Source organism: Dermacentor albipictus, chromosome 8, assembly GCF_038994185.2.
Source record: "Dermacentor albipictus isolate Rhodes 1998 colony chromosome 8, USDA_Dalb.pri_finalv2, whole genome shotgun sequence".
In the NCBI taxonomy this organism is placed as follows: domain Eukaryota; kingdom Metazoa; phylum Arthropoda; class Arachnida; order Ixodida; family Ixodidae; genus Dermacentor; species Dermacentor albipictus.
In genome coordinates, this window is record NC_091828.1 from 77,226,882 (window position 1) to 77,803,597 (window position 576,716).

Here is a 576,716-nt window from a genome sequence, read left to right on the forward strand (position 1 = left end):
GTGTTACTTTTTTTCACATGACGTGCCCAATGCGCATCAATATAACTACGCGAAATAAAGAATAACGAGAGACCTGATGTTTTTTTCTACTTCTTGTTATTTTATCCATAACAGTGCATCGTCAAGGACTTGCTTACCACTCCACCAGACCAGACTGTCAGCAACCTATTGTGCGATGTTGCGAGAACCCTGTCCATCGTTCTTGAACAAGTTCCGGGTGGCAGCATCCTAAGCAAACCCGTAACTCAAATCTGTAAGTGTGAAGCACGGCAGGGCAAACATTGCAGGAGTAATTGAACATGTGACATAAAGAAATATGAAATTTCCTGCGAATGTTATATGACATATGAAAACATTGAAGGAGTAACTGAACATGTGCCATAAAGAAATATAAAATTTCCTGCGAATGTTATGTGATATGTGACACGGAACCAAAGTGGGAAAATAAAGTAATCAGTTTGACTAGCTTGATTCGAGGCCTAATTGATGCAATAATTTAACGATGCAAGGCACTATGTAATCATATTTTCATTATGATAACTGCGATTGCATATTTCCATTTTTATTTAAATGCATCGCAACATGTTTAGGTTTTGCATTTATGTCGAACTAAAGCTGTCTGTTTTTTGGACGTTTAGTGACACCACTAGAAGTGTTCGTAAAACTCTCAAGATTGTTTCACAGATACAGCAGAGTAAAGACACATGGTCCTTCAACCAGGTTTAATTTCTTGCCTTTTTATGGCAAGTTCAATAGACATGGCAAAGTAAAGACTGAGCGAATTGTAGAAACGCAATAAGTGGCACGCATCTTAAAAGTCGAAGATGATGCTTACGTTTTTTACATGTTTATTGCCTGACAGGCACATAATGCTGTAGCGAATAGTTTATCTTGGTTCCGAATGTGAGTAAAAAATATGCAGAATGTATAAACAAACATTATATTACCCGTGTCATTCCATCTTTTTCAGGCAAGTCGAAATAACCTCCGCAAGCTACAGTACAGCCGGCCCTCTTTATCACAAGACACCGATCCTGCCAATAAAACACGCAAAGAAAAAATATCGTCTATTCTTCTGCCACAACCGCCGTATTCGCGTAGTTGTTGCGGCGCTGTGCTGCTAAGCCCGAAGACACGGGATGAAATCCCGACCACTGCGGTCACATGTCAATGGCAGTGAAAAGCAAAATCGTCCGCCTACCATCCAGTCGCAAAAGGTAATGAACCCTATGTGGTCACCATGTTTTCCGGAATCCTCCACAACGGGTGCCTCAGAATCATATCACTGTTTGGATACGTAACATCCCGGAATAAATAAAATATTTCACCGTCCTTATGTGTTTGACAAATATTTTGCTTTAAGAGGCGCGGGGGAAGTGTGGACGGGGAAGTGCAAATGTTTTTATTTAAACCAACATTTATAAATTGTATCTCTGTATACAAGGACTGGGCGATGCGGGGGAGGTGACAATGTGGTTGGGCGTAGGATCAACAGTTGGCACTTCTGGGGCCCTATAACGCAGAACTATTCCAATAGTTTTTTATTCCAACCTCCTGACGTCAAATTTTGCGTAACTTCCGGCGCAAGCATCGAGCGGCGGCCCCAAGGGTTTTCTGAAGAGACCAATCAAATGCTCTCCTCATTTATAGGAGGTAACGTTTGTTTGCTTTAAAAACGAATAACATTGCCTACGTTGAGCGGCTTGTCTTATCTAATTGGCTGACAAGGGGCGAGGAGCGCGCTCAAGTTGAGAGGGATTCGATGGGGCCGAGCCACTACGCTGAACATCGATTACCGGATGAAGAGGGTGGTACCGGCATCTGCGATTGGTGCACTTTCCCTTACTTGGCTTGACGTGGCTGGTCGAAAATCGCGGCGGCATGCAACGGAAGGTTAAGAATGGCGCTAACATGGTCATAAAAGGCCATAAACATGCCAAAAGTGCTCGATAAGGTTACACGGCCACGCGAAAACATTTATTGTACGCAAATAAACCCATGCTCTCCGGCAGGTGCGAGTAGCCAGAGCCCAAGCGATCGGCGGCAGCCATCTTTTATTCCTTTTGGAATGAGACAGCCTGCGGCTCTTCAGAAAAAAACTGCAGTTTAGTTCGGCATATTAATGCATCTTTAACGAGTACATGTCACTTTGGCGCGGTGAGTTTTAGGGGTTTTGTTACGTCGCGTGACAGGCAGGTGAAGTGGGTGTAGCCAGGAAACCTTCGACCAATAGCCGAGTGCTAATGGCGAAAAGGCGTCGAATCAGAAATAACTATTTTCATTTTTTTAGGTTCAGTCATTCATAATCAGTGTGTACGCGTCATATCAGATAGGGAGCTACCGCGCTTTTTGTGACGTCGCTTGAAAGACAGGTGAGCTGAGGGTGGTTCAAAAAAGTTTTTAACCAATAGTGGAAGGCTGATTGCAGAATCGGAATAGAAAAATTTGGAATAGCTTTACGTCATAGCGCCCCTAGCTTCCAGAATATAGACTTATATAATTGCAGTAAAATTGCTATGTGTCAGTACTTTTGGTATACTTGAAAGGAAATATTCACACCATGTAGCTCCAATATCAGCATTCCTTATGAAGAAAACATGCGCCTTGCAATACCGGGCCAGAGCTACCTCGGTAGCTGTCCGTGAAATGAAACCAGTGATTTGGCAGGGATCTACACCGGGAACGGCCTTGCCTGCTGGTCAACGGCACATGGTTGCACCAAGGAAAGCTGTGTCGCACTCGCCCGAGTTTCCAGGTGACCGAAGGCCCCACACACTGCCGGCGTTCGGGAAGTGCAGCTGAGCTCTTCCTGTGAAGACGTTACCTCATTACGTTATAGCAGGTAACTGGCACGCACCACTGCTACTAATTCTGTTCCTTTTGGTTTTTGTTCTGTTCATGTAAATTTGATTTTTCTTTTATCTTTTGCTTGAAGCCGCGTGAGCAGTCGCTTACGGAGGGTGAGGAATGCCCACCCCCCGACTGGATAGGACAGAGCCCGCCAGGGTAAAGGTCTGGTGGCCCACTTTACTAATTTTCGCGGAGTGGATGTCTCCGTATAAGTTTCCTGTGTAATGCGGAGAACGGCATATTATTAGGGCAATAAGAAAAACTAGAATGACGCAGGCAAACTGATGCAATGAGATGCCTTTAGACTGGCGGTGCACATTGCATGGCCATTCAAATATCAATAATAACAGAAGACAGAAGCGTGTCGTCTGAAGCAATCTCTTTGAAAAATTATGTAAGAACGGGACACCAGAATTGTCGATTCACTCAAGCCAGCGCTGATAATGGGTTCTTACGTCTCCTCCTATCGTAAAGCATTTGTATAACCCTGCGCTAAAAATGATGACACGAAACGAGGCCCATCCTCATAAGCGATGAATAATTATATGCAAGCTCCGTTCAATGTAAGCAACGCGTCGTAGAAATGCCTTTACAGCGAAGGTGTTTATGGCTGGCGTCTACAAAAAAAGGTGTACGAGATGTTGACAAAATCAAATCACGTGGTTCAATCCTGGTGATAGTGCAGAAAGGGTCCAAGATCATTGCCACATACCCCTGTGGACTCGGGACCTGTAACGCGCCATTCAACTACCCTTGTCACACGTGGGACCAATAGAGGTCCCAGGCAGAGGTAAAGAACAGATGTTTTTGAAAAAAAAAATATTTTGTGCAACTTTTTGAAAAAGGATCGTTGAATTCTCGGCGCCAGCCGAGCAAGCACGCTAGTGCACTGCTCGCGCGTTCGTCGTCGTCGCCTTGTTCCACAGCTGGTTATAATCAGAAATTATAATCAGAAATCAGAAAGTTATAATCAGAAATGGCTCCACCATCGGTGTCTCCCACAGCTGGATTTGTTGCAGCTCATCATTCCAGCGTAGAATTCACTCCTGTTCTGTCGTCGTAATTGGGAGGCCACGTCTGCGTGGGCATGGGCCGTGGATTAAGGGGGTGTGATCCATTCATTGTCTTACGTGACGACACATTTCATAATAGAGGTGATATCGCGAATGCCTATGCATACGTATAGCGCTATGGTGGCCACCAATTAAGATAATAAATATGTTCGTACCTATGTTCAATGATCTGGGTCACTTCTTTATTGTGCAGTAAACAGATTTGTTGGTCATCCCTCTTCGCAGAGTGAAATGGCTCATGAATTTTTCAAAGAAAATGCTGTTCGTTATTAGTTTGATGCCCTTGTTCTTCAGAGGCAGCCATCCTTCATATGAACTTCATGCCTACCGGGACGTAGAGAAGCGACGGTAAAGTGAAATGTCCCAATAGCAGGTTTCCCGTCGAAGCTGTTCGTGGGTAGTATCCTGGGGTTCCTTCGTGGTGCAACGTCGACAGAAAAATGTCATCATCTGTGGCTCACACCACTCAGATGCCACGGGTGATACGTAAGGATGAAGTTACAAGCACTCAGCAACTGAAACGAACAGTGCATACGTTCTTTGGAATCACGCATACAAGATATGCAACAGTGTACGTTTTAATAAAGAACAAGCTCAAAACAAGCATCCGAACAACATATTGGTAAGGCGCTCCTACGCGTAAATGCAATGCAAATGACGTAGCGCGCCCCGCATACATTTCACGGTCCAGATTACTGGTGAGCAAGCTGCCTCGGCGACGGCAGCTTGATTGTATCACACGCAGGACGCAGTGACGTAACTACGCTTTCGTACTTGAAAGAATGTGCCACCTAGCAACTGATATTTGTTGCGAGAGGGCTATGCGAAGGCTACGTATAGTGAGGACTCCTCAAGAGCAGCATGCATACGAGGTGCAACTAATTTCTCTTCTCTCTTGTCCGCTATACTTAGGTGCCTAAAGTAGCGACGCAAGCCAAGTTGCAGGCCATCACGTCTTAGGCTACTAATTAGGTAAAGTGCCTGTGAATGTAGCCACGTTAATAATTTCAACTTGCGTCGCAATGGGTAAACATTCTAATTGTCGTTTACAGCCTCGTGGTCTAATCACCTTCCCAGCGTAGATTGGAGACCATATATTTTTTATTATTCGTACACAACAAATATGAATAATCAGATGTGGGAGGCTTCTACTTTGCCAGGAATTAATGTCCTTAATTTTGAATCTTGCTGCCATAATGAAAGATCTTAGCAACATGATTAAGAACAAAACCTGCGGGTTGTTTGCTAAGTAGCAGCCGGAAAATTAAGTTCTAAGAATGCGAAAACAGATAGCCAGGAAACTGTGGAAACGTTGGCTTTCTATATCTCAAGACTGTTCGACAGGAGGGCTGCAACTGGGGCCGATTCCCACCTTGTTTGAATTCTAATAAAATATAAATGCATAAATGCTGGCCTGGAGTGCCACTCTTCTGAATGGCTATATTTTTGCCAGTTAGTACAGCTTTTGCTCTATTTGTCAATTGTCGTGAACTCTCTCTCCCTCTCTCTTTTGTCACGACGAATTGTATGTATGAGGTTTGTACAAGACAATATTCCTTTATGATTCCGGTCAATGAGGCATGTCCATCGAGCGCATGAGACAATACTTTCGGCAGTAAGAGTAGAATTACCAGCTACCGAGCCGGGCGCTTGAATTATAAACGCTGTGTGGTGCAACAGTTGGGAACTATATTCGGTGAGTTCAGAGATAGTAGCCAGCGTCCGGGCTGTTTAATATGAGCTAGAGCGGCCTTGACGTTGCACATTCTAGCGCGTCCTTAGCATGCAGCAGTCGCTATTTATGAACGACTACACGCAGCTCGCTGGCAGTCTTGTACGCGTAACAGTTGAAACGGAATTAATGTTATTTTTATTTAAATTTGTCTGTAATTTCAGTGACCCATTAGAACTAGGAATGTGCAATAAATATAACATTGATGAATCTACGGTGTCTTTAGTTCCAGCTTTGTTGTGTGAACTGCGCAAACATATGTTACGTGGTTTGGCGTCGTTCAGTTTCATGATCCTCATTCACACGAAAGTTTTCATATTTGCTGTGCTTTTGAGTTCTCATCAGGATGATCCTTCAAGAACACAGTGATACCAATATAACACCCGTTCAAACAAATTTCTTAATATTGTTGGATCACGAATTAAGTTGCATGGAAGGACATTCCTCCTCTCGTTGAAGCACATTTTATTTCATTTACAAGTACCTCACAGGCCTTCGATAAGGCATTTTGTAAGGGGGCAATTACAGTAACATATTCGTATGTTATCTGAAAATAGGAGTAAATACACATCAGCGCAATGAAAGGAATATACACGCAACATGGAACATTGGTACGACATTAGCAAATACAATATGAAAAGTAATAACAAAGAACAGTAAACACAATGCCATAATGGCACAATAACATTATAAACGTCTTTAGATGTATAAACCAATGGGTACAGCAAAAAATTAGGATCACTGAAATTCTTTCTTAGCTTGTAGAGAAATGCAGGAAAGGAATTGAAAGAGGGCAAGACATGGTTAACGGTTGAAACGCCATATCTATTGATTAGAAGATTGCGAAATGCACTGTGTTTCGATTGGCAAGTGATGTTATCTGGCAGAGCGTTCCATATATTGACCGCACGGGGCAAAGCGGAAAAAATTAAAAGCATGTGTATTGCCTTAAATTCGGGTGAAGCTGAACTGATGGTTCCGTCTTTGTGTCGTCGATGAGGGTTTTTTTTTTCAGGTTTCATAAGGATAGGCCAACTGTGGGAATGAATCCATGAAATAATAATAGGAGGGAAGTGTCATGGCATATAGTTAGTGGTTGCGGCGAAAGATCGGCTTTTATTGGGGTTACACTTGACTGGTTACTATAACATTTTTGAATGAAGCGGCTCGCTCCATTCTGGATGCCCTCAAGAAGTTCGATGAGGTATTTATGGTGAGGAGACCATGTACAAGAGGCGTACTCAATTTGTGGCCGTACGATAGTTATGTAAGCTAGTTTTCTTAGTGGGGAAGGCGTAGTTGTGAAGTTGCGGCGCAAACATGCGCGGGTAAGATGGGGTTAACAATGCGGTGTATGAACCTCCACTATAGGTTCACTCGGCTTTCGTTTTTCAATGCGTTAGCATACTTCGGCTGCTTCACGAACTTTCCGGGGGCTACCTATCTATGTATGATGTGTGTGCCTACCTATGTTTCTATTTATGTGTGTATCTAACCGTCTTCCCGCCCATCCGGTTAACTGGGTAGCTTGTTTTCGGATGTGTAGCGCATCGGGCCACTGCAGTGAGGTAAAAGGGTTCGAAAGCAACCATCGGTCCAACTTGGGATATTAGGTTTTCACAATGTTTACATATGCGCCAATATGATGCACCTCTTTCACGCCGACATGGGTCATTGTAGGATGCAGAACTGGGTAGGTGCCACTGTTCGAAGAGATGCTTTCACGCCGAAGTGTGCCACTCTGTCTGTACTGGACTTTAATGAACCTCTTTGATGCCAACTTGGAACACGTAAAGGATACCTCAAACTTCTACGTTGCTGAACGGAATGAAACCCACGTGACAAAGGTTCCTCAAGGCGGCAACCCGACGCATAAGTAGGCTGCCCCACAAATGCACTGGGTGTTTTCAAAGAGCTCCTTCAGGCCAATGCCTTAGTGCGCTGCGCCTTGAATTCACTTGGTGTGTGCTCCTCTTCAATTCACCTCTCGCCAACTTGGGTGACTCTGTATGTGCCACTGGGTGTTCGGCAAGTCAGGCAACGATTCTCAGCGTTCGCAGGCAGCGGAGTTCCGCGCTTCTCGTCTCGGAGGCCATGCGAGCCAATTTCGGTACGTCTCAAGATGGCGCAGCGTGTCCAGAAACAACGTAGGAAAAGAACTAGGAAGCTTACCAGCAAGTATGCGGCCTGTATGGCGAGCAACATGGCCACAAAGAACGACAACCTGAAAATCAGAGAGGCTGAGATAATCTCATCGGTGGCGGCAGTGGAAAAGAAACCTACTATCAGTAACTACATAAGAGGAAAAAAAAATTCAGGAAAGAAACAATTTACGAGAACTTCAAGGGAGCTCATTACTTTTCGAGGCGAGATCAGGATGCCTCACAACACGCATATATACAGCGATATAAAAAGAAGAAGAAGCACGTGCTTGCTGCGGCAAAGCTACGGTAACGACGGAGCATGTTTTATGCTAATTTCAAGATATCTACGCAACCGACGATTTAGTCACCTTTGGCCTCCTTCATGGCCTTGGGTTCAGCTAAAGCAAGGAGAACTTAAGCATGTCTGCTATAAAGATTAGTAAGATGTGATTGGAAGATTGGCGGAAGAAAAGAAGGGAAAAGACAAAGAGCGCAAGCGTACAAAAACACAGTTCACAATAGGGGTTCAGAAAGTTTGCTTATAAGAATTCCTCGCGAGGTTTTTTTTCCTTTTCTGATCTTTTGTTAACACAGGTAACAATTGTTTAACACAGGTAACATCAAAATAACAAGAGCTTGGTGGCGCAATCCACCACCCCATTTTAAAGGGGACGCTCATAGCACCCATCCGTCCGTCCGTCCGTCCCACCAACCAACCAACCAACCGACCGACCGACCGACCGACCGACCGACCGACCGACCATCCATCCATCCATCCATCCATAGACCCATCCAACGAAGTGTGAGAGAGGAGCCTGATAGCGGTATGACGTGTTTCTCAGGGTTCCCGCAAACCAGTATGCCATGCGTTTCGAAGACGACGCGCAGGATTAGCCGTAGTAACACTAGATGGCACGATGTACTTCAGGGAAGCACGAAAGAGAAGCCCCCCCTGCTTTACACGCCTCTTACATAACACGTTTTAACGGCAAGATAGGTTGTGTAGCTGTGTTGATTCAATGTTAACGCTTTACCATCAGCAGTCATTACGAGATGGGATCTGCCTCAATTTTTTGTCGTCATCTATCCCCATCGTCACTACCATAATCATTAATATAATCCCATTCACCTATGTCACCATCACAATAATAATCATCATCCTAATCAACTTCACAATATTATTCATATAACCAGAATATTCCTCATCGTCATTGTAGTAGCCAACATCATTGCAGATCTCAAAATAAGTTATGCGGATCATCATCATCGTTATCATCATCATCATGTCACATTTTATAGACGGCACCTTCTTCGTTAATGGTGTGTGAAGATGCTTATAAAGAAACGTTCGAAAAAAACATGCCCGATAGGCGAAAGTGGTGGTTACTTGCCCAGGAAGACATTGTCTTAAAAAATTCGCTGTTCCGCCCAAAAGGCGAAGGACTGATTGCGATAGCAAGTTAGTAGATAGCTGTATGACGTAAGTAAGTAGTTTTATCGGCCGTATAAAGTGGTAAACGTACGCTTACTAAGTAAATTGACAATGATAGAATATGTAAGCGTGATTCAACAAGGACGGAAAAAAAACAGACACTTAGAGACAGCGCTGTGCTTGCGTTTCTGCTACTTCCTACGTCCTTGTTCAGTCTCGCTTGTCCCTTCAAACCAACTCTCCCGTCACCGTGTTTTTACTAAATTAACCGGCACAGTACCACGTGCGCACAAATAAACATCAACACATCCCACTCAACGGCAGCGGAAACTGTCTGTGAAAACCCTGGAGTTAGGAATCGCGGTAGAAACCGCGAGCCAATTGACCTCCGTGCATCTGTCGCTTAAACGCGATCGAAACGCGCATACGAAGCCAGCGGCACTACGCGCAATCTGCAAACATCGCAGATCGCTTTGAAGACGAGGCCCGCGCGAGCGCGCCTTTTGGACACGTCGCAAATTGCTTTCAAGACACAGGAGCGCCCGCAACGCGTCCTTACGGCGCCCGCCAAAGGCGTCTAGTACGGCGTCCGCGATTCGCGTGTCCAGCGCCGTAGTAGACGCCGCAATGTCTCCACTCTGTACGTACGTAGTGGCGGGCAAGGAGGACACGGAAAGACCCTGCAGCCATAGAGTTTCTCACTATATCACCTAGAGGGTAATCTGGCGCCACCGTCTATGGGAGTTTCTTAAGGGGGCACCGTGCCGTCATGGGAATGACGGTATATGTGTCTGCGAGGCTCATGTTGGCTGGTGTTGTAAGAGGCTTCGTCTAAAACGTGGATATGGCTACGCAAATAACGCGTTCTCAAAGTAAAATCTTCATAAAGTGTCTCCATTCACGCATATTACATCTTTACTCAACCACAATGCATGACCAAGTGAAGAAAAGCAAGAACAGACGACCAACTGTTTCAAAGCGAGCGCGAACCTTGTCGTCCTGTCCTCCAACTTTAGCGGCCCACTGATACTTTTTACGTAACATGTAGTTGTACACACAATAACAAGTTCTCATAGTTAAACAAAACATGGTTTCGCGTAATAATAATGCTAAAACAGCTTTTCACGTCCTGGTATAGTGGAAAATGAATCATTGTGACAGACGGAACGGTACTTGCCAAACGCGTCTTCAAGGTGTCCTGTCTCTACGAGAACGATGCCAATCCGAAGTCACAACATACCGGCATTCCCATGCATACCACAGCGCAGCAGCGCCAGATTTACCTCTAGGTAATGTAGTGAGAAACTCTATGCCTGCAGCGGCCGGAGAAGAACGCCCATCATCCCTCGCCTGACCCCCGTTGCATGGCGTGCCACGGGAGAGGGCACGCATTAGGGTCGCGTAGCTCGTTCCTGCGAGTGGGAGTCAACCACGTTAGCCAGCTCACCCTCACAATCTTTCATACGGAACCTCATGGTGATGGCAGAAATGCGCCTGGAGTGTCCATATAATTGCTATCGCAACAAAGTTAGGGCCGCTATTTTCATCATAGATGCTCGCACCATGCAGGAGGGTGGGAGTAGAAAAAGACGACGCTAATGTGTGATTTCCCGATCATGTGGAATGTTACACGTCTTTGAAAGGCTGCGCATCTTCAGCGCTACGATAATATTGAGGAAAGGTTGATCATTAATGTTGGACTGACTGCCACTTACGTCATAACCGCTACGAGAAGATCGCGACAGCTGTGGCGCTCACCGCGCGAGTACTCGCAGTGATCTATCTGCACTTGGATTTACTGCAGCATTTTTCCTTGAAAAATGAAAGCGGACCATTTTTGAACTGCTGTTTCTGGCATTGCGTAAGCGAGTGAAATCACCCAACATTTCTACTCATCACTGGGCGCACACCGCACTTGTGCGCACATATCTAAAAAAAAAACGGTGTGATGAGGCAAAACTCTGAAAACCAACTGGCAGTCGGCTTAACGTCTGTAGAGGCACGTGTGGCTTCAGGGTTATCTGAGGATGTGGGAGTGCTCTGTAACCATGAGCCTTCTCATTTCTATATAAATAGGTGCCTGAAGCAATCGGTACACAAGCGCATTAGCAGTAGCACAGAAATCGCTCTGTCTCTCGATTTAGCCATACAGGTTTACTGTAACCATGAGCTGCACAGAAATATTGCTCGCTGTCTGCCTACTAAGCATCCCTTGCAGTCTTGGGGCCAGTGATGGTATGCACAAAATTTTTCTTTCGACATTATTTCTTCTCATCTGAATAAAGGGAAAAACAGACATCCACCCGTTCGTAGCAATTGCTACAAAGGAAACCCATACGGATTCCTCGAAAGAAAGGCCTCATAGTTGAAGAAAAATTCGTCCTGGTCCGGGACTCGAACCCGGGACCACCGCCTTTCCGGGGCAGCCGCTCTACCATCTGAGCTAACCAGGCGGCTAGCAGATGGCAGGGCGAAGTCGAATTTGTCGACAACACAAAGCAAAGGCAAGAGTTTGACGTAGTAATTCTGCGGAAACCCGCAAGGTGGAGAGAAGCAATGAATAAAGGGAAAAACAGACATCCACCCGTTCGTAGCAATTGCTACAAAGGAAACCCATACGGATTCCTCGAAAGAAAGGCCTCATAGTTGAAGAAAAATTCGTCCTGGTCCGGGACTCGAACCCGGGACCACCGCCTTTCCGGGGCAGCCGCTCTACCATCTGAGCTAACCAGGCGGCTAGCAGATGGCAGGGCGAAGTCGAATTTGTCGACAAGCTGCACAGAAATATTGCTCGCTGTCTGCCTACTAAGCATCCCTTGCAGTCTTGGGGCCAGTGATGGTATGCACAAAATTTTTCTTTCGACATTATTTCTTCTCATCTATAGCAGATGTGTTCGCTTCGAACGTCAGATTCCTTGGCGATACATCGGTAAATATAAACAGGTTAAGACACTTGTCTGAACCAATAATATATTATTTATGTTAGGCTCTTCAGCTTTCCGATTGTTAAACTAAATTAATATCCAGTTTGTCTTGCGGTTTAACCCCGTACTGCATGAAACGTTACTTTCTTGCAGAAAATTTAGGCAAGTCTTTGTTTAGGCTAGATATGCGTAAACCAATCCCAATTTTCTAAACAAACGCCTGTTTGCAAATTCATGAGCAAACATAGATGCATATAGCGTATGATACGCAATTCTGTTCCGGGTAGATTTTTCGGCCATGCAAAGGAACATTTAAATAGCAGAAAAATTTCAAAAATATAAGCCGCTGAAAAAATCTTGATACTTTGCTTGAAGAGACTAAATGTATTTTTCTCAATGGCAGCAGTACAACTTCATTAAAATTTGATGACCACGTACTTTATTTACTTATTAATACCAAGGTCTACGCTAGATAATTTATAAACTTTGATTTTACGGGAATTCTTCATTTCCATAGTACTGGTGAGTTGGGCGCGTGAGGTATTGGTGGGTGCTATTACTTTTAGCTCTACGTAAAATTGCAGGCCTCGCAGTTTTGAATGCACTGGTATAATTTTCATTCTATTCTGCACCAATACCAACTAACCTATTCTGCACCAATAATTCTTGTAAGAAAAACATAGACCGTGCGGACAGTGAATTATTCCCCCAAAATTGTTTTTACGCAAGGATACTTATGTCTATTGTTCTATGCAAGACAACCTCTAACTGCATCCTCGATCACACATGTATATATAGAGCAATTAGTGCTTGCTTCAAAGAGTGAACGGAATGTATTCGTGCGATTAGCATTCTCAACGTGCGGCTTATAGCGCGTTAAAAAGACAAGGACGAAAGTGAGACATGACAGACACAGCGCCTGTGTGTGTCACGTCTCACTTTCATCCTTGTCTTTTTAACGTGCTATAAGCCTGACGATGTCTTACCAACAAGCCCAAATCACAGCTTTACAGCATTCTCAAGGTGCTTCAAGCACTTTCGGTGGCACGAAAAGCGATTAGTGCAAAAGCACAATACTTGAAGTGACCCGGTTAAAAGACCGTTTGTATTGTCCCTGTGGGTCCTCTCACGCGCACCCAGTGCTTACTCTCTCCTCTTTTCCCTCTATTACCCTTTCCTCAATCGCAGTGTAGGGTAGCAAACCAGGTGCTCGTCTGGTTGACCTCTCTGCCTTTCCTGTCCTTGTTCTCACTCTCTCTCTCTCTTGGGACACTGAGTTGTCTGTAGTCAAAGGGTTAGAGCATCGGGCAGTTACTGAGGGGACCGGGTTGGAATCCAAATATCGGGCTAACTTGGGTCACGGATATGTGAGATCGAATGTCAGCCGTCATTAGTTAAACCGTGTCACACCAGTTTATACTTATTTATCGCTCTTAAAAAAAACCTCTTTGAATTATTCTTGAATTACCATGTATGCGAAATTAGCTATGTGCCGCCTATTCAATGAACATATCCGACGCCAACTTGTGTCATTTGGTATAAGCCACTGGAAATGTGCCACCTTTAAACCACAAAGCAAAAATCATTAAAGTTTTTCCGGTGGTGCGCGGAGTCGAACACATGTCATTTATATTTGATCTCGTTTGAGTATACATTCATACTCGCGCCATGCGGGGACTTCGCTGGCAATTGTAAAATACTGGTGTTCAATCTGCGATACTTAGCTTTTTTCAATGAGCATTAGTTGGGTTCGAAACATTTTTAGAAAGGTCACACAGAGGTATTTTATGTTGTAGTAACATTTTCGCATCGGTAATCTATAACTTGGCCATCTGGCGTAAGGAATAACTTGCTAAATATTGGAAGTGATAGCACGTCGCAGAAAAATAAAGATGGTCTCTTCCATATCAAAGAGTTTTCTTTAACCCTTTAACTGACAAAATAAGAATGCGTCAGCCTATAATTGTTTTAGCGCGTGATTTTTTCTCCATATTGCACAAGTACAGTGCATACGAGATTGGAAAAGGTTTCTCCAGAAACTGAGCCAGACACAGTAGGTCAAAGGTATTGTTATCCTGCCGGTTGAAGGCAAATGTGTGGTTGAAGACTTTTATTTTGGTACTTGGTTTGACAGGGTAAACATGTGTTCATAAGATGCAGCTATAGGGAGAGCAAGAATAAGAGCTGACCTAAACAAACGGGACAATTTTCGCTGTGAGGAGGATATGACCAACGTGCGCTCTAAGAGAATGACGAAGCCAATGGATTTGGTCCCCAAAACATACCTTCATTTGGTGCTACCGAACTACCTTTTATCCACAAGAATATTTGTGATGCTTTCTGCAAACGTCTGTGTAAGACGGAAAGTGCTTCATGTTTACTGTTTTCATTCATCTTTCATTTGTAATTCAAGTTTTATATTATGTAATATTCAAATACGATGAAAGTTTTGTGCTCTGTGATATTGAAATGCAGTTAAGGTGACTGATATATCACGCAAATTTTAATTTTTGTTGATACTAGTTACCAATTATTTTTGAGTTGATATTCCTCAAAATTTATGATATTTTTACCCTGGCACCACCCACTTCACCGCCGAACTCCTAGAGTGGATCGCGCCAAGACACTGAGGAACAACAACAGCAATGACATCTGGGGCTGCTCAAAATGAACATTTTTGCGAATACTTGTGTGGCGGAGGCCGGTAAACAAAGATAAATTTAAAGGCACGTACTAATAATTGGCTTTCTCTAGTTTTTGCACATGGTTTCGGTAGGTCAAAGTTATTGCTTACCTGCCAGTTAAAGGTTTAACGTAAATACAGTATAGACGACTACTGCGAACACAGCCGCTTCGGATCCTGCATTGGCTGGTGCGGCTGCAGATGCAAGTACATCGGACCAGTCATCAAACTCTGATCCGTCTACAGTCCCTACTGATGAGGCGACAGTGCCAGTTACAGAAACCTCAGCGGATGCCGCCTCAACGGCCGATGCAGATACAAGTGAGGAAATCGGTTCTTCGGCGATGTCTAGTTGAATGGGTGAGGTCTGATCAGAATGGTTATTGCGTCTCGGCTATTGTTGAATATCTGCGCAGATGTGCACGGGAAAAAAATTAGGCCTCAGGGAGGTAAGGTTGTCATGACTCTAATTTGATGCCGTTAGATATCCTTGTTGTAGTGTGTAGGATAACAACGGTAAGCCATTTAGGTATTCACTTTTCTTAAGTGCGTGGACACATACATAGGCATACACAAGAATATGCCAATGTTTACTTCTGAACATAATTACCAGCATTAAGCTTTAGAAATGGTACATTGTAAACAAGCAATGAACATTAGAAAAAGTACGATATTACAAGAGTTTTAACAAAAAAGACCCCGTGAGGAATGAGAATCAAATTTTACAACATGGCTGTATCATTCATCTCTGATTATTCACAAGAAGGCGATACCATTTCGATGTTACTATGCAGTATGATCACACTGTTGAATTCTTAAAACTTTATTGTAAGTACATTTAAGACGTGTTCAGCGATTCTGATGCCCGGTAGGTGATGCATTGCGAGTAGGAAATGGGAGATGCTTAAGTATAGAACATAACTAGCTTTACAATGTTATATTTTTTATCCCTTGTGCAAATGAGTAATAAATCACGGTTCTTGCCATGGGTTTAGCCTGTGAGCTTCAATGTATATTTCGAGGTGAAATTTTATATCTTCTGATCAGACGTTTATTATGACGATTCAAAAGTGGATGGTGGACAAACAAAAGTAAAGCTGGAACGCAACTTTCTTTACAGGCAATGCGATGTGGATGTGTACTAGTAGCACACCGCCCGCTTTATAGCCGTAAACTTGATGGTATCATCTCTATGACGAACGAGAAATTATTTAGCTTTGTATGCTGTAGCGACCAAACAGCCGTATTAAGAAAAGTAGATGCAGCTGCGAAGTGACCTGCTTTCATTTTTCACACTGACAGGAACATTTATATGATTTGGCCGATTGAAAAAAGTGTTTCGTGCACTATGGTTATGAGAAAAACAACACATCAGTTGTTAGCCATTATGCAATCCAGGTTATGGTTTAAATAAACCAAATGAGGCTGTGCATTCGCATGATACAAAGTTCAACCGAAAGAAATGGTGCAGATACTTGAGACGGGCTTTGATAGATGCTAGTGTGCTTACTGGCGAGCGCTATTCAATGTAGTAATACCACTTGTAGCAGTGAAATGATCCTGAACGAGCAAATAAGAGCTGAGTCATGAACTGCGTAGACTAAGAAGGAGGACAAAAAGAGAACACACATAGAACTCTCTGGAGTGATTTATAAAACATAGTTCTATCCTTGTGAGAAAACCTGTCTCAGCATATTGAGCAGAAATAAATTCGACCGCATCTAAAACTTTCGAAAAATTAACTGCCAGTCCACTCAAAGAAGCGCTCTTAGCAACGACGAAACACCGTTTACGGCGCTTTCACGGAAAGCGGTCACAAGCTGCATTTCAAACAGTACCAAAACTGCAAAACAACCAACAAGAAACATAAAATTGTGCATTTCTATTATAGACAATTTTTTATCGAAATAAGTTATATTATGTAAATAGCTTTTTTTGCTGTATAGGTTGAAATAACATTTCTAACAAACTAAATGACCCATATGAATGAAGTGAAAATTTCCTCGCGAATCGTGTTAACTAATCAATATCGTGCTTCATTGTTTAGTACCGTTACCTAAAAATGGCGTGCACATTTACCAAGAGCATAAAAAGAAGCCGTACAATATCTTACGCACGATTCAAAGAGCTGCTCACAAGCCGAATACGCCATTCAGAACATGGCTATGTGCACTAGTAATGTTGATGCTTCGTTGCGTCCTGCAGCTGTCATATAATTTTCATCCGCAGCCGCAATATTTTTTTTTTGCTTGACAAGTGAAACAAGTGCGTTGCGTGCAATGCGGACTCGATGTCTCATTTTCTTCTCTTTTGATATTTCAGTAATGTACTTCTTCATTCCGTGAGCCGCTTAGAACATTTAACGCCCTGTTTTGCCGATATATCTCTTAATGCAATGCAATTACATATCATATAAGACGCTTTATACAGACGCTGTACAAAGGTTACCGTGTTTACACTGCCTGGTATCAGTTGAAGTTTTACCCATTCCAAACAAGACTGACAATTTTTGTGAAAGTACAGCTCTAATTACTAAGCCAGTTTATTTAGTTGTCATATGCATTCGGTCAAGATATTCTGATGAGTTACCGTGATAATAATAGGCTTATCTCGGCAGCTCTTTCATGAACTCGACCACTAATCTTTGGCGCCATCAGCTGAAGCTCACTTAGATGTTATTCCTGTTTCCAGGTTATCTCGTGCAGACTATGCATGCCTAAAGTTACAATTCAGAGAGCTGCAATGTTGTCATGGGGGTGCAGTATACCGTAGTAATTTGTAAATATTAGTGGTAGGTTTAGAACAAAAAATAAATAGATACGTGACCTGAGTGTCTCTACCACTTACAGTTGACTTTACGGAGCGCGACTGACTGTACAAATGAGAAACCATGTGTGTTCGTGTTGCGAACAAACCATTAAATATGGGGAACTTTCTTACTGCTCATTGTGCAGCGAATGCAGCCTCAGAGAGAATTGTTATCTTTAAGCCCATATTGATTTTCCTCCAGCGGACTCTATACTAGGTGCGCACTAAGTTCTGCAAATAGGAAAAACGCAATTTGGTAGAGCACTTACACAGATGCAGCAATTTCATGGAAGTGTGGTACGATGACTACATTTTTTGACCTTGTACAGACGACTTGACAGAGCAAGCAGACAGCCCAACAAACGAGGGGTCTACGAGTGAGCCTGCAGAAGGCAACGCAGAAGCAGCGCCCACTGAGGACAGCACCACGAACATGACAACGGGTGGTTCTGAAACGAGTCCTGATTCAAACGACAACTGCATAGAGGTCACCATTCCAAATATTTTGGGCATAGAAAAGGTAAAAAGAATAAATGTAATTGCGGGGATTCGTCACGCGATATTGCGGTCATTTAATTCTCGTTTTACTAGGCGTATCACGCCGAACGACTCGGAAAAAGGACCTGTTTGTACTCCCAGCACACCTGTAAATGTAATCAAGCAAGCTGGCGACATTTATTGCAGTGTGTGGCTCAAAAAACGTGCGAATTCTTTGCTATGGCTTGGCTTCGATATAATAGCTAGTGGCCCAACTTCGGCAACATTGGGCAAAACAGACATCTTCCCACAATAACTTAGCACTTAACTATTTTCTGTCTTCAAAGGTTGTCCCCAGTGCCCACGAGAAGTGGGTGTCCACCATTCAGGGCCACTTTTTCGAGCTAGGGAGCCTGTCTTCTAATAGCATTTTATTTTAGCATCTACGAACCCACCTTAACGTGTTTGTTCCAGTAGTTCGTGGTTGTTCGTACTCGTGTCGTCATGTTACAGCCCTCCACGTAAACGTTCACGCTTTTTCACAACACTTACAATGTGTTTGAAGACATTTAGGATTGGTCAAAGCGTGTAATAATTCACTTGGAGGATGAAGAGATTTTTGAGGGCACATGTTGAATGGGGTTGTTGCCTGTTGCGGCGAAGCGCATTAGTTTTACCTTTATAGTGCGGAAATCATAGGCTATAAAAATATACGGTTTGAATTCAAAAACATCCAAACTAGAGGAACACTCCTGCTTGAAATTAACGCCTTTTCATAGTGTTCATTCATACTTTAATTGTCACTCGCCACCCAAGATTCCTTAAACGTGCGTTCAATATATTTCCGCTGCAACGTTTCCTACAGGATGACAGCGTTCCCATTTGTTTTTGGATGACGCTTCAACATGCTGAAAAGCATTACTGTATTCTTTTTTAGATACGCACGAACTCTGCTGACTCAAATGAGTCGTCATCTACGGTCGAATGTATTGCGCTCACAAAATTTCTGTATTGCGATCTCACACGTTAAGGAGCTTCGATATTTTAGGTATGCGTTTTGCGTGAGCAAGACATCCAATGTACAGAAATACTAACAATGGAGCATGATATTTGTTTTTAAAAAAGCTTATTTCTACTAGTCTAAAGTTCAACGACTGTATGTATTAGAGGTGAATAATCATTAGATTAGGATAATTTTGCGATAACTCATTGATTCTTAAATGCCCCTAAGCTGTCTGAAGCCAAATGGGCAACCTTAAGGCAAAATCATGTAATATCCATCATTTTCCGGCAAGATATGTTCTGACCAGCACTGCCTGCAGGAGCTGCTGCCTTGTTTAATTCTGGCATTATTTGTATCATAATTCATATCACCACCGAATTTCACATTAAAACAATTGACTGGTTTGCTGTTTTGTAGGCATGACTGTTTATTCTCCATTTTGACGGTTCATATGAACAAGTATGGCAATGTAAACCTGCCATTAAAAGTGAGGGAGGCACGACCTTGCTGGAATAAATTACAGTTATTGAACATATATCGCATAAACAAATCAGAAGCGTTTTATCAATTCGTAACTTGTAGCAGTTTTTTTTTCGACAGCACTGATGGAGTAGCCAGCTATCTGCCTTGCGGAGGCGACAACAAATTCGGGCTTTCAACTCGCGCTCCCAGAATGGTGCATTAGAAACCTTTATAGTTGGTGTAGGACATAGCGTCAAATGGCAATGTTTAACTTCAGTAGCTTTCCAAGTGCCGCTGATACTGCAATTATTTTATGTGAAATATGTATTGATGTGCCCTACTGATGTTTCTGTGAGTGCATGGAAAATTATCACGGTCACATGTGAACGTCAGTCATCTTTGAGCTGTTGAGGTAAATACTCCTTTGAATCTCCCTTGTTCGTCGCCGTCTTGAAAAGTCTTACGTACACGTTGACGAAACCAGTGACCGTTGACAAGAGTAGGGAAGAGTCCAGTCCGTTCAGACTGGTTCCCGGACTCACAAAATGTTCGCAAAAGACACGGGTACTTATTCACAGTAAATTTAGCATTGTAGATGAGTCCTCAAAAAACGTTAATGATCAAATATGACAATAAACATACTCGCCAGAGACGGCCTGCAAATAGCCACGTTATACCAGCGAAAGCCTGTCTATAGACGGGGCATGTTGACGTTTCTAGAGCCCTTTATATGCGTGTTGTACCCTGAAGGTTCGGCGCGTGCAGGTATTTCATGAATTTGTGGTCCTACTTAACTGAACACAAAGCGATAGCCCGTTTACATCAAAACCTTCATCTTTGTCTCAGTTGCTTATACCGTGATCGTAGGCTCTTCAATCCCTTTTTTGTCCTCTTCCTTCTAGGATGTTTTAATACAAAATCCTCTTCCGTTTGCTGAGTAGCATGTATAGACGCGTCCATATACGCTGGCGCAATTCTGTACATTGTAGGAAATTGTGAATTGGGCTAGTTGGTACTGATTCATATCTACTACAGCTCAAACAACTAAGTCCAAGGGTACTTCGTCTTCGTTGTTGAGTAATTATGTACACTAGTAGGAAGAGCTTTGTCACCCTCCTCCTAGATGACAGTGTATAAAGAACTTTGTACGGAATTATATATGCTTTTTCCTATGATGCCTTCTTACAAATGAGAGCAGCATAGCATCGTGATATCATTTTGGAGACAATTAGAGGCTCTGGGGCGCAATATTCACCCAGTTTAACAGCGCCATGTTGAGCTGGTCAAACTTTCAGGGTTACCTGACATTGATCTGTCAGGGTTATCTGACTCTTATTTCTTTACAACACCAACCTCAAACATCAAGTCACCAACTGCGCATAGGTCCGCACCGACGACAGGGCGATTGCCGAGCAAGTGGCCATCGCGATGGCCATGCTGGACGGCGAAAAAGCTGTCATCTACAGCAACTCGAGGTCGGCAATCACAGCTTTCGCGTGTGGCATCGTCTCCGAGCAAGCTCTGCGCGTGATCCGGAGTGACGGCGGCGACGGTATTAAGCACCACGCACGTTGGACAGGTCGAAGGTGCTGGCCCCAACCTCAACGAGTCTGAGCACGAGGCCGCGCGTGCCCTAACCGTTCGCGCAGGTTCCGGCGATGACTCGGCAACGACGAGGTTGCAGAGAAGAGGGACGCGTCCTACACGTACAACGAAATTACCAAGCATGTTTACCTCGCGCGAAGAGCGTACCCATCTCCTCACCGCAAGCTTTATAGGCCTCAGGCTCTAACGCTCAGACTACTGCAGACGGAGACGTCCCGTAATCTCAGCCCCCTGCACACGATTTTTCCCGAGGGATTCCCTAACGGCGCTTACCCGCATGCTGGGACCTAGCCACGCTAGCGCACATACTCTGGGAGTGCAAGGCAACGTACAAAAGCCCCAATACCGCCTCGGCCAGTTGGGAGTCGGCCCCCTCACAACCCGCTCCTCGCCGACCATCTCTGCGTCGTCCAGCAAGTCCGCGGAGCGGCCGACAGGCTTGGCCCAGCGGTCCCGACGTGGGGGTCGCCCGCTGCGCGCTTACGCGCGCGTTGCAGCACATCGATAATGTTCGTCCACCAACAAACCAACCAGCCAGCCTTCACTGGAGGAAGACAAGGAATACTAATTGAAATGAAATTTCGGAGTTAATTTTCTCGCGTTGTATTATTCAGATATTGATACGTAGACGCGTGCCAAATACAATTACACTCAATGTGCACGATATGACGGTCGGTATCGAAAATAGATCACGGTATGTGGTCGCAGAAACGTCTTGCTGCGGGGAAAATAATGTCAGCCGCAATATTTTTGTGACACGCATTCCCCTAGACGGAAGAAACGTCAATAAAGCGCGTTCCCCAGCGTGCTATATCGAACCGCAGAATCACAGGCGTGGATTGTTTATTGGCCATAATCAAGACGCGACTACGTGAGTGCCTAATACGCTTTTCAATATTAACAAAGCATTTAGAGTACATTCAAAGAAACGAATAATTGTTGGCGTGACCGTAACATTTAGAAGTTCCCGAAACCTTCAATTGAGCTTGTTTCTATGAGGGTACACCATTTCTTCTTTTGTCTAGAGAAGATGTCGAGATGTCATCAGTTTATGCTCATGTCTCCCACTACATATAAGAAAGAAAAGTATTGTTGAACGATATGCTATCTATTTTACAAAAATACTATATCATTGAAACGACACGGTAATGAGGAGTTCCCACGTAGGTTATTGTTCCACCACTGAGTCTCAACATAAAACAAACAGGCAAACAAACAAAGAAACATGATTTTTTATTTGCCTTTCAGTGCCTCAAAGACAATCTCAACTTGTGTACTGGAGAAAAAGTAAGTATTATTCTCTAAATTCCGGAATAATTGCGTTAATTGTTTGTAAAGAAAGAAAATATACTTCCCAGAACTGTTGAAAAAAAGATACTTTACTTGCATCGTTTGCAGTAGGTAATGTCAAAACGAATGGTGTGTTATGCAATATTCTTGCCGGCACAACAGCACCACTTCTAACTACGTGAACAGAACGTTAGTTTCCGCCATGTGTGTAGTTTACAAATCACCTGCATACTCCTACAAACTTGGCAAAGCTGGTAGCCACGTTATGATATTTCCTGATGAGTATCATTCAGAAACTGAGACGTATATAAATTGGTCGCTTTGACATTTGGTCCCTGCAGCGTTTTTATTGCAGAAGTATTTGAATTACAAATCTTTGAAAATTGTTCGAAGAGGAGAAACTCATGGTATATTCATTTGATAGCGCTCACACATTTCAGCTAACCCCGCCTGTAGCAATGTCATCATCACCACCACTAATATCAAACGGTGTTCCAATACTACCAATAGCCCACTCAATGCTCTGAACAGCAGCGAATCAGGGCTAGTCAAATTTAGAGTGCTCATAAAGGGGCATGCATATATTAGGACAGGTAGTGCCTGCGGATCCGGATCATGAGACTGAAATAATAATAATAAGAATGGGCTGGGGTGCGTTTGGCAGGCATTCTCAGATAATGAACAGCAGGTTGCCATTATCCTTCAAGAGGGAAGTTTATAACAGCTGTGTCTTACCAGTACTCACATACGGGGCAGAAACCTGGAGGCTTACGAAAAGGGTTCTACTGAAATTGAGGACAACGCAACGAGCTATGGAAAGAAGGATGATAGGTGTAACGTTAACGGATAAGAGCAGATTGGGTGAGGGAACAAACGCGAGTTAATGATATCTTAGTTGAAATGAAGAAAAAGAAATGGGCATGGGCAGGACACGTAATGAGGAGGCAAGATAACCGATGGTCATTAAGAGTTATGAAAGGGATTCCAAGGTAAGCGAAGCGTCGCAGAGGGCGGCAGAAAGTTAGGTGGGTGGATGAGATTAAGAAGTTTGCAGGGACAACCTGGCCACAATTAGTACATCACCGGGATAGTTGGAGAAGTATGGCAGAGGCCTTTGCCCTGCAGTGGGCGTAAGCACGCTGATGATGATGATGATGATGATGATGATATCTACCGGCCAGTCTTTCCTTTGTTCTCTTCCTTTCCTCATGCTTCACTTCAGTTCTTCCAATAGAGATGTTACTGTGCGTTCGTTTATTAAATATGGCAGGAAAAATACCTTGTATTGAGTCTCAGCATGGATTTAAAAATAAGGGTAGGCGCACTCGAGAATGAGTCCCTATTGTAGCGAAAATATAGAAGTACATTATAGTAATATATTTCGTTTAGAAGGTAAAGCTGACTTTATATCACCCTCTCCAGTGCATACTACTAACGGGAGACTGCTCACACAATAAATGTCACAAAATAGTATAATAATGTACTTCGAATAAACGTCTTTGTGTGCCGGGTATGCCAGCTAACACAGGCATGAAGTCTAAAAAACAGTTACGAGGACGGGACGCATGGAGTTATGTCTTCGGAACGCTTCTGCAACTGAGAGTAGTCCTTTCGTTTTGTTTAATTAGATAGCTTGCTGAGATCATTAAACACTTTGAGTGTATCTGGTCTAATGGTGCTAACTGGAATGGCAAATTGTTCAATGCATTTAAAAACATCATATTCGGTAGCTTAAAGCCGCCGTCGTTTCGCTTACTTATTAAAACGGTTGGTTTTTTTGCTCTTGTCCCATTTTGCTGCTTGTATAGCCGTTCCTTTGTAGCCGTTTAGCTGACCTTTGAGGGTGGCTGTTAAATCATCGACACGTTAAAATATAGCGAAAAATTACTTGGTTATGGTCATCAGAAGCCGCACGCGCGAGAGGTCTCAGCAGTCAAGCATTTATTGAGATATTTCCGACTTCCGGTCACCATAGTGCTTTTTTTTTGCGTTTCAGGCGCGACGCATTATGCGATCGTTTTTCCTATGCTATTCGCGTTTTCGGAGTGTGGAGTGAGAGTGTGGAACCGCAGAGTCAACGCGACGTGCTTCAAGATGCTGAGAACGTCGTGTAGGCCGCGGCAGTAATCCAGTGATCGTGTCGGGCCAAGTTGGATCACTTTCTGTCAGTGCGTACACGCACGATATGTAGACAAGCGTACCTAAATATGTACGATCATGCCAACGGAGCTAAAATACGTGCGTATTATTTACCATTGTTTTATTCATAAGCCGCAAAAAGCAGTGGTTGCGTCTTAGATACAGGTGCGACTTTGAGACGAGAAGACGCGGTAGTATACACAACAATTTATGTGCATGTTGAACTGGCAGTCAAAATGAATGCCAATTTCCTCATTACAGTGTACCTGGTAATCACGCAGTGCATTTGAAACATAATTTGGAATCTAGACGCACCCGCCGTGGTTGCTCAGTGGCTATGGTGGTGGGCTGCTGTGCACGAGGTCACGGGATCGAATCCCGGCCACGGCGGCCGCATTTCGATGGGGGCGAAATGCGAAAACACCCGTGTACTTAGATTTAGGTGCACGTTAAAGAACCCCAGGTGGTCGAAATTTCCGGAGTCCTCCACTACGGCGTGCCTCATAATCAGAAAGTGGTTTTGGCACGTAAAACCCCATAATTTAATTTAATTTTTAATCTAGACGCGACCTATTTTTGCCATTACTGTGCAGTGGTTGCAAGGCATAGACAATGAACAATAAGCTTTGAGTAAACTGAACATTCTCCTTTTCTAAAGTACAACCATTTCACCATTTCACTTCTGTGTGTAATGTATCGCATCAGACGACCGCTTGGGTGAAGGCACTACCGTGTCTGATGGGCCATTTCAAGTGGGGTGTATAGGTAGTAATTGCGCATTTTTTTCCCTCGCTGTTATGCTCGCGCAAGAAAATTGACCTGTGCGTGCAATTCGAGCGGGGGATTTAATTTTTTTAACAAAGAAATGTAGCATGACTGACGGTACAATAAACGAATATTTAATTACTATGTAAATATGATGGGTCAAAATAAAATGCAAAGAGTGATTATCGCACCTAAACTTGCTTTCTATGAAGTCCCCAGCACCTTGGCGTAAAATACGTAAATTTAACACATTTATCAACAGTCCATCGTAATTCGTGACTAAAGGAACCAAGTCCCAAAGTTTGAGGACGCATGCTGAACATCTGTGGTGTGAAATACAGGAAATATAGAAAGAGGAAGTGAAAACCACATTCTGCAGAGGGTAGTGAGAGCTGCGAAGGCTCACAGTGGCCGTTCGAAACTGCTCGCTTGTACAATCGTCAATTTCTGGTGGCCGTGTAGGTGGCAAGACGTTGTTGTAACTGTTGGCTAATGCTAAAAGGAAACAGTCTTGTGAAGCATGTTGCCCGGCTTAGAGCTTAGGACATGCAATAGGAATTAAGATTGCTCATAGCAAACAGCTGCTACTGTGATGCCTTGTCGCTTTTGGGCGGTCGTCATTTCTATGCTTGCTACAGTTCGTTATGTGAAATCGACTTCGAGACCATAGATTTCCCACATTTTGAGCACGCAGGCGTGCGCTCACTTGACATGGTCTGGTATAGTACACTGCAACATTGATATGCGGGGAAAAATCTAGCGGAAAGAAAACTGTTCAAGATATCATTGAATGCTAAGCAAAAGAGACATGATATTGCGCCATTTTATAATAATAGTAAATGGGTGAAATAATGCTACTTCGGAATGATTGTTTCAATAAAACAAAGCAAAAATATTCCTCTTTGCCGACTACTTCCGCTGACAGAAGATCTTGGGTGCCGGGTTCGCGTCTTGTAGCCTATTTGATTGTTTGCGTTAGCTTGAATGCTTTGTTGAAAACACGGGAACACGCCAGCGTTAACGTTTTCGACGTTAATGTTTTCTTATGTTTGAAAGTTCCTTATGTGATTTTGCTTCTAAGATGTTATCTTTCTTTTTTTTTTTCATAGACGCTGATTGAGGGCGTGCTGTTATTAGTAAACGTAAGTATGCCTTACCTCCCATGTCGATCTATTCCCATGTCGCGCCCTCAATTATATTGCCTCGGTAAATATCACTCTGAGAAAACTACGAAATAAAAGTTTTGACAAGCAAGTTAATTTTGTAATGCAATCGAAGGAGGTGTTTCTGCATTCCGGTATGTTAACATTTCGTTCATCTGCAAGGCGGCAATTTTTTGTTAGTGAGCGGTGCAGTTTGGTCCACAAAGGTTGGGCAGTTCATTTGTTGGTACGTGATACCAAAAAGGCGCTTGTATAGCGCACCCATTGTGAGGCCCACAAGAGCCACACAGACACGTGTTTGGCGATGTATTCTACTGCGTCAGTTTGCCTACAGCAAAGTTCTTATGGCTACATCACCTTACGGGTCAATGTCTATTCTAGAATTAATCTGTTTGAGTTAGCTTATCTTACCGGAAGATTAGGACACAAATACATATTCAAAGCAACCTGAAAGAGATAACATAGGTGTCGGTGTGTTTGTCATATCTTTTTCAGTGTACCGTAATTGGTGTCTTCGAAAACTTAACTCCAATGAACGCGCTGAAAAGCGTGCGAGATGTCCTTGTCGCCATTCTGAAGAAAGTTCTGCCACCTGGTAAGTTTTTTTTCTAGCGTAGAACTACGCGACGGATTATATTTGTTGTCGTTTTTATGCAACATACAGTAAAACATGTGCGCATATTAGACTTTTACAAATAATTGTGGGGACGCTACACTAGCTGCTAGTCAGCTAGATGGTTTCCGTGCCATTAAGAACATCTAAGGCAGAAGTTTGCTCAAATGATTAAATACATTCCCTGTGAGAAGAGTATATTCTCATTTATCAAGTGTTCATTGACGTTGCGGCTACGTTCTCACTGAAAAGCTGCAACGATTCTGATTTGTTGTTGAACAGCTTTAACCATGCAACCCTGTAGCTCATAGGTACTGCTCCATAGTATTGCTGATGAAATAAGTAGAATAACTGTATTTTGGATCGTCCGTGCAAATTTTTAAAGTATAGAGCAGAGTATACTGCAAAACCATTCGTTTTGCTCTTTGTCTGTGAATGCACCCTAGCCTAGAAGATTTTACCCCTAGTTCGCAAGGAAAACGTCGCTGGCGAGAAATATAGTAACTTTCACTTCATTTATAGAACCATATCGGGAGAGCTGTGACGTCGTAAGATTTGTAATACGCAAAGTAGAACACCGTGAAATGCAAAAGGTTGATACCCATCACCCAAGTGTGCCCACAACAACACACGCACGCAGAGGCATGCACGCACACTAATGTTTACCTTACCTTTTTTTTTTACAGCAAAGTTGTTAATGGCTAGTTCGCCAGGGATCGTGTGCGTGTATAGAAAAAAAAACTCCCCATACGTAGGCCAATCCCAAAGTTAGTGCGATGCCGGGCGCACCCACAGTGGAGGTGAAGCAGGTGTTAAGAACTCCCCGTAGGTGGACCGATCCCGAAGATAGTGCAATGGCGGGCCGACCCGTGGTGGAGGGGAAGCAGGCGTTAAGAAATCCCACAGGTGGGTCGATCCCGAAGATAGTGTAATGCCGCGCCGACCCACGGTGGAAGTCCAGTTCTGCATTAAGCAGCCCATATACACAGCTTGGATGGTCATGCTTGTTCACCGAGTGGACGAGCAATGAGTCTCTTTTTTTGAGCTTTTGAAATAGTCAAGAAAGTACGCTCAAAATTAGTAGGCGTGTGCAATTAGGAAGTTTGCAGCATTCACTTACCGTCAGGCAGGGCTTTTTGAAGAGACAAAACAACCCTGTGAGGTGTGTTATGTCCACTATAAATCACTGTACGATAGTCGTTTTCCAGTGGCTTACACTGAAGATGCGAACATTGAAGTATTTAATTTTTATATCACTGTCTATGAATAAAGAATATTTCCACTCTTAATGCGTCTAGATAGGTATATACGTTAATGACCTACCGAGGTCAATATGTTTTTGAATTGGGCAATGTGCATGTTTCTGGAATTGACAGTAAATTATATGTACTTTATTACAGTGGCTACATTGTTGGAGAAGATGCACATGTCCTCTTTTAGCACCAAAATTGAAGATAACGCATGTCGCGGAGCTATCAAGATCGGTTTTCCCAGCAGCCTTGGCAAGGTATGCAAAGCGGAACCTTATCGGTAACAATGGTTTGAAGCAGAGTGTAATTCATTAGGAAAAATGGACATACTTTCAATATTATTTAGTAGCATGAATATTGAGAAGTGTACACCATCACGATGAGCCTACTTTAAGGCCATGATCAGCAATCACCGCTGTCCTGCGCCAACATATTCCAACGTGCACCTGCGAATTTCTTAATTTCATCACATAGCAAACTATCAGGTAAGGTAGGAAGGTTGTTGAACTTGTTGAGAGAAATTGTGGATGTTTCACGGCTGTATCAGAAAATAATATTCTTTGACGCAAATAAGCACTTCAGCCAAATTATTAACGGAACAATTGTCAATTGGGGCAAAAATTTTACTAATTATTTTAGTTTGCGCAGACAGCGTAATGTTTGTAATCGTATTGCAAGAGAAATGCCTCCTGCATATCTAGGAATATATTATTGAAAATTAGCAGTTCAGCGCAGCTTCTTTGTGAGCGGTAATGTACGGTACGGTAATAGATTTTTCGCAAATGATTCATGTTTTTGCACAAAGCCTAGATGGTTTTCAACTTCGGATGGACTTTTGAAGCTTCTTGTGTGCAATTATGGAGCATGCCAATTGACAGGAGCACATTGTTCCTTGTTGTCCTGAGTCAATCAAAGTATTTTTGAAATTTCTCAGTGTTTATGCTGTGGCATAAGTTTGTGGCATGAAGTTTTTTAATTTACATGATGTATCTTTGTACCTGTAAATATGCATATTTGAACTTGGCTCACTGGAAAAGAAAACGCGGTATAGACGCTGTCTTAATAAATCAAATTGACCAAGGAACTCGTCTTTTTTGCGGAAGTGTGCCACTTTTACAAAATCTTTGTTCAGGCCACCTGGAATACCGAGTAAATGGCCTATTCAGTTTTCCTTGTGGCATATTTGTCAGAAGTGCTGAATGCCACACAATGACCACCACACGTACATTAGAAATAATAGGCTTATTTTTCTACCCTTAAAATGATTCGGCAGTTCACTTCCTAGCACAGAATACCAGACAACATGAGCACGTCTTCAGACTGCGCATCATTACAACGTGAACTAAAGCACTACCTGTCTAGATATAAATGCCTATGGTAACAAACGCAAGCTGTTTATCATTATCTATGTTATTTTCTTGCTTTTTGTGACATGTTTCAAGTGTCTTGATCATGTTCTGTATTTTCCTTAGTACCTGCCTTTACCTATAATGTCTTTTTTTTTCGTCGACCGCGTCGAACGCTTCGTTCTTTATCCTATGTATGTATGAAGTGAACAGTTTGCTGCTCTTAGTGCTGTGTTCATTGAGCTAGCTTACTTCATCGTCTTGTTAATTAATTTTGTTTGTAAGTGTTTGCATATTACATGTACAGGGACTGAATATTTGGTTGAACCTCTTCGAAAAGGATTTTGCACTCACCGCAATACTGTTCTTGCTCAAATTTTGCAGAACGATCGCATTTTGTTGTCGACTTCGCTCAGTATAACACTTGGTAGGATGAGTCGCCTGTGTTTTAAGACAACAATGAGAAAATGTCTTCGCATATGGGAAAAAAGGCGTCTAAGAATCCGGCCCTGGCACAGACTTGTGTCGCCGCCTGCCGGCAGCAGCAGGACAGCAGACGAAATGGCATCTTGAAATCGGCCGGTTACCCGGCAGCGGCTCCTCCCTGGTGCTGCCGGCAGGCGGCGACACAAATGTGTGCCAGGGTCGGCTTTTCAGGCGCCATTTTTCCCATAGGCGAACAGTTTCTCATTTTTGTCTTAAAAAAACAGGTGACTAATCGTGCCAAGTATTAAACTAAACGATGTCGACAACAAAATGCGATTGTTCTGCAAAATGTGAGCAACAACTGTGCAGCGCTGAGCACAAGATCTTTCTTGAACGCGCGCAATCAAGTAGTCAGGGCCATGTATGTATGCCCGCGTAGTTTGTGCCATCTATAGGCTCAAGGAACAGTAAATGAAATAAATGTAATGAAGAGCCTGCAATACGATTGACACTCTCAATGAGAAGATAAATCTCGTATCTGAGGCAAACATGATTTTATTATGCCAATATTAAACTGCGTGGGCTGTCCACCACTGCTCTCGGCCGTGCACAAAGGTGGAATGACGACGAGCAGGTTGAAGGTGCACTTGTGGACTAATGACTACTCGGTGTGTAAAATTCAGACTTGCGATGAGGCATAGACGCATCCTTTGTCGTTTAGAATGTCCTGTCAGTTTTCTTCGCAGAATCAATGCCCGGTAATAGCGAAATTCGGTTGAAAAACAGTCGCAGCGGCACCTGGCTCTAGCAAAAGGAATAGAATTCTCTATTCATGAATATAGTCATGGAAACAGTTTTAACGTACTAGTTCTGCGGATACCCGCAAGGTGGAGAGAAGTAAATACTTAAGAGCAAATGAGACATACACCCATTCGTAGCAATTGTTACAAAGGAAACCTAGACAGGTTCTTTGATAGAATAGCCTCGCAGTTGAAGAAAATTACGTCCTGGTCCGGGACTGGAACCCGCGACCAGCGCATTTCCGGGGCAGCCCCTCTACCATCTGCGCTAACCAGGCGGCTAGCAGGGCGAAGTCGAATTTGTCGGCAACACGAAGCAAGGGCAAGAGTTTGAAGTAGTAGTTCTGCGGAAACCCGTAAGGTGGAGAGAAGTAATGAATGAAGGGAAAATCAGACATCCACCCGTTTGTAGCAATTGCTACAAAGGAAACCCATACGGGTTCCTTGAGAGAAAAGCCGCATAGTTGAAAAAAAATTCGTCCGGGTCTGCCTGGTTAGCTCACGTGGTAGAGCGGCTGCCCCGGAAAGGTGGTGGTCCCGGGTTCGAGTATCCGACAAGGACGAATTTTCCTTCAATTGTGAGGCTTTTCTTTCAAGGAAGGCGTTTGGGTTTCCTTCGTAGTACTTGCTACGAACGGGTGGATGTCTGATATTCCCTCTATTAATTCCTTCTTTCCACCGTGCGCATTTCCGCAGAACTACTACGTCGATCCTAGCTTAAACTCTTGCCTTTGCTTCAAGTTGTTGACAATTTTGACTTTTCCTTACAATCTGCTAGCCGCCTGGTTAGCTCTGATAGTAGAGCGGCTGTCCCGGAAAGGCTGTTGTGCCGGGTCTGAGTACCGGACCAGGGCGAATTTTTCTTCAGATGCCAGGCTTTTTATTCAAAGAACCCGCGTGGGTTTCCTTTGTAGCAATTGCTACGAATGGGTGGATGTCTCATTTGCCCTCAAATAATAGCCATGGAAAGCCCGACAAAATGTAAACGCAAAACATGTCTTAGCAATATGGTTGAAATAGGAATGTACAAACAGAATTCTTCTTTTTCTAAGAAGTATTCAGAATACACGTGCTCGATAAGTGGATATCTGTGAAATTCCTCGAACCTATTCCTCATGAGAAGTGCTACCGCATTTCTAGGACTACAGATACGTTATAATAGTTTTGTGTTGTTTTCCCTGTAGTGCACGGACAATACGCTGAAGCTTTGCGAGAATGGAGAGACAGTCGACGTAAGTAATCGTCATGTTGATTCAATTCAGTCGGTTTTGGCAAGGAATAAAAGGTCGTCTTGTGAAATCATCTTGTGCCACGTTGATGCACATGCCTGTAGGCCGAATGGGCAGCATGAAGACACAGAGTGTTTTTTTAGCGTATGCCGGACTTGGGTTTCTTCTGGTTTAGATCTCTTCAAACGCAGATTAGGGTGGTGTCATGCCGGGACCACTGCAGATTCCTCGAATATTTAGTGAATGCCTGGGCATTGCTAACAATTTGATAGGTGAAAAATAAAATGGCTAATAAATTATACACTATAATCGGTCATTCGCTCATTCACAAGAAAAGTGCATCGGGCTTCTGGTGGAACTGAAGTCTGAAATTATAAAAAGAAATTATGGTTGCGTGTACTAGACAGTCCAAAACAATTATTTTCTTAATGTAACAATTAAATTTTATTTACAGATGTCAATTATAACGTCACTTCTGTCGACCATTGGGGTAAGTAGAAGCAAACATCCTTTTAACTATGGCACTTTTCGAGAGGTTCTTCGAAGAAATTTGCTCGGTGTTAAATTATACTGTGGCCAACTTATCTATCTTTTCTTGCTAAGGATGGAAATAAAAAATGAAATCAAGTGATAAAATTCAACTTTCAGAAGCTACTCACGGCGAAAATCAACTGCATCTAATAATATCGTTTGACTTTTCTCGGCCAAAATATACATACTGAAGACGAAATACACATGGGTACATTTCATAACGCAGAAGAGAAATTAATCTCACACGCTTCTTGGCTAATCGGGAATTACGAAGACATGCGTAGTAACAGCTAATTTTAGGGGCGCCTTTGAATCTCGATTCATGTACTACGCTAACAGCAGGATCTCACATCGATGAGCTAGTTTCCGCTTCCCTAGCGGCAAACGTGTTTTCCGAAAATAAAAGGACAAAGCTGAAGACAGAAGGGCCAAAACATTACCGTTGACCGATGTCGCGTAATAAATGCATGCATGATTTCCACAAGTGAGAGAAAATATGATGATATGCTTTACAAGACAGCCGGGTTCATCGTCCTGAGTCATTGATGGCGCTTGTCAAGTTTTGTAGGCTTCATGGATGACCCCACAACCTTACTTATTTGCAACCCGTTTAAAAGTAAACTGTTTGGAGTGCAGCGGGAACTACTAAAGTATGTAACCCGAAGTGTTGTTCTCCAGTATGTTCTGCTAAAAAAAGGAAACTGATATTGGCGCCGAATAAAATCGGATTGGAGGCAGCCTTACAGCTACAGCCTTGAGATGTCTATAGCTGGAAGAGTCTACTGTCGCAGTTAATTCTAGTAACATTTGACCTATATAAACTCAATATAAGTTTCAATTTGCAGAGGTGTTATACTATTTTGAAGCTTACAACGATAAAAAGTTGAGCTAGTTGATAAATATTCATTATGTAAAAAAGGTCCGGCGTGCAGACAGGGCACAAGTGGATAGAAGCGTTCGTGTTGTCCACTTCTCTTCTCTTGTGTCCTGTCTGCACACCTCACCTTTTTTTGCATACTGAGTGTTACACTATAGGAAAAATAAATGTGAACAAGCTCTAATTTTCTTTGATTTAGAATAGCGTTTGTGCAATACGAGGCTAAAATTATGAAATAGAAAGTGGGTGCTACTCATAAGGTTCCTTGGCACGAAGAAATGTACAAAACAGTTTGAAACCGAGGCATCCCTAATTGAGCCGGGCATCATTAAACATAATTTGCTTGTTGCTCCAATCTTTGTTGTAATTGTCACGTTCCTGGGAAACTAGGACTTAGAAAACTGTACGTGGTAGGCAGCAGTTGTCAAGGCCATTTTATAATGGTTTCATATGCTATTCCATAATGCTTCCATGTCATTGACTAAGGATCGAGGCACAGCTTTGCAGAAACGTGTCTTTCATGCTGCAATAATGACTTTCGAGAAATAATTCGCGTAGGCGGTGCCTCAGTACTAGCTACACGTTGCGAGTATAATAATTACGTGGCACTCGGTGCATACGATCGTTCCTGTAGAGAGCGGACATGGCGTCGTCTGAATACATTATTAATAGGAGCATGTGAAAAGAGCTCTACGAGTTGCAGCTAGTCTCAAGTGTGCGCATTTAAAGCAGGCCTAATGGTAGCCTAAGCAATTTCTACTGTTCTGTAATGCAACAGAGACGTTTAGCCACCTCCAATGTCTACCAATTGGATTGGAAAAACTTTAATAGAAGTCCTGCAGGACGCACGTCAGCGCGCAGTGGGCGTCTCCCACGCAGGGACAGACAGGGAATACCTGACGGCCGCTGCGCGAGCCTGCTGGACGGCCCATTGCTGGTCTTGTAGGAGCGGCCTTCTTAGGGTCTTCTCCCACCTACCAATTTCAATAAAGTTCAGAGGAGTTGACAGCACTGCTTATATTAGGATTTCAAAATGTTCCAAAATACACACAACACGGATGTACGGAATAATTTCAGCGTGACATTTCGAGCTCAGGTGACAGTAATTGAATGCTTAGACACTTTACTCTGCCTAATAAATTTTAGATGTTAAGCATAACATTTTCTAACGTACGTTTCACGAACTTGTAAGCTCCGATGTGGTGGTGCTTACGACGGCAGATGTGAGGATAAGTATTATAAATGTTTCTCGGGATCTAACAGACACATTCTACAGCGGTGGAACGTCTCTTTCGGTTATGACTTTGCAGCAAATAATTTTTTTCTCACTGAGCATGAGTGGTACATAAAAAATTTGAGCAAACATTTTTGCCCGAGCTTGTTGCATTTACACGTTTTACAAGCGGACAAATGTTTGGCTCTTTGATTACACAGGTTAAAATAAGAGATAGTGCTACGTAAATATTTCAAGCTCAAGATCAGCAAAGTAAGTTCATCCAACTGAAACCACAGCACGAGATCCCCTTGGATGAAATGAGCGTTACATGCAGTTTGCGAGTAACACTAGAGAAAGTGCCACATTTTGTGCTACTTGTTCATATATTTCTTTTTAGACCTTAGGATGTGTATTTGTAGTATACAACTGAACACAGATCAAAATTGTGCGGAAGAAATTTTGTAGCATCAAAAAGAAGCCTTGGCTGGAGAGTGAGCTAGGCACTGACATTCCTCACCCATGCACTCATGTTTATAGCCTAGTTTTAGGGTTCGAATGTATACGTCAAAATGAAGCCGCACGTTTTACTGGTGGTGCATAAACGTATGTTTTTTTTTAATCTTTACAGTGTACACTCGAGACACTGCTCACCACTACGCCAGATGAGCTCATCCGCACATTAGTGTGTGACATTGCGAGAGCTCTGGGCGCCTTGTTTGGAAATTTCTTCGGCACACAGCAATTTATTCAAATGGTTGCAGGAGCAACCTGTAAGTATGAAACGCTTAGCAGATTAACATTTGCACTAAAAATAACACCATGAATGGATAGAACTTTCGTGTTTTTCCTTCTGAAAGAACTGAAGAAATAAAAGGGACAGCAGTGCCAAAGGAACACTGACCTTGAATATATTTTCCTTAGGAGACCTTACCTCGACAGCATTAGCTCAAGGACTCACTGGTAATGCATGTGCACATATATATATATATATATATATATATATATATATATATATATATATATATATATATATATATATATATATTTAGCCCTGATGAGACAGGCTGACAGGGAGAATAAGAATACCCTAATGCTACCAGAGAATAAGTAGAAGTCGGTTGCATAATTGTCATTGCAACCTAAACATGAATCAAATGTGGGAACTTAAAGAGATTAATTTTTCGCCGTATTTCATTTGCCACCGCACGCACTGCACCATTTGCGCTTATTTTCGACTTCAATTTTGTAAACTGCAGAAGCCATGTCAAACAAATATCAGCAGGTTAACATTATAGAATGCCTCGTGGATTATTCGCAGAGCCAACAAATGGATGGTGAATTCGGCACTTCATTGTAGGGCTACGTGCACTGATACAGTTTACGGGAATTTGTTGCCTTTATTATATTTCAGCTTGTCAACAATATAGACAATACGTGAACCTTTAGACGCAGTTGCACACAGAGTGAATGCAAGTAAACATAAAACTGCTTTATTGCACTGGTAATATCGTCAAAGCCAGTTATTGTTGTCATGACAGTACTCAAGTTTACATTCTCGCAAATTTTGTTCGTCTGTTAAACTTATCGAGTAAAAAAGTACAGTGAGAGAAAAACGCTTGTGGTTAGCTGACTGATCTTCATATATTTCTTTATAGTTGTCCACTGAAAAATTTCCCTGCACACGTTATCTTATGTCGAACTGCTTCCAGTAAACGTGAATATACAGGGCGTTTCAATTAAATTGAGCAAAAATTAAAAAATACAAGTGCATTGTTGCTGTACAGACCCAAACTAATGTTTCTGTACAGTAGTGCCTCGAGCAGCTAGTCACGCGGCAATCTTGCTTGTATTCGGGGGCTTCTTTTACGCTAGAGAAAACACTTTTATGTAGCACGTTTTTTAGCAACCTAAAGCTCTACAGGGTGTTTTTTTATATTGCTCTACAATTTTCTCAATGACACGTTTTCATTTAATTATAATAATTCAGAAGTCTGTTAAATAATGAAGAAAATTTACTTAATTAGGTTGAACGCAAAATATACTCTATTTCCAAACGACGGAAAAACATTAACTTGGTTTAGCCCAGCTACATGGCTTTTGTACACTTTCAATGTTTGGCTCAAATTACGTGAAACACCTAGTATATAATTGTGAATGCGAGGACGGTTCACTCGCTACTTAACATATTCTAAGCCCCAACGCCCAGCTTAGGTTTTAAGGGGTCTCTCACGTTGCTGGACAAACCTCTGTATTCTGTAATTTATAATGTCACCGAGAGAACCCTCCACAATCGATACGCCTGATTTGAATCTAGCAGCGGCGAAGCACACAGAATTATTAACAAAAAAAATATGTGCACTTGTTGACACTACTTCTTAACTACAATATTCTAGCGCTTATAGTAGGGTAAAGTAGCTGGAGCCGCGGGTAACATATGTATAAAAGTTTTCAGATAGGCTTACTAGACCTATCGCATGCACAATGCTTTCACAAATACTGATATTATTTGTAAATCAGACTACTTACTATATATATATATATATATATATATATATATATATATATATATATATATATATATATATATATATATATATATATATATATATATATATATATACATATATATATATATATGTATGTATATAACCATTGCAACCTTGCAAGGTTAGAATATTCATCCGGTACTACTGTTCTTCTCTTTGTAGGTCCAGCGTCGTAAATTTCGAAATATCATCAGGCAGGATGTCATCAGGCAGCTTCGAAGTGCACGAACAACACTTCGCAAGAGGAACTTGCTTCTCGTTAACATCACTGGGGCATAGAGACACCACTGTTCCCACGAAAATATTTCTGACTAATTCACACTCATGGATGCCTTCCCTGCAATAAAACATCTAGTGTGCTCAGGACGAGTGGATGGAAACTCAATCTGTATTTTGTGCTAATGTGCTCTCGTAGAAATAATGAACATCACCTCATCGCAAGACATTAGTGCACAATTCCTGCCACCACAGAGAAATTGTGATCATCACGCCAACATCACGCAAATGATACAACTACTAATCCTGCTAATTTCCATATTTCTTTTACCATAGGCCAGCGTCCTGTCAATTCTTTGATAAATGTGTTTCATTAAAGACAATATGCGCATACTTTTGTGTCCATTTACTTCCAGAAGCCTCACATTTTGTATCCGAGAGGGAGGGATTGTGAACTTGAAGTTTCGATATTTTTCGCTGTCCTGTAGGAACCACGGCTCGCTCCCTTGGGAAATGCGATGGGGACAAAAGGAGGAAAGAATAGAGAACGTCTTTACTTTCACAGCACTGTTGCTGACGGCGGCAGGTAGGCGCGCATTTACAATTAGACACTAGCCCCGTGTTCGGCAGAAACTTATGGAAATATATTTGAAGGCGGAACTATGGTGTCAGCCGGGCAACTTTGATATCGACGCCGAGACCTGAGAATGGTTAATGGGTCGAAATAATGTGGAGTAAAAAACCCACTTTTTGGAGTAGGTGGGGCTGAAGCAGAACCTGCGCTCAATAGTTTATACCAGAACACATGCTGAACAGGCCGCGGAAGGAGCAAAGCGCTTGCCTTATATAGATGATGCCGCGCAGGAGCAGATTATCTATAGGCGCAGCAGGAGAGATCACTCCCGCCTTAATGCCGACGCAGGTGAAAAGAAGAGAGCTACGTAATATTGCACGGACACTAGCTGTGCCGGAACCGCTTCTTAATCAACGCTATGGTCGGTTCCACACGACGAGTCACACATAAAAAACTTTTTGAAGAATAGCCTGCATGGAAGACAAGTATATACCGAACCGAACGTGTATTTCAGCTTGACTTTAGCTCAACTACCAAGTAATCAGCCTAGAGCCTAGGATCACAGTTCTATGTTTACTTGCACAACTGAAGTTTTTTAAACGCGATAATTTTTTGTCTTGTGTTATATTGAAAGAAAATTGTTACATTAAGCACATGAATGCCCCTATTATCCTGAAAGGACATAAATTTATGAAAGAAAGTTAATTCCTTAGGCGAGTTCATTCATGACAGAAATTGAACATATTAGTAAAAAACGAGGAAAAAGGCACCGTGCACAAAACAGGTGCTAAATAAATTTCTACTTCACAGAGTTGGACAGAACTGTTCTTGTTGAGATGAACCAAGCTCAACAGCACGATTATCTTCTCGAACATTTTTATAGCTTGAAAATACCAGTATCAGATTCCCTCCTTCTATCTCAAGTGGTTATTTGTTGTACACTATGTCTTTTTTCCGATTTTTAGCCTGTGATGTTTTACTAGTTCCTGAAGACGTTCCCCGTATCTGTGACATGCAAGAAACTCCTGAAGGAATAAATAATGCAAGTGTGCGTCATTCATATTCGCCAAATACTAACTGCCACTGATGACACAGCTTACAAATGTTCAGTCTCAGACAAATCTAAAACAGAAAGTGTTTCACAGGAAGGGGGACGCTTCATATTAATAAAAGGCGTAGATCAGGGCTCAAGGAATGTCTTTGAAACTAATGTTACGACGAAGGAAATTCTATTCATTATATCCTGACAAAGACAAGCCCCCTTGTCGAAACATTGGCTTCACAAACGTTCTTTTCTCGATCATTGCAGATCACTTTCAGAAAGTGTATTTTAAATTTTTCAGGAGGAAGAATTTGAGGAAAGAGTAGTATCAATTTTAGGAAAGGTATATTTACTTTACAACGCAGGAAAAAAGACAGTACCCCTGCTTTAAAGAGTCTGTGATGCTTACGCATTGAAAAGCTCACTATGTATATACAGTAAACTGCGTAAAACACTTTGTTTACTTCAATTGTTTGTCATTATATAACACTTTCTTCTCAAGCAAAGGAAGAACGTCTCGTTAACGTTGAGAAAGAGTGCCAGTGCGTGTGGTTGTTTGTTAAACGACTGCCTTTTGCGGTGCGTCCACGATACTCTCTTGCATTGCACCAAAATGCAACTACAATTGATGTGAGTATTCATCTCTCTAAATTGTGCATGATAAGATAAATCTACAATGTTGTCGGAGTAAATGCATGAGTGGAGATTTCTGAAGTAGATTAGGCGTTCTTAAATCCAACTGAAAACAGAAGGTTCTTGATTTATAAGCTTCGAGGTTCTTTTTCGTTTGCCGGGAATTACAAGATTGTTCACAGCTACTGACTGGTTTGTAAACTGTGGTAGTAACACAAAAAATGCATACTTGCATCCGCAGGTACACAGCACTGTTGCCGTATGAAACGAGAAATATAAACGTTTATTACATTTCACCTCGGCATGCTACACCTTATTTATGAGAAGGTTGACACAGATACCAAAGAAAATAGCACGCAGTGCATTGACAATTAGGTGTTGGTCAGTATATTCTGAGTTAATGATTTTGCAAGCACTCTTAACAATAGTTCTGTGTCGCGCCATGTCTAATTGTTGCTTATTGTGCTTCCATATTTCTACTATGGAAGTTCTTGCTAAGACAGCTGCGGTATGCCCTCAAGTATTGAACAGATTTCACTACGTAATAACTTGCGTCATTTGTGCATCTTAATGTGTACTGATCTAGCTTACCGCTTGCTGGCGCTAGAGCTTCGGAACTGTCTGACAGGTCACACCGCCAGAAGATACAACGAATACACTATGAAACAATCGTCGTCTAATGGCTCGCGCTCTGTTTAAATTTATTATCTTTTAATTTGGGTGCGAATGAGTTACCAGCCTTACCGGTCCTTGGTCAATTTGGTATAGCTATTACAGACGCATAATACCTCCGCAAATAGGCACAAACGACCGTGAGTGACCTAGTCTAATGTGCCGCTAGTTACACATATTGAGCGCAGTGATTATTTAGAAACCTCGTCACAGTAGTTGAAAGATTGCAATGAAGACTCATTTGGGTGGCTTAAGCTATGATCAAGTTCACGGTACTTTTTAAGCACTGTGACGGTCGATAAATACCATTCCGCTATATATTCATTCGCTAACGTCAACCAGGTTTAATACTAGATCTGTCAGTAATTGCCTTTGGGTTGCTTCATGGTGACGGTTGCTTCGGCTTTCAGAGCTACCTTACATGTATCTGCTGCTAAACGCGCACCAGATGCAAGTCAATTACAAAGCGATCAGTGTACATACACGTGATTTATAGTGAATAGAACCTCTAAAATATCAATCTCACTTGAAACAGTAACATGCTCTTGAACGATTTCAATAAAGCAAACCCTACTTACTCGCGCCTACCATACAAGGGTAGAATATTTGAGAGCATGATATGCAGGATGCACTGAGTTTCTTTCTTGCCTGAGTTTGCTTGAACTGCAGTAAATTGAGAAGGATAGCGCCGAACTCACGAAAGCAGTAGATAATAAAATGACGACATAAAACCCCCAATGCCGACACGAGTGGCACCCTGCGTATGCCACTTCCTCTTCTAAAACACTGAAGACTGGGCAATGTTACGCTCTTGCGCCACTTATTGCTGCCAGAGGAAGCACTGTTGGATCTCCTACTATCTATCTGAAAACTCGGTGCAAGTTGCTTGCTACATATTTCTCGTGCGTGTCGTGGGCGTATCTCCCATTTCAGGCATTATCTCTCTATGCACCGCCGAACGCCAACTATGCAGATGTGTTGTATTCTCATGCCACCCCTTTCCTTTCTTTCGAATACGCTGCAAGATAATTTTTTTTCCTACAGCATACTGACACAAGTGATGCACTGGGTGGAGCAATAAACAACTGAAGCAAGGCAGTGATGATTTTACGGCTTTACAGCAAAGTTTTTGGCCACCCACGAGGTAACGCCGAAATGATCATTACCTAATAGTGAAACGAGATAAGCCAATGAAACTAGGGCGTGCCGAATGTTGAGTTTTCGTGTTGCGCAAAATTATATCGTAGGTCGCAGGGCTTTGCCAGAGCTCGCGTAGATCCCAAATTCGCCCGAGGTTGCGGCAACGAATCCTGGCCATGCTGCCTGCATTTCGGTGGCGGCAAAATAGGAAAACAGGCGTGTACTTATATTTAAGTGCACGTTGCAAACGCCAAATGGTGCAAAATTACCGTAGTCACCCGCTTAGGCTTGTCTCACGCTCGTAAGGTGGCTTTGACAAGTAAAACTTCATTATTGGTTTTTCCGTTTAGATTCCAAATCTTGCAAATCTCAGACCTAACCCAACTACACGCATTCCATCTGAAATCGGTGGATCTATTATCCCGTAAAAGGAATGCTTCACTGGAATGCTGTTTCTTTGCTCATGGGTTGCTGCAAAAGGGCCTTGAGATCTCTATTTGCGGATTTCAACCCCTCGCGACGCGTACAAATAGTCAATTGTAGGGATTTCTGAAAGGTGGTTTTGTGTTTTAAAAGAGTCATTTCTTTCACATAAGCGTTCAGAAACACCGTTATAGAATTTCTGTGGGCACAGAAAGGCGGCCTTCTGATGTAAAAGATTTTCTGACATCCAGCAGATACTATTTACCCAGCGACAGGATGCCCTTTAACCTGCGTTAGCACGTCAGGAGTGGTATTAACATTATTTTGAAAGCATCGCCTATTCGGTGACATGATAACTCTAGCCGCATAACCTACGGAAGGCATTGGAGTGCTTTTTGTTAATATTATGAACGTAATTAGAGCAGAACAAATTCTTTGTATTTGGAATGTACAAAAATACAAGTCATTTAGAAACGATGGTGACTGATGACATTCGCGAGTGTATGCTGAATGACAAAAGTGCACTTATGTTCCTTTTAGCCGCGGCTGCCAAAAGAACCCGAACAAATGTTCTTAAAACGCATCTGAACCCGAATCGAAAGTTGACCTGAACTTTGCCTTAATCTGTATGTGTTATTTGTTACACTTCACTTATCACCAGTCAAGCATTAATTACTTGAAGCAAACAAAAAATGAACCAAGGCCTGGAAGCTAAGCCCACACCGCAAGGACACAGGCGTTCTGGCCCTGTCTTTCATCGTCACATAAAAATGTTTCCGTATCTGTGCAATACTTAACATAGTGTACGTTGCTGAAAAGAAAGCAAAACTAAAAAACTTCATTTCTCCTTCTGATCAGGGTGCCTCGATTTCTTAAGGGTAGCCCATTTTCTCTAACGCTATCATTAGAATTATAGTAATGGAGGCCACGTGAATAGTTTATTTGTGCGGCGCACGCTGTGCGTTAAAGGAGTGTACAAAAATAAAAAAATCAAGAACGGACCCACCAGAGAACCACGCGGCCGTTGTTGGCGTTGTCGACAGATCAACGTCCGGATCTACAGTGCATTCTCAAAGCCAATGAGCTGAACATCCATTGGTACTTTGTTTATAGTACCTTGCTGGTAAAGCAGGACACAGTGAAGACAAACAGGAATAGACGACACTCGCGCTGTTTGTCTTCACTGTGTCCGTGTCTGTGCGCTACTTCACCAGCAAGGTACTATGATCACTCACCAACTAGCCCAACTTTCCACGTTACTGGTACTTTGTTTTATTGTTGTTATGGAAAATTTTGTTAACAGTAAAGTTTTATGCCACAAAATGTAAACTTTGTTTACGTGGAGCACAGCATCAGCAGGGTACTTTCAAAATCGACGGAGAACAAGTATTTTGATGGTGCCTATTTAAATTCATTCGTTCAGACAGTGTTCATTTTGTGCGGGGTACTTTTATATGCGCACTGCGTGTCCAGGATACGTGTTGCTTTGTGACACTTATAGTTCACTTGTGATCAGCGTGATCTATGGAAAATAAGGTGCTTTGTTTTCTATGTGGGAGACTAGTCTACATCGCTGTAGTTCGATGCCATCGCATGGAATACCTGTGCATGTAATATATTTGCGCACTAAACATGCTATCTTATTTGATGCTTCAGTATATTCCCTGCAAAGCTTCTTTTTTGACGTCAGAATTGTTAAGCTGGTACATTGCTATCTGACAACTACAAAAAAAAATAAAAAGATTAAGATATTACAGTTATGACCGTGATAATCAGCGTTTAAAAATGTGTGTGGATGACCATAAAAGCAAACGCGAGTAAGAGGAAGGACGCGTTCAGGCACCGCATCACCTGAGCCACTGCCTACTACGACCCCCTGTTTGCGTGTGGCTGCTATAGCTGTACAACATTAACCTTCATTGATGTTCATATAAGAAAAAACATTGATTTTTGTGTCATATTTACTTAATATCCCGACAAAGCTTAAGCATGCGCCAAGCGAACAAGTCAATAGCATCCTACAGGATATTGCCATAGGGTAAGAAAAATTTCGCTGTGATAAAGCGGTTCGCGAGTGGTGCAGCATTCTGAACCATTTCGATAAGCGTTTTAAATTTTTAGTTCTTTGGCAACTGAGCCGTAACAAATTTGGAGCATGCTATACCCAAACCCGAACCAAACCGGCTTCTTTTTCGGTTTGACATCCAGCTTGGAACAATAATTCTTTTCCTTTCAAAGTTGGAGATGAGGTCGCACTTATTCTCCTGCTAAGGGATTTACGCTCTTCGTTGACGTGCGTTCCTTTGCATGCCACATTTGGGCCTTCCGTGACTGTTAGATGCTGATTTAGTTGTTAATCTTTTTGATAGCGTATACATTTTCCATGTGAATTTCTTCCCGCAAAGATGTCGTATAGGTGAAACTGAATAAATTATTCTTGGAGCTTGAGTACATACGCGGACGCGACTGATCAGCGATAAGACGTGTCTTCCTGTGCTACATTTTGAACTGAGAGGTTCTTCAGTAATGTGGAAAGTTGGGTTAGTCGGTGATTATTCATCATGCCTTGTTGGTGAAGCTGCGCACTGACAGGGACACGCCGTAGACGCACAATAATACATGACCCTCGTTGAACTCGCATCTATTTTATTTCAGAACACATACTTCATATTTATATACCTACGAACCTTTAGGCGTGAAAGATAATCAGGGCAAGAATAAACGTATTATTCAAATTCATTTGCCCGCGCATACGGAAGACAACGATGAGATGGAAGTTGTGAATAAATGTGGGGTATCAGTCAATAGCATTCTTGAAGTATTAGCGTTCTACCTTGAATCCGCCTTGTACTGTGGAATAATGTTATGTACAGACAAAAGTCCGGTATATGCATAGGCTCAAAGGTAGCTCCAGAACTTAGCGCATTTTTTAGGCAGCGTTGACAAAGCGACAGATGCCAACCCTAAAGTCCTCTCGGTAAAGATGTTCCGGTTTCTGGACGATTTTTCGGCTATAGCCCAACATGGTGTTTGGGACATAAGAGTGGAAGAGATCTTGAAAACGTTCAAGGACAATAGCCAAGAACTGGATTGCACCATTGAGTTACCAATGAATGGCAAGCTACAGTTTTTAGATGGTGCGTTACCTACAACACCGAACCACGTTTGCTGCTCATACACTGCAAGATCAGAAAAACCCTTGCTTAGCTACAATTTGGGAGATTCAAAAGTCGTAAAAAGCGGCATAGCTCCTTCGTGCCTGCGAGTAGCCTTAACTAAGTTCTGACCAGAAAAAATAAAAGAAACTTTCAGCCAACAAGTAATCAGCCTAAAGAATGCAGGATATGAAAAACTTGTACTGTGTACACTAGCCTATAAGTTGATTCATTATGTGCGCAATGGCTATCAGAAAGAGCGTAATAGAAAATTGAATGATAGCAAAAATTTTGTAAATACCATTACGCACACAAGGTCGCGCATAACTTAAAGGACTTGGGCAGCAGATACGCTCTACAAGTACTTATTTCAGCACCAAATAAACTTGGAAAAATACATGCCGGACTGGATCGTACAGTTCCAACAAAAATAAATGTAAATGGTCATATTATGTGAAGGTCAAGCATAGCGAAAAACTTCTGAAGTGGAGGTCATCCGTTGTCTGCTGTTTGCCCGTATCTTGTGTAAAAGTATACATCGGCCAAACGTGTCCGGGTGTAAACACAAGACGTTTGGGGCACAAAAAGTTCACTTGGGGGAAATACTCATTCCACATTAAAGGGCACTGCTCGCAACATGGGTGCTTGCTGCTTTACATGATACTATGGTTCCATCGCACCATCAGAGTCAGCGGACCAGGGGCCCTATAACGTAAAACTATTCCAATAAGTTTCTATTCCAATCTGCTGACGTCAAATTTGCGCAACCATCGACGCAAGCACCGGGCCGTCACCCGCAGTGTTGTCTGAGCAGACCAATCAAACACTCTCCTCGTTCATAAGAGGTCTCTTTTGTTTGCTTGAAAAACAAATAACTTTGCCTACACTGAGCGGCTTGTCGTATCTAATTGGCTTACAAGAGGCGAGGAGAACGCTCAAGTGGAGAGGGATTCGTTGGGGCAGAGCCAGTGCACTGAAACTCGATAACCGGATGAAGAGGGTGTTGCTGGCGTCTGCGATTGGTCGGCTTTCCCTTACTTAGTTTGTGGTGGCTGGTCGAAAATCGCAACGGCATGCAACGGAAGCTTAAGAATGACGCTAAAACTGACCCTCAGGAAAGAAGAGTTGGCCGCATGAGGTGGTAAACGTGCCGAAAGCGCTCGAAAACGCTACATGGCAACGCAATAAGTTTTATTATACGCAAATACACCCATGCTCTCCGGCAGGTGCGAGTAGCCAGCGTCTCAGCGATCGGCGGCAGACATCTTTTATTCAATTCGGAACGGGGCAGCCTGCGGCTATCCAAAGAAAATTCAGTTTTGTTCGGCATATTAGTACATCCTTATCGCGCACACGTCACTTTGACGCGGTGAGTTTGTGCGGTTTTTTGACGTCGCGTGACAGGCAGGTGAAGTGGGTGCAGCGCGAAAACTTTTTATCAGTAGCCGAAGGCTAATGGCGAAAAGGGGTCGAATCAGAAATAACTGCTTTTCTTTTTTCGGTCAAATTATGCATAATCAGTGTGTACGCATCATACCAGATGGGGAGCTATCGCGGTTATCGTAACGTCGCGTGACAGACAGGTGAAGTGGGGGTGGTCGAAAAATGTTTTTCACCAATCGTGGAGGGCTGATAGCAGAATTGGAATAGAAAGTTTGGAATAGTTTTACGTTATAGCGCCCCAGGGAAATAATCGAAGCTTTTCACATTCACAAGAGGGGACAGGGTTGTATATGTCAGCCATCTGTACTTCTAAGCCATGGTGAGGTTGCCTTTTTGGAAAAACACTTAAAAATTTATGTAATAAATATGATTGTTGGGTGCGCAACAAATAGGATAGGATTGCACACCATGATAAAAAGGGGCCTATGTTTAACGCCCGAGTATGCGTGCGCAAATGAAATTGAAAAATGTCTTTAAAGGGAAGCTGAAGAGTCAGTCGAATTCAATAAGACGCTCATATACGGACGCGGGAACCTTATAAACTATGAAGGTAAAATTTGGGGGGAGGGGGATTTTTCACTTAGGAGCGACGCAATCGTCAGGTAAAATTGCGCTGTAGCTCCGCCCCCGCCCCCCCCCGTCGAGCGCCGCGCGCTGCTGCTGACGCTGACGATGCGAGCGGAGACCGGAAACCGCGGCTTAAACTATAGTCACGTCAACACTAGTCCCATCGTCAACATCAACACGTCAACGTCAACACCTACCCATACGGTTGTGTGGAACACGACGACCACGTTGACTTGCGTGCTGCTCTCTTTGGAAAATATCATATAAGAAACGATTAGAAAATAATTTCATCGCACCTTCGATATAAATGACGCACGTTAAAGAATTTTGCTTGCATTTAACAATGAGCTGAGCAACAATAAAACCGTCAAGCTTGTTTACTTTATCGTGTAAGTGCTGATGGGCGTGCTGTGGAATCTAACATTAATCCTCATAGTTTCTGAAAACGCTGACGTCACCACTTATGGGTGGATGCATGCTTCTAAAATACCAAGAGTAAGAGTGAACCGTTTAAACTCAGAAGTTGTCGCACGGCTCGATGTATAAACGCATCTCTGAATTCCAAGGCAGCAAGAAAGGCTGCTGAATGATCGGTAAGTAAGTTTTAAGGCATGTGCGAATAGCTCACATCATCTACCTTCATTTGCGCGCTAAGGGACAAAAGGGACGAGAGGGCGACCACAGGAGCACGAGCGCACCAGTCGAAAACTGTGCCTCACGGTGGCGGGCGTTCTATACTGACGCTACTGAGTGCTTTGTGAGTCCGTCAGTCGAGCACGGGCAAGCTGGCGCGCATGGTCGTCGAAGGCGATGGCGCCGCGCCCATACTAGCTTGTTGAGGTCGCAGCAAGAGGAAGTGCCGTGTCAAGGGGCAATGTCGGTTCGCGACCGTAGAGTATATAAAATGGAAAAAATCCGGCGCCGGGAAGAATTATAAGCAAATGTGACGTAAGGAAAGGCTATGTCCCAATCGTGGTGGTCCTTGGAAACGTACTTGAACAGCATATCGGTGAGAGTGCGGTTTACCCGCTCTGTCAGGCCATTGGTTTGAGGATGGTATGAGGTAGTCATCTTGTGTTGAGCGGAGCAGGAACGCACAATGTCGGCGATAACTTTCGAGAGGAAGTTACGACCACGGTCAGTAAGCATCTGTCGCGAGGCGCCATGAAGTAAGATAATATCACGCAAGAGAAAGTCCGCGACTTCAGTGGCGCAACTGGTAGGGAGCGCGCACGTGATAGCATATCGGGTGGCGTAATCCGTTGCGATGGCTACCCATTTGTTCCCAGAGGATGACGTGGGAAAGGGACCGACGAGGTCTAATGCAACACGAAAGAACGGTTCCATATTGACACGTGTACTTATCTTTATCGGGCAACCACGTTTCGCCGCTTAACAACTGTAATCGCAGAGCGAGGGACGCGCCTGCATGTATCCGACGTTTCTGGAAAGTTATCGACGCTTCTATCCGCGTGTCTGTTGTCGCCGAACCTTGTGTTATCAGATTTCATCGCGTGACACGAATGGTGTAGAACTTTGTGGAAGACACGCGGGTCCCATCAGTTAATCTGGAACATTCGATGACTGATCTATAAAAGCCGACGCGCTTGACCCGCTGATCAGATTTTCGACGACCGCCGAGCGTGTTCGCCGCTATCGTTGCGCTATAAGTGTAGCCTGTTTTGTGGGCACAGGTTCGCCCAATAAAAGTTAGTTTTCTTGTTCACAGTATTGCTACTGTCTTATTCAACGTCACCACCACGTGACATCTGGTGGAGGTGCTGGGTAAGTCCGGTTATGAATGGTTATTCTTGCCGTGCAGATCCCAGTCGGCGTGATGAGGTGTCCTCCAGCGGTTCGAATCTGAGGGCCTTCCCATGCGGTCTTAACTTTCTTCAACTGGGCGGCGATGTGTCCACTCATTACGGAGTAGTCGGCCCCTGTGTCGACTAAGGCAGTGACTGCGTGGCCGTCGAGAAGCACGTCGAGGTCGGTTGTTCTTTGTCTGGCGTTGCAGTTGGGTCTTGGCGTCGGATCACGGCTGCGTCGTGTTGAACTGAAGCTGGAACGTTGCGTCGATTATCGTCGTCTGAACAAGATCACAAAGAAGGACGTATACCCCCTCCCACGGATAGACGACGCATTGGATCGGCTCTGCAACGCCAAATACTTCTCGTCCATGGACCTCAAGTCTGGCTATTGGCAAATAGAAGTCGACGAAAGAGATCGCGAAAAGACCGCCTTCATCACCCCAGACGGCCTCTACGAGTTCAAGGTTATGCCATTCGGACTGTGCTCGGCGCCTGCAACGTTCCAGCGCGTGATGGACACGGTTTTAGCAGGATTGAAGTGGCAGACCTGTCTCGCATACTTGGATGACGTCGTCGTCTTCGCCGGAAATTTCGACGTTCACCTTAGGCGGCTTGCAACAGTACTAGAGGCCATCAGGTCGTCAGGACTTACTCTGAAGCCGGAAAAGTACCGCTTCGCTTACGAGGAGCTTCTATTTTTAGGCCACGTCATCAGCAAATCTGGAGTCCGCCCCGACCCGCAGAAGACAGCGGCCATAGCAAAGTTCCCGCAGCCCATCGACAAGAAGGCAGTGCGTAGATTTCTTGGCATGTGTGCCTACTACAGGCGATTTGTCAAGAACTTTTCGCGCATCGCTGAGCCGCTGACGCAGCTAACTAAATGTGACGTCGGGTTCAAGTGGGAAAAACCGCAGGCCGACGCATTTCAAGAACTCAAACGACGCATGCAGTCGCCGCCCGTACTTGCGCACTTCGACGAGCACGCCGATACCGAAATCCACACTGACGCCAGTAGCCTAGGCCTCGGTGCCGTCCTAGTCCAGAGAAAAGATGGACATGAACACGTGATAGCTTACGCTAGCCGGTCGTTGTCAAAAGCGGAAGGCAATTATTCTACAACCGAAAAGGAATGCCTCGCCATCGTTTGGGCTACAGCGAAATTTCGCACTTACCTATATGGCAGGCCATTCAAAGTCGTCAGCGATCACCACGCCTTGTGTTGTCTAGCGAATTTAAAGGATCCCTCTGGACGGCTGGCACGGTGGAGCCTCAGACTACAAGAATACGACATCACTGTAACATACAAGTCCGGACGAAAACACTCAGACGCCGATTGCCTATCACGTGCCCCCATTGACCCGCCGCCGCAAGATGACGAGGATGACGACGCCTTCCTAGGAATAATAAGCGCTGAAGACTTCGCCGAACAACAACGAGCGGACCCGGAGCTTAAAGGCCTCGTCGATTATTTGGAAGGGCACACCGACGTTGTCCCCAGGGCATTTAGGCGCGGATTATCTTCCTTCACGCTTCAAGACAGTCTACTCGTGAAGAAGAACTTCTCACCAGTCCGCGCCAATTACCTTCTTGTTGTCCCGTCAGGACTTCGTCCAGAAGTATTGGACGCCCTACATGACGATCCGACCGCTGGACACCTCGGATTTTCCCGGACACTATCGAGGATACAAGAAAAGTATTATTGGCCGCGCCTGACCGCCGACGTCGCCCGTTATGTCAGAACATGCCGAGACTGTCAGCGACGCAAGACACCGCCGACAAGGCCAGCCGGATTACTACAGCCAATCGAGCCTCCTTGCCGACCATTTCAGCTGATCGGGATGGACTTGCTGGGACCCTTTCCGACGTCAATAACCGGAAATAAGTGGATCGTCGTGGCGACGGACTACCTCACCCGCTTCGCTGAAACAAAAGCACTGCCGAAAGGTAGCGCAGCCGAAGTGGCGAAATTCTTTGTCGAAAACATCCTGCTGCGACATGGCGCCCCAGAAGTCCTCATCACCGACCGAGGCACGGCCTTTACAGCGGAGCTCACCCAAGCCATTCTGAAATACAGTCAGACAAGGCACAGGAGGACAACGGCCTACCACCCGCAGACGAATGGTCTTACGGAGCGGCTGAATAAGACCCTCGCCGACATGCTAGCGATGTACGTCGACGTCGAACACAAGACCTGGGATGCCGTCCTACCGTACGTAACATTCGCTTATAACACGGCGGTACAAGAAACAACACAGATCACGCCGTTCAAGCTGGTCTACGGCAGGAACCCGACGACGACGCTTGACGCCATGCTGCCGCATGTAACTGACGAAGAGAATGTTGACGTCGCTAGCTATCTCCAGCGCGCCGAAGAAGCGCGACAGCTCGCCCGCCTACGGATCAAGACCCAGCAGCGTACCGATAGCCGACACTACAACCTCCGACGACGCTTCGTCGAGTACCAGCCCGGCGACCGTGTTTGGGTATGGACCCCGATACGCCGGCGAGGACTCAGTGAGAAGCTGCTGCGACGCTATTTCGGACCCTACAAGGTCATCCGACGTATTGGCGCACTAGACTATGAGGTCGTGCCAGACGGCATTTCGCACTCACAGCGGCGCCGCGCACGATCTGAAGTGGTCCACGTGGTGCGCCTTAAACCATTTTACGGACGCTGATGAACTTCCTTAGTTTGTTGTTTTCTTTGATACGAGTGCTTTTCTTTGTTACTTTCGTTTGTTTGCAGCATCGGGTCGATGCTTTTTAAGAGGGGGGTAATGACACGTGTACTTATCTTTATCGGGCAACCACGTTTCGCCGCTTAACAACTGTAATCGCAGAGCGAGGGACGCGCCTGCATGTATCCGACGTTTCTGGAAAGTTATCGACGCTTCTATCCGCGTGTCTGTTGTCGCCGAACCTTGTGTTATCAGATTTCATCGCGTGACACGAATGGTGTAGAACTTTCTGGAAGACACGCGGGTCCCATCAGTTAATCTGGAACATTCGATGACTGATCTATAAAAGCCGACGCGCTTGACCCGCTGATCAGATTTTCGACGACCGCCGAGCGTGTTCGCCGCTATCGTTGCGCTATAAGTGTAGCCTGTTTTGTGGGCACAGGTTCGCCCAATAAAAGTTAGTTTTCTTGTTCACAGTATTGCTACTGTCTTATTCAACGTCACCACCACGTGACAATATATAGCGACGGTGATGGGCTGGATATGACCGGCAGGTAGCATATGAGGCGTTTTCCGAGGCTGGTGGGTATCACAGGCAGGAACATAGCGTCGGACGGAGCGAGTGAGACCAGGCTAATAGAAGCGGCGGCGGACGCGGTCGTATATGCGGGTTACCTCAAGATGTCCTGCAGTGGGTCGTCATGCATCTCAAAGAGCACAGTCTGTCGTAGATGTTTTGGCCCGACAAGAAGAAGGTCAGATCCGTCAGGGAGGAAGTTGCTTCGGAACAAAATGCCACCCTGGAGGACATATCGGTGAATGGACGCGTCGGTAGGTGTAGAGCGCAGACGCTTGATGAGTGCTCGCAGCGATAGGTCTCGGTGCTGCTCATCGGCGATGTTAGCGAAGGCAGACACGGAGAAAATGCAGTTGGCGGTACTACTGTTGTTGTCGTCAGGCTCGTCTACGGGGTAACGAGACAGGCAGTCAGCGTCCTTGTGTAGTCGGCCAGATTTGTAGGTTACAGTATACAAATATTCTTGGAGGTACAAGGCCCAGCGACCAAGTCTTCCTGTAGGATCTTTCAGTGAGCATAACCAGCACAGCGCGTTATGGTCTGTGACAACGGAAAGGGTTGGCCATATAAGTATGGGTGGAACTTCGCAACCGTCCAATTCCTCAATCAAAGACCAGGTAAGATAAGCCAACAACAAGACTTTTCTTTCGACCCGAATGCAATGCTTAGCAATAAAATTATTAAGGCACTAAATCGTACCTACTGGGCACTCCTTTCTATAATAAGCACGAACTGCAAAATTTTGCATTGTAATGCTCATGCTTTCCAGAAAAAAAAACGCCTATCATGCCTACACGTGAAGGTTGTTCGCGCGGTTTTCCCATCGGCGGTTACTGAGATAGTACACAAGCACGAACAGTAATTTTTCAGCTGTTAGTACGTTTGTAGAACGTGACACACAGAAAAAGCACTCAGGGCGCTATGGAAAGCTGGACAAGTTACTGAAGTCCCAGAATGAGACTTGGCACAGAAAAACACAAGTCATAGGCCACGTGATAATGAGAAGGAACTTCTATTTGTCAGCTTTCTCTACCAGGAAGAGGCAAAAGTAGCACAATCAAGGCCCAACGACGTCCGGAGCCTCATATAGCACACACATGGACAGGGCTATGTTCGCGTTGTACATGCGACTTCTGATGTGCTTGGGTCTGAGCGCTCACCTGTTGTCTTTAGGCACCCGGAACAACCCTGCAGGGCTTGTTTTTGAGGTATTTGTGTACCACTGCACGATGCAGGAGCGGTACGAGTCGTGAAACGGGTGAAACATCGCGGAGCACAAACACACAGCTACCGAGGACCACGAAACTGACGAAACTACCCACGCCGGTCAACGCACAGCAGCGCACTCTTCGCGATAACAGCAGTCAACGAAACATGAAACGTCATGCAGCGGGCTGAGCTGGCGCAGGGCCGGCAGGCTTCGCGGCGTGCGCGCGGAGACAGTCGAAGGTGTGGGAGTTGTGAGGGATTAACAAGGGAGTGCGATCGGAGAGGATTTGGAGGGGGGGGGGAGTACTAGCATAGAGAAAGAAATTTCAACAAGAGCGGACACTCCCATAGAGCCCAGCGGCCGAATTGACTGTAGCACACCAAGCGGATGTAGTTCACTTCTTTCGGTTTCGGTTTTGAGCGCACGCGCTTTGAACACCAGTTGGTACACGCTGCGCCGGCTCCGCTGCTCGGCGTGGCATTCGTTTTTTTCGCTTCTGCTAAACCTCGCGTGACCTTGGCGTGGAATCGTTTCATTATTAAGTAGAAATGATTGCGATTGACCTTTACAAGACTGCGCCGAATCTGTCAGGTGCAATTTCATAAAGAAAAGGAAAGACGCCTTCTGAAATGATGAAATGTTTATTATGCTCTATATAAATGCTCGTTCCGGGCTTCTTCTGCATTCATCCAAAGTTTTGGCACCAGGTGCGCAGCAGTCGTTGCCGTACGATGCTCCACCGGATGCCATCAGCTGAAAGAAAGTAAATTAAAAGCATGTATCATTTCGGAATATTGACCTATCAGGAGCATTGCGTGTAGAGGGGAAACGTGCGTAAGCGGTGAATGAGCGAGATTACAGATAAATTCACTTTTACGTACATTTCGCAGCAAAGACTCCTCCCAAACAATGCCATAAAAAATGAACATCCGATTTTCAAGCACCCCTCCTTTCCCGGGCATTTTTCCTGCACTTTAAGTGCACAAATACACGGGTGACTGCACGTTTGCAAAACAACTTGGCCTCAGTCGACACGATGGTACGCCAAGTACACAAAGGTGGCTACAACACAGGCTCAGCCAGGCCATGTTACACGCTCGCAGAATGCATTCTAATCGCACTCAAGTCCGACTCGTGAGTGCAAAGCCTGTTTTCAGTCGCTCAGAATACATACCTGTCATGTTCTTGAGCTCCTGCGTGTTATCTTTTACGCGTCCTGCCAGCGCATGCAACACTCCCGTGTTATCACTCTCGGCAATCGCTCGCCGCGTTTTCGAGAAGCGTGAGTACCCAAATAAGGTATATGTTGTTGCAGGGCTATAAAATGCGTCACAAACTTGTCCCACTAAAATTCAGTGCACGCAAAACTAACTCACTATGGCCGGCTTGCTTTTTTGCTAACAGCTTCACAACCCCAGGCGTGGCGAGCAAGCCTCAAGATATCCCAAAAAGTTACCAAATAGATTACAATACTTTTTTTGGGTCAGAGAATGCGTCACGAACTTCTACCATTAAGATTCAGTACACGCGAAACTGCGGCCCACAGCCGAGCTGCTTTTCGTTAACTGCGTCAATAAATCGGGCGTGGCAACAGTGCTTCTAAACTACCCCAAATGTAACGACGTTAGTTACAATAATGTTGGGGGCCACAGAATGCGCGACAACTTGTCTGTCTTGGGCGCTAAGACGTAGTACACGCATCTACATGGGCAAATGCGCCGCACGGCCGAGCCGGTTTTCGCTTACTGCGTCAATAAGCCGGGCGCAGCAAGCGTGCCCCGAAAACTACCGAAATAAGTTACAGTAATGTTGGGGCTCAAAGACAGCGTCGCAAACATCTCCTAGGACAAGGCATTAACTAAAATTAACTGCGCCAGGACGGCGGAGCTGTTTTTCGCTAACTGCGCCACTCGAACGAAGCCTAAATTTGCTTAAAATGCGCCGCACACTGTCAAACACAATTTCTCTCCTTGTCGTAGTCCAGTAGTGCAGTGGTGCCGTGTCGAAACGCAGACGATACGCAAGAGAAGCATAGAGAAGGCCGGGAGTCCGAAAAAATGGGCTATATCCAAAACAGATGGGTCACCGAGCACGCGAGCTTCGCACGTATGACCGGCCTCGCTCACTCCTGCGGCTTGTCTAGCGCATGACTCATGCACGCGCGTCTCGTGTGCCGCTAGCTTGTTGCTAGGCAACGAAACGAAAAGTTGCAAAGTATAAGTTCATTTACACGCAAAACTTTTTCGCTTTTAGTGGGAAGGAATAAAAAAAAATAAAACGATGTCTGGAAGTTTATTTCACATTCTTTTTTCTGATGCTCGCGTCAACTAACGGATGGTGTTGAAACTAGGCGTGACGTGTTTCCTGTGGCCAGTTTTTGTAGAGTGTCCCCTCTTGTTGAATTTCTTTCTCTATGGTACTAGGCCACCTGGATTGGCGCGCTTGCGTGCGACGTTCTACTAGGCCATGCAAGGAAAACGGATTTTCGGATTCACCCAATACACACATGGCGCTAATTATCTCTGCCACCGAAAGCGGGGAGTTTCTTCCACTGACGCGGCGCGCGTTTTTAAGCGCTCTGCCTTGTGCACGCTAACTTGCGCAAGTAAGGCCGTACCTTAAATGCCTTCGCAAAGAAACAGATAAATTTTTGCCTCGGTGGGAATAACATCCGGGGCTCGGGGATGCGAGACGAGCACGTTTCCCCGACGCCACGGCGGCTCCATTGTTACGGTTGACTAACGTTGTACCTATTGCGTGCGTCATTGGCCATGCCACGTCACTGCCTCCATCACTGCCTCTCTGTTGTCACTTGATCTTAGGAATTCATGGGTGCTGTCTCTACTGCGATGCACTCTCGACACGAAATCATGAGTGTATAAAATACGGTGTGCCTATTGCGTGCGTCATTGCTTTCGGCACTTCCATGCCACCCTTGCGTCGCTTGCTCTTCAGATTTCATCGGTACTTTGTTTACATGCACTTTTAAGCCCATGCCTTCGCGGCATCTGTGAAACATTGTCGCCCAAGCAAGCACGCTTCAGAAGACCAAGCAAAGGAACATAAAAGAAGATTACACAGTTTCGACAGGGCTGCCATTACGCATCAAATAAGATGTGTCGTTCTGCAGCAAAACTCTCCGAATGTTTCCAGCCTGTGGCCAACGTGCGCGCAGCCAAACCTGCCGATTCAGCAGAAATAACATTGATGCATGTCGAAAATATCAAACAAAACATTTCACCCAAGCGATTATGCTTTCGTCTTCCCACCCGTAAGCAGACTGAAGTATCTCTGCTGCATTTTTTGTTAGCACCGAACATTGCAGTACCATGACTTTCCCCCAATCTTCATGCAACTGGACTGAAGCCGCTTGCAAAGCATATCTCGGTCGTGTCAAGGGTTTGATTCCTCTTTCAGACATTGTCTGTCGATCAACTGTTCCCAAATGGTGCAACGGTAAATCAAATAAACTGCAAATTATTTTAAAACAAGTTCAGTCCACAACTTGCACATATTGAGATGCTTATAAGGTGTCATAAAGTGTCTAATAAAAGTACGGTCTTAAACCTTTTCGTTTATTTGCGTGACAGGTAGTGCACTTCGTGTAACTTAAACAAATGATCATCAGCAGCAGCGGTTTGACCACATGGCTCCTTTTTCGGCAATTCATGAGGTAATTCGTAAATAATGAGTACCTAACAGGGAATCTAAACGAGCTTATTAAACTCGAAGCATGCCGAGAGTTGAATTATATGTCGTTATACCGAAAGCTTTCTAATCTGGGGCTGTCGCCAGAGCTCACGGTGAATGTTTGCCAAACTCGGGCCTTTTATCATAGTGCCCCAGCCCTCGAAGGCATGCGCGAGGCGACCAACTTACAAGGAGCCGAGTGCCATGTGCCACCCGTTTACTAACCGGGGCCACCTAAACGTTTCAATCTGCTCCCACCGGGGCCCGAGTGCCGCTCCCTAAGATGATGCCTGCGGTTGATTCCGTGAGTTCCGTGATAGCGAACCGCAGAAGGAGGTTCGTAGCCCCTTGTCACTGTCAAGTGTGATGGCCAATGTGCTGGTAGTGGTCTTTTGCTCTTCACGAGCTCTAGGACTGCCAGCTTCGGGCATATTCTTCTTGTGCGGAAAATTCCTTTACGCGTTCACCATGCACGGTTATTACTCCAGCGGGAACAGTAAATGACGAACTCGTCACGATAAACTCTGCCTGATGGGCCATGCCACGCTTTTCACTCAGTGTTTGCGAATGTTCGGGGCAGTGGGCTTACAGATGGACTCCTGGACGATGGCCCAGTGTAGGTGTTTATGTTTTCGTGTAAGTGACTAGGTAAAGTCTCAGGAGTTCAGAATGGATACTGGCTTAACCCACAGGCTGCAGTTCCTTGAAAATGGTGTGCTTGAGCCTGTCGATTGAATGTTTTGGCTTTTTAACGTCAAGGGCATTCACACGAATTTCGAAACGCATGATAGTGCGGGCCGCTGTACGGTGGTTATAGTTACCAGTCAACTGTGATCGCATAAAAGAAAACTTGAGAGGGCTGATTTTTTCACTGACTTGTGTCAAAGTGAAACCGCTCAGATAGCCTTGAAACGTGATGTAAGTGCTTACAATAATATGAAGCATCCATCTTGGTTTCCTCGTACGGCCGTTTGGAAATGAGCTCCTGCGGGCTATACAATAACACTCTCTGAACGCCGAAACGTTCAGACAATTTTACAAAACAAAGAGAGCAAAGCGCCATGAGGGAGATGCCGTGAGGGAGAAAGAAAGGCCAGAGGCAAAAGAAGAGAACGAATAGACTAAGAAAGAAGTCGTCACTTCTTTGCGTATCCTCGATGGCGGAGGAGGAGGAAAGACTACACCGGCAGGGAAGGAGCAGAAAAACGGCGTGAGCCGGCTGACAATACGGTGGTTGTCAGCGGCAATTACTGTCATATTTTTGTACGGGCGACGTTATGCAACTGTGTTCGTGTTGTGAAGTCATCTGGCCGCGTCGATGAATGCTTTCGGGGGTCTCAGTGATGTTAAATTCCACTGATGTTACCTAAAATTGCAAGAAGCCCATGCAACCTCGACAACTCGTGGCAATGTGAGGCCACGCTGTATTGACGGCCATATGGGCTGGATCATCGGGCCCCAGGAGTGCGTCCAGTGTCGAGTCACTAGGCTTATTTTTCCATCCCTTACGCTCAGCTTACTAAATGCTTAATTTTGTGCCATTGCATTATTATGAGCCAGAAGATAACGAATGTCTGTGATTTAAGCATCAGAACGTGTAGTACTAGTGAGGGAAATAGCATTGAAGTTTTGGCGTGTGAACAAGCTATAGTTGCAGGCGTAGTTCAGTTTCGCTGTCCTCCAATTGGATTTTTGCTGACGCTTTTTTTTTCTTTCATGGTCAGGTGTCCTTTCACTGACATTGGATGCGCCGATTTTCATAGTGGCATGTGTGCTTTATCGCGCCGCTAGTAATCGTGTGTAGCGTTTTAAACATTAAATTTTCCATTTGCTGTTTTATTCCCTATCCCGAACTTTGCGGAATGAATTCATTTCATCTCGTAGGTTAAGTTGGTCGTAGGACAGTTTTATCTTGAACAATTTTCTACTGTGTTGGGCATTTTCTCTGTGTAATGTGTGAATTTGCATGGGTGTCTGGCTTTCCTGTTTAATGTATCGAGTTCACTGGAATTCAAAGCCCAATTCAGCTGGAAGCTTGCTTCATGCGAAAATAATCATGTAACTCCGACGACGCAGCAGCACGAAAGTGTCGGTTCGCGCTAGAAGCAGGATTTGCCCTAATATCACTTGGAGAGGGGCAGTACACTCGTTACTTGTAGAAGGGAAGAAGTACTATGGCACTGGCGAAATTTCAACGGCGTACTATCTTACGTCAAACTAGCAGTTTAATGCATTATTGCTGACTGGAAAATTCTGGATTTTACTAATTGTGTCGTTTCATAATGTCAGAAAACAGCGCTGCATTGCTAGGAAGCTATGAAAGAACAAAAAGAAAAGAACATGTAAAAATTTTCGATATTTTCTTTTGTGTAGTGTTTGCTATGTAGTGTGTATATTCGGCTATGAGGCACTAGCCGGTATGAGGCACTATGAGGTACGCACTAGCTCCAAAATAGGCCTTGATAAGACCTTTCTTAAAAGCTTTTCTTTTCGAATTAGCAACTTTCAGCAATTTTTATTGTCATCTAATTGATTTTTTTGCAGGGTTAAAGCGGGATAGCTCGACACTAATAACAATACCACAAAAGAAAGCAGAACCCTCGGCTCTACATTGCAACCAGAGAAGGGACCACAGCACCAGTAAGTGAAAACCAGGCCCAGAATGGCTTTTTCATTGCTGTGCGTATTTATAATATGCTTATAAGGAAGCACACGAACAAATAGATTATATTTTACCAACACCAAAGTAGAGCGGGGCGCAGAAAGAGGCAAGTGTTCACAATATTGCTCGCATGATGATGACGTTGAAGCACTGGCACGCGCTGTAATATCTCTACAGGTAGACACACATTGAAGAGACCTCTCACTTATTTCTGCTTATTTCACAAGAGTCCGAGGTCACTGAGTTAGTTTAGGCTAGTGTAAATGAATGGAAGTGCAGCTCAATTGCCAGCAAGTGTAAGCTACATAAATTATTACCCCTGAGTGGCTATTTGACATTGTGCGGCAATGAGTTATTACCTGCAAGTGGGTAGTAATATGACTGTGAAATAAAACATAAGCCCAAGCACGTTGAATTGATTTCGAAGAGGGCAAGTATATGTGAATTATGTTTGTGCAGAACGTGGGGAACGCAAGTGAGCCCATTTCCCTCGCCTTAGTTTATTTATCAGAGCATTGCTTGTGTTCATCTATTTTCATGACTTGAATACAGTGCGTATGCACTCATTGTATTAGGATTAAGTTCGAATGCCACTTTGGTGCTAATAATTCCAGTATAATTCAAGTACAGTGCTGTAACTAAAAGGTCTGATACATTCTCATGTCGTTCACAATCTGTTATGTGTTATGCACATTTGAAGTGTATGATATAGAAGGTTCTGCATTCTATAGGAAATCATCGACACCTAGTTTTGTAATGTCGTGATGTATTGCTGGACGTGCTGGTTGAGCGTGATCTGATGTGAAAGGCGTGAAGACGACCATGGACAAAGAGAGAAACACACACATAGGATGACTCTTTTACTTCAATATTGGGTCAAGAAAAAACCCCATTATTTTATACATGGAGCGTTATCGCAGTTCATCTGTGCACATTAATTTTAAGGAGAAGCAGTTCTTTTTGCGATGGTGAGGTACATTTAACACTTACAGACCCATCACCTTTCACAATGATCCTTTTGTACTCAGTTACTAACCTAACCCTTTTGTCAAGGCTTCCAGCCACTACAGCGCAGGCGTGAAAATTTGGCTTAGTATTCCACTCACTACAATGAATCGCCAGGTGGCCCTCTAACATCTCTAGCATTGCCCTGATGTTGCCTCGGCCTATCATTCAGACATTACTTGGTTTGGCCCACGTAGTTTCTACCACACTACAAAAGAATTTCATAAACGACTCCAACAGCAATATTTTCTTTTGTGATTTGTCACACAGGCCGGTTCCTTGCGGGAAAAGTGTTGGTCATTCTGCAGAGCCTTGAAAGCTTGCATGAGGCAGAAAACTCCGCCTTTACGTTAGTTCGCTTGGCAATCTTCTTAAAATTATTCGACATCAATTTTATGTAAGGTATGACGGCTACCTTTTATTTTTCGTGAGGTGGCTCCTGGGCCAGTTGGTAGGCTCGCGACTTTTTCAAGATTTTTTTACTGCTACAAAAACTAGCAAAACTTGTGGGCAGCCTGGCTCTTCTATAGTCGTTCAACATATTTCAGAAAACCTTCCGTGGCTCGATATGAACAGGACTTCTTGAAAGCGTTCAGCACGCACGTCTTAGCAGTGGTGCGTTTGACTAGCTTGACTACATTGACTAGACTAGCATGACTGTCTTCGTCTTCGTGCCGTTCACATTCAATCAGTTTTATAATGCTGACACCTGCTCTTGAAGGATGGTAGAAGAGACAGGGTAAGAAAGGCAGGTTAGCCAGTGCAAATACAAGCGACCTGCTCGGTGCTGAGGAAAGAGCATAAAGGAATGAAAGAAAACACAAGAGCCGAGATTTAAAATAAAAACCCAGTGCTATTCCAAGAATAACCAGTGTAGCTCGTTATGTGGGCCCCTTTAGGGCGAACTGTACCTGCGACGCGGGTAGGCCCAGCACTATCTTCAGGAGCACGCCACGTATAATGTATGCTTAACGCTTGCTTCACCTGTGCCGTGGTTAGACCCAGCATTGCGCTGTCTTCGGGATCGTTCCACGATGCGGAGTTTTGCGTCTACACTGTTGTGCCAATACCACACCAGCCCGGATTCCTAATCTGCAAGATGCAGAATTTATCCGGTGAGCGCCCAAATTCTCCCTTGACAAGTCAAGATGCTGAGCCGTCAGGCAGCGGTGTCTTGCGGAGAAGCATCGGTGGGCAACATGTTCAAACGTGTCACCAAGTGCCAGACAGCCCGGCGCCGCACCTCCTTTTGCCTGGAGGTCACCGCGCGCGCGAACTTTGAACCTGGTGGCCAGCGCGGTCGCTGGTTGGACCTCTCGGACGACCGTCGAGTGCTGGCTTTGTATTGGGCCGTTTGAGTGACAATGGTTCTCGGGGATTATAAAGCCGCGAGGCGCCGCCTCGAAAACCGGATCCGCCGCCCCACCGGGAGCAGAGTGCCGCTCTCGACTGGAGTGAGATGTGTCACGCGTTGCAATCTCACCGGACGTCGCCGTGCGGGAACAGTCGCGTTTGCTGTGAGCTCTCGGCCCCAGTGCCGATCCGATCCTGTCCTGTATAATGATCTGTATATAGTGTATAAAATCCCTTTCGTTATACTCACCGACGCCTGACTCGGAGTCTTCGCTACCAACGCTCTGTCACGAAACGGGTGACGAGCGCTACGGGACCACCTCAAAGTCGTAATAGTGGTGGCACCGGTGCAAAGTCGTAACAGTGGATGGTAGCTACGGGATTGACAGGCATCAGCTACCTCGGCGCGGTGAGTGCCTGAAGTTTACCTCAAACACCATACTTTCTCTGACACAGGTTATAGTAGCTTAGGGAAGGATTTGGTGTTGCATTGTGTTAACCTTGTGTGTTTCAAGCCTAGTGAGTGTTTTGAAAACCAAGGGATGCTGAGGGAGTAAACAGGGCAGTGTGTGAAATAGTTGCGGATGTCTTACTAGTAGCATTATAATAGCGTACGGCAGGTATGTTCAAAAAGGGTAAACAGCAGGAGGACAGTGTGAACGATGGTGAAGTACAAGGTCAAGGAACTTCTCCACATTTGTGAGGAGTTGGGCATTGAGTTGTGCTCAACCAAAAGAAAGAATGCGATCCTTGAGGTCATGAGGACTGGGGACGTAACGGCTGAGGAAGCCGAAGAGGCCTGGGCGGATATCAATGAACGTCGGGAAAAGGAACGTCACGAGGAGGAAAAGAGGGAGAAGGAACGTTGCGAAGAGGAAAGGAAAGAAAAGGAACGTCGCGAGGAGGAAAAGGAGGAAAGGTGAGAGAGGGAACGTCGCGAGCACGAGCTTAAAATGAAAGAGTTGGAGACCCGAAATAACTCGCCGGTGCCTAGTCTCACTTCTAACATTCCAAGAATACGCGATCAACTTCCACCCTTTGTCGTCGGAGAGGATATGGCCAAATACCTCGTGAAATTTGAGCACGTGTGCGAACGGAATAGCATTGAGCGATCCCTCTGGGCACAGAATCTGTTAGCCTTGCTTCCTTGGGAGGCATCAGACGTAATAACTTGCTTATCGAAAGAGGCGTTTGAGAGCTACAGTGATGTGAAGGAAGCGCTGCTGCGGGAGTACAAATTGTCGCCCGAAGCTTTCCGGCAGAGGTTCCGGTATGCAAAAAAGGGCAAGGAGTCGAAAGTTGACTTCGCGTTTCGTCTAAAAGCCGACCTGGTGGAATGGCTGAAGGGCGAAGAGGTTTACGACGACCGCGACAAAACGTCGAATGCATGCATCGCGTTGGAGCAGTTCTACCGTTGCATTGATGAGGATGTCCGGCTCTGGCTGCAAGATAGGCTAAAGGAGGTTAAGCTAAGCAAGGCAGCAGAGTTAGCGGAAGAGTATTACACCCGCCGCAGCTTGCACAGCAAGGCAGTGCGCTTAGAAAAAGCTGATAGGAGAGATGGGTTTTCCAGGGAGCCCGACGAACGGAAGCAAATCACGCGTCGCGAGTTTCGGCAAGACGAATCCCTTACCAAAGAAACTGTAAGGGAAGGACATTATGCATCTCAGAATGATAGCGATGGTCCCAAACAGCAAAACGATACGACGCGTTCTTTTGAAAAACGGAAACCGTTAACCTGCTACAATTGCAAAAAGCAAGGGCTCATCGCTGCGAACTGCCAAGAGAAAATTGCTTTTGCAGCAATACAGGAAACGCACAAAAACCTGTGACCATTAGAGCCCTATGTGCAGGAAATTAAGATAAACGGTAAGAAGTGCCGTGCACTCCGGGACTCTGCAGCAACTATGGACGTTGTCCACCCGTCTTTCATCTCCTCGAGTGATTTTACGGGAGAGTGCGCTAGGATACGGCAAGTGGCCGAGGAGGAGAGTGTCTGTTTACCGATCGCAACGGTTATCATTGACGGAGAGTTTGGGAAATTTAACACCGAAGCCGCTGTGTCAGCCGCCCTCCCGGAGCACTTTGCCTACCTCTTCTCAAATAACTCGGAGCAGCTGCTGAAGGATCAGGGCAACTAATTCTTTGCCGATGTGGCGTACAGGGCCCTCACGCGATCCAAAGTGCACCCGCTGTCGAGGGAACTTGACTTTGCGTCGGTGAGCGAAAAGCGGTGCGGCACACGGACCGATCAACGTAGCTTAAGGGGCGAGCAGGCATGGGAGAGGCAGAGCTCGGAGGCCTGCCTGGGCGAGCGTGTCCTGGAAGTGAGTGGGAGTTACACGTGCAGTGCTAGCCGCGATATGGACGCGACACCACAGTTAGGCGACGCGGGCTCCACACTCGCTCCGGTTTCCGCCAGCTGGCAGAAGCAGGCTGCAGTTGAAAGGGAAAGTCTGATTCGCGAGCAACAGGAAGACTGTTCAATAGCCTATCTGAGGAAGGGCGTCAAACGGGGAGTGAAAAAAAAGAGGGTTTCATTTTACAAGGAATCTGGCTTATTGTACCGCCGCTACACGGATAAGCAGGGTCGCAAATATAAGCCGCTTCTGATTCCGCGAAAATATCACCGAGAAAAATGAATGACCTTATTTGCTTCCTCAGTAGTATGTTTTCGGTCCAAGCGATTTCAAGGGGACCATTCTATTTGTCATTACTATTGTTGATTATTAATTGTTCCTAATATTTTGGTGTGTTGTTAATTGGAAAACTGGTTGTTTGAGCCTTGTGTACTAGATCGTACACCTGCCTCTTCTTGCAGCGGGATCAAAAGGGCGATAGCAATTTAGTTAGGTTGATTTGGATTATGGCCTTGTCTGCTGTTTGACGGGAGACAGAGGGCACTCGTTCGTGTTGGGTGTTGCCTTTTGCGGGTCGGTTTTGCAAGCTGCAGAACGACCAACCGGGACCAGTGGCGAGAAGCAAGGGCTTAGGAACGACCCGAGCGGAGCTGGTCGAGGTGCCTTGGCGACAACGCGGTGAGCAGAGCTCCTGTCCTGGCGAGTCGGACCTGGGCACGTGAAGTTACCTGGCGTCCGGACACTGGACGTGAACTTGGACGAGCCTGACGAACGTGCGCGCGTGGCATCCGAGCCACGTGGAGGCAGCTCGTCTTCCCGGCGCCCTATCTGAGGGCGGGGATGCTGTTGTGCCATTACCACCAACCCGGATTCCGAATCTGCAAGATGCAGAATTTATCCTGCGAGCGCCCAAATTCTCCCTTGACAAGTCAAGATGCTGAGCCGTCAGGCAGCGGTGTCCTGCGGAGAAGCATCGGCGGGCAACATGTTCAAACGTGTCACCAAATGCCAGACAGCCCGGCGCCGCACCTCCTTTTGCCTGGAGGTCACCGCGCGCGCGAACTTTCAACCGGGTGGCCAGTGCGGTCGCTGGTTGGACCTGTCGGACGACCGTCGAGTGCTGGCTTTGTATTGGGCCGTTTGAGTGACAATGGCTCTCGGGGATTATTGGCCTCGAGCTCCACCACTGGAAAAGCTGGCGCCACCGTCGGCGTGACGTGCTAGGAGGGATCACGTGGACATAGCGGCCGCGTCGGCTGCTTCGGGAGCGCCGAAGCGAGCAGAAAACGAGTTTCAATTCCCTCGTACGCTGCGGTCCTCATTTAGTGGCGAAATTTTCCCGCTTCGAGTGTCTCCTTTACAACGCTTAAAAGCACTGCAATATGTAGTGGCTGCCTTTGAAGGCGCGCAACATGGTAGGCTGCTGTTCGGCGCCACAATGGCGGATGTACGCAACGGAGCCCGCAGTCAGCCTTATTCACACGTAGCCGCAGGACAAGCTGCGTGAACTTTGGCTCGCGTAATATGAAACCGACAAACATCGGCTACAACTCGGCTATGCAGCAAGCGACGCGAGGAAGATTTCTGCTACGGCGCCCGGTCTGCGATGCTCCGAAAACACGCAGTGAGACGCTCGCCCGCCTCCGCTGCCCGACTAATGTCATGACGGTTTGGTTCATGAACTTGTCGATGCTATAGATACTGGCAAGTTGAGTGGAGTGGAAAGGCAGCGGTAAGAAGCACATTTTAAAAAAGCATGGCATATGGTCATGTTTGTGTAATGAATTAATGCATGCACTGGATTACAAAAAAGGAGCATCGGGAAATTGCACGCTGAGAACACCGATAAACATACAGTGCGACGCAACTCGAGAAATAATATTGAAAGGTCAAAGAATTTAGAAGAAGAAAAAAGATCGAATCGTCGCGATGGTACAACACAGTCCCCGTAGGCGTCGAAGTCTCTACAATGAAGTTATTTTTGAACAGCTCTGATAACACCCACGCAACAATGGTTGCTTGTATACTGTCAAATGCTCATATTCTGCGGCCTAAAGCTCATGGCACGGTGCGAAAACGCGCGCGCGGAGAAAGCGAAACAGTGCGCGGACAAGCATCCAGACGCGCCGGTCACTGGGAATCTGCGCGATCACTGCATTGAGGCTTCGTTCTATTACGCTCCATTTAGTTATACAAACACTATAAGAACATATTTCACATAGCTTGCTCTCAGCGTTTACTTACCTTTCACGCAAGAAGCCGGTTCGGGAGACTCCATCGCGGCGACCGCGCGCAGTGGCGTTCACTGTACGTATTCGGTAAAGAGATAGCGTCTGTAGACGATTGTGTGCTTTCAGTTTGCCCAAGATTATTATTTAGACAGTAAAAAATTGGAGGACGCTTAAGCTTCGCCTTCAAGAGTGGAACGCGATAGCGTTCCCGTCGACCCGCCAATGGGTGTAAGACAATGGGCTACAGGGCAGCCATCACTTACGAGGCGCCCCGCATCAGACGCGGTGAGCGTCGAGCCATATGGTCGAGCAACGCGGCGTTCGGCGCAGCAATGAAACGTGCGCCTGAGCAAGCGGAGCGAACCAAAGAACTCGGTATCCCGGAGGGGGAAATGATGCACGCCAGCCAAACGCCGTGATCGGCACGGGCAGAGAGATAGAGAGATAGTGATCTAAAGAAAGGAAGGACGCTTGATTCTGCGGCGGGAGCGAGGCGAAGCGTTGTCAGGGGAGAGAATCCGAACCGCGACAGCTCCAATGCGCGCGTGGCGCGCCATCTGTCGGGGCAGCGCCGTACATGGAGAGGAGGGGCTCTTCTGTGTTTGCCGCAAGATGGCTCTCCGTGTGCGGAAAGCGCAGAAGAAATGCAGCGAAACGCACTTCGCTACTCGTGTAATTGCGACTTCTGTAAGTTACATGTTCATAATTACCTATATACACCACAGTATAACTTTCCACGGCTCGTTTCGAAGGCAACACCGCATTCACTAGAGGCGCGTTTGTACCTTTTGGAAGCATCGAAATCGTGGCTGAGTGGTAGCGTCTCCGTCTCACACTCCGGAGACCCTGGTTCGATTCCCACCTAGACCATCTTGGAAGTTGCTTTTTATTTATGGAGTGCTTGCCGTGATTTATCGCTCACGGTCAACGCCGCAAAAACGCTGACGCCTACGCCGACACCGACGCCGACGACACCGGCTTTTCTGCGACACGAGCTCCTTAACGCTATCGCGTTAAAAACTCTCGTTTCGAAAGTACTTACAGATATGTCCGGGAGAGCTAACGCGTGGTGTTTTCAGTGAGCGCTGACAGCAAAGCCTATGAGGAGCGCGCCGCCTGATCCCTCATACTACGCCAGCGAGGCGCTTCCGCTAGATGGCGACTCCGTAACTCCTTGCCGCCAATAAAGCCGCGAGGCGGCCGCCTCGAAAACCGGATCCGCCGACCCACCGGGAGCAGAGTGCCGCTCTCGACTGGCGTGAGATGCGTCACGCGTTGCAATCTCACCGGACGTCGCCGTGCGGGAACAGTCGCGTTTGCTGTGAGCTCTTGGCCCCAGTGCCGATCCGATCCTGTCCTGTATAATGACCTGTATATAGTGTATAAAATCCCTTTCGTTATTCTTACCGACGCCTGACTCGGAGTCTTCGCTACCAACGCTCTGTCACGAAACGGGTGGCGAGCGCTACGGGACCACCTCAAAGTCGTAATAGTGGTGGCACCGGTGCAAAGTCGCAACAACACACGTACAGGCTCAACGGGGAGCTACCCCTTAACAGCTTCGCTCCTAAATTGGTGGTGTCCTTGTATATTTAATGAATTTGTGTAATGAATAATTAATTACTTATTAATGACGACGACGAACGCGGGACCAGTGGCTTGAGCGGGTTAGCGCCAAGGGGCGCTAACTAGCGAGCTGTGGAAGAAGACTACGATTTTGGAGCCAATCCTGATGGTCATAGTTTTGTGTCTACACAAGGACTTGACCCGAGGAGGTACTAGCCCTTAACAGCTTCGCTGTAAAAAGGAGAAAAAGAATATGTACAGATCGATGCGATGCTGCGTACAGTAGCAACAGCCCGCATGTCAAACAGCAGGACAGCGCAGGGGTGTTTAGCACAGTGAAGAATGGTTCTCTCCCCAACAAGCCGAAATGAGGTGCACTCAAGTTTGGTTTTCTAGCCACACCACAATGAGGGCAGTTACATAAAAGACATCGGATCATGCTCTCGCTGCCTGAGAAATTTACGGGGAACACTGAAACCTGTTTCGTATAAGGTGACTACTATATTGCCCTGAACAACTATTGAACAAAACATAACTCTAATGGGGCCAAGGTGAAACCGTTTGTGGAAATGTCTAACATTTAGTGCAATTTCTTTTCCTTCCAGGCATGACGATCACCTAGATCTCTGAGAGTCGTCAAGACAAATAATTCTGAACATATACGAAAGATATATTATGCGTTTGGGACGACGAAACAGTTATCTATTCATGAAATGCACATTTGAAACGTTCTCTTTCTCTCAATGGGAGCTTTTACATCAATAAACTTCTCTTGCATCCCTTTGCGTTCACACAAACACTGCGACATGCACCCGCAGTGTGAGGCGCGTAACCAAGGAAAGGAGGGGGGGGGGGGGGACGGCGGGTCTCTCCCTGCCCACGCCACCACTTCTCACACACATTCCTAAAGCGCCGCCAAATCAATGCTTAAACTTGAAATCTATTCGGCGGTCAACACTTTTGCTGCCCTTTTCACTCCTTTTGGTTGGCGGTAGTTATCGGCATCTCCAGGGATGTGAAGGCCAGTTTCGTCATCCATTCGGTGCTGGCGCGATTACCTGAAATGCATTCAGTTGTCACCGTCTTTTCAATGATCGCGCGTATCGCTGTTTCTTCGTTAGTTCAACCTTATTTGTTTAGACTAACCCAGGGGCCAAGAAAGGGATTCGGTTCGTGGTCAACTGGTATGTATACACGTGGAACGAGTTGCGGCCAGAGAAAACGGCAGTTGCGTTGAACTTTTCCTTTTGTTTCGATATTTCCTCGAGTAACGGCTCTCCGTGACGCTGACAGACCCTCGGAACCATATACCCGTGATATGGGTTAGACAAGGTGGAAAATAAAATAATGAGAGGCAGCGTCCATCATCAAACTTTGCAATCACGCTTAAACTGATAGGCAACATTACTGTCACCCGTTAACTCGTCTGGTTTTTCTCTAATTGTAGAGCTCTTATCGTGCAGAATTTCCAACTGGAAAGAAGAGTTGCAAGGAGTTGATAAATTAAGCGATCTACTGAAGAGAGAGCCAAGGCAACAGCAATATAGGAAGGAAAACTGAAGGTTAACAAATTTATTTGTTATGAAAATACTTATGGATAAACATATTTCTATATTAAAAGGAAGTAGAAAGAAAAAGAAAGTGAAGAACAGTTCCGTGTGTTCTGAATAACGCTTCTACAGTTATCATTCAAGGCACCTAACGTAGTCACTTCCCTGCTGTGCTTATGCAGGTGTTTTTCTAACCCCCCTAGGTGGGGGTAGTACGTCTAGAATCGCAGCGCCCTGCACCCTATGCGGTTGTACGGGACTGACAGCCACGCATCGTTACGAAACTTACGTAGAGCAGTAAATGAGGTATCCAAAACAACTGTGAGTGTTTCGCAAATATCTAGCTCTCTATAATTCTTTCAGAGCTAAATAAAAAAATGCTACTACAGTCGGATACAAATTAGGTCTGCAGTGAAGCCTCCCCCATGCCCTCCTAACCGCCAGCCACTGTTCCTCCGCAAAGCTGCAAATAATTCGTCCTTCAGACTTTTCCTGTTACCAAAAAAAGGCCGTAACCACAAAAATAAAATTATTAGCACGTAATTTTATACCTTTTCCTTCGCCCATTATAGTGGAATGGCCAAAGTCTAATTCTTTATTGAACTGAAATAACATGCTTGCTTCGCTGCAACTATTTACTGTCAAGTTTCACTTCAGTTGGCAGTGAAGTTCATGAGTAAACCGGGTTCAGCAGTGAAATGAACGGCACCGCAGACATTTGAAGAGTGAAATGCTCAGACTCCACACGCTTTGTCCATGTCTGTTGCACAGCTCATTGATTCCGCCAAGGCTCTTCAAGGACAGAAGACGCTCCGGAGGTATGAAGCACGCCGCCATTTTAAAAATGCCGCATGCTGACGATTTTGTTTGCTTCTGTCATTGGCTGGCGAAGTAACACAACTCCATGCGGTTTGTGTGCCTTGATTGCCGACTGCTGTTTCTTTAACCCTTTGAGGGTCGATTTTTTTCGCCACATGCGACCACTCAGGGTCGATTTTTTTTATTGCACATTTAAATTCTTCAGAGGGAGCTATTTCGAAAAAAAATTACTGTAATTTTTCTAGGGTGACCGTAAAGTGAGAAAAAAATGTTTGGCGTTGGCATATATGGACTGTTTATTCATGAAAAACAATAAAAAATAGCAAATAAAGTTATAAGATTTTAAAAAAATTGGCGCATTCTTATACGCAATGTGCACACGAGAAAAATACACAAGAAGAATGCGCACACGAAAATTTTTTGCAAGTCTCAAATGTTCCTTTTGCACTAATACTTCTTCAGCGTGTGGTAGTTCTTGAAGCATGGCTCCACGCAGAGCGGTTTGTTGCACTCAGCGCACCTGTACCTTGTGTCCTCGCGATATTTTTGCTGCCGAGTGGTGTTGGCGCAGACATTGCACCTCTTCTGGGTACTGCTTCCCTGAGCAGACGTGGGAGGCAACTTCGAAATAAAGGGCCAAAAAAGGAAACGCATGCACGGCGGCATCCTTCGTATGCGGACCCCTGTGAGCAACAACCGAGCGGGTAACAGGCGGTCACTCTTTGAGTGACAAGAATGAGATAGCCATCAGTTTTGCGAGCAAAAGAAGCCGAAACCGCGTGCGGAACAAAACCGAAACTAACCGCCGCGCGCCCGCGAGCGCGCCAATGCGCGAGCGGTAGCAGACGCGCCGGAGCAAGAAAAAACTATACAACGAAAACTGAAAGAGAGAGAGGCGAGAAAAAAATTCCATGCATTCCCACATAGTAGCACCACATGCCAGGCAAGAAAAGGTTAGGAAATTAGCGCGCGTTTTGAACGTACAGACGGCGCCGTAAATATACGGCATCGACCATTTTCGGACCTGTTCGCGGCGCCGTATATTTACGGCGTCGACCCTCAATGGGTTAAGTTGTATTCTGCTAAACTAGTGTTTATGTTACACTTTGGCTTTTTTACTTGTTCTTGGCAGTGTTCTTCCCGTGCTTCTTTCCTGCGCAAGTCCATTTAACGTAGTTCCTTGTTTGCCGAGTAAAGGAGAGGTAAATCACACTGGCGTACCTGTAAGAGACACGTTATTTCATTTCTCTTTTGTGGGTTTACGCATTTTCATGACGAATGGTGGACGTTATTCACATTTGTACGAGTAAAGGTACCCCCCTCATTTGCATATAAGTTACCTTGGGCTGTCCCCCCCCCCCACCCCGAAAAGAAACCTTGGTAAGTGCCTGACATAGCTATTTCAACCATCTTCATAAAACTGATCTACTTCAACATCATCATGCCTAGATGTTGGAGTGCAGGCTTGTACTACGTTTAATCTGTACCTCTTATTAAATTTGAGTACGGCTACGGCTACGCTCTCACTAATATTGTAGAATTCGTCAATGTTGCCTGCTTTGTCCTTATGGATTAGGAATCCTACCCCGTATTGCTTCTTATCTGGGAGACCTCTATAGAAAAGGACACGGCTGTTAGCACTGCATAAGCCAGTTCTTCTGGTTCCTATTGAAATTTTCCAGTTCCCTAAGCCCTATGATATCCCAATCAATGTCCTATAGTTCGTCAACGAGTACCGCTAAGATAGCCTCACTCGACATAGTTCGAGTGTTAAAGGTAAATCACTGCTGTCTAACTGGAATTTGCATTTGCAATTTGCATTTCCATTAGATGAGAGCGCTTCGCTCTCTAGATTCCTCACTAGTTACCAATCTATAGAAACTGGTACCTTATACTAAGTTTGGGACCTACATGTGTTTTGTTCCTGCTATTGTACTTACCTGCTATTTTACGTAATTTTAGATATAAACAAAACATTTCTAATGAACGAGGAAGCAACCAATTTAGAGGCCCAACTTTTGTTGGTTACAATTGCATGATGTTCATGCATGTTCATGCGTTATGCTGTAACACAAAAACTGGAGGCTCGAACACTGCCTATTTGGTTTTCAATTTCCTGTTGCAGTTTGTCTTTTACTTTTTAGCGTAAGAGATTGGTATACAAGTCCAAGTCTTTGCGCATAACCTACAGTGAAACTATCCCGTGCACTTTGTTGTGTAGTAAATAAATAATTCTCCTTTGAAAACTATACTCTGTGTCGAAGTATGCGTGAACATGACTGCATAAATGTAAAACATGTTTTTTTGTCGATTGCGGACACAGATGAAGTGGAGATTCTGCTAAAGTATACTTCACGTGTTAAGAGAAAAACTTACGTTTCAATAACTGCGTATGCAGGGCGCAGGTAATATAACAAATGCATGGGCACTCAAATAATGTACATGAAACCTAAATTCAAATTTAATCCCCCTTCGATATAATTATGCATGAAAGCATGCATTACATCTAACCTGCTTCAAACCACTACCTGGCACATCTTACTTTGCCTGAGAAATATCACAATAGCGTCGTGCGCACTTAATACAGCGCGTCCCTTTTATTACAGTCAGCACAATTTGATATATTATTATTTTTAATTGTTGCCATAAATAAACGTAGTTTGCGAATGAATGCGGTTCGTCTTCCGCACAGAATATTGCTTGTATTGCAAAGAGCAGAAAGTGCTCGTTGTGGTGATGCTGCTCATACAAATGTAGCATAAAACACAATGGGCAAATCATGGTCATTCCAGGTTTATTTTGCATCGGAGCCATCAACTTGCAAGTCTAGGAATGTAGCCGTTGTCAGCTTTATTACGACGGCAAAATCGCGTCTGGTAATGTTTTCAAACTACTGAATCGTTCCATTGACGACAATCGCCGCGGGGAGCATTTAGCTTCAGCGTTTTCGCCTCGCCTGTCGCATCCCGACGGAAATACAACAACGCCTGTGTCATCCTTTAGATGCGCATTAGATAAACCCAGGTGGTCACACTTAATCCGGAGTTCTCTATTAATGCGTCCCTCATAATCCACAGCAGTGTCCCACAAGTCCCACAATATAAGCTCTATAAAAGGCACCTCACCAGGCCCCATAGCAAATTTTGGTTATACGCTGGAAGTTGTTACTTGTCCTCTAGGGAGCGTTGTGCCACAAAAATGTTTCAAATCGGTTCTATAATAGTCGAGATAGAAATATTTCATGCCGCGAACCCGTGATTTCAGCAGGCGCGCTCCACTGCCAAGCAAGACGCTCACTACCCTCGCCCCGTCTTGCCTTCGCAAGCGAAGTTCCTTCCCGGCGTTCTCCCATACCAGACCTCGAGCATCGCGTCACACATACGGCACAGGTCCCGCCTACATTTTTTTGCTGCTCGCTTTTTTTTTCCGGCGCTACGCATTTCCGCGGACGGCGTCGCGCGCGAGCTGTTCTCCTTCGCGCAGCGCACGATTTTGCGCGCCGTGCACAAGGAAACATGACTAGAGGTATAATGCAGTGCTACACGAATGCTGAAGAAGAACAAGCGGATCACAGAGCATGATCCCGCACTGGAGCACGGTAGAAAATAGCACAGTTTCGGTACCTACGTATGTGACCGCATGACTGTAAGAACAAGCAGACGAAGCGGAAGTACATCTCTCTTGCTTCGGTGAGAAGTTAAACAAAAAAACACGCAGACATTCGGTTTGTGTGTTTTATTATTTTTCTAAACTTCAATTCGTCAATTCAAGCAACAGATCGCACAGATAAGGGATGTTGGCTTGAATAATTCTCGATGTGACTTGGCACCACGCGAGACGTCAAACTGAGGACATGTCTACGTAGGCACAGGCACGCGAGTACCTCCTCCTCCTGTTTGGAGCGCGGCGAACGCGAACAGAAGGAAGAATGGCGTTCGGTTTGAAATTTCAAATCTTTCCTTGGCGCTAGCGTTCTAATTCTTTGCAAACATGATCGTTGGCGCGCTTTGTAAGCTTTGCGCTTGTCAGCTCAAGATGGCCAGACCTGGTGAGGGGCCCTTTAAGAACGCCTCAACTTCTTCCCTATCTATCTTCTTTTAACATCGACGACACTAGTCGCAAGGTCACATGCGCCTGGCAGGTAAAGAGGTGAAAACAAGCTAACGTATGCAAAGCAGTGAAGCTGCCGATATTCGCAATGCAGTTACGGTATGCTCACGAACAAAGATACTGATGCGCCATGCTGCTTTTCAAAATAAACATTGTATCAATAAATACAACTGAGAGGCATAAAAGGCGCGGTGTACAAAAAGATATCTTCTCATGAAAAATGCCTATTTGGACGCATGGGCCTCTTAGTAAGCCGGACGGATTTGATCCTAAATACCGCATAAAGGTGTGGATCTATGCGTGTCATTTTCCAAGCGGCCCATCTCTTTAACGGATGGGGCCGTTTAAATGCTGGCCGTGCATGTGAGAGCCACATAAAATAGGTCACGTACGCACTGGGCCACTCGGAGCGAGCTATTTACCAGAGTAAAAATTTTATCTGCTTTCCGCGTTATATGCGTTGTTTTAAACTGTTATTGCCTAAGAGTTCACGTAAAGGACGCGCTCTTGGGATAGAATGACGTTCAAAGAAACTCAAATTTTCAAAAAGCAGTCGCAATTGATGGCCTTTGTAATATCTTGTTCGGTCTTAAGTATCTTATGATAGACTGGTCCGAGGTCAGTTTTGAAAGAACAAATTATTTGGCTCCGGCTGTCCATCACAGACAACTTCCGCTTTGAGGATATGATTTGCTCCATGTGGATGCCGATGACGGGCCTTTCTGGTAGCATGTGAAGTGTTCGTCACCAAACAGTGCATGATGGGTGAGCGATAACAATCTGCCGCATTTGTTCGAGTTCATGTTTGGCTATGGTTAACTTCTCTCTTGACAGGTGATGAGTTGAATGACATGGCAATCCTCGAGTAACCATGAGATATTTGACGTTGCTCCATACTGATTTAGTCCGCACGATCAATCCGTCGGCTATGGAAACTCACTAAGTAATGCGGCGTAGGGCTTGAATTATTAAGGTGTTTTCAGGAACAACAAGTATTTATTCAAATCAGAAAACTTGTAGTTGCAGGTTCATTTTATTTATTCTGTGAGCGGGTCACGCAAAACAACACCTCGCAGTGCGAAGATGAAACGGCTCATCGTCTGCTCTGATGTTAGCTTTATTTCTCCGCATTACTTGAGGGAGTGACACCAGCACCAGGTACGTGACAACTGACTCGGCGACTAGTTTGCCTACACTCTCCGCGTAAGCAAAATCCCACGATGCACTGCTTGGAATCCAAACTTCTCTCCGCAAAATGGTCGGCGAGCTGCGTGTAGGAATGAACACAATCCATGAACACGTCGTGCGATTATATTAAAAAAAAAGCTCCTTTATTAGCTGCATTCATCATAATTGTTTAACCTACTTTGAGGTTTCTCGCGTAATTTATACAAGTCTTTTCAATTGTCAGCTTTCCTGCTAACACAAGCTGGATTTCATGTACTTCATCTAAATAACGTGTAGATAATCAAAGCAGCCTTTACTAATCGCACATGTTATTGTATTTCTGCACTCGCATTTTACGTATTTTATTATAGCTTTTTTTACAGTTGAAAGTTGTATAATATTCAAAAAGCGTTTCTGCGTTTGAGATTAATCTTTGCATAATTTTTTGCGCACTTAGCTGTTGTCCGAGTGCCGCCACACAATACTCCAAATAAAGTACCTTCAAGAATATGTAAATGAAATTATCTGGAACGTTGTATTATACCGTCTGTGATAAAGGATGTCAGGTATAGAGAGCGGAAAGAAAAATAACCGTAGACTCAGACGTATAAACGGCCAGTAGTTAGTTGTGTATCGTGTGAACCGCCTATTGCGCCGCCTAAAATGATCGGATTCTAATTGCGGTGTACCCGTGCGGTTCTGAGAGATCGGCATAACGGCATGCACGTGCAGTGCTGTCAATGACGAGAAGGACAGATATGGAGTCTATTTTTATGACGGAGATATCAATAATGGTTTATAGGAGGTTTCTGTCGCTGCATTGGCTAGACTGGGCGATTCGGAAAGTAAAGACAATGAGGGCGTTATGCATATGCGAGAAGTCGGATACTTCTCGCAGGCGACGCAAGAATTGCCCAAGATTTGCCCTCTGGATCGTCCCGTGACTCGTACGCGGCCTGCAGCAGTGCGATGCACGTATGTTTGTCGCGATCAAGCGGTCTTTCGTTTCATGAAGGCGAAAACTCAACACGCTCTCTTCAGTCCATTCGAACTGTAGTCCAGCGTCTTGCCGGCAGGCCAAGCCAACACGCGATGCACTCTGGTTTAGTTGGTTCTGCGTGAAATAGGACACTGCCGCGCCAGAAGCACCAAAGCGTGCCGAATGCCCCCGGTTTCACAGGCCGCGCCAGAGAGTAAACTGTATGTGCCTCGGCTTTTTGCCGATGTAGCGAAACCGCAGCATGCATGGCGCGGGTCCAAGCGTCCGCTGAAATGTATCTTGGACTTAACGTTTCTCCCAATTCGTCTAAATGAAAACTGAGCGAGTAGTCGCTTTTGGTTCCCCCTTTCAGAAAAAAAGGTGAAAACAGAAGTAAAGTGTGTGTGGCAGCTACTATTTGCATCAGCTGCTAAGCTGTAAAAAAATATGAAACGACCGTCTATGCAAATGGTTGTATTCTACTTATGTACAACAGTTGTCCCCACACATGTGCCATATTTTGAACATTTCAGTATATTGCCCCTTCAATTGCATCAGTTCATTTTTCCAGAAAGTATAAATAACGGAGCCAGGTTAAAAGCGGCATCCTTATTGTCCAGTATCATTTTTTGTGCACGATTATTACGTTCCTTTCCTTGTATGAGTTCCAAATGTTTTTGGAGAAAAGCATTAGCCTGCTTAGAGGTCACCTTAAGCAATTCTCCATGTAGCCTCCGTTCGTACAATGCTGGATTATTCTGCTAATATATTTATGCTAATGAGTGTGTCTTGTTAATTGTTTTACTCTTGTTGGCGTTTGTATATTTCTTTGTTAGTTCATCATCACAGCACTACAACGATCTGTACCAAAACTAGCTTATAATGCAATGTACCCAGTCCTGCTTTGGCGGCCAAATGTTGCTGGCACTATTGACTAAAGAAATGAAATAAGTAAAATAAGTAAGGCACACAATCTCTAGGGAAAGGGCCCTCCTCATTTCTTTCAATAAGGCATTCCTCACCCTCGACTGGGTGGGTAAGAAGGAGGTATTGTGTAAATGTCCTGGTAATGGGCATGTCCATATACTTTGCTGGTTATGTGCTGATTAGCTGGGGGCGCCCGTTTTCGCACCATTCGAAATTCGGCCGCCGTGGCCGGGATTTGATCCCTTGACTTCGTGCTCAGCAGCAAAACTTGAAAACTAATGGCTCTCAAACAATAAGAATTCTAAAACAAACGGCCTTTGCGCATAAAGTATTATAGTTGTATTTAAACTATACATGTTCATGAGACTTATAAATTTAAGACCAAATATATGCTTAGCTGAAGCTATGTTTTAGGTGATTCTCGATGCAGCGTCTCAGTTAGTTAACTTCATATAAGCTGGAAAGTCATCTTTATGTGTATTTTAGTACATATATTCTTCTAGTTTTCGGGATTAATATTAGGACAATACTAATTATTCATTACAAAAACAAACCATAGATTAATAAATACTCATTCCGTGGTGTTCTTCTGTTTCATTAAGCATGAAATGCTTTTAGCTCCAGTTGTCGGCGTCCTTGATGTGACCTCGAGACAAAAGCCAGAGCCGCTATATCGACAAGTTGCGAGAAAAAACTAAATCATCCGGGAAACCACTCTAAACTTTTAACAAATGCGGTCTTTGGCCCCGAGCCCTTAGACTGGACAGCATTACCCACGCTAGTTACTGCCCAAACAAATTACAAAAGTTATATCTCCGGAGTTATTTCTAAAGTCGGTTAACAATAACACTCAAGCTGTAACTTGTAGTACGCCGAAGTTTTATTTGTCATTCCCGATAGTGACGTTACAAACGCCGACACAGGGCACTACACACTTTCTTGTCGTCTTTTGGCGCTGAGTGCTGAATGGCTGCAGTCCCAGAGTTCCGCGGTGGCGGTTATGCGTCGCCTCGATAGGTGACGCTACGCTGTGTGTCGCCTACTTGAGGCGCTTGTGCCCACCGCGCTGGCTTAGCGGTTATTGTTTGCGCTGCTAAGCACGAGGTCGCGGAATCAAATCCCGGCAACGGAGGCCGCATTTAGATGGAGGCGAAATGCAAAAACGCCCGCATACTATGCATTGGGGGCAAGTTAAAAGTCTCCGGGTGGTCAAAATGAGTCCGGAGTCCCCGCTACGGCGTGCCGCATAATAAAATGGTGATTTTTGCATGTAAAACTCCAGATTTCAAATAATTATTTTAGCTGTCTCCCTGGCCTCTTTCGATGCCTGTCATGCGACATTCGACGGCTTTTCTTCTTCTAGCTGGGCTGCGTCATTATGAACCCGTGCACAGTACGGCCTGGTGTGCTTGCGTGGGTCTTTGCGAACATGCACTGCACCCATTTTAAGATTTTGGCTAGTATCACACCTAACCAATCTGCTTTGCTGGTTGCCGTGTCATGCTTACAGCTTATGTACATTACGGAAGATCCCGAATTTTTTTGTTTTATGGATTGAATACAGAACTTTGTTAATATTTGTAAATAATTGTTTGATGCACCATATTTTTACTATCCGAACAACTACACTCTTTCTAAAGGTTCCTTAGCATGATTGCATTCATCTGTAAGATGTGAATAGCAGGTATATGCACAAAAACTTTAAAAGCTGTATAACTACACTCGCGTCAATGTGTTTGATATATTTACTGAGTCTTAGTTATTATAAATGAAAAGCGTTTGATAATGAAAAATAAATATAGCAAAATACATATATTTTAAAATTATAATAAATAACAGAATAAAAAAATGAGTGATCGACAAATCTCACTATGTACATAAGTCTGTTCTAATATAGAAATTCAACCCCCCTCCCAACAGTTCATTCAATAATGAGTGTGCTACTCCTTCTCATTCCATCAAATGTTTCCTCAGTATTAGAATATATTACAGTATATATAGAAACTGCAGAAATCAATTGCAAGAATAAAAAGACAACTCCTTATATGCGTGAATACTTTTTTAGCGCAAAACATCAGACACAAGAAAGACGATAGGACAAGGCGGACCGTCACCGTCAAGGTAGGACCACTAGGAGTGCGCCACCTTCGACAGCTGTGATCAAAAGAACAGTATCTCTCTTTAGAGACAATGAACTTCGCCTGTTACTGAGTGACAAAGAGGGCGGTTTTGTGATAGCTCCGTCTGCGGTCTTCAGCAAAGAAGCCTTTCAGGCTGTCAACGAGAACTTCATTCTGGCAAATGAGAAAGCTCAGAAGGTAAAACGCAAAGTCATTTCTTTGTTGGAAAATATAGGCCGCACCAAGGTTCCGAAAGATGCAAAACAATGTAAGGTACTTGCTGTAGAGGTTTTTTCACTGCAAGATTGCACAAACCGGATGTGCCTTTCCATACAATTGTCAGTGAAAACAACTGTCGGCAGGTTTTGCTTAGCCGCTTGTTGCAAAAACAGTTGAAGCATTTACCTATTGACGCTCCTTATGGCATAAAGGATTCTTTCGATGCTGTTTCGCTTCTGGAAGACAACCATTCAGTAGCCGACATTTTTTCTGTTGACGTCGAAGATTTTTACTATTCAATATCGCATGATGAGCTATTTCGCAGTGCGATGACGTGCATTGAAGAAAGTGGCGAGGTAGATTTTCGCAATGCGACCGGGTTGTCCTCGGAAAGTTTCATGTCCCTTCTTGAATTTTATTTAAGTGCAACTTTCATCCGGTTCGAAAATAACCTTTTTCTCCAGAAAAATAGTGTGTGTATGGTTAATGTGGGGTGCCTGCTCTTCGTAATATTTTTTTATCGTTTGTCGACCGCGCTCTTAAGAGTGCCTTAAACAATGACTCGGTTCAAGTTTTTAGATATGTTGACGATTTTCTTGTTGTCATAAAACAGACTAACAACGAATGCTCCGTTACGCTAGCTGACATTTTAACTCTGTTCAATGACAATTGCAAAGGTTTAACTTTCACACATGAGCTATCTAGGGACGGTAAACTCCAGTCTTTAGATTCGCAGCTATCCTTACAAACAGGCCACGCCTGTTGGATGTACCCGCCACGTGCACGTAAGGAACTTTTACCTTACGCGTCTGCGCACTCAAAGACTGCGAAACGCGCCATTGCTTTGATGTGTCTAGAATCTTCGTTAATGAAATCTTGTCATCACTCTGCGAACCTGAGTTTCATTGCACAGTTAAATAGGCTGCAGGCTGTTGGCTACCCAAGTCTGGTGGTGACTGTCAGTCGCGGATGTATTGCTTCAGAAACTGAAACGGAAGCGGCACAAAAGTAACTTGCATTACACAAAAGAAGAGGCCTGAAGTTGCGCCGTATTGCCACAGAGTGGCTCACAATCTAAAAAATGTCGCCACTAGGTACCAAATTCCGGTAGTGTTTTCCGCTCCTCAGAAACTGTCAATGTTGTGCAGCCGTATTTCTGAAATAAGTAAAAAAAACTGATTGTGTAAAGAACCACGCGAAGTTTGTAGATTACAGCGTCGGTGTGGTTTATAAGATTCTCTTGTCATGTGGCAAAGTGTATGTAGAGCAGTCAAGGCGCTGCGTTAACGAGGGCCTTAGAGAATATGAGCGATCGATACCAACAGGCACAAGTTGCTATTTGGCTCGGCATTGTAAAATATGCAAGTGCAAACCCATCTTTCGTGATACGACGATTTTGAGAAAGAGCCCGGACATCACCGCCCGAGAGTTACCGGAAGCATTCTTCATTCAGTCATTGGAGTTACAGTGCATTAGTGTGCCTTCCTTAACCTTGTACAGCACTTAATTTGTTTTTTTTTATTCTGTCGCATGAGTGCACTCTTCTGTCGGATGCTGGTGGCTGCACCGCATGGTGCTCACTGCACATGTTTCTCTAGTTTCAGCTGTCTATAAATGAGTGACGCAATAAAATGATGTCAGTTGAGAGTTAGCGCCATGTCCTGTCGTCTTTCTGTGTCTGTTGTTTTGCGCTAAACGAAGTATTCATGAATTCGCACCAACTAGCCCACCAACGCATTTTGTTGAACTATCCTTATATGCGATAACATGATTTGACGCAATTAGAAGTACCGATGCTGATTTCTATTTACTACGCAACACGTGTATTGTAGTGAATTTTGCACCTCCTGATACCGCCGCACTGAGAAAGGAAGTCAGTAACTATATTTTACTGTATATGAATGCGCACTTGGCTATAATGTTAGACTGCTTCAGACTCGTGCACCACGCCTTTATCTTTATTTGTTTTAACCCTTAAAATATCTTGTTTTAAAAAGCAACTGCGCTATGCGGACAAGGTTTTAGGCAAAGAAGACCACAACACTGGCGCTGATATCTCCTCAAGTACCGTCATCAATAGGATATAGTAACAAAAAGAGTCCGATGCCTGGTTTGCTGCAAATAGGTTTAGATTTAATTTCTCTGCTTAGGTTAGTTTGTATTCGTCATTAACGTCGACATGCAAACTAGTGTTTTGGTGCTTAAGGCATTATTTACCTTCAAGCATTTCGTGAAATTCGGAAGTCTTTGTCTCACGAGCCGTGTTCGACGCCATCCTGCCCGGCAACGTACCTTGCAGCTCGTTGGGTACTGTAATGTTAGGAAACATACATTCGCTTACAAATACAAGGGGAATTGAAAATAAGCGGAGTTGTTAGCAAAATGGGACAACATTTGCTATTTTACTCGTAATTCCATTTCTTCATATTCTTACCATATGAGGTCCGGATTGCAACAACTTGTAAATGCAGCGATTATGTGAGTATGGAACTGAAAAGTAGAGAGAGAAGTGGAGATTAACGCATTTCAGAAACAGTTTTTGCCTAAGTCGTTTTCACAAATTTCACAACATGTATTTCAGGCGCTAGGAAAACTCTGAATGTGCTGTACAAGAAGCTGGCCCTACCATCGGCTTGTATATTATATTACTTAAAAGGCGTACATTAGAAAAAGTGTTGTGCAAGTATGTGCCTAAAATAGACGACGAATAGTAAATGGTGCCTGGCTTTAAGACTATGAGCTGTAGCTGTTTCGACGCGATCCAGCCCGAAACGATGATCCTCGATGCATGACTATTGGTAACAGAAGCTGGTTGTCCTCTGTCCGGCTAAGACCACTATAACCGCCCTGAAATGATGAGTTCTAGAACAAGAGATGTCGCTTAAGGCAACTTTGCGACAAGGGCACTTGTCTTCGCCAAGGTAGATACTCCCTTTCTTAGCACCGTTTTTATTTACGCCTAGCTCACTCTCCCTCACCCTCAATGGGGAAGAGGAAGAGAGCAGGCTAGGTGTTGGTCTGGTGTAGTTAACTTCAAAAAAATAACAGAAGTAGTAGGCAGAACGGAAACGACAGGGGAGGAACAAATGGAAGTATGGAGTTATGATAGTAAAGGTAAGGAAACAGAATACTAGAATTGGGTTCTCTTGAGGAGCGTAGATAGCAGCCGGAACAAGGAAATAGTTTGCGGACGTAGGCAGGTGCATCCAATCAAGTGAACCGATTTCCTAAGAAATGAGAAACTACTCAACTAACCTTTGAAATTCGAAAGAGGTGGGGTAAGGGGAATAATACGCGTGTTCTGTGGGAATCGTTCAATACCTTCAATTGAATAAAGGCATTAGGCGATTCTGGTTCGGTTAAGAGCACAAATTAAAACTGAAAGAGCATGCACACGCATACGCCTAGTGTATCGCAAGTAGTGACTAGAATAATCGAAATATCGTTCACTATCCGCGGATTTACTGCAAAGCCTCACTTTTATGTTCTCTTTTCAATTCAAACTGTCGTATAAAGGAAGATTTTTTTTAGTTTTATTGTGGTGCATGATGAATGTATTACTATGGTTCAAGTGCTCAAAATGACTAATAAATGTGTTCGGTGCACGTCCTTGTGGCGCATTGCTATGTGTTAAACACTCTCCATTGAGAGAAAAGGCATCGAACAATATGACGTAAAATAGTTAAATCGCTGGTACAGAGATTTGTGATCCAAATTCTCCAAGAAGTTTTGTAACTGTTCCTCTGAAGTACCGCAGAATATATGGTCCTCAGTGCTTAAGAATAAAATTATATAAGACTGTTGTACTATTGAAACAAGCACAAGAAGCGGGAGCATTCGCCTCGTCAAGGATATACTTTGTAGCCATTTGACACTACTGCTCAATAATCTGAATGCTTAACGTTGTGCAGTTATATGCGACTAGAAATCGTTTAACTTACGGTAATCCTTAGGTGGGTCTGCAGAGTAAAAGTAGACATGAAGAGTAATATTAGTTCTGTATGGCAATACCCCTACAAGTTTACAAGCAAGCAGTATATTTAGTGGTGTGACTTAGTGTTGTGATTCTATGTGATCTAGTAAATATCATAAAGCAGAAAACCGAATAACTAAAATTATTTTAGCTCTTTATTATAACACAAGAATGGTTGCGCGTGCACAACTAAGATTAACAGATTTAAAGAAGTTTTACATTGGACCATGCCTAAATAAAAGGAAAGGTACCATTACTGCTAAACTCCAGCAGTAGCCTCTGTATCACCTGTTTCTCTTTATACATGGTTATACAATATTTGAAAATGGACCCGAGAATCGCCGCTCTTAAAGTTCTTATCATTATAATCATTACAATATAAGGTGGCTCCAAAATCGGCGTAAACACGTTAATAACATAAGAGGCTCGATAATGTAGCAAATTCTTCTACCATACCTGTAAATAGAAGACAGCAATGTTGAAAGATCAACAACAGTGGGATGAAAACGGGAGGAACTTGTTTTGTCTTTTGCTTACTGTAACTATAACGTTACTTGAACAGACCCTTCTCCAACCACTTTATTTCTTGTCTTTCAACAGGTAATTTCGCAAGAGACAAATATTTGAAAAGACAGAGAACAAAGTCAGCTATGCGTACATGTGTACAATGCATGAAGTAGGAAGAATAAATCAGAATTCATAACGTGTAAACTAGGTACAATATTTCGCTCAAGTGCAGACAACTTTCTGAAACTTAAGAATTGAGTATCTTGCCTAATTGTGTCAAATTCCACATTCAGCTGACCTACCTAAAGGTTTCATTTAGCAGCAATTATTCCCAGAGAATGAAATCGTAGCTTGGTGAGTGTTTACAAGAAAACACTAGTGGAAAGGAACGTTCTGTACACACGAATCAAAAAAAGACATACACGAGTGACACCCTGAGGTTTGCATGCTAAGCGATTGTATAAAAGTTTGAAATAGTCATGAGGATGACCACACAAGCTGATACAAATTAAATATTTAGGCTTCCTGAAACATTTGAGGTGGTTAGATTTCATTGTGGACAAAATATTTCTAATAATTTCTCAGTGCTTTGATCCAAATTCAAAACAAAACCTGTTCCTTCGCCCCAAAAAACCGCCAATTTCAAAAGTGAGTGTTAGCCATTCTCAGTTATTTTTTTCAGATCGTAACATCTCCTCAGTGCCCAGTTTACTTTCGAGTGCAAAACCCTATTTTTATTGGTAAATAAATAAAGAAAATATATGCTGTTTTGCTTAGTATGCGACTTGGTCATAAGTGCCTTGCTGAAAGAATTACATTGTACTTTTCTCTTCCCTGCTTATTTTGATCAATTCAGAGCAAAGTTTGAAATGCTCCATGCAGCAAGTACTTGTGCGCGTGGAAAATACCCTTGCTCATTATGTTTAGCATTTGCTTCTGAAATGTTCTTTCTGTATATAAGTTTTGGAATAGTGTGCCATAAAGGATGAATGAAGAGGTGAATGAACAAAGGTGCATACAGGTGAATGAACAAAGGTGAAATTTTTAAACTACGTTGGGCCTGTATGTAAGCTAGAAGGGCTTGCGTGTTGCGCTTTTAAATACGTTGGTTGTTTAGTTGAATTTTGGAAAAATATCTTTTTACTCGCTTCAGAATATTGAGAGACGTCTGCACGTGTAAACGGGAAACATCGGGCATGTAGAATTGCACTTGTTTCTCCCAGTTTCTTCCCACTGTTAAGATTGGCCTGCAGGCGTACTGCTCTGCAAAGTTATTTCAGCCCGCTGCAGGTGCTTCGCACGACCCGTGGTGCTGGCGCCCTTCGGAGAACCAGCGATGATGACAGCGCTAATCTACCATGCACCTCGTTCGGAAAATCGGTGATGGCAGCAGGGCGGGTCACGTTTGGCAGCCCATGTATTGTTGGTTGATTTGCCGGGTCGTCATGGTCTCTCTCTGCAGCAAGAAGAGCTTTCCCTAACAAAAGGGTGCTTTGCGGTACGCGGGCCCCAGCATTCGTCACAGACTACTGACACTCGCGGTGACTATAGGAGAAAGGCAGCTCTGGAATGGGCAACCAGCGGCCGTGCTGCGGGGGTCAGCTCCGAGTTCTGCGAAGGCCGTCTGACGTAGGTTGGGGACGGTGAACCTCGCGCAAAAAATGTGTGTGGAATTCCTTGTGCAGAGAGGCGACTCGTTTACGATGACTGGTCGAACGGTTCTCTCACCTGTGGGAACTAGGGACCAATGGAGTGTTTATAAGCGGCTGTTGTCGGCTGCTAGTGTGTGCTCTGTGCTCGTCAATGTACTCGTGAGCTGTGTGCTCGTAAGCTGTGTGCTGTATGCTCATCTCGCGTGCTCCATTTGGGAGCCACGCTTGATTGTTGTCGAATCTATCTCTTGTTCAAACGTAAATAGCTGTAAATAAATCCTGCTCGCCTAGTCCTGTCGCCCCCAAGTTCCTCCCTACGACCTACAACTCCTTCAACTGGTGGCAGTGGCGAGATCGTCCGACAACCCCAACTCCACCAAGAAAATCGGAAATGTTCCTGTCTACAAATTCAAGAAATAGGGAATAATGTTTAGGAATGTTGTATATAAATAAAATCCTACAGAAATTATGGTAATTGTCTACTTATGCGTAGGTATTCGTTCGTTCGCCTGTTAATTGGCTTTTGCTTGTTTATTTAGTTAGCTTATGCATGTCTACCCATCGCTACTAAGCCTTTTATTAACAAACTAGTGCTCGGAACTATCGCTACTATTGCATGTATTAACTTGCCCAATTATGCCTTTATTTCGCAGATATATCGTATCAATTGAGTCGAAACACCATCAGAACCGTGTTTTTTTCCGCAATACAGCTTCTTTCTTTGCCCCCTTTTTTTGTCACGACCTTGGCGCGGCTATGGTGAAGTCAACCATTTTTGTTAAGGCTACCAAGCATCTACTATTACGCAATGACCAGCTCAACCAGTCACCTTTTCTAACCTTGTTTATATTTTTTGTAGCAGTCGATTTTTCGCGCACACCAGCAAATGTGGGAAAGTAGGATTTCAAGCAAAATAAGCTTTCAAGAGGGCATGATGAGAGCGGTTACCTCTGTTATTTTTTAAAACACTGCTCTTGGGCCCTCGTTCCTGGGGCTAGTGTGGCCGTCGGCGTTCTCGGTGGTAACCGTGTGAACGAACAGAGCGAAGGAAGAAAGTGAACGTGGTGCGTAGCGGCAGACGAAAGGCTACGATAGCTAAAAGAACGTGAAGAGAAAAGCGGAAGAGGATGGTATAGTGAAAATCTGAGAAGAACAGCCTACTGTCGCCTATTACGGACGATGGTTTCGATATGGCGCCAGAGTAGTGCGCGTCGTCTGTATGGAACCAAAGCGCTGCATTAGCCCACGTCTCTCTACGGTAGCTGCTGTATATCGTGCATACGCTTCACTCATGCGCTGCCTCTCGCGATCTCCAGGTTAGTGAGGCAGTCACGCCACGCATCGCTCTGTTTGTGACATGCCGCTCCAGAGAGATTGTCCCTGCCAGCCAATAAATCGCAAGATGGGAACAGGATATAGCTGCGCTCAAATTAGGATTCCGGGAGCATCTCAATCATTGGGGAATTCTTTTGGTTTCCATTTTCCTTATTGATTATAAAGGGACCACTCATCTATATTTACCCCATCATAACGAATAAACGTTTTAACTTCATCACCTATGCATTTATTTTGCAGATAAAGGGTGTGACACTTTTTCGCATTACGGAGAAACCATGATAGGGTACTTGCCGAAAAACACTTACGCATTAATATGTATTCAGACATTTCACGAATTCTTTTATAAGCAGAAATGATTTAGGCACGCTATTATTACAAGCTGCAAAGTATGCCAGGGAAACGAGAAAACCACAGAGACGATATTAAGTCTTCTTGTGAAGGAGACGAGCTATTGAATAAAGATAGAGCAATCTGAATTCGGGAACCAGAGTCAATCGCCATCTCCAAATAGTTCCGAAATTATTAGGACCATAAAATGATGTAACAGTGGTAAAATTGAAGAAGTTGACTGTCATCGCAAGATAGGACGTCAATATATTGCATGTTATAACCACCCCTGAATCAAGTGCTCAAACGGAATAGGCCAAGGTACTGTTGTACAACTGACATATCACGTTTGCATTCGTTTCAGTTATAATTGTCCCGCATGCGCCTGGGAAAGCTACATGAGAGCACTTCCCCTTATCTTCCGAAGTCATATGTTGCTCAGCCAAAAAGTGAAAACACCTCTAAAAAAATCACTTGCAAAACAGTGCTCATTTTGCAATCAAAAGACTTAGCGGCCTTTTGTAAAACTTTATTTGACAACTATATGCAAGCGTTCTTATTGCAGGGGCGGGAAGCTTCAAGATATAGCGTACCTTTTATGAGCTACACTGAGTGTGGCTCCGAAAAATACCCAACTTAGTTTATAAAGCACACCAACGTAGCGTCTGAATTATTTAACCACAATTAATTAAACCGTCCCGATTTAGTTACAGTGTAAATAAATCATTGGGCACGAACAATCTATAAATGTGGCTGCTTGTTTATTCTTGGGCTTTAAGGGGTAATACAAGTAATTTACTGACCATTAGGACCTAGTGTCGTCAAAAACACGTAGGGCAGAGATTTCTGATATATTTTGGCCACAGTACGTTTTAGGATCGACCAAATACTTCAAGCGAAAAAGCCTAATTGCCTATACAGATCCATTGAAAGGAAGGCCACAGCGAAATCAAAAAACAAAAGTCCAACTCTGAAGAAGTGTTTCAACACCAAAATTCCGTTCGCACCTTTTCAAGAGAGCGGTAGATTGAATATGAAAATCAGGGCACGCCATGAAAGCTGAAGAAACAAAAACGCTTACTAGTAGTTCTAGTGGATGCAGGTGTCATAGTCCCTATGACCACAGAACATGAATGTCAGTGTATCTTAGAAGGAAACGCTAAAGGAGCAGGGATCTTTTCGAACAAATGCATGCAAGCCACTTAGTCCGCTGACAAATAGCGTCTTGGCACTGTGCATGCGCTGAATCCTATAGCCGCATCCTTCGACTTGGATCCGTAGTGAGGTGTCGTGAAGGTTTGTGGCCAGAAACTTTGAGATACGGCGAAGCGAGTCTCCTTTTTTATTGTGAAAGCAATACTGCTCCCACTTTCGGCCCATCGGTGGTCGTGGCGCCTCTTTACACACCTGCGCGTCACGCAACCATGTGACGTCACGCCAGACCGAGAGACGGGGCCCCAGCTCGCGGCATCGACGGTGGAGGCGAAGCCTTGCGCGCCGCTGCTGCAGCGCTACCGAGAGAGGGCGCTCGCTGGTGTGTCATCACTCCAGAGCGAGAGACGGGGCCGAAGCTCGCGGCATGGATGGTGGAGGCGAAGCCTTGCGCGCCGCTACTGCGGCGCTACCGAGAGAGGGCGCTCGCTGATGTGACGTCACGCTAGGAGGATAAATGGGGCTACAGCTCGGCTCCTCGCAGTGGTCGGCGCGCTGCCTTGCGCTATGTCGCATGATGTACAGCCATGAAGTTCAGTGTTTCACAGAAGCCCGTCTGGTCCGTCTAGTGAAGTGTCCCGGGTTTTTGTTGACCTTTTAACCATGTACAGCCATAAGTTTAACAATGGGCAACCATGTCCACACCATCAGCCGAACCAAGGCGCAGGCAAGGGTATTGCTTTCGCAATACCCTTGGCAGCAAGGACGGCAGCAGGTTTCACGTGTGCTCACGGACTCTGCGCATCTTTTACGCAGGCTTTTTGCTGATAGCTTATCCTGCAATCTGGCTCTGGTTGCTTCGCTATCCTTTCGGACTTCATCGCCGTGGATGGGAAAGGTGCATTTCCTACGCTAGCATCACCTTTCAAGTTACAGAAGTTCGACTGCGGCACTGCCCCTCTGGCTCATCTGTACGGACCCTAGAAAAGCACCGAGCGCACCGCCTGCTCTTTCACTTGGCAGCAAGGGCGGCAGCAGGCTTCACGTGTGCTCACGGACTCTGCGCATCTTTTACGCAGGTTGGGAATTGGTTCACTTCTGGATTTTCACTGTTCTTGCCGCTGCTGTCATTGCTGCCACTTGTATCAACTTGTGTTTTTTGGCTTAGCTATTTGTTTTAAGGATGTCGAAGGAGAACAGATTACTTTTTGATGAGCTGAAGCGTGAACTTAGGCGGAGGTCAAGGATTTCAAAGACACAATCGAGCGAGACTTTCGCAAGGAACTAAGCGACATTAATACCTTTTTGGCTACAGCAAACAAAGAGTATGAACAAATTAGGAATGAAAACCAAGCCCTGAGAGCTTCAAATGATGCATTAAAGGCACAGTGCTCTGATCTCGCACGGCAGGTAAATGACCATGAGCACAGAATACTTCGGGCTGAGCAGCATTCCCGGAGGGCAAATGTCGAAAGCAAAGGTATTCCGTACGAGTCCTCCGAAGACCTAGTTGAAATGGTCATAAAAATTGGAAAGAAGGTGGGCGTTCCACTTGCTGCGACTGATATCGGACAAGCCCACAGAGTTCCAACGTCACACAACCCAAACAAAAAAAAATGTAGTTGTGCAGTTCGAGCGGAGACAAAGGCGGGATGCCTTTTTGAGGAGTGCGCGCGCAGTAGGCCTGAAGTGCTCTCATCTCGACATTGACTCTCGGTCAGCGGTGTTCGTAAACGAACATCTGTGCCCAGAATTGAAACGACTTCTTGGTCAAGCTACGGCGCGCAAGCGTGAGACCGGTTGGAAGTATGTCTGGGTGCGCGATGGAAAAATCTTTGCGCGGCAGACTGATAACGTACCAAAGATCAAAATTGAAAACAGTGATGATGTAAACAAAATGACCAGTTCTTCCAGAAATCGGTGCAGCGAAAGAGGCGGTTTGTGTTATGGGCACAAATATTACGGCGCTGCTGCAAAAGAAAACATCGCTGACTTATTTCATGCCCATTTTCTGTTGCCAAGTACGTCAAGTACCGCGCATGGTCATGACATTGCATCTCTGTTGGTTCATGAAATCTTTGCTTTACCATGTAAAAACAGCGTTTTCGCGTATAAATTGTTTTGGGCAAATTTATTTTACTTATTTCTATTTTCTTAGGATGTACCAAAGCTCGTGGTGTTGTACCTTGTTTCTGTTACAATTTTTCATTTATGCAGCCTATCTTGTTCGGGGTTGTGGAAATGGTTCTACAAGGATAGCTGTCGTGGCTTTTGTCATTGTACTGTTGTTCGAACGCAAAATTGCTTTTGCAATAAACTAGGATTTCACAATGCGCGATTTCCTGTTCACCTCTCAGAAACTAATATGAGCACTTGTAGCATTAGTCCGTCAGTGCTAAGGTATGAAAAGTTCGAGAAGTGCGACTCACCACTAACTTTTATTCATCTTAATATGCAGTGAGCGCGTGGCAAACAGGATTAATTCTGTATGTTTCTTAGTGATTTCGGTTTTTGTTTTTCTGTAATTATGTTGACAGAAACATGGTTTTCGGCAAATGATGACATGCATCTAGAAGGTTATAACGGAGTTTTCCTGAACAGATCGCTTAGACGAGGTGGAGGCGCATGTATGCTTATTAAACAAGGCATCAAGTATGAACTGCTTGATGACCTATCTTCATGTACGTCCGATATTGAGGTAATATGTTTGAAATGCGGAAAGTTTCTTTTCGCTGTGGTGTACCATCCACCCGACGGGAATTTAGATGGTTTTTTTCAGTACCTAGACGCGATATTCTCTTATGTTAATATACATCGGTACAATTTAGTTTTAGGTGGGGATCTAAACATTTACATGCTTTCTAATACATCAAAACAAGCGGAATTTTCCATACTTCTTAATTCCTATTTGTTGTCAAATGTGGTACTGGATCCAACTCGCATTTCAGCAACGAGCGCCACGTTATTGGACGTTTTTATTACAAATTTACCACGTGAAAGCCTCTTTTCTCGGAATATTAACATTACACTTAGTGATCATTTGCCGATATATCTTGTTATTGATAAGTGTCACATTGAATCAAAACCAACCTATACATTTCAGTGCCAGAACATAACTGAAAACTCTCTTTCGCAGTTTCGATATGAAATCTCCAGAACTAGTTGGGAATCAGTGCTCTAGTGCTCATCAGCAAACGCCGCATATGACAATTTTATGGAGATAATTTCCCGTATCTGCAAGCGATATTTTCCTTATAAAGAAATAAAGAAGTCGAAACGTTCACGGAAACCATGGGTCACAAAGAAGCTGTTAAAAATGATTAATAAGAAAAATGGCATGTATCAACTATTCTTGAAAAATCGCGATCCAGACACATTGGATTCGTTTAGGAAGTATAGAAATATTTTAATTAAACTTATGAAAATAGCGAAGCGGAATTATTATTCTAGCATGTTCGAGTGTGTTGCAGGGGTTAAGGAGATGTGGAGCAAATTAAATTAAATTACCAGATTACTTAAAGCTAATTTTACTATAGAAGGGGTAACTGAAGGGGATCGAACATACAGGGGCAAAGCATTGGCTGAGAAATTTAATAATCACCTTACTTCGTCGGTAGACAGAGTCAGTGACACCACTGCACTACATTACATGTCCGCCCCACAAGTAGCTTCGTCGGTTTATCTTTCCCCAACAGATGAATATGAGGTTATGTGCGTTTTCGAAAAAACTCAAGAAAAGTAAATCTGAAGATATTGACGGTTTGAAGAACGCTCCAATCTGTTTTGTTATAGATATATTAGTCGTACCTTTAACATACATTTATAACCTCATTTTAGGCACAGGTATTTTCCCACAACGTATGAAGCATGCAAAAGTTACAGTACTGTCTAAGCGGGGGGACAAAAAAGATTTAAAAAACTATAGGCCCACATCAGTTCTACCATTGTTTTCAAAGGCCATAAAAAAACTAATATTCTGGAGATTATCGAATTTGTTTACAAAACACTCGGTAATTACGCCGGCACAGTACGGTTTTAGGTCAGGGCTGTCGACTGAGGTAGCATTGCTACGACAAAAGGAAATTATATTAGGCGCTATAGAAGAGAGGAAACTTGCACTAGGTATAATTGTTGACTTCTCTAAAGCCTTTGACCGGATCAAACACAATACCCTTTCACAAAAATTACCCTATTACGGCATCCGAGGCAGTGCACTGAATTTAATTGCCAGGTATTTGAGCAATAGGCTACAGTGTGTAAGTATAAACACAGAACAATCGTCCTTGCAAAAAGTTGCTCAAGGTGTACCTCAACGTAGTATATTGGGGCCACTGCTTTTCATTAATTATATCAACGACATTACAAACATAAACCAGACTATCCAATATGTCATATATGCGGATGACACTTCCTTGTTTTTCGCAGGTGCAGACGTAAATGACATTATTTCAGCAGCAAACGCGACACTAGGCGACTTGTATGCATGGTCGACCGTAACTCCCTACAAATCAACTGCTTAAAAACCAAAGGTGTTCTGTTTCGATCAAAGGGAACAACGTACACAGCTACTTCGTAGCTATACCTGAACGATTCCGCGATTGATTTTTCTTCGACAGCTAAAGCATTGTGAATAATTTTTCACGAACATATGTTGTGGGATTCCCATAGTGAAATTGTAAGAAAAAAGCTAAATAAGGCACTAGGCATGCTAAGGAGATGTCAATCATTTCTGCCGACTACTCAGATGATAACTATCTATAACACGCTTTTTTGTTCACAGTTACGCTATGGTCTTTTGGTGTGGGGCACTGGCACCCTGCAATCTAAGCGAAAATTACTCGCGCTTCAAAAAAGTGCATTACGTTGTATAGCAAATGCCGAATATAATGCACATACCTCGTCTTTATTCAACAAATTCAAAGTATTAAGATTTGATAACATGTATGAATATTGTTGATTAGTGTCCTTGAAAAGTGAACTTAACAAAGGAAATAATCATCTTACCTCCATAGCATGCTTAGAGCGCAGCACCTCGTCTCGACCTACTAGACAGAGCGATTATTGGAAGGTTCCTCGATGCCGAACAAACTATGGTCTCCAAATGCTGAAATATTCACTCCTCCAAATACTAAACAAGTTCAATTTTTCATTAGAGCGATTACGCCTTCTTTCGCGACAGGGTATGTCCAGACTTTTTTACTAACTTTATGTACTTCTTGATGTGTTTTCTTGGAGCAAGAAATGCGGCATGAAATGCTGCATTTTTACGATTTTTTTTGTCTTCTCGAAGAGTACCAATATTTATGCGTTTTTCGTTTTTGTGCAGCTATATTTCCTTATTGTACCAATTTCACTATGTATTTATGTGCTTATTCACTTGTTTCCATTACTACGATTGCTGTCACTTTTATGCCTTGTATTGCTGGGATGTGGGGCCAGTCAAGCTGCGTTTATGTCTCAGCTTTTTTCCCGCATTCCACACCACACATTGTATCTTTGCTTCATGTATGAATATGTAAACATTGAATCACTGTGGTGAAATAAACTCCAACTCCAACCTTCGAGGCTTAACCAAGCTAAGCCTTTAGGCAATTTTTTTATTGAAATGAATATTAGGAGAGGTTGGCGCCATTATGGTGGTCCTGGCTACTCCTGCTCACTTGGCAAAGGAAACAAATTTGCGTAAAAAGTGGAGAATAGCGACACAAAATATGGCACTCAGCAGAACACTGGATAAATAAAAAATATACAGTCCAACACTACAGGAGTCGCAAAGTTCTGTGCATTATTTCAGTCCACGTACGCATTATAAAGTCAGATATCTTGAACAGCCAAAGCACACAACAAATGTAATAAACTGCAAGTACAGAATAGAATTACACAAATTGCGTAAAAGTTGCGATCACCATATAAACCAATTATGAATCACGAACAACATTTATGTTACTCATTTAGCGCATTCGGATCATCTGATACTTATTATTTTCCCAAAATGTCGGTGTCCTCTAAAAACGTTTTCAGAGCAAGAAATGCACTTTTTTGGAGGCCCGCCGTTGACCATGGGCCAAGTATCTTTTTTAGAGTGAACTGTCTTCTGTCTGATATCAACAAATTTGCTTGCAGTACCCTTCTTTGTGGATCGCATTTCGCGCACACCAGGAGAGGATCATGCACATCTTCGTCGGGATGGCCACAAGAACACTGCGGAATAGAGACACATTTTATCCTGTACAAGAAGTGTTTCGTAAATGCAGTACCAAGACACAGGCATGTACCAATGCTTCAAATTTTTTGTTGTCTCTTAGATTTTCCGGCATTGATAAGTTTATACATGGGTCGATAAAGTATAACTCCGAGTTTTTAGTTTGCTGATCAAACCAGGTAGTTTTTCTGAGGTGACAAGAAATCTGTCTCAGGAGCAGACGGACTCCACTACGCAATAGGGGAAGATTGGTTGTCTGTGCGTTATTGTGCACCCGATTCGCAGCTGCGTCCGCTGCAGTATTACCAGCAATATTGTAGTGCCCAGGTCTTCACTGAAATGCAATTACGTGGCTCATTGCGCATGCTTTTGTAAGTGCTTTGAGTGTCTCATACAATAGCAAAGTGTTCAAATAATTTTTCTTATTGTTCTGTATAAATGTGCTTGCGGCTTGTGAATCGCTAAAGGTAACCCATTTTTGCAAATGTTTTTCCGATGTTATGAAACGCAAAGCCCACAGGATTGCAAACAGTTCTGCCATGGTGGAAGATGTCTCTCGGGATAATTAGATGTTTGCTCTAGCGCTAAATGTGGAATGACGAATGCTGAAGTCGAGGAATTTTTATGACATGAACCATCTGTATAAACGTGGATGTACTGGGGATATATGAAGTAAATTTCAAGAGTGCCACTTGTTGTGCGGCTACTATGAACATGTCTCTCTTAAATATAATCCCATCAACCAAAAATTCTATTTTAGGGCATGTTAACATCCAGGGTGGGTAACAAACATCCACTTTGTATAATTAAAATCTTGGTAACAGTTTTATATGTTCTCTAACAATATCATGAATTTTGCATTTGTTCCTTTCGGTAAGCGCGAGGTTTAATGGATGCTTCCCGTGTTGGGTTAAGATACGATAAATAAATCGGCATGTTTAAACCGGTCATATGACTGGAAATGGTGGGTGACGAGCTTCAGCAATTACTAAAGAACTCGAGGTAGGCGTCGGAACCCCAAGACACACTCGCAGCCCTCTTGCCAGTAAACGTTGAAGACGTTCCTCAGATGTTTGCGATAAACCAGGGAGAATAGGTGCCGAGTAAGCAATCTTTGTTTTAAGAGTGCGCTATGAACTTGTAGTAGTGAAGAGACTGATCCCCCCTTCGTTGTGCCAGCGAGTCACCGAAGTACTCATTATTGGAGGAGATTTCAACGCCCCACATCAAACCTGGGGATATCGCTGGAATACTAAGAAAGGGGATGGACTCTGGCACCTAGCTACAGATCTTAATCTCTCCCTCATCACAAACCCAGCTTATCCCACTAGGTGTGGTACATCTACATGCAGGGACTCCACCCCAGACCTTACTTTTGTATCAAATTTAGCGAACGCTGGCTGGAAAAACTCCAATATTGACCTGGGTAGCGATCATTACATATTGCAAATACTATTGGAAACACCAAGTAATGAGATAAAGCATTTTAACTACATTGACTGGGATCTTTTTCTGAAAGCAAGGAAAAGCAGAGCTGAGACAAAGACAGGAGAAAAGAAAACACTCCAAACTTGGACCACTCAGCTCAGGGAAGATGTAAAGGCGGCAACGAAGGATATTACCACAGAGGAGGATATCGAAATCATGGACAGTAGGCTGGCGCACTTGATTGAAGCTAAACAATCTATGTTAAAAAGATGGAAAACGCAACGGCTGAACAGGAGACTCAGGAAGCGCATATCATTGTTGAATAGGGAGATTGAAGAACACTCAAGAAATTTACAGAAACAACAATGGGAAGAGCTTTGCAATTCTATAGATGGTCGAATCGGACGTGGTGGAAATTGGAATTTACTTAGACATTTGCTTCATGAGAACGACACGAAATCTAATAGGAGAACAGCAGTAGCACGACTCGTCCATCGTGAGAGTCAGAACACAACGGAGGAGGCCATTCTGGATCGGCTTGCAGCTAAGTATCTACCGCTTAAGGATAGCAATGAGAGCACAGACCCGCCTGAATATACAGGGGAAGACTGTGAGCCTATGGATCAAGACTTCACAGAAAGCGAAGTTCGCGCAGCCCTGTACGACCTCAACAGTAGATCTGCTGCCGGTCCAGATGGCATTTCCAATAGGCTGTTGAAAAATCTGGACGATGAATCTATAACATATTTAACAGCGTATTTCAACGAACTCTGGAAAAATGGTGATTATCCAAAGGAATGGAGAATTGCTAACACAATTCTTATTCCCAAACCAGGCAAGCAACTAAATCTAGATAACCTAAGACCCATATCGTTAACATCATGTCTGGGCAAAACCATGGAGCATGTCATACTCAATAGACTTACTAAGTATGTAGAAAACAGAAATCTTCTTCCGCATAACCTGATCGGTTTCCGTCCTGGACTTTCGACTCAAGATGCAATGCTTTTAATCAAACATCACCTTATTCTTGCTAGCCCGCTGCATACGAGAGCTCTTCTAGGCCTAGATGTAGAAAAGGCCTTTGATCGCATCAAGCACAGGGCCATATTGAATATCCTCTCGGAGATGGGATTGGGTAAACGATTGCACAATATAGTTAAAGCCTTTCTCGGTGGCCGTTCTGCTTGTCTCAGGTTAGGCGAACTCCAATCGACAACTCTGGAACTTGGGAATCGTGGGACACCACAAGGGTCCGTCCTATCTCCCATGTTATTTAATTTGGCAATGTCAAAAGTGGCTCGAGGTCTCGCGCAGATTGAGGGTATCCACTTTGCTATATATGCAGATGATGTAACAATATGGAGTGCCGAAGGTAATATGGGACAAACAGAGACCAAATTACAGGAAAGCATTTATGTGGTGGAAACAACACTTGAGGGTATGGGACTGAACTGCTCTGCTAAGAAATCTGAACTATTGGTACTACGGAGCAGTAAGCGTGGGCGCAAACCGAACGGATATATCCCAGAGGAAGAACCCCGCATTGACATATACGCGAAGAATGGAGAACCAATCAGGCAGGTGGAGACTATTAGAGTGCTAGGACTTCTCCTGCAAGCGAATGGATCTAATTGCAGGATGATACAACACATCTCTAACAAGTCAGAAGAAGTCATTAGGCTTCTGCGTAGAGTTACCAACAGGCATAAGGGGCTAGGAGAACACAGTGCCATAAGATTGGTACATGCATTCGCCTTTTGCCACTTCTCGTACGTGGCTGGCATGCTACAGTGGACACAGGCTGACAAGAACAAGCTAAACGCTTTAATCAGACGACTTATAAAGACTGCACTAGGACTTCCCATCAGCACGGCTAACGATAGCTTATTGCGCCTAGGGCTGCATAACACACTAGAAGAGATAGCTGAGGCTCAGCAGGTGGCCCACCAGGAGAGACTAATGGGGACATGACCTGGGAGGGCGCTACTTGAAGAAATTGGCGTAGGAATTAACAACCACACCAACGAAGGAGAATTACTAACACAATTGCAAGCGGGACTACGAGAAACAATAAAGACGACCCCGTTCCCTAGGAACATGCACCCGACACATAACCTCGAGAGACGAAAGGCAAGGGCGAAGGCACTCCTTCAAGACATAGATCAACATAAGCAGCAGGCGGTGTTCGTTGACGCTGCCTGGGTTAAAAATAAGGATGCATATACCTCCGTTGTTGTAGACACTCAAGGTAACATACGGGATGCCATCACCGTCTATACCAAGGACCCAACAGTAGCAGAACAAGTAGCAATTGCCTTAGCCATTCGGGCTAATCGGTGGACAGATATTTACAGTGACTCTAGAACAGCCATACGCAACTTTACCAACGGATATGTGACACGGACAGCAACAAAATTACTAGAGAAGGTCAACAGTGAGAGGATTGAAATCCGCTGGTTTCCTGCACATCTGGGGGTAGTGGACGGAGCTCGGAGAAACCTCAATGAGGTGGCAAACGAAGCAGCACGAGGACTTTCTAGCCGTGCTCTTCAAGACCGAGCAACTTACACTTCACCCGGGGAACACAGGGATCGATTATTAACATATAACGAAATCACGAAGCATTATTATTTAAGCAGAAGGGAGTACCCATTGCCACACGGTAAGCTTTGCAGAGCCCAAGCGGTCACATTACGTTTGCTACAGACTAGCACATACCCAAGTCCATATTTTATTAACAGGATCTATCCTGAGAGGGAAACTCAAATCAACTGTAATAAGTGCAATGGCATCATTACTCTTGACCACATGCTTTGGCAGTGCCCCGCGGTCTTCACAGACTGTGACAAGGAACAAGAATGGTGGCGGCAAATACTACACAGCGAATCACTCACTGACCAATTACGGGCAGTCCAGAAGGCCCGCGATGTGGCTGAAGGGCTCGGCCTGGCAGTCCCAACGTGGGAGCGGCCCGCGTCAACCTATGGTTGACCTTCAGGACCAAATAAAGTTCCTCATACCATACAGAAGTACGTTTATTACTGCATTGGTCTGCTTTTAAATTGCGCGGATATGTGAAGCCCATGCTAGCTGGCGGTCAAGAATGACTCCAAAAAATTTATTGCTCTTTCAAAAACATCAAAGTTAGCCCATTAAGCGCAAATTGGAAATTATTCAGCTGTCATGTAGTGAAAGGAAGTACGGTTGTCTTTGCGTATGAAAGACTCATGCCTCTTTCTTTTAAAAAGGTGTCGATAGTATCAAGACCCTCCTGCAGCGTTGATTGAATGTCTTTTATAGGAGATCCAGAGGCCCATATACAGATGTCATCTGCGTACAGAGAATACTGTAGACCAGATGGGAGTTCTTGTGGCAAGGCTACATAGCGCAAAATCTGATCTTATTTAGCGGTGACTGAAAATAAAGTTATTAGAGTTACAAATTGCGGGACAAAAGAAGGGTAGCACAGTCAAGGACCGCCGAAAACTAGGTGGGGTGATCAGATGAGGAAATTCGCAGGAGCAATTTGGAATTGGTTGGCGCAGGACAGCGGTAATTGGACATCGCAGGGAAAGACCGTCGTCCTGTACTGGATATAAAAAAGGATGATGATGATGATGACGTTCATGAAAAACAAACGGCAAACAAAGCTGCCACACTTGCTCATCTCAATTATTTAAGGAATGTTCAGTGATAAATCTCAGCTAACTTAAAGATTACCAATCGAGAGCACGAAGACCTAAGCTGAGATATTTTCCACTAGCGAACCCTAACTAGGACAGTCTTACCTGCTGACGGCAGCTAGTTTGACCATCTTACAAACAAAAACCCAAAATTATCGTTGGTTAAAGACAAATAATTTAGCTAATCTTTGCCTCCTTGAGAACAATTACTTAAACGGTAACCGTTGTGATAGCTCTTCGAATACAAAAAATGTGACAGGAGAACACTAAAATGTGCTAGGAAGAACTCTAGCACTATATGTACGAGTGTATCATCATATACCTTTTGGCCGTCACGCTTACACTAGGCCAAAAGATGATGATGATGATGATGCTGATGATGATGATGATGATGATGAGGAGGAGGAGGAGGAGGAGGAGGAGGACAGGTTTTCACTTGTGTCCTAGAATTTCAAGCGTGTGATAACTGCACATATTGTGATCACTTTTATTTTTACTGCTCTTGAATTACATTTACAATTTGCTTCAGCCTCTGTGACGGCATTAGAAGCACTCAACGCTAACGCATGCCCGGAACGTTGTTCAGAAAGCTGTGCACAATGGCACCCAAGAAATACAAAGCCGTCGTATGTTGTGGCACCTTAAGCTTGGTTGTCTGTATTCTAAAGCACCTCGACTGAACATTCCATAGATAAACGCATTGTGTATGTGGACCCGTGTTAATTATTCTACATACACGATTTAAGTGTTGGCCTCGCACCATACCTCCGGAATGTGGAGAACACCTAGTGCTCTCGCAGTGTACAAAATTACATGGAAAATCAGGGTACATAAATACAAGAAGAAATATAATATATATGCGAACCCAACGAACATGCTGTGTTCGTACGAAGTGTTCATAAAGCGGCTTAGCAATGTATATATAACTGTATTGACGAATTTACGCTTGGCTTTATTTTTTTGACTTTATGCGAATCCAACGAGCACATGACTTTGTAGCTTATGAACCACACAAGTCCGAACCTTAATGTAATGGAATCTTTGCGGTTGTGCGTTTATAGCCAATGCTTCAATAGAAAGAGCAGTTGACGTATATGCACAAAAAAATAGTGCAGAAATGTTAAAACAGTTGAGCGCGCATCTCCCCGCGAGCCCGATCGTTGCTGTGGATGGCTATTGTCGCGACTGCGTCCTGTGCGACCCGCGTGCCCTATTTCGGAAGTAATCGCGGTGGGTGGAGAGGTAGGGCGAGTTGAGGCCAATGTCACTTGAACTGCATTACGCTCCCGCATACCTAAGGCCTGGACGGCGCGAGAAATCTCAAATGTAGGAGACCCGTTAAAGTGAGAGCAAGTAGGAAGCGGTTCTCTTCTCTGTTTGCGCTTATCATCACTGCCCCGTTGTGAGAGTGAGTATTCGCGGTCAAGGAGTCATATGTGTTCATGTTTGCTTGGTGCGTGGTGCTTGCGCGTGGTGCTTTGCGAGTGAATTTAATTAGTGAATTAATGTTTACTCCAACTTATAGAGCCAATAATACGGCGACGAGCCATACATCGTGCATTTTTATAGCATTTTGCTATTGTTACGAATCCTTAGCCGTTCAGATGAAACTGCCGATACCTTGGAAGAGTCATGCGGTAATAGTTAGATAGCTGCACATGAAAGTGCGCTTGTTAGAATATAGCTAGTAGCCTTATTTACATACATCAAGGAAAATCAAGTCAAGCACTGAAGATCACAGAGGCTTTATTTGTGCGCTATTGATCTACCTTAGAGCTGGCTGTGAACATAAAGGCTTTGTTTGGTGATCTGATCGAAAACGCAGAAAATGGGGAGCCCAGTGACCTTAACTTGATGCTCAAAATTATGTGCCAAATTGTGCTCTACAATACAATCGCACATACAGTTTTCAAGAATGGGGCAGCCCCAATTAGAAAAATCGAATGAGCCGTTTTGTATCCCCCGGTATTCGATTAAGAGGAATGTGTGCGGCATAGATATCTACGAGTCTATATTACATCTAGAGGTTTTATGTGGTCATATATTGTTTGGGAAAGGAGCGTATAGATGCACTCAGTCTGTGCTCAGTGACTTTGTTAGTAGCGTGCAGTGCATCGAATGGTGGTGCTGATATATTTTCAACAAGCATATTAGGCGATATTCTGACAGACGGATGGATGTGAAACCTTAGTGGGCTAGGCAAAAAAAAAACTTCGCTCTATTGACTCTTACCTGTTCTCAGTGCAGCGGTCGTAGTTACTAGGTGTGAAGAAAATCAATATCATCGAAGGATGTTAAAGCCAGTGCTTTAACATGAGGGAATTCGAAACATGTCTTGCGCATAATTATTTCATTGCATGTCAATATTTTATAGTTAACCCTCATTACAGCCTGTCACGATATCCACAAAACTTTACCACGAACGATAGGTCCTATATGCCCCAACAGTATAGCATACCATTATGACAGGGGTGAGTGCCGTGAGGCCCGCATTTATTGCTGTTGCTGACGTTTTTTACCATGTAGTTTGTGCTGTTTTCACAAACGCCTTTAATTCATGCACCTATCAAAATAATTTCATATGGGCCAAGGTCTTTCTCCTTTGAACTTGTCATCTTTCACCAAAATATCATTTGCACATTATCGCAACGGTGGCCAGCATGAAAAAAAACCCAGGGTATATAAACACAACACCTAAATTGAAGACTCCTCAAGCTTTATCTGAGCGAGATATGCGAGACCTTACGTGGTGTTTCGAAAGCTGTTGGTTTTGTGACACATTTCAGTTTTCGCTCGTTAACGGGGTAATAGTTCATAGGTTATGTCCAATCATTACGGCTCACTTCAAGTCTCCATGTAGAGCGCCGCCAGTTGTAGTGTTTCTCACGACTCGTATTCTGTATTTGTCATGGCCGTGTTTATGGACATCTTGTGAATTATTTGCTTTGCCCTATTTTGTGTAGTGATTGCCCAGTAACGGCCGTTTCACATGCTGCGATTGGACAAGAGCTGTCAAGAGAGCAGATGGTCGACTTCATTGCAATTAACATTGAAACAATGAAGCCGTGCACTCGTCCAAGTGTAGCAAGCCATAGGAATGATGCTACAGACCGTAATGAAAAGCCTGGGGCCTTGCCGACAGGTACAAATTCTCTCTTAGACATCTACAATAATTTATGGATAGAATAAATTGTACCTGACTCTTGGAAAGTCGCTCGAATCATACCAATTTTAAAACCGGGTAAGATGTCCTTGTGCCTTGAATCCTTCCGCCCAGTTAGTTTGACAAGTTGTTTGTGCAAATTAATGGAGCTAATGATTGACGCGCGATTTCAATGGTGGTGTAATAAAACGGATGTGTTGTCCAACTGCTTAGTAGGTTTTAGAAAACGTAGATCCACAATGGATGCAATATTAGATATAGTAACCTGTGTGGAACATGAGCGTGCGCGTGGAAACATGACGATAGCAGTATTCCTCGACATCAAGAGGGCATTTGACGCTGTTAGTCACGTTCATGTTCCTCAAGTAGGTTCGACCTTCAACTGTCTGGCACGGCCTTGCCATGGTTTTCTGAATTTTTATCAGGCCGCAAAATATTTGTTCAGGCGGGTGAAGGAAAGAGTGCTTAACATGTTGTCAAACAGGCAGTACCACAGAGAAGCGTACTCAGTACCTTTCTTTTTAACGGCGTTATGGCTAATTTAACAAGAAGACTGCCTTCACAGTTAAAGTTTTCACCGTATGCAGGTGATGTGTGCACTTGGACATGTAGGTCTAATGCTCAGCTACTTGAGATGGCATTGCAAAACGGCATAAATAACATTAACCAATCTTTGAGATAGAGAGGAATGGTTTTATCACAGACAAGGACAGCTGTATTGCCCGTGACTCGGAGGCAGTTAAAAAATTTCACTCTTAATTTGGAAGGACACCATCTAATGATTGTCACACAACATCCATTTCTTGGCGTAATATTTGATAGACAGCTATCCTGGGCGCCCGACATAAAAACACTCGAAAACGAGGCTAATGCCATAGGGACTGTACTTCGCAGACTGGCAGGCAAATCAAGGGGAAGAGGAGTGTCGTTCATGCTGACTGATTCCAATGCATTACTACGACAAAAAATTGTGTATTCCGCGCCCCTCCTACATGGACTTTCCCACACGTCAGCAGAGTGACTTCAAAGACTTTTAGCTAGAGGACTACGCATATGTCTAGGAGTTCCACGAGCGACTTCTAGCTCTCTTGTAATAGCTGAGGCTCGCCAATCCCCATTTCTAGTTGTGTGAACTACAGGAACGTGCTGTCATTATTTCCGTCTTCAAACACAGCATAACATTCCCTCATTGGCTCTAGACATAATGAAACGAGTTAGAAGTTATGTTCATATAGAAATTCGAGAAAATGTTCACATACTGCCAAGAAATGAATTTTGGAACTCAGACGTCGAATATCCTCCATGGCTGCTTATACATTTAAAAATCGAATTGTCAGTATAGGGGATATTCAGAAAAAGAGACACGTTCATTCAGGCAGCTCAACAACTAGCACTCTACAAGATATATATGCGGTATTCCGGACACATACGTCTATACAGATGGCTCAAGTGCAGCGACCTCTTCAACTTCATCATTCATTAGACCGCGCCTCAACAAACAAGAATAATTCAAGTTGTCTCGGGCGACTTTGTCCACAAAGGCTGAACTGTTCGCAATCTTATGTGCGATAAAATTTATATTCTTGGTAAGAGATGTGCCAAAATGGGTAATTTTTAGCGATTTACAGGCGACTCGAACATCACTCTGCAGCACAAGAGGGAAAATATTCAGTAATAGTGTAATATACGAAACACTTAAACACCTCACACAGGCAAGCGAAGCGAAACATACATTAGCTTTCCAGTGGATACCAGGACATTGTAACATTCGGGGCAACACAGCAGCCAATGAAGCAGCACGACAAGCACACCTCGAAGATGATGCGGGTCCGCTCCCTATATCAAAGAATGAATTACGCTGCATTATAAGGACAACGGCTTTTAATATATGTAGAAACACTTGGGTTGAACAGAATTCTAAGAACTCGGACTTATACCATATTGGTCCGTTTATTGAATAAAAATTTTCATTGTCATGAGGCAGAACTATGGAAACCCTTATTCATCAGTTAAAGCTAGGCACTGCCTAAGCAAAGCATATATTACGCAGAATTGGCCGAGCGGACGCCCCCAAATGTGCCTCTGGATTTGTAGACGAAGATGTATATCACCTCTTTCTAGACTGCCCTCATCACGACACACCGATATGCCGACTTAAGTCAACCCTAATTAAATTTGACCCCAGACCTTTCAGTTTAAAGAAAGTTTTCGGTCCTCAGCCAACACCGTCCTTGCAGAAGAGCGCGTTAAAAGCACTAAATACTTTTCTAGAAGACAGCAGCATCGTTGGACGTTATTAACGCTTTCATTGGTCCTTTCATTTCAATGTCGTTGTATATATGCATGTGTTTCTGAATTATGTTATGTTGACTGTTCTGTTGTGACTATACGTGATAATGCATTTACATGATGTATGCAACACGCGCTGACTAGAGGTGGTGTTATTAGGCAACAATATCGTTTTTCTTTTTGAGAGATTTATTTACATAACTATGAAGACATTTACCTTGTATTTTGTATGTATGCATTTCTTACGTCATAGTCTTCCTGTGAAATCATTGCGTGATAAGTCCTGGTGCTTGTGTGAAAATGGTATTTGAAAGGTAATCTTGAACCCTATTAGTTGTATGATCGAATTATTCAAGAGATAAGGAGTAGCCGGCGCCTTAAATTGTGCGTCAACATCTCATTATTTCATTTCAATAAAAATAGTGATCTACCGCAATTCCATATCTGATAGCCTATATATATGACGCGTGTACTTCCCCTGGGCAGTGCTCAGATTTTTCATGACGATTATAATGATTTTCTATTTCTATCCTCTATGGAACAAGCCTGTCAAAAATAGTCACGACGCTTGGTTGAGCTAATCAGATAAGCCATACGTGCTTGTCATCATTCTGTTCACAGCACTGTACTGTTCACACAAAGAACAACACAAATGAAACGGATGCAAATTTGCACAATTTTATGGGCACCTTGCACACACGCGGGTCCAATTTTGCCCTATGGTCAGCAGTTCCATGCAGTAAAGAGAACTACGTCATATAATTTAGCCGCAGTCGAAGCTTTATTGCGTAAGTTTTTTTTTTGCATACGTCTTTCGAACCTTTTCTGCATCCCTTAAAACAAGCATGTCTGCCTTGTACAGTTGCAGATGTTTCAACACACCGTGTCTCCTCAATCACGTCCAAGCCTTTTGTCTAACAATACTCTAAGCATGCCATACTTACCTAGACTGCTGACCGTTCAATGCTTCCATTGATTTCAAATTCGGGGGGTTCTCGAATGTGAGCGTTACCTTCGCATCTGAACGCGTCAATATCAATGCATTCAGTTATGAGGTGTAGACTTGTCTCTGGATTTCTGCTCCAGTGGCCGAATCTCTCAACATGTTGCGAATATTTGCTCCGGTATGGTTTGGACTTCGGCAACCAGCTCGTGCTTCAGAAAGGAAGGCACTGCCCCTTGTGTAGTTCCACACAACGTTTTAAGTTCTGTCTTGCCATACTTATAAATCCCCGACGCATTTTTTGTTTCTTTTTCATCCTTCGAAAGTGGTTGGTGTGTGCGATCGCGTCGCGGGCATATTCAGCGGCCGAGCGTGTAGGCGAGGGCAGCAAAGTGTCCAAGAGATACGCGGGTTCTCGGTCACATAGGAGATAGAATGGTGAATAGCCAGCGGTGTCGTGACGCGGCAAAATATACGTGAGCGTCACATATGGTAAGCCAAGATCCCAGTCATAGTGGTTGGTTGCAACGTAGTTCGAAAACATGTCGGTGATGGTCCGGTTGAGGCGCTCCATGAATCCGTTGGTCTGTGGGTGTTAGGACGTGCTGAACTTGTGCTTTGTCGAGCAGGAGCGGAGGATGTCCTCGACGACTGCCGAGAGAAAGCTGCGGCCATGGTCAGTGAGTAATTGGCGTGGAGCACTGTGCACTAAATTGATGTTATAGAGAAGAAAGTCAGCAACGTCAGTAGCACAACTTGTCGGGAGAGCTCTGGTGATTGCGAACCGCGTAGCATATTTGGTAGCGACCGCGGCCTATTTATTTCCGAAGCCCGAGGGAAGAAATGGTCCGAGGTCTAGATCAACACGCAAAAAGGGTTCGGGTGGGATGTCGTTCGGCTGGAGACATCAAGCTTGAAGTGTGCAGTGCTTCTTCCGGCGCTGACAGGGCTCACAGCGGCAACGTAGCGCCGCACGGAGAGGGCGACACCCGGCCAAAAGAATCAATGGAGTACATGGTCGTATGTGTGCGAGACGCCCAAGTGTTCAGCCAAAGGAGCGTCGTGAAGTCGGTGGAGGACAGTCGAACGCAGGTGTGATGCAATGACAAGCAGAATGTCAAGGCCATGTGGATCGAAATTGCGGTGGTATAATGTCCCTTCCTCGAGGAGAAACATTCGGAGAGACGCATCGAAAGGCGTTCACTCCAGATGGTTGATGAAGGCCCGTAATGAAGGATCGCGGCGTTGCTCGTTGCCGATTTGAAGCAACTGGAACACAGAAAAAACGCAAACGATTGTGCCTTCCTCAGCCTGTTCGTCGATGGGGTAGCGGGATAAACAATCGGCATCCTGGTGCAAGCGTCCTGTCTTATATACCACGGAGAAGGTATATTCTTGCAGGCGTAACGCCCAGCGAGCGAGTCATCCCGTGGGGTCCTTGAGCGAGGATAGTCAGAGAGCGGAGTAATCAGTGATGACACAGAATGGGTGTCCGTACAAGTATGAACGAAAGTTCGCAACAGCCCCCACAAGAGCGAGGCACTCACGCTCTGTGATTGAATCATTGCGCACGGCGGGTGATAGAAGCCGGCTGGCATAAGCTATAACGGGATCATCTCTACGGTGGCGTTGTACTAACACTGCTTCTATGCTGCGACCACTGGCATCAGTTCGAACTTCCGTTGAGCCAGACGGGTCAAAGTCGGCCAGAAGTTGAGGCTTGGTAAGGAAAGTAGTTAGCTGCGAAAAAGACGCGGCATGGTCAGGACTCCAATAAAAATGGCATCTTTCTTCAAGTCGTAAGGGGACGTGCGATGGTCGCAAAGTTCTTCAGAAAGCGTCGGAAATAAGAGCACAGCCCTATGAAACTACGAACGTCCTTAGTAAACTTCGGAACAGGAAAGTTCTTAATGGCGCGAATTTCGTCCCGATGAGGTCGCACGCCTCTGGCATACACGAGGGGCCTAAGGGCGGTGATTTGGCGGCGTGCGAAGTGACATTTCAACGAGTTTAACTGGAGACGCGCGCTGCGGTACACGTCACGAATCGCTGAAAGACGGTTTAGATGCGTGTCGAATGTGGGCGTCAAGATTGCACAAACAGGTGGACCACTTGAACTCCAGAAGCAAAGAGCCCATCATTCCTTCGAAGTTGGCGGGCGCGTTACTGAAACCGAAAGGCATCACCTTGAACTGATAAGGGCCGTCAGGGGTAACAAATGCAATCTTCTCTCGGTCCATGTCGTCGACGGATATCTGCGAGCAGCCGGACCGTAGGTCGACCATACAGGCAGTCTAGGGCGTAATGAATACGTGGCAAAGGGTACACACCCTTTTTTTTGTGATTTTGTTCAGGTGGCGGTAATGTACACAAAACCACCAAGTTCAATCCTTCTTTTCGACAAGTAGGACGGGAGAAGCCCAGGGACTACATGAAGGCTCGATAATGTCCTTTTCAATCATCTTTTTTTTTACTTCCTGATAGATAACAGCTCGTTCTGACGCAGAAACATGATATAGACATCGGTGGATAGGGTTCGCATCGCGAGTATTTATGCGATGGGACATAACAGACGTTTGACCTGAAGGTCGATTGTTAAAGCAAAAAAAAATGTCGCGATAGCCTTTAAGAACGCGGCAAAGTGCTTCAGCTTGAGCAGGTGTGACGTCAGAGGAAACCATCTTCTCATTGTCGACGTCATTACCATGCGATGACGTCATGGTATGGGCTGAGCTATAACGATCTTCCACTGTGAATTGCTCGACCTCACCATCTTGCAAAACGCTAATTATAGCCAATGAGATCCCATGAGGCAGAACATGGGCAGTTAGCGCGAAATTGACAAGAAGGCAGGCGCTGTTGCCAGTAATTGGCAGCACAATGTGCGGCTGAAATTGGTGCAAGTATAACGACTGAAATTGGTGCGACCACGTAATTGCCGTCACGCATAGCTGTTGAGGACAACAAGTCGACGTGTGTCAGAGTGAGGCGGTAGGCAAATAAAATCCATGCAGGTCAAATGGCTTGGGGGTGGGTCCACAGGGTCGGCAAGAAGTGGCAAGTCAAGGTGAAGTGAACCGGCTGAACAGTCAATGAGGGCAGAATGATTGGCAAGGAAATCCAGACCAAGAATTAGTTCGTGAGGGCAATGCTTGATGACGGTGAAGAGGACGGCGGTGTGTCTCTCAGCATTGATGACTAGGGCAGAGCACATGCCAACAATAGCCACAGTCCCTCTGTCGGCGACTTGTGCTACTCGGTTCGCGACAGGCGTCGGAACTTTCTTGAGCCGAGGGCGAAGAGCAACACTCATAATGGACACATGTGCGCCGGTGTCATTCAACGCGCTCACAGGAACATTCTCGACGAGAACGTCGAAGAGATTCTTGTTCGTGGGTAAGGTAAAGCGAGGATTTCGTGTCAATGTCGTCATTGCAGCTTGACCTCCTGAAGCTGCACTGTCTACTTTTCCGATCGGGGGTGCGCTGAGTCGTTCGGAGAAGGAGCACGGCGTGAGGGAGGCGAATGAGAATGACGGTGGGAGCGAGAAGGCGAGCGGGAGTAGCGGGGTCGTGTCAACGGTGTCGCATGGACTGATGATGGGGCGGGTATAGAAGGAGCGAAAGAAAAGGTTGCGCTACAGGCACGAGGGTAGTAATTAGGAGAATAGGGCGTCCGACAAGGCCAGCGGCTGCGGCAGTGGCTAGCGACATGTGAAATGCGTCGGTTGTTAAAACAGATCGGCTTGTCGTCCACGGTTCGCCATTCGGAGGGGTGGCGCTGTCCATATGAGGAGTAAGAAGAGCGGGGTGGTGACGTGCGTGGAGGTAGAGGTTCCGAGCATACGGAACGAATAGATTGCAGACCGACATGGGACAACTCTTGACGGACGACGGCCTGGATCAAGGAGATTGTCGCTGGAGAATGATCAGGTCGTGGGAATGAATGGGCCGCCGGTTGCATTGCTTCGACCTCACGATGAATGGTACGGCTCAAATTGTGACATCGCGACGGCTGGTGGAAGAGGTCGTCACAAGATGACGTAACAGCTGTGTTGGGAAGTGGCTTGATATGCTGGGATACGTGGCGGCTTTTAGTATGCTCGAGACGGCGGCACTCCTTGAAGATTGTATCGATGCTGGTGACGTTCGTAAACACCAGTAAATTGAACGCGTCGTCAGCAATGTCTTTGAGCACGTCATTAACCTTATCGTCCTCAGATATGTTTGGGCCAGCGTTGGCACAAAGGGCCAAGACATGTAGGATATACGACACGTAGGACACGGTCGACGCCTGTTCACGTGTGGCAAGGGCTTTCTTGGCATTGACTTGGCGACAGAGCGGATTGCCAGAAAGTACGCGGAGCTTCTCTTTGAAGAGATCCTAGCTCGAGATCTCCTCTTCGTGAGTCTGGAACCATGCCAGTGGAGCTCCGTCGAGGTAGAAAAGAACGTTCGCAAGCGTATTAGTCGGATCCCACCTGTGACTGGTGCTGACACGTTCGTACAAGCGGAGCCAGTCGTCAACGTTAGGACTGCCGATTCCGGTGAAAACACCAGGATCCCGAGGGGGAGAAACGGCGACTTAGGTCAGGGCTGCAGGCGGAGACGCTTGCGCAGATGAAGTGCCGCCAGCAGTAGCCGAAGCTGCACTGTCGCCATTGTGACCGCTGCGGAGCTCCATGGCGGGTACGGGGAACGTCAACCTCCACCAATATGATGTTACGTGTAGCTGATGCCCAATGTTATTTACAAGTTATTTACAGAGGAGCTAATGCAGGCCATAATGGCGACGCTATCTCAAGCGGGTACATGTCGTCTTCTTGTGGTGGCTGTGGTGGCTGTTCCGTATCAATATTTTCGTACCATCGCTTGCGTCAACGCTGTACGTGTAGAAATATCACTATAACGGCAAGCATCCCAAGACATACCCTCCAGCTTTAGCGCCAGAATGCTGTATACACGTAGTTACCACGACGCATAACGCAAAATGAGACATAAGGACCAACAAACACATTTCAAATAAACAAACTCTTACTTGTAGTTGTGGTAGGTACAGGTGGGCTCGTCTCTTGGTGAACATGACGTGAAGTTCAGTGAAGAATAAATAAAGCAACCATAGATCATTGATAGGTAATAAAAAGGTTGACATCGTCATTATACAATGTGACAAAGCTTGCCAATCAATATGAGCTGGGGTGCACAAATAAGATCAATAATATATCGCTTTACCGTTTATTTGTGGAAGCAATTTTAGGCTTTACGACCGGCATTTAACAGATTCGTGCAATTATATTGTTTCACACAGGAAGCACCAACCGATTGTAGGAGCAAGTAACTACACTGAAAGCTCGTTAATTCGAACTTCAGTAATTCGAATTTATGGATAATTCGAACTGTACGATTTGGTCCGGCCAAGCTCCACAGAAGTGTATGTATAAAAAAGTCCGTTAATTCGAACGCGAGAAGGTTCCCTCACGGATAATTCGAACTACGCTCGCCTGGCACACGGCCAGAGAAACGCGCCTACTGCCTTCACACAAGGCTGTATTGCCTCCGAAAAGGAGAGAACGGCGAGAGAAGGCAAAATCGGAAAAAAATCTAACCGACGCGGGGTCAGCCAGAAGGCAGCGGCAGCTGCCGCCTCTGCTTTCTACGTAACCTCCGAGACTTCATGCCCGTTGCGAATCTCGGAGCCTTTGCAAATCTTGTACAGCTGCTAATGTTGTGCGGAGATGGCACGGCAAGCGCCATCGTAACACAGCGAATCAAGTACGTCGCAGCTGCGCTTGCAATCAAGAACCAACGAATCAGGGCCTTCGCCACCTTCACATGTTCAGCGTCTTTGTCTCGGCAGTCTTCATCGGTTGTGCACGTCTGTTTTCAGCTTAGGAGGTATCGGCCATCGCGATTCATTGTGATGGTGTTAAGCCTCGGCTAACGTTCGTTTCGGTGGACACCGGTAGTGTGGCACAGTCGGACCCAGAGCTTCGACTTCAAGATGGCGTGTGCCATCTTTTTCTGACACGCCAAATTTCTGACATGCCCTACTGCTTCCAAATCGCAGTGTACTGTTGCTCTCCTTCACTTTCGTTAGTTCGAACTTTCGTTAATTCGAACTGAAGCGGCTTCCCCTTGCGGTTCGAATTAACGAGCTTTTACTGTATTGGCTAATTCACCCACAGTTCAGTAACAGTTTCCATGAATGACTTATAATAATAACAAGGTCCCAATCTTTTTAGGAGCAGAATTTATACCGTGCAAGTAAAATAAATGTTACATCGCGTTATATTTTCTAGACGTCTACTTTATGCACTCAGAGAGAAACCAGAAAAAACTATGCCTGTTTATCAGATATTATATATATGGGCTCACTGCTTCTATAATTTAGGCTTCATTTTAATCAACACCAAAACACGGGGACAAAGAAGAGCACAGGAACAGTGCTGCGGTGTGGTGCTCCGGTCCTGTGCACAGCACTTGTCCCATGCATTTGCTTGCCCGTGTGTTTTTCGGCGCTGTTTAAAATGAATGATCTTTACCAACTAGCTCACACCAAAACCCTTATAAATTTAAGGTTATTCACACAAACGCATTCGGTTGCGCCAGATGTGTAGGCTTGCACAAATGAAGGTCGAAGGAACCACATTCTTCAGATCTTATTGCTCAAGCTCACATTACTGACGCAGATGCCTGCGTCTTCCATAGTATGCAGGCATTTATAAACAAATGAACCTGTGCAGATGTATGCATATGCATGTACCTCATGCATCACAGCGAAGGTGTATGAGGCAGTAGTTCCACGCTTTACAATTCTTATGAGTCTGCTTTGCTAAGGCCAGCGAGAAATTGCCAAAGGCTTTTCTTATTCTTCACTATATCAAGTTAAATTGCTTCACTGCACTAGTCTTTTTTCCAGAGCTTCATCACATGTGATATATGTTGCAGCATGTCCTGTTGGCTTTACTGGCACCATCACCAGGCTGCGCATTTCGGCGTCCTAGTTAAAGCCCGCACGAGGGCTGCAATGCAGACAGCCTTGCTGGCTGTTCACAGGCTGACATTTAAAGGTAATCATGCCGTCACACACTGCTAACAACCAGCACACGTTGCTAATAAAAATAATCGTTGTGAATTGCCCGTATAAACCTTTGATGTGACATATCTGTGCTGTCTCCAGTTATTAGAAGTTATTCATAAAATATCTTGGCAAATCATAAGATAGAGGGTAGAGGCATCTTCACACTATTGGAATAAAAGCATGCAAGTTTATGCTGTGCGTGTAGCAGAAAATTTGCGTAGACTATAATTTTTATGCCTCTTAAAAAATCCAGTAGACACACACATTTCCAACTACAGTAATATATGGAGAAATAGCTGCACACCTTTAGTGATGACATCTCCGCAGCCTTGGGGAACTGTGGAGTTATGAAAACAACCGATGCGGTAGTATGAATACAAATTATATATTCTATTTGTTTAAGAAGATGCAATGTGACTTGATAAAGTTCACGTGAAATGAAAAGAAAGCGAAAGGCTTTTTAATATTGCTGATGGTGTAAATATTGTGCCCTTTATCAAATATATTGTTTTGAGGAATGTCCGTTTTTCATTTTCATGAAACACGAGTTTCCAATAATTTAGGTCACAAGTGACCCAGAATGTTTCTGCTACGTCACCTATTAATCCATAATAAAGAGAGCAATTTCATCTGTAAAGCATACTTTCACAATAAGCTCCAAGAGGGCGTTGCATATGCTAATGTAACATCAACCTTTTTTTGATCCATTGAGCTGACAAAAATGTTGGGTTTGAGTAAGGTTCCAATAGAATCTGTTAAATCAGTGCTGTGAAAATTGGCAAAGTGGAGATACTAATTTGTAGAACCAAAAAGGCTGTGATCCGCAGAAACTATCACAGGTCTACAAAAGCAACCGCAAAGATTCGTCAGAACCAAAATTTTCCGCTTAAATGGTTTTCCTGGTTAGGAAATGGAGCCCTCACTAACGCCTCCAGGGACAATACGAGATCACTCTAAGGCAGCCGCAAAAATTTTCTCACGCCTTCGTGTTACTGATGGGTAAGCCACATCTTCTGTTTTTATTACCAAAACGTTTTGTATTCGTAATGTGTAAACGAAACCTAATGCTTTATGCTCCTAAATAAGAGAAATGTGCTGTCCATTCCACAAGACTGCAAAAACAAAATAGCATTTCTTTGTGACAGAAACATTTAACATGTGTCGGAGACCTGGTGTCTATGTCTGCGGACATTTGCTCTTTTTTTGTCAACACATATGGTGCGTCCAAGCACTCTTAATGCTCATGTATTGCCGTTTAATATTATGTCTTACCATGTGGCCGAGTTTCGGCCAAATTGTGCTTCAACGGGTGGCCTGAGGTCCTTGCAGAGTAGGGGCTATAAGCGTGAACATCCTCTATGACAGATACCCACGTGATCACTCATACTGCATCTGTCACAGGAGTCGCATAGCAACTACAGACATTGCAACATTTTGAAGAAACAGAGGCAAACACGGAGGGCTTCCTTTGTATGGATGGAGTTGACTAGTTTTCGTGTAAGCCTGGGTGCGTGACACCCAACGACATTCAACTTACGACACCCCGGGCCCCTAAAGCGCTACGCACTTAAGAACAAATTCTAAACCTACATCTATCATCATCAGCAACGATTCGTACTCTCGTAAGCAATGGCTCAAACCCCCGTAAGTAAAGAAAAAATGCAGTGGCTCATACCTCCGTAAGCACTAGCTAGAAGCGCTAAACAAAGCGAAGCTAACGGTGCATCCAGTCATTGAAATCTCTCTTACGGCACACATAATAGCGCACATTTTAGTAAAGCACAAGCTCAAAACACGCATCCGAACCATCCATAAAGCAGTGCATACCTCCCTCAGCAGTTGTAGTGCTGGTCTTGCAACAACTTCGCTGGCAAACAGCTTCGCAATGCGGGGATAACGAGTTTCTTTTTTAACCTTTAAATAACTTCACCGGGCCCTTTTCGTTATACGAAGTTCAAAGATAAGGTGTAGTGCCTGTAGTAGTTGAAAACAAATAAAACCTTTTAAATAATTTCTTAACTCTTGTACGCCCTTCTCAATTCTAGTATTGAGCATATTACGACCCCTAAATTTTCGATTTTAATGTTGAATTCAGTATCAAAAAAATTTCACAGTGGAGCTGTACAGCTCTACCATTGAAGGAAATTTTCTTGTAAGCAAAAACCTCCCTTTACGTGGACTGATCGCGGAGATAGTGCAATGTCGGGCCGACACACGGTGGAGGTGAAGCAGGCGTTAAGAACTCCCCATACGTGGGCCGATGGCGATGTTAGTGCAATGCCGGACTGACCCGTGGTAGAGGTAAAGGAGGGGTTAAACCCGCCCCATAGGTGGGCTGATCCAGAAGATAGCGCAATGCCGGGCCCAACCGCGGTAGAGGTAAAGTAGGCGTTAAGCCCTCCCCATACGTGGGCCGATCCAGAAGATAGCGCAGTGCCGGGCCCACCCGCGCCAGAGGTGAAGCAGGCGTTAAGCCCTTCCCAAATGTGGGGGATCCCGAAGTTAGTGCAATGCAGGGCCCACCTATGGCAGAGGTGAAGCAGGCAAGCAGGCACCCGCGCCAGGTGAAGCAAGCGATCCCCATACGTGGGCTGATCCCGAAATTAGTGCAATGCCGGGCCCACCCGCAGCACAGGTGGAGCAAGCGTTAAGCCCTCCCCATACGTGAGCGGATCCCGAAGATAAAGCGATGTCGGGCCCACCCGCTGCAGAGGTGCAGCAGGCGTTAAGACCTCCCTATACATTGGCCAATCCCGAAGTTATTGCAATGCCGGGCGCACCCGTGGCTGCGGTGAAGCAGGCATTAAGCATTCCCCGTACGTGGGCCGATCCCGATGTTAGTGTAATGCCGGACCCACTCTCGGCACAGGTAAAGCAGGCGTTAAGCCCTCTCTATACATGGGCCGATCCGGAAGATAGCGCAATGCCGGGCCCACTGGTGGCAGAGGTGAACAAGCATTAGGGAATCCCAATACGTGGGCCGATCCCGAAATTAGTGCAATGCCGGGCCCACCCGTGGCACAGGTGAAGCAGGCATTAAGCCCTCTCCATACGTGGACGGATCCCGAATGTAGCGCAATACCGGGCGCATCCGCGGCAGAGGGGAAGCAAACATTAAGCATTTCCCATACTTGGGCCATTTCCAAAGTTTGTGCAATGCCAGGCCGATCGGCGGCGGAGGTTAAGCAGGCGTGAAGCACTCCCCGAACGTGAGCCTATACCGAAGATAGTGCAATACTGTGCCCACCTGCGGCAAAGGTAAACCAGGCGTTAATCACTCCCCTACGTGAACCGATCCTGAAGATACTGCAATTGCGAGGCAACCCGCGGTGCAGCTGCAGTTCGCTATTAAGGGGCCCACATACCCAGTTTCGCTGGTCATCCTTTTTCACAGTGCTGAAGGGCACTGGGTCATTATGACTGGATGTAGGGGCATAGACCTGTAAAACCCTCATTTTGTACCTCTTGTTGAGTTTCACAACAAGACCTGCCACTATCTTGTTAACGCTATAATAATCCTGTATGTTACCAGCTATATTCTTATTAATCAGGAATCCGACGCCTAGTTCTCGCCAACGCCCGGTAGCACAGGACGTACCCTCATTTTAGCACTGTATATGCTTCTTTTGGTCTCCTAACTTCACTGAGCCCTATTATATCCCATTTACTGCCCTCTAATTCCTCGAATAGCACTGCTAGACTCGCCTCACTAGATTACGTTCTAACGTTAAACGTTGCCAGGTTCATATTCGCAGAATCGGCGATGGGTAAAGTCAAAACAAAATACACTATACTCATGGGCGACTTCAATGCCAAGGTAGGTAGACAAGGCAGCGGGGGAATATGGAATAGACACTAGGAATAGCAGGGGAGAGTTATTACTAGAGTTTGCGGAACAGAATAATATGTGGATAATGAATACCATCTTCTACAAGCGGGATAGTCGAAAGTGGACGTGGACGAGTCCGAACGGCGAGTCTAGAAATGAAATAAACTTTATACTCTGCGCTAACCCTGGCATCACACAAGATGTGGACGTGCTCAGCAAGGTGCGCTGCAGTGAACACAGGATTGCAAGAACTCGAATTAGCCCAGACCTGAGGAGGGAACGGAAGAAACTGGTATATAAGAAGCCGATAAATGAGTTAGCGGTAAGAGGGAAAAAAGAGGAATTCCAGATCAAGGTACAGAACAGGTATTCGGCTTTAACTCAGCAAGAAGACCTTAGTGTTGTAGCAATGAACGACAATCTTTGTGGCATCATCAAGGAGTGTGCAATAGAAGTAGGTGGTAACTCCGTTAGAAAGGATACCAGTAAGCTATCGCAGGAGACGAAAGATCTAATCAAGAAACGCCAGTGTATGAAAGCCTCTAACCCTACAGCTAGAATAGAACTGACACAACTTTCGAAGTTAATCAACAAACGTAATACAGCTGGCATAAGGAAGTATAATATGGATAGAATTGAACATGCTCTCAGGAACGGAGGAAGCCTAAAAGCAGTGAAGAAACTAGGAATCGGCAAGAATGAGATGTATGCCTTAAGAGACAAAGCCGGCAATATCAGTACTAATATGGATGAGATTGTTTAAGTGGCTGAGGAGTTCTATAGAGATTTATACAGTACCAGTGGCACGCACGACGATAATGGACGAGAAAATAGTTTAGAGGAATTTGAAATCCCCCAGGTAACGCCGGAAGAAGTAAAGAAAGCCTTGGGAGCTATGCAAAGGGGGAAGGCAGCTGGGGAGGATCAGGTAACAACAGATTTGTTGAAAGATGGTGGCCAGATTGTTCTAGAGAAACTGGCCACCCTATATACGCAGTGCCTCATGACTTCGAGCGTACCGGAATCTTGGAAAAACGCTAACATAATCCTAATCCATAAGAAAGGGGACGCCAAAGACTTGAAAAATTATAGACCGATCAGCTTACTGTCCATTGCCTACATAGTATTTACTAAGGTAATTGCAAATAGAATCAGGAACATCTTAGACTTCCGTCAACCAAAGGACCAGGCAGGATTCCGTAAAGGCTACTCAACAATAGACCACATTCACACTATCAATCAGATGATAGAAAAATGTGCGGAATATAACCAACCTTGATATATAGCTTTCATTGATTACTAGAAAGCGCTTGATTCAGTCGAGACCTGAGCAGTCATGGACGCATTGCGGAATCAGGGTGTAGACGAGCCGTATGTAAAAATACTAAAAGATATCTATAGCGGCTACACAGCCCCCGTAGTCCTCTATAAAGAAAGCAACAAAATCCCAATAAAAAAAGGCGTCAGGCAGGGAGATACGATCTCTTCAATGCTATTCACAGCGTGTTTACAGGAGGTATTCAGAGAGCTGGATTGGGAAGAATTGGGGATAAGAGTCAATAGAGAATACCTTAGTAACTTGCGATTCGCTGATGATATTGCCTTGCTTAGTAACTCAGGGGACCAACTGCAATGCATGCTCACTCACCTGGAGAGGCAAAGCCGAAGGGTAGGTCTAAAAATTACTCTGCAGGAAACTAAAGTAATGTTTAACAGTCTCGGAAGAGAACAGCAGTTTACAATAGGCAGTCAGACACTGGAAGTGGTAAGGGAATACGTCTACTTAGGACAAGTAGTGACTGCGGATCCGGATCATGAGACTGAAATAATCAGAAGAATAAGAATAGGCTGGGGTGCGTTTGGCAGGCATTCTCAGATCATGAACAGCAGATTGCCATTATCCCTCAAGAGAAAAGTTTATAACAGCTGTGTCTTACCAGTACTCACGTACGGGGCAGAAACCTGGGGGCTTACGAAAAGGGTTCTACTTAAATTGAGGACGACGCAAGGAGCTATGGAAAGAAGAATGATAGGTGTAACGTTAAGGGATAAGAAAAGGGCAGATTGGGTGGGGGAACAGACACGAGGTAATGATATCTTAGTTGAAATCAAGAAAAAGAAATGGGCATGGGCAGGACACGTAATGAGGAGGGAAGATAACCGATGGTCATTAAGAGTTACGGAATGGATTCCAAGGGAAGGGAAGCGTAGCAGAGGGCGGCAGAAAGTTAGGTGGGCGGATGAGATTAAGAAGTTTGCAGGGACAACATGGCCACAATTAGTAGATGGCCGGTGTAGTTGGAGAAGTATGGGAGAGGCTTTTGCCATGCAGTGGGCGTAACCAGGCTGATGATGATGATGATGATGATGATGTATTGTCACCTGCTTCTGATCGACCTGCCACACTAATGAACGGGCCTGCTAGCCTCGTTCTCAAGTTATTTTAGCCCTTTTCTTGAGGAACATATATTTCTTACATTAGCTACGATGAAGAAGCCTTTTTTGCTTGTCTCTCGGCATTTGTAGCATGGTGGAAACATTACTGGACTGTAAAACATTCACGCCTTCTATTTCGAGAACGTTTAGAGTGTCAATCAAACATAGGTGTTATTGCACTTATGGCACCATCGCCCGTGGCACGCTTGCGATATCAAGCTGTTTGTAGATGTTGAGGATACCGCTAAAAAGCAGAAAAACAACCATTCCTATGTGAGTTTGGGGACAATGTTATAATGATTAATGATCCAAGGTTATTATTAGCACTCTAAATCTACAATGGCAGTACGGTAATAATTGATCAACCTTTTAGACGGCATATTAGTTTGATGACTAACCACCGCTGTTGCAGCTATCACTGCCGCTTACGTGTACATTGATTTACAAACCACAGGTTCACCAAAATAGAGTTTTCTTTCAAGGTATTTGTTCGTTTGGCTAATTGCCTGTTTGCTTATAGGCAAATTATTTATTTGCTGCCACTGTTTAGCTGTCCCTTTTTATATTCCACAATTGCAATTGAGAATCAAATAAACTCACCTAGGTTTGTCCTGTTCGACGAGTCTAGTTATAAAAAAAAATAGCGACAATGTTTACTCTAACGCAACATAATATTATTGTAACTACAGTTGTAAATACAGTTTTGTACAACCTCTATATTGGTGGCAAGCAAAAAGTGGGGGTAGGGAGGCGGGAAGCAGCGTTCTGAGTCAAAGGCTTTGCGCGCTGAAGGGTGGATGACACTCTTTTACCACATACTCGGCTAAACTGAGAATGCGAACAATCATGTGTATGTTGCGAAATAAACGCGGCAACAAATCCGCAGATGGACAGAAAGATGAAAATACAAGGGCACCGAGCATATTTACCTGCATACCTAAGACATCTTCCGAGAGGTTTGTGTGTTTTGGCTATTTAAAACCACCGTGGTTGCCTGCCCGTTATGGCGTTCCGCTGCTAAGCACGAGGTCGCGAGACTAAAGCCTGGCCACGGCGGCCGCATTTCCATCGGGGCGATCTATAAAACGCCCATGTCCCGTGTATTAGGGGCTCGTGAAAGCTCATCTGGAGGTATAACTTCATCCGTAGTCAATCCCTGAGGCGTGCTTCCTGATAAACTCGTGGTTTGGGCAGGTCAAGCACCAGAATTCAATTATATTCAATTAGAAATATTAAGGAGTTTCTTGGATTGATCAACTCAGCCGTTCTCAGATCGCAGATATCGAGCTTACGTGCCTTCCCCTTTCGTAGTTACAGAAAGTAACTTCGACATATTTAGACTTGCTTCGAAAGGTGATCTCACGTATACTGAAATCCACTTGTATGAACCAAAAATGGATTTGTTCACAGAAACCTGTACTTAACCCTTTCATGGATGCAAACAAAAGACGGATTGGTTTGTGCGCAATGTATTTCTATTGTACATCTGATATTGTTAAAGAAAACTAAATTATGAAGGACGAAAGACATTTCGCATACGAGAGAAAAGCACAATGTATGCGCCATTCGTCATTTTTTTATCAAGAAGTGAATACATGTTGACGTCGTGAGCTACTACTTTCTCGTTGCAACATTTATTATAATCAGAAGCAGCATGTCAAGACGAACATTTTCCTTAGTTTATTGGGCGCATTTTCCTTAGTTTATTTGTAGCAGTGCTGCTTGACAAGGATTCGCAGTGAAGCCAAGGTTCTCTAAATGCAAGTGCCTCTTGTAATTCTCCAAAGACAATGCAGCTCTGATGTATGTAGCGTAGTTCCTAGTGCACTTCGCTAGGCTAAATATTGGGTATTCCATAATTGCTAAAAGTGCGCATGGCCAACTGCCATGGTAACATCCATAGAAACTTAAAGCAGATATTGCCATGGGTTCTATTGCAGCGCATAAATATTGCGCAAGATATATACCATTTATCTTTGTGGCGGTTAGAAAAAAAGGATAAAAGACAACATTGCGGCAACTGAACAGGCAGTCAGCGGCTGGTGCAACCGTTCCACCGGATTAGTGAAACTGAAAGTAGTGAAAATGAAGACTTAGCGTGGTCATCGAGCATAGCTATACATTGGCTTCCATTTATACTGCTCTAACATGTTGTAGTGACCCAGAAAAGTGTTAATGATGTGTCATACTTCATCACAAAGCTTACAAAGTAGGCGTAAACCTACGCAACACAGAATGGTTCCAGCCTTTTCTTTAGGGAGGTTTCTTAGTGCGTCGGCGGAGCCGCCTCCTATAGTAGTGAAGATGACATTAAATTAATCCACATCACTTTTAGAACCCATTAGCTCTGACACGTTCCTTTTTTATAGGATTCAGTGTGGCACTACCAAATTGGAACCTTTGTTAGATGCCTAACTTTTTTTATTTTGTCTTCAACCAACTACGAGGTATTTAAACATGCTTATTTTTGTTATTATACAATTTTTCGGAAGAAAGCCTGGTATTTTCATTTGCGGTTAGATATTAGTTTAATGTAGAGCGTCCGTATTTTCGAAGGGGTATCATTCTCACAAAGGTTGCATTATGACAGAAATAAACAGAAAAGTGTGGTCACATATTGCAGGTAAAAGCAGATTGTGGCTACCATACGGTATCACCGTTCGATTTCCATTGAGAGAGAGCGTAAACTTTATGTTCAAATGATTGCAATTTGAGTACGGCGTCTCTTCAGTGGGTCTCGGCACCCGCCGCAGATGCGGTTCCGAGACCTAGTCTCGAAGCGGCTTTGTCGGCTCGCTGGACGGCCCAGAGTTGTGTTGTCAGGTTCGAGCGGCGCAGTGCGGCCTTCCAGCCCGAGCGGAGGCTGGCGGTGGGAGAGGGGGAGGGGTCGGCACTACCTGACTTGTTTGTTAGTACCTGACACTCCAATAACATGTGATTAACCCCCGTATTCAGAAATTCAACTTAAGTCGAAGACCATGCTTGACTTGATTTAATTGACGCCTCGCATTATTGTGCTCAAAGACACTCGCGCGTTCACGAGAGGCGTGACTTAGATCTAGTCTAGCATGGGCTTCAACTTAAGTTGCATTTCCTAATGCATTTCTGAACCTCGCCACACGATGTGCATGTGTTTGTAGTGGACATGTCTGGATACCATGGTGTGCATCACTCTGGGGTTTCTGTAAGCATTGGTTTGTAATTGTCTGAAGTGAAGACCCGCCCGGGCAGGCACGTGCTCGAAAAGCTCGGCATCACTTTTCGAGTGAGGCTGTAGCTTTTGAGCAGTTGCAATATGAATTTCAGTATCCTGCGGTTAAGCCACTCCAGTTAAGACGTTGTCCGCCTATGACTAGCCTGTTTATCACCTTGCCCACATATAACGCATTCGAACATTTGGTATATAACATTTTACCATACGTTTCTCTCTACACACGCTTTACATAGCGGTGACACTGCACATAATTGGTTGCTTATTTTCACTACAGTCTATATCGGTGGTGTTTTTATTTACCCTATTGCGGTATACTGAATTCTGCGTTGGTCCAAGTGCTTTGCATACACAATTGATTGCTAATGCCACCATTACTCGGCACATTTTCAACTTCAACTGCACATTACCGATAACATTGCTCTCATTGAAAACAAACAAGAACGAAGAGTGCCTAGCTTATTTTACCGAGCACGCCAGGATAACCTGCTACCAACTCTGTAAAAGACAAAAAAATGGAGAAGCAACCAGGATAAAGTAATTATGTTCGAGTCTTCTTGCTTCGCCTGAAACATGAAAGTTGTTTTTGTTTGTTCTTATTTCATACATCGGCAAATAGTTTCAATATTTGTTGCTCTTGGAGGCTCGGTACTATAGAAAGCTTTGAAAAATTTTCTTTCTTTGCATACGCAATCCAAACTTGGCAAAAAGCTTCGTATTTGTTCCTCTACAGGTGGCGTGATGGGAGAAATATATCACCAGGTGAATGAGTAAAATGCTGCAATGAAGTGACGTACATAATTTCTTCACGTACCTTCGCAAACTGCGTCCTGCACTCCGCAGAGTACTGTAAAAATAAATATATTTTCCAATCAATTTGGAGACAACCTTCTTTTCAACATTGCAGACGAACACTTAGGTAGAAATAATTCAGCAGACTGAGTTAATTACTGTATTTCGGAAGGAAAAGGTGCTAAGAGCTGGAGTACACCAGAAAGCCACAAAGTGTCTCTCCCACATCAGAAATAAAAAAGGTGCAGGATAGGGTAGGTAAGAGTCCTTCGAAATAAAGCCTGTGCAAATGATATAACCAGAAAATCACAGAAGATTGTAAAGTCAACCGCAAACGCTTTCTTTGACAGCCAAAACACAATGGAGGCGTGAGCGTGTAGCCATATTATGCACCGAATACCTGTTGTCAGCTTGCAACTTGCAATCAATTCATGTTTGATGAAGCAAAGTGGACTTTGATATTGAAATACCATGCGGTTATGAACATTGACATCGACCTGTCAATTATGTCAACTACATTTTTTTTCTACGCGCACACTTTTGTGCTAGCAGCCACCGAGTCGCTGCTTCCCTCAACACATGCTTCAGGCTCATGGCATAGTGATTTACTTTACACGAGGAAGCCACATCAAATAATTGTATGTGTTACAAAATGCTAACGTGGTGCAAAAAAAAGAAGTGAGCACGAGCTTCACGATGACAAACGAGAGGTGTTCTTAATCATAGAATGGTTCTTTGGGTTTTACGCCATATATATGCGGCTGTCAGAGGGAAAATAGTAAATGTTCGTTATGTTTACCACTGTTTTATGATGTACAGTCAGTAATTGCATATATCATCTGCATGACAAAAACAATATTTACTAATACATATTTTACCTGGGTTACTGTATATAAGTAGAAATACCTTGCCATAGCCAGTAATAATTGTTGGTAAGTATGATTAATTTTACGGGTTTTCATCAATCACATTCTTCAACCAAGTAACAGATTAGCTGGTGCTAAATATTTCTTCTTGTACCCGTGGAGACCTTTTGTTGCTATGTAGCCAAAGCTACAGTCGGAACAGGCGTGTGGTAACGTCCTAGGATTTCGCGTCCATCTTAAATCAATAATTTGGGACACCAGAATTTGAAATCACGAAGAGTTCCATTTTAAGCCACTTAATTAAACTGTGGACTCCTATACATGAGACTCACTCACAGAGGAGAGTCCTTGTTCTAACATGGCTGCAAACCTGTTCGCAATCTCTTATTTCGGCATACAGCCTCTTGCGAACTCAGTTCTACCGCGGCACCGCTGTTCCGAAGAAGAAAAAGAACGCGACCGACAACGATGTCAAGCTAGTACGGATTACAGTTTTGCACTAACACGAATTTGCAAGTATGACATGATTAACTTTTTTGTTATCGCCAAAAAGTACTGCTTGCAAGTGTAATGCAAATTTATACAGTGCGAGGAATCTGGCAGAACTCAAATATATAACAAGTGACTTGCCTGTTACGAAGAGCAACGTGAGAAACCGGGCAGCAGACATGGCTCAGCTTACGTGCTTCCTAAGTGAGGCTCCTTGGAGCTTAAATCTGAGAGAAAACGAGAAAAACTAACAATAAAATGGTATCTGAATTCAACGTCATTTTTCCCTCGCAAAATATGATATTTAGCGAGTAGGACTGCATTTTTTATTGCTAACTGACTATGAGATGTCAGCACTCAACTTTAAATGTATGTCAAAGTATGTGTACTGCTCCGCAAAGAGCAACAAACACATTTGCTTCACACTTCTGATGGTAATGAACGTTAAGCACCCCATGGTATATCACACTGACTTATCAACAAGGAAGCTGAACCTTGACAGAAACATATTTCGAACTAATGTCGTTCAGTTTTGAAATATCATAATAGGGCCTTTGCGTTGGCTACGCTGCAGGCTCAAGAATAAAACCTTTGGTTATAAGTCTATTTGGTCGCATTGCATTGATTTTTTAATGTAAATTTGTTTACGGATCCGTCAAATCGTAAACTTCAAACAATACCAACAACATCAACCTGTGCGCATGAATTTTAATGCCTGATAAAGTGCAACAACATAAGAGAAATGAAATCGGTGTCAAATATCTTTATTACATTTATGTCATATTAACTGGGCTATGTGATAGTAAAGCTTGAGCACACGATATGGAGACGCTACTACTTGTTTAATAATAAAAAGCGCCCGTACTGTTCTCGGTACTTACTTTCTTTTCACTAGCTCACCCAAAAATTCTTTTATTCATTATCGACGCCTTGGTCCTGTCCTTGTCCTAATTCAAACAATAGGTTCTTTAACGCTGCATGGAGACTTCAAGCAGGGGATCAACTAGGACTGGCGACCGGGACATTCCCCACCCTTTTTCTTGCCCGCTACACTGCAACTTATTTTTACATTTTTGCAGGATAAATGGCTTTCTATAATATCATCAGGGGGTGAAAGCATACGCTCGGTGCAGTCGAACGAAAGAGGCATACTTTCATAAAGTAGTATTTTAGAGCTATACGTTATAGTTCTTGATTATATTTCCTACTCTTTTTTTAGGATACCATTCAAGATATGTCCACCACAGTTGGCTGTTTTCAGAGGCAGAAATGCATTGCCTCGGCACATTACTTGTCAGGGTTGCTGATATCTTAGGAATCATTGCACTGTCATTATCATTCCTTGATATTAAGGCAAATGCCTACTCATACCCCCTTAAGGCGGCGTCTTGTCGAGTGGTACAAAAGTTAGCTTCATCAGCGATTGCTCATGCCCTCGTAAGGAAGAGAGAGAGAAAACTTTATGAAATGTCCCTTCTGGGGTCAACGGCGGCGGCTGCCGGGAGACTAGCCCCACCAGCGCACTCCTTCTTCTGGCGGAGGGCAGACCTTGAGTCGTGGCGGTGGCGTCGACCAGTCGGACTTCCCAGATTTGTATCTCCGGGTGTGCACTGAGAAGCACAGCCTCCCACTGCTCGGGCGTGGTGGTTTTAAATGTAGGCTCGGTGCTGTGTTTAATAATGTGTGTCGCTGCTGGACATACCCAGATCGCTCGTACAGGACATTTTCCCCATAAGCTAGCAGAAATGCAATGGCTCATGCATTTGTTCAAATCACCAATAAAACAGAACAGCCTACGTTTCAGTACAGCTCAAGTTAAAGACTGGTGCCCGAACCATAAGTAAAGCCCTGCCAACCCCCTTCTGAAGTACGATGCTCTGACCGAGGATGTTCGCCAAGCGAAAAGCGAGGTGCGATGTCCGAAGTAGTGGGAGGAAGGCGTTCGACCACGACTTCTGCTTTCTGAGAGGATACAATGTAAATTCGTAGCGAAACGTAGTTGACGCGAGTCAGACCATGCTCTATACAAGGGTGCGAAACCACAAGTAAGCGCTGAAAAACGAGCCGGACAAGCCGAACTGCCGAAACAGCAATGCGGCCATGAGAGACCGCGACGTAGAGGGGAGGCAGGAGCACGCAGTCGACGGCTTGCCACGCAGTTTACTTCATAGTGCGGCTTGTTACGTCTTGAAAGAAGTCTGACTCCTCCGATAACATAACTCAATGCATTTACACGTGCTCAGCAGCCTTTCGCCTTCATCTGATCCAGGAGTGCAATATGCTGCTGAAATTTAAATCGTGAAAATGCCACGAATTGGCACCCGAGAATCAGGCCCTCCACGATGTATTATTGTTTGGATGTTCGTGAACGCAATGATAGGACCGTGCTTCGGGCGAGGTGGTGAAATTGCCCTGCAGCTCACATTATTAAAAATAAGTAAAACTGGGAAGCAAAATAGGACGCCAAACGAAGACATTTACTGCTACAATTCGCGAGAGGTTCATCCAGGAAGCTTCTCTGCATTATGTCAATAATTAAAGTACACCAGCTTTTCAGTGTAGGTGATAAGGTCTTTAAAATGAGAACGCAGTACGTACAAGAAAACATTTTAAAAGCAGCTCTACTCGAGATTAACCAAGTGAATGTTTTAATTTGACCCTTCGCTAAGATTCACAAGATGTAGTGCTTGAATGTTAAACTAGAATGTAAAAAATGGCAACCTTTCCACTCTCTGAAGATGGAATGGCAGCGAAAGCTAACGACACTCAAAGCTTGCAAAGCGAAAGCAAAGTGCTTCCGCTGCCATTCCATGTTCACAGAGTGGAAAGTTTGTCTTTTTTTTTGCGCTGTCAGTCTGGCGTCATTGCTTGATCGGAGGTGCCCAGTCTCGCAATTATCGTTTACGTTCAGCACAGCGGAAACGTTCTACCTTGGTGGTCGTTTCGCGCTGGCCCCGTTTACATTCTTGTTGCTGTTCGTTCCGGCGCTCCTTGTACGCACGTTCTTCTTCGTGCATACGAACTATACTTGTACGCCCCATCGATAATGCAGCTTTTTTTTACCGCCGATACCTCTCCTGCTTATATACTGCGATAACCATGACGTCACACTATCGTTCAGGGCGAGCGTTCCAATCTGTTCCGCATTTTGACATCTGCGCTGCCGCATTGCACCCATATGGATTTGTCAGAAATCGCTAAGTCCGTTTCTGTTGCCGGACGCCGCAAAAACTTTCGAACGTTAGTCATATACAGAATCGCCGTAAAACGTCCTAAAGTAACGAAATTCTTTCCTGAGAGATTCCTAATGTATTCAGTTATGGTATTAATTTGAGCACCTTGTTTTTGTACTGAGCGAATATTCGCTTAGTAATTGGTAAGATTTCTTAGGTAAGTTCTTAGAGCATATTGTACAGGCTTGCCCGATATGGTTTGAAAAAAATTTTTAATTATGGGGTTTTACTTGCCAAAACCACCTTCTGATTATGAGGCACGCCGTAGTGGAGGGCTCCGGAAATTTCGACCACCTGGGGTTCTTTAACGTGCACCTAAACCTAAGTACACGGGTGTTTTCGCATTTCGCCCCCATCGAAATGCGGCCGCCGTGGCCGGGATTCGATCCCGCGACCTATACGGCTTGAGGCGGACACCCTATACAAGGCCAGCGCGGGGATTAGCTTATGGAGACGAAAACAACAATGGAGTGATTCCATAAGTGACATCGGTCACAGAGAATGCGGGTCGATGTACGAGAAAGGCAGCTTTCCAGAATAACGAACGCGTCGTACGGGCCACTACAGTAAAACAAGCGAACCAATAGACAAAATATGGGGCCCTTTGGTGGCTTTTGTAAAGGACTGCTGGTAGATCTGGAACACTTAAAACCATATACATCGTCCCCATTCCTGTAGCTGGTCGAAACGTTCATTGCGAGCCTATATGTAAGTTTTTGATTAGGTGTTCCGTCAAGTTTTCTCAGTGCATGTTAGGTCGTAGTAAATTTGTGTTGAGTCGAGCAAGATTTTATGATGTCGTCGACCACTTTCAAAACGAACCCACTACCCTGGTCTGTTTGTAGTTGGTGAGGAGACACGTGTTGAAGCATGAAGTTTTTCATTAGTAAGCCTGCAAGTTCGGCTGCACGGCTAGTGGGAAGTATGCGAGTATCGGCGAACGCCATCGCACAGTTAGTAGCAGGGGAGACCAACGTTTGACAGGAACTTAGGAAATGAAAATTAACAGGTTATACTTGTGCAGAGGGCGAGCTTAAACGAGAGAAACACGGTTGGTGACTTCACAAGCAATTACGTGTTTAACAATCGTACGTGATTATCCCTATTTCATGGGGTGCATGCTGAAACGACGATGGTATTTGTACTCCATCGAACAAATGAGGAAGCATAAATAGCTAGCGCGAATATGAAAGTTTCTATGCCTCACAGTTTCACCGTAGCCTAAAGAACTACGAAGAATGTACGGGAAAACGTTGGCCGGTCTCGGAGATAATTGAGTCTGACGCGGCGTCTCAAAGCAGGAGCTGTCACAGCGAAAGAAGACGAAAAACCGGTACACGGGGCACATGCCAATGCTCGCGGACAATTTTTCTTAACAATGAAGGGAATGCTATTGGGGTGGAGAATGTGGCCATGTACTCCTCCGCGATGTAGTCCGGCTTGGCGCGTGTTTCGATTTTGGGGATGTTGTAGCCAACGCGAGATTTGACACGGAGCACAAAAAAAGAAGCGACAACCACAATCACTGACTTGCAACAGGCGCTTATTACGAATGACGCTAAATATATAACCTCGCACCCGTGACCACAATCATACATAAATGTGTCATTTAAGAAGACCACTACAAACCAGTCATGATGATTTGCATGCCGGGCGTTATATATTATTGCTTTCTTCTAATAAGCTCCATTTGGCAGCCGGTGATTGCCCTTGCTTCTTTTTTTTTTTTGTGCTCCGTGTGAACTCTCGCACCTGGTAAACTTTCACGCAGTAGTGGTGGTGAAGAATACAGTAAAAGTGGGAATGACGAAACTAGCGTTTTATGGGGTGCACCTGTGTCCTGAAAAACAGGCTACGCCCACAGAACGACAACGGCTAATGCTGATTGCAATCGTCGAGATCTGATCTTACGGTCAAGCGCGTCGGCTTTTAGACATGGGTAATTGAAGGTTCCATAGTAATCGCTGGTGCCCGCGTGTCTTTCAGAAAAGTTTACACAATTCGCGTCACACGTGCAGTAAGATTATACAAGCATCGGTGACAACGGAGAACGGGTAGAAACATCGTTAACATTCGCGAAGCTTGCGATATATGCAGGCGCGTCCAGCGCTGAGCAACAACCTTCGTTAGACGGTGAAAAGCAGTCACTCGAAAGAGACAAAGAAGTACACGTGCCCATATCTTAATGGAATACCAAATGGCCCGGTTTCACAACTTGTTTTGAGTTAAGTTTCGGTTTGTCAAACTTCCATAGCTCATGTGCATGTTTGAAGACAGACAGTTGTTATTCAGTAAGGATTTCTAACAGCGAATCCTCGGTGTTTGATTTTTGAGTAGTTCCGACCTCAGGTAATTAATTACCTTATGAGGAATATTTGAGCACAAGAAATAGCCATATCTTAGTGATCTTCACGATTATGTGACGCGTGCCATAGCTTTATATTTTGCTTTGTTTCAATAAGAATATGCCAGTTTTGTAAGAGATGCAGCTGACAACTAAGGCTATTGAAATAGGCGGAAATACTCGGGAAATTTCACTGCCAATACACAATTTATGCTTATCATGAACGTTATCGTAAAACTTCGATGCCGCGATCGATCAATTGGTTTGTTGAAATTCATCCCCACCATCGGCGTCGGAGACGCACCATCAAAGACGACCTGCACAGGTGCCTCAATGGGTGACTTAGCTCGAAGGACAAAAACGCTGAAGCGCGAATGACCAAAACTTGTAATTACAGATAAAATTACAAAGTTGAGTTACAAGATTGCATAATTTCAAGAGCACATCAGTCGCAAATATTTAAACTGGTTTGGACCACATAGGGCGGCCCTATTTCGGCAGAGCCGATGGCGCTTAGCGCCGAAGCCAGGTCCAGAACTCCCGATCCGAGCGCGCCGGCCGCGTTTTCTAGAGGCAACGCTCCGCTCAAAATCTTTGCTGGCGAATTACCGCCGAGTTGCGTCCGTTCACAATCCGTTCACCAATCAGTTCAGCAGGAAGTTCAGCAGAACTTGCGTGTGTGATTGGCCAGTCGAATAACCATCAATCAAAGAAGATCATTTTTTAGTAGAGTTCACAGTGTAGAATCCTCACCCAAAATACACAATATATAACAAAGGGGTGAGGGTCACGCCAGCTGTATACGTCGCAAGTTCCGAGAAACGGCACGAGAGCACAGCTGGCGTAACAAGCGCTGACCAACAAAACACATGCGAAAAACCTAAAAGCCAGGAAACGTCGGGACCACGTTGTCAATCCTCGAACACGTGCGCGACGCGACCAGATTCCAAGAAACCGAAGGCTATGCGGCGACATAAAGAAGCACTTCTTTGCAAGCCAAACTGTCACAGAGGAGCACGGCATAATTGTCCACCCGCCAAGATCGGCCCCGTGTCCGGGCCGTAAGCCGAAGAAAACGCTCCTTCGCCACCTCGGGATGGAGACAAAACCGTAGGCACTTGTGCGGTTCTCAGAATCCACATGCCGGTCAGCGCACGATGCAAACCCATCAAAAGGAGTGAAGCTCGCGCGCCCTGTTCACGCCAAGCGATCCCCGCTGCACACGCCCAGACCCGAACCACGCATACTCCAAGGTCACGCACCAGAGCACCGCGGAAGTCAGACGCGCACGCCTATTAGGGCGTCTGACGCCCATTCGGGGAACCTCAAGCTGTGAATGAGTTCACACCCGCCAGCCGGCCGCGCGCAAGGAACACGCCTGCTGGGATTCCGAAGAAGCACAACGTGACGGGGGTCCGAAGCTCCATTTTCACTGTTATGCGCGACCGCTACTGTGGTGCTGGTGGTCCTCTCCGCTCCTCGAGCTCTGCGGCAGCCAGTGGCACAGGCAGCGTGTTAACTTTGCCTGCCTGCAAGGCCCCACTCTGTGTCAACCAGCCATTACTCAAGCGTACCAAACAATCTCGTCGAGACGCATGCCCACTGCTCAGATGGCCCGCGCTGTGTTTTGGGGTTTGTTTTGCCGCCGCCCTTAGCGGTGCTTAAAGTGATGTTTATATCCTTCTGTGGAGATCGTGTGCCCATGACCGTTGTTAGGTGTATTCTTTCTCTTCTGCAAAATAGAAACTTGTTAATTGTCAGTTATTACCGTTTGTGAGCTGCTTTGAAGAAATGCATAAAAAATTTCGCTTTCTTTTTGAAGACCCGGAAACGTACCAGAAATATCATTTGTCGAAACAAGAAAAATAACTTTTAAACCCCGCATTACTACGCAACAATGCAAAAATCCCTTACAATCGCCACTTCGTAATTATTGAATAAAATGACCTGCATTTTCTACAAACTACAGTTGCTTTTTAATTATCCGTTCTGCAAACTAATAAGCATTCGGTTTCACGGACAGATATCATGGGTGTGTTCTGCAGTAGGAGGAGGAAAGAGAAAAGTAGAAGGCAGGGAGGTTAACCGGAATAACGTCCGGTTGGCTACACTACACCGGAGGAATGGGAAAGGGGAAAACAAAGATCACAGGGAGAGAGGGGAGGGAAGGAAAGAAAGAAATTGCGGCGAGTTCGCTGACGTGTGTGGTCTTATAGAAATTGCATTAATAGTGACAGATGTTTGCAATGTACTATTGGAAGAGCAAGCAAAAAGTATTTCACGTGTAACATAAGCGCGACAGCGCCATTATGGAACAGTCTCAAAAACAAAGCGAAACTTTTGCCGAACACTTGCCTGGCACTGCCGTGTGAGTCACGTGATTTTACTTATTTGTGTTTACAAACTCGCGAGCTCAAACCTGTAAGAAAATTCCGCGAAGTGCAGGTATTCACGCTTCTCCGTACATCAGATTAAAATTATGAAGAGTGTGCAGAAGAATGACTACCGGGCATTCCTAGGGCCACTAGAATGTCTCACACGTACACGTAGGGTATTATTCGGCAATCTAGTTTAGGATTGCCAAAGTTGATTTCCCAGTTAGTTGTCCTTCTCCGCAGTAATCACTAGATATTCCTGCAGCTTACTTTTGAACACGCTCTTGCACCGAACCCTGCCGTTATATTTTAGGCAATATTGCAGTTATCTGCGCTTCTTCTGCTCTCGGGATTGGAGGCATCGAAAGCGGGACCAAACCGTTTGCTCATCCCTTCACCAGACCAAACGACCGCACTGTAAGCGCATCACTGATGTTTCCTTTTAACTGCACACTATAGCTAGCGCACACGTAGATATTCTTCCCTTCCTAAGACAAACAAGCTAATAAGTTCAATCGCAGCAACCACGCGGCTGAAATTTCACCTGATTTCCGTAGCACTGCCCGGGCGAGGGTCACAGTGCCTGTGAGCCTTCTCATCTGAAGCGGCTCTCTAAGTGATATTTGTTTACAAGTGGTAGCATACGCCAACAATACATCGAAGTGCATTTATTTCATTGTATTGCATATAAGCTGCAGTTGCTCGAGTCCAGCTAGCAAAAGGAATGTTCCCTTGGGAGAAGGTTCGCTAATACTCGATAAGGAGCCCATGAGTGTGTCAATATTGTTACGTAGGAAGACGCAGACGAAAAGCTATGTACAAATATATTTACAAGGAAAATACGCTGCGCTTGGCCAAGAGGCGACAGCCCGCGCAAGCTTCTAACCGTCGTCGTCGTCTTCACACTGCTGGCCTTTCGCGATCGCACATTTTGTGCCGTAGCACTACCCCCGGCTGCAAAAGCGCCGTCCCGGAGCGACTAAAGATCGGACTCGGAAGCAGTGTAGTAGGCCTTGAGCCTACTGACGTGTACGACATCACTAGATGCCACAGGAGAGGACGAGCTTGAGCCCACAGGAGCAATTTCGTAAGTCACAGGCGTCACCTGGCGCAGCACGCGGTAGGGCCCTGTGTATCGCGAAAGAAGCTTCTCTGAAAGTCCGACGTGACGAGAGGGCGACCACAGGAGCACGAGCGCACCAGGTTAAAACTGTACGTCACGATGGCGGGCGTTGTACTGACACTGCTGAGTGGTCTGTGAGGCCGTAAGTCGAGCACGGGCAAGCTGGCGTGCATGGTCGGCGAGGGCGATGGCGACGCGCGCATACTCGCTTGTTGAGACCGCAGCAGGAGGAAGTGCCGTGTCTAGGGGCAAGGTAGGTTCGCGACCGTACAGTAGATAAAAGGGAGAAAATCCGGCGGTGTCGTGCCGGGAAGAATTGTACGCAAATGTTACGTAAGGAAAGGAAATGTCCCAGTCGTGGTGGTCCTTGGAAACGTACTTGGTCAGCATATCGGTAAGAGTACGGTTTAACCGCTCTGTCAGGCCATTGGTTTGAGGATGGTATGAAGTAGTCAGTTTGTGTTGAATGGAACAGGAACGCACAATGTCAGCGATAACTTTCGAGAGGAAGTTTCGACCACGGTCAGTAAGCAGCTGTCGCGGGGCGCCATGAAGCAAGATAATGTCACGCAAGAGAAAGTCCGCGACGTCAGTGGCGCAGCTGGTAGGGAGAGCCCGAGTGATAGCGTATCGGGTGGCGTAATCAGTCGCGACGGCTACCCATTTGTTCCCAGAGGATGACGTGGGAAAGGGACCGAGCAGGTCTAATCCAACACGAAAGAACGGTTCCACAGGGACGGGGATCGGCTGGAGATGACCGGCAGGTAGCACCTGAGGTGTCTTCCGACGCTGGCAGGGATCACAGGCAGAAACATAGCGTCGAACGGAGCGAGCGAGACCAGGCCAATAGAAGCGGCGGCGGACGCGGTCGTACGTGCGGGTTACCCCAAGATGTCCTGCAGTGGGTGCGTCATGCATCTCAAAGAGCACAGTCTGTCGTAGATGTTGTGGCACGACAAGAAGAAGATCAGGGCCATCAGGGAGGAAGCTCCTTCGGTACAGAATGCCGCCCTGGAGGACATATCGGCGAACGGATGCGTCGGTAGGTGTAGAGCGCAGACGCTCGATGAGTACTCGCAGCGATAGGTCTTGGTACTGCTCATCGGCGATGTTAGCAAAGGCAGACACAGAGAAAATGCCGTCGGCGGTACTACTGTCGGCGTCGTCAGGCTCGTCTACCGGGTAGCGAGACAGGCAGTCAGCGTCCTTGTGAAGTCGGCCAGATTTGTAGGTGACAGAGAACGAATATTCTTGGAGGCGTAAGGCCCAGCGACCAAGTCTTCCTGAAGGGTCTTTCAATGAGCATAACCAACAAAGCGCGTGATGGATTGTGACAACGGAAAAGGAGCGGCCATATAAGTATGGGCGGAATTTCGCAACCGCCCAAACTAGGGCCAGACACTCACGCTCAGTGATGGAATAGTTGCGCTCCGCGGGTGAGAGGAGCCTGCTGGCGTAAGCGATAACACGGTCGTGGCCACGCTGGCGTTGTGCCAGTACTGCTCCAATTCCGTGACCGCTGGCGTGAGTACGGACTTCGGTAGGCGCAGAAGGATCGAAATGGGCCAGAACTGGAGGCGTTGTGAGAATGTCGATTAGATGAGAGAATGCAGAAGCCTCGTTATCGCCCCACTGGAAAGGAGCGTCTTTCTCAAAAGGTTGGTTAGTGGTCGTGCTATGGCGGCGAAATTCCTCACGAAACGGCGGAAGTACGAACAAAGGCCGATGAAGCTGCGCACATCCTTGACACACTTCGGAACAGGGAAGTGTGCAACAGCATGGATCTTGCCTGGGTCCGGTTGCACTCCGTTCGCGTCAACGAGATGTCCAAGGACGGTAATCTGGCGACGGCCGAATTGGCACTTCGATGCGTTGAGTTGCAGACGGGCTCGCCGAAAAACGTCCAGGACTGCTGAGAGGCGCTCGAGATGCGTAGCGAACGTTGGGGAGAATATGATAACGTCGTCCAAGTAGCACAAGCACGTGGACCATTTGAAACCGTGAAGAAGGGAGTCCATCGTGCGTTCAAAAGTGGCAGGAGCGTTACATAGGCCGAACGGCATCACCTTGAATTGATAAAGACCGTCGGGTGTTACAAAGGCAGTCTTCTCGCGGTCGAGATCGTCCACGGCAATCTGCCAATAGCCGGAGCGAAGGTCAATAGAGGAGAAATAGCGAGCACCGTGGAGGCAGTCAAGGGCGTCATCAATCCGAGGTAGGGGATACACGTCCTTTTTGGTAACCCTGTTAAGGTGCCGATAATCCACGCAAAAGCGCCATGAGCCATCCTTCTTTTTCACCAGCACAACCGGTGACACCCAAGGACTGCATGACGGTTCAATAATGTTCTTGGCAAGCATTTTGCGAACTTCTGCGTGAATAACTTGACGCTCAGCTGGGGACACTCGATACGGGCGGCGATGAATAGGAGGGGCATCGCCGGTATTAATGCGATGTTTGACAGCTGTAGTTTGGGCCAAAGGACGATCGTTAAAGTCAAAAATATCGTGGTAGGAAAACAGAACGCGGTAGAGTTCACGAGCGTGTTCGGAGGGCAAGTCGGGGGCAATCATTTTCCGTAAGTCACCGATGGTACAATTTGTCGACTGCGATGGTAGAGGAGTATCGGATGAAGTGTCGTCTACTGCAATGGATGCTACTGAGTGATCCTCGAATGAACAAAGCTGGGCCAAAGACATCCCACGTGGCAGCACTTGTGTCGTCAAGCCAAAGTTGACCACTGGCAGGCAGACGCAATTTGCCGTAATAGATAGAACTGTATGGGGTACTGTGATCCCGTGTGTAAGGAGGACGTCTTGCATAGGAGCCGCGATGTAGTGACCGTCGGGGACTGGTGGGGATGACACTAGGTCAACGTAGGTCAGTGCCGAAGGTGGCAAGCGAACGAAGTCGGCGGAACTTAGGCGACTGGGGTGGGGTGCAGCAGGATCCAGAACAGGCAGGTCAAGGCGGAGAGTACTGGCGGAACAGTCGATGAGAGCAGAATGTGCGGAGAGGAAGTCTAAGCCGAGGATGATGTCGTGGGGACAGTGGGCGATGACTGTGAATAGCACGATTGTTGAGCGATCGGCGAAGGAGACGCGGGCGGTACACATACCAATTACGGGGGCTGATCCGCCATCGGCGACACGGACAACAGGCGTCGTGGCGGGCGTGATAATTTTCTTGAGCCGGTTACGAAGGTCAGCGCTCATTACGGACAAATGCGCTCCAGTGTCTATGAGAGCAGACACAGAAACACCGTCGACTTGCACGTCAAGAAGGTTCAGATGAGTGGGCAAAGTCAGTAGAGGATTTGGCGGCGTAGGGAGCAATGCATCGTCACCTCGAGGCGCTGCATCGTCTAGTTTTCCGGCTGGGAGCGGCGTCCGAAGGGAGTCGGCGAGTAGGAGCGACGGGGCTGGGGAGAGCGAGATTGTCGTCGTTGGGGCGAAGGCGAACGAGAATAGGGGCGGTTTGTTGCAGGAGAATCAGTGGCGGCATTATCGGAGCGTGCGGCATAGGGACGAGAAGGGCCACCTGAGGGGCGAGAGTAGGCAGTATAAGTAGACCGGATCGGGGAACTCCAGCGACTACGACAGTACCGAGAAATGTGCCCGATTCGATGGCAGTGGAAACAAATAGGCTTGTCGTCAGCAGTGCGCCATTCAGATGGGTTGCGGAAACGTGGTGGGTAAGAAGATGCGGGACCGGGCGAAATCGAAGAAGCCGGGCGGGTATCAGGGCGATGGGCCGAGCAGATGGTGGGAAGACCCATGTTTTCAAACTCCTGGCGGACAACTGCCTGGATCAGTGAGACCGTGACTGCAGAAGTGTTGGTGGGACTGGAGTCGAAGGCAGCCGGATAGGCGGCCTCGATCTCACGCCGGACGGTCCTGGTAACATCAGCAGTGTTGTTGGGACGAGGAGCGTCGGCACAGGAAGATGTCGCTGGGTTGTTGGGCAGACGGGCAAACTTCGGGTCAATACGTCGGCTTTTGGCGAGCTCCAGGCGGCGGCACTCTTTTATAACAGCATCCACCGTGGCTACGTTGTTGCGAACGAGCAAGTTGAAGGCGTCATCGGCAATGCCTTTGAGGATGTGGGAAACCTTGTCTGACTCAGTCATGTGGGTGTCAACTTTGCGGCACAGAGCCAAGACGTCCTGAATGTACGTGACATAGGGCTCTGTGGACGTCTGCACACGGCCGGAAAGCGCCTTCTGCGCGGCAAGTTGTTGACCGTAGGGGTTGCCGAACAAGTCTCGAAGCTGTGTCTTAAGTGAATCCCAACTGGTGAGCTCATCTTCGTGCGTACGATACCAAACTCGAGGTGTGCCACCGAGGTAAAAGACTACGTTGGCGAGCATAATAGTAGGGTCCCACCGGTTATTGCGGCTGACGTGTTCATACAGGCTGATCCAGTCATCGACGTCTTCCCCATCGTGGCCCGAGAATACGCCAGGATCACGGGGAGCGGGGAGAGTGATGTAGGTCGGCGAAGTGGCAGCAGGTGTCGGAGCCGGCGGAGTCGGGTTGTCGTCACCGGGAGCCATGAAGGAAGGCTCGACGTACCGTCCACTGCGAAGCTCCGTGACGAGGTACAGGGAACGTCCACCTCCACCAGATATGTTACGTAGGAAGACGCAGACAAAAAGCTATGTACAAATATATTTACAAGGAAAATACGCTGCGCTTGGCCAAGAGGCGACAGCCCGCGCAAGCTTCTAACCGTCGTCGTCGTCTTCACACTGCTGGCCTTTCGTGATCGCACATATTGTGCCGTAGCAATATGATGAAACAGCGGCTACAGGGGTGGGCTGTGGATGTAATCGTGCCACGTGACAGTTTGAACCTGAAAGGGTTGCATAATCCTTAATTCACCAATGGTACCAATGCCATTAAATATCAGTTAACTGATGCGTCCACAAATTAGTAAATAATCAGTCCACTTTGATTTCTTCGTGAAAAATACTCACAAGCCTACTATTTCACACAGTTACGTAACGCATATTCAAGCTGACGATTTCAATCACATAGTTTTTTATATTTATCTCAAATATATTTGACAGTAAATCTTGAAAATAGTCATCGAGCGAAGCATTCGTCGATTGCTTTCAAAGTGTGCCTAGCTTGTGCACATACCTCTGTGCTGCCCTTTCAAAACACTCACCAGAAACAACACCCAATGAAAGGCTCCTTCCTAGTTTAATTCAGCTGTAAATAGAGGTCTTTCGGTAAATAACATAAGTCGAGGTGCGACGTCTTGGAAAGTCTCAACCGCGAGTGTACTAAAACACCGTTCTAGCATTTGTTCTATAGTTGGCTTTTTGATCTTGTCGCATATTTTCTAAGCATTCGGTGAGTATTCGTTGCCGGGAGACGCTTTCCTACATCAGTTGATATCAAAATAGGTTGATCATGATGATCATGTTCATGTTGAAGTGTCGTCATAGATGTTATTTTCTATTGCTACTCTATGTTTTTGCTCTACTGTGGCACTACTCTTGTTTCTTGTATTCGCGCCACGCGAAGCATAGCTTCTAGGCAGAAAAACGATGAGATTATTTGTCATTTAATATGCCCTCTTTCTACGCGCGGTAATATATTTGGTTCACTGGCATTGGTACAAAGCGCTATATTCGCACTCAGTTTCTAACTTCTTCTCAAGATTGCTCTGTTTCCCGTCAAATACATTGCTTTTACAAAATAAGTGGGGAATTTGGTAAGGAATCATCTCCTTCCAAAAACTGATAACCGCGCATTACGTATAAACGGTATCTTACAATGTGCGCCATTATCATTGTCGCCTAAATATTGTTTTGTATCCTGCGCATGAGCTTCTCTAATGGAAGCTACGTTAGTTCCTTTTTTGAGTTTTTTGTGCTTCTTGATTACCTTATCATGGCGATAAATGCGACTCGTTTCTCACGAAATTACAAAATCAGGGCTCCACAAGGAAGATTTATTTTAAAACTTTGGCACTCCCTGTATTTTTTTTTCACAGTCGCGGTGTCATTCCGAGTCACCAAGAGGCAAAAATAATATAATACTTTCTATTTCCAAGCGCACAAAGCCACCCAAGCTGGTAAGCACTCATGTTTCGTAACGTTATGCAAAGAACATACAGGCAAAGCAGGTTTCGTTTGTACTGGTTTCAATGCTTAATCTTTCAAACAATCAACAATATTATTCATCAGCGCTGATTACAAAAGTACCCAAAAGTAGAAAACAGTAAATTAAAAAAGTACGTGCAAAATGATTCTTCGTCGTCTCCTACTTCAGTTAGTGGATATTTCTTATGACGGGAGAAAGTAATCGCAACATACGTTCTATAAGCGGTTCGCGTTTCACGCAGTAAAGGCAACCGACAGTTTTCTGACTCGAAATAGCGTTCAGCATTGCTGGAACATTCTTTAAGAAAACAGACAATCTAATAGACCTGCCCACTTCTGAGGCATTGTCAATGCAGTGGAGTTATCGCGTGCAATACCTATTAACATTGCCAAATTTCGTGCGTCTTCACAAATCTACTTATTGAAAGTTACTGCACCGGCTTCAGCCAAAGTGCGCATTTAGAATTGCTTGGGTTATCACGGGCAACACACGCCGAAAGACAATAGGGGCAACACAAGGTATCGATATATACATATACATACATACATATATATATATATATATATATATATATATATATATATATATATATATATATATATATATATATATATATAATTCTCCAATGTCAAATGTCACGATGACGGGACTTTCAAAAGGGATAAACCAGGAGAAGAAGAAACTACGTGTGCTTTCGACCACATTAATTTGCTGTCTTGCTACGTGTCATTTCTATCAGAATAATTGAAACAGTTGTCCCACTGCAACGTCTCTATTCTAGGTTGCAGTGACCTCGGGCTGTCGAGTGTGCATGACGGTGTCCGCGGACGACCTCGTGTGCCCGTATACCGATTATCGTGGTGCACAGTATTTTGTTGCGGCAGTTGAAGATATCGCACGCTAATTCATGCAGATGGCCGTTCACTTCGAATCGCCATGCTGATTGACAATTGGTAAGGATCAATGGCAGATTCGGCAAACTTGATTAAATGGCAAGGCAATGACAGTGGTGATAACAGTGTCAGCGAACACATTTGTGGTCATTGCCATCAAGAAATAAATCCGAGCACTCAAGATACAACTATATGGTAAACTCTTACGCATCTCAAGAGCTCAGACTTACTGACAAAGTGCCACATATTATTGAGTGGTTAGAATGGTGAAGTGTAAATACTAAGTTGTCGGACACCACAAATATTTTAGGGGTTAAATAAAAACTCACTAAACTTGTGAAGGACATTCATGAGTGTGCTTACGCGCTTAGAACATGTGTAATAAATAACGATGAATTGAATTTTCTAGGCGTGACTGCACGCATTAGTGATGCCTGCACGCGCCGGCTGAAAGACAGCACAGCCAAGACGCAAGAGCAAGTCTTATTTATTTCATGTATTGCCACCTTGAGTTGGCAATATACATAAAATATTATATAGCTGCCGCATACCAGGTATTCAGGCATCAGATTTTGGGCGTATTCTGGCATTGCGACACGTGTGCTTTCAGAATGCTCCGGTTACGCTAACTTATTATATGGTGCATCGTGATAGAGGTTGCTCTATGTGTGTGAATTCCTTGTTTTCCTGGGATACACGTGGTCTGCTACAGCCTGCCGTGCTCGGTGGTCGTTTTAAATCACTGTTGCCGCTTTTCCGGCCTCGTGCTCCGCATAAATATTAGGGAATGTTGAACTTCGTGATGAAGGCCTTCTCACGTGGCATCTAGGCTATTCTTGTGCCTTCCTTCTGTTATTTTTCCTTTTTTCGCATGGTGCCTTGGCTTTTGTACGTGGCTCATGTTCAAATAAAAACTGTTTTCTGTGCAGCTTCTCAACACCTCCAGGAGCAAATCATTTTCCGGAAGGCTCGCACAGCTGCGGTGTCACAGAAAGAGCAAAGAGCAACGCACGACATTTAATTGAGCCTTTTCCCCGCAGTATATGTGACACGGTCGCCAAAGACTTTTCGTTTTGTCCATCATCAGCCTTCAAGAATGTTTAGGTGTCATTCATTTTTCTTTAAAAATTTTGTTCACTGCGCACGGTATCAAACGAGGGAATTTTGGCGACTCAGACTTGACATTCTAGTAAAAGAGAAAACTGCTTCTTAGCTTCCGCGCAAAGGGAAATTATCCTGGGGTTCCGACTTGTAGTCGCACATCAAAGCGGTGCTAAAAGCTGTAATCTATCTTAGCAAAAGTGCAGTAAAACGTATTGTGTATTTCTTCGTAGAAATCTATGTTTTTATGTTCTCCTTAAAGAAGTCTCGGAAACATATGTGCCCGTCATTAAGTACTCCCATATCGTGTCATCATCTCGAGACCTTTATTATAATACAAATAAGCGACATTCATCCAAAACATAATAACGCTATATTACCAATATACTCAGATTGTCCCCCCCACATGGCGCATATGGTCAGAATTTGAAGGTGGAGGCTCATCTAAATATTATAAAAGCTTCAAAAATAATTTTTGCATGTATTGCTGCGTAATATTGTGCTGCTTATCATATTGGTGCGATAATTTGAAGCTAATGCCGAACATAACATTTTAACTAGCTTGACGCTTCCAGCTCAATGAGTCCTTTGTTCTTGTGCACATACGGCCGCTAAACTTATATATTGGGTGTCCCAGCTAACATTAACCAGAGCTTTAAAATATCGCAATGACACGTAGCTGGACATAACCAAGGTAATGTTGTTTGCTGTCACTTGCAGATAGTAAAAGTATTTTTTATTCCTCCGAAAAGGATAATTAGTCCTAATTATTAATTCCACTCAAATTATATGATTAGATGAAAAGTGTCAATCAGAAAATTGTAGTGCGACATGAAAAACCCCACATACAACTTTCTGTTGCTGAATACTAGCTACATAAACGTGTGCTTTTGAGCTCGAAAGCAGCCCGCAATGCACGCAAAGCTGCTGCACCATTGGCTGCTCGAGGCACTTTCCGTTCGGTTGCGGTCTTCTTTCACACCCAACAACAGATACTCATAATAAATTTCGAATACTCCATCAAGCCACTGTCAAAACCTAACCTCCTGGGTGTGCAGAAAAGGCCAACCCGCAATGATATCTGACCGAAATGCCCAATGACGAATTGCGATCACGTTGGACCCTGAATGTCATGGCCAGTCGTGGCAGACACTAACACTACATGTTCTTTCTTCCACGCGGCTTGCATGACGCGCCGTATAAATATTTCGCCTAAAATCCCATAATTGGAACTTCGTCACAGGTTTCGCAGCGCATCTATCTCACGTAGCAGCTGCATACACTCGGTTTGCTTATTGCTTAGATTGAGTATTGAAATATATTTACATTTAACGCCTTTTAAATGCGTACGGGGATCGAATCCCGGCCACGGCGGCCGCATTTCGATGCGGGCGAAATGCGAAAACACCCGTGTACTTCGATTTATCTGCACGTTTAAGAACCTCAGTTGGTCCAAATTTCCCGAGTCCCGTACTGCGGCTTCCCTCGTTATCAGATCGGGGGTACCCCCACTGAACCAAATGCATTCTTGTAATCTATGAAAGCCATATAGAAAAGCGGACTGTAGCCTGCGGATTTCTCGATTACCAAATAATGACATGGATGTGATCTATTGTAGAGTATCCCGTCTTGAAGCAAGCCTGTTACCTTGGTTGACTTATGTCCAGTGTTGTGTTTATTCTATAGGAAATTTTCTTGTTGAATTTTTTGTATAATACTGGTAGTAAGCTAATATGCTAAAGTCTGCCTTTTCGTGGATTAGTAGAATGTTAGCCTTCTTCCAGTTTTCGGGGACCCTATCCAGTTTTCGTGGAACCAGGTCCACTTTCTGTTGCTAGGCTTCATGAAGAAAGTGTTCATTATTCATAGCTTATTCCTTTCCACGAATTCTACCAGCATCTCTCTAGCGTTCATAGAATCGACGCCATAGTTGGCAATTGCTTTTTCACCAGCCTGCTTTTTCCTTACTTTTGCATGGAATCCATTACTACAGTATACTGAGTCTTCACTTTTCACATAGGTATTTCAGCATCTTCAAAAAATTGATCTGCTTCAACATCATCATGCCTGGATGTTATAGTGTAGGCTTGTGCTACGTTTAATTTATACCTCTTAAGTTTTATTACTACTGCTACCCTCTCATTATTGCTGTAGAATTCGTCAATGTCGCCAGCTTTGTCCTTATGGATGAGGAATCCTACCCCGTGTTGTTTCTAATCTAGCAGAATTATATAGCAGAGGACACGGCCATTAGTCTACACTCGATAAGTCGTGCCAGTTCTAACCTCACTAAGGCCAGTGATGTCCCAAACAAGGCCCCTTAGTTCCTTGAAGTGTCCTGCTAAGCTCATCTCACTCGACAGCTTTGGCGTGTTAAAGTTGTCTTACTGTAGTCTAATTGTAATGCAGTCAGCTCGTCATTGCATGCTATAAAACGCCAATGCGCAATCATGATTTGAGTAAACAGCCACATCGACCGCTTATCACGGAGTGCAGCACACTTCGCAACTTCTCGGTTCGCTGTTTTGTGTTTGATGCCTTGCGCTTGAAAATTACTGGTCACCTACGTGATCCTGAGGACTTGTCGGACAGTTAAGAGCCGCGCACCATGCGGTTGGGTATATACACATCGGACTTTGGGCATATTCTAGCGTGGTGACAGCTGCGCTTTCAAAAAGCTCATTTCAGGGTAGCACATTACATCATGCGTCATGGTGGAGTTCGCTTTATGTGTCCGCATTTATTGTTATTGTCGCAAGACATGTTATCTCCCCACTGCCTGCCATGCTTGGGGGTCGTGTTAAATAGCTGTTGCAGCACGTGTCAGCTAATGCTCCGGGTAACCGCATGGGGATGTTGAAGTTCGTGACAAAGACCTCCTTGTGTGGCATGTAAGCTACCCTGCTGCCATTTCTGTGTTATTTTTCCATGTGTCGCATTGGGCGTTGTGCCGCGTGTTCAAACAAAAACTGGCTTCTGAGCAGCTTCTTAACACCTCCAGGAGCAAATTATTTTCCAGAATGTTCGTGCAGCTGCTGTGTCGCAGAAATCAGAGAAAAGAGCAAGGCGTGATATTTGATTCAGCCTTGTACCCCCAGTAAAGGTCACACGGTCGCCAAAGGCTTTCCGCTTTGTCCGTCATCAGCCTTCCAGGAAGTTTTGGATGTCATTCATTTTTCTTTAAAATTTCTGCTCTTCCCGCACTCTATCAAGCTAAGGAATTTTGCGTCTTAGACATGACATTCAGGAAACAGAGAAAACTGCTTCTTAGCCTCCGTGCTAAGGGAAATTACCCTGGTGTTTTTGTGTTCGCACATCGGAGTGGTTGCAAAAACTACATTCTATATTATCAAAGGCGCAGTAAAACGTATAACATATTTCTTTGTGAAAACCTGCACGTTTTTATTTATTTTTTTGCTGTAAAGAAGCCTCGGCACCATATGTTTCATCAATTAAATAATGCAATATCGTGTCATCATCTTCACAAATTTATTATAATACGAATAAGAGACACTCATGTAAAACATCATAACACTATATTATCAATGTACTCAGATTGTCACCCCCACATAGCGCAGATGATCAGAACTGGAGGTGCAGGTTCACTGAAATAATAATAAAGGTTACAAAGTAATTCTTACGGGTGTTACTGCGTATTACTACGCTGTTAATTATGTTGGTGCAATTGTTGGATGCAAATGCCCAACATTTCATTTGAACTAGCTTGTCGCTACCAGCTCAATGAGCCTTCTGTTCTCGTGCGTAATGCCCCTACACCTACATGCAGGGTGTCCCTGCTTACTTTAGCCAGAGCTTGAAAATATGCGAATGCCACGTAGCTAGAGAGAACCAAGATAATTTTGTTTCTCGCCGCTTGGAAAATCAAAATATTTTTTCATTCCGCATAATTAGATAATAAGTAGCAAATAATTTATGCACTCAAATATTTTATTTAGATGAGAAGTTTCAATGAAAAAAAAATTTAGGGCTACATGAAAAGCTCTTGATAGAGCTTTCTGTTGCTCAATGCTTGCTACATAACAGCGCAGATGCACGCAGTATTGCCGCACGATTGGCAGCTCGAGGCATTTTCCGTACATTTGCGGTCTTCTTTAACGCTCTTAAAAATTATACAATGCTGTTTCGCGCCTCTGAATGTAGACAAATACCTCTCCATGGTGGCTCGTGATGGGCGACATGGTGGAATTTAAAGTTCTCTTGGCGCGTCCATTCACGAGTTGGAAATTGCGGCTCCAAAGACCTACACATCGGCAACGTTAGGCACGATACATGGCGCTTTTTGAGTAGTTTATTTTCATCAAAATATAAACTTAGTGGACGTAACGTTTCTGGAGAATTCCGCACGTGATGCGGACGTATTTGTCGCGTGATATCATTAGCTCCAGAAGATTGAATGGCAAGAATACGTCACGTAAGACCCGTTGCGGCAGTTTTTTATATGGAAGATTCGGTGGCAGTTACATTTTAAAGCACAAAAGTTAAATTTATTTCACAATAACACCTAATTCCAAACATCCATAATAAATTTCGCAGGCTGCATACAAGCAATATAGAAACAGAGACTACCGACAGTGGATGAAAGGTCCCCCACTATCATATAAGACGGAAACGTCCAATGAAGAATTGGGTGGCACTGTTTGGAAGCGAGCGTCACGGTCATTTGTGGCAGATACTGAGAAGCCACATTCTAACTGCCACGCCTGTGAGACGGCATGACGTATCAATATTTGCTGTGACAAATATTGATACTTTGATATGGTTGAAAACTCCGCCACTCGTTTTGTCACTCGGCTTTCACTCGGTTTAGATATTTCCGGTATTTAAGGTCTAAATTTGATGACGAATATGTCAAAATATGGTAATTTAGTTGTTTTTTTGTAATCTTTGGCGCATGATCGTGTGACAACATCCAAGTTTCCCATATAATGATCGGCCCCCAAGGTTCCAAGTTACAATAGCAGTTTCACCTTGCCACCGCAAGTTCTCCGGCATGATTATTATTTGTTTGGAAGACATATATACATTCAACAAGAAAGGAAAATCGAAGGTGCAGGCTGGCAACTGCCTACCGCGTACCTCTTCAGAAGGGAGGGGACAGCAACACAGGACAAATACAAAAGAATAAAGTAGAACACAACGTACAGATCACAACTACAGAATGGCAAACAGAAGAAAGAGTATCGACGCTTCAAACGTAAACCTAATTTAGTTAATTCTAGAAAAGTAAGTAGAGCGTGATGAGCCTGATGACGTCGAGACCGAAAACCACAGGAGTACAAACATTCCTCGAGTCTCGTACACCGCAGGCCAAGGAGATGGTAGTCTCCCACTAGTGACATGCGCTTACCCTCAGCCCACCCAGAGCTTGAGTAGTTGGGCTCTAGCGCGGTGAAGCAAGCCTCTACCAAGGGATACGGGACGCGAACGCTTCATTTGCGACGCGCGGATCTGGATGCTGCTGTAGTAGATGGCGATGAATCAACAGACGAGCGTCATCAAGCTTGCATAAAATTTCAGGGCAGATAGAGTTGTTATGAGCGCTAGTTTAAGCCAGCCGATCAGCCTCTTTATTTCCTGTGATTCCTACGTGTGAATGTGTCCACTGAGCAGCGAGAGATACCTCACGTTATTAAATTTTGTTCGCAGAATCAGTAAGGCTGCGCACAACCGGGCAATCAATCTGACTGTGTTATAACCTGCTAATGGCAGCGCGGGAGCCCGTAAAGAGGGCAATTTTTAATGTGGTTAACTCCGCTAGTCGCCTCGAAGAATGCCACCTTTACGGACTCCTGCAAGAATAGCACGTTTAATACATTCACAGAATTTTTTATCAACGTATGTGTATTCCAAAACAGAACAGTATAAATAAATAAATGAATAAATAAATAAATATATAAGTAAATATACATATACATATATATATATATATATATATATATATATATATATATATATATATATATATATATTGGGAGCGGCCGGGCTCGTCGGTCGGGAATTTCGGCTGTTCGCGAAGGCACACTGTGTGCCAACGTTATACCTACGCAAAACTTCGGGCATGCAAGAGTCTAGGCAGTCTAGAACGCTTAGTTATAAATTCTTCAGTCAATAAAGCTAACTGACATTTATCGGCACGCTTCGTTTGACGTCAAAAGCAAAACCATTACACATTACGCCTTCCCTTCTACCTCAAGTTCTTTTAATCACGCCTGTTTCCAAGTTATTTCCATTATCTTTCTTACTTTTTGTATTGTGCTATTTTTTGAAAGATCATGAATTGAACGTCCTCACTTCAAATGATTTTCGTTTCAAATGTTTTTCGGCCAGGTGTTTCTTTTTTTGCTCTTTTTATTTTGCACTGATATGTCTCACATCCTGCTCAAAGTGACGTCGGCTATGGTACGTGTACTTCAGCTAATTTATATCTATATTTCTTCCCCGACAATGAACTGTAATTCCATCATCAACCGCCCAAAACCGGTACTGTTAATGTCTAAACCTCGGAGACCTACAAAGAGTAGCAATTTTCGCAATCTTTTCTGTCTGTGGAATGGAGTAAAATTGAGTCGATATGACCTTGAGCGAAGCGGGTAAGGATAGAGGAGGCAGGGCGTCGCACAGGAGAAATGTAGGCGAAGGCGCGCTGGGTTTACCTTCTGCGACACATGCTACAGGTTCTGGGTGAGCTATTAGCGTAAAGGGTTCGCCTAATGGTCTAGACGCCGAGCGAGAAAGACGTAGCAACGACGCAAGCTACGGTAGGCCAAGGGCGAATCGATGGTTCCCGAAATCGTCGCCAAGAGCCGGCAGCGAGCTGAATACGTTCTGTAAAAAGCTCGGGCTTGGCGCGCCCAGAGGAGTCCGGATGAAAAATAAGGAGAAGCAGCGCGAAATGAATAAGGTGAATAGCGCAGGACTAAATTGATTGAAATAAAAAGGACTCTGCATTTCTACTTTCTATTATGGACGACCATCTACCCGTCGGCTTAGCCCATGACAAGTGGCACGAGCTATGGTGACTCGGTTTGATTCTTATAGCGTGGTGACTCGGACTTTATTCGAGTAAGCAACATCTGGCCATCGACGCTGCACTCATGGAATCGAGATGCAGTGGCACGATAGGCAATGTGGTCACCCCCTTCACAGATCGTGCCCCCAGCGATGAACGAGACAACAGCTTCACCCTCGGAAATTGTCTTGGTGGTCCAGCTACAACTATAGCAATTCTTGCCGCATAACGTTGCCGTGTGGTTTACCCAAGTTGAGGATGCTTCCGACCTTCGACACATCACTGCTAAAAAAACAAAGTACCTGCGCGTGCTCTCGTCCACTCGGCCGAAGCCGCTACCGTTCATCGACTTTATTGCCACGGGACATCCAGACAAATCTTACCAGCATTTCAGGGCGGTTGTGCTCACGCACAAGACTCATTGCCAGGGCAGGCGCCTTCAGCGGCTGCTCAATATGAAATAACTTGGTGACAGGCACCCCTTTCAGCTACTGCGCGACATGCAACAACTCATCAATAGCTGCGGGCAGGACAAGAACAGCCCAATCCTCGGTGATATGTATCTACAATGCTTTCCGCCACATGTCGGCGTGACATTCGCCAGGCGTCTGACTTGCCGCTAGAAAAGCTTGCGAAGCTCACTGACCGCGTCGTAAATTGCATTGTCACCGGGTCCCATTGTCGCGGCGTTAACAACTGCAATTCTAACTTCAAACATTGAGGCCATCAGATGCGGTTGGAGACGAAGATTCTCGAAGCTCGCTGCGCAGATCACTGCCGTATGATTCTCGCCTCGTCAATGTCGTCAGTCTTCAGTTCGACGGCAACTGCCGATGTTACCTTCAACGTCAAGATTGTATTGTGACGTTTACTGCTGCTACCTTAGAGAAAGAAATTCAACAAGAGGGGACACTCGACGAAAACTGGCAACAGGAAACAGGTCACGCTTAGTGGTCACTCCATCCGTTAGTTGACGGGAGCAAGGAAAAAAAATATGAAATGTATATACTGACGTTTTAGTTTTTTTATGATTTCCTGCTAAAACTAAAAAAAAAACGTTCTGCGCATAGATTAACTTATACTTCCTGACTTACTTTCTCGCGTCACCTAGCAACAAGATAACGGCACGCCAGACGCGCCAGATGCATACTTCATGCACCAGACACGGCACCGGACCGAGCGAGGCTGGATGTGCATGTGAAGTTCGTTTGTTCGGCGACCCGTTCCATTTAGATGTAGCCTGTTAGTTGGGCTCTCAGCATTTTCTTGTGTTCCTTGTGTATTTCGGCACGGCACTGCTGCGGTGAGAAATTTTCCTTTCACTCTCTGTGACGCTTTTCAAACAATTTAGAAGCTTACTTGATGGAACATCTTGACAATCTTGACATGAGGGTTCTGCGCTCCCCTCCTGTTGCGGCCTGGTTTCCAGTGTACGAAAATGAATGCATGTTTTTTGTCCCGCAGGAGGCGGCAGACTTCTGACGCAGTTAGCGCAAAACTGCTCGGCCGTCCTGGCACAGTTATTTGAGGTAATGACCCATACTGGGAGATGTTCTCGACGTTTTCTATGAGCCCCGACATTATGATAACCTATTTCTGTAGCTTTTGGGCATGCTCACCGCGCCTGACTTTGTGATACCGTTAGCGAAAAGCAGCTCGGTCGTCTGGCGCAGTTCACGGGGAGCTGTAGGTGTGGTCCAGCAATGACGGGCTCGCTGCACAGCTGCAATGGCGGTCCTCTCTAATTTTCTCGCCGGCAGCCTTATGGGCCGCCTGGTTCTCCGCTCTCCTCATGTTGCGGCCTGGCGTCCTGTGTACGAAAATGCATGCATGTCTATAGTCCCGCAGGTGGCGACAGGCTTGTTTTGTGTGGTTCGCTATGGTAGTCGGGCAGGATAGGGAGTTCAGTTGCTAGACAGCCTCCTGACTATCAGTGTAGGTGTGAACCGTGTCTTATGTGTGCCCATCACAGAGTTTAATGAGCTAGTAGTTCAAGATCAGTGGCTCTTCAGTAAGCATAGCCCCAGTGGCTCATGGCGTGTGCTTGCTCGGTTTCTTCGTAAAACGTTGTAGCGGCGTACATTTTGCCTGAATGGTCATCTTATTGTAAGGCAGCATCAGTATCTGTATTCAGCTGGGCTCCTTTCTCGCGGTTTCCTCTGGGCACGCCGCGCTATCCAGCGGCGGCACCATGAAGTCCGCGCATGCCATGTTTGGAGGAAAACATTTCACTATGTCTGACGCGGGTTCAGTTTCGCCGAAACCAGCTCAAATTTTTGCAGATTTTTTTTATTGAAGTGTGGCGAATACCCAGTGACACATGCCGCTAACAGCCATTGTCATCAAAGTGTTTATTGAAGAGCGTCACATACCTCGTGACTCATTTTGCCTTTCAAAGAGGCTCTGTGAAATTCGAGACATATCTATTACCATATAACAAGGGACCCAAGTTTGTGCCAAAGAAATTTGTTGAATTGCAGTATTCGCACGGGTACATACCTGGTTTGCCATGATGGCACGAAAGAAGTTTGTGTAAGCACGACACATCCTCAACGTCACCTACTCCCGAAAAAAGTTTTTCAAGTAGTTGATTTTGAACACAGTTTCCTCCGCCGATATTCCTCCCGATAACTCATTAGTAACTCTTCATACCATGTACCATCCAGGCACCAAAGTTCGCTCGAAAATCGTTCGAGAAACACCATGGACAGTACGTGAATGTATCCACAGAATGTTATTGCTCACATTTCTACAGCTACAGAATGTTACAGAATTCGTTCTTTGCAGTGTTGTCATAATCCTATGAGTAGAACAAAGCTGCCAAAGAAATCCATAATTGTTTCCCCGAAAACAACCTCCACTTGTCGTTTAGCAGAACTTCTCCCGGCTCATAAACCACACCGTCAAGTAACAACTTCGTGCGGTCGTCTTACTGCCACGTGATCTGACGACGACCTGCACATCACAGTAATACATAGATCATGGTAGAATTTGGCTCAACTTGCAGCATTTTTCCAGTTTTCGTGTCATCCGCTTAACCTAAAGCTACGCCAATGATTACGCTCATTATTGCTCATGTGCGCCTGCTCGGCCAGAGCCATTATTTTATAAAATTTTACATTGCGTGGCTAGGATAGAAAAAGAAAATTCATGTGCCTAGGTCTCTAGACTTTTGTACTCTACTGTGCATTTAGGCTCTACAACATAAACTAATGCAATTTGTTTTCATCCCAATCTCCTGAGTCAACTTTACGCAACCAACGACGCAAGCATCAGGCGGTGAGCCGCGGCGTTGTCTGAACAGCGCAATCGAACCTCCTCCTCGTTTATAGCAGGTAACTCTTGTTGGCATTCTAAACGAATAACATGGCATACATTAAGCGGTTCTTGTTATCTAACTGGCTGACAAGAGGCGAGGAGCACGTTTGAGTGGAGGTGGTTTGGATGGGGCTGGGCAAGCGCAGTGAAAATAGGTAACCACATGAACAGCGTGGGGCCGGTGTCTGTGATTGGTCGGCTTCTCCTTACTTAGCTTGCGGAGGCTAGTCGAAAATCGTGGCGTCGTGCAACGGAAACTTAGGAAGGCTGCTAAAACGAACCCCCAGCAAAAAAGAGTTGGCAAAACAATGTCGCATACGAACCGAAAGAGCTCGATAACATTATGCTCTGACGCAAAAAGGTTCATTATGTGCAAAAACATCAATCCTCTCCCACAGGAGCGAGCAGCGAGTGCCTGAGCGTTCGGCGAACAACCACATTCTGTTCCTATTGTAACGGGACAGCCTCTGGCTATTCAGCAAAAAATTCAGTTTTGCTCCGCATATTATTGCATATTTAATGTGCAAATGCCACTTAAACGATTTTTCGAGGTTTTCTGATGTCGCGTGATTTGCAGGCGGAGTGGGCGCAGAGCAAAAGCTCACAGAGGGTTAACGGCGAAACTGCGTTGAATTAGAAATAATTATTTTCTTTTGTTTGGTCTAATCAAGCATAATTATTGTGAGCACGTCATATCTGATGGGGAGCTATCGTGGCTTTCGTGATGTCGCGTGACAGATAGGCGAAGGCGCGGTGGCCCGTAAACTACGTGACCAAATGTGGAGGGCTGATTGCAGAATTCGAATACAAAAGTTTGGAATTGATCTACGTTACAGCACCCATACTTTGCATATAGATGATATTCAAAATCTGCAAGTACGTTTCTCCTCACACCTCGCCCGATCTAAGCAAGATAGAGCTCCTGATGCTTCCGTCCCCACAACACCGAAGTTTTATGCGTTGCATATTGCAATCACTCAGTTCAGCCCTTGGGCGCGGCCGGACAGCCACCATTGAGGGTATGAGCCATTGTTCATTGCTGCGCGTCTCATATGTGGGTCTATTCTCTTTTAAGTTTGCTATGTTTGTTATTAAGTTGCTTCTATTTTTATGCGTTGCATATTGCGATCACTCAGTTCAGACCTTGGGCGCGGCCGGTCAGCCACCATTGACTTTTAGCGCAACCACGTTACGTGACGTCACGACAGCCGGAGGAAAAGCTGGGCCCCAACTCGCGCAATATGCAACGCATTCTTGGCTTAACCAAGCTAAGCCTGTCCATTTTTTAAGGTGCATCTCTTTGCTGTACGTGTGCTTATTAGCAGAAGGTTGGCCATTTTGGTTAGCGCAAGTCTCCTGCGTGGTAAATCATGCTTACGAAGTTTCGCATATGATCTATTTTGACTCATAATACTCGAAAAGGCTGGCTAACACACCGAGGTTTAGTTCTAGTAGTAAAACGCAAATAGCCTAGAGAGTTGATTGGAAAACAGCGCTGCGGTAGCTCAGTTGGTAAGAACATCGCACGCGTAATGTGAAGACGTGGAATTGTTCCCCTCCAGCAGTCCGTTGTTTTCGCATTCAGTTTTATTGCTATTCAATTATCATTTTGTAATTCAATTAGTAAATACAAGTAATTTCTGTTATGTTGTTCTCGGTGACTGTGTTAGTTGGCTTCTTATCATATGCGTACTAAAATTCAAGCCCTTCGGTTGCTTTTATTCTCGTTCGACAAGGCTACGTGATTTAATTATATGCCTACTACGAAGTGATAAATTTCAATTTTCTTGAGGAGTTGTGCTTTGTAAAGTAATGCTAAAAATAAATAAGAAAAGGCAGTTGGGGTTTTATGAAGAAAATTTCTTGTACAAGAAAGTTCCCCATACAAGATGCACCGGTGTATGATAGGAACATAGTAATACATTTTTGAAAACGTAAAGTTCACGGTGAAATTTGTAGCGCGTGCAATAGAAAAGGGCGCCGAGATGGTGGACTGAAGTTCTCCTAAACCGCAGAAGTGTTCGAAAAACTTAACTTTCAAGCAAAAAGAGACTGCCTTTCCCACTCTTCCAGCTAGTATGTTTCCTTAGGATTGAGAGACGTCATTCTTTATGAACTAATTCAAGCTTTTATACCTCAGCAAACTTCCTTCGTCAGCTTCATTTTATATGGACTATTAATCTGCGTTTTATTTTCTAGCTTCACGTAAGCAGATAGAATTTCATTTTCCTCTTCCTCCGAAATGTAATCCTTGCAGTTTTTGACGTTGCTTTTGAGGGCACGGCAGTCGCCATGCTATATTTATTCAAAACACTTTTGGCCATTTTCATTTTCTGACGTACTCATTACAATTATAGTGTGAACAAATACTACAGCCTACAACAGCATTACATTTTACCATGAGGAGGAGGAGGAATAAACTTTATTTGTGCACAGCAGATTTGAGACCTAGGCCTCTACCTAAATGACGGCCTCGAGCCCTTGGGCCCTGGCGGCATCTTCGGCCTGCTGGATTGCCTTGCGTTGGTCTTCCGGTGCACAGCTGAGCAACGCGGTCTCCCACTGCTCTCTGGTTTTAATTATTTTATTCTGTATGGGTGTACGAGGACAAGCCCATACCATGTGTTGTAGGTCCGCCCTTTCTTCACAGAATCTACATCTATCCGTGTAAAGGTCCGGGTAGTAGCGGTGGTAGGCCACCGGGTTCGGATATGTATCTGTTTGTAAGAGGCGCCATGCCGTCGCTTGCCGTCTATTTAACGAGGAGTGTGCCGGGGGGAAATGGGCCCTTCCCAATTTATAGTGTTTGGTGATCTCGTTAAAGCTGGTCATCCGGTCTCTCTCCGTTCCCAGTATTTGTTGCGTGTCACCTGCTCGGCCTGTCAGTTCTCGAGCCAGGTTTTGCGCTATTTCGTTCCCGGGAAGGGAGGAGTGTGCGGGTGCCCATATAATGTGAATGTCGCGATCTTCACGAAAGTTGTTTAAAATTCTGAGTGCTTCCGGCGAGATTCTTCCTTTTGCATAGTTCTTGACTGCTGTCTTGCAGTCGCTTACTACGGTGTTGGCTTCCGTGGAGGCTATGCCAGTGCTAAGGCAGCTTCCTCCGCCACCTCTGCCTTCCATGTTTTCACCGTCCCACTAACTCTGCAGTCACCCTCTATACTCGTAGCAACTATCGACATACTCTGTCCATTTGCGTACTCCGCCGCGTCCACATAGACCACGTCCCTGGCATCACGGAATCTTTTGTGGAGAGCTCTCGCTCGTGCGTTTCTTCGATCTTAGTGAAACTCCGGGTGCATGTTTCTGGGGAGTGGGGGTATTGATAGATGTTCCCTTATTTTCCTTGGGATGTCTCTCCGCACTCCGTGCTGTGCTTCGTAGGTTATTCCAATGTCATCTAAGATGTGTCTCCCCGTCAAACTCTGCGTAAGCCTTTCATACTGCGCTACTCTCTGTGCCTCAATAAGTTCGTCTAATGTATTGTGCACGCCGAGCGCCAAGAATTTCTCGTTTGACGTATTTGCCGGAAGTCCCAAGGCTTGCTTATAGGCCCTTCTAATAATGCAGTCTATCTTGGCTTTCTCCGCAGCGTAGAGCTTGAGGTAAGGAACCACATATACAATACGACTGATTACGAATGTTTCTATTAATCGGATGAGATTGTGCTCTTTCATGCCATAGTGCCTGTTGGATATCCGCTTTATTAGTCTGATTGTTTGATGAACACTATTGTCAAGTAGTCTAATGGTTTCTCCGTTATGGCCGTTTTCGGATATGCGGAGTCCCAGTATTCTCAGGCTCTCCACTATCGGTATTGTGGTGCCTTCTACTGTGACCACAATGCCCGGCCTTTCCCTAATGCTTTTTCGACCCCGGCATGTGGGCCTATAGAGCAGAAGTTCTGATTTTTGCGAGGAGCATCTCAGTCCCTTGTCTTTGATGTAGTCTTCTACCGTGTTTACTGCGGTTTGAAGGATCTCTTCCACATGCCCATCGCTTCCACCCGCCACCCAAAGGGTGATGTCGTCCGCGTAGAGGCTGTGTCCGAGTCCTTCTATCTTTTCGAGTCTCGCAGGACGACCAATCATTGCCACGTTGAATAGAAAGGGAGATAGGACTGAACCCTGCGGGGTACCCCTATTACCTAGCTTGAGTTCGTCCGATTTGGATTCTCCAATTGAAATCTTTGCGGTACGATCTGTCAAGAAGTCTTTGATGTACGCGTATGTTTTACGTCCTACATCCAGTTTTTGGAGATTTTGTAGTATGGCCTTGTGCGTGACGGTGTCAAAGGCCTTAGTTAGATCGAGACCATGACCATTTTACCATGATGTTTGTTTTTTAGAGACGAATTTCTTTTTTCCTCAGCAAGCGTCATATAATTGCATGCTGTAACCTTTACGATAGAGCAATAATTGCTTGCTTTGCACGACCGTTCGCGTGAGGATCAAATCAAAACAAACAAACAACGCGGAATTTTTGTGCATTTCTTCGACGTAGAAGGGTTGTGAAAACAACAAGATTGTTTACGAGTATCTTGAGCTTCGTTTGACAAGCTTCCGTGAAAATAATACAGCTAAAAATTATTTGGAAGGTTACAAGTGTCTTTCCAGAGGTGCACCACACGTTATTTCTCGAAATGGCAGAGATTCTGCGCATTATTTAAGATTTTCTTTAAATTTTACTTCGATGAAGGAAGTTGTTTTTTGTGTACCATCTACGAACGACATGCGCTATAAAGTCAGTGTCAGATTGCTTTTGCAGAAATATACAACACTGACCGCAGGATACTTTCCTGAAATATTGACATCACGCCGCTAATTTATTTTTAAAGTGCGTGATTCTATGCCTACTGCACGAGAAAATTGTCCGTCACTTATGATAATGAATGGGTCATACCCCCTTCAACAATGGCTCATAACCCCGTCAGGAAGCCAATAATGCATGGCTCCTACAACGTAAAGCAGGGTCTAGGAGCGCTCAGCAAAGTGAAGCAACTAGTGCATACATTCGTTGAAGTTACCCACAGAACAGAGAGAACGACACGTCTTTCAATAAAGAGCAAGCTCAAAAGAAGTATCCGAAACATTAATAAAGCGTTTCCTACCCTCCTCAGCAAATGTTTGCAATAGCTTCACTGCATTAACTTTATTTCATTTTAATTAACAGCAAAGCTCGTGGGTTCAACTCCTACCAAAGATCGAGGGTTAGTATGCCTTATTTACTCTATCCTAATTACCTGTGGTTTAACTACTTAAAAAAACAATAATCGTGGGTTCGAGTGCCGTAAGGAACTCTACCTAAATTGGGCCGGGCTGATCACGTTCGCTATCGAACAGGATAAGCGAACGACCAATGAGTGTTGATAAGGGTTTATACAGGTCGGATCAAGTTTCATAACATTGATAACGGCACAAGGCTGTGCTAAGATATGCAAGTGGCACAGTGCTTACGCGTGCTTGTAACTGCCAGAGCACTTTCTGCGTGATTTTTTTTTACGTTTAGCTTGCGTTCCCTAAAGTGCATGAGCATTCTCATTATCCCCCGGAGACATAACAGAATATATCAGATGGTTAGGTTTCTTTCATACTGCCCCCTTCAGCAGCTTACAATATGCAATGTACGTGCTGTTTTAGAGCGTAAGTACTGTATACAACTTACATTCATATTCGCATTCATTATAAAATTTACGTATAAAATATCCTTCCTCTCGCCCCCTTAATGCGCTATTACGTAATAGTATTCAATACCATTACTATTTCATTTCTGTTCTCAGCCCTTCCCGTTTGGTCAAGCATGTTTCGGTATACCTCCATTTTGCCTGCCTGTCACGCGACATGATTAAAATCATGAAAAATTCGCCATCTGATATGGCGTGTGTTTACTGATTATGTACAGGGACCAAACAAAAGAAAACATGCTGATTCCATGCCTTATTTGCCAATATAACCCAGCGCTATTGGTCAAACGTTTTCGGGCTGTGCACACTTCACCTTTCTTTCACTCGACATCACAAAACCTCGAAAATTGTCCGCGTCAAAGTGACCTAACGCATTAAGGATGGCCTGTTACGCATAAAAAAACTGCACTTTTTGCAGAATAGCCACTGACTGCCCCGTTCCGAAACGAAGAGATATCTGCCTACCAACCACTCAGATACTGGCTTTTCAGCGTTGCCAGGAAGAGCGGGACTAATTTATATACAATAAAGATTGCGGGTGGCCGTATAACGTTGTCGAGCCCTTTCGCAACCTATATCACATCAGTCTGCCAAGTCGTATTCGCAGAAGATCAATTTAGTGGCTTTCTTTAACATTACTTTGTACGCCGCCGCGATTTTAGAGCGGTCAACTCAAGCTAAGCCAAGACAAGAGGGCCAATGCTAGACGCTGGCACCACCCTTCTCATTAAATTGCCTACTAATACTGCGTTAGCTGGGTCCCACCTCAGCCCACTTCGTTTCGGCGTGTTCTACCGATTTTGTCGCGCAATAAGATTAGAAGAACCTGTCAAAGTGTAACAATTATTGCTATTCACTCTGAAATAAAATGAAAGTACCCTCTTCTAAACAAAAAGACCGCTTGATTGGGTGCTTAAAACAATACTGTGAATTAATGCATGATGCTTACGCCGGCATTTACGTAAGTTTGAGGTAAGCAGATGAGAATAAAAAAAAGATTTGAACAGTTCTGCGTTATAGGGCCCCAGGACGCAAACATCATCAGAGCATTTTGGTTGCACAATAGCCGGGCAATAAAGCTAAGAGTGCCTTGGTTACATCACGTTGTGCGTAAACGGAAGAGAGCTACAGAGAGGGAGAAATTTAAATTAGAGTAATGTGTTTCTTTAGGAGGGGGAGGGATGGTCTAGCTCAGTGCTTCCATGTCGTAGTGCGGCTGACGCAGCTGCTTCAATGGACATCAGGAGCAGCAATTTACTGATATTTTATTTGGATATCCGAGTAAAAATTACAGCTTTTAGAGTCGCCATTTTAGGCCAAGTTGATCGATTTGATTGAGCAAACACTCTTAAAACGGTTGCACCCTTTTGGGTGTATATATGTCCCACAACCGTAATCATCATCTGCCATGCTTGCATTTCCTTTCTTGAAAACTCGGCGCTCGCTACTTTCTGTGTAGAATGTTCTGTCACACCGATAACACGTAAGCCTTCGTGACTGGGAAGCACCACGCTCGTCGCATTAATAAAGGAAATATGGGCAAGACAGACGCCTACTATTGTTGTTGGACAAGATGAGCCCCAAAGGGTGTAATTCTTCTTAAGAGTGCATGATTAAAAGTCAATGTTGTCTACCCGTTAAAACCCCCGTTGCTGAATATTCAAACATGCGTGGTTAAATTGGTAAGCAGCACTTTATTTCACGGCACCAGAAGAAGGTGGCTTCCGGCTAAAATATTTAGTGCTACAGAAATTTTTACTTGTCAGTAAGCACCATGTAAATGATACTTGTTCCGGAAGTCCAGCAGGTCGTCCTATATCGGATTACCTTATCGATTCATTAGCGTAGGGAGTGTCGAAGGAAAAAGAAGAAAGTGAATGTGTACAAAGTGTGGAAAGCGAGTAGTCATGTGTAAGAAGTTTATATATATATATATATATATATATATATATATATATATATATATATATATATATATATATATATATATATATATATATATATATATATATATATATGAAAAAGGCACGACGTATGATGACGCATATCTCTCGCATTTACTGCTAAATCGCCACTAATTTCTTCTATAGAAATTGCATTTCGCTGCAAAGCAAGCCGCTATGTAAACTACGGAGGTTTTTGTGTGTAGCTACATATTTCTGTATACATAAAAACTCATCATCTAACATGGTATGTTTCACTTTTTCTTTGATCAGTAGGTAATTCAATAATTATTTAATAAATGATTTGTGTCAGTGCTAAATTAATTGACAAAAAAATTGAAATAAAAACTAACTTTGAAATTCTTTTGGGTTTGCGAAATGACAATTTGTCCCAAAGGTTGAAGCATAGAAAAATAGCATCGCTTAGCGCGGGATTGGAGCTCCCTGAATGCTAGCCTAGGAAAAGGTGGCGGCAACATGTGGCCACAATGAAGCACGTGTCGCAGTGACATCGGAGAGTTTTGTACGCGAATGTTTGACAAATGGCAACCGGTTTTTTTGTCACTTTTTGTACGTGCCCTTTATCAGCCGTTCGTGCAGCCTTTTCGGCGTGAATCTGATTCCTTGCGAAGTAAAACGAATCCTCGTTGCACTTGGTCTGTGACACTTGCATGCTATTGGGAACGCTCGCTGCTCTAGTACCCGTATCGGCGACAAACATTATATCCTGATCTGGGTTTGCCTGGCACCAGTGGCATCGTGTTTTCATTGTTCCGTTGCACTTTGTTGCTAGATCAAAATGTTCTGCGTATTTCTACGAACTGTGTTCCTACGATCGTCTATCTCTTTCTCTTTTTCTCTCCATGAAGATGATCCACTTCACACTGTACCCCATTTTCACACGCCTAAAGCATGCTCCACTAGATATTCTGCTTTTCGACTAGTACCCGCCACGTATTCCTTGCACAGGTGCGGCAATATTGAAGCACCTTTTTGCCATCCTCAGTCCCCATTATATACTATCTCTAACAACAATTATGGCTGACACATGTCATTAGGGTACTACATAAAGGGACATTTGAGTCGTAAAAGCTGCGATTTATCTCGGCATTCACCGGGACCCATGAGCAAATGAAATATAGGCCGTATGTCTGGGCGTCCTGTGTATTAGATATAGTGTAGGCAAGGGGTCAACTGTGAAATGAGTGTCTATTATGACCCATGATATCTTTACGAAAACATCGCGACAAAGGTTCGAGCCAATATGGAACGATGAGAGATGCTTTTTTTAGGGCTGCAACAGATTTTTTATAAATAATTTCTCCATGGCAAGCTGATTTCCATGCAGAGGCGCGCAATATAATCTGGTCTTAGTGGCATAGTATGAGAAGCACACCTTCAAGTTTAGTAAGGCGCTTAGGGAAAAACGTACCCAGTTTTGTCGCATATGCCCCTTACATTGTTTCCGAAAAGAGATGAGGCTTGCTCCGAAAAAAATTGTTGATAAGCATACCTATTTAAAGCCGTTTCTATTCTTGCCTCAGATCCGCATTCTGTTTTTTTGATAGGCAAAAATCATACTACCAACACTACTGTCTGCACGGAGGCTTGAGAGTTATTCCGTATGGAGATTTCGTTCAAGGATTGATTCCACTAGAATCATTTAGGAGTGGTTAGTACATTGTTGAATCCCATGAGAAGGGTAACTTATATCTACGTAGGACACATTATGGCACATGAGAACAGCTTCTGTGTTCGATTTATTGAAGGAAAAATCCAAAGAATCGATCAACAGCTGTAAGGACCAAAGAGCCTAACGTCGCATGAGGTAATAGTTCCCGTATTCGTCCCAGCAGTGTTTTCTGGCCGTTGGAACCTTGCAGTTGACTCGACGAGCATATGGTCTGCACTCTCCATAAGCACATATGCCTCTGATGCACTGAGTTGCGTGAGATCTTAAACTTCTTTCAGCAAAGTCATTAGCAATCTGAAATAAAGAGACACCGTAACAGCCGGAATATATCAATTATTGCAGGAATTTTAACAACGTGTAGAACCTAATGAAATCCTTTTTCGCAAAGTTCATCGAGCCAGATTTGACCATTGAGCGTGTTATTTTTCTTGGCCAACTCTTAAAGGCATGCGTTTGAGCCAATCATTCATACATAAGTATGATTTCTTAATAATAAAAACTATCATGAATTCGCACAAGTATGATTCATTTTAAAGTGAAACTTTAATGAAGTATTTCTTTGGCCACAATATATCTTCGTTGTGCTTTACTAACATCTATTAAAACAAATGAAGGAAAAAGACGGAAATCGTTTTGACCGCAGACGTTCTAGTTCCATATCCAAGTTTAGGAGTTGGACGATACTGTCACCCTTCGGTAAATTCACAGGCCATAGCACGAGTTCTTGTGGGCTGAAATAAATATTGTTTTACATAATACTAGGAAACTGGCAGTTTGTGAGAGCCTTTCTTAAATGTATCATTAGGAAATGTGAAGTTCTGCTAGCCGCATGCGTTTTCCAGGCGCGGGCAACTCGGGAAAGACGTCTGTCTGAATCCACCATTAGCGTGAAAAATCACGATAGCACACATTTTCTCACCAGAGAGTTACAGAAAAGGTATGGATGGGCCCCTTAAACCCACAAGGCCTAATATATTCTTCACCAGCGCACCGTATGTTGGAGGTCATGTGATTTAATGGGGGGTGGGGGCTATGTCAAGGATTCGAGGGCGAGTCCAGAAGGCTATGCTGGAGTGCCGTTTTCTTGGATGTGAAGCCAAATTAATTGAGCTGAAGCGGCTATATCTCACTGCTGCTGCAACCAGTCCCACAATTATGTTCACGTTAGATTAGGTGAGAAATATAGAACACATTTCTCTTGTATTTTGCAGCACCTGATTTGAAATGATACGGACAATTCACGAGCAAACTACTGACGTTTTTGTTGCATTTCTTAGTTTGCCCATTCCAGTCTTCACAAACTCGAGAAGGTCGCATGTTTTACGGGATCCTCTGTCGCAGAAGTGGTTCCCATGTCTTCTGGTGAGTGTTCGTCTCATGGAGGGAGCAAACGACTAGAATGGAATGTGACGTCGCTATGCTAGCCTAGGCAAGCCAACCTCCTCCAACAACAGCATGCTTCCCTCTCTCCGGGACATATCTGCGCGGTGGCTCTCGGGAAGTATTCGGTCCCTGTAGCTGCTGCACCATTTGAAATTATTTGGGTTGTGCTAACATTCAGGTCGCGCCAACAGTCAAAGCCACGGAAGACGTACAAGTACATGGAGAATGGAACAGACAGTTATCTGCTGCCGAGGGCGTTGTACGTCGGTTGAAAAGTGCTGCTTTGAAGCAAGGTTGGTAATGCTGGTAATCGCTGGAGCGTCTGGGACAAGGCCATACAATTCCTGAAGCATTACTTGCGCTTACCGCCATTGCTAGTGCAGTCTCAAGCGCTCTCGCCTCGAAGCTCGTGCGAATGCCGGAAGGTCATTCGCACTCAGCTTTCTCGCGCATTCTATAAGGTTCTTCATATGAGCCGCAGCGTGCCTTTAACTACGGTGATTATTCAAGAGATGGTTTCTAGAAGGGCAAAAAACTGGAGCATGAATGTATAGATTACTCCAATTAAGCTACGCGTTTACAGGGAAGCGTTTTTGGTATAACTGTCATCGATGATGAAGTGAGACCACAATAGATGCCTAGGCAGACCTGCTAAGCGCAAAGTTGATAGAGAATGGCATCTCCGGCAGCTCTACGCTTAAAAGCATCTGGCATCGGCGTCAGAACAATCTACGCGCACACGCTTGGAAAGCCTCGCGTTTTGACACTTCTGACGGAGGCGTCGCACGTGCGCAATTGTTTTTTTCTGTTTACACACCGCTGCCTTGGCGTCTTCAGAGATGAGAGAAGAGGCCACCGAAACTGGCATATGGAAACTCAACTAAAACGAGGCGACAACAAGCTACCCCCTGCCTATCATATGAGGGAGGCCTGTATGTCTTTTATATTGCTATTGACTATAGGCTCCAAGATTGTCACACGATACTCCCTCCTAGATTCTTTTTCCTCTCTACATGGTTTGTCATCGGTTTTTTCGCCTGTCAACTCTTCTGGGATACACATGACAGAAATTGGCAACAAATTGCTGCCGAAGCCAACAAAACAACTGCGCGCAATGGCTGCGTGAAAGCCAGGCATCCTGGTAAGCAGAACCATCTTCACGCAGAAACGAGTGAGAGAGCTGAATAATGCTGCAGCAGTTCTATACAGACGCCGGCGTCGTTCACACGTTTGCCATGACGCTGTGATCACACATCCGCTTCAGGGCTGCGATGCAGGTGGTGGGGCTCGCTGTTCAGAATTATTAGCTCAATGCACATGAGATGAGTGTTGCCTCCTCTTTTGTTTTAATGGCTGCCGAATGCGGCCGGTACCACTGTTCAACACCCTCTCCTATTGTCTTGTCCTACTCTGTCCCATCGGCTAGCGTTCGAACTTTTTAAGTTCCTGGAGAACACGGGGCTGTCGTGTAAATTATGAATGCACCGCATAGCTACCCCTGAGAGCGGTACCTTACGGTACCGCGCACTCCAATCGCCTCGATCTTCTCTCTATGCTCTCTTTTCTTTCTTCTTCATGACCCCCTCCCCTTCACCAAGGCGCTGAGTTATGCTTTATACTGAATTAAGGTTTGGGTACGGGCTAGCTTGTATTCAATTGTTTCAAACATATCTCGCTCTCTAGCGTTCATGCCTGCTTTATGGTCGTGGTGTAAAGTACCATCCGAGTGGCACGCAAGGAGGAAGAAGTAATTTTTTCCTAAGTTGTGCAGTTATCCGTTAGGCAGCGCTCCGTATCTCTCATAATCACCATTTTGGCTGTCACGCTTGCTGTAGATGAGATCGGGTGTTTTCGGGTGACGCGTCCTACGCGTCCCCCACGGCTTCACACCATTTCATTAAGACTCGACCTTAGGTATGCAATTTTAAATACCTAATTTATATATCCTTGATGCTTAGCGAAGTGAAGATTGAGCCTACCTGTAGACAGGGCGTTAAGTTTGGAAGCTGGTAAAAAATGCCATCTGGACACCATGCGTGGCAGCTCACGGTATACTGTAAGAAACAAAAAAAAATCCTAGACATCGCAGTGGACTGACAGTTCGTAGAAGCAATGCTCAAGTAGATACTTCATTATATGCCTGTTGTAGCTCTTAAAGAAAAATTAATAATTTAGTATCCTACTTACCAATGCGTTTCCAGATTTCAGAACTTTGTATATACAGCCATGTCTGTCGATGTGTATACCTGAAGCATGACGGAATGTGCATTCTACATTGTAACCAACTGCGAATGCTGTTTTTCTTTCACTATAGTGCGTTTATAAGAATTCCCTAAAGTTTAGCTGTATTGCTCATTGACTTCGAACGAACGTAGCTTTAAAATATGCAAAACAAGCCCAAAACCAGATTTTATAAACGTTTGCGTAAGTCAACGAAACATCATTTTTAATACGGTAAAATGAAGTGAGCGATAATTTTAGTGAAATTTTATCTAGCACATCTAAACCAAGACTCCAGTAACAAATTCGTTGCTAAAGCACAGAATGAAGCTTAACATATGACCTGTTAATATCCAATTTAGCACTGCAATGCAACAGTATAGATAACCAATGGGCAGTATTACCTAAAAAGGGGCACAAAAATTTTTAATTATGAACGTCTTGGTCCAATTTCATTGGTCACTACCTCTACTTTTTAAGTGTGTCCGTAAAGAACTAGGACTAATGTATACGACCGGCCCTTTATCAGCGTCATTCCTTCTTCGTTTGTGCTCAATCGGCTCCACATTGGGGACTAGGTGTTTTGGTTATCACATCACTATTTTGTTCAATGCTGCCGTATTGGTTGAAGTCCTTGCATTCGACCATTTCACTAGGCCCGCACGCGTAGGGGGGTCTGTAAATTGCAGGTTTCGTTGTGCCCTTTCAACGGTCAAGATAAAGAAAGCGCGTTATGGTGAATGGCGTCTGCGTTCAGTCAAACGTTGCAACCTTAAATTCTACCACATATCAACGTTCATTTTCGAGTAGTGATTTACAGCACAAATGTTACTCCTGAACGAATACTGCAGATCGTACGCATATATTGTATAATTATGTGAAGCGACGCCTTCGTAAAGTCGTTATTCAAACAAGGTAAATTTTCTGAGTTTCTATTAAATTTTCCGAGTATTCGCCCAATACACGGTGAATTCATTTTGTTTCGTGCTTCGTGAGAGGTATGCAGGCTTAAACAATAACTTACCGAATTTGGTCACATCAGTGCTTTAGCAGTCAGTGTGTATTGCGCATTAAGGTTTCCTACATGTGAAGCTGCCATTCATTCAGAGCAGACAGCGAAGTTGCTGTTTGTACGGTATTCTTAAGGTTCGCCGCGTGCTGGCACAATAATTGTCGGGCTACCGTTCAATCACTTTCTGCTTTGAGCTATTTTCTACTGCCTTCGAAAGGGTGGGCAACCGGAAGATGACGAATAAATATTTCAAAATTACGGCTGCAGCAACAGAGCCTGTTACAAAGGAAACGTTTATCTGCCTACATAACCGAAGTTTAGCGCATCGTCATCGTCACTGCCGCACAGGAAAGTCCCAAAGATCCGCAATAAATAAAGAATGACACAAACAGATGGTTCTCGAATCCTGGACATTCATTGGTGCAGCCCAATTTACTCATTAGGGCACGCACGGCTTGAGGCGAAGCAGAAAATAATATACTCAGCAGGTTCCCTTCTGCGTCATGAAGAGATATTGAAGCATTGAGTATTTACTTACTATAATAAAAGTTTGTGCTCGTTTAGATCCAATTGAAGGTCGATGTTTAACTTTTGAAAAAAAATAAGTTTACGCAGCCCTGCCGCCGATGCTAGAGTTACAGTCAGACAGAAAGGTGACACCATGGGGAAGCTTTCTTTAGAACGCAACTTCCGTCGTGATGTTCACAGGTAAGTATGACGTGGTCTGTAGTGGCGCTATGTAGACGTACCACCATGTGTCAGCAGGTTCCTGGACGTGTTCGTCGCCAAGATCTACTGCGCGTCTTTTGCCGTGCTGCGCAGTTTCATCTTCAATGCTCCACGAAACTTTACTTACTTCTATTCGTACAGTGCCAGCACACACACATAACATTTATATCCTAACGTCGTTCTTTCGTATCCGCTCCATTTACCATTTTTGTCGCACTTGTGCGTGTTGCTTGCACAGGGCGACATGGCTCCTTTCAAGCTGGCAACAACTGAATTTAGAGTTTTCTTATGCATCATGCCTTTACTTTTTTCGATCGACGTTTTCCTTGCACACCTTCCCGAGCGTGGCATGGCTGCAGCTGCTGCTGTCTGCTACTGGTTAGGCCCACATACAGGTCAATATATTTGCGAATAAATATTGCAAGTTTATATATGCGTCGAATGCGCGCATCGTCAGATGGGTTTATGTAGCCCGTGTATGCTAACCTCATGTAGATAACCGACAAGTTAGTGCCACTAAGCACACCTCTGTTTTTCATTATAAATGATAGTTTTCGTTATTCTTACGTAAAAATTACCATGTTGACACGTTGGCTTGTTTAAGTTTTTGTTTATTCCCGACTTGTAGGCATCTCTAAAACAGAACGACCTGTTATAGGAACAGCGCATAATATTACACGGATGCATTATTGTGTTTTATTTTGTCAGAAAGATTCAATGTGTGGCCCGAGTTGGTGTCAACTTTTGGCCAGACATCCATCTGTGCCACTGGGATATAGAAGATTCAGAATCACTTATTCTTCCTTGATACGTGTCATACTTTGCCGCGCGTACACATGTCATCACCATTCTTCCCTCAACAGCATCATACATCGTCTTTGTCCCCGTAACGTCACTGCATACGAATCTCACAGTGTGAACCAGAGTGATCCGGAGTTGGCCCTTCATTATTGCATGTCAGTGGCATGGTGCATAAATGCGAAGTGTGAACAAGAATGCAGTTGTGTCACTTGTCTTGGATGAACGTAAACGTGACGCGAGGTTTCACGGTGGATGTGCTAATATGACGCACAATTGTACGCATCAGCGGCGGTCCGGTAAGATTTACTAGACACTCCTTGGTGGAACGTCGCCTCACGTACATTCCCGGTGTGCGTTGGCTATGTATAACCGTTTGTTTTGTTGTTATAACGCTGTCGTCATACGCCAACTTTTCATTTTCCTCAAGCCACCTTGTAAGTATCAGCCCGACCTAACTATAAGGCTATTAAAACGGCCGGAACTGTAGAAAGGAACAAAAGTAAACTGACATAGGAGGATCACACTCGCACCCTGCGCGGTACGACAAGTGACTTTATCTATTTACATATCGCACAGCCTAATTGGCAACTCACGCGATTCCTTGTGTGTGCACGAGAATTTCTATCATTTGATTCATGTGTTAGAATTGCTGAAATGAACGCTTGTAAGGGATGGAGACAATAAAGCTACATCCACATAGCGAGAGTGTAGTTCCGTTTCTTCAGGCGTACTAATGGAAGACATGGACAGATCTTGCATGAATGATCGCACTCTACATTTACAAAATGGAATATAACCTCTTTATTTATTTTCGACAGTGCAACTGATAAATAAATTCTGGGAACATGAAAGTGGCATTGGCTTTGCAGAATTCCTTAGGTTAAAATAAATTTTGAATATCTGGCACCGAATAATGAATATATTTGCAAGAAATACATGGACGTTCCAGTTACGCCACCACGCTTCGTGGCGGCGTATCTACGATAGGAAAATCTTAAGTTTTTTTTGTTTGAGATTTCTTTTCTAAGTCCTGCGCTTGTTGTTCGTAAAACTGGAGCGGCATTTTGCCCCATGTGTTTGTGTCTAGATTATTTCAAAAATGAACGAGAGATTTGTCGCGCATGGTTTCAAAGGTAAGCATTCACTGTAATGGGCTTCGGAGATGAATCCCTGCGTTCGCCCTAAAATGCAGTAAGAATATTGTGCCGTCATTGCTTATGTTCAAACCATGGTGCTGAGAAATAGGTTAGTAAGAAACTAATAATTTTAATTGACTTACCATAGTTCGTGGTGCGATCTAATAAATCAGAAACAGATAATTTTAATAAATCAATTCCTAATGTCACACAAGACAGTGTAATACATAAGCTTGTCTTCAAAATATTGCTGGGGGTCAAACAAGAGCGCTAAAGTCCTTTTGTAATTCCTGTGATATCAAATTTGCTCACGTATTATATAGTCTGTCGTTTATTAAAAAGACATATCAACTACAATCTATTTTGCACAGATATATATTGCAATAGGTATTTCACATATAGAGCAAGAGTTCGATTCATTGCACCTACTTGAACCACAGTCATGCGTAAAACAAACATTTCTGTATTTGCATTCGTACAACATTTACCCTGAATTAGTAACAATTATCACGGCAGTCCATTAATAACGCTATTCATATCGTGTCAAATTTTGCCATCAATTCAGATAACTTCAACAAATGCGAGAATTACAAGACATGAATATATAAGCAATTTATGGTCTTCACACATTGCTTTTTATTGTACGATGATTCGAAGCAAGAAGACCACTGGCCAACACGGACCGGGCCATATCATGACACAAATGGGCAAATGCTTTGTTAACGTTGAAGGATGTTTATCGGTGCCACATAGGTCTGTGTGCACATGCGAGCTCCAATGAAACGGGAAGTACGCAATCAAAGGTATGATGTTGGAAATTTAGTGAGTCATGTCAAAGTAAAGCAAGCACTTCCTGTGTTGAATTATTATCCAAAGGAACACACCTTCGTTCAACAAGAAAAAACAAGAAATGCTGCTGAAGTATACTATTTCTATCGCATATTCTTGCGCTGGTTACATTATCCCGTTGCCTCACAGATAGTCAAGCTTTGTGAGGGAAGTAACCACAATCGCAGATGTGACAAGAAACGTGCATCCTGAAAGCATATTTCTATTTCTTTGTGAATAAAAGTTCCTTGCAGTGCGCCCTTACTCCCACATGATGGAAAACACATTCTTTGTGCTTGTAAAAAAATGTGTGCAATCAATGCATTCTGTAAATTCTAGCATACGCTCCTGAAATAAAGAGCGAAGCAGGAATGCTTGATAATATGTGAAACAATGAGCAGTCAACGAAAGAGCAGAGACTAGTTCCCGCAACGTTAGAAGACAGGAGAGTGAAAGTATTGATGAAAGGCTACAGGAGAAATTAGAGGGTCTAAGTCCGATCCACCCAAGACACTGTAGTTGGAGATCGCTGAAGTATATACGCGTATAATCAGAGCGCAGATGACACAAACCAAAATAATGATGATGTCAATGACAACGGTGTTGACTGACCGAAATAAAATTTCTGTAGTCTGGCGCTCACTTTAGCGCAGACAACACTGCAATACTACGCCTAATGTGGTCCAAATCCGCCATTACATTCACATGCGGTGGTATCATGGACTGTCCTAGTCGACTAGCTTTGGCTGTACGGTGCCGGCGGCCTAAAAGATAAACTATCGCGATAGATGACATTCCGAAGTTATAAAGTTCATGCTTCTGTTCTCTAAATTTCGCTGACATCAACTGAGTTTCCTTAGTTCTAGAATTATTATTTTTGTATCCGCATGTGAATGCAATGTTAATAATAATAATAATATTTGGGGTTTTACGTGCCAAAACCACTTTATGATTATGAGGCACGCCGTAATGGAGGACTCCGGAAATTTAGACCACCTGGGGTTCTTTAACGTGCACCTAAATCTAAGCACACGGGTGTTTTCGCATTTCGCCCCCATCGAAATGCGGCCGCCGTGGCCGGCATTCGATCCCGCGACCTCGTGCTCAGCAGCCCAACACCATAGCCACTGAGCAACCACGGCGGGTGTAAATGCAATGTTGTGCTTCTTGAAAAAATATATGCACTTCTGCTTTACTAATCTGGTGCTTTTGATTGTCTGCCTTTTTTTTCTTTTGAGAACGCCACCCAGGCACATTAGAGGGACTTGTTATTCAAAATGAACATTGTTGGCAGTGAACACTATGTCTATTGTTTTTTCCGTGTGGTGTCTTTCATCGTTATCGAGCATAAGCATGTCCAAGAGTCCCAAACCTCCATAAGAAAAATTCAACTTACTTGACTTTTTGTCTTCGTAGAATATGAAAAAAGAACAAATAGGTGTTCTGCAGTGATCCTTTTTATTTAGAATGACACTGCGTAATTATTCTCTCACTAAAGCACATAGGTTTGCGTTCATAGACAACATGTTACAGCTACCTCCATCCATTCTTTTAGATGTATACCGCTGTAGCATATACAGGAAGTACACCCAATGTTGTATACTTGTGCTACGTTCAGAATTATTCAACGCAATGTTCAGGTGAGTTAAGAAATTATTTTCAAATAATAAATCAGACAGTTGTACAGCAATGCAGAAAACGTGTGATCGAGAGGGTTGTTACGGGCTACCTAATATGCTGTATTGATTTCTGGGTCCTCAATGTCGCTTAAAATAAAAATTACATAATAACCTGCATGGGCGAGACAGTAGCATAACTTTCAATTTGGCTGCGCTTGGAGCAGGGCGTTTATCTTAGTGCGCTAGCTCTCTGCATCGTGATATATACCAGATGCTTGAGCGATGACTATCTCCAATTGATAAAAATTGGGGTATTCGAGACACACCAGTGCAATTTGTGTAAACGTTCTGCAACAAGTGCGACAAAAGAAAACATTCGCGTAGAGTAGCTGCTTATGTAACAAATTGCTGATTATTCATTTATCGACGTGATGTAGTGAATAACAACTGGGTGTATGGATAGCTGAAAAGCTGGTAGCAAATTGTCTTTATAACGGATCAAAAGCGCTTGCTTAACGCATGCTGGCGAGAACCACGACCAAGTGTTAACAGGTTAATAAATCAGAATGCGTTATAAGCGCCTGCCCGAACTTGACACGGTCCAGAAATCAATGTACAGACCTAAAGTGAAAAGGTCCACACAATCTGTACACTGTTGGTACTCATCAAGTTATAAGATTTCTTTGAGGACAGGAGCTTCTGCTCTCACACACGAAGATGTATAAATGGATCTAATGATAAAGTTTGTAACTACATAACTGAAAGCAAGTCGACGCCAATCTTGTAGAATAATACAAAAAATATGAAGTTTCCAACTTCAAGCGTACTACTCGCCCTGTACAGAGAAGAAAAGTTGACCCATGTGCGCAAACCGCAACACCTTTTTATTGGAAACAATGAAGTGTCACAATTGTATGAGATGGGGGAACTAATCGGCAGTCGCACACATTAGTTATGAATTTGTGGTGGGCGTGCACCCACTGAGGGCATTGACATATTTGTAAATCCTGCTTAACATAAATTTGTTGCTGCTTGCTTGCCTATATGCAAGTTTTTCGTATCTATACAGAAGCACCAACGCAGTTTGTTCCCACGAGGGGTAAAAATGAATCCACGTAATGGAAAACTTGCGGTTGTATTTTACTTTATAAACACGATGTCACTAGTGTTTTTTGTATCTCCAAGTTGATTGTAATTTTGTTCAGCTAACGCAACAATAATGTAATAGCGTAGGGTTCCATGAACTTCCTTGTGCATGCCAATGAAACTTTTTTCTTGCCAACTCTTCTGTGATTGAGGTCTTTATTCTGTTCCCATAAGAAATACTACCAATGTTTATGCGCATGTTGTTTATAGCAATTTGCTTTGCACATACGTGAATAATCTATGAGCACTCCAAAATAACATTCATAGGCTGAAAAAAAGAGACCGCAGCGAAAATGCCTCACTTATTCCAGGAGTGGGCCCAGTGCTACTGGTTACTGGTTCTGTTAAAAGATAAGAAGGATGAAAAAGCACTTCGCAGTTAGATTTATTAACGTACGATATAATTGTGCAATCGGTATAAAGAAAATTGGTTATCCTAGCACAAACACTGCTATTCCACTCTATAAAAAATCAATGTGTCCAAATTACTACGCAAATCATAACTAATCATGCGTACTTGCCATACAGACACCGTAGCAGCAGCGTGGCTGCACGTATATCTCCTTCGTGTTGCAGATAATAAACAACGCATTATACCACTACCTCTTGCAATATTCAAAATATTAATTGCTGTTGAACATATTACCTAAAATGTTCATTGTGATATTTTCTGTATTTCTGCATTTGAACAAGAATAATACATCCTCGTGTGAACTCAGTTCTCAGCATGAGACAATACTGAACAATTTAGCAAGATTTGCAATATTGTAATAACATCAGTACATACGGAAATATCTACGGCATAATACCCCAAATAGTTGCAGGATTTGAGCACGTAGTATTAATTGGCGTACTTTATGCAAAGAGAGCTTTCTCTCTTGCAACAGGAGGGAGCTACAGAATCTCAAGCGCAGCAGGACAAACCTCTATCGTATAAGTAACGTTCTTAAAAAGTCGCTCTCTCGATATAATAACACAGAAAAATCAATTAACAAAGAGAAGCGAAATATATTTACGAGAAGACTGATACCAAACTTAAAACCCCGTACGTTTGTTAATTGCTCGACTCTCCTGCATACATATGTACCTTTGGGAAAGTCTTAATGCGAAAATTGACTTGTGCTCATCGTAACATAAATATCAAGTCAGCGTGAGTCACTGATTTCAAACTGCAGCTTCTCGCGACATAGTAATCAATATGCCTCGTTCACCGGTTCCTTGGGCAGTGCTACATTCCGCTGGCTCATTTGTCGACTTTTATATTGGGATAAAGCCCAGAAGCATGGCAGTGTAGTCACTTTTTATAGTTGGGTTGGTCTTCTTAGCGGGTCTGTAGAAATAGTTGCACTTATCAGCTGTCTCATCTTGTGTCTGACTTGTACCGGAGACCACAACGAACTGATTTTCCCCAACTTCCGCCAGGAGGCATCGTTAGATCGAACATTAGGCGAGCAACCAACACATGCTGACTGCGTGAGATATTGCCGACAACAGAGCCGGAACCGACAGTGGGCCAGCTCATCTCAGGTTCGATCAGAACGCTCGAGAAATTCACCTTTGTCGACGCTCACCATGTCAAAAACGTGGGTTATAACTTGTTTCTAATACAAAATAGTAGCTAATGAAAGAATTTATTTCGAAAGTGTGCCTGTGCATAGAAACCCCCAGCACGGAAGCAATGGTGTGATGGGGAACAGCAATGCCAGGGTTTTAATCTCGCAGATGGATAGCATGCACTAAGGCGGCTTGTTGACTCACCCGTTTGCTTTCGCAGTTAGATTTATTAACGGACGATATAATTGCGCCATCGGTATTCACGCTGACAATAGTAGCTACATAAGCTGTGGGCCTAGCGTTAGTGCGGTCGACTGCGGCTGCCAGTGTTGGCCTAGTGACTGTATCGGTGGCTCTAATTGGAGGTGTCAGTAAAGGTGCTATTACGAAGTGTTTGTCACTCGCAGTGACAAGCTTCTGTTGACACTGTCCATGCAGAACGAATGGAGCTCATGCAAAGATGTTTGCTTTGTACTGCAGGAAGTCTTCGGAGAGTGTATGCAGGGAGACCCAAACTAAGGGCGAAGCCCACACACTGCACACAGACGCGCACGCCCGTCCCACGTGTCGTGAATTGTCGTACATGGCAGGTCCGACGGGCACGTTTCGTGCGACAGATGGCGTGCAAAACCACGCCATTCCTTCGATGCTTGGTTAGTTGTGCCTCTATGCGCAACAGTAGTATGCTGAGTATACCGTCATGGCGGGATGCTTGAGGCTGCTGCGGCAGTGGCCATCAAAGCAAAGAGATGCAATCGCAGCAGCCGTATGATTTCATTTGTTTACCTAGTATGGCACCCGACAACAATGGGTCAACGGAGTTTGCAGGAGTGGTCAGAATGAATGGACCGCAGAAAAAAAAAACTGCTTCCTTTATATTTCGGCAGTCAAGGAGCGCGTTTCAAGTCTACCCGTATCGCTCTTTGCATCCCCACTACTTCGAATGCGCGGCTCCGCTAGAGCCAAATTGAAAATGGCTTGTTGCAACCACTGTGCCAGCGATTTCTAGTTGCAAAAAGTTGCCAGCCTGCATTGCCAATGACGATGACCACAATTGTGACGGCAATGACATGTAACACGTTTGGGACTATCAGACGAGTTTTTCAAATGACAATTTAATTCGTGGTACTCAATGGCACCGGTTAGTAAAGGAGATCGCACATCCGGTCATTTGCGTCTGCCCGACATGGTGGCGTTCAGCTTGCTACACTCACTGGTGTTTGGTTTGAAGTTAAGCCTCAGTTTAATTTATTGGCTATCACACACAGATTAAAAACAAAACGTAAATGTCAAAAACAGAGAAACATTATGATAGGTGTTGTTTTCAGCTGCAGCAACAATGACACGCTTATAAGCTCGTGTTAGCGTTTCCAAAACAACTATGACTGCTTTAGAACAACAATAATTGAAATGCGTCTGTAGCTCTTTTTGCAAGATTAATGTATGGACACATAGATGTGCCGATCATTAATGAACGGTGGTGAGTTAGTATGCAAAACTACCAGGCACTTTTCTCCCCTCAGCATTGTGTAACTTTTGTTTTGATCGTTTTGGTGCCATTTTTAATTTTTTCGGAAGTATGCAGGTTGTTTCCGTAGTAGGCCTGTCTGGTGCATTAAAGGACTGGATGTATGGCATATATTGATGACATGTAGCTTGTAACATTCTGCACGCATCTGGAAATTGCGCAAATGTCACACAACACACTTTAGGGCCCATCAGAAATATTAAAAAAACGCTTACTCTCCTGTAATTGAGCGTAGATGTAAGCATAAAATACCTACCGGCAAACTAGCTTGGTTAGAGTAAATACAACGATTTCTGACAACCGCCTCACAACCATCCGCGGCTCTGATAAAGAGCGTTTTCTTAATAGCGTTATCATAACCATATCGCAACTACTGGTAAGTACAATCAACCTGACAACAAGGTGATCTAGGCCCCAATGGCCACATAAAGGCCATTGTAACCGGAAGAACGATGCCACAAAGGATCTCAGTTCTTGGATAGCTGCAAAATCTTTACCGAAGTAACGAATGCTTCACACAATAATAAGCATTCATGTGCAGTCTATTTGTTTATTGAAGACAGATGACTTTACCTTGGGTTGAGCTACTGACATTTCGGGCCGATGTTGCTGAAACGAAATGCAATGTACATTATCACACGGAACCTTAGAGAATGCGCATTCTTATAGTAAATGTGCTATTTCTAAACAATATAAAAACTGACATAATATATTTAGCAATTACTAGCTGAGATAAACAGGGTGCCCAGCTAATTTTAGCCAGAGCTTAAAAATGTGCCGATGCACTCTAAGACGGCGCGATGAAATGGTTGTTGCATGTGTAAGTAACACTATTTTTTGCACACTGCCTAATTTTACAATTAGTCAAGATTAACGAACCAATTCACTTCTGAAACAACAAAGTTAGGGAAATATTTTCAGTACAAAGTTGTAGGGCACTTTTCAAAACTTCCAAATTATCTGTTCCTAAATTTATATTGAGTATTAGTTTTTTTTTTTTGCTTACTGCAGATGCCATCGAAATACAAAAATACCACGGGACAGGTCCGCCTTCGCGCCGTGATTGCAGTGTTCGTAAACGTTAGTTCTCTAAACGAAAATAGCATTTAGCAGGGCATGCTGCCGCGACAGGGCAGCGCGACCCAGGCGTTGACTGTGGAATTGACAAGGCCAACCGTTATCGCAAGCTCTGCGATAATGATTGCCGTTGTAAGTCGCAAAGCCAACACCTCCATCACTGCCCTCTCGTGGCGCACGCCCTGCTAAATTATACGTTTGTTTCTTCGTGGAACAAAGAATTCACAAATTCTTTAGAATTTATGAATTGTGGCGGAGCTTCTGCACATGTGTTACCGCGCCGAAAGTCCGCCAGCATTTGACACTGCTTTTGGTGCCTCGGAACAGATGCTGAATCGGCGCAGCTTCCGCGTGCAACGGTTTTTGCGTTTGCCCAGACGCGAAAAGAAAAGCTGCAAAATAAGGGAGCTTTTGCATTAAGGCGTGTGTTTTGTCTTACTTACCTGTTGCTAATAAGTTGATTATGTTTTCTCTTCCTCAGCTTAAACTAACATGGATGAAAACGCGGGACGCTCTTCAGAAGCACTCTCACTCGTGCGCGCTTTGCCTCTCTAGGTTTCCCTTCATAGCCACAGAAAGTTATCCGTGCGTACAGTAAAAGTACGTCAGTACCAAAACTTACGCTACATTTCTTAACTTCTCTTCGGCCACTTTGATATGGGAACAGACGGCACTGACCTATTGCAGAGAAATATTTGGATGCTTAAGCTCATTTTAGGTGTATATCAATTTGTTTTAAGAAAGTGAACTTAGACTCGATGCAATTACAGCCCCTAAGATCCATGTGATTCTCGAAACATCAACATCTCTTTCTCAAAAACTTTCATCTATGCCTACTCAACCTAAAAGCTGCTACATGGTGCAACGATTTGACGCTGCTTGTTTGAGTACCACTGGCGAAGCGCAATTATCAGAGTTTTACATAGAACTTTGACTTTCACTACGTATATAGAATAAAAAGAGAAAACGGAAAAAATAGGCTTTGTAGCAACGTTTGGGAAACTCAAGCAGCAAAGTATGCAAGAAATCAGGGAATTCCAACGCATCAGAGATACAGGCCAACGCAAAAAGGAACGTAGACATCATTGCTTGCTTCTCACTAGTAGGAAAGTTGCTTGACCGATGCTCTGGAGATTTCCGTCGGCTTTTATGAGTAGGGAGCCGTTATTTTGTGGCTTTCTTTTGTTGCTTATAGACGAATCGCGAGCCGATGGTGGAGTGCTATCGTGAACTTCAATCTTTTTTACGTTTGTTCTTCAGAGTTTACATTGGATGTGTCAGTATTGCCATACCCGATGAAGAGAACGCGAAAGGTCCACCGCTAAAATACAAAAGGTCCATCGCTAGCAAACAGGTTCCGTTCAATGTTCGACATCATGGCTACAACTTCTAGAATCTTTGACATCGTGTTAACCTTAGCGCTGCCGAAGTCGTAGAAGACTCAATTGGTCAGTCATGGCATTAGCATCTAAGGTCAGTACACCGACGATGACATTTCCAATAGACTTTTGTCAAACTTATGGGGGGGGGGGGGGAGGAAGAAGAAGCTTATGCGCCAACCTTAATTGCTGTTGCTCCGTCAACTGCTGGGCCACGTTGTATGGCATCCGTGTTTTAGTGGAGTAGACACGCAATCCAGTAATGTAGGACGTCAAGAGGGTCAGAGCACGCTAACAGCATTGAGTGCAAGGAGTTATTTTTTCGACACCTCTTCTTTAAGCGGCATGACAGCTTTATGTTGAAGCACTATCATAAAAATTAATAAGTATGAGCAAACATAGGTAACCTAAAGCCTCTAAGTTCTGGCAGCGCCCATCGTATGTCACGTGCACGCGCCGCAACATATCGGAGGCGATGTACAGCTTATACAGCCTCTTTCGAAGCGCCACATTGACTACTCTAGTGGCATTGCGGAAGCTCGCCAATAAAGAGGTAAAGAAATTTTCCTAATGAATGTTACAAATAAAATAATGGTAATGAACGTAGGCTAATATTTTGTTCATAAACTCATATAATAAGCCATATAATATGAGATCATATTGATTTTTTTCACCTTCTGGCCTAACCTACAGAGAAGACCGGGAATAATTGTTTTCGAATTTTGCTTTTGTCGTGCCGCAGCTGCCTGTATGTATCAATAAGAAAAATTGGAATATTTATTCACAGTTAGCGTAATGGTTTGGTTCATGGAAATGCCACCACCGTTTCACAATCTAACTTTACAGAAAGAGAATTTTTGCGTAGAGTAACAACGTAGTTTACGGGCGAGATGCTATTCAGTTACGCTGTAGGTTTTGCATGCACAATGCACATAAATGATTTTATGTGCATGTGATTTTATGTGAACATAAATGATTTTATGTGCAAAAAGAGAGACCAGAGCGAAAATTCCTCACTTATACCAGGAGGGGATCCGCTGCTACTGATGTCTGGTCCTGTTCAACAGACAAAATCATGAAAAAGCACTTCGCAGTTAGATTTATTGACGTACAATATAATTGTGCAATCGGTATAAAGAAAATTGGTTATCCTAGCACAAGCACTGCTATTCCACTCTATAAAAAACAATGTGTCCAAATTACTAAGCAAATCATAAATAATTATGCCTACTTGCCATTCAGACACCGTAGCAGCAGCGTAGCGGCACGTATATCTCCTTTGTGTTGAAGATAATAAACAGCGCATTATAGCAGTGCCTCTTGCAATATTCAAAATATTAATCGTTGTTGAATATATTACCTAAAATGTTCGTTGTGATATTTTCTGTATTTCTGCATTTGAACAAGTATGATACGTCGTCGTGTGAACCCAGTTCTCAGCATGAGACAATACTGAACAATTTAGCAAGATTTGCAATATTGTAACAGCATCAGTACATACAGAAATATCTACGGCATAATACCCCAAAATATTTGCAGGATTTGCGCGCGTAGTATAACCTGCCGTATTTTCCGCAAAGGGAGCTTTCTCTCTTGCAAAAGGGGGAAGTTACAGAATTTTACGGGGAGCAGGACAAACCTCGACCGTATAAGCAGCGTTCTTAAAAAGTTGCTCTGTCGATATAATAACACAGAAAAATCAATTAACAAAGAGAAGCGAGATATATTTCCAGGAAGACTGATACCAAACTTAAAACTCCATACGCATGTCTATTGTTCGACTCTCCTGCATACATATTTCTTTTTGAGAAAGTCTTAATGCGAAAATTGACTTGTGCTCATCGTAACATAAATTTCAAGTGAGCATGGAAGAGGAAGACGAAGTGATTCTTTGATAGAACGCTTGTGCTTTTGTCTCCGCTTTTTCGCTTTGTTTCCCTGCATTTCTGGGAGCTGCCGCTCCCTCCTTGCAGCAATGGATGAAGAAATCTCCGCGGACTTTCCTGGTGTGCAGCCGTCAGGTCGGCTAGCGTCCAGGAAACGTGGAAGTGCGTCAAGCGATACCGACAGCGAGGCCACTGAGATATGTTCGGACAGCTACGACTCGTCGGACGATGACTTCCAGGTCGTGATGAGTAGATCAGCGAAAAGAAGACTACTGCAGGCATCTTCGTCGCCAAGTGCTTCTACCGTGAAGAGTGCACCGCTGCGCTGGCCGCACACTGTGCTCTTTATGCCCGTGGACCCGGCGACCAATTTTCGGCTCCTCAACAGGCAGGTCCTCTCTTCCTTACTCGAGAGAATCGCACCAAATGAGATTAAAGACGTGCGAATAAACCCGCGGAAAAATGTCCTGGCAGTTGATGTGGTACATTGTAGTGCACTACAACACCTACGAAATATAACTGATATCGACAACGTAAAGGTGCGATCAATGATCCCTACAGGCGGCGATGGTACTGCGGGCGTCATTTATGACGTCGACGTTGCCATTCCTAATGACGACTTGCCAACGCTGATAAAGCCAACGACAGAAGGCAATTCCATTACAAGAATTTCCAGATTGGGAAACACACGCTGTGTGAAGATTATGTTTGAAGGAGACAGCCTTCCTTCCCACGTCAAAGTAGGACATGTCCGCCATCCAGTACGACCATTCGTACCGAAGCCCCTCCAGTGTTTCAAATGTTGCAAGATTGGCCACGTGAAGGGTGTCTGCGTGAACAGTGTAGTGTGCCCGCGGTGCTCTGAGTCCCATTCAGAAGACGCCTGCAGCACACATGTTCTAAAGTGCCCGAACTGCAGTGGTCCTCACAAGGCCTCATCAAAGGATTGCCCGCGGATGCGGAAGGAATTCGCGATTCTAAAACGCATGGTGCGCGACAATTCGACGCATCGAGAGGCTGCTACCGCTGTTCGGCGACGTCGGCATCGACACCGAAAACGTTCAAGAAATTCCGCAACTGAAGATAGGTACACGCCAGCTACAGTCAGAAGGGCTGCCGCATCTCCGCACTGCGCCACCAAGACAGATACAAGGAAAGCGAACAAAGAGGAGAGCCTCGCCCGTCCTGAAGAATGGCCTGAGCTACCGAGGGCACACCTCCCTGCTAAGATACCTCAAAACGCACCGGCTTGAACGGCTTCTGCCACTGTTGAAGCGACGCTGGCTGATGATCTCCAGGTCATCAACATTCTGCGGTCGCTCATGAGTGCCATTCGCGGTATACTTACCAACATGAAGTCTTCGTCTGCGCAAAGCGCACTACAGGTGCTGGACACTTTGAGTCCAGTACTTGCAGCTCTTGGTAAAAATCATGGCTCTCCAGAAGCCGTCGTTTCGTGACGAAGTCCGAAACGCGTCGATATTTCAGTGGAACGCCAGAGGACTGAAGTCGCGCATGTCGGACTTTCGACAGTTTGTGTTCACGAATAAGTTCCCAGTCATCGTCATCTGCGAGCCCCTATCAGATAACATCAAACTGTCCGGGTATGAATGTTTCATGTCCGCCACCCACGGAGAATGCAGCAAGATCATCTTATTCATGCGACGTGATCTTACGTATGTCCATCACCCAGTGTCGCCTGACCAAGAAAACCAATACGTCTGTCTGACAATGAGGAAAGGCAAGCTCACTTTCACATTAATTGGAGCCTACATATCGCCCTCAAGTCGGTTGGACTGCGAGAGATTACGGCGAATCACCAAAGCGACTCCGCAGCCTTTGGTGATTACTGGAGATTTTAATGCCCACCACCATCTCTGGGGAAGTTCTAAGATAAACTCGAGAGGCAGAAGATTAGTGTCATTTGCCTCCGAACAAGAACTATGCTTGTTAAATGATGGAAGCCCCACCTTTCTACGTGGAACTGCCTACTGTAGCTGCCTGGACCTGACCTTTGTTTCACGCTCCTTCACTAGAAAGGTCAGGTGGTTTCCGGATATTGAAACGCGGGGAAGTGACCACCTACCCACTTATCTTAGGGTTGAAGGGTTGACGGACTCCAGGTTAGCCGCCGTCATACAATGCATCGACTGGCTAATGTTCAAGTCAATTGTCGAAGACGGCTGTCGTGATGACTTGGCCACTAGCCTAGAGGACATCATAAAAGGTGCCCTAGAGGCTGCGAAACATTCACTTCCGAGAACGTCCACACGCACCGAATACGACATTGAGCTAGAGAAGCTTCGTGCAATTCGTCGTCGTGCAGAGCGAAGATACAGGCGCACGAAGTCTGTAAATGACTTGAGGTTGGCCAGAAGAACTCAAAAGAAAATTCAGCGTCGCATGGACAAACTTGCATCACAAAGATGGAAATCATTCTGCGAATCTTCGGATCCACGAAAACCATTGTCTCACATATGGAGAACTGTTCGTGGTCTCCGTGGAACCCCTCAGCAGCGCCACCCTTTTAAGTCTTTGGCCCTTCACCAACAATGCAGCGAGATTGACGTAGCGGAAGCTTTCTGCAGGAGGATTGCTGGCGAAACTAGTTGCGCTGGAACATCGACGCTCCGCCACTCACCGATTTCACGCGACTCCCGCATGGATAGTCCTTTCTCCATGGACGAGCTCGAAGCTGCACTGGCCTTGTGCAAGCGTTCATCTTCACCAGGCCCCGACGGTATAACCTACCGTGCCCTGTGTAATCTGGGTGATGAGGCTCGAAAAGTGCTACTGCTCCTATTCAACAGCTCCTGGCGGACAGGTACGGTTCCCCAAGAATGGAAGACCAGTCGCATAATTCCACTGCTCAAGCCTGGCAAGTCGCCTGTAGACATTGCATTATACCGACCAATTGCGCTTGCCAGTTGCATCGGAAAACTAATGGAGAGGATGGTTCTAGCACGGCTAGAATGGTACCTCGAACATTACCAGGTATACCCAGATGCAGTGGCCGGTTTCAGGCGGGGCCGTTCTTCCATAGACAACGTTATCGACTTGGTGACGTACGTCGAGCACCAGAAGTCCTGCAAAAGATTATCTGCTGCCCTGTTTCTGGATGTTAAAGGAGCGTACGATAACGTAACGCACGAAGCGATTTTGAACGCGTTAGAGGCAGTAGGACTTGGCGGCAAAGTATATATTTGGATACGTAGCTATCTACATACGAGATCCTTTTTCGTACTTACCGAGGATGGCCCGACCTCCCAGCATTACAGTAACCGTGGGGTGCCTCAGGGCGGAGTACTCAGCCCAACGCTCTTCAGTCTAACACTCATTGGACTCACCGACATCCTGCCAGGCATTGTTAGGCTCTCCATCTATGCCGACGACATTTGCATTTGGACGTCGGCTGTGACGCGACTGCCGCTTCGCGCGCGGCTTCAAAAGTCAGCTACTTTGACATCATCCTACCTTCGAGAACAAGGACTTCATATATCATACGAGAAGTGCGCAGCGGTGGCATTTACCAGGAAATCAATGTCGCCATACGTGATATCCGTCGACAGACACATGATCTCGTACAGCACGAGTCACAGATTTTTAGGGGTGGTCCTTGACAAAAATCTCTCCTGGACCCCTCATGTGAATTATGTGAAAAAACGCCTGACAGGAATTTGCCATATGTTTAAATTCCTTGCAGGAAAGACCTGGGGAGTGCCAATACACTCTATGCTGCAACTGTACAGGGTCCTCTTTATTGGATTCCTGCGATACAGCCTACCTGTCATGTCCAACACCTGCAGAACTAACCTGAACATAATCCAAAGCATCCAAGCCCAAGCACTCAAGATATGTCTCGGTCTACCGCGGAGTGCGTCAACGACTGAAGTTATTGCAGTGGCTCAAGATTTCACTATTAGAACGCACATTAGCATTGAAACAATGCGTGTGCACCTAAGACACTTCGCCCGGAACCCTACCCACCACCTAGCAAGTCTCCCAGTAGATAGGCCCCACACGACATTCCGTGCGACTGTCTTCGCGCACCGTGCCTCTTTCAGGTCAGGTTACACACCTGCGGCAAGGCCTTCTATTCCTCCATGGTGTATGCGCCGTACTCAAGTGAACCTTACAGTCCCAGGACTTCAGAAAAAGTCGGACTTGCCATCATCAGCGCTCAAGCAACTAACTTTATTTCTCTTGTACGAGAAATACAGCGACTGCACACACGTCTACACTGATGGATCAACTACATCAACCAGTTCCGGCGGCGCTGTAGTTATACCAGCAATGAGAATAACCAAGCGGTTCAAGACTTCCCATGTCACTACGTCTACAGCTGCAGAACTCGCGGCTCTCCGCGACGAGCTTCAAGTGATAAATACCGAAAGTCCTAGAAAATGGGCAGTCTTCTGCGATTCCAGGCCGGCGTTGCAATGTGTGCATTCATTTCTCCGACATGGAACTCACGATCAGCTCACGTGCGAAATCGCGGAACTTGTCCATCACTTAGGAGAAAAAGGCCATGATATCTCTTTTCAGTGGATACCAGGTCATTGCGGTATCATTGGTAATGAAGACGCCGATAAAGCAGCTCGGACGTCAAACCAAGAAGACCGCTGCGTCCCCATTCCGCTCTCAAGGACCGACGCCGCGAGACAACTTGGCATTCTGGCACGCACGATCTCCTTAGCAGAGTGGAATAATGTACATACAAGACGCACAAGACTGCACCGACTAAACCCATCACTTCAACTCAGACCTCCAGCCGGTGTGCACCGGCGTGAAGCGTCTCTTCTGTGTCGGTTATGGCTTGGAGTGGCCTTCACGAATGCCTACTCAGCACTAATTGGAATGGCTGATAGTCCTGCATGTGATGTTTGCGCATGCGAGGAGAACTTTGACCACATATTGTGCCATTGTCCTCAATTTCAAGCCCAAAGACAGTATTTGTCCAACACATTGAGGAAACTAGACGATCGTCCTCTAAGTCAACAGTCAATATTAGAGCACCGTCCCGAACGATCATCGGCTCAGAAGGCAGTGAAGGCACTTTTGTGTTTTCTCAGAACTTCTGGTTTGCTCGAGCGACTTTACCTGAAGTGCTGTCCGTACGCGTACCTACACCTTCTCTCTCCCTTCTTTCTCTTCCCCTTCTCCCTTCCCCCAGTGTAGGGTAGCCAACCAGACTATTGACTGGTTAACATCCCTGCCTTCCTGTATTCTTCTCTCTCTCTCTCTCTCTCTCTCTCTCTCTCAAGTGAGCATGAGTCACTGATAATAAACTGCAGCTCCTCGCTACATAGTAATCAATATGTCTCGTTCAACAGTTCCTTGGGCAGTGCTACATTCCGCTGGCTCACTTGTCGATGTTTATATTGGCATAAAGCCGAGAAGCATGACAGTGTAGTGACTGTTTATAGTAGGGTTGGTCTTCTATTCGGGTCTGTAGAAATAGTTGCAGTTATCAGCTGTCTCATCTTGTGTCTGACTTGTACCGGTGACCACAACGAACCGATTTTCCCCAACTTCCGCCAGGAGGCATCGTTGGATCGAACATTAGACGAGCAACCAACTCATGCTGACTGCGTGAGATATTGCCGACAACAGAGCCGGAACCGATAGTGGGCCAGCTCATCTCAGGTCCGATAAGAACGCTCGAGGAATTCACCTTTGTCGACGCTCGCCATGTCAAAAACGGGGGTTATAACTTGTTTCTTAATACAAAATAGTAGCTAATGAAAGAATTTATGTCGAAAGTGTGCCTGTGCATAGAAACACCCAGCACGGAAACAATGGTGTGATGGGGAACAGCAATGCCAGGGTTTTAATCTCGCAGATGGATAGCACGCACTAAGGTGGCTTGTTGGCTTTCGCAGTTCGATTTATTAACGCACGATATAATTGTGCAATCGGTATTCATGCTGACAATAGTAGCTACATAACAAGCTGCGGGCCTAGCACTACTGCGGTCGACTGCGGCTGCCAGTGTTGGCCTAGTGACTGTATCGGTGGCTCTCATTGGAGGTGTCAGTAAAGGTGCTATTAAGAAGTGTTTGTCACTCGCAGTGACAAGCTGCTGTTGACACTGTCCATGCACAACGAATGGAGCTCATGCAAAGATGTTTGCTTTGTACTGCAGGAAGCCTTCCGAGAGTGTATGCAGGGAGACCCAAACTGGGGGCGAAGCCCACACACTGCACACAGACGCGCACGCCCGTCCCACGTGTCACGAATTGTCATACATGGCAGGTCCGACGGGCACGTTTCGTGCGACAGATGGCGCACAAAACCACGCCATTCCTTCGATGCTTGGTTAGTTGTTCCTCTATGCGCAACAGTAGTATGCTGAGTGTACCGTCATGGCGGGATGCATAAGGCTGCTGTGGCAGTGGCCATCAAAAGCAAAGAGATGGCATCGCAGCAGCCGTATGATTTGATTTGTTTACCTTTTCTGGCACCCGACAACAATGGGTCAACGGCGTTTGCAGGAGTGGTCAGAATGAATGGACCGCAGAAAAAAACAGCTTGCTTCATATTTCGGCAGTAAATGAGCGCGTTTGAAATCTAACCGCGTCGCTCTTTGCATCCCCACAACTTCGAATACTTGGCTCCGCTAGAGTCAAATTGAAAATGGCTTGTTGCAACCACGGTGCCAGCGATTTCTAGCTGCAGAAAGTTGCCAGCCCTAATTACCAATGAAGATGACCACAATTGTGACGGCAATGACATGTTTGGGACTAGCAGACGAGTTTTTCAAGTGACAATTCGTTTCGTGGTACTCAATGTCACCGGTCAGTAAACGAGATTGCGCACCCGGTCAGTTGCCTTTGCCCTATGGTGTGGCGTTCAGCTTGCTACACTCACTGGTGTTTGGATTGAAGTTATGTCTCACTTTAATTTATTGGCTATTACACACGGATTAGACACAAAGCGTAAAAGTAAAAAACAAAGACAAATTTTGGTCAGTGTTCTTTTGAGCTGGAGCAGCAATGACACACTTATAAGTTTGTGTTAACGTTGCTAAAACAACTAAGACGGCTTTCGAACAACAATTATCTACATGCGTCTGTAGCTCTTTTCGCAAGACGAATATATGGACAGATAGATCCAATTATTAATGAACGGTTGTGAGTTAGTATGTAAATCTACCAGGCAGTTTTCCCCTCTCAGCATTGTGTAATTTATGTTTGCATCATTTTTGTTCCCTTTTTAATGCTTTCGGAAGTATGCAGGCTGTTTCCGTGGTATGCCTGCCTGCTGCAATAAAGGACTGGTTTTATTGGACATATTGATGAGATGACGCATGGAACATTATGCACGCATCTGGAAATTTTGCAAATCTCACACAACACACTTTAGGGCCTATAAGAAATTTAAGAAATGCTTACTCTTTTCTAATTGAGGGTAAATGTAAACACGAAATACCTACCGCCAAACTAGCTTGGTCAGAGTAGAGAACTGGAGGGGCGCAGAGGCTCTGTCAGGCATATTGCCTTTACCTCTGCCCCCTACACAGAGAGAATCCGTGAAACAAACAATAAAGAAAAATAAATACAACGATTTCTGGCAACGGCCTCACAACGAACCGCGGCTCTGGTAAAGAGCGTTTTCTTAATAGCCTTCTCATAACCCTATCGCAACTACTGGTATGTACAATCGACCTGACAACAAGGTGATCTAGCTACCAATGGCCACTCACAGGCCATTGTAACGGGAAGAAAGATGTCGAAAAAGTCGTCAGTTCTTTGAGAGCTGCAAAATCTTTAGCGGAGTGACGAAAGCTTCGCGCAATAATAAGCATCCATGTGCATTCTACTTGTTTATAGAAGATAGGTGACTTTACCTCCAGTTGAGCTACTGACATTTTCGGCCGATGTTGCTGAAACGAAATGCAACGTACATTATCACACGGAAACTTACAGAATGCGCATTCTTATCGTAAATGTCCAATTTCTCAACAATAGAAAAACTCGCATAATATATTTTTATAGAATCATACACCTAGCAACTACTAGCTGAGATAAACAGGGTGGGCAGCTAATTTTAGCCACAGCTTAAAAATGTGCCGATGCACTCTAAGACGGCGCGATGAAATGGTTGTTGCATGTGTGAGTAACACTATTTTTTGCACACTGCCTATTTTTACCATTAGTCAAGATTAATGAACCAACTTCTGAAACAACAAAGTTAGGGAAATATTTCAAGTACAAAGTTGTAGTGCTCTTTTCAAAACTTCTAAATAATCAGTTCCTAAATTTATATTGAGTATTAGTTTTTTGTTTCGCTTACTGCAGATGACATCGAAATACAAAAATACCACGTGACATGTCCGCTTTCGCGCAGTGATTGCAGTGCTCCTAAACGTTAGTTCTATAAACGAAAATAGCATTTAGCAGGGCATGCTGCCGCGACTGGGCAGCGCGACCCAGGCGTTGACTGTGATAGACAACGCCAACCGTTACCGCTAGCTCTGCGATAATGATTGCCATTGTAAGTCGCAAAGCCAACACCTCCGTCACTACCCTCTCGTGGCTCACACCCTGCTAAATTATACGTTTGTTTCTTCGTGGAACAAAGAATTCATAAATTCTTCAGAATTTATTAATTGTCGCGGAGCTTCTGCACATGTGATACCGCGCCGAAAGTCCGCCAGCGTTTGACAAAGTGCTTTTGGTGCCTCGGAAGAGACGCTGAATCGCCGCAGCTTCCGCGTGCAATGTTTAAGAGCTTAAAAATGTGCCGATGCACTCTAAGACGACGCGATGAAATGGTTGTTGTATGTGTAACACTATTTTTTGCACGCTGCCTAATTTTACAATTAGTCAAGAATAATGAACCAAATTCTGAAACAAAGAAGTTAGCGAAAAGTTGTAGGGCTGTTTTCAAAACTTCCAAATTATCGGTTCCTAACTTTCTATTAGGTTTTAGTGTTTTTTCGCTTACTGCAGACGACAGCGAAATACAAAAATACTACGTGACATCACCGCTTTCGTGCAGTGATTGCAGCGCTCCTAAACGTTATTTATATAAACGAAAATAGCATTTAGCAGGGCATGCTGTTGCGACAGGGAAGCGACGCAGGCGTTGCCTGCGCAATTGACAACGGCAACCGTTCTCGCTTGCTCTGCGATAACGCTTGCCGTTGTCAGTCGCACAGCCAACATCTCCGTCACTGCCCTGTGGTTGCACACAGCCTGCTAAATTATGCGTTTCTTTCTTCGCTGAATACAGAATTCATAAATCCTTTACGATTGCGCTATGCTCGCTGACAACCTTTTGCGGCTATGAAGGGAAAACTACGGGGGTGGAGCTTTTGCACGTGTGTAACCACGCCGAGTAGTACACCGGCGTCTGACACTGCTTTAGCTGCCTTGATACGGATGCTGAATCGGCGCAGCTTCCGCGTGCGACGGTTTCGCATTTGCCCAGACGCAGAAAGGAAAAGCTGCAAAATAAGTAAGGATTTGCATTCAGGGTTGTGTTTCGTCATATTTAAATGTTGCCAATAAGGTGGTTATGTGTTCTCTTCCCCAGCTTAAGCTAACATGGAAGAAAATGCAGGACTGTTTTTCACAACCGCTCTTACTTCTGCGCAATATGGTTCTGTAGCTTTCTCTTCATAGCCACAGGAAATTGTCCGTCAGTGCCGTAAAATTACGTGGGTACCAAAACTGATGTTATATTTAACTTCTCTTCGACCACATTGAAATGTGAACAGAATGCATTCATCCATCGCAAAGAAATATTTGGATGCTTAAGCTCATTTTAGGTGTATATCAATTTGTTTCAAGAATGTGAACTTAGATTTGATGCAATTACATCCCCTAAGGCTCATGTGATTCTCCAAACTTCAATATCTCTTTCTCAGAAACTTGCATCTATGCCCACTCAACCTAAAAGCTCCTACATGGTGCACCGATTTGACGCTGCTTGTTAGAGTACCACTCGCGAAGCGCAGTTGTCAGAGTTTTGCATATAACTTTGACTTTTACCACACATATAGAATAAAAAGAGAAAATGGAATATATAGGCTTTCCAGCAACGTTTGGAAACGCAAGCAGCAAAGTATGCAAGAAATCAAGAAACTCCAACGCACCAGAAATACAGGCCAACGCGAAAAGGAACGTAGTTATCATTGCTTGCTTCTCACAAGTAGAAAATTTGCTTGACCGATGCTCTGGAGATTTCCGTCGGCTTTTGTATGTAGGCAACTGGTATTTTGTGGCTTTCTTTTGTTGCATAGACGAATGGTGAGCCGATGGTTGAGTGCTATCGTGAACTTCAATCTTTTTTAATTTTGTTCTTCAGATGGTACATTGGATGTGTCACTACTGTCGTAACCGATGAAGAGATATGTTATTGATATGATATGCGATGAGATATGATATGCTATTGTGGCAGCAAAAAACACGGAAGATCCGCCGCTAACAAAAAGTTTGCGTTCAATAATTGACATTATGGCTACAACTGCTAGAATTTTTGACATCCTGTTAACCTTAGCGCTGCCCAAGTTGTGGTATACGTCATAGGTCCTTGAAATCTTAGAGACATGTGAAAACCAGGTATAAAAACGTTGACGTTATTCCTCGCGACTCACTCAAATGGTCAGTCATGGCATTAGCGTCTAAGGCCAGTGCACTGACGATGACATTTCCAATACACTTTTGTGAAACTTATAGGGGGGGGAAGGAGAAATGGGCTGCCAGAAGAAGCTTATGCGTATACCTTAATTGTCGTTGCTCCGTCAACTGCTGGGCCACGTTGAATGGCATCAGTGTTTAAGTGGAGTAGACACGCAATCCAGTAATGTAGGATGTCAAGAGGGTCAAAACATGCTAACAGCGTTGAGTGCAACGAGTTATTTTTCCCACACCTCTTCTTTAAGCAGCACGACAGCTTTATGTTGAAGCACCATAATAAAAATGATTAAGTACGAGCAAGCATAAGTAACCTAAAGCCTCTATGTTCTGGCAGCGCCCATCGTATGCCACGTGCACTCGCCGCAACACCTCGGAGGCGATGTACAGCTTGTACAGCATCTTTCGAAGTGCCGGTTTGACTACTATAGTGGTGTAGCGGAAGCTGGCCAACAAAGACGTAAATAAAGTTTTCTGATAAAACGTCACAAATAAAATAATAGTAATGAACGTAGGCTAATATTTTGTTTATAAACTCGTATGTTATAACATATATTATGAGATCATATTGATTTTTTTAACCTTCTGGCTTAACCTACAGAGAATACGGGGAATAATTGCTTTCAAATTTTACTTTTGTACTACCGCATCTCCCTGTACATATCAATTAGAAATATTGGAGCTTTTATTCACACGTAGCGCAATGGTTTGGTTCAGGGAAATTCCACCACCGTCTCACAAGCGAACCTTACAGAAAGCGAATTTTCGCGTAGAGTAACAACGTAGTTTGCGTGCGAGATGCTAATCAGTTACGCTGTAGGTTTTGCATGCATATTGCGCATAAATGATTTTATGTATTCGCCATGATTTCCGTGTGCTCCATAACAGTGGGAAAGGGAGCGCAATGACAGACAAGAGTATAATTGTATTTTTGCTGTCCGTGTCTGTCAGTCGACGGCGAAATCCGTAGAAGCATGCCCATCCATGGCCTCAAAGATTACCCTATTGGCGAGGCCAAATACCGTCACGCCCAGCTGTCGGAGTCACCAATTCTTGCCCTGTCGTACCCTAAAATTATTGTGCCCTCAGCTTACAAACTTACAAGGTAGGCAAATAGCATACAGTTGGCGACAAAGTAGAGTGGATTTAATTTATCAGGGTGAGGGCGAAAAGAATTTGCTCATTTAAACCAGTGGCCATTACAGTGGCAATGTACAGGTTATAATGCAGGCGATTAAATTGAAACTGCATGTGTGGACAGACAATGATAACATATTGGTAAAACTTCACAATGGCTTACGAACCGGAGCGCATCTGGCGGTGGTGGTGGTGGTAACAACTTTATTAACAATCCGGCAAATTCGTGGCCTGGGCCTAGGCCGCCCCCGAGGAGGTCCGGAGATCCTGTCTCCTCGCCGCCTCACGGGCTTGCTGGATAGCCCATAGTTGATTTTCGAGGTTTGAGCTGCGCAACGCGGCCGTCCATCGCGCCGCAGCTTCATCTGAGGAAGCTGCATTTTCTTCGCATATAACGTCAAATTCCCAGAGAATGTGTCTAAGAGTTGCGTCAGCCCTGCTGCATAGCATGCAGTTATCATCTGAGTAGACGTCCGGATATATCCTCCTGAGATGGACGGGGTTGGGGAAGGTCTTTGTTTGTAGCTGCCGCCAGTCTACCGCTTGGGCCCTGTCGAGTTTGGGGTTAGGGGGTGGATAAACCCGCCTGGAGTTTCGATAAAATTTTGTAATATCACAGTATCTGGTCATTCTGTCCCTCTCTGTCCATGCCTCCGTTGGATTTCCAACCCCAAGAGAGGATCCTTCCTCGCGGGCGCGGAACGTGAGACCTCGCGCTACGCGGTGGACCTCCTCGTTGAGGCTGGGTACGGGGGTGTCGGGGAACGTGTGAGCCGGGAACCATATAATGTGTCGTTCCTCCGTCTCCTCGGAGGTGACATAGTTCGCGTTGGCTTTGAGTATAGCCTCAGCCTTCGGCGAAATTCTGCCTTGTGCATAGTTTCTGACCGCCGTCTGCGAGTCACCAATTACGTATCTACAACTGGGGTTAACGATGGCTAGGGCTATAGCCACCTCTTCCGCTACCTCGGGGTTTTTTACACGTATGCTACAACAACTGACCAATTGTTTCTCGGTATTGAGGATGGCCACTGCAAAAGCACGTCGATCCTCGTATTCTGCCGCGTCTACGAACAGCGCTTCCTTGTCCCTGATAAAAATTTTTTTGACTCAATATGTGAAAATATCCAGAATAGAAAGGATACCGTTTTATCTGGCTTCTTTAGACATTGTAGGTGCGTATGACAACGTTTATCCTAATATTTTGTGGGATATTTTGGAAAGGGAAGGCTCAGACGACTATTGCACACAGTGTTTGAGAGATATTTAGCAAGAAAATATTGTTTGCGTTGGATGGGAAAGAATGAGAAGCGAGGAAAAGTTTATATCAACAAGGAACTGAGACAGGGGTGCTCTTTCTCCGAGCTGCTGTTTATGATGTACATGATAGGGATGGAAAGGGCGCCAGAAGGAAGCAATATCGGGTTTAATCTCTCATTCATACGACCATGTGTGTACAATAGTACACAGCAGCTTCCAGATTTGTGTTATGTCGACGGAATTGTGTTGCAAGCTAAGATATTCAACATCTGGCTAACATCTGTAAAGAGGAAGGTGATCATTTAGTGCTGAAATTTAGCTTTAAGAAACCAAGTTTCATGGTATTCAATGAAAACAGTGAAGAGACGGCATCAATATAGGGCCAGGAAATACGCCGGGTAAAAATATACAAATACCTGGGAATATGGATAAACACGGGCAATTCATATAAGGAGACACAGGAAGAAACAGCAAAGGGGTAGAGAAATGCGGCCATAATATAACACAGGGTGCTACAGAGATACCATAGGTAGGAAGTGATCCGCGGGGTATGTGGAAAGGTGTGATGGCTCCGGGGCTTACATTTGCAAATGCCGTTGTTTACTGGAGGTAAGGAGCACGATGAGGACTAGATTGCAACCAGAAGTAAGTGGGACGCCTGACGTTGGGCACTTATGGGAAGACCACAAATGCAGCTGTGCATGGTGTTATCGACTGGACAAGTTTTGAAGTGTGCGGAGCTCAAACTAAACTTCATTTTGAAGAACGACTGATTAATATGGAAGAAAGTAGATGGCTTCAGATGTCTTCAGACCTTTCTACCAGAAAAACATTGAATAACAGTGGAGGAAAAGAACTAGAAAGCTTACCCGCAAGTTTGCGACCGGTGTAGCAAGTAACGTGGAAACATAGAAACTCAAACCCAAAGTCAGAGAGGCTGATACAATCTTGTGCGGAGCGGGAATAGAAAACAAACCTCCTAATGGAAACTGCCTAAGATTAAAATATGAAAACAGGAAATAAACATTTTATGATAATTCAAACGAAATCTTTCTACTTTTCGAAGTAAGATCAAGATGCCTAAACGCGTAGGCAATATATGCTAGGTACAACGAGGAACAAAAAGCGTGTGCCTGCTGTAGTAGAGCTAGGGAAACGATGGAATGTGTTTTATTAGAATGTGAAGATATCTGCCAAGCAGTCGGTTTAAGCTCCTCTGGCCTCATTGAAGCCCTTTGGCTCAGCTATAGCTGGGGAATTGTAAACAAGCGAGCAGTAAAACTTAGTAATGAGTGACTGGAAATTTTGTGGGCATAAAAGTAGGGAAATCACTAACAAGAAAGGTGTACAAAAACAAAGTTCCGCAATAGCGGTAATGAAAATGTGATGCTGGAAATTCTGAGGTTTCTATTTTTTTTAAATTTAGGTAGGACGCTAGGAAAAATTATAAGAGTTTGGTGGGGCAACCCACCACCCAATTTCAAAGGTACGCTCATGGCATCCATCCATCCAGTCATTCTCTCGTTCGCCCTAGACGCTCCCAAAATGAAAATCAATCTAGAAAACGCCTCAAGGTTGTCCATTAGCCTCTTTTGTCGAAACCGCTTAGGACTAAGCGACAGTCCTTTACACAGTCATTTGCTAGAAAGAAGCCTGTTTCTAGAAAACAATGCATTCAGTTGCAGATGCATCGGTCAGTCTGGACCACTGCCGTGTAATACGTAAATGGCGTAAACCGCGCACCGATGGTAATGTTCAATCGAAGGAATAGAGTTCGTCAATAGCGTCATTCTGTTTGACTTTATCACGTCTTCTACGCTCGGTATGACGATTTCCTTGACATTTCTCAACTTGAATTTCTTTTTCTTTGCATTTTCGTTAGAAGCGTTTTTCTTTTGCTAGTTGCGGATTTTTCTCCATTTGTCCTGTCGGCTTCAGAAGACCGAGCAGGTGCTCTCGACTCTTCACATACTGGCTGTTTAGAAGCGAACAGCATTTACTGAAGCGCTCAGTTTTGTCTTTAGCAAGCTGGAGCACGTTCTTCGCCTTCTGGCTCGACTGTCCGTTTGCATACGATGCGGCAAAATTGGTAGCAACCGTGAAAAGTAGGATGTTCATTGTCGAGCTGGCAGGGAGCTGGCCCTTTCTTTACACCAATGTGTTACTTGATCTGGGCACCGCATGGGGCATGACCATGCTGATATTCAATGCGATAATGCACTCTGGATTTGAAGTCACGTAATTTTATACTAAGGGAAACTTTTATTGGCAATAGAACCCCAAGCTACACAACCGAAACGACTCCTTGGTCTCAAGCGTAACTTTACTGTTTGCTCTACTGAATATTATCATCATCATCATCATCAGCCTGGTTACGCCCACTGCAGGGCAAAGGCATCTGCCATACTTCTCCAACTACGCCGGTCATGTACTAATTGTGGTCATGTTGTCCCTGCAAACTTCTTAATCTCATCCGCCTACCTAACTTTCTGCCGCCCCCTGCTACGCTTCCCTTCCCTTGGAATCCAGTCCGTAACTCTTAATGACCATCGGTTTTCTTCCATCCTCTTTACATATCCTGTCCCTGCCCATTTCTTTTTCTTGGTTTCAAATAAGATGTCATTAACTCGCGTTTGTTCCCTCACCCAATCTGCTCTTTTCTTATCCGTTAACGTCACACCTATCATTCTTCTTTCCATAGCTCGTTGCGTCGTCCTCAATTTTAGTAGAACCCTTTTCGTAAGCCTCCAGGTTACTGGCCCGTACGTGAGTACTGGTAAGACAAAGCTGTTATACACTTTTTTCTTGAGGGATAATGGCAACCTGCTGTTCATCATCTGAGAATGCCTGCCAAACGCACCCCAGCCCATTCTTATTCTTCTGATTATTTCAGTCTCGTGATCCAGATCCGCGGTCACTACCTGTCCTAAGTAAATGTATTTCCTTATTACTTCCAGTGCCTCGCTACCTACCTATTACGAGACTGTTAATCATTACTTTGGTTTTCGGCTGATTAATTTTTAGACCAACCCTTCTGCGTAGCTTCTCCAGGTCAGTGAGCATACATTGCACTTGGTCCTCTGAGTTACTAAACAAGGCAATATCATCAGCGAATCGTAAGGTACTCAGGTATTCTCCATTAACCCTTATCCCAAATTCGTCCCAATCCAGGTCTCTGAATGCGTCCTATAAACACGCTGTGAATAGCATTCGAGAGATTGTATCTCCCTGCCTGACGCCTTTCTTTATTGGGATTTTGTTGCTTTCTCTATGGAGGACTACGGTGGCTGTGGAGCAGCTATAGATATCTTTCAGTATTTTTACATACCGCTCGTCTACACCCTGATTCCGTACTGCTTTCATGACTGCTGAGTATTCCACTGAATCAAACGGTTTCTCGTAATCAATGAAAGCTATATATAGGGGTTGGTTATATTCCGCACATTTCTCGATCACCTGATTGATAGTGTGAATGTGGTCTAATGTTGAGTAGCCTTTACGGAATCATGCCTAGTCCTTTGGTTGACAGAAGCCTAAGGTGTTCCTGATTCTATTTTCCATTACCATAATAAATGCTTTGTAGGCAACGGACAGTAAGCTGATCGGTCTATAAATTGTAGGCATCCCCTTTCTTATAGATTAGGATTATGTTAGCGTTCTTCCAATATTCCGGTATGCTTGAACTCATGAGGCCTTGCGTATACAGGGTGGCCATTTTTTCTAGAACAATCTGCCCACCATCCTTCAACAAATATGCTGTTACCTGATCCTCCCCAGCTGTCTTCCCCCTTTGCATAGCTCCCAAGGCTTTCTTTACTTCTTCCGGCGTTACTTGTGGAATTTCAAATTCCTCTAGACCATAATTTGTTCCATTATCGCCGTGGGTTCCACTGGTACTGTATAGATCTCTATAGAACTCCTCAGCCACTTGAACGATCTCATCCATATTAGTAATGATATTGCCGGCTTTGTGTCTTAACGCATACACCTGATTCTTGCCTAAGTTTGATTTCTTCTTCACTGCTTTTAGGCTTCCTCCATACGTGAGCGCATGTTCAATTCTATCCATATTATACTTCCTTATGTCAGCTGTTTTACGCTTGTTGATTAACTTCGAAAGTTCTGCCAGTTGTATTCTTGCTGTAGAGTTAGAGGCTTTCATACATTGGCATTCCTTGATCATATGTTTCGTTTCTTTCGATAGCTTACTGGTATCCTGTCTAACGGAGTGACCACCGACTTCTATTGCACACTCCCTAATGATGTCCATAAGATTGTCATTCATTGTTTCAACACTAAGGTCCTCTTCCTGAGGTAAATCCCAATACCTGTTGTATAGCTTGATCCGGAATTCTTCTACTTTCCTTCTTACCGCTAACTCATTGATTGGCTTCTTGTGTACCAGTTTCTTCCGTTCCCTCCTCAAGTCTAGGCTAATTCGAGTTCTTACCATCCTATGGTTACTGCTGCGCACCTTGCCCAGCATGTCCACATCTTTTATGATGCCAGGGTTGGTGCAGAGTATGAGGTCTATTTCATTCCTAGTCTCGCCATTCGGGCTCCTCCACGTCCACTTTCGGCTAACCCGCTTGCGGAAGAAGGTATTCATTATCCGCATATTATTCTGTTCTGCCAACTCTGCTAATAACTCTCCCCTGCTCTTCCTAGAGCCTATGCCATGTTTCCCCACTGACTTGTCTACAGCCTGCTTCTTGCCTACCCTGGCATTGAAGTCGCCTATCACTATAGGATATTTTGTTTTAGCTGTACCCATCGCCGATTCCACGTCTTCATAGGAGCTTTCGACTTCCTGGTCATCATGACTGGATGTAGGGGCGTAGACCTGTACGAGTTTCAATTTGTACCTCTTATTTCCAAGACCTGCCATCCTCTCGTTAAAGCTGTAGAATTCCTGTATGTTACCAGCTATATCCTTATTAATAAGGATACCGACTCCTAGTTCTCGTCTGTCCGCTAAGCCCCGGTAGCACAGGACGTGCCCGGTTTTTAGCACATTATATGCTTCTTTCTGCTACCTAACTTCACTGAGCCCTGGTATATACCATCTACTGCCCTCTAATTCCTCCAATAGTACTGCTAGACTTGTCTCACTAGATACCATTCTAGCGTGAAACGTTGCCAGGTTCAGCTTCCAATACCCGCCATGGTTTCTCAGTGGCTATGGTGTTGGGCTGCTGAGCACGAGGTCGCGGGGTCGAATCGCGGTCACGGCGGCCGCATTTCGATGGGGGCGAAATGCGAAAACACCCGGGTGCTTAGATTTAGGTGCACGTTAAAGAACCCCAGGTGGTCGAAATTTCCGGAGTCCAAAACTGCGGCGTGCCTCATAATCAGAAAGTTGTTTCGGCACGTAAAACCCCATAATTTTTTTAAGATTCCAATCGTGGCCTGTTGGCCTGTCCGGAAACAGGGATTCTTAGCACCCTCTGCTGCGTCGCAGGTCTAACCACCGCCTTGCTAAGTTGCTTCGCAGCTGCAGTGGACTGAGGGCCGTGGTAAGATATATAGATACCATATAGATAACAATAGATAGATACTCAATATAGATACCAGTAAAATTATTAATTTAGAAAACACCCTTGTAAACACTCATAAATCTTGTTTTTTAGTTTTTATCTTTACTTTCTGGTCCTACCAACATTTTTGGTGTGGTTCTCCGCAACAGATTAAAATAGCGTATATCTTGTGTTCCCGTACATCTAACTCTGAGGCTTGTCCAGTTCGTCCATAGAGGAGGAATTATGGAGATATCTGCAAGCAGTGGTTGCCTCATCGCTAGAATCGACTTCCTTGCTCTCCGTGTGCCGGAGAAGGCAAAGCCACCCAGTATTGTTCGCAGTCGCTGCTTACTGCTCCGTTAGCTCACCGTTCCCGGTAAGCTAAGCTAAGTAAGCTAAGTTATCGCTTACCGGTAGCTCACCGGTAAGCGATAAAACACACCCATTTCAAGCGCTGCAACACATTATCAGCTGCTTTGCAATGATAGGCGCATGACTACTATTTGCGCAACGAGGCACTCTTAGTTCGAAAGACCCCCAGCGATATCTTTGGCTACTCATACATAGAAATTAGGAATGTCTGTTTCCGCAATATTTAAATAGGCAGCATTTGGAAAAAAAAGACCAGAAATCAAAAAAGCCCTGTTCCACTTTGCCCGAAGAATAACGATCTCACCATATGCACCTCCAGCGAACGCGAGAACTGCACATCTAGATTAAAACTTCTTTCTTGGTGAGTTGGTGCATACTTCATTAGACAAATATAACAGCGCTAACACGTGCAACCACAAAGGAACAAGCATGAAACACAAGTGCTGACTGTCAACTAAATTTTATTGGCGGAAGACTGACACCTTATATAAGGCAAACGGCAGAGGGGAAGTGGAAAAGAGCGATAGACTCAGAAAACCACCCACCGATGAATGGAAGTGCAGGCAATGAACAGAAACAGAAACAGGAAAAGCAAAACGGAAAATGGCATGAGATATACTAAAAGACAACAAATTCAGTGTTCCGTCACTTTTAAAAATTCTAATTCTGCAGCAAATAGTGATATTGAGGGGATGCTTACACATTTGCTGCCATATTTATTTACGTGGAATGCTTCCAAACTGACGTGCGCCTTCTTGTCAGTATTCTTACCGAAAATCTTTGTCTCTGCCAACCGAGCCTCGCATCTTGTGCATTTAATCACGTGCGCGAAAGAATGTCCGCACTCGCCCTATAAATCACCTAAATTTCGGGCGTGGTCTCCAAAGCGCTGATTGATGCAGCAGCCAAAGGTTTGGCCGACGTAAATGATTCCACACTTCAAGGGAATAGCACAGACAACTCATGTGGAATACTTGACGAACGGCTTGTCGTGTTTTTTTTTGACACCCTCTCTTCTTTAGAGCTGCCAATGCGTGCGAACAACTGTGCCAGCTTGTTAGGTGCAGTAAAATCAACGGACACCCCGTGCCTAGTGCTCACTTCCTTGCGGTTCTGTGAAGACTTGAGCAGGTACAGCGCAACCAAAGGCTGGTCGGTCTTCCGACGGTCATCTTTGTTCTTTGTGTTCCTAGGTTTAGCTTTTGAAGGAGGGTCTCAGAAACAGCAATCAAGGCCAACAAGGGGAACCGCGCCGCCAGAAGTCGGCTGGCCTGAATCTCAAAACCTTTCTTCATTAGGTGCGGGCACGACTTTTGAAGAGAAGATTCCAAACAGTGCGACGCTATAGCTCTTTTCGCAGTTTTTGAATGCGCCGACTCATATGCAACAAATCTTTTTTTGTTCGAGCGAAGCAGACACAGCAAACCGACCCTTTAAACAAGGTCTAATTAGGCCTAAAAACTGTAGAACAGCTGCGTCTGGTAGTTCACGGGTAAAACTGAGCCCAAGTCCATATTTGTCAAATGTGTTTAAAACTTCACCTTCTTTATAGAAGCAGTGAAGGCCGTCTGCATTTATAAAAAGCACTAAAAATTTCTTAACGCACCTGAAAACCTTAAACGGAACCCCCTAAAAACGACCTTTCTAAAAGGTTATCCGCTTTTGAAATATGTCACAAAGTATTGTGGCCATACAGGACTCAATGCAGACACGGTTGAGCTGCGAAAAAGGCAGGTTGCGAAAAACAATAAAAGTAGCTATGAGGTAAAAACTACAATAAACAGATAAACTTATCTAATTGTAAGCCTATTGAGTTCTGGAAAGACACGTCGCCGTTTGCTTCACTCAATTCTTTAACAGGCATCTAAAGCTGATCTGGAGGCACAGAATAAGACAAGTCTTGTACATCTACAGAGAAACCAAAGCCAATGTTATCTGTGCTCTCAAATAGGAGGAGGATAAGAAGCAAAAACATTTACTGACAAGAAAAGAAAGGACAAACAGGTGTCTTTCGGCATTTTCGGGGATACGCCCTTGGTCCGGGGCTCCATCGGCCCTTACAGTCCCGCTGGCCCGCCCCACAAATTGCTGCTGGTTACGAGGGTCCGAACTAGTTAGCGCGGCCTCCCGCTGGTCGGGTGTGGGGTTGGGTATTTCCGTGGCTGTCTTCATTTTGGGGCACACTCATGGGGTGTGACATAGGGAGGCGTAGTCATTGCAAAGGGGACATTTCTATGAGTACAGTGTAGGGTGTATTGCGTGTAGTCTGCCTAAATGATGGCCTGTGTTGGTTTGTAATTGTCACTATGCTACAGCGTCTTCGGGTAAGAGGGCCTTGCGTCCAGCACAATGCGTTGGTGGGCAAGTTGGTGCGAATGCATAATTACTTTGTTTAGCACAAAACAACGGACACAAGAAGGACGTCAGGACAGGGCGCTGCTTTCAACATACACCATTTTATTGCGTCACTCTTTTATAGAGAGCAGAATCTAGAAGAACATGCGCAGTGAGCGCCGTGTGCAGGAACCACCAACATGCAATCGCCAGAGCGCACTCATGCGACAGAATAAAAAAAAAGATTTTCAGCGCTGTACAAGGTTTAAGAAGGCCCTCTAGGGCGCTGCGACCGCAATGGCTGTATGAAGAAAGCTTCGCATAAATCTCGAGCGGTATTATGACGGCTCTTTTTCAAAATCCTCGTCCTATCACGAAACATAGCTTTGCACTTGCATATTTTACAATGTTGAGCTAAATTGGAACATGTACCTCTGAGGCTCTCGTTAACACAGGGCAGTCAGGCCGCTGTTCTGGTTAGAAAAATGTTTACGCGGCTACCTCGCAAGAGTGGAAGACCTCTCCTCCATGCTTCATGAGAGATGGGCTAACTTTCTGTTCCGAAGCATTCTTTGCCTCATTCCCAGAACACTTGTTGGAAACATCAGCATTAAAAAGCAATTCCTGACTGACAGTGAAATAGAACTGCCTGCCTTCGAGTGCAGCAGTTCATAGTTCTAATCGCTAGGCCACGATGGCCCGCGAACTCCTGTCATAACAAAGCCAACTTGGTCTTTGAGGCGTTTCTCCCATGCGTCACGTGCCAGTCCCACGTGTTATTCCACGTGACAGGTAAGGCTTCGAAATCCTGTGTTAGACTATGCTGAGCAGCGCCGCCAACGAGAGCAAATGAAAAAGTCGCCATGCAGTGTGTTCGCGTATGAGTGTTGAGTACGAGAGTACGGACTGTGAGATTTTGTCTACCATGTTTTTTTTTATGCCGCAAGTCTGTCATTCAGTGCTACAACAGCTTCCAAAAACACGAAGCACTGATATACACCCGTGAAATTCTGCATGTTTCCGGGCAGGTACTAAAATAAGATAAAAGTGATGAAACAAGCGTGCACCACTTCTGTTGTTGGCAGAGTCAAGTGAATCGCACTTGTTTGCTTTTGCATACTGCTTAATGTGACAGCATTATACGCTCCATTGTGCGAAAACCCTACGGCTTCATCGGCGGCGTGACCGAGCGATGGTACCAAAAATGGCCGATGGCGAAAAGAGTACAACACGTCAGAAATTTTCACATTCACGTCACATTCACGTCAAATAAAGCAGATTAAGCGCTTGAAAAAGAAAATGTGATACATTTCGGTCTGGCTGGGAATCGAGCGCGGGTCTCTAAGGCGGGAGACGAGCACGGTTCCCCGACACCACGGCGACTCCGCGGTTCCGGATGACTAATTGCACGCGTCACGCCACAGCCAACAGGCTGACTGAAATTGTGGTCTATTGCGTGCGTCACTGCGTGCGTGATGGCGTAGCCAATGCGGAGCACGTGGCTCCACGTGCTGATATTATAAAATGAGCACGCTCGCTCACGGGCCGCACATGCTAGCTCTTCGGATTTCATCGGTGCTGTGCCTGTTGCAATCTTGACGCCACATTGGGATAGTATAAAGTGAGCTTGTCGGCGGCCAACGTATACGCGAACCGACACACTAAATCAACAAAAAAAAAAACTAACGCTTGTCGAAAACACCAATCGAAAAGATAGTACCAAAGTGACTCTTATGCTTTCGCATTCCAAGGCGTAGGCAGTCTTACATGTATGTGCCGAATGTTTTTAGCGTTTCAGTATGCCATATATTTATACCTGTGACACAGTCAGCCGAAGTGACTTTCGCGTGCGGCTTGGGTCCATCATTAAAAGAGACACTGGGGATCTTAGCCTCCGCTGGGTGCTCTAGCAACAAAACTAGCAGAATCAAGCTGCCATAAAGTAGGGTCCGCTTTCTTTCTTTAGAAAGGACCACCAAATCCTGCGCCTGTGCTAAAGCGCTCAACTGGTCACAACGTAATACTACAGAAAGTTACCAATAAATGCGCGCTTGCCAACTGCGCGCTTGCTTGCAATAAATGCGCGCTTGCCAAATGCGCGCTTGCCATTTAGGCCAACGCATTAAGCGTTGGCCTAAATGAGCCAACGCTTAATGTGTCTCTCCAAGCTTGTCTAAGCAGAGCTTCAGCAATATTCTTGTTCTCATAAGCAAATTCTCCTGACTGAGCTACAAGGCGAATCAACAACACTGCCAGAATAATAGCAAGCTTTAAGATTCCTACTTACTTAATTCTGCAGTCGGCGGTTATTCATGGCTGCCTGCACTTCTTTTATACCATCTACACTGGAAACTGTAGAACTTAACATGCGGCTGCAAGCTCCGAATGATTTGGCCTTGTTTTCTCATACGAACCTTCACCGCCAAACCATCGCGAAACAAAGGTGACGCAAGGAGCAGTATTGCCAATATCGGGGACATCGCGAGCGCTTCACGATGCCGGCGACCTGATATGTGGTGAGGCCGCTCTTTGACTGCAGAACGAGTGGCGCTGGCAACTGTCGGCAAACTTGAAGTTGAGAGCCCTATTAAGTTACTCAGTTATTAAGTTCACATTTATCTCTCTTTCTTCTCGACGTCTGTCCTGTCATTACCAGCTTTCCCCCTTTCATTATGAATATCCGCTTGCGACGTTGCGCCGTCACTGGCTGAGTTCTTCCGTCAGCCCCATTTTCTTTTGATTGTGTGAGAAGAATGTGCACTTACCATGCTGCCATTTTGAGGATTCTGTTCATGAACAAAGTGCCTAAGTGGACTTTTGGATTATGCCACTTTCTTGGCTTGGACAAGCGGGGACCTTGAAGTTTACACTAGGTGTGTGAAAATTAAAGCGCCACGTTAGGTACCACAGATTTACCTACCACAACCTTTGTTGTGTCATGTTTTTCCCGCGTGCTCTTGGCTAGCGTACGAGATGCAGTGCTTCGTATTCCACCAAATTTGATGTTTTGCCGACCATTATTCAGTGGTTATTGCAATCAGCCGCGGTTTGTTGAATGCGTTCGGCAGATTTTGTCGTTCGGTCCGTCGTTGGCTGGTCGTTATCCCAGTCTTTGCCATAAATGAGAGCTTGAGCCCTCCAACCCGAATGTGTAGTTTCCTTGGAGAGCCAGGACTGTGTCGCGTGCTTTCGCGTTGGCCTGTCGTTCGCACATTGCGTAGAATCATGAAAGGACGGTACAATCATGCAGGCTTGAAAAATGTATCTTCTTCGCAAGTGAAATCGACAGCGACAACACCGCCAGTTTTGTAACAATATATCTCGCCATGTGGTGAACATCCTGCGTCTTCTTGAATTCGTTTTTTATCTTTGACTCGTTTGTTATTCATCGGCACCTGCGATGCGTGGCAGCGCCGATCAAGAATGTCACGGCATGAATAATTATACCCTTCGTTTTTTTGCATGTAATCACATGCTCTCTGTTACCGTTTTTAATCTTTCTCTTTGCATCTGGTGGTCATTACTCAACAAACTGGGACTTCCGTTGAGCCTGCCATACGCGCTTGGGAACCCTAACGCTGGTTTTCAATGGGACTGTCGAGCACCCGTCGTCGGCGCTAGTGAGAAAGAGAGAGAAAAAGAGGGAGAGAGAAACAACTTTATTTAGTCGCCTCCAGAACTACACCACGACTAAATGGCGCCGCGATGGCGGCCCTGACGTATTCTCATCGGGTGGTCTCTACGCAACTCTACTCTACTCCCGCGGTCGGTCGCCCTGAGGGGCAACGTTCCGTCGGTTTCGCTCGGCCTTTGTCTTTTATGAGCCGCCGAGACATGCTGGACGGCCCGGGTTCTGGTTTCGTGGTCGTAGCATTCTGCCACAGCCGGGAGTCATGGCGGAATCATTGTACTTGTCGAAACTTCATCGGGGAACTTGGTGCAAACCCATAGGATATGCGTCAGGGTGGCACTCTCCCACTGGCACACGCGGCACACATGACTAACATTTACTTTCGGGTACAGATGAATCATTAACACTGGGGCGGGTAAGGAACCAGTTTGTTACTGTATGAGAATTCGCGAGATTAGTGGCTGCACTGATTCTACAGATCTCTACATAGGTGTTTCATACTGGGCCACATTATCGCTATTGCCCTACGTTAGCTGTTGCTCGCATTGTGGATTTTACACTAAATAAGTAAATTTAATCCCGCATACCGAGATGAACGATGCTTTAGTCGACATCGTTTAGTGTACTCACGCAGATCTGTTGATGCGCACCGCTATTTTAAGGCGTGTTGAAGCTTGCTAGCGCCAAACCACGCGCTGCGCTTCAAATGAATACCACTGATGTCATGCTCGCATAATTGCGCGACATGTAATATATGTAACATATATGTAATAGATGCTGCTTACAAGCTCACCATGCAGCTGAGACCAGCTTTTATGCTATTCCTGCGCTGGCCTGCGCAATGTGCTCCATCGTAACGGTTTAGTCAGGCAGTTTACAATAAATTATTCATAGCAATTCTTAATTAAGGAAGTGAGCTTTCCGTTTTACTGCCTCTACATGCAGTTTTGCTGCCTCGCCATACAGATTTTTGGTCATTCAACCAATAAAGAATAACGTGAAAACCGATATTACTCTACGCCTTTTGCTGTTGTTTGAGCATTTAGATATTTAACAGAGACGAGGAGGAAAATACAGCAGAGCAGTTGCACGAAGTTACAGCTTAGAGAGAGTTGAAATATTATGAAGCTTTGCACACTTTCATTCTTTTCGTTCATACTTTGAAGAACCTGGTATCAAAAATAAAGTACACCCAATTGTAAGCGCAAGACCACAACGCAAAAGAAAAAAAACGGAAACTAGAGTTCTGAACAAGAAGCACGAAATAAGGCGTTTATTGGTACTTTTTTTATCTCTCGTTTCTGCAAGTACATTTCGACATTTTTTTCTGAGCATACATTGCTTTCCATTTTTTTTTCTCATTTTTATAGGGCCAAGTACGAAAAAATGCGTGCGAGAAAATGAATTGCTTGCAGGACTTATGAGCCCATTAATATCTACGATAATTTCGATGAAACATCGCTTGCCGCACTTGGCAGATAGTGCGGCGGCCTCTGGGCGAACAAGATCCCCTCAAACATCTGCCAACATGGCACAACCTAGTCCCAAATCTTGGCGCTCCCTCGCCGGGATTGGTAACCTATAGAATGGAGGCAATAAGCAAATGATTAAAGTGGTTGAAATATATTTTTGCACGTTGGATGAATACAGAAATAGCTCAAGCCGGCTTCTTTTTCTTAATTCTATCAAATTCTACGTCTCTAAAACTACTCCTTACTTGAAGGAGCGTAAGTTTGGGCATGTTGGTATTCCATAACTTTGGCGTTTTTAGCGCACGAAAAGGGACGAGAGACAGACGTGCGACGCGGGCTGAGCGCTGTTCACAAATAAGCCTGTCATTTTATTTCTCTGTGTAAATTCGCAAAATGGGTCATTATGTTAACACACGATTCATATGCCAAGTTTATTATTGCACCAAGTTTATAAATATTATCACCTTTACAATTTTCGCCTTGTGCATTCGAAGGAAAGTGCCCTCGTATATTTCTTTGATTGGATTAGAGCACAACTTGATAGTATTATGACAGCTGCAGCTGTCTTTATAGACTACACCAATGCCTTCGATAATATAATTCACTGTATTCTTTTTTTTTCTAAACTCGATAGCTGTGACATCACCGGTCCGGCGTTATTCCTGATGAAATGTTATTCATTTGACACGTACCAGAGCGTGTGTATTCAAGGTGTATTGTCGTCTCATAAGCTAACTAACAAAAGAGTACAACAAGGTTCAATTCTTGGACCACTACTTTTTGTCACATAATAATGACCCCCACTCTCACTTGAATACAGACCAATGCCTCTTGTACGCCGACGGCACAACCATCATGGCTTCTGGTAAAACGTCTTCTGAATTAATTGCAGATCTCGACTCGTTGTTACAATCCTTAGAAAACTGGAGCGGCAAAAGTTGTAATAAAATTAATCTGCCTAAAACCAATTTTATGGTATTAGACGCCACTCAAAAAAAATTTCTTGGTGCCTATCAGTATGTCTCAATAATGTTGCCTTGCCGCAAACACATCGTGCTACATTTCTAGGTGTAGTCGTTGACTCGAAATTTAGATTTAATCGTCATGTCGCCTCTGTAGATAAAAAAAATTGGTTTTGAAAGAAGAGCAAATATCAGAACATGCCCTTTTTTAATCTAGATAAATTGCTTTTATTATATTAGACATTTATACACTACGATACTAATTGCTGAATCCCGTTATGGGGTAGTACGTACAGAACTCATCTTTCTACATGTATTTCAACGCCAAATTCGACACTTAGAATCATCAATGTCCCTTCTTTTACCCAACCGTCTGCGCTTTGGTTGTAGTCTCCGCAAATCCTGCCCGTTGAAAAACTACATAAATTTTCCATCCTAGTTTTCCTATTTAAAGTGGTTATTAGATATGTATTTTTAAGTTTCTTTTCTGAAGATATAATTACCAATAATAATATGACCCGTTTTGCTTTGACAAGCAATTTATGATTGCCAAAGCACGGACTAATAATGGCAAGCAATGGCTTCTTTCCTTGCCATCTCCACTTAGAATAACATGTATCCACCACTGAAATCACCCATGGCATTGTACAATTTAGTTCGAAAAGATGCTAAAACAGCACATGCTTGAATCCTTCAATACTTCAATACTTAGCCATTCTGTATCAGAAGCTATCACTATATATTTTCGTATCTTTTGTTGCTTGTTTTTTTTTTTGCACCCAAGATTGCTGTGCATGCCCTTGTTACTCAGATCATGTAGTTATAGGAGGCCTCATTTGCGGTTTCGACTTGTGGGCCTCCTGCTGTAAAGATACTATGCGCCATGTATTGTAAATACGAAATGAGGATTCTGGAAACATTGGAAGCAGTCCTTGTAGTATGAGGCGTGTCAACGGAAGTATGGCTGAGTCGGCAGTCAAGCGTTGCAATTTGTTTGAGACACATTGTTGTCATGAAAAAGCAACGTTCCTACCAATTCCAATCTGGCGACGGGCCACTCTTTAGTAAAGAATTTTTCATAATGCATTGTGTAACGGCCAAAATACACGTTTTTGTATATAAAGAACATCCTCACGTTTACATAACTCTAATATATGCAGGCTGCTAAGCTAACATGTAGTTCTCCGACTTTCATTTTGATGGAAGAACAGCCTAGCCTTTTCATACCCTAATATCGGTGGGCGTACGAAAAAAAAAGGTTCAACTATTCTAAATGGACCTCGATTGAAAAACTGAAAATGCTTGCAGAAAAAAAGGTGTAACTGAAGAAGTAGTCTTATTCACAACACGCGTAGATAAAATCGTACGCTAATTGCAACATCAAATTTCCACTTTCATTGAATAAATATTTAACGAAAAACATGACCGAAGGCCCTCTTCTCCATCATTACGTAAAGGAAAAAAGGCAGCAGACAGATATACTTAATATGGTATTTGGATTCCAACTAACGCTCTATACAATCTGCTTTCTATTAATAAACGAGAGTAATCATAATACGGGGTGCCTCACGCTATCGCGTGCCCAGTTGAAAGAAGCGAAGACATAATATGCTATGCAAAGAAGACAAAAGGCAGGTAGACACTTGTTCGCATACTGCCCTGCCCTTCAGCACTTGGTATAATATTGGCGTAAAACACTAGAGGCGCGTTTGCACCGCTTGGAAGCATCGAACTCGTGGCTGAGTGGTAGCGTCTCCGTCTCACACTCCGGAGACCTGGGTTCGATTCCCACCGGGCCAATCTTGGAAGTTGCTTTTTATTTATGAAGCGCCTGCCGTGATTTATCGCTCACGGTCAACGCCGCCGACGCCGACACCCGACGCCGACGACACCGGCTTTTCTGCGACACGAGCTCCTTAACGCTATCGCGTTAATATACAGTATTTCGTTTCATTTGATGACAGCATGTACAACGCTGGCACGTGCATAAAATACTAATTTTGCGCACTGGTGTATCTCTTACAATTGCATTTGTTTCGCGGGAGAGCTTGTGCATTCCGTATTTCAGTGCAGTAAATTACAACGGACTTCTTATAACAGTAAGAAGTATTCTTACGACTGCGCATGGCTCCCCTCTTGAAGCGGTAACATTGCTTTTCCTACACTCGGCCAAGCAGGATACAGTTAGCTGTAAGAAACATAAACGTCAAAAATGTTACTCAGAAAAAATATATGCACATCGTACGTTTCTAACACACTATTATTGTTCGCTGGTTTCGTTTCGCAAACTCAAGTCACAAACATATGCGGCTTTTTGCACTTACAGGTTGGTTTCCCTTCCACAAAACTTTGTGCTTGCAGCCCTTGCTGTCGAAATAGAGCCCTATGAAATGCAATGCACATTGTGAGACATACTAAACTGAAAAAAAAAACGTAAAAAAATTGTAGCCATTGGCTTCAGAATGCTGCCAATTCAAGAAGTTGCACAATCGAAAAAAAATCGCACTTATCACTTCCATTGAATGCTGATAAAGCGCCCTGATAATGTTACATGTAGCTCATGATACCGCAGTAACAAAGTTTTCTCACCTCCAGTTATTATCGCCATTATGATCTCATCTACCACAATTTTTCGTTATCAGCTTAAATAATTTCTTAGCCTCTTTTACCTAGGTGTCACACAGATTATGCCCTCGCAAAATATATAGATAAAATACAGGTAACTAGACAACAAAGCAATTTCATGGTAATCAAGAAAATTGTATTCGACGAGAACTGTTCTTTGATTTTCATAGCAAGCTGCTCAAGTACTAATAACATGACATCCGAGAGTGTTGATCCGCAATATTTTGTGGCATAGAAGGCTCTTTCCCGCATTCTGTGACATCACGTATTCGTCAGAATCAGAGCTTTCATGCATGCGAAAAGCATTCTGCCAATCCTTATGCAGTTTTTTTGTGGTACTTCAGGCCCAGGCCAAAGCTTTGTCGGATCTGGAAGTGCACATTCCTTTCACACAATGTGCCCTAAGTAGAATAGTTGACGTCTGGCGATGCTACACTTCGTGTTCAGCGACAGGGTAGCATCGAAAAGCAAGTGAGAATGCATTCAACTCGTAGCAAGTGGCATAGAAGTAGAGTCAAAGGATTGCGTTGTTGCCAAAATAATCAAGGCATGTTTGTTATGAGAAGCCACTGATGACGTTGTTCATAGTTTTTTTTTCTTTGAGCACTTAACTAATGGTTAATTTACCTCCCCTCAGTTACGCCGACGACAATACAAGATCAAGACTCTCATCAGTGACAAAGTACAAATACCTCGGCGCATGCTTCTCAACTTTTCAGGCACCGCCACCTCAGTCGAGCTCTATCGTACCGTCGATAATCCAAATACTATCCATCTCTGCTCCTTGGCTCCACCACAAAGATGGACAACACTTTTTGCCGAACCGTGCCATAAAGCTCCAGTTTTTAGTTTATTTCATGTTGTTGACAGCTGTCCGTTGCCGAAGCTTTGTGTCATGGATGGGTCCGCGCTCTTTAATTTCCGTCATCCATTGATCTATTGCTATTCAATAAACCAGTTATACCATGCTAAACGTTTCGCTCCGCTAACCTCCCACTCACCAATAACTTTTTCTCGCTAGCGGGCACGTACTTTAACTACTGTTTCAAATCACGGTTTCCTCGCGATAAATTGTAGCAATACGCAAGTTTGGTACACGGTGAATGGGCGAGGCAGTCTAAGTAAAGTACCGTCACAGTGCCTGTTTATATAAACTATTGGCTTAGGTGAGCGGTCTGACGTATCTCAGCACCAAAATTTTGAGCAAGTTAGCTCACATGAGCCAAATACAAAATGTGATATTTTTTTGTTCACATTTCTACCAAAACCTGTGTGACACTCTACATGACATAGTCTTAGGTGCCCAGGATTGTATACCACGTGTCCACTGACGATGTCACAATCCATGTTTCTCTCGCTTACGCGTGCGCAGCAAATATGACAGAACCAACAGTCGGTATGTTGTAGGCTTCCTTCGAACGGTAGGAGTAAATCATTCCTTCAGCGTCACACGACAGTCATCCCAGTAGTCCCAGTGCCTTCTTCACAAACACTCTCATGTGAGACACACAACTGGTAGCACTACAGAAACGTGCTCCACCACCACGTAAATTTTGCGTAATCCCAAAAGATGCTGCGTAGCAAGCTAATACCGAAATGCTTCGCATGAAATCGATTCCTATAGTGCACGAGACATGCATTTTTATAACAATCTCATACTGGGCGGGCTCCACTTCATACTAGTAAATGATCAGAGAAAATGTTTTTGCGCACTCATGAATAAGGGGCAGGGGCGTCATATTTCATAGTGAGGTTAGCTGAATAAAATGCACCAGCCATGCACTTGTGTATACTAGTTTCAGTAAAAAGCACGTTTGCAAATGCTCGCTAACCTTGGACAATTCTGGTATCAAGAGAACTGTAAAGACTTACCGAAGTCTCGTGGATGAAGCCGGCGTTTTTCTAGAAGCGAAAAACAACAAAATCATATGGAAGTCAATAAGCTAAAGCGAGAGCGCCGGCAAGGCAGTGCCTGGTGACATATGCTAATTGGTTGTAGATTAATTCACTTAGGTGCGATGGTACATTGGAGTGTAGATCTCATTTAATAAAACCCACGGAAAAAGCCTCATACCCTAGATCCTACGTATTAGATGAAACAACAATATTGAAATAGAAAACGTTTCGAAAAGCCAGTACCAAAATAGCACAACGCTAACCGTGCAAGGAGGTTAATCACGGAGAAAACTAATAAAAAAGACATAAAGCAACACGAACACTATGTACATCAAGACGCTGTGGTTTCACCACCAAATAGTAAGTGCTATCATCCGACGTCGTTGTGTCCACAGCAATACGAAAGCGTCTCAGAGCCATCTTCAGTTGCAAGTGTTTTGTTTCAGCCTACCCCAACCTATCGCTTGAAGGTATCCAACCTCCGAAACCTAGTAATTCTACGCTGCCCCCGACTGCCACCTTTTCCCTTCGCACCCATTCTGATAATACAACAGACCTCTGATAATCCGCTTGAAGTACTATCTTACCTGCACAAAATTATTTCCTCCCAGTATCAAACTACTTTTCAGCACCACCCGTGTTCTTATATTTATTACCATCTTCGCCATACTTTTCGCCTTTAAGCCTATTATTTCTCGCTCCATCGCTCACTGCCGTTTATCAGCTTCTTTTCAAATTTGGAAGCTGGTTAATATGTAGCTGCAGCAGCAATATCGCTGCATATACGAAATCATAAATGTAGCTTTATTAACAGGTAATGTCATCCCTTCAACGGTGACTGAATAATTATTGTTACATGCAAAAAGCACTACCAAACTTCGTAAGCTATATTTACTATAACTTTGATTCGTGCCATTGTGTCAGATATATTACCACGTTGGAGCGTCAGCATTCGTATACGTATCTTTCACGCATACAAAGGTGACAAGCCTACCTTTATGAACTTCATCGCATAACAATACCCTTAGGTAACTGGTTGCGGATTGTCCGTTTAGTTTACTTGTTGGGGTCCCATGCCTCTGTGGATAAAAGCAACGCTGTAGCAAAACATACATATTGAATAAAACTATCCGTAATTTCTTAAAAGCAACAATGCCAACATTTTAGGAACATTAGAGGCTACCCCCTCCACCCCTCCTAAGTAGGTTGATACTGCTAAAGTATTTGATTACTCCAGCTATATTGCCTCGGCCGGATAAGGCTATGTTTTACTGCAAAAGGTCGTACAAAATATGTACCTGAACGTCTGTACATGAGCTTGAATTCTTTGAAGTTTACTTTGTTATATATATCAGCGAGAAACAGCTAAAAATTTTAGCGATAGACCTGGAGTATTGGGAATGTCATAATAAAGGCTCACGAAAAAAATGTGACAATACGAAGGCCAGCTGCACCACCACCATTATTGGTGGTGGGCAGGTGGTATAGGCTGTTCTATTCCATGCAATGCAGTCATGTGCCGATGAAGATGAATGACGCTTTGGCGGGCTCGTCCGGAAGTTTTGGTACCAGTGTTTGCTTTCTTATGCTTTCTGGCTTTATACCCTCTTCCACCATTAAAAACTTTTTTTCACAAAACAAGGTAATTCTGTTTTGTATTACTGTCACGTTATACACAAAACCATTCTAACGTATTCTTTATCACAGCTGAGCTCCACTCTGTCATCAACCCTACATTTACCCAAATACAGCATGCACATATTGCGAAATATCTAATTCTTTGGACTTACGAGTGGACGTTCTTGGCGTTGTTTCTATGCAGAAATAGAAAGCAAAAATTTGTAATGTACAAAAAGTACTTTCAAATGTCAAAAGTGCAGCAGCACAGAAAAGAACTGCATAAGTGCAGCCGAGACGCCCGACTTTCATGCTGGCATTGTGGCGAGTATTCAGAAATACGAGAGCTGGCTTAAAGAGGTCAAATATAAAGTTTCTTTTCGAGGACGCGAGTTTTTTAGCTTATTATGTTGTTCAAAGCACAGAGTGGAGCAAGGCAAACACCTTATTGATTCAGATTAGGTGACAATTCTAAATTACTTTCATTGTTATGGCAGCATGGTGCTCTCATGCCGTCAACATTTAGTAGAATGATCTGTTAGTGGCGTTGTCCATGCTGCAAATAAATTCAGGAAATGCGCTTACCTGTAGTATTGTGGTGGGCGTTGCAGGTAAACATAATTATATAAGCAATAAACGTCTACAAACTTGCCAAATGGACCAGGAGGATTATTGTCATAGTAAAGTTTGACAAAGAAACAGCTGACAAGACGAAGGCTAGCTGCACGGTCACTATTATTCCCGAGGCTGAATTTGCTGGTTTCGTTACATGCGATGAAGTCATGTGCTGCTAAAGATGACTAACGCTATGGCGGGCTAGCTCGGAAGTTTCGGTACCTGTGTTTTGCTTTCGTGTGCTTTCTCGCTTTATACCCTCTCCCCCCTTTAAGAATATGTTTTCTCTAAATAAAGCAATACTGTTTTTTTTTATTGTCACGTTATACACGAAACCATTGGAACGTATTATTTTTTACACAGTTCAGATCGACTCTCTCATGAATTCTACATTTACTCACATGCCACATGCACATACTGCGAAAGGCATAGTTACTATAACCTATGACTGGACATTCTTGGCGTTCTTTCTATGCGGAAATAGAAAGCGAAAATCCGCTGCGTTCAAAAGGTACTATAAGACATGAAAAGGGCAGTCAGCACAGAATAAAACTGTATGAATGCAGCCGATAAGCCTAACTTTCATGTTTACATTCTGGCAGTTATTCAAAAATATGAACTGTGGGGTGCTATAACGTAAATCTATTACAAACTTTTCTGTTCCAATTCTGCAATCAGCCTACCACGATTGGTCAAAAATGTTTGGACCACGTCCACTTCACCTGTCTGTCACGCAACGTCACGAAAACCTCGATAGCTCCCTATCTGATATGACGTACACACAATGATTGTGCATAATTTGACCGAGCAAAACAAAAATTGCTATTTCTGATTCAACGCCTTTTTGCCATAAGCCCTCGGCTATAGGTCAAAAGTTTTCGGGCTGCACCCACTTCACCTGCCTCTCACGCGACGTCACAAAACCGCAAAAACTTACCACGTCAAGGTGGCGCGTACGCGTTAAAGATTCATTATATGCCGAACAGAACTGAATTTTCTAATGAATAGCCTCAGGCTGCGCCGTTCTGAAAGGAATAAAAGATGGCTGCCGTCGACCACTCCGGCACTGGCTACTCACTCCTGCCGGAGAGCATGGGTGTATTTGCGTGTAATAAACCTTTTTGCGTGGCCGTGTAACGTTTTCCAGAAATTGCGGCACATTTACGACCTGGTTCTGCCAACTCTTCTTTGCTGAGGATCAGTTTTATCGTCATTTTTAAGCTTCCGTTGCATGCCGCCGCGATAGTCGACGAGCCATCACAAGCTAAGTAACAGAAAGCGGACCAACCGCAAGCGCCGGCACCACCCGCTTCATCTGGTTATCGATATTCAGTGCAGTGGCTCGGCCCCATCGAATCCCTCTCCACTTGAGCAGCATGCTCCTCGCCTTTTGTGAGCCAAATAGATAAGACAAGCCGCTCACTGCAGGCAATGTTATTCGTTTTTCAAGCAAGCAAAAGTGACCTCCTGTGAACAAGGGGAGCATTTGATTGGTCCGTTCAGACAACCCTGCGGGTGACCGGGCGATACTTGCGTCAGCGGCTACGCAAATTTGACGTCAGGATATTGGAATAAAAACATATTGGGATAGGTTTCGGTTATATGGCGCCTGGTTCAAAGAGGTCAAACATGAAAGTGACTTTTTGAGGAAGTGAGTTTTATAGCGCAATATGTTGTTCAGTTGAACGTGCAGAGCACAGCAAAGCAAACATTATATTGTTCGAGATTAGGCGACAATTCTATATTACTTTCATTGTCGTGGTGGCATGATGCTCTCATGCAGTCAACATTTATTAGAATGATGGGTTCGTGGCATTGTTCATGCTGCCCATAAGTTTAGGAGAGGCGCTTACCTGTAGTAGTTGTGGTCGGGCTGGTAGTTGAAGCTATTAATATAAGCGAGATACACCAGAAATATTAAGAATGTCAGAATAAAGCTTGACGAAAAAATACCTGACAAGACGAAGGCTAGCTGAACCACTACCATTATTCCCGAGGCTTATTCACTCGTTCCATTACATACGATGAAGCCATGTGCCGATAAAAATGACTAACGCTTCGGCTGGCTCATCCGGAGTTTCGGTACCTGTGTTTTGGTTTCGTGTGCTTTCTCGCTTTATACCCTCTTCCACCTTTAAAAATATGTTTTCACAAAATAAAGTAATGCTGTTTTTTTATTGTCATGTTATACACGAAACCATTGTAACGTATTATATTTTACACAGCTGAACTCGACTCTCTCTTGAATTCTACATTTACTCACATGCCACATGCACATATAGCGAAAGGCATAGTTCCCATAACTTATGACTGGACATTGTTGGTGCTCTTTCTATGCGGGAATAGAAAGCAAAAATCTCTTGTGTACAAAAAGTACTTTAAGACATGATAAGTGCAGTCAGCACAGAATAAAATTGTATGAATGCAGCCGATGACCCTAACTTTCATGTTTACATTCTGGAAGTTATTCAAAAATACGAAATCTGGTTCGAAGAGGTAAAACATAAAGGTGACTTTCGAGGAAGCGAGTTTTTAGCGCATTATGTTGTTCAGTTGAACCTACAAAGTGGAGCAAAGCAAGCATATTATTCTTCCAGATTAAGCGACAATTCTAATTAACTTTCATTGTCATGGCGGCATGGTGCTCTCATGCCGTCAACATTTGATACACTGATCTGTTCTTGGCGTTGTTCATGCTGCCCTTAAGTTCAGGAAAGGCGCTTACCTTTAGTAATTGTGGTGGGGCTGGTAGTTGAACCTATATATATATATATATATATATATATATATATATATATATATATATATATATAAGCAAGAAGCGTCTACAAACTTGCAAGATACACCATGAGGATTAAGAATGTCATAATAAAGGTTGAGGACACACCGTAACGCTGTTCTGTGTGTTCCTTTCTTCTGTCTTCGTCATATAGCGCTGCCCCTTCAAGATATATTAGTTTCGTTGTCACGGCGGCATGGTGCTCTCATGCAGTCAACATTGATTAGAAGGATCTGTTCGTGGCGTTGTTCATGCTGCCCATAAATTTAGGAAAGGCGCTTTCCTCTAGTAGTTGTGTTGGGGCTGATAGTTGAATCTATTCAAGGATATAAAAGTACTGGTCTTCAATAAATGTATAGGTAACACCAGTTTATATGTTTTTTTTGTTCGCAGCATTGAATCGTCTTGGCTTGCATAATCCTCACAAGATGCAGGTTCCCGGCACAATCACCAGAGTTTTATTTAAAGCAAACCTGCCTGCGTGGTATTCGTCTTTGCGTGGAGCAGCGAAAAGCTAAGCGCGCGAGACACGCAATGGATACGCCGTGACTATCATACTCAGAACTTCGCGACCTTCTGTTATTGAGAAATCTTCAGAATCGAAATGTTTTCTGCTGTATAGCCTATTTAGTGTTGTCGCAAAACAGCCGTACAATGAACTACATCAGGAGATAGAGCGTGCGAGCATCCCGCTTTTCGAACATTCGCTCGCGCTCTCGTGCATTGAGCAGCGCCATGTTTTCGTCAGCGTTTATCAGCACGGCAAGGTGGAGCCCAAATTGAACACGGCCTACTCAGTGAGATAGCAGCCGGAGGGAAGGTTCGTCAATCGAGATGCTTGCGCGATGTCGCCGCACAAAGAGACGATACTCACGTGGTAGCCGTAATTATGTGGGATTCTTGCCTTTGTTAACTAAAAGTACTTGCATTTCCGAGGCACATTATGAAAGCGTAACTACAGCATGTTCTGCACTGTGTGATGGCACGAAGCAAATACACTTACATGGGGACATGTTTGTTCCTGGCCTTTTTATCCTACCTTTCTGGCACGTTCGCTTTTATACACGCTTAGGATGTCAAATACCTACCTATCGAATGTCAGAGCAATAACTTAAATAAATAGGTTTTAATGTGTCTTCCTAGTGATGTGCAACAGGATCTATAACATTGAAGCACCGTGGTGACAGAATTTTTCTTATTGGAACCAGTAGAGCTGTCTCTAATTAGATATACTGGTTGTTCTTTATTGGTGTTTCAATAACACAAGCTCCAGTAAACCTAGCATAATAATCTCAACTTGAGTGCTTCTAGCAGAAAGAATTCAGTAGAGGCAGACACTTGTCCTTCTTTTGTAATGGGCTATAAAGTGTATATTTGCTTTAATAGAAAGAAGACGGACGCTCACCTGTAGCAGTTCTTGGATCACCGCAGCCCGGTGGTACTTAAAAAAAGGGGGAGAAGTATTAGTACATTGCGCATTGTTGAAAAAGAGCTCTTGTTAGGTTACTGCATAAACAAAACCATTGTTTAAGTTGGAAAACTATTACATGCAATTGACACTGTTACAGAAAGGGTTGTGCTCTGCTGATTACAGGTGAGTAAAAGAATGTTTTGAGCATCTTTGGTTGCAATGCACTTAAAATGTTGCCTAAAAAGGAATGCTCTAATATGTATTCGAGTCCTCATACGATGAAAGTAGGAAATTCCCAAATTGTATGCTGTTTTGACTGGGTAGGCACAACCTTTCATCCTTCTTTAAGGTACTGAAAAATATGCCGTCTTTTAAACGTTACCTTCATGTTTGAACTATGTGGGCCACTGATTGGCACACCTTCTAATGAGGCCATAAAACGTAACCTGTGACCATGAATTTGGAATTAAAGCGTAAATCGCAAGCGCACCGTAAAAAGCTGGCAAAATTAGAGCGCACTTGTGCTGCAGAAACTTTGAAATATTTTGAGCCTTGCAGTTGAGCCGTACAGCAGTTTGGCACCCTGAGCTGCGGTGAGGAAAGGATTCCCCCCCTGAAACTGCTCGCTCAGAGGAATAGAAAGCTATCTCAAAAGGCATGCATTTGTGCACTGCTTGCTTCGTTAGCAACTGCAGGAAATGTCCTCAAGTCATGACCACCATGCATCATTTTCTTTTGCATGTGCATCTCGGCAGTCGGTTTCTGCTCTTTGTACAATGAGGGATGAAAGTGCGCGCAAAATTACATGGCGATTATTTTGCTTCCCTACTGGGTGCTCGAGCCAGCGGAGTTATACGTCTGATATTTTGTGGACTTGTTTTTCGAACTGAGGACACACCGCTGACCCCGCAGTTCCTGACGTCACACATTCCTGGCAGTCACTTTCAGTGCAGAGAGCTCAGAGGTAAACATATCAATTGAAAGTCAGTCACAATTTACGCTCAGAACCTCGTTCTCTTGTGTGCATGACCGTATTGAGCGCTTTGCTATGAGCTACAATAACAAACGGAGAATAGTGTCACGATCCTTGCAACGCGCCCAATCGTCTCATAATTACGCATAAACTTTCAATGGGAATTTTGCTGCACACGCAAGAAAACGCGTTAGTATTACGTCGTACCCCATAGAGGTCCCAAATAGATGCTATAAACCACGTTCACCCCCCTATAAAGTGTTGTTCAAGAGCTCGCTATACGCACATGCTGCCTCTTCGAAGAGCGAAGTGCCAATGACGGTGGTCCGGAGCAGACTCCAGCGAGTTGCATAATATGTACGTATGCGTATATATGTTTAGCTCTACTACTTGACAATCCGTTTTGACAATCCTAATGCTTACGAATAAAGTTGTAAACCAATTTCTGGTTGCAACTTGGCTTGTCCGAGCAGTCACCAATAATGCCGACTCTACAGTAGGTTTAAAATAGGGGCCCCAAATTAACTTTTGGGTAAAATGGAGTTTTAAAATAGGGATCCCAAGCAAACTTCTGTTTGATATAACTTTTTATAACAGTGGCCCCAAATATACTTCTATTTATTAGATAGTTTTATAACACGTGCCCCAAGGAAACATCTGTTTAATAGAGAGCTTTATAACAGGGGTGTCAAAGAAACATCAGTTAAATACATAGCTTTCTAACAAGGGCCCCACAGAAACTTCTGTTTAATACGTAGTTTTATAACAGGGGCCCCAAAGAAACTTCTCTTGAATCGATAGTCTTATAACAGGGGCCCCAAAGAAACTGCTGTTTACTAGAGGGTTTCGTAATGGGGGCCCCAAAAGTATTCAGGCCCAAAGAAAAAATCATCAGTGCCACTGCGCTTGCGTCGACACAAAGATGGTTTAGCATTAGCGCCATTAATGCTATCTCAAGTAAATAGCACTCTGACCCAAATTCGATGAAAACCTATTGCATCAGCAAACATGGGGACATTCATAGAATCATCGCTTCTCTATTTGTATCACATTCGGCCCCGTACTCGTTAACCTGTAGCCCTCAAACAGAACGAACGATGTCGCACGCTTTCCCTTTCACTCATTTCATTAAAAACATATTATGCAGAAACTCCACTGGATTTGTCTAAATATTCGCAAGCATTGCGCCACTTGCTCGTCTCCCCGCAGCCTGGTGTCATTTATCAGTTTTATTAAATTAAATCTCACCAGTATAAATCCTTGTCTTCCGTTATCGGCCGTTATCAGCCTCATCGAAATAGAGCGTGCCTTTTTCAACACTTGTCGGTTATGAACTTTATCATGCTCGATTTGACCCTTATTGATCATTCTCGGTCAGTATAAACCTTTATTTTGATGCATCAACCTTAGGGCACATGATTCGACTTTTATCAGCTTTTATTGAACTTGACCCGACTCTTATCAACTCTTACAGGTGTTTGTTAAGCTTATCAGAAGTGATCCGACTAAGATAAGCGCTTATCGCTCTTTAACATCTTATCCATCCTCGTCGAACCATTATCAACCGGGGTGAGACTCATATAACACCTCATCACTCCTTGTCGTCTTTATCAACTCATTGAGTGCAGAAAATGGAAAATAGAAAATAGAAATTTAAAAAAATAAAAAATATTTTTGATATTTGTTTTGTACCGCCGATATAACACAATATCGTTCAGATATATTTACCCTCTGCAAGCTGAGGTGGTTAGCCGAATCGTAAAGACACTGGGCATCTGGGTGCAGAGTCGTAGGTTCGAAAACTCACCAAACCCAATGGCTTTCCTTTCGCATTCTTGCTTTAGACTCTAATCGGCTTTGCTTTGTAGAGCACCTCGTGTTACGCGTTACGGACGGACGGACCGACCGTCCACTTTTGTGGGTGAGTCGCCTAAGAATACTTATGCATTAAAACAAGTGTTAGTCAAGAAATCTATATTACTTAAATTGGTAGTGAACCTTGAATGCCGCCAAGTATAACGCAAATCTATGTCGTTGCAAGAAAGAGGCCCGTGTCGTTGCTAGGTCGGCCTATTGAATTCAGGGGCTTAATAGGCCACAGTTTATTATAAACTCTGTACATCAGTACTCAGACATGTTACTATTGATGAAACACGTATCCAAAGATGATTTGTTTTGCTCTGCTTTAGGTTACATTTTTTAAAGCTTCCATTCTCGCTTCTCGAACCACTGCAAACACATGACGCTAATAGCGCGCACGAAACCTTATTTGAAAGCTCGTTATCTCACGTGACGCAAAGGCCGTGCACGCAGTGCTTTTTCGAGCTGCAAAGATCACGACCATTATTAGAAAACACGTTCATAGGTAATTTAATGGGCCCCTGAAGAACATTTAGAATCACATCGGAACTTGCATCACGCAGTTCGCACTGGACAAGCGCTTTTTTCAAGAAGCTGTTAACGGAGTTGTTTCATACATTACCTTGGCGTTGATTGACTTCATATGCCAGGCTACTGCGAGTTTTAAATTTGTATCTTTAGGCTTACCTTGTGTTGCCCATGCGTGATCGTATCAGTGGTTTAAGAAAATAATCTTCAATTCTGCTCTGCGCTGTGCATTTATCATTCGGTGTTATTGCCTCCTGCATCCCCCTGTCTCATTTCCTCCTACAATTATAGCGAAACACCCTTATTCAGCGCAGATCATTTATATTCGAAGCATAGTGGTATCAGTTATAGCCCATGCAATTTCTTAAGGTGATGTATGGCTTGATGTGACTAAAAACAATTACGAGGAACAATAAACAATCCTTGAAATATTGCTTTATGAGAAGTGTTTTATTCCTTAACGTGAACCTTATTCTTATTCATGTAATATAATTATCGTTACTCACATCGACATCGCCAACAAGCGTCCCCTTTTCCCTGTGTAACTCATGAGCATTGCACTTTCTTGTTATCTCTACTAGTATCCTGTCTCACCTAAATTTTGGTTTTCATTTATTGTGTTACAATGTTGACTTTTCAGCGGCATCTTCTGCCGGTAGCAAAGCCGGTGGTTATGTTAGTACATGTGCAATGACTGTTCGGTTGTAGACAATAAGATAAGTAATTATGATTACACATGATTGCATTGATGTTTCCTGGCGTAAAACTACCTACCTTGAGGCTCTACGGACACTTGAATAAGGTAATATAAATTTTAAATATCACTTACCCCCAGAAATATCACTCTGCGGGGCCCCTAATTCAAAAAAGCATAGTAGAGTTAGTGCCACAGCACGGGAGACAAAACGTCTCGCAAAAAAAATGAGCAGGAATGAATATTTTCTCACTTTCTCCACAGCATGTTCAGGGAAAACTTAAGTAAAAGTGTCGCTATTCCGCCATCTCGTGGGGAAACGTATACATAGGTGTTACATTTCCTTAGATAGACCGTGACCTTAGAGTAAATAAATTTGAATTCGTTCATATTCCGCCTGAACTCAAGCAGGGCAACCTGATTGATTTGCGAAAACTGTACAGCTAAAGAATAAATTGAGTAATCCATCAATAATTATGTGCACGGTGATCACGAATATGATGTTCACAGCCAGCCTGCACAGAATAAAACATCTATGGCAGCACCTTTTATCACTTCGTCAAATTTTCGACCAAGATCTGGTGCCCCCTTTGACAAGTAATTTACAATCGAGGATGTTCTACAAGAAACCATTTTTCCAGAAGTGCCTTCAATTTCGTGACACGTTACAAGGCACCATCCACTCCAAAAAAAGAAGTGTGCTGTCTTGAGAATCCCGACGGTGCTCACAAACACCAAAATGCCAGTGAACACAACCCTCCAAGAAATCAGCAAGAAATTCTCGCTAACAAAAACGCAACTCATAGAACACCTCAAGAATACTCTGATCTGAATACAGGACAGGCATTGCATAGGGAGGCGGAGCGGCCTCTCTCTCTCTCTCTCTCTCTCTCTCTCTATATATATATATATATATATATATATATATATATATGCAATTGTGTGTGTGTGTGTGTGTCACCTACAAAATGAAGGGCCCCATAACCGTGGCAGAGGTCTTTGCAGCGGCACACTCATTCGAAAAGAACACCGCTCCAGGTAGGGGCTGAACCACAAGCACGGTTGTGAACTTAAATTACGATTAAGAGCTTTCACACACTCAAACACACGCACAAACACACACACACACACAATTGCATATATATATATATATATATATATATATATATATATATATATATATATATATATATGCAATTGTGTGTGTTTGTGTGTGTGTCACCTACAAAATCAAGGGCCCCATAACCGTGGCAGAGGTCTTTGCAGCGGCACACTCATTCGAAAAGAACACCGCTCCAGGTAGGGGCTGAACCACAAGCACGGTTGTGAACTTAAATTACGATTAAGAGCTTTCACACACACAAACACACGCACAAACACACACACACACAATTGCATATATATATATATATATATATATATATATATATATATATATATATATATATATATATATATATATATATATATATATATATATATATATATATATGCAATTGTGTGTGTGTTTGTGTGTGTGTTTGTGTGTGTGTCACCTACAAAATCAAGGGCCCCATAACCGTGGCAGAGGTCTTTGCAGCGGCACACTCATTCGAAAAGAACACCGCTCCAGGTAGGGGCTGAACCACAAGCACGGTTGTGAACTTAAATTACGATGCATTAGCTCGTCTAACGTACTTTTCTAACAACATATTTGGAACCCTAGTACAATGCCACAGGAATGGCAGGAAGCTAACATATTCTTCATAGAAAACGAGTATTACCCCTAAAACATACAAAATCTAGGACCTATATCATTCAGATGTTGCATAGGAAAGTTTTCTAGAATATAGTCCAAATGTGGTTTAGTAGGCATATCAGCTATTGGGGACTCTTTTCAGACTCCATGTCGGGCTTTCAACCACATATATCAGCGCAAGATGTCTTCTTACTGTTAAAGGAGAAAGCACTGAACCCACTAAACGGAGGTGAGGATAGTGTAATCCTAGCACATGACCTCAAAAGAGCCTTCAGCACCACCTCTCATCATACTATCCTAAAGGAATTTGAGAAAAATGGAACTGAAGAACGAACATACAATAAATAACTTCTTTCTTACCGAAAAACACGGCATGGGTATGTATAGGGTCAACGAGATCCGTACACAACACACTAACTAACAAAGCAACCCTACGAGGTGACATCCTGTCCCCACTGATTTTCAATAAAAGAATGCAGAAAATGTTTCGAGCTCTCCAGGAGGACCAAGAGCTGTGGCTCGCCATATCCGCAGATGACCTCACGCTATTTGCACACAGAGGGTCACGCGAGGAAAATCAGGGCACACTACAGAAAGCGATTGACAAAGTGGAACATCTTTTTCGAGAGGCAGGCGTGAAATGCGCATTGCCAAAATCGGAACATCTATTCGTGAAAGCCCAATTCTGGAGGAGAACTGAGCGCCAGGACTTTGGCCTAATCTTGTACAGGGTGCCGATTACAGAGGTACCAGAACTCAAGATAGGAAGCACGTGGATACAAGAAAACGCCATATCACACATGCTAGACACGTTAAAACAAACAACAACGAATGGGGCACGAATGATTCACAATGTACCAACACTAAGATGTTTAAAAGAAGCGGAGACGGTCATACTTGTGCAAACATTCGTTACAAGTTGGGTGACATATTTGCCTCCCTCCTCGAAGACTAAATAAGGCCGAAATGACCAAAAGAAAATACATAATCTGGGCTGTGTATAAGGCTGCACTGAAGGCATCAAGAAGCAAGAACGCCGATAGGCTGGAACCTCTTGGCATTTGCAACACATATAAAGAGCACGACATGGCGGTAGTTGTAGCACAGAGAGAACGTCTGAATGCAATAGCACAAGGAAAGGCGCCTCTGTAAAGGCTGGAATGCCCCCTGAGAGCACAGCACGGCTGGAAAGAAAGAGTTTTGCTAAACAGACACACAGCAGGTCTCAGTAATCCGAAAGAAGATTCGCAGAGAACGCCAAGGAAGCAGAAGAAAAGCGCGATGTAGGGTTTTACAAAAGAAATACGAATGCAATCCAGATATAGGCCACGCGGACGTGTGCAAGGTGAAAACAGACCAATTCACAATAGTAGCTCTTAATCAATCCACAGTGAGAACAGCCTGTATTAGGACCCATTTGGCCTGTACGGCGGAGACCGCAACCATAGTGCTGGTCCTTCAAGAAGCAGTGGCAAAACAACAATCTGCACTTGTCAAGACGGCCTCCCACGCATCATTCTGTTCGCACGTGACTGGTACACTCTCGCACAAAATCCACCGACTGCTAGGCACCACCCTATAATGTCACCACGTGATAATGTCGTGCCCGGCGCGCTTGTCGAAAACGAGAGGGTAGACCAAACTACTGGAGCAATATGCATTCCAGCAACGACCGGAAATTTCGAGGAACCCGCCGTCCACCCACACGGTATCCCCGAAAACGAAAGTAGAGAGAAAAAATTCCTCCGGCCACACTACGACCTTGCTGGCAAACAGTCCAGGGTCTGGCGCCGCATACAAACACATATCCACACCTTCACAAACAGAGTAAGATACACCCTGGACTGTAAGGGCGTAGTTGTCCTTGCTGCAGGCAGTGGCCAGCTCTTTCCCACGTAACGTGGACGTGCAAACTACAGCCTCGAAATTCCAATTCTCCCCATTACGACACAAATGCCGAGCAACATGCAGTGGGAGGTTTGGCTTGCATGCGAAGATTAAGCTCAGCGAGCCGCAGAGACCAGTAGAACCCGGGGCGGCTTGCACGAACATTTAATAACGAAAATAATAACGAATTTAAGGACGCGTTTTAAATATTCCATAGACCACGCCTAGCCCGCACAAGTACACATTCTTAAATTCATTGTTATTTTCGTTATTAAATGTTCGCACAAGCTGCCCCTAGACTCAGTAAACCACCCACTGACAGAAATTCCTATGAGAAATAAAGTTTATACTACTACTGCCTACATATCAGGTGCCGTGTCATAATTTGATTATCTTGATTGCTATGACATCTTACTACTTTTTAGAGTTCAAAAAATTAAATGCATGACGTGTTCAGATCACCAGTTGAGCGACATGCCCGTGTCAGAGAATAAGTATAGGCACATAACTTAGAAAAACTTTGGCCCATTTAACCAGAGATCATCGATGATTTTGCGGATACTTTGCATCTCTCAAGTCATAGTTTATTGTTGAATGTATGAATATTTTTTATGCAGAAGCTTGTAAGTAAATTACGTACTACATACTCATTGAAATAGAAAAACGTAAAAGTTGTCCCCTGCAGCCCATGAATTCCTAGGTATTGTGGCGTACTCTGTGCGTTAATAACGTGGTTTTTATACATTCCCAAAATTATAGACTAATTCCATGGGTAGAGATTTGTTGGCACTTACCGTCAGACATTGCCACTTGAACAGCAAAGCCTGCAGAAAAGAAATAGCTCGTCAGATCAAGCTACCAAGGACAATAAATGAAATGCCAATGGACATGCCGATAAATCTATTTGGATTTACTGTTACTTTAGCGTCCCTATTTTCTTAAACCTCGGCTGGCGTTTGTTTTGGTAAACATGAATCAAGCAAGGCGCTGGTAGTAACTGTGGTGGCAAAACGATGCAGCAGACTGTGAAAATAAGACTTTTGAACGATACAAAGGTGACCCGCCATAATCTGAGTTTCACGTACATGGTAAGATTAGTCATGGATGCCAACAAACGAATGGCCCAGTTTTAGGTTCCCAATATTAATTTTGTATAGCTTAGAAACCATAACGTATTTAGCTTTCTGCATTAATGGGTATCCTGACGTAAAGGAGGCCGAGCCACCAATGTACCTTTCAAACAATAGTAATAAACAGTCCAGTACGTGTAAATAACTAAGTCTTCGGCCGCAATTACATTTTGTAGCGTCATTTATCCGAATGTACTGGTTGCGTCATCAAAGTTCTTTTCGCATTCAGGCGTGCAATCTGCAGGAAGATTTGAAGTAAGTATACTAACTTTTGGGGTACATCAATACGCTGCATAAAGTTATGCTGTTCGTAGGGTGAGCTGAATCCTAAAATTAAATATCTGCTAACATATCACAAGTCACCAAACATCCAGCCGTTGTGGGGGCCTCACCCGTAGTCTTGGGTCAAAGCATCGACAACAGAGTAGCGCAAACAATCACAAAGGCATTTATTCAGACACTAATGCCTGCTATCCGAAATGCTATACGCAGAACATACCGATGGTCGCGTGACTAATCTAGGTACTGACTCACCGCGACTGTATATCCAGCCCCATGCTAGACACAAACGCCTGGTCATTCGGGTATACGGTCATGCGAACGATAATACCTCGCGAGGCTGTCTTCCAGAAGCATGGATCAGACCACACGCAACACGTCCGCGCCGCTTGGCGATCCCCCGAGCCAAAGAGGAAGAGCCTTCTCCCTTTTGTGCCCAAGTAGCCCCGCCATTGGATTGCGTAAGCAGTTCAACGCTCGTGCCATCTGTCGTAGTACTCTGGAACCAGACCAACCACTACCTCAATGCCATGCGGCGAAGCCGGAATACAGGAGACGGGAGCCATGCGGGGAAAACAACAGCAGGGAATGCGTGAACTTCGCGCATCCCCACAGCCTCTCCTCTAAGCAGTAATGGATCCGCTGCGCCAATTCTACAAAAATATATTTATTGATATACCGGTATATAAATGCGTGTAAGAATTGGGAAAACTGATAGCTCCGAATTTGCCATTTTTCACGGTTTACAATAAGGAGCAATAATGTCCAAATGCCACCAGTGAGCAACAATAATTTGATAGCTCCTTTTGAAGTAGCATGGCAAAGACTGAAAGAAAGAGAAGAAAAAACAGGAGCTTACTAACCAGCTCTCTTTATGTCAGTCCTCGTCTTGTCGGTCTGTTTCCCAATCTGAATGCCAGTTACACATAGGCTTAAGAGTAGTGTTCTGGTTCGTTAAATGTTCTTTACTATCAGATTTCTTCTGCATGGATGTATTAGTCATGAAAATACCGTCTGTGGGCCTTCGCTTTCTCTCAATTTTTTAAATAGTGCACTTGTTAGCTGAACTCATTTAAGGCCCCATTTGTGCAGGCTAGCGTTATTTTTTGGGTGAAAAATAGTGTTGTGTTCCTAGAAAACAGCAGGTGTCTAAGAAGCGTAGCATGCTTAAATTTTCTAGATTGAGCTTCACAAGAAACCGATGTAGCAAAACTATTTGCTCTAACTTACACGGAAGTGTGCAGAACACATTCCATGTGCGTGAAGAGCTCACACTCAATGCGCTAGAAACCCCAGCCAACCATCAACTGCAGCCTCCACTCTAGGTCAAGGGCGCCTGGCCTTTGATGGAAAGCAACTTGCTAAGAGACGCACTGATCTGTTGATTTATTGTAGAGTTCTACAACCGCCAGCTTGCGAACGCATAAACCGAGCTATATGGCCTCCATGTCAGATACAAAATGATACCGACTGATTGTGTCTTTAATGGAGAGAGCGATACACTGAGAAACAAACATTTATGGCATGCTGGACATGTTAATCTGGTTGAGAGCCTGACATAGGGTTGGTGTAAAAGCGTCGTTTCACATTTAGAAACTCAGTTTGGACGAAAGCAACACGTTCAAAAAGCAGCAGTGCAGCAATCCGCGACAGCTATTATTCCATTGTCGAAAGATACCTTGTAGCAATAATTGCACACTTCATAAAGCGTGAACCAGGTGAACATTGGCTTTGTAATTGAAACAGTGCTTTCACAATTATAGCCCCAAAATAAGGGTTGGGAATTGCCACAGCAACGTAAGAAATAGCTTACAGTGGCTTCCATAGCAGTTATTAGACCGCAGATGGCACTGGCACTTCTGTAGAATTATGGAACATCGGTAAAGGAACTAAATCTAAATTGAAATAGAATGTGGGATTTTACGTACGAAAACCATGCTATGACTATGAAGCACACCATAACGGGGAACTCCGGATTTAGTTTGACCACCTGGGGATGCTACCATTGTGGGTGAATAGTAACACCGATTGCTTAAGTGACATCAAAGCTTTTCTTTTCCCAAAGTGTAGGCATATTACCATCAAAAGTAATTTATCGCTAAACAATGTAAATGCTTCGATGACGCTGGTACTGGTGACAAATATTGCCTGCATTGCGTCGTTTGTATGCGTCTTATTCTTGCTTCTATTAGATACCTTTGTATCCCATGAACTTGCGCATTTCGTTACAATGAGAAGTTTCCGATAAACAGCTTGCTCTTACTCATGTTACATATTCTTTTTATTTACGTATAAGCTAATGGAAGAGCTAATATCTTATTTTATTTTTATTCATTAATAATAACGAACAAAGAAGGGGAAGCTGTCGCAAGCAAACGGCAATACTAAATTCTCTGTAAAATATATTTAAATATTACAGGGGCTTAAGTTGTCAAATCCACGTCCAAACTACCCCTGTAGTCCACCCAGCTCATTTAATGGGCATGGCAGAGCTGCAATATGAGATGGTGGGTGCGCGCCTGTACAGTTAGGGAAAACATACTATGGAACCTCAGAGTGGCCCCTTTTCACTATTACTATGCTGCACCGAATACATTCCGAATGTTTCTACGCGTAAGGGTGCTGTACGTAAAGAAGCCCACCATTCAATACCAAATTATGTAATGTTTTTTTTTTTACGTCTGGCAAGCGTGCTCTTTGTGAAATTGCAGGATGGTCTGGTACTCTAAGTTTCAAGGCAAGTAAAAAGCCGTATGAGCTTTTCGAGTATTCATCGAGAACGAACGAGCAGCAACAGGCGGCAGCCACTGTCAGAAAGAGAGGCCCGAGGGATCTAGCAACGAAAGCTTAGCTTTAAATTTCTTACGGATACCAGCTCTAGCGTATCACTGCAGAGATGCTTCGAAAACTCAGGTCAGAAAAGCTACGAGCTATTTGGCTACACCTGAATGCGGCAGTGACGCTAGTCCGGGCATTGTCGGGAGGTAACGTTTGTACTTCCAAAAATATCTGTTTTGCAGTGAACCTGGTGACGTCAATATAATTGTCAAGCGTTTTATACCAGCGTAACAATTTTCTAAAAAAGTGTATCACTCACAAAGTATTTTAAAAATATGTGGTATAGGAAGCAATACACAGGCAAAATTTTCATAATGTAAGGAAGTGGGAGGGGGGATTAAGTGAAAACTGTGGTATAGTCATTATTGGGTAATTTAGAGGCGGTATATGAAATTATTAAAAATATGCCCTGCTTTCGTGTGACTGGTCAGGATGCCTGAGAATTCATATTCACAAGCTGTTGCATTCAAAGAGAAGAGAAACACACACACACGTATATATATATATATATATATATATATATATATATATATATATATATCTCCAGAAGAGGGTTATGGCGCCGAAAAAACACAACACACAGCAAGCGAGACGGGACAGGCGCAACTTCCAACTGTTTATTCACCGCGTATGCGAATGAATATAAGGACAAAGACCCTCTTCAATAACCCTCTTCTGGAAACATGCACCAACTAGCCCCCCAACAAGTATTACTCAGTTATATATATATATACGCACGTAGGAAAAATACCGATGCTTGTCTGTCCAACAATTCAAACTTGAAATGGTTGTGCTTTCTCGTGGTTTGAATTTCTGGTGGGCTACATGCAGTTGTAACGAATTTCAGCTAGAAGGCTTAGAGGACTTCGCGGGAAATATGAGGCTAAGGGAAATTATTTTCGCCCAACAAATTACTTCGCCCAACAATGACCCCGGCTACTCAACTGGACAAATTTCTCGATTTGTACATTTCTGCTGTGCAATGGCACATTCTGCAGACCTATGGTAGACACGTTTTTTTTTTTTATTCAAGCAAAACCTTTCCCTCCGTCAACTGAAATTAACTAAAGGACTGCAGAAAGAATTGTACATTTATATAAAGCGCGCCAATAAAGCAGAAGGTATAGTAATAATCAACATGGCTGACACATTCGAGAAGTGGCTTGATGAAAATCTAAATAACAATTTAAAAAGAATTCTCTCTAACACCATAATCGATTTGATAAGCGATGGTAATCTCAGCGACAAAGCAATGCATTCGTTAGTCGCTCTCCGTCCGGTACAAGGAAGGTTTTGTTTACTGTCCAAGATATACAAGACTAATTACCCCAGTCTCACTATTGTGCCACACGTTGGACGTGCCACCAAGCGACTTTCAAGATAATTCCATAGCCTGATTAAGGGGATTTCTTTTACTTTTACTTCCTGTCTAAAGGGCACGTCCCACTTAGCTGGTATCACTAATCTTGACATCCCCTATGGCTCGTTGCTGGTTACACTGCATGTTGCCTCACTGTATGCTACCATAACCCACGACGACGGGATCCGATAATCATTAAGGCTTTACAATGGCTCACTTTTCGAGAATTTCGTGGAGAGCTGTACTTTAGTCACCTTTCTAAAACTCATATTATACCTTATTAATTTTGAATTTGACGTCGTACACTTTTACAAGGGAGTCAGACTTCTGTGGGGACCAAAATAGGTCACAATCGCGCTAATATATTTATGGGACAAGTAGAAAATGAACTTATTTTAACATGTGAACTAAATGCGTGCTACTATAAACGCTACACTGCTGCCATCTCTCCCTCTGGGACCACGGGTAGGCGGAACTTCTCGCATTCATTGTGCATCTTACTAGGTTTCGTCCATCCATTTCGTTTTTGCAATTCTAGTCACACTTATGTGTATTCTGGACGTCACAGTATCCCTGTGCGGTAACATCTAACTACAAAACTTTATAAGAAACTCACTGACGTTCACAGGTACCATTATTTCCAAAAGTAACCTTGTCAGACACTGAAAACCAACATACACCTTAGTCAAGCACTTATAGTTTCGAGAGATTGTGCTCCAAACACTCAGATTTTACGAACTGCCACGCACTCCACGTTGCCCTGATAATGCAGAAGTATCCGCACCTAATTGTGAATGGCGCTATTAAGAGAGTCGATGTAGAAGACAGCAGTGCGCTTCCTATAATGCATGAGCGGGTTAAGCAACAAAGGCATACTAATTTAGATTTAACACGTTCTGCATCAATTTCATAGTTAACATCATGCTTAAAAAACATAATAATATACTCGTGTAGAGTTATTGCGCGAGAAACTTTTTTCCAGAGCCGCCACATGCAGTTTACTGGCGATCAAAAAACTTACGCTACATACTAACATCTTCTAAGACAACAAGACCTATTCACATAGGCTGCCATCCTTGCAGCAAGTCACGGTGCAAGGTTCGTTCTCTCATGACGACTTTGCTAAGTGTTACGAGCACCGCGTCAGATTTAGGCTTAACATAAAAGGTAATTTCGACTGTGACACGACCAATGTTATCTATATGCTAGAATGTTCGGCGTCCAAGCTACAGTACATTAGAAAAACGAAAACACCCTACATTGCATTTTAATAATCAAAGATCACACGTCGCTAGCCTTGCTAGTTCTCCGCTATCCAACAATGTCACTATCCCCAGTCCACATTTTTTGACAAGCTAATCGCCTACATACTTGAATCTGCTTTCAAATCTCACCACGAAAGGAAAGTTCGCGAATCATTTCTAACCCACAAATTTGGAGCCGTGGCTTCAGGCATTAGCGAGAACGCGGGTACATCGACCTCTTGTTTTCCGCAAAATAGAGAATCGCATACTCGTTTTCCTCAGACTAAACAGGCAGTTTTTCATCGCATTGTTTATGCCACGTCGCCAGAATAGCTCTTCCCATATACGATACATGCGCGCGCTTCACCCCAAGTGGTTTCCTAGCTGCTCATGTATGTTTTTACATTATTTACCCTGGGAAGAGTGATGTTCATGAATTGTTTTTCCATTTTTGACAAAACTTGCGTACACAAGCTGTTTTGTAAACCCTGCCTTGGCTACATTTGTTGCTCTACGAACCTGCTGTTACCACTCCTGTTCCATGGTGCATCATTTTACCACGTTTGACATGCGTACTAATGATTCGTGACGGGTGCACTCACCTAACAGCAAAATTGGCCTTCTGTAATAGTTGCTTCTCTCTTCGTATTTTTTATTAGGTGTCATCTCTACTGTAAACCCGGATTTTGTTGTACATAGTCTTGCTCTACGAACCAATTACAACCATCCCACCACACAATTATTTGTTCTCGTTTGACATGCACTGTTGATTCATCACAAGTACAACCTCCTTACAGCAACATTGTGTATTGGCAGTGGATAAGCGCATAGGCGGGCCACATATATATATATATATATATATATATATATATATATATATATATATATATATATATATATATATATATATATATATATATATATATATATATGTACCAATTTCAGCACAGTGCCTTTCCGTTTCAGTATTCCCTCACGAAGGCCGCACTCCAGCCGAAACGTCGGAAATAATGCATCGTTGTCTTCGTACGTGCGTCCTCAACCTACCGTGCCTGTTCAACTACTGGATCCTGGATGACTCTCACTTTACATACATACATACATACATACATACATACATACATACATACATACATACATACATACATACACACACACACACATACATACATACATACATACATACATACATACATACATACATACATACATACATACATACATACATACATACATACATACATACATACATACATACATACATACATACATACATACATACATACATACATACATACATACATACATACATACATACATACATACATACATACATACATACATACATACATACATACATACATACATACATACATACATACATACATACATACATACATACATATGAATTGCTGTAGCACTACCAATCGTGCAACAGCGACGCCCGATAATCCGTTCCCTAACTTGGGTATTTATATGTGCTAGGTCTAGCCGGGAAGTGCTAGCGCCACTTAGAGCCATCGCGGGCGGACGTTAAACACGATATTTTTCATGATGCCATCAAATAACACGTGAACTTACGAGACAAGACACGTGGCTAATAAACGTTTGCATGTTACCTAATCGATTCAAGCTTGCTACATTCGCTGTAAGTTAATGAGGAGAACGGAAACTGAAGGCTCAATATTTGGGGACCACGACCATATTATAACAGGCAAAATACAGAGCATTTTTCTGCTCATAAAGTAAGACAGGTTGGCCTGAACTGTAATTTGCTTTAACCCGCTACTCTACACTGTGCAAGAAAGATGTGGGGAAACGGGCTGATGAATTATGAGTACGATATGAGGAGGAGGCACGTATATTCAAGTTCACAATGTTCCGGTAACGCCAAGGAGAAGAACCGATGGAAAAAGCATAGGGGTACTTAGATGTAGTTCAAGTTGAATGGTAAAAGGTAATCCAATAAAGAGAAGCGAAAGTGGACGAAAAGCTAATTTGTCGCTGGTGCCGATGAAGCCCGCTGTTATACATATATATAGAACAGGTACGCAGCACTGATGAATTATTATAATGCAGAAAGGTCGTTTCTAAACATCTAAACTCTCTTACGCGTCTGTGGAAGGGAGAAAGGCTTCAAATACGGTAATTCTTCTTTCTTTAGTTCCACGAATCTTTGTATAATTTCGCGTTGCAAATTTCTCTCAAATGAAGACACTAATTTTTGCATTGATTCTTTTCAAGATCACCGCTTCGGTTACCATCGAAAAAATACGCACTGCTAGAGAGAAATCTGCATCATCCCGCGTGGAAAACAAAGCCGTGAAAAAACACACCTGTGAGGAATGCCATAGAAAGAAGCCGTGATCGATTCATGCTCGGCTCCTTCTCTCCTGTAAGCTTCCCACAATGCTCTACGAATGGCTTGGGGTTTTCTCAGGCTTTGCGATAAGCAGTATTGAATGTTTCTTGGGTCCTCAGCACAGACGCGCCAGCAGCAAGAGTGCACCTGCAGGACTATTCTATTCATACGTCACTGGAGCTGTGTGCTCTAAAATAAGCTCTCTTAAAATCGTTTGTAACCAATCAACATACATTTTGGATTGTCGTCATAGATGCCAGTAACATAAGAAGTCATAGAAAACTATGTTTACACGCAGATGACATTCAACAACTAACAGAGTTCGTCGCACCGGTATGTCTTCTGAAGTTTCAGAGACCTTAAGGTTGTCAGTCACAGAGGCTGCAGAAAATATGTCGCTCCGGCGGGTTAACTTTCGCAAAGCAAACATCATCTATCATATCACATGTGCTTGAACACAGCCTCAAAAGTGGCCTGAAAATAAAAGATCGTCGCCTTCGAATGACATTTTCTCTATACTTCAATGTGGCTATTTCTTAGTGCATGAATCTCTCAGCCAGAGCCTGAAATCGTACTCACTACGAATATGTTTCATGATTGAAGAAGTAACTCCAGGCACCGCGTTTCACTCCTGTAAGGACAGTTGCGGTGGCAATGAAAAGACGGAGGGAATCCATGGTGTCGTTCACGTTCAGTGGGCACTGTCAAGACAAGTACATTAGTCTGCGCTAATAGAAATTGTTATTCATAAAACCAGTGTCACGAAACTCACACTAAAAACCACCGCTACAGAGTTGCCGGTCTGAACAGTTTATTCTGAGCAGTTTTGTTCCGACTAAAGCGAGGTGTTCCGACAAATTCCGACAAAATTCCGACAAAAGGCAGGTGTTTGCTGTTGAACGAAAAAAATTACTAGCGACCTGTTCCTGCCTGTTTGCTTGCTAATTCACTATACAGTGGGTGTGGACTATCCAAAAAATAATTTATGCTAGGGAGTCTCTACCCATTTTGCAACATTCTACATGTAGAAGCGTGGTACGTACATAATTCGGCGGCATTCGTGTCTGTAAAGTACTAAACGGCTCCAGAACAACGGAAAAGCTTATATTTGAAGAAGGAGCCTTAAAGCCACAGATTTGAGGCTACATGCACAAGTGCCTCGATGTAAAAAGCACTGCCTGAAAGGTCTCCAGATAAGTCGCGGTACCCCGGGAACTTTTCCATTGCCTAACGCACAATGACATGCGCTGGGCTGTTACGAATGCGATTACAAAGAAAAACATGGGTTGGGCGATTACGTTGGGTGATTACGAAGGGGAAAAATTGGCCGACGATTACGCTTCTTGGTAATGCGATCTTAGCGCGCAGCTACTGCCTTATTGCAACAACTGAGAACCGCATGCAGAACACGAAGTGCCGAATGGAGGTGGTTCTGCGTTTCGGACTGGGCAGCACACACGGCGATCCGCCGCTATCGAGTCGGCACTCGGGCGACGCGGCATCGCGCCATATTGTAGTGAGTCACCGCCACAGAGAGGAGGAGGGGAGATTAGCAATTATTATTTAATGTCTTTTCTGAGGTGGGATGAGGAAACGGGTGCCGCACAGGGATATTGAGCAGAGGTCACACACTCATTCACTCAGATATTGGCCTCAATGTGGCCGCACAAGGTTGAGGTGGGAAGTAGAACTAAAGGGACGAAACGCTACAAACTGTCTTTCGAGTCACAGCAACAGCACCGCGCCGGGTAAGCGGAGGTATAGGGCAAGAGTGGAGGTGGCAGAACGACAGCCAAGCGCATGCACTCCCAGAAGCGACAAATGCCACTGAGGAACGCGCCGCGCAAGCGGGGAAACGAGAGACACGGCTGAGAGGCGTACATCCACGTGACATGGCGACGGAGGAACGGAGAGCCGTGTATCACGCGCCAGGGGGCAAGGTGCGCCCGCCGCCGGCACCGCGGCAGTGCCGCGACAGCGGGACGAGGGACTGCGAGGGCAGAGTGGACGGTAGCGGTGAGAGTCACCGACACGGCGCTGCGCGGATGAAGGTGGCGAGAGGATAGGCGAGAACACGTGATCCGGCTTTCGTGCACAATGACAGCGCAAGACTCGCATCGCGCAGCTAGAGTAGCACATGGATGATGACATTGGTTACTACGAGGTCCAACGGTGAGGCTGACGGCGAAGCAAAACGGGGGAACGGGCGCCAAAGAGCTGGGCTTTAAAAAAAAAACTGGGAGGCGCCCATAACTTAAGTGTAACGTGGTGCCACGGCTCATGTTGGGAGTAGGCAGGGAATAAATATTCTTTGCGGACGCTTGTCTAAGCCTAAGAGTAAATGTTTAGTTGTCAGTGAAGCTCGTCTGACCTCCTACACTAATGAACCATTTAAAGGTATTATTAGGATATTATTACCGTAAAGAACTCCCTTGACGGCACATAACTTTCACGGCGTAAGCAATATTGGCAGTGGTGTGCGCCCAGCCAGGGGCCCTTGGGCCTGAACTGGCCACATCGAACCGTTCTGCAAATGTGCACTGTAGCCTGGAAAACAGGGCAGATGTTTCCAGAATGACTCCGATCCCCCAACCTATAATAGAATACGAAGAACTTTCCATCTGAAACTTGTCGGAGCAGAAACCTTGACACTGTTGTACCCAACCGGCTTCAGAGTGAACAAAAAGAAGGCGTTCATAAAATTTCCGCAATAAAATATGCAATAAGTATTTATTCAGAGTTGACATGGTACAATGCCATGATTTAGAATACGGAATAAGCCTGCAGTTCGCTTCTGGGACCAACGCAATGCATTGTAAAGGTAAGCAGTTTGGCAGGATAATAATACGCGCATGCTAGCTCTTAAACCAGCAACAAGATTTTACTTTTCTTTACTCGTGAGAGCATGCATACTGAGGAATCGAAGTAGTGCACCAAACAGTGCTCCAAAAGTTTGATTCCTGGAGTATTTTGAACGGTGTTTTAGCAATGACGATCACCTTTATTTGCAATATATGGTTCTCTTATATATGGGACACCACACTTTCTCTTACTAGCAAAAGGAAGTTTAGCGTTAGGAACAATTTCCTCCGTAAAACTCAGAATCAGTAAATGGGCACGCATTCACCAAAGTGGCATTCTTTCAAATTTTTAACGTTACATTGGAATAAAATTTTTAATTGGATCCATAATTATTTTCCTCCTTGTTGCATGAGATGCAGATACATGTCCTTGTGGCTCCACTAATTGCGTATACCTGGAAAAAAGATACAGTCAAGATGCGATCATGACTAGAGCCATCTTTGTGAATGACGTCTAAGAATCATTCAGCAGCCAGTCCTCGGTTAGCTTAAAGAAACATTACACAAAATATAAGGAACCGGATAGGAGAAAGTTATTGTTGAAGTTTGACGCCATGCTGACGTCAATCGGAAAATGTCTCATTCATTTCAGTACTACCCGATAGCCGTGCTGTTCAAAAAAGTGAAAACTAGCAAGAGTATATTTTAAAAACTTCATGATGTGACATCTTGGTATCACGGAAAAGAAAGCAGCTATAACATTTTCAAAAGCCTCCATGAATATACAGGTCGGCGAGCAACGCCTTCAAAGGCCTGTCACATGAGCCCTGTCAGTATTTATATAATAAATTGTATGCAACAAATTTCTTCTATAATATTCAATTCTATTCAATCTTTATTGTACATTTCTCTCGGCGCTTCGTCAATGATACCAACGATCAAGGTTAGCAGAATTATTGGCCAATCATGAGTGGCATATATGACAAAGGTATGAAATCTACCGAAAAGAATTGTGGCTGTATAGACCTAGGCCACTGTGCGTAACCAACAGTTACTTTTCTATTTCTATGTAGCATTGGCCAGAGTCAAACTAGAAAAAAAATTTATGGTGTTTTACGTGCCAAAACCATTTTCTGATTATGAGGCACGCCATAGTCGGGGCTTCTAGGAATTTGGACCACCTAGGGTTCTTTAACGTGCACTTAAATCTAGGTACATGGGTGTTTTTCGCATTTCGCACCCATCGAAATGTGGCCGCCGTGGCCGGCATTTGATCCCGCGACCTCGTGCTTCGCAGCCAAACATCATAGCCACTGAGCAACCACGGCGGGTCCAAGTCAAACTTTCTGCCTAGTGTTAACTTCAGCAAAGCCGGGGGCATGGGTGAACGTATAGGCGTTTTAATGCGATTAGCTATATTTTCCCTATCCCTCTAAAAAAATTCCCGCCTAATCTCACGCTAAACTGTGAGTTTAAGCGTGACGTGCATGTAAATGAGGCCCCGATGATGTTTCAAGCACAACGTGACAAAAAATAAGCTTGATATTCCTTCATGTAAGCAGGAGGACAAGACTGCGCGCCATGGTTCAGTCTTGTGCGATCGTGAGCAAGCCGCGCACGCGTAAGAAACGCAAATCGTGCGCTTAACATCCCGCGCAGCGCTCGCGCGGGAGCCTTCCGTCACGCATATACAAATACGAATAGGGGATCCGTGATGTATCACGTGATGTGCGCCGAATGTGCGAAAACAACGCTGTGCGCCTTCTCACTACCTTGAGGGGAATACGAAACTTTTCTGGGGGATGCTGAAGGAGACCCTGGTGTTTTGAAGGCTGCGTTCGGCCATCTTTGGTGTCAATTTTTCGGTAGACGTCCACGACCGACGTTCGTTCCTTGCAGCACTGCGCCTCCAGTCTAATGGTCAAAGTTGGTGTGTGTCGCCATGTTAACTTCTACAGACTTTCATGACCTACAACGTGGGTGCTGCGTGCAATGTGTACTGTCCCCTCATTGTGCACTTTGCGAAGTTTATGAGAGTTTACGAGAGACAATACACCGCAATGGGACGGCTCCAGAGCAGCATGTTCATATGGATCATGGATATGTTGCGGTCCCTCCCCTGCGATTCATGGATGATTTAAATACAGAAGTAAGAACACTGCTTATGATTCGTTTTCATTAAATGGTGACTAACTGACAATTTGTTATGATTTATGGTATGTGCAAAAATTTCCTTAATGGTGCATTTACTGGAAAGCGAGAAACTTATACGCTTGTGTAACCGCTGTTTTATGCATTGAAACATAAAGGTCACTGCAACGGACGCTCAAAATTATCATCTAGGAAATGGTGCTGTCCAGAGAATTTGTTCCAACTGGACACTCCGTGCGAACTCAGCGGCTGCAATTCATAGACTGAAATATTTGGCGTAAAGTAATTACTGAAAAGCCAATTAGCGTAACTAGGTAAATATTCAATTGAACGTTTCGATTTCTCGTAGAAGTAATGGCCGCCTCATCGAGTAATTTACATGAAGGGTTAGAATTGCGCCATCTCCCATATGCAATATTTAGAAAATTTGGTGCAGCTAAAGAAAACACCCGGTATATCTGAGGCAGTAAGTATCGTTTCTTAAAACCAGCCTTGTATAATTCCTCTATACCCATTGTGATGTCAGTTGGGTTTCTCAAAATACAGAAATCTCTGCTCTATTTGTTCTAACTCATAGTCGCTCCTGTATAGCAATAAATGAAAAAGAATTCTGTTTGAGGGAACTTGAAAACTTGACACCATGGCCATGAATGAGAAATTGAAGCAGCAGCAAACTTGTTTGAACGACCAGAGTAAGGCAATGGAAGCGTTCCATATCTAGCCCCTTCTCCTCGCTTCCTCTCCACCAAAGCTTAAACGTTTAGAGAAGGGCTCAGGCTTTCCTTTAGGAATTTCTTTGCAATAATTTCAAATCATACACAATAAGTAATAAACAAGTTTGAAAGTCGCCTTCAGTCAAATATAAGACGAACATGGTGTTCAAATGTCAACTGAACTTCAAAGTCCTGAGTGAATGAATGCAGTAGCTCGACAGACGACTCCAGTCAAACATACGATGAACATGGTGTTTGAAAGTCAACGGGTTTTCAAAGTTTTGAGTAAAAAAATGAAGAAGATATAGCTGTTGTCACGTTTGAAGTCAGAGACAGCGACAAAAAAATGAAAGGTTTCATGTCATATGGTATTCAAAAACTAACAATATTGATCACGACAGAGCGTACGCTGACCTTTCTCTCGCTACGTGCTTTCATAAAGAGTGAAAGTGACGACCGCTGATGTTTCTCAGGCAATGCGGTCTGCTGAACCAAGAAAGCGGCACTAGATGTGTTCCTTCACTTACTTATGATGCACAAAGAAAACATAAACCATCATTTCTCTTTCAGCGGCTACGCGATATGCGGCCTTATATCTGACGTGAACGCCCATTCGGGTAACTTTTTTTCATGGCATTGGTTAGGGACATAAAAACGAAAAGGCACACGACGTAGGCCATACATTCAACGCAAACTTCTCCTATTTCATAACAATTTGCTTCATTTTTCGAACTTTGCAATCTTAACTCTCATAGTTTCAGGCTATAAAACAAGTAAATATGCTTATTTGCCACAGGCTATTAAACATTACATTCGCTATTGAATTTGACTATAATATGACGTCAGTGTTTGGAATTCAGCAATAATGCTCCTGTATTATCGTGAGAGGGTCAGGCCGAAGTAGCCTGCGATAGGATTTTTGTGTAGTGTGAGCCTAATACTGGAAACAGTGCAGATAGAAAAAAGGAGACGGTTGTACGAAAAAAAATGCAATAAAGAAACGTAAAAAATTACCCAATCCATCTTGAATTTCCTATGGACAACGTCGGTTTACCTTTCCCAATACTCACCAAAACTTCCTAATAAACCATCTACTCATGTGGGTTAAGCGAAACTGTCTGGGCCGATTGTTTTCAGGAAGGTTTAGGCGTGCTTTTGCTCCTGTGAAACCTGGTCAATAGGAGCGCGACACTAGCAGTCATCATCAGAGCTTCGGTCCGAAATTATAGGTCATGGTTATCTCCTAGTCCAACAGTGTCAGACTTCGTGCGAGAAGCCACGGGACGTTAGTCTCATTCGCAAGTTAGCGAAAGGTGTCATGATCGCTTAGAACTTCGAAGGGCCCGCCGCATAGGTGAAGCCAGTGATTTTCAGTAACCCGCAGGCAAGACAGCATGTTTTCGATATATATCGAATTCCGCTCTACGTAACAACCAACCACCGCAAGCTTTGAACCTCTTTAAATTTGTTCGTGCTCTGGACGAGAACAGCGCTAAGTCCTACAGCACTCGCGATAGTGTGAGTTTAATGCAGTAACTGCGTCTTATCGAAGTGTGCAGGAGCTGGTGCGGACAGAAAACGCTGCATAAGCTCTTGCGATGCCTTACCCACTTCATTTGAACGTTATCTCCAACCCCCTCAACATAGCGTTAGCATTTTTAGGCGCCTTCACGAAATTTCTAGGGCCCAACTATCTGTGTATTGAGTTATCTAACTAGATTGGTGTGTGTAAATCTTTGTATCTAAGTGTTTCCCGCCAACCTGAGTCACTATGTAGTCCATCGTCGAATGGTTACTGTATAGGGCTGCTATGCTGAGCGAACAGATTTTGCGACAAACTGCCGAAACAAATAGAAAAAAAGCTATAAGCTTTTACATGCCAGAACCACATTCTAATTATGAGGTATGCCATCATTTAGGGATTGCGAAATAATTTGGACCACCTGGGGCTCTTTACCGTGCACCTAAATTTAAGTCTACGGCTGTTTTCTAATGTTTCCCTATGGAAAATGTGGGCACCATGACGAGGATTTGATCCCGCGACTTCGTCCTCAGCAGCCGAACACCAAAGACCAACTTGAGACACTAAGTATGTGGCAATGTGTACATATGTGCCGCTCTTCAACGAACTTCTTTCCCATCTAGATGGGTCACCATGGGTGCGGGAATGCATTTGTACCGTTTTTCAATTAAACTCTTTACACACGTGCCAATCTGTTTGTGCCGGTCTTCAATAAACGTCTTTCATGTCAACTTGGGTCACTGGGTATGTGCAGCAGGTGTGTGCCACTATGCAATCACAAACAGATCCTTCTAATTTCACGGGTGCTGGGTGGTATTGAAACTACGTAATACGGTTTCTTCAAGGGCAGCAAACGGGTACATTAGCAGATTCTCCACAAATTCATTAAGTACGGACCACTTTTAATGAGCAACTTGCACATGAACGAGCTGCGTCATGATTGCACTGCGTATGTGCCACTCATCAACGAAGGTCTCGTCAACATCGGTGTATATGTCACTGAATGTGCAACAGTGAAGGAAAAATTGGAGGACGCTTAAGCATCGTCTTTAAGAGTGGAACGCGATAGATTTCAAAGATCCCTGATTGCTATCGCTTTGCCCGACAGCCACATCTTTCTTGCGGATGCATGGAACCGAGCACGATGGTGTTGTTGCAGGAAACCGAGCTGGCTGCGCCGCTGGGTTAACAGACGCCGAGATGGGATTCTTTGCGACACGTGACCCTTAACTCTGTCGCGTTAAAATTACTAACGCCGGCATGTACCGGCGCACCATGCTTCTCGTCACGGAGATCTTGCGCGTATTTCTAGACAGCGCCAATCAGCCTGCTAATGCGTCGACTTACTGTCCTTGAGGAACGTTTCTGACGTTGGTTTGATTGCGCTCTGCATAGAAAATGTTTAAGGGATCTTCTTCGTCATTGAAACACGCCGCGTTCCCAGTGGTACACACCAATTTACCCAAACAGGTGTCAAACACGTTCATTGAAAAACGACACACATCGGCTAGCACATACCAAGTGACCCAAGATGGCATTAAGGATGATCATAGGAGACAAGCCCGCGTTGAGTGGTGCATGCACCGTACAACGAGTCAGCGTCAAAGAGTCCTCGAACAGCGGTACGAACCCAGTGCCTCACCTGCAGTGACCAATGTCCGCGTGAAAGAGGTTTGTTGAAGAGCGGCACGAGTGCATACATTTCCACATACACAATAACACAACCAGATGGGATGGTGGGTTGCGAGACCTGTAGCCTCTGCAAAGCAGCCCAATGCACTATACATTCGACCACTGACTACCCACTCGTCCAAGTAGGTGAAAGAAACGGCCAATGCTAAATCTTAACCATCGACAGTCAGCGTGAGATGTATTCTACCGAATTTTCCTAGAACGTTCCTCCACTCAAGGGCTGGGCATGAAAGAACTGTGCCTTCTGCTATATTAATCCTAGACTATATTCCTATTCTTTGTCGCCTAAGGTCCTACTTGTTTCAGTGAACAATTGCAAACTATACATGCGCTGATAAATAGCAGGGTCAATATTTATTGGAATGGATAAATTCATGACGCTGTGACTCTTGGATGCTCGGAACACATTAGCGTGCCCTGACTACCTTCGCATGTGCTCCTTCCCAGCTCCCCCTCAAACTGCTGTGACTCATGCGATGACCAACGCTCCAGTGAAAGTTGTTTTTTGGAATGGTTTGCAGCTGGATTGCACCACTAAATCCCTTCAATCTGCTACACCCCTACATAGATCCTACACACTTCTATGAAGACGCAGCTACTGCATGAAACCCACAGTGAAGCGAGTGGTGTAAGACGCAGTGCTGTTCTCGTCTCGAGCGCGAGCAATACCTTCACGTCATTACCTTCTACGAAGCTACCCGCAGTCCCTCGATATGTTTAGGAAGAATTATTGACAACATTACATTTCGTGCAAGGTAATTAGGCCAGGATTTTTGGCAGTTTTCGTAAAGCCAGTTTTCACACATTTATAAAATAATTTTATATTCGACTTCGAACTGCATTTTTGTTTTATGAACAACTCCTTAAGTGAGTTTAATGGTTGTGCATTGCTTGCGTAACCAACACTTATTTTCGCACTCGAGTTAGTGACCACTTTTCATTAAAGTGTAGACAGTAGGAAGGACCGGTGCCAGCTGCGGCCTCTCCCCCTCACACTTTCTCAGCAATTACGTGATGACAGAGTGGCGCATAGCAGCAGTTGCACCGCCACAGCTGTGGCCTCTCCCACTTACACTCTCCAAGCCAGCATGCGACGGCACAGCGCTGCGCACCACAACGCTCTTTTGTCAGACGTCTCGTTGCAGCAGTCGAATTAGTGGGATGGTTCCCAAGTGGCCCGGTGATCATTCCACGGCAAGCGGTTCAAAGAAGCGCCCCAAGAGTGTGGTTTCCTCGATACCAAATGCCAGAAGATGATCACATCCTACCCACAAACGTCAGGCACCAGCTGATGGTCGTTGTCGGGGATTTCAGCCAAGACGCCAGGAACAGACCCGCATTTGTCAGTGGTCTACAAAGTTCACTAGCGTTATAGTTGGTCACACCGACGACAACAGCCACCACGCAGCGTGGCAGCTGTCTTGATCTCGTCTTTCAGACCTATGCAACCCCCATAAATCTCGAGCACATATCAGTACATTTCAGTGATCCCAAGGCAGCTATCGTAGACATCGACCCAGCGAAGCATGGGGCATTAAAGCAAATAAACAAAGAAATCATGAATAAACAGCTCATCGTTTACTTCAAACCACACATTGTCAGTCATTGTGAAAACAAAAATTGAAGGAAACTTTGTAAATTCCAAAGTGTGTTCGGCGAAAGCCTGGGCCCATTCCACTGGGATTGTCATGCACAAAAAACAAAACAAAAGAAGACATATAGTCAGTCAGTCGAATGGGAAGAGGCTTTCGCCGAACACAGTTTGGAATTTACAACGTGTCCTCCAATTTTTGAAGGACCACTTTGAATGGCTGCTCAATCCGGCTAGTGATAATCAACTCCAGCAGTCGTCATTACCGGCATCAATTTGGATGTGTCGTGGCCAGATGGCAATTGGCTGCCCTCGTTTGTGTTCGAATGGTTCGAGCTACAGTGCTTCACCGATCATAACATGCGAATGACTTCGAAACGCTCCTGTTTGGACCTACCCTTCGCCAAGAACCTGCCCAACCTCAACACCGAACCCTTGACTGTCTACCGTAGCCACCACGAAGCTGTACTACCATGCTTGAAATAATAAACAACACAAAAATATTTACGTTTCTCTGTGTTGTACTTTAAACCATCTATACAGTTTAGCTAGTCATCCACCTTGAAAGAGTGGAATGGCTCCTCATTTTCTTTCAGGCATTGCCGGGTTATGTCTTGCAATAGGAGTACACTTTTCTGTTTGAACATCTTCTGGTTTACTCAAGTGTCAAATTCGTCTACTTTTTAAGGCATGTAGCAGTGTGTGCATCGTGTATCCGGGCAATAATCGTAGTCAGATTTTCTCGCCTTTCAGATGCATGATATCAGACTAATTTACTAGTATGCTGCCTTAAAAATGCATTAGATCGGCTGTTTGTATGTAAATTGCCTATTTGGGAAAAACAAAAGAGTAGTGGTCCTAGAGTAGCGGTGAAGACCGTATGACTGTCATGTATAAGTCATGATTGGAAACCAATTATTGTTAATGTTTTGCTTTTGATTGCGTTAGCATTTGTAGCAACACTCTGGGAGCATTTTCTACGTCAAAGATGTTGCTGTAAGATGTTATAAGGTCCTGCCACGCGCCATTCGCAGTATTCTGATGATGTGAGATGAATCGTGTGAGGGTGAGGAGATAATGGCAGTTACGATGCAAGCCGTCTAACCGCACGTGCACTGTTAAAGGTTCCTTCCATTATCAATCGCACGTAGTATGTGTTGAAGGGGGGGGGGGGAGTATGAAGTTGAATATGAGCTCGCGCGCGGTGTAGTGATCAAGCATGGCAGCTGTGAAAATGGCTAGGCGTGGGTGGGAAGGTAAGTGCGCACGCGCACGTGAAGCCTTGCAAAGGCTGCCCATGGCGACCATGCAGCTGACTGCATATGTTGCTTGAGCCTACCCTACCTTGCATATTATCGCCGCTTGTTGATATAGCTGCAGTTGATATTGCTCGTGGCTTCATGTGTGCTGTCTTAAGAACGTCGCAGTTGACACAGCTTTATTAGGGACGTGGTATTCGGCTTGTTAGGTATTGGCAAGCGGCACCTCACGTATCCTATTCGCCAGAGTGAGATCACTCGATTTCTTTTCTTTATGTTTAAGGAACAAACTTCAATAAATAATTGTGAATTTACACTGCGCACAAGGTGCAGACAACTTCTCAAGGCACTCCCAGCAGCATTAAACTTTAGCGCCTGATGCATTGGTGTGAAGCACAGAAGCTAGCTGAAATGAACTGACTTCTTCAGATAATATTTTGAAAGTAACTAAATGTCTTTTGTCCTCAATGAAAATAATTAGTTTTAATTGAAGAGAGCCTGGTTCTTTCATGTCCGTATATAAATACATTCATTCATATATCTAAAATAAACCAGTAGGAAAACTATTCAGCGTGTGGCATTCAGCGACTTGTGTGCAGAGCTGGATGTCCTCAGCGGTAAATTTTCGCGCTGCACCGGATAAATGAAAGTTAAACAAAACTTACGAAAAAACGTGACATTTCGTTTTTACGATAATATGGTAAATCCCTAAAATATACGTTAAATTTCGCATCTATAGTTGCTCACACCTTGCAAATCAACAAATATACACAATACCAGGCACACAGGATATGTAGGACTCATTATTTGCATGGCTTATTCTTTTGGCGGGGTTTGTAATGACGTATCTAGGTTTTTTTCTCTACGAGAACAAATTTATCAGTTGCTTCCCATTATGTCTCTAAAGTTACTGTGTCGAGCTTGAGGCATTTGACACATTGACTGCTTTTGACTGGCTTATGTGACAGCGATACGTTTTTGTCAGGCTAAAAGTAAAAGACTAAAGTTTTGCACGCCAACAACACCATGAAGGTTGCTTGCTGATGACTAGCTCATTCTAGAGAACTCGATAGTTGTGGGGAACGTTGATGCCCTCACGCATGAGTTTCTTCCAACGCTGAGAAAACTACATTGTCTTCCTCAATAAAGGAACAATCGGCTTATTAGTTTCCACGTCGGATAATCTTGGCCCGAAGGAAGTCCGCCTTATTTCATCAGTAGCAAAAACATCTGCGCTTCATGCTTGTCTGTTCTTGCTGTGACTGCAATTTGTGATTATCAAGCGTCGAATTGCACCCAAATGAGTGACGGAGGATGTCGCAACATCAGCGTGAGCCAATACATCCCGAAATAAAAACACCTAGAGAGCTGCGCTCAAACTTCGCAATAAAGAGTATGGCAAACACGGGCGAATTTTTTTTATGCTCCCATGAACGCTAAGAAATGTATCTCAATAAGAACTGGACAAAATGTAAGAATCCAGTAAGCATTTATTCGTAACCGTTGTTTGTGTCATGCCGCGGGGTGCTGCGGCCATTTGTCGGTATCGCACATTTTTGTACGTAGGCGCCAGGTACGCAAGAACCGTAGAGGCACTGTCCTTTGCGGCATAATTTAGAATTTGTGTATTGACGCTCTTGAGGCCTGTTTTCCAGTACCTGTAAGTCAAATACCAATTCAGCGTCATTGTAGACCAGTAAGTACATCCATAAGCATTACAGTATACAGTGGCACTTCAAATCTTCTTGAAAGAGTGATCGCTTGAGCACATTTGTCTTAGAGCTAAGCATTATCTAATCTTTCAAACGCACGTAGAGAAGCAAGTACGGCCTGCAATGAGCGCCTGCTTTGGTGTTTTGCAAAGGCATTTACTTCGCGAAAGGCACGTAAGTTCTGTCGCCAACTAAATCATTACTTGCCTTGAGTTGGCTAAACAAACGATTCATCTGAGGCGCGTTTAAGTTAGCTCTTTAGTAAAATAACAATCGCTTCAGACAAAAATTTCCTTCGTATGAACGCGTTTTCTACCGACATGCTTCCTGCTTGTACGCACACCATAATGTTGATTTACAAGCAAGATCTCCCTTTCCTTCCTGTTCACAACTGAGAAACATGTGAATTTTCCTTGGCTGAGTCAGATACTCGCGATAGTTTTCGGTGTGGCTTGGCACTTAACCTCCCCCCCCCCCTCAACGTTGCATCGACGCCAGGGACGCAAGAAGAATGTATTAAGTCAAGTATAGTTCAATATACTCATTCCTATCATGGAAATTATACGCCCAATTTTCTGGAATGTTTTTCTTTGATGATTTCTTTTATTTCTCATATTAAATCTGCATGTGTTTATGCAGCCTGATGAAACTATTTCGAATATATAGTCGACAACGCACGCCGTTCTAAATGGGTCTATTAGCTGCGCTCCGCCTCCTAATCAATATTCATTTAAAAATGGTAGATATTGCTAGTGCACTTTGCTTTAAGCAGTACTAACTATGCAGGCCAAACTTTAATTTCTTCGTACCAATAAGTTTAAATAAGAACGATGTCACTAACAGTAATATATATTTCACACAATATAAAGAATTGAACGGATAATTTCTGATGTGCACTACATAGAGCTTTTGGGTTGCGTAACTATTTTTGCGGAAATTCTTGTTATTTTCGCTTTTCACCCTAAACATATGTATGAGAATTTTCGTTTTCTTTTTGCGCTCATTTTATAGGCTGAATCATTTCGAAGCTAACAATTATATCTCTATCTTTTATTTCGTATTCCATTGAGAGTAATCTTGTTAGTATAAAAACGAGTTACGGCATAATTTGTACGGTTGATTACGGTTCGGTGTTCTGAAATGCATTATTATGAGTCGTAAGTGTCTAAAATTCTAGTTTTGCGCCTTCTTGTCTAAGTTTTTATGCCGCATTGGTTTAAGTAAAAAGTATACTTTTCAAGAATACTATATAACTATTCATATTCTGCAAACATATATTGAAAAGTAAAATATAGGTGAGTGTCTCATTGCGATAGCAATCATATGAACTAAATCACATGAACACTTCAGGCGCATTTCCGTTGTGGCAATTGGCGTTGGCGTCACCGCGATAACATGGGCCATAACATCGCCAGGGCCATAACAGGGCCATAACATCACGCCCGCGCACCGTTGACTATGTGTACAAGCGAAATTGTGCCAGGTTGAAGCGAGAATGGTGGCTCGATCTCCCGCTCCCAAGCGTGAAAGTCTTGAAGCACGTGTGCCATTTGCCATCACCCACAAGGTAGCGGAGGTTGGGGTGGAGTTCTACTGAAGCAGCTGCTGAGTATGCGTATGGTTGAGCGCTCCTGATTTGCGATTAGCAGAGAGTCTTGTGCTAAGCGGAGATAGCTTCATGCGCGCTGTGTTCTGGCCTCTCAGTTCGCGGTGAAGCAAGGCAGCGCAAAGATCTATTCCCTCGCTACGGCTGCTGTTCTTCATAACACCATCATTTCCGCATTCAGTGTCTGCGGTCATTGAGTGAGGTGTGTTTATGTTTGCTTCTCGCCACGTAACACATTGCTGATAATTTAGTTAGTAAGCGAATGTTTACGCGTTTAGAGAGCCTTTAACGCTGCTATGCATCGTATAGCTGTCTAATAATTTGCTATCGCAATCGATGCTTCACCTTTCTGGCAGAGCTACGACGTTTTTTTGCATGGAGATAACAGCTGACTGCATTCGGCCTGGCAGGTATGCTTGAAGGTAGCTAGCTTTCTGCCATATTAACGAATTTCTTATAATATTTTATTTTTCTAGCTGTCTGCTATCTATGTCCACTGAAAACTAGGCAACCCCTTTCGCTTCTGAACAAACATATGATCCCTATCCTACATGAAGAACTGGGGACGAGATGATAGAAGGGTCTGCGTAGGACTTTCGCTTTGTTACCTCCGAAACGAAGGCACAATGAATGGTTCTCGGTAGTCACCAAACAGTAGTAGCACGAAACGGGCTGCGCTACCAACACATGACACTCGTTTCTGAAGATTAATTGTCATGTCAATGTGTGAAACATCAACCTAACGTTCTCAACATGTACCTAGACCCCAATTGGTGGTGAGTATTTTATAACCCTAGGAGCGTAAACAAATTTCGCTCAATAATAAAAGCTCAATCAACCTTACCATCAAGCAAGGCACCCCATTAAAAACTCTGAAGCGGAAGGGATAGCGTGGGCAGATGTATGTGCAGTCAGCATGGTACTGAAATATAAAATATAGACACATGTAGTACAAAAGTTGCTGTTGCTACGAAAAATATTGATCTTGACAAGGAATAAGAAATTCGTTTAAACTATTATTTCTTACCATCTGCTGATAAGATGTGAGAACTTTGTGGGTGCAGTGATTCTTATCTCTGTAGTATCCTGCAACGTCAGCAAAATATGTTAACTTAGAACTAGATCCTATTCGTGATGTTACACACTTATTTTCTTTGCAAATAATGGCGATTCTTTGAAAAACCGCAGCAGTAGGAAAAACGCAGAGCTTTTGGTTAAACGTCCTGGCCAACTCTGTGCCAGCCCTTTCATATTCCCTAGCAGGCCGATACATTTGTCCTTCGTGAAAATTTGTTTATTCCTCAATATCATCGTTGAAATATTACCCGATTCTCGGTAAAGGCAGCACATTGTAGAATACATATCATTAACAAATTATCTGAATGTTCTTATGTTTGCTGCTTCGTGTCTGCATTTCATGATGACATCAAGAAATATCTTGTCAGCATAGATGCGATTCGACTGACCTTTTGCGCCAACAGCAGAGGGTACATCGCATTAGAGAGCTAGTGATTTATTTAGTCACGGATGTCAGCACACTGAAGAGAACTTTAACTACACGTTTGGGTTCTACGAAGCGTCTGTAAAACCGTTCATTTCTTGATTCTCCGTGCCAATAAACGTTTACGTCATGCGACAAGAACGTGGTCGTCTTTTTATAAGTATTACAATTCAAGCAGACATTGCAAACAATCTATAAGTTCAAAAAAAATTATTGTAGTTGGCTTTAAAAAATAAGGCTATGGCTGCCGCATCCGCAAATATAGAGACCCAGTAAATGCTTAAAGTGCCTGTCAAATGTTTCATATAGAGCTGGCTATCGTTTATTGGAATGTGTGTCAGGGGAAGAGAAGTGCAGTAGAGGAAGGCAGAAAATTAGGTGCAATGATAAAGTAAGTACACATAAAGGACAAAGATTGAATCAGCTAGCGCCAAACATGGATAATGGGAGATTGCTGCCAGAGGTCTTCGTGCTGCAGTGGACATAAACATAGGCTGATGACGATTATCATGGTGGTTTATAGTACGAAAGAATTGGCTCGTATGTGATATTGTAGGCGTGGGCCCTATGACACATTTGACCGCCTCCACATTTAATCGCCAGAGAGACCACTTTTTATTATATTATAACTATATGTTAAGCAGACACAATTTGCTTACCGTATTTCGTCCCATCCGCTTCCCGAGCACCTTTAAACATGATTAGGAAAGTCAGTAGATGAATATGAACTGCATAAATCTCGTGATATCTTGCTTTCGCAACAATATTGCGCAACTTAGAAGTATGGCTTCAATTTTTTAAACATAAGAGGTATTTAAGGGTTTGGTTCTGTGTTTAGAGCTGCTCGCTTGGTGGGGTGTTCTTACATAAGTAGACCTTCATACCATAAAAGTGGTAAAACTCACCAGAAATCATGGAGTCCAATGCTCAGAATGGGCCTTACAAAGTTAAGCTAACGGGCCTTTGGACCACAGGTATGTCATCAGCTGAAATACTCTTTTTGCAAAATTCGCTATCGCTAGCTTTTTTACACTGTCATTAAAATAGGACCATTATGTTATGCCTGGATAACTGAACAGAACATTATTACTCATTATTTATCTTGCGTGGTGCCACCAGGAATGGTATTAACTGTGCCATTTAATTTAAAGATAGGACAACGACAATTAAGAACCACATTTAATGTAGACTGTGTAGTAAATAAATTGAAAAATCAGAATAATATTAATGAGCAACGGTTTAAAGAAGGTAAGTCATTTCTGACAAACTCCCAACTTCATTAATTCATGAACTTAAACTGCGCTAGGGAGGAGACACCCACGTAGAAGACAGGACGAACGCAGTTTAAGTTCACGAAAAAATCACTTATCATCTATGGCCTCCCAACACGCTCTCCTCAAAGTTAAGTTTACTGCTGGCAGTTTGCTGGACGCATGGCCTAATTCTTGATAAAGGAGGCTAAGGAAATGAACTAACCGTTTGGAGCACGAGCGATGCAATCAAACCAATGTCATGGCTTAGCTTGGTGCTTGAACTGCTCCGGCGATTTTCTAGCAACACGTTGAGTCTACAAGGCGCAAGGCAGCACACAAGGCCATTTCTGGTTCGCAGCTAGGCGGGCCACAATGCACACGATGAGACCGGCTGAACACGATTGGCATTTTTCAGAGCACAATCGAGTGATTACATAGATTTAGTTTAATATTCAGCATCCGTCGCGCGCAAACTCGTATATGTGCCATGACGCGCATTGTACGCAGCTCCTCATTAAATACGCTAATGTGTATGCACGCGACACTCAATGTCAGAGCTCATTGGGCGGTGCCTAGTGGTCCATTCACTTTGCTTCGTCGTTTCGACAGGGAAACGCATAGCCAGTGCATCTTCAAAGAGTGTAATTGGCCACACGCACGCTCTTCATGCGTCTTCAATACCAGGAGAATGTAATGGCGGCGATAGCGGCGCCTACGGCTTGAACGATCCTTGAGTATCCGTTTATTTGCTGTTGCAAAAATAACTTTTATATTAAGCCTCTAAGCATTGAACATAAAAAAGAGGAAATTCCAATGATGAAAAGAAGGAAGTATACGCCGGGAGAGCCTGTCTCCTGCATGCTACTCGTCACCTTGGTAAAGGGAAATGGAAGAGGCACGGAAGTACAAAAGTAGGTGGCAGGCGAGCGAGTTATTGTAAAATGAGCCATTACGTATACGTTGACAAATACACGTTTGCGCAGTACAGGGGCGCAACGTGTAGGACTAAGGCATCCACGCCGCACATTCTCGCACGGACACATTTCGCACAGTCTTCAAACCGCACTTGTTTCAGAGACGATCGTTCAAGCCTGCCTCACGTGTAAAGTTCAGCACCGATTTTACGCTGCTTAGCTTAGCATTACTAACCTCCGTTTCCATGCACCCAAAATCTTCCTCGGAAAGTGGTGGGACTACGAACCCTTTTTTTATAGACCGCTTTTGTGCCATCATACATTGAGGGCACGTGCAATCTAAGCAACGCCAGACGCTGTAGTCAGCGTCCTGTTCTTAATTAATCTTTTGGAGTATGATTAAGTGCAGATCACGCCAAACCACAATCACATAAGTTGCATTTCCTGGTTACTTGCTGCGGCAGTGGTGAGCCACCGAATTGTAAGCCAGCGTCAAGTCTTTGGAGGCACTGTTTTCGATGGTCGGGGTGATGGAATTGTCGCGCGATGCATCGTTTGATGGAGTTTAGAGGAAGGTGCTGATGTCATGCCGGGGAAAAAAATGTAAATTTTGTGCGAACCTCCAAGTCAGTGTGTGCCCGTTTTGACTCTGCGCCAGCCTCTTTATTTCCAGTTATTACGCAGTGAATAGGAAGCAAGGTATTCACACTACTCACTCAGCTGGGTTTTTACATTTGGCAGGCATTGTTTAGAGCATTTCATAGCTTTCGACGGCAGTTCTCATCTACAGAAAGCAATTTACATAGCGACAAATCAAGATGCCTTCTTTTTGTTTAGTTGCGCATATATAAATTTCTATATATTGTAATATCGCATTTCATTAGGACTTAAATATTTTGCGGCAACCAATCACAAAGAATGCGTACACGGACTTGTTTGCTATGTCAGATCATTTAGAAAGGGAATATTGAAGGGACATTTAATAGAGAGATACTACTAGAATCGAGTAGTACTTCATCACGAGGCTTTGAATTACTTCCAGTTTTGGTTTTCAGTGAGTGAACTCCCACACATCGTTTACTTCAATTCTCTTTATCCTTTGCGCGCTTTGAGCAAATGGAATCTTCCTCACTCGTTTCAAGTGAATGCATATAAACGAGCGCTGAAACTGCTGATGGCCGTTAGTGATGTCCGTTAGCCAACTCTAACATCAGTAATAATGTGGAATAGTGTACTATTGACGCAATAGTTTCCTTTTTAAATTTGTTCAAAAACGAAAGGAAAAGTTGCTAAGATCAATAGAAAAATTTGATGTAATAAATATGATATACATACCTTTTTTAGGGGTTGTTGTAGGTGGGGTCGTTGAAGTTGTGGTCGTTGAAGTTGAGGTGGCTTCTAGCATGAGTGGGAGCAAATAAACAACGGCACCTTGATTGACTGATTTGTAGGATTAAAGTAGAGTCGGAACCATAGGAAGGTCCTAATACGAAGTATCCTAGTAGGTTCTAATATTTTTCAGAAAATTTATCTGCAGAAACACAGAAGACTGGAAGTAATGAGGTCGAATATCCTTACCTTCAGTAGTCGGAGTAGGTGATGTTGTTTCTAGTAGGAAAGGAGGAAACAATACACTTCATATTTATTTATACATGCAAAGCAAAGCAAACACTCCGTATGTTCTAGCCCTCTTCGCGCATATGCACACACTATCTCCATGTATGTATGTATGTATGTATGTATGTATGTATGTATGTATGTATGTATGTATGTATGTATGTATGTATGTATGTATGTATGTATGTATGTATGTATGTATGTATGTATGTATGTATGTATGTATGTATGTATGTATGTATGTATGTATGTATGTATGTATGTATGTATGTATGTATGTATGTATGTATGTATGTATGTATGTATGTATTATTTGTTTCATTACCTGTGACAAAACAGCGATATTTTCTTTGAAAATCAGTTCGCCTGAAGTTTCTTCAACATTTTCTGTTTTTGTTGGCGGTTGGAAAGGTGTTATAAGCATTCTCAGTTAGATTTAGTGAATTCACGCACAAAACTTGATTTCTGTCGATGTCAGCCAGAAGTGGGTTTATTAAGTTTTGGGCATGTCGGTATGACATGATCAGGCTTATAGCGCATGAAAAGACGACACAGAAAGACATGACACACACAGGCACTGACTTACAAGATTGTTTATTTCGAGGTAGAGAACCATATATATATATATATATATATATATATATATATATATATATATATATGTGTGAACCATCATTATTAAATTATAGTGAGCCGAAGAATAAACTGAACTTTACACAATAATAATGACTATATGAATTACAGAAATAAACAAATCGTAATCACACGTTCAAATGTTTGTATCGTCAGGAAAAGTTTCCTGCAGAGAATTACAGATGACGTGAAGTAATGAGGTCGAATATCCTTACCTTCAGTAGTCGTAGTAGAGGTAGTTTCTAGAAGGAGCGGAGGGTACAATACATATAATTTCATTTTATACAAGTACCACAGGCATAGAGCATATGCAAGGCCACAAAAGAATGCTAGGATACTAATTTGCTTACGACACTGCTACTTACATTATCATGCAATGCAAAACAAACAGCCTGTGTACGCTAGGGCTCTTGGCGAACGTAAGTACGCAACCCACATATATGTACACTGTCACAAAATGTTTAGGCCGTCAGTCTTTAAATTCTGTCATACGGAAGGCTCTTGACACAGGCCCAGAAAAGTGATGATGAGTATGTACAGTTGCAAAGCTAAAGCGTGTGAAAAATTCTTATACTATATGTTCCTCCCGATTTTTAGGGTTCTTTCTTTATTTACAAACACATCACAAGGCTCGAGAAAGGCATTGAGCAAAATCCCCACTTCATGGCAACTGTGGTACCAAACATAGCGAGGAAATCATGAATCATTCAATCTTCAAAACTGACATGACAAACCATTAAGATATAGCCAAATCGCTAAGGACAAACAAAAAGAAAATAAACAGAGAAGATAATCGCCAGTGGTTTAACTACAAATTATATATAGTCACACAGTTGGCACTTTGGTAAAGTAATAGAAACAACAACAAAACAAAGCCGGCTATGAAAGGAGAGCATAACCGGCATTACAAACGTGTGTACGCATGTATATAAATAGCAATGATTGGTGCGCAGAAGATAAGACAGTGCAATTGAGAAACACGAACAGTACGAGCCCTCCTTTGTTCGTGTATGTCTGAATTTTACTGTCTCGTCCTCTGCGCACTATCTATTGCTTTGAAATCATGCATGAACAATCCCAAAAAGCAATGGTGGTGTAAGCATACAGTTCGAACAGTGTTCATACAAAATATTAAAAACAATAGCAACAAAATTAAAAAAACTGCTACAGATCAAAATGACGCTTCATAGAAATCACAAGCCAATATAAGTGCGCAAGCTTTGCCAAACAACGGAAAGAAGTCAAAAGCTAATTAATCGTAGTTGATAGCGCGATAATGGTTGTCTAGGTTAATATGGAAGGCGGCATGATTTATAAGTGAAGCAATACTATCTGCGAAGCTGTTCAAGAGGCGGATACCACGTTGAAGTGGTGAAAACCTAAATGCCGGCTTCACTCAATATTTGCGGGCGTAGCTGAAGTTGTGCAATTTTCGCGATGTTACAGCGTGGCGTTTCGATTACTGTATGAATAGCAGGCAGTATTACGGAGAGGACTGTAACGCCAGATCAATTTTCACTTGAGATATACGCGTGACTGAGAATCTTAAATAATATAAATATTATGACCATCATTTTGATTTTTTTCCGACGAATTAGTGATGTATATTTAATGAGAGGATCAGATTAGAAAGGGCCTTCTCAAATTGAGGTTGACTAAATCTTAATTGAGCCAGGTTCATCATCATTGTCATCATCAGCCTGGTTACGCCCACTGCAGGGCAAAGGTCTCTCCCATACTTCTCCAACAACCCTGGTCATGTACTAATTGTCGCCGTGTCGTCCCTGCAAACTTCTTAATCTCATCCGCCCACCTAACTTTCTGCCGCCGCCTGCTACGCTTCCCTTCCCTTGGAATCCAGTCCGTAACCATTAATGACCATCGGTTCTTTTCCCTCCTCATTACATGTCCTGCCCATGTCCATTTCTTTTTATTGATTTCAACAAAGATGTCATTACCTCGCCTTTGCTCCCTCACCCAATCTGCTCTTTTCTTATCCCTTAACGTTACACCTATCATTCTTCTTTCCATAGCTCGTTGCGTCGTCCTCAGTTTGAGTAGAACCCTTTTCGTAAGCCTCCAGGTTTCTGCCCCGTAGGTGAGTACTGGTAAGACACAGCTATTATACACTTTTCTCTTGAGAGATAATGGCAACCTGCTGTTCATGATCTGAGAATGCCTGCCAAACGCACCACAGCCCATTCTTATCTTTCTGATTATTTCCGTCTCATGATCCGGATCCGCTGTCACTACCTGCCCTAAGTAGATGTATTCCCTTACCACTTCCAGCGCCTCACTACCTATCGTAAACTGTTGTTTTCTTCCGAGACTGTTCAACATTACTTTAGTTTTCTGTAGATTAAGTTTAGGCCCACCCTTCGCCTTTGCCTCTCCAGGTCAGTGAGCATGCATTGCAGTTGGTGCCCTGAGTTACTCAGCAAGGCAATATCATCAGCGAATCGCAAGTTACTAAGGTATTCTCCATTTACTTTTATCCCCAATTCTTCCCAATCCAGGTCTCCGAATACCTCCTGTAAACAGGCTGTGAATAGCATTGGGGAGATCGTATCTCCCTGCCTGACGCCTTTCTTTATTGGGATTTTGTTGCTTTCTTCATGGCGAACTACGATGGCTGTGGAGCCGCTATAGATATCTTTCAGTATTTTTACATATGGCTCGTCTACACCCTGATTCCGCAATGCCTCCTTGACTGTTGAGGTTTCGACAGAATCAAACGCTTTCTCGTAATCAATGAAAGCTATATATAAGGGTTGATTATATTTCGCACATTTCTCTATTACCTGATTGATAGTATGAATATGGTCTATGGTTGAGTAGCATTTACGGAATCCTGCCTGGTCCTTTGCTTGACAGAAGTCTAAGGTCTTCCTGATTCTATTTGCGATTACCTTAGTAAATAGTTTGCGGCCAGGTTACACAATGCAGAAACCTCACTGCGCTAGTTCGGGAGCAAACATCGGGATGCTTCCGACGCATTGGCAGAGACAATATAAAGGCAGGCAAATATAAACGGTGTGTGACGTGCATGCATAGATAGTTTACTGTGTATTTGGGGATATATATCGCAACACCGTAGCGGAAATGTTGCTTTATTTTTTCTAGCGAAGTGAATAGAATGCATGCATCACAGTGCTTTTAGAATTGAAATGACCATCTAAAAATGGAAACTTCCTGTACTCCTGTGAAAGGATAAACAGAGTTTTCGAAATAAGAAAAAAGTATGAATGCACGTTCTGGTATATTTGTAAAAATTATCTTTGCGCAAGTACGACATAACTAAAGATATCTTAGAACGAAAGTTTGTTAAAACAGCGGTTATCTGCTGCTGGAATCATTTCACCGTCTACCGAAGCAAATTCATCGAATCCAGTATTGTAAACCCTGTGTAGTACAAACATAGCTATGTCAATTCCATATGTCAATATATATAATGACACGTGTACTTATCTTTATCGCGCAACCACGTTTCGCCGCTTAACAACTGTAATCGCAGAGCGAGGGACGCGCCTGCATGTATCCGACGTTTCTGGAAAGTTATCGACGCTTCTATCCGCGTGTCTGTTGTCGCCGAACCTTGTGTTATCAGATTTCATCGCGTGACACGAATGGTGTAGAACTTTGTGGAAGACACGCGGGTCCCATCAGTTAATCTGGAACATTCGACGACTGATCTATAAAAGCCGACGCGCTTGACCCGCTGATCTGTTTTTTCGACGATCGCCGACTGTGTTCGCCGCTATCGTTGTGCTTTTAGTGTAGCCTGTTTTGTGGGCACAGGTTCGCCCAATAAAAGCTAGCTTTGTCTTTCACAGTACTGCTACTGTGTTCTCTCTTTACCGTCACTACCACGTGACATCTGGTGGAGGTGCTTGTGCGTTCATGTACCGAACGCCCCCGCAAAGCCGCGATCCAAGCCCGAAGCCCGAGGACAAAACCAACGTCGCCCAAGACCAGCGAGCTAGCCGCCGGCTGCAAGGACTGCCCCCAGAGCACGGACTCCTACCTGACACGAGCAGGAAGATTGCCACCAAGTCCTCCCCAATGGCAGCCCCAGCATCCCCCGTCGTGCTGCAGCAGCCCAGGGAGCCCCCCACGTTCCGCGGTTCAACATTCGAGGACCCGGAAACCTGGCTCGAGACGTACGAGAGGGTCGCTGCATTTAACAGCTGGAACAGCGACGACAAACTGCGACATGTCTTCTTCGCATTGGAAGACGCTGCCAGGACGTGGTTCGAGAACAGAGAAGCCACGTTAACGACCTGGGACCTTTTCCGAAGCGGCTTCCTGCATACATTCACAAGCGTCGTACGACGAGAACGAGCCCAAGCACTACTGGAAACCCGAGTGCAGCTGCCCAACGAGACCACCACGATTTTTACAGAAGAAATGCGCCGCCTATTCCGCCACGCCGACCCGGAAATGTCCGAGGAAAAGAAAGTCCGGCTACTAATGCGTGGTGTTAAGGAGGAACTTTTCGCCGGTATGGTACGAAACCCACCGAAGACTGTCGACGAGTTTCTTCGCGAGGCCACTAGCATCGAGAAGACACTCGAGATGCGAAACCGGCAATTCGACCGCCGCACCAACGCCACAAACTATGCCGGAGTTCAATCACTGGCCTCCGAAGACCTGCGCGAGGCTATCAGGGCAGTCGTACGAGAGGAGCTTCAGAAGATCCTCCCGTCGTCGCAGCCTCAAGTGGCCTCGATCGCTGACATCATCAAAGATGAGGTTCAGCGGTCGCTTGGAGTTCCGGAGGTTCAACCTCAATTACCGCAACCCCAACCCGAAGCGATGACCTACGCCGCCGTCGTACGCCGTCAAGGCCCTCCTCAGCGACCACGCCAGGGCCCTGCAACGACGCAATTCCGTCGTCCGCCGCCGCCGCCGACAGCGCGCCCACCCGTCGCCCAGCGCAGCTACCCGAGGAAGACCGACGTTTGGCGCGCTCCTGACCACCGCCCGCTCTGCTACCACTGCGGGGAAGCGGGTCACGTCTACCGACGATGTCCATACCGGGAAATGGGACTGCGAGGTTTCGCCGTCAACGCGCCGCTTCCACAGCTTGGCGAGCGCCCACGTGACATCGCCGATTACCTCGCCACTACTCAGTGGAGCCCTCGACAGCCGTCCCGTTCGCCATCACCAGGCCGCTACCTGTCGCCGCAGCGCCGACCATACACTGGCCCAGCCCGGGGCCGGTCAGCGAGCCCATACCCGGAAAACTAAAAGCAGCAACCGATGGAGGTGCGGTTGCTGTTCGTCGAACTGACGAAGATCCTCCGCCGTCGACGAAGACGACGAAGAAACCATCTCGACGACCTAATGACGACACGCCGCCGTCCCGAAGAAGTCGCGAAGCCAACACTACACCGACGAAAGACGACTTGACGACGCAACGTTCCAGCTTCAGTTCAACACGACGCAGCCGTGATCCGACGCCAAGACCCAACTGCAACGCCAGACAAAGAACAACCGACCTCGACGTACTTCTAGACGGCCACGCAGTCACTGCCTTAGTCGACACAGGGGCCGATTACTCTGTAATGAGTGGACACATCGCCGCCCAGTTAAAGAAGGTTAAGACTGCATGGGAGGGTCCCCAAATTCGGACCGCTGGAGGACACCTCATTACGCCGACTGGAATCTGCACGGCAAGAATTACCGTTCATGACCGTACTTACCCTGCCACCTTCGTTATCCTGCAACAGTGTTCGCGAGACGTCATTCTCGGCATGGACTTCCTGAACCAACACGGCGCAATCATTGACCTGAAGTCGAAGTCCATAACGCTGTCGGAAGATCGAGCGATACCACCGGAGAGCTCTAGCAGTCACCGTGCCTTAAGTGTGCTTGAAGATCAAGTGAGCATCCCGCCTCGCTGCAGCATTGTTATTTCGGTCAGCACCGAAACACCCGCTGACGTAGAAGGCGTCATCGAAGGCGACCAACGTCTACTGCTAGACCGTGAAATTTGCGTCGCAAGAGGGATCGCTCGACTGCATGGAGGGAAAACTGAAGTGTTGCTGACAAACTTCAGCCAGGAGTTCAAGCACATCAACAAGGGCACGACGATCGCGTATATCGAGGAAATTCTGGAAACAAGTAATGCGTTTGTCCTATCGGATTCCGCCGCATCTACCCCGACGACCATGGTTCCCGAACCAGACTACGACATTAATCCAAATCTCCCTATGATTAAGCAACAGCAGCTGAGAAGTCTGCTCCGACGATACAAAGGCTGCTTTTCGACGTCATCGAGGATTCGACAAACACCAGTCGCCAAGCATCGCATAATCACCGAGGAATGCGCTCGACCACTCCGTCAGAGCCCTTACCGAGTTTCGGCGCGAGAACGTGAAGCTATAAGAGAACAAGTCGACGAAATGCTGCGCGACGACATCATCCAGCCATCGAAAAGCCCGTGGGCATCCCCTGTTGTTCTGGTAAAGAAAAAGGACGGAACCCTACGTTTCTGCGTCGATTATCGGCGTCTGAACAAGATCACGAAGAAGGACGTATACCCCCTCCCACGGATAGACGACGTATTGGATCGGCTCTGCAACGCTAAATACTTCTCGTCCATGGATCTCAAGTCTGGCTATTGGCAAATAGAAGTCGACGAAAGAGATCGCGAAAAGACCGCCTTCATCACCCCAGACGGCCTCTACGAGTTCAAGGTTATGCCATTCGGACTGTGCTCGGCGCCTGCAACGTTCCAGCGCGTGATGGACACGGTTTTAGCAGGATTGAGGTGGCAGACCTGTCTCGTATACTTGGATGACGTCGTCGTCTTCGCCGAAAATTTCGACGTTCACCTTAGGCGGCTGGCAACAGTACTAGAGGCCATCAGGACATCAGGACTTACTCTGAAGCCGGAAAAGTGCCGCTTCGCTTACGAGGAGCTTCTATTTTTAGGCCACGTCATCAGCAAATCTGGAGTCCGCCCCGACCCGCAGAAGACAGCTGCCATAGCAAAGTTCCCACAGCCCATCGACAAGAAGGCAGTGCGTAGATTTCTTGGCATGTGCGCCTACTACAGGCGATTTGTCAAGAACTTTTCACGCATCGCTGAGCCGCTGACGCAGCTAACTAAATGTGACGTCGAGTTCAAGTGGGAAACGCCGCAGGCCGAGGCATTTCAAGAACTCAAACGACGCATGCAGTCGCCGCCCGTACTTGCGCACTTCGGCGAGAACGCCGATACCGAAATCCACACTGACGCCAGTAGCCTAGGCCTCGGCGCCGTCCTGGTCCAGAGAAAAGATGGACATGAACACGTGATAGCTTACGCTAGCCGGTCGTTGTCAAAAGCTGAAGGCAATTATTCTACAACCGAAAAGGAATGCCTCGCCATCGTTTGGGCTACAGCGAAATTTCGCCCTTACCTATATGGCAGGCCATTCAAAGTCGTCAGCGACCATCACGCCTTGTGCTGGCTAGCGAATTTAAAGGATCCCTCAGGACGGCTAGCACGGTGGAGCCTCAGACTACAAGAATACGACATCACTGTAACATACAAGTCCGGACGAAAACACTCAGACGCCGATTGCCTATCACGCGCCCCCATTGACCCGCCGCCGCAAGATGACGAGGATGACGACGCCTTCCTTGGTATAATAAGCGCGGAAGACTTCGCCGAACAACAACGAGCGGACCCGGAACTTAAAGGCCTCGTCGATTATTTGGAAGGGCACACCGACGTTGTCCCCAGGGCATTTAAGCGCGGATTATCTTCCTTCACGCTTCAAGACAGTCTACTCGTGAAGAACTTCTCACCAGTCCGCGCCAATTACCTTCTTGTTGTCCCGTCAGGACTTCGTCCAGAAGTATTGCACGCCCTACATGACGATCCGACCGCTGGACACCTCGGTTTTTCCCGGACACTATCGAGGATTCAAGAAAAGTATTATTGGCCGCGCCTGACCGCCGACGTCACCCGTTATGTCAGAACATGCCGAGACTGTCAGCGACGCAAGACACCGCCGACAAGGCCAGCCGGATTACTACAGCCAATCGAGCCTCCTTGCCGACCATTCCAGCAGATCGGGATGGACTTGCTGGGACCCTTTCCGACGTCAACAACCGGAAATAAGTGGATCGTCGTGGCGACAGACTACCTCACCCGCTTCGCTGAAACTAAAGCACTGCCGAAAGGTAGCGCAGCCGAAGTGGCGAAATTCTTTGTCGAAAACATCCTGCTTCGACATGGCGCCCCAGAAGTCCTCATCACCGACAGAGGAACTGCCTTTACAGCGGAGCTTACCCAAGCCATTCTGAAATACAGTCATACAAGGCACAGGAGGACCACGGCCTACCACCCGCAGACGAATGGTCTTACGGAGCGGCTGAATAAGACCCTCGCCGACATGCTAGCGATGTACGTCGACGTCGAACACAAGACCTGGGATGCCGTCCTGCCGTACGTAACATTCGCTTACAACACGGCGGTGCAAGAAACAACACAGATCACGCCGTTTAAGCTGGTTTACGGCAGGAACCCGACGACGACGCTCGACGCCATGCTGCCCCACATCACTGACGAAGAGAATGTTGACGTCGCTAGCTATCTCCAGCGCGCCGAAGAAGCCCGACAGCTCGCCCGCCTACGGATCAAGACCCAGCAGCGTACCGACAGCCGACGCTACAACCTCCGAAGACGCTTCGTCGAGTACCAGCCCGGCGACCGTGTTTGGGTATGGACCCCGATACGCCGGCGAGGACTCAGTGAGAAGCTGCTGCGACGCTATTTCGGAACCTACAAGGTCATCCGACGTATTGGCGCACTAGACTATGAGGTCGTGCCAGACGGCATTTCGCACTCACAGCGGCGCCGCGCACGATCTGAAGTGGTCCACGTGGTGCGCCTTAAACCATTTTACGGACGCTGATGAACTTCCTTAGTTTGTTGTTTTCTTTGCTACGAGTGCTTTTCTTTGTTACTTTTGTTTGTTTGTAGCATCGGGTCGATGCTTTTTAACAGGGGGGTAATGACACGTGTACTTATCTTTATCGCGCAACCACGTTTCGCCGCTTAACAACTGTAATCGCAGAGCGAGGGACGCGCCTGCATGTATCCGACGTTTCTGGAAAGTTATCGACGCTTCTATCCGCGTGTCTGTTGTCGCCGAACCTTGTGTTATCAGATTTCATCGCGTGACACGAATGGTGTAGAACTTTGTGGAAGACACGCGGGTCCCATCAGTTAATCTGGAACATTCGACGACTGATCTATAAAAGCCGACGCGCTTGACCCGCTGATCTGTTTTTTCGACGATCGCCGACTGTGTTCGCCGCTATCGTTGTGCTTTAAGTGTAGCCTGTTTTGTGGGCACAGGTTCGCCCAATAAAAGCTAGCTTTGTCTTTCACAGTACTGCTACTGTGTTCTCTCTTTACCGTCACTACCACGTGACAATATATATATATATATATATATATATATATATATATACATGGAGAGAGAGGGAAAGAGAGAGAGAGCGAATTCTGGTGGAACTAGTGGAAATGGGCAGATTAACGTCAAACGGCTTTTATGCTGTAATCGGTTTTGCAGCTGACACACAGTCGTGAAGCGGGGAACGATTGAAACCTCCGTTACTATGCCGCTCGGAATAGCAGTCCTGGACAGACTCTTTTCAGTGCAAATAGCGAAATGGCACGGAGCCCAACAGCCGGATTTGATAACAGATCACGTCATATGTATTTGTGACCAAATACCTCGTTTACAATTTTATAGAACGGGGCTGTAGTCGGGGTTTCCGTCATTTGCATACGGAGTATGGTCAGTAGTGAATGATGGATTGGTTCGTTCAATATGTAAAATGAATGTAAGCATGGCGTAAATCTTTCAGTCGCCGATATAAAGGCGAAGTAATGACTAAGAGAATCAGCAAAGCAGAACGCCTTAGTTACAATATAAATCGTGACAATGGGATGATGGAGTTTAGGTGGTGCTTTGCGTGGTACGGCTCCAAAGCTTATAGTGCGATCTGTAGAAGACCATCAGCTCCTTAAGAGCAATAACTTCATTTGCTCAACTAAAGCATACTTATCATCTGAGTGTATAGCTTTGAGATAATGTCAAAAAACAGCAGACGTTGCGTTGGAATCTCCAGTAATGACTACTTCAAATTACCATAATGTACGTAAAGCGCGTGAAGAAATATTGAGCATGCAAAATAACAGTTCCCTATTTGGTTGATGGACAGCGTCCTTAAAGTTCTACTATTTGGGGCAGAAACGCAGTGAAGCATCCTACCCAACCATGTTTTGAAAATGTGTGTATAGATAAACGATTACGCCTTCTAACTTTCACTGTAGACCGCGTAATGGCTTGGAAAACGCGACGCGAACGTAAACTTCTAAATAAATAATACCAATGACCTGCAGGAGCTGTGAAAGTATTTGCACAAGCGCTATGTTCACTGCAAACTAAAAACATCGATTCTAACGTTTACTCAGGTGCTAAAGGCTGCCAATTGTTATTAGGAAATGAAGATACGCACATTCAACCCTTAGGAATTGAACGAAGAATAGCTAGGTGGCTAGAGTATCACTTCACTTCTCGTGCATGATGGGTCGTCCATCTCATGCTTACACTCGCATACGAAGATACTCTAATAGCTGGAGACTAAAGAGTCGCTGAGCAAGGGCAGTTTGCATTTTATCTCATTGATCAAATAAAAAAATTAAGGTACCATTACAGTGAAGAAATACATTCAAGAAGATGTTTCTTAGCAGCTATATCGGGTGTGTGGCTTTCCTCTCTTTTTGACTTCCTAAGCGTGTATTACGCTCTTAAACCTGCGTAAAGAATCACGAAACATAGAAATGCATGTTGGCCTCTGAAACATCCCCTTCTTTTTCTCTCTTGAACTGCTACAATTTTCAGAACATAATGTAAAGTCTTGGTATTAATTAAATTTGTACTGCAGCACAGGAAAGATATATGTGCCTATGCTACAACCCTCAATATTCATGAGAGGATCGAATATTACCCCCTGCATTGATAACGACTTGAACTAAAGTGTGATGCCTGCATTCGTAACAAATATGAGATCTGCATTTGTGGCTTTTTTGTAATAATAGCACGCAGTTAAAGGGATATATAGCGTCTAATTACACTCCAAGGACAAATGGTGGTGTTTTTATAACAATACTTGAACCCACCATATCTCCTGCTAGTCATCTGTGCTCTAACTGGTGTCTAAATCCAAATACCACCAGTATTTTTTGTTGAACAAATTGTTTAAATTTCTATAACAATCTCGGCCTCAGCTTGTTTTGCTCGTAGTAATGCCATGTGTAAATTATTTCGAGGAATTTATTTTACCCACTTCTAATTTTTAACGCCACTACATTGCGTGATATCACTGCCTCGATATTGGAATATGTTTGACTGAATTCATGCTTTATGTGCAGCTACGTGAGATCTTATTCTCACCAGCCATCAAAACCTAAATTGTTTTCCATATTGAACAAACTATAACATTGTTCAAGTGTAGCGCTTTGTTTTTCATACTCCGTAGCGTACTATTTTCAATTCCATAGAGCGAATTCTTGCACAAATGTGAAATTTCAGGCTTAGCTCCAAATTTCATAAGTAGAGTGAGCTGAGTGCAATATACTTTTGCTGAAGTATTACAATGTGCTCTAATTTTTAATCTTTCAGAACTCTGAACAGTTATCAGGAGCTAATAAAAAGATGTGAAATAATCCCATGCAATATTCTTACCTATTCTTGTTGTAGGCGTGGTTGGAGTCATTTCTGTCGTGTGTGGGGGAAAACGAAATACACTATAAGAAACTTCTTCGTACGGTGATAAAGGAGAGATATAACAAACAAGGTGAAAGCAGGAACCCTAGGATAGCTTCCTATTACCGGTAACTTTCCTTGCCTACATCTATAGAAGCTTAATATTCGGCGCCATATTATGGAGAGTTGGCAGGAAATGAATGAGCCGGCAAAAGAATTAGAAAGACCCACCAGATCAGAAGAATGATCTCAAGGAGCGCTCGGCGCATGCTCAATCTGAATTAACGTTAAATCAAAACAGTGACTGTGCTTTGTATAATGTCTCAATTCACATACTCATTTATGTGGTGCCGAATGCCTTACATTAAATGAAACAAAATCACACGTTGTATTCGAAGCGATGCTAAAATTGCGCTTCGGTGCGCCGAGATGAAGCCTGAAGAAAGTAGGCTTTCTAAATAAGCTGTATTATAAAATGCACCTTCATTGACAGAAGAGAATACTACGTATTCAGATTTCGCCCTAAAACAGATTCATCCTAAAGCAACGCAAGTACGCGACCGATCAGCTACCTTATATTTTGACAATGATCCCACGGTCGACCAATCTCCCACCCGCAGGCATCAAACAAAATCACAAGAACATTACCCAGCTGCACCCCCAGACGCGCGAGGAGCACACACAAGCACTCAAGGGAACTTATGCTTAGAAGTAAACGTTTTTTTTTTTTTTTACTGAACTCGAGGCACTTTTTCCTACGTATACCGCCTCTAACGCAGAAAATGTTTACCGGGGTGGTGGCGCGATTATGAACAATACAGCGAAGTTGTAGTTTACAATTTCGAGCATAGGGTTTAATCCAGTAATTGCTAGAGCGATCTGTGGCGCCAGTGACTCAGCCAGCATGCTAATGATGATTACTACAAGGATTAGCCATGATCTTGTCCTTTTGCCTTCAAACAGAATATGTGACTTTGCAAACTCATCAGTACGTCGTCACAAAATGGTAAATAAATATGGATAAAGCTTTACATCCTAGTGATTTGAACATGACCACTGACTCACAAGCCTGATTGGAAACCATTTCGCCACAGGCGCATGCGTCTTTAAAAACACCTTTTCTAGAGGGTAAGCCAGCGCACTGAGGTGCTGAGCGTGTTTCAATTTGGCCAACTTGACGTGCGTTACTGCTGTAATTATATGCGCTGGGAGAGCTTGATTGCCGTCTGTATTTAGAGAAGTATGGATGGCTTTTAAATTTAGGCCTATTAAGTCAGATGTAGCTTATAAGAAAACTAGGAGCCGACGCGAGCAGTCCAACACGGAGCCAATTTTCCTTGCGTTTTTCTCCTTGGAAACGTGCATTGGACTCATGTGAAGGAGGTTCACCAGGATCTTCGATGCCCGTTTCTTCTAGTTGCCAAAACGACAAGAAAATCTGCGAAGTTGTTTTACCATCCCTAACCATTACCACTCGGAGAACGCAGGCCATAAGGTTAGCGAAGCAGCAAAAAAAATAGGCTTTTTGGCCACAGGGTCCTTGCAGTGCCCATCCAAGCACCGTGTTGGTTGCGACGAATTCTGGAATTTGTATGCTCCTTACTTCTCACGTGCTAAGGCCGTTATCTGCCTTCGATTCCAGAAATGTGTTTTCATCAGCAAGAAATTTGCCCTCAAATCGCAACTTCTGGTTGAAGTTGTTATGAGGTGTCCGCGCAGCAATGTCGTGACAGATAAGTGGAACTGCAATCGCTTGAACGATTTGGATGTCGGAACAGTGCTGGCTGCGCAGTGGTGCTTTAACAACATTTCGTACTTCAGCAATACTTGGTGATGCTTTGCCAAGCTTGGTGAATGCAATTCGGGTTTCTCCCGGCACCTGCAGTTGCAGTTATACAGCGAGATCTTCTGTGATTAATGATCTCTGACTGCCTTCCTACAGAATCCCTCTGAATATCCTAACCTGGTACTTTTAATGTCCAAGGCGCGAAAAGTCTGCTGCTGCACTTCGCTGTCAGTCTTAGTGCCAATGTTTGTTCAACCTCTGTCGTATACCATGACTCATTGCAGCAAGAAAATCCCTGCTGTGCTACCCGAAGCCCCTGTTGGTCGCGAAGTTTCCACTGTAGTATCTCTCTTTCTGTAGTTAGGGTAACACATACTCGAGGCGTGTCTTCCACGCAAAGCTAAGCATGTGAGTCTGACGTTGCAAGACCGTGCCTGCTGACCTCGTGATGTACATCTATAACAGCAGTTGTCCTTAGCTAGCGTCTGTTTTTTTATAAACAAAAGTGAGGTTGGCGTCGCAAGTGCTTGTGCCGTGCTTCTTTGACCGAGAGAAGAAATACTCGATCTAGCTGTATTACACACAGTGCAGTACAAAAGCAGTGTTTTTACCTAGAGTTCTTGCTGCATGGTCATGTAAAGATCATGGTAACAATGGGTTACACTGTTCTTGACTTTCTAACTCAATACCTGTGAACATGACCCGCTCTTTGAACACTGCTTCCGATGTTGCGGCCACCAGTGCTGGCTCGTAGACTTTCGGCTTCGAGAGGTTTGTATCAGACCCATGTGGCCTGAATGTCTTGATCCGCTTTCCACGCGTACATATATGCTAGAACAATGTCAGGTGGCAGCGCTTTCTGTAGAATATCATAGCAGAGAAACTGAGAGTAAGTACGTGCAGCGCAATCCGACCGCTGATATTTGGTTGCATGACACCATAAGGTTGATGAGGCCTCGTAGGTGGCTTCCCGATTTTACACGAGGTAGATTGCCAAGCGCTGGCTCGTGGTGCTGCTATATCATTCCATGACCCCCAAAACGTTCTTTGAGAAGTTCTGCGGCATCTCCGTAACAATTTTCCGAAACCCGGAAACCGGCAGTGGCCGCTGGCGCCGCACAATAATGACGTAAATATAAAAACGTCGTCATTGTCGATATAACGCTGTTGAGATGAACAATCGGTTCAATTTGCTCCAAGGAGGCTACCCAGTTGTTAATTACACCTGCAAACACTGGCACATCAAGATTCGATGTGTGTGTGTGTGTGTGTGTGTGTGTGTGTGTGTGTGTGCGTGTGCGTGTGCGTGTGCGTGTGTGTGTGTGTGTGTGTGTGTGTGTGTGTGTGTGTGTGTGTGTGTGTGTGTGTGTGTGTGTGTGTGTGTGTGTGTGTGTGTGTGTGTGTGTGTGTGTCCGATCTGAGGTCCGGAGCCTCGACTTCTTAAGCCAAGGCGGGCCGCTCCCACGTTGGCACTGTCAGGCCAAGCCTTTCAGCGGCATCATTTGACTTGACGGCCCTTGACGGCCCACTTGACGGCCCTTAGTTGGTCCTGAAACAATGGGCTTTGAATCCTTATCTCCCACTGTGTCCATTCTTCAGTGAGGTTGGGGAGAGTCGCGGGACACCCCGCCAGCATATGTCTCATTCCAATGATGCCATTACAATCGTTGCAGTCCGCCTTAATCGCCCTCTCCGGATATATTTTATTAATGGAGTATAGTGTGGGATATGCACCAGCTTGCAATAAGCGAAATGAGACTGCCTGAGCCCTGTTAAGTTTTAAATGTGGCAATGGGAATTGCCTGCGTCCTAAATAGTAATGTTTGGCAATGTAATTGTATGTTATTAAATGATCTCTAGATTCCCTGGCTTGATTGTGAACGACTCGGTTGTGACTGTCACGGTTAGCAAGCCCTCGTGCCAAGTCATGAGCAACCTCATTGAGGTTTATCCGAGTCTCGTTCACTTTCCCCATATGCGTGGAAACCAACGGATTTCAGATCTCATAATCCCAATGTTTTCAAAAAGCTTAGCTGCAACTCCATCTACTTAACCTTTATCAAAACACTTTATAGCGGATTTCGAATCACTGCAAATGCGGGCCCACTTATTACTCCTCATGGCTAGAGCAATTGCCACTTGTTCCGCCACCATGGGGTTCTTGGTAAAAATTCTTATGGCGTCTCGCACCTTTAATTGATAATTTGAGGCAAAACTGCCGTATATGCTTCATACATTTCATCCAGGAAGCATCAACTATTGCTGCAAGTTGGTTCTGCTGCTCTATTTCCTACAAGAGGGCTTTCGCTATTGCCTTTCTCTTTTCGACATTATATACTGGATGCATGTTTCTGGGGACAGGGTTGGTTCTGGCCTTGTTGCTAACGTCAGTCCTTAATTCTACTTCAGCCTCTATTGGGCTCCTTGATGTATTCAGTTCTGCACCTATTTCCTATAATATCTTCTTGCCAGCTCATGAGTTTGTCAATCTTTCGTGTTGCGCTAGCTGTTGAGCCTCCGCGCTTTCTTCTATTGTGTTGTGCACCACTAGACCCATGAGTTTGTCTATTGCAGCGTTACTGGGTACCCCTAGGGCTACTTTAATGAGCTTCCTGAGCATCACATTAACTTTGTTAAGTTCTTCCTGCCTCCATTTGAATAATCCAGCCACATAAGCGAAGTGACAGAGAGCAAAGGCGTGTGCTCAAGTAAAACTCTTGCTTGGGCTAGTTGGTTCATGCTTGAAGTAGTAAAGGCAAGGAGCAGAAGACCAGGACTTAGGAAGAAGAACACAAACGAAAGGACCGGCACCGGTCCTGTCGTTTCTGTTCTTCTTAAGCCCTGGTCTTCTGCGCCTTGCCTTTACTACTTCAAAGGCATGTATTAGCCTCAAAGCACTGTCTTCTGCTAAGCGTCTGTGTCTATTGGTAGTTCTCCTCAGTAACTTAATGACTTCATTTGGTTTATTTGAGATATGTTGTATTGTTCTATAGTTAGCATTGTTAGCATAGTTAGCATAGTTAGCAGTTAGCATAGTTAGCATTGTACCCAAGAGCCTTGATTTTTCAACTTGCCTGATTGCGGATCCTTCATGAGTGTGTAACCATACCCTTAGCTAATCTTCCGCAATGTAACCTCTTGGTTTACGACTTTGCTGCGATGTTTAATGACCAAGCGTTTTGATTTGGCTGCCGAGCATTTCAACCCCATGTCTTTCAGTGTGTTCACTACAGCATATAAACTTTCCTGTAATCTGGTCTCTGTCTGTCCTACTTTACCCTTGGCACTCCATATCGTTATGTCGTCGGCATATACCACATAATGTATACCCTCAATTTTCTCCAGATTTCTTGCAACCTTGGACATTGCTAAATTGAATAGCATTTGTGAGAGCACAGCCCCTTGGGGAGTGCCCCTATTTCCAAAATTCCTAGCTTCTGATTTAAGCTCACCCAGCATGAGTTGTGTAGTTCGATTTCTAAAAAAGTCCTTAATCATGCTAAAATGTATCTTACCTAACTCCATATCCGAAAGGACGCCAAGTATTGCCTTATGCTTTATACAATCAAAAGCTTTTTCCACATCCAATCCCAAGAGAGCTTTCGTATGCGCTGGGCTGGCCTGTATAAGATGGTGTTTGATCAGCAGCATAGCATCCTGAGCTGACAGCCCGGGACTAAAGCCGATCAAATTGTATACGAGAATGTAGCCTTGGTCTAATTCTGCGCATCGCTTCAGGAACCACCGTGGTTACATTCTGAGGAGCAGACTCCGCTCTACTGTCGGCGCGTTCCAAAGCGCCGATCTTATAGCCACTCTCGGCAACTATACTTATGGCCTGATCTTTATAATCTGCAGGAATTACGTATTCTGCTTCGAGCTCAGCGTCAGCAATGTGCTCTTCGAATGCATCTTTAAGCATCGAGAGCTCATTGTTGCTAAGAGATACACGGTCAAAGATACTCAAAAGCATGGGCTTGTGCATGGTAGGATCTGCCATGGCAACCTCTCTTCCTGCAGAATCTTTGTATTCTGTGCTCATCAAGCCAACCACTTTGCATTTATGGGATTCATCTGATTGGCTCTTCAGGTAGATGTCTGGTCACCACGCCGACAATGAATAATCCAGTCAGACCACACCACCCGCAGCGCAAAGCTGTGGAGTAGAAGGTCCCTGGAGACGTACGAAGAAGGAAACGAGGTCGCACGGAAATTTCCGCCACCAAAATATAAAAAAAAATATGAGTCCACGCAAGAAGTCAGAGAAGAGGAAGGCTGAAATGAGAAGTCGTCCTTTTCTACAAAGCACAATAATCTAACATATTACCCTTTATTACTACTATATATATACACCTCGAAACCTACACTTCAATAGGCAAAAAAAAATGTTTCATGAGCCAATCGCACCAAAAATGCTTCGTTTCCTGCAGATGCAAACAGAACTTGTCTGTCAATATTCTTTTATTGTATATTGTATGACACGACTGTTTATTTTTCTAACACCTGCTTTATCAATGGCTATGTTAGTGTTGTGGTTATGACACGACATATCAATCACACCAGGGTGCGTTTTCAACTGTCAGACACAAAACTAGCTAAACTGCCTTACATACCACAAACAAACACACTGCGCTCCAATTGAGAAGGGCATCCTAATGGCATCGCCAAGCCACGTTGCATATAGAAAAATTCCAAACTCCATCCCCAACCACATCCTCCACAAGCAACAACATATACCATACAATGCATCAGACTGATGCATTTTACATATCAATAAACATGTTCAAATCTGTCTTTTATAAAAGAAGAATTTTAGCATATTCGAATATGTCAATTATGATACTGTATAATTTGCACTGATGATTTAGAATTTCACCTGCATTTGTCTGCATCCCGCTACGTTTTGTATTTAATTGGCTGAGTTTAAATTTTTTTCAACTTTTTCTGTCATACTTATCCACTCGAATTTCATGCCAACGTGAAACTGATGCGTAGACATTCAGCAGCACTAAAATATTTATTGTTATATTTTTTAAACATAGCTCAGCAGTATTTTTACCCACTGTCCTACTTCATTAAATGGTTATCTCCACCAGAAGCAATCGGTTAGTATAAAAGTAATACCTTGGGGCAATATATAGCATCATAGTCTTGGTTTTCACTCTACATCATACTGATACATCGTTCAAACATTCATACAAATTTGTAGCTTATTATAAGATGCAACACATGTAGAACTCACCTTTGTTGCCTGATTTTAGGTCACCACATCCGGGAACATCTTTCAGAGTAGAGATTATACTTTAGGCACAGTATCATTGAATATATACAATGTAGTTACAATATTACAGTAATAACTGTTTCTTAACGCAACACGTTTTCTTGAGATTTCCGTTCTTTGAATCTTCAAACAAATTGCGATATGGAAGTCCATGTCCTTGTACCCACCAACGTGGGTCAATGAGTAATCCATGCAGAATGTGTAGATCATGCATCGGGATGCTGCGCCGACGGCTTTAAAAGCCAGCAGCCAGACCGACTTGGGTCACTTGCATGACAGAGTATGTGCGAATCTTCAATGAAAATCTGTGAGGGCAACCTACTGTGGCATGACATGTGCCAATGGGTATGAACCACTCTTCAATAACCATATTTGAATCCAACCTGGTTACTTGCTATGTCTTACTGGGTATGTCGACTTTTAATAGCAATATCATACAAAATGTACCTTCATCATTCATTGCATTCTTACATTTAACAAAATAGCTTATCACCTTATAGTGTAAATACTTCCCTTTTATTGCGTGTAAAATTTTGCCTGGTGGTCCATAGATGATCAACTACAGAAATTATTGAAATCAAGGGCATCAGTCTATAGGCGAAATTTTCTTGTATACAGAGGGGAATTGCTGATAGACAAAAATTGCCTGGTAAGTCATTCCTCCAATGCACATGCTTCATTCATACATTGAAGAAATGCGTCTGTGCAGTTGCGTATCCAGATGCCTGCGAATGCGCATGCAGTATATGTTGCAGCAGATGCTGATTATTGTTGCCGGATGTGTCCTGTACTATCAAACGTGTGCGATTTAAAAATGCAAGCGGGTTGTTCTATAATTATATAAACAAGAAACATTGAACACATTTCTATCAAGATAACTCGTCATGGCTGACCAAGGTTGACCACAAGAATGCTTCACCAATTCATTACTTCGGACTGACATATTTTTAAGAACAATGCATCAATACAAAAAAATTTCAACTTTTGAAGTATCAATTGGTGCCTTCAAATGTGTGGGAACACTGACATTACACACTGAATGTTGGTTTATCCAGCTTACGACCAAATCAAGTCATTTATTTGGCTGCATCTGTATATAATTGCGATGACACTTATTGATATAGTATACAGTGCTTCAATAATATTTAGTAAAATCCGAAAGAAATGAAACAATCATGAAGACTAATAAACAACTTGGGCATAGAGACCATTGCCTATTAAAAAGGATGGGTACAAACAAAAACATATTACCTTAGGTACAAGCAGGTATCATAAGTACACTCTAAAACAAAATTACACCCTTTAGCTTGTATCTTTCCACAAAACAATAAGCGTCATCTGCCTTGTCCGTATTTCCTTTCTTGAGCGCTCCCAGTAACGAATGGCATGCGCGTTATCACCATGATATAGCATTCCTGACAGGTAAGTAGCGGGTGCGGCGTTTTCAAGAAAGGAAACGAAAGCAAGGCAGATGACGATTATTGTTGTGTGGCAGATATACACCCCAAAAGGTGTACCTTTGTGTAAGAGTGTACTGCGGCATGTTTTGTTTTGGGTGCTACTCTCATAAAAATGTTATAGAGAAAATATTGAGGAGATTATAATAATAATTAAAGCAACTATAATACTGCAGTCCTTCAAGTTCACTGACAAATGACAAAACAAATGTAGCAATGCCACACTACGTTCAACTACAAGGCATAATGGTCCAGTGAGAACTCACTTATTCTTCAGTCGGCCAATCAAGATGATCATGATGATAACTTAGTGCGTCACACTGCCTTTCTGCCGTTGTTCGTTCTAGCTTTATGCATCAACATACAAAACATTTGTGCCCAAGTTTCCATGTTAACGACTTCATTCAGAGCTTCGGGGTACGTATTAACAGATTATATACACTTGATAGAAATTACGTAACTGACAAATCGACTTTTAGTTCGCTGCCAAAGTACTGATAACAAGCAAAATGACGCGTCAATGGACAGAGCAGCACTAACCTTGTACTGGAATATTGCCGAAAGTGCAACATGTGTCAGAAGAGGCAGTAACTTTAAAAACTAAAATCCATCCACTATTTTAATACCTTCCACGAACTAATAACATTTTAATATTAATTCTAATTTTAATTATTAACAAGCTAATATTTACATTACAATTGGTGAAATGTAGAAACAACGCTAAGGGGCATTGTCTATATTCTACGAATAAATTTCTACTTGGGTACCACTGGAAAAATATTGAGCAGCAGTTTCTTTGTGGGCAAGTACATGGCCAGGTCGTGATGTTCTGTTTCTATCGGAAACAATCTTGCACATATGGCCGAAATCATGCTGAATTTCTAAGAAATTGCAGCTCACTTCGGCAGACAAAATCTGATTTCTTGAGAGCACTGACGGATTGTGTGCGACTGCACGCTTATCTTAGCAGCAGGCATCGCTAGAATTTTGATGTAAAAGAAATATGCTTACAAGGCCTATTAAAAATTGTAGACTCGAGGTGCAACAGGTATACATCACCTGCGGGTACAGACGTGAGTTCTACGCAATATGCTCTCAGAAGTTCCAATGTTTAATTACTTATGCAAACACAGTGATCAAGTAGCCACATGCCAGGATAATAAATGTTAATAAAGCAATAAAGTAATAAAGTTCCAACATAGGTTTAGGACGTTTTCGCACACTATATGTTGCGTGTATTCAGGAAACCATCGCAGTAGAACAGTGCTTCAAAAGTAGCACTTTCAGCCTACATTGTACACGGGCTTAGCCTTGTCTTTGTATGTGACTCATGGTATTATGCGCATGCTGGGCTTTTAACTCCCCCCCCCCCCTCCCCAAGTGCGGTCATTTCATATAGGGGAGCAAGCTTTCTCTATCCTGTACTGTTCCATTTTAGTGCAGGCTTAATTCTCTTGACGCAAAACGGGCTGTCGCTCGCTATGTCTTCATTTTACTAGTTAATAGCACAATTAAAAAATGCACTTACCATTACTGTTTGGGTCCTCCGTGGTAACTATAAAAAAAGTTCGCCATGGTATTCATTCAGATTATGTATTCACCAATGGTTAGCCTCTAAATTTAGCAAAAATTTGAGTGCATGCGAATTATTATTCATTTCCAAACTGCCACAAGACCGCTCTTACATTGTTACAATGGTTCCACGTGCATACCATACCTAATCTACCAAGCAACAAAGCTAATCCAGTGATTTTCTCTATCGTCTGCGCCAAAACACAATTTGGCCATTGTGTATGTGTCAAGAATCAAATCGCACTGAAATACCAACAGTCACTACTAATCCGACACATCTCCGGCAGTATTTCCATGATAGTTTTCATAAGATGTCTTATCCATAAACTGAGTTAATATACTACACTGCGAAAATATGTTATTACGAAATAATTTGCACATACATTTTTTATATAAATCTGGACATATCCAGAACCGTCCCAGTACACAGAAAGTTAGTGTTTGTTCCTAGCTATGACTTGATATTTCTATAGCACTAAAGAAGAGCCAGGTAAATATGTTTTATATTTTGCTCCAGCCTAATGCAAATCTTGCGAACCCAAAAATGCTATTAGTCTGGATTGCTTATTTCCTCCTTACCCACCTACAAGATCATAGAAAACGTCGGTGCTGATAACGCCAGCCAGGGAGCGGTGACATCGCCGCCTGCTGTTGGCCTCCCAGTGTGTCACCGCGTAGGTGATTATCTGTTGCAACCGGTCATGTCACACACGCCCTATATAATTGAGTCGCGCAGCGGAAAATAAAGGCTGATTCCTTGTCAGGATGAACAGTACCTAAGTTAGTTCATGTGGCAGAAGGAAGGCTGCGGTACTTCTAGTCAGTCGTGCCCGAATATTAAATACGAGCGATCTGGCAAGAACCATTCCTCAATAAGTGCTCGCACAAAGAGTCTAGGTGACGCAGATTTGACAAGATAGGACATTTGCAGAAAATGTGTCGAAGTGAGCTTTGGCGGAGCAAGCGTATTAACACAGTATAATATTCGGAGGAAGAAATTGAGAAGGAAGTATAACATTTCGTCCAAATGGCACAGCTCTGCTATGAGGTAAGGGTGGAGGTAGGAAGCAGACCGCTGCAGATGGAGATTGACGCAGGCCCAGCTGCGACGATAATTCCAGAAAGCGTGTGCAAGGCGACCTTTCCACGCGTAAGGTGCACCCCGTCCCAAGTATCGTCACGCACGTATACGCGTGAGCAGTTGCACATGAACAGAGAGTGCGGAGTAGTGGCCAAACACAATAACCAGCCAGTGACCCTGCCAGTTGTGTTAACGAAAGACGATGGCAGACGATTTCCCGTGCTGTTCGGTAGCAATTGACTTGAATGTCCTAAACAAGACTAGCGATCAATAGGTGAAGCGCCAATAGTGACGGCACACAAGAAGAAATACAGACAGTACAAGGCGCTACAAACAGGAAGGGCCTTGTCCTGTCTGTATTTCTTCCTCTGTGCCGTCAGTATTGGCGCCTCACCTACCGAAAGCTATGCACCAACTAGCCCCACAACGTGTTTTACTGAAGACTGGCGAGAAATGTGAAGCATAAGTTGGGAAGACAGGGTACAGGCACTCAAAAACCGATTACACTCCGTTTTCTCGAGTGAACTGGGCGAGATATGCGTGTTCGAAGCGAAAGTTCTTCTCCAGACAGGCAGCACACCATTGTTTTACCGAGCGAGACCTGTCGCTTTCGCAATACGAAGAGGCGTAAAGAAACAGCTAACAGCATACTACACAAGGGTATATTAAAGCAAGTTCGCCGTAATTGGGCAACTCCAATCGTGACTGTACAGAAATGAAGTGGTACTTAAAGATTTAGCGGGTACTACAACATAACCATCAAGCCGGTATTAAAAATCGATCATTATTCACTGCCGAGAGCGGGTGATTTCTACTCGAGCACAGAAAACGGCGCGGTGTTTTGCATTCTGGATTTATCCTCCGCGTATCAAGAAGCGCCTGTTACTCCGGAATAAAGACCACTGTTGACAATTAGCACGAGCTTGGGTCTTTTTGAGTTCTAAAGTCTACCGTAAGGGGTAGCCAGTGCACCTAGAATTGTTCAATCTCAAATGAATACAGCATTAAGGGGCATACACGAACGTCGAATGTTACATAGTCGACGTCGTCATGGCGGGTTCAGACTCAGCTTATTACCAAAAGGCACTCGAGCGTGCCTTAGCACGGTCCCGTGCCTACAAGATCACGTTAAAAGATGACAAGTGCCATTTTGTTTCAGACTACGTGACGTACTTGGCTTATAGAAGGTAAACGCAGAGGGAATCTACCTGACCGACACAAAGAAAGATGCAATCTTGCGAGTACCCCAGCTTACCAGAAAGAAGGAACTAAAGGCTTATTTGTGAATCTTAAATTTTTATGCAAAATTTCGGACCAACGTCTCAACAATCGCAGAGCCACTTTGCAGGCTTCTAAGAAACAAAGAAAAGTATTGTTGGACGAAGGAACACAGCATCGCTTTCGCCGTGAGGAAGAGGCTACTCACAAGCACCCACGTCTTAACCTTCTACGATGTAACAAAGCCGTTCATTAAGTTGTGTGACACGTCATCGTACGGCCTCGGGGCGGTTACCTTTCACGAGGCGGCGGAAGGCGAATGGCCGATTGAATATGCTTCGCGAACTGTGAGACCAGTACGAAAAAAAACTATGCGCAGTGTGGACACGACGCCTTCGCCTTGATTTTCGGGTTAAAGAAATTTCATTGCTACCTGTACGGGAGGACACTTACTCTGTACACAGGCCACCAGCCAGTCTTGGGAATTCTTGGGCAAGGTAATCAAACATGAAATAATTGAAGGCTGGCAGAAGATGAAGCCCGCATACGAGCAGTAAGTCAACCTAGGCGGGCGTGATAGCTCCTTCACTGGTACTGGCCACTGCATATAATTACTAAAGGCTGCAAAGTACTGAAAATGCTGCATGTATTGTTTTTGTTAGGTCACACCAACAATGTTAAAGAATTGCAAGGACCACCTATAAGGTTCTCATAAAAGAAGAAAACATTTTTGCTACTTGCAGCTAGTAAAATAATCCCGCAACCCGGACGCATATTTCTTTATGGTTAGAACCAAAGTAAGTGTATTGCAGAAACATGAACAAAAAAGAATGGATTCAAAACTCACCTAATCCAACGAAGAAAACTAAATACCAGAAAGGCCTCATGACCTGCTCTTACAAGTGACTTGAAGTAAAGGAGCGTCCCAATAGTCCAAAGGCTATAGGTATTAAATTTATAGTGTGCATTTTTTTGTTTGTTTTTTCATATCAGATGGCAGAACAAGAGTTCCTTTGAAATTTCAGTTTCTCTGCTCCGGTGCCTGTCAACACTCAACGTACTTCGTGGTATCACTCATCTCAGTTGTCATTTTTTGCCCTTTGGGCAGAAAAGGTTAGTCTTTGTTTCACGTTCCGGTCACACTGAGCGAGAAATGTTCTTTTCTACAGTGGCACTGACTATCATGTTTTCGGTTCACGAGGTAAGCGTTGTGAGTTAGACAGACAGACACACAGAAAAACTTTATTCTTAGTGAGTTTGGACCCCCCCGGATTCCTGGACCACCGCGAGGTCTCGTGCTATGTCGAGACGGTCATGTTCCTTTGGGTTAGAGAATGTGAACCGACAGAAGCTCGCAGTAAGCACGGTCCTTTTAATGCCACTACCATTCTTCGTCCCTTTTATCCACATTGAGCCGGTCTATCTATGAATAGCGTTTTAAGTATGTGCTCGTGAACGTGATCCCGTCGTTCATATTGAACAGTGGTCATTCGAGCTTTCAGTTCGACCGTTAGTCGTGCCGTCTTCATCCCAAAATCGTCGTCATACAGACATCATGCACTGTCATAGAGTCGTCGTCATGATCTTGCGGATGTTCTATCGTCATCAGTCCAGCTCCGCCACTCAATTGTCGTCACGGCGTTGTCGGAAAAGCATCGTCGTCACATATATCGTCGCCATGCAGCTGCAGTGATGCCATCCTCTTTTTGTGCGTGTCATAGCCCGTTGTCTTTATGCCCTTATCTTGCCGTTGTCGTACATTCGTCATCAAACCTTCGTTACGGCGGCATTATCGTGACGCCATCATGGTCGTTCCATTGTGGCCGATCAAAGTTTGTAGTCATACCCTCACCATTCCGTCGTCGCCACATCATCGTCGGCCCATAGTCGCCGTCGTACCACGCTGGTCATGTCCTAGCCGTCAAGCTGTCATCGTATCAACTTCATCACTTCAGAACGTCATCCCATTGTCAACATCGTTTTACCACCTTCGTCATTCCACCAATGCCGTCCGTTATTCGTCTTTCTATCATGATTATGCTGTCTTCCTTAAATCGTGATTATGCCACCGTTCTCTTGCAGTTGCTGTTTTCACGCTTCCTCATAGCGCCGTCATGCATTCGCAGTCATACCATCATCCTCGTAACGTTGTGGTTGTTCCGTCACCATTATTATGGCATCCTTATCCGGCTATCTTCGTCGTCGTCGTGGCATGTTCGTCGTAGAATATTTGTAATACAGTTGGCGCCAGGCCATCATAGTAATACGCTCCTCATCATCCAATTGTGCCTATGCTATCGTCATTGTGTTGTCGCTGTTACACAATCTTTTTAATTCCAGAATATCATCACGCCATGGTCGCTACGCCGTCTTTGTCGTCCCATCGTTGTCGTTGCATACTTGCATATGCACAAATATATATTACTGCTATCAATGCCATATATATAGAAATGGCAAGCTAAGATGCTCACTTAACTAGAATTGCTCGACGTCGCTTTTCTATGATTTCGTATTGCGTCTTATCAGTAGTAATAGAAGAAGTAGCTGGAAACACTATGATTATATCACTGCACTATGAGCAGTCATGAATAAGAATACATAAGCGTTGAGTATCTTGATCAACATATATCTACTTATTGATGCCTTTCACCTCCGCGCAGTGCCGTACGCACGCAACTCGTGTCATTTGAAAATTCTTTCACAGAATAAAATTGCTGAGTCCCCGTGCAACGGTTTAGCATATTTCTACTGCTGTTTCGTTTGGCTAAATGGCATTAGTTCACCGTAGGCATTGCAGTCATTTATAGCTTCAGCAAGACATTATTCGTTTGTAAGGTACATTTGCTGCCTTTAGCATGAGGTGAGAAGTGTCTTGAACATTTTCGAAGATTACTTGACAGAATTGCCGTGGTATAACTGCTTTTTGACGACCCAATCACGCCATTGGGAACTTATATCCGAACCACCAACGTAATCGCACGTATAGTAAGCCTTAACTGTCAAGATTTACGTTAACCAAATCGGCTCCTAAACCCGCTTCACCAAGTTTCACTAATCGATCTCACATATCCACCAAAGCGCACTTGCGTTCTGAAAACTTGATCCGTGATTATCACACCTCAATGCACTTTCTTTTCTCTATACAAAGACATTGAAGAACGATGTGAATACACATCTACGTACTGTTCGACCTTAAGCCTGCAACAGAAAAAGAAATTGCTAGTGGAAGACATACAAGCCAACACATTGGCTAGCCTTTCGTGCTAGACAAGGAGGAAATGTTATAAACCACTTGACTTGCTTTCTAGCAAATATATGACATTTAAACCAGGTGACATCTCGCAAGCCTCATAAACATTACGTTCCAAAAGTTCGAAAAATACTTCAAGATAACGTTTTTTTCTGAAGAAACTTTAGAATTTCGTATCGTTGTTTATCTGCATGAGTCAAGAAATCACAAAGTTCACAATTTTTCAATGCGGCATACATATATGCTTCACAACAATCTACGCCGAATCGCGCTTGCATCTTGAGAATGAGAAACGAATAGTTACGACTGAATTTCTGGTCCTCCAGAAAATTTCTAAGTTTCTTGCACTGCTGCCTTTCTGAAGCGTATAACTGTCTTCGCATAGTTTGTTGGACGTCTAGTGTAGAGCGCAATCAACGGATGTTTGTACCCTTAATGATGCCATAATATATTCTGCCCACTCGTACACTTGAAAAAGCAAGCGTGTAACTATCATCATTAGCCTATCTTTACCTCCACTTCATCGAAGGAGACGACTCCCAGAGATATCCAGTTACTCTAAGCTGATCCGAAGTTCCGCCTGCTAATTACCTAAATTCTTCGCCCTACCGAACTTTTTTGCCCTCCTCGACGTTGTAACCATTATGTAGGTACCCGCCCTGTAACTCTCATGGCCCACCGGTTATCTCCCCTACGCATGAGATGGCCTGCACAGCTGCATTTTTGAAAGAAATACTTCTTCGCGAGAAACGGCGGGTTTTGTGACTGGACGCGGCAGCCTGGCTGTTCTCTTGCCGAATAAGCCAACCAACCTCAGCGGAGCACGCGCGCTGCACACGGCGCTGGGTTTCTTTCACCACAACAAGATGGCACTCGCCTGTGCACACCACGGCAGTGGTGGGGCCTGCAATCTTCGGGAAAGAAAAAGAAAGAACCAGAAAGCTTGCCTGAGCGTTTCCACAGCTGCGTGATAAAGAGGGAGCAAATATCTGTTAAAGTGAAAATCGATTCGGAATGCGCCATTAACGTATGCTCGCGCTGCCTCTGACGCCACGATGTGTTGAAGCCGACCGTCCTACTCGCTAGTTGTCAGCAACTCAGCTTAACGAAAGGCTTGGCCTAATTTGTGTGGCCCCGCACTTGTGCGTGTGTATATATATGCGTGTTTTCATACACTCGTGTTTCGACTCTCTATGCACTCATAGAAAGCTCGCTATATGTATATTCCAACTCGATGGATATGCTTCATTGTTCTTCTTTTCCTGACGTCAACTACAATGTCGGCGATCATGGTTTTCTCTCTGAACCCCGCTCTCCTCCAATCTCTTAATGGTACACCTAACATTCTCGTTTTTTAATCGATATTGCAGCAGTCTCTACCTTCTTCTCAAGCTTATGTGATAATATTTGCTAAGAAACCATGACATCACTTTTAGAAATTGTGAGGGACAGATATTGGTCGATTTGAAAGGAAAATATCAACCCTCAATAATGAATACCTTCTCCCGGAAGTGTCGCAAGAGGAAGTAAATTGGAAAAACCCTAGTAGAGAAACAAAATATTAAATAGATTTATTTCTCCGTGTCCACCACCGCAAACTGAGTGCCCTCAGTTTGGAGCGAAAAAGTGCAAAATTGTTGAAGAGGAAACAGGCTAATCTACACACAGGAATGGTAACAGCAGACGAGCTCAGGGTCATGCTCCGAAACAAATGTGCACCTTTAGAACAGGAAACTGTAAATAACGTAAAGGCAGTGAATGAAATGGAAACTACGCTGATATCACAAGCAGCAAGTTATGTGTGACATAAGATGCCAAGGCGGAAAGTAGTTATGGACGCCAAAGTAGGAAAACGCCCAGTAAAGAAACTAGAAAGCATGAAAGTGTGTGAAAATGCCTAATAAAGAAACTACAAGGCATGAAAGTGTCTAAATCAAGAGATGAGACCGAACTTGCTGAACCGCCAAAGTTGATATACAAAAAGAATGAAATTAATGTTCAAAATTGGAAGGCTTCAAAGATTAAGGAACAAATAAAAAATGAATGATGAAATAAAACCGTGAAAAGAGAACATGACATAGGACTGGGCAGGATGTATGCAGCGAAATATAAGCAGTGTAATGCTATGAGCAATTTTGAGGATATATAAAAGCAGAGGCCATAGAAGTTTCTTACACTGACCTGTATATTTCCCAAAACAACCACGCAGCCTTCATATGGAACTAGTGAAAAGGATACAAAGGCTCCTTCAATAACTAAAAACGCCGTTAGAAGGTCCTGGCAAGAGATGTTCCGGGGAGAACCGGTAGGAGCAAAAGTAACTGTCGATATACTCAGACTAGGCGTTTAGTCACAAAAACTTTGCGGTTCTTTATACAAAATGTCACAAGAATTGAGAAGTACCAAAAGTTGGAAGAATGCGAACATTCTTCTAATCCTTAGGCAGAGAGACAGTAAAACATTGAAGGATTATAGGCTCATTCGTTTGCGTTCAGTACTGTGTCAAATATTTACCAAGGTAATTTCAAATAGAATCAGAACAAGGCTTCACTTCAAGGACCCAAGAAAACAGGCTGATATATCCCCAACCCGCGTGTCCCAGCTAACGTTAGCAAATGTATTCAAAGAAGAAAAAGATTTGGAAATTGCGGAGAAATATACGAATTTAACACGTACGAAGGGTCGGTTCATCAGCGGTCTCACAACACAACAATGAAGATGTTAAAATCGGTAATTGCATTGTAATTTTAGATGCGTAAGCACTTCTATGTCTACCCAACGAGAATCATGTCCTTCACGTAAAACAATGAATGGCTCATACTCCCGTAAGCGGTGACTGATACGCACGTAAGGAAAGGGCTACAAGCGCTCGGCAAAGTGAAATGAAAAGGTAGATATTCATTGAGATAGCCCATGTAACACATAGAACCGCATATGTTTCAATAAATAAAAAGCTCAAAACAAGTATCCGAACCACCGTTAAAGCATCACATATGCCCTTCAGCAAATGTAATAATATTTTTGCAAGAGCTTCGCTAAATTAACCTTAATTCACCTTAACACCCATGGTCATGGGTTTTACTCCCACCAGAAGTCAAGGGTTGGAGTGTCTTAACTCTATCATAAATTACTGTGGCTATTTAACATCACCTGAATTAACACCAATGGTGGCAGGTTCAAGTGCCGCAATAAACTCCATCCTAATTAAATGTGCCTTATCATGTTCGCTATCGAACGTTAATAAGCGAATGTTCAATAAGGTTGATAACGACCTAAGAGGGCTGGTAAAGTTTTATAGTAGTCGGATCAAGTTGCGTAACATGCATAATGACACCGGGCTGCGTGGGGATGAGCAAGTGGTCCATTTCTTATGCATACTTAGGTAACCCGTAGAGGAGTTTCTGTGTAACTTTTTTAGCGTTCTTTCCTTGATAAACTTGGCTAGCATTAGCTGGGACTCCGTATACATTGCTTTCATAGACACTGAAGAGGCGTTTCACTCAGTAGAGATACTTAGCAGTCATGGAGGCATTGTGTAATAAAGGCGTACATGAATCATACGGGAATACTTGAAAAATATCTAATAATACTCGAAAATCGTTTTGGTTGACGCATTTTTTTGTCATTTCATACTCCATCTATTGTAGTGCCTAAAAACTTAAATGTTAGTTTGTGCTCATTTATGCCTTGTTTTATGTGATTTATGTGATTTTACTAGCCGATTTTCACAGCTTCAAAGCAATACATTTCAGAAGGGAGGTTGTCAGTAACGGCTCTCTTGAAGCTTGTGGCATCAGAATTGGCGGCTATTGAGCCCCGAGGGCGATTTCACTTGTTAGTTCTTCTAAAAATGTATGACCCCAAGGTATCCGATATATCAATCTTCGAATCGTTCGTTCTAGTCCAGAAGTTTCCTTCATACAAAACTTCTTACATGCAACCTCTACAGATAATTACCAGACATTGCCGTTTCGAAGTCATATGTTGGTGGCAGCTTTCATTTAATATTTGTCGCACGTTTCTCCCCCAGCAGTGGTATTAAAATTTTTTTTCTATGAAAAGGAGACGCAGCTGCTTCCTATGCTGTTTCTTGTCGCACGTCTATGTGTGTTTATTTAATAAGTTGTAAGCGCGCATTGTACGAATAGAAGTTCTACTGCAGATATTATTCTTTTTATAGAGCTATAAATGAAGCTAATTATGGCCGTACATAGTATGTAGACAGCTGCAGGTATCTGCCATAATAGATTGATTGAATAAATGATTTCTTTGATGGGGTAGGCCCAAGTGCCGTCCCATCAAGACAAATATTAAATAAACAATTCAAACATACAACCATGACTGTCCGCCTAGTGTCTGCACCAAAGGCTTCTTCTACATGAAACTGTACCAAAATTATAATATTTTCAGTAGTTGTATCCTGATGACGTTCGCTTCCAATTCAGTGTTGTAAAAGATTCATGTCTGCATTACCGAGGTGCCATAAGAAGGAACACAAAAAGATTCTCTAACCGTATGTCACCATGAATTGTAATGGAATATTTAAGGATATTCTGTCTCCAAAGGAAAGATTGTAATTCTCCTCTGCTCATAACAAATTAATGGTGCAGCCAAAGATGGAACAGCATCTCACTGCGCTTTTACCAGCTTTGCAGTAGGGAGGACAGTGACCTAACAACGATTATTCTGAAAACAAAAAAAACGTCATTGCTTTAGTACTTTAAATCGGGATGTGCGCAGAGGGGGCAACGTTCCCGCAGCAGCCACTTTCGTTTCGTCATTTGGAAACCACCGGTGCCAACTGAGGGTGCCATCACCAATGCATTTGGTTCTATTCAATAGCTACTTATGTAGTAACCATGCGTAGGGTCCCAGCTCATTGCGCATTTTGTTTTGAAATCAATTTGTTCTGACTTGCGCGGCTTATTTTCATTCAACAATTTTATTACTTTTGAGTAGCGTCTCTGTTTTATCAGGGACGGGGGTCTTTATTTTCTCTTTCTTATGAGTGAGGCTGGTACATTATATTAAGGGCAGGATATGGTAGGCGGTGTGCCCTGGGGAGCTGCGTGCAGCCGGCGTTGAATAGGGGCGACTGTGTCTTGAGTTTCTGTCTCAGGCTAGCAAGCTGTATTACCTTTAATCTCAATGATTATCTGTAGTTGTACAATCATTTATGTTTATAAAGAGAAAATCAGTCATCCACCCATTTGTAGCAATTGCTACAAAAGAAACCCATGCGGGTTCCTCGAAAGAAAGCATCGCAGTTGGAAGAAAATTCGTCCTGGACAGGGACTCAAACTGGGGACCGCCGCCTTTCCGGTGTGGTCCTCGGTTCCAATCATTCTCTCCACCATGAAGGTTTCTGCAGAGCTATTACGCGAAACTTTTGCCTGTGCTTCGAGTTGCTGGTATAAACAAAGTCGACGAGAAGCGCCGGCTTCAATTCTGTGAGAGCTCATCGCGTATAATAGTAATATTGGAGATACAGGGAATTAATAGCAGCCCCTGTGCCTATGAACTTGAACAGAAACGACTCGAACCGCATTTTTCTATCAAACATTTTGTGAGTAATATTAAGTAACGACTCTGAACGCTTTCAGATATGGGATGAAAATAAATTATTGTAATGACGCAGACCTGTGATTGCCACCCCTTAATAAAGCAAGTACTATTATGCGTAATGTACCGCTTATGGGGGAAAACGAAATGTATAGGAGTAATAGGTTACGACCATGCGCTTGTCGGTGATGTATAAAATTTTATTCAGCAGATGGTTGCTGTCGTTCTATTATGAGAGGCCTTCCTTAGTCCAGGAAGTCTTGTCGCCAAGCCGTCTTTCTCGCCCCGCCTACCACTTGCTCTCGTCAACCGGGTAATTTCTCATTACGGGGGAATTACTCCGTCTACCACTTGCTCTCGTCAACCGGGTAATTTCTCATCATCTGTTAATCCCACTGTTCGATATTAGGTGGGGAGTTGTGGAGTAACGGTATGGCCTGTTGGTATTCCCACATCATATATGACAGTATAGAGGGTGCTTTGCTGCACTTGCCTTGTATAGTCTGATTGTGTAGGGAACCTCACATCAGGAGTGTTCAGTATGGATGTGTTTTAGTATTAAGTTGCCTGAGCATAACTATTTATTCTCCTCTAAGGCTGAGGTGTGTTAACTAGGATGGCCAGCAGTCTAGGCTGTATTGACTTGCGATATCTGCACTTATTAAAAAGCGGTTCCAACCGGTTTCGATGACAAAACCCTGACTTCTTTCTTTTATCGATGCCTGGCCAGTCGAGATATGTCATACACTGGTAGGTTTTCCAGATAATAAGGGATATACCTTTGCTGCGTACCATCTAACTTCAATCAGTACATTTTGATAATGTAGTAAGTGATAATGCAAGAATATTTTTAACTTTGTATATTGTCTTTTCAAGGACGAAGCAATTTGAACTGTAAAATCTCGCAAAATACTGCTTGTTTGACGCAATACAAGATGAAAAATAACTATTAACACGTTTCTGTTATAAATTGATACATATATTGCCCAAGCCACCACACTAGCAGTACACTGCTAGATAAGCATCACTGGGCGCTATAACGTAAAGCTATTCCAAACTTTTCTGTGCCAATTCTGCAAGCAGCTCTCTCTGATTGGCGAAAAAGAGTCGGCTCACTTGAACTTCGCCTGTCGCTCACGTGACGTCACAAAAACCATGAAAACTGCCCATTTGACATGATATGCGAACACTTATTATGGATAATTGGACTAAACGAAAGCAAAGTACATATTTATTTTTTGACGCGTTTTCGCCATTAGCCCTTTCCGATTGGTCGAGCGTTTTGTTGCTGGGCTCCGATTGTCTGTCACGCGAAATGATTGAGACGCGAAATCTCAATGCGTCAAACTGACGTGTACGCATAGAGGCTCCTTACGATGCCGAAGAAAACTCAATTTTTTTGTGAATAGCCGATCAATGCCCCGTTTCAAAAGAAACAGATGATGGCTGCTCAGAAATCGCTCTGGCACTGGCAAGTCGGAGCTACCGGGGAACATGGATTTATTTGGGTATAATAAATATTTTGCGCGGCAGTAGAACATCAACGAGCCTTTTCGGCACATGTGCGGCATTGCTATGCCAACTATTCTTTGTTGGGGATCCCTTTTAGCGGCACTTTTAACGTTATCTTGCTCGCCGCTGGGATTTTCAACCAGACACCACAAGCTAAGTAAAGGGTAGTGGGCCAAACGCCGACGCCGGCACCACCCTTCTCATCCAGTCATCTGCTTTCCCTCGGCTAGCTCGGTCTCACCGAGGCCCTCCCTACTTGAGCGTGCTCTTCTCCTTGTGTCAGCCATTTAAATCAGAAAAAAGTTCTCAATGTAGGCGATGTTATTCTCTTTGAAAGCAAATAGAGTTACCCCCTAAAGCGCGGACTGCGTTTCATTATGCTTTCCAAACAACGCTGTTGATTACAGCCCAATGTTTGCGTCGGTGGTACGTAAATTTGACGCGAGGAGATTGGAATAAAAGCAGACTGAAATAGTTTTATGTTATAGGGCCCACTGAAACTTAATCATGTCCTCAAGTATGCCTAACCAAAACACAGTACGTCAACGCCTGTGGTTTCTACGATTTACTTTAATATCACTTTAGGAGGTAGACTTCTGAAAATGGTTTTCCTGGAAAGCATACAATAATTTTCCATAATCGCACATGGTGATTCTTAGCAGTGTTTACTACAACTAACAAAACACGGCTCACAATGACTAGTCACCCTAAAGAATGCCTCCAACCATTAGACCCTTACTCCATTACTCTCGCCTACGTGAGCTCACTTTAGTGAAAATTGTGCCTGTATGTATTACGATCTACTGTAAATGTCGTAATGGAATGAATACAGCAATGCTTCAGTTTACCACGCACCCCGCTTTTGTGTCTGAAATGATCTGGCTTGCACAGTTCCTCGTGCTCTGACTGTCGAATCAAGAGTGCAGTTGCGTTTATTTTTCCGCAGACCATGACAATAACTGGAAACATTATTATGGTAAAGTAGAAACTGAGCCATTACCTAAGGAAGCAGGAGATTAACGTTTTCGAAAATACAAAATGCGATGGTTTCATTAGTAAATGACACTTTTTATTAGACACACAACTTGGCTAATAACACCCAAGGCCAGAGCATAAAATGCATAATGAAACGAATTTATTGGAAAACGTTTTTAATTTCCGAAATGATCCCTCATTCCGAAATTCTCAATGTAACCAAAACGTGGCACAATGCTCCGCCTTCTTCGCCTACGCCTTTTAGGCGATCTGCATTTTGTGGTTTTTGTACCAGCTATACAAGTTCCGTAAACGCATATACCCCATCGGCATATTCTGGAAGAGTTTCGTCCCGGTTCTTCAGCGCTGTTGACGAGCTGCAGTTTAAGAGGTGAAAAAAGTGGTGGATAAAGAAATGTGGTGGTACATTTAGCAGAGAAGTTCTGTATTATATATTATATTGCACCATAATGCCATGTTCTGCGTGTCCCACCCAGGGTTGTTTAGAGAATCCAATTGAATCAACACATTATTGCCGGTAAGTACACATGTACTCAAGGTCCAAAAAAGGCGCAAAACAATGTATATTTTCCTTCCTTTTGATCTACTACCTTTTTATAGAAATTTTACAACAACTGTAATGGTTTTCAACACTTCACTTCTGTTGAAAATGTTCTTCTTTATTTTAAGTTTGGCAATATTCCAACCGACCCCTGCTTTTATGCAGAGCTTGTTTGTCCGTTTATGAACATTAGACGTGTAAAACCTATGTGTTATATTGCGCGGTCGCAAGTGTTAATCTATTTCGTCTCCATTGATCCTAACTGCGAGAAGTACGTTGTGATGGAAGTAAAAAAATGAGGCTTGTTACGTTTGTCACGTTTTATATGCTTTGTGTTGGAAGGTAATTACTGATATTATAGAGCATAATAATGGCGGTAACGGACTACACAAGAATACCAGCGCTATCAACGTGGTATACTGAATATTTGCTTCTGCCATGTGGCATGAAGTACGATACAATGCAGTTTTTACATATTTGGTAACTTCACGGCCAATTCATCTTCTTGTTTCTGCGGCACTTGATGCAGTACTCCAATCGGATCAGCGGGAGAAGGCGAAGAAGTGGCTCAACAAGAGAAGCAGGAGAACTACGAAAATGAACAAGCCCTAGTATATGGCTGAAGAGGTATTGTTTCGTCGAAACTTTTCACCTAACAAATATTTTTGGTTCCTCGGTGTGTATAGCGTTGATAGCTGGAAAAGCAGGTGTAGAATAATTGATGTAAAGTGCCCAACAATGCTGGACACAAAGTCAGAAAGGAAAAGAACGAGGGCAGACCTAAAAGCGAGCTTATTGTAAAAAATATCTTAGAAACCCGTTAAAAATCTCACGAAGGGTGTGCTGTTATGTCATAGTTACAAATAAACCGATGTAGGCAGACATCAGTAAGATTGAGTTTTGTGTTGCACTTTAGGACGTATAGAAGCAGAAGGGTGATTGAAATAAACGCCTCAAGGTCTACTCTTCTGTGTAGAAAAAACAGTGAACGTAATGGTAAATCAGTCTGCCAAACCCCTGAAGCTTGAGTAAAGGCCATGAAAGTGGAACATTGATATCCTCCCGTCTTGTATACTATACAAGGAAAACGCATACGGTTTCTGAGAAGGAGTGCTTCGCGTTTCAAGAAAGATATGTATTGGCCCGGGAGAGTCAGAAACGCTTACTTCTCGGAAACCCGTATGGCTTCCTTTGTAGCCTTGTGTCATAGAATAGTCGGAAGTCATTTTTAGCTTGAATGTCGGCTTAATGGTAAAATTTCACCGACAAATATACGATACTCCCTAATGGGAATGCTGAGCATAGCTGTATAGGTGTTTTAATTTCCGGATATAACGTGGCAAACAATTTGATTCTGAAGGACAGGGTGCTCCCTCTGGCAGCGATGAGCCACAGCTCGGGCCGCTCGTTAAGCAGCAGCGGCAGACGAAGCTGTTCCACCAGTTGCGTCTCTCATTGTTGACAAAGAAAGCGTCAACACGGGAACGCGTCATTCGCGCGAAGCGCATTCTCTAGCGGCAGTGGCGCCGCATGCGAAGCAACGCAAGGGCACTGGTTCCAAAGCCCACGCCGGCCATTTGGTTCCACTCTCGCGGCAGGCTTGGTCACCGCCAGCACTCCACTTTTCCCCTCACCCTTTCGCCATACCCTCCTCCACTTTCCTCCTCACTAATAGGCTGCAGCCTCCTCTCCGCTTCGCTCTTGCCGTCACTTCGCTCTTGCCGCTTTTTCCCCCTTCCCCGACGGTGTCACTAGCACTATCACTAGCGGTGTCACTAGCATATATCACTAGCACCGACGGTGGCGAAGCGTTCCGTCGCTATATAGATTCAGTGCTAAGCGCATTAGCGTCGACAGTTATAGTGAGATAGATTCTCTCGCATTTTTTTTTATTCGTGCGCCAAACCTTAGCCTGTCATTTCTCCGTCTCGGAAATGGGCATTTGGCAATTTATGAAAAGTATTTGTTCTTGAGCAAGAAGAGATTGATGGAACCGATGATTATTAGTTATCACTATTCATTGATCAATATACAGTAGTGGCTAAGTGGGCATTTTTAAGCCGGAAGAAATTGCAGCAAAGCAAGGGCACATCTCACGATGAGTGTAGACGTTCATGCTATTCGCATTCAAGCAGTGCAGCGACCCACTGTGTTGCTGAAGACAGAAATATTTAGATCAGTACTCGTCGTTGTGACACTTCTGCTACATCAGCTATATGCGAGACACACTACCTCCGCTGGTGGCCTACTTAACTATGATAGTTGCTCGCCAGGACCAGACATGAAAATTACGGCGTGGCGACTACTGTATGGTGACGACGAAATGACGAAGGTGTTGTCACCAGGATGGCATGATGGCAGTGGTAGGACGGGTCTGAATTTATGACGATATTATAGTTATGCCAGCGTTAGGATGACGACATGGAGACAATAGAATAACAGCGTCTGTACGGCTGCGTGCAGCGACGACAATAGAACGACAAAGAAGTAATAACCCCAATGGAACTACGAAGGTGGTGTGATGATGACGGCATTACAGCTAAGTTATAACGATGATACAGCCACTACAGCATGACGTTGACGAAGTTAGCACAGTTGAATGACGGCTATTGTATGACCATGATGGCGGGAAAATGACTGCTGTGAAATAAATTATGTGGTTTCGCATGCTAAAATTACGATCTGATAATGAGGGGTGCCGCAGTGTGGGACTCCGGAATATTTTTGTTCATGTAGGGTTTTTTAATGTTTTAACGTGCACCCACTGCACATAACATGGGCGTTTTTCGATTTCACTCCATCAATATGCGACCGCCGTGGCCGGGAGTTAATGTAGTGACTTCGTCGTTAGCAGAGTAAGGCCAAAGCCACTAAGCAACCAGGCAGATAAATAATTTATGGCGACGATGGCGTGCCGGCGCAGAAAAGCGGGTGTAGCATGTGAAATCAGCATGATGCAATCACTACGATGGTATCATGAGAACGGCGTGACAACAAATGCATCACCACGACTGCATCACGACAACGTAAAGGCGTCTATGGCATGACAACTGCTGTATACTCACTCTTTTAGTGAAGAAAGCATGATTATGATGGAATGAGGACGAAGAAATGCGCCAATGGAAAACGAACCCGGCATGATAAAGACGCCATGGCGACATTGGGATGACGTTTCTGAAACCATCATGATCGTAAAACGACAGCATCAGGATGATGGAATCGTTGCAGTGGGATTGGTGATGAGGCCAGAAGGATCACGATGCAACGACCACGGCTGCATCATGACGACGAGAACATACTTAGTGGCACAATTTGGTAGACACTTTGGGTCATGTGGCTGGCCTGAGAGGGTAGACTGATAAACCGCAAATGCATGAATTATTCAAAGAATAAAAATTGTAGTACCATTCATGGTTGTAATGACCCCAATGAGCGCGTTCTCGCTGACAAGGAGAGAGATCACCGAGTACCAATGAAAATTTTATGCGGGCCTTGAACACTTAGAAATCAGAATATTTCAAACTTGTCAGTTTTCTCTGAATAAATGCTTAATGACAGCCTGCAATACTTCACGCAAGAACATCGTATGCTTGAGAAAGAATAAGCATTATTCGTGAAATTTTCATGAATGCGTGAATAGCTAAGCGGCAGGAAGACCGCCAGAGCTGCTGTTCTCTGATGCAAACACATATTACAAGAAAGACTATCGCGAGAGAAGAATTTGCAGCTTCAGGCTGTCTCACCCTAATGTTGACAGTTTTGTTCGATAAGCGTCTGTGCACGCATTTGCAATGCCAGTGGCTTTCCTAAAATTGATTAGGTTTACTATTTTAGTTTAAATGAAGTCATTCAACAAGACCCACATTCTCTGACGTAGATTATGATCGCCTTGTGAAAAAATAATTCCTAATAGTGCTAATGCGTTTATTCCTAATAACATCTGCTGCATGAACCATGCTGTGTTCATATCGATACCGCTTTTCTTCTCAACTTCTCAATCAGGCACTTTATCATTTTAATTCTTAGTTAGAGCGACGGCTTATCTTACCTGAAGGCAAGGAATGGTGTTGGGGACAATATAGGCTTGGCCAGGACACAAAGCAAAGCAATTAGATAAGTACTGAAATAAAACAGAAAATAAAGGTTTATTGCACGAACAGCTTTTTACCGCCACCTAGCAAGAAATGCTGGCAATATTTTCTTAGTTGTGGCATGAACAAATCTTGATGCCTTAAAGCATGCTCACTACATACCAACTTCTTTTTTGCCTGGAAAACTCTCTATACGCAGCCAGTCCGGTCAGTGAATGTTCCTGTAACATAACCATTCGCATCTTTCATTCATGTTGGAATTGTCTTCACTTCAACTTGCTCTAAGAGGACAAACATCCTAGCAAGCACCTATATAAAACACAAGTGATGTGACATGTCACGTATGCTAGATGTCTTTGTTGAAGACTCTAATTACTGAATCATTTATTTATTTGTTCGTTTATCCAAAACAATGTACCTGATAGGCTTAACCAGTCGTAGCTCCCCTTCTTACTAAAGCTGAGTTTGTCGCGACAATAAAAAAACATACTGTGATGGTGCTTAATGTTCAGCGATATGATATGTTATTGGTGTAACGTGAATGTTTCAATTCCATAATTCAGTTCAACTATAAACACAGTACCATAAAAACTGCGAAAATATAGCAGTACAATGAAAACGGTTTATTAGACTGGAGGCGACCATCTGGCGAAACGATTAGCAACCACATAATACTGATGATAAGCTGACGTGTACTAATCCCTCGAACACGGAAGGGCTTATTTACCAAATTGAGAAATCCTAAAGTACACACAAGGAAGAACTACATATTCTTTCTGAATTGCTTTAGTCTCACATACATACATTACGTAAATTTTTCAGACCGAATCAATCTGTCGGTTATCTGTAGCGCCGATATCATTGAATCAAAAGAGGTTAGGTAAGAAAACGCTGTTCCGTTTTTCGACTTGCAAGGTTTTGCGCACTTCACTTTGGCTGGAAATCTAACATTCCTGTAATGCTGTACTTTCACCTGTATGGGCTATAATCTCTCGACAGTCAGTGGAAATCGCTCACTACCAGTACAATAAAGAGAACATTTAAAATGGAAAGGAAAACACTGATCACAGAAACAAACATATTCAACAAAAGCAACTAGTACTGCCCAGTAAGCATACATATAATATTCGGCCCATTGAATAATCGCAACGATCTCATGAATCTAGGTTAAGACTACATATTAGGAAAATATTGCAACTATTTATTCTAGAAAACAAGAAATTGTGTATTTTTTCGGGACCTAAACTGCCAACTAGAGCGCTGAGCATTAAACTATGCACGTAAATCGTATTGGGCATTACCAACGCGACACCCTGGAACTATAAGCCACTTTGTCGATCTTCGTCAGTGTCTGAGGGTAAATGTACTTTGTGTAAATGAGGCTCTGAAATATTCCGCTTCTGGCATACATGGTTACTCGGCGAGTAACTGCTCAGGCATATTACCATTTCATTCAAAATTTCCTGCACAAAGACAACCAATCTATAGTGGCGCCACAATGATGAAACAAATATCTATGGCACAAAAACCCATTTCGACTGCCCACGCAAAACCTTTAAACAGTGTACAAAAGGAATTGTCAAATAGGGTCCCCACATCCATTTTATTCTGTGCAATCTCAATCCCTAGTGTGAAATACGACACCTGATACTTTGTATTCCGGCGCCACCTCATTCTCACATTTTCCCTCCTGAGTGGATTTTACTACGCTCGCAGAGAGGCCAGTGTTCGCTTACATTTGGTTCGGCACATTCTCTTCATAATGTCACGGTTATGTTTAGCTCACTGTGATATTTCCAAGAAAGTAGTTCTTTCGGTTCTGATTTGAAGCCGTACTTAGCATACAAATCGGCTGGATTTATTAGACTGACAACCGAAATACATGCGCCTATAACTTGCGTTATTTTGTGCTTCCGCATTTGCCTCCATATTGTCTGAAATTCTGAGTAGTGTAGGAAGCAACAAATTTCTTTTGTGATCTCCTCGTTTGCTCTCTCTGTTTGTGAAGGGGCTGTTGAAAACTTGCTCGAGAACAAATTCATGAAATGGGGCCCCTCGAAACAATTTTATTTATTAGGTGTACTAGAGCTTCCAAAATAGTTCAAGTCATAGAACTTCTCATGCAGATTTAAAATATGTTATTAGTTTCGTGTAGCTGCTTTATGTTCCGGGTTAAGCTCTGTACAACAGCAGAGTATAATTAGGTTTGCAGGTACTTGTGTATAAATTTTTAACAGAAAGCGTCGCGCATTAGCTCATTTAGCTCGCTGTAGACTGCTGAATGCCGATATAGGCCTAAACGACATGTACAATCACTGGAACTATTCAAAACAATTAGTGCACTTTATCAATTTTTTTCCCTATGCAATGAAATGTAACTTTTACTTTTGCAGCTACCGGTGAGAGCTATTGCAACAAAAATAGTTATCAGCATTCTACGTATCTTTAAGAATACGTATGCTTAATTTCGTTGTCTAGGACAATTATAAGTCCACAAGGTTATGACGCGATAGCCAGAAAATTTGTTATATGCACTTACCTTCGTTTCGCATAGTTACTCTAGCTGTACAGGTACTTTTGATAGATATCGAAGCTAAATAAGCTAGGCACAGTACATTCTGCAGAAACTAATTGCACAAAAAAGTGTCAGCAAAGATCACTATATTTTGCACTTTTATAGGACGTAACTCAAGAAATGTAGCAGCTAGACAAAAACTAAGGACATATTAGAAGTTTGCTTGAATAACTCTCTGTTTGGCGGAATTTTCAAACCTCTAGCACAAATAATTAAAAAAGCAAATTTTCGAGTAGAACCTTTCCTTAACTGTATAGGTTAGGCCGAATAATTTACTTTGTTCATATTTCTGTTAATACTCTCAAATATTGTGGGTAGTATAGCTGGTATGTGAGGTCATTTGGCAATATTCGCTATTCGTTTACTGTCACTTTCTGGAAAAGCTCTCTTCTTTCTCAACTGCTCCATAGCTTTATGAGTTGTTTCAAAGCTCATATCGCTACCTGTCTCGCTAAAATGACAACTGCCACTTCAGTAAACAAATATGCAGCAAGTGGAAAAACAAATATTTTAGGAAGGCAACTCTGGTGGAGGACGATTTTTCCCTTCGGTGGTGGGGCTTGGCGCTGGTGCCCTAATTTCCATTCATGATTACACTGTGCAGTGCGATTAGACGAAGACGGGTAAACAAGATGGTTGACAGCCAGGGCTCCGCGTGTGCTGTCTTCCTTTTTCTTACTTCATCTAGTCACACTATACGTTTTAATCTCTTCAGTCCCGGATCAAGTTGAACTGTTAAAACATCTGCCAACTTGACATATATTTTTGTCAAGGTCTCGCACACTGCGTTATAAGCGAATCAAGGTATAACATGATGCTTCATGCATTTGGTACGTGGAGAGCCATCATGAATAGAGAGTAAATAAATACATATTTACTGTGCAGGCTGTTGTGCTGTCTTTCTTCAGAATCGTTTAAGTCCTTTGCGCAATGTACATGCAGATGCTACGTTCGACTGCAAGGATTAAGAGACAGAAAAAAAACAAAGTATTGATTCACATTCCCTGACGACAAGGCTCATGCTGAATGACCCTTCAAAATTATAGTAGATTCAGCAAAGTAGACCTCTGTTGCCACACACTACAGTCCTAAGTGAAATTAAGCTACTTTGAAAGAACAAAGGGCCCAATTTACCCCAAGCCCAATGTCTGTGGTTAGTTCCTTTCCCCCACTGTACAGAAATGGGAAAAATGAAGTCGCGTACACAAATGTGTAGACATTCACTGAAGGAGCTGATCATGACTATGAGCCAACTTGCTCAGCAATCTGCATTGCGAAACCTTCAAGCCCTTCAAGCATTGTTCTGGTTGAACACCTGCCTGTGACAATTCTGGCTTTCTTGAAAAAGCCCCCACCACACCGCCCCCCCCCCAGAAAAAAACTGCTTAGAATAGCTGAACAATTGAACTTGCTTTCATTTATTCAAACCTACTTTAATAAACAATCATTGGAACCCTCCGCTTTCCTACATATTATGTTCCAAAAATAAGCCTTTGGGAGCGAAAAACATATTAGTTTTTCTAATAAACAATAATCAGAAAAAAAGCAGGCCTAAATTTCTAATCAAACCCGCCCACTATTCAGCATGTTGTGTTCCCAAAAATGACTGGTGATATTTGTTTGATGCATTCTTTATTAATCTATAGTAGGCTAAGAGCCGCAGACATGCATGAGGGGGGTGGTTAGAAAACAACAACAAATAACAAAATTACCGTGAATGATAGTCGCGAATAAACTAGAGTGGTGTGTATTACTTTACAATGGACAGGGAAGGACCCGTGTAAATATTTTTAACAATCCCTACTAATGTATCTATGACTGGCCTTTTATATTTGTTATCAAAGAAATCAAGCTCACTTTCCGGAACAGTGACTATGTCGATACATTATTTTTGGCAATAATCTAAGTGAACCAGTGGTCCTGCTTCTTGCTAACTTCGTTTTTATGTATCTAGTCAACATACCATATTCTCTGCGGCGTGGCGTACTTGTGCCTATTGGCAGAAAATGAAACTTGTTGTTTGTCAACATTTCTTTTGGTAAGCATATGTAAACATAAAAAATGTGGATTCCTCTCCAACGTACCCGCTATGAAGTTTTCTAAATCATTTGAACATCATAGGCATAGGCGACGCTTATGTCAATGAAAAGTTCATGTTCCGGCCTCGAGTGATAATATCTGTCGAAACAGTTTTCAAAAATTTTTCTAGGTATCGTTACTCCTGCATTGAGCAAGTTTAACAAACAAAAAAATTATCAGGTAGCACTTTCGAAGGGACAAAAAACACGTACATTATTGCGGTGATGGCATACTAACATATAGGGTCATTTGAATCCAAATGCAAAAAAATTGATTTGATGTAACTGCCACAAGAAATCTGCACTTAAGAAGAAAAGAACAAAGTCCCATTAGGTAAAAACTTCCAAACGATTTGGCAAGGTACCATTTCATCAAATGCAGAAAGACTGCCTCACTTAGAAAGATATCCTCTGGAATGTTGTTTGACATTATATATACATGTATATGACTACAAAGAACAATTCATAGATAGCGAATCGGCCAATCATGTTCTCTCTTTGCTCGGTTTTTGTCGCTTTCGTCCCGCCACAACCCGGCATAAATGTATATCCAGCATAATTCTTAAGTATAACTTAACAAAATGAGCGTAAAAATATAGATGGAGGTGTGAAATGGCTATGAATGGTAGAAACACGAATGCCTGACGAGGGAGCTCCTTGCCAAAACACTGACTCGAACATTTGCCACTGCTTTTTGAAACTTTGTTCAGCAGAAGCACTGCTTTTCACTCAGCGAGCACAACGCAACAGTTGGTATGAGCAATAGGGCACATTCTATTTGCACCTGGATTTGTACCGAAGAGTTCCCAATTTGTACAAGGTTGGCTCCAGTCGGATGACGGCGAAAATGCATTCTGCTGGCCGAGAGCTATCGAGGAGATAAAGAACACCCTGCCGCATACTCGGCGCGAGTCACGATATATTGTGCTGACTTCAAGCGAGTTCACCCAACACGCTTGAAATCAGCACAATGCCACTGCCCAAACACGCCATTACGTGCATTTTTTTTTCATATTTCGCGGGCTTTCTTTGCAACCAGGAATAAGGACTACGTGAGACGCATCCTAAAGGAAACAACTCTATTGGTTGTTTCTAAAGGTTCTCTACAAATTGGCGCATCATACTTGGGGTCCTGAATCAATCATTGAAAGATTAAACTTAATTAAACTGAATTAATTCGTGAGTTATTGGGAAAACTAAAATTGTCTGAGATACTATAGGCTATTGTGAACAGTATGCATTTGGTCCGAATCGTTGCCGACGTGCCTTTCTTTTCTAAACTTTAAACCTCAACGAGATGGTCCACCGCATAGAGCAAGGTCTCACATTTCGCGCCTGCGTAGAAGGATCCTCTCTTGGGGTTGGAAATCGAACGGAGGCATGGACAGTGAAGGACAGAATGACCAGTTACTCTGATACCCCAAAATTTTATCAGTACTCCAGGCGTGTTTATCTACCCGCTAACCCCAAGCTCGACACGGATCAAGCGGTGGACGAGGCAGTTTCAAACCAGGACCTTCCCCGACCCCGTCAATCTCAGCAGGATATATCCAGAAATCTATTCGGACGATAACTGCCAACTATGCGACAGGGCTCACGCATCTCTTAGCAACATTCTCTGGGAATATGAGGTTACATGCAGATAAAATGCAGTTTTCCCGCATGAAGCTCCAACGCGATGGATGGCCCCGTTGTGCATCTCAAACCTTCAAGATCAACTATGGGCCATCCAGCCAGCCCGTGAGGCGGCGAGCAGACAGGATTTCCGGACCTCCTCGGGAGCAGCCTATACCCAGGCCCCTAATTTGCCCGATTTTCATTAAAGTTGTTAGCACTACCACCACCACCAAATTATGTGGGACACCCTGTATACCACTTGGTCAACGCTCGGCGTGATAGTTTATCTCCTGGAAACCATGTCTTTGATGCCAAATTGGGTCAGTGGGTACATGCCAACAGGTGTGTGCCGCTCTTCAATAAACGTCTTTGACGCAAACTTCAGTAACTAGCTATGTGTCACTGGAAATCTGCCGCTCCACAATGAGAGAAAAGATCCCTTAATTTTCACCGATGCTGAGCCGAATCGAACCCACGTCACGAGGGTTCCTCACTGGCAGCAACCCGGTCCATTATCAGACTGTGTCACAAATACATTGGGTGTGCGCCACTTTCGGTGAACACCGTTCCCGCCAAGAATTTACCAAGCGGCTCCGTGAACGCATTGGTATTTATCGTTCTTAAATGAATCTGTGGCCAACTTGGGTGACCATGTGCCACTGACTCTGCAGCAAGCGAAGGAACAATTCGCAGCTCTCGCATGTGCCTGCGCGCACCGTTTCTCGTCGCGGAGGCCACACGCGCACTTCTCGGGAATGCAACTAGATGGCGCAGCTTATCCAGGCAGAACGGCGCAAGAAAGCAGCGCGGTTGCCACGTGACACATTTCCCAGTGTTCTCACGCACCGGCGCGCCACGCATTATGGAGGCCACGCGCATGCTTCGTGGCGGTGGCCCTAGATGGCGCCGAGCGTTCTTGGGGAAGCGCGAATGAGGACTCCTGCTGTAATACATGCCTCATAGATAGCTCGTTTCATTGGTGGCACTACATTGTGTCGCTATATTTATTCAATACTACACCTACTACCATACAATCTTACTTGGCATTCTTACGAAAATTTAGGAAGATATTAAGTAAAGTACAATGTTTTCTGAATTGTTGCCACCACGTCATAGTTTGTCCACTAATGCACACGCTTTATACATCCATTCTGACTATTTACATTTTTATTCCCTACGTGGAAATCACCCAAAATTAGACATGCTTTGAAACTTTTTTGCCTGTAGATATATGACGAAAACCAGTTCTTCCGAGCCCGTCAAATGATAGAAATAATATTTGTCCAACCTTTGAAACAGGTTCTGCAGTTCTTGCATTCAACCTTCTTCATTATATTTAGAATGACTAGTAGAACTCGCATTGGAAATGTATTTGAATATATATAATAGTTTATACTTACCACTTGAAATGGCTGTCGTGAAGTTGGTGCTCGTTTCTGTCGTGAAGTTGGTGTTCGTTTCTGTTAAATACAAAACAAGATATACTGAGCTTAAAAGCGCAATAGTGCATGGCCTATAGGAATTACAGATTTTTAAAGTTTTAAGACATTTTTGCTAAACAACAATTTTGCCTTTCGTAAAGGAGGAATGAAGGAGTAACTTTATTGAAAGGGGTTGGGATGAAACGTTGTGAGCTCAATGGGTCGGTCCCCAAGCCCACGATTCCATTGGCTACTGCCACCTGCCTGACGCGATCCAAAAGCGCAAACTGCACCTCTGGGTCAGAGCTGCGAGTTGTGCCTCCCATTCCTCCAAATTATTCGATAATTGAAATTTACCTAAAGGTATTTAAATTTGGTGGTCAATTTTGGCAGCCCCACGAAATGTGATATAGCGATGGCGAGCCGCCACACCACGGACAGGTGTGCCCACACAGCGTTGGAAAATTTTTGTGTAATCTTTGTAGGCTTGGAAGGACCTGCGTTTGAATCCTGCGGAGGTCTACGGCATCTTCCCATTCTAATGATTTGGGGGGGGGGGGGAGGCTGTATTTTTGTCGCGTGCCACGATGGTGAGCAAGAACTTCGCAATGGGCCATTCGGAATAGGTGGTTGTCTTCCTCGATTGACTCCTCTTGGAATGTTTGGGGAGATTGACAGCGCTGTCGAGGCTCTTCTCGGTTCGCGACTCCTCGAGCAAAAGCCTCCGCACTCTCATTTCCCTCCAGGCCTGTGTATCCCGGACACCAAATCAACTTGTATTCGTTTGTCAGTGCCCCTCCTAGCAAATTTTTAACTTTTATGGAGATGCGGCGGTTCACATTTTATATTCAGAGAAGTGGCTGAAAGAACTGCTCAACAACTTTGCATTGGGTACTGTGATGCTTTCAATTATTCTAGAAATATTATTTTGAAATAGCATTCCTCACTGTTGGGTGATACCCAAAAGCATTTTTAGCCTTCAGTACTGTGATATCTCAACAATAATGGGCTTCTGCATTTTATAATATTTAGATTGGTATCTATTATTCAGGTTATCTTGGTGTCGAAATGTAATCTGTATTGCCAAAACGCATATATTTTGTGACCTCCCTAAATTTTCACCCTGAATGATTCCTACAGCGTCGGCAAGCTGCAGAGTCTGTCATTACAGAAGGTGAGCCCACCCATGCCATCGCAAGCCAATTACGCGGACTGTAACCAGCAGACAACATAGTGTTATTGCCTTTTACTCAATGCAGAGTTGGGTGAGTAGAAGCTTCATTTGTCATTTTTAAATCTACAGGCATTATGCAGCGTCAGTATTTACAAACTGCAGCAGTTACAAACTGCAAGATGGCTGCTTGAAATGGTCGCCCTCAGTACAAACAAAGTCAAGGATGGTACGAGTACTTCAAGGACGATATTACGGTAGTAAAGTTGAAATTCAAAGTGTGTGTAATTGGGCTCGCTGGTTCATTCCGGAACATGAAGGTAACAGCGCTTAAAGCTGGACTAAAACAAAATCAGCGTGTTCGGTTGATTTATTATTGTCCTGTTTTTAGCCCTGATAACTTCATATTCCGAAATAAAAAAAATGACTTGCCATCGCAGCGCTGCTAAAATGGATATCCAGCTAAGTGGTTCCACCTGATGATGGGTGTATGGAATCTTTTATAACTTTAGAGTAAAAGTTATGATAATATTCGTTTAGTGGTCACTGGGGTTCCTCAGGAACCGTAACACTGCTTGGCATACCCACAGCACTGCTGCAACGCGCGTGCCTAAAAAAGCTGCAATTGGGGTGGTTGAGCCAACATGAGAACTATGGGAAGTACACGGATTTGCGTAAACTTCGTCTTCTGTCTTCAAACGGCTTCGCGATTTGCTAAACTCGTCATTTTCAAGACAGTACTGCGTAAAAAATAAATAAATAAATAAATACATTTTATTAAAAATGTTCGACACAAAACACAAAACAGCAAGTGCAGAAGCCCAATATTGAAGACATTACGCCATGGACGCATGCATCGAGAAGCAGCATAGAATATGTGGTTCCGATGCTCTTTTTGTTTGTTTTTATTGAAACCAATGCTGTTCTCTATGTTGCATGCGGGATTACAAATATTGTATGCACTTTTCGCAGTTCTTTGCTGAGTGCTTTAACCCTGCTTCACCTTCGGCGCGGCTCAGCCCGGTATTGCACTACTTCCGGGATCGGTCAACATTTGTGATAACGGACGCTCACCCAAAAAATGCCAATTATTTAGAGGCTTTCCTTCCCGTACATGTCTGCCATGGGCTTTGCATTAGCAAACAATGTCTCTTCTTTATAGAATGCTGCAGTGCACCAGCTGTAGCCGTTTTTACAAAGCTGTTAACGCACCTCACTTAATTTGCAACGCAGTGAGACCTCCGACGTTGCACTAGTACGCAAAACACCAAGCGATTCAGACCTTTCTTGGCCAATTTTGATAATACCTAGGCCAGCAATGGCCTAATAAAAGAGCGCAATAATTACGTCACGTCGTGGCCCATGAGAACAGTTTTATCCTTGCCCTGCATTGACAAGACCTTGTGAAGGAGCGGTGAGTGCACAGCCGCGTTACTACACTTCAGTGGCAGGATGCACACTGTAGAATATGAAGGCAACACAAAATACTGCGCCCTGCCAACTTTATATTGACCCTCGAACATTCTATCAACGGATCGCTAGCATTAAGTGCTGTCATCAAGGACAAGCTGTGAGCAGTCTCTGAAGTTGTCGCAGTTTTCAAGTTCACAATACCTCTATAAAATTCCCAGGCTATTTGTAGCCTTCGTCATGGCTTTACTGGGCTCATAGGGTTACACTTATAAAAACAATTGCAGTGCTTCAAGCAATTCTTCGATCACAGTATGCAAACAGTGATATCTGTAACAAACTTTTAAATTGTGATGTATTATTTGTGGCGTCAAGCATGTTTGAGTAACTCAGGTTTCATCTGTAGTTCAAAAATTGTAATATGAAAACTAAAGAGCAGTCCCCTTACCATTTGAGAAGTAGTCTTCATGGAGGTGGTCGTGTTTACTGTGGGATAAAATAATCCAAAAGGCAAAAGATAAGACATGCGTTCAAGTCCACCGGTCGAAGAAATGTTGATGCTTGTACGGAAAATTCTGCCATCATATAACTTTAGTACACAATACTTTAAAACAGCAACTCTGCATTCAGTATTGATTGTCTGCGGTTCGTAGAACACGCAATCAAGTAAGTTGTAAATACCCCTGCTTACCTTTTAATAAACTAAAATTATAAGGAATGAAATTTTGATTATTTGTACTCGAGCAACTTAACCACTGTGCTCTAAAGTTTCCATATTATATATTACACCTGCTCGTTCTCTTATGCAGGTGCTGCACATTGTTCGACGTAATATAAGCTAATGCAGCAATCAGGCTGCCAAATCTAGGGTTCACTGTAGGATGGCGTAAATCTCCAATAATTATGGCAAGGCATGCACGCAGTGAAGAGAACGTGTTTTGAAGCTTGAGCGACTAGTAGCCCTTTCACTAAAACCCTGTCCAGGTCTTCTGGTCCAATGTGTGTAGAGCACATTTGTGCAGCTTGCAACGCGCACTTGGCATATTCTTCTGTTCAGCGTTCATCCTCACACGTGCAACAGCAGCGTCAGGGGAGTTTTATACGATACTAGCACTTAACCTAACTTTTCTTTATAATGGTTTTCAAGAAGTGAGTATTACCTCTCACGGTGTTTGTGAGTGCTCACAACAGAATTGTAATAGTTACTGGACAATGGCTTCAGGTACAGTTGCAGCCTTGACTAAGTATAAAGGTAATCATTCAAATATTCAGAAGACTAGAGGTTCGTCAGGCATAAAGTGAAGTCTAAAGGTGTTGACTCGGCAAAAGACGTCAGCTGCCCTGGCGTGTGGAGAATTTTTACGCGGCTTCACGCGAACGCTGTCAGCTGACACTATTATTTAAATACTTCGAATGTATATAGCTAAAGTGCTCGAAAGTATAACAAGAGCTTGTCATATGGGCTGCTAAATGTAACAAACGTATGGATCCCAGCGCTTTGGCTCTCTTACAAAAAGGGCTATATACGTCTGCAGGGAACTACACATACGAACAATATAAATTCTTGCAAAGCTAATTTAGGAGCTAGTTAGTGCGAGCATGGAGCTTCAGCACATTTTCCTGCCATTAGTTATGCCTGTATCCTCCTCAGCATTTTCATGTCCGTGCTGAATTCTGTTACAGAAACCGCAACTCATTATTTCGCTGCTGGTAAAGCCAGTTTTCTGCAAATAATTTGTACAGCATGCCCTCTAACGCAGTTATTGTATGCTCAATAAGATTCCTTAAGAACTAATGCTGATCTTTCCTTATCAGTGTAATGCGTAGTATTTATACTAGTACTAGTACTAGTAATAATAGTCATACTAGTACTAGTACAAGAAGACACCTCGTGACAAAATAAGTTTAATACATTACGGCCTATGGCAACCTTTCATTCCTAATGGTATGCCCATCTTGCGATGTAGCGCTGCAAAATGTATATTGTTCTTCCGATTTCAAATACCGTGTCATTTCTTCACTGCTCTTGAAACCAGTGTTTCCCATAGCGATCACACACTATGCCTCCCGAGCAGTTTCCGTACGGTCAATCGAGTTTGTAAAAAAAAATTAATCTCCTTACCAGTATTTGGCATGGTCACAAGTATTCCCCTCGTTGCTGCGAACATGAAGAATTCAACATAATTTTAATTTGTATTTATTCTTTAGAGGTGGTTGTAGTTTTGAACAAGTATAATGAAGCAGCAGAAGCGGAAAAATAATATGTTCTACGTCATTACGAAAAGGGCAATTTCCAACACAACAAATGTCAGATGTTAATTACTGGTCACGGTAACATTTTATTGCTAATTGAATGTGTGCATTTCAACCTAGCTGCACAAAACGCCGTTAATTCTTGCCCTTTGTAATAGTGTTTCATTCTTTCACCTCTAAACTAACCTGCGTTTCTCGTAGCTACGGTAGAGCAGGCCCTCCCTGCAGCTCGTGTAAACGTTTCTCAAGAAATGAAGTTGACCGCTACTTACGAGCCTTGGTTGTAGCCAATGACGTTCCTGTAGCTACTGGGAACAGAAACAAAAGCAGCACAGGATTGCTATTTGTTATTTATTACAACTTTCGAACGACAGTTTTGTAGCATGACAGTACTTTTTTCTGTTATTTTTACAAGACATCAAAGCTAAATCAGCCTGACAGTATTATGCCTTTAATCTATGCACTACATACCAAAATAAAAATTTGCCGTGTCATTTATTCACTTCTCATAAAACTCGTGTTTCCAGTAGGAATGTGACACTATGCCCTCCGAGCAGTTTCGGTACGGTCACTCTAGTTCGTCCAAAAATAAAAGTAATCTCATTACCGTTATTTGCCGCGGACACAGATATTCCTGTCGTTTTTACGAACACGATGAAGGCAGCATGACTTTAATATTCATTTATTATTTATTGGCGGTTATCATTTTACACGAGTAAAATGAAGTAACAGTACCCGAAAGATATTTTTCGTAATCATGAAAGGGCGCCTCCCCACACAATAGGTGTCAGAGATTACGGGCCATGGTAGCATTTTATTGCTAATGAAATGAATGTACTTCAATATAGCGGCACAAAATGCCTTTCATGGCTGCAGTTTGTCATAGCGCTTCATTCTTTCACTGATAAAAGAACCTCCGTTTCTGGTAGCCAAGGTAGAGCAGGCCCCCCCAGCAGTTCCTGTATGGTCAAAAAAGTTTCTCAAAAAATGAAGTCGACTGCATACTTACGAGCCTTGGTTGTAGCCATTGATCTGCTAGTAGTTCCTGGGAACAGGAATAAAAGCCGCACAGGACTGCTATTTAATATTTATTACGCGGTAATATGATAGCTTTACAGGATGGCAGTTTCTGTTTCTTTTATTTGTACACGACATCACAGCTAAGACTGCCTGGCACTATTCAGCCTTTAATCTCCATTCAATGTATGAAAAATAAAACTATACATGAAGTGAAATTACTATAGTAAATGTTTATGTACTACTTTCTGCTGGGAGGGGTTTCCTGTGGGGGGTTTTCGTCAGGAGGCAATGGCAACACTGCGTTATTACATATAATGTTCTTAGTGTACATGAAAGCCGCGCTTTTTACATAAGCCATCTTAGCCATACTAGCTGCTGCGTAAACTTAGAGGGGATATAACACTCATATTTTAATAAAAGGACACAAGAGTCTTCACAATAAACATTGTTTTATACCATTGGCTATCGAGCTACTGACTCTCTGTAGTGAATTAATAGATTAAAATAAAAATCTTCTACGCTTTATTCTTCCTAGATGTTCTCATTCGCAGGCTTGCCGTTTCTATGAACACGAAGTTCTAGGAGAACCTCAGTAGATCTTGCATTCTTTCACTAAATGATCGACGAGCTTGTTTAGTTCTCTGTAAAAGATAAAACGAAATACAACTCCTTTTCTCCCAATACAGCATACCTGTCTGAATTCAAAGAGGTAGCACGTTCTTCTTCAATAACGCACCTCCACTTGCATTGTTTGAGAATCGAAGCAGGCCCTTAGGTCAGCAAAATTATTCAAGAAACAAAATATCTTCCAAACTACCAATTTCATGCATTGATCTGCTTTTCATTTTTCAAGCTCATTCGTATTTTGTGTTAACTTCTCAATTTGCCAGCACCATTAAATTGCGGCTTCGAAGGGCTAATAAACTCGTATTGCTTATATTAATGGTACACAATGTCTACCAAGCAGCATGTGCAGGTAATATATAGCACTGCTAAATTAAAGAACTCGACCTTGACAAGCCGGCTTTATGTGTGCCTGTGGCCGTGCTTATCTTTTATGAGAACGGGGAAATGCAAAGAATTTGAGTTCTTGAAAAACTTCGATCTCAACAGACGAACACAAACTTACTACGTTGGGTTTATTAGTAAGGAGAAGCAGTGTAACATTTGTACCGTAACCACAAACAATGTGTGCTCTCTATGATCATATGTTTGTATCACCTGCCGAAACAATCCTGCTTCCAGTGAAATTACTCATAAAAAAAATGGCTATCTCTTACGAATCCTGGTAGGGCTTGCTGTAGGGGTTGCAGTTTCTGCGAATAAAATACCGGAAAGCTCCATTAGAGATTCTTGTACATTCTGACGAGACAAGAAGTGGGATCCTCATGAAATAAGTGCTTGACATAAAGTGCAGGTGCGTCTTTGTTTGTTAATACTAGAAAAGAATATTTATCGGTAGTAACAGGGCGTGCCTTGCGATAATTCTCTTACCATATTTATTTGGAAGCGTTGGCGTACTGCCTTATAAAACTAACCGCGTCATCTGAGCATTTTTCTACGTTTTCTTCTTGAAATGGGCTTTGCAATTTTGTAGACACGAATTACGTTGACGAAATTAGGATATATTTCATCTTTATTCTCGCGTGAGGAACGATCCTTGCATGTTTTAAGGCAATACCGCCGCCTCCCTTTTGTTCGCGAAACCATACAAGTCATTTGCTGAATAAAGAAAGTCTTCATAAAAGCGACCCTTCTCCTTACCGATTGCACCTGTAACGGAGAAGCTTTTCATTTCTGCAACCATGAAAAAGAAGTGGCGCTTTAGTTTACAGATTTTCCTACTTCAGGTTATTATATGGTATGTTTTTCAGATAACACACAATGCCAGCTTGTATGCTTAAGATCATACACGCCAGTGTTCACGATACTGAAGTTGATTCTATATTTAAACATAAGAAGCCGAACAATTTATCCACTCTATCAAGTACTTAATTAAAGATTTGCTTCTCACTATGTGTCTTAGAAGTGGTGAATGTGCTGCCTATTTTTATTTTCTGTGAACTGGAAATGCGAACGGAAACTTTGTGTAAGAATTATTCGTTTCTTTTAAATAAAAACGAGCTTGGAATGTTTTACGTCACATGGAAGCATCAAATGCAGATTATACAGTCCTATTGTAGCCATTGTAACGTGTATCAAAAAGAGTGTACAGTGAGAAGTAACCTGATACCCCTCACTTCTTTCTGTTTGTAGCAGGAGCAAAGCAACGTACACATAGATTCAAAGAAAGGTTTTTTTTTCAGGATCCACAATTTTCTGATTAGTGAAGGTAAATAAAAATTCAACAATATTTCAATAAACACTTCGTTCAGAGCTCGAAATGTAAAAGCACACTTCACGCATGTATGCGAAAGCAAGCAACTCATATACTGGCCGAGCGATGCAATATATGAGAGTTCTTAGATTATTCAAAAATAATATAGAGGTGTTATGCTAATGCCATTTATCTACCAAAGGCTTTCTAAAGACGTATCTTGAGTACAATTGTTTGCGGTACCCAACCCTTTTATGTTTTATTGTACCCGAACATAACACTGTATACTGATATAATGCTGTATAAAGAGTTCGAAGAGAGCAGTTTAACCGAGAGGCCCGAATATTATTGATCATATCGTGAGAAGCAGGAAACCAAGACGCCAATGGCAATAAAGGGGAAATTACTTGTACTTACCAACTTAATTAAAGAAATGCTAAATAAATGAAAATGAAAGTGCATGAAAAAACTACTTGCCGAAGGTGGGGAACGATCCCACGACTTCGCATTGCGCGTGCGATGCCCTACCCAACTGAGCTACCGCGGCGCCGTTTCGCAGCACACTTTCTTGGATATGTATGTTTTACTACCATAAATAGCCTTGGGAGCGTTAGTCAGTGCCATTACTCACAAACCTTGATGGTGGATATGGAAAGTCTTCCTGCCGCAGGCGTCACAAGTTCGTGATCTTTTTTGGGCGAAGGCAACTGGTCAACAAATCTACACATGCTACCTAAAGGCATATATGCTGCCGCATTTGAGACGCTCAGTATGAAATGAGAGAGAAGAAAGGGGGTTAAGCGAGGGGCCCGATTTTTATTAATCATATCATCAAAAACCAACAAAAAGGCCAAGGACAACATAGGGGAAACTACTTGCGCTTACTAAATGAATTAATGTAATGGTAAATATAATGGAAATCAAAGTGGATGAATAAACAACTTGCCGCAGCTGGGGAACGATTCCACGTCTTCGCATACGCATGCGATTTTCACACCAATTCAGCTACCACGGCGCCATTTCCCCATCCACTTTCTTTGGTATTTAAGTTTTACTACTACAGCTAACTTGCGGAGAGTTAGCAAGCGCCATCATTCACAAACATTGGGCGCCTCTGCCGTAGGCTGCATTGCTTGCTTCTCACTTACTTTTACACTAACGATGCCACCAACCTTCATCACCACCCCACGAAAACCTTCGTGGGACAGTGCTTAAGTGCATCAACTTAAAGCGAGCTTGCTGCAGTATGCGCAATTATTATTGAGCAATGAGCCATTCGACTCCTAATGCAGCACATATCTCGCAATACAAACGTGAAAAAACACTTAGCTTGAATGTGCCCTACCCTTCTGTTTATTACGTTCAACTGATTTTTCAAGCACTGAAATATTTATGAAACGCAACCTTCTCCTTACCCCATGTAGACTTTTCCTTTGGTGTACTTCTCATTTCTGTCAGCACGATTTTATATCACAGCATAAGTAAGCACTTCATTGTTAGTTGAATAAAAAAATCATTGTGTATGTTATGCGCCTGAGAGGAAGCACTAGTACAACCATTCTGTTTCTAATAAGCATGCGCTCACCAAAACAACGCGCAGAATATACTGCACGCTCATTTCCTCTCCTTCTATTTGAGATACCGAACTGTTATTTCAGTCAACGGAATTCTCTCACTGTATATATGTCAACGATATTAAGCGTTGTCCGACTCAATTGGGATAACCACCGGCACTCTTGCAACACAGCTTTAGCGTATGGCTAGTTTTTATTGTAACAACGAAAAATGCTATTTGATATTTGGGACACACTAGATAATACATAAAGGCACCATTCTACTCCGAATGCAATACACCTCTCTCAAATCAAAGCCCAAAACTGTGCTGCATTTGTGACACTACGTGCTTCTTATTGAACGCAGCAGTATTTTCACTATGTAATAACATGCAAGAAATACAGTCCCTTTTAAGGCGCAGCTTTTTGGCGCCCGTCCTTGCGTTGAGCGTCGGCGGTTCGGCACCCCTCGCAACCGAGCGAACAAGCGCAGCGAAGGATGAAAGAGCGAACGCGACACGTACCGGGGGATGAAAGAAATGCGATCGCGAAGAGAGGGCGAGGAGGAAAGCGGAAGCGGCGAGTGCAGCAGCACCATGAAGAGGAAAGCGTAGGAGGGTAACATGGGGAAAGGGTGAGGAGAAAAGGAGAGTGCCACACGAGGCATTTTCCGCTCCGTGGGCCTGACGCGCATCGGCTACTTCACCTGCGCCGCCTCCACTAGAGAATGCGCTCTGCGCAAGCCATGCACCCCCGCGTTGTTCTTTTTTTTTAGCAATGAGCGGCGCAACCGGTGGAAGTGCTTTGTCTGCCATCGACAAGAGGCTCAGCGCCACCGCCGAGACCACCCTACCATTCAATTTGAAATCATTTGCCTGAATATAACGCGAATTGAAGAGACCTAAACATGTGCGCTAAAATTTCGCATATTTTCTTACAAATTTTACTTGCTGCAATTGCACAACACATCAACAACAGAGCTTCAGAAGACATTTGAAGTCGAATATACAAGATTACACACAATCGCAGCTGTTCTGCTCATAAGGTAACATTAGGCCCACAATGCGAAAGTGAAAAATATTTTGCATTAATTTAGCTCCTTGTGTTTATTATGCTCAACTGCTTTTTGATGCAATAACATCTTAGTAAATACAAGTCCATTTGCTTACCAGGTATAGGTGTTGTCCTCGTAGTGCTTGTGATTTCTGCTAGCACAAAGGATTAATATGGCTTCAATAAACATTTCATTATTAGTTTAATGGTATATGAAGTTCAAACTTGATACAAACTACGCAATGCACAATCACAACCAACCTCTTTCTTCTGAATGGAAAGACAAACACTACGCGAACACCTCCCTCTCCGGATGCTCTCCTGACTGCAGTTTAGTATGCGAAACAGTTTTCTGGTCAAAATAAATTCAACAACACATTTTATCTTTGGTAACTATAGCCGTGGGCTTCGGGATGCTTGTTGGTTTTGGCGCCACGAAATATGAAAAGATTCAGATTATATTTTATTCTTATCCCAACCAAACAATAAAGTGCTTTAGACAAATCACATTGATTTGTCTAATCACATAGATTTAGGACGCAGTTTAGGGAGCATCTTGTTTCGCGTCTTAGTTCTCATGTTTGAGAGAAATTAGATCTTATATTTCAGCGCTTTTGACTAAACTACTTCATTCAACGTAATTGACTCGCATAATGTTGAAATACAATGCTACCGCACATCGATGCCATTTGTTGGACATATTTTCGCTGTACCGACCCTGGGTTGGAATAATTGAAAAAAAGACACAACTAGCTAGGTGCCTCTGAATAACATGCGCAGGAGGAGTTCACGTCGAATCAAGTTCCTTTGTGACGCTCTGTGCGAGTAAGCATGATTAACGTACTTGAGTGTTTTACAGTAGGAAACTATGAGTGCGACCGTCCCTGCCGTGCTTTACATTGCGGCAGTTTACTTTCACACCTAACCTGAGACAATTGCAGATGAGTGGACGTTTGGACGCAAAGGGAGCCTTATTTCATTTCTTAAGTATATTCACTTCCACACTAACCAAAACCTTACTACAGGCTATCAAACAAAGTTTTACTTATTCATCATCGTCATCATCAGCAGCAGCAGCAGCAGCAGCCTGGTTACGCCCACTGCAGGGCAAAGGCCTCTCCCCTACTTCTCCTACAACCCCAGTCATACTAGTCCTCCATAAAGAAAGCAACAAAGTCCCAATAAAGAAAGCCGTCAGGCAGAGAGATACCTCTCCAATGCTACTCACAGCGTGTATACACGAGGTATTCAGAGACCGGGATTGGGAAGAATTGGGGATAAAAGTTTATGAATGTTAATGGAGAATACCTCAGCAACTTGACTCGCTGATGATATCGCCTTGCTTAGTAACTCGGGGGCCAATAGCAATGCATGCTCACTGACCTGGAGAGGCAAAGCAGAAAAGTGGGTCTAAAACTAAAGTAATATTTAAGAGTCTCGGAAGAGAACAACAATTTACAATAGGTAGCGCGGCACTGGAAATGGTAAGGGAATACATCTGCTTAGGGCAGGTAGTGACGGCGGATCCGGATCATGAGACGGAAATAATCAGAAGAATAAGAATGGGCTGGGGTGCGTTTGGCAGGCATTCTCAGATCATGAACAGCAGGTTACCATTATCCCTCAAGAGAAAAGTCTATAATAGCTGTGTCTTACCAGTACTCACCCACGCGGCAGAAACCTGGAGGCTTACGAAAAGGGTTCTAATCAAATTGAGGACGCCGCAACAAGCTATGGAAAGAAGAATGATAGGTGTAACGTTAAGGGATAAAAAAGAGCAGATTGGGTGAGGGAACAAACGCGAGTTAATGACATCTTAGTTGAAATCAAGAAAAAGAAATGGGCATGGAAAGGAGATGTAATGAGGAGGGAAGATAACCGATGGTCATTAAGGGTAACGGAGTGGATTCCAAGGGAAGGGAAACGTAGTAGGGGGCGGCAGAAAGTTAGGTGGGCGGATGAGATTAAGAAGTTTGCAGGGGCGGCATGGCCACAATTAGTACATGACCGGGGTCGTTGGAGAAGTATGGGAGAGGCCTTTGCCCTGCAGTGGACGTACCCAGGCTGATGATGATGATGACTGGATTCCAAGGGACGGGAAGCGTAGCAGGGGGCGGCAGAAGGTTAGGTGGGCGGATGAGATTAAGAAGTTTGCAGGGAAGACATGGCCACACTTAGTACATGACCGGGGTAGTTGGAGAAGTATGGGAGAGGGCTATGCCCTGCAGTGGGCGTAACCAGGATGATGATGTTGATGATGATGATGATGATGCTGCTGCTGATGATGATGAAAGAGGACCAATGTGAAAGCCTGCGTGCTCTGGAGACATTCATTACAACACTTGACATTTTCATTCGACGGCGTTGTTACTTATTATTTTCTCCCACCAAAGTTGGTGTGTTCGAGGGCCCTAATTAACAACAAAAGTAGTGAATTCGACGTTCGATCTTCACGATGGCAATTGGAATCCAACATGGACATATGGCTGGTTCGCCCATATCTTCTAGTGGCTTCAATTCCCCCGAACGCTCGTGGATATGAGTGCCCTAATTAACTGTATCTTAATGAAATTTCTCCTAACCCCACAGGCCTTGGTTTCGACTCCAATGGAAGGTCGGGGATTTGATTACCAGTAAACTCAGGGGCTCGAGTGCCCTAATTAACGCTGTCCTAAATTAATGTTTCTTACTTAACCTCGCATTAAATAACACGAAAGGCCGTAGGTCCAACCGACTCCCATCACAGCCCGAGGGTTCGAGTGTCACATTAACTCTATCCTAATGAGTTGTGCATGCATTATTTTTGTCATAATTAACATCTAAGATAATGGGTTTGGCCATCAACTGTTGCACCACCAATTTTGGCACCATTGAATTCTTGTCCAACTAAAGACTGAAGGTTCGACTCCCACATTCTTCGCCTCGGCTTCACGCTTTCTTATTAGGATAGTAGTGGCCTACTTTGCCCTGATTAACACCAAAGGTAGTTAGTTCTACTCCCACCAAAGATGGAGAGTTCGACTCCCTCCAATGCCATGGGTCTTAATCAAATTCGCCTTAACACCACAGGTGGTGGTTCGACTCCCACCGAAGGTCGAGGGTTCAAATCCGTGCGAATTTTGGCCCCAAGCCTTTTGGTGCAATACCGCCGGACGGCGTGAGACGGACACAGTATTGTTCGTTCCATGAGCCTTCTAAGGCTTTCGCCTTAACAAATTATGACAAAATGCATTGAACACTGGTGTTCTTTGCTTTCTTGCGTTGCGGTAGCTTCCCGCAAGGTTGATGGCTCCAAGCGGCAACGCCTTCTTTATAACTTAGGCAAAAAAATACTATAGGGATTCTGGACTAGCAACATCGTTTACATATAAGACAGACAGGGCTGCTTCAACCATCCCAAGAGTAATTTCGACTGTGTTGATACACCCGTAGAGGCTGTTTCTGCACTGTTAAGAGAGAGAGAGAGAATAAACATTTTTATTGGGTGAATGTAGCTTTGGAGAGGCGTCCTCATTCCAGAATGCCTTGAGCTCGGGCCGCTTCCTGGGCCCTCGCAATCAGCCGTTGGTGATCCTCGAGGTCGGAGCTGACCAAGGCTCTCTCCCATCTGCATTGTTAACGTGATAGCGAAAGCTCACTCGTGGCAAGTAAAACAGTTCTACCTTTTGATCTGACTTCCAGAAAAAAAAATGGTTATTTCCCAAACAAAGAAAATTCAATTTCAGCTTGTTGCGAGCATTCTTTTATTCAATCCACACTAATTAGCTGAATGTGCGTATTGCTTTTTACGAACTACAGCTGCTGATTTATCAGTAATCTTCAATTAGAACAAATTTGCAGGATGACACCACTTTCCAGATATGGATTCCTAGAATGCACAATACCCGCCGTGGTTGCTCAGTGGCTATGGTGTTGGGCTGCTGAGCACGAGGTCGCGGGATCGAATCCCGGCCACGGCGGCCGCATTTCGATGGGGGCGAAATGCGAAAACACCCGTGTGCTTAGATTTAGGTGCACGTTAAAGAACCCCAGGTGGTCAAAATTTCCGGAGTCCTCCACTACGGCGTGCCTCATAATCAGAAAGTGGTTTTGGCACGTAAAACCTCAAATATTATTATTATTAGAATGCACAATACAAACATTGGTGTTGCAGTTATTTTCGATCTGCAGTGCTTAAAAATGTTTTTCTAAAGAAGTACGAGGAACCACAGTGATTTTTTTCGTGCTTGAAAGCACTTCTCTCAAAACTGCTGTTGCATTTAAAGTTTGTCAACTCGAAATGTCAGCTGCTGCAATGTTCAAATTACAATTGCGCCGCGTTACGTGGCGATGAAGTCAACACTTCTTCACGCTGGGATGCGGTGCTACACAGCCCCAACCTCGAAGAACAGTTATGGGCTGTCAAACGGGCCCGCGACGCGGCGGAGAGGCTCGGCCTCTCTTTCCCGACGTGGGAGCAGCCCGCTGCGCGCCAGTGCGCGTCCGAAAGGACCCTAATAAAGTTTCTCATCCATCCATTCTATACCATTTATTTAAACCTTTTGTTATTGAAATTTTTGGAATTTTTCAATGTTTCTGTTTGTATTTGTTGGCCGAGTAATATGCGCTTGTCTGTGTATTCCTATGAAAGTGAGAAGACTGTCTGGCAAATTTCATAGCTCAAGATAAATATTTAAGAGCTCTGTTGTTTTACGCGCCAACACCACGCTACAATTATGGCGCACGTCATATAGTGCATAAGCCACAGGTTATTTTTCCGGAAAAAGTTAGCAGCTAGTTAAACTACTATGATCCCTAAACGCTCCTATAGCTCTTAGTGCTCCAAGCGCCTGCCCATGAACCGGTTTTATTGTTACCACGAATAAACTGTTCATGGAAAATTTCAATTCCGCACAAATACGTTTTTCAATGTTGAGGAGTCCTTCTCTGATATTGCCTGAAAATTGTACTCAAACTCAGCCTTTTAAGCCCTACCGACTACCAGCGCGACGTTCGTGATGACTTCACGTGTCTCATGACATCTACAGCGCACAACCAAGAACAAAGATGGCCTTTCCAACGATACGTAGACAAAACTTATAGGTCATATATCATGCCGACGTTACTCCACTCGCTGACAGAAAAAAAACTTTTTGCACTATCACCGAAATGCCGACCACTCTTATATTTAACGTATGCTATTGTGACATAGGTCCTTCCATTTAAAGTCCATGGCAACGCGAATACAAGAAAGCTCAGCACAAACCTGACGCCATGAGATTTGACATTGATCTGAGGTTATTTTCACTGTGAAGGAGACAGCACTGGCTGCAAACTCGCAGTGTGCTTAGACACCACATGGAGAAATGACCATTTTTAATAATTTACAAGCTTGTAATTGAAGGCTGCTTTTGGTCATGTACCTAATAATAATAACACAGTCACTTCCGCTGCATTTCTTGTGCGCGTTCAGTCCGTGCATGGTATCTGTGTGGTAAATGAAGACCAGGGGACTGCCCTAATCGTATTTGCAATAGGTGTAAAGCACTTATATTATTCTGTGCCACGTGATGGCTTGATGTGCGCTGTGCGTGATAGGATAGAAGATTTTAGAGAAGTAAATTTTCCGAATTCTGTCGGTGTCAACTGCGATAATTTTTCAGTGCTTTTAGATTTTTATCTTCATTCAACTGCTGTCCATTATGCTTGCCAGTTTATATCCAACGCACTGGTATCTGTATAGGATCAGCCATAGCCCCATTTTGTGTGACATTTTTTTTTTATCTTCGGTTGACAATGTCATTTCTGCTAAGTTGATGGACGCGCCCGCAACGCGAGTGTTTATGTACGTTTAAAACTACTTATTTTTTATGAGGAAAAATACCTGTATACATTTTCATGACGCGGTCGAAGAAACTTCGGACTTGTTCGGCAGCTAATCGGGAGCACTTAAGTTCACGCATGAATTGACAATTAATAACCGCATTTAGTTTCTCGATATTATTCCGTCCTTTCTTTTTGGACTAGCATGTATACTGGGGATATCCCAGATCTAAAAAAGCCTTGTTGGGCTACGACAGCGCTCACTCTCAATTGATTAAGAAAGGAATAGCAACCACGTGCATTAAGGCAGCACTGAGTATGTTGTGTGAGCATGAGTGCGAGCAAAGTTTTTAAAATAAGATAGCACGACTACAGAACGCAGGCTTTCCCCGTTCTGTCATCACTTCAGTATGCGAAGGCATCTTGCAAAAACAAAAAAATAAATAAGTTCCGAGCCATCACAAAAAGAAAAGAATAAAACAAGAGACGAGCGCACGTGGTGCCGTACTTGCACAAGTTGTCACACAATCTAAGGAAATTTTCCAATCAACATAATGTTAATTTGCTTGTCAGTGCCCCGTGCAACATTTGCTTCATGTGTAATCGTATGAAAACGCATGAAAGGCCCCTGCAGACGCAACGTCATCTATCAGATATCGCTGAGCTGTGGAAAAGCTTATATAGGTCAAACGGAACAATGTTACAATGAAATAGCTCGTCAGCACAGCAGTAACCTAAACCATGGCTATAGGACTCATTAAGCAGGACTTTGTAAGTTTCGCTGCACTCTCATATTTCAAAAAAAAAGTCATTGGGAAAGGAAAAAGTAAGAGCGAAAGGGAAGAATAGAGGCTTATTAAATTGGAAAAGGAGGTAAATGTTTAAGCGCTCCCTCTCTTGCCTTGTCCGAAAAGGAAATCGCTTTTTTTGCATGAAATACTATGTTGTTGCTTTGCACAGCTCAAACGTTGCCGCTGTCATCTTCTCGGACTCACGCACCGCGGTTAGATCCTTCTCGTCCGCCCTCATATCTGAACAGGCATACAGTATTGTGATCAAAGCACTTCAAAAGACTAGGGAGAGTACCGAAGGAGGATACCAAATCTCGTGGTTCCCAGCCCATCTAGATAGCTCAATTAACCCGCTTGGATGTAATCCTAACGAGCAGGCCCACCGCAGAGCGCGCGATTTCACGCACCGCGCTGTCGCAGGTAGCCAGGCTTGGAACGAGGTCAACATCCACAAAGATCCATTAAGTACATTCCACGAAATTGTTTCCCATTATCGACTAGGCAGGAGGACATTTCCACCCCCTCACCCCAAATTGAACAAACCTCAGGCTACCACACTAAGACTCCTGCAAACCCGTACATATCCTACTCCTCAGTCTCTTCACAGGATAGATCCTGAACACTCACAGTCATGCCCCAAATGTGGTCATGACTCATGCTCTTTTGACCACATGCTCTGGCTGTGCCCAGCCCTTAACGCCTCTCCACCAATCACGAAAGAACAATGGCGGGACTCTCTGAAGAGCAGCTCAATTGACATAGGCATAATTCAATTGAAATTGTCAATTATGTCAATTGAAATTGACATAATCTCAACATTCAACTCCAGGCTGTCCAGAGGGCCCACGATATTGCCGCGGGACTTGATCTCCCGGTTCCATCGTGGGTGGAGCCACGGACTTGATCGTCGGGAGCCTTCGGTTTGGCTCCCCGAGGTCTCAGTCCCTCAGGACTCAAATAAAGTTCCTGTCATGTCATGTCATGCTGATTTGCAGATCTGTTTGCGACTGGTGTGCGCATGCTTATGCTGAAAAAGTTATCAAATGGCTGGAGAATTTCAAATAAGCTTCGAGTTGACAGGCAGCGCTTGTCTGTGGTATTCACTTTCCTCGTGTCTTTGTTTTATTTCTGTTGTTCAACCTCAGTTCTAAATATGAACCAACTAGCCGTCATCAAGGTCTTACTAGTCCATGCACGCGCGAAAGAGCATAGAAGTCATCCCACAACCTGAAGATTTGCTATTCATCGTCAGAGTTGCCTGTGCTATATAAACAATACTGCTACGGACAATAAAATAGACATTAGGTAAAACAAATAAAGGTGGAATACCTGACACTACTTTTTGCTCAATTTCGTGGGGTTTTGTGTAGTAGATACGACAATGACTGAATACGAAGCATTCTTCCGCGAAATCCAGGGGCTTTGAGCGCACCTATCTTTTCAGCATCCCACATCTTGAAGCCGTCGTGGGCGCAGCCTTGACAGGGTATACATCACAAATAGGCATTGTACTCGCGCCAGAGGGCCAAACTTTCGAAGGCAGCAGGGGGCGGCTCTACGCTTGCACATGTGGCACCACGTGATAGCCTCAGCGCTGTACTATATGTAAGAGGGAAGTGGCGCGGCCTAGAAGATTGAGAGCTGTGCCCATGCGCCCCAGTAAGGTGGCTGGTAACAAATGCTAATACTCTGGCGTTACCAAAAAGCACGAGCTTCGAGGATTTACGATAATTCCCGGTTAGGGAGTTTCGGCCTCCCTTTTCTTATTTATTTGACACACAATAATAGCCAACTGTTGCATACCTCTGACTTTTTATCTGCCAGATTTATCAGTATCATTACGTGCTGTTTTGTATATGGTGAAGTGACGAATACAGGAGGGGGGGGGGGCGCAGTCGCTCCCTCCAGAACCAGTGGCAGCAACAGCTCCCACCCCCAACCCCAGTCCGTGTCGGCCGCGTTATTTGTCAGCTTATGTGCTCGAGCGACGCCCTATTCCCCAGCCGAACTTCTCTGTTGAACGTAGTCTAGCTATTCCTCCCGTGTTGCGATTCAGCTTTATTAAGCAATATCAGTGCCTTCCAAGGAGCAGCACAAAGTCCAGTGGAAGTGGCCGCATTTAGCATATTATGCCTAAGCTCTAATGACGCGCAAACATCGACACATGCCGACACATCCCGGGGGGGGGAGGGGAGTTTGCCTACTTCTTCCTTAAAACTTTTGTCGTAGTAGAGAAGCATTGGTACGACATAGTGTGCCGTCCTCCACCGCGCTTTCGCTCGCGAATGTCGCTCGCCTGCCGAGTCTGCGCTCTGCCTTGAGTGTTAACGCTGCACGGCTCCTAGTCCTAGTCAAATAGACACCTTAAGAGCGTGGTTTTGTTGCATGCACTTGTATTCGTTTGACAGGCATAATTTGATTGTTATTTTGTCACTGTATTATTCTGTATACTCGGTACGTTGCCATGCTCTCTTTCGTCTTCAGGTTCCAGACTGATTTAAATGAATGTGCATCGACCTCCTATTATTTAGACCTTTTATTTCCCATTCACTTTGAGTCCTTAACCAATAATCCTCCTAAATGCAACACTGTGTCTGTTATGTACAAATTTCGCACTGCAAAGAGCCAAATTATCAGTTCAAAATCGCGTCCTTTATGGCACCAGAATCAGTACTCATTCATTCTAACAATACCATTGTGTTTGTTTTCACCATAATGCGTCGATATCAAATTTTCGTAATTTACAGGCTTATCGCAGTAAATTATGCAGATGTCCGAAGCGTGGTGGCCCGTAAATTTTTAATTCCTAGAATTCTTTACAAGCTGTAAATAAGTTAGAACAAGTAATTAGGATCATTATTGAGAAAAATAAGCAGTATTTATAACCTGGCGTAAGTATTGTCTTAAGAGTAACTCCATAAAACTAAAAAGACATGCCCCTCCCTCCCCCAAGTCTGACTTCGCGCCACTTCCTCTCCACTCCCCAAATGTAAAGAGTGGATCACCCCAGGTATTGTGGCTTCAATATGTGAATAATATTGTCACGTGGTGGTGACGTCAAAGAACACAGTAGCAATACTGTGAAGGGCAAAAACTAGCTTTTATTGGGCGAACCTGTGCCCACAAAACACGCTACACTAAAAGCACAACGAGAGCGGCGAACACAGTCGGCGATCGTCGTAAATCTGATCAGTGGTTCAAGCAGTTCAAGTGCGTCGGCTTTTATAGAGCAGTCGTCGAATGTTCCAGACTAATCGTTCGGACCCGTGTGCCTTCCACAAAGTTCTACACCATTCGCGTTACGCGATGAAATCAGATAACACAAGGTTCGGCGACAAGAGACAGCCAGGTAGAAGCATCGATAACTTTCCAGAAACATCGGATACATTCAGGCGCGTCCCTCGCTGTGCGATTACAGTTGTTAAGCGGCGAAACGTGGTCGCCCGATAAAGATAAGTACACGTGTCAATACCCCCCTCTTAAAAAGCATCGACCCGATGCTACATACAAGCGAATTAAAAACAACCGTAGCAAAGAAAACAACAACAAAAAATAAGGAATTTCGTCAGCGTCCGTAAAAGGGTTTAAGGCGCACCACGTGGACCACTTCAGATCGAGCGCGGCGCCGCTGTGAATGCGAAATGCCGTCTGGCACGACCTCATAGTCCAGAGCGCCAATACGTCGGATGACCTTGTAGGGTCCGAAATAGCGTCGGAGTAGTTTCTCACTGAGTCCTCGTCGGCGTATCGGTGTCCAAACCCAAACACGGTCGCCGGGCTGGTACTCAACAAAGCGTCGTCGGAGGTTGTAGTGTCGGCTGTCGGTCCTCTGTTGGTTCTTGATCCGTAGGCGGGCGAGCTGTCGGGCTTCTTCGGCGCGCTGGAGATAGCTAGCGACGTCAACATTCTCTTCGTCAGTGACATGGGGCAGCATGGCGTCGAGCGTCGTCGTCGGGTTCCGGCCGTAAACCAGCTTAAACGGCGTGATCTGTGGGACGGCGGCGTGTCGTCATTAGGTCGTCGAGATGGTTTCTTCATTGACTTCGTCGGCGGCGGAGGATCTTCGTCAGTTGGACGAACAGCAACCGCACCTCCATCGGTTGCTGCTTTTAGTTTTCCGGATATGGGCTCGCAGAGCGGCCCCGAGCTGGACCAGTGTACGGTCGGCGCTGCGGTGAGAGGTAGCGGCCTGGTGACGGTGAACGGGATGGTCGTCGAGAGTTCCGCTGAGTGGGGGCTAGGTAATCGGCGATTTCACGTGGGCGCTCTCCAAGCTGTGGACGCGGCGCGTTTACGGCGAACCCTCTCAGTCCCAGGTCGCGGTATGGGCATCGGTGGTACACATGGCCGGCTTCTCCGCAGTGATAGCAGAGCGGGCGGTGGTCGGGGGCTCGCCAAATGTCCGTCTTCCTCGCGTAGGTGCGCTGGGCGACGTATTGGCGTGCTGGCTGCGGCGGCGGCGGCGGACGACGGAATTGCGGCGTTGCAGGACCCTGGCGCGGTCGCGCAGGGGGGCCTTGACGGCGGGCGACGGTGGCGGCGTAGGTCATTGCCTCCGGTTGCGGTGATTCTGGTTCCACCTCAGGAACTCCAAGGGATCGGTGCACCTCTTCTTTCATGATGTCGGCGATCGAGGCCACTTGAGGCTGCGACGAAGGCAAGACCTTGCGCAGTTCTTCGCGCACAATGGCCCTGATGGTCTCGCGCAGATCGTCTCTGGCCAGTGATTGAATTCCTGCGTAGTGGGTAGAGCTCGTACGGCGGTTGAATTGCCGGTTCCGCATTTCGAGTGTCTTCTCAATGCTGGTTGCCTCGCGAAGGAACTCTTCTACGGTCTTCGGTGGGCTTCGTACCATTGCGCCGAAAAGTTCTTCCTTCACACCACGCATGAGAAGGCGGACTTTCTTCTCTTCGGCCATATCCGGGTCGGCGTGGCGGAAGAGACGTTTCATTTCTTCCGTGAAGATAGCAACGTTCTCGTTCGGTAGCTGCACTCGGGCGTTCAGCATGGCTTCGGCCCTTTCCTTGCGCACGACGCTCGTAAAGGTGCGCAGGAAGCCGCTACGGAAGAGGTCCCATGTCGTTAAGGTCGACTCCCGGTTCTCAAACCACGTTCTGGCGGCGTCTTCTAAGGCGAAGTAGACATGCCGCAGCTTGTCGTCGGAGTCCCAGTTGTTGAATGTCGCGATTCGCTCGTAGGTCTCCAGCCAGGATTCCGGGTCTTCAGTCGCTGCTCCATGGAAGGTCGGTGGGTCCCGGGGTTGTTGTAAGATAACGGGGGACGCTGGGGCAGCCATTGAGGTTGTCTTGACCACGATCTTCTTTGTCGCCTCAGGTAGAAGTCCGTGCTCTGGGGGCAGTCCTTGCAGTCTGCGGCTAGCACGCTGGTCTTGGGCGGTGTCGGTTTTGTCCTCGGGCTTCGGGCTTGGATCGCGGCTTTGCGGGGGCGTTCGGTACATGAACGCAGTAGCACCTCCACCAGATGTCACGTGGTCGTGACGTCAAAGAACACAGTAGTACTACTGCGAAAGGCAAAAACTAGCTTTTATTGGGCGAACCTGTGCCCACAAAACACGCTACACTTAAAGCACAACGAGAGCGGCGAACACAGTCGGCGATCGTCGTAAATCTGATCAGCGGTTCAAGTGCGTCGGCTTTTATAGAGCAGTCGTCGAATGTTCCAGACTAATCGTTCGGACCCGTGTGCCTTCCACAAAGTTCTACACCATTCGCGTTATGCTATGTTCACACTACGGTCGTAACGCGCGTAACAGCTCTTTTGGCGTATCGAAGGTAACGGCTGTAAAAAACGTTACGGCAGTTAAGCCGGCACCTTTGTTCACATTTACTGCTGCTTAAATTACGGCTTTTACAACAAGCCAATCAAATTTGGAGAATGGACGTCACCAGCGGTCCAATATGGCTCCTGCCAACATGCGAGCGCTGGCCGAGATCGAAGAAATTCACGCTCAAAACAAACTTATAGTCATGTATTCAATCGCCCAAAGACGACGAAGGCGACGCAGAAGGGCTTGGGTGCGGCAAGTATTTCTCGACAGGGCCGCGGACGGCGATTTTCACAACCTTTTCGCCAAGCTCCGAGTTGGTGACGCTGCGGTGTTTCATAACATCATGCGCATGTCGCCCCAGCAGTTCCGCTTCCTTGAAAACCTAATGAGACCACTCATCGAAGTTCGGAGCACGCATCTGCGGCCATCGATTTCCTCGGCGGATAAACCAGATGAACTGAAAACAGTCTCGCAAGGCGCACTGCAAAAATTTTCACGAACACAGCCAATCGTGCGCACGGAATGGCGGAATGGCAGTTCCCGCGCCCGGAGCTGTCTGCAGACGGGAGGACGGAAGTGTCGTCACCGGTTGTTGAAAGCCGAAAGCTTATCGGTCATTGGCTGTGTCGCAACGGTCGTAACATAACAGTCGTAAATGTTGCCGACCCTTCAACACTCTCACCCACGATTTTTGCGAGAATTGCGCACGTTGGTACCTTTACGTTCGCAGTCTGAACTAGACGCATACGCTTGTTGCGCTTCCGCTTACGTATGTTACGAAAAATCGGCGCCTTACGAACGTAGTCTGAACATAGCATTACGCGATGAAATCAGATAACACAAGGTTCGGCGACAAGAGACAGCCAGGTAGAAGCATCGATAACTTTCCAGAAACATCGGATACATTCAGGCGCGTCCCTCGCTGTGCGATTACAGTTGTTAAGCGGCGAAACGTGGTCGCCCGATAAAGATAAGCACACGTGTCAATATCGCAAGAGTAATGCGTGCTGCTCGTTTTAGCGTATGCGCGAGATGTTGTGACACGTTAGCGAATTTTATGTGAAACGTTCTCAAAGTGTTTTGCAGTGGACGTAATATTCCTAACACCCGGCTCAGCTGGCTACACTGCATGGTAGCTAGCTTTTTATATGATGAAAATGTGCTAAATTGTTGTTTTTCCTGATTTTATCGTAATATTTTAGTAAAGGAATGCGCCAGTTGACGTTTTCAATGAAAATTCTTTTGTTACATCTTCACCGCCTTGTATTTACTCGCATTACAATTCAAATATATATGTAAAATTGTGAAAACTTGCAGGGTACGTATGGAAAGGACCTGATACATTAGCTCGTTCAGCTCAAATGAATCAGGTAATCAATTCAATGAAATATTCTTTTTTCTTTTCTTTCGAACAGTAGTTCGGGGTCCTCGAGCGAAAAGTTGTTGCAACCCATTTTAAATTGCCTGAGCTCTCACGTACATGAGAGTCGTTTTACGGGCCATATTTGATCAAATGTACACAAGCGCAGTACATTAATAAAGGAAGTAAATAAAAGCAAGAAGCTATCGGAAATGAACAAATATTACAAAGACAACGAAGTCAATTATTCATTGAATACATTCCCTCTGGAAATGTGCAGTTGCACTTAACCAAGTTTAAAGCGAGCACAAATATCACAAAATAACGCAAATAACAGATAAAATTGAATTATATTATGGGGTTTTACGTGCCAAAACCACTTCCTGATTATGAGGCACGCCGCTGCGGAGGACTCCGGAAATTTTGACCTCCTGGGGTTCCCTTGCGTGCACCTAAATCTAAGTACACGAGCGTTTTCGCATTTCGCCCCCATCGAAATGCGGCCGCCCTGGCCCGGATTCAATCCCGCGACCTCGCGCTCAGCAGCATAACACCATAGCTACTGAGCAACCACGGCGGGTGAAAAAATGCCAACGAATACCATGCCCAAAGCTAACAATTGTCTGTAGCATGTAGCAAGACCAACGTGTCCATGTACACATTTGTGGAGGAAAGATGACGTTGGAAACCTCAGAGATCGCGCAAAATAGCCCGTGCCCCAGCGCAGAACAAGCCATGTGTGGGCGCGGCGGGTACGTGAGTCACCGTGCTGTATGCTTACTTCGGATATTCTTTCAATAAAAACTTTTCAGTAGCAAACAAATAGGAATAAAGTAACGCGAAATAACACATTAGCCTCATTCTGATTGTTTGATAACTATAAAAGAAGGTGTGTGGGGGAATGACTATGTGGCACGTTCGCAGTGTACAGAAGGGCTCTTTTTTGACCGAAGAATGGTATTTGGTGCCTTAGACAAGGAAAATATATGTCGGTGTATCTCAGAACGCATGATAAATCTGGAGTTAAGCGTTTTTTGGAAGAAACTGTGTACATCATGAAAGAATATTGGCTCCATGTGATAATGATGTAGTCAATGATTTAGTTTGGCACGTCCATGCTATATCAGTACAAGCCCTGGAACCCAGAGTTTTATATCCGCCAACTATCTCAGCGGGCATGCTGGCATGTTCAAGTTATTATTGGATGGAGTACCTTAGTCTAGGTACATGTGGATATGAAAAAGCGCACCTTCTTTTTTTTTTTTGCTGGTGTGTAGCCAAAACAGTGGTCGACCACTTAAGCACATCGAAAAACTTTCTCTGGGCTTCGGCAACAGTTTCTCTGTCACCTTGTCCAGAAAGAAAGAGGCTAGTGTCATCTGCGTGAATCAAAATGAGGAGTCGATCGTCACAAACCTAAGAGTATAATTTATGTAGATATTGAATAGCATCAGCACCAGAATGCTTCCTTGAAGTACACCACAAGAATTGTTTTACAAAACCAACAACACTCAGCAATCGGGACGCATTGTTTTCTGTTGGACAGATATGAATAAAACTGTGACAAGTAGATGAGTGACGCTACGCATGCATAAGCACTTAACTTCGCGAGAATAATGACATGATTTAAGTTATCAGATATTTCGTGATAAACAATAAACTCGACGAGCGTAACCTTTCTTCATGCTTAGACATTTCTAATTGTCCGCTATTTTGCAGCTAATACTGATGTATGAATAGATTTTCGACATTGAAAGCCGTGCTGAAACTCTGGAAGTATTGTGCTTGCGAAAGAAAGCGTTAACGTGGACGAAAATAATGTGCTCTAATATCTTGGAGATGACAGGTATATATTCGTATCCGTACACAGGGTGTCGCAACTATCATGTGCCACAGTTTAAAAGTATGCTATTTCCACGTGGCAGGACAAAAACAAGATAATGTTGTTTATTGTCGCCTGGCGATATTCAGATAACTTTTTTTGCATTCTGAATAATGACATAACGAGTCCTAATTATTAATTCAACTTATCCAATACTACTATTCGATGAAAATTGGCAGAAACTTGTATTGGCTTGGGCACCACTTACGAAAGTTAATCTGGAGTTCTTTTAGCCCCCGTAATGAGTTCCTATGGAGTCCAAAGGGACTCGATGAGAACTCGAGGTCCATTTAGTCGTCTGCACAGAATATGTATGCGAATTATGAAGCAACAAATCCATAGAACCATGCCAATGCACACACAATATACGTGCGATGGAAAGGACATTTAGGTCAAATGTACTCAAGTCTATAAAATAATTTTATAGAATGCCTATAGAAGTTCTGAAGCAATAGGTTTATATAATGGCTCTACATTCACCCTCTATGAACGTTCTATAGATGCTGTATCGACACCATATGTAGGAAACTCTATACAAGAATGTGTACAGAAGGCGTTTATCACATCTAGTGCTACCTATCTATACAACGCCTCTCCATTCCTACTCTATAAATGTGCAATGGAAAGCGCATTGCATCATACATTCTGAGTTTTAAAGAGAAACATTTATAGAACGTCTACAAAACCTAATATGCGACCTGTCTAAAGAATGGGTTTCCATTTGTACTCTATAAACGTTAAATAGAGGGTGCATTGACATCATATGTACTAAGCTCTATAGAGTAATGTGTACAGGACGTGTAAAAAGCTAAAGTGCGGCCTGTCTATAGACTACCTCTCCTTTTGCACTCTATAAACGTTCAACAGAAGGTGCTACACACTCTTGAATAACACCATTATATTGTCACATTGCACTATTCGTAATACAACGTTTGTGACCGTACGGCCCCTAATTGCCGTAGATGTGTTTTCGCACACTAGAAACATTTATATCTTGTCTTTGAGCCTATATCTGCGTTCCATATACCTAAAGCCCGTTTTTGCAGTAATTAGAGCTTCCTTTCTTACTAGAAAATTAACGAGAGCAATTTGGAACATGCTACTTCGCTTTTGCATTCCTGATGACGTATTTATTATATAATAGGTATCTTTAACGACCCAAGGCACGCCCAATTGGCGCGTTTGAGGCTGACCAAAAAACCACATCCCGCCTTGAGCGTCGGTAACTGTTTAATATTTCGCATTAAATGGGAAATCCCGAGTATGCCGGAGCAGTCTCTCCATCAAGAAGATATCTGTTCTTACACCATACGCAGCTGACACCAAAACTTCGAGCTTTGCAGATCTATTTTCTGAAGGTCGTCAATGTTTTTGTAGAAACGTCTGTATATTAAATATGACGTCATTCCCAAACCTTGAATGCATCCAGCACTTTATCAAGAACATAGCTGACGCACGAAATGACATTTCACTTTTTTATTTAGCATTTCTGGCGACTTCTACGAGAAATGTCAGCAGACGGCTACCAAGAAGCCTGCGCAAAGCAGTTCTTGAGTGTTGTCAATCTGTTACGTTTGAGACAGTAGTTTGAAAAGAAAGGCAGTCGTTGCTGCTGCATGAAGGAGCCGAAAAATGTCAGCAATCGCTTCTTTATACACTTATTCTCGGCGGTTGAACAGCTTTTAATATCAAATGATGTGCAGTCACATTTATGTGCTGAGACTAGTGAAAAGCGCATCATCTGCATTTATATGCACTTCAAGGCATCTACCAAATGTGTTAAGAACTGGAAACCACCATACCATTCACACAGTTGCATGTTTTTATGAACAAAAATATCTCTATATATAAAGAATCATCAGCTTGTAAGCAGGGTTCTTAAACAAATTGCAAGGTACCATCGCTCGCGTGACCTCTGGATATCCGCGCTTCTCCCCACCTCAAAAAAAGTGGTATATAGTTCACTTTTATACAAACTAGCGCCTGTTTAACTTCTAATGGGAGGAGATAATCACTGTCGAATTTTTCACAGCGGTGACAACGTTTCGCGATGCGCAAGAACTTATCCGACGGTGCTCTAATTTATACGGATGGGACATGGCGCGATGCAGCATGCAAGACCATATGTCGGCAAACTGACCTGTGGCAGACTGACTCGTGAGTCGACTCACGCAGACGCACTTAGACTTCGAGCTGCTAGGAAGTCTCAGTCTTAATGAGCCAGCATGAGCAGAACTATCATGAGTCTGGGTCTGAGTGAGTCCTGATGTTTGCAAACTTCGCGAGTGGATATCAGTGCGCCACACCCCGAGTGAGCCGTATGGAGAAAGTATTTTTAATGAGACTGAGAGCATTATATTTACTTTAGTGACATAATGGGGGAGGGGGAGTCTATCTCGCGCACAATAATAACATTAACTGATAAATGCAACCTGCTAAAATATATACTAAATTGTGCAATTCAACTGATGTGAAACGACCTTCAGTTAGGGTTGTAGCTTCCAAGCTGGTTGGCATTGCTCGTGCTCCTTATACATCTGTGTCCCGGTTCTGCGGCGTAGTCATAGATCGGCATAGTCCCTCATCAGCGCACCCACTGATACATACATTTCATAGGCATCAGTGGGAGTGGGAGTGAAGAAGTATTTGAATGGAAGAGATCAGAAACAAGAGTGAGCCAGTGGATGAGGTGGACGTATCAACTTGAGTTAATATAGGTGGGTGTGAATGGGCCAGTTTTTACTTGGGCCACTATCAATGCGGGGACGCAAGTATGAGCGCTTGTAAGTGGCGCTGAATGTGAGTGGACGTGTGATACACTGTGAACGTTTGCGAATATGATTGAAACACCTTTGTCAGCCTGCTGTTGGCGTGTCTGCTGGACCATCGTGAACAATATGGAAGAGCGCTAAATTTATTTATTGTTGGACATCTTATCGAGTAACCTAATATAGAGTAATGCTAGCTATCTTTGAGTGGGCTGTCGCAGCCGGCCGCGAAATCCTGATTGAGTATTCTGATGACGGAACGGCTTTCCTCCATTAAACCAATTTAAGAAGTTCTACAAAATAAAGTTGTTTGCTACTACTACTGCATAAGCCACTTCTTGTGCAAAGTATATTTTATCTAGGGTGCGCCCCCTCACATATGGAAACACGTATTCATTTCGAATTTATTCGGAGTGTTCACCACCACTCGCACTTTATCATACCATAGGTGCACCTGATATGCTCAGCCGTTAACAAGCAGCAAAGCTTTTGCTCTCCTTGAAAGGGTGGAGAATGCCAAAACGCAAATATTTGGGAACTCTAATAATTGTTACAAACCACCTCCACCAATGAAATTTATCATTTTGTTTAACCAAGGAAGGGACGCACTTTTTTCAAAGAAAATTATATCTTCCTACGTCGTGTAGTTCTGAAGTTCCACAATTTTAAAAAGAGTCATAGCCACAGCGCCTAATATTCGGAATGCTTGTAAGTTCTCAAAACGCACATAATTTCCCCACACACGTATACTTTTCCACATACGTCGTACTTGGCGTACCAATGAAACGTTTCCAATATATTGCATTGCTCCAGCGCATGCGACTAACATTAGAAATTTTCGTCGACACCTGCACCTGACATTATCCATCTACTGCTTCGCTCGCAAAAGTACAAAGGGCTACGTGGAACGTAAGAGAGCTCTCGCTGACAAGCAAGTCAGCTGCGTGCGCTTCTAGAAACTTCACAACATATCAAGTTGAATATATGCCGCACCTACCACAATGCATGTTTTCATTGGCGCTTCGTCCAGTGTAGCAGTATCTACAGCCTTACAGCTTCCTGCGACCGCAGCTACTGCTGCATGGCGCAAGGCATACGGGACAGACGGGCACCAAATTTCTAGGGCTCATGGGTGATGCCACATGGGCGCCAAGCAATAAGTGCAGCCAATGGAAAACACAAACTACGAAGATGCTGCTCTTGGCACTGTTAACGCAACTGGAGATTGTGGCTACGTCTGCAGGGGCTGCATTGTTATTATCTGCTAGCATTAAAATGCTCATCCTAACGAAAAACTTGTATGCTGCCTTGTGTACTGCAAGAAAGGCGAAATTAATGGAGAGGCGAATTAGACGAAGGTGTGAGGGGTGGAGACACCTGACGTCACGATCGAGGAAGCACGCTGCGGTTGAGGGGCGCGAAGGTGGAGCGCAACTACAGAGGAAAGGATGAGGGTGCATCATACGTCATACGCTCCAAACTCAGGAAAGCGCTATAACACCTTTTCGCGATGGCAATAAAATGAGTGAGTAGGCGCATGGCGACCGAGATCGCGCGCGCTGGCAGCTTTTGCTCCGGCTTTTCGATATAGCGCGTTCCCCAGCAGAAATAAAATGACACAAAACTGAAATACAGCGCGCACGCCCGGCTACTCCCTGATGGGGCTATTAGGCGAGGTCCCTGAGACACGCAAAGACGACCGTAGAAGGCCAACAGCGCAAAATATCAGCGCGCGTATTGACTCTCTTCCTCGTCTTCAATACAGACCTATAGTATAGGTCTCCATTGAGTTTTTAACCCCTGATAAGAAAGGAAGGAATGACTGCCAGTTTGTTTCTGAAATGTGTTTCAAAGCACGTGTTTGTTAATAGTAGTCTACATGGATGTGTTGAAAACGACAATACCATGATTAGGTACATCTTTCCAAGAACTAGTCTTCTGTGTTCCAAAGACAACCGGTTTGTTCCTGTATACAAGCTTCGGGAGACTTTCGGAACGCGCCAGAACGCAGACGTAATACAAGATGATGCACCGGATCAAGAACCTCTAACGCACACTTTTGAGCTCAGCCGTACACAAAACATCCTTAGTCCAATTGTGACCAGACAACAGCATTGTATACGCCAAGCAGACATGTTCTATCTGAACACCGTGATCGGTGGGATAGGAGCTTTATTAACAGCGATGCTGTTTAAGCTGGTGGTTAGGCCAGCGAAGGTGCGTAGCGAAACCTGGCCGAGAGATGACGTTATTGTGCGTGCCGGCACCGCTTCACCGTAGCTTTGCCTCGCCGTGCCGTACGGAGGCCACGCATGCGCAGATGCGGATATAAGCCGTAACGTCATTACGGGGGTATAAAAGCAGCTCCGCTCCGCCACCACGCCGTAGAACGGCCGGGTCTACGACGAGAGAGATGAGGCGACAGAAGAAGAGCGTTACTCCAGAAGAAAAGGAATAGCAGCGCGAAAGCCACCGTATCGCTACTCGAGAACTGTTGCGAAAACTTCGGTCCAATCCCGAATTTCGCGCCGGTAAAGCGGCGGCGAAGCGTCAACTTGGCCGAATTTCCAAGCACAACCACGCATACATTTAGCCAAACCAAGAATAACCTATGTGGAGCAGCCAGCTTCGCTGTTTGCCCAGTCTTCGCGCCACATAGCGACGCTGTCCCAATTTTTTTTCATATTTGTGCATTTTAGAGAGTGCTGCTTTGCATACACGATGTGTGCTTTGAAGTTGAGCTTCTTCTCAAAGATTACACCAAGAAATTTGTGTTCAGTTCTTGCTGTGAATTGTTATCCTTTAATGTGTAATGTTGGGCTCTGTGTGAGATTTCAGTATTTACTGAAAGGCACGCATATTTTTTATGGTCAAAATTTAAGATCATTCTCAGTTGCCCCTGGCACTATAGATTTTACGCCCAGCTGGAGTTGGCGCTCGAAAGTGACCATATTACAAGACGAGCTACGAAGTTGTATGTCATCGACATTCAAACGCATTATGGAAGACGTAATAACTGTATTTATCAAGTTAAGCTTAATTAAAAATAATGTAACACTTAGTACTCCATCCTGTGGCACTCCATTCTTTTTTACAGAACAGTTAAACAAAGTTGCTCCAAACATTGCCTGATAAATTTGGTTCTCCAGATAGGTTTTGATTATGGGCACGTTGCGAGTGCTAGGCGGTGCCCCGTCTTTCGCACCCCTAGCACCATCTGACGCATAGTTGCTCAAACGGGGTACGATTACTCGCGGCGTCAGCAGCTTGCGCTGCGTGTTTGGCGCCCTGTAAAACGTTAGTGATGGCGCGAAAAAGCGTGCCGTAATTAATTTTAGCCAGGTTTCAGGAATTACAAGATCGTGACAGCTTTTTTCGTGGAAAGAATTTGGAGAAAGGAAGTGGTCTACTTGAAGCGGGGCACGTCTACGACGTGAGGGAATGGTGAACTCGCCGGATAGGAAGTGACTGCTAGGTGTATTCCACAAACAAAAATCACCGCACCAGCGCGATGCGTGAAGCTCAGCGCAAGTTAGTTCATTATATACGATGTGGACGCATGAAATTATAGCTGACAGATTCTTGTAGATCGAAGGCAGCAGAGAAATCTTAACGAGGAGCTGTGATTGCCATGCTGGCATTGCAGGGAAGTGCAAGCACGCGGCGGTAGTTGCCCTGTACATACAGGACGGCAAATGCGACTCCATACCACCTAATCCAAGAACGCGGTGTGTACCAACGTCTCGTAAGACCTTCCCGAGTTATTCTAATGTTGTTCCCTCTTAACACACAAAAAATGATGGATTTACAGTTTTGTTAGACTAGGCTGGGAAAATGTTTTCGCGCAAGTTACTGGATGCTCGAGACTTTATGTTGTTGCGATTTTTCAGTGCTTGCAAAAGAGGTTGCAATAAACCCCGTCGTCAAATATTTTGGTGATCTCAAGTGCCCCTTAGTTGATATGGTGGGCGCAGAAGGATGTATGCCGGCTAAGCCAGCTGCAACCCATCCTCGTAGCACTCAGCAAGCCCTGGCGCTGTTTGAATGGGAAAGGATTGGGAAAGATTTCTACAGATTTACTCCGGTACAGTGTGGAAACAAACTACTTTGTTTGCAGCATATGTTGGTACCCACTACAGCTGTCCAGTTGATGCCACTCTTCGCGTAAAACCAACGAATTGAGTGTTAACGCACTTGGCATAACGCCGGAACATAAAACAGTCGGCCATCGGAAAAGCGCGATCCAGCGTTGACGCCGTTCTACTTCATACGGTCGGCCCGGAAACCTGTAAAGCTTTGTTTTTCTTGATTTGGCGTACGTGCTGTTGCAGCCCCCTACGCAACAGCTCGGGTTGTATTTTAACATTGCTCAGAAAAGGAAACAGCTGCGCGAGAAACAGTGCACAGACGGGCTTTTCGAACGCAAGGGCGCCGGTCGTATCCTGCCGGGTGCGCGCTCGCCGCCGCGAGGGGCGCCCTCGTAGGTGCGGGAACTACGTTCGCAACCTGCCTATACCAAGCTTGTGCCTTTTTGTTTCTGTATCTACGCAAGTCCACTAACACGCTATGTCTCCACGTCGTACCATATGCTTTTGATAAGTCAAAGAAAACGGAGCCGCTATGTTGCCTTTGGACGAATAATTCATGAGTTATCTATTCTAACTTGACTAATTGGCCGATTGTACTGCGGTTCGCTCTGAAGCCACACTGATACTGATCAAGTAACCCATTATTTTACGAAAGGTGCACAAGCCGTTTGTTAGACAATCTCACAAATGTTTTTCCTAAACAGTTGGTGAGAGAAATGGACCAGTAATTGTTCGGGTTAAATGGTTTCTTTCCAGGTTTTAAAAGTTGTATAACTGTCGCCTTCTTCCATGCTTTTGGAAAAAAGCCTTCCGTCCACAACCTGTCGAAGAGGAGCAGCATTGTGTCGTATGTGTTCGAGTGTAAGTATCAGAGCATTTCATAGTGTACGTTATCCGGACCTGCTGAATGGCTCGTTCCTAAATTGTCGTATCAAAGAGATCAGTTTTGGTAAAAAGACAGTTATATGGCTCAGCACTATTCAGTGATATCCGAAGATTTTTTTTCTTTTCATCTGTGGACATTATCTTAAGAAACTCAGGAGCGTAGCGAGCGTAGATCTAAATTCGAACAAAGTACTCGCCATGTATATCTACTTGCCCTTCAAGATCCGTTTTCCCGTCAGATATAGGGAGTCTGTATTCTGTAGGAACTCCATCAATTTTTATCACTTTATCCCAGGCTAACTTATTTCATGTGCGACTGTTTATTATAGAGCTTACGTATCTCCCCCATGATTTTCTTCTTGCTATCCGTCCTTCCTTCCTAGTTTCACTGCGCATACGTTTAAATACCACAAAATTTTCGAATGTTGGGTATCTGTTCAGTCGCGACAACGCATAGTTTTCCTTTCAAGGAGCCCTAGCACATGCATCATTCCACCACGGTTTTGGTCTACGTGAAATGTTCCCTTGTGAAAGCGGAATAGTGTTTTTAGCTGCTTCTGAAATTTCCTTTGCCACCGAATCACATGTCTTCCATATCGAGTGCGCCGATGTCTTCAATCCCTTTTCATAAATTTCCAAAAAAAAAGAGACCGGTATGCCTTACCCAGTTTCCATATCTGTCTTCGTGCTGGCATTGTTCGAGCCACGTCAGTTGGTTTAAATACTATCTGGTATTGGTCGCTGCCAGATGGGTTTTCCCTAACATCCGAAGAGAAAATCATGGCGAGTGACGGCGTGCAGCAAGAGATGTCATTGCTTGAAGTAGATTGCGTTTTGTCAAGAAAATATGTTCGCATTCTATTCGTAGAATGGTACAGATTACAGTTGTCTAAAAATTGTTCCCCCATTTTTCCCCTCGAGTCGGTCTGGCTACTGCCCAATGTGCTGGTCTGAACATTGAAATCACCCAATAAAAGGAAAGGTTCTGAAAATTCCGTCACAATATTTTTTAGCCCGTTCCTTGTGATGTTCTTACCTGTTCGTAAGTACAGAGAGCATACTGTTATTATTTTTTCTATTGGAACCTTTACCAGAACAGCTTCTAAATTGGTTTTAAGCTTCACTTTGCGAACGGGGACTTCTTGAGCAACTACTATAGTAACTCCTCCGAAGTCGACTGAAGACAGTTTCCGGTGTTTGCGAAAGATGGTATACTGACGCAGAGATTGTTTATGGCAACCTTTCAAATGAGTTTCTTGCAAACACGTAACAGGATCTGCAGCATCTTCGAAAACATCCTAAATGCCATCAATATTAGTTCTTAAATAACGGCAGTTACACTGCTCAATAGTAGCCCTATTTGATGATGTCAATTACTAAGCAGTTCAAGAAGAAATGTCATGCAGAAAGTCACAAAGATAACATATGTAAATAAGCAAAAAGCTTGTGAAACTGCCTTTCAGGTCCCCTAACCTTTACAGGGAGAGTGACAGGAAGTCTACCCCTTTTCTCTTTTCCGGGCGGAATAGCAGAATTTTTCGTTTGCCTAGCAGACGTAGGCTCTTTGGTTTGATCAGACACACTTTCACTATATCATCTCCCTTTGGGCGTTAATCGTTACTGTTACTTGGTGAAGGTGACATTTTCTTGGGTAGAAAGTGGTCCTTCAGCACCGACGTTAAACCTTCGTGGCCTCTAGCGCGTGATGGCTGCCACCGGCCCCAGCAAAAGCATATCGGATTTTGGGAGAGGAGTGCGACGTGTATTTGTATTTTCTCTGCATAAGGGCCGGAGCACTCACAACCTGTCGAGCAGCTCCATCTAGGTTCCAACTAGTCTCCGTCCGTGTCACTTCGTGCTATAGTCCAAGATCCTCCAACTAACACCATTCGCGGCGCATGTCTCTATGCGCAGCGTGTGCTTAAGTACCTCTATTGGCAAACACGACTCTCTTTTTGGCTTCGATGTATACTTTCTCCTGTACCTTCACTGCAATCGCTTCTTTTCCTTTTTTTTTCACTCAGGACAAGATCTGGAAAAGGCCGCATGCTGACCCCCGTAATTTGCACAACACAACTCGTTTGTGCACGTTTTATCACCTTGGTCTGTTTGACCGGAAGTTGCACTTCCGCGGCATGACTGAGATCCCTGTCCGTATTTCTGACCCTGACAGCACCCGCGGGGATTGGGCAATTATGTTCGGACAGTAAGGTACAGGCAAGTGGCTGTAACGGAAATTGGAAGCGTTGTAGTGTTGCAAGTCAGCTCACTGTGTTTCGTTAGAATTTCATCCTCACTTGTTGTAATTTATATCCTTCTTGCAACTACCACATCCTCATCACTCAAGGCTTTTTCTACTTCCTCGTCTGTGTATTTTAGAAGTTCTGTATCTGAGATTACACACTTAGCATAGTACGGTGTATGATGTGGCGAGACAGACACAATGTTGTGGCTGATCTTCTCAAGTCTCTTAACCTTTCTACTATGCTCAGCCATCATGACTTCGAGCAAGAGGTCTCCAGAATTTGTTTTCGTTGCTCTGTAGGTCTGACCAACACGCTCGTTGATTGCTTTGGCAATCAGGAAAGGGGACATGTCCTGAATTTTTGTTCAGTTTCAATTGTGATGACAAACTTTGTAAACCAATCACAGCGTTTAGTGAAGTTTATTACCTCGGTCCGGTGCCTTTCTGGCTTCCGATCAGGTTCTGCTGAAGAGGGGGTTTTATACATAAAGATACATAGACGTTCGGCAGCTAATCTGGCTGCCCACCATGGAAGCCAGCGCTGGAGTGCTTCAAAAACCACTAGCCATATGTAACCGCTATAGCCATATGGGCATGACCAAGGATGGCCGCGCTAACATTGTGAGCCATAGCCACCCGGAAACTCGTAAATGAAGTGAATTGGGGACAGAAAAGATGGAATTGCGTAAAGGAAAGGAAAATACCACCCAGCATTATCAACTAACGATCGTCTGAGAAAAGTGTTCCGGATGTACCAAGGGTTACCTGCCGCCCCAACAGGACCATGAAAGGCATGCGAAGGTCAGCCAGCATCATTTCCCCATTATAAAAGCATGTTGTCGCCTCAGGTGCAACACTTGCAGGCACCTTCAAAGTGGCATTATAATTAAAAGCGCCGCAAATAGTTAGACACGCGAAGCCAAATCTAGCTTCACTTGTACAAGTTCAGATGTGATTTATATGCTTGAGTGTTCCTTCTGTAAGAAACAATATATCGGTGAAACGGGACAATCAATGAACGTCAGATTAAAGAAACATCGTGCGGACACAACTAGAAATATTCCCAAACCGATCGCTGAGCATTTCAATTAACCAGGTCATAACTTTGATGAAGTTAAACACTTTATCTTGCAGTGAAATTTCCGTTCTTAACGAGACACAGAGAGAATAATACCTTATACATAAGTTCAAGAGATTGCAACTAACAGGCATAAAAGTTGCAAAGGGAGCTTTAGAAATTATTGGCTATGCTAAATTTCAAGCTATAGGCAACAACACATAGTTTGGTTGCTCAGTGTTTTTTCGCTTTCTTTTCATTTTTCCCATTTATTCATTTACTTATACTATAATTAATTTATTTATTTATATATTTGTTTATTCCATTTCAATGTTTTTTAGAGTTTTAGTTTAGAGTTTTCGCTGTCATCGAGGGAGATGTGTTTATGTTTACCTGCGTGCGCGTGACACCAAACTGGATAATTTAGTTGAAACACGTTGACGCGCTAGTTGGTTTCAATTTATGATAGAATGGCTAAGCGCGACTGAACAAGATGTCCAAAGAAGCGGACACGCAAAGACAACGCTGTCTTAGTGTGTCTGTTTCTTTCTACGTCCTTGTTGAGTCAGCCTTACAAATGCTATCATTGTTAATTTAGTTAGTATGCGAATGTTACAGGTTTACACGTCCGATAAAAGTATTATCCTAACTTTGTACAGCTATCTATTAACTTGATATAGCAGTCGGTGCTTCTCATTTTGGGCAGAACTGGGATTTTTTTTTTCATTCCCGACGATAGCTGCGATGGATACTGGCGGTGGCGGCAGGCATCGCCAACCGAAAACATCGCCAACCGAAACAGATATTGGAATGAGCCCATAACAACTTACAATATAAAAAAGGGTATCATAGATACCACGATTGCCAGGGTGCACCTTCTCGATACGTTTTGCTTTCAATCTTTGGGCAAGGGCAGCGGGGCATTGCACCCTTGTGTCGCTTTTCAGTCTCCCCTTTGTAGCTTTCAGCAAGCTTGTGGAAATGAAAGGAGTGATAAAGCCAGTGACCACACCAATGACCACACCTAACAATGGTTGAGCTAGAAGGATTCAAGAAATATATTTATTTAAGTGCCTCACGCATTTCAACTGGAATATTATGTCAGGGGGCTTAAAGTTTTGGTGAGAACAGAAGCAGATTGAACATTGTTATTGGAAGATCATTATACAGTAATAAACAGATAAGCACACTTTAAAGTCTGACTCAAAGGAAACACTTCAAAAACAAATGCTGCCTATTTTTATCTTTAAATATAGAGGGGTCAGAGATGGGAACAATCCTGTGCAGAAGGCCATTCCGATAGGTGATTGGTCGTGGCAAGGCCGGTGAGTTGAATGCGGTGGTTTGTCCCGAAAGACGTTTGAAACGGAGGTGATTATAGAATTGGTTCATAGTGCGATCTGGCTGTGTAAGAGGTAGGGACAAAGGAAGATGGCTACGAACAAGTTTTTGGAAAAGGCAAATAATTGCCATTATTCTGCGACATTCCAAGAAAGGAGGGACAACGATGTCTTAATATTAGTTATGATGGAATTCCGGCTTAGTCTCATGCAATAAAGCCAGCGGCATGACTTTGTCATAAGCACTCGTGAGGACGACTTAATTTCATAGTGATAACATTCTGTCATTAGTTAGAAAACTGTTCGGACCCTTTTAAGTAACGCGGTATTATAAGGCACAAAGGCAGAACTTCAAACACGGCCTCGGCTTGGGTGCTGTCCCTATAACACCTTAGTTGAAAATCTGTCAAGATTAAAAAAAAGAAAAGTGCACTCTGTGTGCAGTTTACGAATCTGGAAGCCGGCGTTGAATGTAATACAGTAACGAATAATTTTACAAAGCGCTAGAGTACGTAGAGCCAAGCAAAACAGACATCAAAGCCCAAATTCTTCACCACATGCCAAAATTTGCTGTTTCACAGACGGTGCCCCAAAATTCTTGATCGAAGTCATCATGAAAGAAACGAGATTTCTATATCCGTAGCGCGCGTACACGCCTCGTTAGTAATGGTTTCATTCGCCTAAACATTTTGCATTGTCAAGTGGCTTAGTACTCTTCTCGCGTAGACGCTTTCAAAAGAGTGTGGCCAGCTCTGACTGCAGACATCAATATGCCACTGTGCTTGAATAAGACATTTTGAGGGCTCCTTCTTTGCTGCCTTCACGCGTGTTTGGCGTACCGATGATCTGGGTAGTTTGTAAGCATTTCTAGAGAAAAAACTGCCATTGCGAGCCTTATTTCATCAAAATGATTGCAACCATTGGCAAGTTTTACAGTTGGCCATAATGCAGACTACACTGAGTGCCGTACATAGTGGTCATAGCTTTCCTTTTGTTTGGCAAGCAGCAACACAGTTTTTTTTTTCCATTTCGTCATTGCCGTGCCTCGCGTTTCGATTTCCGAGTTCGCTGACTAACTCGCGCTTTCGGCATCCATTTCATGTTGTAGAAAGATTCGCACAAATACCTAATGCAATTCCATCAATGATATATTAGACAAGACAGCCTCACGTTTTCACCTACGCCACGAGCACTAATTCCTCGTCTAGCGACCCGATTTGAAAGTCAAGCGTCACCTTCTGTTCTGTGTTATCGACCCTGCGCCTGTTACATTTGGAGCGCGTGATAACGGAGGTAGCAGTTGATGATGACGAGTGTCGTCTCGTCTTTACGCATCCGTGGTACTGAATACTTACCTGGTTCAGTGCCACAGTAGCCTCAAAAACACAGAACACCGAGACCAGCCCGGGAGCCTGTTTAGACAGACTGAAGTCGCCCATTGTTCTTTCCGCGTGCTTTTTTTCATGCGTATTGGAAACTCACGTAAATAGCCACACAGTTTAGCAAACTTCATACACACAGGGGCACTGCAGGACCAGCCGATGAGAAACTATTGCGGTCAAGCGCACAATGCGGACTTTTCGGAGCGCTGTAATTGCGATAGCGTGTTTTGGCATCAATGAGGAAGAGCAAGTATTATGGGTGTTTTGCATTAATTCTGTCCACGGTCTGCGAGCCTGCCTCGCGGTAGCGTGTCTTACGAATGACAGCTATAGAAGACAACTATTTATCAGTAAGCTTAGTTTAAGCTTTTCATTGGCCTTTGCAAGTATTTCTCATAAAACTTCACTTAACCGTCACCAATACAAAGATAATTTGTCATTGTCTTCAATATGCCGGCTAAATACTAAGTGATGCTAACTGTTTTTTTTAACTACGTAATATTGTAGTTGTGAGCTGCTTAAGCCAACTGCAATGAAGTTCCCCTTGGGCTGAAATTGGCTATAAATGTGTGGCACATATTAATAAAGTAATCTTTGCAAAATCGCACAGCTAGTAATTCTATCACTTTAATACTAGTATAATTGAAATAGCGCTGAACCAGAACACGCGAGCAGCAGGTGGTAAGCGGTAGTGATTCGGATATGATGCTGCAAAGGCTACATTTCGCGAGCACAGTCTCCACTTGCGGCGCCAAACAATGTCTGAATGCAGTGCCTCCAGAGTGTAAAAGGTAAAACTTCGTGCGCACTTTGTGCTTAGCGTCTGCTACTTTCCATGATTTTCCACAGATGGCGCTACTTGCCGTCTTCATCTATTAGGTGCAGTATGGTCATCAGCTTGTCAAAGTCAGTGCGATGCTTGTCTCCCAGCGAAGACGGAACGCATCGACGTTCTGCTCATTGATCGCCAAAAGTCAGATAATGAAATCCAGCTTCACTCCGTAGAGAATTGCATTAAAAAAGAACATCGCCGGCATGAAACACCGGTGGCACAGCACACAAAGCTGCCACCAGTTTGCCAACTCAACGTCTTGCAGACGTGCGGGGTCTAGTCCCTGACACATGACCGCTGCAAGCAAGTGTAGGAGACAACACTGGTGCTGATTCTTTACAGTCTAAATCGTACGTCACTTCCGGCGAGTGGTGAATGCGGTGCTTTCTTTTTCGGTTTTGGAATGAAAGACATAAATTTCGGCAACAGTTTTGTGACGCATCTGCTCCCGTTTCAAGCGTCAAATATTGATGGCTACATTATTCTACAATATATATCTATATGCACTATAATACAACACAAAATATTGATGTCAATTGATGTCTAAAACATATGGATATATACGTTACATGTAAATGAGTTTTTTGTGTGATTTGAGCGAATGGGCTTTTTGAGTGCGGTTCGTATTCCGTGTTCCAATAAGACACATTGGTGCACAGACGCAGCCGAAAGTTAAGAACTCAGCACCTTCGCTTGCTGGAACAAATTATACCCAGTTATGCATACTCGGCCAGCTTCTCCCACCATTTGGTTTCTCGAACGAAACACCACGTTCATCACATCATGCCAACATGCCTTTGCGTGATATTTGTCAGAACACCACCCGAGAAGCTCCTGTGAAACGCTAATCGCAATGATGCAAGGAGGGCCCGCGAGCGCGCAAAGACCACTCCGTGGTCCAGACGCCCGGACAACTTGGTGGAGCGTGTGCGGCGTGCGCTGCAGCTCAACGCCGGTATCCCACAGACACAGCACTGCAGAAACAGTGGGCCGAGGCTGATCGACAACGCCGACAAAATCCAGCAGTGCAAAACTGCGAAGGATGTGTAGTACATCATGCCCGCCGTGAGCATGCCGCAGTACGGGAATGCGAGGACGCCTCAAGTCGACAACATCGTCAGAGCCTTGTAGTTCTAGCTGTTCCTGCATGCGGTCGTCGAGTTCCTTTCGTCAACGTGTGTCTGCGCTCATGACGCCGCAGGTATTTACTTAGCGAGCTTACGTTTACTGTAATTCATGCTTCTACTAAGGCTGCGAGCATACTTCGTGTAGTGTTGCAACATGTTGGCATCGCATTCATTGTCTCGCCTTTTCAGCAAAATTGCGATTTTCTAAAGTCAATCAATCAATGAAATTCTCCAAAGACCGAATTCGAACGCAGGCCATCTTGCACAGAAGGTGAACCTTTACGCCATATATTGGTTTACCCCATAATGGTGTGCCTCATAATCTGGTAGTAGTTTTCGCGTGGTCAATTTTGGAAATTATTTAAAGTTAAATAATGCATCATCGTACCTCAAAATGTGGGGAGATCCCGAAGGTAGTAAAGAAAAAGAAATGAGCCGACATTCCTGCTACGCACCCCCCGCGAGGAGTGATGCAGAAAAGTGTTGTACGGGGTGACCCCACCTTTATCTCGCACCTAGCTTGCTCAATAAGTTTTTCTTTCATCGACTGCACCTGGGGGTTGCACCACCTTACAACTAGCAAAGGCTCAGTGGCATTGACCAGCCGGCTTCGTTAATGGTATGTGCAGCATAAGTATTGGCTGCAGTTTTTTTTCAGAAGCAATTCAATCGTGAGACTTTTTTGTGAATACGTCACCGATCAATAATACAGCTATGCAAAAACTACAGAGATAGTGGCCGAATATAACAAGCTGGTGTACCCTTTCTGACTTCTTAATGCATGAGGCCCTTCCCCGGTTGCAAGCCGCGCAGTATAGCTTGTCCGTTTCCGAGCGCCAATATCGATATCTGAAGCTTTCAGCTCTGTGTTTGGATTTACCGGACCCAGTGTATGTGGTTCACTGCTGCGAAGAGCGCGTATGCTAATAGTTTAGGCAAACGTAAATATTTTAGAATTAGCATGAGTGAGGTCAAAAAGAATAGTCTCACTGCCTTGCTTAAGCTGCCATTCGCTTTGTGTTGTTTTGTGTGGGCGGTTTTTCTGTTTTTATTTGCGATAGCAATTACATGGACATCCCAGGTACATTTCCACCGTCATCGTGATGTTCTGTACAAATGCAAAGATCGATGACGTTGTCGTCATGTGCCGTATGCTCAATGTGCCAGGGAAACTTGCGAGGGTGAGCCGAGGAGGGCGGCTCCATCTGGCGCGCATAAGGAAGGAAAGTGGGGAGGAAGCGTGCCGTGTTCCTTCGTGCGGAATATACCAGACTGATGGCATTGTTAGATACGGGACCGTTTTCTGAGCCTACTTCGAGTTCACCAGACCACATCGAATCGCACCTCAGCTAATTAAGGAGCGCAGAAGCACGGATACCACATTCCCGAGGCGCGGCACGTGCAAACAAGTTGGCGGCCCCCACCTCGTATGCCGCAGGTGAAGCTATCCACAGCTTGACTCTTCCCGAAAGTGAAGCGAGAGCCTGGCACTGTTGCAGGTAAAGTGGGTGCCGAAGCAAGACGGCTGTAATGCACCGTGAAAACCTGGCAGCATCACCCCCATCCATCTATTGTGACGGCGCATTGCAAGGCAGCAAGGCAAGACCGCAGGGAGAAGTAAGCCCTCGCCAATTGGCAGAAAATGGCGTCACCTGAGCGGGCTCTCCCAATGGCCAAACGTGACGTATCTTCGAGACACCGAAGGGCTTAAAAGACGCAGACCGGGAGCAGCAGGAGAGCATTCCTAGAGGATTCCTTGATTCATTTCCTTCGAACTTCTTGCGATGGGCCGCAGCGTCCCAGTTGCTGCCGGCCCGGAATGACTCTAAGACTGTTAATATACACTCACTGTAAATAATGTAAATAAACCTCCAAGTTTTTCATCCCGACGTCCTCCTGAACTCTTACAGTATGGAGGGGGCGCGTTCTATCCGTCGGCTGCGCGGGTTCTTTTTTGAAAGCCAACTGTTATGAGCACCCAAGTCTAGGAGCGCGAACAGCTCAAACCTTGGTGTGCGCTTTCTTCTCAAGGCTTATTTAGCGTTGAAGCGAGAGGTCGCATCAAGGTGAATTCACTCGCTGCTGTTGCCGCACTTCCTCAATTCAACGTTGTGACAGCAAGTTGCCGCGGTCATCGAGGGAGATGTGTTCCTGTTTCCTCGGGACGCGTAACACCATGCATGCTAATTTAGTTAGTCAGCGAATGTTTACAGCTTTATATGGCTGATAAAGCTTCTGTCCTTACTCTGTATAGTTGTGTACTAATTTGTTATCACAATCGATGATTCGCCTTTCGGGGGAAACTGCAACTTTCTTTTAATTCTGTCCGCATATCAGAAGAGACGATTTGCATTGAGGGGAAGTATGGGAAGATATAAAATTTAATATCTTTCCACGTACGGGCAGCGCTCCGATGTGTGTTAGTAGCTTGTAAGACTTCTGTATACCTCTCGTAAACATTTGTAACATGTTAGGCGTAATCTCTAAATTTATGTAACACATTGTTAGGTATCAGATGCTCTAATAAATGCATTTTACAAAATAGTAATACATTCCTGCGGTTGGGGATGCGTAAACTTCATGCTCGAATTTGTTTTAAGTTGCGAATTATAGTAATAGTTGTCAAAGTATGTAAGCCCAAATTAAACTTTAGCTTCATGCACTTGGTAGAATTTCTCTCTCAAATGGAGCACACAATATTCAAGTTTGTAGGAGCTATTGCCAAACCAAAAGATTTCTGCGCTTCCGAAGTTTTTTTCTTTGTAATATAGACGAGAGAATTGGCCTTAAGGTAAACCAGCGTTCTGAGGCGGATAGTTTTCAGAGTTCTTTACCTAACCTAACCTAACCTAACCGCTTAAACCTGTTAACCGCTTAAACGCTGTTAGGAATTAGCTTAGTTCTGGCACGTAAAACAAAACTACATAAAGAAATGGTATCACTTCACATTAAGTGCTGTCCGATTCCTTATATTTGACGAATGTTGCCGCCAATAATATGATGAAAGAATCTTTGTCTAAGCACATTTCCTGCGTTAACCAAATGTTGGCGTACATGCGGGAAGTTACGCGAGCCTAAGCGAATAAGTTGAAATGTATGGTCAGTCATGTACAAATAGCCGACGCGCTTGACCCGTGAAAGAGTTTTCAACAGTCGACAACTGGGTTCGGCAGTATTGTTCAGCTGTTAGTATTACTTATTTTTCTGGTCAAAAGCACAACAAATGAACAACGACCCTCTAAAAGCGATGATTCAGGCAGTGCCCTATATATCACCGTCACGACCACGTGACAACTAGCCTATAAGAAAAACCACGGACACAAACAGGAACAACGCAATGCAAGCACTGGTATGTACTGAATTAATCTGGGTAGTCTTTCTTGCTACACTTAAGAAAATGTCGCTTTATCCTAATTAAAGTTCTAGGCTCAGTTTTGAGAGTATTCGTAGCATAATTGGCCCTTGTGCAATTAACTATATTCCGAAAGCAAAATGGTATTGCCTTCAGTTCAGATTAATGTGAAGGAATTAGCATGCACCATCATGCTGTTATAGCTGGTTTCCAGAAATGCAGCAAAGCCTGGCAACACTTCAGCTAAGGTGTAAGTGAATGAAGAAAATAGCAAACAGATATTTGAATGCACAATGCACAGGACTATGTGGTCCTCGAAGAATTTACATTGTACTATACATACGTTATCTAAGTCTCATATGAAGTTGCTTTTAATGACATGAGTGAACACAGTCTTTTTTTTTTCAGGTTAGCAACTGTGCCCAATCCGCTGCAGTAACATATCCAGAATTGCCAGAAATATGCATTCAATAAAAACTACTGTCACAAATTCAATTATTAAACTGCACCGTGTCCATATGAACAATACATGAAAATTCGTGCCGAAGTTGGTGCTATTCATTTTGTTTGTTTGGAGAATACTCCCATCGACATAGATGCTAAGTCGACCACCATGGCGCTTCGAGTACACATTTCTGAGTTCCCTGTTATAGTGGTCACCTGTCTATGTCCATGCATTCGGGTACTCCTGTAGTGAATAAATAATGCTCTAACGCACCAGCCACATAGACTTGCGCAGTGACCATTGTGAATTAGCTCCAACGATGCACTGTAAACGATATCTGTCTTACATCTTTGAAGATAAGCAATCTCACAGTGACATCCTGATTTTCTTATCCCTCCCCCGGCAGTGTGCTCAAAGATACCTTCACTTGTTGAGTCGAATGATTTATGAAACATCCGTACGAACAATTATTTGCAACCAATAACGCTGCGTGGTCACAGCATTCATGTGCAATGGGTCTAGAACATTGGCTGCTACACCGTGACGATTACTGCTTTCATTCGATCGTATTCCATACTTACCCGAGATTCATGACCATGCAGCCAAAGCGATAAAGTACAGGCGCGCGCAGGCGGAGCATCGCTTGGATGACTGACGATACGAAATAGGAGAAAGAAATGAAAAGAAAGATTGTTATGCGAAAGCGATGGGATTTCCTTTTCCATACTTTTTTGTGTGGCATTGCTAGCGTTATTAAAGGAAAGCTTGCTATAGCACCAGATACAGCCGAGCAAACGGCGGTGCATGTGGCTAAAATCCTTGTTATGCAGCGCATGAAGTCTAAAATTGTGGCGCTGGTTCAATGATTGTGCTGTCTATCGAACGGGGATGGACGCGCCAAACCAGTGCCAGTGGCAGAAACACCGAATGTACCAGTGCAAGAATTGCGCTTTTTACCTCACTCTCAAAGTTTAGCTTTCACAATTCTAGAAAAGGCATGTCGGCTTTGGGCTATAGTAGCTGTCATCGAACACATTTCATCTGCCAAGCAGTTACCGCATCTTAACGGGTGTCAGGTTGTGCAATTGGAGAGCATGAAATTCGCTCGCGTATGGTCGGAAAGTAATACGTTGACATGCCGCGCCAGTGTATGTACAGGTACAGTCGGGCATACGTCCAAAGGCATGTAAAACGGTGGGCACAATGCGTGTACAAAAGCGCTGAACTAGGCGAAAAATCAGCTGTGCGCTAAAGAGAGTGAGGGAGGGAACACTCGCAATAACTCTAAAACACCTGCGCTCAATGGGCTTAATGGCATGTAGCACAGAAACTAGCGAGCACACGAAGGCCGTGCGACGCTGACATTCATGACGAAGACCATCGTTGGAAGAATGCCTGTGGAGTGAGCTTATCTATGATATGCATTACAGTTTTCTTTGACCTTACGCGGATCGAAATTTTATTATAATATAAACTTTGTGATTGCGTTCTGTTTCTACGCGCATAACGTTGTCACTCTAGTTGCACGAAAGTTTTTTTTTTTCATTAGGGAGAAAAGCAGGACAAAAAAAGACATGGCGACGCTGCCAACTCTTTAAGGTTTCAGATATCGCACATTAGTGAATATAAAAATAAGCAGACATCAAAATCAAAACCATATTCCTTTTAACTTCTCAAATAGCAACTGACAGCCACTATCGATGCCGGACATATTATTATCGAAATCTTATGGTCAAGACTGCGAGTCGGCCTAGTTGGAACAAATTCATCTTGAAACTTATTGTGCGCAACAAACAGGGACGAAGAATAGAAGAAACACAAGGACGAGCGCTTTCTAACAACTGGTTTTATTTTTGAAGCACCACCTGCTTATATACCCACAGATCTGCGCGATCTAGTCAAACAGAGCACACCTATAGCGCATATAATACACACAGATCGGCGCGATCAAGTCAAGAGAGCACATTTACAGTGCATATACCACTTGTGATAAAAAACAAAGACGTGGACCAAAGCCACCTGGTCAACATAAGAACAGCAAGGTGCATGAAACATCCGCTTGTGATAATATGCGTTAAAGATGTGATGATAGAAGTGAATTTTCTTTATCCAACAATGAAACCGATGGATGGCTGATGCATTTTTCTTTTTGTTTTTCAATCCAGTGTGCTTCTACAATTTCTCTCGCGGTTTGATTCCTGTTCCTATACAAAATGTTGGTGCTAATCAGACAAGGGGAGCAATCATGTTCTTGGCAATGCATTGCCAAATGCGTGCTAGGGCGACATGCTCGTATTATTTAAACTACTTCCAAGACTGACCACTCAGCTTGAGTGCACTACTGCGGACGCATGCATCTGATCATGCTTGGCAACTTGCACATGCTGTCCTGCCAGCGTCTCAAGAGAGCCAAAAGCGTCGATACGGCCTCGGCCAGCGCGATATGCACTTTTCGCCGAGCTATTCATGCGGCTTTGCTCGCGTTGCCGTCAAGTTGTCCCTTGTGAGTCACTCCTCTCATATTCCAGCAGGCTCCACTACGCCCTCTGCGGCGACAACCAGTTACACCGCCCACACCGCCCTATACAACTCTCCACATGCCGCATGTTTACAACGGCCCCAGGAAAGCGCTTTAGCCTCCGGAGCAAGTGTTGCGTAAAACCGATTATTCGGAGACCGACTGAGCCAGAAGCCGGCTTCAAGCGAGTCTAGGTGGCGAATCTGGGCTTCTGGTGCAATTTGATTTTCATCTTCGTCTCAGACGATCGAGCTTGTACGTTTGGTTACATTGGTCAAAGTCACTTTTGCCTGTGTTTTTTGCACACGTAAGAAGTCTATCCAGCATTAGCATTGGTTGAAATTTGCTTTTACGAAAAAAAAAAAATTATGGCGTGTCAGTTTTAAAGAATGTTACTTTTTTCGTTGCATCCTCAAAGGACACTTAGGTGCGCGCCAGAAGGTGATTCCGCCAATTAAAGCGGTATTTGGTAAAGCTTCCTTCCACCACCGCCGTATAGTGCTGTCCTCCACTCACTACTAGAGTTACTGTGTTTGTGCCCTTAATGCTCCTATTTGAGCTTTATAGTAACTCAACGCATCACGGTCGGCGGAACTTGCACTTCTGTTTTTCCTCCGCCGCTCACACCGCTATTCGCCGAGTGCCATCGCGTGGCCAAAATGAGCCTTAAATGTTCGACCGCGACGCGGAGAAGCCTACTTCACGGATGTCACAACAACTTTTCATTTTCTTGAATCTCATCAACACTGCAACCCCACACTTTTGTAACACCAATAAGATGATATGAATGAGATGGCGTGCCGACATGTTAGATCAATTGCATGCACGCATGGCATATAACATGGTAGGTGAAAACATTCAAATGAAGAAATTGTCCAGATATGCGCGAATAGCGTAGCATAAGTAATCTGCCAGACAGGCACGACAATCAGCACGTACCTAGTGGCCCAAAACTGGGCACATGTGCCCCAGGTTGATCTCCCTAACTTGAGGGGGCAATGATCAGAGCTTGATCTTGTGAAACCATGGTCTGTGTGGGGTTTACTTCATGTTGCTTGGTGTTTACTGCATGGCAAGAGAGAAATGACATGACATGAATACTATTTAAAAAATAGAGCAGCGTCTACCTGCTTCTGCTAGCCTGCCAACTTTGCCTCCTGCACGCTCCAGGGGTCTCTTTGCGCATAGCTTTGGAGCACAATGGCGAACCTTTGCGCAAATCTTCTGCCTTCGGGTGCATATACAGGGACAATAAATTGAATATGTTGGCCGCACTCGCTTTATCGTGGATGTTATCACGCATTCCCTATAGACGACGTATGCGCGCCACATGCGCATCGATACGGATATCTCCAGCTACACGCAGTGCGTGCAGTGTACCTGCAGTCTGAGAGACGCGCAAATAGTTTGGTGCTCGACATCAGGATGAAAAGGACTGAACCTAGACTGCATCTAAGGCTCAATCTTTCGGTTTGCGCACCATCCGCTAGTTCCAGATTTTCAGTGCGGAGCATTTGTGTCCAGTTCAACCCCGTTTTCGCCGCTCATCTGGTATCTGGTTTTTTAAAAAAGATACCGCTAAATAAAAAGAGTCTGCGTGTGGATCGTAACCTTACATTGTAACCGAAGACACTTAACAGGTTCGGCCCCTAAAACAAGGTTCGTAGAAGTGCACAATTATCCATAATATTTATTGTATTCTGTTCTGTAGAACTTGCCATATTCTTTTCAACTCTTCACTAATCTGTCCCCCACTTCTTTCAACAATGCTCTCGCATATTGTGGGTACACGGGATAGATAAATGAACGCGTCTCTTTACAAGTTGCTTTGTACTAAAGACCAAGCAAACTTTCTTCATATATGAGGTTGCGCTTGCAATAATGTGAAAGTCAGATCGTGTGCGGTACCGCTGTCTACGGGTTGATGCTCCAATAACACTCCGGAGATGCACAGTGACTCCGCGTTAGGCGCCTGCAGATTTCTAGGCATGCACAATCAATGTGTTACAGAGTATGTACCACAGTGGTCAATGCGTAAGTGTCGTCAAATATGCACCCCCATACAAATATACGCAGGTACAATTATGTATATTATAATAAACACACAGTAACATGTGACACAGAAGGCGCCATAGCAGGAACGCATCGCTGCAGAACACTCACAGAGTTCATAACAACCATTCTGTACAAAATCTGCCATGCCTTGCATTCCGCTGATGTCAGCCGGAGTTCAGTATGCCTAAGTGTTTTGTGAATACGGGCCCTTAATATTTTGCGATTTGCCAGAAAACCAAAATTGTGATAGCACCTGTCGTTTCATAACAAAACGCTGAGTTTGCGATAAGAAGCATTAAATGCTTGAATGAAATCAAGGATCGGACGACATCTCGTCACGTCGGGAAGCGCATTAATATTAGAAATGCAGTTAATACAACGACGAGCAAGATGGTGTTGTCGAACGGTAGTCTAGCCGAAACGTCAAACCCCTTGGTCAACACCGTTTTGGTCAGCGTTCTATTAAGTGTCTTTATAATATGCATGATACATTTCTTGAAGCAACATCAGAAATTGTATGTGAATATTACGTTCACCTTTATTGCCGTACGTATTTCTACCATAGTATGCCAATTCTTTTAACATATGTGCAGTGCAAAGTGCGCATATGACACATCACCGGCTACATTGCAGTGAGCTTCAATATCATTTATAGCCTGCCTCTGGAAGGAATACAAGGCGGCATGACGACCATAGCCGACGTGCAGCGTTTGGGAGAAGCAAAACTGGATGATGCGATCAGAGGCTATATCGGCGGTGGTGCTGGCGAAGAACAAACCTTGGGAGAGAATATCACCGCATTCAGAAGGTGAGTTTTCTAGCGCTTTATGTCTTGCGTAAGACTCACTCTAAGAATTCGCTCGGGTGCAGGCATCAATGTGCAGTTTGTAATGCGATTGCAACACTGCGCAGAATGCTCGTCTCACTACTTAGAAAGGAAAAAAAAACATCTAGCGGGAAGCTGACCAGTGTGTACGCTTGCTAAATTTCACTATACAAGGCATAAAAATACGGGCACTGTGATATAAACTGACAACACGAAGCTCCAGGTTCCAGTGTCCACAATAGCGTGAACATAAAAAAAAACAGACAGACAAAGAACTTTATTTACAAGGTCCTGAGTAGATTTGCCCTAAAGCAGTGCTGCGGGCCACTCCCACGTGGGGACTGGTGTAGGTAGAGCCTAACCGCCTCATCGTGGTCTCCCTGGACAGCCCAAGTTTGGCGGCAAAGTTCTGAGCTCTGGGTCGCAGTGCTCCATTCTTCTTCCGTGATGCGATTGGGTCCCTGTAATGATAAAAAAGGCATCTTGTTAATAGTAGTCTATCACAGCTACCACCATTAGAAACTGATTGTCTAGCATGAATCACGGCAGCTGCGCCAAGCATCAGCCGCTTGAAGAGGGGTGCCTTCCGCCGCTGTCCGACAAAAGCACGAGGGGCATGGGGCAAGCTTCAAGTGGATTCGGCCTTCAGCGGGGACTGACAGTGTCACGAGAGGATTGTGCTCTATTTCTGCCGAATTAGGCGTCTTACGCATGGAGTAATCGTGTAGGAGAGCATTTTTCTTTAGCTAGTATAGTTGGAATCTTCTGTACGCAGTACCCCTAGTGGCCCTACAACAGCAATACTTTACCCCCTTTGCGGCTTAACTCCCACCCAAACAATAATTGTCATTTACATTCCGTGCCTTTCGTTTCTTTTACGGCGCATGCCCGGAGCTTCGAGATCACGTGGAAGATACGCGTTATCAGCGTGACATGGAATTCTTCACCAGAAAGTAGGGAGTGAAGAGTTTGAAAGTAGGCAAGCGCAAGCGAGGCAGACGACGAATAATGTCAGGAGACTAGGTATGCCCCAAAGGATGCAACGTTATAAGCGTATGAATCATCTATATTTTGGAACATATTATAAAAATTTCTTCGTTTTTGCGTTGGGTGGTGCTGCTTCCTGAAGTAGACTTAACATATAAAGACATTTGCGACTACGGTGTCCCCATCTATGTTTGTATTTATATTGCTTTCAAGAGAACTGCAATAGTCGCTGTTCGCATTTGCGGATTTCTTAAGTTGTCTTATAAGAGTGATCACAGCTACTTTCTCTTTACATGAACATTTCTCGTGGTTTCTATGTGCCTCTCTGGTTTAGAAAGTGCTTGAGCTGCTTGTTTTGAATTAAACACTTTCAAGGGTTCATCACAAGCCTTTAGAACCTTTATGTTTGCCATGCATTGCTCTACGCTAATGCGCAGGCATCACAATTTTCGTTCTGGAGATGGTCGAACATAGAAATTCTCGAATATGAATTGAATAAAAATACTATAATGTACAGAAGTGAAAAGCAGACACATTTACGTATCTGCAGGTAGAAGACCTATTTATTTATAGCCATATATATAGGTAGCACGCTTGTATTCACTAGCGTAAAAATTACGGCTAGCCATCCGGGAAGAATAATCAGTGTTAAACAGATCACTAATCATGATTAAAAAACTGGCTGACTGAGCCCGAATGGGCCTATCAATTTCTTTAGAGCGGATTTTAGAACAAAGTTTTCAAAAATGAATCGATGCTGTATGAAATGGAGCTTTACGAAACAGCTTAATAAATTGGTGCCAGGAAAACATCCTTAGTCTGGGGAAAAAAGGGCTTCTTTGTCCTAGACACATGCAAAAATGCCCGTTGCATAAAAAAAATTGTGGTAGCAGCTTAAAAGGTAATAGTGCTACATGAGTACACAAACAGAGACAGTAAATGACCGATTAAAAGCAAAACTCCGTCTTTGTTATGTAGACTTCCACCAAAAAAAAATTGCATTACGCATTTTGTACCTACACGAAGCAGTTTTCTTTCGAAAAGATCTGTCGTTCTAATACTGATAATTTTCGACACTTTGTCTGGTCGAAGTAGCAATATAATAAGACCTTACCAGTCGGTTATTGCGAAATATGTGGTTAGCTTCATTACTCAAAAATACTGAATAGTTCCGTTTCGAGTACCAATGCGAGTACTTAGTCTGTAATATTCGATTCGTATCCGAAATTTAAAAGAATGTATTTGGCAACATTTATTATTTTTCGCACGTAGGGACACGGATGCCCCGTGTCGTGACCTATTTATATTTTGCACGTTTGGAACAATATTTATGTCTGCCCCTTGAAATATGGTACAGAATGTTGGGCCTCCTACTGCCACTCTCTACAATTCTTTTGAGTTGCAGAAGATAAATTGAACCCACATCTGCCACTGTCCCATTAGTCACTCAAGCTGCAAGCGTAATATAGTTCTTTTTTTCACAATGGGTTTTGTGGTTTCATATCAGTTTTACCAGTTACCAATTTTAGACAGGAAGAAATGCAATAACGCCAGTGCAAAGCACATTCTGTGCGCTTTAAGGAACCGCAAGTTGTCAAAATTGGTCCGAAGTCCACCCCTGCGGCATGCCTCATCTTCATGTCGTGGATTTGCACCATAAAACCCAATAACTTAACGCTATTATCATCGATGCCCCTGAAAGAACATATTTGGCTTTAAGATGGTGTAATCATTATGCTGCAAAAGAAGCGTTACAAATCATGCAAGTTAGCTAAACAACCGTGTCCTCAACAGTAAGGTCTTTAAGTAGACCTAAGACGAAACACTAAGGAGTAGCCGACTGTACATTTCTAAAACAAGAGCACTTGCTTGTAGCCACTCGCACGACCTGATTTGTGGCTGCAGCTATATTTGCTCTAGTAAAATTGAGCTGCTTTCGTTTTCGCCCCCGAACATTGTTGATATTTTTCTCTCATGGGAAAATAGTCGCTCCCAGTTTCCGTCTCTATCAATACCAAACATTTTTCGAAGCTGAATTCACACACTGAAAGTCGTCGCCCTTATTACTGGCCTAGTAGACCAGTCTAGCCTCGTAGACAAGGACACATGTATTCGTTTTGGCCAGAAAGTTGAGTAAATACCGGTAGTAGAGAAGCAATTCTCGCGGGTTGGCATGCATCAGTAACCTGTGTCACAGAACTGATAAAAGCATACCGGTAAACGTAGATTTGCAAAATTGACCGACACCCGCATTTAGCTTCACCAAGCAATAATAAACAAATTATAGTTGTACATATTTGTCGGCTTATAGGCGCCTCTCAATCACGCAGTTCTGTTAGCAGAGCACCACTTCATAATATTTTATAGCTCTTTTATTTTAGTTTTATATTTTGTTGTATAATGAGCTTGGTGAAGCCCATAACTAGTCCACCAGGCAGGTGCCCATTGTTTTGAAACCCTCCGTTATTGCTACAGGCTTGATGCGTTTCTCCCGCGGCGTCGCAAACTATGATGATGATGACGATGATGATAAATTTTAGCGGTAACCCCTTTTAAAGGGGTGGTGACCAGCAATCATTTAGCCTGCTTGATTTGATCAGGATCTCTGTGTGACATTGTAATTTTTTTTCTTTTTGTCATTAAAACCTACCTGTGAGTGTAACAACTTCGTTTTTATTAGGCTCCTCTCTGCCAGTTTCTCGCCAATTCCCCAAGTGGTTGTCGATTATCTGGACGGCCGAGTAGTTCATACTTTCATTCACTTTGAATCCTAGGGCTTCTAAAAAGTGGACGTTGCCTAAGTGTCTTGCTTGGAGAATATTTCACCATTCGATTACGATGTGCTAAGTTGTTTCCCAGCGTTTTCTGCAGGAGACGTCGTTGCACTCTATCAGTTAGGCTCTACCAACTTCAAATCATTTCTCCGGTATGTTTTTGCCCTCCGACAACCAGCTGAGAACTCAAATAGAAATGAGTGCCTCTTTTTTGTCATCGTACAGAATTTGTCTGCGGCTATCTTGTTGCAGCTTTTGTAAGCCACCATAACGTTTATTTTTCCTTTTATCCTTTGCACTCAATTAACCATCTCTGTGTCTCTGGCTTTCTTTTTGACGGCGCCAGGGTGGCTTATAGGAACGTTAATTAACGAAACTAATAATGCCTTTAACAACATGTTATTAGAGGTTCATTGGAATGCCCAAACTTTGTTCGTAGCTAGAGCGACCGGGTGCCCCCAACTTCATGCAGCTGTCCCTAAGTCCGCGGCCACTTCGTGAACCTGTGGCACAGCATCTCGATATAAATGTGGACAGAATGCAAGGTATATGCATGCCTCTTCTGGCTAAACAGCTGGCTCGTTGGCACTGATCACAAGGCCAAAGCCTTACAGGACTCATGAAGCGAAAAACATGCGGCGTTCATCCGGCGTTAACATCCGATCGTACTCAAACTCACGTAACCAAGTGATGACGTCACGTTTCCGGCACTGCACCTGCTGCGGCTCGCACTGCGAAATCCGGCGGTGAACAGGCACGGCGTCGGACGGACGCCGTGGCCCACACCCAAACAATAGTCATTGCCCACTACGAAAATTGGATTAAGGTGGATCGAAGTGATTAAGGTGTATAAAGTAGAATAAGCTGAAAGAAGGTGGATTACGGTGGAATAAGGTAGAGTTTTAATGTAGCGCGATAAATATGAGAAATCATTATGCTTCGAATTCACGTCACGTAAGGATACTTCAGTGACTGTGAGTTTGTGTTTCGTAATGCACATGTATTAATATCGCTGTCGAGCGTATTACTTGTAGGCAACGGCCTACTAAAGCGCCTAGCAGATCGTGTAGAACTTTGTGCGATTTAATAGGGCCGCCGACACAGCCAACGCGAAACTGCATTACATGGTTAAAAAAACAAGGTACGCATCATGTTTGGCCGGTATTACGACAGATGGCACCGTGGTTCCGTTCCAGCAAATTGTACACTTTCAACTTGGCAAAGACGCAGACGACTTGTATTCCGATTTAGTCTGAACGAGGCAAGCAGTAGTGTATCAAAATGTTGCGCTGGAATGCATGCACCCCGAGAGGTTCTCTCTGTTATAAATGTGACCGCCAACAAACGAACACTTTAGCGGAAGGAATGATGTATACCACGCACTCATTTAAGCAGCATAATGTGTGGTCTTCGCTATGGAACCTTCACTTCGCAGAAAAATACAGACTATATAACGGTAACAAAACGTTGTTATATAGACCAGTATGTGGCGGCATATATCCGCGTATGCGATTTCCTCCCGCAAACATTACAGACGTAAAGCGAAAGCGTGTGGGCCGTAAGAAAGCATTCAAAGTTTCTGTCATACACCTACATAATAAGATATGAGATGCGTTCAAATATTATGGAACCTTTGGTCAGCAGAAATATATTTATTGATTGGCAGGTGCAAAACTCTAATTTCCTCAAATGTAGCCTCCTTGGTAGTGCACACACTTCTTCCAGCACTCCCGCCATTGTTGAAAACACTTCTGGAGCCTGTCTTTTCGAATGGTGATGAGCTGGGTATTCCGCATGATGTGATCTCTTAGCACAAATGGGTCCTTTTCAGCAGCACTTCAGCTTGGTAAATAGCCAAAAGCTGCACGGAGCCATGTCAGCGTAGCAGGGAGCCTGACGAACGAAAGGAATGTTGTGTTTTGTGAAGAAAGCCTGAATCAGGTGCCCAGAATGGGTGGGTGCATTATTATGATGCAGCTGCCAACTTTTTCCAGTCCACGGATCAGCTCGTTTTCGCCACACAGCATCACGAAGGTGCCAAAGGACCTCCTGATAGTATGTCTTTGTGATGGCTTGGCCTTGGGATGCGTACTCACGATACACCACCCCACGATAGTCGACAAAAGTGGGCAACATGACTTTCACATTGCTGTGGACCTGACGTTCATTTTTTTTAGCCTCGGGGATGTCGGATTTTCCCACTGTGACGACTTAATCTTGGTTCCTGGGTTGTTCCCATACACCTACGACTCATCTCTTGTGTGTGGTGTTTAAAAAGTTAGAATTACTGTTTGCATTGCCCAGCATTTCCTGAGCGATTTCCAGACGGAGCTGCTTCAGCTCCGTCTCATAAGTTCTCGGTCTTTGGCTCACAAGTTCTCGGCGATGGCCCTCCTTGACCAAAGTGCCCACTTGGTCAATGGAATAATAATTTTGGCGTGTTGACATTCCGCCTGGACGCAGTTAACTGCCCACTGAAGTGCGGCCATCTTTGAAGCGGTTGTAGCCCTCCTTTATTTGTGACGTGCTCATGGCGTTGTCTCCTTAAGCCTATCAAACTAGCGAATGGCTAAAACTTCGGCATCACGAAGCTTTTGGCAAAATTTGATGAAATACCGCTGTTCATGTTGTGCCGAAATTTTGCAACTTTCTGAAATCCGACAAGCACTCACTACACGCCCTCACTCATAGGCCGACTGCCAGCAACTGACACTTTCTGCGGGCGGGAATAAGTTCACGCATACGCATTATGTCCCCGCTATATCTCCATCGAAGAAAGTCTCCCGCACGTGATTGGTTTACGTGGTAAAGACGAAGGTTCGGTGCTTCTTGAACACACCATGGATTTATTTACATCGTGCTTCCGTAAAAGGGATAATTTCAGCAAGGCCAGTTTCCCAGTATGAGTGGCAGCGCATTAAACTCGGCACACCACAACGCGGGGTAGCGAACAATTGTGGCATTGCCATTGCTTCTACGGCCAGAGTGTGTATAATGCATGCCGCCGGGTAAACATGAATGCTACAATAACATGAGACGAACTCATATTCATTGAACAATTTCGTTAGGTGCAGTCTATACAGCCAACGTAGTCCCTGTGAAGCCATCAGCTGCTTTATAAACATCGCTCCTTTTCACCTCAAACACACCTCAACGCCATCATCATGGCACTGCGACAAACGTGTAAACATATCACTGCATATTTTGTACTCACAGGTCACAGCAAACGGGCACATTTACTATGTAACGACACTGTAACCTGGACGCAGCGTCTGGCTCTTGTCCTTTACGATTAAATTCAGCGAATGTGCTGCATCAAAAAACTCCTCCGCGCTTGAAAAGTTTTTGTGGGGGAAAAGACGGCAAACGAAATCTACGCAGAGTCTTTGGTCACCAAAAGAAAGACTTCCATTTGGGGCGAATGTTCAAAACGGACACCGAGAAAAAGAACAGATTGCGGTAATTAACAGCGATGTTGACTGAGCCAGCTGTTGCCCAGCGTCACTTGCCTCGGCAAGAGCCCTACCATTTTACTAGCCGAAAACGTGGCATACGTAACATAACATACATACAGCATAACATCTTAATGAACAACTTTTCTATATTTAAGCAAATAACGCGCCTTATGTCAGGACCCTGCTGCTGAAAATATTCACCAAAATTTTGTTAAAATGTGCTTTTTGACGGCAAGGTTCCACATGGCGTTATCGGCGATTTGTTCTAAGTTTGACGCCCGAGTTTCGCAATGTTCTGCATTAAAAGGCGACATTTTCAGAAGATATTTCCCGACCAGTATATTTCATAAACTGAAACTAGGCGCAATGTAGCGGCGGTTTAGGAAGTGCTTAATAACGCTTTAGTAAGATTTGTATTATTTTTAATAAATTTTCGTGCAAGGTGCCCCGGGTTGTCGAGTTACACGTCCATTTTCCTGTAGTTGTTTTGCAGCCTCGTTATCCTATTCATGCAAACTGTGTTCAGGTTTTCGAGGTACAAGTATTTGTACACTTTAGTCATCTATTTACTTTCGTTGATGCACGTGAGTCTTTCTTCTAAACTAATTTTGCTTGGCCTTTCTCTAACTACAAAAGAAGACTAAGCCATGTGCGCCGCACTCCTTCATTTGTCGATATTAGTGTAGGCTCCCAATGCCCTAACGCGTCAAGAACTTCGGTAAACTTCCAACCGCGACAAAACTCTGATTTTAAACTAAGCATAGCACTTACAAATGTTATATACACACCATAACTCATTTCCAGACCTCTAGCACCAGTTGATATTTGTAGCAGCGCCATAGTGTTGTATCTTTCGTTAGGGCAGAATTTCATGTCCCCTTCATTCTCAAATTATATTGGCGAATGTTCGAATAATTCTTTGCTTTGTTTCTATGTAGCCAGCTATTTATATTTCTGGAATTTGGGTATCGCCTAATGTCGAAATGACACCCCGTTGCCTAGTTGTCTCTTCCATAAAGTCATATTTGCCGACTTTTTTCTAAAATTAAGGCTTTGATACGTCGATTCATTGTCGCACGCAATCGCAAATCTCAGCAAGTCCCTTGCATTGTCTGCGAGTAGAACTATGCCGCCAACACGCATCAGGCAAAGACCTTCTGTTTTACCAATTGCCCATCATGGTTGTGCTCTGAAGTAAAACCTAATTCTGTCTCCCAGTGGTCCTTATATGCCCTTAGCAAAAAACTTGAACAATGCAGGTACAGGAAATTGTTAGAAACTGGCACTTGAACTAACCAGCCGTGTTCAAGGTCCAATGCACCAGGCTTATGTGCCACTTTGACACTAGCGGCATAGAAGGCTTTTCAATGTGCTAAATTGCTTGTTTTACTATTTTGCACACCTCTATAATTACATGCTTCTCTCACAAGCCTGATGCATCCCTTTCGTCTTCGTGATGCAAAGACAATACAGCTGCATGCGACGATGCCTTGTGCGTGCCATGCACTACTGCCTGCTCCCTGTGCAACCAACGCACGCTTCACGTCAATTAGCAACCAACATTACGCTATCGCCGTGATTTGCTTTCGCCCAGATTCCGCTTCCGGCCTCGCGTCCTTGTCGACGTTTCTATGCCCAGCACCAGCACGGTTGTTCTTAGAGAAACGATTGCGTTTCCTATCGGACTGGCACCAACGGCAGCCCAAAGGATCGCACACGTTGAAGGAGAAATCGCTGCAGCGCAAGGTAATATTGACGAGTGTTACTCCTCGCACCATTTCACGAGCATGAATTTCACCTTCGGCCTCGTCTTCAGAAGCCAACCGCTTTCGCAATTATAACTGTAATGTACAATGTCCTAGCATTCACGTAAGAAATTCACTTTTTGCTACAGCACTAATTCACCATTCTTAGTAGCATGAGGAATTCGAGCTATATTTACTTCCACCAGCGTGCGTTATGTTTGTATGTGTTTATAATAGTGATTACTAGAGCTCCAAATCATGTTCTTCTCCATTGCGTTGCACGTCGGTGGCGGGTCTAGCGAACCACCGTACATTCACATTTAAATATGACGGTCTCGCAGCAATAGCAATTTTTTGCGCATTTGTACTACCACACCACAAAACTATGAAAACGCATGAGTGTTCTCGCTCAGAGCAGCAAAAAAAAATTTGGGAATATCGCTTTATTTGTTACCCTGAGCTGTTATGGAAAAAAAAATGGCTGTGGCTTAGGTAAGGTTAAGCCCAGGATGCGAAGCATACTAGCCTTTATTTTAGTTGTTGAACCACTGTTTAGCCTGGTGAACTGCTGTTGCTTGGCTATATTTGGTTCGGCTAGACGAAGAAACAACTCATGCATTACTTCTTCGCCTTCAAGAGTGGAACGCGACAGCGTTCCCGTCGACCCGCCAAGGAGTGTAAGACAATGGGCTACAGGGCAGCGACTACGCGTCCCGCATTGGACGCGGTGAGCGTCGAGCAAAGCAGCGTTCGGCGCGGCAACGAAATGTGCGCCTGAGCAAGAGACGCACGCCTTAGAAACAGCGCGTTTCTAAGGCAACACCGCATTCACTAGAGGCGCTTTTGTACCGCTTTGAAGCGTTGTACTCGTGGCTCAGTGGTAGCGTCTCCGTCCCACACTCCGGAGACCCTGGTTCGATTCCCACCCAGCCCGTCTTGCAAGAGTTGAGCCAAAGCCACTTCTCCTCTGTCGTGACGTCACGGTGTCACGTGATTTCATGGTCACCGCCGCGCCTGAGGAGCTGGGTTGAGCCCTCGTAATATGCTTCGCATAAAAATAACAATGATTTATACTTTTTACACAATGTTCGGACGCGTAGCTGGATGCTTGGTACAATAAAACATTAAGCGATAAAGGTTTTATAAGGTTCTGCAAAACAAACCAAGACGTTGTTTATGTGGCGTGCTCATTCGACTCGTGTGCCAGGCAGTCTAAATAGCAGACCGAACGATTCAGCACATTATGCCCCACCAAACAAGTGTGTTTGTAGCGGCACAGGAAGCCCGTACGCTGATGATACTGAGTTCCATGAGCTCCACAACGATCGAAGACGTGAGGTCCAGTGCGCCCGACCTGCTCCTCTGGCAGCAGATCTACCTGTTTCGCAATCGCTCCCTGACGGAGTCACTTGTTAGGAGAGCCGAGAAACAAGGGTTCGCCGCCATCGTCGTCACCATAGACGCGTCCATCCCTGGACAGGCTGCCGTCGCCGCCAAAAGCCAATTCTGTCTTCCAAATGACGTTACGTGAGTTTATATATACTTGCTGCCTTTCCCTCGCGCTGATAATTTTCAGTGGTGCGAAGTAAATGCGGGCAAGACGTGTTCCGACAATTGGTTTTCTTTAGCCAAGGAAAACACTTCTGCTCAGGGCAAGGAGTCCATGAATACGACTTGACAGGCGCGAGAACTGCAAAGACGGTGTACAAAAAATCTTGCATTGAAGATACATTTTTACGTAATGAACAGTCTCGCTCCCATAGCGACTATTGAGAAGAAATGTTGTTTAAGTGAAAACGGGCAAAGTGGAGTACGTTCGGACATATCCAGGCATTCGTCAACATAGTGTGGCCTTGAAATTATCTTTAGTTTTTTTTACAAATCATAAAATACGTCACACCGCCCACCAAACAATCGCGGAAGCATGTTTTGAAACATTGTATCGAGGATCATTTGTAGTCAATAACATATTTGGGCTAGCATCTTCTGCAACTCGAATCATAATATTTCCAGGACGTGTCCTAACTTATATTAGGAAGATGAGCAAAACGAGAATACGGTGAAAGCAGGTGCCAATGTTTAGACAGCTGGACTTGTCTTCTTCAAAGCGTCCTGAAGAAGACAAGTGCACTTGTCGAAACGTTGGCTACTGCATTCACCTTGTTCTCGTTTTGCTCATCGTCTTGAATTTCCTTCTCCCGCCTTCGCCCTGTTTTCCCTGGGTAACATACATTAGGCCAGTTAACTTGTCAATTGCTACTGATTACAAACTTCCTTGTGCTTTGTAGACAGCCAAGAATTAGAATTCTACCATCTCCATTAAGCTGTAGCTGCGTGAAAGAAGCTGATTCACTTAATCTATTTTCTCGACAAAATACATTTGTAGTAAAACAAACCAACAAGTCCTTACGGTCCGCGACTTCATGGTCCCATGCTTTGGCTCATACACTTGCTTTTCTTCTCACTCAACAGCCTTGCCAATCTCGAGGCTTCGCTTCCCGGTCACTCTTTCAGTTACGACGCAAGTAGTGAAGGATATCTTCCAAAATACCGCTCAGCCTCGGTTACATGGGATGACGTGCTGTGGTTGAGAAGCATCACAAGCCTCCCTAGAGTTGCCAAGGGCATCCTCACAGGTACGTGTACATGTAATGTTATAAATTAATATTTCTTGAGCTCTTTATCTCGAATTGCGATTGAGAAGTTCTGTCAAGGAGAAATCTAGTTATCTAGTGTCTGCTGGTGAATGTGAATATGACACCATCACGCCTCCCATATCTACCAAAGTACTCTTCGTAATGCAGGGCGGAGTGATAATACTAATTTCTTTTCCCCACGGTGATAAAGCTATACTCACTGCGTACCAAGAGCGGTTTACTCAAGGCGTGCGCAATAACGTGATCATGTTTCGATGCTGTGCTCTCATTGAATTTGCCTTGCGCTCAACCATAACATATTCTACGAAGTTATATAGCTATCGTTCTCACTAATATTACAACTATACGAGGGTAATATATGACGTAGCTAAAGGTTAACAACACTGTATATCTGAACTATGGAAGCGATTAACTATAGTAGGAATGAAGATATGAATACTTTTATTAATTACGTTAGGTATTATCTCTTGCGCTGTACCTTCTTGATATATTCTATTATGTTAACGTCAATGGCCAAGCCTCTTATTTGTACATGGCAAACAGCGGCATGTCTGAAAGATAAATATTAGGACCACTCCTTTTAGAGCGCAGTGCTTAGGGCGGCGTTCCGAGGTTGAGCGTCCGCGTATCTCGGTGTAACAGCAAGAACACGCTCATGCCAGAGATCGTGCATTCGTAGTCGTCTGCAAAACCCGATTCCGATGTACTTCATCATGCCAGAGTTCTCATACTGCCTCTGCGAAAGTGCTGATGACAATGGATCGTCGTAATCGGCGGACAGTTTTTAATCGTTATTAATGGCATTTATTCCGTTATTTCGGACTCTCCTTTCTTTCTTTATGTCAACGACATCAACACTTTCTATTGGAAATTCATACTGTTGATGATTGTCGCATCCTGCAATGTGACCATTTTTTTTATGAAAGGCGCAAAGATAATAACCTGACCTTAAGTCCTGCTAAGACCAAAGTTATAACTTTCAATCGCAAAACAGCAAGTATTTTCTTCTTCATTCCGTAGATTTTGTACCATTGTGCAAGGTTTATGAGATCAGTGATCTCGGTGTACCTTCTTTTTACACCTTTAGCTTACGCTTAACGAGTTGTAAAGTGGGTTATGCTTTCTCTAGGCTCTGCTTGCAGACTATCGATATATTTACCTTTTCTAACCCATTTCCGCAAGTTTCACGCAGCAATCTGTCTTCCTCAACTCGGAGACGCATGGGTCGTCTGGAATAGTATTTTTAGATCGGACCGTTACATTGTATATTGCCTTCAGAAAACTTTTATAGGCACATATTATTACTACTTTGCTAACACAGACGCTCAACTATCTCGAAGCAATGTTGAATAATTGTCATCGCCCTGAATTCGCAGCCGAAGTAATGGTGCTGTCCTTTTGCTTCTTTTTCTTTTCGAACACTTTCACAGTGCTCTCAGCTGGCCCGAACTCCTTTGGTGTTTCACGTTTTGTACCCTGCGCAAGATCATCAAGGAAATCCGCCGTGGTTTCTCAGTGGCTATCGCCAGGGCGGCCGCATTCCGATGGGGCGAAATGCGAAAACACCCCTGTACTTAGATTTAGGTGCACGTTATAGAACCCCAGGTGGTCGAAATTTTCGGAGTCCTCCTCCACGGCGTGCCTCATAATCAAAAAGTGGTTTTAGCACGTAAAACCCCATAACTTAATCATCAAGGAACATCCACCCTTTCAAGCTCCTGCCCTGTCCTCCCCACACTCAACCGTTCACACAGTACCGAGTTTTTATACGGCTTATTCTTACGATGGCGACAACTTTGATAACTGACTGTCGTTATTTTCTTGGTTCAACTGTCGTTCTCCTTCTTTTTCTGTTATATATACCTTGTGCTTTTATGAGTGTACACTCTGTTTTTCATGGTTCTTTTTATTCATTGTGCGTTTCTTTACTTATATTTCCCTGCTGTTTTTTATGGAGTAAGTGTACGGCAGCACTCAGACATTACTGTTTTCTGGGGAACGATATATGAATGATTGAATAAAGGATTAAGGGATTGATTATCGCTATCTTGAAGGGTGGACATAATTATTATCTGTCAAAGCCAGTTAGAAGAAATGTGTGCCTAGTCATGGCAGCATTAGAGAGGAAAGAAAAAGTGAGAGCGCCAGGAAATACGCAGCAAGATATTGTTAATTATCAGTACTCTGTACGCAGTAGGTGGTGTAAAAAAAACTTTGCGCTGTACAAGTGAGATGTACTAGAATAAGAAATACGGTAACAATGCCGGAGTTAAAAAAATGTCAAAGTGCTTTTCAAACTGCGTTTGGATCTTACACTGAAAACACGTTCTGGAAGCTCATTGAGCCTCATCGTTATAACGAACGTGAAGAACACGTGCTTCAACTACTGTTAGTTGTACTACTTATAATAATGATATTAGAATTTTATTACTATTACTACTATTATAATAATTTATTGATAATACAATAAAAACACAAATACAAGTTCGTGGACATGTAAGTTTATATGTCGAAGATACTCGACAAGAAAGCATTTCAAGTTTTAGACAGCCTAAGGTCCATTCCAGATATCACGCAATATTCAAATTATGCTTCTGTTGACAATCTTACAGTGCCAGATGAGTATATAGTCAGGCTCACAAAAGGTTACTGCTGAAATCGTCCTCCTTTTGTTGAAAATATTGTGCAAGAAGTACTCAATCCCAGCTTCTTCGAAAACTTCAAATGACCCTACGCCTGTTCATACTATTCAGTGCTCCGATTTTCGCACTGTTCCCATGGGAGTTTTCACTTCAAATGAGTGGGAGTAACGAAAAAATTCGAGTGCGGATGAAGTTTACGAGCATGCAGCTGAGAAGCCATCTGGCAGGTATTGGTATCGCACCGTCTTTACTGCAAGTTTTTCAAGTCTATGTTATTTTTGTGGTGCCTAAATAATGTCAAGTATATCCGGTCACACAATTTTAAGCATCATTCCTTTTATGAGGTTTCTGGTTGGTGGCTAAGGTGTTGTGGTCCAACTAAGTATGTACAATGTTCCACGACCTCGCAAATGCATGTGAAGCCGCTGCGTCATTGGCATCGCCAAGTGTTGTTATCCACACAATTACTTGCCGTGTCATTTACACTTTGTGTGTTGAGTGCGCAACACGACTGTTTGAAGTCCTGGTGGTGTTGCTACAGCAAATTAGTATGACAGCAGCTGTGGAAGGATCGACATTTGGGCAAGGTGGTACTGGTTGAACATCGTGGGGGCAGCACAAGACTAGGAATACAGAAGGCAGGAACATACAGGACAGCGCTGAACTCACAACTAACTTTATTGGAAGGCACAGAAAAACTTATGTACTACAACCCATAGCCACGTGCCTTCTCTTCGATGGCCTCACCATCAGTGTGCAGGCAAAAATGCAAAATCATGTAATCTAATGTTGCAGTAAGAGGCTGTTCAAAAATTCAAATTCACTCTCACACATATTTAACGATGGTACGCTTACAAACGCGATCCTATTTGCCTGATATAGTAGGCCTCAGTAATCTCTCTCGTAGTCTGATTTCTATGCGCAGACAGTATTGGGGTGTCTTCATAGATTAGACTACATCCATGCTCAGAGCAATCATCATCATCATCAGCCTGGTTACGCCCACTGCAGGGCAAAGGCCTCTCCCATACTTCTCCTACTAGCCCGGTCATGTACTAATTGTGGCCATGCCGTCCCTGCAAACTTCTTAATCTCATCCACGCACCTAACTTTCTGCCGCCCCCTGCTACGCTTCCCGTCCCTTGGAATCCAGTCCGTAACCCTTAATGACCATCGGTTATCTTCCCTCCTCATTACATGTCCTGCCCATACCCATTTCTTTTTTTTTTTGATTTCAACTAAGATGTCATTTTATTCCCTCACCCAATCTGCTATTTTCTTATCCTTAACGTTGCACCTATCATTCTTTCCATAGCTCGTTGCGTCGTCCTCAATTTGAGTAGAAACATTTCGTAAGCCTCCAGGTTTCTGCCCCGTAGGTGAGTACTTGTAAGACACAGGTATTATACACTTTTCTGTTGAGAAATAATGTCAACCTGCTGTTCATGATCTGAGAATGCCTGCCAAACGCACCCCAGCCCATTCTTATCCTTCTGATCATTTCCGTCTCATGATCCGGATCCGCCATCACTTACCGGCCCTTAGTAGATGTATTCCCTTACCACTTCCAGTGCCTCGCTACCTATTGTAAATTGCTGTTCTCTTCCTAGACTGTTAAACATTACTTTAGTTTTCTGCAAATAAATTTTTAGACCCACTCTTCCACTTTGCCTCTCCAGGTCAGTGAGCATGCATTGCAATTGGTCTCCTGATTTACTAAGCAAGGCAATATCATCAGCGAATCGCAAGTTACTAAGGTATTGCTAACTCCATTAACTTTTATCCCCAACTCTTCTCTATCCAGGTCTCTGAATACCTCCAGTAAACAGGCTGTGAATAGCATTGGAGAGATCGTATCTCCCTACCTGACGCCTTCCTTTGTTGGGATTTCGTTGCTTTCTTTATGGGGGGGCCACGGTGGCTGTAGAGCCGCTATAGATATCTTTCAGTATTTTTACATACGGCTCGTCTACACCCTGATTCCGCAATACCTCCTTGACTGCTGAGGTTTCTACAGAATCAAACGCTTTCTCGTAATAAATGAAAGCTATATATCAAGGTTGGTTATATTCAGCACATTTCTCTATCACCTGATTGATAGTGTGAATATGGTCTATGGTTGAGTAGCCTTTACGGAATCCTGCCTGTTCCTTTGCTTGACAGAAGTCTAAGGTGTTCGTCATTCTATTTGCGATTACTTTAGTAAATAGTTTGTAGGCAACGGACAGTAAGCTGATCAGTCTATAATTTTTCAAGTCTTTGGCGTCCCCTTTCTTATAGATTATGATTATGTTAGCGTTCTTCCAAGATTTCAGTACGCTCGAGGTCATGAGGCATTGCGTATACAGGGTGGCCAGTTTCTCTAGAACAATCTGCCCACCATCCTTCAACAAATCTGCTGTTATCTGATCCTCCCCAGCTACCTTCCCCCTTTGCATATCTCCCAAGGCTTTCTTTACTTCTTCCGGCGTTAGCTGTGGGATTTCGAATTCCTCTAGACTATTTTTTCTTCCATTATCGTCGTGGGTGCCACTGGTACTGTATAAATCTCTATAGAACTCCTCAGCCACTTGAACTATCTCATCCATATTAGTAACGATATCGCCGGCTTTGTCTCTTAACGCATACATCTGATTCTTGCCAATTCCTAGTTTCTTCTCCACTGTTTTTAGGCTTCCTCCGTTCCTGAGAGCATGTTCAATTCTATCCATATTATACTTCCTTATAGAGCAATGTCGTGTGACATTTGAGTAGGCGTTACCCATTAGCGAGCGCCTATTTACATACAATTTATTGTTCAGGCATCGACCTGTTTGACCGATATAGACGTGACCACAGGAAAATTGAAGCTCGTAAAAAACTCCCATTCTACAGGACACAGGCGGGGACATGTGCTTAACAGTGCAACCTTTACCAGCATGAGTGGAGACAGCCTGCGCCGACTTCCTATCAATCTCACCGCAAATTTTGATCATCTTGTTAGGGGCAGAAGAAAAAACCTTTAGATCAACCCTCCATGCTACATTTCTGACACTGTGTGATAGTTTATGTACGTATAGAACTACAACTAAGGCGCTATAACGTAAAACTATTCTAAACTTTTCTATTTCGATTCTGCAATCAGCTTGCCGTGATTGGGCAAAAACATTTTTTGGCACATCCCCACTGCGCCCGTCTGTCAAACGCGATAGATCCCCATCTAATTTGACGTGTCCACACTTATTGTGAGTGATTTGACCGAACTAAAGAAAAATAGATATTTCTGATTCGGCGCCTTCTTGAAAATTTCGACCAATAAAAAAAATGAAAATTCTTGAAAATTTTGACCAATAGCCTTCGGCTATTGGCCAAAATTTTCTCGGGCTCCAGCCACTTCACCTGGCTGTCACGCGACGTCACAAAACCGCAGGAACTCATCGCGTCAAAGTGACGCGTACGCGTTAAAGATGCATTAATATGCCGAATAAAACCGAATTTTCTTCTGACTAACCACAGGCTGCCCCGTTCCTAAAGGAATAAAAGATGGCTGCCGCCGAGCGCTCGAGCATTGGCTACTCGCATCTACCGGAGGGCATGGGTTTTCTTGCGTGTAATAAAACTTTTTGCGTGGCCGTGTAACGTTTTCGAGAACTTTCGGCACGTTTACGACATCGTTCGGCCAACTTTTCCTAAGTATCAGTTTTCGCGTCATTCTTAAGCCTCCGTTGCATGCCGCCGCGATTGTCCACGAGCCACCGCAAGCTAAGAACGGAAAAGCGGGCCAATAGCAGACGCCGGCACCCCCCTCTTCATCCGGTTATCGATTTTCAGTGCAGTGGCTCGGCCCCAGCGAATCCCTCTCCACTTGCACGTGCTCATTGCCTCTTATGACCCAATTAGATAAGAGAAGCCACTCAGTGTAGTCAATGTTATTCATTTTTCAAGCAAAAAAAAAGTGACCTCCTATGAACGAGGAGAGTGTTTGATTGGAGAGTTGAGACAACCCTGCGAGTGACCGCCCGATGCTTGCGTAGCCGGTACGGAAATTTGACGTCAGGATATTGGATTATAAGCATATTAGAATAGTTTTACATTATAGGGCCCCTATTTTTGTCGTCTTATCGGCAGGCTCTGGATCATTCATTATTGTGGGTGCTCCTAATTTTACACGCCTAACAAGCTTCTGTGCGGCCTTGCGCATAGCATCCTACCTACCGATTCTATTTTCCGCACTTTCCAAATCGTGTTTTCACCAAACACATGGGAGTTTCTTAAAACAACTGGAGCGTTTGAGAGCGCAGGTTTTCAGGAGGATGTTATCCGCATGGCTGTACAGAAGCTTTTTAAGCATTTGAAGGGCACATATGTGCTTCAACTGTTTTGAATTCACCGTCTGTTTCTCCCAGTTAACCGGCTGCTTAGTGACATTGGTTGCCACAACTGATTCAACGTCATTCATTCTCAGCTCTTGTTATTCGCATGGCTTATTTCTTTGTTGCAGCCCAAGCCGCCATTGATGCTCTTCGTCATGGTGCCGCAGGAGTTATAGTCTCCAACCACGGTGGGCGCGTTCTGGGTGGCACGCCAGCAGCGGTATGGTAATATTATGCGCAAGCCGTTGTGTTTTAGTGCTGTCAAAGCGAGATAAATGCCGTTGAGAGTTGCGGTGTTATATGACCCGTGAGGCAACAAATAAAATTAAGATATGATGAAATCCGGTTCCGCAAGACTGCCGTAAAAGGAGATTCGTTGAAATACATTCATGCTACAATGGACGTAAGCAGGAATATGATAGGTATACTAAAGCAATGAAAAGATTATTCATCTCCAGAATACGTCATATTATTGAAAAAGAGCAAACGTATATAGATCTATTCGTACATATGCATTTTGCTCATAGATGTGCCAAATATGAACCTAAATAAACACCGTAACCAACGACTTTTCGTCTGATTCAAGTCGAATGCTGATGGAAAATATTGGTTTGGTTCCGTTCTTGGTACTGAAACCTACTAACCTAATTGCAAGTGATGAAATGTAATTTACACTATGTTGTAAGAAAATGAGAGAAAGAAAGCAGAAAAAGCTTGTACGTTGAATCTCCTCAGCGACCTATCTGAATGATGTGTACGCATTTCGTTGTAATGACGTGGCGTTAAGTGGTCGTGCGGTGGCGCGTGTGATATAATTGCGAGATTGACCCCGAAATAATTGTGAAACGCAGAAACGTGGTCTGAACACCGAATTGTTAACTGAGAACTGCACGAGACGGCGTTGAAGGGGCGAGTGGAGGCAATGTTCACTTGTGTTATAAAGAGCCCACAGCCGATGTGGGCATAGGGTGAAATGACGAGGGAAATATAGGAAATGCTGAAAATGTATGCAGCTTTCTCTAGAACGTTTGTATAGGGCATCATCGGCGTGGCGTCGTTCCTCTTGTTTGCAGCGATAGGCAGCTTTTGCTGTACTGCCCCGCTCTGCGCAGCGTCGATAATTTGCTTCTGTCGTAATCTATATTCACGCGGATATTTTCCATTCCTGCCTTTCCGTTCTTCGTCAGTAAGTGGCTATGGTCGTCTTTGCGCTATAACGGTAAATGTGACAGCGCTGCGGCGACATGGACTGCTGCGGAAGGCGGCGCAACGTGAGCTGATGAGGCGAGCGAACTATACTACAGGTGGCGGCGCTAGATGCGATGATGATGTTCGGATCCAAAGCCACGGCTTCTCCATAGTGCTCCCCCGCAGGGGCGTCTGCGTCAGCAGGCGTTTGGTGTGTTGCGACACCACGTACCCGAGCACATGGGGGTTGGACCCTCCCGCGTGTAGCCGTGCGCGGCTTAGCCGTGTCTGGCGAAAAGGGGATCCTGGGGGTTGAGCCGATGCCGGGTGTTTGGACCTTTAAGGCCCCTCGGCAGAGGCAACACACCCCTTTGGCCTCTGCTTCACATAGACGGCACCCCCGGACTGACCCACCTGGGGGAAATCGGCAGTCGCCTTTTCCTGTCTCTCTCTTCGCACACCTTCGTCTTTCCCTCTCACTTTTAGTCTTTCCTGTCTTCTTTTTCTTCTGATAACTTCCAATATTCCTGGCGGCGAGGGTTAACCTGGTGTGCTATGACCTACCTTGGTTATAACATATGTGGTTATAGCGACGATGTACAGTTGGCATGGTAGGGTTTGCTTCACCGCATACCCTGCCATGTCCCCTTGTTGGGCTCGGTGGTGGGTGACTGGCATCGACGCTGAATACACAATACATTTCATAGGAACTTCCAACCCCTTCTGTACCGATCGTCCCTCTAAAAGGGGGCGCACCGCAGCTACGTTTCAGTTTTTTCTAAAAGGCACTCAGACTTTCCCTAAATTTCATGTTGTCCACAGTGACAAACCCGACAAGAAAGCAAGAACTATTTCACCATTCGTTGTCGCGAAGCATCTCGCAGAGACCATTGGAGGCGGCTATAAGATCACCAAGCTGGCCAGTGGGGACCTATTACTAGAACTAAAAGACAAAGCACAACACGACAAGTTAACAAACCTTGTACAACTTGGAGACATCCCTGTCAGTGTGACAGCACACCGAACCATGAATACAGCCAAAGGCGTAATCTCTGACATAGACTTGATGGACTTGACCGATGAAGAACTCCTGGAAGGATGGAAGGATGAAAACGTAATAAGTGTACAAAGAATAAAAATTAGACGTGACAACAAGGAACTGCCAACTAAGCACCTGATTATTACCTTTGGCTCTAGCACACTACCAGAGACATTAGAAACTGGATATACCAAACTCAGAGTGCGACCATACATCCCAAACCCTCGACGATGTTTTAAATGCCAGAGGTTTGGTCATGCTTCTCAGAGCTGCCGAGGGCGGCTAACATGTGCGAAATGCGGCGCCAATGATCACTCTGCAGATGACTGTAAGGCTCAGCCCCGTTGTAGTAATTGTAATGGTGGCCACCCTGCATATTCTCGATCATGCGCAGTCTGGAAAAAAGAAAAAGAAATAATTACGATAAAGGTAAAAGAAAACATAACTTTCAGAGAAGCAAGACAGCGCATATCACCAACATTTGCACAGAACACATCTTTCGCCGAAGTGGTACGTCGGGGGGCAGTACCACAACGGCACTTGGCGGACGCCAGCGCCACGCATAGCGAGCGTGCGGCAACGCCACCCGCCCCCACGGTGGGAGCAGCGAAGGCTGCCCTACCTCTCCCGAAATTGTCCACAGTGGAGGCCTCTGCTGGTGCTGGCACCAGTCAGCCCAGCTCCGAGGTCAAGACAAGCCCACCAACCACCAGGACGGTGGGCTCCAAGGCCTTGTCTTTAGAGACAAGGCCTTCGCGGAAAACTCACCGCTCGCAAGAGCGCGTGTCCAGTGCCTCTCAAGAGGCTATGGACACAACACCCAGTCAGAAGGCGCAGTTGACGCCTAAGGAGCGGCGCGACTTTGTCGACCGCTCCAGGAAAGACAAAACTCCAATTACAGGGCCTCAAAAGGGCGCTGTAAGCTAAATCAAATCCATTCTCCTTGACACATAGCACAACATTTATGTTAATATGGATACACTAATTATTCAGTGGAATATCAGAGGCCTGCTTTGCAACCTCGACGATGTCCAAGAAATCCTTAAAGAACAAACTCCAAAAGCGCTGTGTGTCCAGGAGACTCACTTGAAATCTAATCATAAAAACTTCCTACGTCAGTATGTTATTTTTCGGAAGGATCGCGATGATTCCCTCGCATCATCCGGCGGCGTAGCCATCATAGCGTACAAATCTATAGCCTGTCAACACCTACGGCTACGAACAACCCTTGAGGCAGTGGCCGTTCGTGCTGTACTTTTAAATAAACTGATAACCATTTGCTCTTTATACATACCACCGCATTTTCAGCTTCACAAACAAGAATTCCAAACATTAATAGATCAGTTACCCGAACCATATCTTGTACTTGGAGATTTAAATGCACACAGCAACCTATGGGGCGACTCGCGCTGCGACGCGAGAGGTCGCCTGATTGAACAATTCCTTTTTTCTTCAGGGGCATGTCTTTTGAATGGGAAGGAGCCCACGTATTACAACCTGACAAACAAAACATACTCCTCAATAGATCTTAGGATTGCATCTCCAACTCTTCTACCCCACTTTAAATGGAAAGTTATTAAAAACCCTTACGGGAGTGACCATTTCCCTGTGGTTCTAAGCGCACCAATGTCTAATGAATGCCTTCCACAACTACCTCGATGGAGAACTGACTCAGCTGACTGGGAAAAGTTCAAAAATTTTGCTACTTTATCCTGGGACGACATGTTTGCTTTAAGCATAGACGCTGCGGTTGAATATTTCACGGTTTTTCTCGTTGACATCTCCTCCAAATGTATCCCTGTAACAAGTGGATTGTCCACAAAACGCCGTCTTCCGTGGTGGAACGATGAGTGTCGAAAAGCGCGAAAGAAGCAAAACAAGGCATGGGCTTTACTTCGGGATTCTCCGACAGCAGAAAATCTAGTTAATTTCAAGCAGGTCAAATCCCAGGGTCGGAGAACGCGGCGACAAGCTAGAAGAGAGAGTTGGAGAAAGTATATATCGGGAATTAACTCATACACTGATGAAACAAAGGTTTGGAATAGAGTGAATAGAATAAACGGTCGACAGCCTTACTCGTTACCTTTGGTGAATACTCAAGGCGACAGCATGGAAGACCAGGCAAACTTCCTTGGTGCACATTTCGAACAGATATCCAGCTCGTCGCACTATTCTGAAACATTCCAAAGGTACAAAAAGCAAATAGAAGGAAAACCACTAGACCGGAAAAGCACAAAATGCGCGGCATACAATAGACCTTTTTTCATGGCAGAGCTTCAGGCAGCCCTAAACAGCTGCAACAAATCTGCCCCCGGTTCTGACCGCATCTTATATGAAATGCTAAAACATCTGCCGCCTGAAACACAAAAAACGCTTCTTTGTCTTTACAATTCTATATGGTCGTCCGGCCACATTCCCTCTGCTTGGAAAGAGGCCATCATAATTCCTATATTGAAATCGGGTAAGGACCCTTCTTTGGCAAATAGTTATAGGCCTATAGCATTGACGAGCTGCTTATGCAAAGTTTTTGAGAAGATGGTAAACAGTCGCCTGGTACATTATCTAGAAATTAACAAGAAATTAGATCCATATCAATGTGGCTTTAGAGAAGGCAGATCGACGACAGATCAGCTTGTACGCATGGAAATGTACATCAGGGAAGCATTTGTCCACAAACAGCTAGTGATATCAGTGTTTCTTGACATGGAGAAGGCATATGATACTACGTGGCGCTTCGGGATCCTTCGGGATCTTTCTGCAATGGGCATTCGCGGCAACCTGCTAAGAATAATTGAAAGCTATCTCTCTGACAGGACATTTCGAGTTAGAGTTGGCAACGTACAGTCTCGACCATTTTTGCAGGAGACAGGTGTACCGCAGGGTGGAGTACTGAGCTGTACGTTATTTATTGTTAAAATGAACTCCCTCCACACCGTATTGCCTCGCACACTCTTCTACTCCGTCTATGTGGACGATGTACAAATAGGGTTCAGGTCATGCAATGCTAGCATTTGCGAGAGGCAGCTACAACTTGGCTTGAATAGACTCTCAAGGTGGGCGGACGAGAATGGTTTTAAGTTGAACCCCCAAAAAAGCACATGTGTCTTATTTTCAAACAGGAGAGGTGTACTACCACAACCAGACATTAACCTTAATGGAGAAAGACTAACTGTTAGTCATGAACACAAATTCTTAGGTATTATCCTGGACACAAAGCTTAACTTCATTCCCCACTTAAAATATCTTAAAGAAAAATGCCTGAAGACCATGAACCTCCTCAAGCTGCTCTCTCGAACAACTTGGGGCAGTGACAGGAAGTGTCACCTTAGCCTGTACAAGAGTCTCGTACAATCACACCTCGACTACGGAGCTGTGGTGTACCACTCCGCAACTGAGAGTGCGCTAAAGATTCTCGACCCAGTCCACAACCTCGGTATACGACTGGCAACAGGCGCCTTCAGAACGAGCCCTGTTGAAAGTCTCTACGTTGAGTCCAACGAATGGTCCTTACATCTGCGAAGAATATTCTTAAGTTTACCATAATATTCTAAGGTAAAATCAGACACCGAACATCCATGCCATTCCATCGTTAGCGACCTGCGCGCTGCCAGACTTTACAGTAATCGCCCACGTATTCGAACCCCTTTGAGCCTACGCTTGGAAGCAATGGTAGACGAAACAGACATCCATCTCCCAGAAAATATCCTGCCTCCCACTCGCCTTCCACCGCCTTGGGAATGGCAGACCATGGAGTGCGATATCTCGTTTGTCGAAATAACAAAACATGCACCTGAGGCACACATACGATCACACTTCCTCGAACTCCAAGCGAAGTACTGCTGTGCCGAATATTATACAGATGCTTCCAGGTCATCTGCTGGTGTTGCGTATGGAGCTCTTGGGCCATTTTTTTCCACCTCGGATTCTCTAAATCCTAACACAAGTATTTTCACGGCTGAGGCGTACGCGATACTCTCAGCTGTAAAACATAGCAAACAAAGTAATCTCAATAAGGCCATCATTTTCACAGATTCATTAAGCGTAGTAAGAGCCTTAATGAGTTTACGAAAACATAAGAACCCTGTTTTTAATGAACTATACACACAACTATGCCTAGCATTAATGTACAACCAGAACATCATCCTATGTTGGGTACCTGGCCATAGGGGCATAAAAGGCAATGTAGCTGCTGACGAAAGTGCAGCGTCAGTCACCTTTAATGAAACGGATATGAATAAACCTATACCAGCAAAAGAACTTAAGCCCTTCTTACGCAACAAACTGAGGAAGTACTGGCAGGACCAATGGGATAATGCAGTATTGAATAAGCTACACGTTATTAAGCCAAAATTAGGGAACTGGATAACTGAAAGAACCACAAGACATAAGGAAGTGCTTCTGTGTAGATTAAGAATAGGACATACGTACGCCACTCACTCCTACCTTTTGACGGGAAGCGAACCTCCGACATGTAGCAAATGTGGCAACAGGCTTACAGTTATTCATGTTCTTATCCAATGCACTGAAATAGAGTCAGAGAGAAAAAAGCACTTTCCCTCTGCTTATATCCAACACATACCGTTACATCCAGCATTTTTTCTTAGCAATGAACCCCTTTTTACTTTTCAATCACTATTCAACTTTTTATTTGAAACTGACACCCTAAATGTGATTTGGCCAGGCTACTTGTAGCGCGGCCTCCACCTGGAGGTCGTAGCTGCAATGAAAACATTCTCTAGAGCACCTGCCTCCCAGTCCTTGATTTCAAGGCTTTGCTGAGGCACTAGTGCTACAGATTACATAATTTACTGACCATCCCCATCTTGTGAAACATCTGTTGTCATCGCAGAAACGATCGATCACAGTCATTTTTATACTATGTATATACTTGTATTTTACGCACTTTAGAGTAAATAAATTTTAGGCCCTTTTACAGCCACATCGCACCACATGCATATACTCCGCTTTTTAGCGAATATTTTAGGCCACTATACAGCCGTGTTTCATTACTCCCCGCAATTAACACCCATATATCATTCAGAAGTACAGACCATCGACTTGGCGCTCTTTCGTCACATCTGGCCCTTGCGCCAAAAAACCCTACTAATCAATCAATCAATCTCCATAGTGCTAGTGCGTGCCCGACTGTACACGTCACGTGGTCACAGAGATCGTCTTCCTATACCAAAGCTAGCTGGCTTTATCGTAAGAGTGATCATCATACGCGAAGGAGGGACGGACGGACAGTTTTTTATTGGGTAACCATAGAAATGCTTACTCATATAAAAGGAGCAGAGACCGAGAGAAACAAAAGGTTTTGGAAATTAACCGTACTTGGGCACGGTAGCGCAATAATTGAATGAATCTGCGGCTTTTCTTAATGAATCATGTTGCGGTGATTTTCACGATACAACTCTGACATGGTGCTTCTCGTGAGTGGGGTGTGAGCATTGTCAAGTTAAAATAGTCAACGTTAGGTGACTGGTGGACCATTGCGGTTACAGAATGGGTGCCAAGAGAAAGAAAACGCAGTCGAGGATGCCAGAAGACTAGGTGGAGTGATGAAATTGATAAATTCGAAGGCGCTAGCTGGAATCGGTTGGCGCAGGACATGGGTAATTGGGGATCGCGCGGAGAGGCCTTCGTCTTGCAGTGGACATAAAATAGGGTGATTATGATGATTATGACGATGACGATGATGATGTGAATGTTGTATTTGTTTTGAATATTGTCCTCAAAAAGTGAATGAAACCACTATTGTTTCCCAGACACTCTGGAGTTTAAGCACCCAAAGGCTCATACGCGTCTTTCTATCTCTTTAGCAAAAGATGATTCATGCTAGAGGTAACTCTAGTGCCTAGTTTATTACGCCTTCCTCAGACAGTTCTCTATGTCTGTGTTTCCCCCTATACGGCCGGCTTGCATTCTGAACCACTTTAATTGTGTTATCACACGTTCCTACAAGCGACGTTAGAATTATCTCCTGCTGAAGCAATATACATTAGTCTATCAAACTGTGAATTAATTCACATATATTTCATATATATTTGTTTTTCTGATATTTTTTTATCAACGGGAAAAACAACACTCGTTTTGTAATACATGGAACTTAGTGCGCATGTCTTTATACTAGGAATTCATGCAAAAGTACAAAGTGATCCCCACAAGAAAAGAGCGACAGTTCTCAACAGTTAACGCTCATTGCAGATCGAAGCCCTACCCGAGGTCGTGGCAGCGGTTGGTGACCGCCTCGAAGTCTATGTGGACGGCGGAGTTAGATCTGGCACTGACGTGGCTAAGGCACTTAGTCTTGGAGCACGTGCGGTTTTCGTCGGCCGCCCAGTTCTTTGGGGACTAGCCTACAACGTATGTTTTCAACACTGAATGTTCCTAATACTGAATTGCTCTTAAAAGCTGTAAATCTTAGTGATTCTCAAAGGGAAAAAAAATTGGGTAGGCTGTATCAGGGACGCAGCCGCAGTGGGGTAGATCAAACGCTCATTGGTCCTCTAAGACTAAATGGTAAGCAAACAGCGTTATAAACGATACTTCACAGAGCACCATCCTACGTCTTCTTGCTTTTCCCGGCTTTAGCAGTGCCCGCTTCAGCGCCGTTTGTTTTCCTTGTCTTCTGCTTGCTTAAGAAGACTTAGGGGCTTATTTATACAAACTTGCATTTGTTCGCGCATTAGAACGCCTACACGTTTAACATATGCTGCAGTTAGTGGGGATCATAGGGTGCAATTTTGCAATCCTGCTCACATCCGCATTCATAGTGGGACCATTTGTTTTCGAGCAGGTGTTTGGGCAGTGGGGTACAGAAATGGCCCCTCTACTGCTTGCGCCTTGCACTGCTTCACACCACTGAAGCCCGCCGCATTCTTGGATGGTTGCGGCTTGTGTGCTTGTGTCAAGCTTTGACCCTCGCGTTCGTTATGCAGGCGAAAACGCTGCACCGTGGCTAAAGTGATTGGGGATCCCTTTGTTTAGTCGTCCGAATATCTTCAATAAAATTTCAGACCGTATGTGCCGAACGCGGGGACACCATGACCGAGATAACCGAGAAAATATAAAATTTCTGCAAAACATTTCAAACTTCTAGGCCTCATAGCTCCTGATTTTCGCAGGTCAGAGCTTGGTGGAATATTCTTGCTGTGGCTAAGTCCCCTCTTTTAAATACAATCGCACCTGCTCGGATTGGCAGCTCAACTGCCAAGCTGTGCCTCTTTCATCTGCGAACGAATGGCTAAATATATCTCCGATTCCGTCATGCTTGGCATGACGACGGTGTCATCTGTACACGCCACAGATGCGTAACACCAAAGCACGCCAAAGTAGCACCAAAGCACACCAAAGTAAGGCGGGCACGAAGTAAAGTTCCAAAGATATTGGAGATTAAGCTGTAACATGGCTTTCGTTACAAGATGATTTCGGATGCAACCGCGTACAATGATGGGAGGCACTACATGGCAAAAAAATCCTTGATGGCAGCATGTTTCATTGTATTTCAAAAAAAGTATTTGGCAGCTCTGGTTGTTACTTGAGCTTGGGTCATTTTACTGTCATGTGAGCGTCTCTGAGTTCTTATCTCGCACCTCCTAGCCATATGTGTTTTTCTAGTATGTGTAGGATTTACTATGAATGCAGCACTGTGGCTAATCGTTTTATTAAAACGCCCATCTTCATACACAGGGCAAAAGGGGGGTCAACAAGGTACTCAGTATATTGCAAGACGAGTTCGTGCACACAATACAACTACTAGGTAAGTCTTTAGTCTGTCAACTTTGTCATATTCTCTTTTAGCATAGTTACATAGGAGTGGTTATATTACTTTTTAGCAATATCTACTGCATTTCTGTGTAACATTCAATAAGTTCACACGCACTCACTTGGTTGTTACTTGAGCTTGGGTCATTTTACTGTCATGTGAGCGTCTCTGAGTTCTTATCTCGCACCTCCTAGCCATATGTGTTTTTCTCGTATGTGTAGGATTTACTATGAATGCAGCACTGTGGCTAATCGTTTTATTAAAACGCCCATCTTCATACACAGGGCAAAAGGGGGGTCAACAAGGTACTCAGTATATTGCAAGACGAGTTCGTGCACACAATACAACTACTAGGTAAGTCTTTAGTCTGTCAACTTTGTCATATTCTCTTTTAGCATAGTTACATAGGAGTGGTTATATTACTTTTTAGCAATATCTACTGCATTTCTGTGTAACATTCAATAAGTTCACACGCACTCACTTTTCCAATAACCTTTTATGTGGGGTCCCCCCCCCCTATGTTAGGGCCCAAATAGTATCCTGACCTAAGATGACTGCAAGAGTCTAATGAAATTAAAGTCGTTTCAATTAAAATTGTTCTTCTGGAATTAAGTTTATATCAATAAATTCATCCGTCTCTTATAAGCGTGAATTTCTTCCAACCTATTAGAAGTAGGTACATCAATATAGAAACAACTGCCATTATTATTGCAAAACAACTGCCAGGTCAGATAAGGCAATACATATTTTTCTCGTATTTTATTACTGCCAATCATCTTTCTAGAAAAAGTATTCAATGAAACAAACATAGCCGAAAGTGCGTTTTCTAATAACGAATATATAATATACTGAGCACACACTATGGTTTGCCTAGTAAAGGTGGCACAGAATTAGAGTCATGCGGATGGCATGAAACAAAGTCGCTTGAGTACTTATGAATTTGGAAGACACCCAAAGTAAAATTTCCCTTTAGTTGTCAAATTACTTAAGCAAAATCTATTACAAATTGCACATTACCATAATTGGCAATGACAACGCCGCCATTCTGAATTGCCAAGGTCATTCAATATTCGACAATGACAATATCACTTTATTCATGGGCGGTATATCATATATTCTTTTCACCTGATTTCCTAAAATCATGCTACACCCCAATTTTGGTTTATTAGGAAAGAAATTCAGATACAAAAATTGTCTTGAATGGCAGTTGCTTGGAAAAAGTACGAGAAAGGAAATTCAAAATTGTTTTGTTCACACCTGAAATACAGGACGCTCCATAATTTCTGTCACAAATTTCGATTGATAAATATGCATTCTATTCTTTACCATTTTAAGCGCATCAAACACTGCGGTTTTTGTACATATCAAATTTGAAACAAAAGTGAGCTCTAAAAGGCTTCGCATAACATCAGTTGGCACGATGTGCAGGACTTGGCCCCTTCTTGTATATGACTCAGTCATATCTGAACTGCACAAAGACACGGCAGTTTTAGTTATACAGCACATGGCTCTTCATTTCTGCATTCTAACAATCCAGTTGCTAGAGGCCACAATGACGAGTGGAATCGCCCACCTACACTTGGACTTCCCTATGAACGCCGTTCTTCTACAACTCGACATTGTTCAGTAAATTTCCAATTTCTTGATACGGAGTGCAATCATACGACGAGAAGGTGTTTTCCTTCCAACCGGAGTAAACGCCACGAACTCGTGCTTAAGACAACATATTTATCGATTTCTTCCGGTTCAGTATCTGTCTGAGCCATTATTTTATTTACTGATATCTCACTATTTTTGCTTGTAAAGAACGCTAAAAATGAGCGTAAACTGAAAAAATGAGGTCGCCTTGAATTTCTTGGGCGTTTGATAAAGCAATACTCATAGTATTGCCTTTGTGGAACTGCCAACATCCTATTTTCATTTTTAAGTGCCATCCCTAAGACAGGTTTTAAGTTGTGTTCCTTTATTACATTTTATATGTCGAAATTTTCTCTCCCTTTTAGGTTGTCCTAACTCTAATGACCTCACCACAGAGTACGTTGTCCGGGAGGAGCACTACCACCGTTCTTAGAAGAATATCGTAGCAACGCAGATATCTTCAAGCGTGAAAAATTCCGTGAGAGTGGGAGTAACGTGGAGAAGATGCGTAGACATTTTTGTTTCTTATTAGTATTCAAACAAGCGAGTACATCGAATAACCTAAATGAAAAGGGGCACCGCCAATACATCGGGTAGAGTAGCCGTTCTACTGATAACAGCGTGATGTTAATTAATTATTGCTAAAAGTGTAGAGTGGTTTTGTTCCCCGCAAGCATTTATTAGCACCTGAATAATACAGAATAGAGGAAACAACCGTTGTATCTCAAAATTGAGTCTGACACAATTTCTGCGAGAACATTTCGTATGGGGAAAAGTATTCTCAGTGACCGAATCTTGTCGACTTTAATCTGCAAGCTACTTTTTTAGACGATACAAAGTTTTCACCAATTTTTGTTAACAAGTTGAAGATTATCCTCTATGTGTCATTATTTCTGTGTTCAGTGCTTACTTGCGTATGTTATTCTTTCTGTATATAATTTGTCATGGTATCTTACCAATGTTCATTTTTACACGCTTGTTATTGTAACTGCCCTCCCCCCCCCCCCCCTATGTAATGCCTGAATGGGGCTTTAGGGTATATGAATAAAAAAGAAGGAATAAAGAAATCACCTGTGGCAGTTGGTGTAATGGTAGTCTTTGAGCTGGATTACTCGAAGCAGCGGATATTACTCGCCCGAGAAATCAAGGTGCAATATCGCTAATTAACAAAATTTCACTACTTGTCTCTTTAATTATTTACTTTCCCGCGCATACCGTAATTTACGAATTATAGCGAGTCACTCATGCAAGGGTTCCGGGACATGTGCCGCGAATGTTGCAGTAAAAATGGACTATTGTTACAGTTACTTTTTCAACAAAGCGCTGTCTTATGCTTTGATGCACATATGTAACTGTTGCACCCATATATATAGTGGCACACTTGGGAATTATTATATCAAAAGTGAGATCATGTTTAAAGTCTGTATTATGTGGCTATGCTTCCAAACTCACGGGCAACAATTGGGATCTTGCAGTATGTGCCGTAAGTATTCTAAAATTGTATTAGTGAATGTTTTGTTACTCCAACATGAAATTTCTTTTCGCATGGAAGTAATTTCTGCCTGTTTAAGTAATCCAGCCTAATGACGAGAATTGTGCTATTTGCTATGGTCTTTTTTCTTAACTTTATTTTTTCTGAACAGTGACACAACCAATTTTTTTGTCCTCTACAACATCAGCGACATCGTGGCATTCAGATAGGGATATTGTAATAGGCTTTGCATCAAAGAAGTCTGCTTTAGCTTCATGGCAATATGCATCAGCGTGAACAGTATGGTCGTGGACGTTCAGTAAATTCTCATGCACTGCAGCTCCGTTTGAGTGCTCAACTACGTTTTTCTTTCCGTTCGTTCCTTATGTTGTATTAGAACCTTCCTGAGGTAGTACCACTTAAATCCTTTCAGTTGCAAGATTATATCTTTTTTCCTCGACTTCCGTGTGAAATGTTTTACTGAAATAGACACCCACTTGCGCGTTACACTTTTTAGATTAACGAGCATCAGTTGCAGGGGTAGCTATAATAAAAAGTCTTCACTTTGCAACCCTGTTTCATAAAACATCTTCAGGCAGTCACTATAAGTTATTATGAGAAGAAAAAAAAAACTGCGCATGAAAGAACAAGACACAGAAAGAACCACATGTTGTGTGGTTCTTTCGCTGTCTTGTTCATTTTTGCGCAGATTTTCTTTGTTCTCATAATGTCATACCAACTAGCCCCTCACCGTACACTACTAGACTATAAGTTAACCTGGGGCGGTTTCCACGAACATTTATTAACGAAAATAATAACGAATTCAAGAACGCGTTCTTGTGCGGACCAGCCGTTGTCTATGGAACATTTAAGAACACGTTCTTAAATTCCTTATTATTTTTGTTATTAAATATCCGTGCAAGGCGGCCCTGAGGCACTATAACGCAATACTATTCCAAACTTTTCTATTCCATTTCTGCTATGAACCCTTCGCGATTGGTCAAAAACTTTTTGGACCACCCCATCTTCACCTGTCTGTCACGCGACGTCACGAAAACCGCGACATCACCCCATCTGATATGATGTCTACACGCTTTTAGGATCGGTCTGGAGCTATTTCAGCCCGCTGCACGTGTTTCGATCCAACCGACATGGTGGCGCATTTCAGAAAACTGCGGATAACCGGCAGTCACGTGGCGAGGGGTCAGCTCAGGGGAGTTCTCAAGGGCAGGTAATTGGCGAAACCTCCCAATGCGCTTTTCGAGACAGCAGCCAATGTGCTGCCCGGACGCGTCACCCGGACCGGCTCCGAGTTCGACGAAGCTGGCTTAGTGTGCAACACAACGCCGCCCTGCTCTACTTTGGGCGGGGGAGTTGCCGCGGGAACGCCGATGAGGGCTCCTTCTTACGCGCCGACCAAGACACAAGACAATGTGCTACCCGGTCGCGCTACCCGGGTCGGCTCAGAGTTCTATGAAGCCCCTCTGACGTCGGCTCCGGACCATTGCACCTGTATGTGTGTGTGTGTGTGTGTGTGTGTGTGTGTGTGTGTGTGTGTGTGTGTGTGTGTGTGTGTGTGTGTGTGTGTGTGTGTGTGTGTGTGTTTGTGTGTGTGTGAGCCTTCCTCCTCCTCCAAGTCGAGAGCCCACCTCCTCCAAAAGGGCGGGTCAACTACAATGACGTCGAACTATGACGTCGAGCGGAGTGCTTATACGCAGCGATTGTCGGCTGCTAGAGGGCGCTCGTTGTCATGCTCGAAATGTGCTCGTGAGCTGTGTGCTCGTAAGCTGTTTGCTGTACGCTCGTCTTTCGGGCTCCATTTAGGAGTCACGCTAGACTGTCGATGTATCTCATGTTCAACTGTAAATAACATGTAAGCAAATCCTGCTCTCCTAAGTCCCGGCGAAGAGTCAAGCTCCTTCCTACAGCTACGACTGCCAAATCTTACATATGAATGGCAGCGGTGAGATCGGCCTACAGCTCGTAGATCGTCCGACAACTCTAACAAATGGTGGCAGCGGCGAGATCGTCCAACGAATCTTACAACGCTGATTATGCATGATTTGACCGAAAAGAGAGAAACAGTCATTTCTGATTCGATACCTTTTCGCCATTAGCCCCCAGCTATTGGTCAAAGGTTTTCGGGCTGCATTCATTTCACCTGCCTGTCACGCGGCGTCACAAAACTGCGAAAACTCATCGCCTCAAAGTGACGTGTACGCATTAAAGATGCTTTAATATGCCGAACAAAACTGGAATTTCTTCTGAATAGCCGCAGGCTGCCCCGTTCCAAAAGGAATAAAAGATGGCTGCCGCCGATCGCTCAGGCGCTGGCTACTCACACCTGCCGGAGAGCATGGGCATACTTGCGTATATTAATCTTCTTGTGTGGCAGTGTAACGTTTTCGAGCACTTTCAGCACGTTTACGACCTCATTCTACCAACTCTTCTTTGCTGAGAATCCGTTTTAGCGTTATTCTTAAGCTTCCGTTGCATGCCGCCGCCATTTTTCGACCAGCCACCGCAAGCTAAATAAGGGAAAGCGGACCAATCGCAGACGCCGGCACCACCCTCTTCATCAGGTTATCGATGTTAAGTGCACTGGCTCTGCCCCATCGAATCCCTCTCCACATGAGCGTTCTCCTATCCCCTCGTAAGCCAATTAGATACGACAAGCCGCTCAGTGTAGGCAATGTTATTAGTTTTTCAAGCAAACAAAAGTGACCTCCTATGAACAAGGAGAGCATTTGATTGGTCTGTTCAGACAACCCTGCGGGTGACCGCCCGGTGCTGGCGTCGGTGGTTACACAAATTTGACGTCAGGAGATTCGAATAACAAAATATTAGAATAGTTTTACCTTATAGGGCCCCTGGCCGGTCTGCATTCTGCCACCTTCATTTCCGCTTAATTCAGTTATTTGTACCCTCTTAATGAAGCCTGTGAGCAGAATTCGTACTAACAGTTGTGTAATAATAAAAAGGCGCACTTCCAATAGCGAAGCCAAAGCTTACGTCTCTGCCTTATCGAAAAAAGGATGTGTAAATCTAACCCCAAGTTACTAGGCAGCTATATATAGCAGGTAGAATTTTCCAAACAGAAATAGTGGAACTAACATGTCTCGGTTCGGGTGCAAGGCTGAAATGTACCTTTTTTATTCAATGTATTTAAGGAGGGATTGGTTGCTCCAAGACACAATTCGCACAACTAGGTATGATACACGCTCTGAAAATGAACAAAAGTAAAAATGCATGACATGTACATTACTAGTAAACAACACGAAAGTTCACAGAGAGTGAAATAACAAAATAAAACTCAAGAAAACGCGAAGGCTATTTCATGTTTCCACAGATAAAAAAGCTTTTTGCATTATGCCTTAAAAACAAAAGTGCAGAAGAGGTTCTGATATGCGCACTGAGAGCTTCCGAAATACTCACTGAGATATTCCACATAACTGGATGACGTGTATTACAGTCTTGACATCTAAAGAAAGGAAACATTCACTGGTAATAATGAAAGCAATGACACGCAAAATACCTAAAAATTGAGTAAAATACTAAGATTTTGTTATTGACAGCCATAGAAAAAAAAGACAAATACTAAGATTTTCTTATTGACAGCCATAGAAAAAAAAGACAAGAACAAACCAAGTGCGTGTGAACGCGGTAGGATCGTCTTAGAACTTGGAAAAAAAATCAAAGCGCTTTTCTTGAAGAAAAACATTTGAACGCACGCTACCCAGATGAACTGTATATATCTGCATTATACTACGCGCGTCGCGCAATGTATTCCCGGCCGTCACCATGGGTAGGCCATGGGCACAGCATACGGCAGAGGAAGAGGCTGCTGTACGGGAACGCAAGCGCGAGCGTTAACGTGCCCGTAAGGCCAATCCTCTGTATTGTTAACGGCATGCAGAAGCCATGTGGCAGACGCTTGTGCAGTCGAGATGGTTACTGCAGCTGGTTTTGTGATCGTCAGCGTGTACATCAGGCCGAACACGAGTCATTGTGGCACGGAAGAGATCTTGGCACAAGTGACGAAGACCTTGAAACCACATAGTACGCCGATCCTCATGTGCGGTGACTTTAACATCGATGGGGCGAAAGAGCACGGCACATGGATGGAGAGTTTCATGCTAGACCGCTAGTCGTTGAAACTGAAGGTGCTACAGAGCCCCACAACACCCTTACTGCACTGCATTGATCTCATGTTTGCAAGCATGAGATCAATGCAGTGTCAGGTTACGATGGCAGAACCTCTGACTGTCTACCGCAGCGATCACAAGGCAATACTGTGCAATCGTAGAGTCGTCCGTGAAAGTGTGATTGTGTGCTTGAAATCAACGGCTACATGACTCAAAATAAAGGCTATGCCATTTAATGTAATATGACTTCATTCAAATTCAACGTTCAAAAACTACACTCTTAAACAAGCAATCAAATCACATATGCATAGCATCAGGTCGCACAACATTTCTTGGGTTCATTGCGTAGTTGTTAGCTTTGGACTTTGATGCAGTTTGCATTGGGGGGAAGTTTCGCGCTCATTCATCTTTAGCAAAGTGGCTTTCATTTCTTTTATTATTTTTGCACCACTGCGGCCGTGGGCTTGCGTAAAGCCAGCGTCATGTTTCACAAGTTTCCAATGAAACCGGTGCGATGCAGGAACAGGAAGCTTTAGCTTCGTCCTATCTGCGATGCCGGCTGCTCAAGTACACGTAAAACGCGTAAAGGCTCTTAGGACGAAACCACTCATCCGATTTCAATTGCAATTGTTGCATTTAGGAGAGAAGATTAAATCACAGTGACTCCTGCAATAACAATATTGATTTAGCCCACGGCATTGTACAACCAAGCTGTTAAGTACTACTATCTCCGTGATCGTGTCCGTGTAACATAAAATTATCATCATCACGATTCACTCCAGCATCGTCGTCTTCCATAACTGCCTCCTTGGCGTCCCTCAGCGCTACCACATGAACGCGCTCGTGCCATTGCTCCCACATTCCTCGTCATCATATATTACTCATTAATTATTTCATTAATTTATTCATTAACAAACACAAAGTCATAACCAATTCTTCAGTGAAGCTGTTAAGGGCTTGTTCTCTCAGGATCGTGTCCGTGTGTAGGCATGAGAGTCCCTGTAGGTGGGCCGACCCCGAAGATAGAGCAAAACCGGACCGACCTGTGAAGGAGCTGAAGCAGTTGGGCAGCACTCCCCATTCGTGCGCCGACCCCAAAGATAGTGCAATGCCGGGCCGACACGCGGGGAGGTGCATTTCGCCATTAGGGGCCCACATACACAGCTTCGCCGGTCATCCTTCTTCACAGAGTAGAAGGGTACTGATATTTTTTGACAACTGCCAGAAATCAGTAATTGTGAAAAAGAAATAGAAGTACGAACTTTATAAATTCGTTGTTTAGCATCAAAAGATAATATCGCAGGTTTGTAAACGGCATCCGTGGGAGAATCTAAATTGCACAAATTCGAGGTATGAATTTACTACTTATGACAATTTGTTAGAATGCTTGTGAAGCTTTTGAGAAAGCCATATCCAGAAGTTAGTCTTGTATTTCAGGGTGACGCATGATATATCATTTTGTGCGCAGTACATAATATATTAGGTGCAGCCTAAAGAACGAACTGCGATATCCTTTTTTGGCTGAGGTACAGAGTTGTATACTTCAAGTATTGCTTGTTTAAATTTCGCAATCTTTCGTAGGTTATGTAAAAAAAGGGTGCCAGCTAAATAAACAATTCGCTTCCTGAAATCATATTTTTACTGTTTTTTTGTTAAACCTAACTGATTAATTGAGGTGATGTGGTTGTCAGAAGAAAGGATTGCTCATTTCGCCATGTAGGAGCTAATGTTCCCCCTTAGGTTCAATTTAGAATAATGTTGTTGGGGAAGGAAGAAGCAAGACGGGAAACGTAGTCATTGTATGTACAATTATTTATAGTAATTGACAAAGACAAGTCAACAGCAGGCTAGTCACTGAAGCGTTGCATTATTCAGTTCAAAGCTCGTGCTCATATTTCTCAACGCTGTGCAGTGCAGTGTAACATATTTCCGCCTTGCGTGGAAGCGCCTTCCCGCTGCTTTTCAGGCAGAAGAGGACTGGCTGCGTTGTATGCAGCTGACAGGGCCGACGTCATGGCCAGTCTGGGCGGAGCGAGTAGTAGGTGCGATCAGAAAGATATCATAGGTTACGTCAGTCACCTGACAGTGGACCCGCTAAGGACCGGAGCAGCAAGACGTTATTTATTCCAAGAGGCCGACGCGGCAAGTGGGAGATAACAGAAGGACAACATCCCAAGGACCATACTTGGCGTCCCTGTGACGACGGTCAGAAATGCTTTCTGCTTGTTGTGAGAAATACAAAGGCGACTTTGAGTGACTTGGCGTGCTTCTTCGGCTCGGGCACTGACACCGCACATTGTCAAAATGATTACACCCATAAGGGTGTTCCTTTTTGCACTGGTGACACCCTTACCCTTTTAAATCTTAGCTCCATATCTCTCCCTGTGAAATTCTCTTGCCGGATATTTCTGTGCGTTCAAGGCTGCTAGAATGATTACACAGTTTTCAACTACGGCTTTTGTCATCGCGCGTCTAATTAGAGCTCCATTGTTGGCCTGTATAAATTTTGTAAGGCCTAATGGTAAGAGTGTTACCAGTGCGACAAGAAAGCACCCATAAGGGTGTAAACATTTTTACGTAGCGGGTATACTCAGGCAAGGATTCTTGTGTAGTAGGCATTATTGTATCAAAATGCAATACTGGATCTCGGCTTTACAGCAAATAAACTGGCGTGTAACCTGCAGTGTCATGGCGTAATGAATTGTACGCGAAGGTGACAAAAGGGAGAGCAGTATCCCAGTCATAATGGCATCATACATAAAGAGCGTGTCAGATATTATTCGATTAGGCCACTCCACAAGGCCGTTCGTATATGGAGGGTATGCAGTACTAAGTTGTGGGTATGCAGTACAAAGTTTGTGTTCAGTAGAACAGGAGCGGAGTAAGTCGTCCACAACTGCAGTGAGGAAGGAGCAACCCCGGTCGGTAAGAAATTCACAATAAGTGCCATGGTGAACAATGATGTTGTGCAGCAGGAAGTCGGCTACGTTTGTTGGAAGGGCTCTGGTGATGGCGAACTGAGTTGTATATTCAGGGGCGACGGCAATCCACATGTTGCCTGAGTTAGATGCGGGAAAGGCCCCAGGACTTCTACGCCAACACTGCTGATGAAATCAAGTCGGCTTTCCGCCTGAAGTATATTCCTCTAGCCAGCTGCTCGGCGTTGGGGGAAGGGGAAGAAGGAAAGAAAGAGGGAAGAAAGAGGCGACGATGGGTGACGATGACGAAGAAAGAGGATGTAAAACGTGTAGAAACATGCAGCGCCGATGACTCTGCTGAGTGTATCAATGGCTGTCACACAGTACAGATAGACCCGCCTGTATTATATGTACAGACAGTTGATATGCGCACTCTATGTCATCTTCATGTGCACTCAAGTATACACGCAGGTAACACACAGTGCACATCCAGTTAACATCCTGCCGTAAACATAAAGGACACATCCTCGAGGCATAATAAAGGTCACTTCCTCGAGGTATCTGTTAGGATGAGTAAACGCGAGGTACACACAAAGTTGGCGTCCCGGAGGTCTCACAAAATACAAGGAATCATAAAGGTCACATAGGGCACAAGAAGGAAACAAAGGAAACATAAAGGCAATCGATATATTCATAAGGGGGTCGGCGTGTGGGGTGTTGAGGGCCACGAATTGCGACAGTATCGGGCGACACGACAAATGCGGCGACAGGTGAAAAACACATCGGCTGGTCGTCCACACTTTTCCCCTCAATTGGGTTGCGATTACGGGGAAAGAAGCGTCGGGGTGGAGCGAAAATAAAAAAGAGCGTTCGTTTGCTCCGGTGTAGGTGACAGCACAGAGTGCAGACTAATGTCTTCATGTTCCTGGTGAACGATAGTGTGTACGAGGGGAACTGAAAAAAGGGTATCTTCAAAGCGAGGTGAAGAAAAACCTGTGGGCGCCATTGCATCCAGCTCACGTCAAACGATTCGCACCCCGTCCTCTAATGGCGACGCATGCTACTGTGCGGGTTGACCTTCACACGTCGACGTTGCGGCACTATTGGAAAGTCGGGCGAATGGCTGCAAGACGCATCGGCTTTTCGCCTGCTGGAATAGTCTGAACTCTTTATAGATTACATCAGCTATAAAGCAGCTTTTGCACATGAGCAGATTAAAGACGCTGTCAGCAATTCCTTTCAGCACGTGCCCGACCTTCTCAGCTTCTGTCAGGTCGTGATCGGCTTTACAACAAAGTGCCGGCACGTTATGGTTGTACGATACATAGGACTCCATAGGATACTGAGCCCAGGAGGCCTCCTGCTTTGCGGCAATTTCACAGCCGGCTAGTTTGCCAAACAACTCTGTCAAATTCTCTTTGCATTGATCCCAGTTGGTGAGCTCCTCTTTGTGGTTTTCGTACCACGCCTTTGCTGTGCCTCTTAGGTAGACTAGCAGGTTAGCTAGCATAAGCGTAGTGTCCCATCTGTTGATCCCACTCATGCGTACATAGCCATCCATTCTTTAACGTCGGCGTCATCGATCCCACAGAAAGTTCCAGGAGCCTTTGGTTGCACAACGACAACCGAAGGCGATAGCGACGTAGCTGGCGCTGGTGACGTTGGAAGTGGCAACGAAGTTAATCCCGCGTGCTCACCGTCATTCGTGGTGGAGACGGTGATGCGACATACACTGCAGAGATCCGTTTCGAGCCGTGGTACCCACCAATATGTTACGGGGATGCTGGGAGTGTAAAAAGACTCTATATACAATATATACACATGCAGAATAAATTCAAATAATATATCTAGCCAAGAACAACACGCAGCAGCCAGCGTCTCGCAATCTTGTACTCCTTTCTGTTCTTTTATCTTTCAGTAAAAATATCAGACTGGATGACCACGAGCACTCGCTGTCACAAGGCTGGCATTGCGAAGAACGCCGGCAGCGGGGACGAATGGTTTGTACATCCGTGCGATTCACCGCGAATCCGCAATTGTCAGGATATGCCTGCCTTTGTCCACTACAGGGCGACCTTTCACAGCGATCGACAATATACCATTGTCTATTACGTGGTCTACTACCGAATCTGCAACGTTATGGGATCAGAGAGGCAGCCCCGGATGGAACACAGCGCACATCAAGTTAGCAATCATCTCTGCTCGCCCTCTGTCATTCCACTCACCAATGATTACCAACAATTTCATCCAGGCCGCATAAGCGTCAGCTGCTATCAGTCATTCGCACCTACGACATGCACAGAGGAGAGCACGCCCACTGTTTTTTTCCAAACGCGCATTTGATCACTTGATGTCCAACTAACCCGAATATTTAGCGCGTGAGAAGATAATGCACATCAAGCGCCCATCCTTTTCCCATTCGCTGTTACGCGCTTTTCTGGCACCCACGATGTATAGGTCGCTCATTCATCTGGCTTTCGAACTTTATACGAAACATCACGGCGACGACGAGAAATAGAAAACATGTGTCGAAATCGACTCGACTGCTACTTCGGACGTCGCAGCATACACCGGGTACAAAGACAGCATGAGAACCAATGAGAAAGCCAACAGTGGACACGTCGCTTATGGCTACTTCGCCAGAACCCTTCCGAAACTGATAAGGAAGCGTATTGTTCACTATATGAGCATCAATTGAAATATAACAGTGCGCATGCGGGGAGACGGCGCCCGCGAAAGGACCAGCCATCTCGGCTTTCAAGCTTGAAGCAGGCGCAGATTACCTCCAAAATAAACTGCGCTACCCGCGAATGTGTAGTGCTCAAGCTCACGGAAAGCCAGGCGCAGTCACTACAAACTAGGAGAAAACACGTGCTTAATTCACTGATTCGGCGTAACTGATATAATCGGAAAATTGTTCGCTTGCGTTCTAATTAAGGGGTGCGGCTTCATGAACGTTGCATCGTGATGAGTCTTGATAAAAGAAGTTGGAACCAATCGCATAGCTCTGACCCGTTTTTTACCAGGGCTCCAGTTTTGCAGGTAGAGTGCTCCTTATGCACTAATGATGAGCAGGGCGTGAAAGAGGTAAAAGCTGGACCCAACGTTTGGACAAGTGGGCTTGTCTTTTTCAAGGCGACATATAAGGTGAAATGAACAGACAAGACCACTTGTCGAAACTTTGGCTCATGCTTTTAGCTTGTTCTCTTTTTGCTCATTGTCTCAAATTTCCATCTCTTGTCTTCCCCGTGTTTTCTGTGGCCTTGAATACATGAGATATTCAGTTAGCAAAGTTATCAGGCACTAATACCAGGTGAGCAGGCAGTGAGGTAGGCTTCAGGTAAGTGACGCAAGCTTTAGGCAAACAACCTGGCTTAGAAAACAACGCAAAAGGTGCACCTACGATTACGTTACTCTTTAATGCAAAACTGCTGGGACCATGGCCATCGAAAATAGCACAGCTAAAAGCCTTGAACGCATTGGAACATTTTTAGAAAGACACAGGCATCCTTAAAGAATACTAGATATCCCACATTATAGCCACACGTAGTAAACACAAATTGCTTCTATAATTTGCGATTGTATATTACGTCTTTGTATTCTTTTGAACTCTGTGTGTTCTCATTTGTTTATATGCTATTCACCATCCGCATCACTGCTGCTTGTGATGTGGATGTGAACTGCTTTACCTATTATATTTATATGGTCGTATGCGTATAGGATTCTGTTATGTGGATTTCTGCCTATATGCGGTGGTTTCTTGTCACTTTCTTAATATATATGTTGACACGTGTCCTTATCTTTGTCGGGCAACCACGTTTCGCCGTCTAACAAATGTAATCGCACAGCGTGGGACGCGCCTGCATGTATCCGAAGTTTCTGGAAAGTTATCGATGCTTCTATCCGCTGTCTGTTGTCGCCGCACCTTATGTTATCTGATTTCATCACCTGACGCGAATGGTGTAGAACTTTGTGGAAGGCATGCGGGTCCGAACGATTAGTCTGGAACATTCGACGACTACTCTATAAAACCCGACGCGCTTGACCCGCTGATCAGATTTCCGACGATCGCCGACCGTGTTCGCCGCTATCGTTGTGCTATAAGGCTAGCCTGTTTTTCTGGGGACAACATAGAGAAAGGGATTGAACAAGAGCGGACACTCGGCGAAAATTGGAAACAGGAAACACGTCACGCTATAGTATTAACATCGACGAATTGGGGACGCGAGCGTCGAAAAAAAGAAGAATGTGAAATGTGAATAACAGAAAGTGTTTTATTTTTTTTATTCTTTCCCGGAAAAAATTTAAAATATCTGCGTATAAATTAAATTAAACTTTGAGGCTTACTTCCGTTGCCTAGCGACAGGCGAACCGCAGAATGACGAGCCAGATGTTTGCGTCATTCGTCAGACACACCGCCGAAGCGAGTGAGACCACCCGCGCATCTGAGCGTTGGACTGTTCGGGCACCCATCTGCCTGTTTTTCTATTTTGGGATTTAGCCTGGTTTGGTGGCCTCCCAGCGAATTATTGCGTTCATTCGGAACTTCGACATGGCAGCTCTGCACTATTGGACTACGGCAAGGTGAGGAACTTTGTTCGACAGTCTGCGACGCACTTCAAGCAATTAGGCTTACTGCCCGGCAACTAGGCTAGACTTGTGACGCAGTTAACGAAAAACAGCGTGGCCGTCGTGGAGCAGTTCATTTGAATTAAAGAATCGTACTGGGAGATGTTTGCGACGCTTCCTATAAACCCCAATATTATTTTAACTAATTTCGGTATCTTTTTGGCACGCTAGTCGCACAAGGTGCTGTGACGCATTTGCGCGTGTACTGAATTTTACTGCGACAAGTTTTGGCGCTTTCTCTGACTGCCAACATTATTGAAACTAATTTCATTACTTTTTGGGCTACCTTTCGAGCGCAGTGGGCGTGCCTGGCGCTGCGACTCGGTTAGCGAAAATCAGCTCAGCCGTGGTGCGCGGTTTCGTGCTTTAATGCACTGAAAGGTTCATGGCGCTTTTCTTTCTTTGACGCCCAACATTGTTGAAAATTATTTTCGATACTTTTATGTTATGAGGTACGCTCGCCGCGCCTGTTGTAACGCAGCGAAAAGCAGCTCGGCCGTGGTGACAGTTAGTTTGGCGCGTAGTGAATCTTACTGCGACAAATTTGTCGCAGTTCTTATGTCCCCGCAACAATTATAAGCCTTCTTTCGGTACACACGCTTGTCGAAAACGCGACGAGCAATCTTCAAGGGTGATAACACGGGAGTGCGTTGCTTGCGCCTGCAGAACGCACAAGTGATAAGCCAAGGAGCTCAAACACCAGAAACTAGTAAGTCGAAAATTCTTTTTTGTCTTGAGTGCATTTTGTCTTGAGTGCGAGTAGAAGAAATTCTGCGAGCGTCCAGCATGCTCTGGTTGAGAGCCCGTGTTGTGACCACCTTTGTGTATTCGTAGCGTACTATCGCGTCGATTGTAACCAAGTTCGCGAAACGCGCCATTGCCCGCGAATTCGTGTTATTAAAGTGCAGGAAATGAGTATTGGGAAGAGGGGAATGGTTGGAATTAGAATGTGTTTGCGGTATGTACGGTATTGCTTGTGATGAGTCGGGTATTTTCTACGCCGTGTGTGTAAATACGAACTGCTTTTGTTTGTAATGCCGCCCACTCACCACTTTCGCACGCTTCGCCTCTACAGGCATTATTCTTACATGCTAATACCAAAATAGCGCTTGTAATTTTTTCAGCTCACATCTTCTGGTGGAGCTTCCTGCGGAAACTACTGCTGCATACCTGGTGCCACAACGCTGGATGAATGCACGAAAAGCCCGCGACGAACCCGCCGTGGTTGCTCAGTGGCTATGGTGTTGGGCTGCTGAGCACGAGGTCGCGGGATCGAATCCCGGCCACGGCGGCCGCATTTCGATGGGGGCGAAATGCTAAAACACCCGTGTATTTAGATTTAGGTGCACGTTAAAGAACCCCAAGTGGTCAAAATTTCCGGAGTCCCCCACTACGGCGTACCTCATAATCAGAAAGTGGTTTTGGCACGTAAAACCCCATAATTTAATTACTTTTTAAAAGCCCGCGCCGAACATTTACAAAGAATAAAATAAACGTTAATTTTTCCACATTTCACAAGGTGTCTTGCGTCTTTATGAAATCGCACGTGGTACATATTCAATGGAGGCTTGTAAAGATCGTTCGCAATCAATATTACTTAATAAAACAATTTGCAAATAAATATTTATTAAATAAAAAGTAAATATGTAAATAAATATTTGCTGCAAAAGCAAAAAAAAAACGGAGCCGGCGTGACGCGCACCAGCTAGAATTCAAAACGCGCGAGCACAGAACCGAAACCGGAAGTGTGCTTCAGGTTTTAACATCCACGGCTTGGTGCGCTGCAGTCAATTAGGCCGCTGGGCTCAATGGGGAGTCTCCGCTGTTGTTGTATTCCTTTCCCTATGAGCACAGGTTCGCCCAATAAAAGGCAGTTTTCTATTCCCCCGCATTGCTGCTTTCTTCACCCTCACTACCACGTGACAATATTACTGTTGTTTCTGCTGATCGAAAATGAGTAGCCATCATAATTACAAGTTGACTACATATCTTTCTTTTATTTTCATTCTAATAGCAAAAGGCAATACTATTCGCTTTGAAAGCAAACTAGGGCGACCTCCTATGAACAAGAAAAGCGCCTGATTGGTCTGTCCAGACAACGCTGCGAGTCAGAGCCCGCTGCTTGCGTTGGTGATTACGCAACTTTCACGCCAGGAGATTGGAATAAGAACATATCTGAATCATTTTACGTTGCAGGGCATCTGAAATGGGTCAGTTTCGGTGGAATGTTGTTGGCGCCGTCATGTCCTTGCGGTGATTGCAGGGGAGGGCCTCGCTTCTCAGCCGTTTTTGGTAGGGGCAAGAGGAGTCTCCCATCCCGATATTGCTCTTAGCTATCGTCCTCACACATGTTCAGGTTTAGTGGTGGTACTGCGACATTTATTTGGCCCGCCGCTTTGGCCATATTACGCAAAATGTACGAGATCCCAAAGTTAAACAGGTACACGTGCAACTGTACGAGCAAAATGTGCGAGATCCCTAAGTTAAACAGGTATACGTGCAACTCAAACAGACTATAGCCCGGCAAGCCCTTCTACAGAGCCTTCGAAAGAGATCTGAGTCCCGAGCGTACTTGGCCCTTAATATTCTTGATGATCTGGGTCTTGACGCTAGAGGTCGAACTAAGAGGTTGAAACCACCTTGGTCTTTCGCGAGCCTCGATTGTTCGTTGACAATCCCTCACGTTCGTGCTAAGCGGAGTTCTCCTTTGGCGGCAACGCGTTCGCTCGTACTGGAACATCTTGAGACTGAATATGCACGTCATCTTCAAATTTTTACTGATTACTCTGTGTACAAGGTCAGAGGATCTAGAGCAGCTGATTTCACATTCCATCTTTGAAGGATGATTGGTCTGATCGCTTCACTGCAGTTGTGACCTCCACAACGGCCGAAAGCGTTGCCATTGAGGCAACTCACTGAAAATCTGATTTCAGTGATGACATCGATCTGTCATCTCTTGAGCACCAAGTTCGATGAATCCGATGTTGAAGCTATCCATCGTGTGCCCTCAAAAAACAAGGACGAACCCAACATCATTGTTAAGTTTGCTTCCAGGAAAGTGAGAGACAGCATTCTGAAAACAGCGAAAAAGCAACGGCTGAACACTACACTTCTGAGCTTTGACGATCACGAAAATCCCGTGTTCATCAACGAACATTTGTGCCCGGCAAACAAAATTTTGCTAGGTAAAGCACGGAAAGCCAAAAAGGAAAAACAGTGGAAACACGCATGGGTATCAGATGGCAAGATCCTAATGCGCAAGACAGATACCTCGCATGTTCTACATATAACCTGTGACGCTGATCTTGCTCAGGTAGTCTAGAAACATGGCCTTTTCCGTCGAGGAAATCAGTGCTAAGTGGCACGAGAGCGAAAACCTTTCCATTTTTCATTGCAATGTCCGCAGTATAAATAAAAATTTAGACCAACTCACTGTACATTTATCGCAACATTCTTTCCAGTATGATCTTATCGCTGTAACTGAAACCTGGCTTAAGAAAGGAGAAATACCGTACATACCGGGTTACACAACGCTATCTTTACCAAGAGATAGCACCGCACGAGGGGGTGGCGTTGCTCTTTTTATAAAAAACGGCATAGATTATCAACAGCTCTCGGATTCCTCTCTGAGCTCTAATACCACAGAAGCACTTTTTATTCGCCTTAAGACAGACGTCGTAATAGGCGTGGTATATCGTCCGCCAAACACGTGCACAAGTCAGTTCATATCTGATATGGAGTCCATTCTGGTTCCTCTGATGTCTTTTAATAATCAGTTAGCAATAGTTGGTGATTTCAATATCGACTTATCAAAGGATGACTGTCCAGATTATATTTTCTTACTGGAATCGTTCAACCTCAAGAATGTTATCAATGTGCCCACTAGAATTACACATCAGTCTGCAACAATTATTGATCACATCTTATGTAACCGTGATATGGATGCCTGCGCTGGTGTTTGTAACCAAAACATTGCTGATCACTGTTCAACTTTTCTGTTTCTGCCACGGTCGGGTATCGATTGTATTTGCCCTACCCATACCAATGTATTTTCACGGGTGGACTACGCGCATGTCAGGCGTTTGCTCGAATCTATTCATTTCGAAAATCTGTGTCACAGTGACGTTCACACAGAATTTGCTAACTTCGTATCTGCTGTTTCCGATGCAATTACTAAGTCAACACTGAAGTTTTCTCGGCGCAACTACAAACATGCCATATGTCCTTGGATTACTGAGGAAATACTCACAGTATTGAAAAAGAAGGATTCGTACTATAATAAGCTCAAAAACAACAGAACAAATGCTTATTACTTGAAACAGTTTAAGTATTACAGAAACAAATCCGTGGCGCTGATGAGAAAATCAAAGAAATTGTATTATACTAATTTGGTTAATCGTCAAGGAAATGACACAAAGCAAGTATGGAAGATTGTAGGAGAAGTTACGGGAACAGCTAAAAGAAAACAGATTGTTCCTGTCAACTTGTCAATAGAGACTGCTGACCAGTTTAATCAGTTCTTCACAACATACGGTCAGAACAGTGCGCAACCTACTCCCTTAGCTTCAGTGACATCCGACATACCTCGATGTATTAATAATGAATTCAGTTTCTCGAACATTACTAGCGATGAAGTTGCAAGTGTTGTGGCGAACATGCCCACGAATAAAGCGGCCGGGCCAGACGGCATAATGGCTAAGGTAATCAAGGACAACATTGATTTGTTTTGTGTTCCTTTGTGCAGAATATTCAATCATGCGATACACTCTAGCTTATACCCCGATACTTTAAAAGTTGCAAAAGTTGTTCCGATATTTAAAACTGGTGACCCTAACAACCCGTCTAGTTACAGGCCAATATCTGTACTGAGTGTCGTCAATACCATTTTTGAAAAATTAATTGCTTTCCAACTGAAAACCTTTCTTGATGTTAATCATATTATTTGTCCTCAGCAACACGGATTTGTTTTTAGCAGGTCCACGTCCACGGCTGTAGTTACTCTATCACAGCTTATCCTATCTGCTCTTCATAACCATAATGTTGCTGTAAGCGTATTTATAGACATCAAAAAAGCTTTCGACACAGTTTCACACTCCATTCTTTTAATGAAACTGGAAGCATATGGTGTGCGTAGCGGGGCCCTTGAATTCTTTAAAAGTTATCTTTCTTCACGACAGCAGCAAGTTGTCCTCAAACAGTTCAAGTCTGCATACCAAACTGTTACGTGTGGTGTACCCCAGGGGTCAGTTCTGGGACCGCTTTTATTTTCGCTCTTTATTAATGACCTCCCCAATGCAATACAGTGTTCTCAAATTTTGATGTATGCGGATGACACTGCACTTATCTTTACTGGCAACTCACTTGAATCAATAGAAAATCCTATTAACAATGAACTCCAACGTATCTCGACCTGGTTTCGTAATAATCATCTAACTTTAAACACTGAAAAAACTAAATATGTTATTTTTCGTTCAAAACAAAAGTGTATTGAATTAAGTGATTTTTCTATATGTGTTGACAACAATGTTATTGATAGTGTGTCTTCTTTTAAATATTTAGGGGTTATGTTCGACTGCCACTTGTCTTGGAAGGAACAGGTGCACAGTGTGTGTAAAAAGGTTGCGTACGGTTGTTTTACCTTGTCTAAGGCACGGCGGCACTTTCCACCTGCTATTCTTAGATCACTGTATTTTTCATTATGTCACAGTCATCTCAGTTATTGCAGTGAATCATGGGGAATCACATACAAAACGTATTTAACACCATTGCTAAGACTACAAAAACGTGCCTTGAAAACCATGGGATTACCTTCTTCGAATAGTTCTAACTAACATTTTTGACGCAATGCAAATCATGTCATTCACAACCTTACGCGATTACAAAATAGCTCTTATGGTTAATAATATTATAAATACCAACTACCCCTTACCTCTTGGTTCATTCAGTATTCCCGTCCGCAACACTAGACAAGCCAGCAATGGCAATTTTAACCTTCCTATTTGCCATAATGCGTACGGAGAAAGACGAATAGAATTTACAGGAGCGAAAATTTGGAACTCGTTGCCAATTGAAGTAAAGCAAGCTAGGAATTTCAAACTGACATGCAAGAAACATTTTTTGGGAATGGAAGCAGGGCTACAAAGTTAGTTTCTCTTCAATGTGTTTGTGATTGCTGTCCTATATGTTATTTTGTATTGGACCGCTTACTAGCCTCATTGGCTATCGGTCCAAATATCTGTGTATACATTTTGTTTGTGTTACTCAATAAAGACTTCTTGATTCTGATTCTGAACTCTAAAGAAGCTACGGTTTTGTACGCCTCAAACTGTTGTCATTCTTACAGATTCGAAATCCGTCCTTCAAAGGTCATAGCACGGGTTCCCCTACTGATTCCTTATGTCTAAGCTCCCTACGCTCAGTGCACAATCTCCATATCAAAGGCTTGTTCATGCGATTCCAATGGGTGCCCTCGCACATAGGTATCATAGGCAACGAAATGGCGGACAGCCTGGCCCATAGAGCGCTGTCTGGGAATGCATTGAGAAAAGTGCCTCAAGAGGACAAGGGACTCTTCCGAGAAGCGGTGTCGTGCCACTTCAGTTCTTTGTGCAGCTCACCTCACAAGCCATCAGGGGTGCTATTTTGTAGGAATGCCTTTCTTTATGCCAATGCCTTTTCGCCTGACGTGACCGATTTTGGAAATGGTGGTTGCGTACGCACGACGTTTTTTGGATAGTCCAATCAGAAGCTCCCTTCATTGGCCGGATGTTTCTTTCATGTTCTCTTCTCTTTTTCCGGGGCTGTATAGCAAATTCGTCTTGTAAAACAACACTTAATAAAAGCGGACTTCCATGCTGCGTAAAGCAAATTCATTTTGTATCTTTACAACGTAAAAGCTGCCGCAGCTTGAAGAAATGCAAACGCAAGTACTCCTATTTTTGAAGTCATAGCCACATATTGGTCGGATGTGCATCCGAGCCATGCCGTTGAGCGCACGCAAAATGGCGGCCTCTGTTTACCCAACAACTGACAGCCGCTAGCGTGTCGGTAACACAGCGCAACTAATTGCGGCCCGCAGTGGTACACTTGCATCTGAGAAGAATCTGCGCTCCTTGCAGGAGCCGTGAGATACAGCAGAGTGAGGTGAGTGAATATTGCTCGTATAGTGCTTACGTTGTCGTGTGGTTTTCGGTGCATCATGTCTGACGTGTGAAAATTTCTTCTTTACGAAGGGCCAACAAGAATTAACCATAACCCACGAGGACAAACTTTGCATCATAGTGGATCGAGAACTGTCAAGGCACTGAGCACCTTGCAGTAGAGCACCGCCACGACAGAACAATAGCCTCGTCAATGTGATCGCAGCAACGGTAATACTTCCTGGGCCTGGCGCCCCTGCGCTGACGGTTACGCTCCGAGAAAGAAGCTGCTACAACGGTAAATGTGAGTAGCTTCTTTACCTTTTCTATATTAGTGGTATAAAAAGGCAAAAAATAATCAATTCATAGTGAGCACTTTATGCAGGCGCTTAGCTTAGACAGAATGTTTGCCTGTGAATTTGTTACTGTGTTGCGGGCCGGCTGAAATTCCCAAGTTTGAAAATCGAAAATGGCGGCAGCTAAAGGGCCCAGAGTTTCACAAGAACAAACGGATATTCTGGTGCAGTTCATCGAGCAGCACCCATACCTGGCTGGAGCTTCTACAGAGTTCTCGCCACGTATGACTGCTGCTCGAAAGAACGAGCTATGGGAGGAGGTGGCGGCAGTTTTAAACGGACAGGGCCCACCGGTTAAGTCAGCGAGCCGTTGGCGAAACCACTGGGCCAAAATGGCTCATAAGGCCAAAAAAGAAGCGGCCAGGGCCGCGAGCGAGAAGATGTGAGCTTTTTAATGATGCTGACAGTAACGTCGTTTCACGTAGTTGTCGTTGTTGTGTTTGCAGGGCCACTGGAGGCGGCAGAGTAGGTGGAGTGGACGGCCGCGTCCTCGACATCCTTGGGAGGACAGGCGGCCTCCTTGTTTCCCCGCCCCAGTACTTCGCCGATAGCGAGGTGCGTACATTGGGTTTAAAAAGTGTTGTTTGTGCTGCTGTAGCCTCACACATTTTCAGCATTACATTGTAATACAATATTCCAAAATCTCTTCAGCCATATTTTTTTTCGTTTTTTGTGCAAGTTACAATATAGGTTACGTACTCTGAGCAGCAACTTCTGTAAATGATGCGCATTGCACACACTGCTCGCAATGCTGAACACTACTCTGACTGCAGGACGCAAGTTCGGAGGATGCTGCAGGGCCCTCCCGCAGTGCACCAGCAACAACTGCGTTTGTGGTGTCGGGTCCTGCAGCTGTTGCTGGGCCAAGTGGCCTTACACGTAAGTCAGTGACCCAGCTTTTGTTGTAGCATTGTTTGCAGTTGCTGTATGACCTTGCTATGAAGTAGCCCACTGTGCTGTTACTACCTTTGTGTCCAGCATTCAGCTCTTATTCATGGAGCAGAAATACAAGCCTACAAATGACATGGTGTTGTAATAGAGATTCCTTGTGCTTCTTATAGGTTACTGTAACCAGCAATTTTCTGTGACATCTTTTGCTCCAACTATGCGACTGCCTTGTGTATCATAATTGTAGCTATGCAGCTACAATGACATTTCGAAGTGACTGGTTAGGACAATCAAGCTGTGTGGGTCGGATAACAGTGGATGAGCAGTGTTTGCTTTTGTCTTGCATGAAGAGCAACCGCCTACCCTCCAGCAGCCACCCTTCCAGCCGACCCCCCAGCCAACTCAACGAGAGCCGCAAGCACCCCCCCCATAGGCAGTCGAGGCAGCAGGACCTCGAGGGCGCCGTCCAGATGGATACTGCCGAATATGTTCGGCGGGGCCAGTCGGCGGAAGCCAGGGCACAGGAGGAGGCTCGCTTGCGCCGACAAATGCTGGAGCAAAACCAGCGGGTATGTGTAAGGCTACAGACGTATATTTTTCTGCGTATGAAATTGACGAGCATATGACCTCTCCAACAATTAATCAGTGAACAAGCATAATGTATGCATACAGTGCTGCGCTGATTATATCTTGTACACATTTCCGTGGAATAATATGTGTCAATATTTACGCAACTAGGTGGCAAAAAGAAAGAAGTGGCATTAGGTTCAGGGAAGCAGGTATAACCATGTAAGACATCTTAATGGGATGGGACTGCACAAATTTGATGGGCCAGAAAGATATTATCAGTGTTTCAATATACAGTTACAATAGCCTGCAAATGCGGATGAATGCAACACACCAAGGCATTGTCACTGAGCTTATATAATTAAACTAATTACACATCTTATTCGCTAACAGCACCACGAGGCCCATATGGACGTCCTGCGCCAGCAGCATACCGTCCATATGGAGGTCCTGCGGCAGCAACATGCTGTCCACATGGAGGGACTGCAACAGCTGAGGGAGGTGATTGGCAGCATGCGCGACGTTCAGCAGCAGCGGCTGGCAGTGGAACGACGCTCACAGGAGACAAACCAGCGTCTCCTGCAGCTGCTGCTGGCTGCACCGGCCCATGGGGGCAGCCAAGTCCCTCCCCCTCTCAGGACCCACATATGTAAATAAGTACTAGCATAGGCAAGGAATTTTATGCCATTTTTTTATTAGCTTAAATTTTGCTGTTGTAGTGATGGTGATATGAAGGCCGGATATTGCTAGTTAGCAAGAAATAATTGCTCAAGTCACCCTTTCATGCATTCAGAAGTAGCATAGCCGTTGCAGCATGATTTTTTTTCTTGAAGTTGTACTTCAGCAATAAGAGCGCCCACACTATCACGCTCACAGGCACAAGTGCCAGCAAGCCTGATGGTACATTAATCTGACTGCGGCATTGCAATTATGAGGTGCCTAGTTGTTGTCATGTCAAGTTAAGCACGAAGTAACACTGCAAATGTTCTACAATTCAATCCTGTGTCATCAGTGCGCCTTAATGTAATGTCACACGGAACCTCTGAATATGCACAGCGAAAAGAAAAAGTTCTGAAAATTCCTTGCCTATGAACCTTCACCTCATTTGTAATGTGTATTTTTTTTGCATATTTATGTACATATTATACATGCTTTTTTTGGCATACAGGGCTGGAATGTCTTCTTTTCTTGTTTGTCGTCATAACATTTTGTTTCCATTTACTGATCTTTCATGGTCAATATTTTTTGTAGTGAAATACAAGGCTTAATGTCTTCTTTTCTTGTTTTTCATTATTACGTTTTGTTGCCATTCACTGATATTTCATGGTTGATATTTCTTTTTTGTCGTGACATACGTGGCCTAATGTCTTCTTTTTCATGAGTACGTTTTGTTGTCGTTCAGTGTTTTTTCATGGCTTATATATTTTGTTGCCGTGACATACAGGGCTTGACGTCGTCTTTTCTTGTTTTTCATTACCACGTTTTGTTGTCATTCAGTGTTCTTTCATGGTTGTGATACATTGTACGTTTACCCCTCGTGTGCAATTACCCCTCGTATGCAGTTTCTCTTACTCAATATCAAAGCAAGATGTTATGGCTTTCTTTTTCAGTATGGAACTCCACGACAGCATGTTCCTTTCGCACGTACTGATGTACCTACATATTTTGTAGTGATATTCTTCTGTTGATGCGTGATTTAAGCACCTGCACCTTTTTCAAGTGCAGTTTAAGCCAGTTGCTATTTCTGTATATTTGTGCAGCGTACAACACTTTCCTTACACGATGCCTGCCGTTACCTGTGAATCTTTCAGATGCAAGAGCAATGTGATGCAATATTTATTGAAACTTGTCTGTGATATGTTGCATATGTCTCTACTGCTGCAGTACTCACTATTCTCGCACTTATTCAATGTAGAGACTGTCGCACGTGATGTGTACATAAACAAGTGTTACCAAAAAAAATGGCTGTATGTGGAAGGGTGAAATAATACGGAAAGGTGCAGTGTTGCTCTGGTGCTTTTATTTGCATGGCGCTTTATTTGCAGTGCTAGCTTGCACTGTGGAAATGTAATTACACAATCTGCAATATTCCATTCCCCGAGTTCAGCTATTTACAATTGAGGGCACTTTCTTGAAATCTATCAACTGCTCATGCGTGCCACACTTCACGGGAGCCACAGCATTTGACATGTCGGATGACCAGGTGGACGGCATTTTTGTCACTACAAAGGAACTTTGCGGTTGCTGCGAGACAAAATGGTGCAGGAACTAGAAGTTGCACGTGCAACAGCACGTTCAATGGAGCCGAAGGGGTGACGTACACTGTACATTTTGGATTTTGGGAGCTTCTCTGCGACGAATAGAAAGCGAGTAGACAGGCGCTTATGTCCATCAACGTGTAAGGGAACACAGAACTCTCACCGATACGAGTAGAAATAACTATGACAACTGCAGGCTACATGCATGGCACGCAGGGCATCTAGTTGACGACCGCAGCAACATGCAAACCATGGCAGACCCTTTGAAAATACACTTATTTTTAGCTTGCTTTCAATCTTATATGTCGCCACTAAACATACTTCACTTAGTATAATTGCAGGCCTTACATAACGGTTCACTACACAACTTTTACATTCCTTGACACGTCATGAATGCTTTGCATTACATAAACATCAACCACAACTTAGCATGGGAAATCTGTCTGCAATTTCACAGCATGAAACGCACAATGCAATTTTTTGGCATATGTTATGCTACAACTGTGTGCATGCACCTAGCGATGCTGACGCTGCTGTTGACGTCGCAGCTGCCGCCGAACACTTCTCAGGTAATGTATGCGCTGCGCACTGGTTGTCCCAAACATGCCAATCACAGAGTCACGGACAGCCCGGCCTCTCAAAGAATTCATTCTCGACCCTGTGTTTCGGGGCAGACCTTGCGGAATGGGGTCGCCATTACCGCAGAGCTCAGTACTACTGCTGCTGCTGACATCATCGCTGTCATCATCGCCCGAGTCTATGTTGCCCTCAGAGAGGCGAAGGTTGTGCAACACAGCACATGCCGCGACAATGTTGGCTGCACGTTCCGGCTCGTAGAGGAGGGTGCAATATTGCTGAAGACAGCGGAAACGGCTCTTTAAGAGCCCAATGCACCTCTCCACTACGGAACGCATGGCGCCATGTGCTGTGTTGTACTGCCCCTCGGCTGTCTGCGCTGGAGGATGGCCAGGAACTGGGATCAGGAGCCACGGCTCCAAGGGGTAGCCACTGTCACCTGCACGAAAATGGAAATAGTACATTGAGTACTCCTCTGACGAGAGGCAAGTTGTAAACTTAGGAAATCTACAGCAGGCTTCAGGGTGAATCCCAAGTAAAACCATGAGTTGAGCATGTCCATACCCGACACAAACGGTTAACAAATTTACAAGTGCACTACTCGGTGCCTGCCACAAGCAGAAGAAATCAACACTTGATGGTACTATCAATGACAGTAGTAGCAGTAGCAGCACTAATGTTTGCTCATTTCTTCTGCTTCTGGCAGGCACTGGGTGTAGTAGCAGCACTAATACGTATTGCTTTCATCTGCTCCTTGCAAGCACATAATGTGCTTGTAACTTAACACTTCGAACATTGAGAATGGTTGCAGTCACAATGGTGACAATGGTGACCTCATGTTTTTTTACTCCCGACTTATGTGCCTGTAATTTGGTTAAAAGTTTGGGTTGGAGCGGACACGGCGTTCTGCGCTACTGAAGCGTGACTGCGCCAAAAAAGGTGTTTTGCCTCACCGAGGAGGTATTCTCCGGGATTCACGATGCGGCCCGCTTGAAACCGCCGGCGCAGCCATGTCGTGCGCCAGACAAAAGCGTCGTGGTCCGACCCCGGTCGTAGAGGGTCCACGGCCAAGATTTTCATGTCCGCATCGCAGATCTGGTAAAACGTAAACGGAGAAAGTGCCCGATGACATGAGCAACATAACTGTCAAAAAGGATCGGCACCAGAAAACGTGAGGTTTACTTACGAAGATGCAGTTGAGGGCGTAGTATCACTTGCGGCACATGAACGCAGCCTTGCGCTCACCCTTCGGTGCGACAATAGCTACGAGGCTGCCGTCAACGCATCATATGACGCCGGGGATAGCACCGCACCGAAGAAAACCTTCCTTCACGGCTGCCTTTTCCTCGGCCGCCTTAGGAAAATGCACCCACTTGTTGAGCACCCCGGCGTTCACAACAGCCTCTGCCACCCGTCGCACGCACTCGCTCACTGTCGACTGCGACACACGAATCGTCTCCTCGCTCCCAACGGACGCTTGGAAGCTCCCAGTGGCAAAGAAGCGCAGCGCGCACAACACCTTCCGCTCCACCGACAGTCCCGTCGCTCGCTCTGCTTCTAGTTCCCCCGCCAGTTCCTCGCACAACAACCGCACCGATCCCTTTGAGAGTCGAAAATGCCGTCGAAAATGGTCATCCGGCATGTCAAACGCGTCGTCTGGCTCTCCGTGTTCACGTCGGCGACGGTGAAGAGCCACGGCCATAGCAATCAGAGGGGCGGCCATTTTTTTTATGCCTTCGGAAAAGAACCTGCCTCTGGCCGTGCCAAAAATCCGTGCCTTATGCTCCGCATAATGAGTGCGTCAACGCCACTATGACGATTACAGTTTTCGCGGGTTCCTGACGTCGCGTGATTGACAGACGAAATGGGCGCGGCCCGGTCATTTTCGACCAATGGATGCGCGTTGATGGCAGCAAAAGGCATAAAGAAAGGAATAGAATTCCTACAAAATAGCACCCCAGGGGTCTCAAAACAAACCAAGCCACTTTACTGCTCCGCTTTCGCACGGGCTCTGCTCGTGCCCCTGCGTGGATGTATAAGACTGGCCTAGCGTTGTCTCCATTATGTTCAACGTGTGGTGTGTGCGGTGACATAGAACATTACCTTATGTGCTGTACTCTGTATAACGCGGAAAGGAACGTGTTATACGGGTCCCTCAAGAAGACAGGAATTCCTCACAGTTCTGTTCAGGACATTGTTTTCCCGCCCGGGGACCAGTTAGATAGGAAGGAGGTTTCTCGCCTTCTTTTAAATTACCTGCAGGACATGGATTTGGCCTCCACATGTTGGCCTTAGGAGTGACTGTGTGTAGTTGTGAGGTCTGTGTCTGATTTATATGATTTATGTATTTTAAGTGTCACTACGGTGGAGCAATTGCCGGCAGCAATTGCAAGACTAATCCCACCAGTAGCCTACAACCACTCAAATCAACTGTTGGGCAGTTGACAGTTGCGGTTCTTCCGGTCCGCTGTGTGGTGATCCATATAAATGTCCCTGCAATTGCGCTCCCGAAGTTCTTTGAGAGCGGAACACCAAACCGAACACACACACATGTGAAAACGGATTGTTGGAAGGGTCTCAAATATTCGCAACAGCAAACGCGCTTCTTGCTCGGAGCGAAGCACTCTGCATCGCTCCGAGTCTCAAATAGTACGTCATTCTCGCGTGCGACATCATCATCAAAAGTGACGCTAATTATTCCAACTGCTATACTGAAATCGCGGCCGAAGTGGTCGAAGGTTAGGAGCCGGTGTCCCTTTTCTAACATCCTCAATGCGTTCAGACTCTCACCAACGGCAAGCGACGGAGTATAGTTTGCCTCTTCTGAGCGTCAGACGCGATATTTAAAGCAGTCAATTTTATATTTCTTAGGATGTCCTATGCATATCATTAAAAAACATCATCCCATGCACGTGTTCGTCAGCGCGACCCATCGCATGGCAAATGGAAAACTCTGTCATCGGTACACAGAGTAGGCTCTTTCGTGTTCGTGTTTTATGTTCTAGCGACGGAGTGTAGCATGCCTCTTACGAGCGTCAGACGCGATATTTAAAGCTGTCAATTTTATATTTCGTAAGATGTCCTATGCATGCCATTTTAAAACCAAAAAAATCATCACATGCACCTGTTGGTCGGTGCGACCCATCGCACGGCAAACGAAGAGGACGGTGATCGGTATACAGAGTAGGCTGTTTCCTTTTCGTGTTCTATGTTCTTTATTTAGGGGCTTAAAAACAGGGTGTTATATTTAAAGCACAATACGGAGGAAAAAATTAACTTCTTTCATGCATGGTACGCGAAGGGGGAAGAAATTGGTGGTTTTCTTTTATGACACCCAAATTCTAAGCATACTTTCTCCAACTCTTAAAACGTTTAACGCAATCATTAATCTTCTTTTGCACGGGAGCTTTCTATTTCAACAACCAAACTCACCATCAGGAACATATAATCCCCACGAGAGGTGATCGTAAGTTACGCACAAATTTATTTCTACAAATCCTCGTGGACAGGCATAATTACTACATTTCAAGAAACCATGCTGAGTCACAAAGCAAATACATATAGGTTTCATAATTTTCTCATTAATTATTATTTGCACTTCTAAAGAAGTACATGGGGAAGTGTGCACATCAACGTTTTGCAAGAGGTCGGGCGCTTTTCCTTGTTTTCAAAGCTCTTGTCGTACTTTATATTTCTGCGTCCATCCTCGACTTTTGGTGTATTTTGTCTATGTTTGTTGTGTTATTTCACTGATTCTCAATACACACTAGTGCGACGGAATGTAATACAAACTAGATGAATCACCACCGTTCTTTCAACGTATCCTTGTTTGGTAAAGGTCCTCTCCAAGTTACAGCTACCGTTCGCAGTGCTCAGAAATGTCAGCTCTGCGCTAATTTGCTACCTTTCTCGTTATCGGCCTTTGGATGCATGTGACGCGCTGGAAATGCGATACATTGCCCCACTGCCATATTCAAGTAAAGGCGGCGTCTCAGAAAGCAGCAGCTGCCCATTTACTCAAGGCCGGCAGACGTGGAATACGATATCGTTTTGTTTATGCCACTTTCCGGTTGGGTAATAGAAAGCGAAATATCTGCTATATTCATAAGTTAGCTATTCTGATAACATTAACTATCTTGACCACTTACTCACAGAAAATGCGCAGAGCTCATAAGATTTGCAAAACCTACATTTATCATCTTTTGAAAAAAGCCAATCTTAGGGAGAAAGTGGGGTTTCAGCTGATTTGCATAAGTTTACTCAGGGATACGAAAAAGTAGAACTATTCATTTTTACGCAAAAGCGAAGTGCCCTTTGTATACGTAGTTTGTCGGGGCAAAATGTGTTTTTTTTTTCTTAATTATATACTTGTATTGTGTGCGAACGTAAAAGAAAGAGGGCCATGGACTCAAAACAACGCAGTTTCACAGTTGTTTCAGGCGTCATTCGCTCGGCGATGCACGGACTTCCATTTTGTCAACGGCGACGACACGCAATAATAGCGTTCCCTTCGCCCGACACTTGCTCACATGTGTGAGGTGCCCAGGTTCTGGTGAGGAGGAGAAACTTTGCTTCGCTCTTATCTATACAGTCAATTGCAATGCGCACCCTCGGCAACCGACGCTTGACCTCCGTTCGAATGGGATCACTGCGGAGGATGCAGAGAGAGTCATGGTGAAATATATAAACAAATTCGCAGTAACTTACTGTCATTAGCAATTGGTCTGTAGCAGCTAAAACGGCATCTACCGAAGCCTGCCCATCCTTCGGATCGGGTCTCATTGCTCGGAGTCTTCTCGCACGCCTTCGCAGGAAACCTCCGTATCAGCATGGTTGTGAACCACAGGTAAAGAACAACTTGCGCAGAACTGAAAGGGCGCAATGATAAAATATTGCATATTACAAAATTAAACATTGAACACACGTTTCGAACCACTGACCTTCAAATCACGAGCGTGGTGCTGTAATCACCATGCTACGAGATACATTTTTTTTTCGTTAAAGGGACACTAAAGGCAAATACTAAGTCGGCATGAAGTGTTTTAATACCAGTTCATAAACCTCATAACGCTCATAGTGTGCCAACAAAAGACTTAATTTACGAGAAATGTGCCTCTGAAGGGTCCAAATATATTTTTTTCAATTGAAATTGCCCGCTACCAAATAGAGAGGGTGGGGAAGTTGACAATCCATTGCTGCCGTCAGTGAGTAAAACGGCACCCGATAGACGGTGGTACCGAGCCAAGACAGCGCGTAGGATTCGCCGCTGCAGCGGTCGCTTGGTCAAGTGCAGTAAACCGTCCTGACATCCCGCGACATGCATCACATGGAAGTTGAATTCTCTACTACGTGCAGTTTGTGCGAGTTCCGCGATCCAGCAAAACCAGCGCAGCACTACGCGATAACGAAACTACAGAAACGCTAAAGTGTGGGCGGTGTGGTGAGCGAAAGCGAAACCTTTCGTAATTTCGGTGAGTTATGTTTTCATAAAATGTAATATAACTGGAAAAGTAACATTATATTTTGTCTTATAATACAATACAAGGATGTTTCTTCCAACGAGTGGTTGAGTACTAGTGATAGAATTTAATTGAGGAGTGCTTTCGGCACCGCGCAAGTACTTGAATTTCCCGGGGGAGTCTCCAATCATGTCCTGCATTTACACAATTTCTCGATCGTTAACGCTCCGTTCGCGGTAATATATACGCCTCTACATTCTCGAGCAGTTATTTATCACTTTAGGATGACATAATATTTGCCTTTAGTGTCCCTTTAATGCCTGTACAGCATCAGTGCAATACACCCACAATGGCAGTGATAGTTTCGTTCGAGTGGCTTTCCAAAATGTGATCCCTCCTCAGAGCACTACTTGACCCAACGCACACAAAAACGCACACAACGAACACAGTACGCACTATCATCCACAAAGAAAAAATGAATGATGACGCGCTCCTCCAAACACTGCAACAAAGATACATTGCTTCAGGCCACCGACCGGAGTACAAAGACTATCCACACGAGGAAGAAACCCAATTGGACGGCGATATTACAGAGACAGAAGTGAGGGCAGCCCTACATGGCATAAGACGAAACACGGCGCCCGGAGCAGACTGTATTCACTATGCACTGCTACGCAAACTCGACGACCAGGCCATACGGCAACCCACTGCATACTACAACGACAATTGGCAAAACGGAACGCTTCCACAGGAATGGCGACACGCCGATTTCACCTTAATTCCGAAACCCTGGAAACCGCTGTCCCTCCAAAACCTCAGACCCATTTCCTTGACTTCCTGTATTGGCAAACTCTTCGAGCACGTAGTTCTAAATCGCCTCCAGCCTCACCTCGAAGCGAACCAATTCTTTCCCAATACCTTATTCGGCTACCGACCAGGTCTGTCTGCGCAGGACATACTCCTACAACTTAAGGAGGATGTTGTGGATGGTCCAAGTGAAGCTCAAACAAGAGCCATTCTGGCGTTGGACCTCAAAGGAGCCTTCGATAGCGTCTCACATGACCTCATTCTAAACAACCTTGCATTCTCCCGATGCGGAAAGCGCATCTATGATTATGTCTGAGCCTTTTTATCTGCCCGAACAGCCGCCATTGGCCTAGGTGATATTCGGTCGGATATCATAAAACTTTCCGGCAGAGGGACTCCTCAGGGTTCGGTTATCTCACTCACCCTGATCAACGTAGCGATGGCACAGCTACCACCGCTACTCGACAAACTTCCGAACGTGCAGCACGCTCTGTACGCCGATGATATTACAATCTGGGTGACCACAGGGTCAGACGGCGCCATTCAGGACGCACTACAGGAAGCCGTAAATATAGTTCAAGAGTATGCGACAGCCAGAGGACTGACATGCGCAGCTGAGAAGTCGGAGCTCCTGCTTGTATTCAAAAAACGGAGCAAGGCCGATATTCCACCAGCCATCACATTGCATCTCAATGGCAACGTTATTCCATGGGTAGACAGACTACGTGTACTAGGACTTCACATACAACACAGCGGGAAGGCCACACATACCCTACACGTGCTCCGCCAACAAGTTACCCAAATAACGCACATGATAAAGCGCTTTACAAACCACCGACAAGGACTGAAAGAAAAAGACGTACTCCGAATCGTGCAAGCCCTCATAATTAGCCGATTAACCTACCACCTGCCCTATCACAATCTGACTCAGACCGAGATGCACCAGACGGACACCCTCCTCCGTACGGCACTAAAGGCAGCGCTGAGACTACCCCAACATGCGTTTACGCAGCTCCTACTACGCCTGGAGGTACACAACACCATCAGCAAACTAGTTGAAGGTCATTTTAATAGCCAATTGCAACGTCTGCAACGAACAATGCAAGGGTGCCACATTCTATCCCGGCTAGGATAACAAATACCAAGAAAACCACAACTTCTTCCGCTTAGCATTCGCAACAAAATTCACGTGGCCCCAATTCCCCGGAATATGCACCCTGACCGTTATAAAGGTCGACGAAAGGCAAGAGCACAAGCCCTGGCTCGCCTATTTGGCGATGACAAATCAAACACTACATTCCTATACACCAACGTGGCCCGCTACCCACAAAAGCGTGCCCTATGTCTAGTCATACTAGATAGTGCAGATATTCTGAGAGCTTCGGCAACGCTCAACACTGTGGACAGTGGCACGGCGGAAGAGGCTGCTATTGCCCTAGCCATCGTACACGCTTCAACCATGCCGGCGCCGGATGGACCTATCACAGTGGTCACTAATTCTCAGACCGCCTGCAAGACTTTGGCACAAGAGAAGGTGACACCCTACACACGCCGCATCCTTACATCATTACACCCCACAGCGTTACACAGGGTGCGTATCGTCTGGACACCTGGACACGCCTCTCTCCATGGTAATGAACGCGCTAATGTGGTAGCCCGAGAGCTCGCTAACCGGGCGCCATCGGAAGAGCGGTCCAACCCAGACGACGCACCGACAGGACCACTGAACTACACTGAAATTCTACAATATTACAGAGATACCAGGAGACACTTCCCTCCACCACATAATTCCCTTAATCGAGAAGATGCCGTCGCGTGGCGACAGCTTCAAACTAATTCATTTCCCTGCCTCTTTTATCTTCACCTCTTCCACCCCGCACAATATCCCTCATACTGTCCCAATTGTGGAGCAAAGCCCACAGTATATCATTGCACCTGGGAGTGCCCACACCCTCCGGGCTACTCCCCTATTCCTTCACCTTCCCCTTCCTCCTGGGAGACTGCGCTGACCAGCTCAGAGCAGCGACGGCTGATCCGGCGGGCACGCGGAGTGGCGCAAGCCAATGGGGCCCTGAACTAAGGGCTCCAGCCTGCGAGGAAGTCGCCCAAACTCATGATAAATATATGTTTTCTCTCTCTCTTACCAAAGGACTTGCCGTGAGGAAAATGGTGTGGTTATTTTTAGCTTGGTGTAGCTTGGTTTTAATGGTGTGCTTGGACTACACCGATTCAAATAAACCTGAGTTGATAGTCCAGTCGTTGTGATGTGAACCTCTCCTCTTGTCGTTTGGGGTTTTGACTGTTTTTTTCGTTCAAGTATGTACCAACTGGCCCAGATTTTAACCCTTCTATTTTTAGCTCTTCGCGCTAGCCGATTGTCATCTCGGGCTCTGGCGGATCTCTTCTTGTAAATACATCGTCAATAGTTCTTTTTGGCGGAGCTTTGTTCACGCCAAAGATATTGGTGGAGGCACAGATCCCTTTACTCTACAGTTACATTGGTTAGTAGGGAAGTTGTGCGCGTTCACCGTTTGCGATTTTACGATAACCAAGTTGTCTGAGCAGGTACAGTATACTGAGTTAAGAAACACAGAGAGGGAGATTGTACCTGCAGTGCAAAGGAGCGACAAAGACGTACGAAATGTTCATGCTGTGATGTGCGCCCCAGCTTCTCTGACTTTCAACGTGTTAGATTCACGGTCAGGGAAAATGCCAATTCCCTCATAAACGCAAAAGCAGAAAGCAGGTATTCTGCGAGCATTTCGCTAATATTCTGAACGGTTTGTTTTGCGACAAGTGATAACAGCCAGCACTTGACGTACAACGAAATGAAACACGTTCCGTCAGGCACGCTGCACCATGGCGTAACCAAATTTACTAACCAGCATGGCGAGATACTTCGCGTGCGCCGTCACAGTAACAGGCGATATGCCGTAGGCCTCGCTTTTGGCTCTCAAAGCAAATGTACAATGTACAATGTACAATGAGCGCAGGCGCGTTCATGCGCTTCCCGTAAATATGGATGACACAGCCCATTCCCAGCACGTAGCCGAGGTTTAATTGAGGCGCACTGTAAGGTCATTCCTTTGCACGTGGTAGGCGGTTCTCGTGCGGTGACTTGTCTGGCCGTATAGCATGATGGCGTGAGTATGCTCCGCGGTAAAAGCAGTTTCTATGTCGCTGAACAGGACTTGTGGGGCAACACCTAGTAGATGTTGGTAGAGTAGAACACCTAGCAAGATGTTCTCTGCGAAGAATTTATCCGCTTCGGCTGCACTATCTTTGGGTAGGGCTTACCTTTCCGCATAGCGGATAAGCTATTCGGTAGTACGACTATTCCGTTCTTCGCTTCAGAAAAGGACCCAACAAGTAATTTTCATTTCACCTGCTGGAACAGTCATCAAGGAGTTCAAATAGGCTGCAGCAATCCCACTGGCCTTTCTGAGGTTGTCACTCATCTCTTGCAGCATCAGTATTTTTTACGTAATATGTTACGATGGCAGTTAGGCACTACCAGTGATACTTCACATGTGTCCTCATTAATTCGGGGTTTGGTCTTCTCACTTCAGCAAGGTTGTCAGCGCTTACTGTTCCCATGAAGCTGTCTTCATCTTGATCTTAGCCCCGTGGTGAGTGAATTGGTGTGCGAGAGAAGCAGTCCATATTGCAGTGTTACTCTGCGAATTTGCCATGGTGATGATGAATTCTTGCAGGCGTAGGTTATACCATGCAAACACGCTTGGAAGGGGCTAGAAGTTTCCTTGCCAGCACAAATTGTTGTGGGTAGGTACGGCATTCAACGGCCTACGGCATACTTAAGGCAATTTTTTTCCGCTAGCGCAGATGGTAGCAAGGCGTTACTTTTTCGTCGTGAAATAATGCGCTTCTCTTTTCAAACGTGACTAGCGAGCGTGAGCTACGGACCTCTAAAATCTGTGTTTTCACTGAAAAAACATGGCACAGTTCCCTACGCTACTTTCAATGGTGTAGTTTTCAGTATTGGCGTCTTCGTCGAAGTGTGAGAGTACCACTAGTGTCTGCAGACATTATTTTGTTTCCTAAAATGCCTTGACCGACTTTGCTTTCCGTGTATTCTTGGCATCTGATTTCTTGAAAAGAATCAGAGGTGCAGCGATAGAAGTTCCTGGAGACAAGAGTTCCTGGAGACTTCTTGGAGACAAGCTGCAGGGAACTTTGGAATGGCAACTGCTTTTCGCCGGTCGGGAGGAGCTGTAGATTTGCTGATGACGCGATACAGGAAAGGGCGCTTTTTGCACGTAAAGAAGACTTTAGGGGCTCCAATATAAGCCCGGGTGTCTTTATTGCCTATAGCATTGCTCCAAACTGCCTTACCCTCTCGTCAAAATTTACGGCAAAGGCGACAACGCCATGCAAGTAGACGATACAGGTCTGCCGGCACCGCGTCGATAACTCGCTGCTAATTGTTCTGTGCCAAGAAAAGATTAACTAGCTAAACTTTGAACACATAGAGCCCATCCGGCATAATAAAGGTGTTCTCTCGATTCCTCTCGCTTAGGGGAAATGCATCGACCGAAAATACTTAGCAATGAAGAGCTTCTCCAGCGCGTCTTCTACTTGTGGAGAGTTGTCTTTCGGGGTTTGGTTAAGGCTGTAATAATCGATCCAAAAGCATAGAGTTCCATCCTTCTTCTGCACTAAGACTGCCGGCAATGCTTACGGGGTGTTCCATGGCTTTTGTAACGCATCATTTCATCGACTACTTTCATTAGAGCTCCTCGTTTTCTGGTCGAAATTCGATGCGGCCTTTGAAAGCCTCTAATCTAGTGAGTTCTTGCAATACTAGGCAATGCTTAGCAAGGGGTGTTGGTTACATTTTTTATGACGATGACAAGCACTTTTTGCGTCGCAGTAGAAGTCTTTGAGCTGTTGCTCTTTATGCATAGAAATACTTGAATTTATAATGAAACTTTGTTCCCGAACTGTGGCCGTAACGTGGCTGCAGAATTTGAGAGGGACCACACTTTGCTGGCTTTCACATTTTCCCCAATTTGTACGATTGTCGTACAAAGTTGAAAATTACAAGAAGATACGATGACAGAAATCCTGGCGTCCTGTCGTATTTTCTGGCGCTGTTCTGCAGTCTTGTCGCAGGTATGTAGTCATTTCGCAGATCTATAGTTCTGTCGTAACTCTGTCGTCTATAGGATCTCTGTAGTCGGTTGCGTCTCTGTAGTTTTTCATGGCTCTGTTGTCTATTGAGACTGTTGTTTGTTGCCAGCTCTGTCGCACCACCTGTCGCCAGTGTAGTGTGTAGCAGAATCGCTATGGTGAAATGCACATTTACTCGGCAGTGTAAGCTGTAGCTTTGTAAATTTTCCGGGGTACTTGCTTTTTTAGCATTAAAAGTAATATTCCGTTTTGTAAGTGGCACATAGGTGCGTTAAAATTGCACTGTGCAATCTAACAAAGGTTGGTCAAAAGAAAGTTGCACTAAATATTACGCAGAAAAATTGAGAGAAAATACTTGCAACTGTAAGGTGAAAAATAATTTATTATTTTAATATATCTGGCTATGCTGCTGGCAGCAGGTCAGCTGCCCTATTTCTGAGCTGTTCAGTGAACAGAGGTATGTCACCGGCAAGCCCCGCACTGTGCTGATTTTAGGATGTTGACAATACAGGTATTTTGGCATCTGCTGTGCTGGAAATGGCGCGTCAGCTGCACCAAATTGTACCACAAAGGAAAGATGCTACGAAGTGGTTGCCATTGGCGTAGAAGTAGACTTTAGCAGAGTCGTTCGCGGGGGGGGGGGGGGGGGTGAGGGGAGCGGTACGCATCACCAAGACGAATGCGAGCTTGACTGTACCAGATCACACCTCATTGATAAAAACTAACGGCCTAGTGTACCCTTTATTTCACCAGACGGACATGATTTGCAAAAGCCATACTTTTGCACGCTCAGAGTATAAAAAGGTTCATCTTATATGAACGGCAGAATGGCTAAACTTTGTCCCAAGTGCACTATTTTACATTAAACCCTCGGGAAACCAAGTAGACACAATCACCATACTCGTCATATTTGAAAACTCATCTTAGCCGAGTTCAGTAGAACAAGGTCATTGTGAAGAGGTATTGCAGAGGCTGGAAAATTTGAAGCACAAAGCTGGAGGTTCGTTTCTATCATAAAGAGCTGATTTTTTAAACTTATACAATACAGTATCTATAACACACATTTATCCTAGCATGTCTCTACGAATGAATATGACTAGTTGACAAATACTTTATATTTAGGAATGCTCACATAAGTGACTTTATTGCCATGTCACTGGTGCAAACACAATAAAAACAAGCTTACCAGCTCAGCGGCGCAGGTTAGCACACTTCTGCGCAAGGTAGTGCTGCAGGCATTTGTGTCTTTTATGCGTATCCTCCGATGGACACTTTTTCACTTGCAGGAGGTGAAAAAAGTAGTCTGCAAACTAATAGAAAGTGAGCATAATACAATTTTTCTGCCATGGAAACCTACCACTTGACGCAATATTATTGACCAAACAATAAGCTATTGACCATACAAATAAGCTTGAGATTAAGATAGCGGGCACCAGTGAAGGTGTCCGGCGGATGACAACGGTTGCTCCGCCCAAAGCGTAGTCATAAAAGTCAAAGATGCCGCGATAAGACACCAACATGTGCCTGATATCGGCAGGCTTAGCTGGAATGAGGTAAGGCGTGATCCTTTTTGTGATATCACGATTGGCTGTAAAGCTTCAGGTGGGGAATACAGTGGGAAGCGAACGACCACCGGCAACTAAAGCAGAAACGGCATTGATCGTTGATTGAGAGGCATTGATTGAGAGTCATGCCATGTGGGATAAGTTGAGCGCACGAGCTGCAGTTCAAGATGAGAAGAGATTTGTTTATGAGGAACGTGAGTATCTAATGAGGAACGGCGACATTTCTGGCCAATAGAACGTCAACAATGGGAGTCAGGACGTAATCGCTATCAGGGATCGAAGGGGGAGACACTAGGTCCACATACGTGATGTATTGCGATGCCAGGCGGATGCAATCGATGGAACACGAAATCGATTGACGGGTGGTGAGACCGTCATAGTAACGAGGCACGCAAAGATCAAGCAATCTGGTTCTACACTTAAGTGCGTAGTGGGCAGATACAAAGTCGATACTTAGGACGAGTTCATGGGGGCATTGCTTGTGCACAGTAAGTAATGCAGTCGGGCAGCAGCCGGCAATACTTATTCGTGCGGAGCGCATACCAAGGAGGGGAAACGTTTCCCCATCGGCGACTCTGATATGCGGCAACGGGGGTAGCATGAGAACCTTTTTAAGTCAACGGCGAAGATCCGAATGCTCTACTGATACATGAGCCACCGTGTCAACGAGAGAACCCACAAGTTGACCGTCCACCTGAGAGTTAAGTTGCGTCTAGCCGGCAACGTGTACAGGGGAGCTTGGGGCTGACTCATCAGAGCAGCTTCACCTCCGGGAGCTTTATCGTCTAGTTTGACCTAGGCAGGCGCCCAATTGGCGTTTGAGGGTGGCAGAATGGCGTGGGGGGGGGGGGGGGGCGAGAAGATGGGCGATGAGACAACGGCGACCGGGACTGGTGAGTACGCGGAGATAGTGAACGACGGTACCACATGGTGGGAAGGTCATCGCGGGTGGTCTGAGGGGACTCACAGTAAACGTGGAAGCGGCCAGGGTCGGTCTAAGGGAGACGGTTATAAGCATATGGTGCATGGGGCCAAGACCACCGGCTATTGCAATTGCAGGCGACGTGACCAATGCGACGGCAAAAAAAGCAAATGTGCCGGCCATCACCAGTCCTCCTCTCAATCTGATTGCGGAGACGCAGCCCCTGTCCTTCGGCATTGGAACTTCTGAAATCGTCAATTGGGCTAGCGGCAGCGATGGCACACACCGAGTCCAGGCCAGCATTGAATAGCTCCTGACGAAGGCTGGCTTGCACAAGTGGTATCTGGGTAGCGCTGGACAAACAGGCGCGGGGAAGCCGGCGACATATCCACAACGTCACGCCGCATGATCTTCGTCACGTGTTCCGCCGTTAGCGGCAGCTAGGACGAAGGTACAGTCACGTGCAATATGACCTGCACCACCGGTGCCCATGGTCGAAGGGGTTCCAAGACTATACGGCAGCGCAGAGACAGGGTAAGTTCCAGACCTGAACACAGCTTCAGAAAGTGGTATTTATTACGCCACTATTTCGCATGTCAGAGCCGCCACGCAGCTCTGGGGCCCCTTCATCATGCAACCATGCGGTGAATACAAATGAACTGATGGGCAATACGTCAAGTTTTGGTGTTGTCAAAACGTGTGCACTGATCAATCATTGCGTCCACCGTGCCACACTCCTTGCAGATTAGCGTGTTGAGCGTATCATCTGCACTCCTTTGAGGAGGTGTCCCATTTCCTCAGACTTAGCCTTCTCATCATCCACTTTGTGGCAAAGGGCCGGCACATCCTGTATGTAAGACAGGTAGTATTCAATCGATATTTGGGCACGTGATGCGAGCTCCTTCTTCGCTGCAATATTTCCACCAAGAGACTCGCCAAACACAGCGAGCATCTTTTCCTTGCAGGTATCCCAGCTTCCAATTTCTCCTTCCTGATTCTCGAAGCACATGCTTGCTGTCCCTTGAAGATAAAATAGGATCTTGGCCAACGTGTCTGTGTCATCCTTTCGGTTGTTCTTACTGCAAGCTTAGGTCACCAATCTCTCTTCAATGTCGACATTATCAGTTCCACAAAACGTGCCTAGGTCCCTTGGCTGGGCAACGAACGCCCTTGACGTTGCCAATATTGCGGTGGAAACCGTCTCTTCTGTCATTGTGGCAGAGCCAGATGCCGAGCGCTTCGGTGCTCCTTTGTAATGAGTTTCTACCCCGCACCTCCACCAAAAATTTGGCGGGGATAAGACTAGGCAAAACAAAAGGGAAAATGTGTTTAGGTAATATATACAGAGAGAAGCCGAGTTAACGGGAAGAGAACCACGCGAGTGCTCCTTCGATCCTCGTCTTTATTCCCTTGCTTGAGCCTTCTCTAATACTGGGGAATGGTTGGTAACAATAGGTACAATTAATTCCCGCTACAATTTATTTATTTATTTATTTATTTATTTATTTATTTATTTATTCGGTATACCTACATCGCCAGCACGGCATTATCGTAGAGGGGTTAAAATACAGGGGGTCACAATGGAAAAATATTCAGCAATATCAAGAGAATACATCCGTAAATGCAACATTGGTTAAGCCCGGAAATTCGCTATAGCGCGAGAAAAACCAATAAAGTAAAGCAACATTTAACGTATGAATAAAAAAAAATTTGACCCCCTCGTTTTCTTTCTTCTTGTTCTTTATGCATTGAAGCGCAAACGTAACTGTGGCGACCGCCTGTTTCATCGCACAGCTTGACAATGAACATATCATATTCGTGCCATCCTGGAAATATTGCAAAGTGGATACGCCTTGCTAACTTACCGGCTTCAATTCGTAAGTTGAAATATGTGTCGTCAAGTAAACGCTCTAGCAGTTATTAGGTAATTTTTGTGTAGAGTGTCACACGTGTTTTCTTTCTCTCGTGCGCCCTGGATTTATTAGATTAAAGCACTAGGATTAGGCTATATGGCTAATGCAGCCTACCTTAGTTGCTTTTGCAACGATAAAGCAGATTTCACTAGAATTTTCTTATCTGCCACAGAAACCTTTAGAAGGAAGTCTGCGAAAATCGAAAATGATCTTCCCCTATGTAGAAGCGTCCATATGTGCCTCTTATTAGTCCTATATGGTTTCCATGACAGTTGAATAGGAATCCTTTAGTAGATCATGATTAAAAGCATATGCGACCTCTGTGAATTCCCATATGTCCTGTTTCGATCGGCATGGGTTCTACGAAAATCATATAGCCTTTTTCAGTGGAACGGAGTGGTAGCTACTAAAAATATACTTGGCACCACTCCAGACAAGAATCATCATAAAATACGGCTACCAAATGACACCACTAGGATATGCATGCGTTGCCTCCGAGATAGCGAGTTTTTGCACAGGCAGCATACGTTCGTGGTTAGAAACTCAAATAACGCACGTAGCATCGGTTCCAGACCATAATAGGCACGAGTACACCGCCATGCACATCACTGCCTATATCTCCTTGATGACACAAAAGGGTTAAATAAGACGCAGCTAAGTGGTGCTTTATTATGTGCTTTGACTTGTTGTCGTTAGATCATGAAAAAGACGGCTGCACATGCATCACGAGTTTAAATCCAGCAAGACGCACACACCAAAGCATTTTACCGCGGCCAATTGAAAGAAACTTTATTGACGAATAAGTTTTCATGAAACTTCTACTCCTTGTGGCCATTAGCAGAGCCGCACAGGTCTACAACAGCGAGGGTATGTTCCAGGACCGTTAATCAACAAGCAGTTTCCGTAACCGCTATGCCGGGGCAGCTCCTGTTCGCACCTGCATAACATAGGAAGACCAAAAAAAGAGACGTTGCCGAAAACCTGGCATTGCTTTGATACAGTTGCAATGCTGGAAATAAACAGGGGGAATGTACAGGCCTTATCCGAAAAAAAGGTTACGCTGTGCAAGTGCTTCGTTCATATAATTTATATCTGTTACGTTTCAAAATTGAATGACACCTATTACAACAGGCAAGGAACCCCAACGTGCTCCTCAAAAATCCCTGTTCAAAAATACATGATAGCACATTTGTTCATTATACGCGTTCAATGTATTAACACCATTCTATTTATTTATTTATTTATTTATTTATTTATTTATTAATTTATTTATTTATTTATTTATTTATTTATTTATTTATTTATTTATTACATACTACCAGCCAAACTGGTTCACGCTCAACGGGCAATTCAACTTGGAAAAAATCTGTGTTACAGAAGTAATAATAGCATCTGGGGAAAGAACAAAAAACATGACCATCTGTTCATCAGTGCTTTATAAGCTTACACTAGGATGTTCCATACGCATAGAGAACGTATCTGTCTGTAACGTGAATATTATTTCTTGCACTGTAATCGGTTAGGACGTGGATTTGGTAATGTCGCGTAGGTCGTGTAGACAGTGCGGAAAGAAACTGCGTGGGATAAAATGCGATTTTACCGATAAGAGTGCTCTTAAAGTTCAAGCGAAATGTTTGCATCCTGATTCAAATAGTTCATAGATAGCATTCTTGAGCTTAGAAGGCGAATCAGTGTACCTGAATTTTGAATAGATAAACCTGGCAGCTTTTCGCTTAATCCTTTCTGATTATTTATTGCTATATGTTTGGTTTAAGAATCCCAAACAGTACAACAATATTCAAACTTAGGTCATACGGATGCAAAACAGCGAACGAGGTCCACCTTAGGAGCAGAATTCCTCTCTACCGCAGAAATAATATTCCACATCCCCTGCCTAAATTTGTAATTCGTGGTGCTGACTAACACTGCCAGGGTTAGAGTTATAGTATATAAATACCCCAAAAAGTGGATGTGAAGACGGCACCGCGGCATCTCAGATGATAAGAGCATCGCACGCGTAATGCGAAGACGTGCGTTGGTATCCCACCTGCGGCCAGTTGTTTTTAACATCCACTTTAATTTCCATTATCATTTCTTTATTTCAATAAGTGCACGTAATTTCACCGATGTTCTCTTTGGTGTCTTTATTAGTTGGCTTCTTATGATACTACTCTCACATGCATCTTTAGAATAGTACAAACCACGAACGTTACTTTGGTGTGATTATGTAGAGCAAAGAAGGATTCGCTCAATCATGCATACGTTGAGTGCACAGATGGTTGCATTGTCGTGCCATACATAATGCAATACAATCTGAATTTAGCCTGTCGCTTGGTATTCAGAGGGGTGTAGCTCGGATGCGCGTTTGTTAATCCGAGCAGAAATAGACGCGCTTGAGAGCTCAGTATGCCGTAGCAGCTACAATATTTCAAACTCAAACTGCTGCGCATCACAAGTGGAACGGCTTGCAACTGTGCAAAACGTTGCAGAAATTTTACGCTTGCTTGCTTATGGCACCCCGGCGTTCGACAGGCAGGATCCAAAAATGACGTTGAGATACTCTGGCAGCAAGACAGAATAGCCAACCTCTCTGAACGAGGCGCAACGCGTCCACCTTCATTGCTAGTGCAAGCGCAGGCAATTTAGGCAAGCATAGTAGTTCCCGGCCATTTGCGAGTGCTGCGCGCCCATGTCCCACTGTGCACTCTAGGATGCCACCAATAGGTGCTTGTTTTTTATCATAGGGCCAAAAAAAGTTCCTCGATGTACACGATGTATCGGAAGTCCACATGCTGATACGTGTCTTGCCAGATGTATCATGTTACAGGTGCAATATATTGAAATATTATCTAAGATGATATCTAAGATGCATGTATCTTCGATACTGCCCAGCACTTGTATCTTGTCTCAGCCGAACGCTCGTTCCGTACTACCGCCTGCTCGCCTGAGCTCTCGCTCACGCATTTTTCATTTGCTTGAAGTGGTCTCATTTGCGCTTGTTTAAAATGTCATGGTTTGCGCTTTTTTGTAATCTGCTCGTATGCGTGACGCACATTGTGTAGTACTCTCTGTTAGCCAAGCGGCACCAGCGATTAAACTAGAACCTTCGAAGAGCCGTGTATAAATGTCGACGCGCTTGACCCGCAGCTCGGATTTCCGACGATTGCCGACTCTCCTATATTTATCTAAAATTATTTGCCTCAATATATCGCGAAATGAAAACGCCTATAGAGATGAGCTCAAGTTTGCACTAAGGGCCACCCTAGTCGCCGGCAATTTCTTCTTTTTTTTTTTTTGTGACGACGACATCGCAAACACTCCCGACCAACTAGAAGCTGTAGCATCGCTGAAAAAAGTATTAAAGCACAATTAAAAGGCGCTGGGCGGTTGTTCGAGTTCTGAACTCTTAGGTGAGCCACCACGTTGAGACGCTTAGCACATTTTGATTTGACTGCACCGATGTGCACCTCTCACTCATGCGGGAGCTTGTGTGGACAAGGAACGCGCGGAAAGAACAAAAATCTCACCAAAGCGATTACGCGCTTTCATATTCCCATAAGTAAGCCGTCTTAATTGTCTTTACCGAATTCTTTTCTTTTGTAAGGAAATGAAATCAAATTCATTATGAGACCCTTATAACTTTTACGTGCATTAGAAAATTTCTCAATTCGCAAAAGAAAAGGCGGGTTTGAAATTCTTACCCCATTATATCCATGGCGCCATTTCTACACCACCAGAACTCGCATGGATTAGACAATGCGCTATAATCATTGTGATTCCACTTTGTCCCGTTATGGTAACATGGCTCTACAATAAAACAAAATAAAAGCACCATTGCAACATTTTTTTTAATATCACACTACATGTGCGCCCCAGCATGCTTCTATTAACAAAATTAATTTCTAATCTTACACCCTGTTCATTTCTTGAGCCAAATATGGGAACGCACATGTATCTTAAGTAATAAAGAGCTCCACACGATCGCAGCTTGCAACGGCAATAACATAAATGTTGCACAGCAGACAGTCGCATCAATTATTCACTCGTCGTAAGGTATTATTAGCAGCTCAGTCGCCTTCATCCTCTTGCGCCTTTTCCTCCACTAGGAGCGCACACCTGATGACGCACTCTTAAGATGGCGTTTGATACCTCCATCATTCGACGTACGTATACAAAAGCGCATTATAGACTCGGAAACATTGTGCTGACTCACCTGTTCCGTTAGCTTGTCCCATCGCCAATGACCTTTATGTGAAATTTCATGTTCATAAACGCTAAGGCACACGTTTTCCGGCAATCGCGGTGGCTGTGCCGGTGCTGTTGTTTATGGCACCACGAGAGAGATGTGCAACCTTGGCAAACGTAAGCATGATATAATAATCGGGAACAACTCCTAATAGTTTCATAGGTAATTATGGAAAGCCTCGTGACTCGCAAGTGCGGTTGGAAACATGTTGCCTTCAGGACCAGCAGCCGTGATCGTTGTGCGGTGGAGGCCACGTTTTTGTACGCAAAACGTTATGTTCTCTGCTATACCGTCGTTGACCACATAACGGAACTCGCGCATTCGTAAATGAAAGCAGCCTGTAGCATTTAGTGCTCAGAAACAATGAACTAATTCTTGCCACTGTCCCAGTCAGTTGCCCGACGCCACAGTTTCTACCTCCTACACAAATAAACCGAAAAACTCAATGGGCAAACAATGTATCAATTCATTGCCGCATACTCATGTTTTTTCTGAATATATTCGTTCATAATGTTTGCACCATTATGAAAGCGCTTTCGTACTATATAAAGCTGAAGAAATTTTGTCATTAATAATTTCGGTATATGAAAAACGTGGCCAAAGAGTGCATTGTGCTGAGAAAATGACGTTACCACTGAATTATGGTTCCTTACCTGTTGAAAAGGCAACTCAATAATTTATAGAACGCATGAGCTACCGCTATGGGTATTTTGGTGCTTAAGGCTAATGGCTACTTTTAACTGAATAATGATTCGCTTATGTGCTGTGCAAAACCCGTTGAAGGGCGACTACATGCAGGACCTACAATACACGAAAAATTAAAGACAGCACACGTCCAATCCCTTTCTTTCTTTAGTGAGTACGCTTAGGATTGCACTGCACTGACTATTAGGAAAATGAAAGAATGTACGGGCCAACCGACGCTTATAAAATTAGGAGGTTCTCCTAGCCCCGCCATCGGGCCAGTTGCGTTGGAGGTACAAACCTAGATTATATTCCCCACTCAGGGGGGTGGACACCCAAAGAATGTAGGGTGCCTACGATAATGACGCGCACCATTTCTCCTTGAACTGATCTTTTGCTTTGCAAATTTCGCCATGTACTCTGAATATATCGTACAATCTGTCAGAAAGGTTTCGCATATTTCTTGTGCGTAATAATGAAGCGTCGTTCATGAACTACGGCTGAAGGAGACCTGAAGGAGACCTGGAAATACTTCAGTTAAATTGTACCGAATTCATACTATTTTCAAAAATTTTATTTTCACCAGTATTTCACAAATAGGCTCTAGAATAAAAGTTGCCTTTGGAAAAAATGTTATTTTGGCATATATTTAGACGTTCGTAGGACGCTACTGTGGTCCATGCAAAGGCAAATTTTAAGTGCTTAGCTGCTCCCCCCCCCCCTTGTCGACAAGAAAAGCAAATAAATGACACACGTAAAGGTTTATTGCTCTTTCCATTTGTAGAAAAACAAATACTACAATTTGCCATAAATGCTAGGTCGAGCCATGAGACTGACAAATAAATAAATGGTAACTTACTTTTATTGTTAGGGCTATTTTCGGCAATAGACGCACTCCAAAACAAGGGCACCAACAATAACAGAACCATGCACAACTTTGCCGTCATCCTCACTATATTAAAATTCAGCAGAGTCTGGAAGACAAACGGAAAATTTTTAGAAAGCGTTTTTATAAGAGCAGTCAACCATAGCCAGTGCATTAATAGCGCTGAAAACGATATTCCTACATTCAAGCCTGACAAAGCACCATTAAGATTTGCTAAAGGATTTTGAGATCAGCTGTCCGACAACCAATTCAAAATACATGAAATTTAGCACATTTTGTAAAGTGGGCACATTGGCTTGTTAGTGCATATGTAACAAAAATAAAACTCACATACAAGCCTACGCATGGATGCAGGCTGAGACCGCAGCACTGTGCTGTCGTCTGTTGATCTGCTCTTTTCTTGCGTGTACTGCTTTTTGTTCGCCAAACACATACGAAGCAAAATAATATGCTGACTAATATATGTTAGAACCTTCGCCAACAATATTATATATTTATCAAATACTTCACGTCCAATAAGAACATGTTTACTCGTGTTCACATTACTAATGATAGTATTGGAGTTTGCAAGAAAGAACACACGAATACGTAATATCGGCCCTTGGTGAAACCATTCAAGTGGGCCAATTATGCTATTAGTCTGTATCGAATTAGAAATCGGTCAATTTTTATCGTGTTTTCAAGAGGCCCCTTACATACTGTTGGCATCTTCCGAAGCGGTGTATAAGATATATGTTGTAGAAGATATAAAACTTGTTCCAATGAATAAAATTTAACGAGCTCTGGCAGCATCTTTACTATTGTGTTGCAGCACAGCCAGCCTCATGTTACATTTGTGGAAAATTTCCAATTTCCGGTGGTGTTTGGAAAAAAATTAAGCTATAGATGAAAGATGAGTTGTCAACAGTTTGTTTAAATTAAACAAATCTCCTCTGTAGTGGCTTAGTACACAATGAAGTAGGTGCTTTCTGCTTCCCGTATGTTTAATGAGACCTTCAGGCGCGCAGCTTTCTCATATATGTGTCATGATTATTTTGAGGACTTAGTAACATTCAAATAGGTTTGGTGCGTATTCTTCTTCTTTTTTATCCGCCTAATACTGCACAATACAATGTACATTACTGTATCGCATTGTCAACTATTGCATGCACGCAGAACAAACAATCGTTTTCCTGCCCTAAGGAAGATTTTCTGTATCGCGGGATTAAGAACTCTCCTTTTTTGTCCTCAATTCGGGAATGATAGAGAAACGGCTGAAAAAGTTAGTGACGCCATAACTACGCGATTTGTAGCATTGGTAACCAATTCACCTTCATAAAAGCTATATTCCCCGAAATATCAATATTAGAATGATATCAATGACTGTTGATTTCCCGTAAGGTCCTTCGCCTGAAGAAACATTAGAAGTTCAGAACGCGTGCCAGTCAATTTGGTGCACTCAAAGACCGTAGCGTAGTGCGATATTATTGCAATAAATTTCGATGCTGTGCAAGGTAAGGGTTCGTGCGCATTCAATGTTCCTATAGGTGCTATATTTTGGTTCGACATCAGAATAATCTATACCAACTGGTGTTGTAAAACAGCCTGCTCTTCGAAACCGCTGAGCCTTCCAAATAAGGGCGTTTCTTATGAAACAGCTGTCAGCCCAGAGTTCCAGCATTGATTTCTTATACATAAATGTGCACCACATTCTTTTCAAGGACTAGCTGTCTCTAATATCGCAATTGAAGACGTATCTTTGAACAAGATTAGCTCCATATAGGCATAAACAACAATTACCTTCCGCGATTCTTCGTTTAACAGCTACATATGCAGAAAACGCTAACTTCGAAAGCATCCTCTATGCACACTTTTTGCTGCCCGAAAAATCATTAAAAACTATGAGTTCAATAAGCAGGTATACTCACCTTTGTGCCAGGATAGATGCGCCCGTTCAGTGGTAGCCACATCTAACCGCATATACTTATATTGCCTTGATGCCAATGACGTCAACATTTGTCATTTAAAACTAGTTCCGTCTATCTTTAGTATAAAGACTATGAAGAAGGATCTAGTTATTCCTGAAACTAAGGTCACTGTTCGTAAACGACATTTCGTGAATGACAAGAGAGTGTCCAGTGCGCTTCCAATTTTCGTAAACGCGAACTTTATTCTATATTCGTCAGCAGAAAGTGTGGGCCTTTGGCCTCAGACAGCATATATTTCAGATTGTCAGTCTAATATGCCCTTCTACAGCTTTTACAGCCTTTTCTCATGTCTAGATTTGCGCATCGATTTTTTGTAGTCTACGTGGACCATACTACGGCTTCATAGTACCCAGAGCGAAAACCATCAAGCGAAGGAAAAAAACTAAAGGGTCAAACAAGTGTCGATGCTAAAGAAGACAAAGTCGATGTACCTTCCAGCAGAACGTTTTGTTGGGCAAGTTGGTGCATATTCCTGAAGTACTATGTACATGTATATCGATGTACATTGCTGTTTATATTATTCGAATAAAATCTTCATTATATGTCTCGAGTCTGTCTTCTTTTCTTTTTTTTTGTGCAGGGATCAATATTTCACCTGCTAATGTCATCGTATTTATTGCGAAATTACGATGATGCACATCGGGTCTTCTTGGCCATCCTGCAACGTTGGAGACGTGCATTGCGTTCATCAGAAGTCTCGGCAGCCACTCATTTGTATTGGGCTACTCTATTCTGATACGGCTTCCACGGGGCCCACCGACCGGCAACTGAGTTGAGATCATTGAGGCCAGCGCGTTGCTTTCGCCTCCGCGGGCTCTCAAGATGGTAGCAGGCACGAGTGGGCACTCAGACTAGCTTTTGCAGCCCAGCTCTCCTCCCTCCTAACACTAAGGTGCCTCAGTGAAAGCGCACTTCGTCCCACCGTACGCGGTGGGGTGCGCAAAGCAAGGCACACTTTCGACGACGACGACGCCGACGACGACGACGACGACGACGCCGACGAGGATGATGATGATGTCTATTGGCAGTACCTTTGAAACAAGGTGTGGAGAAATGAGAAATAGCTGCTTAATCTGTTTGATTGAATGCGGTTTTTATTTACATCTATTGCTATCTCTCATTTTTGCCCAAGTGATCTCATCTAAATTTTCGTATTTATAACCTCTTTCACTATCTCCTACCCTTGGCTGAGTTTCCAAACACTCCGGTTCTATGGATTTGTTCCGTGCTTTAATTGCCTACAGTATTCGTGCCGTCTCTTACTTATCTTGACTGCAGGCCTGTAATTTCTACAATATTCTTTGAATCCCGATTCTCTTGGAAGTGGAACACTCGCTATGGGTCTCGCAAAATTTTCATGGCACTATATTACGATGTGCTAAGTCGTTCAGGACTTTTTTTATGCGATGCACACATGCCTAAACCTGTCGCGCATATGTGCTCCGGCATGTTTTTGTCTTCAGGCAGCCAGCTCGAGCCTCAATAGCAAGACACTCCGCTTGCATTATCATTCAGATTTTCCATCTAGATTTCTTTCTTGCCTTTCTAGAGCGCAGCTGATAATCACCCGTTCCTGGCTTGAGCATCAGCGTCCTTCGGCGTAACCACGTGAACGCGCCTGTGGCGAGGCTCGCGCGTTCGCAGTCTTCTACCTTACATAGGTGGCCCCAATGCCGCCCATCATGCCAGCATTCAATACTGCCCCTCTCTGCGCAGGCGCTGACGTCACTCGCTCACTGCCAGTCGCAGGTGCGGCGATTTTCATCTCGAATTTTTTGCGCAAATTTATCGCGAAATAAAAACACGCATCCACATGCGGAGTGTGGTACGTGAGGCCGAGCGACTCTAGGATGCGTCGACCCCTCTTTGACTTCAGTAATAGTTCGTATTGCGCAGCATCGTGCCCCTCAATGAACTCATCAAGTTAGTTGTGAAGTCCGAGCTCTAGAAACTTGTCGGTGCTTGCGTTGAGTAGAACGCCGATTGCCTTCTTGAAAGCCTTTCGTACCATGCAGTTGACCTTAAACACTCAGGCAGGTGGTGACATACGTTATGCGGCTTATCGCGTACGCCTACGCGAGACGGATTGCGTAGTCTTCGTGGATACCGTTGTGTCTATTCGGGATGCGACGCAAGAGTCGGATCGTGTCATCCACCGAACGACGAAGTCATGGAGTAGAGACGGCGGTTCCGGCCTCGATGCGCGACCACATGATCATCCCGGCGCTTCCCAAGAACATGCACCCGACGCACCACGTCGGGAGACGCAACAAACGAGGAAGCAACCTTGAAAAGTTCCGCAACATCAACGAGGTGGTGTACGTAGAAGCCGCGCAGTATGGAGAAGGGAGAAGCGCACACGCGATCGCCGTTGTAGACCGCACGGGTATGTGCCTCGGGATAACCACAGCGACCAAGAGAAATACGGAGGCGGTCAAAGAATCCGCGATAGCCCTAGCACTCGCCGCTGTGCCGAACGCTGCGATCGTGATAGCGACTCGCAAGTGGCAATCCGCGGCTTCCCGCGCGTCCGCGTCTCGCGGGAAGCGGCCCGCATACTCCAAATTTGTGACCACGGCGACTCAAGACCACCCTCGCAACTCCGAAATTCTACGGTCTTCCTACTCTGGACCCCTGCACACACCGATGTACCACTCGCGGGAAACGAGACGGCCCAAGCCACGGCTCGAGGTCTCACATGCCGAGAAGCCGCAGATTTTGTGGCCGCGGCCTCCGCCTCCGAGTGCCGGGCATCGGATCTGCCGGATCGGGACACTACGACAGAAATGTAGCAACATGAATCACAATGGGCGTGGCGCGATCGCCTAATTACGTTAAGATACCTCACTGAACTCTACGCACGCGAAAGACGCACATTCCCGCCACCGCACGATAACTTAACCAGGAACGTGGCGGTAAACTTACGCTTGCTCCAAACATACGCCTACACTAGCCCCGCCGTCTTACATCACTGCTACCCAGGTTTTTACGCAACTGATTCGTGCAAAGCTTACGGACAGAGAGCAACGCTGCGACACATGCTCTGGGGATGTGCCGGCAACACCGAAACCACCTCCATTCGCGACGCGTCCATAACGGCGGCCGTTACCAGAGTACAGGAAGCCTCGAACTCTCTTCTTCTCGACGCCGGCCCAGCGGCGGGGGCCACCGGGGACCTTCTCCATCGGCGTCACCACCGCTGGGAGGCAGCTCTCAAAAGTTCGGAGTTGGCAGTCCAGCTCTTGGCCACCCGGCAAGCCAAAGATGCTGCCCGAGTCCAACGATCTCGAGCCGCCACGTGAGGCCACCGCGACCTGAAGTTCCGGACCATTCCTCTTAATAAAGTTTCTTCTTCTATCGAGCTGCGCTCAAATTTCGCATTAAGTATACATTAAGTATCGTAGACTCTTTTTAGGGTGAAGATGCTTATGAATTTTCCATATCGTCTACATTTACGCCCATTGAATAAATAAGTTCTGTGTCCTATGGTGGGATTTTAACCATGGCTTCCCGACCACTTGCTCTCTAGGTAAGTGGAAGTTCACTGTGATCATAAATTAACAAATCTATGGACTGACTGTTTCTGAGAAAAATAGAGAAAATTCTGCTCAGAGCAATATATATGAACACTAGGTGCAGTGTACATCTAACAATGTATGTGTCATTTAGTGATTCTCAGTGTGTACACCAAGCTATACTAATTGTCGAATGGAATGATGGCTAGTATTACACTAATTTCTGAATTTCAGAAGTCGCAATCGTACCTGTGGACTGCAAGTGTCTTAGAACGTATTCGTTTTGCCAACCACTCTGTCGCACAGCAGATTGGATACGAACGCTCAAGTGCTTCGCCAGAATTCACTGCTGAGCAACATGACACAATGCGAGTTAAGATAAACGTAACTGAGCAAGAAAATTTTCTGCGATTCCTAAAGCCAGGCACAAGCCAGCAAGCATGGCGCACCAGATTCCAATTGGTGTCGTGCACAAACACGCCTCATTAACAACAGTATTGACGCACGTGCTTTTCACCACGTTTAACCTTTGATACGTTTCACCACGTATCAAAGGTTAAAAGTTTACGTTAAGTGTACCACATGCTTGTATGTATCAAAATATTTCATATCAATCTCGCAGATTCCACCTGTTCTCTATGCTGTAGCCGAAACTTGTGTAATTAGAGGGGACGTGCGACACGAATAGGCCTGTACATTCCGCAATGCACGTATACACCAGCCATAACGCTCGAAAAGTCAATGAGCCATGCATCAAAAGGCGATGCGGTTGGTCCGCTGATCAGGTTTCGGCAATTATCGACTGTGGTGATCATTGGCTGTTATTATAGTGCACTTAGAGTCATTTACTCTTCCAAGAAGAAGTTCACCCAACAAGGAGGCAGTTCCTAATCCCGAGTTTCTCGTAGTTTGTTCTTCACTGTGACTACATTGGGACATTTGATGTAGGTGCGTCTTTCTGCTCTACCGAACAGCCGATACAAGTCCAAGGCGGGGTGGCGAAAACGTCCATGCCACCGCGAACCTGTGAGCTAGCCTCTGTGTGCAACAACTGCCGCCGGAGCACGTATACTTCAATCCGTAATCAGGAAGATGATGACGGAGTCAACATTTCCAATAATTTCAATGACAGACACAGCGTCACCTGCATGGATGGAGGTACAGTAACCAAGGCAGCCACCAACGTTCCGTAGATCATCTCATGAAAACCCGCAGTCCTGGCTAGAGACATCAAAAAGTCACTGCGTTCAACAACTTGAACTTGGTGACAAGCTATGGCATGTCTATTTTTTTCCTTGGGTGACTCCGCCAAGACTTGGTGGAGGAATCGGGTGTCGAAATTAATAACGTGGGAGCTATTTTGTACTGCCTTTCTGGGCACTTTCAGGAGCGTCTTGCGTAAGGAAAGGCCCGAAATTCTGCTAGAAACCGTTGTGAAGCTTAAAATGAGAGCACTGCCAACTGTGCGAACGAAGTGGCCCGTCTTATTCGCCACGCCGACACCAACATTACAAAGGAAAAAAGGTGCATTTTTTTATACATGGCGGGAAGCAAGAGTTCTTCTCCGGCTTTATCCGCCACCTAACAAAGACAGTCACCGAATTTCTTGTTTCGGTGGCTACAACGATTCAAAATGTACCTCACATGCGGAACGCACAATGCAAACGTTGTGCAGTGTGGGAAACTACGCAGACGGGATTCACTGACTTGCGGGAAACCATGAGAGCAGTTGCGTGCGAAGAACTACAAAGGATGCATAGCCACCGACTAAGAGGGGGGGGGGGGGGGTGAGTAAAGGGGAATTTCACGTGGGGTGGGGAGCACCCCCCCCTCCCCCGTGTTTGTAGTTCCCTTACAAGAGTTGTATTACCCACATCATTTCACGTTTCTTTTGATTTGCCTCTACCTTCTCACTTAAAATTTGATGGCGGCGAAAAACTTACTGCGCAATTTTCGGTGCGGACTTCACAAGCTTTTCATTTATACTTTCGCTTTATTTCTGCAAATTCTGATAATAAGATGAAAAGCACGGTTGAAACACCAGCGTTGGCTGCATCATCCGTCTTTTTTAACTTCACATATTTGAGGGGCACGAGCATCGATTGACACACTTGTTTCTTGCGCGGGGCTTCCGGTTCGCCTCCTGAGACGACCGGCAACAAAATTCAATATAGATCAGAAAATTTTTTTAAAATACTACAGTACACAATGCATGGCTTTCATTATATATATCATTATATATTATTATTACATCATTCATTTCATTATTTCATTTCATTCATCATTCATCCATCATTATATATTTATTATATCATTCATTAGCTTTCATTATTATATCATTTATCTATTTGACATGCTGCTTTGGCCATATTGCGCAAAATGTACGACATCCCAAAGTCAGACATGTACACGTGCAACTGTTGGGCAGTCGACAGTTGCACTTCTTCCGGTCCGCTGTGTGGAAATCCGTATGGATGTCCATGCGATTGCGCTGTCAAAGTTGTTTAAGAGCGGAAAACCAATCCGAACATCCACTCATGTCAGAATGGCTTGTTGGAAGAGTCTAAAATATTCGTAAAAGCAAACGTCCTTCTTGCTCGGAGCAATGCACTCTACTTCGCTCCGAGTGCTACGTCATTCGCGAGTGCGACATCATCGTCAAAATTGACACTCATCATCCAAACTGTTATAGTGAAATCGCGGGGGAAGTGGTCGAAGGTTAGGAGCCGATGTCCCTTTTCTAAGCTCCTCAGCTTGCCTCCTCAGCTTGCCTCGTCTGAGCGTCAGACGCGATATTTAAAGCAGTCAATTTTATATTTCTTCGGATGTCCTATGCATATCATTAAAAAACATCATCCCATGCACGTGTTCATCAGCGCGACCTATCGCATGGCAAATGGAAAACTCTGTCATCGGTACACAGAGTAGGCTCTTTCGTGTTCGTGATCTATGTTCTTTATTTCGGGGCTTAAAATAGGGTGTTATATTTAAAGAGCAATATGAAGGGAAATATGGCTTATTTCATGCGTGGTACGAATCGGGGTGCCACTGTGCCGTACTAACCGGTACAGTGACTCATTCATCCCCAGGACGAGCACGGACTGGAATCGCCTTCCCGCCTCAATCGCACTCATCACCGACCCTACTAACTTCAAAACCGCCGTTCAGAATGCCTTTTGTTAATATTTTTTGTAAATTTGTTGTTAATTTTTTTGTTAATACTTGTTTGTATTTTTTACTGCATTACTTCTTTTTTTGACTCCACTCCTTTCTGTAACGCCTTCGGGCCTTGAAAGTACGTGAAATAAATAAATAAATAAATAATTGGTGTATTTCTCAAAACATTTAACACAATCAATGGTCTTCTTTTGGACGCGAACTTTTTATTTCTACAAGCAAACTCACTATCAGGAACATAAAGTCCCCACGAGAGGTGATCGCAAGTTACGTGCATAATTATTTCTACAAATCTTCGTGGAAAGGCATAATTGCTGCATTTGAAGAAACTACGCTGAGTAACAAAGTAAATAGAGATGGGTTTAATAATTTTCTAATTACTTTATTATTTGTGCTCTTAACAATAAAGCCCAAGAGGAAGTGTACGCATCAATGTTTCGCAAGAGATCAGGTGCTTTTTCTTATTTTCAAAGCTCTTGTTGACGTACTTTATTTCTGCATCCATCCTAGACTTTTGGTGTATTTCGTCCATGTTTGTTGGCGTGAATACTTTGTTTAGCGCAAAACGACACACACAAGAAAGACGACAGGACAAGCGCCTTGTCCTGTCGTCTTTCTTGTGTGTGTCGTCTTCCGCTAAAGAAAGTATTCATGGATTCGCGCCGACTAGCCCGCCAACGCATTGTTTGTTGCCATGTTGTTTCACTCGTTCCCTATACTTGCTAGTGCAACCTAATGTAATACAAAACAGATGAATCACCGCCGTTCTTTGAACGTATCCTAGTTTGGTAAAGGTCCTCTCCAATATACAGCTGCCGTTCGCAGTGCTACCCGCCGTGGTTGCTCAGTGGCGATGGTGCTAGGCTGCTGAGCACGAGGTCGCGGGACCGAATCGCGCGACCTCATTAGTTTTGCAACATGTACATTTATAATTTTTTGCGAAAGTCCACATTTTAGGGGAAAGTGGGGTTTCAGCTGATTTGCGTAAGTTTACTTAGGGGTGCGAAAAAGTAGAACTATTCGGTTTTACCGAAAAGCGAACTGCCCTTAGTGTACGTAGTTCATCGGTTCGAAAGGCGTCTTTTTCTTAATTTAATACTTGCACTGTGTGCAAACGTAAAAAAAAGAGGGCCATCGACTCAAAACAATCTAGTTTCACAACTTGTTTCAGCCATCACTCGCTCGGCGATGCACGGACTTCCATTTTCAATGGCGACGACACGCCATAACAGCGTTCTAGTTTGCCCAGCAGAGCCTAGGTACCTAGGCTCTGCTGAGGAGGACTAACTTTGCTTCATTCTTCCCTATAGAGCCAATTGCAATGCGCATATTCGGCCTCTTCGAAGTCAACGTCATGCCATTCGGCCTTTTCTCGGCATCTGCAACGTTCGAGCTTGTGATTGACACAGTGCTAGCACGACTAAAGCGTACAAGCGTGTGGTCTATTGGATGACGTCATTGTTCTTTTTCTCGTCAAAGTACGATAATAACATGAGCTGACTTGGAAATGTAATAAAAGCTATAAGGTAATCCAGATTGCCTCAGAAGCCGCAAATGTGCCACTTCGAGTATGACAACTGTTCAATTCCAGTAGACGTCATCGGCAAGTTTGCAGTCCTTCCTTACTCTAACAAGGCAGCTGCGATAGAAATACTTCCAAATACCGCTTGGAGGATATCAGTGCGCACATTCTTTGGCCTTTCTGCAAAGTATAGGCGCTTTGTAAAACACTTTTGACTCGGGTCACCATTGACTGAGGTCACGAAATGAGAGGTCAAACTTAAGCAAGAAACGCCGCACGTCCAAGCATTGGAAGACATTAAATGACACCGACAGTTGCCATCGCTACTTACACACTTCGACGACGACGCAAATATCGAAATTCACTCTCATATATGTAGAACAGACCAAGCCATTGTCCTAGTTTTGAGAAATTAATGAATGGCTTCTGTGATTTTACATGCGAAACCACGATTCCATTAAAAGGCACGCCGTAGTTGTGGATTAATTGGGCCCGCAGAGGATCTCTGAGGATCTGTGTTAGCAGCGCAAAGCCATAGCCAGGAAAGCACCGTGGCGGGTCTTTACCTTCGAGGAAAAAGCTACTTAACCGGGTCACAGCTTACCATAGCAAATCGCGGTGGAAAGAGGAAGTCGGTTATCTTACCACGGAAAAAGTAATATGCGGATTACATGCACTGTAAAAATCTCTGTAGGGGACGCTTTGTATGCTGTGTGCTTTTACTGACGATAATTAGTGGTGACGTTAGTAACGAAAGGTTAATTTAATTAGCGTTTAGTACAGTACAAGAGTGGTGAGTTGATGTTAAACGTTAGATTGAATTCACCACTGCTGTTTGCCTGCGTAGTTTGTTTTAGGCGTTGTTCGGCTGCGTTGGTCATAATCTCTGAAGGAGTTGAGCATTATCATTTTCTCACATGGCAGGTCGCTTCGTGGCAGATGTGTTAAATCTTAATGAGTGGCCCGCACGTAATTCAATACTTTATTGTAGTTGTGTGTATGCATGTATACGTACATTCGCAGTCCACACCAAGTTTCGCTATGTAGCGAGGACGCTCCTGTCCCGCACGATGCATCGTTCGGGCCACGATCGCCTGAAGTCTGAATGGACGCTTTGGAGGCATTTTGTTGGTGCGTGTTTGCGTGCTTCTTCTGCATACGTGGCCAGCCCGCTATTGACACACTAACTCTAAGCGCTCTGTTAAGGCTATGGGTAATTTAATGCTTAAACTATCACAGCGCTGCGAGCGATCTCCACAGCCCAGCGCCTGTATTTGTGTCGCATATGAAAGCTAGCACAGCACGTGCCATATGCACAAACTGTGCCACGCAGCCGCAGCAGCACCGCCGGGATACGTAGCATTCGTGTTTATCCTCCAGCAGGGAGCAGAGTGGCGCGTAACCTTATCGGCGCCGCTTGCATCGGTATTCGCCGAGCGCTACCACGTGCTGCAAAAAGACGTCAAATGTTCAAATGCGCTGCTGCAAAGCCAACAATATGGGCGGAACGCCGACTCATCGTTTCCGGCAGTGCCATAAACATAGCAATCAGCGGAGCGTCACAGCGCCTAGCGTGCGTTTCATTCTTCAGCTGCGTGTGGCAGGTACGCTATTCGGCCACAGTTTGTCAAGGAACTTGGTTCTTGGATATTGACACTTGTATTCCAGTATGACGGGGTGCAGCGCACCAAATTTCACAAACCGCGCCGGAGGTGGCAACGTTTCTTGCGCGAAGCCGTGCGAATGGAGCAACGTGCACCGGCGGCTGGTTTGGCTACTTCGCATGGGCCGAGACTGCCCGGCTCCGAAAGGAACCAGGATTCGGGAGGTGAATTCGCCTTGTTTACACGTAAAGCAGCAGTAACCTCGCGTAGCACCCCTCGTTAAAGCTGAGATGCGTACGCCTGGTATGGGAGGCTGTTCACGTGTACGGTATTGGCATGTACGGACAGCACGACACAGACCTGGGACAAATAATAAACGACAGGTCGGTTTCGCACTGTACATATGCGCCAAGAATGTTAACATAGCAACTCGCCATTTCGATGTGTTCCTTGTACGATCGCTCTGACTATACAGGTATAGAACAGTGTATTCAAAGCGGAGTAAGTACTAGCAGATACAATGTGCCCGCTACACTCTGGTATTTCTCCCCCCTGCACTTTATTTTATTTTTTGTCGGTGTCCTGATCTTCCGTGTAACGTTTATTGATGTGCTAGTGTTCATTGCTTTGTAGTAAGCAAAATCTTCGCACACTCCCACTTATGAGGGAGCTGTGAAAGCTTCAGAATTTACCGCCAGCAATATCTTGCTTGTCGATCGTCCTTAGCCGAAATGAGGAATGAAATATTCTGGCTGTACGGTAAATAACCGCTGTGTTATTGTAAATTAACTCTAATTCCTTGCAGTCTCATGTTCGGATGGAGCGTCATCTATAGATAAATGGTTCTCGTCTGCGCTACTTCGCTCATTCTATATTTACAAGACTCGCGGGCTCCTCCTAGATGTTAGACAAAGCACAGCTGCTGAATATTGCACATGTCTCGGCGATTGTGTTTACTTTTCACTCAGACTGCTTTTGTGCAGGACATTTCTGTGTTCATAATTACTGTGCAAGTTTGTGATCTTGACGTGATTAGTGCAATAAAATAACCTGTTTGTACTCTTCATCGCTTCTTGCCTTTCCAGTTTCTTTGAATTCTGCCACCCTCCATCCAAGGCTCCAAGAACAAGAACTCTTGCCCTGCTGCCAGCAGCAATTGGTCATTCATTCACATATAGGAGATAGATTTGGTCTAGAAGCTCTGGCATTCTGAATATTTTTCTACTTGTAGATTTGCTGCTACGAAGCAAGTGATTAGTCATCGGTACACTCTAAAAATTAGGGAGGGTATCGCTAGACTGAAGTGGCCCATTTACTCTTCAAAGCGTTGTTTTACTCGCGCAAAATATCGAATGGAGTGAAATTCATTGTTCACACCGTCACCAAAGGGAGAGTGAAATGTGCTTTTCACTCGGCCCTCCAGCGAGAGAGTAGAATGCCTGTTCTACTCTGCCGACAATAAAGAACAAAACGTAGCGTAATCTCCTGCTTCAACTGTAAAAGGCTGGCCCCGAACATGGCGATGTATCACTCACGCACGCTGAGCAAAGAACACGCCTGTTTGCTTCTAAGAGAGCAGGCAGTCACAGTTGAAAGGAATGCGTAGCGAGCGCTCTACTTTTTCACTCGAAGTTGGTCCACCGGGCGCGCGCTCAACATCGTGGTACAGCACAGCACCGGAGAAACGTGATCCGTTCAGCGAGCTGCAACGAAGGCTATCCAAGGGAGGTCGAGTGTCAGCGATATTTTATTGACCTGGATGTAAATTGCAACTTCACCACTGTTGCTCACCCTAAGGCATAGTGCTTACTAACAAATGTATGTGCCCTCTCCTGCTTAGACCGATTCAGTCTGAAGTATTCTGCAAATCAAGTGAATAAATAAAATAAAGCTTGCTTTAGTTCCGTGTTACCAGTCGTCTGTCGTGCACAAAACAAAGAGTGGGTCTAATAAACTAAAAACTATGGTCTAACTGCAACCTTTACATGCCTTCAAGTATGCAAAATGCCATATTTCAAGCTGCAGCAGTAGTCGAATCAGTCAAAAATAAACTCCGTTGCGCCCTTCATAAATGAAAAAAAGACCATGCCTTTTCCTAAGCTTAGATGCAGGCCGCAGTGAACTTTCTTGCTGTTATTTAAATGTGGGTCAGCTTGCATAACAAGCATTGTTGCCCTTTCTTATAGGCACATGTAGTCACATCCGTTAAACTCGAGGACCATATTTTATCCATACTGAGCATCATGTTTGCAGATATGATTCTCAAATTATGGCTTGAGGAGCGGGGACAACCAGAAATGGTGCGGGGGGCATCTGAGCCCCTGCTTAGGATGTGTCACAAGTGGTGTTTGCGACATACCAGACTAATGACAGACCTATGACATTTGACAAATTCCAATATTCTATCAATTAGCAGAAGTATTTTAACGTTGGTGGCGGACGAGGATGAACTGTCGGTTATTCCTTTTTTGTTTAAATCTAAAAATTGAAGTTAGTTTAGCAGTTGACTGTTGCAGTCATTTAGAAGTTTTGCTTGCATTTCAGTAGGAAAACTAAGAGCTAAGGCTTTCTTTTAGTGCCATGACCTTGACTGTCTTGATATTGTGTTACACCATGTCCTTGTACTGACTTTTGCACATATTTTTCAGTCACCCAGTTTATATAACGCAAGAAGGCACCAACAAGGACACAAGGATGTCAAAGGGCCAGCCGAGCATGGCTTAGCGTAATGCGCAGGTACGAACGCCAAAGAATCAAAAGACATTGCCATGCAATTTGGACAAGAAAACAAGAATGCGGTTATATTGAGCGTACCATTTGACTAAATGTTAACAAAATCAAAATCGAGTACGTCACACTAAGATGAAAATTCTCACGTGCTCTAGGCAGTGATCTTAACATGGTATATTTATTTAATGTCTCTGGTGGGAAAGTCAAAATCTAGTATGCTCTCTGGAGACAAAGAAATAGGAGCAAGTTTGACTTGGAGTTGCAGCTTATTTTCACCACAGTGTTTCAATGTTTACATATTCATACATGAGGCAAATATACAATGTGTGGTGTGGAATGCGTAAAAAATGCTGCGACATAAACGCAGCTTGACTGGTCCGACATCCCAGATATACAAGGCAGAAAAGTGAAAGCATTAGCAGTCATGAAAACAAGTAAATATGCACATAAATACATAGTGATGTTGGCACAATAAGGAAAATAATTATAGAGAAACGAAAAATGCAGAAATATTTGCACTCCTCGAGAAGAAGAAAAAAATTTAAAAATCGTAAATAGGCAGCATCTTATGCCGCATTTTTTTTTGCACCAAGAAAATATAACAAGAAATGCATCATGTCGGTAAAAACGATTGGACATATCTTGTCGCGAGTTTGCAGGTGTCACGTCTGAAAATCTCGGCTTTGCCCTCCAGGATTAGTGGCCGCGGGAGGATGGCTTTTGAAAAAGCTCAAAAAAGAAGAGACATGTAAAGCCCCGTGTGACTTGCACCACTGAGGTTGTTTACCGTATTCCGCTCCGCTGTGGCAAAGGTGGCGTTGGCCAAACAGGTCGATGTATAGGCAACTGACTCAGGGAGCAGTCAGCGTCATTAAAGGCTGTAGAGGGTGGCATGCATCTACGGGCACACTTGAAAGATTGCGGTTGCACTCCGCTATTTAGAAATTAGAGAAATTAAATTATGGGGTTTTATGGGCGAAAACCACCTTCTGAATATGAGGCACGCCGTAGTGGAGGACTTCGGACATTTCGACCACTTCGGTTTCTTTACCGTACACCTAAATTTAAGTACACGGGTGACAGTGACAAGAACTTTATTGGATTGTCCTGAGGAACTTGATTGGGGGGAACCGAAGGCTCCCTGATCAAGTTGGTGGCTCCGCCCACGACGGGACAGGGAGATGGTGACTCTCCGCGACGTCGCGGGCCCTCTGGACGGCCTGTAGTTGGCTTGGGAAATCCGAGCTCCTCAGCAAGGCGTCCCACTTGGACTTGTTATGAAAGTCGGAGCCCGCGTTGTACGGGCACAGCCAGAGCATGTGGTCGAAGGAGCAGCACGCGTGACCGCATTTGGAGCACGATTGAGGAAAGTTTGGGTCTATCCAACTAAGCGCTCTCGGAGTGCCGTACGATCTCGTCTGTAAAAGCCTGAAAGTAACAGCCTGAGCCCTGTTCAGTTTCGGACTGGGGGGAGGGAATTTTCTTCTGCTGTGTCTATAATGTGACGTAATTTCGTGAAAGGTTGTAAGTTTATCTTTGAAGGGGCAATCCTGCGGGAGAACCGGACCGCTAGCTCTGGCGCGGTTCGTGAATTCACGCGCCAGGCAGTTGGCCCGATCGTTAGGGTTGCAACCCGCTCGGTTAGTTACATCGTCCATGTGGGCCGGGAACCATGCTATGGTGATATGACCTGCAGTTTCTTCTCGGGTATTAATACGAAACCATCTGTTAACGATGTCCGCTGCGTGTTTGCAAACTAGAGCGGAGGAGAAAGCCCTTACCGCCGTGCGCGAGTCGGAGAAAATGGACGCCGGGCCTTTTGCGGCTTGAAGAGCCAAGGCTATCGCGGTTTCCTCCGCCTCGTTCGCGTGTTTGGCGTAGATTGATGCGGCGCTGATAAGTGTTCCGCGCGCGTCAACGACCGTGATTGCAAACTTGTCTTCGCTGCCATATTTGGCGGCGTCTACGAAGAATGCATCTGCCCCGTAAGGATCTATTCGTTGAAGGATGGCTCTAGCCCGCGCTCTTCTGCGACCTTCGTTGTATATTGGGTGGATGTTCCTCGGCACGGGCTCAACCTTTACACCTTCACGGGCTAATTTAGACAGGGGGTGTCGGTTGAGCGGTGCCTGTATAGGGAGTTGACCAGCTTCGTCAAGAATTTTTGTTCCCGGCTTCGTTGACGAAAGCCTGGAGGTCTGTGCAATAAACTGTGCCTCAATTAATTCGTCAGTGGTATTGTGGATTCCGAGTTCAAGTAATTTTAATGTGCTAGCGGATTGTGGAATACCGAGTAATCTTTTGACGCCGGACCTGATGAGTGTGTCGAGTTTGTTCTTTTCAATTTTGCTCCACTTGAGGTACGGTGCCGTGTAAGTAATGTGACTGATGAAGAAAGCTTGGAAGACCCTGAGTAGGTTGTCCTCTTTGAGTCCCCCCTTTTGCTTGCGATTCTAGTTATGAGTCTTAGTATATTTTTCGCCTGCGCGCTCAGCTTGTTTAGAGCTTCTGCATTGCAGCCTTTGGCGTTGATTAGAAGTCCTAAAATTTTGATGGAGTTCAGCCTCGGAATGGGGTGCCCTTCTCGTGTTGTAATTTCGACTGGCAGCGTTTCCAGAGGCTCGAGGTTCCTAACGCCCTGCCTCGACTGTCTGTAGAGGAGGAGTTCGGATTTGGTCGGTGACAGCTTGAGACCCGTGCATGTAAGAAATTCTTCCGTTACATCTATGGCCGCCTGGAGAGATTGCTCTAGATCGGCCAAAGATCCCCCCGGGGACCAGATTGTGATATCGTCTGCATAGATTGCGTGGCCTATTTTTGGGAGTGCGGCCAGCCTTTCAGAGAGTTTATGCATGGCGATATTAAATAGTAGCGGGGATAGGACCGAGCCCTGAGGGGTTCCGCAGTTGCCCAGTTCGTACGGACCGCCCGAGATCGTGCCCAGTCGAAGGAACGCTTTCCTTTCCGATAGAAACGAGAGAGTGAAATTAAAGAATTTCCGCCCTAGGTTGAGATGGGAAATTTCGTTCAAGATGTGTTCATGAGCCACCTTGTCAAAGGGCTTAGCGAGGTCGAGTGCAATGATACCTCGTACGTCCCGCGTCTCGTTATCGAATATTGAGCTTTTCAGGAGGAGCATTGCGTCCTGTGTGGAGAGTCCCTTTCTAAAACCTATTAGATTATGCCAAAACAGTTCGTGGTTTTCGACGTGTTCGACGATTCGATTGTGTACTGCATGTTCTGCCACTTTGCAAATGCACGATGTTAGAGAGATGGGACGCAGGTTATTTATGTGCGGAGGTTTCCCCGGTTTGGGGATGAGCACCACTTTGGCGGTGCGCCATTCTGAAGGGACCTGCCCCGAGCTCCACACCTCGTTTATCTCTGCCTTTAGGATTTCGATGGCCTTGTCGTCCAGGTGCCGGAGGAGCTTGTTCGTGACCCCGTCGGGACCCGGGGCCGATCTTCCATTTAGGTTGAAGAGTACATCTCTGATTTCTGGAACCGTAAAAGGTTCGTCTAATTCTGGCCTGTCTAGCCCCGTGTAAGCCGCTCTGGCGCTTATGCCTTGCGAGTCTCCTTCCTTGACGGGTAGGTAAGTTTCCGCCAGGTCGTCGACAATTACATCGTTTGTGAAGCCCGAGCTGACCTGCTTATGTATGAGCCTATCGACGGCGAGATTTAGCGCATTCCGCGACTGTTTATCGTTTAGGAGGCTTTTAAGCAGATTCCACTTACTGCCTCTTCTCATGCGACCGTCCGTTTCGTTGCACGTTTCGTCCCACTGTTGCAGGGCCAGTTGCTTGGAATAGCACTCTATTTCCTTGTTTAGTGACGTTAGTTTTGCTCGTAGTCGGCGATTTAATTTCTGTATTTTCCACCTCTCTCCAAGAGCGTGTTTAGCCTCCAGGAGATGCGCTAACCGAGAGTCTATTTTGGGGACTTCAAGTTTTGTGCTGATTTCTTTGGTCGCGTTTTTGACCGCCTGTTTAAGATTGGTAATTAGTTCTTTGAAGGATTCACTTGAGAGGGCGGTTTCGGCTCGAATTTTTCGGAAAAGATCCCAATCGACGTATTCGTATTTCACCGGAGGTTTGGGTTTGACCTGCACCGCGATTTCGAGAACGTAGTGGTTACTACCCAAGTCCTCCTGAAGATTATCCCACGTGCCCTCGATATTTCGGAAGAATGTGAGGTCTGGCGTTGTGTCTCGACTGACCGAATTACCCCTTCTAGTGGGAAACCTAGGATCTGTAACAAGCGTGAGGTTAAAATCGGCTGCACATCCGGCTAAGTTAGTGCCCTTCTTGCTGTTAAAGCCGTATCCCCATTCCGTGTTCGGAGCGTTGAAGTTCCCCGCAATTAAGAGGGGCGCGTTTCTGGCTGCCCTGATTGCAGAATGGAATAGTGCATTAAAGTCTCTGTTCTTATCTGCAGGCGAACTGTAGACGTTAAGAATAAAGACATTCGCGTTGCTCGATCTACTGGGCACGAGCTCGATCAGTTGTGCTTCTAGTCCGCTACGATATTTTGGAACGGTGTGCTCCACAAAAGAGACACTCTTTTTCACTAAGGCGGCGATGCCTCTCCCCGCTTCAGCTTTGTACGCTACTGCGCGATACCCCGACAGAGTAATCTCCTTCTCCGAGAGCGTCTCCTGCAGTAATATCACTTGTGGCTTGTCTGTCACCGATCTGACGAGCTGACCTAACGGAGCCTTGCGCCTCTGGAAGCTTGCGCAGTTCCACTGCCAAATTTTAACAGTATTGTTATTTGTGTTAGCTATCTTGTTTACTCTGAAATTTTAGAGACCTGTGGCGCCCCCGTCGGGATTTGATCCTGTCGGGAGCGGTTCAGTACGTGTTATTTGTCTACTTTTGAACTGAGCCTTAGGTCTTTCTAATAGCGTTACTCTCAACTCTATGGCGGAGAGCATTTCCATAATCCTACTCAGGGTCGTTGTGGTTGAATGCCGATCATTGCACAGGAGGTGAGCTATTCCGTGAGTTCGCTCAGGTGGTACACAGCTTAAACTGGGCCTCAATATTGTGGCAAGAACTTTTGCCACAATCCACGCTTGCGTTGTGGCGTCCAAAGAAGAACGAAGTTACCTTTTTTGAACAATACTTGTTCCTGGCGATCGTTTTGTCGCTCTTTCGAACGACTTTGTGACGCCAGAGTATGAAGACGTGCTATCCAACGGCCTTCTTTAGTAAGCGACAAAGTCTTCGATACAGCATGATCATTGTGGAGAAATAAAGGAAACAAAATGTGCAGAAGGCTTCGCGGTAACCTTGCACATAAGCGACAAAATGAGCTATAGTGCGTGTTTTTTCGTTTTGGCCGTGTTATATGCGCAAGTGAAGAGGGGCAGCACGTCGTCCCACTTTATGTGATTATAGGAGACGTACATGGCAAGCATGTTGGGGTGAGTGTTCTGTTTGTTCGTTCAATGAGGTCATTGGTCTGGGGATGATACGGCGTTAAATGGTGGAACTGCGAAGTACACAAATGAAGTATCTCTTCAACGGCATCAGCGGTGATTCTAGCGACCACGGTCGCTGAGGATAGTACGTGGTGGGCCATGACAAAGAAACACGGAACGCAGCAGGAAGACTGCCGCGCAAGCAGCTGTCGAAGAGCGTATGGCTGCAGTTGCTGCGTACCGTATAAGATCGTGCACGCAGACAATTATCCAACGGTTCCTCTTGTTAGGTAACGGCAATGGATCCAAAAAAGCAGTACCTACTTGCTCGAACGGTGCAGTGGATGGTGTCAATGCAGAAGGGGACCCGGTGCAGTGTTAGTCGGCCGCTTGTGACCTTGGCAAGTTTCAAAATTAGCGACATAGCCCTAGATTGTGTAATACAGCTTGGGCCAATAAAAGCCCTCGTGCGTTCGGTGTAGCTTTCGTACAAAGCCGAAATGGCCAAACGTCGCATAGACATGCATGACGCTTAGAACGTCAGAGTGGAAACTCTTGGGGACAACAACCAGAAAACGCGCTCCATGCCTGGAGTAATTAGCTTTGTATTGCAACTTATTCCGTAGTGTAACGCGACCGCTGTCTTGAGAAGTACGGGCGGCGACAGAAAGCAGACCGAGGGTAAGATTGCGTTGTTCTCGCTGAATGTCAGCCGCGTCAGGGAACGTACAATTGACAGCAGCGAGACAGTCGTCAAGACTGTCAGCATCGCAGTCGATAGTCGCAGGAGGAATGAGAAGCATTCTGCGTCAGCGGGACAGCGGCCATTCTGGCACGACACCACAAAGTCATATTCCTGTAGGCGCAGCGGCCATCGTGCGAGACGACCAGAGGGATGGCGCAAACTGACCAGCCAGCGTGAAGAATTATGGTCGGGAATTTTATTGAATGGTCCCCCATAAAGATAACAGCCAAACTTCTGTATGGCGAAGGCAGCTGCCAGACATTCCTGTTCTATAACCGTATAGTTACGTTCAGATTTACTCAGCCAGAAACTGGTATATGTGATATATTCGGCGCCACTGGGACGTTGTACAAGCAGCGCTCCTTTCTTGGTTCTACTAGCATCAGCGTGAACTTAAGTCAGGCAACATGAATCGAAGTGAATACAAGAGGGGCTGGCGTTAGTATAAACTTCAGTTGACAGAATTATGCGCTACACTCTGGTGTCCAATAGAAGACGGTATTTTGTTGCAAAATACTTGTCAACTGGTAAGCGATGTCGGCAAACCGGAGAACCAAACTACGAACGTACCAACACAGGCCCATGAACGAGCGAATTTCTCGAGATGAATGCGGGGGCATGAAAGAGCTGACCACTTCAATTTTATGAGGATTGGGTCTGACGCCATCCTTGTTGGTCAAGTATCCTAGGAACAGTGTGTGGCCTTCGCCAATCCAATTTTTTTTAGTTCAGAACCAATCTGGCTTTTGTGAAACAGTCGGGAATAAGGCTGAGGTGGTCGTTACGTTCTTTAAACGCTCTGCCAAAGATTACAATATCTTCGAGGTAATTTCCCACTTTTGACCACGCAGTACTGCCTCCATAAATATTTCAAAGGTGGCAGGAGCATTGAGAAGGCCAAAAGGCATACCCTTAAATTCAAATAGTCCGTCTGGAATCACGAAAACAGTCTTTTTCTTGTCGTCATGGCCCATATGTATTTGCCAATACCCGGATCGCAAATAATGTTTTCAGTAATGAGAAGCAGCATGTAAGCAATCATTGACGTCATCGATTCGCGGTAATAGATACACATCTTTCTTCATCACTACGGTTAGACGCCTGTAATTCACGTCGAATAGCCAGAAGACTTCTTTTCATCGGACCAGGTTGAATAGGTCTGCCCATGGGCGCAACGATTCTTGAACGACGCCTTTGTGCATAAACTCCTTTGCTTGTTCTCCGATCACTTTGAGCTCGTTAGGGTGTCTAACATGCAATGTGCTGAGGAAGTATCTATTTTGTGGCGAGTGCGGGACGATGGTAATTGAAGTGATGTATCTCCGTTTATGAAGTCAAATGCAGCAACATGCCTTGAAAATACCTATACCAATGCTTGCAGTTGTGAAGTACAGAGAGACTTGCAGAGCACGGCGAGTATTAGCTCTTCAGAATAGAGATTATCGCAAGGAGAGCAACCTGTATGGAGGTCCGCAGTTAGTGCCTCTATTGAACTCCATGAGGCTTCATTGAAAAAAGCAATGTTCATACCACGCGGAAGGACAACTGGCATGGCGGAACAGTTCAGCGCCCACAATGTAGTGACTCCTTTCGTCATGCACGCGACAGAGAAGGGCAGCAGTATATTTTTACTACAGTTTTGCTTACAAGCCTAACTACAAGCTCAATGCAAGCAGCGTCAACAGTAGTTGAAGAAACACAAACTGGTGTCTGGCACTATCATGGCGCAATCACTTCAGCGAGAAAAATGAGTGAGTCCCTGTCTTCGCCTTTCGAGCTTTGTTCGAAAGTGTAGCTATGCATAACTTGTTTAACTCTGTTTCGCCACTACCACAATACATGGAAGCGCCGCATTGTTGAAGGATGTCGACATCAAGAATTACATCGGGCGAACAGCAATAAATAACAAGGCGTTCCGGCACAAACACTTTCCTGGTCAATAAAATACTCACAGTACAAACAGCACGGGGATGACGCCACTTGCCGCCTACTCCACGAAAGGTAATAGCTTCACTCCAGGAAAACGTAATTATGTGGCCCAGGCAGTTTTTTAAAGTGACACACATCACAGACACTGCCGCACCAATATCAACTAATGCCATGATCGGTATTTCGTCAATCAACGCATTCACTTTCTTTTTGAGCATCAGAAGGGGCTGAGGTATTTCATGGAACGGTGGTTCAGCGACCTCACCTCCATTGGCCGCGCATGCTAGTCCCTGCGATCGTGACGACAAACGGCGCCAAGGGGACGGAGAGCAACGGCTGGGACGCTTAGTTGGGGGTGTCAAACTCCGCTCAGATGCAGCGGAATCGCTGCATCTGGTCTCTTGCGAGAAATGGTCCCTTGGAAAGAAATTGGTCCTCCTCAAGTCATATGAAGTACGAGTTCCGTGTGAAGAGTATATGGGTGGTGTACTTCGTGATTGACGGCGGTAGGGACAACACCGAGCTTGCACCGAGGTGGTAGGGACAACACCGAGTTGTTGCACATGGCGGAGTTGCGGTTCACAGCATATTCCTCGAAACGTATACTAGGTGGCTGTGGGCGGCGAGAAAGTTCGTTGTCATGTGGATAACGTGTCTCTCCTGCTGGATGAAATCCACCGTATCGGTCATGCGACGAGTCGTGGTAGCAGGGTCGGTGCTTTCTAGTCGCCGCCTGACATCGTAAGTCACACGATCTTGTACATAAATGTACGGCTGTCCTCGCTGTGGCCGACTGTCATAGGTAGAACCTCTGTCGTAGACACGTGGCTGGGATCGAGGCGTGAGTTCATAATTCTCTATGCCCCTCGCTGCTGATGCAACGCTGCTGATGCAAGGATGCAACGTTTGGCTCGAAGTCTAGTGGCAGACGGGACCTATGAGTGTATGGGTGTGAACTTGTGCGTGCAACCTCCGTGTTCGGGTGTTGATTACCCAGCCCCTTCAACCACAATTGTTACCAAGTTGTGATAAAATGGGTTTACTTAAAGGAGATGGATGACGGTAGTAGAGCACTCCGGCCTCCAGAGCTATTCGTTATCTTCGCACTTCCTTTTTCTCACTGCCTTTCGTATCTCCCTTACAATATGTTTGTTAAACATGCTCCTGTAAAAGCTAAGCACAAATGTTTTGCAATTAAGCACTCTCTGAAATGGTAAGTTACGCGGAAAGAGATCGTCGGTAGCATGTACCTGACCGCTTCCAGCCTTTTCTGATACTGTCATCTAAAGTCCGGCTCCGTGAGCATGTTCTTTGCGGCAAGGCGACTCTCGATTTTTATACAGATTGTTTTTCCCAAGGCAAGCTTTTAAACTAGAAGGGTCAATCTAGCAGCGAACGTGCGCTGCCGAAAGTTTGCTTGGTCATAGAAACGATACATGATTCAATGATGGCGAAGATTTAGCGTGTCATTACCCTCAAAATATTGCGCTACCGCCGACGGAAGCAAGGCAACAAAGGGGAACCGCTTAACAGCTTCCCACGGGGTCGTGCCGATCAACGGCGCAAATACTGACATACAGGCGCTTTTTTTTTTGCCGGTTTCGCTTTCAAACAGAGATAATACTATAAAGGCAGTGTCATTCGTTCGTGTTCCGTGGACTTAAATATGGGTTTATATTGACACGTGTACTTATCTTTATCGGGCAACCACGTTTCGCCGCTTAACAACTGTAATCGCACAGCGAGGGACGCGCCTGCATGTATCCGACGTTTCTGGAAAGTTATCGACGCCTCTATCCGCGTGTCTGTTGTCGCCGAACCTTGTGTTATCAGATTTCATCGCGTGACAAGAATGGTGTAGAACTTTGTGGAAGACACGCGGGTCCCATCAGTTAATCTGGAACATTCGACGACTGATCTATAAAAGCCGACGCGCTTGACCCGCTGATCAGTTTTCCGACGATGGCCGACCGTGTTCGCCGCTATCGTTGTGCTATAAGTGTAGCCTGTTTTTGTGGGCACAGGTTCGCCCAATAAAAGCTAGTTTTGTATTCCACCGTATTGCTTCTTTCTTCACCGTCACTACCACGTGACAATATGATCATTGTTTTTGTCTCCAAGAGCAGTTGTAAGCAGGAAAATTTTTGCTCGCACCCGCAAACATAAGCACACGCTCGCGCGCACACGTACACGCACTATCTCTCCGCCTCGCATTCATGCACAAACACAGACGAATGATCTGTCACCACCATATCCACGCGCACACACACAATGCGCATGCACAGATATCCGTGCCGAAACACGCACACATCTCTTCACACGCATGTATGCTAAAATACGAAAACACACATTCGCAGACGCACGCTTTCAGACGGGCCCATGCATGCACCACAAGCACGCAAGCGCATGCACACATGCACTAACACGCGTGTAGATGCGCACGCACACTCATATGCAGGCATTCACACACGCCGGGAATGCTCACACATGCACACACGTACTCGCGCGCATGCAAACGCAAATATGGAGGAACAGGCACGCACACAAATACACGCCCGGGCACGCTCAAGACATGCATAATCACTGTCTCTCCGTTCCGGCTGCCTCTCAAAAACCTGCACGAGAACACAGCTCACATACAGTAACACGAAACGGTGCACCCCAGCATTTTCTTAACCTGTGCGTTCTTTTTTTTCGTCTTGATGTTTACATACGTCTCTCCAGCCTCGCTATTCTTGTTTACGCGCAATTTCAGAGCAGTGATATGAGATCTCTGCTGGGCGTCCTCACTACTACGTAATCTATTTACTTCTTGTGAATAAATCCGTCCATTCTGGCTCAAAGGGAAACTAAAGAGAAATGCTAAATCACGCTCAATTAGTGCACTGTCCGCGCAACCTTTATGTGCCATATGCCATTTCTCTGCGGTATACTTGCGTAAGAAATTAAGGTCAAATTATGGAATCAGTGATTGCAGGATGACCTCATATGTTTTTGCGTATTTTGCGTGTTTTAGTCTCCGTTCTCCTATAAGTTGTTTCGTAAAGTCAACGTGCTGAATGTCCACTTAGATTCGACTTAGGGCGATATATCTGAGTTGAAAAACTGGGAACCATATTTGAACAGATACTCTGAAATTCCGTAACTTCAGAGAAAACTGGTGCGGGAAATTCAAGATCGTCATAGAGCCCCTTCTTGCTTACTGGCGTGCTATTTTGCGTTGTAAGCCATTGCTTACGATAATGATGAAAACGCCAATGAAAAATTCGCGGCTCAATTTATTATTGCTCTACTGTTTGCAAACCAGTTTAACAAGCCATGGAGAAAGAGGAATTTGTTTTGCCCAAGACCACTCGATAGTGAATCGTGGGACTTATACAGCAAAAATTGTAAGGTCCGCTTCATACCCGCTCGGCATGGGTGCATTTCATTGCACTAGAGGCTGAAAAGTGCCTCGAAAAGTCAACGTCCCCATTGTGCCGACCTCGGGTGCGATCCACGGAAGCCGTTGCCAAACCCGTCTGCCGAGTTGAGGGTCAGGTTCACCGAGAGACAGGTTAGCGGAGGCGAGGGCTTTAAAACTGTGGGGCAAGTAGTCACTTTGAAGTTCACAATTGTGCAGTGAGGGTCACGCCAGATGCCAAACGTAGTGTTGCCGAAGCAAGCTAACTACTGCATAACGCGTGCATTTCCTACTCTGTCGCCGTGATGTACATAATATACGGGAATGTTATAAATGTATTTATTTTAATAGGAATAGCCTCTTCTTCTTTGGCGGTGACGAAGATCGGCACGTGCCGTGAGCATCAACCAGCGGAAAACCGTCGCCGAAGTAACAAACCTGCTCTTCTAGAAATGGACGTGTTTGAAGAGAGGGTGATCACAGTCGCACCGCAAAACGAAATGCGCGATTCTGTGGTCCGCATAAAACTGCGTAATGTTAAGCTTACAACGACGGCATTACCGCTATGAGACGTACCAGTGTGGCCAAACCTTAAACAGCTACATTTTTTTCACTTTCTCCTATAAAAGTAAAAATTACCTTCGCCAATAATCTTAGTAAACACGGCACATCGCCAAGAAAAAGAGGCTGCATCGCTTTATATTCTGCCGCATGGGAAACAACATTATTGCATACTTATATAGTATTCGCCCAATACAATTACAGTTTGTTTATGCGCCTGCTGTATTGCGCAAACTTTGCTCGTATTAGTTGAGCCTCGTAGTGAATGTGTATTTTAAATAAGTACTTTTGTCCATTCATGCTTTTCAGAACGTGTAATACACTGACATAGATGCAGATGTGCACGTATATCAGAGGAAGCCTACTACTCCATTTATTATTTCAACAAAGACGCACAAAACTACAGCATTTAGGCCATATTTCCGACCGTCTGGCATAGAGGCAGCTGCCATAGGTATCCTTGGGCGGCTGGTTTTCGCATCTGCATGGAAGAAAAAAGTGTTAAGTATTTTACTCAAGGGAACGCTCTCCAAATGGTGAGTTTATTAGAAAAGCGGTTTAATGTGCGCAACAAACAAAAATTTATTGAACAACCACAGTTCAATAACGCATAGCGCATAGCGCATAGCGCATAGCGTATCATAGCGCATAACGTATCGCATAACGCATAGCGCATAGCGCATAGCGTATCATCGCGCATAACGTATCGCATAACGCATAGCGCATAGCGCATAACGCATAGCGTATCAGACTTGGTAAAGCTAATTGTGAAGAGGCGACTGATTTGTTTTAAACGTCCTTAATTATATTGTTAATGATAATACCATTATTTCAAACTGCGACGTTGGTTGTAGGAAGAGAAAGCCTGGATAACAGCTTGACTAGCTCCTTGCTGCCCGAAAAGAATGTGCATCTTGTCAAGAAATCAGTTTCAAAAGGATGGACAGAATCACACGCATCTCATTTGCGCTTGGAAAAACAAGTGTGCCTCACACGCCCCGGGTAAGAATTAAAAAAAGAAATAATTAAACTGGACCACCAAGAAAATGAAGACCGATTACCTCGCAATTTTTTTTTAATTGTGGGGTTTTACGCGCCATAACCACTTTATGATTATGACGCACGCCATAGTGAAGGAGTCCGGAAATTTCGACCATCTGGGGTTCATTAACGTGCACTTAAATCTAAGTACATGGGTGTTTTCACATTTCGCCCCCATCTAAATGCGGCCGCTGTGGCCGCGATTCTATCCCGCGACCTCGTGCTCAGCAGCCCAACGCCATAGGCACTACGAAATCAAAGCGGGTCAACCACCGAAAGTTAGGCCTAGCATGCCGGCTTGTTACGTCTCATGCAATGCGAGACATACTAAGTTACAAAATCAAGAACTTAAATTATGGAGTTTTACGTGACAAAGCCACGATCTGCTTATCGCGCCCGCCGTAGTGGGGGAGTCCGGAAATATAAAATTCGGCTTCGCCCGGTCATCTGCTAGCCGCCTGATTAGCTAAGATGGTAGAACCGCTGCCCCGGAAAGGTAGTTGATGAGATCCCGATTCCCATTGATATCGTCGAATGTGTTTAGCATGCTTTCCAACGTCTTCATTTGTGCCTCTATGTTGCATTATGGGGAAACACGGGGCAGGCTATCTTGGATCTTGTGCTGACCACTTAACCTGTCAAGATGTCTGTAAGTGTGTTAGATTGGATTAGTGACCACAACGTCCTTCATTGTGAATACCATATAAAGCGCAAAACAAGTGTACAGGAAAAGAAAACAGTTTATGATTATGCGCGAGCAAATGTTGATATTATCACAACGAGCTCTCGGCTTTTTGTGTAGAATTCTTGAGCGGCATGCATGGTAATGATAGCAATGATAACTGGATGATTGTTCGTAACAAGCTGACTGAACTCAAAGAAAAGTACATACCAAAAATACAAATAACTCTGTCTACTGAAAGTGCGTGGTTCACCTCTCACGTAAAGCGCTGTATTAAAAAAAAGCGCGCATATTCAAAAGCTAAAATTTCGACATATGATGATGCGTGGAAGTGCTATCGGGAACAATCCAAGTTATGCAAAACTGAAATTGAAGCAATTAAAGACAAGTTTTTCAACCATGATATTTCCAACATGTTAGCAAACAACACAACGAAATTTTGGAAAGTAATAAACCCCAAACCGTCATCATCAGGCTTCATTTCCATAAAGACAACGAATTCCTTCCTTCATCGGAGGTCACTACTGCATTCAATTCTTTCTTCTGCTCTGGTTTTAAAAGCGAACTTTCCGTTCCCGCTAACATTGAATTTGGTTCTGTCACCTCCATCATGAATGCTATCATAATCACCCAAAAGGGCATTGAAGCCGCTATTGATCGTCTAACAGCTCGGCTCCCGGTCCAGACGGTAACTGTCCAAAACTACTAAAAAACCAATGACATCTCGCATTTTCGCCGCTCTTTTTGAACAACGCGCTTGTTTCGCGAGCGTGAAAGAACGCTCGCGAAACACACACAAAGAAAATGCCTCGTAACTAGTCGCACAGCAAATTTCACTGGCTTTCGTGGGCTTCTAGCAAGCTTGGAAAAAACTTTTATGTAGCAAGAATTGAGCAACAGAAAGCTGGATCAGGAATTTTTCAGGATTGTTTCAAATTTTCTCATTGACACGTTTCCTTCTGATATAACATTTATTGAAGTAAATAAATTCTTTACAATATTTATGTAACTAGGCGAAATACAAAGATAACCTGACTTTCTACAAACGACGACTAACAACATCCCTGTGGTTCTGTTCTTGTACGCGGCACTCGCATATCTTTAAATATCAGTTGCTCAAGTCGACAAACTTTGGTTTTACTTTGTCACCCTCATCCACCTTTCACGCGGCGAAATCTGTCCCCTCATTGTAAGATGGTGCATACAATGAAGGACTCTACAATTTCCCGCTGTTGCCCATGAGTCGGAAACCTCAGTGCCTAATTTTTTTAAGTTATTACTTTCCTTTCCGCCTCTAACCTTTTCCTCTTTCTCTCCCCGATTTCCTTCCCCGCGCGGAGTAACATGTCAGCGATGTATATACGCCGGCTAAAATCTCTCCCTTTTATTAAAGGGTTCTTTCATCTTTTATGGTAATAAAACTTTTGATAGGACAACACCTGTTTAATAGGTCTATACTTCTCTATGCCGATAAACTACAAAAATGCATGCTACCATGCAGCGTTGCCTAATAGGTCTACAAAGTGTCGTCATTAAGCAGCCTGCGATGCAAATATAAAGAATGTCCCATGCCGCCAACCTTTCATTGTTCCAAATTGTTAAGGCCGCAGCAGCAGCAGCAGCAGAAGCAGTGGGAATGTCGAAGGACGAGGCAACGAAAGCTTCGATTTAAAAGCGACAGCAGACGACCACCATTTTTGTCTTATTATCTGGGGATGCTTATTCTAAACGCAAAATGGACATCAGACCTATACAATATTACTTCACTCGCGTATTTTATTCGCTTCGTGTGATGTTCTTTCTGTTTTCCTCTTTCAGTTAAGAACGCCGGCATAGGTGTTTGTGAGTTCAGCGCAAGAATATTTTCCAAGCCAGTGACTGCCTGGTGGTGCCCCACGCGTGCTGCGCAGTAGTCGAGATAGCATGACGGCCTGGGAAAAACGGCAACAATGGCCTGGCACCGTAAAGTACACTATGTGAAGAGTGCAGGTCGTAGCACATGGTCACTTAAGCGCATCGTATCAGCATTATCAGCCTTTGCGTTACTCAATATATGCTGTCTTGTGTGTTCCCCCAGCGGCGCATGCTTAGAGGAGGAGGACGCAAAAAATGAAGGAAAAGCAGTGAGGTCAGCCACACGCACGTTCGGTTTGCTAGCCTACAGGGGGAAGAGGACTAGGGGAAAAAAGAAAGAAAGGAGAGGGAGGCAAGAAGGTACTATCATTGTGAACAGATGCGATTGTCCATCGCTTCAAGCCTATAATCGATGACTGAGAATAGTCGATTTCGTGAAACGTAGCAGTGCCCGTGCCGCTTTGCAAGCCTGCCACACGTGGGGCCACGGTCCGAGAGTCTTATTATCTGAAAATGGTCTGCTGTCTTATCGGTTTGCCACCCTATGATGAACGTCGTGTTCGATGCCATAGACATTACAAAAACACAAGTGCTCGATTGTCTCTTCAGAGATGCATGAGTCATAAATCGGTGTGTCGGACATTCCAATAAAGAATGAGTAAGCTTTCCTAAAAGCCACCCCTAACCAGAGGCCGCACAGTAAATTTGCATCACGCCGGGAGAAGTTCAGTGGGATCTGCACCTCGAATGTAGGATAGAGATGGCAGTTGGAGAAAGTCGGGATGTTCCAGAAAGTTTCTGTCTTGGTTTGAGCAAGTAAACCAGGACTTCTTGCAGCTTCTGTCCTTGATAAGGGTATATAGGAAGTGTCAAGGTTTCATTAGTGCCTGACCGGGCAGCATCATCAGCAATGTCATTTCCAACGATGCCACCGCGCCCAGGAAGCCATTGGAAGATGTCAGCTTCATTTATGAGCGCCTGGTGGAGAACCTCTGTGGTCTCATACCTCTCAGGACCAAATACACCTGAGAAGTGGTGAGACTTCTGGTATGTGACAGCTTGGCCATTGACAGAACCATGGTACAGTGGTACTGCTGTTCTAGCTGTCAATCCTGGTAGCAGTCATTTAGCTTAGCCTCGATTATTCGTATGTTGCGTTTAAGTTGCAAATCAACAATGCTCATTTACCAGATACGTGAATGTTCCGTCAGTGTGCCTGTTTTGATGCAGAACTTTTATGAAGACACGCGTATCCTGCATAGGACACCTTATCGTCACTGTGTTAATTTTCCCACACGTCACTTTCGCGCATACACGAAAACAAGCATTTCAAATAAAAGAGACAATTCCGCAGCCCTCTTCATTTCTGATAACACGCCAAAAATAAAGAACCTTGATCACCAGTATGTAAATTCCATGCCTGAACGCAATAGGCAATGTAACCCACTCCATACATAAAAGTGGAAACGCCAGTCTAAAAACACATTAAATCTTACTGATATGTAACGAGGGATCAATTTTTCAGACACCACCAGTATTCACAGGGACGTTCCCTTCCTCCGTAGTAACCTGCCCGCACAGTTGTCCCGTTCCGCGTGCACGTAACTGAAAAAGAAAAAAGAAAAGTAGGCAGATCCAACGCACTTGTTGGAATCTAAATTAACTACAACTCGCGAAGCAGTTAATGAAATACTGTAACGTTGCTAATTTTATTCTTGCATATGTAGCGTAAAAGAAACCAACATGCCTTTGTACTAGTACCCGTGCTACGCAATGCGAAAATTGGATGTTTCCTTCTCCATCATTTCTTCTCATGTTTTTGTAAAGATAGCGGCCACTCCTTCGCCGAGCCCTCGTTCTCGATATGTTACATTCTATGGATATTAAAAGACTCAACGCGAGGCAACCCACCCGACGAGCTACTTCGCACTGGCAAATATGCACCGGCCGCTTCTTGGCCTATCCCACGTTGTGGGCATATGCCATAGCATAAATATCATCATCATAATCAGCAGGTAGACACGCTTTTGAACAAGACCACGTTTTTGGTAGGTTCCATAGTGTGAAAATTCATAATCATCAACCATAGCAGGGCAATGATTATTTGTAATCGTAACATGATACAGATACAACATGCTGGAGTGATAAGTATTTCATATACAGATGCAAGATAGTAGAGGATTAATTGTATGTTGTAGGATACATGCTTTTTGTCTTTTCACCCTCTATGGAGAGGCGCTACCACTTGGTAACATGTCATGCTCTACGCACACCCATGCGCTGGTATCTCTTTTCTAACGCACCGAGCGTCCATTTAGTAACCTAATTATTTTACAACATTGCTAGTTCAGACTTTCTCCTCCAGCGAGCATTGCCTGCGAATTGTCTATCAAGGTGGCAGCACGCGGGCTCGTAATATTCTTTTCAAGTTTGCTTTGTACTGACTATTCTTAAGCCTCTCCTAGCTGCATTAACACTAAAATTACGCACAAACGAAGTAATAACAAATGGATGCATGATCATCATTGGAATACCTTGACGTTATGCACGCGAATCATTCGAATTTGTGTCGGCGACCATATGGTAGCACAGCGCTATAGCGCGTAAGGTTCGGCGTTATTTTGTAAGACGTCGTAAGTTTCCCACTTTTTCTAGTAATTCTGCCTTTTTTATAGCTACAGGCATTCTGCAATGTTGCACGACTTGGCAGCAATCCGAAATACCACCACAAACTTTTTAAAAAGCATAGCTTCTCATACAAAAACTAGGTAATCACATTTGTGTTTGTTACCCGTAGGTTGCAGGGTTGCTCGCTCTTCTCTGAATCAATACAATCCAGTTTCTTTAATGCGTTTAAAATTCTCTGGAAGCTTATCCCAGTTTCGCGTCTGTCTAAATATACTTCCGTGGGCTGATACCGAAGGGAGCGCAGTATAAGAGAGCCTAACCATACCGGTGCGTGGGAAACCATGGATACTACGTCGACCACAACTACCTCATGGGCCAATCCGAAATCCCATGCAGGGTCTGCACATTAAACGAATAAATAAGCCACCAATCATATTCCACCTATGAAACCCATAACGTCACCCATAACATATAATGCAACATAACGGTGAGCAAAACGAGCACGAGGTAAAAACGGGAGCCAACGTTTTATTCAGTACAATTAAGGAACTCTGTGCTAGACTATAACAAAACTATTTTCGCAAGGAACATGAAAATATGGTGAAGGAAAGAAAGTAAAATAGGAAAAAAGCGCACAGTAACACAGTGATGTCTATAACGAATTGGCAAGAGAATACTACTAGTGTTTCAGTTTTCCTTGGAAATCATCATGACTTAGAGCTGATAAGATTTCATTTGGTAACATATTCCAGTGGTATATTGCTGGAAAAAGGGGCGAGTGACTCAAGAAGTTAATGCGTGCAAGAACGGGCTGCACTTTAAAGGAATTATCAAAGTGCGGGAAGATACGACGGGCGCGCCTGATGTGGCATGCGCTGAAAGACGAGCCGCAGTGATATAGCTTGTGAAAATGGAAAAGAAGTCCTATCAGCCTGAGATTTTCTATCGAGGGGAGATTTAGAGATATTTTAATGTTAGTGATGTTAAATGTTCGTGAGTAATTTGTCGTGATGAAGCGGGCTGCTTTGTTTTGTACTGACTCGAGCTTGTTTATGAGGTACGACTGATACGGATTCCAAATAAAAGACGCGTACTCCATTTTCGAACGAAGCAGGGCCGTATAGGCTAATACTTTAGGGGACTTGTTTGCCGAGTAAATGTTACGCCTAAGGTAGCCAAGCGTTTTACACGCACTGCTAGCAATCACTTCGATGTGATAATTCCATGAAATGTTTGAAGATGAATGAATTCCCAAGTATTTTATTGTTTGCGCATGTGAAATGCTAATATCGTTCATCTAGTAATGTGTAGGCATCGGGTTAATAGATGTAGTGAAAGCTATAGCCTTAGTTTTTGAAACATTTATTTCCATTTGCCACTGTTTACACCAGTCGGTAATTTTCGCGAGGTCCCATTGCAATTGTCAGTGTCGAAAGAGTTAATTTTTCGTCTATAAATTACGCAACCATCCACAAATAGTCTTATTGTAGATTTAATATTATTTCTAATGTCGTTGACATATAGCAGGAATGAAACTGGTCTCAATACAGAGCCCTGCGGCACTGCAGATTTTACTATTGATCGCGGAGAAGAAAATTCATTAGTAGCTACAAATTGGTACTAGTAAGTTAAAAATTTACTAATCCAATTCGTAAGCCTACTGTTTATACTAAAATAGCGAAGTTGCAATAATAAACGGTCATGAGCTACCTTATCAAAAGCATTCTCAAAATCAATAAATATGGCGTCTATTTGTGATGATTCCTTAATAGCTTGGTGCAGGTCAGAGGCTAGCTGGAATAACTGCGTCTCACATGAGCGACCCTGTTGGAACCCGTGTTGCTTAATGAAGAGAAGATTGTGCTCGGTTATGTATTTCATGATTGCTGATGATATAATGTGTTTTATTAGTTTACATTTAATACTGGTCAGTGAAACAGTTCTGTAGTTAGAGACAGGTGATGGGTCACCGCGCTTAAAGATTGGAAATATTTAGCGATTTTCCATTCATCCGGAACGCAACATAAATCAATATATTCTTGAAAAAGTGCGGCGGAAATGTGATATGTCATTGGTTTCTTAGTAATTTTGGACAGAATCCGTCTGGACCGGGAGCCGAGCAGTTGAAACTATACGATCAATAGCGGTTTCAATGCCCTTTTTGGTGATTATGCTATCATTCATGATGGAGGTAACAGAACCAAATTCATTGTTTGCGGGAACGGGAAGTTCGTTTGTAAAAACAGAACAGAAGAAAGAATTTAATGCAGTAGTGACCTCTGATGATGGAAGGAATTCGTTGTCTTTAAGTAAATGAAGCCTGATGATGATGGTTAGGGGCTTATTACTTTCTAGAATTTTGTTGTGTTGTTTGCTAACATGTTGGAAATATCATGGTTGAAAAATTTCTCTTTAATTGCTTCAATTTCAGTTTTGCATTACTTGGATTGTTCCCGATAGCACTTCCACGCATCATCATATGTCGAAATTTTTGCTTTTGAATAAACGCTCTTTCTTTAATACAGTGCCTTACGGGAGAGGTGAACCACGCACTTTCAGTAGACAGAGTTATTTGTATTTTTGGTATGTACTTTTCTTTAAGTTCAGTCAGCTTGTTACGAACAATCATCCAGTTATTGTTGCTATCATTACCATGCATGCCGCTCAAGAATTCTACACAACAAGACGAGAGCTCGCTGGTGGTGATTTCAACATTTGCTCGCGCATAATCATAAATTGTTTTCTTTTCCTGTACACTTGCTTTGCGCTTTATATCGTATTTACAATGAAGAACGTTGTGGTCACTAATCCAATCTAACACACTTACAGACACGTTGACAGGTTCAGTGGTCAGCACAAGATCCAAGATAGGCTTCACCATGTTTCCCCATAGTGGAACATAGTGGCACAAATGAACACGTCGGAATGCATGCTAAACGCATTCGTCGATATCAATGGGAATCGGGATCTCATCAACCACGTTTCCGGGCCAGCGGTTCTACCATCTTAGCTAACCAGCCGGCTAGCAGATGACCGGGCGAAGCCGAATTTTATATTTCCGGACTCCCCCACTACGGCGGGCCTCATAAGCACATCGTGGCTTTGGCACGTAAAACCCCATAATTTAAATTCTTGATTTTTTAACTTAGTACGTTTCGCATTGCATGAGACGTAACGAGCCGGCATGCTAGGCCTAACTTTCTGTGGTTGACCTGCCTTGATTTCTTAGTGGCTATGATGTTGGGCCGCTAAGCACGATGTCGCAGGATTGAATCCCGGCCACGGCGGTAGCATTTCAATAGGGGCGAAATGGGAAAAACACCCGTGCACTTACACTTTCGTGCACGTTAAAGAACCCCAGGTGCTCCAAATTTCCGGACTCCCCCACTACGGCGTGCCTCATAATCAGACCGTGACTTTGGCGCGTAAAACTCAATTTAATTTCTTCATTTTCTAACTTTCGGTGGAAGAGGGCGATCTCGGCGCGAGCTCTCGCGAAGGCTAAAGTGTGCGTACTTCACCTTCAGAAGCTTCTCACTATCAATTTTTTAGTATTCAAAAACAAGTTGAAAGGGCGGCGATCCCCTCAGCTTTGCTGCCAGTGCGATAATATCAATCGCCGTCGGATTCCATGGCATTGGTGCGAACGCGTCCCAGTAATTGCTGGGTTCGTCTTTTTAAGTGTCGCCTGCAGGGCAGAGTGGCAACTCACAGTTATTGGCCACGTCCTCACGTCTAAACAAATATCAAGGCGTTGCAGAAACACCTCATGGACACTAGCATAAGAAATTCGGCGAACGTGCACGAAATGTAAACATATGTACTGCTGCTGAGGTGCGCTTTGCGGACACCTGCATAAAGAAAAGATATTAGATGCAATGCGTTACAAGCATTTGCATATTTCCATCTGAAAACGTCACTTTTCCCGCAGTCAAAAGGCAAATGCGAGAAGCGAAATAATTATCAGTGTCACATATGCATGCCTAAACGGAGAAGCTCACGAACCATTATTTCAAGCTTGTTACGAATGAAAAATTTGTGACATAAATCGTTGTTTAATAGTAGAGACTAGTATGTCCCAATAAAATTGTAGAAAGCAGTTAATACTCAGCAGCGCCTAGTCCTTAGGTTCTGAGTCCAGTGCGGAAAAAACCGCTCCCAGAGCAGTTTTCAGTACGAGCCAGTCAACTACATGGAGAACAAAAGCATTTACATAACATTCCGTTGCGTCACAGTATCATAGCGGTGCAACCAGCGCCTCCTCCATTGTGCTCGTGCTCCTTTCCAGCGACCTGGCCAGTCTCCTTTGTGCGGTCAACTGTCAAAAAAAATTCGCTGATTTCCCATTGGAAGGCACTAGACGACGCCTGTTTTTGCAATAGGAATGCTTCGTCTTTTGCAATGAGCAAAGCCTACATTCCGGAGGAAAAGAACGTGCAGCAATAAATTTTCTCGACCCGACATACCAACTAAACGCAACCACATAGACTCAAAGCGACGCCAGACAATGATTGCGGCGGAAACAAACACAGCCGTTCCAACAATGGCGGAGCAACCCCTGCCTCGCTCAATATCACGCCACTCCGACTCGACGATGCAACTATGCCGTGTCAAAACAACACACAGGCACCAGTCCGCATGGCACGGTAGTTACTGCGCAGCAGACACTCTGCGATACGACGTTTCCGCACCTCGACGAGTCGGAATAGTTTGGCAGCAATGCCGACGTCCAACCTGCAAGTTCTCGTCGACAACCATAAAATTGTATCCCAAGTGAACACGGGTGCTGGGCATCCCGTCCTCAGCTGACAGCTAGCGGCGAATCTGGAGAAAATAAGGACCGCCCAGGGTTTGCCCCAAATTCAAGCCGCTGTTGGACTCATCTTCACGCCGACCACGAGGTGCACACCTCGAATTACAGTGCGTGGTCATACCTACTTGGTGACCTTCGTCGTCCTCAGACAGTGTTCCTGCGAAGTCATTTTTGGGGTGAGTTTTCTAACACAGAACGGCGCCGCACTCGGCCTGAGGACGAAGCCAACAGCATATGATTCGTCCATGCCGTATCGCCAAACAAAAATGCCACACGCCCAAACTTCCCGAAAATTGTAGACGAGTTTGTAAGCTTCCCACCCTATGCAAGCATGGTGATCTTTGTCAGCGCTCAGCGTGTGGACGACTTCGAGAGTGCTGTCGAAGGTGACGGATGCTTGCTTCTTGTTTGCTTGGGACGCTTCGATAGCTCGGGACATCGGCCCCGTCCACGGGAGAAAAATCGACGCTCTAATTAAAAACTTTATTGTAAACCGCAATGGCTCAAGAAACGAACATGTGTGGCTTCGGTAAAAGAAATCATAGGGGTCACTCGTGTTCTCCCCCTTAACGAAACATCCAAATCAGCAACCATCGCCGCCACAACCGACCCTACCTTTCATGTCTGCACTGATTTACCAGCAGAAAGGCAAAATGACTATGGTTATATATTAAGTCATTACCGCGTCGGCCTTTCGTGGTCTTCGCCGATCAAGCAAACAACGCCAACCAAGAATCGCAAGTAACGACACAGTGAAACCACTGAAACAACCACCTTACCGGATCTCATCAAAGGATCGCAGAGCTCTTGGGCGTCTCCAGTTTTGCTTATCAGCAAAAAAAAAAGATGGAGCAATGCGGTTCTGCATTGACTATCGATGGCTCACCAGCGGAACCAAGAAAGACGCTTACAATTTCCCGTGAATCGGCGACACGCTGGACCGCTTTTGCCACGCCAAGTACTTTTCTTCCGTGGATCTGAAATGTGGATACTGCCAAATTGATGTAGGCAAGAAAGATAGGCAGAAAACTGCCTTCACAACACCAGATGCCCTCTATGCGTTTAAGATGTTCCTGTGCGGCCGGTGTAATGCACCCGCTGCGTTTTAAAGGGTAAAGAACAACGTGTTGGAAGGTCTCAAATGGCGCACCTCCCTTTTGTACCTGGATTATGTCATTGTTTTCAAAGAGCACCTTCACCGGCTTGAGATGGTGCTCAATGCTATCAAGGCTTCCACTGACGTGGAAGCCCGAAAATCCAGAGGTGTTCCGTCGGGCATCCCCGAAAGTTCCCCACGGCCCTTGCTTCTGCCCTCTCACTGCTTCGGGATGGTCCCCATCATGAAATATATTCCATACTTTCTGCCGACCCCAGCAATGTACAGGATGTAGAAGTGTTAGGTAAAAATTAACTTATGGGGTTTTATGCGCCAAAACCACAATGTGATTATAAGGCATGCTGGCGTGTTAAGAGGAATCCGCAAATTTCACGCGTACCTAAATCTAAGTGAACAGGTGTTTTGCATTTCACCCCCATCGAAAGGCGACCACCCTAGCGTAGATTCAGTCCCGCGACCTCGTGATTAGCAGCCCAATACCATTGCCACTAAGCAGCCACGGCGGGTGAGTTCTTTGTATGGTAAAGTAATGTGATCATATGTTAGTGAGGTATAGGATTCACCTCAATTTGAAGAGAAGGAGTAAAGTTGGTCAAGAAGAAGTAGACCAGCCTAGATACAGTATGAACAAAAGCAGAACAATTCAGGCTGGCACTTGAAAACAAATACGCAGCCTTAGAACAGAGGGACGAAGACGATATAGAAGTACTGAATTAAACAGTACTCGGCTAACTTCAGAAGCAGCAATTGAAGTGGGAGGTAAGGCACCAAGGCAACCAGTAAGTAAGCTCTCCCAAGTAACAAAAGACCTAATAAAGAAGCGACAAAGAATGATTTGTCCAACTGAAGAGATCAGAAAGAATTCACGGAACAATAAAAAATTGATCAACAAGGAGAGAATAAGGCATATTCCAAATTATAACGTGATAACGACTGAGGAAGCAGTAAAAAACTGACGCAGCCTGAAATCAGTGAGAAGAAAACTTCGCATGGACAAGCCAGGATGTATGGACTGAAAGATAAAAAGGGCAATATTGTTACGTTGGAGAAGTCACATATAAAGATGTATTTACAACATTTACGAGAGAGACAAGGATGCATAAACAAGATGGTTGTCGAGACCGATTTCATCTTCACACGTCAAATCGTTTTTTTCTGACAGTCACCACTCTTCGTTGTGCCGTAACCACCTAATATACTTACACCATGGTCGTAACAAAAACCCCACCTCTAAAGGCATCGTCTCGGCACTAAATCAAACGGAGGTGAACTCGCAGCAAAGTAAGGCTTCACCCGGGACACACACACAACGTCCGTGGGGATATGCGATTCCAGCGGAGCGATCTCGTAGTTCAAATCTTCAAGCTGGACCGATATCATGTAAAGCCCAGTGTAGCGCAACAGCAGCTTTTCAGGCAAGCCGACGCGGTGACATGGTGTTCATACGAGGACAAGGGAGCCAGGAGGAAATCGAACATACCGATTTCGGCTGTCATACCGCACCTTCTGCGCGGCCTGAGACTCAGTGAGCTGAGAGCCGGCAATCGGGGGTGCCATGTGAGCCCGGGCGAAGACGTCTTGAGCATATTCAGTGGGATTGTTCGTCGTGGAAGAAAGCAGTGTGTCAAAGGGCAAAGAAAGGTAGCGGCTCTGACCATTGCGGACTTGCCGGGGCATGCCGTGATGTAGGATAACGTCACGTAATAGAAAACCTGCCACCTCGGTTGCACACTTGTGTGGAAAGATCGCGTGATCACGTACCGGGTCGCGTAATCAGACGCGACCCTGACCCACTTTTGACAGGTTTTGACGTCGGAAAAGGACCGAGACGATCAAGACCATCGCGAAAGAATAATTCCGAGAGCACATCGATGGGTAGAGGCGTCTAGCGAGAAGCACGGCATGTTTTTGGCGGCGCTGACACAGCGTACAGCCTCCAACGTAGCGGTATACAGAGCGATAGAGCCCTGGGCAATAGAAGCGGCGGCGTAGGCGGTCGTAAGTATGCGAAACGCCCAGCTGGCCCGCAATAGGGGCGTCATGCAACTGCTCAAGAACTGATGTCCAAAGATGGCCTGGTCCAACGAGTAAAAATTCTGGTCCTTCAGGGCGTAAGCTACGACAGCAGAGAACGTCGTCGCGGAGCATGAACATGGGGAGGGAGCTTCTGCTCCGAATTTCCAGAATTGAGACGATTGATGAGAACGCGTAAGCAATGGCACTGTTGTTCAGTGCAGATGTCGCCCGGATCAGAAATGGTAAAGACGCGACTCGGTGCCTTGCGCATCATATTCAGTGCGTTCGGCAGGATGACGGGAGAGGCAGTCGGCGTCTTTGTGCAAACGGCCTGACTTGTGTAAAACAGCTAATGAATATACGCCGTACACAGCGATATGTCACGTATGCGCTGTAAGCCTTGATTGTAACGTATCATGCATACGCAAAACGCTAAGCTGCCGCCCTCGGTTCTCAAATGTTGCGGCAAGCAGGCAGGCAGAGGTTCTGTCTAACCTGTAAACACTTAATAAGCGAGGTTGTGCCACCTAAAGCAACATATGGTCACGCGTACAGTGTTTTACATCTTCAGAACTCCAATTATTGCATGTTTGTTGCTTTTACTGCAATGTCGCTGTCTGTCAAGACGCTCCCTAATTCCCTGTTTTCTTGAATATTGTCGCCAATTTTTCCGTGAAGTACTTTTCTAATCAGGTTGCGGGCACGAACTTCAGCGCTGTATTTTTGAGAATGTACGCGAAAGCCAGCCATTATTATGCGATGCGCGGTGGCACATCTTAAATAAGAGAATGGAATTTCGCTTGTGTTCAGATTCGATGACCGATTACTGTGCTCGCCACTATTGCTTTACCTGTATGGTTGCGCGTCCCTTGTTCGGTCAAGTTCAGTCAAAACCACTCCGATTTCAGGGTCACACTTTTGTCAGTATTTGATGCATGGCCGCCACTGCATGCTGACATACAGCTCGGCCGCAGGGATGCCTTTCAGTGCAGTCAGTGGTCAGCAGGTTGACTCAACGCGCTTTTCCTTGACCACTTATATACATGTGTCACAAAATTGTCTGGATATGCTCGTTTTGAGTGGGTAAATTGTAGCTGCAACAACTGCCACTTAACGTTTCTAAAAACTCACGCGACGCACTTGCCGTCCAGAAAAAAAATTGACGACGTTCAAATATGTTGCTCTGACTCGTGTCACGGCCGCGTGCTCTCGCGACAGCGGAAATGCGATAGTAGAAAATTCGACAGCAGAATATGAAGGCCGCGAAGGCGACTTATCGAGATTGAATTGGACTCGGGTCACGGCTATTCTTTGAAGAAACGTTACTTTGATCCTCTAAACGATAGGTAACAACATCTGGAATCGTGGCACTCGAAGACCGGGAGGGGGAGGGGGGAGGATGGCTCTGAGTTTATATACCTTTAATCGGCGCTAATTCTTAGCCTTGAGTCCCACGCTTCGCACTAATAAACCAGCAAAACATAGCGAAACCTATTGCTTCTCGAACTTAGGCCTTTACCACTCTTGTTCTTCCGGCCCTGATGCCACCAAAATTCAGTTGTTTATTTTTCATATTCCACCACAGAAACATTGACGAAAAGTCGGTTATTCTTCCAGCCTGTAGCCTCGAATAGCGTAAAGGCGTCCTCATTTATGATTTAAAGGATACTGCTACACCCTAACTAATTATGTCCCATAGTTCCATTGCTATTTCAGCATTCTATTCATGTACAGTCATCGTCGGAACTGCTTCACGATGCCCTGTTCAGTGATATGCTGATCCGTTTTCTAAGATTAGTGTTCTGCTCTTTGAATTGTCGTGAATGAATCGTGAATTGCTGAAATGTTCTCAAACACCATCGCTTTCAATAGCGCTGACATGGACGTGGCTTGGCGCGAGCTGTTGCATGCAACGCCGTTAGGACCTGTTTCATAGTTTCGTTACCTTCTCGCTTGTCGCGTCTTGCCACCTAAGCGGCAGACCTACTCGACGACTGGTGGGATGGAGCAAAAGTTGTTCTCTTACGCCATGCAAGAGATATTGGAGCTTTTCTATAGTCGGCTTTGCATCAATGTCATAAAATATTCGCTATTTCAGCGACATTGAATGTTACCGCCTTGATTTGATGCTGCTGGCGTGCGTGAAGCCGGGTTGGAACAGCTTTCGTTCGGAGCGAACATTAAATATGCAACTAGGGCCTGACATTTCACGTCGGTAATAAGTTTTCTTTTCACCATACCTGATACTTTCAAGGTCCTCTCATCATCATCATCATCACCATTATCATGTTCGTATCTTAATTCCACTGCAGGAAGGGGGTGATCTCCAATTACCCCTGTCTTGTGCCAACCGATTCCAAGTAGCGCCTGCAAATTTCCTAATTTCATCGCCCCACCTAGTCTACTGCCACCCTCGACTGCGCTTCCCTTCTCTTGGCACGCATTCGGTAACCTTAATGGTCCACCGGTTATCTAACCTACGCATAACATGACCTGCCCAGTTCTATTTTTTTTTCTTAATGTTCAATTAGAATATCGGCTATCCCCGTTTCCGCTCTGATCGATACCACTCTCTTCCTGTCTCTTAACATTACTCCTAACATTCTTCGTTCCCTCGCTCGTTGCATGGTCCTTAACTTGTTCGCAAAATTCTTCGTCCGTCTCCAAGTTTCTGCCGCATCGATCGACACCAGTAAAATGCAGTGACTGCACACCTTTCTTTACAATGATAATGGTAAGATTCCAGTCAGAATCGCACGATGTCTGTCGTAGCGCGCCAACTCATTTTTATTCTTCTTCAAATTTTATTCTCATGATGAGGGTTCTCTGTGAGTTATTGACTTAGACGTACTCCTTCACAGATTCTAGAGGTCAACTGGCGATCTTCAACTCTTGTTCCTTTGCCCGGCTATTGATCGTTAGCCTTGTCTTCTGAAAATTAATCTTCAATTCCACTCTTACACTGTCTGTCTTAAAGTCCTCAATCATTTATTGTAACTCGTTCACAGTGTTGCTGGACAGGGCGATGCCATCTGCAAACCGAAAGTTTCTGAGATACTTGCCGATGAACCTCACTCCTGAGCTTTCCCAGTTTAATAGCTTGAATACTTAAGCACGCAGTGAATAGCATTGGAGGGATTGTCTCTCCTTGTCGGATCCCTTTCTTTATAGGTATCTTCCTACTTTTCTTGTCGAGAATTAAGGTAGCTGAATAGGAAGAAGAAGAAGTGTATCTGTTCGGTCGCTGTTTTTGTGCGGTGCTCTGAGTTTTCTGGTTTTTGGACATTTACGGCTGCCATTGACGACGATTGACCAACACGACGTCGGGCGAAGGTTCAACGAGCCAGGCGCCTTACATGTACGACATTTCTTTTTTGAGAACCTGGCTATTACCCTGCCGCTACGGTGGTCGGAAGCCGAGAACATCGTCACGAGCCTTATGCTCGTCCAAACGTAACAAGCCATATGAATGATGCTACGGGCCGTAATGGAAAGCCTGGGGCCTTGCAAGCGTCACAAAGCTTCATAAAGCCGGCACGTTTGGTTCTCCACAACTCGGAATCAACTTCAGGGAATTCAGGAATAATGGCTGACGGTGAATTCGAGAGCAAGAAGCCTCGCCTAGAAGACAAATACGATGACACAACATCGAATTATGAGTTAAGTGATGAAGAAGAAATGGGTGAAGACGCACCATTTACTTTGGTCACGTACAAGAAAAAGCGAGCAGAAGGCATTCCGGTTGTCTTTCGCCCAAGTCAAGGTACTACCTTTTGGCAAGTAAATCCAAACCGAGTGTCTGCTGAAATAGTTTCCGCTGCCAAAGAAAAAGTCCAGTCTTTCAGGACGAACAGAGATGGAAGTTTCAGCGTCAGCGTTGCTTCCTTAGCATCGGCGAAACGCCTTTTGATGCTCTCAAGTGTAGGCGGCCTGGAAGTCAAGCCCTTCATCCCAGAGTCATACACGCGAAACGTTGGCAAAGTAAAGCATGTGCCTCTGCAGTATACAAACGAACAACTCCTAGACTTCTTGAAAGACGCAGGAGTTATATCGGCACGCAGACAGATAAGGTATTCCCGCCAAGAAGATGGAGCAGTGCAGTCACATCCGCTTCACACGGTAATTTTGACTTTCAGAGACGATCGCCCTATTCCAGGAAAAATTTACTTGGGTTTCACCAGTCACCCTGTCGAGGAATAGCTAGGACCAGCACTTCGCTGCTATAATTGCCAGAGATTTGGGCACACGGCGAAAAGCTGCCGTAGCACACGTCGATGCAAAATCTGCTCAGAGGATCATGACCACAAGGAGTGCAAGTCAGTTCTTCAACCTAAATGTGCAAACTGTGCGGGGAACCATGCCGCCTCCTTCTCAGGCTGTCCTCAGAAAAAAGCAGCGGCACAAATGCGTCGACATGAGCTCATCCATGGAAGACAACGGCGAGGCAATGAACCCGCCCCAAACCTTGAGATTGTTCATCCAGTGCCAGATCACCCACCTCAGCGGGCACCGGAACCACCACAGCCAAGAGCACCAACAAGCTATTCCTCCTCTAGAGAACAACCAACAGGGCAATCAAGAGACCAATCAAGAGGATCACAGTCAAGTTCCCAGTCTTATGCATCAGTGCTACGGATACCCAGACGACAACAGGCAGAAAGTAATACACAAGAAAGCTCCAGTACTCGCACACATTCCTCTCAGCGACCTTACTCATCTATTGCAGAAGTAACACCAGCTAATAGCGAGCATACCACAGCATCGGTGACACAACTGATTTTGCCAATGCTTTTCGCAGCTCTTAAGGCAATCCTATCTGCTCTGCCGGAAGCAAACAACCTACCAGAAGTGAAAGCCTTGTTACCTCCAGAAGCACTATTGTGTCAACAATCCTGGCCCAAACTGCGGCAGGCACTACATGAATAACCACTACAAAAATGTCTCCATATTTCAGTGGAATGCCAACAGTCTTCGAAGGAAGTGTGCTGACTTTCGTAAACTACTTGTGCAATACAACTTCCCAATACTTTGTATTCAAAAGGCGGGAATCAATGACGACTTTCGCCTCTCAAATTATATGATATACAAGACTTCTCGTCAAGGTGCTGTGAGCAGAGTGCTCCTGTGCGTCAGAAAGGACCTACCATCTTATCAAATTCAGTCCAGTGATTCAGACTTCCCCGAATTCATCGCATGTAAAGTATCCTTTGGCAAGCTCTGTATAACAGTGATTAATCTATATCTACAACCTTCAAATTAATAATATTTGGGGTTTTACGTGCCAAAACCACTTTCTGACTATGAGGCACGCCGTAGTGGAGGACTCCGGAAATTTTGACCACCTGGGGTTCTTTAACGTGTACCTAAATCTAAGCACACGGGTGTTTTCGCATTTCGCCCCTATCGAAATGCGGCCGCCATGGCCGGGATTCGATCCCGCAACCTCGTGCTCAGCAGCCCAACACCATAGCCACTGAGCAACCACGGCGGGTAACCTTCAAACCGCATTTCAGTAGAAGCGCTAGTGGATATCTTCGAGATAGCTCATTCTAATGTATTTATATGTGGCGACTTCAATGCACACAACATCATCTGGGGCAGTGATCATTGTGATGCACGGGGTAACGTTATAGAGTGCGCCATAGATAAATGCAACTTGACTGTTTTAAACGATGGGTCGCCAACATTCCTTCGTAGATATAATTACTCAAGCTGCATAGATGTTACTCTGTGTTCACATGATCTAGTGAATTGTGTGGGATGGACAACAGATATGGAAACGCGCGGAAGTGATCATTTTCCCATCCTTGTTAACCACCCTAGCATGTACTGTGATATCAGGCGTTACAGCAGACTAACCAACTGGCAAGCTTTTCGGTACCGCCTAAGGGATCAAATTAATCAACATGCAACAGCGGAAAAATTTACAGAATTTTTGCAGGACAATATGAACATATGCACAAGGAAGGTCCCAATTCCAAAAGATTATGCTGCAGTTGACGGAGAATATGAACACCTAAGAGCCATCCGACGCCGATCCGAAAGAGCTTACCGACGGAGCGGAAGTTTAGAAGCATACAGAAATGCTCAGAAAATACACAATGTAATGCGCAGACGAATGGAAAATCTAGGCAAACGGCGCTGGCGCGATTTCTGCGGCACGATGTCTCCTCACACGACTGTCCCACGAATTTTTCTAGTAATTCGTTCTTTAAGCGGACCTGTCACACAGAGCTTCCCACTTCGTGCTCTCGCTGTAGCACGGGACACGTGTGAAATAATAGTTGCAGATGAACATTGTGAGCTTAATTCCAGACCTGCTTTCTCATCGCAATGTGCAGAGTTTGATATTTCAGTAGTGTTGGCTAAGCGCAAAATTACTGCTTGCTACTGGGCCCAACATCCTCAATAAGATCATACTTTCACATTAAGCGAGCTTCAAAGTGCAATTGCATCATGTCGCCAAAAGTCCGCTGCTGGGCCGGACGGCATTACATACAATATGCTAAGAAACCTCGGACCGACAGGTACAAATGCTCTCTTAGACATCTATAATAACTTATGGATAGAGGAAACTGTACCTGACTCTTGGAAAGTCGCTCGAATCATACCAATTTTAAAACCTGGTAAGACGCCCTTGTGCCTTGAATCCTTCCGCCCTGTTAGTTTGACAAGTTGTTTATGCAAAGTAATGGAGAAAATGATTGACGCGCGACTTCAATGGTGGTGTAATGAAACGAATGTGCTGTCCAACTACTTAGTAGGTTTTAGAAAACATAGATGCACAATGGATGCAATATTAGATATAGTAACCTGTGTGGAGCACGACCGTGCACGTGGGAACATGACTATAGCAGTATTCCTAGACATCAAGAGGGCATTTGACACTGTTAGTCACGTTCATGTTTTGCGAAGCATGTTGGAACTTGGACTGTCTGGCAGGTCCTTGCGATGGATTTCTGAATTTCTATCAGGTCGCAAAATCTTTGTTCAGACGGGTGAAGGAAAGAGTGCTGAACATGTTGTCAAACAGGGAGTACCACAGGGAAGCGTACTCAGCCCCTTCCTTTTTAACTGCGTCATGGCTGATTTACCAAGAAGGCTGCCATCACAATTAAAATTTTCACTGTATGCAGACGATGTGTGTATTTGGACATCTGGGTCTAATGCTCAACTACTTCAAATGGCATTGCAAGACGGCATAAATATAATCAACAAATTTTTGAGAGAGAGGGGAATGGTACTATCACACGCAAAGACAGCTGTATTGCCCTTCACTCGAAGGCAGTTAAAAAATTTCACTCTTAATCTGGAAGGACACCCTCTAATGATTGTCAAACAGCATCGATTTCTAGGCATAATACTTGATAGGCAGCTATCCTGGGAACCCCATATAAAGAAACTCGAAAACGAGGTCAATGCCGTAGTGACTGTACTTCGCAGACTTGCAGGCACATCATGGGGCGGATCAGTATCGTCCATGCTGAGAGTTTACAATGCATTAATACGACAAAAAGTTGCGTATTCCGCGCCCATCTTACACGGACTTTCCCACACTTCAGAAGAGCGACTTCAAAGACTTTTAGCTAGAGGACTACGCCTATGTCTAGGAGTTCCACGAGCGACTTCTAGTTCTCTTGTAATAGCTGAGGCTCGCCAATCACCATTTCCAGTTATGCGAACTACAGAAACATGCCGGCATTATTTCCGTCTTCAAACCCAGCATAAAAACCACCCATTGGCTCTAGACATAATGAAACGAGATAGAAGTTATGTTCATATAGAAATTCAAGAAAATCTTCACATATTGCCAAGAAATGAATTTTGGAACTCAGACATCGAATATTCTTCATGGCTGCTTACAGTTCCAAAAATCGAATTGTCAGTAGATGGGATATTCAGTAAAAGAGACATGTTCATTCGAGCAGCTCAACAACTAGCGCTGTACCAGATATATATGCGGTATTCAGGATACACACACGTCTATACAGATGACTCCAGTACAGCAACCTCTTCAACTTCATCATTCATTATACTACACCTCAGCAAACAAGAATCATTTAAGTTAGCTCGTGCGACTTCGTCTACAACGGCTGAACTGTTCGCAATCCTAGGTGCGATAAAATTTATATTGTCAGTAAGAGATGCGCAAAATGGGTAATTTTCAGTGATTCACAGGCGGCTCTAACATCACTCTGCAACACAAAGGGGAAAACATTCAGTGACAGTATAATATATGAAACACTTAAAAACCTCACAAAGGCAAGCGAAGCGAAACATGCAATAGCATTCCAGTGGATACCAGGGCATTGTGCCATTCCTGGCAACACAGCAGCCGATGAAGCAGCACCACAAGCACACCTCAAAGATGATACATCTCCGCTCCCAATATCAAAGGATGAATTGCGCTGCATTACAAGGACAACGTCTCTCAAGATGTCTAGAAACACTTGGTTTGACCAGAATTCTAAGAGCTCGGACTTATACCATATTGATCGTTTTATTGAATTCAAATTTTCATTGTCATTAGATAGAACTATGGAAACCCTTATTCATCGATTAAGGCTAGGCACTGCCTACACAAAGCATTTCTTACACAGAATTGGCCGTGCGGAAACCCCCGAATGTGATTGTGGATTTGTAGACGAAGATATATATCACCTCCTTCTAGATTGCCCACATCACGACACACCAAGAAGCCGACTTAAATCAGCGCTAATTAAATTAGACCGCAGACCTTTCAGTTTAAGGAAAATTTTGGCCCCTTGGCCAACAACGGCCTTGCAGAAGAGTGCTTTAAAAGCACTAAAGAGTTTTCTTGAAGACAGCGGCATTGCTGGAAGTTATTAGCGCTTTCATTGTTCTCTTCATTTCATTGTCAGTGTGTATATCCATCTGTTTGTGAATTATATTATGTTGACTGTTCTGTTGTGACTGTATGTGATAATGCATTTACATGATGTATGTACCACCCGCTCACTAGACAATGTGTTATTAGGCGGAAATATCTTTTGTACTTTTGAGACTTTCATATACATAAGTGTGGAGACATATACATTGTATTTTGTATGTACCATGTGTTCCTTACGTCATAGTGTTCCTGTGGAAACGCTGCGTGATAAGTCATGGTGCTTGTGTGAAAAGACTATTTGATATGTAACCTTGAACCTTGTACGATGTGTGACGGAACCACTCAAGAGAGTAGTAGCCGGCGGAGGAGTAGCCGGCGCCTTAAATTGTGCGCCAACATCTCCTTACATCATATCAATAAAAAAAAAGGTAGCTGTACAATCTTTGTAGATATATTTCAAGATATTTACGTAAGTGTCATGCGCTCCTTGATTACGTAATGTCTCTATGATTGCTGGTTTCTCTACTGAATCAAGTGCCTTTTCGTAATTTCTGAAAGTCATATAGGGAAGCTGATGCTACTCGTCAGATTTTTCGATTACTTGACTGATGACATAGCTTATTGTAGAGTATCTCTTCCCGAAGCCAGCTTGTTTCTTTGGTTGATTGAAGTCCTGTGTTGCTGTTAGTCTATTGGAAATTACCTTCGTGAATATTTTATACAATACTGGGAGTAAGCGGATATGCCTATATTTTTTCAATTCATTAACATCTCCCGTTTTGTGGATTAGTATAATGTTGGCATTCTTCGAGTTCTCTGGGGCCCTTGAAGTCAATAGACAGCTTGTATAAAAGGCCGTTAGTTTTTAAAGCTATACGCTTCCTCAATCTTTCAATAAATTAACTGTTATTCCATCTTCTTCTGCCACTTTTCCCTGTTTCATGTCTTGCAAGGCCCTTCTAACTTCATCGTTAGTTATAGAAGCAGTCTCTGTAACCTGTTTATTTCTAGTTCGAATTGAGGACTCCTGGCTCCTCTGTATGGTGTACAGGTCAGTATAGAATTCTTCTGCTGCTTTTACTACAGCTTCGAGATTTCTGATGATATTACCCTACTTATGTTTCAGTGCATAAATCTTGGTTTGTCCCATGTCAAGTTTCCGTATCACTGATTTCGTGTTGCGTCCATTTTTTAAGGCTTCCTAAGTCTTTCCACTTTCGAATATCCCTTATTTTCTCCATGTTGATCAGTTTTCACAATTCCGCGAATTCTATGTTATCTCTTGAGTTGGACACTTTCATTCTTTGTCATTTATTTATTAGGTCTTTTATTACATCGGAAACCTGGCCTACTGACCGCCTTAGTGCCTTACCTCCCGCTTCAATTGCTGCTTCTGAAGCCAACCTAGTTACAGTTTCATTCGTTGCCTCTATGTCATCTTCATCTTTCTGTTCTAAGGCAGCATATTTGTTTGCAACTACCAGCATGAATTGATCTGCCTTAACTCTTGCTTCGTCTAGGTTGGCCTGCGTCTTGCTGACCAATTTTACTCTTTTTACCTTCAAATTGAGGTGAATCTTAGACCTCACTAAGCTGTGATCACTGCACTTTACCCTACCTAACACTTCAACATATTTCACTATCCTGGGATCGGCAGAAGATATGAAATGTATATCATCTCTTCTTTCACCAGTAGGACTTTTCAAGGTCTACTTTCTGTTGCTACGCTACCTGAAGAAGGTGTTCATAATTCGAAGCTTATTTCTTTCCGGTAATTCTACTAAAATCTCTCCTCTAGCGTTCCTAGAATTAAAACCGTAGTTGTCAATTGCTTTTTGACCAGCTCGCTAGGAGGAATAAAACTTTCTGCGGCTTAGTGTGGTCTGACCACTTATTGCAGATCGGCTGTATCACGTGCCACTCCATTGATTATTTCGAGTCTTCGTAAGAGAAGCTCGCTAAGGTGCAAGATCTTACGCTTGCATGCAGAATAAACTGGGATTTTGGCATGGTTCATCGATGCGATCGGTAAGATCATTGGGAATACGTGAGGTTCCAGGGAGTGTTGCGAATTCCACAGAAATTCCCGAAGCTTCCGGATGCTTGTCAAATATTTTCCTTTAGCTTTGGCGGTGTCCTCTTTGATATTGCCATCATGAACGTTGCTAAAGCTGAAATCCCAACTCTGTGGCAATGGTAAACCCTTCCACAAAATATCACGAATATCACGTGGGTGTGCTAGTGCCCATGCAGAGAAAGTGGAAAGAGAAATCAATCGTAAATTATCTATAAGCACTCTTGGCTTTTTAAACTTAAACTCAGCTGTGCGCTTCGCGTATTCAATGCCGCTGCTTGTGCTGCTTAAGTCAGCCGCTTTTATATATTCGTGATCGAACCTTCTAGTTGCCCCCACGGTAACAAGGTAAGTTCTAGATCACAGCTTTTCGATAATTAGCTGGCCTGCCAGGTAATACAAGGCAGCTATCGTTTCTAAAACAACGACGCCGTTCAAGAATTGTGCTTTACCTTATATCGTTTAGCACATTCTCGCGTGATAGCAGGAACGCAATAAAGCCCCATATCCGAAGCGAATTATAGTGCCTTAGCTGAAGGCAGTAGTACGCCAGGGATACGTTCTTCCAGCGAAAATCTCCCACAGTCCTAACTGTCAATAAAGTTAATTTTTTTTCTCTTTATCACAAATGTTTCTCATCTTCAGTTCTTACCAGCTCCCTCTCCCGCCCCCGCCCTTTTCGACAGAAGTAAATAAATGACACGCCGTAAAGGTTTGTTCCTCATTACCCATTGATAGAAAAAGTAAATACTACATTTCGGCATGAACTGCCGTCGAGCCACATTGCATGAATTGGTCGAGCCACGTCACTGTCAAATAATTAAATGGTAACTTACTTGTGCTGCCAGAACTCCCTTCGGCAATAGACGTACTCCAAAAAAGGGCACTAACAATAAAATAATCATACACAACTTCGCCGCCATCCTGAATATAATAAAATTCAACCGAGTCTGAAAGAGAAACGTAAACATTTTTTAAAGCGTTTTTAGAGCAGCACTTAACCGCAGTGTTTGAGCAGCACTAATACTCTTACATTCAAGGCTGACAAAGTAGCACTAATATTTCCAAAGTAATATTTAGATTAGCTGTCTGCCAAGCAATTCAAACAGCATGAAGTTTCCCGCGATTCGTAAAGTAGGCGCATTGGCTGCTTTGTGCATATGTGACAAAACTAAAATACCACATACAGGCGTACGTGTCGGCACAGGAACAGACCACAGCACTGTAGTGTCGTCGGTTCAACTGTTGTTGTTTTCGTGCGCGCGCTCCTTTTTGTTAACCAAGCTCACAAAGCAAAGTTCGCGAAGCAAAGTAATGTGTTGACTCATGTATTTGTAGAACCTTCGCCAAGAGTATTATATATTTGTCAAATACTGCACGTCCAATAACAACCTGTATAGTCTTGCTCGCTGTACTAAGAATAGTATAGGAGTTCGCGAGACGGAACAGACGAACACATGTTATCGGCACTTGGCGAGATCATTCAAGCGGGATAAATATGCCATTACCATACAACAAGTTCAAAATTGGCCAAATTTGTAGCCTTTTTTTAATGATACCCCTGACAGGACGCTGGCATCTTCTGAAGCGGTGTATGAGACATAAATTGTAGAAGATATAAAACTTGTCCCAATATATTAACTTTATTGCATACTGCTAACTTCCTTATTGTTGAGTTGCAGCATGCCACCATTCGCAATCAACGTCATATAGACGCACTCCAGGAGGACCTCAACAGCATAGCATCCTGGTGTCAAAACTGGGAACTCAGCCTGATTACTGATAAATGTTACCATGTAACATTCGCTAAATCTAAAATCACTAATGAACGTACTCACAAACTGGGAGATTCCATACTCAGGAAGGTTAACGTAGTTAAGTATTTAGGTGTTCATCTAACTGCTGATCTGTTCTTTTCGGGCCATATTGATATGACCATCCGCAAAGCCGGGAAAGCCTACCTATACGAACCGTTAGAACTGCCCTTCAAATTCTTAAAACCATAGCATATGAGTCGCCGGTAGGGCCGCAATTAGATATGCCACAGCCTTGTGGGATCTCCACCAGCGGTACCTGATTGATAAGTTATAAGGCATACAAAACCAGGCTGCAAGGTTTATACCGAAGCGGTACTCTAGACACGCAAGCATAAAAGCAATAAACACATCGGACTAGGACCACTACAGATAAGATGCCAGAAGCACCTACTGAAACTTCTGCACACAATACACACTGACGCGACAGGCACTGACAAGCTAAAATACCTTAAAGCACCCCACTACAGCTCAAACAGAACAGACCACAGTTTTAAAATACGTGAAATTTCCTGCAAAACGAACTATATGAAGTTTTCTTTTTTTCCCCGCAGTATTTCTTAATGGAATAAGTTGCCAGTTGAAGTTGTGAGTGCTCCTCGGTATGCAAATCAATGATTTGTAATGGCAATCGTCTTCCAAACCAATGACTGCAGGCTGAATTAACTTTTTCTTTTACTGTTATTCATGTACTTTTTTCACGTACTTTTCTCATGTACTTTTTTTTAATCTTGATGCATTGCTCCTTTGTCATCACTCCCTCTTGTGTGATTATATTCTCGTGCTAGTCACTTCATGTTGTACCCAATCCCCTGCTGTAATGCTTCGGCGCTGCAGGGTGTACTATAAATAAATTAATAAAATAAAGTCAACCTCTTCTTACATTTCTGGAAAATTTCCAATTTCCGCTGTGTGTACACAAAAGTCATGCTATAGATCAAAAATGCGTTCCCAACAGTAAGCTTTCTTTTTTTCTTAATTCAACAAATCATCTCATTATTCGCTTGATGCGCAATGAATTAGGTGCTTTCTGTTTCGCGTATGTTTTAATGAGAGCTTCAGGCCCCCAGCTTTCTGTTCTTTCTGGCATGATTATTTTGAATACTCCCTTAGTAATATTCAAATAGTTTCATCAGTATTTTTCGTTTTTTCATCAATTAATACTGCATGCTACAAAGTGTATTAAGGTATAGCAATGTGAACAATTTAATGCATACGATGCGGACCATAATTTTCCTGCCCTAAGGCAGATTATTTTATTTGTGTAAAAAGAACTCACATTTTTTGCCCTCACTTCGGGAATGATGATAAAACAGCTGCAAAAATTTATGATGCCATAACTACGCGACATCTAGCGTCGAGAACCAATTCCCCATCATATAAGTAATATTCCGGAAAATATCAATATTAGAATGATGTCAATGACTGCTGATTTCTCGTAACCGTAAAAGCTTGTAACGTGTGCTAGTCAATTTCGTGAAGTCAACGACTGTAGCTTAGCGCAATATTATTGCAATAACTAACTTGCTACATTGCGTTAGGTAACGGCCGTGCAAATTCAAATTTCCTACAGGTGCATTATTTTGCTTCGGCCTCGAAATAACCGGTAGCAATAGGCGTTGTGAAATAGCCCTCACTTCAAAACCGCTCAATCCAAAAAGAAAGATGTTTCTAGTGAATCAATTGCCAGTGTCGAGTTTCAGCATTCATTTCCTATATAGAAATGTGCGCCACATTCTTCTCGCGGACTGAGTATCTATAATATCACAATTGAAAGTGTATTGTTGAAAAATATTAACGCAGGTAGTGACATGCACAACAGTTTCCTTCAGTCAGCCTTGTTTTAACAGCTCCATTTGCATAAAACGATGACTATCAAAGCATTCTCTGTGCACACTACTTGCTACGCAAAAAATCGTTTTAAAAAAATTATTAGTACAACGACCACGTATACTCACCTTCGTTCCGAGATAGATGGGTCCGTTCAGTTGTAGCCACGCTTACCTGCAAACACTTAGATTGTCTTGATGCCAATGACGTCAACATTTCCGATTTAAGGCTTATTCCGTCTACCTGTGGTATAAAGGTTACACAGAGGGATCTAAATTATCAAGAAATTAAGGTCATGCTTCCTAAACGACATTTCATAGTCCTTTGAAAAAAACTGGCTAGTGCGCTCCCACTTTTCGCAAGCATGAACTTTGCTATCTGTGTCAGCGCAAAATATGACCCTCAAATGTCTGGCCTCTCACGGCATTCTATAGAGATTGTCAGTCTATTAGGCTCTTCTACTGCTTGCCTTTTTACTGCGAAGCTGTTTATACGGACCCTGTCCAGTCATTGTCAGAGTTTGCTAAAACTATCATCAGCAATGGCTCGAGCGTCGTCGTCTTCCTCCACGGCTGGCTCCGCTGCCGCTATTCATTCCAGAGTACAATTTCACTTCTCTTCGGTCATCGTAATTGGGAAGCCGCGTTTACGGGGGTATGAACCATTGCTTAAAGGGGTATGAGCCATTCATTGTCCTTCGCAAGTGGCAGTGCCGGGCGGACGCTGCTAATGACACCACCGAGCAAACTCGAAACATTGAACGCAAGCGACAACGGTGTACTGGTGGCATACCGTCTCTGACGTCGTTCTCTCCATCGCAGCCGAACTTGTGGGTAACCTCATTACGAAGCACAAAGACGTCAATCGTCAAACCAAAACAACCAATCGTCTAAACTATTGCAGCGCCCGTATCTCTAGTGCAGGGCCTCACGCCCAATATTTGGAGTTTCGGATTAGTGGTTCCGCACATTCCATCCCAGCTACAACTATGAGAAAACCACCTATGAGTAGGGCGTACTCCTGCGGAAGAAGCTGCCTGCCTCGAGCGTCAGCGAGAGTTGGGTAGTGAACGAGCTCGTCGTCTTACAGCCTGCATCGCGCACAAAAAAAAGAAATACTGGGAGAACCGAAAAGGAAACTCCTAAAGCATACTCAGTACGCGAAGCATGCAAAAGCGAAAATGAAATGAAAGAATGGTGAAACAAAAGATTTACAATTGAGACTGCTTGCGAAGCTTGACTTGAATGGTGTAACGCTCGGTGTAATTAACACAGCTTGGCTGTTGGACCATCTGCACCGACTGGACGCGGCGGTAATTTTTTCTATGTCTACATTTGCCCATGTTTTTTTTTTTTTCAGTCTGAGTCCACCATACTATTTTTTCGTAGTACTCGAAGAAAAACCGTCAAGCTACTAAATGGAAAACCTTATTGTGGTCCTGCAGCACGCGCTTAGCGCGTAGCGGGTATGTCCCACATAGGGACCGACAGGGAGTACCTGGCGGCTGCTTCGCTGGCCTGCTGGACGGCGGGCCCATTGATGGTCGGCGAATAGTGAGCTTCTGGGAGACTTCTCCCACTTGTCCGAGGTAGAGTCGGGAAGAGAGTTTCTATGCTCCCAGAGCATGTGTGCGAGTGTCACCGTGTCTCTGCATGAGGGGCACGTGTCACTGGGGTACTCGTCGGGATATATAGCGTGTAATTTGGATGAGTTTGGGTACATGTGCGTCTGTAGTAAGTGTAGTGGTAGTGCTGGCGGCCTGTTAAGTATGGGGTGAGGTGGCGGAAAGATGCGGTGCCCCATGTAGAAGTGTTCTGTGATTTTGCTGTACGTCATGAGCGCGTCCTGATTATCCTTTAGCTCGACGAGATGGGATTTCCCAGGGACGGCGCGGTCGGTTACCGCGCACGCTGCGTCGTGGGCGAACTCGATAAGGCTAGGCGGGGCGCTCAGAACCCGACCGAGATGGGCGGAGAACGAGATGACAGTGTGGTGCTTGTGGGTGCTCAGATCAGCGCTACGAATGATATGTAATGCCTGGTCGGAGATGACGCCACGTTCGAAAGCTTTGATGGACGGTCTGGAGTCACTGTATATCACTTCCCGTTTGCCGTCGAGCACGGCCAGGGCTATGGCTACTTGCTCCGCCAGGTAGCCATAGCGCCGTAGTGGAATTCAGCGTCCGCTGCATGGATGAGACCACGACCGTGGCGAAGGCTCGGTTTTTGCTGTAGCCGGTGGCGTCGACGAATGTGACGTCGTCCTCTTTCATGTCCATGCTCCGGAGAAGTGCGGTCGCCCGGGCAAGGCGATTGCCTCGCTTGTGGTCTGGATTTACGTTTCGCGGAATAGGAGCGATCGCGATGAAGTCTCAGATCCCGCGGGAAACCGGCGTCAACTTCGGTGTATCCCTGGCTGTGGAGGAGAAAAAGCTGAGCTCGCGCAGAATGTGGTGACCCGTCTTGGTGGTCGTGAGTCGGGGCAACTGCGTTCGCTCCTGGGCCTCGGCGATCTCTTCTAGCGTGTTGTCACGCCGAACTCGAGGAGTTTGTGTGGAAGTGGAGATAGGAAGGCCGAGGGCCCGTTTTACTACCTTTCGAATGAGGGTGTTGAATTAATTGCGCTCAGCGCGTAGCCAATTGCTCATGGCAGCGACGAAGGTGAAGTGGCAGAGAACAAACGCGTGTACGAGACGTAGCAGGTTCCCTTATTTGAGGCCGGGGACACAGTTAGCCACTCTGCGTATGAGTCGTATGGCGTACTTCGTCATGGTATTGAGCTTCTGCGTTGTTTGGGTGTCCGTTCCGCCGGACTTCTTTATTGTGCCCAGGCCCCTGATGGAGTCTACGTTGGCGACAGCACGGCCATTCCTGGTGCGCAGGGTGGGGTTGCATTCAGCTGTTGGTTTCCACCCTCTGGGCTTGGCGCCCCGGTGTTTGGGCGAGTACAGCAACGGTTCCGACTTGATGGGGGAGCACATAAGACCAGTGTGTTCGAGGTAGGACTCGGCTGTTTCGGCGGCCTGCTGCAGGGCGGATTCGATGAAGCCATCCGACCCTGCGGAGCACCAGATGGTTATGTCGTACGTGTAAATGGTGTGGTTTAGCCCGTCGATCTTCCAGAGCTGCTTGGAGAACACGATCATCGCGAGATTGAAAAGCGTCGGTGAGAGAACTGATCCCTGGGGGGTGCCCCGCTGTCCGAGCTCGACTGCTTCTGACGCAAGGTCTTCTGCGTGTAAGACGGCCATGCACCGAGTAAGAAAGTTCTGTGATGTGAAAGGTCTGTGATTGCCTTCACGATGCACGAATTCGCGATGTTATCAAATGACTTTTACACATCGAGGCCGTGTATGGCGGGTGTCCCGAGTGTTTCCTCCGTCAAGAATCTCATACTTTCGGAATAACATGGCTTCTTGTGCAGACAACCTGACTCGGAAGCCCATCATCTGGGCCGGGAGGCATTCGTTGTCCTTGACGTATGGACCGATACTGTTGAGGGCGACGTGTTCGGCTACCTTACCCATGCACTACGTTAGCGAGATGGGGTGGAGGTTACCTAGGCTAGGCACCTTGCCCAGTTTGGAAATGAAGATCGCGTGGGCGAGTTTCCAGGCTTCGGGTAGCTCGCCTTTATTGCACACTTCGTTGATGGTGTCGGTGAGGTAAATGACGTTGGGGTCATCCACGTTGCGCAGGAGCTTCTTGGTGATGCCATGCGGACCGGGGGTGGAGCAGCCGTTGAGTTCATGGAGAGTTCGGCGTACCTTTTTGGTGGAAAAGTCGACCTCGATGAGGGTATTGTCGGGACCGGTGTATTCGGGATGGGGAGTCAATGGACCCATGGGAAGCGGGATATATTTCTGTATGACGGTCTTGGTGATTGTCTTCCGGTGGTGTGGTCCGTTTCGCCTGATGAAGTATGTTCGCGAGCGCTGGCGCTGCTGTCGTCGAGCAGGTGCTTACGGAGGTTCCATGGCTTACCGTTACGGATCTGCCCGTCGATCGAGTTAAACATCTCGTCCCACTGCTGTTTGGAAAGGGTGTCGCAGTGATCCGCTATGCTCTTGTTTAACTCGGATATGCGTTTGCGGAGCCTGCAATTGAGGCGCTGGTCTTTCCAGCGGGCCAGAAGGAACTGTTTGGTCTCGAGCAGGTGGGTGCGGCGGCTGTCTATCTTCTCGGTCGGCAGGTCCGTACTGATGGTTTTGGTGGCCTTAGCGAAGTCGGTTTTGAGCTGAGCCGTGCATGTCTGGAGTTTCGCGGCGCCGTGGCGCAGCAGTCGTTCTGCGCGAGTGTTACGGGAGCGGTCCCAAGCGAACCACGTGTACGATTTGGTCTTCCTGCGGGCGGTTGGGAAGTGTACGGCCAGTAGGAAGTGGTCACTACCGAGATCTACCACACGGTTGGACCAGCGGGCGTCAGCTATGTTCTTCATCAAGCAAAAATCCGGGGTGGTGTCTCTTTGCGTGGGCGTGCTGGTGCGGGAAAGAAAAGCCTTGTCTGTAATGAGGGTAACGTCCATGTCGTTCGCGTTCTCCCAGAGCTCATTACCCTTGGGGGTGCCGTACGCGTAACCCCAGGTGCGATGCGTGGCATTAAAGTCACCTGCGATAACTAGTGGGTTAGAGCCGGCGAGGTGGATGGCTTTGTGGAACAGGCGGTTGAACCGTTCTCTGGGGTTGCGGGGTTTACTCTAGACGTTGATGACGTGCACGCTTCGTCGACACACGTCGCCAGGAGGAACTGGCCTGTCGGGCCTGGTGATGTCGTGCGCAAGGCAGTAGATATTGTCAGAGACCAGCGTGGCAGTACGGCGACCTCCCGAGAGTCCCCCCAAAGGGGCGTCTGCGTCAGCACGAGTTTGGTGCGTTGCGACACCGCATACTCGAGCACACGAGGGTTTGACCTTACCGCGTGTAGCCGTGTGGGGCCAAGCCGTGTCCGTGGAAAGTCGGATCTTGGGGGTTGAGCCGACGGCGGATATTCGGACCTTTAAGGCCCCTCGGCGGAGGCAACACATCTCTTTGGCTTCTGCTTTACGTAGACGGCACCTCCGGACTGACCCACCCGGGGGAAATCGGCAGTCGCCTTTTCCTGTCTTGCTCTTCAATATTTTTCTTTCCTATCTTCTTTCTTTTGCTGTGCTATCACCTCTTCTCTTCAGTCATTTCCCAATTTTCCTAGGTGGCTTGCGTTAACCATGTGTATGTGCGAGTGACTCCCTTGGGTATATATTTTAGGTTATGGTGGCAATGTACGCTCAGCGCCTGCAGCCTTACGCGTTAAGTGCTGCAGCGTCCCCAAGTTGGGCTCCGTGGTGAGTAGTCACCATTGCTGCTGAAATTAAAGCGAAGTACAATGGGAGCACCCGCATTTCCCCGTATACTTGATCGTCACCCTCAAAAGAGGAGACGCACCGATGAGCTAAGCACATGCTTCAACCGAACAAACGAGACGTATCCGAAATACCATGCTGTACACAGGGAGAACTCTGAAAAACAGGCCAGATTCATTTCACCATTCATAGTTGCAAGATCTTTGACCGAATCCTCAGGGTCAGCTTATAAAGTGACCAAAATGGCTAGCGGAGACCTTCTTCTTGACGTCCCTCAGAAACATCAGTACGAGAAGCTAGGCAATCTTCTGACATTTGGTAACATACCAGTTTCTAGTACACCACACCGATCAACGAATAGCTCATGTGGAGTCGTGTCAGAGGCAGACCTCCCGGATTTCACAGAAGATGAGCTCCTGGAAGGGTGGAAAGATCAAAAGGTAACTAATGTAAAGCGTATTATCCTTAGACGGAACAACAAAGAAATCCCCACCAAACACCTTGTCCTAACATTTGCATCTAGCGCTGTGTCGCAAACGATTGAAACAGGATAAATTAGGCTTGCTGTCCGATCGTATATCCCCAACCTTAGAGGTGTTTCCAATGCCAAAGGTTCGGCCACGGCTCACAGAGCTGTCATGGTCAAATAACTTGTGCAAAGTGTGGAGTCCAGAGTCACCCCTCTAGCAACTGTAGTGGAAACCCTCATTGTGTGAACTGCAGTGGTGATCATGAAAGGTGTCTGCCTGTCTTACCCCTTTGTTTATAGGTATCTTCCTGCTTTTCTTATGTAGAATTAGGGTAGCTGTAGAGCCTCTGTAGATATTTTTAAGGTATTTAAGTAAGCGTTCTGTACTCCTTGATTATTTAATGCCTCTACTACTGCTGGTATCCCCACTGAATCACATTCCTTTTCATAATCTATTAAAGCCATATAAAGAGGCTTCTTGTACTCTGAGGATTTCTCGATAAACTGATTGATGACGTGGATGTGATCCATTGCAGGTGATCCGTTCCTGAAGCCAGCATGATCCCTTGGTTGACCAAAGTCCAGTGTTGCCCTTATTATATTGGAGATTATTTTGGTAAACATTTTATATAATACTGGGAGTAAGATGATGGGCCTATGATTTTGCAATTCCTTAACGTCTCCCATTTTGTGGATTAGTATGTTTGCCTTCTTCCAGTGTTCTGGAACTCTTGCAGCCTATAGACACTTCGTATACAGAGCCACCAGTTTTCCAAGCATTAGGTCTCCTCCATCTTTGACTATATCGGCTGTTATTCCATCTTCTGCGGCCACTCTTCCTCATTTCATGTCTTGCAGGGCCCTTCTGACCTCATCACTAGTAGTAGGAGGAGTTTCTGCGTCGTTCAGCAATATGCAAAAACAAGTGGTCTCCGGTGCTCCCCCGAGAAGTCTGAACTATTAGTCGTTCGACAGAAATCCCGAAGAAGACTCAATGAACTACCAAACATCACACCCACCCTCGACGACAAAGGAATACCCAGAGTAAACCACGTCCGCATTCTCGGACTCCCCATACAACAGGACGGTGGAGGCGCATACACCATCCAACGTCTCAAGCAGACCACCTTCCAAATCATGTGAATGGTCAGCCGTATCACCACCAAACAATCACGACTGAAAGAAGACGACATTATACAGCTCGTCCAGACCCTGATAATCAGCCGCATTGCCTACGCTGCCCGATACTTGCCCCTCACTCCCAAGGAGATAGATCAATTAGACGTACTTCTTCGGAAAGCCTACAAGCAAGCGCTCGGCCTACCCCCGGGAACAGCGGCACTCAAGCTTCAAGCCATAGGAGTCCATAATACTATAAGAGAAATTATAGACGCCCACCTCACAAGCCAACGAGAACGACTAGCCCTCACACCAACAGGAAGAACAGTCCTAGCGCGCCTAGGCTACCCCACACACAGCAAAGGCCACGAACAAGCAATCCATCTGGCCCCCAACTTCCGGGAGCACATCAAGGTAGCCCCTATCCCCAGAAGCATGCACGCGGAACATCATGCCGATCGTCGCCAAGCTCGCGCAAAAACTCTACAGACAAGATATGGCAGTCTCCCCACCACACTATACACAGATGCCGCGCAGTACCCCCAAAAACCAGCCATGACGGCCAGCGTTGTCGACTATAACCTACAAGAGGTGGTCTCGATGACAGTCCGCACTGCCAGCGCCCTCGTAGCGGAGGAGACAGCCATCGCCTTGGCCATCACCTCTAGTCTGACCAACGAGTACATCAAAATTATTACCGACTCCCAGGCAGCTTGCCGTAGCTACGCGACAGGTCGAATATGTTCAATCGCCCACCGACTCCTCAAACAAGCCTCCGAATTCCCGGACGTTGAAATAGTGTGGACTCAAGGATATGAGTCCCTCCGTGGAAATCAGCGTGCGCGCGCTGTAGCGCGAGCTCATGCCTCCCGGGTGCCACAAGAGAGGGATACGGACGCATCCATGGAGACCGTACCTTTACAATACAACGCCATACTACAACACCACAGATTGAACAGACGACAATACCCACCTCCACACAAGACCCTCTCACGTGAAGACGCCGTAACATGGAGACAACTACAGACCAATACATGCCCAGATTTAAGCAGACTACACGCAGTCCACCCTACACTATATTCATACAAATATCCCCATTGTAATGATTACAACTCCCTATATCACACCACATGGGCATGCCCCAACGTGAAGGCGGCCCCGCAAATACCCAACCCCACACTCGAGCAGTGGGAGGCCGTGCTGACTAGTTCGGGCCCTCGTAACCAGCAGCAACTGGTGCGGCGGGCTCGGGAGACAGCAAGAGCCGTAGGAGCCCTGGACTAAGGGGGCCTCCCGCACAAGCAGAAAGACACCTGCTTGTCCTTTCTTGTTTTAATAAATGTTTCTCCTTCTCCTCCTCCTCCTCCTCCTCTGTATCCTTTTCATTACTGTTTGTAATTGAGGCATCCTGATTTCTCTGGGTACTCTACAGGTCAGTACAGAATTCTTCCGCTGCTTTTACTATCTTCGAGATTGCTGATGAAATTACCCTGCTTATCTTTTAGTGCATACATCTTGGTTTGTCCTATGCCAAGTTTCCTTCTCACTGATTTCAGGCTGCGTCTATTTTTACGGCTTCTTCAGTCTTTCTCACGTTATAGTTTTGAACATCGGTTATTTTTCGCCTTGTTGATCAGTTTCGACAGTTCCGCGAATTCTACCTTATCTCTTGAGTTGGACACTTTCTTCTTTTGTCGTTTCTTTATTAGGTCCTTTGATATTTGTGAGAGCCTGCCTACGGTTTGCCTTAGTGCCTGGCCTCCCACTTCAACTGCTGCCTCTGAAGCCACCCTAGTTGCAGTTTCATTCATTAACTCTGTCATCACCATCTCTCTGTTCTAAGGCTGCATATTTCTTTGCAAGTACCAGCCTGAATTTTTCTGCTTTTACCCTTACTGCCTCAAAATTTACCTGCTTCTTCTTGACCAATTTTGCTATTTATCTCTTCAAATTGACGTGAATCCTAGCCCTCACTAACCTATCATCACTGCACTTTACCCTAATTACCACTCCTACATCCTGCACCATGCTGGGGTCAGTAAAAAGTATCAAGTCAATTTCATTTCTTGTTTCACCATTAAGGCTTTTCCAGGCCCACTTTCTGTTGCTACGCTTCCTGAAAAAAGTGTTCATTATTCTCAGCTTATTCCTTTCTGCAAATTCTACCAGCATCTCTCCTCTAGCGTTCCTAGAATCGGCGCCGTAGTTGCCAATTGCTTGTTCACCAGCCTGCTTTTTCCCCACTTTTGCATTGAAGTCACCGATTACTACAGTATACTGAGTTTGCCCTTTTCTCATCGCTAATTCAGCATCTTCATAAAGCTGATCGACTTCCTCATCATCGTGTCTGGGTGTTGGGGCGTAGGCTTGTACTACCTTTAATCTATACCTGTTATTAAGTTTGATTACTGCTACTGCTACCCTTGCCGATGGTTGAAGTTAATACGTGGTCGAGATATCGTTCCACCGCGGGCCGCGACGGTGTACCGCACGAGGTTCATCTTCTCGCCGAGGAAGCAGATGCTCTCCTCAACCGCCCACAGCGTGCTCTCAATATCGTCTAATTTGTGGTTTAGATCAGGCTGGTCGCGGGCGACCGCGTGCTTTTTAGGTGCGCTCTCGCCATCGTCGTTACCGGCGCTTACGGGGTGCGGCATCGACGGAGCAACTGTATAGGCAGCATTGAGGGCGGCGGGTGTAGCCGCGCGCGCTACTGTCATTTTTCAGTTCAGTGATGGCGGCCGTGTGTTTCTGCATCGTTTCTTTCATCATCGCGTTTTCTTGTCTTAGGAATGCTATCTCAGATGTGGTGTGTGTGTGTCGTGCTGTGGGCCTCAACCCGACCCAGCCTGTGATGAAGGGTTTCCTCTTCTTCAGATGGTGCCTCCCCAAGGGAGGGTGCCTCGCTTATTCTTATTGGAGTCGCCTGCAAATGGTGAGGCCAGCGGGCCCCACGATCATTGGGAGCCGGAGCGGGGCCCAGAGCGGGAGCGCGAACGTGACCTGGAATGGCCCCGCGATGCAGATCCAGTGGAGGCCCCGCGTGGTGCACTACGGGAACGGGGCCGAGGATCGCTCCGGGATTTCGGTGTGCGCTTGGAGCGGCTTCCCGAAAGGCACCTGGGCCAGTACCGGGACTGTCCGTCAACGGATCGGCTATCTCTCGGAAGTTGTAAGTCTATCGTCCTCGCCTCGCGTCAAACATGCTAGCTCCCATCGTCGTCGTCGCACTGGGTATGGAATGTGGTAGCGTTCTTTACATGCTTTGTCGGCAGTGACGTGGGCTCCGCCACATAGCGTACAGTCTGGTATACACTGATGCTCCCTATCGGGGTTCACGGCATGGCAGCCTCGGCAGATAGCGTCCCTAGGGTTAGGGCAAACGTCCGCGTGATGGCCGAGCCGACCGCGAGCATAGCAGATGTCTATCTGACTGCGGTACAACATGCATTGCACCATAACCGACACATATCGTGCGAAATGGGGCAGACGATGTCCGTCAAAGGGTCACGATTACTGCGGTGGTACTGTCGATGCACTTGGCGGCCAGGGCTAGTGTATTTCTGTCGTTGACGATCTTTGCATCAATGTTCATCGAACCGCCATGCATGGGGCTCCCATGTATGACGCCTTTACACGTAGGTTGCGGTGTCGCTTCATAGGCACTAACCTCGAAGTTTGGCTCAACGATGCAGGTTTGTTTTACCCGCACGTAACTGTTCGCGTTTTCCCTTTTCAGCCTGCTCGTCACTAAGATGTTTTGTTTTCTGTTAGGGCAAAGCTTCTACGTGTGTTGTTCCCCAGGGCTGATACCGGCCGAGGTGGCAATGGCATCGGGGATGACAGCTGGGCTAACCTTGTCGATATTCAGTCCTCCTCTGCGTCTGATAATGATGTGGACATCGTCTATTGGTAGCTGCGGCATTCCGCTCCTTCGGATAACGTTGTTTTTAAGATTTTCTCTACGGCGGGGCAAATTCTGGCCGCGTTTCAGCGCACCATATGTCGGAGTGGTATTAGCGCATAGATGTTCAGATATCGCTCGGCAAGACCGTTGACAGCTTGGCCAGCCTTGATCTCTCGTGATTTCTTCCGGGCAATGTCCTCGCGCGACACTTGACATTCCATTGTTTAGCGAGAAAATGGAGCCGAAGCAGCGGGGATGGCGTTGAAGAGAGCACCGTGCCAGCTGCTGGGCCGCGCTAGCGAGTGCACGCCACATCGGAGTTCGCGCTCGCTAGGGCTATTAAGGCGGCGGTCGAGCGGCAATGGTAGAGTCCCCGAATAACGTGGAAATAAAAACTCACTGCATCAAGAAATGTGTCCACAGAGTTCTTATGTCTTTTCGATGCCGTTGTACACAAATATAGCGTTTAAACCTTAAAAAAGTCTCAAAGAAACGTTAAGTGGGAGCCGAAGTGAAGGTGGAATGGCTCCAGCGTCGCCATCGTCGTCTTCCCTCCGCCAAGCGAAAAAAGACAAAAATCATTTAAAGTTCCAAAAAAGGAAAGTGTCCCACAACTGCTCATGCTAAAAAAACAAAGCCGACATACATCGATGTTTAGGTGATTCGATTATACATTTTTATTATATGTCCCCGTTAACTCTTTATTTTTTCTTTATGAATCATTATTTCGCATCCTGATCGCATCGCATTTAATGCGTGATAACGATGATGCACATTGACTCTTCTTGGCCGTCCTCAACGTAGGAGACGTTCGTTCAATTCATAAGAAGTCTCGGCAGCCACGCATCTGTGTCTGGCGACACTCTTCCGAAAGGGCCTACGACTTCCACGGGGCCGACCGGCCGGCAACTGCGTATAGATTAAAGAGGCCAGCACACTGCTTTCGCTTCCGCGGGCTTTCAAGCGGGCACGAGTGAGCACTCAGACGCGCTTCTCCTGCCCAGCTCTCCTCCCTCCGAACTATAGGGTACCTTCACTGAAAGTGCACTCCTTCCCACCATGCGTGGCCGGGTGCGCAAAGCAAGGCGCACTTTCGATGATAATGATGATGATGGTGATGATGATTATGATGATGTTTATTGGCATTAGTCTTAAAACAGGGCGTAGAGAAATGAGAAATAGTCCCTTGCCTGTTTGATTGAATAAGGTTGTTGTTTCGCTTTTACATCTATTGATGTCTCTCATTTTTTGCCTATCTGATCTCGATCTCAACTGTCGTATTTAAAACCTATTTCTCTATACTCTATCATTAGCGAAGCTTCGAAATGCTCCTGTTCTATCAATGGTTTCCATGCTTTATTTGCCAGCAATATTTTTGTCGTCTACTTACTTATCTCGATTGCCGACATGTTAGTTTTCTTATTTTATTTAGGAAGAGCTCACGCGCCTATGAAAAGGCATAGGGTGAGGGGGGTATATGGGCACAGTTTACCACAAGATACAGTAGATAAAAAGATATCGATGCATAAAGATATTCAAATATTCGCACACAACGATGAAATATACATCTGCATAGAAAGACGTCACAAACAAAGAAAGCGAAAGAAAAAGGAGTGAACAGATAAGCATTGCATAAAAACAGCAAGAAGTATTTCATAAAGGCAGCAAGATACCTTGCATTGAGATGTTATACACTGCGTAATGTTAAAAAACAGGGAAGAAACACATGGCATAACGCCTGTCTGTGCAGTGAAAACGTAAACCAATGGGATTGTTAAGTACCCGTGTATTAACTCAAGCCTACGCAAAGTGTGGAGTAAAAGGTTTGACCAATTTCCTGCAAAATGCATCATGATTTCTGAGCGAAGCGATGCTATCCATTTCCAATGGAATCTGTGCTTCCATTTTCTTTGAATCCCAATCTTTTTGAAAGGTGAACACTAGCTGCGGGTCTCACAAAATTATTATCGTGGCATTCTATTAAGATGTGCTGAGTCGTTTCCCGGCTTTTTCGCAACGCCCGCGTGTTTCAACCTCTCGCGCGCATGTGCTCCGGTATATTTTTCTATTCAGACAGCCAGCTCAATCCTCAAATAGCAACACGCTCCACTTTGCGTTATCATTGTTGCGACTGGGAGTCCGAAGATGTGGAACTTACTTGGCCTTGTGGAGGAGTGACTGTCAATGAGTCTGGGCCTGACATTTAGGATGTTTTACAAACAGGTTTATAGTTACGTAAGTGAAGAAAATGCAAAGTATTACGGAAAATTTGATAATGTGGTTGTCTTCGCCGATCCCACAAAAGGGAATTTCGTCGGAAAAGCATGCCCCTCACTGGGCACAAACAGGGAAAGGAGGGCAACGTACGCTGACTCCGATTGTATTCTTACAGGTGATGGCCGTATCATCGCACTGACCGCGTCTCCGGCTTGGACATACCAATTTGCCTGGCTGAAAAGTAATGGCCGTATCATTGCACTGACTGCGTCTCCGGCTTGGACATGCCAATTTGTGCGGCTGCAAGTGATGGCCGTATCATGCTAATTGCTCGAACCTCTCGTAAAAGAGGTACTCCAGCGCTGGTCATAAATCATCCGTGTTAAGAATCATTTTGACGAGCCCGACAGCCAGTTCCACATAATCGCGCGAGCTGTGACCGGAGGTTGTCGTGGGGCGAACGGCTGATCACAACAGCCAGTCCACTACCTAGAAGAGGCCACGATAGGGGACAGCTCATCGGTGCTCTTTGAAGAGGCCTTGGCTTCTCAGCAGGCTCAGCTCCAGCTCGAAGTCCCAGGCTCGCCTAGAGGATCGAATGGCCGATCAGCACAGCCCGTCCACCGCCAAGAAGAGGCCTCGCAGGAAGGCGGCTCATCAGTGCCCCTTGAAGAAGCCTTGGTCGCTCAGCAGGCTCAGCTTCGGCTCGAAGTCCCAGGCTCTCCGGGAGGATCGTACAGCCAATCACCACAGCCCGTCCAAAGCCAGGGAGAGGGCTCGGAAGAGGGCAGCTCATCAGTGCCCCTTGAAGAGGCCTTGGCCGCTCAGCAGGATCAGCTCCGGCTCGAAGTCCCAGACTCACCGGGAAGATCGAACGGCCGATCAGCACAGCCCGTCCACCATCAGGAAGAGAACTTGCAAGCGGGCAGCTTATCAGTGTCCCTTGAAGAGGCCTTGACCTCTCAGCAGGCTGAGCTCGGGCTCGAAGTCCCAGGCTCGCCGGGAGGATCACGTCCAATGGGCATCTTGAAGGGAAGGTCGGCTGCAGGTCACAGGCTAGAAACTGGCATTTTAGCGATCAAATCCGCCCAGCGCCCGAGCTGCGACAAGGCAAGCACACAAACCCCCTCCGAGATATGTCAGGTAATCATACCCTCTCCCATAATTAATCCCGAGGTGAGAACCAGCGGGCGCCAGAACGCAGTCATAGAGAAGCACGGCGTAAATGAACCTAAACAAATACATTATTAAATTAAATTTCACACCCTAAACAAAGCTCAAATGGTGGTGTGACTAACGTTTTGGTGAATTTCGCAGCTGATGCAGCTCTGAGGCAAACGATAAAAAAATGGAGATCGTTTACAACACGACAACAGACAAAAAAATCTTTGTGTTCCCTATCGATGCCTAAACACCTAACATACGACATAGCTCATGAGTCGGCTACCTTCAGCCACCTATGTCCCTCCCCACCGAAACAGCCCCAAGGACGCTGTCAGTTTGGTCACGGTACGGCGAGGTTGAATTTCCAAGAACGGAGATCTCCCCTGGGCAACGTCTCCTGTGTCCTCAACTCCGCCCTTCCGAACAAAATACTCCACGTAGCTCGTGATTCACAATTCGCCAAAACGAAATAACATGGCTACCTTTTGAACCACGGGGTATGTCACACCGATTGAAGTGGTAAAACGGATCAGTGCCGCGTGCCGAGCTGCTCGTTCGGTCATTGCTACGTACCAGTACCAGCGCCTCTAAAGCGAAAGGCACTGGGGTCTGTTGACGCCGTTACGTTAAACTCAATTAATTTGTAGAGGGGCATGTGAGACCTTAAAAAAGCCGCACTCCATCTGCGTGCAAAAACCTTTGAAAAAATTACTTAACGCAAGACTATTAAAATGAGAAGTAATGCGTTCCTACTAACTAACAAAGAAATCTCTCGCGTACTAAATACAAAAGAAACAACAAGAACTTAAACAAGTGCCTAATTCTACAATTATTTCTCTTCATACGCGATCGATTGGGTCACTGACTGAAGCCTTTGGGCCCGCTGAGCACATGGGGTGCAAGTGCTAGATTGCCTTACGCCGTCAACAGTCACCCCTTGTGCTCGCGGCTTGCTGTCTCGTCCATGAAGGGGAGAGCGTAAGCTCGGCAATAGCCATTCTCCCTTTGTCCTTGCTCTCGCGGTGCACTCCCGCTCGGTGACTGTTCGACTGGCCCGGTTTCGACACGTATGTCTCAGCCAGGTTGGACATCTCGGCCGGACTCTTACTAACAGAAACGCGCTTTCTCCTGTCGTTATCAACCTTTCGCGACACCTCCGTTTCCTGAATCGCCAAAACAAGCCCTTTTCGGCTCTGTGTGATGGCCTGTCCTTCTGTCTCACGCGCGGTTATGTGGCGTCTTTTACGAGTTTTGGATGTGCCGAATGATTCGCTCTTTTGATGCTCCACCACCTGAACCATTTTTTTGTTGCCAGGTGGTCACCGTATGTGTCCCTAGAGCCCTCGAGCGTCGGGTTCCTGCCACGCCTGACCAACATGGCATTCATTCCATTTCGCGATTCCAGCACTTCGCTCAAGTGCGGTGGTACGAGGAAGGTTTTCAGCGCCTCCTTTAGCGTCGTCCCCGCAAGGAACACCTTTCGGAATTGCCACTGTCTCTACTTCTTCACCATTCTCGGCGATGCCTGAGAGTCACTCAAGTACTGATGCACGAGGAGGCTATCCAGCCTTACACTAACCTTCATAGGGTTGGTGGAACAAGCCTCGGCCCTGCAAAGAAGGCTCTCCGGGATGGCCGCTTGCTCGGTTTCAGTGTACGACTGCACTGTGCAGTCACCGATGCGGAAGCCCTGAGCGATCTCTGCTGCGTTCAGGGGCGTCGAGTCCTTTCTTGGCCCGACCACCACCGCATCTGGGCCTATTTTAGACAATTCCGGAAAGTCGCCCAAGTGCTCGGATACGAGGAAGATATCCAGGGCCTCCTTAACGTTCTCATGGCTACTGGAACAAGTCTCGTTCTCGCAAGGGATGCCCTCCGGAACGGCCTCTCTTTTTAGACAGGCGACGGCCTCGCTTTGCACACGCTCTATCCTGAGGGTTTCACCACATCTCACTTTTCATGCTCTTCATTCACTGGCGCAACCTCAGTTTCTTCCAAAGTGCAAGTTTTGCATGGCTCACTTTAATATTTTCTCTCGCACTCGACAGAAATTCCGAAATGCCGGCGTAAAGCACTATTGGCCTTATCGTAATTCCTGAAGTTGACATCAGAAAGGCGAGCTAAGCAACAAGACACGCCATAGGGAAGTACTCCTAACAACCCTACTGACCAACAGTCATGGTCCACCTGCACCTCTGCGCAAACATTCTCGAAAAAAATTCAAAGAAAACTTTCCATGTTTTCGCCGTCCTCGAATACATGCAGCTTAGACCCTGCCTGCAGCACCCTGAGATGCTTGACTTCCTTGTCAATTTTCTCTATTTCTCTTTCGCGTTCTTTGCCCCTCCTTATGTCGGCTTCTCTCTCGCTCTCACGCTTCCTCTCGTACCCAATGTCCCGCTTTATTTCGGCTTCTTTATCACGTTCCTGTTCATCCTGCTCTCGATTTCTTTGGTACTCGCGTTCATCCTGCTCTCGCTTTCTCTGGTACTCGCGTTCATCCTGCTCTCGCTTTCTGTGGTCTTGAATATCCTCCCAGACCTCCACGATCTCCTTGTCATCTATGTCGCTTGCCTCCATCGCATAGATGACTTCCGCCTTCTGTAGCGGCTTCCCTCAATGAATCCCCAATTCCGCGCATATCGCGTTTAGGGCCTTTGTGCGCAACTTCCACGAATCCATGGCTACCTCTCTTTTGCTGACAAGTTTCTCAAGGAATTAAGCGTAGAAGCAAGGTATCGTTCAAGAAGGCTTCCTACACCCTTGTTACCAGGAAAAACCACGTCAAGTCTGGCAACTCTCAAGGAGAAAAGGTCGTGCACTCACCATGCCGAAGTCGAAGCGCTGCGCAGACTATCTCACCGCTGCCATCCAATTTTTCTAGTGAGGGTCCGAGAACGTGTGATTCTCTTTCCTCGTTGAGGTGTATGTCCACGTGAAGCTTGGTCCGATATTCAGGACATTTGACAAACACGTTTATATTTACATATGTTAAAGAAAACGCAAAGTAATAAAGAAAAGTTGATGAACTGGTAGTCGCCGATCACTCCCGCCATCCATTGCTCCTTTTATGCCTTGAGTGAGTATTGTTCAGTCGCTTCCTCCTATCCGGAGTCAGGAGACCGATAACATCAGGTCCCACCAATCCAGACGTCGGTTGCTCATTGGGCAAAAACAGGGAAAGGAGGGGAACGTACGCTGACTCCGATTCTGACAGGTGATGGCCGTAGCATCGCACTGACCACGTCTCCGGTTTGGACTTGCCACTTTGTGCGGCTGGCAAGTGATGGCCGTATCATGCTGATTGCTCAAACCTATCCTGAACGAGGTACTCCCGCGGTGGTTATAAATCATCCGTGTTAAGAACCATTTTGACGAGGCCGTCGGTCCGTTCCCCATAATCGTGCGAGCTGTGACCGAAAGTTGTCGCGTGGCGAACGACCAATCACAACATCAATAAGATTTTCCATCATGATTTCCTTCTAGGCGTTTTGGAGCGCAGCTAATAGGCACCCGTTCCTGGATTGAGCTTCGGCGTCCTTCGGCGTAACCACGCGAACGTGCCTGTGGCAACGCTCGCGTGTTTGCCGTCGTCTTCTTACACATAGCTGGCTCCGATGCCGCCCATCATGCCAGCGTTCCCACACGGCCCCTCTCTCTGCAAATATGTTGATGGCACTGGCCCACTGCCAGTCGGTGTGGTGATTTTGGTGCGAAATGCTTTGCCTCAATGTATCGCGAACTAAAAACAAGTATCGGCCTGCGCTCAAATTTCGGATCACTCTGTATCGTAAGGTCGGGCGGATTTTTTCGTAGTCTATTTTTTATTTACTGTCTCTGTTTCTTTCACTTTTCTTTACGTGGCTCCTGGTTGTCTATATGCACTTTCAATTACCCTGCACTTGAGGGCCAAATTTCATGACCTTAAGCATTCTATGCCATTGAACCCAGACACCAGCCGCCAGCCGGCGGAGGGTGTGGCAGTTAAGTGGCACTCAGCAGTGGTGTGGTAGAGGGCGACAGTGACACAGGGAATCAAATTCCTCCCTGTTTACAGCTATTTACACCTATTTCATTACGTGCTTAGTTGCTGACTATTTGCAAATATTTTCGGCATGAAGAGGCATCATTTATTACCTTCGTCTTGTTCCCTACGACATCTCGAAGTCACCTAACCTATCGTTTGTTTTTTTAAATGATCAAACGATACCCTGATTCCAGATACGTCAAATGCATCTGAAGTCGACTAAGAAGGTCATCTTCAAAACCAAGTGCAGCAGGCTTTAAAGGTTTCTGTGTTGGCTTACACATCACAGTGCCTCTAAAGCGCTGTAGGCAACATTATTAGCCCGAATGTTAGCCCTCTCCTTGTTCTGATCGCCCTTTCCGGTTTCCTCTGCCGTTGGTGTTTGGTTACTGAGAGGGGGGCTAGAAGCAAATGGCTATGAAGGTAACGGCCACATTGCTCCTGCAAGCTGCGGGTTGTGCGACAAGAAAAATTAGAACATAGATTATGACTTGTTTTCGATTGACATATCTCGCACGCGGTGCAGAGAGCGTTTGGCATCGTACCCGCACGAAACTTGTTTAGGGCGCTAAACAAAATTGCATTATCGACAAAGGCCCAATCGAATCGTCTCAATATGTAAGTTCCCTAGTGCTAGGTAACCCTTCTGTTCTACTAGATGTCGCGACAGAAACCGACTAGGCTATTCAAATTGCACCCTCGGCCGTGCAGTGCGTAGCAGAAGAGTTTCACGAAGGGAAATATGGTTTAGACTGGTTACTTAAAAAAAATTTACAAGATTTCGCAATCACATTTACTATATATGATCAACGAAGTGAAAAACAAAATATAGCTTCATCAGAGCTTTCGAAGTTCTTCCAAAAGCAATTTGATCAAGTGTGCATTATTAAGGAGGGCAGTCATAAGATTAGAATTTCCTGCTCTTACAGCGAAATTTAGTTTCTGGCACAAGTGTACTACATTTTCAAAACTTGCGTTTTGATATGGATGTAATGCCTTCTAACAAAGTCATGATTTGTTCAGAACATCGCAGTATTTTGAAAGTGTGTCTGCGAAACAGAGGAGCCATAACCACTTTTTAGCAGGTACAGCTAAACCTTATGAGAAAACAAGCAAGCTGCTGAAATGTCACCTATAATTACTATAATTATCAAGCTTCATCCTGCCCCTGATGTCTGCCGCCACGTGCACCATGGTGCCAAAGAACGAAAAGCATAATTGGCGGAGAATAATGAAAGCTGCGGTGAATGAAGTTTAGCATTTTCTAGTAGAAAATTTTATTTGTGAGATCCACTATGGCCGAAGTTAATATCAAGGTGGTTGGTGGTTAGTGCATCCAGTTCCCAAAAGCACTATGCTGCATTTACCTGGGCTTGAATTGCGGCGTCACTGTTTGTGAAGAATGCTTTCTGTGCTGAACTTATGATGCTCAACTGGTCATGGTGAAGCTCAGATTGTGGCGACGACCTGACGACAACGGTCGTAGTCAGCATAACAGAATGAGTCGGCGAACAATACCAACCAAGTTTTTAGCCCTGCACTGCTGCCGCAGTAATATACTGCAGTGACCACTGTGCCTGATTTGGCATGTTCAACTGATGTGTTTCTCACTGCTAACCCAGAATGAGATAGGCAGCTAACGCTCGCACTTGCGGACACGTGTCATTATCGCAATTATGAAAATATAAACTCATAAATATGTGTGTGCGTAACAATTTTCTCTCGCATGTCTCCTTTTTGCTGGGGGTACAAGTCACACAGATAAAATGGGAGTGTGGAAGTTTTTGCAGCAGTTGGAAAGAAACATAATCCGTTGATATAGTTGCACTCGCTTCCCATGACTTTGACCAACGCGCAAGTAAAAATATCGATGCTTTCTAATCATCCAATGTAGTTTGTAGCTTTCTTTTATAGCGAGGAAGGCAGCCTTATGGCATAGAACAAATAGTAAGAAACTACTTCTTAATACGAGTGCTACCCTGCATCATGGAGGAAATCCAAGAAGATTCGCGGCACAATGTGCTCGTACTATACATTCCATGTCTACCACGTTTTCCATAGTTTCTGCTCCGGTAAAAAATGAGCCTGCAAACAACTACATCACCAACGTTATACAGGAAAGGCTGGTGTGAAGTAGGGACCCAGCGCACTGCTATTTCTTGCAATTGAGGCATGTTTAAATTCATCCAACAGATTTGAGCAAATGTAAGTTCTTATAACCCATCAGGTATAGATTGCCGGCTTGCTAAATTCAATCTTTTGCCGGCCGCCAAGGCTATAGCTTCAAATCGCAACATAATGTATCAATTTTGGGAGATACTTATAATATCATGCGAACTTATTGTGTATGAGCTGTATATTATCTCGCTTCCCTACAACGTAAAAGTCAGTACTGCTCGGACGAGAGGCTTTTGGAAGAACGACGCTTGAATAAAACAACCACCAATCTCTAAGTTACACTTGAGCCCCTTTACTCAGTAGTACCAAAAGAAAAAAAAATGAAGCGTGGGTACGTTTACGGAAGCCTCTCAAAAACCCACAATCGATCATCGCTCGTCGCGGTGATTGATTTAAGGGCTCTTAGGATCATAAGTCATTTCCGGTCGAGCAGCGGTTAGGCTTTATCAAGAATACTGATACTGAGACAAGAATATGAGAATACTTCCAAGATAGTGAGAATACTGAGACAAGCATTGTGCTGCGCAGGGATAGCTTCTAATCGTTTTATTTTTATTTTGTAGACGTCATCACTACATCCCCGCGGAAAGTTTAAAATGTTTAAGATCAATCTGCCACCTGTAGGCAGCCATGCGAACTAAACCCCGGTGGCCAGAAAAGATGGATACCTTAATGTGTCACGTGCCTGAATCATCCGTCTGCATAATATATTGTCACGTGTCTCCAAAGAGGACTGGCGACGTTTGATGGGGTCAGCTGGCTTCTCAAAAACAACGGCAGCGCGGCCAGGCTATCGAGCTAGCGGACGTAGTACGCGCACCTCTCCCTTCTTGGCCTTCCAGCCTCTTCCTTTGCTCTGTCCCCACTACTGCAGGTGACATTATGTAATGCTAGCTTAACGTAACCTCGAGTTCGTGTGATGTTTTAAAATGCGAATGTCCGTTCTTGCTATTGATAAAGGCATTTTTCGCGTTGGCAAGCAGTCTTGTCTTTAATTAAACAGTTCCAATTTCACCCGAAAGGCGAAGCATCCATTGCGATAGGAAATTGGCGGACAGCTGTACGAAGTAAGGAGAGTAGTTTTATCGGCCGTATAAACTTGGAAACATTTGCCTATTAACTGAGTTAGCAGGCGTGGTGTCAGCGCGCACAAGCAAAGGTGAACACAACACACTCGACGAACACGAACACTGGTTGGCAAAACGCTGGTGTGAGCAAGTGCGGCAGCAGCAGCGAGCGAAGTTACCTTCGTGCGGTCTTACGCTTCCAAGCGAGTGCGCCAGGAACGCAGCGCGCACAAAGTTATGAGCCGTCTGCAGTTTCATTTCAATACGGGCGCGTGCGACCGCGCCGGGCCGTGAAAAATATGCACTTGGCGGAGTCGAAGCCAAGTCCTGCCTCTCGCGCTGCCTCCCCGCTTTCCTCCATATATGGCGCACGTAAGTGAGCCGCGATCGTCAGTTGCCCTTGCGCCCATTCGCGGAATGCACAATTACTATCAGAGCACAACGCCGCCCCAACTCCCGCCCTCCCGGCCCCAACGGCCTTTCGCGCGACGGAAGACGGCAAACTTGCTCTGTGCTTTATTCGTGCGCGCCAGATTGAGCTGCTATCGTCGGCTTCCCTCGGGTGCTGTCACTCGCACATACAACATACGACGCGCGGCTATGGTGTTATCTCCTTTGGACTTTCTACGGAACATCACTTCGACAGCGACGCCGACGGAAAAAATTCGCCTGGAGTGTCCATATAATTGCTGTCGCAATAATACCACCGAGATTGAGCACCTCGAAGGCATCTGTTTACACTATCCCCTTAAAAAAACCTAAACTTCACATAAGGTTACTTTATGTGATGCTTCAGCTTGAGGAAAGAACAGAAGTGTTGCCGATGTTTTAAATTGTTAGTTGCCATTATACACAGAGCAAGTGTAGGCTTATAAACAAGTGAACAAGACGGAGTGCTCACGTCACCACAGCAGAAACAGTCACGGCGACCAGACGGCACCTTTAAGCTTACGAAAAAAGAAGCTAAGGGAAGCGATAAGGTCATGTGGCCAGTTAAATAGTAGACTTATTACACGCATGGTATTTAGGTATTGCCTTGTGCATATTTTATCAGAGAGGCGAAGATCAATGGTATGAATGTTTGATTCAAATACTCTCTAAGGTATGCAGAAATTTATTGAAGACTTTCTTCGGCAAGTAGAGCGGCAATAAGCTGCCCACCTCAAAGTTAATCTACTGTCCTGTCGTATACTGGTGTTATACCAAAGTACTTTACTGACGTTTTCACGTTTTAATGCCATTTTATGTATTTCTTAATATCAAGGTGTTTTTTTTTACCTTCAACAGTTTTATTAATACCGTTTAATATGTATCTGTCGGCCGGTGAGTCTATCTATTGACGCATTTTTCTGAATACGTCAATCACTAAATATCACAGAGATAGTCACAAATTTATTACCGCGTCAGTGCCCGCAAGACATAAAAACACAATAAAAAACCAAGTCGACACAGGCGTGCAAATCAGTAATTTTATACATATAACAAAGTCACTGTCATGTTAATGGTGGCTCTGAATCCAAAAGCGCGATAAAGTGAGGTTTGGTTAGGAACCTCACATATTGAATGGCCCACACTTTACGCTTCAACTGCTCGACAACACAGTATGCCAATGCACTAGATGGCACAAATTGAAGAAATCACCCCTTGGTTCACGATGCGATCAATTAATGTACACGACTACCGACCGTAGCACACATGTATAGATTTGTTAGGCAGTAACACAACGACGAGCGTAACTCTCCCCCCTTACGCAATGCCTCTAGGGGCCTGTAAGGTGCCCTTATATAAATAAGTATTGTCAAATCAGGACAAAGCATATACACGCTTTGGTAGATTGGGAGTGCAAGGAACTAATACACTGCATGCCTCTTCACAACATCTGGGTGATTGCAACTAACCTGTGCGGAGAAATAAACGCTTACAAGGGAGAGAGATTTGACTATCGCACATAAAGAATATGTCGCTTTGACTTTTTAAGACCGGAGAAACAGATATGTAGCACTTTCCACCCCATCTGCCCAATGGTGCGGAGAAAACTATATTCTAGTTGACGCGGATAGGTGATCAGGAGAAGGAAAGGGACCGCAAGTTCCACAGAATTCACTTTGTAACCGCTTATGCTGTTTATCTTTTACTGATTTACAATGCTGCCGCTCTCGATCGAGAGCACAACCGGTGTCTATTTCTATGCCTCATTTTCATCCTTGTAGTGACCTTTACTGAGTGACCTTTACCTGCACAACGACAAAGTATCGTAAACTTCCTACTTATGTGTCCTTTCACTTAATGCTAGCCGATTTCAGGAAAAAGCTCACTGCGCGGAACAGCTGATGAGAATCATGACCTGGATAAGTATCCGATATGAACTTTTCAAAGCGCTGTATTTGTGATATCGTGTTTTCGCAGAAATAAAAAGGCAAACTATGATGCTTATTTTTCTGAATTTGCATCAGTCGGTGAGCCTGCGGGGTGGCCGCGTGGTTTAAGAACACTTGTAGTAGCCTAAATAGTTCATTAAATAAGATGAGATTAGGAAGTTTGCAGGGACAACATGGCCACAATTAGTACATGACCGGGGTGGTTGGAGAAGTATGGGAGAGGTCTTTGCCCTGCAGTGGGCGTAACCAGGCTTATGATGATGATGATCAACTAGTTCGTAATTCCATACCAGTTATCTCTAACTATTTAGTGTGGTCCTTGTCATAGGCCTTTTTGAAGTCTTGGCCGCAATAATTGCGCGTAGCAGTCAGCAAAACAAAGATAGTGTATTATTCATTTAAGTATGCCATTCGCCTACTAAGCGATGCAAAGTGTTTTTAAACTACAAAAGAAATGTTGTACCGGCTGTTAACGTTTAGTTTTTTTTTTTAAACGCGCAACCACGCCAAATTGTGCAGTAGAAATTTTCGGGATGGCGTTTCTTTCTTCAAGTTGTTGGATGGGGTAGGACGTGCAACAACTGGGTACAAAGCCAATAAAATCGGCTGCACAAAAAAACGCGTCCGTGTTTCTGAGGAAGGCTAGCATAAATGTGGGATTGTTTGCATAGAAATACATGTATTAAAAAATGAATTGCACTCAACACACAAGGACTGTTATTAGCGAGCTTCACTAACAAAGAAATAAACAGTACATGTATCCCTTTCGCACACATCGAATCACGGTGGCTTCAAGTGCATTGAATTCGCGTAAGCTCACTGTTGTAGAACATCTTGTCACTTATTTGCGAAACACATTCAGCATTTGCGACTTAGTCGTCTGGGCTGTCCACGCTTTTGTTTTTGTTGACGACGTGAATGACAGACAAAGCAGACTGTCATCATTCTTGATGTTCTCAACGCAGAAAAGGTATTCGACCTCGGACATTTTCTGCAAAACGGCTCTTTAGTCTACATATTGCCGTTCCTCAACCAGTCCACGTGCGGCCATTCAACGTACAGCTTGAGCGCCACGTCCATTGAGAGAGAGAGAGAGAGAGAACACACATCCACCATATAGAAAAATCGGTGACAGAGCAATGTGTGCGACCATGGGGGTAAATTTTCCCTTCAAATGAGCGCTTTTCATCATGATGGCGCTAATTTATTGGCATACCCTTTTAAGTGGAGCAGGAACAAATTGTGACCGATTAATAAATAAATTAAGGGGTTTTACGTGCCAAAACCACGATCTTATTATGAGACACGCCGAAGTGTGGGACTCCTGAAATTTGGACCACCTGGGGCTCTTTAACGTGCACCCTAATGTAAGTATAAGGGTGTTGTCACATTTCACCCCATCGATATATGGCCGCCGAAATACGGCCGCCATTGAAATACTCGATCCCAAGACCTCGTGCTTAGCATCCCAACACCATGGCCGCTAAGCAACCACGGCGGGTACAAATCGTGAACTAGCTTGCTTGAGTTACTCAGGTATGCTATCAATGCTTTTCTTTCTAGCATTCTTGTATACATCTCTTTAATCTTTAATAACCTTGTACCAATGTCTGTCCGTGTAATGGATCCTATCGTATCAGCATCACCCCTGCTTTTTTTTTTCACCAATACTCTAATCATCGATGCTTACGTAGACCGCTGAGCTTGATAGTTCCGTCTCGTTGAAATACAAGGGCTTCTTCAACTTGTCCGTTAAGTACCGGTCTTGTCAGGTGAATACAGTGAGCGCCAAGTGTTTACAGACTATGTGACGAAAGAAAAAGATCAACGTATCCGTCATCTGTACGTGCAGCCTTGCATTTGCGTTTGGAACCACAACTGATATTTGCAAGCATACCAACAATATTGTTCACTTTTAATTGATATGGTCCCGAACAACTTGTAAATTCAACGTTTACTGAGATGTGGCCGCCCATAATCTTTAAAAGCTCACTCGGCATTTCAAGCCTCAATATGGCTGCCGCTACGTGACGCATTACATGGATGGATGGATGGATGGATGGATGGATAGATGTTATAAGCGTCCGCTTTGGAACGGGGCGGTGAGTTGCGCCACCAAGCTCTTGCTATTATACTGCCTAATGTCCTACCTAGGTTAAGCATTAAAAAAAGAAAAAAAACACTATGAACTCCCACAACCAAATTTTCTGATCCCCTATTGCAAACTATGCTTCTACACCTCTCCGTTTCTTGTCGTTTCCCTACATTTCCTCAACCAGTCCCCCAAACACCTCTTACTAGTCCCGCATTGGATGGACGTTATGAGCGTCCCCTTAGCAATGGTGCGGTGGGTTGCGGCACCAAGCTCTTGCTATTATACTGCGTAATGTCCTACCTAGATTAAACAATAAAAAAATAAAAAGAGCATAGAACTCTCACAACCAAATTTTCTGATCCCATATTGCGAACCTTGCTTTTGTACGTCTCCGTTTTTCGTCGTTTCCCTACTTTTATTCCACCAATCCTCCAATCACCTCTTACTAATCCCTAGTGCGGACATGTTTACTTTTCCACTGCTCCCGCTGAACCCAAGGGCTTTAAAGAGGCCAGTGGTGCCTAAATCAACTACAGGGTAGACGTCTTCACATTCTAATAGAGCATGTTCCATAGTTCCCCTAGCTTTACCGCAGCCAGCACATGATTCTTTTTCCTTCTTATATCTCGCTTTATAGGTGCATGTTCTAAGGCATCCCGATCTCGCTTCGAAAAGTGATGACCTTCCCTTTGAGTTATCATAAGTTGTTTCTTTCCTAATCTCGCTTTTTTTCTCTTAAGTAGTTACTCATGGCAGGTTTCTTTTCCATTGCCGCCACCCATGAGATTATTTCGGTCTCTCTGACTTTCCGCTTGGCGTTCTTTGTTGCTGTGTTGCCCACCCTACAGGCGGCAAACTTGCTGGTAAGCTTCCTAGTCCTTTTCCTCTACTGTGAATCAATGTTTTTCCTGTACAGATACCTCAACACTCTCCCAGCCCATTTACTTTCTTCCATATTCCTCAGCCCTTCTTCATGCTCAATTTTCCTGCGGGCTTCCCTGACTTCAAAACTAGTCCGGCCCATATCAGCCTGCACAGCTTCATTTGTAGTCTTCCCGTGAGCGCCCGATGCGAGGCGACCCACTGACCTTTGATTCACATCTAGTCGTGATTGCACCCCTAATTTAAAGCAAACAGCCGCATTTCCAAAAACAAGTCCTGGAAACATTACACCTTTCCACACACCTCGGAGCCCCTCGTACCTATTGTATCCCCATAGCGCTCTGTGCTTTATTATGGCTGCATTTCTCTTCCCCTTCACTATAATTGTTTTTTCCTGTGTTTCCATATATTTATTTAATTATTTAATTGTAAAATACCTTACAAGGCCTCTACAAGGGGAATGAGTAAGGGGGGCATACAATCAAGTACACACAATAACAATAATAACTATCAAGTACATACAAAAAAAACAGCAGCCAGGTGCCCAGCCTAAGTCAGAGAAACATTAGCTACATAAAGCTGCATATGAGTACAATAAAAAGGAACTCTATTAGTTTGTTACAAGCGAATAACAGTGCAAGAAAAAGGTAGAAAAAATAACACAGAACTGTGAGTGTGGTATTAATGGTTAACAAGAGTTAAGCGAGTTCAGTGGGTGCTTGAATTTTTCGCGGTCAGTTTCCGCAACTATGTTGTCGGGAAGGTTGTTCCCTAGGTTAATGGCGCGTGGGATTGCAGACCAGTTAAATGCCTCTGTTTTGCCATAGATGCGCGTGAAGCTATGATGATTGTATAATCTGTGTATGTCTGTGTATATTTATTGCCTTCATTTATCCATATACCAAGATATTTATATTCTGTTACGCGAGGTATATCCTGGCCCTGTATCGCCCCTGTCTGTTCACTGTTTTCATTGAATACCATAACACCTGATTTTCTAACACTAAATTTCAAACCTAAATTGTTGCCTTCCTGTCCACAGATATTAATTAGCCATACGTTGCAAATCACTTTGCTTGTTAGCTAGCAACACGATGTCATCCGCATAAAATAAACCTGGGAGTTGCTGCTCTACTACTGTATCCGCCTATTTGTATGAGAGAATAAACCCGATAATACTTCCTTCTAACGCCCTCTCCATCCTCACCATGTACATCATAAACAGCAGCGGGGATAAAGGGCATCCCTGCCTCAGTCCCTTGTTGATATGAACTTTCTCCTCGCTCCTCGCTCCTCGCTCCTCATCCCTTCCCATTCACCGCAAACGGTATTTTCTAGGTAAATTGGGCGGTCTCAGCACACGGCGTCGACGAAGTCACCAGGCGCATTAACGACAAATACCTGCTGGCTACACCCACTGAACAACACACGCCGTGCAGCGGCCTGCCTAACGCACAGCTCGATCGTGACATCCACGTCGAGGAGGTCGCGCGGCCCTGCACGACCTCAACAGGCGGTCGGCAGCCGGCCCGGACCTCGTCACGAACAAGACGCTCAAGAACCTCGACGACGGCTCGATTGAAAACCTCGCAAAATACTTCAACAAGTGCTGGAGAGCGGGCGCGCTGCCAAAGCTGTGGAAGACAACCAAGACCATCCTAATCCCCAAACCGGGGAAGCCGCCGGACACGGATAACCTCCGGCTCATCTCGATCACGTCCTGCGTGGGCAAGTTGCTGGAGCACGTCCTGCTCAAAGAGGTGGCAAGACTACCTGCAATGAGAAGGGCTGTACCCGGCCACTTTTATCGGCTGCAGACAGCACCTCAGCACGCCGGACGCGATGCTGCAGCTCAAACACCAAATCATCGCTGATGGTGGCAGCGCCCGTGTCAACAAAGCACTCCTAGGGCTCTACCTGCAGAGCGCCTTCGATAAGGTGAAACAATCAGTGATTCTGTCCCAAGTCTCCAAGCTCAACATGGGTGAAAGATCCTACAACTACATCAAGGACTTTCTCCCGGACAGAACCGTTTAGCTACGAGCAGGCGACCTACAGAAGCAAGAGAAGAAGCTCGGGAGCACCGGCACGCCGCAGGGATTGGTCATTTCGCCGAGGCTGCTCAACCTGGTAATGATCGGAGTAGCGGAAAAGCTCGGGGATATGGAAGACGTCAGGCACACCATCTACACCGACGATATCACACTGTGGGTGACCGGTGGCAGCGATGCCCACATCGAGGGCGTGGTGCAAGCCGCCGTCGACCCAATAGAAGACCAGCTGGAAGGCACCGGACTGAGATATTCGCCGAGCAAATCGGAGCTTCTCATACTCCCACTTACCAAAAACAGCAGAGGCAAGACCAGACAACGCGAAAACGAAAAAATTAGAATCGTAACCAAATCCAGCAACGTGATCCCCGAGCTCGGCAAAATTAGGATCCTAGGCATGGTCATCGAAAAGCACGGAAGAAACGGCGAAACCATCACCCGTCGTAATGCAGAAGCAGCCAACGCGATTCGACTCCTCAAACGAATCACATCCCGGAAAGCTTGCATGAGAGAGGAGGGCCTAATTAAGCTCGTCCAATCCTTCGTCATCAGCCACGTCGCGTACGTTGCAGCCTACCACAGATGGCATCAACACGAACGCAACAAAATCAACGTGCTCATCAGAGGAGCGTACAAGACGGCGCTAGGCCTTTTCGAGTCCACGAGCACGACCCGCTTGTTACAACTCGGGATAAACAATACGCTCGAATAAATAGCCGAAGCGTGACGGACCTCTCAACTGGAGCAGCTGCCCATGACCAAAGCCGGGAGGAAGATACTGGACGATCTGGGAACTGGACCCTCGAACGAGGGGGAGATGACGCTCCCCGTCCCCGACGAGGTCCGACACCAGACCAGAATCGACCCCATACCGAAGAACATGAATCCCGTGTTTAACAAGGGAAGAAGAGCGGCGAGGGCCAAAGGTCTCATCGACCAGCATGCCAACGACGAACACGCGTGGTACGTGGACGCGGCCGAATACCAACGGAAAGCCTTCGCAGCGGTCGTCATAGAGGCGTTAACCGTCGCCACGAGGACTGCAGCGAGCGTGAGAAGCGCCGGAGCGGAACAAGCGGAGGAGGTAGCCATCGCCCTGGCCATCGCCGACGCAGACTGCCACACGGTGCTGAGTGACTCGAGACAGGCGGTGCGAAACTTCGCCAAAGGCCAAATCTGCACGGAGGCTGAGCGCGTACTGCGAGTGGTCAAACTACAAGAACGAAAAGTACGACTCAAGTGGTTATAGGCGCATGCGGGCGATGCGTCGGAAGACAATGAGAACCACAATGAGACGGCACACGCAGCGGCGCGAGAGCTAACCTACCACGCCCCGGCGACAGACCATACGGCGTGGTTCGGAACCAAGGACCACATGATGGATTACAATGAAATAACGAAGGCCTACCGCCTGGCTCGCAAGACTCTCCCACCCCCGCACCCGAGGCTAAGTCGAGCGGAGGCGGTAGTACTTAGACAGCTCCAGACCGGATCGCTACCGAGCCCGAAACTGATGAATCACATGTACCCTGAGACATATCCGACCGATAAGTGCCGAGTCCGCCGGAGGGAGACCGCAGACTACACGCACATCTTGTGGGACTGAGTTAAACATCCAGAAGATGCAAAATCAAGAACGCTCACACCGCAGCTCGAGGCAGCCGCGAAGAGCTACGACCGAGACGAACAGCTCTGGGCCATCCAGTAGGTCTTCGAGACACTCGAAAGGCAGGGACCCAGGGAGCCGGCAACGGCGAGTCGAGACCCGCGCCGAGTAACTTCGTAGATGACGTAGGCCTTCGTCGGGGCGCGCAAGCGCCCAACTGCAGGCATAAATAAAGTTCACTCCAATGCAATCCAATAGGTAAATCTCTCAAAAGCTCTTGACAATAGTCACCTAAGCCTTCCCCTTCCAGAATATCCCACAAAATGTTGCGGTCTACGTTGCCATAGGCTCCTGTAATGTCTAAAAAGGCCACATGTAATGGTCAGCTTTCTACTTTTGATATTTCAATACACTGTGTAAGAACAAATAAGTTATCATCTAAACGCCTACTTATTCGTAAGCCATTCTGAAGTTATCCCAAAGTGCCGTTATTCTCTGCCAACGCTTGAATGTTTAATTTCATTGCCTGCATTGCAAGCCTCTATATTACAGATGTAATGGCGAACGGTCTATACGAGTGAATTCTATCTTTCTCCTCATTACCTTTGTAAATTAAATTAATTCTACTTTGTCGCCAACTGTCTAGTATTCTATCTTTTAAAGTTTTTTCCACTGTTTTCCCCAGAGTTTCCCTACTTTTTGGTCCTAGTTCAGTAATCAGCCTAACGAGAACCTGGTCTAACCCTATGGCTGTGCGCTTAGGAATTTTCTCTTCGGCTGTCTTCCAGTTGAAATTTGTCAGCACCAGCTCCTTTTCCATCTGGGTCTCTTTCATGCTCTTTTTTCCTTAGATACAACCTCGCCATTGCCTTGGAATGATTCGGCTCTTATTTTTCGGGTGTAATTTATTTCCGCTTCGCCTTCCAGTCTGTTTTCATCTTCGTCTAGGATACGTTGTTGTATTGTTGTTGACTTCCTGCCTAATAATTTTATGTGGTTCCAAAATTTTTTACCTGCGGCCTTTTTTTCTCACATATTTCTGACAACCAACGTTCCCTTTCATCTTTTAATTTTACTTGCCCCAGTATTAGAACCATAGACTTTTTCTCTCGGTATATTTCCCAGTTACTGGCTACTTCATCCTGCGGCAACTGCGCCTTCCTTGCCTGCCTCTGCTCTTGGGATGCTTTCTGTCGTTCGGCGATCGTATCTCGCATCTCTTTGTTCCACCAGGTTTTCGGTTTCTTTTTTCCTTTCCAACGAACATGTTGTTTCTCTTTCCGTATTTCTGTCGTTATAACACCTAGAAGCTCCTTATATTCCCACTCTTTATTTGGCCATTTGTCAAGTTCTTCCTCGACTCCAGTGACTATATTCGTTTGCATTAGCTAGCAGCAGCGCCGCCTGGCGGAAGTTGTCTATCTATATAGGGGGCTCGATTTCAATATTGACAGCCTCTTCGGTACGGTGCGGTTCACGATGGGAAAGGACGTAGGCTGAAACACGGACAGGACAGCGCATTATCCTGTCCATGTTCCTACCATATTTGGAGTAGTAGCTTAGCACAAAAAAAAAACCATGGGCACAAGAAAGACTGACAAGGACAAGCACTTGTGCTTGTCCGTCTTTCATGTGTCCGTGGTTTTTTTCGCGCTAAGCTACTACTTCAAATATGGACGATAAACTAGCCCAACAGTCTACTCTTCTAGTGTTCCAACCATCCCATCGTCTGAGCTGATTCACCACATTGTAGGGCGTGTTCATGATTGACCGATGACGCAGCTTTCCATCTCTTATATTTCACGCGGAGTGACCATTCCTTAAGAACATAATTTCCCGTGTCCTAACTATGTATAATGGCAGTTTCTTCTTTGCCGACACCTTGTCAGAAACGTTTCTTCTGGAATCATTCCATATGTCAATGTGTGTCACCTCAAGAGTGTAAATGGGCTTGCATTGTGCAGAAACTTCCTTTCATTCCATAATATCAACGTGTGCGGCAATGTAAACAACTTTAGGATTCACTAACTACAGTGATGGAACAAAGGACACCTCAAGCAGGAGAGATTCCTGGGCTGGAGCCTATATTGGAGGCTAGTTAACCAGTGGCTCAGCTTCCTATGCTTTTCCTTTCAAGGAAGCCTGCCCCATTCTTCTTTCGCCAGTTTTTGACCACTTCGTCCCACCTTCTTGTGAACATGTATCTTTTATAAGTAGAATTTTTGGAGTGATAATTATGAAAAGGGTTTAGTGAATCTAATTGATGGAGAAATTTTTTGGGTGATTTTTGAGAAAGCTTCATTTTGAAAGGGCTCATAGTTGATCACAACAATTTAATGAACCTTACCCTATTGAAATTCTGAAACAAACGTTCTTTGCTAAAAACTTAGTACCTCAGACCAGCCTGACTTTACCCTGAGCGGCAAGACTGAGACGCTGAACTATACGTGAGTTACGCCCCCTGGTGTAACAAAAATGTAAAGTATTTGAGGCTGTCATGTTGCTTAAATTACAAAATGTATGGTTTTAAACGAGCCAATCTTTTAACAATTCAAATGTACTTCCACGGGAACAATTCATACTGCGGAGCGGTGGGGAAATAAAGAATCATGGAATAAGCGAGAAGAAGAAGAAGAAGAAGAAGATGATGCTTGGTGAGCTTCTGTCGCTTTTCAGAGCAGCTGTTGTGCGGTCTGATCTTTTTTCGTCCCTGGTATTGTGGATAATACAAGTGCCCAGTCTTAAAAGTAGGATCCGACATTCGCAGTAGCTGCCAAGAGAAATCACGATTTTTCTGAGATTACAGCAATCCTTAAGTACTGCCTGCAATGCTGTACGCCAGTCGGCCCATTACCTGTAAACTTCCCGATTTCCTCTTTCCATATTCTCTGTCATATGCGTCGTGACCAGATAACGCCCTGTAGCGAGAAAGTTGAGAATTCCTGATATTACTTAGTTATTACTTAGGGTACCACAAAAAGAATGCAGCATTTTCGTGTCTGTTCTCCAGTGGCATCACGGGCACAGATGTACAGCTTTGACCATAAAATTCTTGCTGAATCATGACCGGTAATAAACTTGTGAGCTTTCTTGGTGGTAGGTGTCCCTTCTTGCAAACGTTTCCATGAAATAAAAACAGTGACAGTCATACGGCATGATTATTTTTACGTTTTGAACGAGAAGAAAGGGGGTTAACCAGGGGCCCGATATTTATTAATCATATCATAAGAAGGAAACAATAAAAAAACCTTGGTGTCTCTATTTGTTAGTTTCTTTTGATATGTTTTATATCATTTGAATACCATTTCAGAAGTAGTTACACACATTGAGGTAGACTAGTCCATTAGAGAAAAACGTAGCCCACAGTGTCGGCCCTTCATTTGTGTTCAGATTTTCTCAATTCTTTCTTCAGGTGATTATGACGGAAGAAAGTGAGCTGGAGCTTGATACTGAAGTTTCAAAACCAGAGCGTAAGTACGTAATATTTAGTATGTCAAATAATTGTGACTGGCAATTTTGCCATGATGTAGAAAGAAAACGCCCATCAAGAACTGAAAAAATTATTTCCTGAAAAATGCAACACGTTTCGGCCCCCAAATAGGAGCCACTTTTGTATCGTGTCTCTTCCCGATCAGACGGAATTTCTTAAAGCACTTGATTTCAGATACCTGAGTTGACTCATACATTTTGCACAGTACTTCAACCTACGTTATTCCCATGTGAAGGAGATATGTATCAGATGCAAAAAGAAAAGTAAATTGACTTTTTCTTGCTTCATCATTGGTGGCGCAAATAAACCGAGCTAGCTTATTGACACTTCTCCGCACTGTGATAACTTTTACTCTAATACTAATGGTAATAATTACTAAATTGTCAACATAAGTGTTATCAAGTTATGCCCGCTGCAGAATGGGGCCCTCTCCCAGCAGTCTCGTAAGCCCTTCGATGTCCAAGGTGACACTACACTTATGGCTGCCAACTTCTCAATTTCATCACACAAGCGAACTGTCTTGCGTCCACCGTTACACGCTTCCTGTTTCTTGGTACGCAATTTGTGACTCTATCAGACCACGGACTACGTCAAGGAAATGTTTGTAATCTTCTTGGCCCACCCCCATTTGTGCTCTAATCAGCCCCGACTTTGTCCTACAGCTGAACATTATGCTATACAAAACCGTAGCAGGCAGGCGAAGGGCCTTATTAAGAAGCAGTGCTCATCATTCCTTTATTTAATCCGACGGAGTAGAAGACTAAGTAAACAGAACAAATTTACAAGAAAAAGGAAGAGTGAAGACACTTTTAAGGGAAACTGTCACTGTGACGTCAACTATACATTTAAGTAAATTATTTTACACATGTATTTGACGCCATAGTTTCCGAGCCCATGGTCAAATAACAGTTTAATCATTTACTGGCGTGCCTCGAAAATGTCATCGGCCTGGCCCATTCTGAGAATGAGCATTCTGAGAATGAGCGTCAAAAGTTCACGGACCATATCATTAAAGAAAAAGGTCCACATTTCCGTCGTCTCTGCGTGCAGCCTGAGATTTGAGTTTCCAGCCTCAGCTATTGTTTGCAAGCCTACGACGTTCTTCAACTTTAATGATTACGGTCACGAACGACGAGTAAATTTAACGTTTGCTGAGATGTGGCCGCCCGTAAATGTTTAACGCTCACTCGGCATCTTAAGCGTCAATTTGCGTTTCTCTACATGACGCTATCTTTAGTTGTAACGACGTCATGATATAGCTTTTCCTTCCATGTAATGCATTTGCCATGCTGAAGTGTAACTTGCCGTGTTGAGACAGCTTACAAAAAGGTGTTTCTGTACTACTGGCAGCACCACCTCAAAAGGACAAACACGTCGCCATTTGCGAGTATTACGTTAGGCATACCGGCGAAGCTTATCAAGCACAAGTCCGTAGTGTTTTCTGAAACCTTTATGTAGATTTGCCTCCACATATCCGACTTGTGAACCAATGGCTGACCGCGCTCTACCACGTAAATTATTGTCATCTGCAACATTCACGAAGATTTCACGCAGCGACATTCACTTTGGTATTTTGGAGCTGCATTCGATCAAGCACAGATTAGGCAAAATAAGTTACCGCGCTTGCTGGTTGTGCAACACTTGGAAGATTTGCGAAGAAAAAGTAGGCCAAATTAACAGTTGCAGCCAATCTAACAGCAATGATATCACCAAATCGCCGGTTCTGTGATACTTTGAACGAAATGTGGTACACTAAGGTTTTGGATATTAGGCGCACGTGCGCCCCAAGATGCTCAGTTATTCAGACATATACCTCACTCGTGACAGTCGTGCGCGCCATCTTTTTCTTTCGCTGTTTCTGCAAGATATATTCGCGAAAACGTCATCTAATACGCTTTTGAAAGGGATTGAAATTCGTTGAAGTTCGCACAAAATGAAAAACTTCGCCATCAACAGACGTGTTTTCTTTCTTCCTGCATTTCTACACAACACTGATAGTCATTATCATAATCAAAGCGCCTCCAATTGGTGAATGAGAAAAAAAGCCTAATTCTCTTCAATTATGATACTACTGACGCAGTATTTACATTTTTGTGTCATCCCCACACTTACCACACTGCCCAACGCAGCGACAACTGCTAGTTTTACACGACAAAGTTTCGCGTCGACAAAATGACACCCTTAATTTACGCCATAGACAAAGGTCAATCAATGGTGTCAAAAGCATCCTGTCCGTGATACCGTCGCCAAATGCTCAAGTAAATCAGTTTGCCGTATCAGATCTAAATTGAAATAATATGTTTTTCTGATAAGCTAAATTGTTTATTTGCCTCTTTCCTTTACAGCTCAGCCTGAAGACGAGTAAGTTTTTAACGAGAAAGATAGCTTTCTCTATACCAGTGATGTGGCAGCGATAACTGTTTTGCTGTTGAACTGAGCCATAGTGTGCACTTCAGATTTACAAACTAAATACCATGGGTGGTCCAAAAACTCATTTCGTGACAGGCACATAAAAAATCAATACTTTTTTCACCTGGTAACCTTGTTTCAGTTGTAGCACTAATGCTTCTCGTGCTCTGAAGCTTATAGCATTGCACTCTGCTTGCGGGCAGCTTGCAATTATTGATCTCAGAAGCCACGATAAATTTATAATATCACCTACAGAGGGAAGTCAGAGCAGAAACAGCAACGCCAATGGTAACGGGCACCGCAGCCATGGCCTACTTGTATAGCGCCCGCCTCGGCTGCGGGCTCGATTCCCACTGCTGCCGGGAGCCCACTGGTTCTCAGCTGGGCAAAAGGTGCACCCGGCCTGACATTCGGCTTTCCTCATGGGTGACACGCTTGCGAAAGGAGCCTGCGCCTTAATATTCTTGTAGAAATCCTCCTGAGCATGAAATAAAGGGATTTTTGGGCCACTTCCATGGCGGTCGTTTCAAATATCTATATATGGGGACACCTTTGGGTTGTAGACAAGCACCCCTTTTCAAGCGTTGAGGCTCCATAATGGCCCAGCGCCAGGCCGGAAGCGCGATTGTGCGTATTTACTTGTAGATACTCGATTGTAGCACTCGCCACCCACAGCCACGGCAGATGCTCTTCAACCGGGCTGTCTGCACGTGGCTGGAAAACCAGGCGCTAAGAGACAATTCGTGAATCTCCATTGGGCCCCTTATTCGAGATGGGAACCGCCGCCCCTCTAGAGCCGAGCACTACTCCAGGGAACATATCTACCCCTTGGCGAAAACCGGTGTGTTTCCTGCTGCACGGTGATTTGAACGCGCTACCTCATACAACGCGCTACCTCATACAAGCGGTGACCTAGCTCTACCGCTAGGTCACCGCTGCGATACTTCGTTACCGTATCACTTGTTGTTCGCGCAATCTTCAGTGGCAATTGCGCGATCAGCCTTTGGTATTTACTGTACTATCTCCTCAGGCCTGACTGATTTACCATCATACAACGTGAGTAAGCAGTAATATTTAGTTCGCGTTGGTGACACCAACACATTTTATAAGTGCTTTTAAAGTAGTCATTAAATTTAAAGCACCTTGACTGAATGCATTTCGAGGTGAACAGGTGCAGCATACTTGACAAGGGTGCGAATATACAATAAATGGCATTGCATATATTTTACTTCCTTCCGTCTTTTTGTATTATATAAATATTGCTTTGTAAACCGCCACTGATGCGGCAGAAAGAAAACAGCATCAGGTCATTATTATAATGCACAATTTTTGCGCAGTTTTAAGAAACCGCTGATCATCATCGCCGCAGTTGTGTGCGCCGCCCTCCTCATCGCCATTATTGCTGGAGCATTTTGGACTATGTCAGGTATGGTCTGCACAGTATTCGCAGACTTTCTATCTTCCTACAAGAAAACTAATGTGATATGCGCTTGCAAGAAAATGTTTTATAGTTCAAACGACAGCATGTGCTGCTAAAAAAAGCAAACTTTTCTACGTTCAGTTACTTTGAAATGCAGACAAGGAACCAACACAGCTGCATACGTAAGGGCTCTTCGCAGGCTTTATAGAAGGCTACAGTGCTTGCCAAACGTTTAAGATATAAGTTTCCATATAGGCAATGTTGCCATTCAAAGACGCGGCGTAACTAGTGCTTTTTGCCTGCCGAACGTACAACTTAATGTTCACTCTCTGCTCCGTATTGGTGCCTATGACGTCACTTGCGTAGTGATCGTGAACAAGCCAAACATTGGGATTCTAAACACCCCTACAGCACCTGTTGGTTCACACGAAAACTCGTCGAAGTGCATATAAACCTGAGCACACAGAATTCGACTCCATAACACTCATTTCTCGAGCTTGAATAAAAATAACCGTCCATAAACTTCTCTAATAATCATTCTTGAATATTTTCATGTCATTTTCCTTTGTGTTTGAAGGCCATACTAGTGGCTAGCAAGGAGACGAACAGGCACTTAATTTTCCACGTTTTTATTAGTCATATCATAAGAAAAGAACAAACACTGACAACAAGGGCAACATAGTGGAAATTACTTGCGCTTAATTAATGAAGTAAAGAACCAATAAATTATTCGAAATGAAAGTGGGTGAAAAAACAACTTGCCGCAGGTGGGGAACGATCCCACAACTTTCGCACTTCGCGTGCGATGCTCTAACAATTGAGCTACAGCGGAGCCGTTTCCCCATCCCCTTTCTTGGCTATTTATGTGCCCCAGTAGAACCCTGGGAGTGTTAGCCAGCGCCACCACTCACAGACCTTTGCGGCGCATGTGGAACATTCTTTCTGCCGCAGGCGTCAGGAGAACACGTGATTATTTTGGGTGAAGGCAGCCGGTCAATAAACCAACACATGCTACCTAAAGGCATCAATGTTGCCGAATTCCAGGCCCTCGTCTTAACGGTCTCGAATCCGGCAACATCGAAATACAGCCGGCAACGTTAAAACACAGCCTCTCGTCCCCGGTACCATCGTCGCCTCTATCTTCAACCTCTTTTTCTCACCGAGTTGCAATCTCCGTTTCACAGACGCAGCGCGCTTTAGACCGCGTTACATTATTTGTATACATAGGCTTTTGTTAAATAACGCTTCCTAAATTTGGGTAGCACCTTTGTTAGTCTGCGTTCTTTGTCTCAGTCTGCTGGCACATCCCTTCCAAGATAAATGTTCAAGCTCATATTATGGACTATTAGTGCCTGTTGTATACTCATCAACATGACATTTATGGAGCCACCAACATACCAAAAGGAAACCAGATAAAGTCTTGGGACAGAAATTATCTACGCTTTCTTTCAATGCAGTCACCTGCCAAAAAACTCCATAAATGGAAACTCATTTCAAGGACATGCGTAATCTTGTACCAACATAACATAAAACAGGGGTCGCCTAATGTTTTCTAAACAGAGTCGCAACCTGGCGACATTGCCACGTTATTTTGCCAATTGATACCTTCCGCGCATAGGGCAAATCCGCATTTTTTTCGACAAGCGCAGCAATGATTACGATGCAGTCGCGCAAAATCGAGTCTGGGCAATACCACAGTTTTGACATCCGCGAGGTTAGATCCTTCAAACTTTATTTCGTGTTTGTGTTTCGGCGTTTCTGATGGTTCCCTTCATGGTGACTATATTAAATCAAAGCAACAGGGCATAACTGTTTTGCACAAGGCAGCGGGGATGTGAATTCACACATGCGTAAAGTGGAAAATTGTTCACCACTCCATAAATATGTAAAATTAGCGGCTCTGTCTTATAAAGCCAAGTCTAAGAAACGGCGCGGCCATCGAATAATAAAAATATTTGCAGCTGATGTGATCAAGTAAGATTTCTTTGCGACGTGAACAGACAACTCTAGTTATAATACAGGGGCCGATGAACCAGTTGAAGAAAAAGGAAGTGGCGAAGACGTCGCACCTGGTTCGTACCCAAGCGGAGGCAACTACAATCGTCCGACAAGACCTGCTGATGTCCTTCCCACCGTAGCGCCCAAAACACTCTCACCGCCACCACCATATACGACAGGTAACATCGGTTCAGCATCCGTACTGTAGTATGAAAAACCAGCGGGGCTGAAGATAAGTTTACGCTCTTTCTTTGGTTCGGCCTTAATAACTAATAACGCTTGGTTTTTCAAGGTATCCGTGAGATCAATCTTGTTACATCCGTTTTTGTGAGCGTTTGCCTGGAACAACAAGGTAATTTTTATTACAAGTTGACATCTTTTGTTGCGTAATTTTGAACATGTAAGTCACCGCTGGTTACATTATGTGTCTCACGAAACCTAATTCATGATTTTAATAGCTCTGCTCACGCTCTGCAAACTCTGTTTAGAAATAAAGAATTTACGTTTTACACTTTCTTTTCATGACGGATGGTTTTTCTTTTAATACGTGTGGTATTATAGGGAAGGTGAAGCACCGAGCCATTAATTGGGCTGTCGAACATCGTTCTTCTCTTTCCGCAGCTGTTAGCTGGACAGCGTGCATTGGTATTTAGAGAAGACTGGGATAGTTGCAGCTATGCACCAGATATAGTAAAAAATCAAATTCGCATAGCAATGTTACAGATAAAATTGGCTTCAAGAAGCCTTATATCGGAAGTCTGAGGGAGGCTGAAACTGCAAATGACAACGTTTCGAGAAAGGCGCGCAGTTCCGTGATTACGAAGCTGACTTCAAACCTTGAGCGACTACGGCAGGGCATGTATTTACTACACAAAAGTCTAGTTTCCTATGGCGTAGCTATATAGCAGAGGCTCTGTGAACCTTGAAGCTCGAAAGAAATGTCGACCTTTAACGAAAGTCATCAAGAAATCGACGTTTCTAACTCGAGAAATATACAAAATATGCAATACACCGCGTATACCGGTAACCACCGTCATGTCTAGCCACTGCGGGCACTAGACTTGACTTGTGGAAATGGGGAGTACCCACGTTGTCCTGAACATCTCGGAGGTCGCATTCTGGAATGAACGCCTAAACTTTTAACCGCCATCGTCTGCTGAGTGCGGTCGAAAGGTGCATAATAAAAGAGTAGTTAGGGGCTTTCTTTGCGCTACATTTGCGAGGTATACCTGTGTTAGCATTAGGCGATTATTCTCCATCATACAGTGTCACAGAAAGCCCACGCGAAAGTTTTGACGTTTGCCGCTGGTTATTGATACGTGAAGGAGTGTTGGCGAGCATGAACGATGAAGACAACGCCACTTGCCACGAATCACGCCTCGACAGTACCTCAACCTTTATCGCGAGAGAGAAGCACAGTAAGAGATGTACCCAGAGAAATACCAACGCGCCTTCAGGAAGTGTGCGAAATCTTCGCTTTGAACGTAGCTGCGGCTGAACGGCGACATTCGCGCAGCAAACGTGTATAGCCGAGTTGAACGTCATACGCACTTTGACAGTCGCGTTATTTAACGTTTTGCACGTTTAGGGCGAGCATCGGTGCCGTGTCCATAAGAGTCAAGACATCTGGTATAAGGAGCACACGTGAAGCTGAACGACGCTGCATGAAGAACAAAGAACACAATCTGCATTACCTATAAGCTTACACAAAATAACTGCGAGGTCTTATGGATATCAGTGATCAATAATTGTATGTTTTTAGGTCATCTGCGCAATTTCATAACATATACGTTTTTTTTTAATGATACTAGCTGAGTTTGGTGTAGGAAAGCTTTTCTCAGCACATCTGCTGACAAACGCTCTGCTGAGAGGCAGCCTTACCCACTCCTGAATGGCCACTGTCACTATGGAGGTATCCTATAATTAAGGAATTGCGGAATTCAGTGCCTGTAGTAAAAAGAAATACAATTAGGTCGGCATCAAGAAAGCAAGTGATCATGCGCTGCTTTAAGATTTGCATTCGCCGTTCTCATGCAGCCCGAATAACTTCACTAAACTCCAACAAGAAGAAGGAAAATGAAGGTCTCGATTTTTGTTAATCAAGATCCCGCAAATCCAACAGGCAATGAAGCCGGATAATACAAAGGAGTAATTGCCTTAGTTGAAATGGAGGTGTAGAAAATAATACAAGAGGGGGAAAACAAAAAATGAACTAAAATATTTGTTGTCGGAGGGCGACAAACCCCCAACTTCCGCATTACAAGTGCTTTGAACTACCGATTCTGCTAGGGCGGCGACCATCAATCCGTTCACTATCTTTCATATGTGTACTATATCCAGTCCTGGGCGTGTTAGCCAGGGCTAGTCAGGCCCATGGCGGGCGGCTGTGGAACACCCTTTATCCCTCAGCATTTCGTTTAATGCATTCCTTTCTAGATTATTTGATAAAGTTTCAGATATTGTGCGAAAATGTGATTAAACCCTCCATATTAATTTCAAATGCCGCCAGCGTGTGCCCAGATTTCATACGTAGCACGTTGGTTTCTCGCTCCCTATTTCTCGAAGTCCTGCTGCCTGCAGGCATCTTTCGTCATCACTCATGACATTTTCTTATTTCCATGTGGGATCAAAAAGCCTATCGGGAAGTCAAACGTACAGAAATTTAACAATTTGCTGGCATTGTTTGAGACCGCTTAAAACATTTTCTCTACGTGAAGTGCTGACGCAGTGCGTAGTCAGGCTCTATTCTTCTACGGGTTTCATGAAGGGCACTATTTTCTATGTGTTCCTTTTATTTCACCATTACGAAGAAACTTTTTGCAAATTTTGAGCCTCCGTGATAACGAAGCACACTAAAGGGGCCCTGAACCACTCCTCGCGCTAGGTTACAAAGGAAACACAGGCGTAGCATACGCGTAGCATACGTTCCTGTGAAGATCCCAGCCAAATTTTGCAGTCGTGCGTGGCGCGTAGAGCTCACAAGCGGAGCGCGAAGTCACCTTTTCTTCATGCACTCCTTTTTGAAACGATTTCTTACCCTCACCCGTTTCAAAGCTGCCCGCAGCTTGCATATGTCGTCATATGCAAGATTCTCTTAGACGGCTGCTGTTGACTGATTGCTGACGTCAATCAAAATGTGTGTTTAGACGAGTGCGCTTCTTCCGACTATAAATGTGCATATCTATTGACGCAATTTGAGAAACAGATTGAAGTTGGCGAAAATCTGCGTTTAGAATATTCATAACAATTTTCATAAAAAGCCGACTACGACCTGTTTACGCTCTTCACGGCTGCCAGCGTAGAAATTTGGCCACAGTGCTTATCGGTATCGTAACCTCCGGGTCTCGCTAATTTCAATTAGTTTTGAACAATGCACTAGTCTCGAACCTCGCTCAACTTAAGGCCATACCAAATGTACTCTTGCCAGCTCGCGCTTACTCCTTGGCGCTCCTCGCTAAACACCTTGGCTGACGTCGCTTCGCAATGAGATATTGTTGCGAGCGCTTGAAAGCCCTTCGTTTCGATGTGGCTACTATGCCCCGTTCAAGCTATTGCAGGACAATGCCGGTCCGCCCCACGTAGCACGGCCAGACTCGAGCACATGAGCGCGAGCGAGCCCTACAGCGATGTCGTGCACGCAGCAAACGTTGCGCGCATTTGCATGTAGTGGCATTGGCTACGTAGCGTAGAAAGCACGGCCTCCGCGGGCTACCGCGACGAGGCTGTTTGCTGAGCTCGCTGCGGTCCCCTGAGGATTACCACGTGCTCTGTGGTCTCTGTGAGTGACATGGCTCCAGACAAATTCAAATGCTGAGTACATGCTGAGGTGGCCCAAACACCAACATCGACTGGAACAGGTCTGATGTTGGTGCTCCGCCATTTGCTCATCTACTAGGTGTGTCGTCATTATTGTCAAAGCTCGTTACGTTAGAAATCTATTCAGCGTGAGTCCGCAGTGCGGGATTGATCACTTATTTATGGGGGTGCTGCCGGCGTAGTCGCACGAGCGAGCATAAAGACGACGTTTCGTTTGACCATCAGAAATTGTGTAATTGCCGCAGAGATAAGTGCGAAAGAAAATGCTACTAGAGAATTGTGCTACTTGTAACTCGATGCGATAAAACAGAGCCGCACGTTGTTATCTAGTACACTGTAGCACAGCATAAATGAGACACACTGAACTCAACATTACGTTAACGGATATTCTTCGAGGTGGTTCACCGTTAGTGCCAAAATCAGAGGGGAAGCTGTCTGCTCCTGAAGAGTCAGAGAAGATGAATAAAAGTGATCAGGGCGAAGAAGAGCAGAATTCTAGAAAGCAGGAGATCAAATAGTAGACGATACTCGTCTCTCTACAGATATATCTCACTGAATCACTTTAGGAACGCAGCATTTTGGCTCAGCTTCCGAAGCGAACACGTGGGTGGCATCCTTCGTTGACCTAACGTTATGACCGAGCACTCCTTTAACCGCTATCAAGTGCAAAGTGAGCCAGCGAAGGAACTTCCCGGTATGTCACCACTGCCAACCTCGTCGAAGTGGTGCTGGAAATAGTTTCAATGAGTCGCGAAGAACTTCTACAGACAAGATTCGTTGAAGTGGACGTGCAGCTGCATGAGCTTGTGCATTTGGTCCTGGAGCCTATGCACCGATGCACCATTGAGCAGGATACATCGGTAGGCGTACGCCCTATTTTGAATGTCATCTAGCAGCAGCAACGACAGATGACGCATCAGAGTGAACTTATGCAACTCTGCTCATCTTGCATAACCTCTAACAGAACATTAAAGAACCAGATATATTCGAGCAAAGCTCAGCGAGTCCCAACTGATGGCTTTGGTCTTGCGAATATACATGTGAGAGAAATAGATAGCTCTCTGACGGTGAGCAGATTCTGAACATGCATCGCTACCTCAGTGTCATCGCTAGTAAGTGGTTTGACGTGCAGTTTTTGAATAAGCTACTAGCTTGTTGGAGCAATCGCTAAATAAATTCTGGCGGCTTTTCCTCACAACGCTGTTGAAAGTTGGAACGTGGCTCTGCTCTTTACATACCAATGTGGTTTTTATTAAAGTAATGACTCAAAAGACGCAGTTGTATAAATCGAAACCAATGCTTCCATCGCCGGTAGCTATGGCTTAAATTACATGAAAACTGCGTCTATATAACGAAAGCAAGTTCATATAAGAGCACCAGGGACATTTGAAGACCTACAGTGCATAGAGTTATTGTTACCAACAACGTAACTGGCGCAAGAGCAAGCGGACAGCAGAACCGTACCTGTTGTTAATTTACGTGAGCTGAAAGCGAAATTTGGGTTGGGCGCCTATCAACGAGTGGTTCCTCTACCCAGCCCATCATACAGCGTAAAAGAAAGTTCATATCACCATACAAATTTTGTCGAGAGGAGCGGTCAACGCTCTGCACTGAAGTATCTGACTGTACTTCAACTGTCACCGTGAAAACAAATCATTGTCTATGACAAGTCCCAAATGATAGGTTTGTATAATACGTTTGCGTAGTGCCCACTTATTGCTTCACCTCCATGTCAACGTCGATGACATTGAAATGAAAGCCCTCGTCAACAGTGGTGCCTCTGTGTCCATAATGAATAAGAGTCATGTGGACGCCAGCCACCTGCATGCTGGCAGGACCCTGCAGGTCCAAGGATACGTTGGGACTGTGACCTCACGCAATGAGTGGGCATGTAAATTTGTTGAATTTCAAGGTCGCAGCATTAAGGCAGACGCGTTCGTTTGCCGGATGCAACTTATGACTTCCTGTTATCCTGCCCTGATAGACAATGTTAAAGACGAACATCTGGGACAAGTTCCTGATTGAAAACAACATAAATGAATGAGCTAGAGGTACCTAGACGACTAAAATACATTTGCCCTGAGGATTACATAAAGAAATAGCCGGAGCCTTTCTGCGTAGGGTACTACACTCCAGCAATGGAGTAGTGTGTGGTTGCTTTCGGCGTTGCAGACTAAGCTGTGGTTCGAAGAACTCCGTATGATATGCCGCAAGAAAGGAAGATATCGTTGAAAAAAAAGCTTGGATCTGGATTGGTATTGTGACGGCCTAACCACGACGGAACTCTGTTCTTTCGGGACAACAGCATCGACCCCGACTGCGCAGTACCTATTGAATATAAGCAGCGTGCCATCTGACGCGCACTTCAGTGGGCATGGTCAAGCGGCAACAGCGATGAGGTCGCTCAATCCAGTTTGCTTCTTTGTACAGGTTCGTTCATGTTCTCTTTATTCTAAATGAACCAGCAATCGATGTTTGCGGCCCGTGCCGTGCCCACAAGCTTTGATCACGATTGTTGCTGACTGAACTTCTGTAGCAGAGTTGCTAATTTGTTCCAGCGACATAGAACTTGATCCTGGGCCTCCTAAATTAGACCCTAACGAGAACAGAGACATAATAGGTGAATTAGCCACTCTCACTAACACTATGAAATCTAGTCACGCCAAAATAATGGCCTCGCATAACGAGGTCAAAGCTAACCAGAAGCTTCTACAAGACCGTGTTAACAATCTGAGTGTTGGACTGTCAGCCGTAGAGGATAAAGTCAGCGCAATAAAATAACTTTGCGATGATCCCGGCATATATCGTGTCGATTCAGACGCCATCAGAGGCGAAAATGTCACCTTCCAGCGACGTTTCGATAACTATGAAGATCAATCACGTAGATTTACCGAGGGGTTCTACGGTATAGCTGACATTCCGAATGAAACGTGGGCGACCTCTGAAGAAATACTGCGTAAAGTTCTTCGAGACAATTTTGCATTGCAACTTCCCCTAGAAGCTATCGCACGCGCACATCGTTAGTGCACTTATCTTTTAAACAGAAACTGCCCGCTTATCGTACAACTTTATTTTTTCAAGCTCAAAGATTTAGTATTTTCTAAAAAATGTAAACTCAAGGGGACTCGAAATACTGTGCACAATTACTTCTGGAAAGCTACTAGGCTTTCGCGCAGCAAACCAACTGATTTCGGTAAGAAAAGCGGACAGAGATTTGCTGTAAAACACAATAAGATCTGTTTAAACAAACAATGTTAGGTGTACTGTTCACTCACAGACAGGACTTGTGAAATCGAAGCACAGAATACCAGGGCTGTGTGCGGTGGGCCTCATGCCTCTTCAGCTCAAGCTTCTAGCTCTGCCTAGCTACCCGCGGCCACTGAGGTGAAACGTAGCCGTGACTTTCCTTTTCTTTTTTGAGATATAAGAAGTATCATTTAAAAAACGCAACGCCCTTTGCTCACTGATTGATACTTGCGCTGATGTCGTCGTGGCTGTCTGCCAAGATAAACAGCTGCGGGCTCGTTACTTCATTTCATTTTTACATCGACTACATTTTAGGTGGAAGAACCCCCAGCATGGTTTCAGAAAATCATGAATGAAACCCTGAAACCATGCTTGGGTACTTTCTCTAACGTTTACATTGATATCGTTGTTTACTGAATAAGAAAGGAGGAACATCAGAAACACATTTCGCAGATTCTGCGTGCTCTCAGTCTTGCGCATCTGTAAGTGAGCTTTAAAAAAAGTGCCCTCCTCTAAGAAATGCAGTGCTGCTGGATAGGGTTTGTGACGTGGCTGCGACAATTCCTGGCGCGGAACGCTGCCAGTCGCATAATACTTAGCCATCGCGCTTACGTTTTATGGAATTTTTGTGAATTACCTGTGACAGCTAGCATAATCCTTCTCCTTGATCTGGATTACTGGAAGAGGCGGACATTGCTAGCACGACTAATCAAAACAAATATTCGACGAATTTAAATATACACAAATTAACTTCCTAACTAATTGATTTCTCACACGTATTGCAATTTACGAATGACAAAGGAGAAATGAAAAAATTTGACAACTGGTGGAGCCGTATCATGTGCGCTCACTGCGTGTTTTATGAGGCCTAGCCAGGCATTCCAGGTCCTTCATCAGAGACTACGCCATTAAGACACGTCTCGCACATTTGACGCAGAAAGGTATACCGCACTGCTTGGATGATGGGTGTGAAGTCGCCTAATGTGAACTGGTGAGCATATATTATCGCCGGACCCTATCCTACGGATACAGGACTTGTCCTTACGGATTGTGCTCAATACAGATGCGTCACAGAGGGCGATCATCCTTAACTATTATGGAATCATTTTAAATAGCCTGTTGTAGATAACATAATTCTAGTCCTTGAGCTGGATAAATGAAACAGGCAGAAATGATTTGCATGAAAAAATAGAAACACATGTTTAACTAATTAACAAAACACACTAATTATCTTTTCGGTCAGTTACTAGACGGCATATATTGAAAATTGTAGCCGGTGAGTTTGCTAGGCGTATCCACTAGGAATTATTTTCCAGAGTGACACCAGTTTCAAGACATGTGCCGTCAAACTTGCCATAAAAATGCACTGTTGTTCCACTTAATTTTTTAGCAAACGCTCTTTTATGCATTTAAGCACGAAAGTAACTGGAATGCCAATGTATTTCGTTCCACACTTTGGGAAATATCTGGAGACTACTGTCAACCTGGCAAATTTATTTTAAGTTGCTGTCGTGCGCACGCTCAGTGGCTACAATTCGTGAATTTCAATATGTGCCGTAAAGTACTTAATTAGGAAGTTAATTAGTTCCTTTCCGTTAAATACTTGAATATTTGTTTCACTTTGTCGTCCTAACGATGTCCACCTCTTCGAATAATCCAGGTCAAGGACAAAAACTATGTTACCAGCCAAAGACATTTTCTCAATTCCATAAAAACCAAAAAATTAGGACTCCTCTGTATTATGCGACTGGTGAAGATCTGTACAAGAAATCGTCGGAGCCGCACCCCCAAAGCATTATGTAGTCGGGTACTACGCCTATACACTGAAGCCAGCTGCCAGCTGAAATCAACTACTCTACGACAAAAAAACAAGCGTTAGCGTTCTTGAAAGTTGTTCAGTATTTTCGAACTAACATAGAAGGCACGAACTTTAATATCTTCGTAGAGTGCCAGGCATTGTTTCACCTTTTTGGCATGACACAACCAAGAAGATGCATCGCTATATATCGGTGAATTATCTCCATAAGTTTGATTTCGCCCTTTCCGATCACCCCGGTCTTCTACTCACCATTGCGGATGCACTTTCCAGGTTACTGGTGCCGAACTCATTTGACTGTCCTGATGGATTTAATCACATCAACATCTGGGAGGGTACAAAGGAAGTGAAGTTTCTCAATTGGAATTATCATGTTTCAGCCACAATGGTTTCAGGTGGGCTACAATGGTTTCAGCCACAAAGAATCAGGTGGACATGATGGTTTCTGGCACATGTATAATAAACTGACCAAGAGATTTACGTGGCCAGGTGTGGGAGATGATACCAGAACCCACGTCACAACATGCCATCTGTGCCAAACGAATGAAGTCAAGTTCAGGTAGCCCACAGTAGAATGATAGCTACATAGAATTCAATTTTACTGTACCGTTTGAAGTAGTTCATTTGGGTTTCGTGGAGCTCGGACAGAAAAGGGAAGGCGTCAGTAAAACGCATGTTTTCTTGCTGGCTACTGTTCACTGCACAACAATGGTTATGGTCAGGGGCGGGAAAAGAAGACGTAAATAGTGTCATCGCTCTAGTGAAGGCTGGGTGTTTTTGAGACACGAAGGCCTGAGCGTATGATAATGGGCCTGCTTTTAGGAGAAAAATCTTGCAAAGTGAGCGGGATATTAAGGAATGATAATGTAGTTTTGATCCCAATATCGCCCACTTGCTGGGTGTAGTCCTCTTTGTTTCAGAGACTGTGCCGATGCTTTCAACGCATTGCGAAGTGGGCCTTCTTGATAACCTAAAGCTTTCAGAAAGAAAGAAAAGTGTGAAACAAGTGACATATCAAAATTGAATGAAAAAAAACTGAGCAGAAGACACACAAGCGACATACCGGACATGCAACCTGGTGACCACGTTCTAGTTCGTAAAGTAATTGGGACTTGCAATGACAAGTTCTGTGAACCCTTTCAAATAATCAAGACTCCCTCGCAGCGTGCCATCCTGGAGACCACCTGGTACTTGGTAGTCTCTGTGCAAACAGAGTACACGCCCATCAGTAATCTGTTCAAGTATTGCACAAAGAGGCGTGAGCAATAAAGTCCGGCGGAGTGACACAGTCTGCTCCTGAAAAGTCAGAGATGATCAAGAGCAATCAGGAAAAAGAAGAGGATTTAAGGTAGTAGGAGAATAAATGGCGCACGGCACCCGTCTTTCTACAGCGAATCACTTTACGAACGATACAAGGAGTAGGGCAGTCTACGTGTATATTCAAAAACAGTTAAAATCATCCACAGTAATGTTCAACAGTCGGAGCGATGTCAGCACGCCCCTCTCCGCCATAGTCCTCGCAATGCATGGTATTAAAGAAACAGCAGGAACAACGTGAAGAGGATCAAAGGCCATATTTTTTTTTTACCAGTAACACCGTTTTTCTAGAACGCATTGAATAACCTTTTGCTGCAAAGTGAGTCTGAAATAGCCTATTTTAGCATTCATCCACTTCGATAAGAAGTGTTTTAGCGCCGCTTTAAATACTAGGAGCAGGGGCACTCAGACAGAAGCCTTCACTGCAGCTGGGTGAATATTCCTGCGTTAGTGAAGCACTGGAAGGAACGCATGATATTTTGCTCTCATGGCGCACATGCTAGCTTCCATCTTTCATACATATGTTTGGCCTATGTGCTTGTCCTACTCCCTTGTGCTTCATTTCCAGATTAGTGTTCACCATGCACACCGTCCATTTAGTTGTCAATCGCTTACAGAGTGTTGGTATGATTCTGAAAAGTGCCTTGTTCGAATTTCGTGCAAGCTGGCATCTGTTAGAAAGTCTCTGACTCTGGGTGTTCTTGGTTACAAGGGGCAAGCAGTTTGTTCCTTCCACTGTCAATAGCGGCTATGAGCATGAATGTGGTTGACTTTCCTGTTCCCAGCAAAAATTGTCTATGCCATCGCACAAGGCCACATGACGTCAGGGATAACTCGCACAACGCTGGAATGGCTTAATCAGCTGTGTTGAAAAATGGGCATTAGCATACTTATGCAAATGTAGATGCAATGCAGTGTATGAGGGAATGAGATGCCACGAATACTTTCTCTTCAGAAACGCTAGTCCGCAATACAGTCGCGGAAGTTAACGAATAGGCTGCAACTAATACGTAAGGAATGGTCTGAATGTGTCGGCTCCAAAAACCTACTTGAAACATTGAACGATAGCTTCGGGCATTTCTAGATAAATAAGTGGTCTTTAAGGTTGTTCAGCTGAAAACGGGAGCTCATATAATCGCCACATGGAATATGAGATTCAGGCTGACGGTCGCAACATTTGTTTTTGGGGAATATGTGACTCTAGACTCGCTTTAAACTGAAGCATGCTTGCAAAGTCCGCAGTGCAGGACGTGAGCTGAACAATTGAAACGCACATGAAAAAAACAAAGCAATAAATACTAACACCAGTAGGCACGTACTACATTGCGCTACAAGTACGCGCTATACAGAGTTACATAGGTTTTGTGAAGGCTACAAATATAAAATACGTAAAGATACTTCAGCAGGACTACGCGTTTATGTGTATACCATGGTGTGCCTACAGGTACATTGTTGTGCAGCTATTCTTCTTAATTATTTCAGGAACCAAGCGGCCGAAAGAAAAAGTCACCGCCCACAAGCGTCTCCCGTCATCGAAAGGGCCTTCAACAACTACCCCGGCAGCCGTCTACAAGAGGACAACGCCTACCATTCCTAAGACGCCCAGTACGACAGTACCGACCCCGACAACGACCTTGCCACCCACCACGACCACAAGTGGGGCAATATTCATTTCCTCCTTTTTCATTTGTACGTCAAAACACACCGTGACTTTTAACAAACAACAAGACGAACCCGGTCATTCTTCGCGAGCAGTCTTAACAAAGGAACTTAATCTGTATTTTGTAAAATTAGCTAGCGAAATTGATGCACAGTATTCTTTGCCATATGCTTTTGCGCTGTTAGTAAATGTCACTTCTCAGAAATTTATTTCAACCAAATACAGCAAGGTTGCGTACGCATACGAAAGCTCTCACACATGGAAACTGCACAACCCTTTGTACTTAGAAAAATCTACCAGAAATGCTTCTAGGTGGGCTTTCACATGACATAGGAGGATCCTTTTTCTGATAAGGGTTCTTTGGAACGACAGATATCAAGATCCCTCTACGGCGTTAAAGGAGTTTCCTGTATGCTGCCTTTCTTCTGAAAATTTGACAAAAAGCAATGTTATCTCAATACTGCAAGGGCTCCCTGAAACAGTTTGGTACTTAACAGCGATGCAATTTGTGTGGCAGCCAACGTTCAGGGCAGCGATACCCTCAAACCGCACCATTAACAGACACAGTTATGCTTGCCATCATCGTTTCACACGGGCTTTCGACAGCTTCGATACCGTATAAATTCGCCCAGACCAGGCTTAAACGGGGCAGCATGATCTTTTCAGTGTTCGGAATCATCCTGCGTCTCTTTATCTCATCGTTTGTTGTCTGTTCAAGCCAGTGTGTCCTATTAACGTGCTCATAGTTGCAGAGCGGGAACGCCAAATCCAGGAATGAGTGCGTTCTGGAGCAGCTTATTCCGCTTACAGGATAGAATAATCGGCTGGGCCAAACACTGTTTGCGCTCCATTGACGAGCCGAATAAGTCTTTGCAGTGAAGCTGACTGCTTGTTGCTGGCATCTGAGGATACCCTTTTAGAAATCCGTAATGAATGACAGTTCCGCAAATGCCTGAACAGAAGTGTGAGCAAAGGGACAGTTCTAAAGACGTTCATCTTGAAATGGTTGAATGCTGTGACAAGGCTCAAAGTATTGAACCATGTCTTTTTCCTTTTATTGTGCAACATTTCTTTCCTAGCCCTACCAGTTCTTGGTCTTTACGTCGGAATTTTCATTGGTTGATCCTAAAGTTAGTGCAGTCTAAGAAAAGCCAGCACCATACTCCTGCCAGAACAAGATGAAAAATTTGTGCCCTAAAGAAAATTCATAAAAGGCGTCAATGTTCATGGAATCGCGACTCTTCGTGAGAAGCAGCTTTGTATAAAGACTGCTTTATACAAACAGTTTCGTATATATATTGAGGGTCTACTCGCTTTCCTCGGGTTGACTGCGGCATAAACCAGGATCGCTCGCAGTTTTCCAGACGAGAACCTGGCCTGCAGAGAAAAAAGCCGCAGCACGGCTTGTTGAACCGCAGCGACATTTGCGGACTTCCAGCAAAATGGAAGCGATAGCACGGGCGAGGTGATGGCAGTGGGCGAGGCGAGAAACGAGCCGCTCGCGAAAGAGTACTGAGAAGAAAGAGGCATCCAGGACGAAACTTTTGCGAACGGCTCTAGACGAGGAAAAAAAAAGGAGAAAAGCCGGTGATTCATTGTGTGGCAGTATTCTACATGAAAGTTGCGAAAATAATTATTGTATTCGAGTTCTTGTGGTCCGGGGCAGATGTGCATTGCAATCATGCCAAACAGATTGCGTCAAAATGCTCTGTCGAGCCATTGCTCTGTGACTGGTAGCTAGACGCTTTTTCATGAATTGAGGTTGAGGTGCATAGAACTTCAGCACGAATAGAAGAAAAAGCTTTGCCACTGTAGCTGAGGAGAACACGTTGAGCTCCGTTGCATAAGGATATGTTTCACACAAAGAAATAGCGCTTTCAGGAGTTGTGCCAGATTGGAGAGAAGCTGTCTCCGCGTAGCGAGCCAGGTGGCCAACAACTGTCACAATCCAATAATTGTCATTGTAGGCGAAAGGAAGGGGTCCATACAAGTCGATTCCAATGACCTCGACCGGCGAAGCAGGATAAGGGAGACGTCATGGGAGCCAGTGGCAGAAGAGGTGGGCCTTTGCGGCGTTGGAGCGCACGCAAGAGGCGACATACTTCACAACGGCTGAAGACAGGCCAGGAAAGGAACAGGGACTTCGTATTCCATTGTACGTCTCGGCATATTCGAGATGACCAGCTCTCGGATCTTCACGAAAGGCTCTAAGAGCATGGCGGGAAACCATTGTGAATGTAGCGCTATAAATATCCATAATGAAGTTTCAAATGCTTGTAGTCGACGAAGTCGGGCGTTCCGGGGGAAAGAGGAATCTTGCATGCGTTCAAAATTTATTCCGCAGTGCGTGTGGGCAGGTCAGTGATAAATAAGGATGAAAGTGTGGTCGGGGCCTAGCGAGTCCAACGTTGTGACAGGTGAGACGTTGTGACAGTCTAACGTTGTGACAGGTGTGACTACCCGCTGCATAGGCTGCTGCGTGAAGGCGATCGTGAGTGATCAGGTGTCGGAAGAGGACAGCGAGGAAGAGCATTGGCGTTCTTGTGCTTCTTTTCACACACCTCAAAGGTACACCAAAGTCGCACGTACCTTGGTCATATCAAATTTCTTCTCGCTCCTCATTTCTTCCCATTCAAAGCAAACGGTGTTTCCTAGGTAAATCCATCAAAAGCTAAATAAAGAATACGTTGCCTAAGTATTTTCCTCTCAAAAGACGTTCCTTATTTTTGGTCCGAGGTAATTAATCAGCCTAGTCTACCTCGTAGGAACTTCGTCCAACCTTCTGGCTGTGAGCTTAGAAGTTTTCCCTTCGGTTTTCTTCCAGCTAAATTTTCTCAGCGCCAGTTGTTTTTCCATCTGGTTCTTGTCCATGCTTTGTTCCTTTTCTTTAATAACCACCTCGTCATTGCCTTGGAATGATTCGGCTTTTATTTATGGGGCTAGGCATGGTGCAAGCGCCGTCTGTTTATAGTGAGCGAACTGTACCCGCAGTAAAAGGTCTATACGGGAGGAAATATGCCACCACTAAACTAGTGCTAGACACTCGCTCATGGTGAACAAATAATTTTGTTCGACTGGAGACAAATATGGCTGGCATAGGTAATCACGCGGTCTTTCTCTCGCTCACAGTTGGATAAGGAGGCCCCGTTTTTGCGACCACCGACGAACGTGTGGACATCCATAGGCGATCCCTACGAGTGGCCGGCTCAATGTAACTCAGAATGTTTCAAGGTGCACAAGCTTTTAAAACACAATCCCACGTTGAAGGACTCAAGAACATGAAACAGGAAACACGGGACGGGCAGTAATATAGACCTAGCGTTTTCTGCAAAATTTTACACAGGCTGGCGAAAGCATGCGAACGCAGGTCCACAGCGCACCGGACCTCCTTCTCACATGTCGGAACAGGAAAAATTATACGCAACACCAATTTTATCTCAGTCAAGATGCACACCGAAGAGTCAATATGAACGCCATGGACTGTCACTTAGTGGCGCCCGAATTGACATGTAGAAGAATTAGGCAGAAGATCAGCGTTGAAAAAAAATTCGTGTTACACGCTCGATGTACTACTCGCCCAAAACACTATCAGTTATCACTTAAAACAGCTCAGCCATTGCTGTGCATAAGCATGAGGGTAGAGGGTACAGACGTTTTTTGGCTGAAGCCTCCCTCTGCATTTTCCCTATCCCGTGTTTAAAGAAATGAACGTATTTTTTGTTAACTTGCAGTTTTGAACCATAAGACAATACAGAAAGTCATTTATGTCATGTGCGTACTTTCCATAATACTCATCCTTGGTCGTTGATAACAAAGACAAGTATAAAATTTGACTTCTTAAATTCACTCATTTAGTCTTTCCTAGTATTATCAGAAGCAGGTAATCAGTATTGATTTTAAAAGTTGCATTCTTACTTTCATATTTATTACATTTTTTTATAAAACGCAATAGCACTAGAAAGGACTAATCATTTCTATGAACGTTTTATCATACACTACTACAAAACCCACTTAATCTGATCACTTCCCTCCGCTTTCCATGTGTATTTATTTAAGGCTATCTGCTGGTCCTGCTCGTGAATTTCACTAGCGCTGATTTGTCTGAAATAAATTGTATTAGCTGTCTAAAAAACTATGGAGGAAATATCATATCTAAGTACTGCGACCCGCCATCACGTTTGAGACAGAAACCATGGTTAACAGTGCCACGCTTGATTTGCCCAGATTCGACATTTTAACTACTTGAGCTGTTTGCATGCCGCAAATATTACGAACGAACCGTCAAGCTCTCGGGGATCACAAAGTATTCTAATTCGGCTTAGTTAGCGACCAGTGCATATTGAACATAGTGGTTTGTGTGTTTCTAATGATAACCGTATGAACGCAGCCACAGTCCCTCCTCGCCTTCCCCTGGTTTGCACGGTGATGGACTATCCCTCTGGCTTGGCCGACAATATATGCGACCATCTATTTTACGACTCGCTCTACCGGGACAGTCAGTCGACATTCGTCGGTATAACAAATGGGGTGAAAACGTTCCTGGAAGCGGCCGCCTCAAGCAGCCTCACCCGCTTCGGATTCTCCGTTGAAGTGAGGTAAGGTCTCTGCCCCTTTTATGCGTACGAAGTTTAAAGACACGAGGGCGGGTAGTCATAAATCACGCAGTGGAACTGCGCTATTTCAGCAAAACTTCATCACTATCTTTTTCTGATGCCGGCGAGAAAGTCGGTGTCAGGTTCAATACAACTTTAGCGAACAGCAGCAGCACTGACGTCACTGCATGCTCTAGCTTGTAAATCTCGTGGTACTTTCGTTCATGTTGCATTCGTGTTTTGAGGGCTTACTCAGTGAGATGATTTCCAGCGTTCGTCCGGTTCATTTTCGCTTCTTTAATTGTTCTTATGTTTTTTCACCTCGCGATTTCTATAATAATAACTGTTGCGCAAAATGATGGTGCAGAAATTTTGACGAAGAGGTTATTTACCTCCACATTCAGCATCTTTATGCGCCTCAAAGTTCACATAAGAGAGTTTGAAATGAGGGCCTAATAAAACACGACATTTTATAATTGTGAGTGCTTGCACTCTTCCCTTTTCATTTGTTGATGGCGGAACTCCCAACTGATACCCCCGTAGTTGTCCCGTTATCTTTTTTTAAATCATCATCGATGCTTATAATGCTTATCCGTAAAGGTCGCGCCAAATACACCAGGGGCGTCTTTTCTTGGGCGAAACCCTTTCTTTAAAAAGAAACTGTCGCATCTAAGCCCCTATAATTTTTGCAGATTTATTGGTTCTCTAGCAATGCAATTGCAGCAGGAAATTTTCCTGTCATATTTTCGCTAAGTAGCAGAATATAGTAATTACCTTTGTTTAGATTTTCACATATGTTCTAATTGCGATATTGATACTGAGGAGCAGTGAGGTCATGTCTGCTTTGTGAAAATTCTAAACTTGGGGGTGGGGAATGTGTAGAGAGAACTACGCCTCCCCCCCCCCCCCCTCTGGCCATCTTTCCCCTGCACTCCTCTCGGTGAAGTAAATCGAAGTTTCTCAGTACTTTCGGTCTACAAGGATGTCATTATGTTTTCTAACAACTGCATGACACATTTCTGAATTTCTCTTGAATTACATGGGCCCCTTTTATTGAAACAGAGGCATTCGTGTGCTTTTAAGTAGCGTAGGTCTTTATACAGCACAAATTTGCCTTGCAAGCTTTTGCTCTCATTCCCGCTCCTGCTTGGCAAACTTGTACATCAAGTACAAGAAACGTAATTTCAACAAGTTTCTCGAGGCAATGAATATTTCAGTACCCATAGCAGAGACACTTTCATGTGCTATGACATTACGCAATTTACGCATAGTATGTTATAACAAAACGTCGTTAGAGGAAAGTTAGACTGCTGAAACTTTGTTGATTAGCCAATTGACTATCATCATTTCCTAAGCAAGAAATATCTGCCTTTTTGAGTAATCCACCCAGAAACAGGGACTTGGGCTACATAAAAAAAAGGTTCTTAAGATGTCATCGAGATATATAACGAGCGCCGGATACGGCACAGTACAGTCAGCTTGAATGGCAAAATATGCAGGAAAAGATCTGTATACTATCTTGGGGTTGAATTCACAACACTTCTCAAATGCGAAGCATGTCTTGGCCAACATTTGCCACTTTGACAGTACCTATCCAGCCGTGTACGTCGTAGTGCTCTCATGGTCGTTTCGGGATGTTGTTATGAACCAAAATCGGCATAGTATGACAAGAGTGTTTGAAGAACACAAATGATCAATCGTGACATGTTTGTCATGTAGGTAATGAAAACACTGCCTACCTCTAGGTGCTCTCATGATCGTTTCATTAATTTGGTAGGGACCAAAACAGGCATACCATGACAAGAGTGTGTAACGAGCATAAGTCGTAAATCATGACCGGAATGGCATGATATGTGTTTCATGTAGGTCGCCGCCTGCGTCTTGGTGCTCTCATGGGCGTTTCATTAACTTGGTAGGTTTCATTAACTATGTTATGTTTGCTTAGCGCACTTTTTCTTCTTGAAGTGTGCATTTTGCTTTCATTTGCTTGTGTCTCAAACATACAAACTAGTGGCAGAAAAAAAATCCACATCCAAGAAGGCGAGTCAAATTGCCACTTCAACCAAACTTTGCAGTGTAAGTGTAACTTGGACAAAACGTTTTCGTTATATTTGATTCCTCACCAGACGTCACCACTCTAGATAAAATTAGGACAAAAGGAAAACAAAAAATGAGGACCAGGCTTAAGCTTCGCCTATAAGAGTGGAATGCGATAGCATTAATGGATCTCTGACAGCTTTTCACGCTTCCCGGCAAATGCAGCTTATGTAACCCTAATGTTTACCTGGAAATGCCGGCGACGAACGCTGGGCACGAGGGTGAGTTTTCTGGTAGAAACGCGGCCTCTTGCGTGGGCCGCCATTCGGCGGAGGCGAGCGCCACCTAGAGGTGTTGCAAACAATCGGGCGCGCCACTCCGTGTCCTCCGAAATTTGCGCGTGGCGGGTTGCGTAAATCTTCGACGCTGTCACTAGTCTTTGAATGGTAGAAACTCTAGAAAAGGGCTTTGTGTTTAAGGTTCCGCGTAACCGAATGATATTTTCTCGTGTAGCCAAATTACAATCCGACGCTATCATGTGTGTAAGTTGTGTGTAAGTTGTACTTTACAATGTTTCTGACGCATTTTCCTTCGAGAAATTAAATTTGTTCAGTAACGTATTTGCGCTGCACGGAAGGTCTGCGTGGATGAGTATGCGGGGTTGGGTTTGCATCGTTAGGGATGAATTTTGTCGAAATGATGGTCGACGTGGTGCCGATGCCAGATTTTCCTGCGACACGGTACCCTTTACGCTATCGCGTTAATATGCAATCACGCATAAAATATATTTTAACTTGGCGGTTTCTGTCTCTTTCACGTACACTGTTCGGACTCGCTTAAGCGCCATTACAAAGAAACTTGTGCATACCCAACAGAAATCCGGCCTAATGCAGCACAAGTGTAACCTGAACCTCTCCAAGTATTTCTGTAGAAAAACAGTACCACTTCGAGAGTACAACGTACTATACATGAGCACAATAAAAACGAAGAAACAATTCCTCCCCCCCCCCCGTTTTGCGGCACTGAGCTAGACTAGTGATCTGTTACGAATGAACGAAAGAGAGAGGAGAAGAAATTTCTTGACGTCATTCTCAAGCACTTGGCTACAACTGCTTTTGGGGCACAGCATGGAGGCTGCACTTGGTTGAACGTCTAAAGCCACTTGAAATGCAAAGTACGGTAAATCAGCGTAGATAGGTGTTATTTCACGCTTTGGCATTGCGGTTACGTGTCTCAAATTGGTAGCAACGTGGAACATAATTATTAATCCGCGTTTGCGCACTATAGTTAGCTGCTTTATGGGGATAGCCGACCAACACTTGAAAATGTATCTGAGAAATGTTAGATGTAATATTTTAAAGGGGTGCGCAATGAAAGCAAGGCTAATTCAACTTTTAGAAGTTTCTATTGCAACGGTGCAAGCAACTTGTCACTTTCTGCGAAGCATCTTTTTACATTAGAGATTCATTCCACTGTCAGAAAATATGAAACGCGCAAGTATATTTTACTTCAAGCCTTTTGCTTTATTACAGCGCGCTCAAAACGTTCTCGAGCGAATTCAAAAGCTCAGATGGCCAGAAGTATTGGAAACAGTATTTGGAGAAGCGAGTTTACGACTGGGGATTTCTCAATGTTAACGAGAGACACTTTCAAGACAATCCCGACGTGCTGAAGGAGGCATTGACCATGATGAAGGTATGTGTTTACATGTAGCCGACAGCTAGGTTCAAGCCCCTCTGCTCGAGAAAGAGACTATGTAGCAATCAGAGTGTGTCCAAACATACCAGAATTGTTTTTGTGTGTGTTTTTTTTTCTCATTAATGATTTCAACTTGCCTTAAAAGCAACAGTGAAGAAAAGTGAGACGTAGACCGTCCGCGACAACACCACGAGAAGTACAGAAGCTCCTTATTTCAGAGAAGCTGTTTATGGCTAGGGTTGCGTGCATTCTTGTCCGCCAACAAATCTGTGCGGACGAAAACTGTCACCATCAGCAATGGCTCGTGCCACTCTGCTCGCGCGTTCATCGCCGTCTTCATTCACAGCTGGCTCCGCTGCAGCTCATCATGCCATCCTTCCCACACTGCACCGCCCTCTCTGAAGGCGTTGATGTCACAGGCCCACTGCCACTCGGTGGGGTGGTTTCGGTGTCAAATCATTTGCCTCAACATATCGCGCAATGAAAAGGCGAATGTGTATAATGAATGTATAATACGAATTTATTTGTTTATTCACGTTACCCTTAAAGGCCCTCCAGGAGAGGGTATTACATAGAGGGGGGGGGGGGGGGGTGACGATACAGCTTATAATAAACGCGATGCGTTTCAGTAATGAATGTAATAAAACATAAGGCATGACACAAAAGGAAAAATGAACACAAACAAAAACAGCAAATTTTACACCTTTCCGTCACAGCAAAGAAAGTCTTGGAATTTTATGAAGTCAGTTTCTGTGGCGATGGCTGTTGGTAAGTTATTCGATTCAGTGATAGTACGGGGAATGAATGACTTGGCGTAAGACGAAGAATGACACTTCACACGCTTAATTTTGAAAGAATGATCACGGCGTGGAAAGATGGCATGAGGTGACTGAAACAAATCACTTCGAAGGTAGGGGTGGTGATAAAGTTTGTGGAAAAGTGTTAAACGAGCAAGTTTGCGGCGATATGACAAATCTTCCAGTTCGGCACGTTTCTTTTAATGCTGTAACACTTGTGAAGAGTGAGTAGTCTGAAAATATGAAGCGAACAGCGTGGTTCTGCAAGGATTCGATGTTATTGATAAAGTAAGCTTGCTCAGGGCCCCAGATGACCGCAGCATATTCGATTTTAGGGCGTATTAGAGTTATATAAGCCCGTTCTTTAACATGCATAGGGGCGTGTCTGAGGTTACGTTTGAGAAGACCAAGTGAGCGGTTAGCAGACGCTAGGGTGAGGTGGATATAGTGATGCCATGATAGGTCAAACTGAAGGTGCACACCAAGGTACTTGTATTTTGTTGTTTGTTCTACAGTATTGTCGTTAAGAATATAAGTGGTTGGAATGCGATCTGTGCGACGAGTGAAAGATACCTGATTTGTTTTAGAAACGTTTAATGACATTAACCAGGATGAGCACCATAAGCTTACTGCATGGAGATCAGATTGTAGAGATTGGCGGTCACTGGCACTAGTAATGTCGCGGTAAATTACGCAGTCATCAGCGAAAAGTCCAATTCTAGATGGTGCACAAGCAGGTAAGTCATTAATATAGATTTAGAAAAGCAAAGGTCCGAACACACTTCCTTGTGGTACACCAGATGTCACATGAGCAGAGGAGGAGTATTAACCGAGGTCAACTGTGTTCTAGTTGACAGAAAGTCCTTAATCCAAGCGAGCACGATAGGGTGGATGTTAAGCTGTGCTAGCTTCAGTTGAAGTCTATGATGAGGAACCCGATCAAAAGCTTTTGAAAAATCAAGCAACACTGCGTCGACCTGAAAGCCCGCGTCAAGCGATAATTTTAAGTCGTTAACGAAGCCAGCTAGTTGAGTGTCACATGAAAATCCCTTGCAGAAACCGTGCTAATAATTGAAAATAATGTTATGATCTTCGAGGTAGTTATTGACTTGGCTGTGAATGATATGCTCAAGAAGTTTGCAAATGGTGCTGGTTAACGAGATGGGTCGATAGTTCAACGGAGAGGAACGCTCATCTGATCTAAATATAGGTATTACTTTGGCTATCCACCAGTCATTAGGAATTAGTCCATGTGATAATGATTGCGAGAACAAACAGGACAGCACAGCGCAAATGCTTTTAGATGTACTCTTAAGTATCTTATTGTTAAAGCCAAGGTGATCCGAATTACTAGTGATCTTAAGATTGTTTAATAAAGCTAAGATACATGTTTCATTAATCACAATTTCAGGCATGCAAATGTCATGGATTGTATTTAAGACAGGGGATGAGCTAATGTATTTTTTGGTGAATACTAATGAAAATTGTCATTAAAAACCTGAGCACATTCAGACTCATTATTTATGACGCCGTTACTGTCGGTAAGCAAAATGTCAGGATGAAAGCTAGGATTTATGATGCGCCAGAACTTACGAGGATTGTAGGTTAGCAGAGATGATAGGCCTTGATTGAAAAACAGGCGTCCAGTGGATTTTAGAAGTGACTGGTAGTCCTTGTCGGCTTTCTTATACTTGTCCCACGCGCTTAGAAGACCATTCTTTAGTGCCTGCGGGTAAAGTCGCTTTTTCTTATTATTCATACGTCACAACTTCTGATTAAACCACGGTGCACTGCTGCTACGTCGTATGGTCATAAGTGGAACGAAGTCATCAACAACTTTATTAAATGTACTCTTGAATAAATCCCAATTCTGCTCAACCGTGCACAATCAATATTGATTCATGAACTGGGTGGTGAAATAATATAATTCGGAATTTATTTTTTCATAGTTAGCTCTGTTGTAACATCTCATTTGTTTAATAGTAGTTTTCTTTTCTTTAAAGAAACCTGTGATGCGTCCTGTTATTACGTCATGATCCGAAATGCCGTCTAGATGAATAATGTCTGAACAAATATCGGGATTATTCGTTACTATTAAATCTATAATGTTGGCGGTACACGATGTGCGATGCGTGGGATTGGTAATAACTTGTGCTAGTGAAAAATCAAGACATGACTGAAGAAACATGTTAGCTTCGGTTTCACTCGCTGTGACGGATTATACAAACCAGTTTATACTAGAGAAGTTGAAGTCTCCAAATATGAGCAAAGTACAGTTAGGGAAGTGCGTAGATATTTCACACAGAATTACATGAAATTCAGGGGAAAAACCATCATTCTTATTAGGAGGATGGTAAACAGCCCAAATAATTATATCAGTTGAACAATACTTAAAAGAAACCCATACTCATTCAAGAAAAGAACTAATCATCACAGGCACGGTCAGCAAATCATCCCTTATCCTCAAAAGTACACCACCTCCTCTACGGTACGGTCTGTCGCATCGAAAGATGTTAAAACGTGTCTGGCTGAGAAAAATTGAATTATCAGGAATAAGATCAGTCAGCCGTGTTTCTGTTAGCGCTTCAAGTGATGCGGAGCATGAATCGATTAGTGATGAGATAGCAACATCCTTCGATACAACACTTCTGATGTTAGGAATGAACGGGGGTAATGAACGGGGATGTGTAAAAGTAAATGTATATGCGTACCTTTCGTCACGGTGACCACAGTTCAAGACAATGTGTTCGTACCTTGGTTCAAAATTCTGTCACTGCTTTGTCGTATACCACATAACTTCTCTGGTCATCTACCTTCACAGAGTCGAATGGCTCATGATTTTATAGTAACTTCTTTGGGGTCTTTCATACATTATTTTCAGGATACCGTTGGCAGATTTTTACGGTACACCAGCATCAGCACAGTAATTTTCCTAAATAAATAGATGCCTGTGTCGTTGCTGTTTAGTTCGTAAAATCAGGGTTTATATGGCTAAATTTGCGTCGCCGAGTAGAGCAGCCTGTTCCGCTTTCATTTATATTGTTTTATACCTGCTGTAGCAGCCGGCATATTTCTTCTCATTTTTGATAATACTATGTTTTATGATGCAGTTACAATACTCAAATACTTCAAATGTATTTAAAAACGGCAGCAGAACCCATCTCGCCATGACTGTCAACGGTAATGCGTTTAGCATTGAATCAATATAGCGACACGACGTATTGCCACTGTCGAAACAAGCTGTGTATATCGCGTGTATTGCAGCGGGATTCATCTTTCGCGCTTCGGATGTACGGATGAATAGATGTTATGAGCGCCCCCTTTGGAATGGGGTGGTGGGTTGCATAACCATGCTCTTGATATTATGTTCGCTGATGCCCTACTTATAGTAAAAAAAGAAAAATAATAAGTTATAGAGAAGTGACTGAATAAGCGCCAAATATAGTTGTCTTTTTAGCCAGCTTGGTAGACGAAACCTCAATTTATGTATTCGCCCGACTGGGGGTGATATGTGGGAGCGTATAAGTAATTAGCATAATAGGTCCAGGTTAGCTCTTCACTAAAAACCAGTTCAAGCAAACGTGTAGAGCTCACACGTTCTTTTTTGCTTAATCCTCCGTTGTTGTAAAGTGCACCTTGAAATGCTATCCAGGGTTTTTCTTAAGGAGAATGATTTCGTTGTAAACTAATCTTGCAATTTTTATCAATTTTTCTTCCAAGCTCTGCCATCCACAAAAAGTTCATCTTGTCTTGATCTCGATCTTTGACTTTTCCTATAGGGCATAAATATGCTCGTGGATTCGTTCAAGACAAGACCATTCTTTTTATGGCAATATCAGCAGGCTTGAGTACTGTCACCTTAGAATTGCCGGTCACATGAAAACATACTTCCTCGTACACTTGCCACTCGGCCACATGAGCCGCTGAATTTTTGTACACAAAGCACCTCTGAATCTGGCTGCCTTTTGAATACGTCGCAGAGGACTTATCGACTGAACTACAAAATGAAAGGCAGCTTTGCGAAAGCACAGCCGTCCTCTGCACTCTTTAAGAACGTCTGCACCTTTTGGGGCGTATCTTGTCCTAGAACAGTAATCGTCATCTACCTTGCTTGCGTTTTCTTTCGTAAATCCTGCGCGCCCACTACTTACAAGTCACGAACTGCAGGCGCGTTGTCAATGTGACATACCATTCTCGACAGGAAAGTAGCGAGCGCAGATTTTTCAAGAAAGGAAACGCAAGCAAGGCAGCTGAGGATTATTAGTGTGGGACAAGATACGCCCCAAAGGGTGCAAACTTTTTTAAGTGTGCAGCTCAGTGGTCTTGCATCTACCGTTCGACTACACGTTTACTGAGGATTGGTAAACCTAAAAGCAGAAAGAACGAAACCTTGACTCATGAATTTGCATGTTCTTTGCGTAGTGGCAAACATTTGTGTTTCGACACATGGTGTGAATTATATGTTAGGAAGAGCTGCGCATATGAAAGGACGCACATAGGAAAAAAACGGGGTAGACGGAAAGCTATTCCATATGTGCCTTTATACTTCCCTTTTTAAAAATGCCCCATATTTCACGCTTCTTTTCTATCGCACAGCTAATAGAATACAAGTTGCTGCTTGCTGTGTTTGATCATCTCACTTCAACCCCAATTTATATCTTGCAGAATATGGACGAGTACCAAAAGCAACAAACCCCGATTCAGGCGTACATGATGTTGGGAGTATTTTTCATGCCTACGTCATGTGACCAAGTTGCGCAGAAGTTTAAGTAAGTTTACCGTGTAAGCGTGAAATCATTTCCTGCGTAAATGTCGCTAGCCCTTTGGCCTGTCATTCCTATTGCTAACGTTAACTCTACCTGCTATTTGGCTGCAGGCATCCAAATGCAGTTCTTAATATTTACGTCTCCTGACAGTTCTATGCTTTTGAGTATGCCCTAAAAAAGGATAACCGTTCCTTTACGCTCATACACGCTCATTTACAAGTAATTTCAAGCCTATGAGCAGTTGACAATTTGCAATGGAAATGACACTACCCAGACCACGCGGCGCCACAGTCGCCGCCTCTACTAAGGAATGAAGATGTTCTTATAGAAGAAAACGTATAAGATGTAGTGGTGCAACCGGCGGATTATTATGCTTGCACACGACGGATTTTTTCTTTCACAGTTGTGACTACAGAAACTGTATTCTCTCTAATACAATAGGGGTCATAAAGCAGCGGGAGTGCCTTCTATTCTTGGAATTATTAGGTATGTAAGCAGTTGCGAATATCGGCGTTTTTTTAATGATTATATTATTACAGCGAAGCTGTAAATGCCTAGGGGATTTGTCCATTTATGTGCAGAATCACCTAGTTCCCTCTATGGAGGAGTGCAAGAAGTAATATTATTGAAGCATTTGGAATAATTAACGTGGAACCCCTGGCGCCCTCTATGACGTACAAGAAGCATGGCGAGAGAGAGAGAGAGTCGGGTTCTTTCACTTCAGTCTACTGTCACCTCGAAGCGCACAATTGGCCATGTGTGCGTGACGTAGGTACGCTGTCGCAGCGAATGGCGCGCGCGGCTCCGAAACCTTCTTGCGTCTGTGAGTGAGGGGGGTCAGTTTCGCTCAGACATCGCCATGGGACGGCCGCACGTCGCGCCTCCTCCCAAGGAGCAACGCGCGTACTAGGAACGACGCCGCAGGCAGCGGCGGCAATGCAACCGTCTCCGTTGGTATGCCGACCCGTCAGCGTTGGAAGAAGAGCGCACTCGTGACACCGATTATGTGTACATGTACCGTGTATGTTCGACCGACCGTTCCTAAACAAGTCAGAAAAAATGAGCGTGACGCGCTCTGGTGGATCGCTGATGACGACCAAACGCACGTCCTCGTTGCGGGTGATATCGACGTGGATGCGTCGCGACCAGATGCCACGTGATTAATTTCTTTCACGTTAGTGTGGTTCGGACTGCAATGTAAGATGGACACCAAGGTGCCAACGACCACGATGCGCACGTGTTTAGATCTTACATTTTCTAGGAATCTGCTCGGCGTGGTCGTCGCGCAATCTCTGGCCGTTTCTCATGATGACCACAAAGCGACCATTGGAACGTGCGTGGCACCACCCTCTTGAGGTCATCTTGTTGCAAATGGTGTGCGGCGGAGCACACAGCTTAGTAATAAGTATGCATCTGTGCGGTTGTAAGTGCAACCTACTATGGCTAAATAAAACATGCACAACAAGTGTAGCGTGTGGAACTCGTATTACATGCGTATTATATGCGTATTACATGCGAGGGGATACCGACGAGGCCGCCGCTATACACAGCTTCGCTCGTCATCCCCCTTCACAGGGGTGAGTGGAGCATAATTTTTTTTTCGTTGGTCCAGAAAGGGGCGGAGTTATATAAAAAAATGTGTTCGGGACAGTATTAGCGTTGTAAATACGTTTTTTTTTTCCTTCCCATCCCATCAGGGCCTGCAAATGTTTGCAAGCGTGAGGGCTCTCATTTGTGTAATCTTTAAAAAACATTAATAAAGATGTCAAACTTGATTCAAATTGTAGTTTATGTTCATAAAGGACAAGGTCCTCCTGGGTGGGTTCATGTTGAGCAGTTATATTCCTCGACGTCGTAATCATGATTATAATTATGGTCATGAAGCTAAACATTTCGACAGAATTGCCTGTCTGGTTGGGAAATTGATTAGAACTTGAGACTGACTCCAACCAAATAACTGAATTTTATTAGCCCGACATTTCGGAGCCCATTCGGCTCCTTCTTCAGGGGGTTGTTCTTCGGGGGGTGGCGGTGTGCCTCTTTTAAAGCGTCTTTTTTGAAGAAAGGAGGGGGGGGGGGAACACGGGAGGTGGGGAGACACTCCACAGACGGAAAGGTGGGGGGGAACAAAAGGAAAGGGGGGTTTGTGTTGTTGACCGCTTCCAAGGAGCTGCGATGACCGGTGCTGGGTGGAGTGCTCACGAGGGTGCCCTTGATGGGCCGCGGGGGGGGGGGTGGGGGAGGTTACAGGGTCGCGCCGACGTTCTGTGTTGGTGAAATGAGCGGGAGTCTATCTGGCTGTGCGTCCTTTTCTTCTTTTCGTCATGTCGCCAAGGCCATGAACATAGACCGAGGGTAGGTTGCCCTTCACACGGTTTATGTTATTCTCCGTATTCTGAATGTGCCATGACTCCAGTAGTAGTCTCTTTCGCCAGTTCGTTTCTGTTTGAAGGATTTCAGTTTCCTTGAAAGCAATTTTGTGGTCGGCGACTTCAGAGTGTTCCGCGACGGCGCTGCGAATACGGTTGAATGTCCTGACGTCGTTCTCGTGTTGTCTGATCCTTTCTTTTAGATTTTTGGTTTCCCCGATGTACGACGCCGGACAGTCAGCACAACTGATTTTGTAGACGACGCCTTGAGCTTTTTCTTTTGGTGGACGATCTTTTGGTTTAGGGAGGAGGATATTGAAAGTGTTTATTGGTTTGTGCGCCACTTTGAGGCCTTCTTTTTTTAATATTCGGCTGAGCGCTTCGCTGGTACCTCTGATGTACGGGATGGACACTCGCTTCTGGGGTTGGGGAGAAGTAAACGGCTGAAGGTCCCGCATTTTGTTTCTTCTTTTTGTTGTCTGGTTGTCTTTCGAATGAAGTCATCTGTGTAGCCATTCCTCTTAAGTTCGTTGAGAACCGTTCTCTTTTCTTTCTTTAGATCCGATTCCGATGAGGAATGAGTTTCGGCTCGTTTGAATAAAGAATTTACAACAGACGCCTTGTGGTTTGCCGGATGGTCGGATTGGAAATGAAGATAGCGGCCTGTGTGGGTTGGTTTTCGGTAGACTGAAAATTTTAGAATGCCGTCTTTTCGTGTAACTTGTACATCTAAGAATGGGAGTGATCCGTTCTGTTCGCGCTCATATGTGAACTGTATATCCGGGTCTATGGAGTTTAAATGTTTCTGCAAGTTTTCGACTTGGCTCGTCTTCACGATGCAAAAACAATCATCCACGTACCTGAGGAAGACTTTTGGTTTCGGGAAAAAAGTATTTAAAGCTCTCTCCTCGATGCTCTCCATAGTCAAGTTAGCCATGGCAACGGAAATTGAGGCCCCCATAGGAGTTCCTTTGACCTGTTTGTAGTAGCTGCCTCGGAAGGTGAAATAGGTATTGGACAGGCACAGTTCGAGAAGGCGGCAGATCTCGTCTACACTCAAAGGGGTTCTCTCACTGAGCGTATCGTCACGTTCCAGTGCATCTCTAGTTGCGGAAACAGCCAACTTAATGGGTACTCTTGTGAACAGAGAGATTACATCAAAAGAGACCAGACATTCATCATCTTCGATACGGATTTTTGATGTGAGTTTGATGAAATTCTCGGAGTCTCGCACGTGCGATGCTGTCCTTCCGGTGAGTGGTGATATGATCTGATGCAAGTAAGTGGATAGTGATCGTAGTGGGGAACACGAAAAGTCTACGATTGGTCGTAAGGGGATTCCGGGTTTATGGAGTTTTGGCAAGCCGTAGAAAGCTGGAGCGGATCCGTTCCTACAGATTAATTTTATGTAGAGATTTCGAGAATTTGGGTGGCTGCGGAATATTTCAATCAGCGTCTTGTTCAGCAACGACTGAGTTCTCGTAGTGGGGTCCTTCTTTAGTCTCTCGTAATCTTGGCTGTCAAGTAGGGCGGACGCCTTATCCTCGTAGTCCTTTATGTTCAAAACAACGGTTGAGTTCCCCTTGTCCGCCGGTAGGATCACAATGTTGGTATCTTCTTTCAGCGTTCTCATTGCTTTTATTTCGTCGGAAGTTAAGTTGCGTTCTCTTCTGCGGTTGTTATTGGACCTTATTATGCCGATTGCTTTCAGTCTGACCTGTTCCCGCACTTTGGGGTCTAGTTGCTGGATGCCGCTCTCAAGGGCGGCGATCATCTTGGGGAGGGGTGGGTTATCTGTCGTAACATTGAATTTTTGACCTTTTGCCAGGATTGAAGTTTCTTCGCTTGTGAGCTTTCTCGATAATAAATTGGTTACTGTGTGCTTGTTTAACACTCCTGTTTTCTCGTTTTCGTTGATTAGGGAAGAGAATTTCTTCTTCTGCGTTTGACTGTGTTTCATTTCCTCTGAGGACGCTACGGCCTTTGCAAACGATTCAATTGATGAAAAGAGATGGGGTACCTTGTGTTCAAGTTGTCTTCTGGCGAAGAACGCGTCGACTTCTTTCTTCCGGATCAACATGTGGCACTCATGTATCCGTGCTGTCACCAATCTTTGCTGGGCCTTGTCGATGATGTCCCGGCCTTCTGGTGTGTTGATTGGTTGGCGTAGCTGGGGACTTCGTGGCACGACGTTCTTGTCTTTGCATTTCCGGGTGAAGTCTAGGTGTGTCTTGAAGGTGGATATTCCTTTCACTGCTTTTATATAGTTCTTTGCAAGTTGCACTGCCTCTAGCCCGAAGTCTGCACGTAAAGACTTGAAGCTAAACATTTCGACAGAATTGCCTGTCTGGTTGGGAAATTGATTAGAACTTGAGACTGACTCCAACCAAATAACTGAATTTTAACCAATCAACACACCAGAAGGCCGGGACATCATCGACAAGGCCCAGCAAAGATTGGTGACAGCACGGATACATGAGTGCCACATGTTGATCCGGAAGAAAGAAGTCGACGCGTTCTTCGCCAGAAGACAACTTGAACACAAGGTACCCCATCTCTTTTCATCAATTGAATCGTTTGCAAAGGCCGTAGCGTCCTCAGAGGAAATGAAACACAGTCAAACGCAGAAGAAGAAATTCTCTTCCCTAATCAACGAAAACGAGAAAACAGGAGTGTTAAACAAGCACACAGTAACCAATTTATCATCGAGAAAGCTCACAAGCGAAGAAACTTCAATCCTGGCAAAAGGTCAAAAATTCAATGTTACGACAGATAACCCACCCCTCCCCAAGATGATCGCCGCCCTTGAGAGCGGCATCCAGCAACTAGACCCCAAAGTGCGGGAACAGGTCAGACTGAAAGCAATCGGCATAATAAGGTCCAATAACAACCGCAGAAGAGAACGCAACTTAACTTCCGACGAAATAAAAGCAATGAGAACGCTGAAAGAAGATACCAACATTGTGATCCTACCGGCGGACAAGGGGAACTCAACCGTTGTTTTGAACATAAAGGACTACGAGGATAAGGCGTCCGCCCTACTTGACAGCCTAGATTACGAGAGACTAAAGAAGGACCCCACTACGAGAACTCAGTCGTTGCTGAACAAGACGCTGATTGAAATATTCCGCAGCCACCCAAATTCTCGAAATCTCTACCTAAAATTAATCTGTAGGAACGGATCCGCTCCAGCTTTCTACGGCTTGCCAAAACTCCATAAACCCGGAATCCCCTTACGACCAATCGTAGACTTTTCGTGTTCCCCACTACGATCACTATCCACTTACTTGCATCAGATCATATCACCACTCACCGGAAGGACAGCATCGCACGTGCGAGACTCCGAGAATTTCATCAAACTCACATCAAAAATCCGTATCGAAGATGATGAATGTCTGGTCTCTTTTGATGTAATCTCTCTGTTCACAAGAGTACCCATTAAGTTGGCTGTTTCCGCAACTAGAGATGCACTGGAACGTGACGATACGCTCAGTGAGAGAACCCCTTTGAGTGTAGACGAGATCTGCCGCCTTCTCGAACTGTGCCTGTCCAATACCTATTTCACCTTCCGAGGCAGCTACTACAAACAGGTCAAAGGAACTCCTATGGGGGCCTCAATTTCCGTTGCCATGGCTAACTTGACTATGGAGAGCATCGAGGAGAGAGCTTTAAATACTTTTTTCCCGAAACCAAAAGTCTTCCTCAGGTACGTGGATGATTGTTTTTGCATCGTGAAGACGAGCCAAGTCGAAAACTTGCAGAAACATTTAAACTCCATAGACCCGGATATACAGTTCACATATGAGCGCGAACAGAACGGATCACTCCCATTCTTAGATGTACAAGTTACACGAAAAGACGGCATTCTAAAATTTTCAGTCTACCGAAAACCAACCCACACAGGCCGCTATCTTCATTTCCAATCCGACCATCCGGCAAACCACAAGGCGTCTGTTGTAAATTCTTTATTCAAACGAGCCGAAACTCATTCCTCATCGGAATCGGATCTAAAGAAAGAAAAGAGAACGGTTCTCAACGAACTTAAGAGGAATGGCTACACAGATGACTTCATTCGAAAGACAACCAGACAACAAAAAAGAAGAAACAAAATGCGGGACCTTCAGCCGTTTACTTCTCCCCAACCCCAGAAGCGAGTGTCCATCACGTACATCAGAGGTACCAGCGAAGCGCTCAGCCGAATATTAAAAAAAGAAGGCCTCAAAGTGGCGCACAAACCAATAAACACTTTCAATATCCTCCTCCCTAAACCAAAAGATCGTCCACCAAAAGAAAAAGCTCAAGGCGTCGTCTACAAAATCAGTTGTGCTGACTGTCCGGCGTCGTACATCGGGGAAACCAAAAATCTAAAAGAAAGGATCAGACAACACGAGAACGACGTCAGGACATTCAACCGTATTCGCAGCGCCGTCGCGGAACACTCTGAAGTCGCCGACCACAAAATTGCTTTCAAGGAAACTGAAATCCTTCAAACAGAAACGAACTGGCGAAAGAGACTACTACTGGAGTCATGGCACATTCAGAATACGGAGAATAACATAAACCGTGTGAAGGGCAACCTACCCTCGGTCTATGTCCATGGCCTTGGCGACATGACGAAAAGAAGAAAAGGACGCACAGCCAGATAGACTCCCGCTCGTTTCACCAACACAGAACGTCGGCGCGACCCTGTAACCTCCCCCCCCCCCCCGCGGCCCATCAAGGGCACCCTCGTGAGCACTCCACCCAGCACCGGTCATCGCAGCTCCTTGGAAGCGGTCAACAACACAAACCCCCCTTTCCTTTTGTTCCCCCCCACCTTTCCGTCTGTGGAGTGTCTCCCCACCTCCAGTGTCCCCCCCCCCTCCTTTCTTCAAAAAAGACGCTTTAAAAGAGGCACACCGCCACCCCCCGAAGAACAACCCCCTGAAGAAGGAGCCGAATGGGCTCCGAAACGTCGGGCTAATAAAATTCAGTTATTTGGTTGGAGTCAGTCTCAAGTTCTAATTATGGTCATGTTAATCCCCATCATCGCCATGTCAGTATGGCTATCATCCCTACATTTAGGACCATCATCATTGCCATAATCATCATTGTTAACACAATAAACATCAATATCATTGCATCATCGTTACCACCTTCATCATCACCGTTATCATCAATTCGACTATAGCAATAAATGATGTGGTTCGTTACCAGTATGGCATTAGTTTTGTAAGTTTTTAGACTGCACTTTTTGGGGGGATTGGGCCCCTAAATAGTCTAGAAATAGATGTTAGAAAGAGACAGCAGAAACAGCAAAGTGGTCGTAACTCGTCAAGGAAAACAAAATTTCAATTTCTTTTTTTCAAATTTTTCAAGTACATTTGTAAGTTATCCTCTTGGCATTTCCAATAAGGACTGTCGTACCATATCCCCGCTTTGTAGGCAGAGAACAGAAACAATGCGTGGTTGTCATTGTTGCACTGAACTCTCCACACCAGCTACCCGTTATATCACAGATTTTCGACAGCGTGCAGCCATACCTACTTACCTGTTCCTGGTTCAGCAACGATCACGGGACACGTTAAGTTCATCGAAGATGTATTAAGGTAACGTTCGGAAAAGTTCTAGTGCAAAAAACGTTCTAATTGGGAACATTTACACTAAATGCAAGAATACGCCTAAGTCGTCGCGTAACCTCGACGGCAAGGATGCCGCAGATAGATTGTATATTTTCAAACATTCCTCTTGCATATTTTTGACGCGAAACGTCTTTCAATTCGATCAGAGAGGGTTGCATGCTAAAACCACGCGGGACTAAAGCACGTTACATTCTTATTGCTTGTACCTTTGAAACACCCATGGAAGTTAACTTCTAATCATCGCGTTTAGAAAAGACGCCATCATTTGATCAAACTTGTGGCGCGTGCAAAGATGGGGCCGTTGTTGCAGCACATGGCACAATTTCAGCTAAATTTAGCATCTCGCGCGGTATTCAGAACAAAATATCTCAGCAGTATGGTTGTCGATCCGAGCGGGAGTGGTCGCATGTTGAGAAACTCGCGTGCCATACTAGCTACAACTTAGCAAACTAAAACTGACACTCAGCAGGACTCACTCATACTCAAGATGATGATATGATGATGCCCACCCTGATATTCGTCAACTCTGTATACGAGCGTACAGTTTGTTGCCGAAATCTCAGGCATACTTCGCTATGAGCCCCCGTGTGGGTCCGACCATGTATTGTTCAGAAATGGTGTGAAGAGACTCGGCCAACAAGACAGAGAAGTATCCAAACCCCTTGAGCACACCAAAACCTGCCCATCTCTAATTTGAGCGCAAGCGCACGGGATAAAGGCACACGCATGAGACCCAACCGTCTAAATGTATACGAGTCCCCCGAGTTCAAGCAGTCAGCGCTAATCAGTCTCGGACGCCAGGCGAAATGAAGGGGGGGGGGGGGGGGGGAAGGGGGCCATTTTGTCACCCTAGTCTCCGAACACCATCGGTAAAATAAACGGGCCCGCTACTAATAGGGAGTAAAGCACAACTGCAAAATTTTATTGTAAGTCCCCCCGCTAGCTATAACATAATTTAGGCATTTGACTTTTCGAATGCGTATATATGTGCATTTTTTAAATTTGGTTGCGTCCTCTTTGTACCATATTGCCCATGCACCCACTGCAGCACGAGTAAGGCGTTTCACGCATTCCACTGAGGCGGCGTGCCTGATACAGCCAACCCTAATTATTCTTGCTGATGACAATCTTTTTTATGAAAAATAGTCATGGAAGAATACTTCATCAATCAAAATTTATTTCGAAATTAAGTTATTCTCTCAAACTCTCAATGACAGATACCCACCAGAAGCTTAACGCTAGCAACAGGGTCGCTTCAAGCCAGCTTTCTTTTTCCAGGCGTTGTGCTTTACACCATTCTAGAAGAACACTAGTCTGCTCTATCTGAGGCTACGGAAAGACATGGCGGCCAGATTCAGAGTTAATAATTCTGCTACGCAAATGACAAACAATATGCCTGCTTTTGTACTCCGTTTCCAGAACGATCTTCCTTCCTGCGCATGTCATCCTCTTGGGACAAATATCTTACGGGACACATAAGCCGTGTGTTGCTCTGCCGGCTAACAATTATATTGATCCGCGCCAAGAAATGAAAAGCCTCACGCACGGTCACACCTTGGTAAGAATACCTGGGGGCATTGGGGGCATTTTAAAACAGCTTTCTTTCTATAGGCCTTGAGTCGAGGCAAAAATAGCACTCTCGTTTAAATGACATGTACAGTATTTGTTTGGCCACATAGCTTGCTTTGCGAAAACATGCCTAGGTGTTAAATGACAGACATATTTTTGTTGAAATTGTTTCTTTGTAAGTGTGTACGAACCGACGAGGAAGCGTCCACAGGCATACGGTTAAGTAATGCCGGGGATGTTTCTCAGTAACCATCCAACTAAGGGCCCCCCCCTCCCACTGCACACGCAAAAATTGACCTCCCTTATTTTCTAGTAAAACCCACTCGTGACGAAACAAACAGATCGCTATAGGAATAACCGAATGTGGGAGCATGGAGCAAACCTTTAAAGGAAGACTTGAGGCAAATGTTTTGTCGGGAATCTTGATGAATGTTACTATTACTCATTTGAATTTTTGGCTGAAGCAGCCTGACGAAAGCGAGGGACAACCTCGAAGCCTTTGGTGGTGAATAAACGTAGGACCAATTTGCATGAGTGACACATCTTTTCCTTCACGCCATTGAATTTGCCCATATAGAAAACTAAATTCCGAATATCAGTGACATCTGCTTCAGCCTTTCCTTCTGCCTCTATGGCCCTCACCCATTCGACTTCGTGTTATGTAACGTGTTTTGCCGCCAAATAATAATCATTTGGCAGTCGTTCATGTTACGATTTTTGCTTCCTGCGCACTTGTGCAACCAGCCGAATCCGTTCTTCCAAGAAAATTATTCAATGACAAGGCGAAATTTGATCGAACTGAAGCTCACGCCTTTGCCTTCGTATGGGTGTTCGCCGCCACCCTTGCGAGGCTAAGCGCATCCGTTTTTAAGCCGCAGTGGGACGGACGGCGGCCGGCCTAAATCATCTGATGCTCCAGCGGCTCAGACTGTCCAGCGGGTAACTTTCTGCTCATTAGTTTTGTGAAATCGCGCTCTCACTCTCGAGCAATGCGGTGGACTCGACCGCAACCAGCGCAACTCAGTGCAATCGACAGTGAGACCGATTGCGAGATCAATCGCAGAACGAGATCTCTCTATTGGAAGCGATGAATCGTATACACGTTTTTTTTCTGCCGTCCGAAAGCAAATTTGACTACCGCTGGGACATTAGCTCACCTATGGCGCCTAGAACCTACGGCTATCGTGTACCTCGTATAGCTTTTGCCTCAACGTTAAGCTGAACAACGGTGCCTATAGTGTCCAACCCAGAATCAAGTCAGAATTCAGACACATAAAAGGGCGAGGGGGGGGAGCCTATGAGCGGTGGCACACTCATCGTTTGCTTGTAATTAGGAAGCAGTCATGGAACATGGAACGTCAGCACGACCGTACCCAAACCATGCCTACTCTAATGCGGTCCCAACATGCAAAACATGCGTCAGGGAAAGCCCATTAACTGCACCTGGTGCATGTTTCCTCTTCCAGCGGCAAGCCACTGAAAGCGCGAAGTGTCTTCAGACTAAAGGGATCAACACTTCATACAGCGTCTCCATTGAGATGGAGTCCATGCAGTTTCAGCACGGACCAGGTAGAGTGCGTGATCCAGCAGATAAACGGTTGTACACAGGATGCAGTTCTTCAGATTCGTACCAACGGCTGTCACTTACAATCGTAAGTGATACACATATCTTTTTGCGCGAACGTGAGAGCCTCTTTCAAGTATTAGCGGCTTCAGGCATGTGTTTTGAAACACAATGAGGCGACGTGCCGACCTGAGAGACATAGTTTTCTCTGATTAGCCCGCCGACAGCTCGAACTGCATTTTACAGCCAAGCTGTCAGCTGGAATAAAAAGCGCTCTAAAAGCATGTGTTTCGGTATTTATGTTAAAAGCGTGTCTTCAGAATGTCCTGAGACAAGTAAATTATTCATGGAGTTTATATGTATAAACAAATATCTGGCTTCCTGGGGAATAGCAAAATTTCAAGAGTCTGTTATAGTTAGTAGATGGAAAACTTTTGATAACGTATCGTTTTTTACTTGTGTAGAGGTGTTATGTGAAACGTTCACAAATGTTCTCACTTGCCTTGAAAGGCGCAAATGTACAAATCATATATTTGAAGAGAACACAGCGCATGTTACGATTTGTAAACAGCCCGTTTCATGTTAATGGGTTAATTCTAGCGCTTGAACTTTGTACTTTATGTGCTTTATTACAATATATCTGGTTTATTCTCTTCTTTTGTATCTCCTATTCTTGGGACTCTACTTCTGTTCCCTCTCTCAACTACTCCCGCCAACACACTCGCAACAAATTGTTTATTCAGGCGTCCCACAGCTCTATAAGCTAATTTCGCAAACTGTAGGGAAATATTGCCAAATATGTTTAGAAAACAAAACGGATCAAGGTATTGCAATGTTATTATGTATATACAAATAGGTAAAAATTTTACAGCGATTTATGTACAAAGTTTAGAAAACGCAAATTAAACACGAAATTCGAAAACAATTCTTTATGCAAGTTCTCCAAAGCGTTATGCAGCCGCTACCCACAACGGTGCCCCGAGTCATAGAATCCTTCACAGATTACATGAGACTGTGTTCGTATTCTATGAAGATAGAGGATATTTATAAGTCTCATGTCAGCAAAATTTGAACGGTTGTGTCTTATACTTAATATTGTTGGAAATAATTATTGAATACTTACTTCCCATACCGTTTTCATGCATCCCTTGTTGGTTATGGGATTAGCTTGCGAGTGATATATTTTCGAAGTCTAATGTTTGTAAGTCATTTATAGCATTTGCAGTAAATTAAGTATGCAAACACCCTGGGGCGTTATGTGTGGTATGCATGGCACCAAATTTTGCCCACTCCTTGGGAAGCTACAACTGTAATTGAGATCAAACTTGGGAAACGCGGGGGAGAGCTCACTACCAGTGCATACATGATGTTCAATGCCTGTGAATAATTTACAGCCTCTCTAAAAAAAATCCTTCAGCAAGTGCTCAAAAGCGCGATAGCGCAAATACTCGCCGTGCTACCGGCGTCCCGAATAATTCCTACTTCATGCTGAGTTACTAGTTGATGAAAATTTGGGGTTCCTAAGCGTAGTAGGTCAGAAATGTCTAACGTTTCATACTTTTTGATGAGCTTTGAAAATTACAAATAGACCAAATGAGTTCAAAATTTTTAGCCTTTTTCAGATAACCCTTAATTTACCCACGCATTCCTTGCGGTGCCTATATCACCCTTAGCATGCTTTCCTATTACCTTCGTAAGCTCTCTCAGTTCTTCCAAGACAGCGGGAAAATTTTTCCCTAGCTTTTCCGGACACTTTAGTCGCACTGACAGCTTCGCTGTACACGACTGTTGGGCGAGTTTCTGGTGCTGCACTCAGATTGCTGAGATATTCGGCCTCTTCGTTATGCAGAAACTCTTAATACTTTGTTTCCAGATAGACCCTTGGGGGTGTTCAAAAGAAGCGCACCAAACCTGCAATTCTTTCGGTACACCGACAGGTTCAAATTTATGCAAAGTCGTGCACGAAATGCAACATTTCCAAAAAAAATCCTTCTTTCCGTAATGGCATTCATACTAAAAAAAATTGACATCAGAGAAAAGATGTGGTGGCATTAATCGATCTCTAATTACAACAAATAATGAGGAAATCAAACGAAAATGGGGTCGGTAGAATCGAACAAATTTGGGTATGGCAGCCATACTCCCAATCCACCTTCTCTGGTACCAGTGTGTGTGTGTGTGTGTGTGTGTGTGTGTGTGTGTGTGTGTGTGTGTGTGTGTGTGTGTGTGTGTGTGTGTGTGTGTGTGTGTGTGTGCGTGTGTGTGTGTGTGTGAGAGAGAGAGAGAGTGTGTGTGTGTGTTTGCGCGTGCGTGCGTGTGTATGTGTGTGTCTGTTTGTGTGCGTGCGTGCGTGCGTGTGTGGAACACACTTTCAATGAGCACACTTCAAGAAACACCGTTGTGCTATGTTGCACTAATCGAGAATGAGTGACTCACTGAGAAATTAAATTGATGGAAATTTGTGGTCTAAATTAATAGTGAAGTTGCTATCATTGAAATATTAAGAAGTAGTCATGTGCATTCGGGGATTTGCCATGTTCTCTTGTAAGTCGCGCAATTTATGAAAAACAATTGCTGTGTTCCATGCGCGAGGCTTTTTTTTAACTTCCAAGAGGAAAAATCGGTATTCTATGGCTAAGACATCAGCTAAGAGCTGCTTTCTTTTATTACAGAAGCTTCTATGCGACTGTGAGGCCACAAAAACCGCATAAGTGCGAGTTACAGCTCTCCGATACGCTACATATTTGCCTACGGGTGTAACCGGGTGTCACTTTCAAAAGGTATCGCCTAGGCATATAAAGAAATCATTGTGAAACATGAACCTTGCTATACGAACTGCAAAGTGATGCAACAAGGTTTAAACTCCTACCGCAGCATCAATATTCCGGATATAGTAATGCTGTTAATCTAAAAAGAAAAATAAGTATTTGCAGCTATATTCTCTTGAGAGCCAAGGACAACTCCGAGAAGGGCTCGCTTTTAATGCCGGTTTGTATTTCAAATGGTATGTGAAGTAAGCAAAAACCTTTTTTTTTTTGTTCAGATACCACGGTTATAGATAGGAAAAGCAGCATCACAGTGTACATGTACAATGTACCGCCTGCAGGTTTTGTTTTCTTTTCCTGCAGTAGAAACTATTTTCTTTGTTTAAGATCCAGATGAAGATAAACTTCGTGCTGTGACCTGGCCATGTATTCGCTGCATTCACAATTTTCATATCTGGCGGTATGCTGAGTGCACGTCACCGTTGCTTTTCGTTGTCTGTGAAGACATGGATGCATAGAAAAACTACCTCTTTGAAAGCTGAAACAAACAACATGATCAAACTGCGTTCAGACAGTGCCGCACGTATATCACTATTAACGCTGTATCAACCGCCAGAAATATTTTAAGTAATCGGTTCAGAGTCAACTACGAGAAAGGTTGAGAGTGGCATGCAATATGATATTCAATGATTGACAGGAGAATGTGGGCCATTGATGAAAGTATCTTACCAGTAGACATTAAAGAAGGGAGAGCACGCCTCTTTTCTCTTCTACCTCTTCTACTTTGTTGTAGCGCAGGCAGTACGATGAGCTCCCACACAGGCACACTAGACAACAGACACCGGTGAAGTGCTTTCCTGTGTGTTCGTTATTCTGCCTGCGCTTCAACCATGTAGAACATCCCATGTCAGCAAGACCATATAGCTATCCTTCATCTGTTTGCTCTTTCTTATAGCTGTGTGCCACTGGTCCGACAACGCGGCACTATCAAGACCACTACAAAACGAACTACGCACTTGATAAAACCGAAAAGTTTCTGAATACTTTCGACACAAAGGAGTCACTACAATTCAAGGTGAGTTCAAGTACTCTTTGTTCTTTGTCTCTAAACACAAATGCACATGATACTAGCCTCAAATATACGGTATGCCACATTGTTTGTGCAATAAGCAAGATCTGACCTTACTGCTATGGTAAACCGTTTAAGGCTGTCAGCGATCATCATGCCCTGTGTTGGCTGACCAACCCCAAGAATCCTTCAGGCAGACCAGCCCGTTTGAGCCTGCGCCTACAAGAGTCTGACATTACCGTTGTATACCGATCTGTTCGTCGGCGTTGTTCATGGTCAGGATGAATGAGTACCGGTGCGTTGACCTTGAGTTGCTGTCGCTGATCGAGCACCTTCAAGGAGTTGACGCTGTTTTACTTCGCTCGCTCGTGCGCGGCTTATAATTGTGTTGTCTGCGAAACAACGTTTTTTACAGGAAAATTGCGCAAGTCATCTATAACTGTAACTCCTCGTCGCACAACTGGCGTTGCACCAAGACATTCTGCAAGCCAGCCATGATGAGTCTTGAGTGGGACGTGTACATCTAGGATTCGCTAAGACGTTAGCAAGGATGCGGCGGAAATATTACTGGCCTCGGCTGTTTTCTTCTGTTCAGTGATACGTGGAGACTTGCCGCGATTGCAGCGCCGCAAGACGCCACCCGTTAGACCAACCAGCTCTCTTTATACTGGGGACCCTCCTCGAGCACCATTGCAACAAACAGAAATGGATCTACATGGTCCATTCCCAGTGACCTCTTTGCGCAGCAGTTGGATAGTCGTCATTACTAATTGCTTCAGACGGAACGCCAAAACCAAAGCTATTCCACATAGCAACGCTTATGAAGTGGCCAAAATTTTTGTCCGCGACATCGTCATAGGACATGGCGTACCCTTTCTTCTTATCGCCGATCCCGGGGCAGCTTTCACGGCCAAACTGATCCAGGGCGTTCTTCACCTGACGCATAGCTCTCACCGCAAAAGCATGGTGTATCATCCTCAAACAAATTGATGAACGGAAGATCAAAAGAGAACACTCCCTTTCATTAGTGTCATGTATGTATACCGACGTAGAGCACAAGACTTGGGGCGAGATTTTGCCCATATGTGGCCTTCGCCTATGATAATGCTGCACAATATGTCACACAATTCACACCGTTCGAGCTTGTATACGGGCGCCGCGTCACATCAAGACATGGCGCCATGCCACTTGTGGCTGATGATAGCCCAACCGGCGAGCAGGTGAGGAACTTTTACGAAAAACCGAAGTAGTGCACCAGCTGGCTCCGAGTCGAATACGGAGCCAGCAGCGCACCCAAACTCTTCGAAACAACCACGGTTGCGAGAAGTGCACTACAATGCCAGCGACTGCGTTTTGGTCTCGAAGCCCATGCGTCCCCATGGATCCCGACGCAGCAGCTTTTCCATGAATCCATGGAAAAGCTGCTGCGTCGGTATTTACAAGGTTACGCGCCATCTCAACCACGCAGTCTGCGAGATCGTCCCCTACAGCCCTGACACCAGCTCGCTCCGTCGTCGCACTCGTACTGTTGTTCATGTAGTACGCATGAAGACATACTTTGCGTGTACGTGCTTGTCGGGACTGCGCCTCGGGGGCTCCGTTTCTTGCCATCAAGTCTGCTAAAAGGCAACCTTTTGATAGGACTAAAACGGTCGCTTTTCATGTGCGGAGCAATCGACACAATGATGCGGGGTTTCCACACCAGGATGGCGCTCTATAAGGTGGGCGCCATGAAAGACAATGAAGCGCTTTAGCTGCAGCGTCTCTTCTGGTCACCCATTAAAGAGACCACGTCCACTTCGCTAGCCTCCGTAATCAACCTTCGCTGCGCTCTAATGAAGCCAACGAAAAGAAATCAAAAATAACTTCTATATCCTAATTGAGATGATCGGATAACGCAGAAAATCGCGATAAAAGTGGAAAAAATTACGCCTTCTACGCATGGCATTCGAACCAACAACCTTCGAATGACGCGGGAACATTTCATTAACTACAACTTTATATTCCAGCTTTTATTGCATGCTTTTCGTAAGCATTCTGTCTATTGCTCCATGGAGATATCTGTAATAAAATTCTTTAAAAAACTGCCTCCCAAGCTTTTCATTAGGCCGCATTTCCAATTTCCCAATTGGTCTAGAAACAGTTGTCTCCCAGGTAGAACACGTTGCACATTTAAGGCAAGGTAGCATCTCGCTCTCTCACAAATTTCGCACAGAAGTGGAATTTCTCAGTTTATTTTATTTCCCTGATGACGCAGAGATAACTGTCGTCTGACAGGAACGAATTATAATAGCACGTTGCCGGTGGTAATACCATGCAAAAAGGATAAATCTTAAGAATGCAGCAAGTCATGTTATCTGTCATTGCTACGCCGAAAGACCACATGTGTCACTTCTCTCCTTCTTTGAGAAAGGTGGCACCATAGTTCTTTTAATCGACACTACAAACTCCTTTTTCTCGCATGTAGCTGTGAGCTACGCTGAACAAACAGCCATGTTATGCGTCCCGAGCACCGCACTAAACAAAAAGAAATTCACGAAATTCTATGCGTAAACCTGAGAGCGGTCAGCTTGCCCGTATAACTACAAATGCCCTTCATACTTGTCTCGGTTACAGTGTTGTTAAATTGTAGTTAGGCAATTTATTTCAAAAAATAACCTCCAGCAAATAATACAACTGTAAGGGTTCCGCTGGGATGCTCTAAAACGCAGATATTACTTCTTAGGGAAATGTAAATGCATAATTCAATGGCAATAATGTTTTATTTTTGGAAGGCACAACGTATCGCAAACGTATATATAGTCATCTTCAATATTAATGTAGATGAGTTTGCAAGGCATACCCATTTCAATTTTCTAGACTGCACTAGATTTAACCTGCACGTTCCTGAGTTGTGCGGTTGAAGCAGTGGCGTTTTATTGAAATCTATCGTGGACTCCTCGAACAATATTTTGTTAAATATCCCTGAAAGAACAGCTAGCTCTGCTGCCAGTTTTATGGCTCATAAGTACGGATTTGTGGTTGTCTCATAATTTATTCTAGGTAGGCGCGCTTTGACAACCCACAGACTTCACTTCATTTCTCGCGACACGGATCATACCAAGAATTTCCGAAAGTTACCTAACGTAATGTTAGCTTGCCAAATATTTACTCTAATTTCTCTCGCAATTATTCCAAAAATTCATTGAGTAATCGGCACCAAGCGCTAGGTATGCCGCAGGCGATCCTGAAGTTTGTCTTGAGACGCGACGTCAAGCACACACTGAGTGACCTGTTGCCCGGTATGTTACGACTGCAGGTTTGTGACGCCTGGCGCGACTACGGCAGCTCGAGGATCGGCATCAGCGCGTACAGCGTGAACGCCGACTTTCCCCACCCCATTTTTCAGTGCCCGAAAGATCAGTGGGCCCCCGACGGGTCGCGACTGCGGCTTGTGCAGGGGTTCGGGGACTTCCTCAGGAAGGAGAGCGGCGGCCGAAACCCGAAAGCGACGTTTTTCGATCGCTGCCGACAGCTCACGTGAATCGTCGCGCGCGAAGTTCAGGGCTGCGACTTCGGAGTCGCCTCGCCGTCTTTGGGACTGTGTTGACGTTGGCGCGTTTCACCTTCTGCTTATTGTTCTTTATGAGTATAACGTTCACTTGCTATGCGCTTTCTTTTTGTGGCTGCACATTGAATTTTAGAATGTGCACATTACGATTATTTCAATCGCAAGACGTGTTCATTTTCCTCTGTGTACATGTATTCCACGCCCGTTCCTTCCACGGAATAGTGTCATACAGTTTTTTCATAAAGATTACCGCTTACAATATTACTGGTATGAAGACCAGAGGCAATTGAACGCCCAGAAGCAATGTACGAGATTCCGTGTTGGTGTGTGTGCAGGGGAAGAAGCGTATTGTACTCCGCTATATTTTCTTCGACTACTGTAGTTACTTTACGCACCCTCACACATGTAAAACGTTTTACATAGACAAGACACAAGCTTCAGCAGCATACGTATCCATTGAGCCATCGTAAGAGCGGACTCAATGGTATTTATTTATTTATTTATTTATTTATTTATTTATTTATTTATTTATTTATTTATTTATTTTAGTGCCTCCATGGCCTCCGTGAGGGACCTCGCACGAGGTGTGGGTATAATCACAGCGGAAACAATAACAACGATAAAATGTGCACACATTCATGTGATATATCGCCGATACACTCGATTTTTTCGATGGCAGATTTGAAGCCAGCAAGGCCGGTCATTCAAGCAGTGTGGTTGGGAATACAATTCCAGTCACACCCAGTACGTATAAAATAAAAGGTATGTTGGCACATTGTGACATGGGCACGTGGAGGCACGACGGCATTCCGGTGTGTGGTGGGGGTCACGCGATGGACGGGTGCGACGATCATTGTTAGGTGATAATGAATGAAAAAGAACTTGTGATAAACTTTTAGTCGAGAATTCCTGCAATTATCGGCCAAGGCGGGTAGATCAAGTGTCCATTTGAGCGCACTGACACTGTAACAGTAATCACTTGGGGCCAATGCGGTTAACATGGTTCTGCGCTGATTTGAATGTCTGAATTGCAGTTGGTAAGAGTCATGTATTGCACTTGCACACTCCAGTTTGGAACGGACAAGCTTTGTGTATGCTAACAGCCTAATGAAGGGGAGCGCAGGAGAAATAAACTTTGCAAGCGTTGAGACGCTGCTTTCTTGGTACGACATCTCTTGTAGTGTTTAGCGTAGAAATTTGCCGAAGCGAGCTGTAAACTGAAGTTCCTGAACACGGACAAGATGCGAAAACACGCACAAATACGCTAAGCTATACATCATATTTTCTCTCAATGAGATTTTTAATAGCCCACAAATATGGGACGGTGTTCTGCCTCTTCATTCAGTTTATTATTGAAAATATAACTTCAGCAAAAACTTACCGGTGTGCACTATCAAATTATTTAACATGGCTACCATCGCACTGACCTTCCAGTTAAATACATCTTCATGCACTTACACCAAGCGAAATATTCAGCAAACTACGGCAGGCGACAGGCAATACTCGCTAGCGCGCACACACAACAGCGGAAACGCGCGATGTTGCGAAAAGCAAATCGGTCAACAGAAAGCCCACTTAGACTCCCTGCACTCCACGCCACGCATGGACCGCTGTAGGCGACGCAGCCCTGGGTGCTAGTAGCAAGTTTTCGCGCCAACTGTGATTTGATCCTCGAAGAAGCTGCCACTCCTGGACACAAGTTAAAACGCCTTATCAGGCCAGCCGGTGCACCTATCACCACACAATTTTATCTTTTTTTTTAACGCGATAGCGCTAAGGGCCACGTGTCGCAGAAAATCCTGCGTCGGCGCCAGAGGCGATGTCCGTATGAGGAAAATCATCCCAAACCATGCATCGCGATCCACGCAGGCCCACCGCGAGGCGCACAGGCGTTACTGGAGTAATTGAATTTTTCAAGGTACGTCAGACAATTCGCAAAATACGACTGACGGACAATCTACAGACATGATAACGTCAGAGTGTAGTTTTTTTTGTATATAAGAAAACGCAACTCTGTTACACGGAAACTCAAGCACAAACCCCTTTTCCAGCTGCCACTAATTTGAGGTCTCTCTTAGTAGGAGCGGCGAGCCCTTCTCCGTTCATCGCAGTGTCATCCAAGATGGCATTTCAAGGATGTTGCAAGGAAAAAAAACAGATAGCTCACCTTCGTGCACAGCGTTCGCCACCAACGTTTTCAGGAAAGCATTACGGTTACATAAGCTGCAGTTGCTGGGAAACGTGAAAGCAGTCAGGGATCTCCGAATGCTATCGCTTTCCACTCATAAAGGCGAAGCCCCACCCTAAGCTTCCCCCAATTTTTTTTTTCGTCCTGTATGTGTCACTCCCTGGTGGAGGTGCACCTTGCAATTCAATGTAGTTTCGTACTTAAAGTACTAGAGGGAACTGTGGCAATGTTATCGTTCAGCCGCCATAGGAATGACAGTACATTTGATTTGTCTGATCAACGTGCTTGGGGCCTAATGGGATCTTGTGACATTATTGACAACGTTTTCTCTGCCTTTATAGGTTCAAATGTCAAGGCAATCGATACATCTTTTTTTAAAGCAGAAGGGAAAGAAACTCTGAGAAGCGACACAATTGCTATAATTGCCGCGATTCCGCCTGTCGAGTTGGCTCAATTAAAAGGCGTGAAGCTACTCAACGCGCTGGTTTGCCAATGTCAATGTCGATGTTCAATGTCGCCTGTCAACTAAAGTGTTCAGTGTGCGATGCATGTGTGGTGTGATTCTGCTTTCGGACGCGCTAGCAAACAGACGTAGGATTCAGGGCTTCTAATAGGTGTGACAGTGGGGCTCTATCCGGACACGGTCACAGGCTAAATGAATAACAGTAGCAAGTTATTTCGCCGCATGTGCCACCAGTAGACGGTACTATGCATAAACAGTTTTTGCTTCAGCAAGGTTAGAACGAAACTGTTGAACGTTGAAGATTTCATAAATGCCGTCGGGCTCCATTAGAATGCTGTCAAGCGCCATCCTACCAGATAAATCACGTCTGCGAGGGCACACTGAGCAGAACTCCGGCACCGGCAGGTAAAGCAGCGGCTGCACTGGCTGCTCCATGGTGTGGCCAACGATGATGCGCAGGTGGAGTTTGCCGCTTTCGTCAACGTTGTCTAGATGAACCGAGAGAGCTGGCTGGTTGAAGGTGTCAGTGACAAAAGTTGGAGGACCAAAGTGCTGCTGCTAAATATGAAGAGTGGCGTCACGGTTAGTAATCGGCCCATGAAATCCGTGTCGTCGGTGAGCTGGCCCTGCTTAAAAAATATGGGGTTTAACGTGCCAAAACCACTTTCTGATTATGAGGCACGCTGTAGTGGAGGACTCCGGAAATTTTGACCACCTGGGGTTCTTTAACGTACACCTAAATCTAAGCACACGGGTGTTTTCGCATTTCGCCCCCATCGAAATGCGGCCGCCGTGGCCGGGATTCGATCCCGCGACCTCGTGCTAAGCAGCCCAACACCATAGCCACTGAGATACCACGGCGGGTCGAGAGCGGGCCCTGCTTGTCGCTACAGGTAGACGCATGCATTGTCTGTGATAAAAAAGCCACCGCCTATGCTCGTAGGAACTGCAATGTTCCACGCTGCTCAACCTTTCGGCGTTTGGCGACGTGCAGACGCTCAATGCGCCCAGTCCTGCGCCACTGTTATGGGCACAGCTACAAGCGACGATCCCGATGAGCAGATCATGGACACGACCAAGGGCACCGGCGACGCGGCGAGTGCGTTCAAGGAACGCAAGATGCTGTCAGCGCCTGAGAGGACAAGCCTAAGCCAAGCATTATGCAGCACGCCGCACCTGGTGCAGGGGATACGATGGCAGAAGGCGTTGCGGAAGGCTTAAAAAGCCACCCACTTGAGGCAACTATGACAACAGCGCTAAGTAATAAAGTAGTAGTACGCATTCCGAACGCTGGCTCGGCCGTCAAGCGGCCGTATAAGTCTGTGGCGTAAACAACTGACGACAGCAACTCAGACGGGCCATCAGCGAAGGCGTCACTGGCGAGACATTGGCATCTCAGGACGCGGCCCAATGTTCTTGCCGACAGAAGCGCGGCAGAGCAACCGGAGCTGCAGCTTAGCGAGGTTGTACTACCGGATGGCTCCGGAGGCATCCAGCAGTAAGCTAGACGTTCACGGCAAGCACCGTGCTCCGGGCCTACCTACTTCTTTATTAAGAAACAATGGCTATCAACCTGTCGTTAAGCTTCGCTGTACTAAACATTCTAGGTCTCATGACTATAAAAACAAAAAAGCAGTTGCAAGTATAGGGGTTGCTGGTGAACTAGGACCTCAACGTACTAGCTGGACAAGAGTCAAATGGGCAACGGAAGGAGGAGTCCTGGAGCATGGTGCTAGGTTTTACGTCGAAATGTTTGCGTTGTTGCAAGTCATGTGAGAAGGACATTGGCTGGATGGGTCCTTTCTGTTAG

General features: G+C 44.5%; 10 protein-coding genes and 2 long non-coding RNA genes across 32 annotated transcripts in view; 6 read left to right on the forward strand and 6 right to left on the reverse strand.

Annotated features, from left to right (window-relative positions):
- LOC135896020 (uncharacterized) overlaps window positions 1–1,332 on the forward strand; it is a 16,462-nt gene extending 15,130 nt beyond the window's left edge. Inside the window, exons 9-10 of the mRNA XM_065424307.1 lie at window positions 115–253; window positions 971–1,332. Coding sequence (XP_065280379.1) covers window positions 115–253; window positions 971–984 — 153 coding nt within the window. The 3' untranslated portion in view covers window positions 985–1,332. The remainder of the gene's footprint in view (window positions 1–114; window positions 254–970) is intronic.
- A 9,955-nt stretch (window positions 1,333–11,287) lies between these two features.
- On the forward strand, window positions 11,288–37,993 carry LOC135896022 (uncharacterized). 2 transcript variants are annotated; one of them, XM_065424315.2, is made up of 11 exons: window positions 11,288–11,466; window positions 15,004–15,159; window positions 17,976–18,166; window positions 22,442–22,480; window positions 26,497–26,529; window positions 27,046–27,145; window positions 28,564–28,670; window positions 32,170–32,217; window positions 32,669–32,704; window positions 35,467–35,608; window positions 37,547–37,993. In XM_065424315.2, the coding sequence occupies exons 1-11, from the start codon at window positions 11,397–11,399 to the stop codon at window positions 37,558–37,560; spliced, it is 936 nt and encodes a 311-aa protein (XP_065280387.1). In that variant the 5' UTR covers window positions 11,288–11,396; the 3' UTR covers window positions 37,561–37,993. The 2 variants fall into 2 exon arrangements, with proteins under 2 accessions (XP_065280387.1, XP_065280397.1); XM_065424325.1 differs by lacking the exon at window positions 15,004–15,159 and having other exon boundaries at window positions 11,307–11,466.
- Window positions 37,994–48,710: 10,717 nt separating this feature from the next.
- Window positions 48,711–293,531, forward strand: LOC139048821 (uncharacterized). Its single transcript, XR_011507970.1, has 3 exons — window positions 48,711–49,034; window positions 59,763–59,858; window positions 293,493–293,531. It is a non-coding gene; the product is annotated as an uncharacterized lncRNA (long non-coding RNA).
- On the reverse strand, window positions 75,895–125,859 carry LOC135921119 (uncharacterized). 8 transcript variants are annotated; one of them, XM_065455449.1, is made up of 11 exons: window positions 125,791–125,853; window positions 124,317–124,349; window positions 120,892–120,915; window positions 115,299–115,382; window positions 114,331–114,363; window positions 111,984–112,016; window positions 102,784–102,810; window positions 84,228–84,245; window positions 82,721–82,776; window positions 82,504–82,596; window positions 75,895–76,141 (listed from the first exon to the last, which is right to left on the reverse strand). In XM_065455449.1, the coding sequence occupies exons 1-11, from the start codon at window positions 125,828–125,830 to the stop codon at window positions 75,992–75,994; spliced, it is 591 nt and encodes a 196-aa protein (XP_065311521.1). In that variant the 5' UTR covers window positions 125,831–125,853; the 3' UTR covers window positions 75,895–75,991. The 8 variants fall into 8 exon arrangements, with proteins under 8 accessions (XP_065311521.1, XP_070379729.1, XP_065311537.1 ...); XM_070523628.1 differs by having other exon boundaries at window positions 84,228–84,299; XM_065455465.1 differs by lacking the exon at window positions 115,299–115,382 and having other exon boundaries at window positions 125,791–125,859.
- Window positions 162,550–190,988, reverse strand: LOC135896028 (uncharacterized). Of its 8 annotated transcripts, none has more exons than XM_070523623.1 (10): window positions 190,902–190,988; window positions 188,649–188,684; window positions 179,937–179,969; window positions 177,031–177,066; window positions 173,678–173,716; window positions 172,007–172,018; window positions 169,926–169,943; window positions 166,072–166,130; window positions 165,864–165,938; window positions 162,550–162,795 (listed from the first exon to the last, which is right to left on the reverse strand). In XM_070523623.1, the coding sequence occupies exons 1-10, from the start codon at window positions 190,939–190,941 to the stop codon at window positions 162,622–162,624; spliced, it is 522 nt and encodes a 173-aa protein (XP_070379724.1). In that variant the 5' UTR covers window positions 190,942–190,988; the 3' UTR covers window positions 162,550–162,621. The 8 variants fall into 8 exon arrangements, with proteins under 8 accessions (XP_070379724.1, XP_070379723.1, XP_065280411.1 ...); XM_070523622.1 differs by having other exon boundaries at window positions 179,931–179,969; XM_065424339.1 differs by lacking the exon at window positions 172,007–172,018 and having other exon boundaries at window positions 179,931–179,969.
- On the reverse strand, window positions 206,940–236,122 carry LOC135921162 (uncharacterized). The gene is made up of 10 exons (XM_065455472.1): window positions 235,940–236,122; window positions 227,547–227,576; window positions 223,263–223,289; window positions 219,067–219,102; window positions 216,736–216,768; window positions 214,441–214,464; window positions 212,627–212,656; window positions 210,454–210,512; window positions 210,246–210,317; window positions 206,940–207,274 (listed from the first exon to the last, which is right to left on the reverse strand). The coding sequence occupies exons 1-10, from the start codon at window positions 235,977–235,979 to the stop codon at window positions 207,125–207,127; spliced, it is 501 nt and encodes a 166-aa protein (XP_065311544.1). The 5' UTR covers window positions 235,980–236,122; the 3' UTR covers window positions 206,940–207,124.
- On the reverse strand, window positions 249,167–282,036 carry LOC135921171 (uncharacterized). Its single transcript, XM_065455483.1, has 11 exons — window positions 281,950–282,036; window positions 278,760–278,786; window positions 275,736–275,774; window positions 268,687–268,719; window positions 257,146–257,172; window positions 256,259–256,288; window positions 256,016–256,078; window positions 253,173–253,202; window positions 252,040–252,098; window positions 251,857–251,934; window positions 249,167–249,352 (listed from the first exon to the last, which is right to left on the reverse strand). The coding sequence occupies exons 1-11, from the start codon at window positions 281,987–281,989 to the stop codon at window positions 249,185–249,187; spliced, it is 594 nt and encodes a 197-aa protein (XP_065311555.1). The 5' UTR covers window positions 281,990–282,036; the 3' UTR covers window positions 249,167–249,184.
- LOC135921181 (2-Hydroxyacid oxidase 1-like) lies at window positions 293,526–388,052 on the forward strand. 4 transcript variants are annotated; one of them, XM_070523626.1, is made up of 12 exons: window positions 293,556–293,590; window positions 305,886–306,010; window positions 338,759–338,863; window positions 355,896–356,048; window positions 364,877–365,028; window positions 366,299–366,554; window positions 367,500–367,663; window positions 374,807–374,898; window positions 383,113–383,271; window positions 384,598–384,667; window positions 384,958–385,027; window positions 386,677–388,052. In XM_070523626.1, the coding sequence occupies exons 4-12, from the start codon at window positions 355,924–355,926 to the stop codon at window positions 386,684–386,686; spliced, it is 1,098 nt and encodes a 365-aa protein (XP_070379727.1). In that variant the 5' UTR covers window positions 293,556–293,590; window positions 305,886–306,010; window positions 338,759–338,863; window positions 355,896–355,923; the 3' UTR covers window positions 386,687–388,052. The 4 variants fall into 4 exon arrangements, with proteins under 4 accessions (XP_070379728.1, XP_070379727.1, XP_065311571.1 ...); XM_070523627.1 differs by lacking the exon at window positions 305,886–306,010 and having other exon boundaries at window positions 293,526–293,590; XM_065455499.2 differs by lacking the exons at window positions 293,556–293,590; window positions 305,886–306,010 and adding an exon at window positions 338,590–338,657.
- A 19,428-nt stretch (window positions 388,053–407,480) lies between these two features.
- On the forward strand, window positions 407,481–408,309 carry LOC135921193 (uncharacterized). The gene is made up of 3 exons (XR_010570487.1): window positions 407,481–407,524; window positions 407,743–407,848; window positions 408,208–408,309. It is a non-coding gene; the product is annotated as an uncharacterized lncRNA (long non-coding RNA).
- Window positions 408,310–410,573: 2,264 nt separating this feature from the next.
- Window positions 410,574–412,338, reverse strand: LOC135896337 (putative nuclease HARBI1). Its single transcript, XM_065424712.1, has 3 exons — window positions 412,212–412,338; window positions 411,359–411,697; window positions 410,574–410,668 (listed from the first exon to the last, which is right to left on the reverse strand). The coding sequence occupies exons 1-3, from the start codon at window positions 412,336–412,338 to the stop codon at window positions 410,574–410,576; spliced, it is 561 nt and encodes a 186-aa protein (XP_065280784.1).
- Window positions 412,339–412,543: 205 nt separating this feature from the next.
- LOC135896344 (putative nuclease HARBI1) lies at window positions 412,544–412,960 on the reverse strand. The gene has a single exon (XM_065424726.1). The coding sequence runs from the start codon at window positions 412,958–412,960 to the stop codon at window positions 412,544–412,546; it is 417 nt and encodes a 138-aa protein (XP_065280798.1).
- Window positions 412,961–521,317: 108,357 nt separating this feature from the next.
- On the forward strand, window positions 521,318–572,514 carry LOC135921200 (uncharacterized). Of its 3 annotated transcripts, none has more exons than XM_070523631.1 (13): window positions 521,318–521,340; window positions 522,099–522,156; window positions 524,522–524,537; window positions 525,923–526,011; window positions 528,027–528,182; window positions 539,681–539,854; window positions 544,246–544,453; window positions 548,020–548,182; window positions 553,648–553,751; window positions 563,158–563,296; window positions 564,774–564,959; window positions 568,592–568,711; window positions 572,004–572,514. In XM_070523631.1, exons 2-13 carry the CDS (start codon window positions 522,105–522,107, stop codon window positions 572,226–572,228), a joined length of 1,632 nt encoding a protein of 543 aa, XP_070379732.1. In that variant the 5' UTR covers window positions 521,318–521,340; window positions 522,099–522,104; the 3' UTR covers window positions 572,229–572,514. The 3 variants fall into 3 exon arrangements, with proteins under 3 accessions (XP_070379732.1, XP_065311588.1, XP_065311596.1); XM_065455516.1 differs by lacking the exon at window positions 521,318–521,340 and adding an exon at window positions 521,436–521,542; XM_065455524.1 differs by lacking the exon at window positions 521,318–521,340 and adding an exon at window positions 521,493–521,542 and having other exon boundaries at window positions 522,099–522,160.
- Window positions 572,515–576,716: the final 4,202 nt, after the last annotated feature.

Bases quoted from the DNA above. Each gene is read 5' to 3' on its own strand.
- LOC135896022 (XM_065424315.2), top strand. From the start codon at position 11,397: ATGAGCTGCACAGAAATATTGCTCGCTGTCTGCCTACTAAGCATCCCT. The intron at 22,481-26,496 runs GTAAGTATTATT...TTTTTTTCATAG, and splicing joins ACTTGTGTACTGGAGAAAAA to ACGCTGATTGAGGGCGTGCT. The intron at 32,705-35,466 runs GTAAGTAGAAGC...TAATCTTTACAG, and splicing joins CACTTCTGTCGACCATTGGG to TGTACACTCGAGACACTGCT.
- LOC135921119 (XM_070523628.1), bottom strand. From the start codon at position 125,830: ATGTCTGCTGCCCGGTTTCTCACGTTGCTCTTCGTAACAG. The intron at 124,350-125,790 runs GCAAGTCACTTG...TTATTTTTACAG, and splicing joins CACGTTGCTCTTCGTAACAG to TACTCTGCGGAGTGCAGGAC. The intron at 115,383-120,891 runs GTGAGTTTATTT...TATCTGTCATAG, and splicing joins GTCGAACAGGACAAACCTAG to AGGATGTTCACGCTTATAGC.
- LOC135896028 (XM_070523622.1), bottom strand. From the start codon at position 190,941: ATGATAACTACGTTCCTTTTCGCGTTGGCCTGTATTTCTG. The intron at 177,067-179,930 runs GTGAGGAATTTT...ATTTCGTTTCAG, and splicing joins CGGATCCCCTCCTGGTATAA to CAACATCGGCCCGAAATGTC. The intron at 173,717-177,030 runs GTAAAGTCATCT...ATCTTTTAACAG, and splicing joins TGTCAGTAGCTCAACCCAAG to AACCAGTAACCAGTAGCACT.
- LOC135921162 (XM_065455472.1), bottom strand. From the start codon at position 235,979: ATGAATCGATCACGGCTTCTTTCTATGGCATTCCTCACAG. The intron at 210,513-212,626 runs GTAAGTCTTTAC...TGCATTTCATAG, and splicing joins GCTTCATCCACGAGACTTCG to GGCTCTATTTCGACAGCAAG. The intron at 207,275-210,245 runs GTAAGAATACTT...TCCATTCTATAG, and splicing joins GAGGGGAGCCATGCGCAGTC to GTTACCAATCCCGGCGAGGG.
- LOC135921171 (XM_065455483.1), bottom strand. From the start codon at position 281,989: ATGAGGCCTTTCTGGTATTTAGTTTTCTTCGTTGGATTAG. The intron at 275,775-278,759 runs GTAAGTGCATTT...CTACTCTGAAAG, and splicing joins GGAGGACCCAAACAGTAATG to ATGTTCCCGGATGTGGTGAC. The intron at 268,720-275,735 runs GTGAGTTCTACA...CACACACGACAG, and splicing joins CCTAAAATCAGGCAACAAAG to AAATGACTCCAACCACGCCT.
- LOC135921181 (XM_065455493.1), top strand. From the start codon at position 352,035: ATGACGAAGACCATCGTTGGAAGAATGCCTGTGGA. The intron at 356,049-364,876 runs GTGAGTTTTCTA...GCTTTCGCCCAG, and splicing joins AATATCACCGCATTCAGAAG to ATTCCGCTTCCGGCCTCGCG. The intron at 374,899-383,112 runs GTATGGTAATAT...CGCTCATTGCAG, and splicing joins TGGGTGGCACGCCAGCAGCG to ATCGAAGCCCTACCCGAGGT.
- LOC135896337 (XM_065424712.1), bottom strand. From the start codon at position 412,338: ATGAAAATCTTGGCCGTGGACCCTCTACGACCGGGGTCGGACCACGAC. The intron at 411,698-412,211 runs GTGAGGCAAAAC...ATTTTCGTGCAG, and splicing joins TCCCGGAGAATACCTCCTCG to GTGACAGTGGCTACCCCTTG. The intron at 410,669-411,358 runs GTCTGCCCCGAA...TTTGTCTCGCAG, and splicing joins TGGCGACCCCATTCCGCAAG to CAACCGCAAAGTTCCTTTGT.
- LOC135896344 (XM_065424726.1), bottom strand. From the start codon at position 412,960: ATGGCCGTGGCTCTTCACCGTCGCCGACGTGAACACGGAGAGCCAGAC.
- LOC135921200 (XM_070523631.1), top strand. From the start codon at position 522,105: ATGACGGAAGAAAGTGAGCTGGAGCTTGATACTGAAGTTTCAAAACCA. The intron at 539,855-544,245 runs GTGGGGCAATAT...GTATGAACGCAG, and splicing joins GCCACCCACCACGACCACAA to CCACAGTCCCTCCTCGCCTT. The intron at 563,297-564,773 runs GTAAGAATACCT...TTCCTCTTCCAG, and splicing joins TCACGCACGGTCACACCTTG to CGGCAAGCCACTGAAAGCGC.